The following is a 549,581-nucleotide window of genomic DNA, read 5'->3' as shown; positions in this document are numbered from 1 at the left end:
TGCTTTCAAGCATGAAAATCTCTCTCTCTCTTTCCTTCTAGAATTTTCCCTCTGCTGCAGCTTCAGCCATTCCAGTCTGCTTTCTTGCCCTTCATCCATCCGGTATATATTTCTGAAGGCTTAGCTTTCAATTCTCCCCTTATGTTTCAACCAACATCAATTAGCTAACAGAACACAGTTGACTCTGGACATGCAACATTGCATTTGGGGTCTCTCGGGGAAGATCTGTATGAAAGTAATTGAGCTAGAGGTGTTCAAAATGCAGCTTATGGGGTCCTTTATCAATGCCACAGCTTTCTGCTGCCTCCTTCCTGCAAGAGGGTGTGGGGGGCGGGGAGGACTAGAGAGTTAGTCCTTTGCCAAGACTCTGTATATAGGTTAGACTAATATCCTTCTCCAGTGAACATTACCAATACTCTCTCATAGGCTGAGGAAAGAATAGCATATCCAGACATCCTTCATGTTAAGAGAAAATCTGTCCCCCAACTCCTACCCCTGCATTTCTCATCTTCCTGAATTCCACCTCCCACTTGGCATCTCTCTCTTGGTTTATTGCTATCACAACAACCACACTGGGAACCCAGGAGTACAGCACTTCCTTTGAGCTCTTGGTCAAACAAGGACATAAATCCTTTTCCTTGAATAGCCATGAGATGGTAGAATGTTCACTATGTTTTTATGCTGCTACCAAGCGGGGAGCAAAAGAAAAGAGGGGAAACAAATAAGCAGGAGACATAAAAAACAAAGGCAGGATGTAGTTTTCTAGTTCTGCTATGGCTTGCTTGCTTCAAGACCCTACTTCATTTCTTGATCTTCCTACCCTGAGAAGCCCACGTCTGGCCCAACATCATAGATTACTGGCTTGGCCTCTTCATCTTCCCACTCTCATTCTAGCACCCTGTGGCAGGTGGAACCTTACTACCCACTAGCAGGAGCTGTCTCTTCTCACCACCATGCAGTCAATGCCAATCAAGAGAGATTCCAGATTCTTAAGCCTCCTTGGGTGATCCTACTCAGTTTATGATTTCAAGTTGGCAGGACTTGCTTTGTTTATGGATGAGTGGCCTGTCAGTCAAGGAATGACCACATCCTTTGAATATAACGCACTCCAGATTTGGGGTTGTACCTTGTTCCATATAGCCTTTTTCCTCAAAACAACAGCTTAGCTGTGCAGTAAGCATGTCGTGCTTCACATGCCATGCTTCACATTACACACATACTGGAAATGACTGGATTTGGTGGGGGAAGGCTATGCCCTCGGAGCTGGTGAGAATGATTATTTTTAGCACCTATCAATTCTATTAACCTGTCAAAAAAATCTTTGAACACCTCAAAAAAATTTTTAAATTTAGGTCTTTTGTAAAATTTAATTATACCTATGGCTTTCGGGCCAGGAGTACTATTTTGCTATATAATCAAAAGGGTTTTGAAATATTAAGGGAATGATTATTGCTAAGAAACATCAATTTCTTCAATGAACAATTTAAGTGCATGACAAATTTGATGTGAAATTTAACGGGTTTTTTTTTTGTTCCAGAATAAAAATTAACAAATAATTGAGAAATTCACTTTGATTGAAAGTAGATATAAAGAAATAAGCTATTCAATACATTAAATACACTGTAAAGAAAAAATGGTTGGCAATTATAAGCTTATCTAGAACATTGATTTTCCTTCCCTATTGTCTCACATTCTTTTCCTTGCTATGTTTCTAGGATATCTTCTGAATTTAAGTAAGTACCATGTCCACTGACATAAGATGGGCCTTATGTTGCCTTAGAAGGCTTAGAAGCCAAGCTGTGCTCCACTTCAATGATAATTTGATTTACAAACCCTTTTCTTCTGCCATTCTACATAAATTATGGTGTATTCACACCATGGTGACTGGTTCGTCTCATGGACTTTACAAATGACACCTGCCACATGACATCAATGTGAACAGTCTGCTTAAACAGAAAGGGACACACAGTCCATCATGTAAAATATACATTCAAAATTCAGAATCATATACATGCTCATTGTTTTACTTTACAATTTACAGTCATAAATAACATTAGATACCCTTTGACATTATGGTTTTGAGAAACCTTCCCTATTCAATAGCTCATCTAATTCCCAATCCATTCATATCAGCCTGAGATTTTTGCATTCAAGTAGTATCCAGGATAGCTTTGGGATTATTCACAAACATGAGTTTGATTAATTTTTAATACATTCATTTTACATAGATGATATTGTAAAACTGAGAAGCATGTCTTTATTACCATTTTTAATGTTAAGGATGGGTTTCACTGGGAAGCCATTTGTGACTTTAGACCTGACGTTCTCAATTAGAAAATAGATGAGTCATAAGGAGGGGATTAAAATTCCTCTCCCAGTCAACCCCATTGCCCTGGCCATCAGATAATAGGGGTAGATAGGGTAGCAGCTGCTCCCTATAGAAATGCTAATGAGAAACTTTTCCTAGAAGAAACCAGCTGAGGCACCAGGAGGTAGAATTAATAAACCAGGGTGAAATACTTGAAAAATAAGAGCAGTAACAAGGAAGTTAGAAAGAAAAGGAGCCTTTAATGTCTGCCCTCCAGCCTTGTATGAAGGTTACAGGAAGACCCATCTGACTTAGTTTATGCTGTGCAGAACTGCCCCATTCCCTAACTGCCCATTTCCCTAATTTCCTTTTGGGTCAATCCCAGCAATGCCTCGAGGCCAATCTTGGATACTGAGTCTACAGCGATGCCTTCCTAGAGCCAGCCATTCTGAATCAATTGTTCTTCTATTCCCTTTTTACTTTCTGAACCCTTATCATTGTCTGCTTGATTGTAAAATACTCTTGTCCATGTCTGTCTCCCCCACCACGTCATGAACACCTGAAGAGAAGGCTGTATTTTGTTCACTCTGTACCTCTCACAGCCTAGGTGCCATATAGATTTGTTGAATCTAATGGACTTTTTAGGGCTTGTTGAAAATTTTATTTTTCTACATATTGATAGAGTCAATTTCATTTAGTTGAATTTTTTTCAGAAAATGATCACCAAGCCCCTGCCATGTACCAGACAAGGAGCTGGGAATACCAAATAAATGAGTCATAATTTTAATGTAAGAAAATTGTGTCTTCCTCAATCAAGTTAAAGTCCAAATCCTGGTCAAGCGCGGTGGCTCACGCCTGTAATCCCAGCACATCAGGAGGCTGAGGCGGGCAGATCACGAGGTCAGGAGTTTGAGACAAGCCTGACCAACATGGTGAAACCCCGTTTCTAAAAATACAAAAAATTGTACTAAAAATACAAAAAATTAGCCGGGCGTGGTGGGGTGCGCCTGTAATCCCAGCTACTCAGGAGGCTGAGGCAGGAGAATTTCTTGAACCTGGGAGGCGGAGGTTGCAGTGAGCCAAGATCATGCCACTGTCCTCCAGCCTGGGTGACAGAGTGAGAGTCCATCTCAAAAAAAAAAAAAAAAAGTACAAATCCTACCAGGTTAGCACTAGAAGTAAATGTTCAAACGGAGAAGGGCAGCAAACTTTACAGACCTGACTCTACATGGACCTTCACCTAGGGCAGCAGTCCTCAACCTTGGCTACACATTGGAATCAGTGGAGAACTTTCAAAAGACTGATGCATAGGTGCCTTGCCTAGAAAATCTGATTTCATTGGTCTGGGGTGTAGCCTGGGCAACCAAGTTTTTAAAAACTACTTCAAGTGATTCTAATGTGCAACTCACGTTATGATCTACTTTTATAAGGCATCATTCTCAAAATTTAGTACACAAAAGAATCACCTGGAGAGCTTTCTGAAATGCAGATTCCTGGGCCACATCCTCATACATTCTAATTCAATGGGCTTAAAATGGAGCCTAAGTATCTAATTTTTAGCAAGCACTCTAGATAATTTTAATGCAGATGAATGCAAGCTTTACTTGGGAAAAAATTACTTGGTGAGGTTTGCCATCTTTAAGCTATTGAGTTTTCCCACATGCAAACATGGCAAAGGTTGCCATTTATTTAAGTCTTTTATGTTCTTCACTTATATTTTGTAATTTTCTCCACAAAATCACATACACATATATACTCATATATATACACATATATACAGTTTTAAAGTTTTATTTCTGTATTTAAATTGTTAATAATCTAACTAGATTTTATCTTTATGAATGGAGTGAGGTAAGTATTGAATTTTTCCGTATATGGAAAGTCATTTATCCTTACACTGTTTTCTAAAGCTTTGCTTTTCCCCACTAACTTATGATATCTCCTCTATCACATAAGGGTCACATATCTTTAGATATTATATCTGGGTTCTCTGTTCTATTCCATCAGTCTGAGCTAATACTATATTATCTTATTTTATTTTATTCTGAGCTAGCTTTTAATTATTGTTCCTATCATGAAGAGTTCATTACCTTTTCTAATTTATTATTGCCCATATGCATTAAGTTTTGTATGTTAATCTTGTATTCAGGAAACTTATCACACTCTCTAATTAGTTTTGTTTGTAGACTTTCCTGGATTGTCTGTGGAGATAATGTATGTTTTTAGCAAATAACAATTTATTATCTTCCTTTCCAAGATTTATATATCTTGTTTTTTTGTGTGTGTTGCTCTGTTGGTTAGGACATCTGGTATGGTTTCAAATAGTAGGTGATAACAAACATCCTTGCCTTGGGATGTGGGAAAGTTTCTAAAGTTTTATCATTAAGTATGAGGTTTGCTTTATGTTTTTATAAGATAAGGTTAAGAAATTTCTATTTATCTTAGTTTGCTAGGGGTTTCTAAAAATTAGTTTGGCTGTTGAATCTTATTGAATGCTTTTTCTCTTATTGAAGGCTCAGCATCAGCTGAGATGATCTGTGATTTTTCTTTTTTAATCTGTTAATAGATTTTTTTTCTCATATTGAACCATCTTTGCATTTCTGGGATAAATCTTGTTTAGATAAAAATATATTTTATTATGCTGAATTTGGTTTGCTATTTTTTATCTGAAATGCTTGCGTATATATTCATAAGTAAGATTGGCCTATAATTTTTCCTTTTTTATATTAGTCTTATGTACTGTTGGAATCAAGGTTATACCTATAAAATTAAATGGGTAGATTCCCCTCCTTTTTAGTTATTTGAAAAAGTTTATATAAGAAGGGCTCCTCCTCAAATATCTGATAAAATTCTCCTGTAAAACTTGCTGGACCTGTTGTCTTTTTCATGGATTTTTTTTAAACTGTCAATTTGATGTCTTTAATACTGATTCACTTATTCAGGTGTTATATTTCTTCTTGAGCCAGTGTTGATAATTTATTTTTTTCTGGAAAAATGTACATTTCTTCTAATTTTATAATTTATTGACATAAAATTGATCATAGCATTATCTTGTGGATTTAAAAATAATCTCTACTTACCTGTAGTTATGTCTCCTTTTTCATACCTAATATTTATTTGTACCTTCTCGCTTTTTTTTTTCAGGATTAGTCTTGTTCAGATTTGTTTTGTTTTTTAGTCTTTCCAAAGAATAAATTTTTTATTTTGTTGAGCATCTCTTTTTTCAGTAAATTTTACTCTTATTTTTATTATTCGCTTTCTTTTTGTGCTCTGAGAGGTAGGCATAGGTCAGCTTATCAACAGCCTTGTATTCCTGGCTAAGAAGTTTGGATTTGCTTCTATAGACAATAATGAGTCACTGAAAAAATCTAAGCAGAGGGACAACATAGTTTGATTCAAATTTTATAAAGTTCCCACTGGCTGGCTGACCTGGGAAGATTAGAGAAGGGAAGGCCAATAAGGAGGCTATTGAGATAATTTGGAGAAAATGACAAAGCCTTAACCATGGTTGTGAGATTGGAGATTTATAACATAATACGGGTACAAAACAACAGATCTAAATGACCAATTGAGATGCAAAGAAGAGGATATGGCCCAGGATGACCCTTGTGTTTCTGGTTTTGGTAACTGGTAGTGATGCTAGTCACTGGAACAGGGAAAATAGAGGGGGAAAAAAGTCAGAAGTGAAAGTTGAGGTACTTTTCAATATATAGAATTTGGGTTGTCTATGGGATATCTAACAAGAGGTGTTTGAGGGTCGGTTGAGTAAATGGATCTGAAAGTTTAGGGAGAGGCCTGGGCTGTAAATATAGATTTGGAAACAATCATCTTGTGGATGTTTCACTTCCTGTGAAAGTCATAGGAAGAGGCAAAATTACCCTTGGAAAAGGAGTAGAGAAAATTAACCAACAGAAAATGGAGCCATGGGGGATACACATATTTGGAGTACTGACAGCAGAAGGGATATCCATGAAAAAGTTGAAGGAGGAGTGATGTGAGGAGGGAAGAAAGCCAGGAGAGAAACTTGTCATGGAAACCTCATATGAACTCAGCAGTGTTTTATGTCTGTTTGGACATTTTTACTGAGGCATTTTGTTAGATCATTGGTTAACTTTGTGCAATTAACTCTCAGAAATACAATGCTGACCAAGACTAACCCACAAAGAAGGTAAGATATATACGATTAATTCTTTGTTGCTCTCATAGGGAAGGATTGTATCTAATGCATATATGAACTTCAAAAAAATGTCAAGCCAGTGATAGTTCTAAATCAACAATCACTAAGAATCATTCAATGTCCCAAATATAAAACTAAAATAAATCAACAAATGTTCATTAAGATTAAGGAGCTATCTCTACAATGCTGCTTTGGCTTTATGAATTGTGTCAACTGTATTAATGTAAATAGGTGAGCTTCTCATTCTCTGCTGAATGAAGATAACTTCAACATGGGCCTGAACCAGCAAACTAAAAACTTCTAGTTTCACCATGAGAAATAATAATACTAATAGTAGCTAATTTAGTGCCTAGCATGTGCCTGGCAGAAGGCTAGAAACCTTAGATACATTTTCTCCCTGAAATCTTTGCAGTCACTCTTCAGGAACCATGCTGTTACTTCCCTGTTAGAGCTTATGATTCCCCTTCCTCTATCGCCCAGGCTGGAGTACAGTGGCACCATCTTGGCTCACTGCAACCTCTGCCTCCCGGGTTCACGCGATTCTCCTGCCTCAGCCTTCCGAGTAGCTGGGACTACAGGCACGCACCACCACGCCTGGGTAATTTTTGTATTTTTAGTAGAGACGGGGTTTCACCATGTTGGTCAGGCTGGTCTCGAACTCCTGACCTCGGGTGATCCCCCTGCTTCAGCCTCCCAAAGTGCTGGGATTACAGGCATGAGCCACCGCGCTCAGCCCCTTTAGGTTTTAAGACTGTTAAAATCACAGACTTTGTCTACGCTTGTCTTTCTCTACACTCAGCACTTCCTGCATGTCATATTAATATGTACTTTCTTCATTCAGTTTCCATTCAGTAAATGTTTATTTGTATCTACTATGTCAGGTCCTGGACCAAGTCCCTGGATGACAAAGTGGTCCCTGCTCTCAGGAGTCTTATGGTTATTGGACAGAGACAAGTGTGCTGAAAAGTTACAGGTGCCCTGATAAAATATCTGTGCAGGGCATGGTGGAGCACAGAGAAGAGAGGGGTTAAGTCTGCCTGATTTGAGGGTTGTTGGGAAAATTCAGTAGAGAGGGTGACTAGTAGCCTGAGTCTTGAAAGATGAGTTGGCGGTAAATGGGAGAATGGATCAATTTGAGTAAAAGTACAAGAAGAGAAATTATAAAGAGTTCTGTGTGGGCAGAACTTGGAAGTATCATTGCATAAGGATAGAATGGCAAGGGACAGAAGAGGGAGGTAGGCTGGGGCTAGCTCCTTTGTCTTATAAGCAACAGGAGAATCAGGATTCAGTTTTAGATTTTAGAAAAGGTGACTTTGACAGCAGTGGGAAGAATGGACTGGAGAGATTAGACTGGGAACAGAGTCCAGGGAAGAAACTACAGTCTAGGTGAGAGATGCTGATCTCCAGCAAGAATAGAATGTAAGCAAGTGCTGATAAGAATAAAATTATAGTGGCTAAATGAAAGTAGGCAGAAAGGGAGAGGGAAGAGCCTAGGATGTTTCTAGGGTTCATGTTTTGGCTGTCTGGGGCGGGGGGGGTGGAGAAATGGTATACACTGAGCTAGATAGCACAGTTTTGGGTAAGTTGAGTTTGGGGTGTCTTTGGAAGGTCTACATGGAGATGTTCGGTACAGAATGAAAATGGAAACTCATACTGCTGCTAAGGGTGTAAATTGGTACAACCACATTATAAAACTCTTTAGCATTATCTATTCAAGCTAAACATACATTTACCATGACCCAGAAATTCCATTCTTGAGTATCTACCTAACAGAAATGAATGCAGAAGACTTATATAAGAATGTTTATAGCAGCATTATTAATAGCTAAGAACTAAAACAGCCCAAATGTCCATCAACAGTAGGATACATAAATTGTGGTATATTCATACAGCAGAATATTATATAGCAGGGTATGGAAGGCAGAATAATCCCCCCTGCAAAGATGTCCAAATCCTAATTCTAGGAATTTGTGAATATGTTATCTTACATGGCAAAGGGGATTTTACAGGTGTCATTAAGTTATGGGCCTTGGAATGGGGAGTATAGCCTGGATTCACTTGGGTTCAGTGTAATCACAAGAGTCCTTATAAGTGAAAGAGAAAGACAGAAGTGTCAATATTAGGGTGATGCAGTGTGACCAAGACTTGACTGGCGGTTGTTGGCTTTGAAGATGGAAGGACACGTCCCAAGGAATGTAAGCCGCCTCTAGAAGCTGGCAAAGGCAAAGAAAGTATTCTCCCCTAGAGCTTCCAGTGAGACCCATTTTGGACTTCTGAATGACAGAACTGTGAGATGATAAATCTGTGTTGCTTTAAGCCATTCTGTTTGTGGTAATTTGTTGCAGTAGCTATAGGAGATTGATACACAGGGTTTATCAATTATTGGCCAGATAATTCTTTGTTGTGGGCCTGTCCTGTGCATTGCAGGATGTCTAGCAGCATCCCTGGCCTCGATGCACTACACACCAGTAATATTTCCCAGCCCTCCCTACCCTGAGTTGTGGCAATCAAAAGTGTCTCCAAAGGCTGGGCATGGTGGCTCACGCCTGTAATCCCAGCACTTTGGGACACCAAGGCGGGCGGATCACGAGGTCAGGAAATCGAGACCATCCTGGCTAACACGGTGAAACCCCCGTCTCTACTAAAAATATAAAAAATTAGCTGGGCGTGGTGGTGGGCGCCTGTAGTCCCAGCTACTCAGGAGGCTGAGGCAGGAGAATGGTGTGAACCTGGGAGGTGAAGCTTGCAGTGAACCAAGATCGTGCCACTGCACTCCAGCCTGGCGACAGAGCGAGACTCCGTCTCAAAAAAAAAAAAAAAAAAATAGTGTCTCCACACATTGCCAAAAGCTTCCTAGTGGATGAGAAAATTGATCCCAGATACAAGTATATTTACTGAATGATTCCATTTATACGAAGTTCAAAAACAGGCAAAGTAATTGATGGTGACAGTTGTTGGAATAATGGTAATCTCTGGGATTTAGGTGGGTAATTGGCTGAGAAGGAGCACAGGAGAAACTTCTGAGGTGTTGGAAATGTTCTATATCTTGATCTGAGTGGTGGTGACATGGGTTTATACACACAAACAATTGAGACTTATGGACGTTATTCTCTGTGTGTTATACCTCAACAAAAAATAAGAAACAAAATACAAAAGAACTAAATGGAGATAGAGCTTGAAGCTCAGGAGAAAGGGTAGAACAGAAAAGAAGATCAGGACAACATCAGCCTGTTGGTGAGAATCAAACCCATAGGTATTAGGGTGGGTAGGGAAGAGAGAGGGTGAGAAGAAAAGAATGCTGAGGTCAACGCCCAGCAAGCATCGATATCTCTGGTATGTGAGGGAGGAGTCAGCAAAGGATGAGCTCTTGGTGTCTGTGCTTGCCTCTCCTGTCCAAAAGAGAGCAGGAGCATAGGCCTCACTGTGGTCTCAACCTCCAACCTCTGGTGCTGCTGGCCTTGTACATTACACACAGGAACTACCCGTGCTGTGTATTACATAATACACATCGTTATTATCTTTGCTATCCTTCCCTTATCTTAGCATAGTCCACTGTCAGTGGGTATTTGTTTTCAAACTGAATGAAGAGGCTTTTGCAGGATTAGGCCTGGTGTAACCTCTTTTAGTGGGAAAATTGTGCCCAAACCTCAAGCCACAAAACCCACTGCAAGTGCATCCCTGAAACAATGCGTCCTCCACTGAGCTGTCCCCTTGTGGTCACTGTCCATTTTGTGCAGTGTCTTTGAAACACTGGCCTACATTGTGGCATATCCTAGAGTGCATAGTGCATTTTTGCAAGCCTCCTAGCCCTTAAGGATTGTTCCGTATTAAACCATAATAATTAGGCAAAAGGTAGATCAAGGCAGAATGCAAAAGAGCAGAATATTAGAAAGAACAGAGACATAATTGAGTTTCAGGCTCATCTGCTGAGTGTTTACTCTGTGCCAACTGCTTTAACATATCTTTTTCTGTAGACTTCATAATGACCTTTTAAGGTAAACATCTCTATCTTTAAAGATGCAGAATAGAGTCAGAGAGGTATGGGGACTGAGGTTATAGAAACAGTTAGTGGCTGAGCTGGCTCAGGAATCTAATTCTCCTCATTCCAGCCACAGCTGTGTCTTGCTTGTGCAGCTCCAGCAGGCCCCTGCCAAGTCCCCTCATGTTCCCCTAGTCCAACATGCCATTCTTGGGAGGGCTGCTGCCAACTTCAACCTTTATGCTGTCTTTCTGGCCCCAACTCTGCTAAGCCCATACCATCTCCCTCCACTAATCTTGTTTCTACAGTGGAGGAGGGGTGGGTGGTCTCACTTCTTTTCCTAAACTCTCAACAGATTCCCTTCTCCTCCAGGGCAAGGCCCAGGCATCTGGGTGTGCAGTCAGTGCCTTCCATTATCTGACCAATCTGATGCTTCTAGCCTTCTTGCCCACTGCTCCCTGCACACACTCGATGCCTTTTCTTGGGTATTCTCAGCCCTGGCTGCACGTTAAAATCATATGGACCTCAGCAGGTGCTCTGACCGAATCACAGCCTAAACTGGGTCTCACAAGCCCCACATTCAAACTACTGCTGGATTTTGCTCACAGTTTTCCCCCCTGCCCTCCTCCCATCTTCTTTCTAAATCCTTTCTATCCTTCAGGGCTTTTAGTCCATTGAGAAAGAGGCTTATACTATAAAAGCAGGGAATTAGGTTGGATTTATTTGATCCTAATTCCATAATAATAATGCAGTGGGCCTAATATTATTTTTACTCAGAGTTCAATGTAACATCTTAAGAGCATGCCAAGGCTGGGACTATAGGCTATGAAGATTCAAGGTGAAGAGCACATGACCCCTGTTTGCAGGAGATTGCTGTCTTTTGAGGGAGATAATATGGATGTAAGTAGTGTATCTAAAAGTACCAGGCGGGCCCTGGTGAGAGTAAAAATTGGGAGCCAGAGTTCTCTAGGGGCGCAACAGTGGCTAGTTAACACTATCAGAAGATTGTTGGAAGGAATGGTTTTATGAGTCCTGGGAGGTGCCCTTGTGTCCTGTGAAGAATTTAGTGTCCATCAAAGCTGGGTTTGAATCATGCATCTTAACTTAAAGTCTGTGTGACCTTGGGAAAGTCTTTATTTTTCTCATCAATAAAATGGGGGTAACTACACAGTTGTGACTTCACAGAGTCATGATGAAGTTGGGGGGAGATAATGTTTGTCCACAGTGCATACTCATCATAGTAAGTGCTGGCTACTTTTATTATTATCACTGAAATAATGAAGTAGAGTATGTTACCAATGAAAGTTTTTCATTTACTCATTCAGGAAACATTTATTGCATCTCAGATGAATCACTACGCTAGGGTAGAGAGATAAATTACACCTAGCAACTGTCCTAAAGGAGCTCCTGGTCTAGTGGGAGGAAGGCATATTTTTCGAAAGTATAGTCATAGTGGTAAGTGCAAGAATAGAAATGTGCACAGGCTATTGAGGAGTTGTAGAGGAAAGGGGGTTTCTGGCCTGAGTCATGAACCACTTCCTGAAGGGGTGTACCTGTACGGTGTGTCAAAAGCTTAGGAGTTAGTTCCACTGGGAAGGAAAAAGATTAGGAACTATAAATTCCTTCCTAGAGGTTTTTATCAATGAGATAAAAATTCAGAAGGGCACTTAAAAGTACAATACATTCTTGTAATTCCTGCTTTCCTCTGATGTCTGGCTTTATTTGGGACTTGGTTTCAAGTCCTGCTTACCATGTATTAACTATATGATTTAGAGCAAGTTACTTAATCACTCTTTTCTGATTTTGTTTCCTTAGTGGTAAAACAGAATCACTAATATCTACCTTACAAGTTGTTGAAAGACTTAACATTCCATTAAGTCTGTTACTATCTTACCTATCTTATTTACTATTGTACCTCCAGCACCTAGCTTAGTGCATGGTGTTTAATAGATGCTTAATAGATATGAATTAATTGAACAAATGAATGAAAGATGTGTACATACAGTGCTCAGCACAGTGCCTCGCCCGTAGTAAGCACTCAATAAATGGCAACTATCCTCATCATCATTGTCCCTGGTGGGTTGAGTACTACTTGGCTAATATACAGAGGTCCTTTGCCCTTCTCATTGCACACATTCTGAATTTCTGGGTAAAGAACCATTAAATGCTCAGGTCAAAGATTTTCTATGTGTATTTTTTTAGTCCAGCAAGCATCTCTGAGTCACCATGTTCTAATCTACCTGTGCAAATATGAATTATTTGGAGAGGCCTGGCTTTTGCCACTTTGCATACACAAAAATTATTTATTTTATTGCATGAGTAAAATAAGAATCATAAAATTAGAACTGTAATAAAAGCAATTAGAAAAGAATGATTTTTAGCAAGTTTAAATTTGCTCTGAAAATGAATTCAGAAATGTTTCTGTGCTTTGATGTTATCTAATTTTTGCCAAAGTCTGGATTTGGGTGGCATCTAAGTGCCACAGGTCAGAGAATGGGTTAATTGTGTACAAACTCGAGGTCGAATTTTCCTTCTTGGATTGTGATGACTTGCTAGCCAAGTATCTGTGCCACTCTGACAGCATTATGCCTGCATCTCCTCAAAAAGCCCAGGGGCCCCAAGGACTCCTCCCGAGGATTTGGTATATTTCACATGATTTTTCAGGGATGTACAAGAAAGTCCATTCAGCTTGCTTTCCTTGCAGACAGAGCCTGGGCCTTGTCCTTTTATCCCTTTCTTGGGCCTGGCACAGAAGAGAGTTCAACCAGTGTTGGAAGAATGACTCTCGGCGAGTGAATTGGTCCATTGCCGTTCTTCTCAGAGCTTCCTGATGACCACATTCTCCCTTGTGGATTGAGTGAGCCACCGGATTAAATATGCAATTCAGATGCTGAGATTCTGTTTAGAGGGTACAGGGAGAGAAAAAAATGAGGCATCATGGATGTAATATGGGTGGGAGAGAAGTAAGAGGAGGAAAAGGAGTAGGGATGGCAGTCGGAGTGTTCCTGTCCATAAACAGAACTGTGCCCCAAGCCTGATGACTTGAGAAGACAGCATTGTCAAGGTTTCTAAAGATGGATTCACAGTATTTTTCTTTTTTCTTCTTTTTTTTTTTTTTTCTGAGATGGAGTCTCAATCGCCCAGGCTAGAGTGCAGTGGCATGATCTCAGCTCACTGCAACCTCCGCCTCCTGGATTCAAGCGATCCTCCTGCCTCACCCTCCCTAGTAGCTGGGATTACAGGCACGTGCCACCATGCCTGGCTAATTTTTTGTATTTTTAGTAGAGATGGGGTTTCACCATGTTGGCCAGGATGGTCTCGATATCCTGACCTCAGGTGATCCACCCACCTCGGCCTCTTAAAGTGCTGGGATTACAGTCATGAGCCACCATGCATGGCCCAGATGTCACATGCTTTTTGAGCAGAGGAACTTATCAATTCTAACTTGAAAAGTCAGAGAAGACTTCAGAAATGAGGATGGCATCTGAGCTGGACCTAGAAAGATTAGTCTGATATCAGCAGGCAAAACAATCAGGCAGGCAGCAAGGGAGGTGGCAGGTCCCAACAGAAGGGACAGCTGGGGCATGGAGAGCTAGACATGCCTATGGAGAACCACAGATATTCCCATATAACAAGTGTTCCAAGTATAAGAAGTGACATGGTGGGAGACAAGCTTTATAGCCTTAGTCTAGACCAGTGGTGGGCAAACTTCCTATAGAGGGACAGATAGTAAATATTGTAGGCTTTGCAGGCTAAGATGCAAAATTAAGGTTATTAAGTAGGTACTTATATAACAAGAGAGAAAACAAATTTCCACCAAAATTTTATTGCTAAAATTCAAAATATAATAATAATTATTGAATAGAATCTTTTATAATACAGCTCTGCTAATGAGAATAATTTTTTTGGGTAATAATATTTGCTGAATTGGGGTTCAAAGTTGGTGTTCCCTTTCATCAGGTTGATTGCAAACATTCATCTACAAAAACCTTTCTTAGCTCACAGCTGAAAAACAGGCAGAGGGCTGTATCTGGCTGGTAGGCAATAGTTTGCCAATTTCTGATCTAGGTTATTGAGGACAGAATACTGTGTTACCAAGTTTCAGACTCTGTATTTAAGTAGCAAGTAACCCCCTGAACAGAGTGCATAAGAATACTTGGTTCGGCTGTGCCTTATTAAGCACATCACTCATTCTTCGAAAGTGACATAGTCATTCTCTTGTTTCCTTACAACTGAATAGCAATGGGAAGCTGATGTACATGTAAGAGTCTCTTTGTCTTTATATATAATGGATAACCAGCCAATCTCTCATAGCAACCAAGAACGCAAGGTACAGGAGTCACCATTGTGAAATACTATTAGTCTCTGGCTACTATGACCATTTTTGTGTGGGGTTCCCTTCGGGGCTACAACATGGAATTTTTTAAAAAATGGACGAGGGATAAATGGTATTAAAAGGTATACAGTGAGATCATCAACATGCCAGGATCTAGCACCCAAAAATAGCACAGAAGAGAGCTCTACCATGAGGGACTGTTATGACGCCTCACCGAAGCCCTGGTCCAGCATTCCTCCAGAGTGGGCCAAAGGCAGGCTGTGAATTGGAGAGAGGCTTGGTGATTCTAAAAATCTACTATAACACCATTCTGTGGGGAGCCTTTTAGCACAGCATAGTAGTCCCAGTCCAGACTGCATTTGTGAGAATGAGATTCTTTGCAAGCCCTTGGTAGAATGCATTACTTTAGTCACTTGTTCATTCAATTCATATTTGTTGAGCTCTTCCTACAAACAAGACTCTGAGCTAGGCTCTGGGGATATGACTATGAAGTCATATCCCCAGATTGGGGTCATATCCCCAGGGATTGGGACATGCTGATTTACTCTGTGTCAGCTCCTACTTCAATAGTAGGGAGAAATGTGATGATGAAGATGATGATAATGATGGGGATTGTGGTGCTGATGGGTGAGGAGGAGAGGACAGAGCAGCAGAAGCATGAATGCTCTTAAATAAGGAAGGTCTTTAGGGCTAGGAGTGTGTGATGGAAGGGAGAAGTGTTCTGAAGAAAAGGTAAGGAACACAAGAGAAATTAGTAATCACAGCTACTCATCTGGTAGCCATGGTGCAATGGACCGATCAAATGGCTTGGGATCAGAAAACCTCAGCTTAAATTCCAGCCTTTCCATTTACTATTTCTGTGACCTTGGTAAAGTTATTTCAAGTCTCTGAGCCTCAATTTCCTCCTTCAGAAAATAGGGCAGTATGATACATGCCATAGGATATAGGATACGAACATGTGTAAACTCTTAGGTCCTTGCAGTTATAATTCCTAAATATTAATACTCAGAGGTGAGCATGGAATCTGAATGCACACCAGTCTAGACACCAAGAGAGCAGTCACTCAGGGAACAGACTCTGAACTATGTTCTTGGATTACAGCCATGAACAAGACAAAATTCATCATGGAATGAGCAGTGTAATGACAGATAAGGTGTCAAGCGTGCATTTCAATAACTAATTATTAAATTTAGCTGTGATAAATGCTTGGCAGGGAAAGTACAAGGTGCTAACAGAGCATTTAATGGGAGCTGACAGGCTAACCTAGGTGAGGAGTTGGATCTGTCATCTGAGGAAGTGGTGTTGGAGCAGAGCCTAAGGTTAAAGATGAACCTTGAGGCCAGCTTTGCCTCCTATGTGACCCTAGACAAGTCTCTCCTTCCTGCTTCATTGTCCTCATCTGTTACTAGGGGTTGGCCCAATTTTTTGGGGAGTCCTTCCCAGCACTACGGTGCCACACTCAGAGATCCCTGTAAAGGCCTGGGTGCGTGATGTCAAAGCATGGTCTCACGTTGGAGTGGGGAACACAGGAAGGAGCACGACGGATCTGAAAATCCGATGACATTGAAGAGGGAGGGAGCTCATGGCCAAAGAATCAATTCCATCCATTCGATACTGCTCTCATTCCCGCTTAAGTGTCTGATGGTGCCTGCTCCAATAAATCCTCAAAGCATTTTCTGGGTTTTTTTGGAGAACTTAACAAAAATACATCACTAAGAAGGGTAAAACACACATATTTTCACTATCCATAATTTTAAAAATTAACGTTTTATTATATTTGAGGCTGGGTGCGGTGGCTCACACCTGTAATCCCAGCACTTTGGGAGGCCTAGATGGGTGGATCACGAGGGCAGGAGTTCAAGACCAGCCTGGCCAAGATGCTGAAACCCTGTCTCTACTAAAAACACAAAAATTAGCTGTGTGTGGTGGTGCGCGTGACTGTAATCCCAGCTACTTGGGAGGCTGAGGCAGGAGAATCGCTTGAACGTGGGCGGCAGAGGTTGCAGTGAGCCGAGATTGCACCACTGCACTCCAGCCTGGGCAACAGAGCAAGACTCCATCTCAAAAATAAATAAATAAATAAATAAATCATATTTTCTTCTAGTCTTTTATTGTATTAAAAAATATTTTTTCAGGTAAAGTTGTTATTTTTCCCCCCCACTAGGCCCAGACCCATTCTGCTTCTTCCCTTGCCCCCTGGGCAGTCATCACTGTTATAAAGAGGTATACTTTCATGTATACCTCTTCATCCATGAGCTGTGTAAGGCCTTGCATTTATGTGTGCTTTCTGACATGGCATCCTACACTGTGTATCATTCTGTCACTTTGTTTTTTTCACCCAACATCACATATCTTGAGAAAATGCAAACACACACATATACGTAAATACCCATACATATACAGATCGTTCTTTTTAATGGCTGTATAAATCTGCCATCATATGACAATATCACATATTATTTATTTCCCTATTTATGTTTAGGTTTTTGTACATTTTTACTATCACAAGCAATGTTGCAGTGAATATCCTTATACATGTCTAGCTGTGAATATATTAAAGGGTTAGAAGAGAAATTGTTGGGTGTTGGGTTATGCACATTTTGTATTTTATTAAATGTTGAAAAAATGTTCTTTTTACTGGCTGGACCCATTTATACTTCAACTAATAGTATATAAAAGTACCCCCTTTGTCTTATAATGTCAGACTTAAAAATTTTTGCCAACTTCATAATATGGAAATGTTTTGTTTACTTCATATTTCCCTGATTTTGAGTCAAATTAAGAAACTTTCCATGTGTTTATACACAATTTGCATTTCTTCTTCTGTGAATTGCATATTCCTACCCTTTCCCATTGTCCTATTCAGGTGTTATCTTTTTCTTACTTGCCTGCATTGATTCTGATTACTAATCTTTTTTCTGTGGTTTGTCTTTTACCTTTGTTTATAGTATCTTTCGTCATGCAGAAATTTTTCATTTTAGTGTATTCAGTGGACTTAGTCCTTGCCTTTATCATTTATTTTTTATTGCTAATGTAAGAAATGCTTCACTATCCCAAAGTTATAAAGGCACTATTTTCTTCCAATAATTTTCTGTTTGTTTGTTTGTTTGTTTGTTTGTTTTTAGACAGGGTCTCACTCTGTTGCCCAGGCTGGAGTACAGTGGCTCAATCACAGCTCATTTGTGTTTCGACCTTCCAGGGTCAAGCAATCCTCCCGCCTCAGCCTCCTGAGTAGCTGGGACCACAGGCATGCACCACTCCACCTGGCTAGTTTTTAAAATTATTTTTGGTAGAGACGAGGTCTCACTATGTTGCTCAGGCTGGTCTTGAACTCCTGGGCTCAAGCTATCCACCTGCCTTGGCCTCCCAAAGTGTTGGGATTACAAGCTTGAGCCACTGCACCCAACCTCTTCTAATAGTTTTAAATTTTGTTTTTCACATCTAGATGTGTAATACATCTGGAGTTCAATTTTGTGTATAGTGTGAGATAGAGTACAATTTCCTGTGTTTCTTGTATGTGGGAAGTCAAGTATCCCAAATCCGTTATTTGTCTGACAGGTAATTCTTTTTTCCTTGATTAAAAAAGTTCCCACTATTATATAGCAAGTTCCCTCATTTGTTTCTGGATCTGTTTCTGGGCTCTGTATTTTGTTGGATTGGTCTGTTTGTCTTTTTCTAAAAAAAATGCCACACTTATTTGTCATAGCTTTGTAATACGCTTTGATTTTTAACAGGACAGATCTCTTTTGGTTGTTCTTTTTCAGAATTGTCTTGGCCTTTCTCAGACATTTATCCTTTCGTATTTATGTTGGACTCAGTTCTCAAGTACTGCAAAAAAATACTGTTGGGATTTCGATTGGCCTCAGGTTAAATTTATAGATTAATCTGAGGATTAACATCTCTATAATACTGCGTCTTTCTATGCATAAACAAGATGTCATTCCCTTTCCTCAAGTCTTCTTTTATATTCTTCAAAAAGGTCTCTTTTCCTTGGGATTTTTCCTATACGTTTTCTAGATTTTGTTGCTATTATGAATGAGTTTTTTTCTGTTATCATTTCTACTTGGTTGTTGCGGTATGTAGGAACAGCGTTGTTATGTCTTTTACCTTTGAACTTGCTAATTCTTTTATTAATTCTAATATTTTCTCCTTTGATTCTTTTTCTTTACTCCTTTTCGATGCATTTCTGTCTTCTATTGAACATTTTTCTGTATTCCCTTCTACGTGGAAGTTACACATTCATTTTTGTGGGTTTTTTTTTTTTTTTTTTTTGATCAGGTGGGTTTTTTTTTTAGTAGCTATTCTTATTTTTATTTAAGAATTAAAAAGTAAGTTTCAGCCGGGCACAGTGGCTCATGCCTGTAATCCTAACACTTTGGGAGGCCAAGGCGGGGATCACTTTGAGGTCAGGAGTTTGAGTCCAGCCTGGCCAACATGGTAAAAAAAAATCGTCTCTACTAAAAATACAAAAATTAGCTGGGCCTGGTGGTACATGCCTGTAATCCCAGCTACTTGGGAGGCTGAGGCAGAAGAATCACTTGAACCTGGGAGGCGGAGGGTGCAGTGAGCTGAGATCATGTCACTGCACTCCAGCCTGGGTGACAGAGCAAGACTCTGTCTCAAAAAAAAAAAAAGTTTCAAATTAATCAAGCTCTACTGCTCCCAATTTCCATGTTTTTCTTGTCTTATATTTTACCTCATCTTTGCTTTATAAATCCTCAATTTAGAAATAATTAGTAATACAATTTTTATACCCAATGCTTATTTAGATTTGCCCCCATATCTACTAATATTTTACTCACCATTGCTTCTTTTTTTTGAGATGGAGTTTTGCTCTTGTTGCGCACGCTGGAGTGCAGTGGTGCCATCTCGGCTCACCTCAACCTCCACTTCCTGGGTTCAAGTGATTCTCCTGCCTCAGCCTCCCGATTAGCTGGGATTACAGGCGTGTGCCACCACACCCAGCTAATTTTGTGTTTTTAGTAGAGATGGGATTTCTCCATGTCAGGCTGGCCTCGAACTCCCAACCTCAGGTGATCCGCCCACCTCGGCCTCCCAGAGTGCTGAGATTACAGGCATTAGCTACTGCTCTTGCCTTTTTTTTTTTTTTTTTTTTTTTTAATAGAGATGGGTTTTCACCATGTTGCTCAGGCTGGTCTTGAACTCCTGGGCTCAAGTGACCCGCCTGCCTCGGCCTCCCAAAGTGCTGGGATTACAGGCGTGAACCACCAAGCCCAGCCAGCCGTTGCTTCTTGAATCCCACTCTTTTCTGCTGAAAATATGGCCTTTGCCTGAAGGATCTTTATCTCACTCTCCTGCTTTAGAGATAGTATCACTGAGAGAAGAATTCTAGAAAGACAATAATGTTTTCTTAGCACTTTGAAGATACCATTCTATGGTATGCTGGCCTCTGCTGTTGCCTGTGAGAAGTCTGCTATCACTGTAATTGTCCTTCCTTCCTATGGAATCTTTCCTCTTTGTTTTAAGATTTCTCTCTGTGTTTGCTGTTTTGCAGTTCACTATTATGCATCTAAGTATGGACTTGCTTTTATGGATCATGCTTGAGACTAGTTATTTTCCTGAATTTGAAGACATGTAACTTTTTCCATTCCATGAATTTCTCATCTAGTATCCCTGAATAATGCCTCTCTTTATTTCTCTATTCTTTCCCCTAGAACTTGTATTACACATATTTTATTTCTTCTCAATATATCCTCCTCGTCTTTAAACCACTCCTTATTTTTCATATATCTTATCTATTTGTGCTTCATTCTGGGAAATTTTCTCAGTCTTTCACTAATTTTCTCAAATAGGATATGTACCTCATTCAGTAAAATTGTAATTTCTATGATACTTCATTTCTAGAAGTTCTGTTTGATTTTTCAAATATGTGTATTCTTCATCATGTCCTATTGTTTCACTATGTTTTCTTTTTTGTTTAAGTCTTTAAGCTTTTTAAACACATTTATTTTGTAGTCTAAGTTAGATGTTTTCTCAAGTTCTTTGGATGTTAATCCTCATGGCAGATCATTTCCTCATATGGTTTTAAGTTTTTATTGTGGATTGTGAAAATGGCCCTCTGGAGCAATTGTGCTTTCATTCCTGAGAAATATTTCAGGGTTTCACTGGTCTGGGGTTCATTTTTACCTTAATTCCTCAGCTTGGAAATTCTGTACTCTGTGGGTGCTGCAAATAGGGATTCCACACCCATGCATGACTCTCACTTAGGGTTTTGATGGATAGTGGCAGGTTCCCCGACTCCATCCCACCCCCACCCAGAACCCTAAACAGAAAGGGACATCCTTAGACTTCCCTGGGCCAGTGACTCCATTACACCGTGGGGCAACCTTTGTGGCCCTGCTTCATGCATGAGTTTCAGTTCCCACTCCCCATTCTACAGAGGGCCAGGTCTCTTCTCCTTGCCTTGCCGTTAGAGCTGATACTGGGGTCCAAAGTGTCCTCTCGGCAGCAGTGCAGTCACTTCTCACGTTTACTGCTCTGACTCAGAGGTGCCTTCATTGAAATCCTTGAGATGAACTGGATGCTGCAACAGCTGCCCTCTTGGGTTTAGGTGTTGTTCCTGTATGGAATCCATGCCTAGGTCTGTGGCGTACAATTTTTAGGTGTCTCATTCGACCAGTTCCAGAGGTATTTCAGCTTTTAGCTGCCTTTACTGCTCTGATTCAGGGTTTCCTGCATCTGAAGATTCTCTTTCTTTGGAGCTCATCTATGAATATAAAAAAGACTTATTATATTTTACTATATTTTATGTAGCATTTCTATGCATTTTGTGGGGGAGAGGGGAGCTTAACTCAGTCAACCAAATTTTCTTTCTTAGATTTTCTATATAAATCATTGTATTATCTGCAAATGATGACAATATTGTCTCTGCCTTTACAATCTTTCTTCCTCTTATTTCTTCAATTTTGTCTTATATCACTGTCTAGGAATACCAGTACAATATTGCAAAGTTTTTGTCATAGTCTATTGTAGTGGATGAATAAATACTGTGTACTGGTAAACTTTGGTATCAGGCACATCTGGATTGAATCCAGGCTCTGTGACTTAATACCTCTGGTATTAAGAGATAATAAAGATAATAATGGCATTTACCATGAAAAATTATTTTTAGGATTAAGTGAATTACTATATAAACTGCTTGGATTAGTACCTGACACATAACAAAATTAATACCATAAATATTAACTATTAGCAGCAGTAGTTGTGGTAGTAAAAATAATGGTAACAGCTTTGTGTACATTATATCTAGTCGTCACAACTCTGTCAGATAGATAGATTCAGAGAGGTTGAATACCTTACCCAGTATCACACAGCTAATAACTAAAGGCTTAATTTTCCTGAATTGGTACTCTGAAGCCTATGTCTTCCCCTCCCTAGATCATGTGCCCTTTATGGTAGTGATTTATACACTATTGCAAAATCAGGCCCTGGGAAGAGTATTTGCCAAATCCATCAGTAGAAAACTGGAGAAGAGGGGCCCTGGAACCAATGTTTAGCACTCCCGAGCAGATTGGGAGAATTCTGCCCTGTCCCAAGCCTTGAGAAAGACCTCAAAAAATGAAAAATAAGTTTGTAACCATGCACCTCTAAGAATAGAATTGTTTTCTAAGATGTTGAAATGCAAATTGGTATATATAGAATCAGAAACTGCCTAAGAGACGGGCTGCTTTTCAAATCATCCATCTATTCATCCATTCACTCATTGAGGGCTAGAGCTGGACTACCTGGGTTCTAATCCCAGCTCTCCTCCTTAATAACTTGGGGGAGCTCTTTACCTTCTCTGAGCCTCACCTTCCTCATCTGTAAAGTGAGAAGTATCATAACAGCACCTACCTCATAGGGGTGGGGATTAAATGAGTTAATGTGTGTAAAGCACATAGAAAAGTGCCTGGCAACATAACATGTGCTCAGGAAATGCTAGCATTTATTCTTATCACTGTGTTCAATATACAGTCAAGAGCCTTTTCTGAGTTCCATTTCTGGGACTGCCAGGATGGAGTTGTGAGATGTGTGGAAACTGCTGTGGATGTGCAGTAGTGGCTAGTTCTATCAATTGTGAGTGTCAGAAAAGACTTCACAGTTGAAGTGAGGTTTGTCTTCTACATTTACAAAGGTTTTCCTCTTTGCCAAGCACCTTACTAATCTTTGGGGTTGTAAAGCTAGAAAATCCAGGATCCCTGCTGTCAAGGAGCCTTCATTCTGGATGAAGAAACAAATATGTAAATCAAGGATTTATAGTATAGGCTCATAAGCATACAAAACAAGGCAAGATTGGGTTGCTATAAAACACAAAGGAGGGACATCTGCAGTAGTGTGCTGGCAAATGTGAATAACCAGCTCTGCAAGAAAAAAAATTTATATATTTATATATATATATATAAAACACATACATAATAATAAATTTTAGTAACATAGTGGATGTGAACACGCAATTTACAAATAATAATAAAATACACAGTATTCTTTACAGTAAATTCCAAATACCTATTACTACATTATGTCTTTCTATTTCCTGCAAAGTCTACCATCAGTTTTTATATTTCTACTGCCAATAATAGTATCACAAAATAGACTATGAATACAGGCTTGATTACTATTTGATTTAGCAAGGAAGTCACTCACATTATTGACAAACAAGTGTATTCTGACATGAATTTTTTTTAACCAGAACATTTATTGTGCTGACTAATCATTGAAATGCTTGAGATGAACTGGATGCTGCAACAGCTGCCCTCTTGGATTTAGGTGTGTTGTTCCTTTATAGAATCCATGCCTAGGTCTGCGGTGACAATTTTTAGGTGTCTCATTCGACTAGTTGCAGTAGTATTTCAGCTTTTAGCCTTGGCATTCCAGCTATACTTTCTGTTGTGGCTGGTAGGGTAGCAACATTTGCCACAGGTCACCTTCTGAAAGTGGAAGGCCTAAGTGCCACCACAGAAGCACAATGTGTGTCTTATGGCAAGGTTTCCAAACAATGATGAATGGGATGTTCTCTTCATTGTCTTGCTTCTGTGCCAAGACCAGAGAGCCTGGTGTGTATGTTGGCTGATATTTTTGTTTGTATTAAGGAGAAGGTAAGAGAGAAACAATGAAGTTGTATAAAGACATATACCAGAACTAGTTAGTCAATGTTGTGGGTATCTTTGTTCAATCAGATAATAGTTTTGAATCTTGGAAATGTAGTTCCTCAATTTTTTATGCTATTTACAATGTAACAACTACAGATACAACCCATTTTTAAGCCTAATCTGCATTATTAACATTTACTCCATTACTTTCTTAAATCTACTCAGTCAACAGAGTGATAGACTTAGTGCTGATTTGTAACATTTGCTGATTTCCAGGGTGTCAATATGCCCACTATGGCAAATTTCAGTCAGCCAACATGACACTGAAGACCACAGAGTTGGGAAGAGCTGCGCAGAAGCACATCATTGTGTAGCATTTCTACCCTAAGGCTACAGTAGATGGACATCACCTCAAAAGCGTAGCTAATAGTAAATGTGCTAAAAGAATTAGGAAATGATGAGTTTTGAGCTTTTGTTACTTTAATTTTAGTGTAATTTATTTAATTGTATATTTATATAAATTTTGTATAATGGTTGTGCTTAATAACTGGCTCATAAAATTCCAGAAAATTTAGCTGTGGCTCTCTTCAGCCATTGTGAACTGGCTTCAGGACACTACTGACCTCTAAAATAGACTTGCAGACCAGAGGAAGCTTCCTGAAATACTAACATTTGAGTGGGACTCTGGGGGTTGAGTAGAATTCTGCTAGATGAAGTAGAGCGTGGCATCTCAGGCAGAGGAAATGAACAGAACGAGGAAAGATACCTCCCAGGGTTACAGCATTAGCTTCACCTGGAAGCTTAACAGAAATGCAGAATCCCCAAGTCCTGCCCTGGAAATACTGGATCAGACTGCATTTTAGCCAGACCCTCATCAGCATTTTAAAGTCTGAGAATCCCTGAGCCAGAGCAGGCTTTCTCTCAGGTGGTCCAGACCACTTACATTGGAATCACACGAAGTGGTTGTTTACAGTGCAGATCCTGGGCCCCACTCAGGCTCCTGGGTTCTACCCCAGACCTTCTAAATTGGAATTTCTTTTTTTTTTTATTATACTTTAAGTTTTAGGGTACATGTGCACAACATGCAGGTTTGTTACATATGTATACATGTGTCGAGTTGGTGTGCTGCACCCATTAACTCGTCATTTAATATTAGGTATATCTCCTAATGCTATCCCTCCCCCTCCCCCCACCCCACAACAGGCCCTGGTGTGTGATGTTCCCCTTCCTGAGTCCATGTGTTCTCATTGTTCAATTCCCACCTATGAGTGAGAACATGCAGTGTTCAGTTTTTTGTCTTTGCAATAGTTTGCTGAGAATGATGGTTTCCAGCTTCATCCATGTCCCTACAAAGGACATGAACTCATCATTTTTTATGGCTGCATAGTGTTCCATGGTGTATATGTGCCACATTTTCTTAATCCAGTCTATCATTGCTGGACATTTGGGTTGGTTCCAAGTCTTTGCTATTGTGAATAGTGCTGCAATAAACATACGTGTGCATGTGTCTTTATAGCAGCATGTTTTATAATCCTTTGGGTATATACCCAGTAATGGGATGGCTGGGTCAAATGGTATTTCTAGTTCTAGATCCCTGAGGAATCGCCACACTGACTTCCACAATGGTTGAACTAGTTTACAGTCCCACCAACAGTGTAAAAGTGTTCCTATTTCTCCACATCCTCTCCAGCATCTGTTGTTTCCTGACTTTTTAATGATCGCCATTCTAACTGGTGTGAGATGGTATCTCATTGCGGTTTTGATTTGCATTTCTCTGATGGCCAGTGATGATGAGCATTTTTTCATGTGTCTTTTGACTGCATGAATGTCTTCTTTTGAGAAGCGTCTGTTCATATCCTTCGCCCACTTTTTGATGTGGTTGTTTGTTTTTTTCTTGTAAATTTGTTTGAGTTCATTGTAGATTCTGGATATTAGCCCTTTGTCAGATGAGTAGATTGCAAAAATTTTCTCCCATTTAAATTGGAATTTCTAAGGTTGGGCCCAGGAACCTGGAATTTCAATATGCTTCTGAGATTGTTATTATGCATGTCAGCAGTCCACACTAAAAGACTTGGCCCCAAACAGTCATGTTTGAATTGGGTCAGAAAAATGAAACTCCTTAAGCCCTCCTAGTAAACTATTCCCTTCCCTTTGTATGCAAAGCATATAGGTCATTGTCTGGCAGACAGTAGGTGCTGCACCAATGGTAGCAATTGTTCTTGCAGTATTTGTGATATTTGAAACATCATGAGTTCCTTGTCAAGGCCAGAATTAAGCATGATCTAGGGAAAGACGTGTGAGAGAGTGTGTGTGTATGTGTGTGAGTGTGTGTGTGGGGGGGTGGGGGTTGGTTGGGGAGGGGTGTATGCAAGGGACTGGATAACTCAGATTGTCCCTTCAGCCTGTTCCCCACCCCCAGTGCTGACAACCATCTGCTCTAGGAGCCGCCTGTCTGGGAGTGGAGGGTATCCATGGTTACCAGTGTGGAGGTTGCCAAGAGGACTCTGTGGCCGCCAGCCAGAGGGGAGAGTGGAAATTAAGTGGAACTGAAAGTGACAGACTCGTGTGTGTTCAATGGAGTGGGAGGCAGTCAGCTGTGAGAGCCATGGTGGGGCATGGGCACAGCCAAGCTAGCGCTTGGGCACCCAGAGGAAGCCTCTAGACAACAGTGACTGCACAGCTGTGCCCAGGAGGATCACTTTAGACAATCTGAACAGTAATCTCTCTGTGTGTGTGTCTGTCTCTCTCTCCTGCACACAAACCACCTCCCTCCCTTGTTTTCTCCCTCCACTCCTAAGCAGATGCTTTAATTGTAATGTTGGGTCATCTGTCTTTCTATACATATTTTTATAGGGTTGAAATCATGCACTTCCAATTCTGGATTCTTCTTTACAAAAAGTTCCTTTCAGTCGGGTTTAGCTTTGAAAAGAAAGTACAGAATTTAGAGTGAGATGTCTCCTGTGTTTGCACCCCGCATCAGCCTGGTCAAAAATTAGTGCTTGAGGCCAAAATGACAAGTTGGCCCACAATGGATATTCCTAAGTGAATGCTATTGTACATCTCAACCAGCGGCATCCGTTTTACTCATTTCACCAGTTTTCAAGTTGGGGTTTTTTTGTGTTTGTATTCAGCAGCTTTGATAAAGCCTTCTGCATAAAGAAAAAAACACTTCCAACAGGAAGAAAGGGATGTGGGATTGTTTTGCTTAGATATATATTTTTTAACTTTTGTTTTTATAGATTTAGGGGGTACAAGTGTGGCTTGGTTACATGGATATATTAGGTAGTGGTGAAGTCTAGGCTTTTAGTGTACCCATCACCCAAATAGCGTATATTGTAGCCATTAAGTAATTCTTCATCCTTTACCCGCCTCCCACCCTGCCACCCTTCTGAATTTCCAAAGTTGTTATTCCACTCTCTGTGTCCATGTGTACACATTATTTAGCTCCCACTTACAAGTGAGAACATGTGGTATTTGACTTTCTGTTTGAGTTATTTCATTTAAGATAATGGCTTCCAGTTCTATCTGTGTTACTGCAAAAGACATGATTTCATTGTCTTTTGTGGCTGAATAGTATTCCGTAGTGTATATACCATATTTTCTTTATCCGCTCATCTGTTGATGGACACAGATTGATTCTATATCTTTGCTATTGTGAACAGAGCTGTGATAAACAGCAGCAGCTGTCTTTTTTATATCATGGTTTCTTTTCTTTTGGGGTAGATACCCAGTAGTGGGATTGCTGGATTGCGTGATAGTTCTATTTTTAGTTATTTGAGAAATCTCCATACTGTTTTCCATAGAGATTGTACTAATTTACATTTCCAGCAACAATATATAAGTGTTCCCTTTTCTCTGCATCTTTGCCAGCATCTGTTATTTTTTGACTCTTCAGTAAATAACCATTCTGACTGGTGTGTGGTGGTATCTCATTGTTTTGTTTCAGATATTTTTGAAAAGAGCATTCAGATGTAAAATGCTGTATTGACCCTGGAGCGTGACATTAATAGAGTGAGAAACATGTAAGTGGATCGTTTCTCCCCATTTAGTGGTACAACAACCAGAGGCCTCATTATTCCTGTTACTCCAAGAGCACTAGAGGTGACAGCTGGGGAAGTTGGCAGGAGCACCCCAAGGGCAGTGCGGAGTCCTTAGTGACCAACCATGTTTCAGGGGAAAATGGGCATTACCTGCCAGGGAGATCAAGATACCATTTCAAGCAGAATGTTTCTCAGATTCATCCATTGTCTAGATGAGTTCTGTTTCTAATCAATTCATTTAGTTGTATATTATCTTGAGTAGGACACTTCCTGGGAGTGGTAACAGCCACCAGGATTGCTGTAAGCCAGGCCTGAGGGGCCTGTGAGGAGAGCACTGGGCAGATCCAGGCCCAGTCAAGCCACCCTGGTGTTCTTGAATTTTCCCCAAGGCAATGAAACTCTTTATTTACATCATTTAAATGATTACATACTATCCTAGCATGTAGATGTAGCACATCTTATTTAACCATTCCCCTATTATTGGACATTTCACTTGTTTTCAGTTTTTCACCCCTGTTAATTCAAAACATTACAGTGAATGTCATTTTGTCCATCCTTCCTTCTTTCCTTCTTTCCCTCCCTCCTTCCCTCCCTCCCTCCCTCAGTCCTTCCTTCCTTCCTTCCCTCCCTCCTTCCTTCCTTCCCTCCCTCCTTCCTACTTCCCTCCCTCCCTCCCTCCCTCTCTCCCTTTCTTCCTATCTTTCCTTCTTCCTTCCTTAAGAAACAGCTCCATTTCAAGGCAATAATTTTGATCCACTTATAGTTTCTTGACCAGAAGGAGTTTTATAAGTAATCTGTCCTGCCCTCCCATTTTAGAGATGTGACATCTGAGGCTGACAGCAGGGTTTGTGATTTATTCAGTGGCAAATCCACGGTGGGGTTCAGAGTAGAGAATTGGATCCAAGTCTTTTTGGACTCCTGCTCTAGTGCTCTCTTCTCTCTCACCAAGCAGCCTCCAGCTCCACCTTTTCATTTTGCCTGATCACATATTTCACACCCCATCACCCAGAAATACTACAAAATTAGCCCATTCAAGACCCTATAAATAGCTGGGTTTATTTCATTAGATGTGTTTCTGCCCTTTTAAATGTTTATTTATGAGTCAATACTGTTTTCACAGCAAACTAGAAAGCAGGGACTGTATCTTTTTCAACTTAGAGTCAGTAAATGCTTTTCTTGCATGATTGAAAGGAGCCTGTGAATAATTCAACCGCTCCATATATATGGTCTGCCATTAACTTTTACATTTTTGCTTGAGAAAAACATCAGTTTGGCAGCAGCTTGAAAATTGATTTAAAATTCTAACCCCAAAGATGAGCAAAATCACTAATAGAAGGCTTTGCTTAAGCTTCCTGACTCTTTAAATTCACTTAACAAATAGTTTTGGAACATCTTCAGTGAACAAAACACCAAGTTAATCTAATTAATAGCTGTTGAAAAGGGAGAAGGGCTTTGTCCTCAGGTTGCTTCCAGTTTAGTATGGGAAGCTATTTTCAAATGCAAGCTTCATTATTACTCATACACCGTGAGGCCAGCGGATCAGGAGACAACTGCCATTGAAAGAGATATTTCGCTCCCAGAAGGAATATTGTGCCATGCAGGGCCACACAAGGAAGCACCAAGTTGGGTCAGGAGGCAAGAAGGATTGAGGGAGAATATGGATGAAAGGCTTCTTTGTGATTTTTGCAGGAAGTAATGGATAAGCTGGGGCAAGCAGGCTAAGTGGGCTTAGGATTGGCTAATTTGAATAGTTTTGGTGGGCTCTGGGGCACAGGGGCTGTCCACAGTGGTCTGGTACCTGGCCCTGGAGTGATTAGGGCAGGGAAATAGTGGTCCAAGTGTGAGAGCCTGCTAAAGGAGGTGGTTGGGGAATGGTTATTGGGTTGGTTTGCATATAAAAGGTACCCTCATAGACAAGTTGTTTACTATCTCTAAAAATTGGCTAGTCCTGGGGTGTATGTGGGGGCTGAAGAGCGAGGGACAGTTTCCAGAGCATCACTAAGGCCCCAGATGCCAAAACATCAGAGTAAAAAAGATGCCCTTAATACAGAGGCAAAGCAGGTGCTTCATGCTAGCATTGTATAAGATGAAAAGCTGTAACAAAAGAGAAGCACTCTTTGGTTAAGAGGAAGAGATTATTTCAAGTATTCTTGTTCTGGCATAGGCTTAATAGAAGAAATAGCTTTTCAGAAGGGCAGGTGAGGGGAAGGAGCCCAGCTCTCATCACTCATTGGCAAGTTGCCCACTGTAAATTACTTAAACCCTCTGAACCATGTTTATTCTGTTTATATCCCAAGGTTGTTGGGCAGATTCAGTAAATATCTTAGAGTTTCTCTCATGTGCACCATCTGTGGACCTGCATCGGAATCATCTGGAGTGGTCATTTCAAGTGCAGCTTCCTGGGACCCAGAAGCAGACTATGGGGGTGGGGCCCAGGACCCTGCATTCTGACAAACCCCTCACTCCCACCCAAGGTGATTCTTAGGAACACTAAAGTTGGGAACCAGTGTGGAGAAAATAATGCTAGGTGCATTCTAGGATCTAAAGGGTAAAACATTACACTTGGGTAAAGAGGTTTTGTGTACTTATTATAAAACAACTGTAGCCTTTCTCGTGCTTCAGTATCTCATGCCTGGCAGCTCCTTACACGGGCGTAGCATCCTCTGAGCTAGATGTTAAACACACAGACACAATGAAGATACCTCCCCAAAGCCCTGCCTCCTGCAGCTCTGGTCGGCTTGGGCCAGCTGCATGGGGAGGCTAACATTACAGATGTTCTGATATGGCTCACGAAGGAATGAAGCCAAGGAACCGAGTCCTCAGACTGTGAGAAGGCTCGAGTCACAGCTTGGCTGCTGTTGCAGCTGTGTGGTTTCAAACGCCATGTTTATCCCCATGAGTTTCTATTTTTACCTCAAAAATTTAAAAATATGAACTGACAAACTAATTGAAAGTGTTTTAGCAGTTTCAAGTAAACTTGAGTAAAAATTATTGAAAAATTGCTAAGTCTTTTGGCCTTGCCTAATTGGGCTTTTGGCAGCGAGACGCCGCCTGGCCTGGTGCTGATGGAAGGGGCTTAAGGAGACGAACACTTTGTAAGCACCAGATGCCACTCGTTTTCTCTTGGTGTTGATGTGTTTAACCCTCATGGCAGATGTAGGAGGTACATTTTTCCCTTTTCACTTTAATAAAATGAGGCTCAGACACGTTCTGTCCTGTCACAAGCCCAAGATTTCACAGGAAGTGAGGTGTGAACGAGGACTTCAGGCCGGCTCTGTTTACTTTCAGAGGCTCCTTTATATCCCAGGCAGGCTGCCTCCAAGAAGAGCAGAGTCCCCAGGGGAACCCAGAGGCTGCTCCTGCACCTCCTACTAATTGCTTTACAATACCCGGGTGCCAATGCTCCCATTTTATGAGCCTTAAACTTTCGGTTCACCGACTTTCACAGAGATCATTATTATCAAATCTCTGACAGAACAACCAAAATCCTGGCCGCCTATTTTGCTCCACATTTTCCTTCCCACTCCCCTAGTAATTATACAATAATTACAATGTTGGTAATTACCTCATTAGTAATTTGGTGTGAGAAAGCTCAATGAAAGAATAATAAAAGGGCATCTCTTTATAGCTGCCAGATTATAGATGACAAACACAGTTTTAATAGCCCTTAAACACTCATTAATAGAAAAATAAATTTTCCTGCACAATATTTTGAAAAGTGTCAGCATCTCTCTTAACCCGTGCATGGTTTTCTAAAGAGGCCAAGGCTTTCTCATCTGAAGAGCCCGTTTCCAAGCAAGCGAAGGTACTCTGAAAGTTCTAATAAGAGCCATCTCTGTGGGATTTGCTTTTGCCATCCTTTGGCCATGAAAAGCCCTGTGTCTCCCATCTTTGGTGAATTTGTATCATAAAGATTAGACTTGGCTGGGTGCCGTGGCTCACACTTGTAATCTCAGCACTTTGGGAGGCTGAGGTGGGTGGATCACTTGAGGTCAAGACCAGCCTGGCCAACATGGTGAAACCCTGTCTCTACCAAAAATATAAAAATTAGCTGGATGTGGTGGCACATGCCTGCAGTCCCAGCTACTCAGAAGGCTGAGGCAGGAGAATCACTTGAACCCAGGAGGCGAAGGTTGCAGTGAGCCAAGATCACGCCCTGGCACTCCAGCCTGGGTGACAGAGACTTTGTCTCAAAAACAAAAAAGAATAAAAAGATTAGACTCGTGTCTTCTTTGACATTTTTGTCATGCTTCCACTTCCATAAAGTAGAATAAATCTTCTCATTTATGTGCTCTTAACGCTCTTTACATACTTTCTGTGTAAGATTCTTCACTCATTCAGCAAGTTTCAGCAAGTATCTCTACTCAAGAGTCTCTTCTGCCCAGCCTGGGGATGGGGACGCAGCTACTGTCGCCCACCCCGTCATAATCTTTTATCTGGACTATCGAAGGAGTCTCCTAACAGGTCTCTCTGCTTCTTCCTTGCCCAGCTAGTGTCTGTTCTGAATGCAGCAGCTGAAGTAAACATAAACCAAGAGTCAAATCGTGCCACTCGGAGCTACATCAGGTCTGCTCAAATCCTCCAGCCGCTCCCCATCGCACAGAAGATTAAACCAAATCCCTCTCTCTGTTATCCAAGGCCCTCCCCACTCTGCTCGCCCTTCTCTGATCTCTTCTCCTACTCCTCGTTAGCTCCCATTCAGCCTCACTGGCCTCTTCAGCATTCCTCAGACACATCCTCCGGCCTTAGGGTCTTTGCACTCTCCCTGCAGAAGCCCACAAGGCTCACTTCCTCCAGGTCTCTGTTCAACTCTCACTTGATCAGAGAGGCTGTTGTTGACCCTAGGTAAGCACACATACACACACACAGCACATGTGACTCTCTGTCACCTTTATTATTCTTGTTGGAACTTCCCACCACCTGACATACCAGCTTATTGGCTTATGGTCCCTCTCCCTTCATTGGAATGTAAGTCACTGCTCTCCAAGAGGGCAGGGACTTTGTATCCTCTGTCCTCTGTTGTATCCCAATGTCTTCCCACAGCACCTAAGTTAATATATGTTAAACAAATTAATGAGTGAATTTTTTAGCATCTCTCACTAGCATGTCCTCATGAAATACTTACTTGACAGAAAAATCCTAAGTTTGCCCAGAGTATCCGTCAGAGGAGTGAGATTTATTTTCAAGTTATATGAGGATTAGCCTAAAGAACAAAAGGCACATGGACCTTTTGGGAAGATCATTTGCCTTCGTAAGTCCTGTGGGATTGGGATTTATGAGCAAACCCAAGCAATTCAGAGCATATACTTAATGGAATAATTTCTAATGCCCTGTACATGGTGACTCACATGAAATACTTAAGTGAAGATATGTTACAAGCAGTTAGGTTTTGTGGAGACATTGTCTACTGTTGTTTTTAATAACAATATGCTATTAGTACCTTTAAAATACTGTCTCTTCTGATGCCAAAAAAAAAAAAAGAAAAAAGAAAAAAAGAAAAGAAACAACAGCAACAACAACAAAACTGGACCAGGAAATGAGAAGCTGGAATGCTGGTTCCAGCTCTGCCATCAGTTGCTATGTGACTTTAATGGAGTTATTTCCTCTCTCTCCATCTAATTTTTTTCCATCTGTAAAAATTAACATATTGAATTAAATTATCTCTATGATTGTCTGCCAGTTCTAAAATTCTAGGGTTCTATGAATTACTGGCTGGCTGGCTGGATGGATAGATGACTCTAATTTCCACATTACGCAGTCATAACAATAGTGGTTAGTTCTAATCTGTTCTTATCATGCTCTTCCCACAATTCCCTAGTCCAGAGAATACTACCCTTTATCTGAGGTTATGTACATCCCTTACCCTTAGGTCCTTGTATCTATCTTCTTTGAACAGTGAACAGTTAGAAGCCAGTAGATTATAGAATCACGCAAAACAAAAGTGGTGGTAACTGAAGGGTATTTATTCTGTGAGAAAGGAAAGAGGAAGATGGATGTATTAACTTACAACCAAGCATCAGGAAGGCATACAAAGTAGTTCATGCAGTCCACTTCACCATGCCTGTCTGTTTGTGAGAGACCTTATACAGACATTGAATCTTCCCTTTGGTGGATTATAAACTCTGATGGCTGAACATGGAAAGACCCAGAATAACATCTGAAAAAGTGATCTTGGCCCCCTAATTTGCTGTCCCTGGGCAAGTCCCCAGAGTTGGAATGGAACACAGAGGAAGCCTGCCCTGGGCTTGGTCTACTTCTTACTAGCTGGGTGACCTTCGGTAAGGCACCCTCTACCCCCATGTTCCTGGAAATAGAATAGAGCTAATAGGGTTGAAGTGAGGATTAAGCAAGAAGGCTCGGTGAGGTAAAGTAACTTGCCTCTAATGTCACAGAGCTAATCATTTGAATCCCAAAGCCATAGTAGGAAATGAATATGAAAGGAATCAAAAGAGACTCCTATAATTTTACACTCTCCGTTGATTAAATTGATGGATTTAAAGTAAGGAATGTCTGTATGGGGCTCGCAGAGATAATTTCACCATTGCTAGAAATTCACTTACTCACAAACTTGGTGTCCATTCAGCAAAATATACCAGAAATGTGTTCACAGGTGGTATTTGCTGGATGAAATTGGATCATTCCATCTACGTGAAATATTTGTACACCCAGTGCCTATCTCCTGCGACAGCAGAAATTATCACTTTTCATTGATCTCCTTTTAGACCTGACCTTGATATTCCCTCATTTCCTCCTAAATATATCAAAGCACCCGAGGATATAAGTGTGCTCTGCTTCAATTGAATTTCACTGGTCTCATGTTGAGATTTGTGTTCTGAAGCAAGCACTTGATCATCTCATCACCAGCCTTTGAATCTGCTTCCTTTTCTTCCCTTTTCATGTTTGAGTTTCCTTAGCTGAGACAGCCACTTGACAGCCATCCATCACTGTAGCTGTGCAAGTGCATTTGTACCGTCTCCTGCTGGCCCTGTGTTACATGAGCCCATCTGGAGGAGGGGAGTGGGAGAGGGTTGGGCAAAGGGCAAAGGGCAATTAAGAAAAAAAAAGTCTACTGTATTTCATTAAATCTGCACACCACCACAGCAAGGTAGATGACATTATCCCTGTTTACAGATGAGGAAGCTGAGGCTTAGGGAGGGTAGTTCTTGAAGTTACACAACTGATACACAGCATAATTGGGATTCCAAACATAAGCCCTTTCTCATAGTCCATGCTTTGTTATTGCTGAGAATGAGTGGAGACTGTGGGAGAGTGACCAAAAATACCTAGATATGCCTGCAGTCCTATCAACAATTAAGTTTTTACCCAGCTGTAACCCTCTTTAAGGTAATTTGAATTATGCTTCTTAAACCAGTCACATTGGCACCCACAGCATGCCACCTTGAGCCAAGTGGTGTGCCCGGCACTTTATTATAGACACAATTTACTTTATTCATCACCTTTATCCACAAAGTCATGATAACTTTAAAGTGGTGTTTTTCAAAGTATGCTCCTCTGACCAACTGCATTAGAATCACCCAAGGAACTTGTTAAAATACAGATTCCAGGGCTTCACCACAAGGGTAAGAACAGTGGAATTTTCATTATTAACAAATTCTATGATACATTTGGACAATTGTTCTTAAAAGGTAATAAGTCCTTGTTATTAACAAAACACTTGAATCATTACCTTTTAACGAGCCTTTGTAAGTTAAGCATTTTGTATTTAAAATGTAGCTATGGCTTCCTTTAATTAGTAATGAGTTTAGGGAGATACAGATAGGAAGCTGGAACTCAGTTCAGGGCTTAGTTGAATGAATATTACCTGGTACCCAGAGAAATTTGAAGGAATCTATTTTTAGGAGTGACTAGTAGGTCACACCTATAAAATTCAAGATCTGGTATAAATAGTCTGAAATTTGGACTTCAGTCTGGACTTTTGTAGTATTCTATGATATATCAGATAGAAGCCTCTTTTAAAATTTTAAGTTAAATATTCATCATTAAATTATATCAGGTAAGATACAACATTATAGAAACAGATTCATTTCAATGCAGAACCTTTAATGAATATCAACTGTGAACTAGGTGCAATGGTTTACAAAAACAATTAAGCTGGTGATTCCTGCCAAACATGCAAAGAAAAATTAATACCAATTTTCACAAACTCTTCCAAAAAATAGAAAAAGAGAGAACACTTCATAGCTCATTCTATAAGGTCAATATTACCCTGACACCAAAACCAGACAAAGACACAAGAGTTCACCAGTGAAGATGGGAGGAGTTTAAGCCCAGGAGTCCCATGCTGGTTCTCTAACTGGGCTGGGTGGATTTCTGGGAGAGGGTAGAGTCGGAAAGTTCGGAAGACCACGATGAAGACAATGGTGTGAAGGTGGTGGTGATGATAGTTACAGCAGCACATGCACACACACTCGCATCACTCATATGAACACAGATTTGAAATCCAGTAGTGTGTTTTATCAAGCATTCTTCTCTAAGGTAGGTCCTAGCCTTGTCTTTGCTGTAGTTACTTATTGTGGTGGATATTAGAAGACATGAGAATTCAGTGTGTAGCTGATGAACAAGAACCGAGACTTTTGTTCCTCTGTCAACAAGACTTCCTCTCACTGCCTTCTTATTTTCTCTTCTCCTCTTCATTCCCCTCAGCCCACTCCCCTCCCGGCAATGCCCTCACTGTCCTTCAGTAACAGCTCCCTCCAAATACCACCATCCCTGTCAGTATATCTATAGCCCTGTTTACAAACTTGCATTCAGACCTAGATCTAATTATTTGGTTATGACACTGCAGTTTATATTAACCCTTTGACAAACAAGCAAGTGATAGCAGCTGTGGAATAAACTTTTTCCAATCCCTTTGACCTCAAAATAAAAGAATATAAGAATATAAAGTCAGTCTTTTGAGCAAAGTCTTTTGCCCTTTATAGTGAAAGCTTTATTGAATGCATGAGGACAGAATTAATTCAGGGAAAAAAATGTACTTCATATGCAGGATGCCAGAAAAGCTCCCACCCTGAGCACCACTTTTATTGGCACAAGTTGACCTGCAGAAGTCCCAAGCAGAGACACGATAGAAAGACCCAGGCTTGGCAGGGGGTGGTGGCTCATGCCTGTAATCCCAGCACTTTGGGAGGCCGAGTTAGGAGGATCACTTGAGACCAGGAGTTGGAGACCAGCCTGACCAACATGGTGAAACCCCATCTCTACTAAAAATACAAAAATTAGCCAGGCATTGTGGCACATGCATGTAATCCCAGCTACTTCGGAGGCTAAGGCAGGAAAATCACTTGAACTCAGGAGGCGGAATTTGCAGTGAGCCGAGATCGCACCACTGCACTCCAGCCTGAGTAAAGAGCAAGACTTTGTCTCAAAAAATAAAAATAAAAAAATGAAAGACGCAGGCTTTTCGTCTTTGTGAGCCTGAGTCCCAGCACTGCCACTTGCCAGCTCTGTGACTTTGGGCAGATCTCTTTACCTCACAGAGCCTCTGTGTTCCAACATGTAAAATAGGAGTAGTAACTTCTATCTTGCAGGGTTAATTTGAGATTAAATTAGATCAAGCAAATCTATTATTAAAGCTTCTGGCACACAGTAAGTTTTCATTCATTGTAAATGTAACTTTTACGTTCAACAAATGCAGCTCATCAGACATAATTGCAAGGTGATTTTATTTTTGCCTCCCACTATCCCTTTAAATTTATTCTCCAGGTCAAGTTCTTCCCCTCCCCTTTCACAAAATTTTGGATGGGTCTCATAACTTGTACAATATTTAGGGAAGTCTTGTAACTTGGCAAATGTCAGGAAATAAAAGTCCTCCAGTAATTTAAATGTTCAGTCCTATGTAATAGTCAAAGTAGTCAGTCTATTTAAAGTGAATGTTTTTCTCCCTCCTGCCGCTCTGGCCTGCTGCAGAGGAGATGCCTACAGTGGGCTTCTACTGCCCTGTCCTCCCCTCCCCCAGCTCCTCACCTTTCCAGGGTTGGTATTCGGGGAGCAAGGGCGGGGAGGAGGCAAGCTCTCGCTTGGACCCGTGTGGCCATGGTGACTGATGTCCCCCAGCAGGTGTTTAAGCTGGGATCTTTGTCTTGCGGGTGCTTTGCTGGGTTCTTTGGAGGCCCCCACCCATCACTTTGAATCTCATACCACAGTCCCTTGATAAATGTGAATCTCTCTGGCTGCTCCCATACTCCTTCCTCACCCCCAGCATCCTGCAGTCCCTCCAGCTTCTTTCTGGTGGGATCTGTTTGCCACTTCAGCTGGCCCTCTTGACCCCATCTGCTCCAGGAAAACAGCACCGTGCATTCTTTGCTCCAGCAAACAGAGTACAGGCCACCCCCAACACAACCATTTCTCTCTCCCTCTGCTCCAAGACCAGCTAGCCAGCTGTCTCCTGGGCCTTGTCTCTCAGATGAGTCAGCTATGGCTCCAGCACAGCCCCTGAGATCCGGGTGTCCTTGAGCCTCTCTCTTGATTTCAGTCGAAGGGAGAAGTAGCCCCGTCACAGCACACAGAGCTCTTGCCAACGTCCTCTCCCTCCACCATTCTCAGCCTTTCCTTTGAGGATCCTGCATTGTGACCTTGTGCCTGCTTTGGTATTGTCTCAGTGCCTCAGCTGAATGTTCCATTTCAGTTCTGGGACATGGCTCCTAATTGTAGTATTTTTGTTTAATTCTAACATCTCTACTTATTGCTGTCCAAGGTCAAGACACGGAACCCCCTGAGCTCCTGTTTCCTCATCTGTAAAACGAGGATGATAATAACAGTGTCTACTCCATAGGATCTCCATGACGATTGAATGAGGTAGTGAAAAAGTGTGCCTCATACAGTTTCTGGAACCAAGAAGCTTCTCTGTCATCTACCTTCACGATCATCACCATTACCATCATTAGTCTGAAAGCAAATCAGTTTCTCACTGTGACGGTCCCCTTGTTTTCAGGTCCTTTTGTTTCCAACCCTCCCTCCTCCTACTGTTTGGCCAGAGCACACACACACAAAGACACATACAGACATGGACGTACGTGCAAGCACAGCCACATGTGCAGAGCAGAGGCCGTTTAGGCGTGTCTTTGATGCTGACACTTCCACACCCAGCACTCTGGTGCCCCTTACTAACTGGTTTATCTCTGCACACTGCCCTCCCAGGAACCTAATTAAGTTGTAGGCCTGTGTGAGGCCAGCTGCTGCTGGACCATCAGCATCTCTCTTCCAGGACCCCTAGGTCTCTCCAAATGGCACAGAGTTCCCTGGGGCAGAAAGACGGGCTAATCCCATTGTTGGGAAGTCAGGTGCGGAGTGTCTGTGTTGAATGATTACAAGCATGAAGATGATTTTTGAATCTCACAGAGGGATGCTCTGCATATTTCCTCTCTGCTTTCAGCCATTTCCTAGGTTATACACAGTTTGGCTCTGCTCCAAAAAGAGAAAACATAAGTAATAGGACAGTAGGCCTGTTTTCAATTTGTAATGCATTTTTTTCTGCCACCCGTCACAATTAGATTTCACTCATCGCCTCCTGCCAGTGGTTACAGGGCCCACTCTGGGCCTCCTCACCTCCCTCTGTTTCTATGGGTTATAGCACCTCTGATATCAAATGACTCAAATCATTTATTTTCCTCTTCTGCCCTTCACTAGATTGTGGGCTCCTTGTCTTTTCTTCCCAGGGCCTGGATCGTAGTCTCTCTGAGGCCCTAGATGAGTAACCTCACCTCTCTGAGCTTAGTTTCCTCATCCATAAAACAGAAAGTAATAGTGCCTAACTCAAAAGGTGGCTCTGAGATTTAAATTAAGTAATGAATGCAAAGCACCTGATACACAGTGGGCCCTCAGTAAAGGGTACCGATATTATAATTGCTGCAGGCACTCAATAAATGCCTTAAATAATTTATTAGCAGAAGTGACACTAAGTTTGTAATTTAGATTATTATTAAATAAAACATACTTGAATCTGCAGCCTCCAGTCTCTCCCTATCCCAGCCTCTTATTGCCCCAAAGTGGTCTGAGTCACCAAAACAAAATACCTCCCGGGCCACATCATCACGTCACTCCTCTGCTCTTAGGTCTTGAGTGGCTCCTGCTGCTTCCAGGGTCAAGCCTGAGCTCCAGTGTGTGGTCCCTCCTTACCGCTCCACCTTCTTTGCCTCTACTGGCCTTCATATAATTCTTAGCTATAAAATGAAAGTGTTCAGATGTCTGTCCAGCTCTGCTACTCCATGATTCTTATGCAGTCATATTCACTCAGCAAGCCTTTTCTCAGTGCCTGCTCTGTGCTGGGCTAGGCTCAGATACGCTCCTGTCCTCTAGGGCATCCAGTTCAGAGAGGATATATGCTTGTCAAGAGATGACTGCAGCAGACTGGGATGCCGTGTGGAAGCTGGAGTGAGAGTTTTCATCCTGTCTTAGGGGTCAGTGATGGCTCACAGAGGTGATACGTGTGAGGTCAAGCAAAGAGCATGGGGCCTGGGAGAGCATTCTAGAAAGAGAGCAATATAAGCAAAGACCAGGGATGTAGATAAGCTACTCAGAGGACGAGAGTGGGAGGCAATGGGCCTACAGAAGTGGGCTGTGCTGGACTGGACCCGTGGTCTGGCTGGGGAGTCTGGCCTTGATCCTCCAGATGAGGAATTAACAGAGGTCTTTTAATCAGGCCAAGCCTATTTTCAACCATGGCAGAAGTGTGCCTCCCTTCTGGTACTGTAATTTGTGCATGTGATTGGTACCAAATTTTATTTTGATATTTAAGTAAGAGAAAAAAGTTGTGGGATTCTTTTTGTTTGTTTGTTTTTTGTTTTCTGTACAGAAACTGATTGCTGTAGAACAGTAGGAAAGTGTCAGATCTGAAGTTAATGGTTCACTCTTGAATTTGAGTTCTGGTCCTCCTGTTTGTTAGCTGTGTGCCCTTGAGCAAATCGCTCACCTCTCTGGGCTTTGGTTTTCTCATTAGAATGAGGGGAGGTCCCTGCCTGGTGGCACTGTGTGGGGATTGAGGGCATGTTTGTGCAGCATCTGGTGCACACTGTAGGCCCCAACATCCTCTTCTCTTCTCTCCCCCTCAGTCTCAGGATGCCAGCCTGACCACCTGCATAGCTGACAGATAAAGAATGCAGGGTGCTGATGCGAAGGAGGCTTCCTTTGAAATATTAATTGCTTCCCCCAAAGACTAGGTGTTTTCAAGGGCTTTGTTTGCTCAGCTGAATGCACATGACATGATGGGCTTGGACCTGCCATCCCAGGCTGCCTGGAAAATGCCTCTAAAGATGACTCCAAGCGCTGTGGCTGTGCTAATGAGTTTGTGGGGATGATCTTCTTATGAATGCTGGGAGGGAAGGATTGCAGAAATGTCAGTGCCTCTCCTTCCCTGCCTGAAAATCCCTACTCTTCTAAAACTGCCCTGAGATTCCTCGGCGAGGCCCTTGAACTCCCAGAGCACCTGCTCTCCCCAGGCTCTGGTGTGTACTTTTGTTTTCTTTGTGTTGAGTGAGGCTTACTGCCCCACTCAGCTGAACATTGTTAGAGGCCAGTTCACATCTTTTTGTTACTCTAGGATGCATCCTCAATGCGTGTTGAACAGAATCGCCAGCAGAGGCCCAGCGGCATGAAACAATGCTTACTATGTAGGCTGAGCACCTGCTGTGTGCAAAGTGTGTTCAGTAGGCACTTGTTGTCCATTGGAATATGAGCCTGGAGCCAGGTAGGGACGTGCTGTGAAGGTGATCATGCCTTTCGAAAGAACATGACTATTCTCCTGATGGGTCTATGCATTATGCTGACTTGTGCCCTTAGCCTTTTTCTATCTACTCCCTTTTTTGGCCTATATTTAAGTTGCATCTCGGGTAGAAAAGAGAAGCAGAAAATTCAAGGCAGGGATAGTTCATGCAGACACAGGCTAATGAACATGCTTCAGGCATCTACAGGGCAGCTCGTGGAGCTTGAGATACGGAGTTGGATGGGCCTGGGTTCCAGTCAGGCCCTGACTGGCCATGACACTTCAGGGAAGACCTTGAACCTCTCTGGGAGCCAGGGGGCCTCCAGCCTTACTGGGCTGTGCTGATGGTGAGAGAGTGAGTGCATGTAAGTGCCGCCCACCCCTCTGGCATAGAGAGGAATTAAGGAAGTGGTGCAGCCACCCTGAGCAATTGGCCTCTGAGGTGCTGGCCACAGCACATCACTGTCACCCTGGGTCCCAGCCCAGGCAAGTTTTGTGCTACAGCTTCATGATGAAATTCCACATCCCATTTCTGAGGAAGCCTCTCTGGATTTCATGGCCTGAAAAACAAGTCTCACATTTTCTCAGACACTGACACCTCTGAGCATGTCTATTACTTCTCCTAGAGTTAGCAGGTTGCTGAAAAGCTTGCCGAAAGTAAAATTACAATGTGAAAAGAAAGAGAGATATCGAAGCCAGAGAAGGTTAGTTGGGCCTGGGTAAATGAAGTCCATGATTCACTCACCAGACTGCCCACCCGCTGCTGGCCTGGCTGCACATCCCTGATGCACCCCAGAGCTCTGGCCACCGCAGGTGAGACAGTGTGGGCAGCCAAGGGTCTCAGTGTGGGCAGCCGGGCTTCATCAGCATCACTTCCAGGGAATCAGTAGCAACAAGAATCAAAAGCAGCACAAAATGCAATAGAAGTGGTATTTCATGCCACTTTCATCATGGATGAATTGCTTGAACCCGGGAGGCAGAAGTTGCAGTGAGCCGAGATAGCGCCACTGCACTCCAGCCTGGGCGACAGAGCGAGACTCCATCTCAAAAAAAACGTAAGACAAAGGTGTTTATTCGTTGGTTCAGTAACACTGACTTGAGTGCATGCTGAAACATGCCAGCCTCCAAACCAGGCACCAGGGACGCAGAGATGGGTCAGATGCCACCTCTGCTCTCCTAGGCCCCACAGATGAGCTTGGAAACAAATAACAAAGATCACAGTATAAGTCAGACAAAGAAGGTGAGCATCAGAGGAGGCAGGGATCACCTCCTTGCAAAGGGAGGGGTGTCAGGAAAGGAGATGTTCCAGCTGGATTTTTAAACAGCTTTATTGAGGTATCATTCACATAACATAAAATGCACCCCTTTTAAGTGTATATTTTCATGAGATTTAGTAAAATTATACATTGGTGCAGCCGTCTCTGAAAGACAGTTTTAGCATCCTCCCTCTCACTCACAAGCCTCGGCAACCACTGATCTTTCTGTTTCTACAGTTTGCCTTTTCTAGAATTTTCATATAGTTGGAATCATACAATATGTGGTATATTCTGTTAGCCTTCTTTCATTTAGCATGCTTTTTAAGAGTCATCCATATTGGTTCATTTCTTTTTGTTGCTAAGTAGTATTCCATTATATGGATACACTCATTTTGTCTATTCATTAGTTGATGGACATTTAAGCTATTTCCATCTTTTTGTCAAAAATAAATTGACCATATATGTGAGCCAATGGTATGATGATAAATGTTTAATAACTTTTTCCCACTATCTGGAAAAAAAAAGGGCCTTATTTGTCCTATTTACAGTGTTAGCCAATTTCCTGATATGAATACTGTCACATGGATGCTTTCAAGCTACCAATAATTTAACAATCGGTTCATTAAATTCCTGAAAATTTAACAATTATTTCTGTAAGCCAGTGTGAGCCAGCTTTAGCACACTTCTGTATGCAAAGATCTATTTCTGAACACTCTATTCCGTTCATAGATCTATATGTCTATCCTTATGTGAGTAACACACTGACTGATTACAGTAGCTTCATAAGTTTTGAAATCAGGTAGTGTAAATCCTCATACTTTGTTTCTCCTATTCAAAATTGTTTTGGCAATTCTAGATCTTTTGCATTTCCCTATAAATTTTAAGATCAGCTTGTCATTTTCTACAAAGAGTCCTGCTGGGATTTTGATATTAGTTGCTTCGAATTTATAGATCAATTTCTAGAGAGTTGCCATCTTAACAATGTTGACTCTTGCAGTATATGAATATGGTGTATCTCTTTATTTATAATATTTCTTCAATCTCTCTCAGCAGCATTATGTAGTTTTCAGTGTACAGCCATTGCACTTCTTTTTTTACATTTATTACTGGCTGAGTGCAGTGGCTCATACATGTAATCTCAGAACTTTGGGAGGCCAAGGTGGGAGGATTGCTTGAGCCCAGGAGTTTGAGGCTGCAATGAGCCATGATCACACCCCTGCACTCCAGCCTGGCTGACAGAGTGAGACCTTGTCTCTTTAAATTAAAAAATAAATTAAAAATCAAAAAAAACTTATTCCTATTGTATTCTGCTTGATATTATTGTGAATGAACTTTTAAAATTTTATATTCCCATTGTCTGTTACTAGTATGTAGATGTACAATTAATTTTTATGTATTGATCTAGCATCCAGCAATCTTGCTAAACTCACTCATTTTTTCTAGTAGCCTTTATTGGGTTTTTTTGTTGTTGTTGTTTTGTTTTTTTGGTTTTTTTGAGATGGAGTCTTGCTCTGTGGCCCATGCTGGAGTGCAGTGGCATGATCTCAGATCACTACAACCTCCACTTCCCGGGTTCAAGCGATTCTCCTGCCTCAGCCTCCTGAGTAGCTGGGATTACAGGCACCCACCACAACACCTGGCTAATTTTTGTATTTTTAGTAGAGACGAGGTTTCCCCGTGTTGGCCAGGCTGGTCTCGAACTCCTGACCTCAAGTGATCCACCCACCTTGGCCTTCCAAAGTGCAGGGATTACTCGGTCAATTCCTGAGTATTTTCTAAATGCAAGATTATGTTATATGCAAATAATGACAGTTTGTGTCTTCTTTTCTAATCTGTATGCCTTTAACTTCTTTTCTTGTTTTATTATGGATTACCCGGCCAATTCCTGAGTATTTTCTAAATGCAAGGTTATGTTATATGCAAATAATGACAGCTTTGTGTCTTCTTTTCTAATCTGTATGCCTTTAACTTCTTTTCTTGTTTTATTATACTGACTATGACTGTCACAGAATGTTGAATAGAAGTGTTGAAAGTGGGCATCCTTACTTTGTTCCTGATCTTAGGGGGAAAGCATTTGGTCTTTTACCATTGAGTATTATGTTTGTTGTAGGGTTTTTGTAGATATCCTCTAGTAAGTTGAGGGAGTTCCCCTCTATTGCTAGATTGATGATGTTTCTTTTTCTTTCTTTCTTTCTTTTTTTTTAAGTAAAGATAGGGTTTCATTATGTTGGCAAGGTTGGTCTTGAACTCCTGGCCTCAACTGATCTGCCTGCCTTGGCCTTCCAACATGCTGGAATTACAAGAGTGAGCCACCACTCCCAGCAATATTTCTTTTTATCATGAAAGGGTGTTAGATTTTGTCACATGCTTTTTCTTTTTTTTTTTTTGAGATGGAGTCTCACTCTGTCACCCAGGCTGGAGTGCAGTGGCACAACCTTGGCTCACTGCAAGCTCCGCCTCCTGGGTTCACGCCATTCTCCTGCCTCAGCCTCCCAAGTAGCTGGGACTACAGGCACCCACCACCACGCCCGGCTAATTTTTTGTATTTTTTAGTAGAGACGGGGTTTCACCGTGTTAGCCAGGATGGTCTCTATCTCCTGACCTCATGATCCACCCGCCTCAGCCTCCCAGAGTGCCGGGATTACAGGCGTGAGCCACCGTGCCCGGTCTGTCACATGCTTTTTCTAAGAATATTGAGATGATCATATGGTTTTTGTTCTTTATTCTGTTACTGTATGATGTATTATCCTAATTGATTTGGAATGTTAAACTGAGCTTGTACTCCTGGGATAAACTTTACTTTGTCCTGGTGTTTAAATCTTTTTATGTTGCTGGATTTGATTTGCAAATATTTTTTTAAGAGTTTCCACATCTGTATTCATGAGGAATATTAGCCTGTAGTTTTCTTTTCTTGCAGTGTCTTTGACTGGCTTGGTATCAGGGCATCAGGGAAATGCTGTCCTCTTAAAATGAGTTGAGAAGCATTCTCTTTTCTTCTATTTTCTTTTTTCTTTCTTTCTTTTTTTTTTTTTTTCTCTCTTTTGAGTCAGTCAGAATCTTGCTCTGTCACACAGGCTGGAGTGCAGTGGCACCATCTCTGCTCACTGCAAACTCCACCTCCTGGGCTTAAGCCATCCTCCCACTTTAGCCTCCCAAGTAGCTGTGACTACAGGCATGAGCCACAACACCCAGCTAATTTATATATATTTTCATAGAGATGGGATTTCACCATGTTGGCCGGGCTGGTCTCAAACTCCTGGGCTCAAGCGATCCACCTACCTCGGCCTCCCAAAGTACTGGGATTACAAGCTTGAGCCACCATGCCCAGCCTCTTTTTCTCTATTTTCTAAAAGAAGTTGTTAGGATTGATGTTCATTTTTTCCTTAATGTTTGATAGAATTCACCAGTGAAGCCATCAAGCATCAGACTTTCTTTGTGTAAAGATTTTAAATTACTAAGAGAAATGCACATCAATACCAAAATGAGATACCATCTCATGGCAGTCAGAATGGCAGTTATTAAAAGGTCAAAAAATAACAGATGCTGGTGAGGTAGAGGAGAAAAAGGAATGCCCATACACTGTTGGTGGGAATGTGAATTAGCTCAACCATTGTGGAAGACAATTCCTTAGAGACCTAAAGACAGAAATACCATTCAACCCAGCAATCCCATTACTGGATATATACCCAAAGGAATATAAATCATTCTGTTATAAAGACGCATGCCTGTATATGTTCACCGCAGCACTATTCACAATAGCAAAGACATGGAACCAACCTAAATGCCCATCAATGATTGACTGGATAAAGAAAATGTGATACATATTTCTTTTTTTATGTCCTTTGCAGGGACATGGATGGAGCTGGAGGCCATTATCCTTAGCAAACTAACTCACAAACAGAAAACCAAATACTGCATGTTCTCACTTATAAGTGGAAGCTAAATAATGAGAACACATGAACACATAGAGGGGTACAGCACACACTGGGGCCTATCAGAAGGTGGAAGGTGGGAAGAGGGAGAGGATCAGGAAAAATAACCAGTGAGTACTAGACTTAATACGTGGGTGATGAAATAATCTGTACAACAAACCCCTGTGACAAACTGTACATGTACCCTTGAACTTAAAAGTTAAAAAATAAATAAATAACAAATAAAAAAGATATGTACAGATTTTAAAAAAAGATTTAAAATTGTGAATTCAATTTCTGTACCTGATATAGGTTTATTCAGGTTTTCTATTTCTTCTTGAGTCAATTTTTTTTAAAGCAAATAAAACATTTTTTCAGATTTTTCTCTTTTTTACAAAAACATCCATACATACACAGGGTATGGTGTGTCCTAGGAAAGACACACACTAACATGCATGCCTCACTCACACACTCACACATACTCCTTGCACACACGCCTCATGCACACACTCACACACACTTTCCTGCTTGGCCCCAGGCCTGGACCTCCAAAAGCCTTAAAGACTTTTCCAGAGCAGCCTCCCCTCCCCATGTCTGTATCTTCCCTCCCACCCACTCCCCCTCAGCCGGCCTAGTCCTTTGTGGGGCAGGAGTCAGAGCTGTGGTGGGGGAGGCCCCAGAAACAGAGAAGGCTCACGAATCGGGCAGTGGCCGAGGGGTCCCAGGGATATGCTGTGCTTCTGGGGGAGACAAAGGGTTTGGCACTATTGGATCAGGAAGCACAGGACTCCCAGAGCACCTGTCGGCTCTACCAGGGCATCGACAGGAGGTCAATTTAGGGGGGCCTCTGGCCAGGGCAGGGACCAGATGGAGGTCTGCCGGTCTCGACTGTCAGGGAGCTTTCTCTCAGTACCCGGTGGTGTGGGGAAGCTTCCAGAGTCATCTGAGGAAGCAGGTGAGAGGGACTCCCCCTGCACTCAGGGATAAGAGTCAATTTTTTTTTTTTTAAGTCTCACTTTGTTGCCCAGGCTGGAGTGCAATGGCATGATCTTGGCTCACTGCAACTCTACTTCCCAGCTTCAAGCAACTCTCCTGCCTCAGCCTCCCAAGTACCTGGGATTACAGGCGCCCACCACCATGCCTGGCTAATTTTTGTATTTTTAGTAGAGATGGGGTTTCACCATGTTGGTCAGGCTGGTCTCAAACTCCTGATCTCAAGTGATCCTCCCACCTCAGCCTCCCAAAGTGCTGGGATTACAGGCGTGAGCCACCACGCCCAGCCAAGAGTCAATTTTATAATTTTCATCTTTCTAAGAATTTGCCTACTTCATGCATATTGTCAAATTTATTGACATCGAGTTGTTCCCAGTATTCCCTTATAAAATATTTTAAAGAGTAAATTAGCATGGTTCTCAAGAAGTCATAAAATGATGTTATTTTTAGTGCCAGCTTTGTTTAAAACACATTAAGCACTTTTTTCAAAAAAAAAAAAAAAAAAAGCAGAAACTTAGGTTTATGGAGTACTTCACTAGATGTACCGTACTGTGTCCTTCGCAGTTTTTACAGAGTATACTGTCAGAACTCTAGGTTACCCCCGAAGGAGCAACACTCCCTCCCACCTTTCAGGGCTTTTCTGCCTTCAACATTTCCATTTCCAGTCTAGGGAACCATCTTTCTGCAAGGACAGACACAGATCGTTGGGGACCCAGCTAACCAAAAGAGCGTAGCCTTCTCTCCTCAATCTCAACTGAGAACTCTATGGCCTTGTGGCACAACCACCCCAGCATTCCTAGGACTGGTAAACCCTGACAGTGACGGGGAAATGGTTATGGGGAAGTTTTCTTACAACCTATCACTTCTCATCTATCTCTTATTTCTTTCTACTTGAGGTATATTTGTAAGTGTACTTGTCTTAACTCTCACACTCCCCCACTCTTATCCTCCACCTCGGCCAACCGTAAGTTTTCTTATTTTGCACCATTTTTCTTCCTACAGTTTCTAATAAATACTGCAATTGAAATTAATTTGTGTAGAATCAAACTGACTCCTAGTTTGAGTTTTTGGGTTTTTTTTTTTTTTTTTTTTTTTTTTTGGAGACAGTCTTGCTCTGTTGCCCAGACTGCAGCACAGAGGCATGATCTTGGCTCACTGTAACCTCCGCCTCCCAGGTTCAAGCCATTCTCCTGCCTCAGCCTCCTGAGTAGCTGGGATTACAAGCACCCGCCACCACACCTGGCTAATTTTTGTATTTTGGTAGAGAGGGGGTTTTACCATGTTGGCCAGGCTGGTCTCGAACTCCTGGCCTCAAGAGATCTGCCGGCCTTGGCCTCCCAGGGTGCTGGGATCATAGGCTTGAGCCACGGTGCCCAGCCTAGTTTGAGCAGTTTTCATTTTTAACTATCCATCCTCATGGTTTTATACACATTGTGCCTGTGGACTTTCTTTGAATGAGACATTGTTTCCCAGATGCACAAGGGCCTCTAAGCTGTAGGCCACCCATAACTAGACTTAGATAGCAGCTATATGCAGAATGAGCCATTTACCTAGTACAGGGGCCCAAACCTTGACACCTATCATTGCCAGATGTTACCCATACAAATCTTTCTATGTAAGAGAGAGGGAGCATTCTTTTCTATTAATTATCTACTCACATTAGCTTCAAACTTTTCTTTATATACTTGACCATTTTTCGTCCAAGTATGTGCTTTCCTCATTTTATAAAATCATCATCCGTGGTATACATGTACTTACTGGATATTAACGGAGGAGAAAAATGATCCTAAATAATTAGAATACTGGCATTCTCTATGCAATACTTTTTTCTCCCTCTCACACAAAAGAAACTGAGAGCTGCGCACAAGCATGTACACATACATAGATCTTCAAGCTCCTCTCTCGGCCCAGTCATTTCTGGCCAGGAGAAAGCAATCTTCCACTACCTTCTAAAAGGAGACAGAAGCTCTCTATGCCACTTGCAACCCTCTAGGCCCCAGGTTGTTCTTTCTTTTTAATCTATAGATCCTACTTCCATTAACCACCTCCTGACAATAGCTTGGCAACCGACAGCATTCAGTGACTGCCTCCATCAGAGTGCACGAAGGAGATGGTTTCCCTTCTTCAGAAACATTTTACAATAACAAATGTAGACAAGATTTTTGAACGGAGACTTAACATGTTTCCATGGCAACATAAATCACCTACGAAAATCTGTAGGAAGACTTTAGACCCTTAAGACTTAAAAGCACTGTCTTCTTCCTTTGTAAAGCAGTCGAGGAATGTCAAAAAAATTTTATAAAGAAGATGGGAAAAGAATTTTATTTTCCCAGGATTTAGACACATAATAAATAATAAATACTTAGATACATAATAAATAAATTCCTCTTCCCTTATGAACAGAAAAATTGAATTTTTGTATGATCATAGTTGGCAGCAATCCATTATCCTAAGTCTCTGCTCTTATCAAGAAACGATTTGTACCAATTAACATATGCAGATGTTCTTCACAGCAGTAAAACTTGTTCCTTATATAATTCTATTTCCTTGTTTCTTGTAAATGTCAGCGTTTTTCAAATTAGCAATGAAAGCACAGCCTCCCCTCTGTTCTTTTACAACACTTTCCAGGGCCAAACCCCACCCCCCGCCCCCTGCCGCCCCGCGCACTCCTGTTGGCTCCCTCCCTCCCTCTTCTGGGGCCTGGCCTCATCAGTGACAGGCTGTCTTCAGGCTCTCCCTCTATAATTGCTCTTTCAGTATCTCCCGTTGAATGACTGCAAGCAACTGTGCTTAAGTGGAACAAGGTCTTAAAAAAGGAACATCTGTTTATAGTGGGTACTCAGTATTGGAGATTCAATTAATCAGGCATTCATTGAATGCTACTTTGTCCAAGTCTAACTTGAAATGCGCTCAGAAAGAAGCCTGGCGCTGGAAGCTGCTGCCCAAATTTTGCCCACTCTGGGCACCAGAATGTTGACTTCAGCATTCAGAAGTATAACAATAGCTATCACAGATATTTGATTATCTGTGTAATTGTTGATCTCTCCCCACCTGACAACAAGGTCTGTGGAGGGAAGATCTTCATCTCTCTGTACATACTGCATTTCTAGCTCCGTGTCTGGAGCACAGAAGAAATGCAATAATTTTTCTTGAATAAACGACTCTGTAATGAAAGTCAAATACATTTATTATGCACGTGTCTACCATGGGCTTTGTAATTCTTCTGATATGAATGTCCAGGTCCTCTTCAACTAAAGAAACTGCTTTACATTCTTTCTTATTTAACCCCCACATCAATTCTATGAGTAGGCCGTATGTAAATCCTTTACAAATGAGTTCACCAGTGTTCAGAGCAGGCAAGACCTGGCCCATGGGTTAGAGCTAGGATGGATGTATCTCACTCCAGAGCCAGTTCTCTTTCTAGTAACTCATCATCATCATCTGGCCCAGGTTCCATGTTTTCTCTCACCCTGTTAACCTCTGTCTGCACTTCCGAAAGGCTTGCATGTGCTGTGTGCTCTGAGACATCATTTTCTTCTGTGATGGCCTGTGTTTCTTTTTTCTGCTTATGACCTGGATCCAAGGCAGGTGCATCTTTATCAGCTTTGCTGCACTGGAGGTTTTGCTACCTTCTAAAGAAGGCTGCAGACCATTCACCCTGTTTCTTACAACAGAGTATGACTTCTCTCCATTAAGGTCATGCTGCAGCTCTGCTGGAAACTTGAACTTCTGTGCTCTGCTTACACCAGTATTTTCTGTCTTGCTGAGATGACACAAGTATTTTAAACCCTTTTTGATGAGAAGAGAAAATTTTCTGATTGGGGTTTGTATTAGAATTTGTTGCTTGTAACAAATTACTCCAAAACTTAGCCATGTAAATGGCAATAAATATTTTTGATCTCATAAAGTTTCTGAGGGTCAGTAATCCAGGAATGGCTTAGCTGGATGGTTCGAGCTCAGGGTCTCTCAGGAAATCATGTGAAGGGTGGTTTGGGTCTTCTAGGCCTTTTCACCCCCATGGCTTTTGGGAGGAAGCCTCAGTTCCTCCCGACATGGGCCTCTCCACAAGGGCTACTTGAATGTCCTTATGACATGGCAGCTTGCTGCCCCAGAGAGAGTAATCCCAGAGAGAGTACAAGGAGGAGGCTACAAAGCCTTTAATAAGCCACTCTCAGAAGTCATGCACCACCACTCCCACCATCTTCTGTTTGTTAGAAGTGAGTCCTCAAGTCCAACCACACTGAAGAGGAAGGAATTAAGCTCTACGTAAGGTAGAAGTATCAAAGAACTTGTGGGCATATTGTAGGAAGTTATATGGATGCCATGAGATGTTGCATAGCAACTTTACACCCCGTCCCTGGCTGGAGCAGCCGCAGGGAGGTGGGAGCTGCATTCCACATCCCTGTCGTAGACATGATGAGACTTACATGGATGCAAAAGGACAGCCTTTACTCTCAGGGATGGCACAGTCTGGAAGGGAAGAAAGTCATCTACACAGGTAGCTTGAGGTAAAATATAGCACAGTGCATGCTACAGAGAGGTACAGGTCAGAGAAGGAACAGAGAGACCAGAAAGGAGGAGTTGAAGGTAGAGTGTTTGTTGACTCCTCTGAAAACTTTGCCTGATCAGCAAGATCCCAAAGTCCTGCTTTGGCAGCTGCTGTGAATGTGACTATATGGCTGTTCAAAGGTTCTGGAGGAGCAGCCCAGAAAAGTCTTGCCCACTAAGTCTCCATGAGATGGCTCAAACTGGGCCTGGCTCTGCCATCCCTTAGTAGGGGGTTGAAGGCTGGCCCAGCCTTCTCTCCATAAATTTTCCTAGCACAAGTAAGCCATCAAAGAGTCATTTAAACCCAGATCTGAATATATTGATTGAGCCCATTCATCTGCAGTTCACCCACCCACCGGGGGATATCATAGCCCCAGACTCTCTTTCTGCCCCTGCAGGATTGTGTATGAGATAGGTCATGCATCAAGGCTCAAATAACAGGGTCCACCAGAGGCTCTGTTGTGGAGGGGACAGCGGGCCTTTGGTGATGCAGTTAGAGAGCACCCTGTCCCTGTGATTTCTACACATCACAATACAAGAGAAGCTGTGGCATGAGGAGCATCTCTGGGATGTCAGGAGTAGAAACTCACGGATATGGGACCCTCCCAATGTGCCCCGGGCCTCACTGTGGTGTACACCCAGGCTGACTGAAGGGAAGGGCTTTCTTGTGATTACTTCCAGGAGCCAAAGTGACCATGAGCTTGAAGGAAACGAAGACAAGCTTGGGTTACACATCCATCCCCAGGTGTGAGCTTTGGAGTCAGGCATTCCTATGCCACCGAGAAGCAAGTGTGTGCCCCATGTAGGGCAGGGAAGGAAGGGCTCAGGAGGAGGTGACATCAGCTGACCAGAAATAAATCTAACAATAGCTACTTCCGTTAACTGCCCACTGAATGTCAAGCCTTTAAATCCTGTGAAGAATGTAAAGAAGATATGGAGTGTGGCCCTGGGTGGCAGCACAGGGTGTGGGAGACAGGCAGGGATTGGAGTCCTAGCCTAGCTTGACCCTAACCTGCAGCCTGACATAGGATGCCCCTTTGCAGCCATGCAAATGAGACTGGACTCAAGAGTAGGATTCTGTCATAAATTTTGTCTTATCTTATCCTTTAAGAGAGACAGAATGGACTCATGAAAGAATTGAAGAATGGCATGAAACTGCCTGCTAACCACAAAGATGGCCAGTAAAGTAAATGGGCCAGGAGCTGAGAGATGGGAAATTTTGGGTTGAGTAACCCAGGAGAGGTTCCTGGAAGAGGAGAACCCTGAGCTGGGCCTTAAAGAATAGCTAGTATTGGGGCAGACTGATAGGAGGAGAGCACCATCAATGGAGAAACAGTGCTGCTTCGCTCAGAAACTTTCAGCATCTTCCCAGGCACAGCACATGCTTCCAAACATGGCATGCAGGCTCTGTGTCACCTGGCCCCAGCTCCTATCCAGCCTGGGCACCTTGCACAGCCTCCAAGACCCCAGCCTGCACCCTGAGCAGCCACCCTGATCAGTTCACCTGCTCTCTCTGAACCTGCCATACAGACTCAGACTGGTGCCTGAATTCCCTTCATCCGCTTTTCTGTTGACATCCTTCAATAACCCTTTCCCCAGTCCTCACTCCCCTTCAGAGTTAAGCATTCCTTTCCCTCTTGCCCTCTGATCCCTGTCCCATTTGATTCATCTTGTCTTTTCTTAGGATCAGACATGGTCAGGTCTAAATACCTGAACTCTAGACACCTCATCCATGGCTTACACATCCCTGTGGGGTACATTCCATGCCCTTGGCTATTGTGTGGCAGATGCCAAATGAATGGATGAGTGAATGGATGAATGAATGAATGAATGATCAAGAAAAAATGTAGTTGCACAGGAAGGGGAGACCATGTTACAGGGGACCATGAATTTCTGTCAAGAGGCACTGGGCATGACAGGGCAAGAGTGTGGCCCATACTGCTCTCAGTCTAGCATCTCAGGGCTGGAGGAGCTTAGGTGCCATCTAGCCCGGTCTGTGTCATGTAAGTCCTCTACAGCATTGCAGGCAGCAGGCCAGGCCCTGCACAGGCACCTCCAGTGAGGGCAGGCCGAGCACACTGCAGCTCTGGCACATTGCCGAAGTGTAGTGGGAAGGCTGTGGGCTGTGGAGCCTGACTGACCTGAGCTCAGACCCCAACTCTGCTATTTGCTGGTTGCATTGCCTTATGCAAGCCACTTAACCTCTCTGAGCCTTGGTTACCTCCTTTATAAAAGGGGCATAATAGTACCTGTTCTCAAAGTTGTTTTAAGAACTATAGAGAATATACAAAATAAAACAAAATCCTCCAGCTTATAAAAGGCAACTAATGAATGGTAGCTAATTTTCTTTCTATGACGTAATATTAGTTGTTGTATGTGATTAGAGAAGGTTTTATGGAGAGTTCAAAGAAAGTTCTTTTTCTTTTATTTTTTATTTTTTCATTTTTTATTATTTGGCTCATTTTCACACCTTGACGAAGTTTCTAAGAAATGGAATTTGGGCTTAAACCTAACCATCTGTCATAATTACAGTGAACCTATCCTGCAGCTCATTAACAAGGTCTCATGTGAAGATGATGTACCAGAGTTGTTCAAGATCAGGAGTTACCAAACTTTCCCACAGGGACATGTCCCACTGTTAGTGCTCACAGGTGAGACGCTCCCCAGCCCACAGGGGCCACTGCAGGGATGCAGGAGGCTGCAGAGGTTGGTCTGCAAGAGGTGACCCAGAAACAGCACTTAGGAATAGGGTACACCTATCTCAGTGCTAGTTCTGAAAGTGGGCAGGGGTGCGACAGAGAATCCAAGTTTCTGCCATCATGTGTCTGGGAGCCAGGTTGTCACTGATTGGGTCCTGGAGGCCCAGGCCCAAATACCAGGAGCCCATCTAACAGGCAAGGCTTCGACTCTGAAGGATAGAGGGAAGGAGGGAGGGACTGTAGCCTCTGGCAGGTAACGGTGGCCACAGCCCCAAATGTTCCCTGGGCCAGCCCTAGGCCTGTGTGTAGGGCCAAAATGGTTCAGAAGTCAGGTCAGGAAGGAGGATTGAACCTAAAGAAAGTGGAGAAGTGAGGAGGAGGGGTGAGGAAGGGATCCAAGAACAGCCTTGTTGCTGGGGTGTGTGGGATGCCGTGAACAGAATCAGGAGAGCTTCAACCTCTTTCCAAAGCCTATTTTCTTCCCAATTTCCACGTCTCAGTGGGGGACTACCGCCCCCCAGCCAGAGTCCTGGAGTCTCCCCAGATGCCCCCTTGACCTCACCTCATGAGTTTCCAAGTCCTGCCCATTCTCCCTCTTGACCCAGCACCCTCTTCTCCGCCCCCTGCTTCCCCTACTTCCTAACAGCAGTCTCCTGCCTGGCCTCTTGCCTCCACTATTCCCTTCTGTCCACCATTCACACTGCTCTCAAAATTCTCTTTCCAAAACTAACCTGGCCACACTCATCCTTGGCTTGAAATCATTTGGCAACCCTTAGCTACAGTGGAGACTGTCCCCTTAACATGGCTGGCATGGCCTCCATGGCCTGTCTAGCCTCTTATGCCCTTCCCCACTAAATGTGAGCCCAGCCACCCACACTGCCTGCAGGTTGGTCCCCACAGGGCCTTTTCCTACTCACTTGGGTTCCATAGCACCCAGCATCCTGTTAGGCAGACCATAAGCACTCAGTACATATTTCGTGAATGAATGAATGACTGAATGAATGGGTGAAAATGAATGATGAGGGAGTCCAGGAGGAGAAAATAATTTTTGGCAGGGAAAACAAGACGATTTGGTTCTAGGGACATTGAGTCTGAGTTGTTGGTAGGTGTCTTTTTCCATTTTCTGTTGCCTATAACAGAATATCTGAAACTGGGTAATTTATAAGAAATAAAATATATTCCTTACAGTTCTGGAGGCTGGGAAGTCCAAGGCCAAGGAGACGTATCTGGTGAGGGCCTTTTTGTTGGTGGGGACCCTGCAGAGTCCTGAGGCAGCACAGGGTGTCACATGGCGAGGGGGCCAAGTATGCTAGTTGAGGTCTCTCTTCCTCTTCTTATAAAAGCCACCAGTCCCACTCCCATGGCAACTCATCAATCAATTGCCTATTAATACACTAATCCAGGAATTGGTTAAATCATTCATGAGGGCAGAGCCCTCATTACCCAGTCACCTTTTACAGGCCCCACCTTTCAATGCTGCCACACTGGGGATGAAGTTTCAACGTGAGTTTTAGAGGGGACAAACATTCGAACCATAACAATGGGGCATCTAGGTGGGGACCCAGGCTGCACTGGAAAGGAGAGTCTGAAGCTCAGGGAAGGGTCTCTTAAAAGCCAGTAGTCTCTCTTCACATATGAGCCAGTTCCCCTAAAGAAATACGGAGAACAGGAGGTCAAATAACCGGCAAGTGGCTCAGTGTTACCAAATCAGCTTTATCAACTAAGACAGCCTCAGAGCTAGAAGGACATTATAAGGACCTTGTTTGGCCTAATTCTTTCATTTTACAAATGAGAAAACGAATGCTCAGAGCAGGGAAAGGCCTGCCAGCATAAGGCAGTGCTAGCACGAGAGCCTGCGTGTCTCCGTCGCAGTCCAAGCTCTTTCTCCTGCCTCCTGCGGCCTCCTTGTTCCTGGCACTCCTCTCTGAGCCCCGAAGGAGGGAGTCATCAGTGAGGGAGACAGTGGGACTTGGAAGAACCTAACTCCACAGATATTCATGCCCTAACTCCTCCTTTCCCACAGTGCAGCTTTTTGTGCCCCCAAAGGAGAACAGACCCAATAAAGACCCCAGAAGCCACAGAGTTCATGCATTGACTCTCGTGCACTTAACAAACAGAATAGACCCTCGTGGCCTGTGTCAACAGCTACATTTTTTAACTCTGTTTTGAACATTGTCAGCCATCTACTCTCCAGCCCTATAACAGATCATAAACAGCTGATTAGAAACCACGAGATGGATTGCAGAGAACAAGAAAACTGACACATTGACTCAAAAAAGCAGCAGATGAGGATCATTTAGGATAAGGACCAATAGCCATTTACACCAAAGCACACGAAGATGCTCCTACACACACACAGCCCAACACAAGTCGTAGTTGTGATCTCCAAATTATGTTCAGTCTGTGTTGCTTACTAACGATCTGCAAATATTTAGACATTTCACGAGGATGTTCATCTAAAGTGATTAAGATTGTTAAAGTTCTGGCCCTCCAAGAAGCAAGCCCTCTGCTATTCAAATGGGGGAATTATCCTCAAGGAATCTGGGCAACAAAAGTTCTTCATTATGAAAAAGGGGGGAAGGGAACTGGCATTCATTGATATGCCACAATATATCAGACAGTGTGCCTAATACATTGTCTCATTTAATTTCACAACTCTTCAACTTTGCACATAGCAGGCACTCAATATTTTTTGACTTCATGAATGACTGAATGGGTTGGGTTTTTTCAGTCTCATTTTCAAGATTGGGAAAAAGAGCCCTGAAGATTAGAATTGCCTGCCCATGGTCACACAGTGTGGAGCTGGGAACCTGATCTCTTTCTCCAAGGCACAACTGCTATTGCCACAACCCAACCTGGGTCAACTTTGCAAGAAGGGAGACTTGCACTCTTCCTTATGAAAGAGTGAGGCTAACCCTCCAGCCACACTTCAGTCAATGCTGCAAGCACTGATGGAGAGCTTGCTGTGTTTGCAGCCCTGTGTCAGGAGCTCTGCTTCCAGGCAGATGATGCTTCATATCACATATGCTTTCTTTGACTAACAGGAATGAATTCAGGGCATGGACGGACATCAAGCCTGTGAAACCAATAAAGGCCAAGCCCCAGTACAAGCCCCCAGATGATAAGATGGTTCATGAGACCAGCTACAGTGCTCAGTTCAAAGGAGAGGCCAGCAAGCCAACAACAGCTGACAATAAGGTCATTGATCGCAGAAGAATACGCAGCCTCTACAGCGAACCCTTCAAGGAACCCCCAAAGGTGAGACAGACCTTGTGGGAACCCATCAGCACAGCCTGGACCATAAGGGTTAACTGCAGCAGAGCATGGGGTGGGCTGCTGTCAAATCTGGCCCAGCCTCCACGGGCACCTTTAAAATCCCTGCTTCCTCTAAAGCACACTGAGACCCAGGGCCATCTTCAATAGGAACCTTTGTTAAACTCAAAGGGAATATTAAAGAGGAACATCACCTAAAATAAAGACAGCTTAAAGGCTGGCAGATTTCCAGGGAATTAGCTTCTGATTTTGAGAAATCCAGATAAACAATGGCAGAAAACCTCACCTGAGCCCTAAATCCCCTTGTCTTAAAATAGATGTGCTTGGGCCCCAGAAGGGCTGGCCCAGTATTGTAGGCCCCCATGCCCGGCTCCCCTCCCACCAGACCCTGCCTTGCCTCATCCTTGGCTCCAATCACTGGACCCTTTCTTCCCTCCCTAGTCCCTGAAAAGCACCTGCCCTCTCTCATCTTCTCGGGCTAAACACCATCCACTATGACTTCTCGGTCTGTCACAACACACCTGTCACATCAGCTATAATATATGTTCCCAGCATTTGTTACCAAAATGAACAGTTTGTGAAAGTGGACTCAAGGATTTTCCTAAGGTAACATTCCTCCACCTTACATAGGAGTTCGTGATCAGGAGAAGCATGTTGGAGATATAGCTGGTGAAGCAGGAATCATATAAGCCATGCAATCTAGCATCTTCTGATGTCAGGCCCCATGGAATTGTACAAATATCCACTGTCCTCTCTATAATAGCAGAAAATGCCTGAGAACTTAAATAACTCTGGAACCTAATTATCCTTTTCTCTGCTTTTGTCCTAAAGTCTTGCACTTCAGTGGAGTTTCCTATTTGGCCCAGGACCAGTTTATGGGTAAGGTAACTAACCGACCCAGTTTGCCTGGGATTCTTCCATTTTAGCACTGAAAGTTCTGTGTTCCAGGAAACCTCTCAGTTCCAGGCAAACCAGGACGATTGGTTCCTTTCCTTACAGGTCAGGAGTGACTGAAAGCCGCTGCACCTCAGTGAGTGAATGATCCAGCCTGCAAGGCCCAGCATCAGCTCTGTCCATCCAGAGATGGTGTGGCACCCGGGGCATGGGGTTAGCATTGGACAAAAGAGGACGTAGAGAAGGAAGGAGGGAAAATGAGGGAAACTAAATCTAGAGATAGATGAGGGGGGTGGCCTATTGAGGGGTCACTTTCAGTGACTCCGAAGTTTCCTGAGAAAGAGCAGGCAAGGCCATCTTCTCCAGATGAAGGGGACAGAGCTAGAGGAGGGAGGTTGGGGAGAGTGGAGTGAGCTTAGAACTGCTGCTCTGGGGAAAATGGTGGAGGAGCCAGGCAGAGAGGAGGAGCAGAGTGCTGGCAGTGGAAAGCCTAGCTGAGACTGGAGATGCCCCCCTGCCCAAAGCATCTCAGCGAGGATGCTTCTCCATATGGGTGAGCCAGCCTAGAGACAGAACAGGGGAAGCCAGCGGGTGCTGCAGCGACCCACCGCCCCAGAACATCTGCATCTTACATCAACAAAGGTTTATTTCTCATTAATATCCATTGTGGGTTGGCTGCCACTCTAACCCTCGTTGCCTCTCCATCTGGGTCTTGGGTGGCAGAGCAGCCTGTCTCTGTGGCAGAGGAAAAGAGAGCACTGGGCAGCACAGGCTGACTCTCAAATTTTCCGCCTGAAGGTGACCCAAGTCACTGCTCACATTTCATTGACTAAAGCAAAATCCTATGCCTGTGGGTGAGTTGAGCAACGTGATGAGGTGTTAACTTCCTACAGGGAGGGGCTCAAATATTGCCCAACAGTGGTATGGCCCACTGCCTGGGGTGGTCGGTGGAAGGCTGGCAGGACAAGGGAGACCACGTGGCCAGTGGGTGCTGCCAAAGTGACGGAACAGGGAGTTCAGACGGGAGATGCCGAATGCCCTAATGTCCTTGGGAACACCTTATGCACTGTGCTCCACCTGAGCCAACCTCTGTCATTACCGTCATTCCTTAATTAACCATATCTTTTCTCTCTAAATTCCTTCCCACGCCCCACCTTTTTGTGTTTCTGTATTTGCGGTCTGTCTCTCCGTACAGGTGGAAAAACCTAGTGTTCAGAGTTCCAAACCAAAAAAGACCTCAGCGAGCCATAAGCCCACGAGGAAGGCCAAAGACAAGCAGGCGGTGTCAGGCCAGGCTGCCAAGAAAAAGAGCGCGGAGGGCCCGAGTACCACCAAGCCAGACGACAAGGAGCAAAGCAAAGAGATGAACAATAAACTGGCTGAGGCGAAAGAGTAAATTTCCCTGCACTTTCCTTTTACTCTTCTCTCTCTCTCCCTCCCCCCAACTTTTTTTTTTTAAACCAACAAACCAAAAAAGGCCACAAAATTAATTAGAGGCTTCTCATCTGCCTTGGTCCTGAGTGTTCCAGGAGCTCTTTGGTTTGGCTTCTTTTGATGGAAGAATCCTGCTTCACAGACTGAGTGGCAGGCCTCCTCCTGAGGGCAGCCCCTGGAGCACCAGGAAGCGTTGCCGCTGGCTGTGCCCTCCCCTGGCACTCTGACTGCATGCTGATGAGCAAGGCAGGCAGGTCTGAGAGGCGAAACGAATCTCCCGGCAGTGCTTGGAAGTGTCTGTGGGGTCTCCTCCTCCCAGATCCCCAAGATCTGTGTCACTGGTCGATTTTGAACTTTAGGTACATGTGTTCTTTTCAAAAATTCAGAGAATCGTCATGTGCCACAGAAGCTCAGCCTGGGCTTCAGCAATTGACAAAATTTGAAGAAATATTAAACAAAAATAACAAAAAAAGAAACAACCTTGGCCTTAATGTCAATAAAAGGGAGTTGTGTCTGTTAAGTGGTCTTTTCATAGAATCGTCCATTAGAAATGTGTGCCTGTGTTTAGCTTCCTATCAGTGGGCTTTAAATTGTATACCGAGTCATAGATACGCCACTGATAACTAAAACTAGATCAGGGCTGGTGAAGAAGGTTAGGTGTTTTAGGTACATTCCAGCTGTCATAGGAAGATCACAGAAATGAGGAGGCTGTTTTCCTCTGATTCTCCTCGGCCGACCACCTGTCCAATGCTGCTGGTTTCGCAGAGCGACCGGTTGGAGATGTCTGAGGAAGAAAGTTCAAGGTGTAGGGATAGTGTGTTTGGAATTTGACTTTCCATTTCTGAGACCCAAGGGGGCGTAGATGTAGTGGCAAGTGTGGCGATGTTTACTCTCCCTTCCTGAACCGCTCTGGTCTGCTCCTCAGAGAGGGCAGCGGTGCCAGGCCTCAGGTCAGGGAGAATGTCTGTGACTTAGCTGCAGACTAGGAGACTGCCCTGCTAACTAATTAGCAAGCAGCTTTGACCTCATTAATATATAAAAGCAGCTCTCAGTATATTCCGTGTCGTGTGTGTGTGTGGCCAAAGCCCCCAAGGGTGGCAAGTGCCACCTTCGCTGTGCTAGAGTTGTGTTGTAGGAATTAGTCAGGGAGTTGTTGTGAAAAAAAAAACCCCAGTGCTTGTGAGGGAACTCAAAATAGTTACCAGAAAAATAATATTTGCCAATATGACGTGTATATTGCTCAGCACACTCTGTATCTCCTGTCCTTAAAATCCTCTTGTCCCCGGCATTCTGACACACTGGGCTGCCGTCCGGTGTCAAGCCCCGGCGCAGGCTTGCTCTTCTTTTACAATGAAAGGGGTGAAGAGTGAGGGTCTCACAGTTCCTTACCTCAAAGTCCCTTTAGGTCCTTCTGGTTTGGAGGAAGTGGAGCCTCCACGAACTCTCTCTTACTCCGACCATTCAGGCAGCAAAGTCTCTGCTTACATCATTTTGGTTGTCACCTTGGGGCTGAGTGAGAAGTCTTTTGTAAATTAATTCGGCGTGTGCTACATGAGCCATAATTATTAACAGAACAGGAATATCAGAAACGAAGTTGTTGATCAGGCCCACTGCGACCTTCCTTTCTATCTCAGGGTTTAAAACTGTGAGGAAGGAGAAGTATGAAGGAAGGTAGAAAATGCTGGTGGGTCTCCGTGTTTATGAGTCACAGATTTTGAAAGCTATCAGGAAATGACTAGAGTGGATCCTGGCACTGATTCCAACTCTTTGCCAGCTAATCTTAACATTTAGCAGAAAGCTCTAGCAACATGATCTTAATTGTATCCAGAGGATTTGCCAATGTATGTTCAGTCTCTCAAGATTTGGCATTAGTCAGACATGTTGATGCTAGCCACAATTTGGATTTCTCCATAGAATAATCATTTATTTTTGCAGATCAAATAAATCAGAGTTTACAATGCACAGGGGATCATTTATTTAGCATTCCCTTGCTAGAAGCCCGTGTGCCAGGCACTGTGCTAGGCGTGGTGGGCAGTATAAAGAAATCTGTCTCCACAGCCACACAACCAGAGGGTGCACATGACTTGATCCCTATGACCAAGTCAAGTTGGTGTTGCCCAAATCGCAGTTTGACATAAGGGTCCCACAGGCTTCCCCACCCCCCGCCCCCACTCACTGCCCCAGGGACCAACTTCCTACCCTCACCCAAGGCTTTAGAGGACCTGTAGCATGTCTTTTTCAACCTGTCAGTATCCCCTTCTGCTTAACACACCCACTGAGAAAACCCTGTTTGTAGTTCACTTTGACTCTTGAATGTGTCACTTTACTGGCAAGAGACTTCCTTTGATTTCTACTGTTTACAAATAAAACTCAGCCAGTCTCATTCTATATCCCAAACGTACTGAATGAAACTGATTTTGGTTCCACAAGCAGTGTTTGGGTGTTGCCTTCCTGAAGGTGACCAAGCTTCCAAAGCTCGTCCCACTGGCCTCTGTACATTTCCCTGTGGTTCTCCGTCCTTCCCTGGCGAGGGAGCTGGGACTGAAGCTTTCCCGCTGTTTCCCTGCCTGCAAAAGCAGCCCCAAGAGCTGCGCATTGGCTTCCCTCAGCAATCTGTCCTGTCTGTGCTCCCATTCGGTCCACATAGCTTTCTTTGCCTCTCTGAGGCAGACAGGAAGTGTCTAATTACGATTTTGTGGCCTGGGTTTTGTTGCATACCACAGATTGTCTATGTAACATGTAGCGCACACCTCTCTTGGTGCTATTTCATTCCTGCTGTAAGAGAATGACAAAAATATTCATGTATAGCCAATTGATTGTGACGTGCTTGTGGTCTGTGCTTGCTCAGAAAAACAAACAAACAAACAGTTTTTCCAATTATAAATAAATGCTAAAGACGAACACCACTTTCTTGATCTTATTTCCTTGGTGAGGCCCACCTGAGTAGGTGAAGGAATGAACCTTTTGCATTTGAGCCATTCTCTGCAAGATGAGCTGTGCCCTGCAGTCTTCCTGGGGCTCTCCATAATGCAGCTTGACTCTTTTAGATTGCCTCTCAGATACTATTGGCAAGCAGTCAGAGCTAAGTTTTGGGAAAGCGAAGATGGACCGGGAGACGCACTGGCCAAAAAGGTAGTGTAACATTTTGATCCAATGTTGCCGGGAAGAGCGACCGCCTGCACCGAGCACCACCTTGCCACACTGGGAGGCTGGGCTCTGACTCTCTGCCTCCTTCCTGTCGACTGGCAGGACTGTCATTTCTGGCTTTTTCTCCTCCCAAGGGATGGCAGAGATGCCTTCACTTGCTCAGTTAATCTATGGTCACTGTGGATGTTCCACCCATAGGGGGCTGGCTCACTGTGGGTTGTGGGGGTGACAGTCGTGTGTGTGCCTTATGTGGGGGTGCTGAAACAGCCACCAGACAGGCCACCAAGCAACAACAGATCAGGTAGTTGGGAACTCAGATGAAGGACAGGCTTCTTCCAACTAGGGCTGGGGAGTTGCGGAAGGCTCTGTGGCAGAGGGAGCCCTGGAAAGCAGCTGGGGTGTGGATATGTAAGGGCAAGGCCACTGCAGGGAGCAAGTCTAGAAATGGAAAACTGGGGGGCTGGGTGGGAACCTGAAAGCTAGGACCAAGTTTGCCCACTTTGTTATCCTTCTGGTAAAGTGGAAGACAAAAGATTTTATACTCTTCATTTTTCCAACATATGTTGATTGAATACCTATTATGTGCCAGGCACTGTGCTGGGCACTAGGGAAACCAGGATGACTGAGACCCCGCCTCTGATCACAGTGGGGCACGAAGGAGGAGGCCATTCTAGCTGGTTCCATGGATCAGGGAGGACTTCAGCAATGGGTAGGTGTTGACCAGGTGAACAGAGCCGGGGGTGGCCAAGGCATGCTAGATAGAGGGGTCTGCCCAAGCAAAGGTCGGAGGGGGGCCATCAAACACCAGGTGAACTTCAGTTCTGGGGGGGTAGCTCCCTTGGGAGGGTCATGGCACAGGCTGGAGAGTGACAGAGCTCGGTGGTGGAGAGGCCTGGTGCACGTGAGTGGGCGGTTGCTAACTGGGATCTCCATTTCCATATGCCCAAAGCGTACCTACACCCTGCATGCTCCCTTGTCATGCTTCTCTTGCTTGCTTATGCGTCAGGCAACACTACAGATCCTCTCTTGCTCTAAGCTAGGAGCCCTAGGGTGGACTTTTATTGCTGGACCTGATTGCTGAGTTTTGGGGGAGGCAGGGGTAGAAATCATTCAAGGGTGGTATAAATGAAAAGCCGTATGTATTTGTTTTCCAGATGAATAGAAAACATCCCACCCACCTGTCTACTTTTGTATGAGGCAGAAAACACAAAAGCTGCTCAAGAAATAAAACAAATACATAAAAGCATATTATTAAGCTCTCTTTTGATGAGTTAAGGGAGAGAGACAAAACGGGGATTGAGAGAGGTGGTAAGAAAGACAGGCGAGAAGTAGAGAGGTAGAAATAGCGGCACAGAGAGAAAAAGACACAGGAAAGCACACATATGAAGACACCTAGAGTAACCTAAGAGAGTGCGAGAAGGTGAGACACACTCAGAGTCAGAGAAAGGGCAAGCGTTGGGCAATGGAGAAGGCAGGAAGGCAGGGGCCTTGCCAGCTTTGTCAGTGCTGCCCACGTGCTCAGGGCTCCCCCAGGGGCTCTTCCGCCTGTGGTTCCCACCATGCTCCCCTCTGCTGCCCAGAGCCCCAGGAGGCAAATCTATAACCCATCACTCACATTACCTCCCTGAAACAGCAAACAAACAAAATTCAAACCAGCCCCCTATTTTCAAAATAGGTCATTGTTGCTAAGTTAGCTATAAATGTATTTCAATTCTTCCTTAGAGTTTTTGTGTTCTTCATGAAATTCTTCCCTCTTTTGTTTCACTAGGGTTTAAGAATTTACAACCTGCTTCTCACTTCTCATAGATTTGAGGAGCGTCAAGTCCCATTTCACAAAGGCTATGGACTCCTTTAGTGTGTCACTGTGGTTTAAGGCTCCTTTTACTGCTAAAATGTCTCAAAGCAGTTCACATTTTCAGGACCATAGGTACAGAAGTTTCTTTCAGGATATAACCTGTGAACCATCTGCGTTAAAGCAAGGCTTCACCCCTAGCACCACCTGAGACCAGCAGGGTTAGGAAAGCGGCTAGGGCAGCCAAGGCCACTGGAACAGGAAAGACAGCTGTTTCAAACAAAGGGAGCCCAAACTCCACTCTCACAGAACCGGGCATGTGTTTCAACCCCTACTTCCACCCCACTGCCATTTGATGCATATATCCTCATAACACCTAGACCATCCTAGAATTCCTACAACAGGGAGAACTAGAATTAACACCATTATGTATTTTGTTATTTACCCTATGAATACTGGTTAACATGGACAGTGCACTTAGGCATTTACAAAGTTCGTGAGTGGAAACCAGTGCTGCCGTGCAACGCTGTGTCTCTCACTAACCTCCTGGAGCATTAGTGTCCTCCTCTGAAAATGGGGACACTAATACCCCCCCTCAGAGGAGCAGAATGAGGATGAAATGACATGAGGGCTGTAGGGAACCCCTGGAGGACACTAAACATGTCACTTCACGCCCTTCCCCTCCCTTTAGAGTACTTGAAAGTACTTGTCCACTTTCTGACAGATATATACTTAGCTGTTAGTAATACACGAAGTTGATTGAGGCAAACATTCTTAAGAAGATTGCTTTTAAAGAATTACAGCTATTGAATTACCTTGAGTCCACAGACCTAAATGGTAATATTCTAACAATTTATATGTATGCGTTGCTTATGAAGCGTTTCTTTCTGTGCCATTCCACTGAACCCTCCCAATGTTATGGGGCAGGTGTTGGCCCCATGTAACAGAGGAGAAAGGGAAGCTCAAAGAGGAGGGGACACCTGCCAGCTTGGTCAGGCTTAGAAGATGGAGAAAGCACTGGAATCCAGGCTTCCAGCTCCATAGCCTGCTGTCTATCCCTCTCACCTGAAGGAGGCTCAGCTGGCCTGAAAAGAATCAGGTTTCAGACAAGTGGGACCCCCCAATAAAAACTAAGCCCATACCCCACAGTGCCACACTCTGGCTGGGCCATTCCAGGTCCTCCAGCAAGCTTGCCTAGTACCCTCTTTAAATCTTGGGACCCGGATACAAACTGAGGGAAAATAAGAATGGGGTCAGATCTATATACATCTGGCTCAGACGTCCTGGCTATACTGACCAATTATCACAGCCAATACACAGTTTTTCTCCTTCTGGTACTAGCTTGCCTGGGTGACTGCAATGTAGGTTACTAAATGCAGAATTGTCCAGCAGATTCTTCATTCACAAAAAATATACTCAGTCCTGGAGGTACCAAGATAAAACTGGTATCCATTATTATCTGCAGTATATAAGTATTGGATCTGAGACTGCCATTTTGAGCATTTTATTTCAGCCAGTGGAATTGAGCTTAAATTTCTGTCCCTTGTCCTCATGTAATGGGCCTCAATTACTTGTTAACCTGGCATTGTATATAGTGATCTCGACAGATGGCCCCAGAACTCTTATCTGGGGCCAAGAGAGCTTCAGATGCTGAGCTTTAAAAGTTACTGCCACTGCTTGCTACTGGTTTAAGCTGCTAGAGGGATCTTTATGCAAATCTGACCACGTCACCCCGTGCTTTAAACCATCCGTGGGCTCCTCGTGGTGCAGAAGCTTCTTGTTCCCTCGGTGCACCATGCTGCTTCTCACCTCCATGCCTTTACCCTTGCTGTCCACCTGCCTGGAATGCCCTTCTCCTGCTTCTCCACCTGGCTAACTCATCCTTCAAGACTCTGCTCAGGGGACAGCTCCAGGAAGCCTTTCCCGCACCTCCCAAGCTGGGTAAGCTGCTCCCTGTGTGTCTTCATGATGGAACTTGCCACATGTACTGTGTCATCCGCTCATGTGTGTATCCCCCTTACCAGACCGTGCTCCCCCAGGGCAAGGGCCAGATCTCTGTTCACCTTTGTAGCCCTAGCTTCTGGCCCAAAGCCTACCATAGACAGTGTCTTCTAAAGTGCTCATTGAATGAAAAATGAGTGAGTGAATGAATGATGAGATTCACTGTCTGCCTCCACATTCACCATGGTGCTTCCACAAGGCTCTTCTCTGACTATTAACTGTCTCTGCTCCCATGAAAGGGGCAGTTTTGTGAGAGGTCACAGCAACTGCAGACCAGAGAGCAGTCAATGGCTGGTTTTATACTGGCTGGCCTCTGTTCAGGCCTGCATACCTCTGTACTTTAGATAGCCACTTTTTCTAAACAGTCTTGATTGCATAAAATCATGGGCCCTTGGTTACAGGGTAATCTAAGAGGTTGGCCAATCTCACTCCCTGCTCAGTTCAGGGCTCCTAACTCTAGGGTGACAGGACCCTCCCCACCACCACACATTTCACAGGCATGTCTAATTCCAAGCAAGGATTATAACCAACAGGCCTGGTTCTAAATCCAAGCTCTACTATTTACTAGCTGTGTGACCTTAACTGAGTCTCTTAATTTCTTTAAGCCTCCAATAGATAACAATAATACAAATATCGATCACTCTTCGAATATATTTGGTTCCCAATTCAGGAAGCAAGAATTTGGCCAGCAAGGGATAATTTTATTTATTTCGACCTGTTTGTTTTCAGAGTTCAGGATAGCAGGTGGCAAGAGCTCTGAAAGCAAGGGATACCTGATTCCCAGGCCTGCGGTGAGGGCCCCATGGGGAGGCATGCAAAAGTCCTCTGCAAACTGGAGTGTGCAATGCCCTCGCCAATAGCTCATGTTATGGGTAGTTTTGCTGACCACAGCTTCCCAGTTAATTACTGCCCCTGGTCCCTAACAGTATGGCAGCTGGAGCTACACAAGGTGAATCCACTCCTGCCACACAATGGCCTGAGATTAACGCCATCTAGTGTTGGCTCTTGCTGCCTCTTCCCGTCCCCCAGCCTTTCATCTGGCCCCTGCTCTCTAAGCACACCCTATAAATCAGCTGGTGCAGATCCATCTCTGCAATTCCACATTCATTTGGAGTGATCCCCTCTGGATGCAGGAAACCAATTTTGATTAATTGCTCAAGATCCGATCCTTTGCTTTAGATGGGGGTTGGGGGAAGACAATGATGATTTGCAAGTTCCCAGGAGCATAGTGTTAGACAAGAATTGAGCGCTGCCTTAGTCCAACACTTTACATTTTAAAAAGGGTCATTAGCAGAATTATTAGATTCCTGGCAGCCCACTGGGACAATCTGCTGTGCCTTTGACTTTGCCTTCTTGGTGCTAAAACAATCGAGAATGCCTTTAAAAATATTTCTCATACAATTGGAAATTTATTTAGTTCTCCCTAGCAGGCCAAATCTAGAAAAAGTATTTAACATTGGCAAAAATAAATAGGTAAATAACCACAAAGAAAACATAACCACCTAGCCACTTACCCACCTAAGTGCAACCATTTCCCTGTATTTCAGAAGAACATGTCTGCCTGGAGGGAACCCAGAGTGGCAGGGAAAGACCTGAACTAGGGGCTGGCCCCAGATCTTGATTCGACTTTTGTAAAATGCAGAGTTGCCACAGCCTAGGGGGAGGGAATGAACCTTTACTTGGCCTTTACACACTTCGTCTCATTTAATCCTCACAGTAAGGTTAGAGTCTGCAGGTGTCACTCCCATTTACAGATAAACAAATCAGAACTCGGTGATTAAGGAACAAAGTCACACAACTTGTAAGTGGTGAGCCAGGATGTGAACCCAGGTTTGGGTGACCCTAAAACCCATTCCTTGTCCAGCACTTGGGACTATCTGTAGGATTCCTGTTGCAGAGATGTGCATCGCCTGAAACAGCAGCCTCCTCCTCTGTCCCTCGCTTGCTCTGAAACGTTCAATGACTCTCCATACTCTCGTCTATGGAAAATGAGTCACAAGAAGGTCAGAGAAGCTGAGTTTGATCTACACAGTTCACTCCCTCCACCCCTGACCCAGAATTAAGTCTTGTGGAGGCAGCATTTCTCCTAACTGTGGTCCTAGCTGGTGTTTCTGTGTGATGAGCCACATCTGGCGGACTCAGTGTGGCCCTGGGCTGGTAGACTGATTGGCAGCTGCACAGGTAGGGCTTCCAGGTGTGAATGTGGATGGGCACTCTTAGGCAGGATGCCACTGCTTTCTGGGGCTAAGGTCTTCTTTTTCAGGGTCGGCTGAATGCTAGGAAGTAAACCTGGTGGGTAGGGGGAGCTGTGCAGTGGGAGTAGCCAGCCAGGTTGTTGGGGGCCTGGGCCCAGAGGGGCAACTCTCTAAGGAGATGCAGTTGGGAGCTCTGAGCTGGAACCTGCAGAAGTCATTGGCTCCAGCCAGAGCCAGTCAGAGTCATCTCAAGCCGAGCCCAGTCCAGGCATCTACAGACAAATTTGGAATCTCTATATCTGTATATTCCACAAGGAGGGATACTATAGAGAGGAAAGAGCTCCTCCATTAAGGTCCTGACTTTGCCCGAACTCACTGTGTGACTTTGGGCAACTTACTTCAGCTTTCTGCACCGCGTTTTCGCTTCTGGAAGGTGAGGAGAGGGCTTTCTGTCTGCCTGGCTGACACCATTGTTGTGAGAATCAAATGCCTTGTATGTAAAGTTATCTCAGAAACCTTAAAGAGATGTTATCATTTGGAGGGCCAAAAAAGGTGCTAAGTTAAAAATAGGAAAACATTTTCATGTCATGTAAATGCGGTTGTTAGAATTTGATCTTGTATGAGCTATTTTAAAACTCCTCATTGAGAAAGTAGGCCTCCTACCATGTGCCAGCCCTATGCTAGTGATCCCTATGGCCTGGCACATAGTAGGCATTTAGTAAATGTTTGTGGAAGTACGGAAGGAGGCAAGAGGCAGGGAAGAGAGAGAGGAGAGGAGGGGAGGGAGAGAGGGAAAGAGAGATGAAGCAGGCATGGTCCCTGGCCTGAAAGTGCCCAGTCTAGAGAGGCAGATACAAAACTATTGAAGCTGATCTGATAGGGCTGCTGCCAAGGTGGGGGTGGGGGTGGGGGCACTGTGGGAACACAGAAAAAGGAAGTAGAGGCTCAGAGGTTTTTTCACTGAGGAAGATTCTTCAGTTACGGAGTAGAGGTTGCTAAGTGGATGGCGAGGGGTGGTGTTTGGGCAGCCAGCACTGATAAAGCTAGAGCTGCTTGGGCTGATCATTGGAGGTATAGACTCCAGGGCAGAGGAGGTGTGTCCTGTGTGGAGACCAACCTACAATGTGGCCTTTAGTTCTGGAGTTACACTGTCCAAGGGACAGAGCCAACTGAGACACATTGTAAGGAGGGCAGTTGGAATGTGAGGGCTCTGGGAACCAAGTCTGAACTGTTGTGGGGCTTGTGTTACTTGGAGAAGCCAGGGATACAGACCCAGTTGCTGCCCCCTTCAAATACCTGAAAGACTGTCCTGGGGCAGCCAGCAGGGCATTCACTAAAAGGGTGGCCCTGGAGTGCAAAACAGGGATCAGTGCAGAGATAGGAAGGAGTGGAGCTGACTGCAATGCAAGCTTCTGCTCAGGTCTAACCAGTGGCCACTGAGGAGGAGGCTGCCTCACCGGGCATGTGCAGCCCACCCCAGGCAGTGCGAGCAGCGGCTGGGCAGCCACCTGCCAGGGAGATTGCAGCAGAGGCTCAGGAGACCCATGGCCCAGCAGTCTATCCTTCCAGCCCTGGGCACCTTTGATTTGGCTTCTGGAGTTTTGCTTTTATGGAATAGAGAGGGAAGACTTCTCCAACAAAGTGACAGCTTGGCCCCTAATAAGATCTTTGAGCCTCTCTGGTTTGAAGAGACACAGGCCGATAAGGCTTAGGGCCCAGCTTGGAGGTGGTGCCTGTACCCAGGTGGTGGCGTCATGTTTGTGGTGTGTGTTTACAGGTCTGTCTCCTGCCTCACTCTAGGAGCTCCTTCCCCCAAGTCAGGGCTTGGCTCTCATTCACTTCTGTGTCCCCAGTGAGGGCCTGACACAGAGCAGGGTCTCAGTAGATTTGTTCAGTGAATGGATAAAAGAGAAAAAAATTAAAAGTGAATAAAGAGAAGAAGCTACACCAGCCATGTGTTTTTCCCACCAATATCTGCCAGGTACTACAATGAGCCAGACCCTGTGCTAGATACTCATGATGCAAAGATGAAGAAAACACAGTCCCACAGGCTAGCAGGAGAGGCAGATAATTACCAAAGAACAGGATAATTACTAAAAGAGACACTCCCACAGAGTCCGGTTGAGGATAGAGGCGGAGCGAGAGTTGTTTTGAGAACTCCTGTCTCCTGCAGATTCTTCATAAGAATAATGAGCCTTTCAAAGATGGTTTCCTTGGCAATCCCCCTTGGCAGCTGCATTTCCATCACTGTGTTGGGAGCTTTGTTTGTGTCTAAGAATCATGAGCACATGTACGGGGCCCATGGAGGCAGCAGCAAGGGAACAGAGCCCTGGAATCACACTGTCTCTGTCCATGTTCTGCCAGGGGCCCTGTGGTGCCGTTGGCCTGGGCTTCGCTGTTCCCCTCCTGCCCATCTTTGCTCCAAGTGAGTTTGCTCCATCTCTTCCACCTGCCTGCTGAGATGTTGAGAGGCCCATGTTTTAGTCCTGGACCTGGAGAATCACTTGTCCATTCTGGGTCAAGTTTCCATCTGTGGAGCAAGACAAATGGACCAGATCAGCAAGCCCCGCTTTGGAATTAACATTTGCTAAACATCACTTGTATTCCAGGGGCCATGCCATGAGCATTCACATAAGCTAATCCTCCCTAGAAGGTGGACCTTCTAATCTTCCTTTTGTAGATAAGGAAACTGAGGCCTGGAGATGTGTGCCCCAGTGCCATCCTATGGCTAGGAGGGGGTTGAATTCACATTCAAACCCAGCTCTCTGGGCCTCAAGCCCAGTCAGTGCACTGTCTCTATAGCAGGTTGCTTTTTACATCATGAGAAATAATAGATCTTAAAACGTCTGGCACCAAGCCTGGCCCATAGTTATTGCTCAGTGTCTTTCTTCCTCAAGGCTTTTCCACACTGCCCCACACTCCCACACTTTCCCTGGAAGGCAGGAGATTCAAGGACAGGGTCCATAGGCTCCCCACTCTCTGAATTATGCCCTATGCCAGGAGCATTGCCACAGCTGTTGGCTGCTTTGATGGTGCAACAGGAGACAATCTGGGAAGAAAAAAACCACGTGGATGGACTATAGGACTGGAATTGTGTGCAAGGGCAGGAATCAGTGGGAGGGAGTGAAGTCCTTTCACCATCCAGTGGAGGACAGGGCTCAGTAATCCTGCTGCTAGACTCTGGAAAGTATGGATCCAATGTCAGTGTGTGTGCACTCAGGAGGCATTACCTTGTCTCCATGGAAACAGGAAGAAGGATAGAAAATGAAGTGTCTAAGACAAGATGTCTCATATAACCTTGGAACATTAAGTTTTGCAAATAGGACAGAGCCTGGCACAGAACAGTCTGTTGTTTATTCATTCACTCAAGTATTAAGTCAGAACCCACCTGGGCTCAGGTACTGTTCATTTAAGGTACAGAGGATACAATGATGTGCAAAACTGACATGGTCCCTGCCCTCTGGACACTTCAGTCTAGTGGGAGAAACATTAATCCAAAAGAATACAAGGAATTAGCTGAGATAAGAGAGGAAAGCAAGTGCCAGGGACTAGGAGAGCCTGTAGCAGGGGGCTGGCCATGACTGTGGGGTCAGGGAAGCCTTCCCAGGGCAGTGCTTCAGTGAGCTGAGAGATGACAGCTGAGTAAACACTAGCCAGGTGAAGAGGGAACAAGAGAATATTCCAGGAGCAGACAGCTGCATGTGCAAAAGCTGTAAAATGGGAAGGAGCAGGGCGTGCCGAAGGAACAGAATGCTGGGCACAGAAAGCCAGGAAAGGCAGGAAGGAGAGGGGTGAAGGGGTAAGGAAGTGGGTAGATTGGCCAGCTAGGTGGGGCTGTGTAACACATTTTCTTCTTTGTTCTTGGTACAAGGAGAAGGTATTGAAAGGTTGTGAGCAAAGAAGGGACAAGATAGGGTTTGCTCTCTTAAAAGATCATTCTGATTTCTGTATGAAGAATGGGTTGGAGGAGAGCAAGAATACATGGAACAGGGGACAGCAGTCAGGAGGCTGTGACAGTGGTCCAGGTAGATGATGGCATAGCAGGTGGTAGGGGAAGGGAGGGAGGGAAAGAAGTGGGAATATTCAAGAGATAAATGTTAGGAGCTGAAATCAATGGGACCTGATGGATGGGGTGAGGGTTTTGAGGGAGAGGGAGGTATCAAGGATGAATCTGAGTTTCTGGCAGGGGCTAAGGAATAGAGGATGAACCAGCTTTCAGCAACAATAACTTTTAAATCTTTCCATTTTGCCTTCTTTGTTTCAGATACTGTGCTGGGCATTGGGGCTGCAGGCAAGGAGGTTGGCCCCTGTCTTCAGGGAGCTCTCTGTCTAGCAGGGGGAGCCTGGCCTGCAGTGGGGATATGTGAGAAAGCGGAGAGAGAGACTGTGAGACGGTGCTGCAGCAGGGATGCAAACGAAACTAATCTGGAGAGACACAGGCAGGAAGACCAGGGAGGAGGTGGGAGCTGAGCGGAGCCTTCAAGGACAGGCAGGGCCTTGACAAAGAAAAGTGGGTGAAGCAGAAACAGACAGCCCGGGCTGGCAGTGTGCAAAACAGCATGAGAGGATGATGCAGGGAAAATGGGGTTCCCCCAGGACTGCTGTGAGGGTTGAATGACATAAGGCAACAGACGCATGAGCATTTTAGTAAACTGCTATCACAGTTATTACAGAAGTGGACTTATTTGTGCACTATCCAAGCACTCTGAAAATATCAAGAATTGTTATTCCAGACGCCCACCTAGCAAAATTTTCTGTTGTAATAATCCCTGACATTTATATCGTTATCCCCACTTGATAGGTGGGGAAACTGAGGTCTATGGTGGTTAAACAATTGCCCAAGACCTTTCAGGCAATAAGCAGCACAGAAACCAAGGTCAGCCCAGCAGGTCATTGTACTTTCTGAGAGGTTAGTGCTTTCGGGGTGCACAGGCTGGGAGAAGGCGCCCGTGGCATATGCTGTCTTGAGAACATATGCTGCTGACCCAGGGCACCAGATTTGGTTGTGCAGGTTGGGCCATGCCCAAGGACAGCTGGCCTGTGGCCTGAGTGGGCTGAATGCAGCCTGCTTCTGCTCCCCAAGCCACGAACCAGCTTCCACCCTGAGGGGGTGGCTTTGCCTCATTCATACCAGCCTCACGGAGGAGGTGGGGCACTTTACAGATGGGAGACTGGCAGGCAACTGGAACCATGTGAGGACCAGTCAGTGTCAGTGAGGATTTCACGGTGCCCTTGCGTGCAGTTTCGTGCATAGAAAAACTGTCCAGGCTGCTTGGATTTTAAAGATGAATGCTTAATAAAAAGTAACAAAAATAAAATTAGTAAAATGTAACAATCTCTTTTAAGGAGGATGTTATAGCTTAATTCAATTACCCTAAATATAAATTAAATTATGAATAATTTTAAATAAATTAAGATTAAAAATATGGTGACCATTGGCTTGTCATAAAAGTTCCATCGTTGTTTAAAAATGTGTAAAACTGTCATATCTTTCAGCTTTAGGTTATACATCTAATTTAATTATTCCGTTACACATTTTATATTGGGATTACAAAGCTAATCTGTTAGACATTCTAATACGCTAAATTATCTTAAACATTACAAATACCTTTGAACTAAATCTATGCACATTTTTCCTAAACTTTTTTCTTTTTTTTTTTCCTGGAGCCAGTGTCTCACTGTGTCACCCAGGTTAGAGTGCAGTGGTGTGATCTCAGCTCACTGCCACCTCCACCTCCTGGGCTAAAACGATTCTCCCACCTCAACCTCCTGAGTAGCTGGGACTACAGGCACCTGCCACCACACCCAGCTAATTTTTGTATTTTTAGTAGAGATGGGGTTTCACCATGTTAGCCAGGCTGATCTCGAACTCCTGACCACAAGTGATCTGCCCGCCTCGGCCTCCCAAAGTGCTGGGATTACAGGGTTTTTCTTAAACTTAATATTAAAAAAGTAATATTGGGGACTTGATTTAATTCATCATTTTAATCTTAATTATAACCTTCCCATGATTAAAGATACCCACTAAAGAAAAAAGTTTTCTAACCTAAGCAATATGGGGTTATGTATCCATGCAAAGTTGAGGCTAGCTCACAACTGGCTCATTAAACAGAAGAGCCCATTAAACAGAAATTTGGTAGGTGGCACAGGAGCCAATGCTGTAGATATCCAAGGAAATGTACTTCCTGGCCCAGGCTGCAGGGCTGGCCTTCTTTGTGACCTCCAGGCCAGCAGGAGACTCCAGGCCCATGTCCTACCCTTGGGATAGGTTCTGCAGCCCAAGCCCCTGAGATGGAGTTAAGCTCCCTTTTTTTTCTTTTGTCCCTTCTCAGCTTCCTCACCCTGTTGGGAGGACACCACCCAGGTCGCTTCACAATCTAAGAGAATACACCTAATCAATTTCCTGCTTGGCTCTGTTCTGAATTCGGTTTTTCTTTTTTCCTCTCTGACCAGCCACCAGTGACTGGAGGTATTTTAATGCCATTTTTGGATTCCACATGCTTCTCACAGCCTTGCCTGGCTCTCTTCTCAAACACTAAGGTCCTACTGATAGCAGCCAACTGTGTCTATCTGGCCAGAGCAGCTGTGTTCCATATCATGCTGAGCCAGAGAGCTGCCCTGGCCCCTTCCACTGTGATGCTCAGGGACAGCCAGGGGAACTAGATGGAGAGGTTGCCTGTGCTGTGTGGACTCTGCTGAGAAATACCAGTCCCTGGGTGGCTCAGGATGCTAAATACAGTAAAAAGCTTCTGCATCAGGACAACACAGAAGAATAAAAGCAGTCCAAATACACATAATTTTACTTCTAAGTAAACAGAAAAACAACCATAATACTACCCAATAATACCATAGTACAAGGTGCTCTAGGTGCTGACCTCTAATCATTATAGATTTCTGAGTAAATATCATTATACCCAATAAATAGAGTAATAGTAATAGTCACCTTGCATTGAGCACCTACTATGTGCCAGGCACACTAAGGGAAAGAGCACAGGATCCAGGAGCGGAAGGATCCAGATGCTAGTCCGTGGGGGTCCCCTCACTTTCCCCATCACTTGTCCTCTCATGACCTCATTTTCTTCATCAGACAAGTAAGGGTAAGAAAATCCTTCCTGTGTGCTTCACAGGGCTGCTCTGTTGCTGAAATGAGCTATAAAAGGGAGCCATTCGGAAAGCTGGATGTGTTGTAGGCGTGCAAGGGCCTGTGATGCTTGCTGAGCAATGCCACTCTCTCGACTTCCAACATGGCCTGCAAGGAAGGAGTGTGCACTCTAAACCAGAGGGCTCCAGGCTGGCCGGGTCTAAGTGTGGCAATGCTTGCCTTTGAGTGTTAGTGTTGTCACACGCTCTCCACAGTGTGGGTGGGCCAGGGGATGAGGCAGACGGCCACAGTGAGGCGAGGGAACAGTGCCTGAGGATTCTGATGAAAGACTGGGACTCTTGGCTATAGGGAAATAAGCCCAAGAGCCTGGAAGTTGGTGAGGGCAAAGGTCTCAGGAGAGCAGAGAGAGCCAGAAGTGGGAATGGAGTTAGGGGATCAGGGCCTCATCCCTACCTGAAAGCGGAGTCCCATTGAGTCACCTAGCAAAGGTTGGGGGTAGTGGGAGTGGTGCATGCAATCACAGGGCGCACTGTCTATGGAGAATTTAAAGCAATAAAGCTAAAAGCTGCCTGTAGTCCAGCTATTCAGGAGGCTGAGGTGGGAGGATCACTTGAGGTCAGGAGCTGGAGAACAGCCTAGGTGACATAGTGAGGCCCCGTCTCTACAAAAACAAATAACAAAAAACTAATAGCTGGCCTGCTTTTTATTATCACTATATGCTGCTCATTCTATACAATGTCAGTGATAAAATACTTTTCCCCTTGCAGGAGAGGGAGAGAGGGGCATTCCCACTGCTTCCTTTCCTGGTATGCCATGGACCCCTTGCCCCTTCTTGCAGCCAGCACTTAACAAGGGGGTCAGGGAGTCAGGGAGGCAAAAGAACTTTGAAGGCCCTGAGAACAAGAAAAGAGCACCCTGGCCTGTGGGGGCATCTGGTGGGCAGCTGAGATGGGGCTCCCAGGATGGGCCCAACGATCCTAGAAGAAAAAGTAGGGACCTGGATGGAATGTGGGGTGGACGGGCTGCTGGGATGCCTACTGGATGACTCCGAGTCCAGCTACAGTACTGCCATTGTCACCAGCGTGCCACCCCCTGTGCCACGTGCAGGTTATAATCAATTGGCAAGCACATTGAATGACTGATTCCTGAGCCTTCACCTCACCCCCCTCCCTCACCCCCGCCCACATTCTGTACTAAGAACACAGAAATCATATTCTCCTGGCTCTCCAGCAAGAGCTGCCCGGCCCAGGCTCCACTAGGCCAAGACTTATTAGGCAATCTGTACTCTGCCCTGTCCCTGCCTGAGCTCTACTCTCACAGTGATCACCTCTCTCTCCTTTGCAGGAGCCTGGCTCAACCCGTCAGTGATTCAAGTAAGACTCAAGGTCCTGTAGCCACAGAGCCAGACAAGGATCAAGGTTCTGTGGTCCCAGGCCTTCTGAAAGGTCAAGGTCCTATGGTGCAAGAGCCTCTGAAGAAGCAAGGTTCTGTGGTCCCAGGGCCTCCAAAGGATCTAGGTCCCATGATCCCATTACCAGTCAAGGATCAAGATCACACGGTCCCTGAGCCTTTAAAGAATGAAAGCCCTGTTATCTCAGCACCAGTCAAGGACCAAGGTCCCTCGGTCCCAGTTCCTCCAAAGAATCAAAGTCCTATGGTTCCAGCAAAAGTTAAGGATCAAGGCTCTGTGGTACCAGAGTCTCTAAAGGATCAAGGTCCTAGGATTCCTGAGCCTGTGAAGAATCAAGCTCCTATGGTCCCAGCACCTGTCAAGGATGAAGGTCCCATGGTCTCAGCATCTGTCAAGGATCAAGGTCCCATGGTCTCAGCACCTGTCAAGGATCAAGGTCCCATAGTCCCAGCACCTGTCAAGGGTGAAGGTCCCATAGTCCCAGCACCTGTCAAGGATGAAGGTCCCATGGTCTCAGCACCTATCAAGGATCAAGATCCCATGGTCCCAGAGCATCCGAAGGATGAAAGTGCCATGGCCACAGCACCCATAAAGAATCAAGGTTCCATGGTCTCTGAGCCTGTAAAGAATCAAGGTTTAGTGGTCTCAGGGCCAGTCAAGGATCAAGATGTTGTAGTCCCAGAGCATGCAAAGGTTCACGATTCTGCAGTTGTGGCACCTGTAAAGAATCAAGGTCCTGTGGTCCCCGAGTCCGTGAAGAATCAAGACCCCATTCTCCCAGTACTAGTTAAGGATCAAGGCCCCACAGTCCTACAGCCTCCAAAGAATCAAGGTCGTATAGTCCCTGAACCTCTGAAGAATCAAGTTCCTATAGTCCCAGTGCCTCTGAAGGATCAAGATCCTCTGGTGCCAGTACCAGCAAAGGACCAAGGTCCTGCAGTCCCTGAACCTCTGAAGACTCAAGGTCCCAGGGACCCTCAGCTACCTACTGTCTCACCTCTACCCCGAGTCATGATCCCAACTGCCCCCCATACGGAATACATTGAGAGCTCCCCTTGACACTCACCCCTTGACACACCAATGAAGGAGCTGACAGTGAGAGTGCTCCCCTCCCAGGGGCAGTGAAGACACATATTTAATCTGCATGAAACATGTACAGTAGTCTTGCTGGAATCTAATAAAAATGGTCCCTCTGGCTCAGCAATGTTTCTCTCTGTCTCTGTTGGGCAGGGGTGCATACATGTGTATAGGTGGGCCTGTCAGGCTCTGCATTCACCCGTCTGGACCAGAGGGGTCTGAGAAGCACCAGTTCCTGTGAGTTGTCAGCATGAGATGGGAGTGGGTAGGCGATGCTAGATGGAAACAGGACCCCATCACGGAGGTGGGCAGGATAAGGCAAGGGTCAGATACCATGACAGCCTCACAAGAGGTGCCAAATCCCAGCAGGCTGAGCCCTGGGTAGCTGAGTTGAAGCCTGCAGATGAAACAGGAGCAGGGACCCACCTGGCACAGGGGAATTCTGGATGACAGTTGTTTGCCAAGAGCTCAGCCTTAAAGCTCATCCAGGGGTCAAACTTCTTGAGGAAACCAGGCTCTGATCATAAGTCTCAGGACACTGTATAACCTAACACCTGCTAATCCTCATTCAATATCCATGACAGCTCAACTGAGAGCTTCTAAAGAATATACCTAGAGCCAGGCACAGTGGCTCACGCCTGTAATCCCAGCACTTCGGGAGGCTTAGGTGGGTGGATCACCTGAGGTCAGGAGTTCGAGACCAGCCTGGCCAACATGGTAAAAACCCTGTCTCTACTAAAAATAAAAAAATTAGCTGGGTGCGGTGGCAGGCACCTGTAAACCCAGCTACTCAGGAGGCTGAGGCAGGAGAATCACTTGAACCTGGGAGGCAGAGGTTGCAATGAGCCGAGATTGTGCCACTGCACTCTAGCCTGGCTCCAGCCTGGGCGACAGAGCGAGACTCGGTCTCAAAAAAAAAAAGCGTGTGTATGTGTATGTATGTATGTGTGTGTGTATATATATATATACACGTATATATATATATACACGTATATATATATATATATATATATATACGTGTATATATATATGTGTGTGTGTGTGTATGTATATCTGAAGTCCCCATTCATTTCTCCGTGCAGCAAGCTTGTCCTTAGCATGCACTTTGTGCCAGGCTCAGTGCTGAGCACTGGGGTCACTATGGGAAAGAATATTATGACAATAAAACATGGTATGGGATGAGGCCCTAGGACAAGTCAAGACCTGGCTTTGAGAGGCCAGTGAAGAGAGAACACCTGGCAAGAGCAGCCAGGAAGGCTTTCCAGAGAAAGTGGCTGTGGAGTTCTGATGGAGTCTAGGCAGTCCAGACAGGGCAGACAGGGCGGCATGGGTGTGGCTGAGGACCGGGTAACGCTCCCTCTGAAAGTCCTTGAATGAAAGGAATCTGGTTTGCATGAGGACTTGACCAAGGGTATGGCAGGTCTCTGGGGTGGAAAACTAGGACGAGGCAGGGGTGATCCATTTTCTGAATTCCAGGAAATCAGGGAGGGAGTGGGGGTGCGTCCTGTGGGCTGTGATTGTGGGGCTGGCAGGCCGAGGAACAGCCACAGCCAGGCTGTGGGGAGGACGGCTGGGAGCTGCCAGCGGGCCTGGGGCTCAGCCTCAGTCAAAGATGGGTCCGGCCGGGATGCCACTGGCAGGGGCCGCAAGGCCATATTACAGCCTCCCTTTCAAAGCCCAGAGCCCCCAAGAAGCTAGGGTGGAGGCTCCACCAGTTGCCCCCACCAAAGCTGGCTCCCAAGGAATACTGCTATCCCTTTCAAAGGAGCTCAGCTCAGTTCTTACAGGAAAATCATCAGAGGAAATACAGTATGGAGGACACCCAAATAGTCTAGTTTTCTAAGCAAGCCTTCCCCATCCAACTGGCCCCAAGCCTGCCTCCTCACCCCGTTCCCAACAGCACTAGGGTTTTGTCTATACACACACAAACACACACACACACACACACAGAGAAAGAGAGAGAGAGACGTTTCTTCACAGTGAGGTTGGCTTTTTTTGGCCCAACACAAAAGTAGCCCTCAGAGCTTGCTGCCATATGAGCTCCAATAGTCAGAAACCTGAAGATAAGACAAGGCCACATTGAGGCTAAAGAATTGCGTGTGAAGGTCGGGCTCGATGGCTCACGGCTGTAATCCCAGGACTTTGGGAGGCCGAGGTGGGTGGATTATTTGAGGTCAGGAGTTCAAGAGCAGCCTGACCAACATGGTGAAACCCTGTCTCTACTAAATATACCAAAATTAGCTGGGTGTAGTGGCAGGCACCTGTAATCCCAGCTACTTGGGAGGCTAAGGCACGAGAATCGCTTGAACCTGGGAGGCAGAGATTGCAGTGAGCTGAGATCTAGCCACTGCACTCCAGCCCGGGCGATAGAGCGAGACTCTGTCTCAAAAAAAAAAATCGCATGTGGACACCTTCCTCCTCCTCCCAGTCCTTCCTCTGACCCACACACCAGGTCCCATGACACACACGTTTCCACAGGCCAAGCGAACCGTGGCGCCATCTCTGAGAAGCAGAACAAGGTTTCCCTGAGGGCCTCCGAGACACCCGGGGGCAGATGTCCAGGCCACTGGCTACCAAGGCTTGACCTCTGAAGAGACGTCTGGAAACAGGGCCTGGTAGTCAGCTGCCCTGGGGCTGGGGGGAGGATGGTCACAAGCCCCACATGAAGGACGCTGCGCTCCCTCAGAGAGTGTCAGAATGGAAAGAGATGTGGGTCCTGTTCCAAGCGTTGCGGACTTAAGAGGTCAGAGAGAATCGCCCAGAAAAAGTTCAGAGGGGCTGGCCCGGAGCTGTAAGGAGGAACCAGGGAACTGTGGTGCCCGGAGTGATTCAATCAGGAGACAGTGAGGCCGGGTCGAAAGCTGGGAGGGCCGGCGCAGATGAGGACTGAGGGGTGGCCGCTAGATCTGGCAGTTTCTGCTATGAGCCCAGAGCCAGCCCCTCAACATCTTCATTTGCAAGCCGGTCCTGACGCACAGAGCAGCGCCTCTGAGCTGCAGGCCTTCCCAGCTCAGTCCAGTCCAGCCCTCCACTACCCAGAAAGAAGGCCCAGTGCGGGAGGAGGGGCTCTGGGTCCCCATCTTGGGGTGGGGCAGGGAGGGCGGGGGCGCACCCGACTCTCCTGGCCCTTCTTACAAGCAGGCTTCACTCGAGGCCTAGCTCCTCCCTGCGGCAGCCACTTCCCAGTCTCCCGCGGCGTCCCCTTCCCCACCTCTCCCTCCTCCCTCCTCTCCTTCTTCCTCCCAGCTGCGGGAACTCACAAAGCAGGGGCGACCGCAACCCCGCAGTCCGCGGGCTCCCGCGCCCCTGCTGCAGCCGCCCGGGGAGGGGAGAGGACGGCCCCGCGGCGCCGCAGAAAGGGCGCCCCTACGCCGCGAGGGGCAGGGAGTCGGGGGGTCTCTGGAATGGGAGGCTCCCCACCCGGCCCAGAGGCAAAGGCGACCCGCTGAAACTGGATGGGCCGGCGGCGGAACTCCGACCCGAGAGTCCCACTCCGAAGATGCCCAGGCTCGGGAGGGCGTCTCCGCCCACAGAGCCCCGCTACCAGGGCTCTCGGCTCGGAAACAGCAGCCCCCGTCCCCGCGCACTCGCACAGCCCCCCGCCTGCAGGCTCATCTCCGGCCCCGCCCCGGGCTCCGGGCTCCGCCGCCCGTGCAGCCTGGCCCCGCGAGACCTCGGGACGCGGGATCGGGCCGGTGGGAAGGATAGTGCCCTGGCGAGGGTGGGCGAAAGAGGCCCCGGTATCTGCGCTCTGCCTACCCGCTTTGGGCCGCTAGAAGGCCTGGCTGGGAGACCCTTTCCGGGAGCTGGGCCGAGGCCTCTCTGGAGTCCCCGGTGGCTGGTCTGGGGAAAGGCCGCGATGTTAGTCCTCACACAATGGACCCCACCCGTGATACCTGCCGACGCCCCACACGGCCTAGGCACCTTGTGCCATATTGGGGGAGCGGGGAGACGGTCTATGTGGACAAGGGACAGGAGCCAACTCGGACTGGAGCGACACTTTCGGGAGTCTGTGCCGCTGAGTGGATGGATGGTCTAGAGGAAGTGGGTGGGAATGCACTCGGGTTGACCCAGTTCTCAGCCAGAAACCGGGAAATCCTTTTCAGTACCAGTCTCCGACCCTCAGCTTCCAAACTATCAGTAAGACCTGCCTGGCCTTCCTGCTAAATAGCAAATTTGCCCACTTTTCACTATCTCTATGGCCACCCCCTCTTACCTCACCCATCTCACAATTTGTAATTCAGTCTATGCATCACAGCATGGCACTCAGGTGTAAGAAATGCCACGTCTTTATTTTGGTAAATCTAATTAAATAGACTGGGAGCCCCCTTCTCTCGTTGCCACGGTTGACAGGAAATCTGATATTAGTCATTTTCCTGGAGCCTCATCCTGTCTTTGGGGCTTATCACAATTCCAGGAGGTTCAGGCCATCCTGAGAAGAATCACTATGGCTTCCCTGAGCCCAAGCCGGGGGGCTGGCAGCCCCTCTCCCTCTCCCTAGGGCTTGGCTGGGGACCTCCCAAAGCCTGCCCAGGTTGTGGTATTTCTGCCCAGTTTGCCCAGGCATTCCTATAGCTTCCACATCTGAGCCCATCCCTCAGAGGCCCTGCAACCCAGCCCGCAGGCGCGTGGCCCTTTCTGCACACCTTCATTCCCGGAGGGAAGCCACTCCATCCCTCATCCATCAAAGCACCTGCACTTTCACTCCCTCTCCACCTTGGGCCATCAGTTCAACATCCTCTGCTGGGTGTGGTGGTGCATGCCTGTAGTTCCAGCTATTTCGGAGGCTGAGGCTTGAACCCAGGAGCTCAAGGCTGCAGTGAGCTCTGATCATTCTACTGTGCTCAAGAGCCCATCTCTTGAAGTGGGGGGAAAAGGGGAAAAATCCTCTACGGCGTTTATTCTGGTTCTGGGTGGGCCAGGGCTTCACTGTTTTACATTCCCACCCACAGTGTAGGAGGGTTCCAGTTTCTCCACATCCTTACCAACACTTGTTATTGTCCATCTTTTTCATGTAGCAGTAATTTCTTTGGCTTGTTCCAGAATCTTACATTTTTTTCTTACATAAAAATTGGTATCTAATAAATATGAGTAGATCTCTATTGTTGTGTGGATTAATGGGAATCCAGGAAACAGCTTGTTTTGGCAGGAGGATGGACTCAATTTGGTGTCCAGACTTCTGGACATGGTGGTCTGAGACTGGGAAAAGGGTCTGAGCTGAAGGCGGAGATGCAGACCTCATTGAAATGTGAGCCTCGCCAACCCACAGAAGGTAAAAAGGCTATGAGAGAGGGTGAGTTTACCCAGCAGGAGTGTGGAAAGCGAGAGACGGATGGGGTCAGGTCAGAGCGCTGGGAAACACCCACATTCAGGGGACAGGCAAAAGAAGGAGCCCCCAAGTGGAGGCTGCCCTAAAGCAGCAGAGGAGTCAGAAGAAAACTAGAAAGGAATGTCACCTTGGGGAAGACATCAAGGATGAAGAGTTAACAGGGTTAGAGACCATAACGGCTTCCCTGCAATATGGATTTAGAATCTGTTGAACAAAATGGGCAAAATGTCGTTACATATTGAAGTTTTGTGATGGGTACTATTATTTATTTATTTTGAGATGGAGTCTCACTCTGTCGGCCAGGCTGGAGTGTGGTAGTGAAATCTCCGCTCACTGCAACCTCCGCTTCCCAGGTTCAAGTGATTCTCCTGTCTCAGCCTCCCGAGTAGCTGGGACTACAGGCGCACACCACCACGCCTAGCTAATTTTTGTATTTTTAGCAGAAACAGGATTTCACCATGTTGGTCAGGCTGGTCTTGAACTCCTGACCTCAGGATCTGCCCGCCTCAGCCTCCCAAAGTGCTGGGATTACAGGCGTGAGCCACCGTGCCCAGCTATGTGTACTATTATTTAATTGTCATGTATGTTGGAATTTTTTTCATAGGCGCGAAATTAGTTTTTTTTGTTGTTGTTGTTGTTTTGAGATGGAGTCTCACTCTGTTGCCAGGCTGGAGTGCAGTGGTGTGATCTCGGCTCACTGCAACCTCCGCCCCCCAGGTTCAAGTGATTTTCCTGCCTCAGCCTCCCGAGTAGCTGGGACTACAGGCGCATGCCACCATGCCCAGCTAATTTTTTGTATTTTTAGTAGAGATGGGGTTTCACCATGTTGGCCAGGATGGTCTCGATCTCTTGACCTCGCGATCTGCCCGCCTCGGCTTCCCAAAGTGCTGGGATTACAGGCATGAGCCACTGCATCCGGCTGAAATTAGTTTTTTTTAAAGTAGCAATAAAGAGATCACTGACTTTGGCAATTGTAGACTCTCTAGAGTAGAAGAAACAGAAGCCCGATTTCGGATAAGGGGGATAAGAAAGGAGAGAAGTCAAGTGTGTTTTCATACCTGATGCATAATTTACTGACATCTCATTTAGCAACCACTGAGCACATATAACCCAAGTATCCCTGAGAAAAGAACACACTGTGTGTTACAGTCATTAATTACTTTCACAATCCCTTGGTGCCTCCCACACTGAGACCACTGTCAGCTAAGCCCAGCCAGCAGTGAGCCAAGAGTCCTTCCCCAAAAGGAGGAAAACTGCTTGCTAAGGAGCACCAGGCTTCACTCCTAAATTGTAGATACTCCATTTTGATTCTTCTATCAGAGTTTGCCATGGGTTCAAATACCATCCCATCTGCCGCAGACACTTGAGCCATCTTGGGATCGGCTGGGCTATCAGGGCCATGTGGCAGAGCTGCTTGCCTTTCATTCTGGACCACCTGGAAACTTTCCTTTTCTCTGGACCCCACTCCAACCCTGCAGCCTTATAGGTTACTCAATAACCTTATAAGGATCAGAGAAACACACCAATATATTTTGCTTCCAGAATACATAGAAGCCCAAGAAGTGTTGTGCTTATTAGCAGTAAGAGGCAGAAAGCCCAGCAAGTTGTCTTTCATTTTGCAGGGATCCAGATCACTGAACACCCAGGAACTTCACGTGGTTGGCAGGCCCCTATGTTCTCATGAAACTTACTTCCATTCTTAGGCACACTTATGTCTTATTGATGCATCTGAAGTACCCACTGCTTCTCCTTCTCCCAATCCTAGCAACATAGTATAATCAATGTAGTGGACAAATATAATGGCCTGTGATATGGGAGGATGATCAAAATCTACATAGAAAATCAGAGACTTGAGGAGTTTCAAGACAAGATGAGAAAGGTGTACTGCTATCCCTGCCAACAGAAAGAAAACTGCTAAGGGGACTGTCTGTAGAGGACAAGAAAACATAACTCATCAGATAGTTTTACATTGTGACAAAAAAACAATTATAATTCCCATAAAAAGACCACACCTGGAATAATAGCATCTGCAACTGAACTCACCACCTGAGTAAGCTTACAGTAATGACCTGTCATTCTCCAAGACCCGTGCCTTCTGCACAGACCAAATAGATGAGTTAAATGAAATGTGACAGAAACCACCTTTGCATCTTTCAAGTCTTTGATGGTGGCACAAGTTCCTGTTACTCCCCAGAATTTATTATTGGTGTATTATTTTGGTAAGAAGGAGGAGATTGAGGGGTTTCCACTTGATCATTTTGCCATAATTACGCTTATTCCACAGGTCTGGAGGCTCATGTATGAATTCTACCTGTAATTCCAATTATATATCATGAAAGTAAAAAAAAAATAATAATAATTGCAGAATGGGTTCAGGGTCCCACTGCACTTGGGTCAAAACTCCAATTATTACCTGACCAACCTGAGCCTCTACACAGCAGCTTTCTGGGTCCTCAGGAATTAACATTAAATAGACTTAACATCCACTAATCCCTGAAAAATTTGAGTATTTTCTTTCCACAGAGCACAGTTTTCTGGCAAATGGCCCAGGACCGTTTGCAGAAGGCTGAAGGAATGATTTACAGTATGTATCTCTGGTGCTATTCAAGGGGCTTTTCTGAAGGGTACTGGCCTCTCTTTCATTCTAGGGACTTTGGGTGAGAGGTTGAGATCTTGTTCTTAGTGGCTCAAGTCAAGCTTCCACTTGCCAGCTCTAGAGGGTTTGTGTTTGTTTGTTGGTTGTTTTGATTTCCTGTTTCTGTTATAGAGATTAAGGAGGGCCAGGTGCGGTGGCTCACACCTGTAATCCCAGCACTTTGGGAGGCCAAGGTGGGTGGATCACCTGAGGTCAGGAGTTCAAGACCAGCCTGGCCAACATGGTGAAATCCTGTCTCTACTAATAATACAAAAATTTGCTGGGTGTAGTGGTGCATGCCTGTAATCCCAGCTACTAGGGAGGCTGAGGCAGCAGAATCACTTGAACCCAGGAGGTGGAGGTTGCAGCGATCCGAGATCGCATCACTGCACTCCCATCTAAAAAAAAAAAGAGAAAGAGAGATTAAGGAGGACCTTAAGAGCTGCCCATCTGTTTGGTCTCCTTGGTCTTATTTGGTCCTTGATTGATCAGCCTTTGCTGAAGACATCTATGGTCAGAACATGCTTATTGCCACCTGAGGTCTGATGTCCTGGGTGGTCGAGTGCTGCTCGCCCTCTGCTCCCCTGGGGTCCTATCATTTCCACTGAAATCATGGAGTCCATTTTCATGGCAGCATCTCCCACCAGTATGCCGAGCCCACAGAGAGCAAGTGCTGCAACATGCTTCAGAGATGCTTCCCTCACTCATGTGTTTCTGGGTGCCTTGGTGAAGGGGGTCTTTCTGTACAAGAGGAAGTTAGGCATGTGGAGCTTAGCCAAGGAGAGGGAGTGGGCCACACAGGGAACAGTCACCTCAACATTCCTCCCTCCCTTGGTCTTTGGATTGCATCTTCTATATTAAAACGAGGAACTTCTGGCATCTCAATTTCAATGAGCACAGGCCTTGATTGAATCCAGGAGTCAGTCAACCAGTTAAGCAAACAAAACCACTCCTAGCTGCTCACACTGGCACATTGAATCTAGAATCTCAGCTAAATGTACCTATATTAATAAATTCAGCCCGGTGAAAGTCATATTCCTCCGTCCCTGGATTAGCACCCACAGAAAACATTCTGATATACGCTATCCAGATTTTTGCTGATATAAGTTAGCAAAATCTTGCAATTCTTTTGATGTGTGTGCTGCCTCCTCCCAGACTTGACTCAGGAATTAGGCAGGCAAGGATCTATCCATGATGGGGCTGGAGACAACGTGAGTGGGGCATGAAGAGAACTGGCCTCTCCTCAGGTGACAGATGCCCACCATATTATGCTCCAGAAGAGGAGTCTAGTTTTCACGCTTTGAATCTGGGTTGGCCTGATGACTAGCTTTAACCAGGAGAATGTATTATAAGTGACATAATGCAAGTTGCAGAGCCCAGGCCTCAGATGCTTAGCTCCTGCCTCCATTCTCCCGGAATCCTGAGGTCACCGTGCCATGAAGAAACTGGGAAGGAGGATGCTGTAGACAGAGAGGCCCAGCATCAGCCATTCCAACTATCCCAGCTGAGCCCAGCATCCAGTGATTGCAGTCATCTGAGCAAACCCAATTAAGTCACTACATGTGGAGTGGCCTGTTACTCAGCAATAAATAACTAAAACGCTGCAGGATAACTTCCAGGCAAGGTCATTGCAAGATCTTCGGGCAAGGCAGCAGGAGCCTCCGCAGGTAGAGGAGCAAGGACTGCTTCTGCCACTAGGAGGCGCGGTGGAGTAGATGTTGTTGGGGCGGGGGCGGGGGCGGGGGCGGGGGGGGGCCTCTAAATTGTCCATATCTTCCCATATGACACTGTCTCATTCTCATCGAGGTCAGTGCCCTAAGTTTCACCTGAGACAGAGCAGTCCTATGAATTCAACTGATAAATTGACTACGTAATTTGGCAACGGCAGCCTCAAATTCATGTCTTAAGAAATCAGAAGGCTGGGTGCGGTGGCTCACACCTGTAATCCCAGCACTTTGAGAGGCCCAGGCGGGTGAATCACGAGGTCAAGAGATTGAGACCATCCTGGCCAATATAGTGAAACGCCCTCTCTACTAAAAATACAAAAATTAGCTGGGTGTGGTGGTGCGTGCCTGTAGTCCCAGCTACTTGGGAAGCTGAGGCAGGAGAATCTCTTGAACCTGGGAGGCGGAGGTCGTAGTGAGCCGAGATTATGCCACTACACTCTAGCCTGGCAACAGAGTGAGTCTCAAAAAAAAAAAAAGGAAGTCAGAAAATGTGGCTCAGTGCACTCTCCTCTGCCTGGAGTTTCCCCTGCTGAGCTTGGGACCTCTGCTTACACCAAGAATGGGTAAATGGAGAAATGACATGGAAAAAAAGAAAGGAAAAGAGCTGTCCACTTCTCAGCGTGGGTCTTTTCAATACAAAGCCACTTCCTCATTCTTGCTGGAGCAGCCAGGCGGGTCAGTGTGAACTGGGTGCGCCCCGAGGGATGGGGCACTGGAGACGACCACGTGGTGGGGCTGAGCAGACTGAGAAAAGTCACACTTGAGAAAACGGAAGACGGCAGCAAGATGCATGAAGGATGGTGTGTCTCCAGGGCACCTGAAGGGATGCTGCTGTGCATGCTGTCATGCTTCTGTCTAGGGGCCTGGAAGGTTCCCTGGGGGTTATAGTATCCTTTGAAATAGGCCTCTAAGGATGAGGGGGCTCAACAGGCAGAGATGGGAGGGGCCTGGGACCAGGCAGAGGAGACAGCATGGGCAAATGGGAAGGGGAGATGGTGAGAACTGAGAGGGGCTGTAGAGTTAGCGGGAGTGGCGGGACAGAGGATTGGGAAATTCAGAGGGATTGAGTGGCGAGGGCCATCTGTCCTGCCTCTAATAATGCTCACTGACCCTCTGAGTGCCTTATCCAGGGGGTTCCCATCATGTAGCAGTTCAATCCTCCATCTCCCACTTCAGCCCTCCTCACCACCCCCCTCCCTGTGTTCCACGATCACCCTGCCCATCGCAACTGCTGCACCTCTGTTCCAGCTGTTCTTCACATCTGGAATGCTTCTTTCCTTCTTGTCGTCCAGCTCCAGCCCCTTCTTCCAGGAGTCTCCCCTGACACTTCAGCCCAGCCTGAACCCAAGGCACTGTGGCATAATGGAAGGGGTCAGGCTTTTTACAGTTGCAGAGAGGTAGGCTCAAATCCCAGCTCTGCTGTATGATTTTGAATCACTACCTTCTCTTATTAGTAACTACTAATAATGTTTATTGGCTATGTATTTGCCAAGTACCATGGATTACCTCATTTAACTTTCACCACAACCTTATGAGGTAAGTACTGTTATCATTTCCACCTTACTACTGAGGAAACTGAAGCTCAGAGAAGGTAAGTAACTGACCCATGGTCACACTGCTAGGAAGTGGCAGAGCTGGGACGCCCGTCAGGTCTGTCAGGCTCCAACGCCTCTGCTGCTAAACACCACAGCTCCCACTAGACTGCTTCCTTAGAAGGTGCATTTATTAGGCGCCTCCTGTGTGCCGGGCATTGTGTTAAGTGCGGGGATGCAGCAGGACACAGGCAGACAAGGGCATGCTGTCGCAGAGGTCACAGCTGGAGTGTCAGGACAACAAGCCCCGTGCTGCAGGGACTGGGGAAAAGATGGGTGACCGCCCCCTGCAAACTGTGGAGCATGGAGCTCACACACGTCAGTAACTTCTCCTTCCTCTACAGCCAGGAAACCTGGGTTCCCATGTGAGCCAAGCTCTGTCACTGTCCTGCTGGGTGGCCTTGAGCTGGTCACTTCCCCTCTCTGAGCCCCAGTTTTCTTGTCCATAACATGGAGCAGTAATAGCTACTCTGGAGGGAAGTCTGAAAAGTAAATGAAATCATACATGGCAGTGCCAGGCACACAGTAGGCACTCAGGAGAAGGCTAATCCGCATCCACATCTGGGACCCGCACAATCCAACAGGCTTATTATCTCCCAAGACTTTAACAAGCACCAGGGTGAGAATAACAGGGTAATCCCTCCAATGGCCTCCAGGCAGCAGGAAAGCTCCACACAGGGCAGTGATGGGGCACTGGGGGGCAGCAACACTGGCTGGACCAACCTCTAGACCCCACCCCACCCCTAACTCACCCACCTCTGCCACCTGCACTGCCACTCACACACCAGCAACTCCAGTCCTCACGGACGGGTGTTTGAGATGCAACAGCACAGACCTCTTACCACCCTCCCCACCTGAGTCAGGATGGAGGAGCGTGGCCTCAAGACCCCCTTTGGGTCCTCTCGGTGGCCCCACACCCGGGCCTGGCTTATTTTACTGCCCATTCCCACTTGGTGGGGGAGCTGTCACAGGCTGAACTTCAGGGCCAGGAGGCCTGGGTTCCAGCCCAGTCTCTGCCTTCTCTGAGCTACACCTTGTAAAGTTAGGATGACTTCCCACCTAACGGGGCTATTGCAAGGATTAAGAGAGATGGATACAGATCGTATGCAAGTTAACATGCCTTCATTACTAGAATCTGTGCTCAGTGCTGGGTTCCAGGCACTGTGTTAGGGGCCTCTCCTGCCCTTCCTATGTGGCGAAGCAACTACCCAACCGACTAGGATCTAGTCCCAGCTCGGCCCCCACTGACTGTAGGGCCTCAGGCAGCTCACTTAACTGCTCAGCCTGTTATCTCACCTGTAAGATGGGGACAATCCCTACCTAACTAGCCAAGCTGTTAGGAAGCTTGGATAAAATTGTACATATTAAGTATTTGGCACATAGGAAGAGCAAAACACAAAGGCGTACCAGCTGGTTGCACTCAAAGCATTATTCTGATCCAGAAATGCCTACTCACCCTTTAAAGCAGCCCCCATATCACCTCCTCCTGGGAGCCTTCCTCGATATGTGCATGATGCTAAAGCTAGGTGCAGGATTTGCTGCAATAGACAAACAGCCATGGACCCTCTCTTCATGGAGCTTCCATTCTAAGAGGGGAGGCAGGCAGGGAAGTCTTAAGTGGGTAATTTCATAGTGCTAAGGAGTCAGTAAAGTGAGAAATCATGGTAGAGAAACTGAGGTGGGAGAGGGACTGCTTGTGTAGGGTGGTCAGGGAAGGCCTCTCTGAGCAGACGTTTACGCTGAATCCTGGATGACAAAAAGCAACCCTGCAAACATCTACAAGAACCGCCTGCCAGGCAGAAAGGACAGCTAGTGCAAAGTCCCTGAGGCAGGGGGACAAGCGTGGCACACCTGGAACAGAATGATCCAGGTGCCTGGAACACAGTGAGCACTGAGTACCCTATCCCTAAGTCTCCACCTCTAGACAAAGCCCCTTGAGGATAGAGATCTGAATGATTGAGCCGAAGCACAGGATGGCCCTGGGACTCTGAGCAGTCTTGCTGAAACTCTGTCGTGGCAATGATGGGAGTGAATCAGCTGGCCCTTCTGCAGACCCATGTACATCTTGGTGGCTACTGCTGGATTGCTCAGCCAGGTAAGGGGTCCCTTCCTGAACCAACAACCCCCAGGTCACAATCTTTGGCAGAGGAAAGCTGGACGTGCCCAGAGAGAAAAATGACCTGTCCTAGGTTAAAAGGCCAGCAGGCAGCAGAAATGGGCCTCCAGCCCAATATCCTCTGCTCCTCTGCCTCCCTGGCCACTGGCTCTGTTCCGTGCATCCCTCTCTCTCCCTAAGGTACGGTGTCAGGAGCCCTAAGGACCATGAGGCATCCAACCGGAGGACTGTGTCAAAAAGGACCGTGTTGGGTGCCTCCTCCTCCCCTGCTACAAATCCAACACTTCGGGCCACCTAAGGGCAAGGATCCCCACAATCTCCTTCCAAAGCCCAGCCCAAAGCCAGGCAACTTACTAAATGTGTGCCTGAGTTTGTACCTGTAGCCCTGGATGTAGCATGAGGTCAGCGTGCAAGGAAAGGCTAGGGGAGCTGGGCATAGTGGCTCATGCCCATAGCCCTGCCTGTAGTCCCAGCTACTCAGGAGGCTGAGGAAGGAGGTTCGCTGGAACCCAGGAGTTTGAGTCCAGCCTGGGCAATATAGCAAGATTCACATCTTAAAAAAAGGGTAAAGAAAGAAAGGCGAAGAGGCTGAAGACTGGCTCCAGGTCCAGTGCTCTCATTCAGGTCCTGCAGCTGCTACTTCTCCAGGGCTGCCAGAGCCAGAACCATTTCCCGGGTCAGCACGGAATGCACCTGCCACTTGGCGCTGTCTGCACAGTGATCTGCCAGCGATCTGCCAGCATTCCAGGGCCTGATATGAGCCATCAGTAGCGAGTCTGCCTTAACAGGAGACCTTGTCCCCTGGGAAGAATGGTGTAAGAATCTCCTGATCCAATCTTCTTCCACGCTCCAACAAAATGTCATTGGAAAAGTTTTATTGAAAAAAAAAATGTACAAATAAGTTCTTGGATTGATAGCAACAAAGGCTCATGTTCCCCCTTCCCTCCCTATCTTTGAAGAACTAAAAAAGGAAGAAACAAAACAAAAAGTTCATCCCCACAACGCCAGACACGATGCTTCTTGACCAGAGTCTGCCCAGAAGCCCCTCCTGGGAGCTCCTTCTCAATCCGCCTCACTGCGGCCAGGTCATTCTGGGGGTGCCTGGTCCCAGGGGCTGCAGCACCTAGTTTTATAGTTGGGAGAGGTTGGGATAGAGCTGGGGAGGCAGCTGAGGTGTTTTAGTGTCAGAAGAGGGCTGGCTGACCCCCCTAGCTCAATTTGGTCTCACAGGTGAGAAGGTACCTGGCTATAAATATGAATACTGATTGAGGCAGGCTTGATCTGGGACTTTCAGGGCAGGCAGAATGACTATGGCCCAGGTCCCACAGGATGTGGAGTTTCCGGGCTCAGCATCATGGTATCTGGGGCCCATGTCCAAGTGGAGTGAATTCTAGCTGGGAAGGTCCGCTCAGGCACACGGGAACCCCGGTCTGTTTTTCCACCCCCACCCCATGGAGTATCCAAGGCTGGTACCTCACCTCCCCCCCAACCCCAATAGCACCCATGTGTCTCAGGAGCCTTTGGATGCCTCCTGCCATCCTGTGTGCACCCTGAGGCCCTATAACTCGTCTCGCATCTTGTCACCCTTAGGCCGGACCAGGCGCCCAATGAATAGCAGGGAGCCGCTTTGGGTGTCCCGCACTAGGAAGATGAAGGGGTGGTCGGCGTAGAACAGCTTGGGGCTGCGCAGCTCCTCGCGCCCGTAGATGTCCTGGTCAAAGGGGTTGCCATCTGTGTCCAACTCAAAGGCGGTGGCGTGGAACACGCTGGCCAGGTACAGGTCCTTCTTGCCTGACATGCGTGACAAGTCGGCCTTGTTCTTGTCAATGGCCTCAGTCAGGCCCAGCCCAGCCAGGTGTTTCTGTGGGAACAAGGAGGTGTGCCAGGTGAGGCCATGGCTGCCAGGCTCCTCCACCCTCAAACCCTCCACCCCATACTACCCTGACCGCTCCTCAGAGAGGAGAGAACCACCCCCTGGTCACCTTCTGTATGCCAGGCATGGCACTGGCACTTCAAATCACAGCTTTCTCAATTCTCACTGCAACCCTACAAGGGCTTCTAATTGCCACTTCACAGATGAGGAAGCTGAGACTCAGAAAAACAAGTGAGAACGTATCCCGGCACTGCCCAGCTGCAGTTCAGGGACAGACAGCATGGGCACCACCCAGGAGCTTATCTCAAATGCTCATGTCCTGACCCCAGCCCAGACCCCCTGAATCAGAATCTCTGGGAGTGGGCATGGATTCCTTTTCACAAACTCCCCAAGTGCTTTCTTAGCATACTCAAGTTTGAGAAAGACTGATCTAAGGACAACTATGTCCACATCACTCTGGGGCTGAAAACCTGTCCAGAGTGATAGGATGCCTGGAATTTGCTTCAGAATAATCAGATGCAGGGGGGAATTAGTGGGTATAAATGGATCACTATTGGCCATGAGCTGATAATGCTTGAAGCTGGGCGACAGACACTTGAGGTTTCATTACACTAATCTACTTTTATTTTTCCAATGTTCGATAGTAAAAAGTTAAAACACATATACACACATACACACACACACACACACAAACATCTTTCCATGGCCCTGCACAGCTCTTGGAAGCCAACCATAAGCTCTTTAACATATGACCTGTGCCTACGTGGCAGCCTCCAGCCACATCCCTTGGCACGCCCCACCCCACTCTCCAGACAGCCTCACAGAACAGCTTATATCCTGGATGGCCATCCTGTCTCCCATTAGGGCTCTTTAGAAACCACTTCTTTCAGGAAGCCTTCCCGAGCCCACAGGATGAGTGGTGCCTCCCTGGACCTTCCTGTTATCAGTCTGGTGCTGCCTGTCTCTCCCACCTGGCTTGGAGCTCCCTGAGGGCGGGGCCCATGTCCAGCGCTCTCCCTGGCTCTCAATGCAGGAGAGAGGACAGTAAATGGCTGTGGGCTGAGTGAATGGCAGCATCCGGGTCCAGGATTCTTCAGGATAACATCCACCTCCCTGGCAAGGCCACACAGGAACTAGGCCTGAGGTCCTGAGAGTCAGGGGGTCATGAGACAGGCATTCGAGGTAGGCCCAGCTCTTCCCACCCGGATGACCTTGCACACGTCATCCGCCTCAAATTTCCTAACTCAATCTACCCCATATCTGGGGGGTGGGGTCTCCACTGAGGGTTCCAGGAAGACACCAGAGGAACAAGGGGAGAAGGGGGTGGGACAACAGCCACTGGAGAAGGGGCTGGGGAAGGATCAGGGCCAGGACCAGGAGAGAGACAGTGACCCCTCTCCAGGAACTCCCAGGGTCTACAGCACAGACCAGTACGAGCTCCACTTGTCCCTGGTTTGGAGCCTAAGCCCCACTTCATCTCCAGCTTTATCTCTCCAAGCTCTCTGGGCAGCAAGTCTGGATCGATTCTGCAGGTGAGAACCATTTGTGGCATCCAAGGAAAGAATGACACGAAAGTTTCCTTTTTTGGGTAAGTCAAAAATATCTCTCGATTGACAAAAAGGCGGCTATTATGTTTTTACCTTGAGGTCTAATTGCAACTCCACCACTTATGAGCCTGGGGAACCTTAGGGAGTCATTGCTTCTCTCTGAGCCTCTGCCCACTACCCAGGGTGGTTGCAAGGGAGAATCTTGAGAATGTGTGTTAAGTTTCTGGCCATCCTAGATGACCCATAGCTACCAGTCTGATTATTGGATGGTAGATAATCCTCTAGCTTAAACAATCTATAACTGGGGGCACTTCAGACCTCAGAGGCAGTGCAGTGACCGAGGGTTAGCTCTGGTGCAAGATGTCTGAATTACTAGCTGTGTGACTTTGCACAGGTTACTTAACCTTTCTGAGCCTCAGTTTCCTCATCTCTAAGATGAAACTTATAGTCCTACCTAATAAAGTCGTTTTGAGGATTAAAAGAGTTTAATACGTATAAAGGCTGGGCACGGTGGCTCACACCTGTAATCCCAGCACTTTGGGAGGCTGAGGCAGGAGGATCACTTGATGTCAGGAGTTTGAGACCAGCCTGGCCAACATGGTGAAATCCCGTCTCTATTAAAAATACAAAAATTAGCTGGGGGTGGTGGCACATGCCTGTAATCCCAGCTACTCGGGAGGCTGAGGCAGGAGAATCGCTTGAACCCAGGAAGTGGAGGTTGCAGTGAGTCGAGATGGCACCATTGCACTCCAGCCTGGGCAACAGAGTGAGACTCCATCTCAAAAAAAAAATAATAATAATACATATAAAGTGCTTAGAAGAACGCCTAGCATACAGGAATGTTCCGTTATATTTAGCTGCTGGTATTATCATCATCTTCCCAAGGGCATGGCCCACACCTCCTGCCCCAGCTTCCCCCATCACAGAGCCCAGCACTGCCTGGACATCCAGGGGGTCTTGGGACAGACCTGCTGAATTGGTGAGTGGGTCCCCCAAGCACCTCCCCCTGGCTCCAAGGCCTGCAGGCCCCTAGGCTGGGCCACCCCTTACCTGCAGGTCATGGGTCACCTCCACCACACCCTTGGGCAAGGAGATGGCAACAGCCTTCTTCTGCATCTTCCCCATCCAGATCTTCAGCTGCTCTTTGGTTAGCAGCTTTTCAAGGCGCTCGAGAGGCTCCACGTGATGGGGCATGAGGATGATGAGGCTGGAGAGCTTGTGGGCCAGGGGCATCTCCACGATTTGCAGCTTTTCCTTCTCGTCGTCGTAGTAGTTGTAGAGGCCTGGGAGAGGAGCGGAAAGGACACTGGGCACCCTGTGTGCAGGGGTGGGTCAGACCAACTACCCTTGGACCCCCACCCACCTTGACACCCTGCTCCTCACAGCACCTACCTGTCCGGTGCATCATCATGACACCCACGGTATAGGACCGAGTCACCATGAAGCCACGGTTGTCCACCATCTTGTGGTGGAATTTCTCATCCCAGTGTGCTGTAGTTGGGGCAAAACACAGGGTCAGAGACACATGGCCGCCCCCAAACACAATCACAGCCCACAGCCACCCCCGGCTGCAGACCTTGATTTATCCTTGCCACAGGTCTTTGCTCCATTCTTCAGGGCCCAGCTATAGAGCACCCAGCCCACAGAGTCTATGTTCCCAGCTTTGGGAAGGGGTCTTGGCCCCAGGACATGCCATCTGAGGATGCGGTTCCCTACAGTCAGTGCCTGCTGCTCCCATATGATAGAGAATTAATTCCGCCCTCAGGTCAGCCACCTCTATGGCCACCCCCGGCTCTAGCACTTGTCAGATATTTTGGAAACATGCTCTGAGGTGGGCTTTCTACCCTCCCTGGTACCTGGGGGACAGCTGTGCCCTGGGCAGGGAGTGCCCCATGACCACCCTTAATTTTTTTTTTATCTTTTTCTTTTTGAGACAAGGTCCGTCCCACTCCATCCTACAGCTGGAGTGCAGTGGTACAATCATGACACACTGCAGTCTTGAATTCCCAGGCTCCAGCGATCCTCCCACCTCAGCCTCCAGAGTAGCTGGGACTACCAGCATGCGCCACCACGCCTGGCTAATTTTTTGTAGACATGGGGTTTCGCCATCTTACCCAGGCTGGTCTCAAATTCCTGGGCTCATGTGATCCACCCACCTTGGCCTCCCAAAGTGCTAGGATTACAGGCATGAGCTACTGTGCTCAGCCCACCCTTCGTTTTCCTCTGCAAGTTCTGTCTCCATGACCAGAAAATAACAACAAAAAATGTCTGAGAGTGGCCTGAACCCTGCCCTTGCTCACAGCCAGACCTGTGTTCCAATCCAAGCTCAGCCACTGACTCGGGGAGACCTCAGCTCTCCTAGCTTGGCCTCATTTGTAAAACGAGGGTTACTTCATTCTCACAGCAAACTGTGAGAATAGTGTTGTCTATGGAGGTACTCAAAAATATTTATTAACCCTACATCTAATCTTCAACTGAAGACAGAGGCATCTGGGCCTGAGGCCTGGCTCTGCTTCCTCCTTGCTGAGCCTCAGTTTCCTCACTGTGAAATGAAGGTAACACTGCCTGCCCCCAAGGTTGCTTTAAGGATTCTGGGTCTTGGCCGCACATGGTGGCTCGCACCTGTAATCCCAGCACTTTGGGAGGCCGAGGCGGGCAGATCACTTGAGACCAAAAGTTTGAGACCAGCCTGGCCAACATGGCAAAACCCCGTCTCTAGTAAAAATACAAAAATTAGCTGGGTGTGGTGGTAGGCACCTGTAACCCCAGCTACTCAGGAGGCTGAGGCAGGAGAATTGCTTGAAGCCCGGAGGCCAAGGCTGCAGTGAGCTGAGATCGTGCCATTGCACTCCAGCCTGGGTGACAGAGTGAGACTCCATCTCAAAATAAAAATAATTTTAAAAAAAGGATTTGAGTTCTTTCTCTAGCTCACTACTGAGGCAGAATGGATTATTAAATGTTATTCATTCCAAGATACACAAGGACGAGCACTTTGACGAAATTCGGTCGGAATACATTCCATGGAGTCCCTCTGGGGCCTCCGCTCCCTGAACCATTCCTTTACACGCTGCTACCTGTCTCTGAATCTAGTTTCCAGTCTGTACAAAAAGCTGAGTGACAGTCCTGCCTCCCTGGGTTGTCACAGCATAAATGAGAGGCAGTGAAGAATGGAGCGCACGGAATGTCGTCCTAACTCTTGCAGGGGGTCCTGGGAGGAGGAGGAGGACCCCTGAACGCGCCCCCGACTCACGCTTGAAGAACATGGCGTTGACTAGCAGGGCGCCGTCCGTGCGCTCCACGTCCTTGGTGACCTCGGGCAGCTTGCCGTCGGTGGTCTGCGCGGCCCACTCGTTGATGGACTGCAGCGCGCTGCGCTTGTCGCGGAAGTTGATCTTGGAGTGCTCGCAGTTGTAGTGCTGCTTGCTGCTGCGCACGAAGTCATCAGCGAAGCTCACTGAGCTGGGTCCGTACAGTCGGCTGCCCAGCTTCCAGGTCACGTTGCGCGCCGTGGAGTTGCTGAGTGAGCGCAGCAGCTCGCCCAGGCCGGCGTGCACCTCCTCGTCGCGCAGCTGCTCGGCGCTCAGCACTGCCTTGGCCTGCGACGCCGTGGTCGCCTTGCCGCCCAGCGACACGAGCCCTAGCGACGAGGCCACCACCACGGGTGACACCAGGATGTTCTCCACTGCCTGGTCCTTGGCCATGGCCTGGTACAAGCTGAAGGCCAGGCCGGCGCTGCGCTCGGCAAGCGTGGCCGCCTTGGGGCTCAACTTCTCCGCAGTGCCAGGAGCTGCTGCGGCTGCAGGTTTCTTCACCTCGGCGGCCAGGGCCGCCTCCAGGAGGCAGAAGGCGCTGAGAAGCAGGAGGGAGCGCATGGCCAGGAAGTGGTTTGCGTGCACCACGGTGGGCCTGTGAGGATTGCACAGACAGGGTGGTCTTGAAGCCCAAGGCCTTCCTCCCCAACAACCACCCTCAGCTCTCTGGCTGCCACAAGTCCCCTGGAGATGGGGGCAAGAGAGCCCACAGTCCAGGAATCCCAGACTTGACTCAGAGCTGCCAGCCTCTCAGAGGCCTCTGTTACCTCCCTACTCAAAGAAGCATTCCCAGCAAGTCACCACCAGACCACCTTATTGATTTCCTGCATCGGCCAGCCAACACTTCCACTTATTTGTGTGTTTATTTCATAACTATTTCTGCTCCTAAGTAGGCTGTGGCCTCCAGGACAGAAAAGCTAGCCAATCTGGTTGCCACTATATCTCCCGTGCCTAGTACACAGTAGGCCTCAGCTCTTCCTGAACGAAGGTAAAACAGGGTCACTTGGCCAGACCTGGGGTCCTCATCAGTTTATAGAGTGGTCAGCCCTGATCTCACATAGCCCTGGGAGCCCTTTTCCAGTGAGAAAAAGCAGCAGCTGAGCTGAGAATCTGCAGGAAACCCAGATGCCTGGGCAAGGGATGAGGGACAGAGCCGGAGGGCTGCCCCGCCCCCATGCCTTTCATTCTGCTCTGGGATGTTAATGAGTCACCAGTTGGGTCACTCATTAAATGGGGAGCCAAGATGCTCCACTTTGCTGCCCCAAGGGTGACCCTGAGAGTGTGTGTGTGTGTGTCCTGTGTCCACTCAGCCTCAGTCTCCCTTTTCCAAGCTGAAAGGTCCAGGTCTCCATGCCCATGGCTTCTGTCTGGGCAGGAACTTGGAATGCCCATCTACCCACAGTGCTCCCAGTGCGGATGGGAAATCCCCAGGACAAAAGCTCCTGGGGGACCAACTCCTTTGAAGACTCGGTGGGGCTGGGGAGGAGGCTTCCTGACATAGCACAAGGACAGGATACTAGGGAAAAGGGTGAGTCACACATAGCTCAATAGAGCAGTGACCCCCTTCCCCATCACCAGCAGCTGGCCAGATGTGCACTCAGCCTTCAAAGAAGCTGGAGCCACATCAGATTCCATTCTGCCCTCCAATCTGACAGCCACTGCCACACAGGCCATCTGCTCCACGGCTTCAGGGTTGCCCTCAGGCCTCCTCCCCAAGCCCCAGCAGTAGCAGTGGCCCCAAGGACAAGCCCCAGTTCCCTCTCTGGGGCCTCCAATTTGGACAGTCTCTGTTCCTGGGATACTTCCACACTCCCTCTCTCCCTTCGGGCCATTATCCTCCTCTACATCATGCAACAGCACAGGAGAGATGACAGGGCAAAGGGAAGGATAGAAGGAATCCTGGTGGAGGCTGCGATCCCACTGCTCTGGTAGATCCCAACTTGTAGTCATCCTTGAAGAAGACCGAACATTTGAAATCCTGGTGGAAGACCCTCAGGACTCTGGCTGCCTGGGGACCACTGTATTTCTGGGAAGATTCTACTGCTGCCATCCCAAAAACCTGGACAGGCTCCCCATCTCCCGGGACTGCCTCCCTCCTCGGAGCCTTGAAGGTGCAGTATAAGATAAGCAAAGGGTCCAAGGGGAGGGAGGTGGGGAGAGGAGGGAAGGCCCAGAGATCTAAAAATGTCTGGAAGGAGCGGGGAGATCTGAGTCTCACCCTAAAATGAAGGGGATATCTTGGGGCCTAGAATAAACCCCAAGACACCTCCCTCCCAGCTCTGGCTCCTTCCCTGCCAGAACTGGAGCCTCAAAGGCAGAGCAACCATATAATTTATTGCACAAACAAGGACACTTATAAGAGTAAAATGGGCACTACTAATTATTATGCCAGGACAATAGGCATATGGCCACCCTACTCAAAAGCCACCTCTGATCCAGACCAGTGATGCTGGAGCTCAGACCACAGCAGAGGCCAACAGCCTTCCTTCCCTGAGGAGGCAGCTGAAGAGCCCACTCCCAGCCATGCCACGTGGCAGGTACCATCTTGACAGCCCCCACCCCCACCAGCCAGAACCTCAAAGGACTGGGAGGGGCTTCTCAAGCAAGCTCCAAATAACTGGTTTGGGATTCCTCAGGCAGCCCGCTAGGCCCGCAGCAGCTTAGCGCCTGCTCCTGGTGGTGACGTGGCAGGCAGGAGGCTGAACTATCTCCACCGGCCGGCAGAGGGGGGCTTCCAGCCTGGGAAGCAGGCCTGACTCAGGTCCCAGGGGGTGCCACATATTTGCCAGGGGACTCCAGGAGCCTTCTTGGCCTTAGTTCCCTTCCCATCCGCACATGAATCTCTGAAGGGAAATGCGCTACTGGGGAGAAGGGCAGCCCCACTGAACCCAGCAGCAGGAATGGGGGAAGGCAAGTTACTGCAAGCAGGCCAGCCTCCCACAGCCCAGCCCATCTTGCCACAGAGAAATGCCAGCCCTCAGGCCAAGGTTAGCTGAGTTACAGTCCCACAAAGAAAATACAAGATCACCTAGCCAGGGCTGTGCCCACAGCTAGCTGGACTGAGCAGGGTCTGGAAGGGAAGGGGAGGAGATGATGGGACCCCACCAGAGGGTCCCAAACACTTGAGAGGTCTAAAGTACCTGGAAACTGCCTCAGAGGGAGGTCAATGCCTGCCTTTTTCATTCTGAAAGAAAACAGAAGAGTGAAGAGGGCGGGAGCCGGCAAAGGAGAGATGGTGAGGAGGCCCCTGGCGCAGAGGGCACAACCAGTCCCCAATCTACAGGGACCTTGGAGATCGACCACCTCACTGTAAAATGGGAGAAACAAGGCCAGGGCAGGGGGTCACCCCAGGTCCCTCGGGATAAACAGGGGTCTGCCTTCCCAGCACAGGGGTCCTTCCTCACAGAAGCACAGAGCCCCTCCTGAGGGCTGCATGCGGTGTCCTGTTACACAGCCAGTACAAAAAAAAAATCTCTGCTGGGAGTCCCGGTGACAGAGGAGACAAAGGAGAGGACGGGAAGGGGGGATGGGTACATGAACCATCTGAAGACAGGAGGGTGTGGCCCCGGCCGGAATTCCGGAGAACCAAAGCCCCCTCATTTTCCTCAGGCCTCCATCCGGGCCGTACAGCCCAGAGGGACCAGCGGGAAACAAGGAAGAGGAGGGGCTGAGACTCTGGGCCAGTCTGGAAGTGCATTCATTCTCCTTCCTGCTCTTCAGCCACCTCAGGAATGTCTCTAAGCTGGGGGGCAGGGAACCCCAGCCTCTGGAAGTTAGACCCTGCAGTTTAAACCCTGCAGTTACTCCAAGAACCCTGTGGCAGTGGACAGAAGGAAAGACTCAAATCCTTCTAGTCAGCCCCTTAATCCCCAGAGCAGAGCAGACCCTGCTGACCCCCACTCTCTTTTTTCGGAGTGGTAGGGAGCCTCGCTGGCCAAGTCTTTCCTTTGGCTGCCATCATCTAGGCTGCAAGCTGCTGATCAGAAATTGAGCCACTGTCGCCCACTTCTACCAGAGCACACGGACCCCAGGAGTCGAGACGATTTCACCTCCTTTCCCACCACCGGAAGCTCAAATTCCCTCAGCAAGCCTGTGAGGAGGCTGGGCCACCAATCACCGCTGCCCCTGAGCCTCAACCCCAGAACGGAAGTGACCTGGAACTGCGAGGCCGGCCTATCCTCCCTACCCTTGCGGGAAGAGGCACCAGACCCATCTCCTTCCTCCTCTGTTTCTTTCCGCAGAGGCTCTGCTCTCTGCCCCCAGCCCCCTTTACACAGCACCTAGTCTCGTATCTGCCACCACCACCTTTTAGGGGTCCCTGCACTTTTTCCCAGTCCTCCGAGTGCACGGACTCCCAACCCGGCTCCGATCTCCGCCCTAGCCCTCAGCTGGCACCATCACTGGCTAGCCCTGGGCTCTCGATTCCAAACCCTCCAGCGGCCCCCAAAGTGCCGAGGACTCCAATTTGTAGGCTCTGGCTCGGCACCCAACGCTTCGCAGGGTCCCCTCGCCCCTCTTACTCCCTCGCGCACCCCCAGATTGCTCGGCGCTCCCCCGGGCCGCACGCACGCAGGCGTCTCCCGCCCCTCACCTGGGTCGGGCTGGGCTAGCGCCGGGACGTGACTCTCGCTCTCGAGCCGCGACACGATTCTACTCTTAGCCCGCTCCCCTGCTCCCGGGATCTATATATGGCAGTCCCCACCCCCTCCTGCCCGTCCCGAGAAACTTCTGGAAAGTTGGAAACGCTTCCGGAGGGCGCCCCAGCTCCGCCAAAAAAAGCCAAAGACCTCCCTCAAAACCTCCCCGGCCCCCGGCCCCTCCCTCTGCCGGCGCCTCCCGGCCCCTGGGTCCTACTGCCTCCCTCGGCGGCCCGGGCTGCGGGGCGCCGGGAGTCCCCACGGGGATCAGCGTGTCCTTCAGAGTGCGAGCTTCCTCCCACCCCCAGGCTCTCTGCATAAGCTAGCCCACTCCGAATCGCACGTCCTTTCAGGCGCCCCTTTCCCCGCAGGGGCTCTGCCCCAAGCAGAGCCATCTCCCCTTCTCCCCGCTCTCCCCCATTTTCAAGCTGAAACAATTGAGTCCTGTGCACCCCCTCCCTCTCAGGGGAGACGTTCAGGCTTCTGAAGGCAGTGCCCTTCTCCATACTTGTACATTCAAAAAACCTCAACCTCAGCGATGGCCAGAGGGAGAGGGAGCAGACCAGACCCGGTACCTGCCCGGCACCCGGAAAGTTCAAGTCGTGGAGTAATAGAGGCAGAGATGCCTGGGGAACTTCAGGTGGTCTGGCTGGGCTTGGAGGAGTGCACAGGAAGGAAAACCTGGCTCTCCACTGAGCAAGGTGCTGTGTGACCCTAAGCAGGTTACTTTCCCTTTCTGGGCCTCTGTTCCCTTGGCTGTGAAATGTGGTTCTAAGGCATCCCTTGCTTTTTTTCCCCCCTCTCTCCCTTCCTCAATCCTTGTCACCCCTGGCCCCCTCCCTATTGCATCCCCTCCCTCTTTGGGTCCCCTCCCACAGGCCTCAGGTCTCACTGTCAATTCCTACCCCACCCTCGCAAACTGATAGCTCCTTGACCTCCAAGTTAAGCTAGGGTATTCATTACTGTTCTAGGTGCTGAGGACACAGCTGAGAGCTGAACAAAGTCCTTGCCCTGTGCGATGTCCATCTGTGGGGTATGTACCTGTTAGTAGGGAATTCAGTGATTCAGTGAGGCAGATTATTTAGGAAACCCTAAATAATCTGGGCGACAGTGGCTCAATTTCTGATCAGCCGAGGCTCCCTACCCTCCGAAAAGTCCTCTTTAGTAGTTTAATGATAGCTATTGGATGGACGCAGTATGGAGAGGAAGGGACAGGGTAGGGACTCTTCATTCATTCAGTCATGAATGAATGCATTGAGTATCTTCTTTCTTCTAGGTGCTTGCCTGGATCCTGGGGAGCAAAAAAATCCCAGTACCCAGCAAATGAGTCAATCACCTGGGTCCCTGCCCTCTGTTAGTGGTTGTGGGGAAGCCTGGTGGTGGTGACAAACCTCTCTGTCTGGGTAGGCTTCTGCAGCTCAGAGTCTTTTGAGTACAAGGACTGTGGGAAATCTCAGATCCCAAAAGCTTCAGACTCTGTGATTCAGGGTCAAGGAATCAGAGATTACTTCCACTCAAAGCCCCCAAGGAGTCTTTGAATCCAGCTAAGGAATCTTAACATGTTAAAATCTCAGAGTCGAAGGATTCTGGAATAAATGTATTAAAGACTCTGAGCTGCAAGGCATCTCAGAGGTCAGGGGTTCCTGTCTGCAGCCCCAGGCAGAAGCCCTCTTCTCAGTATCCCAAAAAGGCAAGCACCGAGGCACCTCTAAGAAGAGAGAGCTTACCTCCTTCAGAGGCAGCCCCGCATTCTTTTTTAGGACAGGTCTGATTATTAACAAAAGCTTCCAGCCTTGGCATGGTGTCCATCTCTTTGGGGTGGCTGTCGTGGTTCTCATGTGCTTCCTCCTGCCTCAACTGTATATTGCTTTTAAAGATAAATTCTAGGCTGGGCGCGGTGGCTCATGCCTGTAATCCCAGCACTTTGGAAGGCCGAGGTGGGTGGATCACCTGAGGTCAGCAGTTCAAGATCAGCGTGGCCAAAATGGTGAAACCCCATCTCTAATAAAAATATGAAAATTAGCCAGCTGTGGTGTCATGTGCCTGTAATCCCAGCTACTCAGGAGGCTGAGGCGGGAGAATCTCTTGAACCTGGGAGGTGGAGTTTGCAGTGAGCCGAGATCATGCCACTGCACTCCAGCATGGGTGACAGAGCGAGACTCCATCTCAAAAAAAAAAGATAAATTCTTGTTTATCCAAGGAGACCTCCCGGGTCCCAGGCCAGACCCCACTCTCTACTCCCACCCCCACATTGGCCCTCAGGCTTCCTTGTGACTTGGTCAGTGAGCTGAGGGCAGGGCAGAGCAGAAACAAAGAGTGCCCATCAATGCTGGCAAAACAGAGAGGGTCGCCTGGGTTTTCAGCAGGTTCAGATGTCACAATCCCAGTGAGACTCCCTTCCTCTACTCTCTTACATCTCTTAGCTCTTTTAGGCTTCACCAACACCTGAGGGGGAGACTGAGAGTGCTGTGACTGTCCCATTTTGAGGGATAAACCAAAGCTCATGCTGTTAAATAGACCCAGTATCATGAGTGGTCACTGAAGAGAGGACCTGCCCTTACAGACAGCAAAGCTGAGGCCTAAGGAGGGCTGGGTCTGAAGGCCCAACCCCCATCCGACCCCCACTAATCTCACACCGGGTCAGAAGCCTCCTCTGTGACCTATCCCACTGCTGCATTATCTCTGTTATCACCCTGTATTGTCAGTGAACCATCACTGGAGACTTTGGAAGGGCAGGGCCTTTTCCTTGTCACTGTGAGTCCCCAGCTCCAGCAAGGGGACAGTATGGAAGAGGCACTGGGTAAGCATGGCTGGCCAGGGGATGAGAAGTGGCTGCCTGAGGCTGCTGTGCCCCTAGCACAGCCTCCCTGAAGAAGGGAAAGCAACGGCTCCTTTAAATTTCCAAGATCAGCAAAAAAAAAAAAAGTCAAGAGCCTTTGCCACAATATTCTTAGCTCTGAGCCCAGCCCAGACTGACTGTGGCCCTTCCCCCACATTCCAGGCAGAGCTTTCCGGAAAAAGCACTCTTTTAGGGGGTGGGGGAGAAGAGTCTGATAAGCAGAGAAACTCTCAAGCATTTTGTCTCTGGACTCCTCCAGTGCCTCGCTTCACTGAAGGAAGTGGTCCTGGTGCCTGGCACGTGGAGGCTGGCTGGAAATCCTCTAGATCCCTAGGTCCCGAGAGGTGTGGACAGCAGAAAGTAGAAAACCATCAAGTCCAACTGCATCCACACTATACAGAGAGGACAACGGAAGCCCAGAGAGGGCAGGAATTTACCCAAGGTCACACAGCATATCAGAGGTGGGGCTGGGCTGGAGCCTAAGCCCTGGACTCCCAGCCCTCTTTCTCCCACAGTACCCTCTAATGACCCAGGGGGGTATGTAGGCCCAGTTCTGCCAGGTGCTGTGGAAACAGCTTTCTTTGGCCCCAGTGGCTAGATTCACTCAGTCTTCACCCCATAGAATCCTAGGACAAAAACTTGCATGTCATTTAAGTGTGCAACACATTCACATTTATTATCATATTTATTCCTTTCAGGTAAGGAAGAATGTTCCAATTTTCAGCATGAAGAAACTGAGGATCAGGGAGACTAAGCAACAGGGTTAAGGGCACACAACAAGCCAGAGTCAGAGCTGGGTTTTGAATCAGGTCTGTTTATGCCATATCCACGGGAAGGCAGGGAGTGGACGAGAAGGAAGTGACATTTATGGGCCATTTTGCCGCTGCCAGGCCTGTGCTGGGCACCGTCATTAGTGTCTCACTTTTAATTATAGAACGTTAATCGGAAGGAAGTTTAATCCCCTTCTTTTTACATTGGTATAAAATTGGAGCCCAGAAAGCTCCGACAGCCAGTCCAGGGTCGGCCCCCTCCCTCAGGGAGCCAGGGCTGCTATAGGCAGCTCTTCTTTGAGATGCTGTCCAGGAGCCAAGAATGTGCTCTCAGCCCAAGGCATGAGTCAGGAAAACACGATTTCTGTAATCTTGGATTCTCTCTCTTGGAGCGTGGGGCCTTCCATCCAAAAAGGGCTGTCCTGCGTGCTGCCACGTTGGAGGGTGGGCAGCCGGTCCATGTGGGGGTGGGTGGGCACATGATTCCTCCCCTCCTCCTCCCAGAGCAGGCCCGCCCCTACCCGTCTGCAATCCTGGTGCTGAGCGAAGCCACATAGGAACTCCAGCGCCTTCACCCACATGCCTGGCACAATACCCAGGAGACACAAGCCCACTGACTCGCTATATACACAGGCGTATGTGCACCCACATACATGGTGCACACACGGCACTTGAGCAGCCCCTTCACACAATCCATGTACACACATGTCTGTGTAACTCCAGTAACCCAAATGCACCCCACCCCCCTACACAAGTTTTTGTTGGGTATTGACATATACACAGGATCAGGTTCCCCGCCCCCTCTCCCAGCCTCCCTCTCTCAGGCTTCCTCTGGCAACCCATGGAACCAGCTCCAGTGCCTGCAAGACCAGGCCTGAAGGGCTGGTGGGATGGAGGATGTGTGTTAACTACAGCCCTGCCTTTCCCTTCCCGTCTTGTTCTCCTCTCCCTTAGGTGCTGCTGAGCCTGTAATAACAGTGATGCCCAGGTGGGCTACAGGGCTGTCCTCCCTTGTCTTAGCATCCCTGACACTCAGAAAAGGGACTCCTGAGCTCTGACCACCCCCTACACCCTGCCAAACCACCTCTAATCTGCTTCAGCCCAGTTCAGCCCTGCTGTGCTATGGAGTGTGAAATGCCCTCACTTGGGGGTTAGGAGACCTGGGATCCTGCCCCAGGTCTGCCACTTCTTGGCTATGTACCCATGATTTAAATTACCCCTCTGTAAAATAGGACTGATAGTCTGCAGGATGATGAGACACACAGATAAAATAATGAATAGCAGAGGACTTTGTGAACACTAAGTGATGTTAGGCTCTCCACTCCACACCTCTGCTCACATCTTCACCAACTGGTCAAATCTTACACAACCCGTAGACGCCACTCTGACCATTCCTTCCCTGTCCTCTGACCATTCCTGCTCTGTCCTCTGAGCGCTGTCCCATCAGTTCCAGTCACACCTCACCTTGCACATACACACGACGCTAACAAAGGGCTGTGACTGGAGTGGGGACTTCCCTGGGGAGGCACAGGCAGAGGATAGTAGTCTGGCAAAGCAGGAGAAGCCCAGCCTGGGAGTCAGAAAGTTTGTGTTGGGATCTGTCCCTGGTGACCTTGGAAAGTCACTGCACCTCTCTGCACCTCAATTTCCTCATCTGTAACATGGGATATGGGCTGAGTCTGGAAGAGTTTGAAGGATTTAATTTTAAACAGGTAAAAGTATTTGTACACACTCCTGGCAGGAGGAAAAATTGGCACACGCTTTCTAGAAGGTGGTTGGCACTTTTAAATAAAAATATGTTATTGAATAATTCCCTGCAACACTATTTATAATAGCAAAAATCAGAAACAACCTAATTGTCCAGCCATAGGGGTTGAGAATACCATGAAGCTGGAAAAAAACAAAAAGCCAGGAAGTTCTTATGTCCTGATACTGAATTTGGTGTTAGAGTGGAAGAGCAGCGTGCAGAGCGTACATTACCTATTTACACATTTTCACAATTTGAAATTATTCATGTTCTTTTGGAAAAAAATCAATTTTTAGAAATTTCACTTAAGGAAATGATGTTTAAAAATATGAGCATAGATATATGCAGAAGGATGTTCTTCAGAGCCTTGTCTGTAATAACAAAAAATTGGAGAGAAGGTCAATAAGGGATGAAGTATTTGCAGATGTCAAAAAGGGGAAAGCTTGTTGTAATCCCCAGGCACAGAAAGATCGCTTGGTGGATTGTTGGATAAAAAATAAAGCCGTTTATGAAACAGCCTGTTGATGAAAATTCCACGGGAGAGCTGCAGATATCTGGAAGAATGTTCACATTTCACCAAAAAGTTAATGCTGGTTTTGGGGTGATTTTCACTTAATTTTTTAAAAGTTTCTGCTATTAAAAGATTTGGGGTTATTTATTTTTTATTTATTTAGAAACAGAATCTCACTCTGTCGCCCAGGCTGGAGTGCAGTGGTGCAAACATGGCTCACTGCAGCCTAGATGTCATGGGCTCAAGCCATCCTCCCAAGTAGCTGGGACCACAGGTGTACGCCACCAACCGTGGCTAATGTTTTAATTTTGTAGAGACAGGGTCTCCCCATGTTGCCCAGGCTGGTCTTGGACTCCAAAGGCTCAAGCGATCCTCCCGCCTTGGCCTCCCAAACTGCTGGGATGACAGGTGTGAGCCACTGCGCCCAGCATGGGTTTTTTATTGAATGAATGTATAGTATATGTATTAATACAAAATACATAGGTATATAAAATATTCATAGAGAAAGGCTAGAAAGAAATACTCTTACATCGTTTAATAGTGTTTATCTTTGGAGATAGAATATATATATCTTTATTTTCTTTTCTCTGCTTTTCTGAATTGTTTTCAATAGCATATATTACTTTTATAGTCAGCCAAAAAAAAAAAAAAATCAACCAAGTGAATAGAAAAGAAACACCCAGAAGGGTATCAAGCTCCAGCCTGAAGGGGGCTTGTCCGAGGGTGGCTGGGGAAGTGGTGGTGCTGAGCCTGGGGCTCAGAGATACTGCGCTGCAACCCTGGGGAAGGTGGGAGGCTGGGGCTGTGGCTCCTCTGGCCAGGTCTGGCATTTCCCACCAGCCCAGACCTGCTGGCTTTAGGCCTCAGGCTAAAGAGCCAAATCCTGGCAAGATTTCATGGGACGCAGCCAGGGGAGGGTAGGCACGAGACCCCACAGAGGCCACCATGGGAGGGGGGTACGTGTGACTAAAGCTGTGGAAGTTGGTGACAGGTCACCCTGCGTTTTTGCATTCTCTGCCTGCTGCATGGAGAGCGAGAGAGGGAGGCCAGAGGAGAGAATGGCTCGGTAACCTGGAGAGAGATGCTGGTGCCCAGACCAGGCAGGGGCCTCGGGCTGGAGAGGGCCCAGTGGCGGTGGGTTGGGCACGGAGGGCCTGGGAGAAGGGGGAAGGAGGACTCTCTGGTGTCTGGCCTGGTGAACAAGTGGCAAATGGTCCCTTTCCTGCAATGGAGACTCTGGGGGAAGGCAGTGAGCTCTGGGGGAAGCTGGTGGGCTCCATAGACTGGAGACATCAGGAGGCTGTAATGTCCGTAATTCTGTCAGGAGAGAAGGCCTGTCCAAAGATGACAATTTGTGAATCATGGTTATAGGAGAGTAACTGAAAGATGCCACAGGTGAAAGATGCGGATCAGAGCAAGCACAGAGCCTGAGGAGAACAGAGGCTGTGGAGAAATGGGCCCACGCCAGGCCAAGGGGTGACCCTGCTACCTCCCGGAAGGGAAACCAAGGCTGAGCTGGCAGAGCCACTGGTGGGGGCAGGGGCACAGAGAGAGGGCCATGCCACAGGCGATGGAGCAGCGGTGCCCTCCTCCTAGCCCAGAGCGAAGGAGGACCAGGCGGCCGCACGGTGATGGTGGTGGGGTGGGCTGGACCAGTGCTGGGGTCTGTACACTCGGCCGGGCCCCATTGGCTGTTGGGGCCGGAGCAGGCCCAGAGACAGGCCGAGCTGATGCAACGTGGGCCTATCGTTGCAGGCCTTGCTGAGGGGATGCAGCTGTGCTGGCTGCTGCCCAGAGGTTCCAGCAGGGAGGGGGCTGGCTCTCAGGGCCGCCTAGAGCTCTGGGACTGCAGCCCAGCCAGGCCCAAAGGCTGTCTGTTCGGGGTCTGCTCTGACTCAGGAGGGAAACACGCCTTTCATGGAAGCACCCAGCGCTGTTGGCTGGGTCTGTGTGTGTCTGTGTGCCCATGTGTGTGTGATGGGGGAGGAGCCCATAGCTGATGCTATATATACAGCTGTGCTTCACAGGCTCAGCATTCCCAGGGCCAGATGGGGAAACACGGGAGGGGAGGAGCTGGCCACCTGCCAAGCCCAGACCTCTGGCCGAGCCCCAGCTCCTAGATTCCAGCCTGTGCTCAGCCTCTGACTCTACACCTGACTTTCAGCAAGTCCCTGATCCCTCTGAGCCTCAGTTTCCCCATCTCTTGAGTTGGCACAGAGAGTTGTGAAAAAGAACTCAGAGGCTGGGAGCTGGAGCGGGAAGGGAGTCCCCAGGGAGCACAGCTGACTGGTCTTCACACCAAAAGCAAGCACAGGAGAAAGGGAGCTAGCATTTCCCAGTGCCTGTGGTGTGCCAGGAGCTCCTGCATTTTCCATTAATTCCCATCACCCTGCTATGAGGTAGGCATTTTCTCCCCATTTTGCAGATGATGAAACTGAGCCCCAAACAAGCAGAGATTATAGAGCTGGGTTTGAAGCTAGCTCTCCTTGCTTGGGGCCTGGGATTCTGTCCACAGCAGCCACTGGGCCATACCTGCAAGGGTGTCAGAAGGTTTGTGCTGGCGTCAGTGTCGCCAAGGACTCTGGGAGCCACTCACATTTTGGGCACTGCCTAAAGTTGATTACTTTGTTAACCCTGCCCAGGCCCCAGGCAGAGGCTTTAAATTGTTAGAACAATGAAGAAGGGAGAGCTGGATAAACACTGGCCAGGCTTGAGGGAGTCCTGGGACATAGTTGGGGTAAAGGACTGATCAGAGCATATGCTGAGGCTCAGGAATTCATAGGCATCTTCCTCCAGCTCCCTGACACAGGGTACCTAGAAGACTAACGATGGTGGTGCTGAGTACTAGAAAGGTTCTGTCCCGGACACAAATCTAGACACCAAGTCTGGTCCCCCGAACAAGGCAGGGACCCAGGTTATTGGAGCAAGGCTGTGAGTCCCTGAGGTGAGGAACTACAGGGCTTGGCCTGAAGATGGAGCTTGGCACGGTTTGTGCAGGAGCAAGCGGGTCAACAACAGGCCAGCATCACAGGTCCACAGGACTGGCCCAGCCCCACACCCATGCCAGGTTTCTGCCCTGCCACCTAAGGTGAGGCTGGCTCTGCCATGGTGCCCATGGGTGGTGGGGCGGGGGATGAGGAGGTCTAGTGCCCACAGAGCTGGCTCTGCCACCACTGGGCATTTTCAGAGATAGAGTCTTGCCCAAGGATTACCCCATAGAGGTTTTACCAAGGAACTTCTGGAGACAGAAGGGCTTGACCCAAAGACATCGTGTTGACATAAAATTCCAAGCACTGGCAGACCACTCATTTTCTCTCAAAACCCACTTTTCCTGAGCAACTGTTCCGAGCCAGGCCCTCTTCTGGAACACAGAAGCAAACCAAATCTACTCCCTTAAACAATGGGACTCACACCAGGTGCTCAGGAATGGGACGGAGGGGAGGAAGCAGAGGAGCTCTGGGACTGTAGCCCAGCCAGAAGGAGCCCAGAAGTACCAATCCAGTGTGGGATCAGGGGTCAGGGAAGACTTCTTGGAGGAGGCTACCTAAGGTTGAGAAGTGCACACCAAGCAGAGAAGACTGGGAATAGGGTGAGGCAAGTGAGGCACTTGCCTTGGGGGCACAATTAATGAGAGCACCGAAAACCTCAGTCATCAAAGTAAATCATGTTTCATGCAATATTTCAAAAAATCTAAATCAATGCAAAAATTCTATGAGTAACAAAATATCACAATTTTAAATAAAAACAGGATCAGGGCCAACCTCATGGGTGTACAGCCTGTGCAGTCTCACAGACCCTCCCAAGTGATTTGATGGTTACTACTGACATTCTGCAATTCTTTTTTTATTTTTATTTTTTATTTATTTTTTTTTTTTTTGAGACGGAGTCTTGCTCAGTCGCCCAGGCTGGAGTGCAGTGGCGTGATCTCAGCTCACTGCAAGCTCCGCCTCCCGGGTTCATGCCATTCTCCTGCCTCAGCCTCCCCAGTAGCTGGGACTACAGGTGCCTGCCACCACGCCTGGCTAATTTTTTTGTGTATTTTTAGTAGAGACAGGGTTTCACCATGTTAGCCAGGATGGTCTCGATCTCCTGACCTTGTGATCCACCTGCCTCAGCCTCCCAAAGTGCTGGGATAACAGGCATGAGCCACCGTGCCTGGCCTTATTTTTGTATTTTTTGTAGTGACAGGGTCTCTCTATTGCCCAGGCTGGTCTTGAACTCCTGGGCTTAAGCGATCCTTCCACGTCGGCCTCTCTAAGTGCCAGGATTACAGGCTTGAGCCACTACCCAGCCGCTGCAATTTTTTTTTTTTTTTGAGACAGAGTCTCACTCTGTTGCCCAGGCTGGAATGCACACTGCAACCTCCGACTCCTGGGTTCAAGCGATTCTCCTGCCTCAGCCTCCCGAGTAGCTGGGATTACAGGAGCCACGCCACCACACCCGGCTAATTGCCGCTGCAATTCTTAATAATTTTTGAGGCTGGGCGCGGTAACTCATGCCTGTAATCCCAGCACTTTGGGAGGCCGAGGCAGGTGGATCATTTGAGGTCAGGAGTTCGAGACCAGCCTGGCCAACATGGTGAAACCCCATCTTTACTAAAAATACAAAAAAATAGCTGGGCATGGTGGCATGTGCCTGTAATCCCAGCTATTCGGGAGGCTGAGGCAGGAGAATTGCTTGAACCCAGGAAGTGGAGGTTGCAGTGAGCCGAGGTCACACCACTGCACTCCAGCCTGGGCAACAAATAATAATAATTTTTGAAGAAAAGGCCTCACAAATTACATTGCCAGTCTCAGACAGGATTAGTAGCATGGACTGTGTCAAGCCATATTGGAGCCTGAGACAAAAGGAAAAATAAAAAAGTCCTTATTTAAAATGTGATATTTTGTTCATCATGGATTTTTTGCATTTGTTTTGATTTTTAAAAAATATTACAAGAGGCCGGGCATGGTGGCTCATGCCTGTAATCCCAGCACTTTGGGAGGCCGAGGAGGGCAGATCATGAGGTCAGGAGATAGAGACCATCCTGGCTAACACGGCGAAACCCCGTCTCTACTAAAAATACAAAAAATTAGCCAGGCATGGTGGCGGGTGTTTGTAGTCCCAGCTACTGGGGAGGCTGAGGCAGGAGAATGGCATGAACCCAGGAGGCGGAGCTTGCAGTGAGCCAAGATCACGCCACTGTACTCTAGCCTGGGCGACAAAGTGAGACTCCATCTCAAAAATAATAATAATAACAATAATTACATGAAAATATGATTAATCCTGATTACTGAGATTTCTGGTGCTCCTTTTAGTTTTCACTTGTCTCACCCTAGTCCCAGCCCTGGAAGAAGGCAAGGAGAGGAAAGACACCCTGGCAGGGGGAAGAGCAGGGGCAAAGGCTGGCAGCCCAAGTGCCAAGGAGAACTGGCACATGAGGTGCCGGGAAGGCTCTGGGGAGCAGGCAGGGCCTTCAGGCCCCTCTCAGGTCCCACTGACCCTTGCTGGAGAGGCAGTGTCTCCCTAACCCTCAAACCACCATCCAGAACCTAGATGCCCACCTGCAAAGTGAGAGCCATGGTTCCTTTCAAGCCTGTCTTCCTCTTCCAGGTAGTTCCGAGGAACAACAACAACAAAAAGACCCTGGGTTGGAAGTGGCCTGTAAACTGGACAGCATGTGCCCAAATTCTGCAGTTCCCACAGATCTCTGCAGCCCTCCAGGCCTCACTCCATTCTCATGGTTCTGAGGCCTCCCTCCACCAGCCAAGGCACCCCCCTTCCCTGCCCTCAGTGCACATAAGAGAGAGTCAGAGGAAGTCCTTTACTTCTTCATTCTTCCTTTCATGCAACAAAGTTTTTTTTTGAGATAGAGTCTCGCTCTGTCGCCCAGGCTGGAGTGCAGTGGCATGATCTCGGCTCACTGCAACCTCTGCCTCCCAGATTCAAGCAATTCTCAGCCTTCCGAGTAGCTGGGATTACAAGCGCTGACCACCACACCCAGCTAATTTTTGTATTTTTAGTAGAGATGGGGTTTCACCATCTTGGCCAGGCTGGTCTTGAACTCCTGACCTCGTGATCCATCCGCCTCAGCCTCCCAAAGTGCTGGGATTACAGGCGTGAGCCACCGTGCCCAGCAAAGATTTGTTGTTGTTGAGACACAGTCTCACTCTGGAGTGCAGCGGTTGGGATCTTGGCTCACTGCAACCTCTGGCTCCCGGGTTCAAGCGATTCTCCTGCCTCAGCCTCCCAAGTAGCTGGGATTCCAGGTATGCACCACCACGCCCGGCTAATTTTTGTATTTTTAGTAGAGACAGGGTTTCACCATGTTGGCCTGGATGGTCTCGAACTCCTGACCTCAGGTGATCTGCCTGCCTCAGCCTCCCAAAGTGCTGGAATTATAGGCGTGAGCTACCGTTCCCAGTCTCACGTAGCAAAGATTTATTGAGAACCCACAATTTACTAGGCACTGTTCTAGGTACTGGGATAAAAAAGTGGGCAAAACCAGATCTTTGCCCTCCAGGAGCCTGGTGTGCTGGCGAGTGGAGACACGCAATAAACTAAGAAAGAAATGTGATCATTTCCAGTAATAATGAGGGCTAGCAAGAAATGAAAACAGGTGTTGTGGGTAAGACTACTTTACACCAGGCAGCCTGAAATCTGAATAAGAAGCTGTAATCATTTCCGGTGGCTGCTGTATCTAGTACCACACACTTAGTGGCTTCAAATGATATAAATTTATTCTTTTATGGTTTTGAGGTCAGAAGACTTAAATGGGCTAGCAACTCCTTCTAAAGACTCTGGGGATGAATCTGCTTCCTTGCTCTTTCCAGCTTCTAGAAGCCACCCGCATTCCTTGACTTGTGGCCCCTGCCTCTACCTTCAAAGCCAGCAGTGTGGCAGCGCCAATCTCCCTCTCTCTCTGCTTTCTCCTTCCCTCATCACATCTGTTTCTCTGACTCTGACCCCTCTGCCTCCCTCTTGAGATGGACCTCCCTGATGACACTGGGCCACCAGTAAAGTCTCCCTATCTCAAGATCTGTAATTTAATCTCATGTGCAAAGTCCCTTGTCCCATGCAAGGTAATGCACTCACAGGTTCCAGGAATTCGGACATGGATGTCTTTGGGGAGCCATTCTTCCTCCGACCAAAGGAGGAGGGAGACCTTTATGGTGGGAGGAGGGGATCCCAAGCAGAGGGAGCTGCATGGGCAAAGGCCCCACAGTTAGAATGAACTAGGCATGCTCTAGGAATAGCAAGAAGGTCAGCCTTCTAGAAGTAATGCTCCAGTTAGCTTGATTTGCATCTATGTCATTCGTGAGGCCAATCCCATCTCTATGGACAAATGTTCTACAGTGTGCGTCCAGGAGCCCTGCGAGTCTACGGCATCCCCTTGGCATTTCAGGTCATCTCCTGCATCCTTCTGCTTCTAGCTGCCGGACTCTTCACATGCTTAGAGCAAGAGCACTGGACATTTGAGGAAGGTGCCTGGCTGGGCACTCACCTGGGCTGGGGCCAGGCTGACTCTGGTGGAGGGGTGGGCCCAGTCCCTAGTACCTGAGTATAATCCTGCTCTTTCTTCCCCACTGAAGGCCAGGATTGTGTGGCTAAGGATGGATGGGGGCAGCAAAGCTAGACCTCAGGCAGTGGCAGGAGCTGTCAATGGCCATATTGTTAGCTCTGGGCTGCGGCACGGAGGCACCAGGGTAGGGCTGAATGAGGCATCTGTTCGCTAGGTCAGGATGCCCAGGTCAGGGTCTCTCTTGAGAGATGCCTCCTACCCCCACCCTAACCCCAACTCTGCCCAGACCCTGCCATGTGGCTCCCTTGATATCTCTGGTACCCATCCCTCAGGGACCACAACTGTAACTAGCTGGCTCACTGTGAGGTTGGCTGTTGGATGGTGGTCTTCTCAGTTAAAATGTGAGCTCTCCACATAAGCCAGGAACTGTCTTCATCAATGCCAAGTCCCAGCAGCCGGCAGCCAGCACCCAACCCAGGGCCTGGCTCAGAGAAGTTGCTCCATACACACGTGCAATGAATGGAGGAATGAAGGAACAGATGAGAGAGACTGGGCCACCCTTGCATCCCCTGGTCACCTCCTCCCTTGACCACTGCACCCTCCTGCTCACTAGGCCTCCCTGCCTCTGGTATCTCTTCCCAGACACTCTTCATTCTAACACACCATCTAGTTAAAACCCTCCTGGGGCTCCCTGAGACCCTCAGGATCTGCCAAGCCCCAGCCTCACCAGGCTACCCGCCCACCGATTCTGTCCTCTACCTCTGCACTCCTCCTCAAGCAGTCCCTGGCACTGTCCAGTGTGCGCCCTTGTACTTGTGTATTCTTATGCCCAGAAAGCCCCTCCTCCCCTTCTCCCGGTATGGATGGCTCCTACCCTCTGTTCAGGCTCCTACAGGAAGCGGGCCCTGACCACCCCCAGCCTCCCCTGGGCTCCCACAGCCTGTGCTTCCCCCATCTCAGCACCAATTGTAATTCTCACTTCGTACATCTGTCTCCCTTTCCACACCCTGAGCCCCTCAGGGCAGAGACTAATGCTGACCCACGTCTTTCTTTGTCTGCTCCAGGGCCCTGGACGTGGTCAGGCACAGAACAAATGTTCAGCAAAGGTGTAAGCCCAGCCCCAGGCCAGTGGGCAGGTCCTATAGCCTGACCAGTGGGCGCTTCTGCCCTCTGGTGTCCGTTTTGGGTCACTATGATTTTCTATCTCTTTGAGGGGCTTCCTAGGGTGATGTACCCCAGCAGTGGTTCTCAGAGTGTGGTCCCAGGACCAATTGTATCAGCATCACCTTGGTACCTGTCAGAAATGAAAATTCTTGGGCTGTACTCTAGGCATGAATCAGAAACTCTGGCTGGGGGGAAGCAATCTGGATTTTACCAAGCCCTCCAGATGTTTCTGATGCAGGCTGAAGTTTGAAAACCATTATCCTGGAAGAACCCTAAGCCTGAACCACTCCCAGGAGCTCCAGTTAAGGGAGGAAACAGGACCCACCTGGTGGAGTTGCCAGGTACAATACAGGATTCCCAGTTAAATTTGAATTTCAGATCAACAGAAACATGTTATTGCAAGTATTGCACAAGACAGACAAACTAAAAAATAAAAATAAAAAATTCATTGTTTATGTGAAATTCAACTTTAACTGGATGTCCTATGTTCTCTTTCTGTATCAGCAGCCCTGTGCAAAGAACCCTGTTCTTATTTCAGTACTCTGCTGTCGCCATCTTGAAATTCTTAGTAATCTTTTTTACTAGGAGCCCTGCATTTTCATTTGGCAATGGGTCCTGCAAAATGTAGCCAGTCCTAGGAAGGATCTTTACAAAGCCTCCCTGGGGGCATTCAGGATCCGGAGCTCAAAGGCAGGCGGAGTGGGACCTCTGGCACCTTAGAGATGTGCCTCTAAGGATTCTCAGCTCCTCCCTCTGCCACGTGCTGGGGGTTCCCTTCCCAGGTGGGTCAAACCTTCATCCTTCTCCGATTGTGGCTCCTGTCTCCTCACTATCTTGCTGCCTCTGTTCTCACCCCTTCTATGCCACCTTCCACACAGGACGGTGAAGTTCCGAAAATGTCTGCCCATATGCCACCCTCCTGCCCCCAAACTTTTCTCTGGATGTCTCCTTCCCACTTTTATTTATTTTTTTAATTTTTTTTTTGAGACAGTCTCCCTCTGTCACCCAGGCAGGAGTACAGTGGTGCAATCACAGCTCACTGCAACCTCCAACTCCTGGATTCAACCAATTATCCTGCCTTAGCCTCCCAAGTAGCTGGGATTACAGGTGTGTTCCACAACACCCGGCTAATTTTTGTATTTTTAATAGAGACAGGGTTTCACCAGTTGCCCAGGGTGGTCTCGAACTCCTGACCTCAAGTGATCCACCCGCCTCGGCCTCCCAAAGTGCTAGGATTACAGGCGTGAGCCACCACGCCTGGCCACCACTGCTTTTATGATAACCAGTGGCTACCATTACAGAGCACTGAAGTAGATGCTTTTCCTCATTATGTCTTGTATTCTGCAAAGTAATTCTCCTCTTGGCCAAGCCTGGGATGGGATTGCTGTGGGCAGAACCAGCCTGCAGCCTCGGATGAAGAGCTGAGTATCCGCCCCAGCTCATGCCTGACAGAGGAAAAGCCGCTGCCTGGGAAGGCTACAGAGGAGCAAGTGGAGGAGAAGCACCAGAATGATCTGTTGAGCACTTACTATGTGCCGAGCACTGTTCAGAGTGGTGGGAGCTGGATGGTGAAGGACACATATACCAACCCCACCGTCCTTGGGATGGTTCCATGGATCCTGCCAGCTTTAATCTCGGGTTTATGCCCTAACCTTAGTGTTCTAATCAAACAGTGGAGGGCAGTGGCTCTTCTTATTTTTAATTTTTCAGAAGCAAGGAGGAAGTCATTCTTTTCTTTCTCGAAGATTTGATTCCAAATTACACTGGGAGAAGTAGGTTGGGGCACAGAGGAAACAGGATTGGTATGACCCACTATTGCTGAGGCTGAATGATGGGTACGTGATGGGGTCATTAGACTCATCTCTCTAATTTTGGGTATGTTTGAAATTGTCCATCATTAATTTTTTTAAAGTATAGTTCAAAGTAATAAAACCAAAAAGTAATATTAAAACTGCAAAATCTCATCCAATGTAGAATAAGACTCTTCTCTGGGGGTGGGCTTGCCTCAGAAACTAGAGACTCAGAGAGGGCAGCGACTGCCTCTGGTCTCCCTCAGTGCAGTGGCGCGATCTCAGCTCACTGCAGCCTCCGACTCCTGGGTTCAAGTGATTCTCCTGCCTCAGCCTCCTGAGAAGCTGGGATTACAGGTGCCCACCACCACACCCAGCTAATTTTTTGTATTTTTAGTAGAGACAGGTTTTCACCATGTTGACCAGGCTGGTCTCGAACTCCTGACCTCAGGTGATCCACCCGCCTTGGCCTCCCAAAATGCTGGGATTACAGGTGTGAGCCACCTCACCCAGCATCTCCATGACCATCTGTCTATAGAGTGGGAGAGAGAGCAGATCAGGCCCTCCTTGCCTGATACAGTTGTAACCTGGCCTGGGGACCCTCTGAGACATGGTAGATGTCCAAATTCTACTCTAACTCACAGGATTCTCCAGGAGGTTTTTCAGTGAACCTCCTCCCCTGGGGACCTCTCATCTAGATCCCCCCCACCCCTGCCACCCCCACCCAAAGGAACAATGCCCCCTCTGGTTTGCAACCTCTCCCCTCAGACATCAGTTCCAGCAGTACCCTCTGTTGGGAGGTCCTCACCCCACCCGCCTCCAGCTCCCTCCACAGGCCCTCATCCGGTCCACTGGAAAAATCAGATATCCTTTGCCTAGCCTGGCAGCATGAGCCATTCCCAGGGTGGCCCTGGCTCTCCCCATTCCACCACCACACACTGCCTTTAGACTCTGTGATATGTGAGGACAATTCAGGTTCCCATGTCCCCCAACGTCTTGAAGCCCTCCGCACTTGGTTTAAAGAAGGGAGGGAAGCTCAGAGCAAAATAACAATTTTCTCCAAAAAAAGGCTTTAACATGGGTGGGTGTTGGGTGGGCTTGGTGGGGCAGGCCTGGGAGGGCACCCTCTGCTTGTGCTGCAAGATGGTCTAACTCCCCATGGAGGATGTGAGGTGCTTGGGCCCCTCAGCTTCTAGAGCCTCTGCTGAGACTCCAGCCAACAGGAAGAGCCTCATCTTCACCTCAAGTGCACAACTAGAGAATCCTAGACTTAGGGAGTTGCAACATGCTTCATTCCACTAGCCCCCAGCTTCACCTGGCAAAAGGTGATCCTCTGTGAGCCCCCACGCAAGCTCTGCCTCCTCCAGGACAACCTCCCTGACTGCTCTGTGGCAATCCCCTCCTCCCGGTGTTCCCACCCTACCTTGTTCACTCCCCCATTAAAACAATTATTATTATTATTTTATTTTTTTATAGAGATGGGGTCTTGCTACCTTGACCAGTCTGGTCTTGAACCCCCTGGCCTCAGGAGAGCTTCCGACCTCGGCCTCCCAAAGTGCTGGGATTACAGGTGTGAGCCATCATCTATTATTTGTTTAAATTGTCTTTGTGGCACATCTCCTCATCAGATTCTGAGTTCCTTAAGGAGTTCCTGAATGGCTCTGGTGTATCGCAGGGTCCCTGGTATCCAGCATGAGAGCTGCCTGGCACAGAGGAGTGGTGATACAGTGACAACAATGACAATCTTTATCAAGTGTTAACTGTATTCCAGGTCCAGAGCCAAACTTCACGGTGTATGATCTCATTAATCCTTGCTATAGCCTTGTGAGGCAGGTATTATTATCCCCATTTTATAGATGAGAAGACTAAGTCTCAAAAGGTGAAATCACCGGGCCAAGGTCACATGGGTGAAGGGTAGAAGAGCTAGGATGTGACACAAGCCTTTCTGAGTGCAGTGGCCTCATGCTGCAGTGTGTTGGGGCTCCACCATGCCTGCCCGGTTCCTAGATGAAGGCAGGGATGAGTAGCGCTAGCAGATCAGCCTGATCGCCTCAGGCCCCAGTGATATGAAAGTGGGCGGGGAAGTGCTGGGTAGAGGTGGGAGTGGCCCCTGGCTAGGGCTCCACCCCAGGGCCTGTGCCTATAGACCTAGGTGAGGATAGGCACTCCTGACTTCACACCCAAATGTTGCATTTCCCAAGACCACCCTGGCCTGCTACGCCCCCCATACTGTGCCTATAAAAACCCCGAAACCCTAGCAGGCAGAGACACAAGTGGCTGGATGTTGAGGAGAACACATCAGCAGAAGAAGACACGAGCAGCTGGGTGTCAAGAGGACGTTGGAGCATGCCGGCAGAAGGAGCACACCCACAGAGCCAGCAGGCCGGCAGGCCATCAACCGGGGGAACCTGGTGGAGTTTGGCTGGGGCAGTCGGAAAAGAGCCCAGGCCACTGAGCGGTCAACTCCAGGGGAAAACCTTCCCACTCCGTCCCTTCTGGCTCCCCCATCTGCTGAGAGCTACCTCCACTCCATAAAACCTTGCACTCATTCTCTGAGCTCAGGTGTGATCCGATTCTTCAGAACACCAAGGCAAGAACCCGGGATACAGAAAGTCCTCTGTCCTCGCAACAAGGTAGAGGGTCTAATTGAGCTGGTTAACACAAGCTGCCTATAGACGGCAAAACTAAAAGCACACAGTAGCACATGCCTGCTGGGGCTTCAGGAGCTGTAATCATCCACCCCTAGACGCTGCTGTGGGCCCGGAGCCCCACAACCTGCTCTAGAGGTTAAAGAAGCGAGGCACTGAAGAAGCAAGTCATACCCGCATCGCACGCCCTGCAAGGGGCTCAAGGGAAGCTTTCCCATTTCACCAGCAGGCAGGGACTCTGTTATCATGAGGTCACAGGATATACAGAGAGTCAGGGGACAATGGAGAGTCAAAATGAACGTGGGGGCTGCTGTCTTTCGAGGCCATTGTAAAGACAAATCAAGGTCTTACTTGATTTGGGCTGTTACTTCTTGCTGGCATTGATGAGCCTAATTTTTTTTTTAAGAGACGAGGTCTCACTCTGCAACCGAGGCTGGAGTGCAGTGGCACGATCATAGCTCGCTGCAGCCTCAAACTCCCAGGGTCAAGTGATCTTCCTGTCTTCCTGCCTCAGCCTCCTCAGTAGCCGGGGCTACTGGTGCCTGCCACCATGCCTGGGTAGCTTTTTTTTTTTTTGTAAAGACAATTCTTGTTATGTTGCTCAGGCTGGTCCCAAACTGCTGGCCTTAAGCCATCCCCCTGCTTTGGTTTCCCAAGTTGCTGGGATTACAGGCGTGAGCCACTGCGCCCAGCCTGAGCCTCATTTTCATAGTACCTTAACCCCTGTCCCAGCCTCTAACCACAGCCTGGAGGATCCCAAGGATTGGGAGGTGGTGCACAAATGCCTGGAAAACAGCAGGTTGTGAGGGATCAGGTTCTGGGTGCCCAAAGGGGCAGCAACAGGACCTGGCTGGACCACAGCTCTAGGGTGACTGTCTTGATTTGCCCAGGAATGAGGGATGTGCGACTTTCACTGCTAAAACAGGGACAGAATGGGGTCACCCTGCAACATCTCTGACCCTGCAACAGTTCCACCTGCTCAGTAGATGCTTCTGGACCCAGATGAAGCCTGGGAAGACCACAGGGTGTTCATCAACCTGGGTCTGTACACACAGGGAGGTCAGCCTGGGTGTGACCCCAAGGGCTCACAGAGCAGGGCCCAGGAATCAATCAGAGAGAGCAGGGCCCAGGAATCAGAGAGAGAGAGCAGGGCCCAGGAATCAATCAGAGAGAGCAGGGCCCAGGAATCAGAGAGAGAGAGCAGGGCCCAGGAATCAGAGAGAGCAGGGCCCAGGAATCAGAGAGAGCAGGGCCCAGGAATCAGAGAGAGCAGGGCCCAGGAATCAGAGAGAGCAGGGCCCAGGAATCAGAGAGAGCAGGGCCCAGGAATCAGAGAGAGCAGGGCCCAGGAATCAGAGCAACCAGGGCTTCAGCCCACTTCGGCATCATACTGGCTGGGTGGCCTTGGACCACTTGCTTAAAATCACTGAGGCTTCAGCAGAATACAGACTAAAGAAAGTCAATTTTTATTTAAAATAGAAAATAAAATCATTGAGCCTCCTTTTCTCTCTCTAAAAATGAGGTAACATCCACTTGGCAGGACTGTTGTGAGGATGAAAATGACATAACTCATGAAAAGTGACGTGTCACCCTAGGATTAGGAGCAGCTGTGAATAACATAACCCTACAATAACAGTGCCTTGAACAAGAGGGTTTGTTTCTCACTCAGGTAAGGATCTGGGAATAGGTGATCCAGGAGTGGTGTGGGGACCCTGCTTTGCTAAATCCTCTGGCATTTTAGGCTCCTGCCAACTCATGACTCCTCTATGCCAAGGGTGTGGCCCTTGCCTCCAATGACCAAGATGGCAGCTGGAGCCCAGGCAGCAGATGGAAGAATAAAAAAAGTGCATGTCTGTCTATCTAAGGGCATTTCCCAGAAGACATACACAGCAATGCTGCTTACATTCCATTTAGTCCTGGGGCCACAGAGAGCTGTGAAATGTGCTCTTTGTTCCCAAAGACCATAAGTCCAGGTAAAAACCAGGAGTGCTATTACTATGGAAGAAGGGGGCATGGATACTGGGGAACTAGCCCAAGTGTGAGCCACATGTGCCTAGCATAGTGGGAGGCTGAGGTGAGCGGATCACTTGATGCCAGGAGTTCGAGACCAGCCTGGGCAATATGGCAAAACCCGTCTCTACTAAAAATACAAAAATTAGCCGGGCGTGGTGGCACATCCCTGTAATCCCAGCTACTTGAGAGGCTGAGGTATGAGACTTGCTTGAACCTGAGAGATGGAGGTTGCAGTGAGCTGAGATCATGCCATTGCACTCCAGTCTGGGCGACAGAGTGAGATTCTATCTCAAAAAAAAAAAAAAAAAAGAGATCAGAAAATGTGGGCTGGGCACGGTGGCTCACGCCTGTAATCCCAGCACTTTGGGATCACCTGAGGTCAGGAGTTCGAGACTACCCTGGCCAAAATGGTGAAACCCCGTCTCTACTAAAAATACAAAAATTAGCCAGGCATGGTGGTGTGCGCCTGTAATCCCAGCTACTTGGGAGGCTGAGGCAGGAGAATCACTTAAACCCAGGGGGTGGAGCTTGCAGTGAGCCGAAATGGCACCACTGCACTCCAGCCTGGGCAACAGAGTGAGACTGTCTCAAAAAAAAAAAAAAAAAGAAAAGAAAAGAGAAAATGTGACTCTTTCTCCCTTTCACATTTGCTGACCTTTCCCCAGCCTGTGAAAGGTGAGGGTCTAGCTCTGAAGCTAGCACAGGGCATCCTGTGTACCTTGGTGGGGTGTGGGGAGGGAAGAATGGGGCTGGGACTGACTGGGAAGTAAGAGGCAGGGATATCCCTGGATGGGCCTGGCCAGCCCATCACAATGCCCCAGGACTTACCATGTGCCACCCCAAATCTGAAGGCCAGTAGTTCTGGGCCCTCAGCTCAGGCAGCTCAGCAAAGGAGGCTCTGGGGCATAAAGAGTCCTTAGGAGTCAGGAGCTGGAGGCAAGAGAGGATCCAGGGACGGGAGGACGTTTGGCTGGCATCAGGCAGGGCCCAAAGCCCACCACAGGCAGCGGACTCCAGAGTAGGAAGGCACTAGCAGGGCACCTGGAGAGAGTCCAGGCCTTCACTGAAGATGGCCTTGGGGAAAAAGAAAATATCAGAATCAAACTTATCCTGTTTTATTCTAGAAGCAAGTGAACAGATGTTGGAAGTAATCTAGGAAAAGCAGCCTCTGCCAAAAAGCAGAAACCAAAGCAGGAGGACAATGAAAAACAGACAGGGCAGCCCCACCCTGCCCATGTCAGGGAGGTGGGTTCCCAGTTCTCTAATGATGGGATGGTGACAGGACCTGCCCCTGTGGGCATAGTACGGTCCCTTGACATAGGGGGCATTGTAAGACCAGTCCAAAGAGGTCCTATTAAATGCTACCCTCCACACACACACTTTGTTCCAATATGGAACAGGGAGGAGGTGGCTTTGCATAAATATGTAAACCAGTCCTGGAAATCTGAGACTTCCTAGGCATGCTCCTTCCTCTGAGCCCCTGGTCAGCTGCAGATCCACACTGCCTTGCCTGGCCCAGTGCTACCCAAGAGGGAAGAAACCCGCATGGTCTGTGAAGGGACCTGGGCTGGAGGCTCTCCAGGCTGCCTGCTGCTTAATCACGTGCACCGACCCCAGGTGCCTGCACTTTTCCACACAGTCATCCCAGACACCCCTAATCATCTGCTCTCCTGCTGCCCCCTGCCCTCCAATCTCCCAGGCCTCTTCCCCACTCTCACTGTGGCTGACTGCCTTGCTTCCTGATTCACTGAGAGAGTGGACTCGATCAGCAATGAACTCCAGAGGCTCCACCACCACACCGACCAATCTCCTTGCATCTGCCTTCTCTCGATGGATAAAACCACGCACTCCTCAGAAGGTCGACCCCTGCTTATGTGGCTGGATTCCACCCCCTCAGCTACTCAAGGCCATGGCTGCGGCAGTCCCTCCATCTCCCCCGTATCTTCCACTGTTCTCTCATCTAGACCTTTCCCGTCAGCATACACACATTCTATCTCATAAAAACATTCTCAGTTTTTCTCTTCATCCCCTTTCCTTCCTTCCCTTTCCATCAGAACTCCTAAAAAAGGTGGTCTAGGCCAGGCATGGTAGCTCATGCTTGTAATCCCAGCACTTTGGGAGGGTGAGGTGGGAGGATCACTTGAGCCCAGGAGTTCGAGACCAGCCTGGGCAACATGGTGAGACCCCCATCTCTAAAAATAATTTTTAAAAAATTAGCTGGGCGTGGTGGCATGTGCCTGTGATCCCAACTACCTGGGGGCCTGAGGTGGGAAAATCACCTGAGCCTAGGAGATTGAGGCTGCAGTGAGCCATGATTGCGATTGCGCTGCTGCACTCCAATCTGGGGGACAGCAAGACCCTGTCTCAAAAAAAAAAAAGAGTGGTCCTTATCTTTGTCTCCAGTTCCTTCCTCCTGTTCTCTCTCAAGCTCACTTGAACCAGCATCCCACGTTTATCACTCCACTGAAACTCTTCAAGGTCACCAAGACCTCCACATTGCTAAATCCAGTAGCCAGTCCTCAATCCTGCTCTCCCTTACCAGTAGCAGCAGCAGGGAACCTGCCAACGGCCCCTCCTTGGTTTCACTTTCGTCACCTGCCTTCCAGAATACCACACAACTGTGCTCTTCCTCCCACCTCCCTAGAGGATCCTCCTGCCCTGATATGGGAGCTCCAGAGCTCAGTCCTTGGTCCTCTTTCTTCTCCCTCAAGCACCGTTTCCTTGACAGTGTCATCCAAGTTCAAGGCTTCAGATCCCTTCTCTATGCCTGTAACTCCCACATTTCCGGACCTCTCCCAGACCCCAGACTTGTGTATCCAACTGTGTGCCTGACATCTTTACTTGGATGCCTAAGACATCTGAAAATGAACGTGTCCAATCCTGAATTCTGATCTGCTCCCCAAAACCTACCCCTCTCGTCTTCCTCATGTCAGACAAGGGTGATGTCATCCTTCTAGGTGATCAAGCCAAAACATGGGGGTCATCCTTGACTCATCTCTTTGTCTCACAACCTACATTTAATTCATCAGAAAATCCTGTGGCTCTACCTCCAAAAGACACCACAGAATCTGACTACCTGTTACACGGCTCCTGCGGTCACTGTATCTGAGCCGCCATCACCTCTCCTCAGACTGCGGCATTCCCCCCCTGTCTTTACCGTATCCCCCAGGTCTAACTTAGAAGTCAAACAATGACACCTCTTTACTTAGAACTCTACAATGCCTTCCCATTTCAACTGGAGTAAAAGTCAAATTCCTACTGCAGGCTCTAGGCCCTCTGTGATTTAATCTCTGTGACCTCGTAGGCTCGTCTTTTACCTCTCCCAACCCCATCAATCACTGCCTCCATTCCAGCCACATTGGCCTCCTAGTGTGAACACACCAGGGGCCTTCACACCTGTCATCTGCTTCAGGCTTTTACTCAAACGTCAGCTTCCTTGACTCCTCTAAGTGGCAAGTGTCCTCGCTGACACCTCCTGGTCTCCTCTGTCTCTGAGGCTCTTTCTTTTGCCCATAGCATGTATCCCATCTAATACACCACTCCTTGTATTTGTTTTGCTTATTGTCTACCTCCCTCTACTAGAAAGTAAATTTCATGAAGGCAAAATTTTTCACCGCTGTGTCCCCAGGACTGTATGAAGTAATCACTCAGTATACATTTATTTAAAGCAGGAAGAAAGGAAGGAAGCAACGAATAGCGGAACCGATTGCTCTTCTGTCCTGGAGGGTTGAGCTGCCAGAGAGGGCAGTAGAAACCAGAGGCGTGTACCTTCACATGTAGCACGATGTTCCGGGTCCCATGCTGGGTGCTGGGGACATGGCCTCATGGAAGCAGACACACAAGCTGACATTCACAGAACTGACTGGTAAATGAGTGGATAGAGGCCTCGGGGAGCCCAGAGAAGAGCTTGGGTCCAGGCAGGGCTTCTGTGAGGAAGTGACACCTGAGCCGCGTCCTGAAGTCATACCTTGCCACTCTCCTCCCACTGCCCTCTAGCCCCACTGTGACTCTGAGTCAGCAATGATTCAGAAGAGCGCAGACTTGGGTGTCAGAACCTGGGTTTGCATATTGGTTTACATGCTGGGTGGCTTTGGGCAAGTCACTTCCTCTGGCCAACCTCAGTTTTCTCATCTGTAAAATGTGACAGCGGCTGGCCTAGAGCATCTCTTAAATTCCTTCCAACTTTAACATCCATCAAGCCATGGAGGTTTGCCACTCAGATCTTCCTTTAAGAGAGTGTAGAGCAGGAGTGTCGTTAGCAACAGATCCCAGCAGCAACACCCTGGGATCTACTGCTGTGTTCCTGACAAGGCCACTTTCTCCTTGGGCAGCCCTAGCCAATGACTCAGCTCAGTGGGAGAAGGAGGTCTGGCCGTTTCTGCCCAGCAGATGTCTCCTCTGTTTTTTGTTTGTTTGTTTGTTTTTGTTTTGTTTGTTTGTTTTTGAGCCAGAGTATCACTCTGTGGCCCAGGCTGGAGCACAATGGCACAATTTCAGCTCACTGCAACCTCCGCCTCCCAGGCTCAAGCGATCCTTCTGCCTCAGCCTCCCAAGTAGCTGGGACTACAGGTGTGAGCCACCACGCCCAGCCTCTAACAGCTAATTTGTGCTCTGGCCTCCCCACTGGGCTGGCTGAGGCTTTCTCGGAGCTGCAGTGCAGTCTGAGGCTCTTTCTACTTAATCCCTCCTTCCCTTCCACCTTTCCCAGATGGTAGGCCCACCTCATGGTCAGAGGGAGGCTTCCTGGAGGAGGAGACACGGGAGCTGTGCCTTCCAGGTTGACTTGGGTGTAGAGGGCCCAGCATGTGCTGCTGAGAGCCAAGAGAGGGGAGCCACTGAGGAGTTTTAATCAAGAGAATGCTGTGCTCAGATCTGAAATAGTGGGAAGTGGATAGGAGAGGGCAAGAGAGGAGGCAGGGAGAGCACCGAAGAGGCTGACATGATGGGCACTGGCCTTGGAGGTGATTATGGGAGCCACAGGGTCAAGGAGTGGATGGAAAAATGTTTAGATGTTCAGGAGATAGAAACTCCAGAGTTGGGAGCCTGGACACTCCAGTAGCTAGCTTGCTTTCTCTTTTTTTCTTTTGTTCTCTTCCTCCCCTCCTTCCTTCCTTCCTCCCTCCCTCCCTCCCTCCCTTTCTGTCACTCCATCACACAGGCTGGAGTGCAGTGGTGCAATCTCAGCTCACCTCAACTTCCACCTCCTGGGTTCAAGTGATTCTCATCCCTCAGCCTCCCGAGTGGCTGGAATTACAGGCGCGCGCCACCAGGCCCAGCTAATTTTTGTATTTTTAGTAGAGACGGGGTTTCACCATGTTGGTCAGACTGGTCTTGAACTCTTGACCTCAAGTGATCCGCCCGCCTCGGCCTCCCAAAGTGCTGGGCTTATAGGCGTGAGCCACCATGCCTGGCCTCCAGTAGCTTTAGAATTCCCTTCCCTGCATCTCTGTGACTGACGGGCTATAGGGGGTGATGTCTAGGATGTTGGGATCTGTCACAGAGATGGAGAATACTGAAGGAGCGGCTTTAGGGGGAATCGATGCAGTTTTGGACAGCATAGGAAAACAGCCTGTTGTATAATAAGGGTGACGCTGTGTCCGGAATTGGAGGGTTCTTGGTCTCACTGACTTCAAGAATGAAGCCTCGGACCCTCGCGTTGAGTGTTACAGAAGAGAACCTGGTGTTGGGGGGCAGGGGTGCTGGGGGAAAGAAGAGAACCCGGGAGGAAGCAGTAGATGGCACTTTGAATTTATAAAATTTCATTTGGTAAAGTTAACAAAAATAAAGGGGTCTGTTTTTATTACTGATGTGGCACCCTTCTCTCCCCCACTAAACTGAACACTCCTCAAGGGGAGGGGGCAGGGTCTGATTGCATTTTGCATCTCTAGTGCCAGCCTCAGGTCTGGCATGGACTGGGCCCTCAGCACAGGTTCCTGGAACTGAGTTATTCTAGGAAGCCAGGGTTCCTATCACCACCCCCATGGTACTGGCTGGTTGGGGTATTTCTAATTTTCGGCCCTGAACAGTGCCCATGGGTGCCTCTTAAGCACATGATGAGAGGGGCAGGTGTCTTCTCTCAACTCTCCTCTTCCTTCCCCCTCCCCTGCTGCTCCTGGAGATAAGGAGGCCCCTCTGTTCTGAGAGGGTGTCAGGGCTATGTTTTGAAGGAAACTCTATCAACTTAACTGGTAGCTGTTCCCAACAGTGGAGGGGCTCAAAAAAAAAGAGCGCCAGTAGGGAGGGGACCCACCTGCATGGGTCCTTCAGTGGCCTCACCTTCAGGGGATAAAACCACAGTGTGAAAGTGTAAAAATGTTTAGTACTTACACACCCTGGAGGGCACAACAGAGGTGTCTCTGTCTCTCTCTCACACACGGACACACACACACACACACACACACACACACGTCAGGGAGTGCAGGCAGGAAGAGACAAGACCCATGGGCCACTGCCTATATTGGGTCGAGGGTGTCCAGCTTTCCCTCAGGGAGCTTTAATTGGTAGGTTTAAAGCAAGCAGGCACTAGTTCCAGTTGGTCACACTGTGACTGAGAGGTGGTCACTTCCAGTTGACAAGCTCATGTCTGAATGGTCCGTTTAAAGGAGAGAGCGGGAAGGCCAGGAGCCAGCCTGCTAGGTGGGAGAGAAGCCTCTAAGTTTTATCTCCAGCCACCAGCTGGAGCCATTCGGGTGGGGCATAGTATTGGAAACTGTGTCAAGGGTGACTGAGCCCTGCTTCTGGTATGAGAACGTTAAATTAAAACATGAATGCCAAGTACAGACCCTGCTGGGGAAGTCTGCAAGGTCAAAACTCTTTTCATAATGAGACTAAGGCATCATTTGCCTTTTTTGCTGGGTTGACATTTCCCTGACGGTGCAAAAGCCAACGTGGCGGCCTCCAATGCGATGTACAGGAAGTCATCGCATTTTTCACTGCCACGCCCTCATAGGAAAACACTGCCAACATCGACCAGGAAAGTCTTTGATGCAGCAATAAAAATGATCCCATTCACAATATACTGGTCCTTGAGTATACATCTTTTTAATATTCTGGGAAGCAACATAGAGCACTTCTGCCATATCCGATGCAGCACAATGGTTGTCTCCAGAAAAGCATTTGCACTTGTTTGAACTGTGAGCTTAACTAGTCACTTTTTTTTTTTCATGGAACACCATTTTGACCTGAAAGAAATACTGACAGATAAATTATGCTTATGCAGACTTGAGTCTCTGGCAGACATTTTCTCAAGAATGAATAAAATGAATCTGTCATTTCACAGCAAACTGACAGTATTTATTGCTAATGATGAAACCCAAGCTCAAGTGAAAATTGGAATTTTAGAAACCTTGTGTTCACCACTGTGACCTTGGCAGCTTCCCAATACTTAAAGACTTCTCTGATGAGATCGGTGTTGATATTAACTAATGTGATTTTTAAAACATAGTATACTAATATTTGTCAATATTTGAAAGACCTGCATAACTTGGTGAACCATTTTTTTCCAAACAGCCAGTGCATTAAGTTATAACATCATGCTTGGGCAAAAGATATATCCAAAATGCGAAAGAGTCTAATGTATTTTAATGTAATTGAACATAAAAATTTCATTGATAGGATTTCAGATTTTTTTTTTTTTTTTTGAGACTGAGTGCAGTGGCAGAATCTTGGCTCACTGCAACCTCCGCCTCCCGGGTTCAAGAGATTCTCCTGCCTCAGCCTCCCGAGCAGCTGGGACTACAGGCAGGCGCCACCATGCCCAGCTAATTTTTGTATTTTTAGTAGAGACGGGGTTTCACCATATTGGCCAAGCTGGTCTCGAACTCCTGACCTCGTGATCCACCCACCTCAGCCTCCCAAAGTGCTGGGATTACAGGCATGAGCCACTGCGCCCGGCTAGATTTCAGATTCTAATCACAACTAACCTTCAAAAAAAAAAAACAGCACTTGTCAAGTTTTGGCTAGTATCAAAAAAGAATAGCCAGGCTCAGTAGTTCACACCTGTAATCCCAGCACTTAGGGAAGCTGAGGCAGGAGGATTGCTTGAGGCCAGGAAAAGACCAGCCTGGGCAACATAGTGAGACCCCATCTGTACCAAAAAAAAGAAAAATGAGCTGAGTGTGGTGGTGAGTACCTGTAGTCCTTGCTACTTGGGAGGCTGAGGTGAAAGGATCACTTGAGCCCAAGAGTTTGAGGTTACAGTGAGCTATGATCATGCCACTGCACTCCAGCCTGGCCAACAGAGCAAGATCCTGCCTCTAAAAAATAAAAAAAAGAATAGCCACAATTATTTGAAAGGGCTGTTAACATATCCCTTTTACAACTATGTATTTGCGTAAGCCTGTATTTTCTTCATAAACTTCACTTAAAACAACATATTGCATCAGATTAAATGCAGAAGTGTGTTTGAAAATCCAGCTGTCTTCTATCAAGACATTAAAGAAATTTGTAAACATATAAAATAATGCCACTTTTCTCATTAATTTTTTATTTTGGGAAATATTTTTTCTAAAAATATGTTGTTACACTACATTTATTATTTTAATCATATAATATGAATATTTTAAAAACATATCAATTTAAATTTATATTACTGTAAATACCAATAGACATAAAACGTATAAACAGATGTTCTTTGGGGTCCTCAATAATTTTTAGGCAAGAAAAGGGGTCCCGAAACCATTAAGTTCCAGAACCAGCCCTTTAATGTTGTACCAACCAGTCTCAGACAGCAGGGGGCAGCAGAGGCAGCCAAATGAAGGCATTCCCTCTGCATTTCTACAGTTAAAGGTATTGAGTGCCTACTGGGTGTGGCCACACCCTGTGCTGCGACACAGAAATCAATCTGGCAAGTTCATGGTGGGGGTTGGAGGGAAGCAGTCCCCGGCAACTGACAATGGTGGGGACAAAGCAGATAGTTCTTCTAGTGAGCATCCAAAGGCTCTGGGGAAGGGTCAGCATGGCATTATGGTGACCTCGGTTATTCCCACTGGCTGGCGACAAGACCTGGTGGGAGAGGAAGCTTCCAGGATCTGGGGTCAGAAAGGAATGTGAAGCTCCCCAGCCTTGCAAGACTGGAGCCTGAACAGTGATCCAGGAGAATGAGAAAGGGGGTCAGGTATCTTTTTTTTTTTGAGACAGGGTCTCCCAGGGTGGAGTGAAGTGGCACGATCTCAGCTCTCTGCAGCCTCCACCTCATGCCTCATGCTTCCCAAGTAGCTGGGACTACAGGCATGCACCACCACACGTGGCTAATTTTTGTATTTTTAGTAGAGATGGGGTTTCACTATGTTGGCCAGGCTGGTCTCAAACCCCTGGCCTCAAGTGATCCATCCGCCTTGGCCTCCCAAAGTGCTGGGATTACATGTGTCAGCTACCCCACCCAGCCATGATATCATTTTTTATTAACTTGACACAGACATTTCCCAAAGCCCCCTCTACGAAGTGAGAAGGGGCTGCTTCAGCTCTGTCTCTCCTGTCCCCACTGTGGTCCTCACCCCCAACCCCCAAATACAGCCTCTCCTCAGTCCCAGGTCAGCTTCCTGCCCCTCCCTTATTCACAGAGCTTTAACTGAAGCCCTCCTCCAGGAACCAACACCAAAACCAAAACCCTCCTCTGCCTCTGCCTTCCCCGCCAGCTGCCATCCAACCATGTTGCCCTGCCAGCTGCCCTGAAAGGGGCTGTCCACCATGTCACCAAGTGAGCCCCTGCTCCTGCCTCCCACCCTATGCACATCACCCTTCCCAAGTCACCCACAGTCCCAATGGCCCACCCCAGGGGACACCTCCATCCTGGCCCTCCCGGCCCTGGCTAACCTCTCCCTGCACACTCTCCTCTCACTGTCTGCTCCCCTCTGTCCTCTTCTTCCCCTCAGAGGGCTCCTCCTCAGGCCCCTGCCCCTGCCCATCCCCTCCCTGTTGGTTTTCATCCGTGGTGAGCCACGCTTCCCTCCCAGGGGCTACTCAGCCTCTCCTCCCAAAGGCTGTCCATTCCCAAGAGGTGGACTCAAGCCCGGCCCCGCCCCCCAGAGCTCTACCGAGGAATATCCCATGTATCTCCCAATGGTCCCTCAAACTCACTGTGTCCCCAAGCCACATCATCACCTTTCCCCATACCTGCATCTCCAGGCTCCCCACCCCAGGAAATGGCACCACCAGCTGGGCCCTGGGAGTCACCCAGGCATTTCTAGCTCACTCTTGCCCTACGTGGACACAAATCAGTAGCTCGAGCCTCTTTCCCTGTAGATGTTCTGGGATGCCTCCCACCCACTTGGGCCACAGCCGGGGCCCAGGCTCAGACCCGCGCCTCTCCTTGTCACCTTGACTCTTAACACAGGCCCCAGTCTGTCTACCTCAGTGATCTCTGAGAAGCACATATGACCTTGTTGTCCCTGTGAAACCCTCCCATGGCTCCCCTCCACCCTCAGCACAGAGGCCAACTCTTGACTAAGACCTTGTGTGGCACGTCCCTCTGCCTGGCTCTCCAGCCACAGTCTCTCTTGACCTTTCGGCCTTGGTACTACAGAATTGATTTTGGTCTCCCAGATATACACCATGTACCTCAGGCCTCACTGACTGAACATTTGATCTTTTCATCCTTACCACCTTTGAAGTAGCCACTATTTTCTTTTTCTTTTTTTTCCCAACTGAGCTAACCGGCCTGAAGGAGCTACTATTTTCATCTCCCTTTTACCCACAGGAATCTCAGGCACAGAGAGGGAAGGTGACTGGGCCAGGATGTGCACCTGGCTCCCAAGCCCACAGCATCACAGCCCACAGTGCCCTACATCCAACCAGCTCTCCAGGCCAGGCAAGTGCCTCCAGCCCCTCTCCACTCCCCATTCCACATACACACTCTTACCAAATCCACCATGCGTTAAGCCAGGCTACAGCTCAGATGCTCACCCTGCACATGTGTCCCGGATCCCCTCGGGACCCCTACTTGACCTCCTTTGGCAATAAACTGGAACATAAAGTTTCCCCCAGGTGTACTGGGGTAGGTGTGGCCCCAGCTCCTACAGCCCTGTTATACATCAGCTGAGGTTAGTTGAGGCCACAGGGCCACTGAGGGCAGTGGAAGACCAGAGAGCAGGAGGGGCAGGCAGGTGGGGGTCCCAGGGATGCCCTCTGGATGTGCGTGAGTGGGCAGAGCAGGCTGGGTCCAAGCCAAGCTTCCCACTCCCCTTCACACTCCCTCCTTGCTAATGCTCCAATGTCCTCCAGATAAATTCCAAACATGAACCCCACCTATCATGGCCTCTCCGGCTCCCCCTCATTTACCTAACACTCACTAGGAACTTACGTGTGTCATCAACACTACCCTAGGTGCCTTACAAAAATTAACTCACTTAATCCTTATAAATATCCTACAAAGTAAGTACTGGGATTATCCCCACTCTACAGATAAGGAAACTGAGGCACTGAGTAACAACAGAGCTAGCACTTGGTAGTGTCAGGATTCGAACCTAGGCCATGTGGCTCCAGAGTCTGTGCTCTAACTGCTCTGTTGTGCAACCCACTTCTCCCTCCGTCATTTCTGTTGCCCTAAATACACTAACTTCTCACCCTCCACCTGCCCATTCCCACTTTCATGCCTTTGCGCTCAATGTTCCGTCTGCCCAGAAGACGCTTCCCTCCTTATCTTGATAAGTTCTGCTTCTTAAATACCCAAGTGTCACCCTCCCTGTGAAGCTGCCCTTGACCCAGCTTGCCCTCCTCCAGCTGAATCAGGCAGCCTCCTCTGTTCAGAAAGCACTTGGTACACATTTCCATGCAGACAGCTCTGGGACTGGGGGCTCCTCGATGATGAGGGCAGGTTCTCATCTGATTGTCCCATCCCTGGATACCCAATGTTTGGTATAGGACTTGGTCCAACTCAGGAAACATTGGTGAATGAGGGACTCGGGCAGCGAGAAATCAGACTCCACCCCTTGCCCTCCAAAAGCTCATAATCTGGTGGGAAAATTGACCCATCAACAGCAGCCCAGATCCAAAGGCATCAGAAGAGGCAAAGGGCCTTCGGTGCCACAGGCTCCAAAGGAAGAGGCTGTGCTTGTCACTGGGAGAAGTGGGCAGGGTTCTCAGAGGCATCAGCTTGTGAGAAGGGCCTTGAAGGATGGAGAAAATCCACTAGGCAAGCGGGACACATGCAGGCAGGAGGGACAGGGAAAGGACTCCAGGCTGGCAGGGACGGAGGCAGAGGGGTAGGAAGGCATGAAGCATTTTGAGGGCTCAATGAGCTCAGTGGAGCCCAATCACCCCACCAGACAGGGAGCTGCAGGAGGGCAGAGCGTCCCTGCCAACGCCTCACACAGGACCTGCATATATGGACGCAGTGGAAGGATTTGTTGGAAGTAGATCTCCAGGGGTGTGGAGCCTCATACAATTCAGTGGCCCTGTTTAAGAAAAACTGCAAAATACTAATATAAATGTAGACGTGAAAGTGAATGTCTATCTGCCATAAGAATGGGAGGAGCTGCGTTTAACAGCCCTGGGGCCCGAAGCTGAAGCTGCTGCCTCCGGTGAGAAGAATGTAAGGAAGGTAGAAGGTTCTTGGGAGAAGTAGGGCATCAGGCAGAAAAGGCTAATGTTTCCGTGTAGCCTCACCCTCGACCACCGCCCAGACCAGCCACCATGACCACCTCTGTCATGCTTCATGGAACTCCTTGGCCACCAAAAGGCCAGATTCCCCAGCTCACAAGACTCCCTCCCCTTTGGAAGAGTGGCCAGAGGGCAAATGTGGGTGTCTTGAGACCTGTTTGCTAGTCACCTCCTGACGACCTTGGGCATGCCTCCCCCTCACACACCCCCAGCGCCTCAGGGGTCATGGAGGGTCTGTTCTGAAAATCTCCTTTTATTCTGACATCCTGCTCATCTGACCCAGCTAAGGAGGCTCTCGCAGCAGGGGCAGCCAGAGAACTCTCTGAGAGCCTCATTCATCTCCCAGTGCCGAGATCTCACAAGGGCAGGCCATGTACCAGGCTGGATGGTGGCGGGTGGGAGGGAAACCAGACATGGAAATCAATCATTACAGAACCTTCAAGCTGAGGGAGCCCAGACCAAAGGCAGGCAGCCTGGGGGAGTTCAGGAAGGCTTCTCGGAGGTGGTGATAAATCTTGGTGGAGATAAATCTTGATAAATCTCATGAGAGATGGGTCATTTATTCAACAATTGTTTACTTGGCACCTACTATGTGCCAGGCTCCGTGCTAGGCTCTGGGGATACAGCAGTGAAGAGAACAGATGAGCATTTGGCCTAGAGGTTCTGCCCTTCAGCCCAGCAGAGAAATGAGAATTAACTCCAGAGAGAAGGGGAACAGCAAAGCAACACATGGAGGAGACAACTGCATGGAGACAGAATGCATCCTGCTTGCTGATGGAGCTGAGAGAAGTTGGCGCAAGTAGAGAGGGAAGTAAGCAATGGGGAGATGAGGCTGGTGGAGTCAGCAGGCAGAGAGCAATAACAAAGGGGCTGGAACGCCAGGCTAGGGATGTAGGGCTTGGTCATGCTGGCAACCGGGAGCCAGAGAGGGCTCTGGACAGAGGGAAGGGCCACAAGGTTTCTTAGCGTCAAGTTCAACAAGTAAAGGCAAAACTGCCTTCTCCCAGCCCTCAGGCTCCAGAGACCAGTCCCAACTTCCTGGGCCCAACTTGCCTACTCCCAACCCCTGGGCCTGAAGAAGACAGGGCACCCTCAAGTCCGCAGCCTGAACTTCAGCCTCCAGCTCACCCTCTTCTTTGTTCTTCCAACCAGTCTCTCAGCCATAGTCTGATGCCATTTCTTTTGCAGGGAATGCCCATGCTTCACCCTCTGAAGCCTGCTGCCTGCCCAGTCCCTCACCTGGTTCCCTGCCAAGTAGCACCTTTATTCTTCTTTTATAGATGAGGAAACAGAGGCTCAGAGAGGGAGAGTAACCTGTTAAAGCCACACAGCTTTACCCTAGAATTTGATAATGATGGGTGGATAGAACTCTGTGCCAGCTGTGTGGTCTCGGGAACGTCACTTAGCCTCTCTGTGCTGAGTCCTCATCTGTGAAATGGGGTACCTATCACAACATAAGGTTGGTGTGAGGTTTACAAAGAGACTGTACTGTGCCACCAACATCCCTTAGCTCCCCAGGCCAGTTAGCGGCTTTCACATGGTCCCTACCCCACTCCCCCGCGGCACACATTCAACTTTCATTCATACATCAGTTCCCTCCAACACCTTCTCTGCGCCTGGTCCTGTGCACACACTGAAGACGGCTCCTTGGCCAAGCACAGGGCTCACACCTATAATCTCAGCACTTTGGGAGGTCGAGGCAGGAGGATCGCCGGAACCCAGGAGATCGAGACCAGCCTGGAAAACATAGGGAGACCCTGTCTCTACAAAAAATTTAAAAATTAGCCAGATGTGGTGGTGCACGCCTGTAGTCACAGCTACTCCGGAGGCACAGGTGGGAGGATCTCTTTAGCCTGGAAGTTCGAGGCTGCAGTGAGCCGTGATAGTGCCACTGCACTCCAGCCTGGGCCACAGAGCGGGACCCTGTCTCAAAATAAAATGAAATAGAAAATAAAGACGGCTCCTGCACCCAACGCGCGGGGTGGGAAGGGGCGGGAGCGGACTGCAGATGCATCACGATTCGAAGTGTGTGTCCTCACACAACTCTGCTCTTGAGTTCGTATTTTTAAAATTGACCACGACGCTCCTCCTCGGGGATGGGCGCAGGGAAGGGAGGCTTGTGGAAGACAAATTCGCTCATTTCCAAAAACTTATTTTTCACCGTTTCCTGAAATCTGAACACTTCCCAGCCCAACTCTCACCTCTGAGCGCCGAGCACTAGAAGCTAGGGAGAAGCAAGGTGTCGGTGGCATCCCACCACTCAGGAGGGCTCGCTCCAGCGTCCCTGGGACCCCTGACCCCGGATATCCTCCACCTTGCCTCGCCCCGGCTTCTTTTCCTACACTGGCCCCTGCTCCTTCCCCGTGACCCCCGCAATCCCCGCACAGCAGTCCCCATGCCCCCGTCCCAGGCAAGCCAGCCCTCTCGCCTCTCCCTCCTTCCGGGTCCCGAGGCCAACCCCCTCCCCGATTCGGCCCGTTCCGAACCCCCAGCCCCGCCATTGTCCTCTTGCAGCCGCACCTCTCCATTGTCCGCCCCGCCCTCTCCGAGGTAGAATCCGCTTTCCGCAGGGCGCCGCTCCGCTCCCACCCTCGGATTGGCTCCTGCGGCCCCACGCGCGAGGCCCGGGAAGGGGAGAGGGCGCGCACCCCGCCCCTGCCCGCAGCCGGCCGGGGGCGGGGTCTCTGCTGACTCCGCCCCGTCCGGGCGGGGCCGCGCAGGCTGGCGCTGGGGCGCTGGGCGGCGCTGTTTCGGCTGAGCTCGGGCTGCGGCTCCGGTGGGGGTGGGTGGCGGGGATGACAGCGGAGGTGGCAGCGGCGCGGCGCTGAGCGAGCGGCGAGGGAGCAGGGGAAGAGGAGGAAGTGGAGCCGCGGCCGGGAGCTCGGGAGTCGGCCGCCGCGCCGAGGTTCGCCCCGTTTTGCAGAGAGAGCCGAGTCGGGACCTGGAAAGACTTCCCCGCGGGGCTCCGGCCGCCGCGCCTCCCCGCCGGCGCCTGCCCTGCCCTGCCCGTCCCAGCCCCGCGGTTCGGGGCGTGCGGCCGGGACGCGCGGAGCCCCGGCCCTGACCCGCTGCGCCGGGACGGGACGCTCCTAACGCCGCCGTACCGGTCCGTGGTTGCAGGGTCGCTCCGCGCCTTTCCGTCAGTGAGGGTCGGAACCCCAGCTCCAGGGCTAGCGCAGTGTGGCCCCAGGCCCTCGCCTCCGGTGCACGGGACCCCGGACCCCCCCAGCCTCTGGCTTCACGAGACCCCAACCTTCAGTTGGAACAGCTTGGAACAGCGCGAGCGCCCGGGAAGCCCTGGCCGGGTCGTGCGCTCGGTGAGGGGTCCTAGGCGGGCAGGACAGTCGGACCGAACCGCCGGGCTGGTGCCGCGAGCCCAGGCTGTCACCTTCGTCCCGCCTCAGGTGAGGGGTTCAGCGCCTGCCCCGAAGATAACACAGGGGTCCCCTTCTGTCCCGGCGGCCTGCGAGAGCCAAGGCTGCAGGTGAGAGCCCCGGATGCGCGGCAGGAGCGGTCCCCGACCCCATCGCGGCAGCGCGGGGGCCAGCGGAGGGAGTGTCAGGGGAAACAAGCAGAGGCTGGAACTGGCTGGGAGGGGGCGCGGGAAGGGGAGGGGAAAGAAAGAAAACGGGTACTTATTGAGCGCCCATTGTGTGCGGGTTCGCGCCCTGCCCCGCCCCGCCCCGCCTAAGCCTCACTGCTACTCCTGAAATAGGTGTTGTGTATTATTATCGGCGCTTGCAGATGGAGAAACTGAGGCTTAACGGGGCTGAGTGACCTCCTTTCACTGCGGGGAGGAGACTGGGGAAGCGGGAGAGGATAGAGGGGGAAGAGGCAGAGCACTTGAGCGCTGATGCTAAAGCTGAGGAAGTGGCTTCTTCTTGCCTCCCGCTCCCTGGCCATGTCACCCGCGAGGAAAGGTGACTCAGAGTTGAGGGTAGAGGTGGGAAGCTTCCCAGTTCCAAAGCTTCTCTCCCTGTGGGCCCAGGATGTGAGAGCAGCAGCTCCTGGCCCTTGTGTGTCAGACTCCAGGGTCTCTAAGACACTCTGGAGGTCCTGAGACGTGCTTATCTGTTGGTGAATTCACTGCAGAGATCCCCAAGTAAGGGTCTGTCAGAGCTGGAGATGTAGCCCCTCTGGGGTGGCTGGAGATGTGGCTCACGTGACTCACCTCCCTCACATTACTAATGGGGACACTGAGGCCCACCCGAAGGGAGTGCCAGTTGTCCGATCCTAAAGCCAGTGAGTCCTTGAGCCACAAGTAGACTTGAGAAAACCTTCCTGAGCATCCTTCAAGGTATGCACACTCCTCCCCAGTTAGGATCTTCTGGATAGGTGGCTGGGGCTTTCCCTATCGCTGATGTGAGATCTGGGCGACCATGTATGAGGCTGTGGTGAGAATTAGTGTGGTTGGTTGCTGGGGCCCCGAGGAATGCCTGCAACCGCATTGCCTTTGGCCCAAATGGAAGGTCCAACCTCATTTTCTTCTGGGCAGGGGAACCTGCAGGATACCTCTGCCCAGGAAGGAAGGGACCTGCTCAAGGTCTCAAGGCTGGGGGCTCCCAGGGCTGGGGCACAGTCCCAGGTGTCTTTATTCCCAGGCAGGGGATGCTTCTGCTGCCCCCAAGGCATGTAGGGAGAGGGGTGTTGTGAAAGAGCCCTTGGCATGGACTCTGTGGGCTCTTATTCTGTGTGGGGACGGGGAGGGGATATGGCCTTGGTCTGGGCCCTGTGGCCTTGGCTAGGCCTAGTTAACCCTAGAGATGCCCAACTCCCTGGAGTCAAGGGGAAACCACCTTGGAAAGCCCCTGGAAGGTGGAGGAGCGTGGTGAGAGGTCTGTGGAAGTCTGAAGCTCAATCCCTGGGGGTGGAAGGGTTAGGGGATCCCAAAAGACAAGGTGACTGAGGGGCTTGGGATTCCCTCTACCCCAGACCTCTGTCTGGGGCTTCAAATCCTCGCAATAATCTCTATGTCTAAACAAAGCTCTTTGATGAAATAATTTCACACCTGTGATCTCCTTTCATGACGTGGAGAGAGCCTGGAACCTAGAGTGAAGCAGAGGAGGGTTGCAGAGTCACTTGTGACCTCTTGATGCATCCATGGTTCCAAGTGCCACTTTAAAATAGGTTATGGCAGGCTGTGTGTTACCTGCTCAGTTAGTGGGGCCATCACATCTGGCTGTCAAGTGCTAAGGGGCATGTTGTACTTGCCAAGACTGGGGAGGTTATTAATGGCCCAGTCTCGTGTGGGCAACTGAAGCTCAGAGAGGTAAAACCACTTCCCCAGGGCCTTTGAGTTTGCTTGTAGAACTGTTTGAGTGCCAGCTGCATACCAGGTGCCCTGGAAGTTACCCAGACGGGCTAAGCGGCAGCCTCGAGCCACAGTAACTGGTGAATCCCAGATAGTGGTAAATCAGACAGACCAGGTGGGCGTGAGTCTACTGTGCCTCCCACTAGCTGAGTGGCACTGAGCAAATCACTTCATCCCTCTGAGCCTATAAAATTAGAATACCTCCTTTAGCAGGTTGTTGCGAGGATTAAATGAGCTACAAAGATGCAGTGCCTGGCCAAATATCCGTTTCCATCCCTATGAAGAAAAGGAAGCTTGAAGTTTGACCAGGAAGTCTGGGGAAATTCTCAGACTTGTCTTCGATTAGAACGCAGGATATGGTTGCAGGGCAGGCTCAGAGACCTGAATTTGCTCAGCTCAGGCTGCTGTGTGGGTCACACTCCCCTAGTCTCATAGCCTCTAGAATCAGTCTGCTTGGGGACACCGGCAAGGGGCTCTGGATTCTTACCCCCTCCCTTGGCTTCCTGCTGGCAGGGCTGTGGTGCCTGGAGCTGGTGTCCATTCCCTCGGGCCCATTGTCTGACCTCCCTAGGCACCAAGGTGCAGTGAATAATTAATACTCCCCTCAGCTGGGGGCAGGCTCAGGGAAATAGCTCTATGTTCAGTGAGCTTCTGAACCCTACCAGAGGAGGTGGGGGCTCCTGTCTGTGCTGTTAGCAGTCTTGGATATGGGGGGGCAGGCAGGATAGGACAGGGAGAAAGTGTCATCTGGCCCCCAACAGGAGAGAGCTGGGGTTGATGATGTCCTGTCTCTTCTGTTGGGGGCCAGATGGTCCCACAGGCAACACTGGGAACCAAGCTAGCTGAGCTAGGATCAAGTGGGCCTCTGATTCCAGAGAGGTGGTGACGGGGAGGAGTAAGGGGGAGGGTACAGGGCAGAAAGGGGTGGAGGGGAGGCCCTTGAGGACTGGAGTAACCAGGAAGGCTTTGTCAGGGAGGTGGCTGTCTGGGCAGGAGCTAGAGGAAACTTGCTGCAAAGACGGGGGGTCCTGACATCCCTCCAAGAAGGAATCCTGGCTGTGCCACCGCCTCACTGAGAGCATGGGAAAGACACATGATCCCATCAGGCCTCCATTTCCCCCTTTGTGAAATGACGGTTGTGATGTCCACTTCTCAAGGCTGTTAAGGATCATCTTGAGGTCCCATGTGTGAAACACACGGCACTTTAGGCACTCAACAAGGGGGTGCCTCATCATGAGTGTGAGCTAGTGGGCTAGTGGCGGGGCAGGTGGGATAGCGTGGTAAGCCGAGAGGTAGGGAGAACTTGGGGCGAGGAGGATGGCTTGGTGGGGTTAGTGAGGGGTGAATGCCCATATAGGAGAGGGCCTTGAATGTTAGACAGAACTCACATTTCAGAAAGCTTAATGGAGCCCCCATTTAGAAGCCTCTGTGGCTCCTTACGGCCTGTAAGATGAAGACCAGGCCCTAGTTATGGCATTCAGGTCCTTGGTCACCTTAGCCTCTGCCCGGCCTTCTGGCTCATTGCTCTGCACTGTCTCCTAAACACACCACATGTGGCCCCATCACAGCCCCTTTGTTTGTGGTTCCTCCCATCAGAACCGCCATCCCTGCCTCTGCTCCACTTACCTCCCCACCTGTCAAGACCTGACTGAGGTCATAAATTCCCTCAGAAACATTCCTGGATTACCCAACCCTCTGGTCATGCCCCCTCTGAATCTTTAACATTCAGCAGTAATAGTAAAAAATAATACCTACTATCCATAACATTTTGCAGTTTGTAAAATGTATCCACACAATACTACAGTGATGATATCAACAACAGCTGATATCTTGAGTACTTACTATGAGCCAGACAATGTGCTAAATGTTTTATAGACACTCTTGTTCACACAAACTCCCTGAGGTAGCTACTGTTATCCCCTAGAAACTGGGGCTCAGAGAGGTACCTGATCTTGCCCGAGGTCACACAGCTCAAAGGTAGGGAGCAGGGAGCCAAGCTGCATCTGTTTGAATTGTAAATCTGTGCTTAGAAGATGTCCTGTCTCCTCACCTCCACCCAAGTACCTTGAAAGCATACTTTGTGTGTAAAAAGCCTGGACAAGGTTTTTTCTCAAGGCTAAGGAAGGGCAGTGTTGGACTGAGCATGGGGCCCAGGAAGGACCTGGGCCCTAGGCCGTGCACAGGCTGGCTGGTTGTCTGTGTGACCTGGGGTGAGTCGGCCCCTCTCTGGGGTCCCGTGTGTCCATGTCTATGGGGAGCAGGGTGGGTTCTGAGCTCCCCTGTAGCTCCAGCTTTCTACATCGTCTTTCGTGACCCTGGAGGGAGGAGGAGGAGACCACAGCACCAGGGCCAGAGGATGTGGTATGACGGGCAGCTGTGATTTTTGGCCTGGCCACTGTCTGGGCCAGCAGGCTGTGTGGGTAGCTGCCTCGCCCAAAGGAGGGTGGTGGCCTGAGCTGCAGGCAGCATGGTCATTAGCTGGCAGAGGAGACCCTGTGATTGGGAACTGGCTGGGCCAGGCCAGGCCAAGTTGGCGGGACTGGAGGCAGGCTGGCCGGGCCACAGCGGGGTCACTGGCAGGGCAGCCAGCTTCTCCTCCCTTTGCCCCCTTTGGGGTGGTGGCAAACACACACTGGGCACCAGAGCTTTGTAGGCCAAGGCTTACCCTTTCTCCTGCTGTGACCATGGGAAAGAGCAGTAAGGAGTTCAACCAGGTCCAAAGATGCTGCCTGCTATAAGCTTCCAGTACTCCTCCCATGCAGGTGGGATCCAAGCCTCCTCTGCTGCTGATTCATGGCCCTCTGCACACTGACTGTGGTCTGTGGATTGGGGTTCTGCTTGGTCTGCTTCCCTTGCTGGCTTGTCAAAACTAGATTCTATGTGCCCCCACCGAATCCTCCCCTCCCTCTGAGTGCCTAGCAGTGTGCCTGGCACAGAGCCACACCCTCCGGGCCAGGGGAGGCAGTGCAAGCTGCCCCATGGACAACTTGCTCAACTTTTGCACCTCTGTTTTTTCCCTGTACATTGGGGCTGATAATAACTGTTATTAAATGAGATGAAGGAAGTGGGGTGCCTGTCCAGGCCTGGCACACAGGTGGGTACTCCATCAGCATGAGTCTTCTTGCCCATCCCCTCGATGGCTTCGTGAACGAGCAACTCAGTAAGAAGCTGATGGAAGAGTCCAGTGAGTGATGGCTGGAGGGAGGGCGTGCCAGATGGCAGGGAGGCCTTCCCTTAGGGGGACTTAGCTGGGGTTTGCAGATTCACAGTTCCCACCACCTTCCCTGTGAACAGTGGTGTGTAAGCAGGTGCTGTTGGCCTGGAAGGGTCCCGAGCTAGGTTCAGGGGAGGGAGCAGGACTGGGATATCTGGGGACTTGGGTTTTCTTCTCAGGCCTACGCAGAAGAAATGACCCAGGTGGGAGAAGCCGTCTGGCGTCCAGCTAGCAGATGCTGGGCAGAGAGTGTGAGTTCTTCCTTAAAGGGAAGCAGCATTTATTTGGTGCTGCTCACACACACATCCAACCGAAATGTAACATGGTTGGAGATTCTGGTCTGTGGGGGAAACAGCATTAGACAAGGAAACACACAGATGCAAAACTTCCAAATTGTGAGAAGCAGGCTCCTGAGGCAGGGGCCGGTCCCATCAGTATCTGTGGCTGGTGGCACAGGGTAGGGCTAAATGACTTGGGCAAGTGATTTAACCTCTTTGGGCTTTAGTTTCCCCATATGTAAAATGGGGATAATTACAGCATCTTCATCATAGAGTTGTGAGGGTGAAATGAATTATACGTGTAAAGCACTCAAAAAAATGCCCAGCACATAATGAGCACTCAGTGCAGGTTAGCTGTTATGATCTGTATCTCCAGCACCTCACAGAGGATCTTAGAGAAAACAGGTGCTCAGGAAAGGCGTTTGGAATGAATCCCAGGCAAAGGGCAGCTGCTCCGTGGAATGAATGAATGAACAGCCTGGTAGGGTTGGGAGGACACAGAAGCAGTGACAACACAGAATGTGACAGGGAAGGCCAGGGGCCTGGGGTTGCCCGGCGCTGGGTGGGGAGGGGAGTCAGGGAAGCCTTCCTGGAGGTGGTGCCCATGTTGCTGACTTTGGACCTCTGTGAGATCAGCACTGAATGAGCTGAGAGAGGAGTAGCTCCTCTCCAAAGGTAGCTGGCAAGGAGGAGAGCTTGGGCAGACCCCAGGACCAGTGGACTCCACAGGCCTCTCACTTCCCACCAACCCACACCATCTCTCCATCTGTGACATTCTGCTTTCAGGGCATGAGGAAGGCGGAAAGGCAGGTGGGGAGGAAGTGTGGGCTGCTGGTCTGACAGGCTCAGCTCTTCCCAGGCTTGTGACCAAATCTCCTGCAGAAAAGGATAAACAGGCCTGCTTTGAGTTCTTTTATCTTCTTGCTCCCAAGGCACACCAGCAAGCAGAGGGGGTCTTCCAGCGTTAATCCTGCAGCTGTTTAGCTTTTGAACGAGTGGACTCTTTAAAAAAAATGCCACGAAGAATGTCTCACTCTCTCACCCAGGAGGCTCAAAGAGAAACTTCTCTCCCACTGACAAGGGAGCTGGAACCCCCAAGTGTCTTAAAGAAGCTCACCCCAGGGGCAGTCTGAAATCAGGGGACCCCTCATGCTGCCTCGATTTGTTGCTGGCTGTGGGGCCTTGAGGACACCCTTATATTTTGCTTGGCTTCTGCCCATTTTGTAAAATGGGGTCAGGGTAATAAATCCCTTCTTTCCTTAGAAAGGCGTGTGGCAGGAGAGTTTCAGAGGTGGGAAGGGCAGCAGTGGGCATCCAAGCCCATGGCTTTCAAACTTTGTTTCACATTAGAATCATCTGGGAAACTTTTAAAAGTCCTGCAGGCCCCACAATCTCTGGGGCATGACCCAGGCATCAGTAGTTGATGAAGCTCCCCTGGTGATTTCAGTTTGAGAGCCACCTGGCTGCCCTCTGCAGCCTACCTCCCACAGTGTCCCAAGACAATACTTGCACATCCCCAGGACAAGGAGCTCATTCCTTCCGAGGCTGCTTCCTCCCCCCAGGACCTTCCTGCCTGGAGAGATGAGGGGAGTGGGAAGACTTGGTAATCCAGTTAACCTGGGTTCCAGCATGCAGCTGCTCCCTGCGTGTCTTCTCGGAGCCTCAGTTTCCTCATCTGAAAAATGACAATAACGATCTCTCTGAAAGGGCCACAGAGGCCAGACGAGGCCACACATGGCAAGCACCCACCCCATACCTGACGCCGGGCTGGACTGAGACCCTGAACTCCCTGCCCCAGCCACCTGAGGCCAGGTCTCTGAGACTGGCGCTGGTTAGGGTGGGATCAACACCCAGCCCGGGGGCCCTTCCCACTGTCCCCTTTCTCTCTAAGAGATAAGACAAGGCAGTAAGCATTTTGTTTTGCTCAGTTTTGCTTTAATGGTCAAAGTGTCAGACTCTCCTTAACAATGAAGCCTTGTCTGAATCTGCTTGTTTTTCCAACCCGGACACCCAACTGCACCACCTGCTTGGGGCCCCTGTCCCACCTGGGAGAACTGAAGAATGTCAGAGGATTTTTTTTTTTAATCTAGGGGAGGGTGTCCAGGGAACATTGGAGGCCTCTGTGCAAATCCTCACCGATAATTGACCCCACTTAAGTCATCCAACTCTGCTGTGATTGTGAGCCAGTTCACTAAAATTATTTCAAGGTAGTTACTAGGTGTTGAGCTAAACCCCTATCAGTGCCAGTGAGGATGGCACCAGGCTCAAGAGGCCAAAGAGGAGACCCAGAGCCAGCGAATGAGCCATGGGGTTTTACTACGGGCTCACACACAGGGGAGAGAGTCCAGTGGCTGCTGGCTGGACCGAAGAACCACAACCACTCGCAGGAAGTGTGCAGTTTTTTTGTTTTTGGTTTTGGTTTTGGTTTTTTTTTTTGAGACAGAGTTTCGTTCTTATTGCCCAGGCTGGAGTGCAATGGCGCGATCTTCACTCACTGCAGCCTCCGCCTCCCAGGTTCAAGCGATTCTCCTGCCTCAGCCTCCCAAGTAGCTGGGATTACAGGCAAGTGCCACCACACGCAGCTAATTTTGTATTTTTAGTAGAGATGGAGTTTCGCTATGTTGGTTAGGCTGGTCTCAAACTCCTGACTTCAGGTGATCCGCCTGCCTCAGCCTCCCAAAGTGCTGGGATTATAGCTGTGAGCTACCGCCCCCCAGCCTAAAAGCTTGCAATTTCTATAGCATTTTCACTTAGCACCTCCCCCAACAACTTCCACCTAGCAACCTCCATTTACCCCAAACCACAGACCTCAATCCTCTGTTTGGCCCGCAAGTTCCATAGGATGGGCCAAGAGCTCAGATGTTCCTCATAGATAAGGAGTGGATCTCCGGGTTGGCTACTCCCAGATTCCTTAGCTTAGAACCAAACTGCATTGAGGTGCGCCTGCCATACAAGGTCATTCTCAGGGCTTGCTCAAGTCCAGGTATCACTGTCCAACGTGTCTACCATACAGAAGACAGAAAACTTATGTTGATCCTGGCTTTGTCACTTACTGGCAGGATGACCCTGGAAGAATCATTTTATCTCTTTGAGCACGAGTTGTTTCTCCTATAAAATGCATTTGTAGGAAGGACTTCCTGGGATTACCTGAGAAGCAAATAAAATTACTGGTATGTGGAGCACAGTGCCTACCGTAAACTAAGCACTCAAGAGCTGTTGGTGCATGCACTTGCTGGGGAGCTGACCCCTGCCTCCTGCCCCTTCCTTCACTGGCTGGTCCACGCTCCCTGTCTCCCAGTCTGCTCCCCTTGCCCCACCAGGCCCAGGCTGAGACAGAGGACAGAGGAGGCCTGCACATGTAATCATGGGCATCCCTTCAAACTGCTCTTCTTTAAGACCAGAGGAGGCTCTGAGGACTGGACAGAGGAAGACTACAAAAGGGGCCATCAGTGGCAGTGCTTGGTCTCCTTGCCTGGGCACAGCCAGAGAGGGTACATCAACCCAGAGTGACTGGCTCAGGCATTAGGCGTGTGACAAATCAACACGGGATAGTGCAGCACCGAGGGACTAGCAGTGGCTGGGAGCAGTTACCACTCAGGGCTGAAGGAGCAAGGGAAGTGGGCAGCTATAGGGATAGGGGCTGTGGGCCATCAGTACAGGGACCCAGTCAACCCAGGAGACCTCACAGGGGATAAACTTCAACTATCTTTCCTCTTTCCTTCAGTCCCCCATTTATGCTTCCTGTTGGGTGTACCTCTCTGAAAGCCAGCAGCATGGAGCCCATTACATTCCACAGAGGTCAGTTCCCAGGGCCCCAAACAAGGTAGAGAGTGGCTCTGGAGAAGCAAACCAAAGACACTTCCTCACTCTGTCCATCAAAAGCCCGGGAGTCCACTGAATACACTGTCCTTAGGACACAGTTTAAAGATCATCTGTTTTTACCATACCCCTTAATGAAGGGGCTCTCAGCCCTTACCCCAAAGATGAATCAGCAGCCGAGCTGCCACAGACACCTCGGCGAGAGGAGTTTTGGAGGTACCCATCTCTCCCTCTCTGCCTCCTCCACCAAAGTAAGCTATAGATGGCTTCTGGGGTGACCCTGCCAGGGACAGGGGAACCTCTGGAGTGGAGCAGAAGTCACAGGTAGGCTAGTGTCAGGCGAGTTCAGGTGCACAGAGCAGCGGCCCCAGCCCTGCTGCGACTTGCCCATCCCAGAGCTGGCCATGATGTGGCCACTTCACACACCTTCCTTAGAGCTGGGCAGTCATTGCCACAGTTCTGGGGATAGCCCTGGACCCAGAACATGTTCCTCATGTCCAGGGTGTTAAGAGCCATGCCACTCTGAGTTCAGAGGGTCTCCCAGGAGCCTATGAATGTCAGGTAAGAGGAGCGTGGGGCTGGGCAGGCCTGGGACAGGCCGTGCAGCAAGTGCCACCAAATGCTGCCAGGCCTTGTGATGGGGAGTCTGGGTGTGGAGTTAGGTGGGGGGTGTGGTTCTTGCCAGGCAGGGAGCAGGAGGCATAATGGTGCCAGAGACTGAGCCTTGCCCAAGAGGAGGCATGGTCAGGGAGAGGACAGAAGATATGACACTTTGCATGGAAACCATGTGGGAGGCCCCCACGGGGTGTTGTCTGCAGGGGCACAGCCGGCAGGTCTAGGACACAGAGCCCTTTACAGCTGGCTGCCAGCGAGCACTCCCTCTCCTTCCTGAAAGGAATGCCCCTGGCATCTCCACCAGCTCACACCTAGGCATCTGAGGTGACACAGTGAGATGCCCATGGCAGGTGTGGTAACACCTGGATCCTCAGAGACTTCCTGAGAAGGGAGGTATGTGGGCCTCGGAGTCAGAATTCTGGCTTGGAATCCTGGCTCTGCCTCTCTTGAGTGGAACTTAGAAGACATGGGCAAGTCACTTAGCCTCTCTGAGCCTCAGTTGCTCACCTATAAAATTAGAGCAGCAACACTTACCTTCCAGGCTGGTTTGAAAGTAAAATGACATAATGAATGAGACAGCATCCTGTATTTCAGAGGAGATGCTACAGTTGCCCTCATCATGCCCCCCTTCTCTGTATGCTGTTCATGCTTAATGCCTCTGCAGGAAGTTCTTTCTTGAGACTAATTGAAGTCCACTCTGCTGCAATTGGAGCCTTCTTCCTCTTGCTGGGGACTCTGCAGAGGCAGACTGAGCCCCTCCTCTGTCCAGATGTGCCCTGTCAGTGCCTGCAGTGAGTGAAGCAGAGAACTGGGTGACCAGGTGTTGATTTTCACCTTGGAGCTTGGGGGTTCAACTGTCAATGGCCAGAGCCTCTTGACCATGGCAGGATAGGGGGTGCATCATCCTAACTCTTCACACTGTTCTTCCTCTCTGTGCTTAATGCATGCTCCAAAAGGGGTGACTTTGGGCCCGTGCAGAGAGCCCTGGGCTGGGCCTAAAGGCCTGGGTCCTGGCACCTCCGTCTCACTGTGTGGCCCAAGGCCAGTTAGCAACCATTTCGGGCCACCGTGGGCCTGCAAGGATGTCTGTGCTCTAGGGCCCAGGTCCCTCCAGTGAAGACATATGTAGTTCTGACTGAAGACCCTTCTCCTGCTTCTCCCCCTCTGGGACCCTAGCCAACCTGGGAAGACAGCAGATAGGGTCCTGCTGGTGGCTGGCAGTGGTAGCAGCTGAGTCCATCTCTCAGACCAGGACTGCCAAGGGCAGGCCGAGAATTCAAGGTTAGATGGGTGATTCCTGGTAGGTAGGGTTTTGCCTCCCTCCTCAAAACAGAGCCTGGTGCTCCCCTTCCTACCCACTCAGCTGAACTCACCCAGCTCAAGGGCAGTCATGTTTGAGTCTCTCCTTGGAGTGGCTCCTTTCCCACATGAGATCCGCTTTCATCCCTCATTTTGCAGGTGAGAAACCTCGGGCTCAGGCAGGTGAGGTGACTGGCTTGAGGTCCCACAGCCTGTCGGTGGGAAGTGGTGAGGGTCCCTGCGGCAGCTCCCATGGCACCTGGGCCAGGCCGTGCCCTCTAGGTCCTCAGCAGGAGTGGAGCACAGGAGAGTCAGGAGGCTACTAGCCAGGTGGTCTCCTGGTCTAGGAGGAGGCCCTATGGGTGCCAGGGGAACCCTGCTCTGTGGGCCTTGAGGGGTCATCTGGGGCTCCTGGGATTGCTGGGTCCCTTTCCCTGGGAGGAAGTTAGCCGAGGAATGCCAGAGGTTGAGAGCGAGGAACCCAGGAGTTCTAGGCTGTGACTAGTTCTGAGTGCCCCTGTAAACTTCAGTGTTTAGTTTCACGGAGAGTCAAGACTGACTTTTTGTTGACTTTGGACACATGACAGTTTAACTTTACGAAGCGCTCTGATATCTGTGATGTCATTGCATCCTCACAGCAGTCTGTGAGGAGGAAGTGTGGGACTTGTTTGGGAGGGCAGGAGAGTGTGGGCTCTGGAATCAGACACACCGGAGCTTACACCCTGACTCCCACCGGCTCTCTGACCTCAGGCAAGTTGGTAACCAGCCAAGTCTCAGTTTGCTCATCTGTGAAAGGGACAATTTACTCCACAACAAATTGTTAGCAACACCTGCCTTGCTGGCTGTGTGCCTTAAGAGAACATCTGTAACTGCTGGGTCAGTGTCTGGTGCCATGTAATAGTTTTCATGATTTTTATCAGACCCACTTTATAGAAGGGAAGATGGAGGCTGAGAGAAGGAAGGTGACTTGTCTGAGGTCATGTAATGATTTAAATTGGTCCTCCAGACTTCTTGTCTGTGAATTTTTTCTATAAAACCTCCCTCTCCATCCTCAAGTGACCCGATACCTCATTTATCCAGAACCCTCCACGTGTGATGCTGTCTAGACGTGGCATTGTGTCCCCAGTGCCCAACAGCACTTGCCTGGTACACAGTATGTCCTGTGCATAGATGTGTTGATGAATTCATATAAACTGTAAGAAACATTTTTCCAGAAGAAGCAGCTAAGGCCTGTGTCTTGCCCTAAAGACTTCTTTCTTTCTTTCTTTTTTGAGACAGAGTTTCGCTCTTGTTGCCCAGGCTGCAACCTCTGCCTCCCAGGTTCAAGTGATTCTCCTGCCTCGGCCTCCCACATAGCTGGGATTACAGGTGCCCGCCACCACGCCCAGCTAATTTTGTATTTTTAGTAGAGACAGGGTTTCATCATGTTGGTCAGTCTGGTCTGGAACTCCTGACCTCAGGTGATCCACCTGCCTCGGCCTCCCAAAGTGCTGGGATTACAGGAGTGAGCCACCACACCCAGCTCTAAAGACTTCTTTCTGCTCTCTATCCCATTAAAAACAACTCTAACAGTTTTGGTTGGAAACCTTTGCAAAAGAGATTGATCACTTTCTTCCTCTGAACAATGGCAACATGGACGGGTTGAGGGACAGGCCTTAGGAACCCCGCCTGCCTTGCTGAGAATGCCGACGCGGCTTGACCCCTGTGCCAGATGACCCTGGGCTGCTGCATGTGTTCAACTCTGGTTTCTGGCTCTTCCCACCCTGTCGGTTCCTTTATTCTGCTGCCCACAGACTTGCCTCCAGAGCGCTGCATCTCTTTCCTCTCCCCTCGTGTGTGTGTGTGTGTGTGTGTGTGTGTGTGTGTGTGTGTGTGTCCTTCCCAATTTCATGCTTCTACCAGTTAGGGACTAAGAAATGGAACAATTGACCTTACTAGAATTGGTTCGTGTATTCATTCATACCTATTCAACCAGTCAGCCATTGGTGAGCCTGTGTCACACTGGGGATTCTGTCTGTGCATTCTTCCATGCATCCATGTATCCATCCATCCATCTGTCCTGATTGAGGACCTCTGCAGTGGCTTGTGATCAATCAAGACATTACCACACCCTCCTGGCCATGCATGCAGTAAAATAATGATGCACACAGCAAATGCTGGCACAGGACTTGACAGTTTGTAATCTGCCTCTGCTTGCATTACCTCAATCTTCACAACAGCCCTGAGAATAGCATTATCCCCATTTTGCAGATGATGAAAACAAAGCTTAGCAGGATGGGGTCCCCCCGCCCAATGGCCAGCAGTGAGCACAAAGTCACAGTTGGAACTCACTCAGGTCTCTGGCCCACTCTGTTACCTTCTCCCTCCTTTGCGCTACGTTTGGAGGCTGTCTGATGCCATGTTCATTATCTGTCTCTGTCATGAGCTATTGGTGGTGGTGGCTGAGGTTGGACTTTTTGCCTCTGTCAAATGGTCAGTGCAGGGAAGCATGGCCCTGGCTGGGTGGCAGCCACAGACACCCTTCAACCTGCAGACCTTGTCCCGCCTGGACCCAGGCGCACTATCTAGTCCACACTCCCCAAACTGTCCCCTGAGGAGCCCTAGTCCCGTGGCATGGGAATGGATTCAAGGATGCATGAGCATACAGATTTGGGAAACGCTAGGTCACATAAATCCAAACAGGCCTTCTCAGGGTCTTTAATGTATTAATACGAATTAGGGACCCCAATGGGTGGCAGAGTGTGCAGCCAGCCTTTCCTAAGCTTATTTGAACATGCAACTCCTTGGTCAAAGAGCAGGGTCTGGACACACCGTCTTGAGAATGCAGTGAGAAGATCTCATGGGCAAACCCTGACCTTGCTGTTTTGTGCAAGGAAACCCCCAGCCAGAGCTAGTTTCCTGGCCCAGGACTGCATTTTGAGAGAGCATCACAGGGAATACTCTTTAGCCCCAGAAAAGATTCAGTGATAATGGTGGAACTTCAGGCAGCAGGGGCAAGTGGCCGTGGAGATATTTTTATTCTTTCATCCACCAAAAGAACATATCTCAGACATCTACTGTGTGCCAGGAACAGAGCCAGCACTTGGAAATGCCAAGACAATCTAAGTCTCTTCCATTTCATTTTTCCCCCACAGTGCTGCATCTCTTTCCTCCGAGGGTTTTCAAAGAAAGACAAGCCTTAAATACATGCCTTAAAAGGAAGAAGTGATCTGTTAATTGCTCTGGGTCGTTGCTTTGGGTGGGTGACACATTTACTCAATTCAGCGGAGCTGTACCTTCTTAGTCCCAGGTCCTGAGGGGCAGAGAGTGAGGCAATTCCAGGACCCATTACCCTGGGCAGAGTGCACAGATGTTGCAAGGGAGGTCAAGAGCATGGGGAGGCCCGGAGGAGGAGGAGGGGGGAGGGGGAGAAGGGAGCGAGCTTCCTCCTGGGGTCCATCAGTCTCAGCTTGGGGTTGGGGGGCACTTAAGTGAGGCTCTGCGAAGAAGAGATGGGGGAGTGGGGGTGGATGGGCTCCAGGTGGCTGGGAAGGGCATTCTTCCAACAGCTGGAGCAGAGGTGAAAGGAGGCAGCACATGACACTGTGTCATGAGGACCCTGTAAGGAGCCTGTGGATGTGGGAGCAGAGGGAGGAAAAGGAGGTCAGACGGGGCTGGAGAAGTTTCTGGGGCAGATTTTGAGGGTCTGAGCTCCAGCCAAGTGGGTGCTTACCTGATGAGGAGCCTCTTCAGAGCTGGTCACATTCATCCCAGTGTCCCCAGCACCTGGCTGGTGCCCAGTGGGTGTTTGTGGACTGGCTGGACTCTTCCTCTGTAGGCCTCGGGTTCCTCACATTTGTGGTCAGGCGAGGTCACCTGGCACCTCCCTTCCTACTCTGAAGAGCTCTCAGGAGTTCTGGATGCTTGTGCAGGGGAAGGCCTCACCACTCTCCCTGTCTCCTGCCTCAGGGTTCTCTGGGTTGCCCCAGCAGGGCTGGGGCCATGGTGCCCTGAGTGGGGGACAGCCCTCCCGCTGCCAGGGAACTTTGCCCCTCGTGCTTTCTCCCTTCAGCAGTTGGCCCCCTGAGCCCAGAAGGACATTCCTTGGTGTCCCGTGACTGGGAGTGGCAGTGGCATTGAGCGCATGCTGCAGCTTAGCACGGGGAGGGAGCTCTGCTTCCATCTATGTGAAAATGGGCAGCCAGGTGTGGTAGCTCATGCCTATAATCCCAACACTTTGGGAGGCCGAGGCGGGCAGATCACTTGAGGTCAGGAGTTCGAGACCAGCCTGGCCAACATGGTGAAACCCTGTCTCTACTAAAAATACAAAAATTAGCCGGGCTTGGTGGTGCGTGCCTGTAATCCCAGCTCCTCGGGAGGCTGAGGCAGGAGAATCGCTGGAACCCAGGAGGCGGAGATTGCAGTGAGCTGAGATCGTGCCACTGCACTCCAGCCTGGGCAACAGAGCAAGACTCCATCTCAAAAAAGAAAAAGAAAATGGGCAAGTGACTCAGCCTCTGAGCCTCCGCCTTCTTGTCTGTTAATAGTAACTTCCACACTGGACTTTTATGAAGGTTCAACGAGATAAAGTTTGAACATGGATTATAAACTGACTTACTCCACAAACAAGTAAACAGTTCTTGGCATTAACAATATTCATTTGTCCAATTTATATTAATCCCCCAAGCCTCTGGGCCACTCACCTCTTTTCAGGAAGTGCTCCCTGGCATCAGCTCACTGTTCTCTGTGCAAGCTGCCCCTGCTGGTACATTTTATCCAGGCCAGAGCAATAGGAGCCTCTGAATTATGTACAAGTCGCACACACAGGCCAGAACTGTGTGTCTGCAGCCCTGTCTGTGTTTGAACAGAAAGAAAGATGGTGCTGTCCTTCCTATCTGCTGGGCCCAGGGACCAGATACCGCCCCTTCCCTGGCTGCAACCCAGGGGTCTCGGCCTCTGAGGAAGGCTGGGAGCACATGTCAAGAACACCCCCCACACCCAACTTGTCTGTCCTGTTTACAGTCTGGGTCTAACATGACCTGCCCACATACAGGAGCCTCTCTGTGTCCTGCATCCCTGGGTGGCTGGTGGGCATAGGGCTTGAGGGGCAGAAAAAGACAGTCACTCCACATCCCTTCCACTTCCCTGTTCATGCCAGGAGCTGTCAGTCGGGATGACCAAGATCTTCAATGTGGACACTGCTTTATTTCAGCAGGGCCTCAGGTACCCCCTCTGGGAGGCCTGCAGCCTGTCACAGCATGCTGAGCCAAAGCCACCTGCCCAGGGTAGGTGCTGGAGGGACAAGGCTAGGTTGTGCCCAGCACCCCTTCGCCTGGAATTCTGGGGGTCCCTCTCAGTGCCCTTGTTCCTGAGCAGCTCCAGATGGTCCTGGCCCTATGTGGGGGGAGTAGGGGCAGACAGCTGGTGAGGCTGGCACCCAGAGGCATCACAGATCCTCCCTCCGCTTAGATTGGCATGGGGGCCACAGTGGGGGAGGCAGAGTGGCAGGCAGGGAGAAAGATATAGTGGGATATTGATGTAAACCTAAGCAGATTATTTTTATAAGATCCCAGTGAACAAACGTCAATTTACCCCTCCTCCAACTCTCCCCCTGTCTTAAAAAGACCAAGCAGGAACACACCTGGCTTCCTGTCCTGGCTCCATCCGTGTGCCTGTGCAACCTTGAATTTGTGCCTGGGGCTCTCTGAGCCTTAGCTGGCCTCATTTTAAGATGCTGATGATAAGGCCAACGTCACAAGGCTGGTGTGAGATCAAATCAACCCAGTGGGTGGCACACCCAGGAAGGCACCGGATACATGGCAGGCCACCGATTTGCAAGGCAGATCTAATGCTAGGCCAGAGCAAAGAAATTGGATGTTTTTAGATACTTGATCTGTGGTCTCTGTAAACAGGAGAGAGGAAATTCTTGTCAACTTCCTCAAAATGATCAGTGCAGCTTAGACACGTTTTTGTACCTTGTGACTCCACGAAAAGGACTTCAAAATTACCCAGGTATTTGTTGACCTTTCCCCTGGGACCATGTAAAGCCACTGGGTGTGAGTCCTGACTCTGTCATATTAGCCAGGTGACGTGGGCGAGTCCCTTGTCCTCCCTGTCCTATAAAATGGAGGGAACAAGTACCTAATTCTCAGGCTCATTGTGAGCTTCAGATGAGAAATAATCTATAAAATCCTACTGTGGAAAAAAAAAAAGCAACTGATAGATAGTGGGTGCTGGGGGTGGGTGTTGGGGGATGATGGCCCAGAGTGCGGGTCAAGGGCTCAGGCAGCTGAGGCTGGGTGTCCTGTCCTGATGACTGGCAGGCTCTGTGATGGTCAATGCGTGTGTAGAGCCTGATTTGCTTTCCTTAATGGGACAGCTGCTTAATTAGCCTCTGAGTGTTCCTGACAAGTGTCCCTGTGAGTGTCCCCAGCATCTGACAGGGTCAGCTCTCTCCAGACCATGTGTGTGCTCCACTGGCCAGCCTTGGGTGTGAAGCATTGACCCACTGTCCTATCCTCTGATTCTTGGCTTGTCACTCAGATGGCCTCGTGGGGCAACCACTGTGTTGGGGACTAAGGGAACAGGAGACAGCCCTGCCTTAAGAACCCCGGTCTGGGCTTTAAAGGAGGAATGTAGAGAAGGCTCAGTGGCTGTGACCCAGTGGGGCTTGGAGGCAGCCAGTGCCCCCCAGCCTGGGAAAGATTCTGCCTGGCTCTGCCACCAGTTCTCTATGTGACCTTGATCATAGGCCCTTTCTCCCTCTGGGCCTCAGTTTTCCCCTCTAAATGAGGATGTTGGAAGAAGTGGTCCCAGGAAGCTGTGGCCTACAGCAAAGCAGGGTGAGGGGAGCAGTGATCTCTGAAGCCAGCCCAGCCTGGGGTTCTTGGCCCAGCTGCTGCACTTTCTGGCCTGTGACCTTGGGTAGCCCACCCAGCCTCCCCATGTCCGCCTGACAGGGGTATGCTGGCCCTGCTGGCACAGAGCAGACACTGAACATCCTGCCCAGCAGCGTCTGGCATTGGTGGGCCCCAGGGCAGCTTTGGCCCTTCTCCTCTTTCTTTCCCTGTTTGTCCTGCAGTGCCCAGAAGTTCCCCAGGGAGTCTTGCGCCAGTGGATTAGGGGTGGCGTAAAACAAGTGTTGCTGACCTCAGTGCCGAGTCCACCATGCTGTCTGTGCTACTCCCCTGCCTGGGGACCACAGGATTGGGATAGAGCTGGCCATCCTCTGCCACTTAAGGGTTGGACAGAGAAGGGGAGGGGGGCAGGGGCAGGGTGCACACTCTAGAGCCCAGCATTCCGTCTTTGTTGGCATCTTGGAACCTTGGTCCTTAGAACCGTGGACTCTTTCAGTTCCCAAATCTTGGAAGCACTGGATCATGGAACCATAGAATCTCGGTGATATGAAATCCAGACTTGGAGGAGGCCTAAGGGGTCACAATCCAAACCTTCATCCAGCCCAGGCAGCCCCTCTGCAGGCTCCGTGAACACTCTGGCAACTGGGGAGTCATCTGTAGCCCCCTCAGGTAGGTCTCAGACTTCGGTCAGATCACAGGGCTGCCCCCACCCTACCTTGTGGTCTTGACTGGCCGCTGTGATGGTGTGCCTGGGGCTGGTTAGTGCTAATGGACAGCTGGGATGGAACCAGGCCTCTGCTCAGCTAAGAATAGAAGGCTTTGTGCGATTTAAGTAGCAGCCGGATCATATCAGGCCTCCCAGCCAGGCCCTAGGGAGCTTATTAAGAGGCTACCCTGGGTCCTCCTAGGTGGAGGGGCAGCCACTGGACTTCCCCGGGGTTGCTCTCTTGTGTTTACCTGATGATGAATTTTCCTTTTCCTATCAAGTAAGTTCATCCCTCCTCCTTCTTCCTCCCTGGGGCTGGCTGGGGAGCATCACCCAGTGTTCCTGGGGGGAGTGTCTTCTGGGAAGAGCCCAAACAAACAAAGCGTCCCTGAGAGGAACAAACAGATCGATGAAAACGTCTTTGTCTGGAAAGGAGAGAACGGATGATGGCAACCTTTTATTGAGTGCCTACTGTGTGCCAAGCCCTTGGCTCAGCATTTTGTGCTCTTGCCATATCTGACCCTCCCAAGGGGCTCTGGGAAGGGTCCTTATCCCCATGATGCAGATGAGGACACAGAGGCCCAGCTGGTACTTGGCGGAGCTGATATTGGAACCAAGGACTGCCCCGCCCCATTCCTTCTGAGGGAGAAACTAGGGGTTCCTGAGAGCCAGGGGAAAGAGGCAAGAGTCAGAATTCTTGGAGAGAAACCTAGGCATGGAGGATTTTGTCTCTCTGACTGCAGTGATTCATGCTTTACCTTATGTTAGAGTCTTTTCCACTTTTGGCAGCATGGAATAGGAGAAACGGTTCTGGACTGAGGGAGGAATTATGGCCCTATCACAAATATAGTAGGTGCAGGCACATGTTGGTTAAGTTTGAATTAAACCAAATCCACTTGGGTCTCAGATTTCCCTTCTGTGAAGTGAGTAAAGGTCGCCTGGGGCAGGATCATGAGGCTGTGGCTCCAGATTCCTGGTCTTTTGATCAGAGAGTGTCCTGGTCCCCACTCTCTGCAGGTCTCTGGTGCCTCCTGCCTCCCACTCAGAGATTATTCCCAGTGTGAGAATTGGAAGGACACCTAGGAATTGCAGGTCATTCTCTGATGGTACAGACAGGAAAACAGGGGCCCCACAAGGAAAAGGACTGGCCCAAGGTCATGCAGTGAGTGGGCCTGGGAGCACATAGTAGGAAATCCCTTCTTCCTTCCAAGCCAATGCCTGCTCTCCTCTGGGGCACTGCTTTTAGGTGGTGATCTGGAGGGCTGGGGGTGGGGCTGGGGGCCGGAGGCAGCTGGATCCTGAGAGGGAGGCAGGGGCCAAAGGTCCAAGCCTCTATCTGTGGTGCCCCAGGCCCATCTGTGCTTGCCCAAATCCTGTCCAGCTCAAATGCCCCCTCTTCTGTGAAGCCTTCCTGGACTCCCCTTCCTAATACCCTTTCTAATCTCCCTATCTACCTCAAGAGTGAGAGGTTTTTTTTGTTGTTTTTTTTTTTCTGAGATGGAGTCTCGCTCTGTCACCCAAGCTGGAGTGCAATGGCATGATCTCGGCTCACTGCAACCTCTGCCTCCCGGGTTCAAGCAGTTCTCCTGCCTCAGCTTCCTGAGTAGCTGGGATTACAGGCATGCGCACACCCGGCTAATTTTTGTATTTTTAATAGAGACTGGGTTTCACCAAGTTGGTCGGGCTGGTCTCGAACTCCTGACCTCATGATCCGCCTGCCTCGGCCTCCCAAAGTGCTGGAATTACAGGCGTGAGCCACTGTGCCTGGCCGAGTGAGAGTATTTTTAAAAATTGTATTATTTAAGTTAACAAACATAAAATGCACCATCGTAACCATGTTAAATACAGTTCCGTATGTTAACTATATTCACATTCTTGTGCAACAGATCTCCAGAGCTTTTTCATCTTGCAAAACTGAGACTCTATACCTATTACACAACTACTCCCCATTTCTCCCTCTTTCTCTGGCCCCTGGCACCCACCATTCCACTTTCTGTTTCTGAGTTTGACTATTTTAGATACCATATATAAGTGGAAGTGTACAATATTTGGCTTATTTCACTTAGCATAGTGTCCTCATGGTTCATCCATGCTGCAGCATGTGGCTGGATCCCCTTCTTTGTTCAGGCGGAGTGCTGCTCCATTGTGTGGCTAGACCACATTCTGTCTGTCCGTTCACCTGTCGATGGACCCTTGGGTTGTTCCACTTCTTGGCTCTTGTCACAAGAGTAGGGAGTTTTGAAGTTGGATGGGCCTGGGTTGGACCCTGGCTTTTAGCCTCCTTTAGCTGAATCTAAGGCCCTCCTCACCTGCCACCGTGCCCAGTGGGATTGCTGCAAGGAGTAGAAATTGTTCATGTTGAAATGCTTGGCGTACAGCAGACTTGCAGTGAGTAGTAGGTGGGATTCATTCTCGTTTTCCGCTTTCCCTCTAGGGACAGGTCCCTTTTGCCCATGGCTATAGGACCCACAGCTCACCTGCACCCATCCATGAGGGCAGCTGAGCATGTGGTGAATCTCAGAATATTGGAGCTGGAGAGCACCTGTGCACAGAGAGGGGCAGGGACTCATTCAAGTTCACCCAGCCAGTCAATGGCCATGCCAGGATTAAACTTGGCTCTCCAGCCTGGGGACCTTCCCCCTCCAGTCCCTGAGATCCGCAAGCCTTGTCCTTAGGAGGGATCAGCTCCCCAGGGGCCTATGTCTAATCCTGCAGCATTCAGGGCTGGGGGAGGCAGGGGGCTGGGAGATGAACATCTCAGGAGGCTCAAGAGATGAGCATCTGTAGTGGGTGGAGGCCAATGGCACCTGCTAGTCTCCTCTGATCGCCTGACTTTCCCCAGGGCTGTGGACAGCGGAGCTGCTTCAGCAACAAGGAGACTCACGTCAGACTCATTTGCATGGTGCAGGCTCTCTAAGGTCCTTGCCTTGCACCTGGGAGCTCACTCTGCTTTTGCTCACTTTCATTCATTCATTTGCCTATTCCTTCCTTCGCTCATTTATTCAGCAACCACTCCCTGAGGCCTGCTGTGGGCTGGGAGACCAATCAGACCTTGCAGGCAGTCAGTATGGCATAGCAGTGAATAGTGTGGATTCTGAGGCTAAACTGCCTGGGTTCAAATCCCAGTTCTGCCAGTTACTACCTCTATGACCTTGAACAAGTTGCTTAGCCTCTCTGCCTCAGATCCTTCTCTGAAGTGAGGAGAATGATAGTTCATAATTTATATTTGTTCCAGTTACTGTTGTCACGTAACAAATGACCCCAAAATTTAGTGACTTTATATAGGAACAATCATGGCTGGGCGTGGTGGCTCATGCCTGTAATCCCAGCACTTTGGGAGGCTGAGGCAGGCGGATCACCTGAGGTCAGGAGTTCGAGACCAGCCTGGCCAACATGATGAAACCCCCATCTCTATTAAAAATACAAAAATTAGCTGGGCATGGTGGTGCACACATGTAATCCCAGCTACACAGGAGTCTGAGGCAGGAGAATCACTTGAACCCGGGAGGCAGAGGTTGCAGTGAGCTGAGATGTCCCACTGCACTCCAGCCTGGGCGATAAAGCGAGACTCAGTCTCAAAAAAAGAAAAAGAACAATCATTATCTCACAGTTTCTGTAGGCCAGGAATTTAAGTTGAGCTCAGCCTTGGGCTCAGCCCAGTGGCTCTTGGTCAGGGTCTCACTTGGTTTCTGTCAGGTGGCGTCTAGAGTGGGGAGGAGCTGGGGCACCCGGAGGTTTGCCCAGCTTCTCTCACTCTTTGCGTAGTCTCAGGCCTTCTTTTCTCTCTCTGCAGGCTTGTTTGAGCCTTCCCACAGCAAGGCAGTCTCAGAGCAATCACAGTGTCTACACGGTGGTGCAGGGCTCTAGTAGGAGTGTCCTGGTGAAGGAGGCAGAAGCTGCTTCACACTCAATGACCTGTCCCTGAAAGTGCCGTAGTGTCACCTCAGCCATTACTCCCAAGCCTTCTCAGATTCAAGTGGGGGGACAGAGACGCCACTTCTCTCCATGGGACTGGTGTCAGCATCACTTTGTAAGAAGAGGGTGTAGGATGGGAGACATTGCTGCAGATGTCTTTGGAAATACCATCTGCTACAGTTGTGAGAGTTAGATGAGTAAACACAGGAAATGCCTAGAACAATGCCTAGGCATCATATATAAATGGTAGCTAGATAAAGCCAAGGGTGATTTTGACCATATGCAACTTATTCGTGATGTGCTGACCTTAGGATGTGACTGCCACTGTGGAAGCCAATCCACTGAATAGCAGCATTTCCCATTTGGGTATTGAGGGATCTATAGGAGTTCACCAAACTGAGGCAAGTGGAAAGGCATTCTACACAGAAGAAATTAACTTTGCAAAAGTGTTGAGCTGGAGAAGGGAGTCCCTGGAGCAGGGACTTAGCTCCAGGTGGCAGGGCTGCCCTGAGGTGAGGAGGGAAGGAAATGACTGGAAAGTGAGTTGTGGGCAGGTTGAAAAAAGTTTTGCGTGTAGGGTTTGTACTTAATCCTGTAGGTTCCAGGATGTCCTTCTGTTTCTCAGGCAGCAATATGAGAGGCTTGAGTACCATCATGAGGAAGCCATTTCTGAGGGCAAATCAACAGGATCTGGGGAGATACTGGACTTGGGGGTGTAGGGAGAGGTCAGGACTGATGGGGCTCACACCCAGGTGTTTGGCGCGGGTCATTTACATCAGTTTTGAATGTGATACACATACCTACCCTGGCTTGCTTTCCCTCCTCTTCCAGTAAATTAGAAACTTCATGATTGTTCTCTGCTCAGATTGGCTCTTTGGTAGGGGAGGGTGGAAGTGTAACTCCCTTGGCAGAGGGGTCTGGAGGAGCCTAGCAGGGCCGGTGGCCTCCTCCTCTGCCCCCAGCCCTGTCTGTGGAGAGCGGCTCCTGCTCTCTCACCCTCTCCTCTCCCAGCACCCCTCCCCACTCTGATCACAGCCTCAGAGTCCAAATGGAACAGGCCAGACTGTTCAGGTGGCTGTTGCCACGTCTCCCTGAGCCCCTGCTCTGGAGCCCCGAGCACCAGCCTGGAGCCCTGGCCCAGCCAAAGGCTTCACCCCTGGAGCAGGTGACTCTGAGCGAGGCCATGGCCCGAGTCCCTGTTTCCAGGATGTTTGTGTCCCTGTGGACCTGTCTTTGTATGGCTCCATGTACTTCTGGGAGCCTGTATGCTTGCGCCAGTGTGCCCACTCATGTCACCTGTGTCTGTCCGTGAATATGTGCCCTATGTCTTTTTGGATGTCTCTGTGTGTTCGCATGTGTTTGCACAAGTATGAGGTGGGCCTCTTAGGCTCTCTCAGGGCCCCCATGGTTATCTTGTCATAAATGGCAGTCAGGTTAGGGTGCTCTGAAAGGGGCTAAGTGCGAGGAGGGGCCGAGCCAGGGTATAGCCCTTGCCCCTGGGGGCCTGTGGTCTGAGGGAAGATCCAGACCTCACCAATGTGGCAAACTCAGCAGAAATACAAGTTCCCAGATTTGAGAAACCTCTTTGGGACCCCTCATGCTGCACTTGGCCTCGGTGTTGGGGACCCAGGGTCAGATCAGACCCTGCCCCTACCTTCCAGAGCCAGCCCAGGCAGTCAGCTATGCAGTTGGACACTAGCGTGGCTGCTGAATGGATGGCTGTACAGGGCACAAGAAAACAGGTGAAGGCATGCCCAGGCCTGCTGGAGAGTCAGGGAGGGCTTCCTACAGGAGGAGTTTGAGTGGTGACTACAGAGCTGTTTGGGGGATGAGAGGAAGGAGATAGAGAACAGAGCTGGGCTTGGCGTCAGATGGCACTGGCGGGTTTGAAGAAAAGGGAGATGGGGAGGGTGATTCTCATCTTCCAGGCCTGGAGGTTGGAGGGAATGGAGGTGTCTTGAAATGCGTGGAAAGGAAGAGGAGTTCCCATTTGGCCACTGTGGGTATGAGCTTCCTGTGGGATGTCCAGGTGCAGATGACCAGAGGGTTGCAGGATACTTGAGTCTTGAACTTGGTCCAGCCAGAGATGGGTGGTTGAAACCGTGGGGTGGATGATACTGCCAAGAAGGATGTGATGGGCAAGGGAGGGAAAGGGGGCTTAGGATTGAGAGCAGCAGCATTCAGGCCTGGGCAGAGAGGATCCAGCGAAGGGGCTGGTGAGGTGGGGCCAGAAAGGGGGACAAACAACCAGGCAATCAGTGGCTGAGGATGGAGAAGTGCCCCATGGATTTACCCACACAGAAGCCATTGTTGAACTTGGTGGCAGCAGAGGGTAATGGGTTTTGCAGTGGGTGGGACGAAGTGGAGATATGGGTGCAGACAACTCTCAGAAGTTTGGATGAGAAGGGAGGAGAGAAAGGGAGGAGAGCTGGGAAGGGGTGCAGGGGATGAACTGCATGAGCCCCAGGCCTGCTCACTGCTGATTGGAAGGAGCCAGAAGAGGAGAGAGGAGAGGCCAGAGGGAGGAGGGAGGGTGAAGTGGTCATCTGTAGACACCCGCCTAGTCCTCTGCCAGGGGCAGGGAGGGTGCCTGGAGGGGGTGGTGCTTTCTGGAGGAATGGCTGTGGAGGGCTGAGGGTGAAGGAGGTGCAGTGCTGGGCAGGCAGCCTTCAGTCTTGCCCTGACCTCTGCCAGTCTTCATATCTGCAGGGTATGGTGGTAGCAGCCACCCTGGGGTGTGGGGAGGATCCCAGGAGGCAGAAGCTCCACTAGCTCAGAGCATCCTCGTAAACCAGGTTCAGGTCAGGAGTTGAAGCTCAGGGCTGGGCGGGGTTGGCCTCTGGTGGTTTTTGCATCTTCAGTGCTCACCAAAGCTGTTTCGTAGACACTGCAAACAAGAAAGGCCTAGGAAGGTCAGGACGTGGATGGCCTGCTTCCAAAGAGGCCACACCCAACCCCATCTCTGGGCCCAGCTCTCAATTACAGGGAAGTTCTTCCTTTGGGTCTAGCCTAAGTCTTTCCCGCTGTGTGTTCCCTTCTGGTGAACTTGTTCAACCCTGCTCCATGGAGCCAAGCCTATCAGCTGGCCACTTGGAGTGGCGGTCAGTATTTTTACAACTTGTTTTCATGAAGATGATTTGAAGTCTCCTTGCATTCCCAGAATGTCAGACCCGCCCTGATTCACAAGGATTGACCAAAACAGGGTCTGAGCCAACCAGAGGAATTTGAAGACTTAGTCATCCCCCTTGGATCATCTGCACATTCTTCTCCTTTCCTTCCAGTTAAAAAAAAAAAAAAAAAAAAAAAGGAAAAGAAGAAGAAAGAAGGAAAGTTAGCCTAGATGACCAGATGTCCAGGAAGGGACAGTGGCATTTGGGGGTATAAACCAGCTCAGATGATGATGGCTGTGGACAAAGGGGTGGGACCTGAGGGGAGGGGTCAGTGCTTGGCTTTGCACCTGGCAGACGTCAATTCAAGTGCATGTTCTGCTGCTTGCAAGATGGGGATCTTTCACAGGAAAGATCTGAGCTTCAGTTTCCTCATCTCTGAAATGGAAGCATTGATGGCACCCACCTGAGACACCTGAAGCAGACCTAGAAGCAGACCCTGAGACAAGGATTCGTGTGACAGTGACTCATTAGGAAGCTTCCCTGCTGAGGGAAACCTGCTAAGGGAATAGGAAACGTAGAAGCAGAAAGAGAAGGAGGAGAAGCAAGAGGCTATTTCCAGCCAAGCTCCATAGAAGGAACTTTGGCTTTGTCTTCCAGAGGGACACTGTAAGTCATACCCTAGGGCTGACCCTCCAGGGGCAAAGATGCTGGAGAATTCATACCTCTCCCTCCTGAGTCAACAGACTCATGTAAGGTGCTGATTGCCCAGGACCTGGCACCAGCAAGTGACAGCTGTGAGAAAGGGGTGTGCAGAAGGGGGAATCCCAGGCTGTGTGGTCAGCAAGGGGCAGTGCCTTCTGAGAGCCCCACTGTGCTCCACTGCTTCTCTAGCCCCAGGTCTTTCTCTGTCAGCTTCTAGAGGCAAAATCCCACAGAGCTCCCGCCCCCATTGTTCTCCCAGATGACTTGGCTTTGGGCAATCTCTCCAACCAGTCCAGGTCCCTCCCAGCCCTAGAGGCCCTGGTAACCTGCTGTAGTTCTCCCTCCCAGCCCACCCACCCAGCCCGGAGGGCATCAGTGACGAGTAGGAGGTGGGACAAGGCTTAAGGGCAGAGGTTAGTTCAAGGCCATGGAGGCACCAAATGCCCATAGAGGACATCAAAGCCACTGTGGCCCATCCCCACCTGAGTTGAATTTGGCTTTTCTTCCTAGCCCACCCACTCTGTGTTTCCATAGACGGTGCTCAGGGATCACTTGGGGGAACTTGCGTTGGTCAACACATTCCAGGAACAAATAAACAGGTTGCCCTTCCTGGCTGTACTGACTAAATCCTAAGACTCTGACTATGTGACTCTCACTTTCACTGGTGATGTCAGCCTGGGTTAGCCCTCATGGGATCCACCCTTAACTCTCTCCTGTCCCCTGTGACATCACAAGAGATGTTACCCATGATCTGGCCTCCCCACTCAGGCCTCTGGGAGTCAGCCCCCCCTCCACCAGCCCCCCACAACAGACCATGACAGGCCTGGGTGCTAGTCCACACTCTGTCACCTGCTGTGTGACCTTGGCCAAGTCACCTCCTGTCTCTGAGCCTCAGTGCCCTATGTTTGTAACCCATTTTGTATGTGCTCAACTAAAATCAGGAGATTGTAACATGGTGTTAATCCCTGCTTGACGCAGTGGATGCCCAGAAAGGTGAAGTGATTTGCCGGTGATCACACAGCAAAAGAGCAGAGAGGGCCAGGACCTGCTCCCAGCCCCATGGCCGGTTAAGTGAGCATCTTACTCTTTATCAGCTCTGCCCTGGCCCACTAACCCCTCTTTGGTTCAGAACTTGAATTAAGCCCCCAGTGGTCAGGATGAACTGAGCCAGGCACCGAAGTGGTCAGTCACTGCTGCAAACTCATTAACTCATCTGATACCCATGTATTGAGTACCTATTGTATAAGGGATTCTGTGCTCAGATAAGTACAGTTTTACTTTCACCAGGTTTAACGTACAATCCACTGCAGAGGCCTGGGGCACCTGCAGGCGCCGAGAGAGGGTGCCCTTAGGGTGGTGGTCCCAGAGGAGAAAGTGGTCTAAAAATTCCAGAGCCCCCTCACTGTCCAGGAGGCAGGCAGGGAGTGGCTAGGTTGGGGAGGTGAATGTCAGGAAAACAAGTTTGTTCACTCCTGGGTATTACTGCTGCCTGTGGTGGGTCCAGCACTGTGCCAGGCTGGGGGTGAGGCCGGGAGACAACTTTGATCCACCATCAAGGCCTCCACCCCTTACGCGTCCTGCCACCTTTGTTCACATGATGCGCTTGGTGTGTTTGTCTACACCTTTAGCTCATGGGCTCCTCCAGCAGGGGCTGCGTCTGTCTGCTGGGCACACAGGAGAGCTCAGGAAATGTGCGTTGGTGACTAGATTTTTGGTGTCTAGACTGGCTTGGTAGTAAGAGTATGAATTCAAGAGACCCTAAACCCTCTCGAGCTCTGTTTACCATCTATAAAAAATATCTACTGCAGCCGGACATGGTGGCTCATGCCTGTAATCCTAGCACTTTGGGAGGCCAAGGTGGGGAGATCACTTAAGCTCAGGAGTTCAAGACCAGCCTGGGCAACATGGCAAAACCCCGTCTCTACAAAAAAAATACAAAAATTTGCCGGGTATGGTAGCACATACCTATAGTCCTAGAGACTCAGGAGGCTGAGGCGGGAGGATTGTTTGAGCCTGGGAGGCGGAGGTTGCAGTGAGCTGTGATCGCGCCACTGCACTCCAGCCTGAATAACAGAGCGAGACTCCGTCACAAAAAAAAAAAAAAAAAAAGAAAGAAAGAAAAGAAAAAAAAAGAAAAATAGTCTGCAGCGGGAGGCTAAGAGGCGTCAGATAGCGTACATAGAAACCTTGGCCTCGTACAGAGAGTATGTCCAGCCCTTGTAAATGTTGGGCAGTATTACAATAGATGGGCCCTCGGCACTGTGCCAGGCTGAGCAGGAAACATGAGGGAGATGGGGTCTGGCCCCTGTTACAGCCACTGCACACTGTACAGTTTACACAGTCCTGTCACGTCCTGCTCACTGGTTCTCCCTGTCATCCCAAGAGGGGATCTGGGCAGGTCCCAGTGTCCCCATATGACATAGGAAGATGTTGACCTGCCTTCTAGTGGCCAAGCCAGGAAGAAAAGCCAGGTCTCCTGGCTCTCAGTCTCCTGCTCACTCCTCTGCTCCCCCACCTCCCCAACTTGCTTCCTGCTCTCTAGAAGCTCTTTGTGAAACATGCCAGGAAGAGCAGTGGGCAAGGAATGTGGAGATTTGCCAGCCCAGGTGTCAGGGGCTGAGGAAAATAGCTATGGGCTACAGGTCACCATGACCACTGCCCAGCTGGATGGCGGGGGGCTTCTAGCCTGGCGCAGCAGAGGCTGCTGGGCCCTCCCAGCCTAGCCGGCTCCCTTTCCAGGGGGATAGTGTAACAAGAACTGGGGTTGGAAGACCCGGGGCACCCTGGCTCCCCTGCAAGATGCTGTTGGAGCTGAAGGGACTTTAAGGAGTACAGGGTCTGTGGAAGAGGCCAGTCAAGTTGTGATCACTGCCCCTGAGGAAATTTGAGTGCTTACTGCCCTGGAAATACAGCCCCATGCACAAGGCATAAGCATAAGGACCTTCCATGTGGAAAGCACTTGTAAAAGGCAAACTGGGGAAGGCAGGGCTGGCTGACAGACAAGCAGTTGCTCACAGATGTGAAGTCACCAGCACAGGGGGTCTAGGCCCCACAACATGAGAGGTGGTGGGTGGGGAGTGGACAGGCCTCTCCTAAATTTGGAGCACTGAGAGCAAAAATACAAATAGAGATCCATGTATCTTTGTCAGATATTCGAAGATTGTAAAGCAAGCCAGGAGACTGTTAAATAAAATAGATTTGATTTTCCCTCCTTCCCTCCTTGACAAATATACCTTCACAATGTACATTGAAATACGTACATTGTGTACATATTTACATTGTGTAAAGTTTAGTTTTATTTGACTGCGAGTGATAAAATATCAAGAATGTCTGAATTTATTGCACATCTCCGAGTATATTGTTAAGCTGATGATGTTCAGATATAAATAATAAGACTTAACAATTCTTTTTTTTCTTTTTTTGAGACAGAGTCTGACTCTGTCACCCAGGCTGGAGTGCAGTGTGGCACGATCTCAGCTCACTGCAACCTCTGCTTCTCAGGTTCAAGTGATTCTCCTTCCTCAGCCTCCTGAGTAGCTAGGATTATATTGAATATATATTCAAATTATATATATATATAAAATTAAATTCAGACTTATATATAGTGTGTGTGTGTGTGTGTGACAGAGTGACAGCTCTGTCACTCAGGCTGAAGTGCAGTGGGCGTAATCTTGGCTCACTGCAACCTCTACCTTCCGGGTTCAAGCGACTCTCCTGGCTCAGCCTCCCAAGTAGCTGAGACTACAGGCACGTGCCATCACACCCGGCTAATTTTTTGTATTTTTAGTAGAGACGGGGTTTCATCATGTTAGCCAGAATGGTCTCGAGCTCCTGACCTTGTGATCTGCCCGCCTCGGTCTCCCAAAGTGCTGAGATTACAGACGTGAGCCACCATGTCCAGCCTATATATATATATTTTGTTGTTGTTGTTGTTGTTGAGATGGAGTCTCACTCTGTTGCCCAGGCTGGAGTGCAGTGGCATGATGGTAGTGCACTGCAACCTCTGCCTGCCTGATTCAAGCGATTCTCCTGCCTCAGCCTCCTGAATAGCTGGGATTACAGGCGCATGCCACCACGCCCAGCTATTTTTTTTATGTTTAGTAGAGACGGGATTTCACCATGTTGGCCAGGCTGGTCTCGAACTCCCAACCTCAGGTGATCTGCCTGCCTAGGCCCTCAAAGTGCTGGGATTACAAGCGTGAGCCACCGCATCTGGCCATCAAATTTTATGTACTTTAAATACAATCACATTTTACTTTTAGTCTTTTAGATTATTGCCATCAACAGAACACAAGTGATGAAAATCTTGATTATAACAATATAATTAGTGATCTTGCTAAAGTAAAGATTTTATGGAATAACTAAAAATGAACTGTGGCCACATGCAGTGGCTTACACCTGTAATCTCAGCACTGAGGCTGAGGCAGGCAGATCACTTGAGGTCAGGAGTTCGAGACCAGCCTGGCCAACATGGTGAAAGCCCATCTCTTCTAAAAATAGAAAAATAGTTGGGCATGGTGGCACATGCCTGTAATCCCAGCCACTTGGGAGGCTGAGGCAGGAAAATAACTTGAACCTGGGAGGCGGAGGTTGCAGTGAATCAAGATCTTACCACTGCACTCCAGCCTTCCAGCCTGGGTGACAGAGCGAGACTCTGTCTCAAAAAAAAAAAAAAAAAAAAGTAAACGAATGTAAATATAAACATAGGAAAATTTATTGTATGTTTTCAAGAGTGTTTTTATTCCATAAAATCATCTATTAAAATTAAAGCTATACCCATCACAATTAATGAAGATCAGATTTTTAAATAAAATCTTTAAATAGACATGAAATATTAATTAAATTTTTGAAAATTTTATAGAAATGAAACTATTCACAGTTCTAGTATTCAATGTCCATCTAGTTGCAAATTTAAAGAATTAATACCAGACTTCATGTTACATTAATGTGAGTAATGTGAGTTGCAGAATGTTGTAAGATGTTCCTCAGCCACCATGTGCATTTTTGTGAATATCACACTAATTCATGAGTACTTTTAGAACCACAAATTGGAGCAGGAAGAAATGCCAAAATAAAGGATGCACAGCAAGACCGGAATAGAGATGCTTGCTTATGCAAGAAACTGGTGCTCGCTGCTGTCTGGGAGGAAGGCTTTGACAAGCTAACTTGTCTCCCTCTTATATATTTTTGCCACTTAGGCCCCCCCCTGCTGCACTCCTCCCCCAAGCAGCATCCATCTCCCTCCTCAGCAGCAACACGACCCATAGACCTTCACAGCATCTTAACAGAATCACCTTTTGTTCTTCAAGTTTGAGAAATGGAGAGGCCTGGCGTGGTAGCATGCCTGTAGTCCCAGCTACTCGGGAGGCTGAGGTGGGAGGGTTGCTTGAGTCCGGGAGTTCAAACCTGTAGTCTGCCATGATTTGCCTGAGAATAGCCACTGCACTCCAGCCTGGGCAGCATAGTGAGACCCAGTCCACAACGCATGCCTTAAAAAAATAAAAAAATAAAAAACAGAGAAGAGTTTAACTAGGGCCTTAGAGGTGTTAGGAGCGAATGTTTAGGATTACAGGTCACATGAGTATAATGTGACAGAGGCTCCTGTGTACTCTTAATGAATTTATTTGTGTGTGTGTGTGTGTGTGTGTGTGTGTGTGTGAGATGTGTGGGGGCCCCTTTTCCCTGTCTAAGGGTGTTCGGGGGGTGGGTCTTCTTGCCAATAAAGAGTTCTCTATCATACAATGAACAATAGACAAATGATAGATCTTACACTGTAGCTAGAGTTTTATATCTAGGTATCTTAATTTACTCGTTCGTTTCACTCATGTGCATTTGTTCATTCATTTAAAACCCTATATTTGCAAGGTGCAGTGGCTCATAACTGTAATCCCAGCACTTTGGGAGGCCAAGGCGGGTGGATCATCTGAGGTCAGAAATTCAAGACCAGCCTGGCCAACATGGTGAAACCTCGTCTCTACTAAAAATACAAAAATTAGCTGGGTGGGGTGTGTGTCTGTAATCGCAGCTACTCGGGAGGCTGAGGCAAGAGAATCACTTGAACCCAAGAGGTGGAGGTTGCAGCAAGCCAAGATTACACCACTGCATTATAACCTGGGCAACAAGAGCGAAACTCCGTCTCAAAAATAAAATAAAACCCTATATTCACTTGCTCCAACCCTTCATTTCATGTGGACTACCAGGTTATAGCAGTCTTTTAGTGCAGTCCATGATCCTATGAATGAGGATCAGAGAGGGTACTGATGTACCTAAGGCATACAGCCAGTCCACAGCAGAAAAGTCCTCAGGCCAGGCAGCAAAAAGTGGAGGGTGAGTCCCAAGTTTGAATGTCAGGTAAAATCTGAGTAGATGTTGCTGTGTCCCAATCAGCTTCCCTTCCTTCACCAGCTTCCACTACTAAGCCATCTGCTCCAGGGCACTGGGGGATCCTGCAGGGGTTTTCTGCTTGAAGAGCCACTTCCTGTTTGGGGCCGAGCACTTCCTTCAGGTGACTCACAGGCTCCCATTGGCCCCGTGCTGGGAAGGCAAGGTGGGGGTGGAGCCAGACCCGGGCGTGTCACCCTCTACCTGAGACCCCAGCTGGGTGACCTGACACAGGGCAGTGGGCACAGGCTGGAGGTAGGAGGAGGGGAATGGCAGGAGGATGTGAGACCATTCTGCCTCACCCAGCCTATTGGGCAGGATGGAGAGAGGGCAGAGTGGGGATGGGGGCGGCCTCCGCGTCCAGACAACCCCACAGGTAGTTTCCAGGGCAGCCATGGGCCCAGGTAAGGCTGACAGCAGAGCTGACAGCCCTGGGGAGACTCTGCGGTACTTTCCTTCCTGACAGGCAGTAAGGTGTGGTGGAAGGAGCACTGGGATGGAGTCATGGACTTGTATTTCTCACACCAACTTTCTGGTGGTCATTTCAGTTTTCTGCCCCTCTCTGGACCTCAATATCCATGTCTGTCTAATGGGGGGAGGGGCTTGATGGCTGTGACATTTTGTGCCACTTGTAGGTTTGAGCTTGAATTCTGGCTCTGCCGCCTTGCTGAGTGTGTTCACTTCTCAGAACCTCCATTTCAAAATCTGAAATAATAGTCACTTTAAGTGTTTTACATATGGTAACTAATTTAATCCCCACATTGACCCTATGGGGTAGGTTTTATTAGTAGTAGTATTTTATACCTAAGGAGATTGAGGCACAGAAAGGTTAAGTAATTTGCCCAAGGTCACACAGTAAGAGCCAAGATTCTAACTTGTGTAGTTCGACTCCAGGTCCCATGCTCTTGACTCATTCTGGCCTTGCTACTCAAATTGTGGTCCAGGGACCTGCAGCATCAGCATCACCTGGGAGCTTATCAGAAATGCAGAATCTCAGGCCCCAGCCTAGACTTAACTGAGTCAGACCACATTTTAACAAGTTCCCTAGGTTTCCAAGGTCCAAGGCCCCAGGAAATATAAAGAGACCATGGCTTCTCAAACATTAAAGTTTAGAGGAGAAGCCACTGGTCTATTTATATTTCCTCTGCCACTTAGGCCTTAGGATCATTGTAGGGGGCAGAGGAAATAAGTATGTTTAATAAACTGTAAAGTGCTGTACATTCAGGGCACTGTGAGGAACCTGGAGGTGCAGAAGGGCAGGCCTGGGAGTGTCTCAAGTGCTGATCTCTCTGTGGCTGTCATTTCCGAGCTGTCTCTGAGTCCAGCTCTGTCCACCTCTGGTTCACACACAGAGGTGTGTGTTTGGTTATGTGTTTCTTGCTGGTGTGTGGCTCTAGAATCCAGTTGGGTTGGGGAGAGTTGTTATATTGGCACCAGGAGGCTCAGGTCCCAGCCCTGGCTCTGCCTCTATGTGATGTAGGTAGGCCTCCGTCCTTGCAGCCTCAGTGTCCCTAGTAGACAAGGTGTCAGCATCCTCTGAAGCCTGCAATGCTGGTCTGCAGTCTCCTCCTCACCTCTCCTGGCCCCTCTGCTTCCCGTGGCCTGTTGGTACCATCTCTTTTCCCAATTCCTGGGTGGGGGGTTGCCCTGCTGGCTGCAGGAGCTGGCAATGGGGGAGGTGGTGCGTGAGTCAGAGCTCAGGCATGTAATTGTGGTGCCCCAGATCCCACCTCCGGGCTACCGTCCTTCCCTTAGCGGCTGCTTTAGAAGAACAAGCTGGTTTGGCAGCTACCTCAGAGAAGCAGGACCCTGGGCAGCGTGAAAGGGCCTCTGCCCCCAGGGTGGCTGGGCTTTGGATCCTGGATCCGTGGGTCCTGGAGGGGCAGGAGTGGTTCAGGAAACAGGTTATCTGGGTCTGGGCCTGGGGCTGGTTTGTGGGCAGCATGCGTGGAGGTGGATTGCATGTGCTGGGTTTCATGGCTGGGTATTAGATCACGTATGTCCTGTCAGCCCATCCACCAGCTTTGTGGCTTCCCCAGGGCAGGGACTCGGTGTCACCCATCACTGGGCCCCACACCCAGCACAGGGAGGGAACAGGATGGGTGCTCACTAAGGGTCACGTGGGACAGTAGAAGGCAGGATGGACTGATGAATGAACTCACTGGATTTATCCCCTTGTCCTCTCAGCTCTCCCAGTGAAGTGATATCACTGCCTCTGTGGACAAGACACCTCCAGGAGCCCAGCTCACAGCCACCGGTACCTTCTTCCAGGTAAAGAGAAAAGGAGGGAGGAAGAAAGGAGTTCAAGACAGACTGCAGAGGGCAGCTGACTGGGTTCTTACACAATGTCCACCTCCCCCATGGGGGAGTTTATGAAAAAGGCATAAATGGGATTATCGTCCCATTTTATGGACAGGAAAAAACTGAAGCTCTGAGTAGACTTGTCTCTTGCTTAGTACAGCGTTCCAGATACTTGTCTGAGAGCCCATGAGGCTGATGCCATGGTTATCCCTGCTTTATAGATAAGGAAGCTGAGGTATAAAGGCATTTAGAAACTTGCTCCATTAAATACATGTTAGAGCTGGGTTTCAAACCCAGGCAGGTCGCCAGGCATGGTGGCATGCACCTGTAGTCCCAGCTACTTGGGAGGCTGAGGCAGGAAGATTGCTTGAGCCCAGGAGTTCGAGCTGCAGTGAGCTATGATTGTGCCACTACACTCCAGCCTGGGCGACAGAGTGAGACTGTGTCTCTAAAAAAAAAAAAAAAATGAAAACCCAGGCAGGCTGACCTCTTCACAAACCCTGTGATTTACTGCCTCTCAAGAGCCCAGCATTAAACTAAGTTTCCTTAACCTCCAATCTGAGGGTTGAATGGGCTTCCACCTCCAGAGAAGATTTATATTTTAAAAGAGAATCCTAGAGAAAGTGATGCTTCCTCCAAAGGAATGAATGACAAATAGTGGATTTGGAGGCCTTATATCATGGAATTAGCATGAACCTTCAAGGTGGGCCAGCCAGCTCCTGGGACTTTCTTCCTCAGCATTCGAGCAAGCTCGGTTTTCATTGGTCACCAAGGTGAAACCTCGACATTTGAAGGAAGGGAGGAAAAGTTTAGGCCCCAGGTTCTCGGACCTGCCTGGAAGCAGAGACTGCTGTTCTTTGCAGAAGACTGTGAAGAGTAGTGATGTTCATGACAGTGATGAAATTAGTATCCTGTGCCAGATTTGAGGTCATCTTACACTAGATATGGTACAGAAATGTGCAAATGGATATCAGAGGTTTAAGAAAAATTTGTGAGAGAAAAGTACCTAATTGAGTCTTTTTTTTGTAATTTTTTTTTCTGTAAATTGGGAAGAGGCTAATTATTATTCAGAGGCAGAATTCAGGCTTTCAGAAGTGGCTCTGCAGTTGTGTGGTGTAAGATGCTTTGATTGGTTCTTTTTTTCCTTCCGTCTCACATTTAACCAGCTTTTTGACTGACAACTAAATAGGTACCTCCTTGGTGCCAGGCCCAGTGCAGGGGACATAGGTCCTCTATACAGTGACTCTTCTAGCAAGGACAGGGCCTGGCATATCTTGTGTCCCCATCACCAGGTGTGGGGCTGCAGACACTATAGGTCTTCAGAAAAGCTTGGCCAAGTGGATCAGAAGTCTGAACCCGGGGAAGCTCCCAGTCTGGTGGGTGAGGCAGCCACGGAAGCAGATAATTACAGCGCACTGAGGCCTGTGATCATTCTCAGGAGCTCTGCCAGATGATATGAGCACAAAAAGGAGGAGGCAGTGGGCTTTTGTTGGGGGGAATCAGCCCAAGCTTTGCACAGGGTCTGTTTGTTAAGATGGATGGGATTTGGATTGGGATTTGGATTGGGATTTGGGGAGGGCTTTCCTGGCAGAGGGCCCAACCTGAGTGAAGGCATGGAGGTGGGAAAGCTGGGTAGGTGGTGTCTTTGGAGCACAGTGGTACAAGGAGGGGTAGGAGAGGACAGAGACAAGATTGCTCTGTACAAGTCTCCACTGTACTCACGTTCCTCCTCCTCCTCCCCCTTTCATTTACTTGGTGTGCCCCACTTTCCCACTCCCCTCTCCCTGGGACTTAGGAAGAGCCATCAGAAAAAGCCAGGCTGGCCCCTGCAGCTGAACCACTGGGCTCCTGGAAGGGGCTTGCACAAGTCAAACTGAGGGTGGGGGATGCTGAAAGTCTCTACTACCCCCAAATAGTAGTCCCGGGGCCTTCACTGGCTCTGCCTGCTCCCCAGAGAACCTGTCAGTGTCACTGGGGGAGAAGGGGGTGGGGGCAGGATCTCTTCTTAGGATGGCCTTAATACAGTCCTGGTGGCTTGGAGAAAACTACTCAGCCCTCCAGGGAGGGGAGAGGCCTGTCACTAGGAGTATGTGAGTCTAGGGAAGCCACTGACCGGTCTGGAGAGGCTGGAGAACCACCAGTAAGAGCAGCACAGGGGATTTCTGAATGGAAGGGGAGGCTGGATGGAGTGCCTCCAGGACTTTGGTGCTGATGTTTTGTGACTTAGCAGTCTGAAATCCAGGGATAATTTGAAGATACCAGTTGAATTATTCAATGAGGATTCCATGACACTGTGAGTCTTGGGTGAAGTGATTCTAGAGGTCCAATTTGGGGCATTTGGAGCCTGAGATTTTGAGTTCTGAGATGCTAAGCTGTGCCCTCTGGGCAAGGCCAGGTCACTTTTGGTGACTACTCAGCCCAAGCTCATAGCCCTGACCTGGGAAAGAGAAGTCCTTTCTGTACCAAGAGAACCCAAGGCCCCTGGGCAGGCTCCTGATTTGGGGAAGAGCTAGTCTACCTTCGCCTCTGGGCCCTGCCAGCCTCCTCCCGAGAGGAATGGCAATCAGAGGTCTCTTGGGACAGAAGTGTTGGGTAAACAGGAGGCCCTGGCATCACCGTGGAAAGAGATTAATAGTGACCTTAATTATGGCATGATTGATTCTTGGAGGCTCTGGCTGAGCCCCAGCCTCAGCCACTGAGTAACATTTCCCCAGAGAATGAGGAGGCTTGCAGGGCCTGGGTGGCACAGGCCCCACCTGCCTCTTCACCTCAAAGCCTCTCTCCCTGCCTCCTTCCAGGCACCTCCTCCCCGAGCCTCTCCCCACTGGCAGCTGCCCCTGTGACTTAGAATTCCTTCCTGCCCCTAGGTCTGGTTACCTTCTCTGCAGATTCCATTAGAATCTAGGGCTTTCTCTGAGGCCCAGAGAGGTGGAACGACTTCCCCAAGGCTGTACAGTGAGTTGGTGGCAGCCGGGGATCTCTCCATTCAAGCCATCAAATGAGGCTATGCAATGGAAAATAGACTGAGTCTTGAGCACCCCGGAAAAGCTACCTGCAGGAGGCTGGGGCCGGAGAGCACAGGGCAGGGCCGGGGATAGGTGGGTTCCACATTTCACTGGCTGGGCTTTTTCCAGAATCTTTCCTGTCTCCCCCACCTGCAGCCCTCACCCTGGGGCCAGAGATTTGTTTTGTGGGTTTGGGTTTAGTTGTTTTGTTTTGGGAAACGGTCCACTTGGTGAGCTGTTTGGGATGCCCTCTGCCCTGGGAGAAGCCCCAATCACTGCCCTCCCTGCCACCTAGGCTTCCGCTGTGCTGTCTCCTTACCTAAAATGCCCTTCCTTCTCCCCTTTGTGCTGCAAATCTTTTCTCATTTCTGAATTCTGCATAGATCTCACCATCTCCTGGAAGCCCCTACACAGTGGTCAGGAAACACAGATTTGTGGGATCCAGAAGAGATAGTGACCCAGTCAGGAAGGGCTTCCTGGAGGAGGGGCTACCTGAGCTGAGATGAGCAGGAGTTTGCCAGGCATTGAGGATAGGTGGAGGGGCTGCAGGGCTAAGGTGGTTTCATAGGCACAGCTGGGTTGGGAGCAGGGATGGATGAAGTGGTGAGGAAGGACCACAGAAAGGCCCTGGTCCTGCTCCAAGGCCATGATCCCGGAGCCCTATGGAAACCATGGCCCTGCACCTTTCATGCCTGGCATTTTACTGTAAGGGAAGTTTGGGGTCACCACTATTTGTGAGTCATCTAGGCCACAATGTACCTACACCTTAATCCCTATCAAAGATGGTGGAGGCCCTTGGGCAGGGCCAGAGCTCTGCCCTGGTGCTCAGGACGACCAGGTGCCTAACCTTGGTATGGGCCTTCCTGCCACTTTCATCCAAGTTTTGAACTGCGTCCCAGGAGGGTGACTGTCAGGATGCCCAGTGATTAGTCGTGGGAGCAGAGGGGGCTCTTCCCCAGTCAGAACAGGGAGGGATCAGGGATTGGCCTTCCCTTTTCCTCGAGCAGCCCCCTCTCTGCTTTGCTACTGGGGGTGAGGAGAGAGCGGGTAGCTAAAGGGTTTTAGAAGTTGAGTGCTGGAAAGGCCCTTGGAGATCAGCCAAGGGTGCTCAAACCCTCCCATGATACAGATGGGAAAACTGAGGCCAGAGGCTTGGGGCAGTCACTCAGCCTACTGGTGTTCCAGTTCAGCCTCAGACCATCATCCCAGGGCTGGGCTGGGGTTGAGGCCCCGCGAGGGCAGCCACGGCCAAGGAGAAGGGGGGTGTCTCTCCATCTGCATGCTTGCCCCCCTTCCCCAGGGCCCTAGCACAATGCCAAAGGTCGGCCTCCCATCCCCACCAGCCCTGGCACTGTTGGGGGTTTTTCCTTTCCTCCCCAATGTTCCTAGACTCATTCTGCCTATGCTTTCCTGATACCAACCAAAATGTTGAGCTTGGCCCTTTGAGGTACAATTTGCAGTTATACAGATGCTGCAGCTGGCATTGACGTGGAAGGTGATAGAAACGTGAACAGGCCCGCCCTGTGGGGCTGCAACCATGGAGAGTCTGGACTTTAGAGTCAACAGCCCCGGGTTCAAATCCTCCCTCCTCCATGATTAGCTGTTTGGCCTTGGGTGAATTACCTAACCTCTTGGGTGCGGGTGCACACGTGTGTGTGTGTGTGTGTGTGTGTGTGTGTGTGTGTGTGTGTATTTAATACACTTTTTCAAAAGCAGTTTTAGGTTTACAGTAAAATTGATTGGAAAGTACGGAGAGTTTCCATATACCCTCCTCTGCCTTTCTCCTCCCCATAGTCTGGCTTATTCTTTACATCTTATATTAATATGGTACATTTATTACAACTGATGAACTAATATTGGTTAATTATGATTGACTAAAGTCCATGTTTGCGCTATAGTTCCCTCCTTGTGTTGCACACTCTATGGGGTTTGACACATGTCCATCATTACTGTGTCATACAGAAGAGCTTCACTGCCCTCAAAATTCCTTGAGCACCACTTATTTTTCCCTTCCCCCTGAGTCCTTGACAGCCACTGATCTCTTTACTACCTCCATAGTTTTGCCTTTTCTAGAACGTCACTTAGTTGGAATTATACAGTATATAGCTTTCCAGATTGGCTTCTGTCACTTAGCAATATGTTTTCAAGGTCTCTCCATTGCTTTTTGTGGCTGGGTAGCTGACTCCTTTTTATTGCCAAATAATATTCCTCATTGTGTGGGATGCACTGTGGTTGGTTTGCCCATTCGTTCAGGCCCATGTTTGCAATCTGTTAAGACCATTGGCCTTTGCTCAGGAAGGTTGTCAAGGGGAGGGGACGCCTATGCAATGCTCAGCACAGTACCCAGCAATGACCTGGAGTGCCCACACCACCCAGCAGCAAGTGCTAGCACAACAAACAGTAACTATTGTGGCTGGTAGTACTCACACCGTACATATGTTAGCTCAGCCAGTTCTTTTTATTATTATTATTTATTTTTTTAGAGATGGAGGTCTCACCATGTTGCCCAGGCTGGTCTTGAACTCCTGGCCTCAAGTGATCCTCCTGCCTCGGCTTCCTCAAAGTGCTAGGATTACAGGCATGAGCCATGGCACTTGACCTCAATCAGTTCTGGAACACATTTATTAAGGGCTTAAAACCTGTTAAAAGCTGGCAACACAGTGAATATCCTCATACCAATCAAGGTTTGGGATTGCAAACAACAGAAACAATTCAGGTTAATTTGGCAGAAGAGTTCCTTGGAAGGAACTAGAGTTGTTTCCAGAATCTGAGGGGTCTGGAGACCCACGCCTGGGTAGGAGTGGAGAGGGCCCAGGTACAGCCAAGGTTTCCAGGCTGTTGTCCCCTCTGGTGCAGCTGCTGCTGACCTCGCAGCACCTCACAACTAGTGCAGACATTCATGTGACTTCCAGACCTGGGCACTTAAACAAAAAAAGTTTTATCGAGATAAAGTTCGCAACCATCACCACTAATTCCAGGACATTTTCTTTTTTTGTGGGAGGGTTGGATGGTGGCGCACAGGGTCTCACTCTCTTGCCCAGGCTGGAGTGCAGTGGCGCCATCTCAGCTCACTGCAACCTCCGCCTCCTGGGTTCAAGTGATTCTCCTGCCTCAGCCTCCCAAATAGCTGGGATTACAGGCGCCTGCCACTACTGCCCAGCTAATTTTTGTATTTTTAGTAGGGACGGGGTTTCACCATGTTGGCCAGGCTGGTCTTGAACTCCTGACCTCAAGTGATCCACCCTCCTCGGCCTCCCAAAGTGCTGGGATTACAGGTGTGAGCCACCATGCCTGGCCAGGGACATTTTCACCAGCCCAAAAAGAAACTCCACACCTATTAGCAGTCACTCCGCCTTTCCTCCCCAATCCTCCCAGCCCCTGGCATTCACTGAGCTACTTTCTGTCTCAGTATTTGCCCATTCTGGTCATTTCTTATACATGGAATCATACAATATGTGGCCTTTTGTGAAGTTGGCATGACGTCTTCAAGATTCATGTTGTTGCCTCAATTCCTTTTTATTACAGACCTGAGCACTTCCATGTATTACCTCATTTAGTCCTCATTCCCTGATGGGTAAAGTAAGGCTCAGGGAAGAGGTAGTGACCTGTCCAAGGTCACATAGCAATTCAGTTGAGGGTGACCAGGCTAGAATCCAGGCACTTCATGATCAGAAAAGGAGCTGAGAGCAGTGCAGTGCAGTCTGGGGGGCACAGCGTGGGCCTGGCAGTTATGGGAGGGAGAAAGGGTAGGGGAGCAGGCCAGTGCGTCCCGGGATGTGAGGATGAGACAGGACGCCGGAGGTGCACGCCCATCCCAGCATCCTGCCTCTGCTCCATAGTGCGTGTTTATTCCATCTCAGTCATGGACTCTTGCTTTTCCCTGTGCAAGCAGGAGGCTGTGCAAGTACAGGGTAGGGGCCAGGAATTCTGACAGAAAATAGGACTTTGGGCTGGGGAGGGGCCTTGGACATCAGGCTCAGAGGTGAGAGCGTTCTCTTGTCCCAGAGCCAGCAGTAGCTCTTGGCAGGGGATTTCTTGGGAACTTGGCTGGTATCAGCAGCCCTGGGACGTAGCTTGGAGAAATCGATTGGACCTAAGTAATGCCATTATCCCTGGCAGGAAGGGGAGGGGAGGGGATGGGCTGGTGAGGGATGGTGGAGAGAGTCCCGTCTCAGAGATCGTCCCGGCGGCCGAGTGTGGTGTAAGTAGCATGCCTCTGTTAGCAGAACTTCTGGGCACTTCTCTGAAGTATGGTCCAAGAAGTCCCTAGTGCCTCCTGCTCTTGCTGCCCTGTGTTGCTCCCTGGGGACATGGGGTTAATGCAGACCATCCCATGGGGGAGGCAGGCATGTCCACGGTGCTCTCACAGTGTGCCCAGGTAAGAGGGAGGGACATGCCAGGGATATGGGAGGCTGGGGAGACCTCTAACCAAACCGGGCCTCCATGGAGGAGGGAACATCTGACACTTGAAGGATCAGGAGGTGTTCACCAGGTGAAGGGAAGCAAGGCTGGAAAAGCAGTAGTGGTCAGATCCCGGTCACTGCCTGTTAGGAAGTTCAGTCCAGCTGCAGGTAAGAGTTTGGATTGGAGGGATGGGGCTGAAAGCAAGGAATCTGGAGGAGTCCCCAGCCAGGGGAGATGAGGCCTTGAACAGGGGAGTGGCTGTGGGGATGGCGAGAAAAGGGCCTTGAGAAAAGGGTGGTAGAGGGCAGTGTGGCTGAACTGGGTCTGCAAGGCCTGGGTGACACCGCTGGAGACATCCAGGAGCTGCTGGCTATCTCGATCAGAGGCAGAGCCTGGGTGGCCTTGGCAGCACCTGGTAACTAAAGCCGTGAGAGTGGACAAGATGGCTGCAGCCAGGAGAGCATACAGAAGAGAAAGAAGAGGTTTGCCTCCCAGAGAATCCCCTACACTTATGAACAGGACAAAAATGCACCAGGGGGAGAGGAGACTCTGAGAGCCAGTATCAGCGAAGTTCTGGGCCGAGGCATGACGCATGCACTTCTACTTCCCTCTTTTCCAGGTTTGAAGTGGAATTTCCATTCCTGGGTGGGTTGTAATGTGCAGTCGTGGGGACAGGGGAGGGGCGGCAGAGGACATGTGGGAATTAGTCCCAGGGGCAGGGGGGTCCCGGGAAAGGAGTGTGAAGGCAGGGGAACCTGGGGCGGGCTCCCACGTGCATTGCAGGATGTCCACCTGTTGTACCTCAGCATTGCAGTACCTCCTGGCACTTTTCCCCCTCCCTGCCCCCAATTGTGTGTCCTATAGAAGTCAAGGCAGCAGCTGTTACCTGCTTTTACAGATTCAGAAACCAAGGCTCAGGGAAGAGCCTGAGTGGCCCCAGCCACAGAGCAAGTCAATGCGAGGCAGCATGAAGCTAGGCTTCTTTCCACATTGCACCCGCCTCCTCCCTTCCTGGGGAGGCGGGGGCAGATGTAGTGGCTGACATGACAGTAGAGAACCCTGTCTAGGGAGTGCACAGGGTGAGATCTGGCTCCCCTGGCTGTGGACCCTGGCCTCCCACCCCTGCGGGAAGGCTGGGAATGTGGGGGTGCCTATGTGGGCACGCAGCACTCCCCAAATCTGGAGTATAGTAAAGCTGAGAGCACCCTACACCAACCCCCACCCATGGTCTCTCTAGCCCCATGGGAGCCAAGCTGTGTCCCCACCCCAGCCTGTCCCCCAGGCCCTGGCTCAGGGAAGCCCCAGCAGCTGCACCATAGTCCACAGGCCTCCCCAGGGCTCCCCGGAACAGAGGCTGCAGCAGTCAATTCCCAGCACTCAGGAGACTCTGGGTCATTCAGTATTCCCAGCAAGCCCCTAATGCATCTTCCCCCTCAGACTGCAGGCTGTAATCTCCGCACTGAGGTGAAGTCAGCATTGGGTGGTGGTGTTGGAGGGATAGGCAGAGGCCCTGAGTGAGGCCTGGTGGTAGAAGTAGTGAGTGGGCCTGAAGCCCAGCGTGCTCCTACGGTGCAGCCCCTGGGGCCTTGGAGAGTGGCATCTTAGGAGCTCATCTACCAAGCCTTGGCTCAGTGCTGACTCCAGGGAGCATACTCTGACCCTCCCTGCACTTTGGTCAGTGCCCACAGGCTCCCTTTCCTCCCTCCATCATACACTGCACTTACCATAAGGCTCGTGGGCCATTAGAGCCCAGTCACTGTAGGAGTCTGCAAACTTTCCCTCTAAAGGGCCAGACAGTCAGTATTTTAGGCTTTGCAAGCCATATGGTCTCTGTGGCAACTACTCAACACTGCAGTTACAGTTAAAACAGCCGTAGACAATACATAAATGAATGAGCATGGCTGCGTCCAATGAAATGTTATTTATGGACACTGAAATTTGACTTTCATATAATTTTCATATGTCACAAGATATTTTTGTTTTGACTCTTCACAACCATTTAAAAACATAAAGACTATTCTTAGCTTTTGGGCTGTACAAAAATAGGTGGCAGATCAGATTTGGCAGGCCCATGGGTTAGAGCAAGGTCCCTGGAGCCAACCTGCGTGGGTATGAATCCTGGCTCTGCTGGGTGTCCTTTGGTAAGTGGGTCAACCTCTCTGTGCTTCAGAGTTCTCATCTATAAAATGGGGATGATGATGATGATACTTTGGGGATGTAACATGGTGCAGTCACATTGGAAAAGTTTGGCAGTTCCTCAAAAGGTTAAACATAAAAGTTACCATATGATCCAGGTGTGGCAGCACATACCCGTAGTCCCAGCAACGCAGGAGGATCACTTGAGCCCTGGAGTCTGAGGTGGCCATGAGCGATGATTGCACTACTGCACACCAGCTTGGGCAACAGAGCAAGACCTTATCTCAAAAACAAAAGTTACCATATGACACAGCAATTCTTTTTTTTTTTTTTTGAGATGGAGATTTGCCCTGTCACCCTGGCTGGAGTGCAGTGGTGCGATCTTGACAACCTCTGCCTCCCAGGTTTAAGCGATTTTCTTGCCTCAGCCTCCCGAGTAGCTGGGATTACAGGTGCCCACCACCATGCCCAGCTAATTTTTGTATTTTTAGTAGAGATGGGGTTTCACCATGTTAGTCAGGCTGGTCTCGAACTCCTGACCTCAAGTGATCCACCTGCCTTGGCTTCCCAAAGTGCTGTGACCAGCAATTCTATCCCAAAAGAAATGTGTACCCAAAAGAAATGAAAACACACGTTCACACAAAAAACTCATTCACAGAAGCATTATGTATAACAACCCAAAAGTGATAACAACCCATATGTCCATCAGCTGATCAATGGATAAACAAAATGTGGTAGATCCATACAACAGAATGTTAGACATAAAAAGGAATGAAATGCTGATCCATGCTACAACATGGATGAGCCTTGAGAACATTATGCCACGTGAAAGAAGCAAGACACAAAAGGTCACATATTGTATGATTCCATTTATACGAGGTCTCTAGAATAGGCAAGTCCATAGAGACAGAAAGTGGATGAGCAGTTGCCAGGGCCAGAGGAGTGAAGCCAGGGTAAATAGGGAGTTACAGTGCATGAGAAGGGGGTGGGGGGTTGTTGGGATGGTGAAACTGTTTTGGGATTAGATAGTGGTGATGGTTGTACAACTTGTGAATATACCAAAAATTGAATACTGTATATTAAATACTGAATTGTATACTTTAAAAGGGTAAATTTTATGGCATGTGAATTATATCTCCATTTTTTAAATGCAAATCCTTCCTTCCTTCCTAGGGCTGCTGTTATAGTTTCTGCATGGAAAGCACTTGGAACAATGCCTGGCTGTTCCCCTCTTTGGCCCTCTCAGGGCCCTAGGAGCCTTTGTGTGTCCTGCTCACATTGTCTCCAGGGCCTCGGACAGGGCCTGGTACAGAACATATGACTGAGTTTCTGGAGTCCCACAGGCCAGCGTTGGAGTCCTGACACCTCAGTATAGCTGTGCACCTCTGGGCAAATAGTTTCTCTGCTCTGAGCCCCAGGTTTGTCATCGGCAAAATGGAATAAGAATAACTCACAGTGGTGTGGAGGACTGGATGACACCTGATACTCAGGGTGTGTGAGGTGCCCCAAGCCCATTGCCACCTGGTCACACTTTACCAACACTGGCCCCCAGAGGCCGAGGCTCCCACAGATATCTCCAGGGTGCCAAGCAGGGCTGGGGCAGTAGCTTCTGGCAGCCACACTTCAACCCTCAAGACACCTCTTGCTGCTATACCATCCTCCCACAGGCCCCACCCGGTGAGGGAGCTCCCTGTGTCTGGAGAATGAATACTTTGGGGCACTAGAGCAGTTCCTAGATTGACTACAGTCCAGTTATGGGACAGCAGCCAGGCATTGCTCCTTGTTCTCTGAGCCTCAGTTTGTTGAACTGTCAAATGGGTTTAGGACACAGAACCTGCCACTTCAGATGGTTGTGCTGATGAGATGGAACAATGAATGTAAAGTATTTACACGGTGCCTGGTGTATTTTAAGTGCTCAACACATCTCAGCTTATATGATAATTTCTTCTAAAATGTTTATTTTGAAAGTCTGCTATGTGCTAGACACTGTTCAAGTTACTGGGAATACAGCAGAAAATACAACAGACAAAAATCCTTGCCTTCATGAAAACTGCATTATAGTAGGGTAGACAGACAGGAAAAATAAGCAAGTTATATTTAAGGACATGATTGAGAAAACAAAGCTGAGAATGTGGGAAGGAGCTTAGGGAATGTGGGAAGGGGCTACAGTTTTACAGAAGGTGATCTGGGACAGTCTCATTGAGTAAAGGACATGTGGCCAGGTGCCATGGCTCACGCCTGTCATCCCAGCACTTTGGGAGGCTGAGGCAGGTGGATAACCTGATGTCAGGAGTTCGAGACCAGCCTGGCCTACATGGCAAAACCCCAGCTCTACAAAAATACGAAAATTAGCCAGATGTGGTGGGCACCTGTAATCCCAGCTACTTGGGAGGCTGAGGCAAGAGAATTGCTTGAACCCAGGAGGCAGAGGTTGCAGTGAGCCGAGATTGTGCCACAGCACTCCAGCCTGGGTGACAGAGCAAGACTCTGTCTCAAAAAGAAAAGAAAAGGACATTTGAGCTAAGACCTGAAGAGAGGAGGGGAAAGAGAAGGAAGCCATGCAGGTTTCTAAGGGAAGAGCATTCCAGGCAGAGGGAACAGCAGCATGCTAGGCCAGTGAAGAACATGGAAGAGGTCAGGAGTGGCTGGAGGGGAAGGAGTAGGGAGGATGAGGGCCTGGGTGGGAGGCAGAGGACAGGTCCTTGGGGACCTGCAGGGGTGGGCCTGTGACTCCAAGTGAGACGGAGCCCCACTGCAGTGCTTTGAGCAGGGGTGACCCTCCCTGACCTAGGCTACAATGACTTGCTGTGTGGTGCCTGACTCCTCACCCTTCCCCTGCCTCACTGCCCTGTGCTTCCTCCTGCAGGACAAGCTGGGGGCCTCCATGGGCGCCTGAGGGCCAGGCGCCAGGGCCGTGGGCACGAGTATGGTGAGACACCAGCCCCTGCAGTACTACGAGCCACAGCTGTGCCTCTCCTGCCTCACGGGCATCTACGGCTGCCGTTGGAAGCGCTACCAGCGCTCCCATGATGATACCACACCGGTGAGCCACCCTGGAACAGGGTCAGAGGGACCCAGTGAGCCCCAGCAAGCCTGAGGGGCTGGGGGAGGGGTCTTAGCTCTGTCTCTGCTGACTCGCTCTGGACAGGCCAATGGCCTTTCTGGGTTTCAGTTTCTCCCTCTGTAAAATGGGCTTATAGTAATTCCTGAATCTACTGACCAGGAGGGCATGGAAGGAGTTTGTCCTGTTGACAAGTTGTTAACTCTCCTCTGACATTGTTGAGGTTGGGCTCCTCTAGAAGGGAAGGGTCACCCCAAGGTGAGCAGAAGTTCTCAGCTTCCTGGCAGATCTTGACAGGCAGGCAGGCAGGCAAACAGGCAGGTGCTGGAGGAGAGGGTGAGGAGATGGGCCTGGCCATCCTGGAGCCTGGGAGCTGGCAGGGCCACGGTCTGGCACCGGGGCTCAGTCACCTGAGCCACAGGCTTGCCAGAGCTGGCAGCAGGTGCACAGCCGGATAAAGAAAGCCTCCTTCAGTGCTGGGCTTCCCAGGCCAGACCTAAGCTGCACTCCTGTCCCTGGGGCGCTGTCAGCCAGTGGATCTAGTTTCTTCTCTGAAGGAACCCAATTCCTGTGTGGTGTTTATCTAAAAGCTTTACTGTCTGGAGAACAACTTTCCTCCTCCTTCCTGCTTGTCTGAACAAAGAAGCCAGCCTCTAAATTCAGCCAGCCCCAGAAGAGGCTGGAGTGGCCAGGGGGTGGCAGGGTGTGGGCCGGGGTGGGGGATGGGGAGCGGTGGCTGCCGCTGATGTCAGAGGCCCAGTAGGCCTGGCTGTCTGTCTGGGGAGGTCGGGGAAGCTTATCCACCTGTCTGCCCTCCTCTGCCTGTGCTGATGACGGATAGAGCCCTAGACTGAGGAGCCTGGGTTCGTCACCTCCAAATAGTGAAAAGCAGGAACTGCCAGGGTGGGCACCAGGCCTGATTCATTGCCATCTCCCCACTCCCGGCCACAGAGGAGCCAAGTGGCCAAACTGAGGCAAAGGAGAGGGAAGGGCCTGCCCAAGGCCACAGGGCAGGCCCCTGGCAACGCCAATACTAGAGCCCCGGTCTCTCCACTCCAGGCCCCTGCTGGGAAGCCCTCTGAGATACCATATGTCACAGCTTTCCCTCTTATGTGGAGGGGTACAGACCGTGGGCTCTGGAGTCAGATGGATTCAGGTTTTGGTGGTGCATCCTCTACTTGAATCTAGTTGCCTGTGAGCTCCCTCAACGGTGAACTGGAGGGGAGACACACCCCTCTCAAGTTGCCGCTGGGCCATGACATGTGATGAGGGCTGTAACGTGACTGGCACAGTGCCAGCTATGACTAGCCATTGAGACAGGTCCTTCCAGATGCCCAAGCCTCAGCCTCTCCATCTCTGAAATGGGAGATAGGTTGTGATCTTGGCTTCAGAATCCCGTGACCACTCTACCGTGCTCCACACTTTGTTCTGGATCTGGACCTGGGCAATGGAGGTCCAGCAGCCACTGGTGTGAATGGGGTGGGGAGACAGCTGAGGCTAAGGTGAGAAGAAGGATGGCTGAGCTCCCAGGCAGGAAGCCCCTTGGCCATCAGGGCAGATGCTGGGGAAGGCGTATCTCCCAGAAGTCTCATCTCCTTGGTGGGCCCAAGGCCAGCCAGTCATAGGCATGGAGTCAGGAAGTGATGATCTTGGCTGCAGCCAGCACAGGGCCCAGAGTGGAGGAAGTGGGCTGAGGCTGGTTTTGAGCTGACTGAGAACCAGAACAGAATGTGCCCTGCAAGGCTAGGGTCTGGGTCACCAATCTGAGGCAGGGGTCTGGGGCCAAGGCTGGAGGGGCAGCAGGGGGCCATGAGCTAGGCTAGGAGAGGGTATAGGGCTTTACAGCAGCTCTGGGTGGCAGCGCCTCTGCAGAAAGGGCTGAGCTCACCTCAGGTGACCCCAAACTCACAGCTGAAGATGAGCATCCTCTGCTCCCCCGCCCCTTTCTCCCTGCAGTCGCTCACTTCGCTCCGCCCCCTGTCTCCTCCTACTTCCTGGTTCCCAGCCTCTGCCCCTCATCCTTTCTCTCTCTCCCCATTTCTCTTTTCTCTCTCTATTCCTTCCTGAGGCAGCTGGGTGAGGGCAGCGGTGGGGCTGGACTCTCACAACGAAGGAATAGCGACCTAGTGTCTCAAAGACAGGGCTGGTGCAGGGTAGGGGCTCCAGAAATTTCGCTGAACAAATAGAGGTCTTGCGTAAGCTCTGCGGGGGCTGGTAGGGAGAGGAGAGCTGCCTGAGTTGAGGGGTGGTGGAGACGGCTCTTCCAGTGAGCCTGGTTTGTCTCCTTATTCTCACCACCCCCGCCCCAGGGGGGATTCTCCCCCTGTATCTCCCAACTCAGAGAAGCCTGGGTTCAACTCCTGTGAAACCCGATCTCCCTGAGTCTCATCTGTGAAATGGGCTGAAAGGTGGGAGAGTCACGAGGCATTTTATTCTCATTCTCAGGCTGGAAAATGAAGTATGAAAGTAATAGTATCTGTTAACATTTATTGAGTACCTACTGTATGCAGGGAGCAAACAGTTTACATGCATTGCCCTAGTCATTGTTGTAACATCTCCATGGGCCATGTTTAATTGTGTGCCCATTTTACAGATGGAGAAATCAGTCACACAGGCTGATGATAGATTTGCAGCCTAAACTGCTGGAGACTAGGGAAGATAGCGTGTGTTGAAGATGTGGGTTTAAGTGAGAGTTTGCTGGAAGAAGAAAGGCAAGGGGACTTGGGAAGTTGCCTGATGGAGGAGAAAGAGCACTGGACCAGGAGCATTTGGGACAAGATGGGGAGTGGCCTTGAATGCCAGGCTTGGAATCCTCAGTGTTTCCCTGGTTATGATCCAGCCCTGGGCCCTGAAGTGGATCCTGGGAGTGGAGAGGGTGCGTGGAGAGAGCCTGGGAAGGGCCCCTTCCTCTCCATCCACGCTGGTCTCCCTCCTTCCTGCCCCCCAGCCTGACACATTCCCACCTCTTCCAAGCCTTTGCCCCCCAGTCCCCCAGGATACACGCTTAACAAATAAAGAAGCAGGAAACCAAGGACCAGAGAGGTGAAATGGCCTCTTCTCTTGCCCCCAGTTCTGAGGAGTGGAGGAGCCTGGCAGCAGGAGGCCAGGCTCACTCAACAGCCAGGAAGGGGAAGTAGAGCTTTTTATAACTGGGGATAATTAATTGGTTGTTGTCTGTGACTCATTACTCTAATACTGCCAATTAAGGACTTGGTAGGACAGAAGACTGTTCTCAGGCCATCCCCACAGGGTCCCCTGAAGACTGTGTCTGCAAAAGGCAGTGTCAAAACCAGCTTCTCTATAGAGAGGGATATAGGTCAGATGCCTGGAGGAACTTCCCAGCCAGAGACATTGAAAGAGACAGACTACCATAGCCGATTCTTGCACTTCTGTAGTACATTTACCTTTTGAAGGCTGCTATAATCTTAATTGATTTCCTCCAGGAAGAGCAAGGGAGTTATTCAGGCCAAGGGGCTGAGGGCACAGCCTGCACTGACCCCACTCACACCCCCAGGCCTGTGCCTTCTCATCTGTTCCACACCAAACAGTCTTGTCTGGGGTGCCCTGATTACTTATTCAATCAACAAACCTGTCCTGCTACCTGCTCTGGGGTCATAAGTATATCAGACCTGGTTTTCCCCTCCCTTGAAGGGCCGGCCCCCAGGCTTGTGGGGGAACAGACAAGATCAGACACACCTGGACCACCCAGGTCGATCATTTTGGAGGCCTGGGGAAACCCTGGGGGCAGGGAAGGCTTGCCCGAGCTGGCCTCTGGGAGTATCGGCCCCATCTCCACAGACCAGGGAAGTGTTCAGGGTAGGGGGAACTGTGTGCACAAGAGAGTGTCTTGTGTTCAGGAACTGAAAGGAATTCAGTCCACCGGCTCAGGTGCAGGGACGGGGAAGGGTGCTGCTCAGTGGGCCTGAGCCTGAAGCTGTATTAAGGAGTCTAGGCTTCATCCTGGGCAGCGGGGGCCTGAGCCAGGCTCGGGCTGTGTGAGGAACACTGTGGTCAAATTGTGGAGGATGCTGAGGGCCCTCAGGTGGAGGTGGGAGGGCCAGTGAGGCCTCAGGTGTCTATGTGGGGAGTGAGGAGGTATACACAGGGATGCAGGCTGGGGAGGCATTCCAGAGACACCTAGAAGGTATCAACGGACTGGCTGTGGACTGAGGTGCAGAGGAAGGAGTGTCTGACAGTGAATCCCATCCTCCCATCCTCCCATGATGCCCAGCGTGGGTGGATGGAGGCCCATCCTGGAGATGGGAACACATGCTGTGCCCCAGGAGCGAGTGAGAGTACAGCGTTCTCAGTAGAGTCCAGGAATAGCACAGGAAGGGTGGGCAGAACAGACAAATAAGCCTCCCTAACCCCAGTTGCCTGCCTTCTATGATGAGATATGATGAGAGCCCCCCATCACCCTACCCTGGCAGGAAGACACTCGGTGTAGGGAAATCCATCCCCAGCTCCTCTGCCCCTTCCCCTCCATGCTCGTCCACGCCAGCCACCCTGAGCTTCTCCGCATCCACAGGATAACCTCACCCTTCACAGCACTGGGCCTTTGCTCCTGCCATTCCCTCTGCTTGGAATGCCCTGTCTTTCTCCTCCCTGCCCCTTAAGACTCATTGCAAATCCCCCTCCATGCCCCCAACTTCTGCCAAAAAATAGCCCTCCTCCTTCCTTTCTCTCCTCACTGCTCTCTCTCCCCACCTTCCTCACTCCCCTGGGGTTCCACAGCAGGTTGACCTGTGCTGGCCATGTGGATTGTGATTTTTTGTTTCCCACTGGACTCTTTAGGATAGCGTCTGGGCCTGCACACTCCAGGGACCTGACTCAGAGGAGGTCCTCGGACAAGATTTACTGAATGAACAACTGGAAGGAGGATTGAGCATATGTGTTCATGAGTGAGTGAGGAAGCGGTTAGGGGATGTGACTGCCATCTTGCTGACCAGGTGGGGCAGCCGGACCCCTAATGAGCTGTCAGAGAATGTAGGCGTACATGTGCGGACGGGTGTGTGCTGTGTTCTTGGTGCTGCCTCCTGTGCTCCTGGTGGTGGTTGGCAGTGGAGGGTGCTGCCTCAGCCAGAGGGACCTCCCAGATCACCCTGGGAGCTGGGATTGGGCTCTGCCAGTGCACAAGAGGGAGGAAGAGATGAGTTTCCCAGCTGGCCCCCACTTTTTGTCCTGTCAGCCATGTGGATTTGTGTCCAGGATATGGAGCTGGAAAGAATGGATCCCACTCAGGAAATCAGGGCAGGCTTCAGGGATGAAGCAGCCTTGAGATGGGCTCCAGGGTGTGGCTGGATTGAGCCAGATGCCACTGGGCATTCCTGGCAAGGGAGCTGCAGCCTGAACTTGACCCTGCCTCCCAGTGACTGAGTGTGTGATCTCAGGTCAGGCCCAGACCCTCTCTGGGCCTGAGCTTGCTTGTGGGTTAAGTGGAGGTACACATCTATGTCCTACAGATACAATTAGATCATGGATAGGAATGTGCCTCCTGTCTTGTACCAAAGAGACCATTGTTCCAACCCTGCAGAAAACGTGCCCTCCCTACAAACTTTCAAAGTGATGGCTTTCTCTCCTTCAGCGCTTTGAGGAAAAGAGACCCGGCAGGGGTGAGAGAGAGGCCCTCTGAGCTTTATTTTTCCCACTTCTAAAACTGCAGGATTCCTATAAGGATAAGAAACTAGGAGATGATATTATTACATCCACAAGAGAGAGAGAGGAGGGGCTGGTTTGTTGCAGCATGAGGAGGTGGGGATTTATCGCTGCAATAAAGCCATGCTGTCTCTTGCCTTAGGAAACCCCCACACCCTGCCTAGCTCCTCTTGGAATAGCACCAAGGGCACCTGGCATGACCACGTCACGCTCCAGGGGAAGTGGCTAAGTCTTGTTGATGACACTCTATGAACACCTTGAGCAAGGGTGGGGCAGGAGATGGGGCATTACCAGGGGACTATCACCACCCACCCTGTGACGTGGTCAGGGTCCTATGTAGGGATCTGGGATGGTTCTTCCTAAGGGCCCCTCAGCCCTTCTGCTCATGTCTCCCCAAGGGGCTGATGCCAGCCAAGGGATAGGCTGGGAGAGACAGGGTGCCCCAGGCAGGACTTAATTGCATTCTCCTGCCTAATGAACCACTCTGAGTGCAATGCACCCCAGCAGAAGCAAGGACAGAGGCCTGATTGCCCAGCTCTCTGTAGTCCAGAAAAATAAATCCAGCCTCTTAGGCTGTCAGGAGCCGGCTGGGGGTGGGGATTCTAATCCCTTTCCCTGCTCGGCCCTAATGCTGCAATATCTCTTCAACCTCCCCAGGCCACCACCTCCCCCAAATCTCCCGGATCAGGGCCAGGGTAATCCTGCCATAGCCTGCCCATCTCTCCCTTTTGGGAGCTCCCTGCACCCTTTCCAGCTGACATTTCCCAGGCTTTCCCGTGCATCAGTCCCCTCATTTGGAACTTGGTGAAGGTGGAACAGGCTGACCATTGGAAGAGCTGAGGTGCCCAAGATTTGGCTTGCAGGTGGCAGATTCAGGAGTAGGCACTCTTCAGTCTCTCCCTCTTGGTCTCTGTAGGACCGTGTGCTGAGGGTGCAGCTGGGCTCTGGGACCTCAAAGAAGAGCTGGAACCACTGGGGAGAGGGCTTGGCTGAGCAGAAAGGAGCTGTGCCAGGCAGAGCCCGCACAAGGGGGAAAGGGCTGCCTTGGGCCAGGTTGGAAAACCTGGAAACACAACCACAGGCATCTGAGAACTCACTGTGTGGTGAACAAATGTAGAAATTACTACCAGTATCACAAATGATGTAGGGACAGCTGAAGCATCCATTTGGTGAAAGTAAAATTAGATCCCTGCCTTTTACTTCACACCAAAATAAATTCCAGATGGATTAAGATGTATTTTTTTCTATTTTTAAAATTTTTTTCCCATTTTGAAGGCATACATTTGTTGAAAAAATTTAAACAACTTGGAAAGATGTAAAAGAAATTCTAGTCTTCATGCTTTAGAGATAAGGCTTTTAAACCTCTCTCCGCACACGTGACATCCATATGGAACTATATATAGATGGATGTCGATGGATGGGTGGATTGCAGATTGAAATGTAAGCAATGAAGCCGAGAAATCGTGGGTGTAAAATATTACTTAAATATATGATATTGGGCCACCCTTCTTAAATCCAATACCAAAGGCAAAATGTATAAAGGAAAAGAGGGATAGATTTGACTACATAAAAATTTAAATTTCTGCACAGAAAGCATGATAAATAAAATTAATTCAAATGATATATAAGAAAAAATATACAGTGTGTACGAAGGCTAATTCTCTTACATAAGGAAAGCTTTTATAAGCCCATAAAGAGCCAGTTCCCCAAAATAAAGCCTGCTTTGCTCTGTGCCTTCACGCCCTCTGCTCCTTTTCTCTGTCTGGCTTGAGGTTTCCCAACCTTGTTCTCTCAATAAGTCCTTTCCTTCCACTTTGCTGCAGGTGTCTTCTCCTCCAGGAAGGCTTCTAGCTCACCCCTCCTCCTATAACTGACAATGTTAAGGATCCGGGCTCTGAGCTCCTAAGCAACCTGTGTTTGCCCTGCTCACCACACCAATTCCCAGGAGTGGAGCTATTTGCTGCCAGTCTTGGCTCAGGGTGGCCTGATTTATCTCTGAGTGTCTAAGGGCTCAACACGTGTACGTAGATGACTGGAAGAGAAGGGTGGTGAGGATGTAGAGGAGAGACACAGATTTAGTTTGGTACGGGGTGTGAGGCAGGGGTCTAATTACAGTTGTTACCAAATATCCAGATGTCCCAACACCATAAGTTGAATTCCCCATCATTTTTCCACTAATATGCTAATGTCCTAATCTCTTGCCCACATTTCCAGGCCATTCTCCTTCTTTAGATCGAAGTATCACCACTTCTTAGTTGGATCTTTAGGAGATGAGGCGAGATAATCTCTGGCATCTTAGTTAACTCTGAAATCCCAGGGTCCCTGCTCTGGCGCAGCCTGTGACTCAAAGTGTGACCTTGGGCAAGGCCCTGTCCCTCTGAGCCTGTTTCCACCTTGGTCAGACAAGGATAATTTACATTTCCTGCTCCTTGTTGCCCCGAGACAGCTGGGGACACTGGAGGTACACAGACCTGGTTGTGAATTGTGGTTCCACCATTATGTGTGCCCTTTGTGACTTTGGGCAAGTCCCTTCCTTCCTCTGTGACTTGGTCTCCTCTGCTTTGCAGAACTGTGGGGATGATGAGATGGAGCAAGTAAAGGGCTCTTAGGATTACCATCCCCACCCACCCCCAATGCCATGGTGAGCTCACACAGGACTCTGTTCCCCACAGCCCGGGATGCAGCCTGTGAGTGAGATTGGGCAGCTACCATGCCAGGGTCTTCTTCCTCTATTGGTGCTGGTTCCCAGGGCCACAGCCTACAGAGCCAGGCCTGGCCTCTGCATCTGGCTGACCATGGCACCCGCCCTGGGTTGGGGGAAGGCAATCAACCTGGCTGTCCTCAGCAGCTGGAGAGATGTGGTGTAGAGCAGGGAGGAAAGGTTTGATCACTGTCTTCACATAATTAAAGGGCTGTCAGACGCGAAATGATAATTACAGGAACGATCCTGGATTTGGCGACTTACAGCTTACATCTGTAATCGTGCTGGGGCCTGGCAGTCCTCCTGTGAGGTGGTGGTGATGTCATTCTGTGAACAGAGGAGGAAGCTGAGGTCAGAGGTCCTGAGCGATTGGCCTACAGCCACACAGCCGGTGGGAAAAGGGCCTGGGTGAAAATCCAGCTCTTTTGTGTATTCTCCACTCTGTGGTCATTTGACCCCAATATTTCTTACCCTTTGGCTGGCCTTGTTCTGTGTGGTATCAGAGAACCAGCTGCAGGGGAGCAGTGGAGGAGGCAGATTTCAGCTCCACCTCCCGGGGGGGGGGCGTCGGGGGAGGGCAGTAACTCCCCTGCCTGGAAGGTCAGCCTCACCAGATGCCGTGCATGGGAGGTTTTAGTGGTCTGGGCAGCATGCCGATACTGTCCCCATTTTACAGAGCAGGAAGCTGGGGCACAGAGAAGGTAAATGTCTTCCCCAAGGTCACTCAGTCGTGGCCAGTCTGGGATTCAAACCCAGTATTGCCAGACTCCCTCAACCCAGCCTTCCGTTGTCAGGCTCCATGTCTTGGAAGGAAGAATTTTGAGTCCACAGAAGGACTAGGCAGCATCTGGAAGGAGAAGCCCCTTCCCAGGAGCCAGTGGAGTAGAGTAGGGTGAGCTCGTGTCCTGGAGGCTGCAGACACGCTCGCTGCCTCAGGGCAAGGGGACAGGCAGGGGAGCTCTGCGATTCTGAAATTCTGTAACATTCAGAGTGATGTGTGCAGACTTCAGACCCCATGTTCTGTTAAGGGACCAAGGGGAGGTGCTCCATAACCTTCAGGATCCCTAGTAGTGGGAGGGGCAGCTGTGTGCATTTTGGCCTGGGGCTGCAGTCTACAGTGGCAGGGGCCTGTAGCCAGTGGCAAAAGGCAGCAGCAGAGCCATCCCACCCCAGCGGCCATGCCCATGCTTCCTGTGTGGGGCTGGGTTTGCGGCTGCAGTCGTGCTCTGTGACTGTATGAGCCCCCGCTGCTAATGAGGTCTTTCTCTATGTTCTTCTCTGAACACAGAGGGCTCTGGGGTGGGAGGAACAGGACAGAGACAAAGAAGGGTGAAGAGAAGACATGACCATCCTCAGGAGACAGTGAGGAGAAGGACTGGCCTTCAGGGAAATTGACCCACAATTGCCCAGATTGCTACGGAGGGGCTCCTGTTTCTGGAGGGTTAGGGTAATAATGGAAGGAGATGCAGTGGCCTCTGGGTTGGAGCCTCCAGGATTCTCCATCACAGCAGCCCCCACCTCAGCCTCCATCCCCTCGGGCAGGAATCAGCATCCTACCCCATCCACAGCCAGGGGCCACTCCTGCCCCAGCTGCTCGCCCTGTCTGGTCCCTCCTTAGGCAGTCTCCAGCACACTCCTCCTGGTGCCTACCCCAGGAGCCAGCTGCTCCCTCAGCCCCAGCCCACTCAGCTTTTCTCCTGCTCCCTGAGGGTAAGTCTGGGGCTTGCACGATGGCCCTGCCCACTGGTGGCCCTGAGCACCCCTCTGTTGCCCTGTCTCACATCCATACCTCCTTCTATCCCTCACGCCATAGGTGACCACCACCTTGTGCCCGGCGTGATGCTGGGCCCAGGAGACATAGAGACAGCTCAGGCCATCCCTGCCCTGAGGGAGCTCGCAGCCCAGTGAGCCACCCTCATTATGCGCCCACTGTGTGCCACTTGAAGCCCTTCAGCTCATTTAACAGCCTCCCTCCGAGGGAAGGGCTGTTATTCCCATTTACAACGAGGAGACCGAGGCTCAGAGGGGCCAAGTGACGTGCTGAGTGGCAGAGCCAGCTCTTTAGAGCCCGTGCTCTTTCCATCTCCACAATTACAATTTGATTGAGGGTCACAGTGGTGGGTGCCAAGAGTCTGTGCAGGATGGTCAGGGAGGGGAGACCTTTTGAGCCCTGGAGGGATGGAAAGGCTTCCTGAAGGAGCATCAGGTCTGGCCTAGGGGTCAGAGAGTTGGAGGAGAGAAATCCAGGGAACTAGGCTGGGCCTGGGATCGCCATACTGGGTCCCAGAGGGCAAGGTGGGTTTTGAGGGGAGCTGTTCAGGCTGCCTCCCAAGGGGGCCTGCAGAGTCCAGTCAGTATGCCTGGGTTCAAATCTTATCCCCACTCCTCCCCTACCTGCTGACCCCTCTGACTCCCCTCCACTCACCCGTGTTGAGCCTTTATGCAAATTAGCAAAAAGCACCCATTTTCTAGGACACACCCGCCCGCCATGTGCCAGCAAATCGTCATAATATGCACATTGATGGTCACCATGATGTGAGTGGCACTTCTTAGGGGGCAGTGCACAACTTGCTCAGCCATATGTGGTGGCCCTTCTCTGAGCTTCTGTGCAATGGGGGTAGATACCCCTAAATAAACAACCCCTAGTGTTATGCAGACTGTGAGAGATGAAGGAGGGCCGTGGCCGGGGCATTGAGGCAGCGATCACTGCTCCACGTCTCTGGGAGCAGGGCCAGATTGGCTTGCTAATGGGTGGAGCGGGCAGGCCTCTCTCTGCTGTAATGTGCCCTGACAAGGACCATTAGTGCTATTGGGGCCTCTTTATCAGTGGAGCTGCTCCCCAGGCCACTTCCTCTGGCTACTTCCTCACCTTCCCCTTCCCTTCCTTCCAGTCCCTGCCATTCAGTGTTTTCCTCTGATTGTTCTTAGAGTGACCCCCGCTGCCTGCCTCCCTCTGTGCTGGGGCCTCTTCATCCCCATCTACAGGCTCACTGTGGCCTCCGGCTTCAGCTCCCAGGGCTTTAATCCCTAGGTTGCCCCAACCCCAGCTCATGCACTAGTTCTGATCATGGGGTTCCTGGCTCCTTGTTGCTTAGGCCCTGCCTGCATTCCTTCCATGCCTGGATGCCTCACCCCCAACCACCACCAGCTCTGGTCTTGGCTGGTTCCCAGGAGTGGGAGGTGCAGCCCCTCATTCCTGCCCTGCCTTGCTCCACTGTAAGGATCTGGACACTTGAGGACAATGGCCTTTAGGGCATAGGACCCTGGCTGCCATGGGCCCTCCCGGCCCCTGTGGTCTTCCTGGCCCCCTGTCAGCCTTGCCCCTGGGCCCTGCATCACCCCGGTCACAGGTCGTCTTCCCAGCGCCTACAGGAGGTGCTTTACCTTCCCGCCTCCAGGCTACTTGCCTGGGACCAGACCCATCCTAGGCCGAGGCTCACCCCTCGCCTAGGTCCCTCTCAGAACCTTCTCTGCTGGTCAGAGGCACACAGGCCTTGCCCCTGAGGAGGCAAAGTGGTCTCTGTGGACAGACAGCCATCTAACACTGCCAGCGTGGGCTCTATAGAAGACTAGGTACTTTTTTGTGGGAACTGGGTGTTAAGCCTCAGGGGAATCTCTCCTGGGTGGGTGTACTCATGCCAGGGTAGGAGAAAGGGTGTTTCCTCACCTATCATTTCATTATCAAATCTTTTCAAGTTCCTGTGCCATCTGGAACACGAAAACTGCCCAGATCTCAAGGCATTTATGTATAGCAGGGAGACCGACATGTATAGAGACAGTTCTAGAACTGTGGGGTCTGAGCCATAGGTGAGATGGCTGCATGGGTTACGGAGCTCTGAGGAGATGGGATTCACCCTGTGAGACAGGGGAGTCTTCAGGGAGGAGGCACTCTGGAAGGAGTAGTTTGCCTCATGGAGCAGAGAAAGGTTGCTTTCTAGATGGAGGCTCCAGCTGTGTGAAGGCTTGGGGTCTGAAGAGCCTGTTTGGGGAACCGTATGTAATTCTGTGCATGGGGCATAAAGCACAGAGCTGGCCTGGGCCAGACAGAGTGGGCCCTGACATCTACTGAGAAGCTCTTGCCAGTGGGACTCTCAAGCTGGGGTATGACGTGACCAGATGGGTGTCAGTCTAAAGACATGGTTCACCCTTTGGGAGACTCAGATGTTTAAGCTGGCCTGGGACTCACCAGCTGCACTCTGCAGGGAATGAAGGCTGTTATGAGCAAATAAGAATTTGAGGTGGCAAGACGGATTCTGAGAAGGACTAGTCCTGGGGTGCTGGCTGGAGGGTGGTGGAGAGACGGTCATGTGCAGACCCAGACTGCCTCCATGGGAGGCAGGACTGAGTCTAGGGACTCAGCCATTCTCTGGGTGGCAGCTCCTAGGGTTCGATTGCTCTAGAAGGGCACATGTCCTGCCCTGCTCCTAGCCAGGGTTTCCCTATTCCTGACCAAGGCTGGGCTTTGCTGTGCCTGGAACTGGAGCTTGTGCCATTCTGTGTCCAGCTGGGGCAGACACAAGTGGCCTACTCTCTGAGAAGCCACCACCTCCCCAAGCCTAAACCTGCTAGAAATACTGGGCCTCAGGGTGTCGTCACCTTTGCATCTCTGTTTATGTACGAAGTGAGGCTAAGCAAGGCAGTCGGGCTCTGCACATGACAAGGAGTGGTGGCAGCTGCTCACCCAAACATGAGTCGCCCAACTGAAGTGACCCACCTGGGACAGGAGGGTCACCCAGGCACCAGCCCTCTTGCCCAGGGCGAGGCACGGAGCAGGCCCTTAGTGGGTATGGAGTCATGGACCATTAGGGTGTGAAGGCCTTTCCTACGTTCTGGAGAGGCAGAGGATGTCACAGATACACTGGTAGTGTGCTGAGTGCTCACCAAGCCACCTGACTTGTATTATCTCATTTAATTCTCCATCAACCCCATGGCATAAGTACTAGTATTGCCCTCATTTCATAGAGGTGAAAACTGAGTCACAGAAAGAATGAGTACTTTGCCCAGAGTTACACAGCTTGTAAGTGGTGACAGGGATCTGAGGTTCCTGGGCAGACTGATGGTATCTTTGCATGGTGTGGGATGGAAGGATTCTGGACAGTGAGAAGACTTTCCCTCCTTCCTGCCCAATCCTGCATGTGGTCATAAAGTACTAGTAGAGTGGAAGTCGGCTCAGTCTCTGTCCTTGCAGAACCCACACTTGTCTGGGGGACACAGTGAGCAGGTCATGGTGTGCAGAGCGTGAGTTTAGACAGAGGGATGCCAATGCTGCGGGCGCACCGCGGCAGGCACGAGGGTAGCAGGGTGAATCCAGGGAGGCTTCACAGAAGCAGTGATATTTGAGCTGACTTGAAAGGTGAGTGGGAATGTTCAGGGAACAAGCCCAGAGGCAGTGGCCCTTCCAGGTTGCAGGAACTGGTTGTGTAGGTCGAAGCTGGAGAGGTCAGGGGGCCACACTCCTGCTTGGCTATCAGTAAGGAGCCATGAAGAGGTTAAACTGGGATGGTTTAGAAACATAGCAGGGAGCTCAGACGTAGGGCTGCCTCTGTGACTTTACACCCTCAAGGGAAATGTAGTCTTGGTTCTTCCTCACACTGACCTCCCCTCAAGGGCTGTTGACTTGTTCTGATGATCTCAGCAGTTTCCCGGGATGCAGGATATTCCAAGCTTTTTGTGCTTCCAAGATAAGGGGACGGATGAAAGCAGGGAGAAATTGGAGGGCCAGGAGGAAGTGCCTGCAGACGCCTGAGCTGGCCCCTCAGGAAACAGCAGTGGTGGTGTCAGTGTCCCCCGCCACCCCACTTCCACCTGGCTGGAGACAGGGGTATCTGGCCCAGTGGAGGCAGCAGAACATGGCACTTCTGTACTTCTTCCTTAATCCTCTGCTAACTTGCTGTGTGACCTGGGCAAGTCACTTGGCCTCTCTGGGCCTCAGTGTTTTTCTCGGTAGCACGGGGTAGAGGTGGAGAAGAAGAGTGCCTGCTTTGTAGGCATGTGTGTGAGGGATGTGACTTCACAGACTGCCGATCACTGTGCCAGCGCCAAGGGAGCCGTCCCCAGAATAGGGAGAGCAGTACACGATGGAAAGGCTGCAGACCACAGTAAAAAGAGCACAGCCCCAGGGGGGGAGGCCCTGACTGCCCCTGGCTCTCCACCTTTCTGTGACTTTGGGCTTGGTGATGGTGGACAGGTCACTTCCCCTCTCTGAACCTCAGTTTCTCCCAGGGTAAAGAGGGCAGGAATTCCTGCCTGGCAGGTTTGGCTACAAAGTGGGAGGGAGGAGGACACATTCTGGTGGGAGGCAGCCTAAGGGGCTGGCCCCTGACCCACTTAATCCCCTCCTCCTCTGCTCTTCCAGTGGGAGCGCCTCTGGTTCCTGCTCCTCACCTTCACCTTTGGCCTCACGCTCACCTGGCTTTACTTCTGGTGGGAAGTCCACAATGACTATGATGAATTCAACTGGTGAGTAGGGGCAGTGGGTGGGGGAGGAAGGGGCCCAGAGCTGGGTATCCAGTAGCTGGGACCTGGGGGCTGGAGTTAGAGCCTGTCTCCCAGGTTGGCCCTCTGAGCTCTGCCACCAGCTCTCTGTGTGGCCCTGGGCAGGGCCTACTCCCTGGGAGCCTCTGTCCTGCTCACCTCCAGGGCTTTGGTGAGGAGGCTGGTGTGGGACTATAGTGGGAAGTGCCAGAGGTATGGGTGAGGATTGTATCGCAGACTGGCAAGAAAGAGGAGGAGGAAACAGAGAGATCCATGCCCCGAGGGGAGTCCTACTGCGAACTCAGGGAAAGCTTCCTGGAGGAGGAGGCATGGGAACTGGGCCTTAAAGAATGACTGGGATTGAAACCTGGGGAACTTTAGCTGCTGGTCTTGGAGACCCCTTGGTGCTTGCATTGATGATTCAGCCTGCATTCCTGGCCTCCTGAAGAGGTGGAGGGGAGCCTCAAAGAACAAAGGCTTACAGGAGCCAAAGCCCACTGGGGAGACACAGGGCATTCCTTCCCGGTGCTGTGACCATGGACAATAGGAACATAAGGCTGGGCCAGGGCTCAACCGGGGCAGGGCCCTTTGGTTACCCCCTTTGTATACAAGAAATCTACAGCTCAGAGAGACCAAGGTCTCTGCAGAGGAGATAGCCCTGGATCCTAGGCCTCCTAACTCCCTTAGCTAGGCCCTGGGCAGGGCTGGCAGATGAGTTTGGGGACAGCTCAAGGTCCTTTGTGGGTACCTCAGATCCAAAGGCAGGGCCGTCTGAGCCACTTACCTGGGTACAGGAGGGGCACCTGTTTTTTCCTCTTCGCCATTCCATCGCCTGCCTTTTGCTAAGCAGTGGAGAGGTCATGGGAGGAGGGCAAGGACCCAGGGTTCTACTGACAGATAAGGAAACAGGCCCAGGTCACACAGCCAGTTGGGGACAGCTGGGGCTTGGAAGCCTGGCTCCTCACTCCCCATCCATTGCTGTTCCTTCCTTTTGATCAGATGTTCAGGTCAGCATGGCGATGAGCAAGTCTCTGGTGCTCTCTAAGCCTCTCCTTCTGTAAAATGGGGTAACTCTGACCTCATCAGGTCTTTCTGAGGATGAACTGAGATGATGGACACAACAGGGCTCAAAGCTCTACCTAAACATGAGGGCTGCTTCCTAGGAGACCACATCTCTAGCCGGAAGGCAGCATGATGTTAGCATTTGGGATTTTCAGGACCCTGGGCTTCTGACAGGCTGTGGTGTTAGGATTCTGTGATGATCCTGGGACTCTGCTCATGGAGCTGGGTGTCCACTTTTCCCCGTATGGCACCAGGCTGTGCCTCTCTTATTAATGAGCACAATCAAGAATATGCTGCGGTCCCACCCCTGCCCTGCGGCAGCCAAGCAAGATGAGCCGGAGCCCTGGCAGAGTCCCAGAGGTGGCCTCTGGCCTTTATTAAATGCCATAAATCAATTATTCATCTTTGCAGATGTCCAAAGCATGGGCACTGTCATGAGTAAATGGGAACGTTCCCTACTGGCCCTCAACTGCAGACCCAGACAGTTCCTCGGAACTGGAGTCTGCTGCCTAGAAGATCATCAAGTCTACCCCCATCATGTACAGATGGGGAAATGGAGGCCCAGAGAGGGTGAAGACTCATTCATGGTCACACAACCAGTTAGTGCCAAAAACATGAATTGAGGACAGACTGAAGAGACCAAGGCTTAGAGAGGTTAAGTAGCCTTTCCAGCGTCACACAGCAAGAAGCAGACAGATCTGGGACCGGGACTTCAGCCTGCCTGACTGTGTCATGTCCATGGAGCTACCCACTCTACCCAGAGAGTGAGCTCCCTGTCACTGGGAGTTTCAAGCAGAGGATGGGTTCCCGCCCTGTTGGGGTGGTGGCAAGGGGAGGCCTGCCTGGCACTTAGGGATGCCTGGAGACCTGCAGCTCCTTCAGCCTGTCGCCTCAGTTTCTTGGAGTCAGTGCTGGGGTTCAGGATGCCCCGGCCCAGTCCTGATAGTCTCAAGAGTCTCTGGGGACCGGGCACAATGACTCATGCCTGTAATCTCAGCACGTTGGGAGGCCAAGGCGGGCAGATCATGTGAGTCCAGGTGTTCAAGACCAGCCTGGACAACATGAAAAAACCCCATCTCTACAAAAACTACAAAAAATTAGCCAGGTGTGGTGGCATATGCCTGTGGTCCCAGCTACTCGGGAGGCTGAGGTGGGAAGATTGCTTGAGCCTGGGAGGTGGAGGTTGCAGTGCAGTGAGCCGAGATCACATTTTACCCCATTCTGTAAAATGGGGTAACTCTAACCTCATCAGGTCTTTCTGAGGATGCAATGAGATGATGAACATAAGAGGGCTCAAAGCTCTACCTAAACATGAGGGTTGCTTCCTGGGAGACCACATCTCTAGCTGGGAGACCACTGCACTCCAGGCTGGGCAACAGAGTGAGACTCTGTCTCAAAAAAAAAAGAATCTCTGGGAATAATTCAATTCATACAGTAAGAGGATGTGAGTGACAGCCAGGGATCAGCACTGGATGAGGAGGGCCAGGGAGGGCCGTCTTGGCTGTTGCTGTCCTCAAGGACTCCCTGCTAAAAGTGGTCACACTTGAGAGACAAATGGAACCAGAACATCTTTCAGGAATAGTTATCAGGAGCAAGTCTTGCCCCTCTTCAGGCCTCAGTTTCCCAACGGTATGGTAAGGTGAGTGCATTCAGTGATCTGCCAGGCAGTAGATTTTCCCCTGGACTCTGAGGATGAGGGCCAGGGAGGGCAGATGCCCCATGGGTTCCTCCCGGTGTCCCTTCCCAGCTGTCTGGCAAGGTCCCAGATGACAGCAGGCTGAAGCTGCCCAGCGCTCAGATTTTCTGATGACCTTGAACAAGTTGCTGCCTCTTTTGAGCCTCAGTTTCCCCCTTTGTACAAGGAGGATGTGAGTAGTTCATTCTTTTTTTTTTTTTTTTTTGAGACAGTCTCGCTCTGTCACCCAGGCTGGAGTGCAGTGGTATGATCTCAGCTCACTGCAAGCTCCGCCTCCCAGGTTCACGCCATTCTCCTGCCTCAGCCTCCCAAGTAGCTGGAACTACAGGTGTCTGCCACCACTCCTGGCTAATTTTTTGTATTTTTAGTAGAGACGGGGTTTCACCGTGGTCTTGATCTCCTGACCTCGTGATCTGCCCGCCTCAGCCTCCCAAAGTGCTGGGATTACAGGCGTGAGCCACCGCGCCCAGCCGGATGTGGGTAGTTCATTCTTTCTGGAGAGCATCTAAGCAGTATCTATCATGCCCCTTAAAAATTTCAATCCCACCAGCCACAGTGGTATGTGCCTATAGTCCCAGGTACTGGGGAGGCTGAGATGGGAGGATTGCTTGAGCCCAGGAATTCAAGTTCACCCTGGGCAACATAGCAAGACCCTGTCTCAAAAAAAAAAAAAAAAAATTCATTCTCTTTGACCCTATAATTGTATCTGTAGGAATCTATCCTAAGGAAGTAATCAAAAATACAGAAAGATATGTATAAAAATTTCATTTTTATGTTAATTTATAATTGTGAAGAATTAGAAACTATTTCATGCCACTAGTAGGAAGCTGGCTACATATGGTACATTAATTCAGTGGAAAACCACGTGGCTATTTTAAAAATCACATTTTCTCAGGATTTTTACTGGCATAAGTAAATGCTTGTGTTGAGAAGACAGTTGGCCAGGTGTGGTGGCTCACGCCTATAATCCCAGCACTTTGGGAGGCTGAGGTAGGAGGATCACCTGAGCTCAGGAGTTTGAGATCAGCCTGGGAAACATGGCAAGACCCTGCCTCTACAAAAAATACAAAAAAAATTAGCCCGATATTTTGGTGGGTGCCTATGGTCCCAGCTGAGGTAGGAGGATTGCTTGAGCCCAGGAGGTCAAAGCTTCAGTGAGCCATGTTCGCATCCCTGCACTCCAGCCTCAGTGACAGAGACCCTGTCTCAAACAAACAAACAAAAACAAAGAGAGTTTATTGAGTAGTTACCATGCATCTCACCTCACTTCATCCTCATGAGACCCCATGAAAGGCACTTTTTATTTATTTATTTTATTTATTTATTTATTTATTTATTTTTGAGACAGAGTCTCACACTGTCGCCCAGGCTGGAGTGTAGTACTGCGATCTCTGCTCATTGCAAGCTCTGCCTCCCAGGTTCACCCCATTCTCCTGCCTCGGCCTCCCGAGTAGCTGGGACTACAGACGCCTGCCACAACGCCCGGCTAATTTTTTGTATTTTTAGTAGAGATGGGGTTTCACCATGTTAGCCAGGATGGTCTCGATCTCCTGACCTCGTGATCCGCCCGCCTCAGCCTCCCAAGTGCTGGGATTACAGGCGTGAGCCACCACACCTGGCTTCAAAAGGCACTTTCTTATCCCCATCCTATAGGTGAGGAAACTAAGGCTCAGAGAAGTCAAGTATTACATTCGATCAATTCTAAGACCCCCAATTTTCACATCTTAACATTGAAGTTGAGATGACAGTGACAATCGATGGCATCTTAGAATCAGTGAAGCCTGTCCTCCACAAGGTCCTACAAGACAGTGAAAAGCAGAGACGAGAGGGGATGTGAATCCAGCCTGTGTGCCTCACTCCAAAGCCTGTGCTCCTGACCGTGTTGCTTTGTGCAGCGGGGTCCTGGCTTTGCTGTTTATACAAACATATAGGCATGGGGGCGGGGGAACCCACAGGAGGAAGATCCAGCACAGCCTTGGTAATGATTACTTCTGGCCAATAGGATTATGGGGCATTATTTTCTCCTTTACATTTCTTGGTCCCCGGGTGGCTGCCATGAGCAGGCATGGTAGAGCATCAGGCAGACGCTGAGCCTTATTGCTAGGTGGGCACAGCCTGGTCACTGAGCCCAGCCTGTCGTCTGTGTGGAGGCTCAGACCATCCTGATTCCTGGGCCAGGTAGTGGCCTGGTGGAGGTCTGACCCCTGCCCCCTCTCCTCCTGGCAGGTACCTCTACAACCGCATGGGCTACTGGAGCGACTGGCCCGTACCCATCCTTGTGACCACAGCTGCTGCCTTCGCATACATCGCTGGCCTCCTGGTACATGGGGCTGTTTTGGAGGGCAGGTGGCCCTGCTCCCAGGGGAAGGGATACTGGCCCTGTGCTGGGCTGATGGAGGGTCCCACCCTGGTATAAAGGGGAAAGCTGTATTTGTAGGAATATTGTATTTGTAGGAATGTATCCTAAGGAAGTAATCAAAAATACAGAAAGATATGTATAACATTTTCATTTTTATCTTAATTTATAATAGCGACTAATCAGAAGCTATTTCATGCCACTAGTAGGAAGTTGGCTACATATGGCACATTAATTCAGATTTTGCCCAGGGCCTCTCGGGCTGCTGCACCTGAGGCCTGGGTCCCCCAAAGCAGGAGGTCCTCTTGCTTTTGCCCGTCTCTCTAGGCTGCCCCTTCCTGGAATGTTTGCCCCGGACCCAGTGAGAGCTGTCCTGGCCGAGAGGGCCCACTGCAGGCTTCCTCTTCCAGGAGCCTCTGCTTCAGGCTCTTGCTCCCGATATTCCACTCACTGAGATGCAGGTGGATCCCCCATGCTGGACTGGGGGCTCCTTGGGGACAGGCTCAAGTCTGTTTCAGAATCCCGGGGACTGGAACTCCCAAAATGTTTGATGAATGAAGTTGAGTAGTCCAAGTACAGCAGCACCCAGTGACCTCTTGACGGGGAATCACACAGAGGAAGAGCCTAGAGGCCTGGAATCATCTGGGAGGAGGCCAGGCTCAGGCTGGCTAGTCTGGGCTGGGCTGGGGAGGGCAGCGCATTCCCATCGCCTGGAGGGAGGTTCGCTGCCTCTGCCCAGGGTCAGGCCCAGAGCCGCAGTGGGGAGCAGGGTGTCTGAGAAACTGGCAAAGCCTTCCCGCCCACACGGGCCTGACAATCACCCTGTGGGTCCCTCCTCAGGTCCTGGCACTATGTCACATTGCCGTGGGGCAGCAGATGAACCTGCACTGGCTGCACAAGGTAAGGGCCGCCTCGGCCGGGGCTGGGAGAGAGCAAGGGAAGCTGGAGGCAGCAGCAGCAGAGGAAGGGCCTGGCCACCATGTCCCTCCCCTGGATCACCGTTAGAATTGTTCTCATAGCTAAGGCTGAGCACTCACTATGCGCCAAGCACTTTTCTCACAACCTCACCCGTCTTCATTCACTTAACCCTTACAGCAACCTTGTGATGTAGGTACTGTTATCATTCCATTTTGTGGTTGGGGAAACTGAAGTACAAAGAGGTTAAGTGATTTGCCTAAGGTCTCCCAGTTTAAACATGGAAGATCCAGGGTCCCGCAGTCATGTGATTAACCAGCAGAGCTCACAGCTCATACTGTGGCACCCACCCTCTGGGGGCCCTGCCTCGGGTCTCACCTGCCTCTTCCTTCTTTGGTGAGCTCTTTTGAAAACCCTGATCTGGCGATGGCATTCCCCAACTTAAAGCCTTTCCACCACTCCCACCGCTCCCAGGATGACCCAAACTTCCCTACCTGGCATGATCTGGCCCCTGCTGATCTCCCAACCCATCATGGGACAGTCACCCTCAGCTTCTGCTACATGAGACATCTCATGCTCTCCCAGCATGTCTGCCTCCTTCCCCCGTTTAGCACTTTGCTCTTGCCCTCCCTTTTTCTCTCGGACCCCTTCCTCAGTACCTCCCCTACATACACAGGATTCTCTCCCGGGACTTCCTCAGCCCCTGCAGCCTCCCCTGCTACATGTCTGAACAGCTATGTTTTTGTGTTTTCAGTATTCGTCTGGCTCCCTGACCCCGACCCACCCAGTCAAGGTGCTCTTTGCAGGCCAGAGTTAACCTCCATCTCCCTGTTCCCAGTGCCCCCCCTCAGGGCTGGGCCCAAAGCAGACAGGCTTCACCCATTCCGGAGCCTTAACTCTCTGCCTTACGTCCATTGCAGGCATAGTGCTGAAGTGTGTTTCTGATGCCTGGCCTTCTTGGGGCCCTGGTGGGCACAGAGTGGTACCGAGCTGACCAAGGCAGAGCCCCTCCCTCCCAGGAACATCTGGATCGTCTCCCTTTCCCCAGAGCCTGGCTCCCCGTGGGCCTGCCATTTAGGAAAGGGCAGAAATGTTCAGAAACTACCATGAGCCCATGAGATGGGGCCAGAATGACTCCAAGGGGAGGGGCTCACTTCTAGCTAGAAGACGGATGTGGAATAGGAAAGGAAGAGGGGACAGCATGAGCCTGGGTTGGGCTGTGTGGAGTGGGAGGTGCCTGTGAGCATCCAGGGAGGCACCGAGGCCGGTTTGTTACATGGGCCTGGAGCTTGGGAGTCAGACCCCAGAGACTGAAGTCTTAGAGTGGTAGGAGCCGTGAGCAGCCCCTGGTCCCCCCACCTTCCTCCTGCCCTCACTCTACTCACAGGCCTCCTCTGGGCTTCCACTATCCCCTCTGTGAGGGAGTTTCTTCTCCTGGCTGCAAAGCTGGCATTTGAAAGAACTGCACCAGCTGGCACCCCGGGTGGGGCTGGCACATGCTGTGGTCACCTTCTGGGGCCATGCCTGGCTCTCAGCAGGTAAGGTCACACATGCTTGATTCTAGTGGAGAGGCCTATAGAGCCGCTGAGCCAGCTGGAGCTGGCAGATCAATGCAAGGAAGCAGATCCCATTGTCCATGCTGGTGCCAGCTCCCAGGGTGCCTTCCTCTGCCCTCTGCCCCCTATGTGAGATCGCAGCATGAGCAGGGTCCTTTCAGGTGGAGCTGACCCAGAGCTCGACCCGCCCCACCAGGAGGGAGTTCCCCAGAGCTCAGAGTGTTCCAGCAGGGCCTGGAAATTCTCTTCTGTTTCTAAGATTCTGCCATTTGATTCTAAAATTCTAAGGACTCTTTATTCTTTTTTGTTTGCTTTAATTAACTTTTGACCATGTAATACATCGACATGATTCAAAATACAAAAAGCACAAAAAAGTATACAAAGAAAGTCTCCTCACTATCTTTCCAGACAGATTTTAAGCACATGCACATGTACATATGCATTTCCTTTTTCTTTTTTCTTTAAACACAAACAGTCGCCTACTCCACCCTCTGTTCCGCACCTTAACAGAATTCTTGGAGCTCCTTCTTCGCTGCATTAAAGCATCCCTGTTGGTATCCATCCCTTGCTCCTGCTCCCTGGTCTGGATATTCCCTGATTCCCTAGGCGTCTAGCCAGTTCCCTGTTGATAGACCGGATCGACATCCCAGCTGCTTTCTGTCTTTTGCCAGGACGATGTGGTGGTGACCTGGGAGAGGAATTTCTGGGTGAAGAATGTGTACTTTCATCATTTTGATCTTGCCAAATGGCCTCCTTGCCAAGTGCCTCCGATTCATGCTCTCTTAGCAATGGATAGTTGTTCTATAAAAACACCCTTGCCCATAAAGCATCAGCTGATTTATTGGCTTTTGTCAGCCTGATGGGTGAAAAGTGGTACCTTGCTGTAGTTTTCATTTGCATTTCCCTTCGGGTGAGTTAGATTCGGCATTTTTCACATGTTTGAGTAACTTGTGTTTTCTTTTCTATAAAACTGTCTCTTCATATCTTTTGCCATTTTTGCCATTGCTTTTTGCTTATTCATTTGCAGGAACTCTTTATAGATGTGGGAAATTAGCCATTTGGCTAACAAACTGCAAATAATTCTTCCTAGTTTGTCATTCATCCTTGGACTTTGCTCATTGCGTTTTTACCATGGGGATATATATTTTTTTATTCTTACATACTTGAATCTGTCATCTCTTGATGACTCCTTGGTTTTGTGTCAGACTCAGAAAGGTCTTTCCCACTCCAAGATTATAAAAATTTTTCTATGGTGTCACTTGGTAATTATATATTTCCACGTTTTTAACATTTAATTTTTTCTCTTTTTGGAAGCTATTTTGGGGTATAGTGTGATCTTACTCTGTTCTTTTTAGATGGCTTCCCAACGTTTCCAACTCTCTCTACTGAGAATTTGTCCTTTATTCATTTGAGATGCTATTTTTATCATATACTAAATTTTCTTTATGTATTTGGATCTATTTATGAATTTTTTGCTTATTTTCATTTATCTATCTGGTCTTACATCAGCAACATAGCACTCTAAAGACCACAGTTTTATAGTATGTTTGTATTTTTTTTTTTTTTTTTAGAGACAGTCTTGCTGTGTCGCCCAGGCTGGAGTGCAGTGGCACGATCTTGGCTCACTGCAAGCTCCACCTCCTGGGTTCACCCCATTCTCCTGCCTCAGCCTCCCGAGTAGCTGGGACTACAGGCACCGGCCACCAGCCCAGCTAATTTTTTTGTATTTTTAGTAGAGACGAGGTTTCACCGTGTTAGCTAGGGTGGTCTTGATCTCCTGACCTCGTGATCCGCCCACCTCGGCCTCCCAAAGTGCTGGGACTACAGGCATGATCCACCATGCCTGGCCTATAGTATGTTTTAATCATGAAGTTTGAGAGTCTCTGGTTCCCCTGGGTCCTGAGGAGGGGAGGACAGAGATGCTCAGGACAGGGTGAGAGGGAGCCATTCACAGCAGGCTGGGTGCTGAGTAGATCTGGTGCTTATGTGGGGACCTTCCTCCTCCTCCCCAGTCTGCCAAAATCTCCTGTTTCCCAGAAATCTCTCCCAGGTGAGTGTTCAGGAGAAATTGAGGTACCCAGGAGGTGAGGGAGCAGGCTGAAGGGTTCTTGGGAGCTTTACAGTAAACAGGAGGCCCTTTCCCTGAGATGCCCCCCTTCCTGCCCCACCCACCGCCCTCTGTGAGGTGTTTTGGTCACAGCTCACACCTCCCCAGGCTGCCCTGAGCACACTGCACTGCTCTTCTGTCCTCGCCTGACTCCCCTGCCTCAGTGGCAGCAGCCCCCAGCCCAGGACCTGCACAGAGGAGGCGTCTGTCAGCGACCCAACCTGAGCCCCAGAGAGGAGCACTGGGTACCACACAGCCCCAAGGCAAGTTACTGGCTGGGCTGGGGCTGGGGCTTCTGCCTCCTACCAAGGCTCCATCAGCCTCTACCTGCCATCTGCTATGTCTACTTCATCACCTCTCCTGGTGAATTCAGACTTCTCTCCATGCACTGGCCCCAGCTTTATGGTTTTTCCTGGTGTCCAGCCTCTGTCCCTCCAGCAGCAGCTTAAGGAAGGCGCATTCACTGAGCACCTCCTGTGTGTGCCAGGCACTGCGTTCACCATAACAGCAGTAACCATCCTTTATTGGGTGCTGACCACATGTGTCAGGCACCTTTCACTCAGAATTTCACAGTCATTTCACTCCTCACAATAATCCTGTTCCCATATCATGCTCACTTTTTAAAATGATATCACTGAGATTTAGTAAGCATTTTCTTCTGGCCAGCCGTTGTACTAAGCATTTCACTTGCATTTCCTCACTGATCTTCCCCAACCCCCTTCCAGGTAGGTACTCACTATCCCTATTTCACAGCTCTGGAAAGGTCCCTGGAGAGGATGTGGAAAGATCCCCAGTAGGTAGCAGAGCCAGGATTCGACTGAAGACCGTGATTCAAGTGAGGCTCTTAACCCTGGGCCAGCTGTCTGCCATTTGGACTGCAAAACCCAGAGGCCAGATACCCCTAAGAGGCCAGCTGTTGCACCTCTGCAAGGCGGGGTTCCACCTCCTCTCGGGTCCCGGCACCTAGGCCAGACTCATCGAATGAATGAAAGACTCTGTTGTATCCCCTGTACCCACCATGGCTATCACAAGCCACAGTCCCATGAAGACAGAGAACCCAAGGCCACTTTCTCAGAGGAGGACGGTGATCTGTCTCTGGGCCTCTAGGGTGGGATTCATCCTTCTCAGTCAGATTTCAGGAGCGATGGTGGTTGCGTTTTTGGGTGTCAGTGCTATTGCTATAACTTAATGATGCAAGGTAGGGAAGTCCCACAGACACTGAACATGCAGTGATGCTGCTGAGTGTGTTGATTAGCACCAAAGCAACTGTGGAACTCAGAGATAATAACATTTTTAATTGTATTAGGGTTTGGGGAATCAGTTTTATTGCAAGTCGTTTCCATTAATAGGTATTGTGATGAGATGCTCCTGGAAACCATCCTTAACTCACTGTGTGCAGGGCCACCTCCCACGATGGCCACAAGGGGGAGCTGCGCGCCGGGGGCAGCCGGGAGAAGGGGCCTGAGTGCCGAGGGCGGGGTTCTCAGGGGTTCGGAGGCGCAGCTGGGCCTCCCAGAGACTGCGCAGCCTCTCTGACACCAGCGTGCTGTCTGTCCGAGAAAGCGCACACCCCCTTACCCCCTGAGATGGGCAGAAGGTGTTCGTTTCTGGTTCTGCCCCTTCAAAGCTCCGTGACCCAGCCAGCTGTTCCTCTCCCCGAACCTCGCTTCCCGTGTGTGAGATGAGGATGCTCGTGCCTCCGCGGAACCAACCTGGGGACCACGCGAAGCGCCCCCACAGGCCCAGGCACGCCCATGCCTCTTCCCGCCCCGAGCCCCCATGTCACAGCCCTTCCAGCTCCTCACCTGCCTCGCTCAGGTCTCTTGGGGGAACATTTGTTTCCAGGCTGATGGGCTGGAATGAAAAGCCTCCAAAGGGAAACTTCATCCCAGGCGAGACTCAGCATTCCCCGCCGGCGAGTGAAGGTCCCTGGGTAGGGAGCGGAGATGCTGGCCACCGCCCCACCCTCATCGTCTAGAAATGCCACTGTCCCTGCTCGGCATCAGAGGGCCCTGGCCGCTGCTGCCTCTGGGAAAGGTTGCCTCGGGAGAAAGGGGGTGAAGGCCCTGCCAGCAGCTAGAACGGCTCCAGGGAGGCAGGGCGGCCGGCAGTGCTGTGGGAGAAGGACAGGCCTTTGGAGGGAGATGGGAGACGAGTCTGGAGAAACTAGGGGGACGGAGGTGGCGGCTTTGACTGACCCTTCCAGAGACTGGGATCTGCGGGAGGCTTTGGAGGAGAGCCACAACCTGGGCTTCGGGGAGGCACGCCTGGGGGTGTGGAGGGGGGTGGGTGGAGTGAGATCCACGGCTAGGGGCGAGGGGCTGGGGGCCGAGGAGCCGAAAACCTCTGCCGAGCTTCACGTGGTTAAAGATTTCAGGTCTTACCTGTCACCAGAGATCTCTGTCCCGTAGAGGTGCCACCTCATCCTCCATGAGAGCTGTGCTTTGCTTTCTTCTGGAGGCTGCAAGGAGGATGGCCCCCATCACGGCGGACCTAGATGCTGGGAGTCCGGGAGAGGGCAGGCCGTGGAGATGGGGCAGGTGGCGATGTGTTTCACCACCCACTCCCGCCTGAAGTGCCACTGTGAGCCCAGCCCAGGGTGCCAGGCTGGGCTGCACTCCAGGCTCCTGCAGCAGACCCAGTTCCTCAGCCTCCTTCCCCTGAGGCCTGGGCATGGCCTGGACAAGTGGGTTTCCTCCTCTGCTGTGCCATGCTGAGGTGGCAGGGAGGCTGGGCGGGACCTTGGATGTGACTAACCTGCCAGGCCCAGGGAGGTCCCCCTTACTGAATGTCCTCCCTCCTCACAGTTCCCTCCTCCTCCTGTCCCCATCCTCCCTTCCATTTCTCGCTGTCCCTTCCTCGCTGGGTCTGCCGGCCTCCTGCTGCCTCCTCCTGCCTCAGTCTCTCCCTGCCGTGTCTATCTGCCGGCCTCTAGTTTCCTGGCAGCCCATGCCTGTCTCTTTCCTCCCTCCCCTCTGCCCTGCTCCATCGGCCTCTCCTGCCCTCTCTGTCTCTCCCTCTGGCTCCTCTCTCAGACACACTGGGAACCCTCCCACCCGCTCTGAGCCTCTGTCCGGTGACTCTTCCCCCTCCAGATCGGGCTGGTGGTCATCCTGGCTTCCACGGTGGTGGCCATGTCGGCCGTGGCCCAGCTGTGGGAGGACGAGTGGGAGGTGCTGCTGATCTCCCTGCAGGTGAGTGAGGAGGGTCCCCCAGGACCCTCACAACAAGAGCCTTTCTGTCACTTCCCTTTCTCCAGACCAAGGCCCAAAGAAGGGCAGGGAGGCGCCCAGGGTCACAGAGCAGGTCAGAACTAGGGAGGACACCAGGGTCCTGAGGCTCCCAGTGTCCCCAGTTGGCAGATGGAGACAGGGTTGCCTGCCTCATAGGTAGAAGTAGGAGGCTGGTGACACAGGGTCTGGGCAGAGCTGGGCGTTACTGGTCTCCCTTCCCTCTCCCTGCAAACAGGGCACAGCGCCATTCCTGCATGTGGGGGCTGTGGCAGCAGTCACCATGCTCTCCTGGATCGTGGCAGGACAGTTCGCCCGCGCAGAGCGGACCTGTGAGTAGAACTGTGAAGGGCCTGCCCCTCCAATCCCTGCAGGTGCCAAGACCAGCTGGTGCTGCCCCGACCTGGGCTTTCCCTGGGGGTGGCCTGGGGATGGGGTGGGGCCCCTGCACTCAGTGAGGGGGATTCTGGCTCAGAGTGGCCCACAGAGTCCACGGAGGGTCACAGCTTCAGTCGGCCTCACACTGTATTCCTCCTCCATGTCTCTCTCTCTGCATGTATGCACCTGTGTCTGTGTGAGTTAGAGGCGGGGTTCATCTTCCCAGCAAGAATAAGGGCTTCCCCCTAGAGCACCTGGATCCTGACAGGTCGGGGGTAGAGGGGTCCAGCATTGCACCCCAACCTGCCCAGGGCTCACCAGGCAGCACTCACGGCCCCTTATCTGCAGCCTCCCAGGTGACCATTCTCTGTACCTTCTTCACCGTGGTGTTTGCCCTCTACCTGGCCCCTCTCACCATCTCCTCTCCCTGCATCATGGAGAAGAAAGACCTCGGCCCCAAGCCTGCTCTCATTGGCCACCGCGGGGCCCCCATGGTGAGTGCCACCTCAGGGTCCTAACAGCCCCGTTGGGGTGGGGTGCGATGGGGGGGACCTTCTTGGGAAATGGATATATGTAATGGTAGCAACCATTTGTAGCTTTTTGAGGGGAGGTACATGGGAAGGACTGGCAAAAAGGCCGGGAGTGCTGGGATGGAAGCACATCTTGAAGCGTCCTGAAGGCATCTTGCTAAAAAGATTTCAGTTTTGTCCTAAGTGCCCTGCAAAGATGCAGGAGGGTTTTAGGCCCAGGCTAGACCCAGGTGCCAGTTAGGAAGGCCCAGGAGATGGATGCTGAGTGTGGGGCCTGGGGTCTGCCACCAGGCATCAGGAGAACCCTCCAGGAGAGCTGGGAGGCAGCTCAGAGCCCACTGTGACAGTGAGTACGGCTGAACCGACGTGAGTTGGAGAAAGACGAAGGGATCAAAGTCAGCGCCGCATTCTGCCACCAGTGCACTCCATAGCCCTGCAGGAGAGCTTCGGTGAGAGGGCAGGCTCCAGAGCCATGTTGCCTGAGTTAGCATCCCAGCACAGCTCCTCACCAGCTGTGGGAGGCCCAACAGTTTCCATCTCTTTGCCTGGTTCCCCCATCTTGTACCATGGGACTAGTGAGAGCACCTGCTGTGGGGCTATGAGGAGCAGGAGTTAGCATGTGTGCAGTGCCCAAATATGCACATGGTGCACAGAAAGTAAGAGGCAGACACTGCTGTTACCTTGGGCAGGGCCATCTCTCTGGAGCAGGGTCTCCTGCTCCATGAAAGCCTTGAACCCAGGCTTCTTAGCAGAGGTAGTACACACCCCCACCCTGCCAAGTGGGGGTGTGTGTGAGCACTTCCTGAGGGCTTGGCTTCCTGGTGTTCCAGGCTGTTGTGGGACCTCAGGGTAGTAAGGGGGTCTCACATAACTGCTTTGGAAGGAGGTGCTGGGTCTGCCGGGCTGCCACTCACTCTGGAAGTCTGGCCCCCTGCATGTGGTGGGTATTATTTTCTCGATAAGACTCCAGCCCCTGAGCCAGACTCCAGTGCTGACCCCAGTCCCTCCCAGAGGCAGCCAGTGGGGATCTGGATCTGGTGTCCAGTTTGGCCACATGCTGCCTGTGCATCTTGGAGGGGTCACCAGTCCCCTCTGTGCCTCAAAGGTATGGATGCCCATGCTGCTGGTTATTGTGAGGACCAATTGGAGCCCAGCCTTCCCAGTGGGGGCAGGGGAACTCTTCTGAGGGGCTTAAAACGATGGCCCCTCCTGTCTCCATGACTCAGATTACCATCTCCTGGGCTCCCTCCAGCAGCCAGGGGACATAAGTGGTATGCTGAAGCAGGAAGGTGGCCCCAGCGAGGATGGTTTTCTTTAGTAGAAAAAGGTCAAATATATGCAGAAGTGGAGAAAAGCATATAATGACTCACATAATGAAGAAGGATGTAATGAATCCAATCCCATACTTATCTACGTTTGGCCATTCTTGCTTCATCTGTTCCCTACTTTTTTTTCTGGGGTAGTAAAGCAAATCTTAGGCATCGCATCGTCTTACCCATAGGCACTTCAGGATGTATCTGTAACACATGAGGACTTCAGAAAGATGCATAGCAACAATGCTGTTATTACACCCAGCCAATATTAAGGATAATGATTCCTTAATATTATCTAAAATGGAATCCATGTTCAATTTCCTTTTATTGTCTCGAAAATATCTTTTTACAGTTTAGTTGTTAAAAATCAGGATCCAAATGTGGTCCACAGCACGCATCTGGTTGGCGTGTCTCCTGAGTGCCTTTTGATTTGTAACAATCCCCCGGCTGGGCTCAGTGGCTCATGCTTGTAATCCCAGCACTTTGGGAGGCCAAGGCAGGCAGATCACCTGAGGTCAGGAGTTCGAGACCAGCCTGATCAACATGGAGAAACCCCATCTCTACTAAAAATACAACATTAGCTGGATGTGGTGGTACATGCCTGTAATCCCAGCTACTTGGGAGGCTGAGACAGGAGAATTGCTTGAATCCGGGAGGCGGAGGTTGCAGCGAGCCGAGATTGCGCCATTGCACTCCAGCCTGGGCAACAAGAGTGAAATTCCGTCTCAAAAAAAAAAAGTTCCCCGTCCCTTTTTTCCCTTAAGCTGTTTATTTGTCCTGAGAAATGGAGTCATTTGTCCTGTGGGATTTTTCACATTCTGCATCTGACTGATCATGCCCTGGTGGTAGTTTTTGAGGGGCTGGCAAGGGTCCCCTCTGTGTGTCCCTGTGCATTGCCTTGGGGGGCTCTGACTCTGGGTCCACATGTCTGTGTGTGGTGAGCCCAAGTGCACATCTCTGTCTTGGAGACTGTCTGTGTGTCCCTGGATGTGTTGTTCCTATGCAGATGTGGCCTGTCCCTCTGTGCATGTGTGTACGTGTACTTTAATATTTGATTGCACTAACTCTGAAGCTAAGACTCTTTTTTAATAGTACTTTGAGTTGCTGTTTTATAAATCTGGGTCTCTTAACCATAGTGTCCCACCCACCTGAGTAACCACCACCCCCCTATGCACACCCTCCTGACAACAGAACCCCACTTGGACTGGCCTGAGGCAGGTGCGAGCTCTGAGACGGGGACTAAGAATTCACCCCAGCAACGTGTATGCTTCTGGGGCCTTCCTGGAGTCCTGAGCCTGGCCAGGGAGGGCCAGGTTTCCATATCTCTTTCTCCAGGAGGTCAGCACCTAACCCAGAGAGAACTTAACTGTGTCTAAAAGCTTCCAAAAAAGACTTTCCCCTTCCCAAACACTTCCTCTGCCCTGAGGGTCTTCGCAACCCCTTCCAAGCTTCTGCCTTCTGCAGCCCCAGCCCATGCAGCAGGGAGCGTGGACCCCTGTCAAGTGGTCCCTGATGGAAGGCCTGGCCGCAGGATATTCAGAGATGGGTGGGATTCCACTGAGTCCTTGCCTCTCTCTCCATGCCTTTGTAGTCCTGCTTCCCCTGGGAGTGCCTCACACAACCCACTGGACTGGGAGACAGGTAACATGTCCTCCAAGAGTGCTGTATGCCAGGGACAGGAGAAGAAAGAAACTCATTACTGAGACCCTGCTGTGTGCCAGGTCCTGGGCTAGGGTCTGTGACTTTTGTTATCTCACCTGTGAGGTTGATAATGTTAGCCCATTTTACAGCTAAAGAAACTGAGGCCCCAGCTCTGTGTCTGGGAAGTGAAATTGCACCTTTTTAGTCCGTTCCAAAGCCCTCACCACTCCCTGGCTCCCCAGTGCTAGGCTGTGTCACAAAAGAGGGGAGTGGCTGGGGAACATCGTGGCCAGAGGGAGAGAAGGTGGGAACAGGATTGTCTTCAGTGGGAATGAATGAGATCAGCCATGGGAATCCTTCCCACCTCACCTCTTCACTGACAGAGCAGGGCAGGGGGATCGGGGGTGTCCTCCCTCCCTCCTTCCCTCCGACCATCCCTCATGGACCTGGTCTTCGCCCAATCCTTGGTTTGGTGCTGACCCCCAGTGGCAGCAACGGGTATGACAGTCCTCAGATGAGACCCAACTAGGGAGGCTTGAATCCCAACTGTCCTAAGCATAAAGACCCTCATGAGTACACATCTCTAAGGGGCACATGGGGAAACTGAGACCCACAGAGAAATATACCCAAAGTCAGGACAATAGTTAATGGCAGAGTCAAGGCTAGAACCAGAGCTGGGTGTGGTGGCATGCACCTGTAGTCCCAGCTATTTGGGAAGTTGAAGCGGGAAGATTGCTTGAGCCCAGGAGTTTGAGGCTGTTGTGAGCTGTGATTGTGTCACTGCACTACAGCCTGGGTGACAGCAAGACCTTGTCTCTTAAAAAAATGCTAGAACCAGGATCATGTAAGGGGAAAACAGTTGCTATTTATTAAGCACTTACTGTGTATATCAAGCAGTGTGCTAGAGGCTTTTAATTCACGTAACAGTCCAGGGAGGGAAATAATGCTGTCATGTTTATATAGATGAGGAAACTGGTCCCGCACTGAAACTCTACCATCCCATCTACCCTCTCTTCCAGGTCTCCCCCCTGGACTTGTCTCAGGGTATAACCCTTGGTATAACCAAGGGTATAACCTGAATTTCACATTCAGCCCCAGCCCAAGACTGCCAGAGAGCCACAGAGGACTGTAAAAAAGCCCTCCAGCCCCAGTGTCTAGCTCAGTGCCTGGGATAGAGCAATGATAACATAGTGACCATAGCTACCATGTGTCAAGTGCTAGCTACATGTCAGGCATTTATATGCATCAACACTAACCAGCCCTGCCTCCCCCGCCCCCAGTAAAACCAATGAGGTAGGCATGATTTAATAGATGAGGAAGCTGAACTTCAGAGAAGCTGAGTGGGTGCCCAGGGTCACACAGCTACTCTGTGGAGGGGCCAGAATTAGAACCAGGCCTAGCCCAGCCTCCCAACATGAAAGACTTTCCATTGGCTGGGGAGGGTACATCAGCTGAATCTTGGCTCTCCCTTCACCACCCCTTCTTCCCCAGCTGGCTCCAGAGCACACGCTCATGTCCTTCCGGAAGGCCCTCGAGCAGAAGCTGTACGGGCTCCAGGCTGACATTACCATCAGGTAGGTGTAGCGGAGGGGAGATAGTTCCTCTACCCCTCCCACACGCTTCGGCATCCACCTGGGTCTCTGCTGGGGGAACCTCTGGTCTCAGAGCCTCTGAGATGGGAGGAGGAAGACTTAGATTATCCACAGCAGGGCAGGCACCCTGTTCCTGCAGACTCCAGGATGTAAAATAGAGGAAAGAACAAATGCTCTTGGTGCAAGCAGGAGCACTGCCACAGAGCCACTTGAAGGGAAAAATAGATGATAGAGCTACAACACTCTCATGAGGGAAATAAAGCAAGTTGCAGAGTGATACATTCACTGTGACTCCAGTTACGTTTTAAAATACCACAAAAAAGTGACATATACACTTTCTCCATGTACATATATAAGTAGATATTAGTATAAATGGCAGGAAGAATCCATACTAATCTCATAACAGAGGTTATCTGAGAAGGGAAGAAGGGCAGAACTGTCATATATAGTTGTACAGGTTGCATACTGAACAAGGGCATCACATAAATGAGGACATTGTTCCCAGTATAGACATAGAATTGTGTGTTTATCACAACTTTCTAGCAGATGGTGGTAAAATGCCTTGAGGAACAGAGGGCACAGGTACCTTTTACTGTTTCACACTAAGGCACCATATGAGCTATTTGCAACCCTGGTAGAGTAGACAAGGATTGGGGTTGGGTGGAATTTGCCAAAGAGGTCTACATTTGCACTGTTCTCATCATAGCATCACAGGGATTTGGTTCCAAACTGGGTTCCACCACTTACAGGCTGTGGACCTTGAGCTAGATACTTCCCTCTCTCAGCCTCAGTTTCTCCATTGTCAAATGAGGCAGCACCTACCTTCCAAGGTTGCTAAGAGAGTAGGTCCAGATTTTTCCCAGCCCTCCCTCCTTGGCAGTCCCCACCCCCATCTGACCCTCACAGAGAGCCAGAAGGCATTGGACCTTCAGGGTCACCCACCAGCCCACTGTCTTCCCTGTGCAGATGGGGAGACTGAGGCCCAGAGAGGGGCAGAGCCAGCCGGGATCCTGTGCTGGGTGGGGAGGACTGTGTGGGGTGACGATCATTGGTGGGCAGGTAAAGGATCTGGGGGGTCACTGACTCGGTGGCCCCACCCTCCCTGCAGCCTGGACGGCGTGCCCTTCCTCATGCATGACACCACCCTGCGGCGCACCACCAACGTGGAGGAGGAGTTCCCGGAGCTGGCCCGCAGGCCTGCCTCCATGCTTAACTGGACCACCCTGCAGAGACTCAACGCTGGCCAGTGGTTCCTGAAGGTCTGGCTGCACCTGATCCCAATCTTAGGCATGGAAAACACCAGCAGGGACTGCAAGGAGTGAGAGGTGCAAGGGTGGCCATCAGCTTCGAGACCCCCACTCTCAGAGCTTTCGCGACCTCCACCCAAGCTGCTTAGTGGCCTCCTAGGCTCCTGCCACTGCTGCCAGACTCATGGTTGTCACTGCTTGTTCTGGGTCCATTTCCCTCACTAGAAAAGGTTGACAGGGATGAGAGCAGTGAATAGAATTCTTAACTCTGTAAAACTCTAGAGAGGGGTTGGCTCTCTGATCTGAAATGCTCTAGAAGGAGAAATGCTGTGGGTCTGGGAGCGATTCCAAGCAAGCCGTCCTCCGTCCTCTTGGTAAGCAGGGTGTGGGGTAGAAAGGTTAGGGCTGGGGCCTCCTACAGCCTCCACATGGCCACAGCCATCAATCTGCCTGACCCCAGCAGACTCTGGCAGCCCAGGGGTCTCCACGCTTGGTTGCCAGAAGGGTATGTGGGGGCCCCCAAAGGGCTGATGATGCAGCCATGTGTGTGTCCCTGTCCCTGCCAGACTGACCCCTTCTGGACAGCCAGCTCCCTGTCACCCTCCGACCACAGAGAGGCCCAGAACCAGTCCATCTGCAGCCTGGCAGAGCTCCTGGAGCTGGCCAAGGGCAATGCCACACTGCTGCTCAACCTGCGTGACCCGCCCCGGGAGCACCCCTACCGCAGCAGTTTTATCAACGTGACTCTGGAGGCCGTGCTGCACTCCGGCTTCCCCCAGCACCAGGTGAGGCCCTGCAACGCAGCTCTGCCCCCGGGAGCCCTGGCCTGGCTAGAGCCCTGCTGCTGCATAGCCTTTCCCTGTTGCACTCCGGACTTCAGCTTTCCCATTTGTAAAATGGGGATCACACACTGCTCACTTCCCTGGCAGGGTCATCATGGGACAAGAGGGGAACAAGAAAACACTTTAAAATGTATAAAGGTCCAGGCGGTCAAGTTATTTCAGTGAAGTGTTGCCCTGTCGTTTGGTGTAATAATCTGGGACCAGAGAAATCTGACATCAGTTTAGGACGGCACACTAGGTGCTAGTGGCCATGTGCAGAGTAGTGGCTGTTTGGGTTTTCCCTCCCGTACTGACAGCAGGCCAGAAGCGAAGTTTCCTGAGTTGCTGCCAGTGCACTTTGCAGCCTTGGCTGGGACTGAGTCCTGCCCTGCTAATGACTTCATCTAAGCTTTCACCGCCTGCCAGGTCCTGTCTCTTAACCCCACAGGTGCTCTAGGAGGAGTAGGTACTCTTACGCATCGTGCAGAAGAGAAGTCTGAGGCTGCCTCTCTTCTGCCTGCAGGTCATGTGGCTGCCTAGCAGGCAGAGGCCCCTGGTGCGGAAGGTGGCTCCCGGCTTCCAACAGACATCAGGCTCCAAGGAGGCAGTCGCCAGCCTGCGGAGAGGCCACATCCAGCGGCTGAACCTGCGCTACACTCAGGTGTCCCGCCAGGAGCTCAGGTGCCTGCCCTGCCCTGGGCTCCTCCAGGAGAGGGTGGGACTGAGTCTCTCCCAGTCCTGCCACCACCACCCCCCAACACACACACACACACACACACACACGGTCGGGCAGAGGGATGGGCACACAGAGGAATCAGGCACACATGGTTCAAAGACAAGAGGGTGAGCGTGTCGGGCAGACCCGGGCTTGTCCCGGAGCTTGGCCCTCTGGAGCCAATGTTCCTTGCCCCGGGCATGGCTGTGAGGTCGTGAACAGGACGTGCTTTACCAGCCCCGACACTGGGCCTGGAGCTGCCAGGGTCCGCATGCTGACCTGCCTCTCCCCTGCCCCACAGGGACTACGCGTCCTGGAACCTGAGTGTGAACCTCTACACAGTCAACGCACCGTGGCTCTTCTCCCTGCTGTGGTGTGCGGGGGTCCCATCCGTCACCTCTGACAACTCCCACGCCCTGTCCCAGGTGCCTTCCCCCCTCTGGATCATGGTGAGTTGGGGGGCAGAGGGCCCCTGGGGGGCAGTGCTGGAGCTGCCTATAGCCTGCCCTGACCACTCGGCAAGCTCTGTGCTTGGAGCTGTCCCTGGGAGGTCTCTAGCATGGTGGGGAGTCCATGGTGGGCGTGCAGGCTTGAGGCATGAGGGTTTCATGGCATCTGGGATCTGCACTAAGGTGCTGGGAGGACCCTGGGCCTCATCCACAGGGAGAAAAGCATCACTAAGGGCTCTAAAGAAGTAAAGAGCTGCTTGGGTTTCTTTGCTTTGGAGGGTAACAAGGACAGGAATAGGAAGCATTGACCGGGCGTGGGGCTCACGCCTATAATCCCAGCATTTTGGGAAGCAGAGGCAGGATGATCACTGGAGCCCAGGGGTACAAGACTAACCTGGGCAACCCTGTCTCTACAAAAAAAAATAATAATAATTAATTAATTTGCTGGCCAAGGTGGCACACGCCTGTAGTCCTAGCTACTCGGTAGGCTGAAGTGGGAGGATTGCTTGAGCCCAGCAGGTCAAAGCTGCAGTGAGCTGTGATCACTCCAGCCTGGATGACAAAGTGAGATCCTGTCTCAAAAAATAAAAATAAAAAAGAATAGGAAACAATTAAAATCTGCTCAGAGAACAGCAAATAAAGCAATATTTTAGCTGGTTGACTGGGCACCTGCAGATAGGTGGTGGCTCCACTGTCACCCTGAGCATGCAGAAGGCAGGTGGAGGGTATCCTTATGGCTGAGAGAATGCAGTGCCAATGAATCAGACCTAAGCTGTGGATGGTTCTATGGGAGAGGAGGGTGAAGGGAAGGCAGCCTGGGGAAAGGGTCGAGACCGATGGATGAGAGTCGGCAGCGGGGGGCGGCAAAGCCATTGTCTTTCAGTATCTGGCTCCTGCTTTGAGGACCCTAGACACACAGACCCTGCAGGCCTAGCACACAACCCCTCTGCCCTGAGCACCATACAGTCCCCTCCTACCCTGAGAGTGCACACGTGTGCACACACACGCCCCGGCCCCCAGGCCCACAGCGCCTGGAGCCTACACCTGCAAAATGTCATCTTCAGCCCCCAGACCCTCTCAGGGTCCTCCCTTGCCCTTCCCCAGTGGCCATGTGGGGTCCTTTGGTCCACGGACCCTCAGTCTGGAGCCTCAGTCTGGACTGGCCATGACTGGAAGTTGGCCTCGGGCCGTCTGTCCACAGCCCCCGGACGAGTACTGTCTCATGTGGGTCACTGCCGACCTGGTCTCCTTCACCCTCATCGTGGGCATCTTCGTGCTCCAGAAGTGAGTAGGATCTGACCACTTCCGTGGCTGTCCCTACCCTGCAGCAGGCCCAGCCCCCACCCCAGCCAGGTGAACCCTCTCCTGAGCCCTGGGCCTCAGCCAGGAGCAGGCCTGACCAGGGAAGAAGGACGGACTCCGGTGGCCCCATCCTCCCTCAGACAGAGGCTGGGTGACTTCTGGAATGAACATGCAGCTGGGATCCCAGAGCCAAGCTCTGCCTTGGGTGGCTATGTGGGCTTAGGTGAATTTCAGCTCCTCACCGGGCTGGCCTGCTCATCTGTTAGCCAGGGCATGGGTTCCCACCAGCCCTCAGCAAGATAGCTGGGGTGTGCTCGCAGTGGGGAGGTGTGGTTGGTCCCAGGGAGGGTCTAGGGCCAGCCTGGGGCCCCCACCCAGCCAGGAACCAAGGGGCTGGGATTTTATTCTTGACTGATGTTCTCTCTCTGTCCCATCCTGCTCTGATCGGCGCATGTCCCTCCTCTCTCCCCCTCCCCCTCTCTCTGCTGCACTCTGGCATCTCACAGCTATCACTTGATCAGGTAATTCTGGTGTGGTCTTCCTCCTCCTTCTGTTCCTCTTTCTCCCTCTTGCCATCCCTTCTCCAGTTCTGTCTAAAAACCCACCGTGCACCAAGCCCTGTGCCCGGGCCACCTCGCAGACAGCGCGCTCGCCTGAAGCCTCCCTTACCCCCGCAATCCTCTTTTCTGCTCCTCCCGTCCCACTGCCGTGTGTGTCCCTCTGCTCCCTGTTCCCACGGCCGTTTCTGCAGGTGGGGACCAGCGTTTCCTTGACAGCTTCCTGACCTGGCCCCTCTCTGCACCAAAGTGTCTCCCTGGGGGAGGGGACCCTGCCTGGGTACCCCCATCCCCCTGCCTCTGGCACTTACAGGGGCCTTCACCACTTGCCCAGGGCAGACCCTACCAAGTTTCTGCCTCTCTCTTCCCATCTTCTCCCTCCCTGGCTCTGCCTCTCCCACTGTTCACTCTTCCTGTTTACCTTTCTCTGCCTCTCCCATCTCTTTCTCTCTCTTCTTTACATTCTATCTCTAACACCCATCCCTGCTTTGCTCCCCGCAACACACAGCCTTTTCCTCATTCCCCTCAGAGGACCCCACAGTGGCTGAGCTTCCTGTTCTGGATATGCCTGGCCGAGAGACCCTGGCCTGACACTGTCCTTCTGGGTTTCAACATGAATTTCCAGGATGGGACCTAGAGCTTAGGGACCCACGTCTCCCTCCGTCTAGTGCCTTAGCCCCTCCTGGGTCAGGCAGCTTCACCAATCAGCTTCTAGGAGGAGATGCTGTCCCTGGCTATGGGACATTCCTTGAGTCATTCCTGTGTCCGCCCAGTTGACCAACATCCACATACACTGGTTGCTGATGCTGTCTGCAGCAGGAGTTGGGCCTTCTCACATGGAGCCCCAGGGTGCTGGGGAGGCCACCCCATGGTGATTCAGTGGCTGGCACAGACACGCTGGGTCTGCTCAGACACAGCCAGGGCAGTGTCATTGTCTCCTGGGGATCAGGAGAGGCCTGGTGGAGGAAGGTACCCTGGGGGACAAGGCCGGGGGAGGATACTCTTTCCCTGTGGGCCTTATTCTTCCATTCATTCACTCAACAAGTACAGGTCAGGCTCCCGGGACACGGCAGGCACTGATGGTACTGGGGCACAGCGATGAACAGAGAGAGATTTGCTCACTGCCCTCAATGATTCATAGGGCAGCCAGCCTCGCCAGGGTGTCCGTGCCACCCCCCGCCTCCTGCTTTCCCCTTGTCTGCCTGCTCTGTTCATCCATCCATCCGCCTGTCCATCTGTCTGTCCACTTCTGCTGCGCTGACCCCATCTAGTAACTCACAGTTGGTTTCTTGTGGAGTCTTGGCTCTCTCCATCCCCCAAGCAGGGTTCAGTCCCTGAGGCAGTTGGGTTCTTGTTCCCAAGTTGATCACCCCCTCCTCCTGGTGGGGACAGGGGTGAGAGTCCAGTGATCCTTCTGCCTAGATCCCAGGAAAGGTCTAAGTTCAGAGGCCAGGGACTGGGGCTAGTTCAGAGGAATGACAATAGTGAAGACAGTGGCCTGGGCTGGGCACAGAAACCTGAGTCCTTTCCACTTAGTGCCTGGTCCCTTCATGCCCTGTGCATGCTCCACCTCCCAGCCCACTCTTGAGTAATTTTACCCCCACCTTGCACCTGTCTCAGCCATCAGAGGGATTCATGCTCTGACCTCCCTCCGCATTAGGACTGCCAGGACAGAGCAGCAGTTGGCCCCACTCCAAGTCACTCTAACCCCCTTGCCTTGGGAACCTGTGCAGACCAGCTCTGGGCAAAGCCCCCTACCACCTGGCCCCACCCCCCTGCTTTCCTTCCCTCCCTCTCAAGGGGTCTCCCCAATGGCTTCACTTAGTCTGGTCATGATGGTGGAGCTATAAGAGACATCAGCTGGGACTCCCTGAGATTGGTGTGTGCCCCAGCTTAGGTCAACAGAGTCGTGCCTACTAAGCTCCTCCTGCTCCCAAATCTGTCCCATTCAAAGAGAGCCAGGTGCATTACTGGGGACACCTGAGACAGAACTAACCAACCCTAGTCCTGGGCCAGGGCTGCTGACTGGCGGCTCTGGAGGTAAGAGGGAGGCCAGGGAGCCCTGGCCGAGAGTCAGTAGGCTCTGATTCAAGCCCCAACTCTGCCCTCTCTGGGCCTATTTCCCCATTGTACAGTGGGACAAGAGTCCTGCTGGTCTCTTGGGCCACATCCAGAGAGGCTCTGGAAGTAGGCAGGGTCTCTGCTCCAAGGGAGGGCTGAGGAGAGACCTGATGCCCACGGGGCCATCTCTGCAGGTGGCGCCTGGGTGGCATACGGAGCTACAACCCTGAGCAGATCATGCTGAGTGCTGCGGTGCGCCGGACCAGCCGGGACGTCAGCATCATGAAGGAGAAGCTTATTTTCTCAGGTACACAGCCCTGCAGACAGGTGGAGGCAGGCCCTGGGCCCAGCTTTCTGCACCCCCACATGCAAACAGATGTGTATGCACACACATTCACATGTGGCACATATGGGTAGGGACAAGGGCACAGACGTACATAAACCCACCGGGATTATACCCACAGACATACAAAGGCATAAGTACACGTGTGAAAACACACACCCCCACACACACAGTCATCCACCCTGTCATCCACCATGGCTTGGTGTCAGTGCCATGGTTGGTGGGCAGGGGTGGGGTAGGGAGAGGAGTCTGTTTTGAAGGCCCATCCCCCTTTGCCTGGTTCGTACTTGGATCCTACAATGTTGGCCTCACCCTTGCTCTTTGCCAGTCCCTGTCAACATTCCCAGTCTGATGGAAGCAGCAGCTACGTATATAAACAGTGGCAGGGAAAGTCGAGTTCCTGCGATGGGAGTGCCGGGCGGGGGGCGGGAGGACGTGGTCAGAGCTGCCTGGGCAGTGAGGAAGGCTTTGGGCGCCTGATACACTGAGATGGGGAGGATGCAGAGGAGGTGCTTTGGTAATGGCTTCAAGATGAGGGCCGAGTGAGCTGAGGGAAGGAAGGGCATTCCAGGTGGGCACGGCATGTGTGCAGAGGTGGCAAGGGAGCACCGCTTGCCTGGGCACCAAGAATGAAGTGTCCCTCTATATGGCCGAACTCCACTCAGCAGAGCTTTCTTGAGCCTCTGCTCTGTGTCCAGCACTCTACCAGGCCCTGGGGACATAGATGCCCAGAACCCACCCTGGTCCTTGAGGTATTTTGGGGGCCCAGGCAGCAACCATACAGAATATGGCCAGGGCAGAAGGAAGCAGGGTCTGGAGTTGCCATGAGGAGGCCCTAACTCGGCCCAGGGCTCCGATGAGGTTCCCAGGAGGCTGAGTGACAGATGAGAAGACTTGAGCCAGACTGTAGGAAAAGGAGGTGTTGTTGGGGCAGTCACTCCTAAGAGAGGGGCTGACACATGCAAAGGCCCTGAGGAGAGTGGACACATGGGTGCCAAGCTCAGGGGCACAGGTGGTTTTCTGTGGCTGCAGAGTCCCAGGGGACAGCAGATGAAGGCGAAGCTAGAGTGCTCAGCAGACACCAAAGGGGCCTTGAGTGCCAGGCTCAATGTCGACCTGAGCCCAGTGGTTTCATCAGCCTCCAAGTGCCCCGCTGGGTGGTGCAGCCTTCCTGCCCCATCTGTCACCCATCCTCACGACTGCCTCCTCCCCGACTCACATTCTGTCTCCCTCTGGCCCAGCAGAGATCAGCGATGGTGTAGAGGTCTCCGATGTGCTCTCCGTATGTTCAGACAACAGTTATGACACATATGCCAACAGCACCGCCACCCCTGTGGGCCCCCGAGGGGGTGGCAGCCACACCAAGACCCTCATAGAGCGGAGTGGGCGTTAGCTGAAGACATGTCTGTCCCACCTGTACCTGACACAGAAGCTGGGGAGCCTAGGAGAGCTGGTGGAAGTGTGTCTGAACTCGGAGTGCTCTGGGAGCGGGCTCCACAGCCTCCTTGTGGGCTCCAGCCCCTTGTCAGCCGCAGCCTCTCTTGAGGGGGACTCCCTGTCTCCTGAGGCCCAGCTGGGCCAGGACTCCATCCTTTCAGATGCCCCTGCAGGCCTGGGGCTCCTTCTGGGAAGTATGGGGCCTAGGGCTTGGTCCCCCTCTTCTGAGGCCCTCTCCTGTATCCCGACCTGGAAGCTTTGATGGGTCATGGGCCATGCCATACCCCCTGTGGCAATGGAGTGTGTGGATGCTCACCTGTGCCATCTGTCCTCCTGTCTGTGCCAGGAGGCACCTGAGTTCTCTGCTGTTATCCTGCCCCAAGGGCCTGGGCCGAGCCTCTACCTGAAGCAACTCTGCTCTTCCTGTCAGTCTCAAAGCACAAGGAGGTTCAGCCCAGGAGGAAGCCAGCTGCAATGTGGAGACACGTCCTCCTCCCCAACCCACCTCATGCCACCGCCAACCCCCTGCCCCAGGAGCGGGCCTGAGCCACGTCCTCTAGGAGCAGCTGGAGATGGCCAAAAGAGTGAGCTCAGGACTACTGGATCCCATGCCCAGGTGTCCAGCAGACCTCAAGGCAGAAGGGTCACCTAACCCAGGAGTCCACAGACTGATGTGACCTCAGGTTCCCACATCAGTGGCCACAGGGCAGGGCCCACCTGGTAGAAGTGTTCTGGATATGGCCAGGGTGGGTGTGTGGCTAAGTGGGCCTGAACAGAGGGAACCTAGGGCCCTTGGCCAATGTGATTAAAGCTGCCATCTTGATGTGTGTTGTCTCTGAATTGCCAGCAGGAGGGTGGGGACAAGTGCGCTGGGTCTAGGTTTCAGTTCTGACCCTATAATCTGAGGAGGAACCATTCTCAGGAATGAATGGGAAAGTGGCAGAATGGTGCCTCCCCTTCCCTGGGTCCGCCATGGTGCCAGTGGCTGGGAGCCGGTATCCTCATATGGTGGATGGGGAGACAGTCTTGGAGAGGTAAAGTGACCTCCAAAAGCCACACAGCTTAGAACAGGCCAAGCCAGAATCCCATCCAGACTCTGGCCCCAGCGCATATGTGTGCCTCCCATAAGCTAGGAATGACACGCAGAGGGGGAGGGCTCCTGGGTCCAATGTAGGGCTGGGAGTGGGACTGGCAGGTGCCCTCACAGCCACATGAAGGCATTCTGAACCTCCCGGCTATGTTGGGACAAGCCCTCAGCACAGGGAGGCCTCTTCCCCATGCCAGGAGTTTGGCTTTGACTTCTCCGAGCTTTGGACCTGCCTGAGGAGGGCCCATGCCCATGCCCAGGACTGGGGGCACCTGAGCTGAAAGCCAAAGTACAGCCCTGGGACCACAGGTGTCCTTTCCTTCCAGTCCTTGGGACCTCTGCTGTCTGTGGGCAGGAGTCAGTGGTGGTGTCAGAGCAGGCCTGTAACTCCCCTCTTTGTCCTGAGAGTCTGCCTGGTCATGGGTGTGACCTGAGGGAAAAGGGGGAAGCTGAGCCCCAGCTCCAGCCTGCATCAAATTAACTCCATGCTTCCTGGGAGCCAAGGGACGTGTCTCTTCCAAACAGGGATCTTCTGGATAGAATTCTTGGGGTCTAGGAGATTCTGGCACCTTATAGGTAAAAAAGAAAAGAGCCCTCTGCAAATGTTGGAAGCTCCACTGGGCCCCCACAGTAACCTCGAGGACCGGCCCTCCTGCCCCTGCTACTGAATGTCTGGCAAGTGCTCTGCTTCCTGGGGCAGAGGTCAGCTCCCGCCTCTCCCTGAGCTCAAGGGAATGAGACTCAGAGCCACTGTGCCCCCCGCCCCACATGCTTAGTCACATTGGCATCTACATGGTCACACAGCCACATGTCCACACGCAGCCCAATGCTACACAGTCACTTCATTCCATGTACTTCCACAATCACGCATAGTCACCCTGAAACCTACATGCCTACAACTGCATGATGACACCCCTCCCACACCCCAACTCCAGCACCACACACCTTCGAACCCATCGTCATTCCGGGACAAGGCCAGCACCAGGTCACCCCCAAACCCAGGCATACCAAATCCTGGAGTTCCACACACAGTCAATCCCACTCTTATGCCCCCCCTTTCTTTCCCTCCCTCCCAGGGCTAGTCCAAGAGTGGAACAAAAGCCCAGCATCCCCCTCCCTGCTCGCTTCTCCCTTCCCCTCCCTTCCCCTCCCTCCTGGCGTCCAGCCCCTTTGTCCTCCCGCAGCTGAGCCCGAGCGAACAGCAAACGGGAGTCTGGGCAGAGCAGCATGAACACTGGAGCTTGGGCTGCCAGGGGTGCGGGCGGCAGGCACAAACGGGAGTGATACCTGTGAGAGCAGCAGCTGCGGAGCACTTGGGAGAGGGTATGGCCAGGTAAGTGCCAGGTGCATGGGGCAAGGCTTAGGCTGCAGGGCTGACCCGGCTGCGTGGTGTCCGCAAGTCTGAGATGGGGAGGATGCGGAGGAGGTGCTTGGGTAATGGCTTCAAGTGGATGTGGGTGTGTAAAAGAGTGATGGTGGCATGTTCGAGTCAGCTTCTATAGGCTGGGCCCTTCAATCTGCATCATGACCCCTGGCTTGAAGTGCCTAGACTCAGCCGAGAAGGGAGGATACCCATTGAGCCCTACCTGGGAATTTTTACCTTCTGTGTTCCAACTGGGTGTCGTTTGACCCCCAGACTGGGGATCCCCAGAGTGAATGCTGGATCTGATGTCACTGTGTGTCCAGAGTGCCCAGCGCAGTAGACAGTAAAATGAAAAAGTACTGACACACTTCCTAGGAGGGGACTCTTTCTCCCCCAGGGAGCTGCTTGTGCTGTGGGGCACCTTTGCAAGAAGTCCATCCTTATGCTGATGAGACCTGCCCTCTTGAGTCTCAACTCAGAGCATGGTTGTGCTTTCTGAGCCAGTGGAGGACAGACTGGTTGCAGCGTGCTGTGATGACCGGTCTCACTTCCTTCCACCGGTCCTGGCTGCTCCTTGGGACACACCCCCACCCTGGCAAGTGTGGCATGCAAACCCTGGAGCCAGGTGGATTCAGGATCCAGTCGCTCTACTTGGGCAAAAGTAGTTAACTTTCTTGCCCACCAGGGAGCTCATCTCTCATGATGCTGACCAGGGGATCCGCTGCCCTGGATGACCAGGGCATGAAAGCCAGGCTGACACTAGGCGGGATCTGACCTCCAGAGGCAGCAGAGCAGCTGGGAGCAGGAGGATGGAAGGAGAGGCAGGGCGCAGAGGGTGGACCTGAGCCCCCTAGAGTAAGCTGATGGAAAGGAGGGAGCTCCCTGTCCCTGGAGGTGTGCAAGCAGAGGTTTTGTGTTCATAATGGCCAAATCATAACCAGCATGGCCCAGCCCCTCAGTCTGCAGAGCGCCTTCACAAACACCCCTCTGCTGAGCCTCGCCGCAAACTTCTGAAGGGCGGGTGTCCTGTGTGTGCTTGTTTCCCTTATGACAAACTAAAGGGGCAGGTGTGGGCTAAAGAAACTTCTCAGCTTGTGAGGATGAAATTAAATTATGTCTATAAAAGCAACTGGCACACACAGTGTCCTCCCTTCCTCTTGAGTAAAAGCAATATAGGGAAACACCCATGTAGCTCGTACTGTGTACTAGCACTTTTCATACAGCCCATGTAATAGTCATGAAGCCACAGCCCTGTGAGGTAGGGATGATGATCCCATTTCAGATGAGATAACTGAGGCCAGGGCGGGCAGGTGAGAGGAGTGACTTGCCCCGGCCACACCGTAAGCCTGTGGCAGGCACTGGGTTAGAATCCCCATTTGTCCCTAGAGTTCTTTCCACTTTCTGACGGTGCTACCTGGAGAACACCAAGAGAACTCACTAGAGAGAGGGCCAGCTTCCCTCAGCCTGGGCTCTAACCTTTCAGAATTCGCCCATCCTTCTCAGCTGGAAGGTTCCCCTCAGGGACGCCCTCCCTGACTCCCCTCCACCTGGGTCCAGCGGCCCTTCTATGAACTCCCCTAACACCCGGTGCCTCCCCATGGCACCCCCGCCAGGCTGGGAGCTCCGGGCACACCGTAACTATGGTTGTCTTGCTCACTGCCTGGCACAGAAAGGGCTCCCAATAAATACTTGTCGAATTCGTTTGCGCGAAAGCTGTGTGTATGATGCTGTCTGTCAGGGGAGTGCTCAGGGTGTGGTCAGTGTCCAGCACCTACCGGAGATCGGCAGGAGACAGGCTGGATTGAGCAGAGGGCGGTGGAGTTATTGTACCCTCTCTCCCCTGCACATGCACACACTGGGTCTCTGTGGGGCAGCCTGAGTCCCTTGACCCAGGGCTTCAGCTCCTGTCACGGGACCCTCCTTACACAGATATATTTCCAGGTTCCAGTAACTTCCCTGCTCTCCCGCTACAGACCCCGGGGCGGCCAAGGCGCCCTGCTGTTAGTATCCTGGGACACAGCCCTACTCCTACTGGAGTCCCTAACGCCTACTCCGCTGTTGAAAATAGTTCCTTTATTAGACCCTCCTCCGATTACCCTGTTTGAGAGCGTGCCATCTGTTACCTGCAGATATCGATAGGAAAACGCTTAGCAAGTTTGAAGAACCGAAAAGGGCACTGTGTCTGAGTGGGTAGGCAGGGCAGAATGTCGCGCTGGTGAGGCGGGGCTGGGGCACTGTAGCCGTAAGGAACCTGGATGCTGAACGGAGGGGAGAGTCGCTGAACAAATGGTCAAGAGAGGAAATAAACGGATGAGGGCTGTCGCCTCTCCCGGGCGCAGCCAGGTGGCTTCCCCGACGCTGTTTGTGTTCTCTCCCCGGCAGGATGCGGCAAGGCCATGCGCCGGAGGAGTCGGAGCCGGGCTGCGAAGCGCCGTGCGCGGGTCCGTGCCACGCGCAGCGCGTGCTGCAGGCCCTGAACGCCTACCGGCGGAGCGGCACCCTCACCGACGTGGTGCTGCGCGCCGGCGGGCGCGACTTTCCGTGCCACCGCGCGGCGCTCAGCGCGGGCAGCGCCTACTTCCGCAGCTTGTTCGCGGCCGGGCGGCCCGAGCGCGGCCCGGCCGTGGTGCCAGTGGTGCCAGTAGCTCCCGAGGCGCCAGGCACGAGCCCGGCCGGGGCGGCGGCGGCGCTGGCCGTGGTGCTCGACTACGTGTACGGAGCGGGCGTGCGGCTGCGCGCGGAGGACGAGGCGGCGGCCGTGCTGGCGCTGGCGGAGCGGCTGGGCGTGGCGGGCCTGCGCGAGGCCTGCGTGCGCTTTCTCGAGGGCCGCCTGCGCGCCGCCAACAGCCTAGCGCTGCGCCGCGTGGCCGCCGCCTTCTCGCTGGCCCCGCTGGCCGAGCGCTGCGGCCGCGTCCTGCGTCAGGCCTTCGCCGAGGTGGCGCGCCACGCCGACTTCCTGGAGCTGGCGCCTGACGAGGTGGTGGCGCTGCTGGCGGACCCCGCGCTGGGCGTGGCGCGCGAGGAGGCCGTGTTTGAAGCGGCCATGCGCTGGGTGCGCCACGACGCGCCGGCCCGCCGCGGCCAGCTGCGACGCCTGCTGGAGCACGTGCGCCTGCCGCTACTGGCGCCCGCTTACTTCCTGGAGAAGGTGGAGGCGGACGAGCTGCTGCAGGCCTGCGGCGAGTGCCGCCCGCTGCTGCTCGAGGCTCGCGCCTGCTTCATCCTGGGCCGCGAGGCCGGTGCGCTGCGGACCCGGCCGCGGAGGTAGGGCCGCCATCCCCTAGCTTCCCGCCCTCCGTTCTTCCCGCCTGCTTCCACCGCTCATTCATTCTTTCATCATCTTTTAGTACTGCCTCTTGATGATATTCAGTCATTCGTTCAACATTTTAGAGGCTCGGTGCCCATAATTCTGCCCTTGAAGAGTTAACAAGCCAGTGAGGGAGATGCAGAGACCCCACAGCTGCGCACACTCTCTTTGGCCCATGCAACCGTAATTCCGAGTACTTACTACTCTACGCAAGTTCTGTGCAGGGTGCCGGGATGCGGAAGTGATTTGAAAACACTCTTTGCCCTCTGGGAGCTCGCAGTCTAATGAGGGATAGAAATAGGCAGGGGCATGGGGAAGTAGTGAAAGCAGCCTGCCCCACCTTTGGAAAGCCAGACTGGGAGGCTCTGGGCAGAGTAGCCCTTAATCATGCCCCCAGAGACGACACTCTCTCTAACACTAAGCACAGGGCCTGGGACAGAGATCCTCAAATATGTGCCAAAGGAATTAGAAAACCAATGGCTAAAAGGGTATGGAAATTCTGGTGGCGTCAGATGGTGGGGTCAGTGAGAGGGAAGAATGATTTACTGAAAGGGTGAGTTATCCGGCTTAATGGAATTAGGGATGAGGGGATGTCATAGGAGGAGGGAGGCAGCAGAATCAGCGGTTGGAGGTGAGAAAAGGGTGTTGAAGATGAGTTAGCGACAGACAAACCTGGGCTTGAATTCCAGCTCTGACGCTTAATGGCTTTGGGCACGCCATGGTATGTGAGCCTCAGTTTCCTCCCCTGAGAAAGGGGTAATAATCCCTACTAATAGAACTGCCATACAGATTAAACGAGGTGATTTTTCTAGGTGAGGGCAAGGGCTCTGTAAAGATTTTTTTTTCTGTAGTTTAGAGGTCAGCAGAATGCGGTAAGCATTAGCGATTCTCTTCCCAGTACCCACAGGCAAAGTTGGAAGTGGCAGGGTCTAGCGGGATTGAGGCCGGGGGATCGGGTGGGCGGGGGTGATGGCAGAAACGCATGAAAGGGCAGCGGGACCGTGCAGTGTGGTCGAGAGGGTAAGAGAGGGCCGAACTTGGGTGCGGCCCAACAGGCACTGGGCTTATCCGCACGCCAGATTCATGGACCTAGCTGAAGTGATCGTGGTCATCGGCGGTTGCGACCGCAAAGGTCTCCTGAAGCTGCCCTTCGCCGATGCCTACCATCCAGAGAGCCAGCGGTGGACCCCACTGCCCAGCCTGCCCGGCTACACTCGCTCAGAATTCGCCGCCTGTGCTCTCCGCAATGACGTCTACGTCTCCGGTGAGGGCGGAGCCGCAACGGGAGCTCACACGGGATTGACTAGTAGCCTCCGCACTCCACCCCCTTTGCTTTTCCCTCCAATCGGGAGAGAGGGGCGGGATGTTTTCTGATAACCTACAGTTATTGGCTGAAGTGAGCAGGGCTAACTACGCGTGTGACCCGCCCTTTATTCAGGAATGTTAACTTCAATACATATGATTACTTTTTGTTCTGAACCGGCTTCCTAAGGAAGTCAATTCGTATTAGTATTAATAATCACTTCAACTAGCCTACTATGTGCCGAACATTATGCTAAGAAGCTTACATTCGTTATCATTAAATCCCCCTACAATGCTGTTTTACAGATAAGAAAGGCTCGGAGAGGCTCAGAATTTCCCCCATTGTCTCAAAAATGGCAAAGCTAGGAGGAACACACATCTGTTTGATACCAACAAACTGTGTCCTCCCTAAGGCTCAAGCCCTAAAGACTCAGAGAAGCATAAAACACAGTCCTTGCTCCCCTGGAGTGTCCTGGAGAGGAGAGAGACTTCACTTTTACTGCCAGGCAGAATGTGATCAGAATTCTCAGAGTCCCCAGATGATCTGGAATGCCACTCAGGGAATCTAGCCAGGGTTCATAGAAGAGATGACTTTTCAGCTGGACCTTGAAAGTTGGAGGGAACAGTATGGGCAAAGGCACAAGGGCAGGGACATGCAGAAAGGAACCCTGGGGACTCAGGGCTCTGAAGTGCAGGTTGAGTATCACAGGTGAGGCAGGAGTCAGATCAGGGAGGCTTTGAGTCTGGGGCTAGGTGGATTGACCTTAATGTTGTAAAGAACTATGGGTGCCTGCAAAGAGTAAGGAGCAGGAGAATAAGCCAGGGAGGCCTCACAGACCATCCAGGCCACAGATTACCACTGGACAATTTATCCAAGGCCATTGATGGCTCTGAGCAACATGTGGGGCCTTTGTTGGGTGCCACTAGGAATAAACAAAGATGGGGCTACCAAACAGATGTGGCTCTGGTCACAGGCTCAGGCTGAAGGGTGCAGTTAGGGTTGTCCCCAGGGAGGCTCCCATTGAGAGGTGAATCCCTGGCCAAGATCCCCAGGGTGGCCAGACATGGGAAGGGAGAGTCCACATCCTGCATCCCCAGTACCTGGCCCCATAGGGCATGCCATGTCCTCCAGCAGCACCAATGCTGGGCCTGGAGCCAGAAGCTCTGGTTCTGGCTCTGACAAAAGGCCATGTAGTCTTCAGCAGGTCATTGTTGGTCTCTAAGTCTCATCTGAGTTTCTTATATGTAAACTGGGTCTAATATTCCCAACACCTCATGGAGGGATGAGATCAGAAATGAAATTGTGCAGGTGAAGGCAGAAGGGAGGGAGGGTTATTGGGTCACCCTCTACCTATCCTGGCTCCCAGTGCAGCTGGCTCTGCTTTTCCTGGATCCCCAGTACATTCCAGATGCTTGCCTTAGGTACCCTTTGTACTCTTACCTTTAGTACAGCGGCCCCCTCTTTGCTTTCCTGAGCACAGAGCCTGGCACACCACCACCACCACCACAAGGTGCCCGGCGAAAACCAGCCCCTTCTTCCTGAATGTGTCAGGCTTCTCCCCTCGAGGGTCGTAACTCAGACATTCCCACCACTTATTCAAAGCACACTGGGTCACAGGTCCAGAGTCTTACACCAGCTCAAGAAGTCCTCCTGCTGCCTTCCCTTAACCCTTCCTTTGGATCTGGGGGCCCTAGTTTCTAGCTCTTTGGGGGTGCTTGGGATAGCAAGAGAGCCGATGGGCAACAGCTGCTTCTCTCTCCCTAGGAGGCCACATCAACAGTCATGATGTGTGGATGTTTAGCTCCCATCTGCACACCTGGATCAAGGTAGCCTCTCTGCACAAGGGCAGGTGGAGGCACAAGATGGCAGTTGTGCAGGGGCAGGTAGGCACGAGCTGCAGCGGCTGCCCTGGGACACAAGGTACAGATCTGTGGATGTGCTGGAGGGAGGTTCTCTAAAACCCTCTCTTTGTAAGAAGGGGTCTGAAGCCCCCCAAAAAAGGAGACTTGTCCAAGGTCACATAATAATGGCTGATGCTAATAATAATAGCAATTACTGTAATAGTAACAGCCTGATGGTCAAGGGTATGGGCTCTGGGGCCATAGAGTCTAGGTTTGAATCTTGACTGTGCCACTCAAGAATAAAAGAATCTGTCGGCCGGGCGCAGTGGCTGTAATCCCAGCACTTTGGGAGGCCAAGGCGGGCGGATCACGAGGTCAGGAGATCCAGACCATCCTGGCTAACACGGTGAAACCCCGTCTCTACTAAAAATACAAAAAATTAGCTCGGCGTGGTGGCTGGTGCCTGTAGTCCCAGCTACTCAGGAGGCTGAGGCAGGAGAATGGCATGAACCTGGGAGGCGGAGCTTGCAGTGAGCCCAGATTGCACCACTACACTCCAGCCTGGGCAACAGAGCGAGACTTTGTCTCAAAAAAAAAAAAAAAAGTCAATTATCTTTGTAAGCTACATCCCGAATTCAGAAACAAAGATGCTTCTTAGAATCAATTAAGTGGGGTGGTAAAGTCTCAATACTAGCTATTATTATTAAGCATCAGCTTGGTGCCAGGTATTTTACAGCTGTAACCATGCAGGTTAAGGTCTCATCCCCGCTAAATGAGAGGAAACCGGCTCAGGGAGGTACAGCAACTGGGTGGAGGCTGCCCAGGTGGTGGCAGCACTGGGCTCGGGGGTCAGTTTGGTCCTGAAACTGGGTTGGGGACAGGGATAGTTTCCAGCTCAAAGACTGTAAGGACTGAAGCGATGAGGCCGAGGGCCCTAAGGCCCTGGCACCCGGCTCCCCGGCCCATGTCCTCACTTGCAGCTGTTCGCGGTGGGTGGCTTCGACGGCCTGAGGCGCCTGCACAGCGTGGAGCGCTACGACCCCTTCTCCAACACCTGGGCGGCCGCCGCGCCCCTCCCGGAGGCCGTGAGCTCGGCGGCGGTGGCGTCCTGCGCGGGCAAGCTCTTCGTGATTGGGGGCGCCAGGCAGGGCGGCGTCAACACGGACAAGGTGGGCGTGGGCCTCAGGCGCGAGAGGGCGTTGAAGGCTGGGGTGCCCACTGTGTGCCAGGCGCAGAATTGGGCGTTTCCATGCCCTTGTCCATTTATTCACTTAATCCCATCAACAGCCCAGACCAGTCACCTCCATGTTTCAGGGAAGGAAATGAGCAGAAAAATGACCCCAAGGTCACACAGTGGGTCAGCAGCACACTGGGACTCAAATGTTTGGGCTGGTGCCATGTAAGTTTCATACATTTTAAAAATTGAGGGCAAGATAGTTAAAATGCTTTTGTTCCATTCCAAAAACAATACACTTACTACTGAAAATTTAGAAAACACAGAAAAATAGAAAAAAAAAAAACCCATAATCCCACCGTCTAGGCAGAGCTGCTATTCATATTTTGGTGTGTTGCCTTACAGGCTTCCACTGAATTGATTTTTGTTTTTCTTACAGTTTTGTTTTGTTAGAATTTTGCATTCTGCATTTTATTCTAATTTAGGTATGAGCATTTTCCACGTGATTATCAACTTTACAGCCATCATTTCAATGTCTGTACTATTCCACATGGTGGATGAACTAGAGTCTACTCATCTTTTATTGTTGGGACATTTAGGCTTTTTGCAAATAAAAATATTTATCATAGCAGTTCCTTCCCTCCCCTGATGGCCTCATAAGCCTGTGGTCCTAGGACTTGACTCTTTCCCAAATTAGGGTGCCCACGCTTCCTTATTCCCTGACCACATTCTTCCAGCAAACCCTCCTGGAGCTGAGTGATAGGCACTCATGGTGGGAGGCCCCATTTAACACCATCCATGCAGCACTGATTTGTTATAGGCTGCTGTGGGGGGAGGGGGTCTCCAAGGAAACAGTTGAGGAAACAGAGAGTGAGGTGAGCAGGCAGCTAAATACAGAAACTGTTAAGGGCATCAGAAACACCCATGGGCATGTGGACAGCTGTAGAAATAGGGCTGCAAGACACCTCAGCTAGAATCTAATGACCTGAGAGCACCAGGAAAAGAGAAGGGAGTTGACAGTGTATGCAGCTAGGAACACATCCCCGTCGGGGGTCTGCTCTGAGGACCCTCTATAACCCTAAAGCAGACAGTACCTCTCCCAGCTCAGTATGATGTGCTCTATGATTAATCTAACATGAGGCGACTGTGTTCTCCATCAAAGGAGAGACTGTTCCTGTGTGTGTGTGTTGAGGGGTGAGGGGAGGGGGGAACACCAGGGAGACCTTTAAGGATGGGGTGGCATTTGAGCAGGACCTCGAAAGATGAGGAGGCTTTTGACAAAGGGAGTCCAGAGGCAGAGGACAGAACATAGAACTAGATGAAGAGCCCTTGAGGGCAGGGACGGTGGACCTCCCCCTCCCTCCCAGATGCTGGCTCAGGCCTGGTGGACACTGGCAAATGTCGTTTTGAATGAGTGCCCCCGGGGGGAGAGGTGGCAGCATGTGGGCGGTGGGGCATTTGTTGGGGGGGGCGGTGAGTCTTCACCACTGCTGCTCTTGCCCCTCAGGTGCAGTGCTTTGACCCCAAGGAGGACCGGTGGAGCCTGCGGTCACCAGCACCCTTCTCACAGCGGTGTCTCGAGGCTGTCTCCCTTGAGGACACCATCTATGTCATGGGGGGTCTCATGAGCAAAATCTTCACCTATGATCCAGGCACAGATGTGTGGGGGGAGGCAGCTGTCCTCCCCAGCCCTGTGGTAAGTGGAGGCTTCAAGGCAGGAGAGCGGAACCCGCTTCTAAGGCTCTGGATCTTGGAGCTTGTGAATCTTGTGACTCCATCCTAGGTGGTTTTATTATACATCACTCTCTAGCTCATCCTCACAGTGATAGTGAACCATGCATTTCACAGATGAGGAGACTGGCCTTAGAGAGGTTCAGCACCTGGCCCAGGCCAACAACTAGGCCCTGTTAAGGCAGAGCCTAGAACCCTGCAGTCCCAAGTGCTATAGCTTTGAGTGGGGATTTGGTCCAAATGACCCTGTGGTCTCTCCTGCCCCGAAGGCCACTGCTAGTAACCAATCATGAGGTAAGATGTGGGGAAGGGAGTTGCTAAGGTCTGCTCTAGTGATATCAGAGCAGGGAGGCCCAAGTCCTGGAAGCTCTGGCCCCTGCAATTCCCTGCCTCCCCTACCTTCTTCTCCATCCCCTGAAACTCCAGAGACTACACAGATATGGTTGGACTGGAGGTCTCTGCCAGTTCTGACCTTTGGTGACCTTAGAGGTGAGATTTCTGGCTTGAGTCTGAGATTCTAAGATGGCGGCAGTCGAGATTATTGTTATTGGTGTGCTTACCACATTCCAGGCTCTATGTAAAATGCTTTATATGCTTAACTTCCATTAACTGTTAAGGGAACCCTGTGAAGAAGGCACTTTAGTTCTTCTCCCTTTGCCGATGAGGAAACTGAGGTCCAGAGAGGTTAAGTGACTTGCCTAACGCCATTCACTGAATAAGGGTCAAGCTAGAGCTGGAACTCAGGTCCATCCAGTTTCCTGCCTCTCTACAGTCCAGATTGCCTGTTCACAGTCTGTGGGTCAAGGTTCTATTATCTGGCCTGGCCAGGCAGGGACAGAGGAAGCCCCAGGCTGGACCTGATAGTTGTCTTTCTGTTTGTCCACCCAGGAAAGCTGTGGAGTCACTGTGTGTGACGGGAAGGTCCACATCCTTGGCGGGCGGGATGATCGCGGAGAAAGCACCGATAAGGTCTTCACCTTTGACCCCAGCAGTGGGCAGGTGGAGGTCCAGCCATCCCTGCAGCGCTGCACCAGCTCCCACGGCTGTGTCACCATCATCCAGAGCTTGGGCAGGTGATTCAGATTTGGACAGCCTGAGCCAGGAGGCGGAGAGGCAGGCGGAGCTCAGATGCACACTCTGCTCCCTCATGGCACCTCCACGCAAACAGCCCTTAACTTAATGGTCCCTTTTCTTGTATAAATAAAATCTTGTTGGGTCTGTGTTCCAGCTGCAGTCTGCCCTGCCTGGAGATGGAATGTCTAATATTTGCTCCCTGTGTTTACTCTTGATGAAGCACTTTTATACCATTGCAGTCTGTCTGGGCTACTATCACAAAACACCTTAGACTGGGTGATTTATAGACAACAGAAATTTATTTCTCACAGTTCTGAAGGCTGGAAAGTGCCAGATCAGGTGGCCAGCAGATCTGGTGTTTGATGAGGGCTCTCTGCTTCCTAAATAATGTTTTCTTGCTGAGTCTTCACATGGGAGAGGGAGGCCAGGCAACTCCCTCCAACCTCTCCTATAAGGCTCTAATCTCATTCATGAGGGTTCCACCCTCATTCCCTAAGCAATTTAATGCCTTCCCAAAGGCCCCACCTCTTACTACGATCGCTTTGGGTATTGGGTTCTGACACATACATTACCTCATTTACTTTCAAAATAGTAGTGTGGGCATTTTTAAAAACTATAAAATATTTCATGCATAAAAAACACACACTATATATATTAACAGTTAAAGAATAAAATGTCTGCTTCCCACCACTTAGAAAGAGATGGTTACAAACACCTCTGCAGGCTCGCGTCTGTTCCCAAACACATCCTTTCCCACACTCATCCCAGACAAAGTTACTGTCCTTAAATTTGAGATTATCAGGACTCACTGCTAGGAGCTGGAGACAAGCAGCGGGCTCCCCACTCATGGAAGAGGCTGAAACAAAACAAAAACAGTTATGGATCCCTGAACAACTACGGAGTGGAGGCTCACAGCAAACTGCAGGCCCAGGGTGGGGGCACCGTAGCCATGGGCCTCTGAGAAGCCAGTCACCCTGGCTCTGCACCTGAATCTGTCAGGTGTCCAACGTCAATGGGGGCACAAGCCCCTGATGTCATTATAAGCCTGGGGCTCTAGGGGCAGCAACAAACTGCTGGGTAGGGAGGGGTGAGCTCAGAGAGGGAGAGAAAGGGAACAAAAGACACCATAGACAGATTCTGCGAGGCTCTGTGCATATCGCTGTGAGGCCTGGAGGAGCTGGCCAGGCCCCAGCTGCAGGCTCCCCCTCATTTGTACTCAGATTGCCTTTGGAAGAAGAGCGATCATCTGCTCCTTGCATCTCCCTTCAGCACAGAGCCAGCCCCACATCCCACCCCATCTTCCAAAGCCCCAGGGCCCTGTCTACAGGGTCTCTCCAGCTGGGGCCGGCCCATCATGGCAGGAGTAAAGGCCCGGGTCCCAGCTGAGCTCCGACCCGCCGATTATCCCAGATTAGGGAGCCTGTGACCATCTGGACACAGCTGATAATGGCAGTGGAGGAGGGGAGTGGGGACAGTTAGCCTGCCTGCGCCCACCCTATGGGGAACGCTCAGGACAAAGCAAAGAAGGCATCATATCACTGGCCTACCCAGGGAAAAGGCAGGGGCAGATCCAGGGCACGCTCCTCCCAAACAAGTGGGCATCTTAGTTGGCTGGACCCTTCCCACATGCCAGGCAGGGCGCCCCATTTACCCCATGCTGACTGTTCGTGCCTCCAGTGCGCTTTCGTGCACGTGCCCTCTCCTTTGTCTGCCCAGGCCCACCTTATAACCTCAACCCGAGTTGCCTCTTCTCCTTGTGCCCCTTCCTTATCCGCTGCCCTCCTCTATCACCGGGCACATGGCCAGGTCTTTCTTTTATGTGACTTCTCTAGTCTCCCCTGACACACCCATAGGATTCCCCTTGAGGCAGGAAAGGTGTCAGTTTCACCTGTGTCCTCCAGCGCCTGGAACAAGGCTTCCCACTGACTACACTAAATCTTGTAATAGTGTAAGGCAGGCACTATTGCCGCCCGCCTGCCCCCTCACAAATGAGGAAACAGAGACTCAGCCTTGTGAGGTGAAGTGACTAAAGTCATTGGGCTGGGAAGTGGCAGCAGAGCCAGGATTCAGACCTGGGCCCAGCTATCTCCGAAGCCAGCTCTCTCCACACTGCCTCCCCCAGGCTCTGCTAACCTGACAAATGGCTTGAGTGCAGCACAGATGTGTCGAAGGAGGAGAGACCATCATTTGCACCATGGGGAATCCCTGTCTGATGGGATACTGTCCCCACCCTAGAGGCCTGCAGCTAGATGGACACATGGTTCTTGTCCCTGATAAGAGAGGTTCACAAACACAAGCAAAAGGTGACACCCCAGGTGTGCTAAGCTCCTAGGACTATTGGTTAAACCAAAACACCAAAAATGGAGGATCTCCCTGGCTCCTAATCCACTGCACTTTGGACACTCAGTCCAAATGAAAGAGAGGGACCTGCTACCACTTAGCAGGAAGCCAGGCCATGAATCCTGAGAGCACTGAGCCCTCAGGTGTGCGGCTTTGCCGTTCGCTCCCTTGTTGAGAACATAAGAGACTTCACTCGTGGTATACCCTCAGAAGCCACTGAACTCAAATTTAGTTTTTGAGTTTCTTTTTTGAGCAGTTCTATTTGTAAGGATATTTTATGACTATTCTTAATGGTCTTCCAAAGAACAAGATTTATTTTTTAAAAAAATGACTGTAAACCCAGTACTTAGGGAGGCCGAGGTGGGTGGTTCACCTGAGATTAGCAGTTCAAGACCAGCCTGGCTAACAAGGCAAAACCTCATCTCTACTGAAAATACAGAAATTAGCCGGGCATGGTGGCGTATGCCTGTAGTCCCAGCTACCGGGGAGGCTGAGGCAGGAGAATTGCTTGAACCTGGGAGGTGGAAGTTGCAGTGAGCCTAGGTTGTGTCACTATACTCCAACCTGGGCTAGAGAGGGAGACTCCATCTCAAAAATAAAAAATAAAAATAAAAACAAAATAAAATGAAACATTCATTACCATATGGATATATTAGATTTTCTTTTTTTCTTTCTTTTTTTTTTTGTTTGAGAAGGAGTCTCACTCTGTTGCCCAGGCTGGAGTGCAGTGGCACAATTTCAGCTCACTGCAACCTCCGCCTCTTGGGTTCAAGAGATTCTTCTGCCTCGGCCTCCCTCGTAGCTGGGATTACAGGTGTGTGCCACCATGCCCAGCTAATTTTTGTATTTTTAGTAGAGACAGGGTTTCACCATGTTGGTCAGGCTAGTCTCAAACTCCTGACCTCAGGTGATCCACCCGCCTCAGCCTCCCAAAGTGCTGGGATTACAGGCATGAGCCACCAAGCCCAGCCAGAGTAACATATTTCTAAAGACAAAAAAGAAACATGGTTATTTTCATCCAGTTAAATCATTCTACAGAAAGGATTTCATCACACAATACTGTGTGATAAAAACTTGGACCAAACAGTGAATCAGGATGACTATTTTTCCTGGTATGCTGAGGGTAAACCAGTGAGCAAAAGACCCACATCCTTTGGCACCCACCCCCTCTGGCAGGAAAGTGGCCCTATTGCTGTGCTATGCTTCCCCGGAAGCTCGCTCTAAAAAGCAAAAAAGTCCTTAATTAAAGGCCAGCTCTACCCTCTCTCTAGGCAACTGGGGGGCTCAGAGTCCAGCTCTCCTGCTCACCACAAAAAGGGCTGTGAGAATAGGCTGGTTGCAGGTGTAGTCAATGGCCTGCCAGTGAGGGTGGGATGCATATATCACAGTGGAACTCCCTGCTCGGTGGACAAAGACCCAGCTGTACCTGGGCAGGCTGAGGGGTTAGCACAGCACTGGACCAGGCAGCAGAGGCATGGCTTCATTTGAATTTCAGAGCTACTAGGGCTCCACCTTCTTTGTGAAAATGAGGGTTTGGGATCACATAAGTCATTCCCAATCCAGAGACTCACGTTACGTGTTCTCAAATTGGAAGTTAGGATCTTGACATTCTAAAATTTTTTTTTAATTCGAGACCAATTTATTCTCAAATTTTATGAACACAGGAATACTATCCTTGAAGAAGAGTGCATTAAACAAATCTTTCAATTCACTTCATCCTGTACTTTATTTTTTAAAAAATTTTTTTACCTTTTTTTTCCCTACCACCACTGCTGCCACCCATCGTGTATTTTAAAATAACTTTTTTCCATCTTGATTTTTCTCCATTGGGGATAAAAACCAAAATAAAAGATAACCCAAATACGGTTAAAAAATGTTTAGGATCTTGGGTTCCAGGCAGTTCAAAAACTGTCAAAAGGTTATATTTACCACCAGACTGCCACAATGGCAGAACAAAGTAAGAATTAGGACACTGAAATGGGTGGGGTGGTCCTGGCATTGCCCCAGCCAGATGGATCACATGGCCCCCCACCCAGAGAATCTGGGGCCAGGGGCAGCAGGTGGCCCAATGCCAGCCTGCCCATCCCTGGAATGAAAGCAGAGCCAAAGCTTCAGCTGTGTGGCCTTAGGGATGGGGCAGACTTGTGGAAAACCAGGCTGTGAGGCTGCAAACACCCTGGTTGCTGGTGGTCCTGGAGGGGTGGAGCCCGTATCTGCACCTCTTATCTGACCGAGAGGCAGGCCCACTTCCTTCCTGGCCTCTAGATCTTGATCCGGGCCGAGGCTGGGCAGCCTGGTCATTTTGGCCAATGCTCACACAGTAGTAAGCTGATCTCCATAGGTTAACAGTCACCTTCCTTCCCAAGACCCCAGCATCCCCTTACAGGTGTACTTTCCAGTGGCAATATCCTGCACCTGGGGCACACCACCAGCAGTTCAGTCCCCTGGGACAAGCAGCACCTCAGAAAGCAAGGGCCTGGGGCTGTGACTCTGGGAAGGGGTCAGGAGGGCCCAGGAGGGGCCAGGAGACCAGCCAATGTTTCTTACCTGCCAGGCTCAAGTGATCCTCCCACCTCAGCCTCCCAGTAGCTGAGACTACAGGCATGTGCCGCCACGCCCGACTAATCTTTAAATTTTTGTGTGTGTGTGACGGAGTCTCACTCTGTCACCCAGGCTGGAATGCAGTGGCGCGATCTCGGCTCACTGTAACCTCCGCCTCCCGGGTTCACGCCATTCTCCTGCCTCAGCCTCCCGAGTAGCTGGGACTACAGGTGCCCGCCACCACGCCTGGCTAATTTTTTTTGTATTTTTAGTAGAGACGGGGTTTTACCGTGTTAGCCAGGATGGTCTCGACTCCTGACCTTTGATTCCCCTGGCTCGGCCTCCCAAAGTGCTTGGATTACAGGCATGAGCCACCACTCCTGGCCTAAATTTTTTAAGAGATGGAGTCTGGCTATGTTGCCCAGGTTGATCTTGAACCCCTAAGCTCAAATGATTCTCCCATTTCGGCCTCCCAAAGTGCTGGGATAACAGATGTGAGCCACCATACCCTGCCAATATTTCTTAAAGCCTAAGAAAAATCACCAGTTCTGCCTAAGATGTACTGTATGGATTAAACTTGTAAAATGAGGTTAGTAATGAAATCTGTCCATTATAAGGGATGTCAGGAAGATTAAATGTTTACAGCAAGCTCAGGGCATATAACAATTATCTTCTCACCATGGTCATGCTTACGCTATAAATGTAGCTTTGGCTAATAACAGAGAGTCATACCAGTCTGGGTGTTATAAGGAAAAAAAGAGAATGGTTTGGTTGATAAAATAATATCAAAATCTAATGTCCCTGAGGAGAACAGTAAGAAAAACAATCTCTGAGGTTGAAAATATTCACTCTCTATGATACTTCAATGTTTTCCAGCTCTGATGCTGGCAGGCCCTACTTTGAAATACAACAGCTGCATTTATACATAGCAACATCAGATCTCAGAAATAATCACTAGATGGATGCCTGTAATCCCAGCACTTTGGGAGGCTGAGGTGGGCGGATCACCACACGTTGGGAGTTCAAGACCAGCCTGGCCAACATGGTGAAACCCCGTCTCTACTAAAAATTAAAAATTAGCCAGGTGTGCTAGTGCATGCCTGTAATCCCAGCTACTCAGGAGGCTGAGGCATGAGAATCACTTGAACCCAGGAGGCGGAGGTTGCAGTGAGCTGAGATCATGCCACTGTACTCCAGCCTAAGTGACAGTGAGACTTTGTCTCAAAAAAAAAAAAAAAAAATAGAAATAATCAAGATGGAAAATGGAACAAGGCACAGTAAAAGGCCAAATTCACCATTGTAAAATGGGAATATTGATTATCTGCCCAGCTATGCCCACCTTTTGAACAGAAACAGAAAGCATGGCACCTGTAGTCAGTGCACGTACAGTTGGGATGGGGAGAATCCAATATCATGAATTTAGGTATTAAAATCCAAGAGGATATGCTTAAGTAGTGGTAATAGTAACAGCTAGCACTAATTGGGCACTTGCTGTGATAGGTCAGGCATTGTGCTAAGCACTCTACATGCAGATGACCAAAGGGAGGAACAGGGAGGTAACTGATGTGCTTGCGCTCATACTGCTAAGTTGTATACCTGGTGCTGAATCCAAACTGTCGGGCTTGAATAGCTGGGGTTTTCTTTAATTTTTCTCTTAGCCATGTTATCCTTTATTGTCCAAGTTTTCTACAATGAGTGTTGATGTCTTTTTTTTTTTTTTTTTTTTGACAGAGTATCTCGCTCTCTCACCCAGGCTGGAGTGCAGTGGCACGATCGCGGCTCACTGCAACCTCCGCCTTCTGGGTTCAAGCAATTCTCATGCCTCAGCCTCCTGAGTAGCTGGGATTACAGGCATGTGCCACCACACCACACCTGGCTTTTTTTTTTTTTTTTTTTGAGATGGAGTCTCGCTTTGCCGCCCAGGCTGGAGTGCAGTGGCACGATATCGGCTCACCGCAACCTCTGCCTCCCAGGTTCAAGAGATTTTCCCGCCTCAGCCTCCCAAGTAGCTGGAATTACAGGCACCCACCACCAAGCCCAGCTAATTTTTGTATTTTTAGTAGAGATGGGGTTTCACCATCTTGGCCAGGCTGGTCTTGAACTCCTGACCTCGTGATCCACCCACCTTGGCCTCCCAACATGCTGGGATTATAGGCATGAACCACCATGCCCGGCTAAATTTTGTATTTTTAGTAGAGACAGGGTTTCACCATGTTGGCCAGGCTGTTGTCGAACTTCTGGCCTCTACTGATCCACCAGCCTAGGCCTCCCAAAATGCTGGTGTGAGCCACCACACCCCGCCAGAGCTGGGCTCTTAACTGTTATAATGTCTCCAAACAGAGGGAATAGATGATAAACACTAGAGAAGAAACACAGAAATGCGTATTAGTAGTTACATCTCCTTTAACTCCCACAACAGCCCTGTGAGATAACTGAGGATCAGAAAGGTCCAAGGTCACCCACTCAATCAGTGCTGGTGCCAGAATTTGATCCCAGGTCTGACTGCAATGCTCAGCTTCTCCCCGCATCTCAAGTCCCCTTAGTAAAGCACTGCAGAGGAAGGTGTTCCCACTCGCCTCACCACCACAGCAGCACTGAGATACTCATAGCCTTTGCTTAATTTCCCAGGTAAGAGTGAGGAGCATGGCTGACTGGAGGTGGTGGACTGGGTGGGGTCTGTGGCTGAAATTTCTTGGACCTCCCCTTGGTGGTGTGAGGTCACAGATGCAGGTAGCAGACTCCAGATTATCACATTACGCTGTGGGCTTCAGCAGCCTTGCCAGCCCAGCTTCTGTCTGGGAGTGGATCCCCCAAAAAACCCTTTATCCACTGTCCTCTCAGCACACATTGTGCTTCTCCTGGTTCTCTCCGCTAATGGTGGTGTTTTCATCCCTGACTGGCTCACCCTCTGGGTCTATCCCCAAGAGCTCACATTACTAGCAGGTGTTCTCTCCTTGCCTGATGGGCAAGCTGATCAGTTAAGCAGCTCCCAGCTCCCAGTCTGTCAGCAGCTGCCAGGAAACCTAATGACTAGAACCTAACTCTTCAGAGCCTGAGAATAACCTTTTTTATTTATTTTAATTTTTTTTTTTTTTGAGAGTCTCGCTCTGTCGCCCAGGCTGGAGTGCAGTGGCGCGATCTCAGCTCACTGCAAGCTCCGCCTCCTGGCTTCATGCCATTCTCCTGCCTCAGCCTCCCTAGTAGCTGGGACTACAGGCGTCCACCACCACGCCTGGCTAATTTTTTGTATTTTTAGTAGAGACAGGGTTTCACCGTGTTAGCCAGGAAGGTCTCAATCTCCTGACCTCGTGATCCGCCTGCCTCGGCCTCCCAAAGTGCTGGGATTACAGGCGTGAGCCACGGCACCCGGCCGACAGTAACCTTTGATGAGAAGTCCATGAAAGGCTTCAGCCCTTGTCTCCATGTTGCCAATAGCCATATTTCTACCAGTGGGTTCCAAGGACAATTTCACAACATGGTTTTGGCCACCCAGCATCAACACCTTGCCTAGTTGGTGGGGAGGGGCATTGAGTATGGCACTGGGCTGGGCCTCATTTCCACTGTAGAAGCCAAAGCTATCTTTTTCAGCAGCTGGGTCAGACACCAGGCTTGGCCAATCAGATGCCCACACCCACAACTTTAAACCTCAGAGTGACACAAAGAAAAAGGGACAGCTGAAAAATCGTTCACTGAGGGAGTCTGGTGATGACATCCTAGACCAGACTGCTTTTCAGCCATGACCTTGGCTGCGTTCCCTGATGCCAGCCTCCCTAGATCTCATTTCAGAGCTGAGTTTTCCAGGCTTCTCATAGATTCTGAGTTACCTGAGATCCTTCCAATAAAGTTCTATGCTGCTTATGTTAGCCAGTTTCTTCTTTTGCTTGCAGATACAATACCTAATTTGCTGTGGATGGCATCCAGCTCAGAGGGTTCTTGCCTCCAATGTGGGAGTCTTCCCTAAAATCCTGTTGTGGTGAGGTTACCCTGAGAGGGCAGGCCTGCTCTTTCTAAAATGGCTTCTGAACAAACTGTGCATTAAGCTGCCAGTATTGTCATACTTAAGGTAATAGCATCTGGGAAAAGATAAAAATACACACATTCAGTGGTGTATACATGGACTGTATCTCTTTAAGAATATACAAGAAGGGCTGGGCGCGGTGGCTCATGCCTGTAATCCCAGCACTTTGGGAAGCCAAGGAGGGCGGATCACAAGGTCAGGAGATAGAGACCATCCTGGCTAACACGGTGAAACCCTGTCTCTACTAAAAATACAAAAAATTAGCTGGGCGTGGTGGTGGATGCCTGTAGTCCCAGCTACTCGGAAGGCTGAGGCAGGAGAATGGCGTGAAGCCAGGAGGCAGAGCTTGCAGTGAGCTGAGATCGCAGTGAGTCGAGATCGCACCACCGCACTCCAGCCTGGGCTACAGAGTGAGACTGTCTCAAAAAAAAAAATATATATATATATACACACACACACATATATACAAGAAACACAGTGGAGAGCGCCTCTGCAAAGGGTGAGCTCAGCAGTGGGAGAGGGGCTGATTTTACCATGTTTATGAATAGACTAACATGTTTTAAAATATTATTTGGAACACATGTTAATTTTCACAGGTTGAAATAAAAACAGGACAGGCATGGTGGCTCATGCCTGTAACCCCAGCACTTTGGGAGGCCAAGGTGGGCAGATCACTTGAGGCCAGGAGTTCAAGACCAGCCTGGCCAAAATGGTGAAACCCCATCTCTATGAAAAATTACAAAAACTAACTGGGTATGGTGGCGTTTGCCTGCAGTCCCACCTCTTGAGGCTGAGGCACAAGAATCACTTGCCTGGGAGGCACAGGTTGCAGTGAGCTGAGATCACGCCACTGCACTCCAGCCTGGGCGATAGAGCGAGACTCTGTGTCAGAAAAAATAAATAAAATAAAAATAAAAACACATAGATTAGTATCATCTTTATTTCACTGGCAATCAGATTTTATATCTGAAGCCCTGACAGAAAGAAAATGACTCTCGAACTTTCCTGTGACCCCTGGCCCTCAGCCTTGGCTCCTTTGGCCTGAACCTCCTACTCTCCTGCAGAGAACATCCAGTTACTTTGGGATCACTGGTGGGGTGGAGGCAGGAGTCCCTGAGGGCAGTATGTACCCCCATCTGCATATTCAATGCCTCTTCTTGCCCCCTTCTCCCAAACCCTATTTTGAAATGGAAAGGAACAGAGAGAGGTAATGATAGCCTTGGCTTGAAGAACATTCAGGAGAGCTACAAGTAAGCAAGTCTCTCCTCATTCATCAAGCCCCCACTGTGGAAGTAGGAAAGATGGAGCTGCAGAGAGGTCCAGCCAGGAAAGGCAATAGAGTCCATGACAAGAGCCAAGCCAGTGCCACAATACCTCCTTAAAGGCTCCAAATACAGTCGTGCTGGAGGTTAGGGCTTCAACATAAGAATTTGGGGGGACATAAATCAGTCCACAACAGCAAGAGCCAGATCAGGGAAGGCTTCACAAAGGCAAGTTTCAACTAAGTTCTACTGGAGTCAGTCACAAGGGTGCAAGCAGTGTAAACAGCCAGGTACAAAAGCACAAAGAGGGGAAGATGAGTCCTTGTTTGGCCTTTCCTTCAAGGGTGCTGTAGATGGGCTTTACCTGGGTATTTAACTGGAAGTCTTTTGCAGTCCTGAGGGTGGGGCCATGACCACTACTGAAGCAGGATTCCATCTACTTGCACAGATTACAAGCTAAGATCTCTGGCTGTGTCCAGCACCACACATAAGGCTGAATGGTTGTCCCTAAAGGACACTGACAATGTCAGACTGCTTCACCAAGAGCCACAAGGCCTTTAAGAATTACCTTAGAGGTCTTCCCACCTTCCCTAACAGCAGCTAAATTCAGGGAACCACTTAATTCCTCTACTGAACAGCACTCCTGTGGCACAGCCCTGGCTGGAAGAGTAATGCCATTTGGTCAAGCAACAAGCATTTTCAACTCTCCCTCCCCACTTAAGACATATTAAGGGCTGGGTGCAGTGGCTCACACCTGTAATCCCAGCACTTTGGGAGGCCGAGGTGGGTGGATCATGAGGTCAGGAGATCGAGACCATCCTAGCTAACATGGTGAAACCCCGTCTCTACTAAAAATACAAAAAAATTAGCCAGGCATGGTAGCGGGCACCTGTAGTCCCAGCTACTCGGGAGGCTGAGGCAGGAGAATGTCGTGAAGCCAGGAGGTGGAGCTTGCAGTGAGCCGAGATTGCGCCACTGCACTCCAGCCTGGGCGACAGAGCGAGACTCCGTCTCAAAAATAAATAAATAAAATAAAATAAAATACAAATACTTGCTAGTACTTTTCATTATACTGTCTAGGGAGGCAATTACTTTGAAAATCAAGGTAAATGCCAAGCACAGTGGCTCACATCTGTATTCCCAGCACTTTGGGAGGCCGAGGAAGGAGGATCATTTCAGGTCAAGAGTTCAAGACCAGACTGGGCAACATGGTGAAACCCCATCTCTACTAAAAATATAAAAATTAGGCCGGGCACGGTGGCTCATGCCTGTAATCCCAGCACTTTGGGAGGCTGAGGTGGGCAGATCACGAGGTCAAGAGATCGAGACCATCCTGGCTAACATGGTGAAACCCCATCTCTACGAAAAATACAAAAAACTAGCCAGGCGTGGTGGCAGGCACCTGTAGTCCCAGCTACTTAGGAGGCTGAGGCAGGATAATGGCGTGAACCTGGGAGGCGGAGCTTGCAGTGAGCCAAGATCTCGCCACTGCACTCCAGCCTGGGTGACAGAGCGAGACTGTCTCAAAAAATAATAAAAAATAGAGTGCCTGCGATTGCAGGCGCGCGCCGCCACGCCTGAATGGTTTTCGTTTTTTTTTGGTGGAGACGGGGTTTTGCTGTGTTGGCCGGGCTGGTCTCCAGCTCCTAACCGCGAGTGATCCGCCAGCCTCGGCCTCCCGAGGTGCCGGGATTGCAGACGGAGTCTCGTTCACTCAGTGCTCAATGGTGCCCAGGCTGGAGTGCAGTGGCGTGATCTCGGCTCGCTACAACCACCTCCCAGCCGCCTGCCTTGGCCTCCCAAAGTGCCGAGATTGCAGCCTCTGCCCGGCCGCCACCCCGTCTGGGAAGTGAGGAGCGTCTCTGCCTGGCCGCCCATCGTCTGGGATATGAGGAGCCCCTCTGCCTGGCTGCCCAGTCTGGAAAGTGAGGAGCGTCTCTGCCCAGCCGCCATCCCATCTAGGAAGCGAGGAGCGCCTCTTCCCCGCCGCCATCCCATCTAGGAAGTGAGCAGCGTCTCTGCCCGGCCGCCCATCGTCTGAGATGTGGGGAGCACCTCTGCCCCGCCGCCCTGTCTGGGATGTGAGGAGCGCCTCTGCCCGGCCGCCCCGTCTGAGAAGTGAGGAAACCCTCTGCCTGGCAACCGCCCCGTCTGAGAAGTGAGGAGCCCCTCCGTCCAGCAGCCACCCCGTCTGGGAAGTGAGGAGCGTCTCCGCCCGGCCAGTCGCCCCGTCCAGGAGGGAGGTGGGGGGGTCAGCCCCCCGCCCGGCCAGCCGCCCCGTCCGGGAGGGAGGTGTGGGGTCAGCCCCCCGCCCGGCCAGCCGCCCAGTCCGGGAGGGGGGAGGGGGGGGTCAGCCCCCCGCCTGGCCAGCCGCCCCGTCCGGGAGGTGAGGGGCGCCTCTGCCCGGCCGCCCCTACTGGGAAGTGAGGAGCCCCTCTGCCCGGCCAGCCGCCCCGTCCGGGAGGGAGGTGGGGGGGTCAGCCCCCCGCCCGGCCGGCCGCCCCGTCCGGGAGGTGAGGGGCGCCTCTGCCCGGCCGCCCCTACTGGGAAGTGAGGACCCCTCTGCCCGGCCAGCCGCCCCGTCCGGGAGGGAGGTGGGGGGGTCAGCCCCCCGCCCAGCCAGCCGCCCCATCCGGGAGGTGAGGGGCACTTCTGCCCGGCCGCCCCTACTGGGAAGTGAGGAGCCCCTCTGCCCGGCCACGACCCCGTCTGGGAGGTGTGCCCAGCGGCTCATTGGGGATGGGCCATGATGACAATGGCGGTTTTGTGGAATAGAAAGGCGGGAAGGGTGGGGAAAAAATTGAGAAATCGGATGGTTGCCGGGTCTGTGTGGATAGAAGTAGACATGGGAGACTTTTCATTTTGTTCTGTACTAAGAAAAATTCTTCTGCCTTGGGATCCTGTTGATCTGTGACCTTATCCCCAACCCTGTGCTCTCTGAAACATGTGCTGTGTCCACTCAGGGTTAAATGGATTAAGGGCGGTGCAAGATGTGCTTTGTTAAACAGATGCTTGAAGGCAGCATGCTCGTTAAGAGGCATCACCACTCCCTAATCTCAAGTACCCAGGGACACAAACACTGCGGAAGGCCGCAGGGTCCTCTGCCTAGGAAAACCAGAGACCTTTGTTCACTTGTTTATCTGCTGACCTTCCCTCCACTATTGTCCTATGACCCTGCCAAATCCCCCTCTGCGAGAAACACCCAAGAATGATCAATAAAAAAATAAATAAATAAATAAATAATAATAATAATAAATAAAATAAAAATAAAAATTAGTCAGAGATGGTGGCACGTGCCTGTAGTCCCAGCTACCCGGGAGGTTGAAGTGGGAGGATGGCTTGAGCTCAGAAGGTGGAGTTTGCAGTGAAATTGTGCCACTACCACTGCATTCCAGCCTGGGCAATAGAGCCAGACCCTGTCTCAAAAAAGAAAATCAAGGTAACTTATGGAGGGTGGAGCTGTGTTTAGAGTGGCATATAGAGGGAGTCCCAGCATAATTTATACTTCTCAAACTCTGGTTACCAAGTGCTCACCTGAGCTCTACATTTGTCTTACATAGTTTTCTGTAAAAGATGTAGAAGAGTAGGCTGGGTACAGTGGCTCACGCCTGTAATCCCAGCACTTTGGGAGGTGGATCACTTGAGGTCAGGAGTTCGAGACCAGCCTGGCCAACATAGTGAAACCCTGTCTCTACTAAAAATACAAAAATTGGCCAGGAGTGGTGGCGGCCTTCTGTAATCGCAGCTACTCAGGAGGCTGAGGTTGCAGCGAGCTGAGATTGTGCTACTGCACTCCAGCCTGGGCGACAGAGCAAGACTGTCTCAAAAAGAAAAAAAACCTCCCACTTGAGCCTCCTAAAGATTACAGACATGAGCCACTGCACCTGGCCTCCCATATCTTCTTAGATACAAGGGAGGGGGCAAATCTGGGTTTTTTTTTTATTTTTTTGAGACAGGGTCTGTCACCCAGGTTGGGCTGGAGAGTGGTGGCACAATTATGGCTCACTGCAATCTCCACCTCCCAGGATCAAGCCATCCTCCCACCTCAGCCTCCATATCTGGCAAATTTTTAAAATCTCTTCGTAGAGACAGGGTTTCACCATGTTGTCCAGGCTGGCCTGGAACTTCTGGGCTCAAGTGATCCACCTGCCTTGGCCTCCCGAAGTGCTGGGATTCCAGGTGTGAGCCACCACAGCTGGACATATTTTGGCATTTTTAAATGGTTACACAGGGGTGTTCACTTTGATAATTCAATAATCTATACACTAATAATCTTCATTTTTCTGTCACAATTAAGTTTATTTCTTCCTCCCTAAGCTGTTACTCTTACTGCACATTGCCTTTGTCACAGCACCACCTAGTGGTAATTAACAGCACTTTCTTCCAATAATTCAGTAATCTATTACGCTAATAATCTGCATACTTTTCTGTCACAATTCATTAAGTTTCTTTCTTTCTCCTTAAGCTATTACTCTTGTTGCACATTTCCTTTGTTACAGCAACACCTAGTGGGAATTAACAGCACTAACTTCTCCCACCGGCTGAACTTCCAAGTGGACTGGAGAAAACTCATGAGGAATTTAAAAGATCACCTAATCTAATATACGGCACAGTACAGTCTTAACCTATTCCCAGCACTTAATCTGCAGATGTTTGGCCAGGCACGGTGGCTCACGCCTGTAATCCCAGCACTTTGAGGGGCCGAGGCAGGCGGATCACGAGGTCAGATCGAGACCATCCTGGCTAACACGGTGAAACCCCGTCTCTACTAAAAATACAAAAAAAAATAGCCAGACTTGGTGGCGGGCGCCTGTAGTCCCAGCTACTCGGGAGGCTGAGGTAGGATGGTGTGAACCAGGGAGGCGGGGCTTGCAGTGAGCAGAGATCGCGCCACTGCACTCCAGCCTGGGTGACAGAGCGAGACTCCGTCTCAAAAAATAAAAATAATAAAAAATAATTTGCGGATGTTCAAGTAAGTTCAACTGGCTGGGTGCGGTGGCTCACGCCTGTAATTCCAGCACTCTGGAAGGCCGAGGTGGGGGGATCACTTGAAGTCAAGAGTTTGAGACCAGCCTGGCCAACATGGGGAAACCCGGTCTCTACTAAAAATACAAAAATTAGCTGGGCATGGTGGCGGGTGCCTGTAATCCCAGCTAGCGGGAGGCTGAGGCTGGAGAATGGCTTGAACCCAGGAGGCGGAGGTTGCAGTAAGCCGATATAGCACCACTGCATTCCAGCCTGGCACACAAGAGCAAAACTCCACCTCAAAAAATAAAAAAGACAGGAATCCATATAATCATCAAAGGCTCTTTCAAAAAGGTGAGGGAGGGGCAGCACATCTGCAAGATGAAGTTCTGGAGATTGATGCACAATGAGAATATAGAGCAGTCTTCCTGCAGTACCAATGATTGGTTCCATGACCCCCTTCAAATACCAAAATCCCCAGATGCTTAAACTCCTTATACAAAATGGTAGAGTATTTATACCTAAGATAACCTAGGCACATCCTTAGACTTTCAATCTTCACTGGATTACTTTTAATACCTAATGTACATGCTACATAGCTGTTACAACTGCAGTGTACAAGAAAATAAGTGACAAGAAAATATAGTATTTTGAAAATAAGAAAAATAAGTCTACATGTTCAATACACACACAACCATCCTTTTTGATTATTTTTGACCCAAAGTTGGTTGAATCCACAGATGCAAATCCCTTGGACAGAGGGCTAACTCTGTCACTATAGAAGTGTACACTTAAATGGTTAAGATGACCAATTTATGAGTCAAAAAGGAAGGGGGGGTCAGATACTTGTCAGTGTACGCCCTACATAATTACCTCAAATATTAAGCCCTTACCATGTGCCAAGCAATATAAACACCATGTGCAGCTCAGTCTAATTGAGAAGAAAACCAAATCATCACAGCACCTGCTAAGCCATCTGTGGAGCCAGGGTTATCTCATCAGCCAGGCTGCATCACCAGGAAGCAGCCACCTGATAACAGCTTTCCCTGGAAGTCCCCTCTGTGATCAACCAGCATCTGATTTAACAACAGTCTCATGATTTTCAAGCCAACCTGTCCCTCACTAGTTTTGCCTGAAAAAATAGTGCCGAATTTCTTGTGAAGTACAGACACTGGTAGAAAATACTTCAAAACATTGATAGATAAAATCAGAGACAATTTAAATGTTCTTCACAGTTCTCCAGAACATAATAGCCTGTAGTACCAATGACTGGTTCCATGATCCCCTAAGAGAACACAACTTAGGAATGTGGATTCTAATGATAGCTTTATACTGCTTAGGCAAATTTACTTCTGAGCCTTATGTGCCTTCAGTGGTGCAAGCAAATTTCCTTTACACTTTAGAGAGGTTGATTAACGAGTACATATGTAAAGAACACTTAGAGCACAGCATGACACAAAATATAATGGCCATTTATATTCACTTTCTATGTGCAACGTGGATCGCCTTATGCATAGGAAAAACTCAAACATATCCCTCTTCTAAACCTACAATCCTGAACTACAGGACAACGAATCAAGGTGCTGCCTTGCTTGCTATCAGCCTTCTCTATCACACAAATATTATTTCTCTGGTTGGCTCTGCTTGGGTCTTACTGTTCTGGCCCTTGCAAATACCACAAGTATGGTTAAAACCAAGAAGATATGTAATGCTCCAGAGGCCAACATGCCCCTCAGTCTGAATACTGAACAGTCTAGTCAGACCTTGTGTCTTTGTACAAAATTTTATTAAAGGTCTTTAGAGAGCAACATCCAGACTCCAGAATACAGCTGCCAAGGAGACCCTGAAACCAAATAAAGCACAAAAGTAAGAAACTTTACCAGAGTTATTAAGTTCCTGATTTACCAAATGGATACACACTCCCACTTAGGGTTTGCAGCAACATTAATAAAATGCATACATAAGGGTTTGTCCTTTTTCATATAAAAAAAAAAAATACAAGGCACCTGGAGAGACAACACCTATAAACAAAAAAACCCCAAGTGTTGACCACAGGAGGCTTGTTAGTGTTTTACAGGGGCTGCTAAAGGACAGAATAGCAAAAGTGCCTAGAAAATCTTGAGCAGCCAAGCACAGTGGCTCACCTGAGGTCAGGAGTCTGAGACCAGCCTGGCCAACAAGGTGAAACCCCGTCTCTACTAAAAACACAAAAATTAGCTGGGCTTGGTGGCAGGTGCCTATAATCCCAGCTACTCGGGAGGCTGAGACAGGAGAATTGCTTGAACATGGGAGGCAGAGGTTGCACTGAGCCAAAAATTTTGAGCAAATAAGGGAGGATAAGGGAAAACTATTTCATATACACGAGTAAAAGCAGGAACTTCTTTCTGGAAAGAATAAAGGCAACACCTGTCCCATTGGAACCAAGGGTTAAATAGACCCCAGGTTTCAACTTGTATTCTCCCACATAAAGCAAATAAATGAAATTTTTATTCACCAAACGCTTACCAGAATGTGGGATACAAGTATTAACAGAAAGACTCGGAAGGACCCTATTATGCCCCAAGAGGCCCCTGCCCTTGCAGACATACCTGTTATGCTGTGGGGACTGGCTGGGGCATGGCAGGCGGCTCTGGCTTCCCACCCTTCTGTTCTGAGATGGGGGTGGTGGGCAGTATCTCATCTTTGGGTTCCACAATGCTCACGTGGTCAGGCAGGGGCTTCTTAGGGCCAATCTTACCAGTTGGGTCCCAGGGCAGCATGATCTTCACCTTGATGCCCAGCACACCTAGAGGACACCACAGTTGTTAGCACACAGCTGGGGTCTCAAAGGCCCCCATCACACAAGACCAAAGAGAGCAAGCAGTTTACTCAAGCACCCCTGGGTCTGGACCCTTCTCAGACAAATGCCTCTAAATCGATCAATAAATAGGACACTTCTGCCAAAGGAACTCGTGCACAGCACCACAGAACATGGCACTGACAAGGACCAAGAGCAGGACGTGACCTTTCTGACTCGTCATCGTGTCATCACTGAAGGGTACACAGATGGCTAAAACAAGGACAAACCAACTCTTGGATCTGACAGATCTCAGCAAATCGATTCTTACAGATCAACGTGGCAATCGATACACCAAGGAATATGAACATGCCCAGCTACTTCCATGATAAACTCCCCCAAATACTTAAGATGTCTGTGGAAAACCAAATCTGTCCACAAATGCCCTTTGCCAAGCACTCTCAGCTGCTCACCCTGTCTGAGCAACACGTGGCGCACAGCAGTGTCAACGTAGTAGTTAACAGGGTCTCCGCTGTGGATCATCAGGCCATCCACAAACTTCATGGATTTAGCCCTCTGTCCTCGGAGTTTCCCAGACACCACAACCTCGCAGCCTTTGGCCCCACTCTCCATGATGAACCGCAGCACACCATAGCAGGCCCTTTAAAAGAACAGAAGAGAGCCACTGTGTTATTGCCAAGGACCTCCACCAAGTTTAAAAAACAAAACAAAGACTTGGTTTTCAATGTTCCTTTAATGGAGAATAATTTGACCAGAGTCCGGCCCCAAGAATACCAATTCTCTTCCACACCTATCATTCCGAACCTTAGGGTAATATTCATCAAGTATGTCAAGCTCCTAAATATGTACTTTCCAACCCTGGCTGCATACTGGAATCACCTCAGAAGGCTAAAATAAAAAACAAAAGAAACCCTGACATCTAGGCCCTACTCTAGGCCAATTAAATGTGCAAAGTCCAGGAATATCTATTTAAAAATGCTCCCTGGGTGATTCTCATGTATAACCAAAACTGAGAACCACATTTACACTCCACAATTACCCACTTTGTGGTCCCTTGAAATACTCTGCAACCTCCGAAGTCTCATTCACTAGGAAAGCTTACCCACCTAGGATCCTGGCTATCTTGCTATTAGAACGCTGATAAAACACTTTAAAATATGACCTACCCCCCAACTCATTCGGCAGTTTACGCTCTGCGAGATACTAACTGGAGAGCTAGCCACCTCCAGGCCCTTTCACATTATCTTACTTAATATTCCACAACTGAGAGGTGGTATAATGGTCCACCTTAGAAGATAACAGATCCCAGGCTGAGAGGTTCATTAACTTGCTTCAATGTGTGCAAACAGCATGTGGAGGGGTTATTAAGACAGATTGCTGAGTCACACATCCAGTTTCCCATTTGGTGGGTCTGGGGCTGGCATTAATCTTGAGAACCATTGTTCTAAGCAGCCTAGCTGGCACTCAAACCAGGTAAGCCGTCTTTTCTATGTCCTTACCTAGAGCCTTGCCTACACTACCCATCCCTACCAGTCAACCTTCCTACAGCACAGCTTTCCTGTCATTCCTCTAGGCAAGGCATTTCAGTGCCTTTACATACAGTCAAACTGCACAAAGAACTTCCTGTTGAAATCTTACCAGTAGACCCTCACATTACTACTATCTGCATGCAACTCAGAGGTTAAGTGTCTAGATTTTAAGCTATTTTGCATCAGGTCTATCTTATCTCTTCACAATACCATCTTAAGAGTGAACACACTAAGCAGATTTGAATGATTGCTACTAAAGTTTCATGGTATCCTAACTAGTACTAAGGCACTTCTACCTAGGGATACGTAACACACCCAGTAACAGGCCTAATTATTCCTCATTGCCCACTGCCCCGCCCCCCGCAACAGGGCTCTTTGTAAAGCCTTCTCAAGAAGACCAACAGGAGTTGGTCCCCTCCTTGGACAGTTCTATTTGTGTTTAACTCCCAAAGCACCCAGAACACTTCTCCATTACAGGACTGACCACCCTTTACAGTTCTTGCTGCTTTAGTAGTCTTGTTAGCCTGCCAGTTCAGTGAGGGCATGACTTAGTATCTTATTATAACCCTGGGAGACTAGCAGATCCTGTAACTTTGTAACAGTTCATCTGCTAAATTAACAAATGGCAGACATGTATGTTGATACACACAAAAGGTCATGACCATTAGGTCTCAGGACACTTACCTCCGCACAGCAAGCCCTCCTAGGAGTTTGTAACGCAGAGACTCTGCCTGGGCAATGGCACACAGACCTCTAGTGGCCACCTTTTCAGCATAAAGCTTTAAAGGAAGCAAGGGATATCCTGTTACCATCACCATTATTTTCAACTGAAAGTTGAAAATTTGGCATTTGCCACACAAGTATCACTTTCTACACCAAGCTTGCCCAACCCACGGGCCGCATGCTGCCCAGGAGATGGCTTTGATTGTGGCCCAACACAAATTCAACATCGTGATTTTTTGCGCTACCAGTAGTAGTGTGGCCCAAGACATTTCTTCTTCCAACGTAGCCTACGGAGGCCAAAAGATCGGACACCACCATCATATACAGCATATAATTTCAGTATCCCTCAATTCCTAAAGCACTTCTACCACCTACACACAATGCAGGTTCCTTGCCCTCCCACCCTGGCTCCTTTGGCCATGCCAAGTACACCAATGGGGACAGTTAATCCATCATATGCATCATTTCTATACCCAAGTTGAATGTAAAATCCTTTAACCATCAGCCATTAGCAGAATAGGCTTACAAAGTTAAGCCCATTATTCATTAAGAGAATTTCAACAGTTATACCAGTCCATTTGTAATGAACAAACAATTAAAGTCTCCAAGTTGAGAGTTTTTAGAAGTATCATTCTGAAGAGCCATTACCTCTGGCATATGCCAGAATCACTCACCTCTACACTGCCCTCTGGAAAGCCAAACCTCTTCTGAACTACAGCAGTCAGTTCCCGAATCCGCCGGCCCTTCTCACCAAGAACATTCTGTGTTCTGGGGGGGAAAAGTGACAATTCAAGATTCTCACAAATGCTAGATGTAACTTTAAATCTTGCATATATGTGTGGTAGCAAAATCTCTGCCACAAAGCATATAATTTTCATTGACAAAAACTAAAATTTTTAAAACGCAGCTTTTTTTTTTGAGACAGGGTCTCACTCTGTCACCCAGGCTGGATCACACCAATGGCTCACTGCAGCCTGAACCTCTTGAGCTCAAGCCATCGCCTGCTTCAGCCTCTGGAATAGGTGGGACCACATGCATGCACCACCACACCCTTTTTTATTTTTTGTAGAGCGGGGGTTTCCCCATGTTGCCCCGGCTGATCTTGAATTCCTGAGCTTAAGTGATCCTACGCCTGGCCTTAAAATCTAGCTTTTAAGAAGCAATTACATTCACTAAGCCCAGATTCACTGTTCCGTCTGTCCCCTTAAGTTCATAAAGGATAAACCTGCCGGGCGCGGTGGCTCACGCCTGTAATCCCAGCACTTTGGGAGGCTGAGGCAGGCGGATCACGAGGTCAGGAGATCCAGACCGTCCTGGCTAACACGGTGAAACCCCAACTCTACTAAAAACACAAAAAATTAGCAAGGTATGGTGGCGGGCGCCTATAGTCCCAGCTACTCGGGAGGCTGACGCAGGAGAATGGCGTGAACCCGGGAGGCGGAGCTTGCAGTGAGCCGAGATCGCGCCACTGCACTCCAGCTTTGGGGACAGAGCAAGACTCCGTCTCAAAAAAATAAATAAATAAATAAACCAACTTAGCATTTATAACAATTATAGGTGATGGCCAGTCAAATGAGTTTTACCTGGTGGCTAAGATAATGATTTCTGTCCTGGTTGGTGTAACTCGCACCTCAACTCCAGAGTAGCCATCTTCAGCCAGCTCCCGAGTAAGAAACTCATTCAGTTCAGCTTTGAAGATGCCATCAGCGACAAACTAATCCAAACAAAGCAAAGTTCAAAATTAGGAGATCGGTGTAGGCTCACTTTCGCCTGAGCCAGTCTAGTCTTATTAGTCAATGCATCCCTCACCAAAACTAAATACCTCCAACCAATGGTTCCAAACCCTTGTTCCAACAGGAGTGCAGCAACCCTTCTCAGACAAATGCCTCTAAGTCATCTTTAGGAAATTACTTCAACCAGGGCTCTTTAAACTGTGCCACAGAACGCAGCACAGAGTAGGCCACCTGGGCAAAGAGAACATCCCCAAGTCAGACTCGTCATCATCTCTTCATCGAAGGGTTTAAAACAGTTCCACATGCAAAACAAGAAACTGCTCTAATGGCCTATTTACACTTCATTCAGCACAGCAAAGACACTGTACTTGTCACTGTTAAGGAATAGATAGTAGACTTAACATATAAGCTCTCTCACTTGTAGACACAACCTGCACCGTCTAAAGAATCCCAGCCATGTTATTTGGCTTTACGGTACCAACAGAGCTGGCAAATCCTAACTCTCGAGAAGTTGTGGATTTAATTTTGACATCGAAGTGTATATACGAAATGACAAACTGTCTATTTTTAAAGCTAATGATTTTTACACAGTTCTATCCCATGTAATGACAAGGCGTTAAATCCGAGGCAGCTTCCTCCCGGGGTCCCCAGACGGAGCAAGCAACCGTCAGCAACCCTTCAAGTTGAGGTCCTGGGGCCAGCGGACTGTACCCAGAAACGACCAGTTAAGGCAAGAATACACTGCTGCCTTCTCTTCCCAAAACCACGGGATAAGACATGAGGGAAATGACACACGCCCTCAAAATACCACGTTTACTAATTCCGTTGACCGACAAATGCTCACAAACGCCTTCTCCGGGACAGAAGGGGCGCCTGGTGCCCATCTCTCTGCGCTTCACTTGGAACCCGGCCACACAGCGCCCTCCTGGCTGGGGCCTCTCACTCAATCCACCGCCATCCGCGGCCCGCAGGAACGCCAGGAAGCCTAGGCCGCTTCCAGGGCAGGCCACGGAGCTGCAGGCCTCGCGGTGGCACCCCGAGAAGCCCTCGACCCGCGCGGCGCCGTCGTTCTCCGAACCCAGTCCCCAGAGGCTCACCTTCCTCTTCTTGGATATTTGCACTGCCATCTTGCCGCCGCGCTCCGCTGAAAGGAAAGGAAGTGGCTCGCGGGCGGAAGTGAGTATAAAGGGCGCGAGCGACGACGGAGGGCTGCGCTGCGTGCACGCCTGTGGGTGCTCATGGGAAATGTAGTTTTTACGTAAGTAAGGCGTCCAGGGAAAGAAGAATGTAGGCAGGAACAGGAAAGGGGCTTCATCCAGCAGGACTTCTAAACTTCAGGGGACCTTAGAGTTCAATTCTCATAGTTTCAAAACAAGCAATGTGAGGTGCAGAGGTGGAAATTACAGGTATAAGTTCACACAGCAAGAGAGATTAACCAGCGTGGAACTCTGGCCCCTACACTTTCAGGGTGGACACTGTAATGAAAATCTGCTGAAATCCCTCAGTGAAACTCATTTAAGACTCCTCTTTGGGAGGCCAAGGCGGGCGGATTACTTGAGGTCAGGAGTTCGAGATTAGCCTGGCGAACATGGTGAAACCCCGTCTCTACTAAAAATAGAAAAATTAGCTGGGAGTGGTGTCGGGCACCTGTAATCCCAGCTACTCGGGAGGCTGAGGTGGGAGGATTGCTTGGACCTGGGAGATGGAGGTTGCAGTGGGCCAAGATCCTACCACTGCACTCTAGCCTGGACCACAGAGTGAGACTCTGTCTCAAACAAACAAACAAACAAACAAACAAAACAACTCATGTCCCCCAGTCTGTACCCATTTCCTCCATTCCAAATGATAATAATAAAACCTGATACTTACTAAGTGTCCTAGGGACTGCGTTCTGTGTCCTTTATGTTGTTCTCATTTACCCCACCTTACTTTCATCAAGTCCATTACAATTTGTAACAGAAGTCCCAGAAGGTCCCATGGGCCCGCCCTTCCTTCCTTCCTTCCTTCCTTCCTCTCTCTTTCTCTCTCTCTTTCTCTCCTTTCTTTCTTTTCTCTCCGGTTGCCCAAGCTGGAGTGCAGTAGTACGATCTCAGCTCCCTGCAACCTCCACTTCCCAGGTTCAAGTGATTCTTCTGCCTTGGCCTCCTGAGTAGCTGGGATTACAGGTGCACACCACCACACCCAGCTAATTTTTGTATTTTTAGTAGAGATGAAGTTTCACTATGTTGGCCAGGCTGGTCTTGAACTCCTGACCTCAAGTGATCCACCTGCCTTAGCCTCCCAGAGTGCTGGGATTACAGGCATGAGCCACCGTGCCTGGCCTTCTTTTTCAATTAAAAAAAATTCTAGCCAGGTGCAGTGGCTCAGGCCTGTAATCTTAGCACTTTGGGAGGCCAAGGCAAGTGGATAGCTTGAGGCCAGAAGTTTGAGACCAGTCTGGGCAACAGAATGAGACACCCTCATCTCTATGAAAAGTGAAAAAAGAAAATTATCCAGGTGTGGTGGTGTGTGCCTGTAGTCCCAGCTACTCTGGAGGGAGATGTGAGAGGATTGCTTGAGTACAGGAGGTCTAGGCTGCAGTGAGCCGTGATTGTGCCACTGCACTCAGCCCGGGCAACAGAGTGAGACTCAGTCTAAAAAAAATAAAAAATTAAAAATGTCCCTTCATTTTTTAATGAAGCTTACAGAACAGTTGAAAAAACTGTACGTGTATGCATCACCAAGCTGAGGGGGAATTGAGAATGATGCTACAATTAATATTTTGCTGTTGCTTTATCGTGGATCTACTCATCCCTGTAGCCACCCACCAATACATCTTTTGAGGCATTTCAAAGTAAGTTGCAGACATTGGTAAACTTTACCCCTAAACACTTCAATAACAGTTTTATTTTATTTATTTATTTATTTTTGAGACGAAGTCTTACTCTGTTGCCTAAGCTGGAGTGCAGTGGTGCGATCGCCGCTCACCGTAACCTCCACCTCCCGGGTTCAAGCGATTCTCCTGCCTCAGCCTCCTGAGTAGCTGGGACTACAGGCAAGCACCGCCATGTCCAGCTAATTTTCATATTTTTAGTAGAGATAGGGTTTCACTATGTTGGCCAGGCTTGTCTTGAACTCCTAACCTTGTGATCCGCCCACCTCGGCCTCCAAAAGTGCTGGGATTACAGGCGTGAGCCACCGCACCCAGCCAACAGTTTTATTTTAAGTTTGAATAGTTTTCTTCATTTAAAAGTCAGGGTATTTCTCTCTAAAACTATTTTAGGTTTTTCTTAAGGATATAGAAATATCTAGCAAAATAGTGAACCCACATTTCTTCATGGGCAGTGCTCTCCTTTCCTGTTACACAAAAAGAGTCTTTCCAAGGTGCCACACTCCCTGGCAGCACCACTCAGTTATTTTCTGGTCCTAGAAGCCATTGGAGTGTTTAACTCCAGCTCTAAAACAACTCTGATGTAAAGTGACCTGTCCTATAATCACGGAATTAACAGAGTTCTGTGGTTGCTGAGCAGAGGGACCAGGGAAGATGACAAAAAGTGGATGGGCGCGGTGGCTCATGCCTGTAATCCCAGCACTTTGGGAGGCCGAGGCAGGTGGATCACCTGAGGTCGTGAGTTTGAGACCAGCCTGGCCAGCATAGTGAAACCCCATCTCTACTAAAAATACAAAAATTAGCCTAGTGTGGTGGTGCACGCCTGTAATCCCAGCTACTTGGGAGGCTGAGGCATGAGAGTCACTTGAACCCGAGAGGTGGAATTGCAGTAAGCCATGGTCAAAGCCACTGCCCTCCAGTCTGGGTGACAGAGCGAGACCCCGTCTCAAAGAAAAAAAAAGAAAAGAAAGGAAAAGAAGTGGATGAACCAAAGAACCAAAGAGATGGTAGCTGTGGATCTATCTTTTTTTTTTTTTTTGAGACAAAGTTTCCCTTTGTTGTCCAGGCTAGAGTGCAGTAGCGCAATCTCGGCTCACTGCAACCTCTGCCTCCTGGGTTCAAGCGATTCTCCTGCCTCAACCTCCCGAGTAGCTGGGATTACAGGCATGCACCACCACTGGCTAATTTTTGTGTTTTTAGTAGAGACAGGGTCTCACCATGTTGGCCAGGCTGGTCTCGAACTCCTGACCTCAGATGATCCACCCACCTCGGCCTCCCAAAGTGCTGGGATTACAGGCGTGAAGCACTGTGCCCAGCAGAAGCCCTAGTTTCTGACTTCAGTTGTGAATGCTTGGCGACAATCCTTACCAAGATGAGGAACCTAGGAATAAGTTGTTTTTCTTCCCCCCCCCACCCCCCATCCATCTGTTATCTCTCTCTGCTCTTCATGTGCCTCTTCATCCAACTCCTTGGTCTGTCTATAGAGTGGGGCCAGGTTGCTGAAAACATGAGCCTGGTAAATCCACCTGCCTATGGATTCACTAGAGATGTGGGCGCTGAGGGAGAGCACCTGGCCTTGCGTGCTGGGATCAGAGTAAAATCACAGCAGGCTCCTAGACCCTCTCAGTGAATCGCTTCTATTTTTCATTCCCATATGCCTCACATTCTCCCACGGTCCCTATTATAATCTTTGACAAAGCTAGAACCCCAGAACCTCCTCCTCACTTTCAATAGTCAACCTCCCTCCTAGTCCCTTGCCCCCCTAATAGATTGCACAACCAGAAACTGCCTCCCGCCCATCCTATAATCCCATGTGTCCCTGGCTATCCTTTCCTCCTTCCTTCCTGGCTTAGGAAAGAGACCCTCTTTCTTCCCAAGGCCAGCCTTCCCATTGTGTTCTGGTCCCAGTTTAGTTCTGTTTCCTTAAGACCTTGCTCTAGCAATCATTCTCCCCGTTGCCCATGGTAATCTCACTTCATACTGACTCTTTCCCTTCCCTGCTGCCCGCATGTTAAATACACCACTTCTTCAGGGTTTTGCCTCCTCTCATTGCTTTGATAGCGTTCTGTGCATCCCCTCCTGTGACACTCAGCTCACTGGGTTGGAATGGTCTATGTGTTTCTCTCAGTAGACTGTAGGTTCTGTAAGAGCCTGGACTGAGCCTATTTTATTCATTCTATTCAGAGCTTGGATCTGGACAGGCTCAGGCCCAGTGTCAGTCAAAGTTTGAAGAGCAAACAAATCAATGCATGGATTCTGGTTTTTAGATAGTTACTCGTAGCGTGGAACTAATATGAATTTGCCTGCACATGCTGTATCTTATTTGGGATGTTCAGAAAACCAAATTCTGGAGGCTCAAAGCTGAGGATCAGACAGTGGCAAGTTCTCTGAGGTAAATGCTTCTTGATGATGTGGTAGCTCATCTGCTGCCCTTCCCCAGGGATGCCAGGAGGCTGCCTGCCTGAGTGTCACCCCCTAGTCCCAGGAGAAAGTCCATGAAGGAAGCCTTTGTCTTGATCATACTGCCCTTCCTTTGTCTAAGACTATTATAAGAAAAAGGCAATATAGTACTCAAAATAATGCTATGAAAACAATAGTAGTTGTGATACACTGAGTTGTAATTAAGAGCAAGGACAGTGAGAGTGCCTTAATCTCTCCCTGGGTATCCAAAATGAAAGCAAGGCTTTATCTGTTCAGCCCACAGAGTCACAGAATTCTCCCTGGGATTGTGAAGAGAGGACTGTGTGTGTCTGAGAAAAATATGGCTTTGTGGCCACACTTGGGCCATGCAGGGGCCCTCTGAGCGTCACAAAGGTACTTTCCTGAAATTCCTGAAAACCAAAGGTGAGATTTGCCCTGGTCAAATGAATACAGCCCACAGTTTCTGGGAACAGTTTGAAAACAGTAGAACCTCATAGAAAGCATTGAATTTACCTGAATCCAAAGGCTGGGCATGGTGGCTCACGCCTGTAATCCCAGCACTTCGGGAGGCCAAGGCAGGCAGATCACTTGAGGCCAGGAGTTTGAGACCAGCCTGGCCAACATGGTGAGACCCCCGTCTCTACTAAAAATACAAAAATTAGTCAGGCATGATGGCAGGCCTATAGTCCCAGCTACTCAGGAGGCTGAGGCACGAGACTCATTTGAGCGCAGGAGGTGGAGTTTGCAGTGAGCCATGATTGCGCCACTGCACTCCAGCCTGGGCAACAGAGTGAGACTCTGTCTCAGGAAAAAAAAAAAAAGGAAAGAAAGAGAGAAAAACTTACCTGAATCCCACTCGATGAGCTTGGCAAAGAAAGAGAATTGAAGTCGTGGGAATAGGGGTGGGTGTGCCTGCCTCACTGCTCCAGAGTGGCTCAGAGGGAGGTGGGAAGACAGAGGAGCTTCTACTGTTCACAGAGAGAGGGTACATGGGTCTCCATTATGGCACCTGTTAAGGGATTGCTGTTCTAGGGCAATAGCGACTATATTCAGTTGTCACTTACTTTAGAGTCTGACACCCCCAGAGAGACACAATGATGTCATTGGATTCTCAGTGTTTTGTTTAAAATTGATCAGTGACTCACTCTGGGTCTCAAATTGAGTCTGCATATTCATAGAAGAATGCTGTCAAATAAATTTGAACAGATCTTTTTTTTTATTGCTTTTGTATCATTGCTTAAAAGACTCACACTTCTGAATACCCCTACTTAAAATAAAAATAAGATTCAGTGTATGGAAGAGTGTGATAAAACAAACATCCTCACTCTGTAGGTGAGGTGTGAATTGGTACTTCCTTTTTGGAGGGCAGCTTGGCAGTATCCACTAAAATTGAAGATGTAGATTCCCTTTGGCCCAGAAAATACATTTCTTTTTATCTACTGCAGAAAAAGACTCACACAATGTACATGGGGTGATTACAAGAATGCTTATTAGAACATTATTAGTAATAGTGAAAAAATAAATTATAAACAGCCAAAAAGCCCTGAAGTAGGAAAATGGTTATGGAATATTATGTAATCACTAAAAAAAAAGAAATAGATCTGTGTACTTGCATGGAAAAAGCATTAAGTAATTCTGCTATGTGAAAAAAAGCAAGATGCAGAAAAATATTACTCTATAATATTTATGTAAAATATAATAAAACATATCTATGCATGTAAATGTATGGAAGGATTTATACTCAACTGATAGAGAACTAAGGTTACCTCTGGGGAATGCAGCAGTATTAGGGGAGGTTAAGGAGCAATTTATGGCTTGACTTTTCTTAAAATATATTGGCTGGGTGCAGTGGCTCACGCCTTTAATCCCTGCACTTGGGGAGGCTGAGGTGGGCAGATTGCTTGAACTCAGGAGTTCGAGACGGGCCTGGGCAAAACTCCATCTCTACAAAAAGATACAAAAATTAGCTGGGCGTGTGGGTCTGTAGTCCTAGCTACTCAGGAGGCTGAGGTGGGAGGATGGCTTGAACCTGGGAGGTGGAGGTTGCAGTGAGCCCAGATCGTGCCTCTGCACTCCAGCCTGGGTGACAGAGCGAGACTCTGTCTCAAAAAACAAAAAAGAAAAAAATATATATATGCATGTGTTACTTGTGAAATGAAAACAAAGAAAAAAGAAAAAAAATGTAAGGAGACACGAACATATATGGATTTCTGATCATGCGACCACTTGTGAAACAATGGGGATGTCTTTTCCTACAACACAAAATGGCATAATCCTTTCTTCTGAAAACTCAGAGTCTCTTTTTTTTAAAAAAAAAACTTTTCATCTACAATGTGATCTATGATAGAAAACTCAGAGTCTCAGGCCAGGAGCTGTGGCTCACGCCTGTAATCCCAGCACTTTGGGAGGCTGAGGTGGATGGATCACCAGAGGTCAGGAGTTCAAGGCCAGCCTGGCCAACATGGTGAAACCCCATCTCTACTAAAAATACAAAATTAGCCGAGTGTGGTGGCACACACCTGTAATCTCAGCTACTCGGGAGGCTGAGGCAGGAGAATTGCTTGAACCTGGGAGGCGGAGGTTGCAGTGAGCCGAGATGGCGCCACTGCACTACAGCCTGGGCGACAGAGCAAGACTCCGTCTCAGGAAAAAAAAAAAAAAAAAAAAAACTCAGAGTCTCTTATTCAGACTATACATTTGTATTATCTTATACCATAGGCACTGACCTCATGGGGCTTTTGAGCACATAAAAATGGCTAGTCTGGATGGAAAAATGCTGTAAGCATAAAATACACACCAGATTTGGAAATACAAAAAGGAATATAATGTCTCATTAATATTTTATATTGATTACATGTTGAAACAATAACACTTTATATATAGGGTTAAATAAAATGTTATTACAATTAAGTTCATCTATTTCTTTTTGCTTTTTGCTACTAGAACATTTAGAATTACAGGTATACCTCAGAGACGTTGCAGGTTTGGCTCCAGACACATCCCAACAAAGTGAGTCACATGAATTTGTTTTGTTTCCCAGTGCATATCAAAGTTATATTTACACTATAGTGCATGTAAAAGTTATATTTGCACCATTGCACACTTAACTGTAGTCTATTAAGTGTGCAATAGCATTATGTCTAAAACCAAAATGTACATATCTTAATTAAAAATACTTTATTGATAAAAAATGCCAATGATCATCTGAGCTTTCAGTGAGTCATAATCTTTTTGCTGGTGGAAGATCTTGCCTTGATGTTGATGGCTGCTGACTGATCAGGGTGGTGGTTGTTGAAGGCTGGGGTGACTGGCAATTCCTTTTTCTTTTTCTTTTTTAGAGACAGTTGATAGCAAACTCACAGTTAAGTTTCATAGTCAGGTGAGTTCCTGGGACCCCACCCTGACCTAGAAGATCAGCTTTATAAGGATGGAAGAGGCAGATTAAGGGAAGTTCAGGATTGCTCCTGGAGGCCTGGAGGCCTGGAGCCAGGGAAGTGAGACCACCACAGCCCCTCACCCACATATACGTGTTCTTTCTCTTCTATAAACTGAGGTCCAAATGGTTTAGTAAATGAGGAGAGGTGAACTCAGTGAGTGCAACCACTTAACTTTGTTCAGGTTTTCCTGAATAAACTGGCTGTGTGGCCACTGGATCCGCACAGTGGGCTGGGATGTGGATTTAAATTCCTGCCTTTGAAGCTGGGCGCGGTGGCTCACGCCTGTAATCCCAGATCTCAGGGAGGCAGAGGCAGGAGGATAGCTTGAGCCCAGGAGTTCGAGACCTGCCTGGGCAATATAGCAAGACCCTGTTCTTCACAAAAAGGAAGAAAAAAAAAAAAAAGACACACAAAAAAATAAGCGTAATTTCCTGCCTTTGGGACTATTCAAGGCACTCCCCCTGATCAATTTTATTTATTTATTTATTTATTTTAGAGACAGGGTTTTGCTATGTTGCCCAGGCTGCTCCCAAACTCCTGGCCTCACGCCATCCTCACACCTCACTCAGCCTCCCAAATAGTTGTGATTACAGGTGTGGCCACTGCTCCCAGCTGTATTCAAAACACTTTTCAGATTGAATGATACTTTGGAGAAACTCTAGGTTTTTTCATTTAGCAAAGCATTACCAAGCACCTCTTCAGTGTGGCGTATGTTTGAGCCCGACAGCCTGGTCTCGCATTCCTGGTCTGGGTTTCTATAGTTACCAGCTAGGCGACCTCAGGTGTGTTATCTGTGCATCAGTTACTTCATCTGTAAAATGTGATGAAAATAATAGTAAACCCACACCCTGGAATAGTTGTAAGAGTAAATGAATTAATACAGGCAAAGTGCTTAGCACATAGTAAAGCATCCGGGATGCAGTGTATTCAATTGGCATTAGTTATTCTTGCTTGGAACCAGTGCCGATGCCAGATCCTAGTGTCACTGAAGAATCTGACTCCGCTGCTGCCTTCCAGGAGCTCAGAGCTGGGAGTGGGGATACAGATAAATGAGTGTGATAGGCATCATAAGGGGCATTACAGTGAGAAGGCGTTGGGGAAGGCAGGGTGTTGGAAAAGATGTCACAGAGTTTCAGTTCTTCAGTGGAGGCTTACAAGAGGCTCAGTTGTTTACCAGAGTAGTGGATGCACCAGGCAGCGTAAATGGGTTGAACACTTTGGGAGCAAGAGAACACCCCTGAATTATGAAAATAGTTTCCTGATTTAAACAATAAAATGCTTTCATTTAAAAATATTGAAAAGAACAAAGAAGGAAATAAAAATGACCCAGGAAAGCCTGGAGATGGTGGCTCACGCCTGTAATCCCAGCACTTTGGGAGGCCAAGGCAGGCAGATCACTTGAGGTCAAGAGTTTGAGACCAGCCTGGCCAACATGGTGAAACCTCGTCTCTAACAAAAATTAGTTGGAAGTGGTGGTGCGTGCCTGTAATCCCAGCTATTCAGGAGGCTGAGGCAGGAGAATCACTCGAACCCAGGAGGTGGAGGTTGCAGCGAGCTGAGATCGCGCCACTGCATTCCAGTCTGGGCGACAGAGCGAGACTCCTTTTGGAAAAAAGAAAAAAGACCCAGGAAAATAAAAATGACACTGTTCTGGTAAGGCAGTGTAAACTACGGGGGCACAAGTTTCCAGATCTCTCCCTAGGTGTCGATACCCACTGTGAGGAGTCAATGTGCACCTGCAATATCACACAAATGGGGGCACCACAATACACCCGGCGGCGAGGGACGCTGGCGCCATGCCTGGAGGGTGGAAAGGGAGTGGGCAGCTCAGGTGGAGGCAGACAGAGGGCAAACTGGAAGCCAGCTCAGTCTATTTCCTATCCCAGTACTGCCACTTACAAGCTTTGTGATCTCAGGCAAGTCACTTAACCTTTCTGAGTCTAAGAGTCTTCATCCATAACATGGAGGAATTATCATTAATTTCATAGAATTTCTATGATTGAATTAAATGGTATCTGTAAAGCATTTAGCTTAGTGCTTAGCACATGGAAAATCCTTGTTAGATGGAATGGGTTAGCATTGCTTTTTTTTTTTTTTTTTTTTTTTTGAGACGGAGTCTCGCTCTGTTGCCCAGGCTGGAGTGCAGTGGCGCGATCTCGGCTCACTGCAAGCTCCGCCTCCCGGGTTCACGCCATTCTCCTGCCTCAGCCTCCCGAGTAGCTAGGACTATAGGCGCCCGCCTCCACGCCCGGCTAAATTTTTTTTGTATTTTTAGTAGAGACGGGGTTTCACCGTGTTAGCCAGGATGGTCTCGATTTCCTGACCTCATGATCCACCCGCCTCGGCCTCCCAAAGTGCTGGGATTATAGGCGTGAGCCACCGCGCCCGGCCGTCATTGCTTTTAATGCAGACAAACAATTTGGCATTTAGGTTTACATTAATCTTCAGTGTTTTTGTTTAGTGAGTCAGTTTCAACAAGTCCTACCCAACACGAACACGTGGCTCATATCTCTGCTCTTAGGGGAAGACCACAAGACACCAGTGCCTTTCATTCTTACACAGAGCAGGCACTATTTCGTTACAGGCAAAAGGACCACACTACCACAACGTAGAGGACAGAGAAAGCTCCTTCAAAGGAAAAATGTGGGAAGAAGTCGGCCACAGATCAGACTGCTGGAACAGAAAGGCCAAGGATGTCCCAGCCCCATCAGGCGTCATGCAGGGGCATGGGACCAGCATCTGTTCTAGAGAGATGGGGCCCAGGAGCAGCTGCAAGGGCCTTCCCAGGGCCAAAAAGGGCCAGGAGCGGGAGGGCAGTTTCAGTGGTCAGCCAGGTAAGAAAGACCAGCTGGACCCTTCTTGAAGCGCTGTTACTGAGCCCAGGTTGAAGACAGGGAACACAGCTGGAATACCCAGAGGCAGTAGGTTTATCTAGTTTAATTTTATTTTCATTTTTTTTTCATCATAAGTTCCGTCTTTGCTATCACTTAATTTTAGGTTTAAAATGCCACCCTTCTTAACTGGCTCTCCCAAAACTGTGCATACTGCGCACTCTGGTGGTCATAACAACCAACTACAGCAACGTGGTCAATTTGTTTCCCAGAAAGGGTTGGGGCTGCTGCTCTCCGCATCCTACCGCCATTACAAACCTGGCCCCCAGCCAAGTGGACACCATTGGTAACCCCATTCAAACTCCATTCAAAGGCCTGAGCATGGAGAACAATACATAGCGGGGGGTGGGCATGCCCCACAGAAACAACAGGCAGGAGACTGGCTTCCCAGGATTTGACTAGTGAAATCCACACATATGGGTCTGAATATACTGTGTGACTCCACTTAAGTAGCTGGAGGACAGGAACAAGAGGCTAACAAGCCAATGCTACCAACTTCCCAGCTTCCTACCCAGAATAAGGCTGTGTGAACAGGCAGCTGGTTAGCTTGGAGGCAAGTGGGGAGGGGAAGAGCCAAGGACTGGCATGCAGCCAAGCTGACCAGGGAGGGACAGGAACCAGGTATGACAGGGAAGAGAGAGCTTTAACTTAGGGGTGAGTGCTGAGGGCTTTCGTAAAGAGAAGCTATTAGAACCATCCAATCTAGTTCAGACCTTGACTCTTGGCCAGGCACGGTGGCTCACACCTATAATCCCAGAACTTTGGGAGGTCAAGGCAGGAGGATGGCTTGAGGCCAGGAGTTCAAGACTAGCCTGGGCAACATAGTGAGATCGTATATCTAAAAATAATAATAATAATAAAAATTAGTCAGGCATGGTGGCCCATGCCTGTAGTCCCAGCTGCTCAGGAGGCTGAGGTGGGGAGATTGCTTGAGCCCAGGAGTTTGAGGATGCAGTGAGCCAAGGTTGTACCACTGCACTTCAGCCTGGGCAACAGAGCAAGACCCTGTCTCTAAAAAAAAAAAAAACAAAAAGCAAGACACACACATACAAAAACCCCAAAACCTGACTCACCAGGCTTGGGAGTCTGAGGTCCTGGCTCCAAGTAACCTCTGCTTAGTTTGGACTTCCCTGGAGAGATGATGGATGTGTTTGCCTCAGGAATGCTGCAAGACCCCACCCAGTCATCAACTTGGGGAGTGTTGGGGAGCCAGAGATCACCTGTAACCCCTTCTTTTAGCTCTTAGTGAGCTCTTCCGCTGGATCTAGAAACGAAATCAACAACAGGCAGATTAACAAGAGAAAAGTATACAAATTTCATTAATTTTACATGTATATGGGGATCTTCGTAAGAGGGTGAAGCATGAAGAAGTGGCCAAAGCAAGAAACTTTTATACTTTTTAGATAGAGTGATACATTTGAGAAGAAATGACAGCACCAAGAAAATCTGGCTATGGGGCAGTAGATTTTCTAGGGAAGTCACTAGGAGATACATGGTAGTGGTGAGCTGTGAACCAAGTGGAAGATAAGGGTTACTGTTAAGTATGTTTATTCAGGTCCATGGTGACTTCCAATTCCCAGTCTCCGTTGATAAGTGTTATTTTCTCTGTCTGGTGTGGAGAAGGGACTCCTCCCAGAGGAATCTTTATTGCTTGCTTCATGTAGCAAGAGACAGGTCAGCTCAGCCTTTCAGAAACTACAATTTCTCCAGTGTTTTCCTCTTGCAATAATCAGTATACCAATCTGGCATATTTCAGGTTGGCGTTGTCTTTTACCCCTTCATGGGGATGTGGAACAATGGATCTTGCCAAGCCTGCTGGGGGGAAATACAGCAGCACAGCTGCTTTGTGGAGTCTGGTATATCCTTAAGGAATGTTGATCCTGCAGTCCTACAACCCAGACGAACCACTCCCAGGTATACAGCCTGAGCCCTGGGATTCAGAGTTGCTCACATTCCACCTCCAAGAATTTGAAGGATGTGTTTTTCTTTTGTGTGTTTAAAGTTATATGCAGAACTTTGAGCAGGGTGTGGTGGCTCATGCCTATAATTCCAGCACTTGGGGAGGCCAAGGTGGGTGGATCACTTGAGGTCAGGAGTTCTAGACCAGCCTGGCCAACATGGCGAAACCCCATCTCTACTAAAAGTACAAAAATTAGCCAGGCGTGGTGGCGTGCGCCTGTAATTCCAGCTACTCAGGAGGCTGAGGCAGGAGAATCGCTTGAACCTGAAAGCCGGAGGTTGCAGTGAGCCGAGTTGGCAGCACTGCACTCTGGCTTGGGTGGCAAAGTGAGACCCCATCTCAAAATAAATAAATAAATAAAATTTTAAAAAGTTATGTAGAACCTTGACATAGGTAGAACTTTTCACTGTAAGTTTAAATAAACTTGCAAAGTCTATAATTTCCAGCACTATTCTTTTTTTTTTTTTTTGAGACGGAGTCTTGCTCTGTCACCCAGGCTGGAGTGTAGTGGCAAGATCTCGGCTCACTGCAAGCTCCGCCTCCCGGGTTCATGCTATTCTCCTGCCTCAGCCTCTCGAGTAGCTAGGACTACAGGCACCCGCCACCACGCCTGGCTAATATTTGTATTTTAGTAGAGGCGGGGTTTCACCATGTTAGCTAGGATGGTCTTGACCTCCTGACCTCACGATCTGCCCGTCTCAGGCTCCCAAAGTGCTGGGATTACAGGCGTGAGCCACCGCACCCGGCCAATTTCCAGCACCATTCTAATGTCAACACTTTAAAGCAGTTAGTCACTTATGAAAATGTATCCATGGGAATATAAATGCCATAGTGATTTGATACCCATAATCATCCACTTTAAAAAATACACAAGAACACAAACAAGCTTTTCTTGAACAGTTGAACATTTTTTATTGTTTCATTTCCTTCTTGAATTTATATTTCCATTCCGCACAACCCTGGGAATGTCTTCGTGCACTCTGGAAAATCCAGAGTTCTCTGTGGAGTTGATCCATGACCTCTTCCCCACTCGCTCCCCTTGCCCAGGGTGGCCGAGTTGACTTCGGTTTGGTCTCACTGGGTAATTTTCCAGGAAGAGCCTGACCAGCGGGATGTTTTCCCAGCCCAGTGACCCATTGAAATTTACTTCCTGGCCAGGCACGGTGACTCACACCTGTAATCCCAGCACTTTGGGAGGCCAAGGCGGGTGGATCACCTGAGGTCAGGAGTTCGAGACCAGCCTGGCCAACATGGTGAAACCCCGTCTCTACTAAAAATACAAAAATTAGCCAGGTGTGGTGGTGTACACCTGTAATCCTAGCTACTCAGGAGGCTGAGGCAGGAGAATCACTTGAGCCTGGGAGGCAGAGGTTGCAGTGAGCTGAGATTGTGCCACTGCACTCCAGCCTGGGCAACGGAGTGAGACTCCAGCTCAAAAAAAAAAAAAAAGGAAATTTCGTTTCTTTCAACTCCCTTTGTTTACTTGTGAAAAAGGTTCTGAGCTAGGACTCTAGCATGCATGCAGGGGCAAGTAACACTCCCCAAACCTACAATTGTTGTTTATACTATTTATTTATTTATTTATTTTTGAGACAGAGTCTCACTCTGTCACCCAGGCTAGAGTGCAGTGGTGTGATCTCGGCTAACTGCAACCTCCGCCTCCCGGGTTCAAGCAACTCTCCTGCCTCAGCCTCCAGAGCAGCTGGGATTACAGGTGTGCACCATGCCTGGCTAATTTTTGTATTTTTAGTAGAGACAGGGTTTTGTCATGTTGGCCAGGCTGGTCTAGAACTCCTGAGCTCAGGTGATCCGCCTGCCTCGGCTTCCCAAAGTGCTGTGACTATAGGTGTGAGCCACCACATCTGGCCTGATTTTTGTTTATATATATATTAAAAAATCAATTCATCTATCAATAGCTACATTTGTTGAGAGTTCATAATGTACTAGGCACTGTTGTAAATACTTTATATACATTATTGCCCCATAATCCTCAGGGTACAGTTTAACTGATCTCTATACTACTAACCTGTTTTACCAAAATCAGGAAACTGCCTTCCGAGACCAAACATCTAGTCCCGTAAATCAAATTACTTATTAACATCCTGGAGTTTAATGGAGTAGGCGCAATATTGCTTTCCAGACATCATCGATAACTCTTCACCAACCAGAAGCCACAATCGGAGAAGAGATACCTAAGACATTTTCGTTATATTGAGACCTGGGACGAGGACATGCCTTAAACTCTAATTTTTTCCTTAAATTCTTTGTATTAAGTGGCTTTCAGCTAAAATCAGCACAGGATGGTAGGTAGTGGAATGAACGCCTTGGGACCCCAAAGTGCTTCAGGATACAGAGTCCCTCCCAGTCACATCAACGAAGATGGGATGTCGCTGAAGAGCGGGAGGGCTGATTGGAAGAGGCGCCGCTAGGGGGCGGCAGAGCACAGCGGAGCCCGTGGGTTGCAGGAGCCGCGCTGTGGTTCCGCAGCAGGAGAGAACCCAGAAGATCCTGGACCCAGGAGGACGCCTCTGATGCCGAGCCTTCGCCCCTGAGCACCCAGCTTCTGTGAAAGGGAAGGAAGACAGGTTCCCAGGAGGGAAGTGTGGCTCTGTCCATCGTGAGCCATATGCGTAATTTCAAGTTTTCTAGTAGCCACTTAAAAAAACAAAAAAAAGTAAAGTAGGCTGGGCCCGGTGGCTCACGCCTGTTATCCCAGCACTTTGGGAGGCCGAGGCGAAGGATCACTTGAGGTCAGGAGTTCGAGACTGGCCGGGGCAACATGGTGAAACTCCGCCTCTACTAAAAATACAAAAATTAGCCGGGCATGGTGGTGCACGCCCATAGTCCCAGCTACTTGGGAGGTCGAGGCAGGAGAATAGCTTGAACTCGGGAGGTGGAGGTTGCAGTGAGCCGAGATCGCACCACTGCACTCCAGCCTGGGCAACAGAGCGAGACTCCATTTCAAAAAGAGAATCATAGAAAAAAATAATGAAACAGGGGCCGGGCGCGTTGGCTCACGCTGTAATCCCAGCACTTTGGGAGGCAGAGGCGGTTGGATCACCTGAGGTCAGGAGTTCAAGACCAGCCTGACCAACATGGTGAAACCCCTTCTCTGCTAAAAATACAAGAATTAGACGGGCATGGTGGTGGACACCTGTAATCTCAGCTGCTCGGGAGGCTGAGGCAGGAGAATCGCTTGAACCCGGGAGGCGGAGGTTGCAGTGAGCGGAGATGGCGCATGGCACTCCAGCCTGGGCAACAAGAGCAAAACTCTGTCTCAAAAAAAAAGAATGGAACAGGTGACTTGAATTGTAATAATATTTCAATCTAACCCCATATATCCAAAAATGTTCTCATTTCAACATGCCATTAATCTAAAAATCATTCAGACACCTTACATTCTTTTTTTGATACTAAGTCTTTGAAATCTGATGTTTTTTGTTTCTTGCCCTTCTCAATTTGGACTACTCACATTTCAAGGGCTCAGTAGCCACTTGTGGCTATTGATAATTTTAGTCAGGTAAGTACCTGCTGCAGGACAAGGGCTTAGGAGGATTTCAGAGCATCCCTGGGAGATGGCTAGGCTCAGGGTTTCTCCTGGCCCTGCCCACAGCCCTGCCAGCCCACACCTCCCCCACACACTTCCTGGACGCTTGCTGTCTCTCTCTTCACCCCTCAGGCCTCCGCCTTGCTACATCAGAGCTGTTTTCTAAAACACAACTTCAGCCGGGCATAGTGGCTCCTGTCTGTAGTCTCAGCTACTCTAGAGGCTGAGGTGGGAGTATCACTTGAACCTAGCAGTTTGAGACCAGCCTATGCAACATAGTGAGACCCCTGTCTCTACAAAACAATTTTAAAATTAGCCAGGCATGGGCCTGGGGTGGTGGCTCATGCCTGTAAATCCTAACATTTTGACAGGCTGAGGTGGGGGGGATCTTTTGAGACAGGCCTGGGCAACATAGTGACACCTTGTCTCTAAATTATATTTAAAAATATATATATACACACATATACACATATATAGTATAGATATACACATATACGTACATGTATAGATATACACATATACGTACGTGTATAGATATACACATATACGTACATGTATAGATATACACATATACACATATATACATATATATGTGTGTATATATATATATAGCACCTGTGATCCCACCTACTGGGGAGGCTGAGGCAGAGAAATCACTTGAGCCCAGGAGTTTGAGGTTACAGTGAGCTATGATCACACCACTGCACTCCAACCTGGGCAACAGAGCAAGATCCTGTCTCAAAAAAATTAAAATATATAATAAAATAACAAATGCAGCTTAGCTTGTCATGCCCCAGATTAGGAAACTTGTGTGGCTACCCCTGTCTCTCTGCTCCCCTCTGGTCTGAGAACAGAGCTATTCAGGATTCAGGAGGTTGGAGAGTTTAGACAACTCAACTTCAAAGACCACAGTGTTGGGAAGGCAACACCACCACCACCACCAACTGGATTCTTGATTCAGTTTCCCACTGGAAAGGCAGATCCAAAAAGAGGTGAGAGCACTGGGCATGGGTGCTCACGCCTGTAATCCCAGCACTCTGGGAGGCCGAGGTGGGAGGGTCACTTGAGGTCAGGGGTTCAAGACCAGCTTGGCCATCATGGTGAAACCCCATCTTTACTAAAAATACAAAAATTAGCCAGGCATGGTGGTGCACGCCTGTAATCCCAGCTGCTTGGGAGGCTGAGGCAGGAGAATCACTTGAACCCAGGAGGCGGAGGTTGCAGTGAGCCAAGATCATGCCACTGCACTCCAGCCTGGGAAACAGGGTGAGACTTTGTCTCTAATAAAAACCAAAAACCAAAAAACAAAAAAAGAGATGAGAACAAGCTCTGGACTCACAAAGCCTGGTGTGGACCCTAGTTGTGTGGCCTTGGGAAGATGGCCTAAAGCTCTCTTTGGATCTCAGTTTTGTCATCTGTAAAATGGGGATAATAAGAGTACTTCTCCAATAAGGTTGGTGTGAGGATTAGATACTTTAATTATAATAGTAAGAGCTAAATAAATGCTAACTTTCTAAAATCTGCATTTGCGTAACAGCATTTCAACACTTTAGGACAATTATTGTTTGGCAACACATATAAACTACTGAGAGCTGTCTCGGCAGCTGTGCTGCCCAGAGATGGACCTGACATCGCTCTGATCAAAACCCTTGTCAGTGGTGCTTGGACTGGGCCGTTATGATATCACCTCCTGTCATCTCCTGCCAAATGGAACCAATGCTCTGCCAACTAAGATTTTTTTTAACAACCTAAAAAAAAGAGGTTATCCATTTAAAAAAACAACTTTTTAAAACAATTCAATTGTTGGCTAATAAATGGCTACCACTTCTTGAGTGCTTGTGAAGTGTCAGGTGTTATTTATTTATTTACTTATTTTGAGACGAAATCTCGCTCTGTTGCCCAGGCTGGAGTGCAGTGGCGCAATCTCGGCTTACTGCAAGCTCTGCCTCCCGGGTTCACGCCATTCTCCTGCCTCAGCCTCCTGAGTAACTGGGACTACAGGTGCCTGCCACCACGCCTGGCTAATTTTTTGGGTATTTTTAGTAGAGACGGGGTTTCACCGTGTTAGCCAGAATGGTCTTCATCTCCTGACCTCGTGATGCACCCGTCCTGCCCATCTCGGCCTCCCAAAGTGCTGGGATTACAAGCGTGAGCCACCATGCCCAGCCAGTGTTTTTTATTTTTTAAACTTGTCTTAGCACATTTAATTCCCACAATGTTATGAATTAGATTCTCTGTTTCACAGAGGAGGAGACAGCGCACAGAGCCAGGAAGGGGTGGAGGTAAGATTAGCTCCAGAGTCTGAGCTCCACCCCATGCCATGTGCCCTGTCCAGCCTCCCAGATGAGCAGCCTCCCGCTGGAAGGCCCAAGCTCCATAGAGCAGCCTGCAAGGGGTTCTTCACCCGCTGCCTGCACCCCACCTTTCCAGCCTCAGCCCCAGACCAACCTCTGCTCTGTGCACACTAGCTCTTCTTTCCCCAGTTGATTTTCAGGCCTCTATGTCTTTGTGGATCCCTTTCCCCTGAGCAGCCTTGTCTACTTTTCACCAGCAAAATCTGTTCCCTCCAACCCTTAGGCCTCACCTTCAAGGCTCTTGCCTCTGTGAAGCCCCTTCAGCTACCCCACCGCCACCCGACCTGCCCTGTTCTCTGGGTCTGTGTTCCAGCTCTTGGTTCAGGCCTCCATGCAGACACCTGTCATGTGACATCACTGTGAGTTATGCTGGAATCCAGTTCCTCATACCAGGGTGTCAGCTTCTGCATGATGACAAGGAGCAAGCCCAGGCCCAAGCTGAGGATCCTGACAGACCGTGGCTTGGTTTCTGGTTCTGCCACCTCCTTTGTGGGTGCCTCGAACAAAATACTTAATTCATTGTGCCTCAGAGGGGTCCTGAGTGTTTTTGGCAATATGTGTAAAGTTCCTGATACACAGTAGATGCTTCATAAATGCTGGTTTCTTATTATCAAAGACAATGACTGTGTTATATTTTTCTCTGAATTTAAAAAAAGCTTCTGTATGATCATAAAATGACATAAACAGTGAATTGATGTGAAAGGCAACTTGGTAATAACCTTGAACATTTTAAATACACTTGCCCTTTGACCCAGCAGTTGCGCTTCTAGTGCTTCCAGGAAATTATCCTGCAAATACATTCCTATAGGTGAGATATTGTATATGCACAAAAATATTCACTATAGCAAAATATTGGAAGCCACCAAAATGTCCAACGCTAGGGAACTGTTCAAAATTGTACTGTGTCCATCAGATGGGATACTATGAATCATGTACAATAATGAGATACCTCTATGTGTATTGGGATAAGCCATTTTCCAGGATTTAAAAAAATTCCAGGTGCAGTGGCTCATGCCTGTAACCCTAGCACTTTCGGGAGGATCATATGAGCCCAGGAGTTCAAGACCAGCCTGGGCAATGTGGCAAAAACCCATCTCTACAGAAAATAGAAAAAAAAATAACTAGCCAGGTGTGGTGGTGCATGCCTATAGTTCCAGCTACTTGGGGGGCTGAGGCAGGAGGATTGCTTGAACCCAGGAGGTTGTGGCTGCAGTGAGGCAAGATCACTGCATTCCAGTCTGGATGACAGGGTAAGACCCTGTCTCATAAAAAAAAAAAAAAAAGAAAGAAAGAAAAGTGCAGAACACTGTGGAAAATGTTACAATTTGTTTAGTTTAGTTTATTTTTTGAGACGGAGTCTTGGAGTCTTGTTCTGTTGCCTGGGCTGGAATGCAGTGGCATGATCTCGGCTCACTGCAACTTCCACCTCCCGGGTTCAAGTGATTCTCATGCCTCAGCTTCCTGAGTAGCTGGGATTACAGGCGCCCACCACCATGCCTGGCTAATTTTTGCATTTTTAGCAGAGATGGGGTTTCAACATGTTGGCCAGGCTGGTCTTGAACTCCTGACCTCAAGTGGTCCGCCCACCTCGGCCTCCCAAAATGCTGGGATTACAGGCATGAGCCACCATGCCTGGTTGACAATTTGTTTAAAAACCAAAAGGAAAGCCTGTACATCCAAGTGCTTATATATGCATTGAATATCTCTGGAAGGAAACACCAGAAACTTCTTTCAGACACGGTCTTTCAATGGGAGCTGGCTTCAGATCTATGGAAAGGAGATTTACTTTTTACTGACTCTTTTTTTTTTTTTTTTTTTTTGAGACAGGGTCTGGCTCTGTTGCTCAGGCTAGAGTGCACTGGTGCAATCACAGATCACTGCAGCCTTGACCTCCTGGGCTCAAGTGATCCTCCCACCTCAGCCTCCCAAGTAGCTGGACTACAAGCATGTGCCACCACATCTGGCTAATTAAAAAAAATTTTAAAGTAAAGATGAGATCTTATTATGTTGCCCAGGCTGGTCTTGAACTCCTGAGCTCAAGCAATCCTCCTGCCTCGGCCTCCCAAAGTGCTGACATTACAGGCGTGAACCACCGTTCCTGGCTCACTGATGATTTTTGACTGTTGTATGATGTGCAGGTATATGAGTTAATAAATTTTAAAAACATAAAAAATAAAAAATGCCCCGTCCGGGAGGTGGGGGGCAGTCCCCGCCTGGCTGCCGCCCCGTCTGGGAGGTGGGGGGCGCCTCTGCCCAGTTGCCCCGTCCGGGAAGTGAGGAGCCCTTCTGCCCGGCCGCCACCCCATCTGGGAGGTGTACCCAACAGCTCATTGAGAACGGGCCATGATGACGCTGGCGGTTTTGTCGAATAGAAAAGGGGGAAATGTGGGGAAAAGAAAGAGAGATCAGATTGTTACTGTGTCTGTGTAGAAAGAAGTAGACATAGGAGACTCCATTTTGTTCTGTACTAAGAAAAATTCTTCTGCCTTGGGATGCTGTTAATCTATAACCTTACCCCCAACCCCGTGCTCTCTGAAACATGTGCTGTGTCCACTCAAGGTTAAATGGATTAAGGGCGGTGCAAGATGTGCTTTGTTAAACAGATGCTTGAAGGCAGCATGCTCGTTAAGAATCATCACCACTCCCTAATCTCAAGTACCCAGGGACACAAACACTGTGGAAGGCGGCAGGGCCCTCTGCCTAGGAAAACCAGAGACCTTTGTTCACATGTTTATCTGCTGACCTTCCCTCCACTATTGTCCTATGACCCTGCCAAATCCCAAGAATGATCAATAAATACTAAAAAAATTAAAAAAAAAAATAAGGCCGGGCACAGTGGCTCACGCCTATAATCCCAGCACTTTGGGAGTCCGAGGCGGGCAGATCACCTGAGGTCAGGAGTTCAAAATCAGCCTGGGCAACATGGTGAAACCCCATCTCTACTGAAAATACAAAATTAGCCGGGCGTGGTGGCACATGCCTGTAATCCCAGCTACTTGGGAGGCTGCGGCAGGAGAATCGCTTGAACCTGGGAGGCCAGGGATGCAGTAAGCCGAGATCGCGCCATTGCATTTCAGCCTGGGCAACAAGAGTAAATCTCTGTCTCACCAAAAATAAATAAAATAAAATAAAAATAAAAATGAACATCCAAAGATATTCGATCTCTACCATTGTAAGGGAAATGCAAATTAAAACAATAAGATGCTACTTTTCGCCTGTCAGATTGCCAGCATTTGAAAGCCTGGTGTCAGTCCTGCCATACCTTGCTGGTGGTAGAGTATAATGGTATAGCTAATTTTTTTTTTTTTTTTTTTGAGACAGCGTCTTGCTCTGTCACCCAGGCTGGAGTGCAGTGGTGTGATCTAGGCTTACTGCAACCTCCACCTCCTGAATTCAAGCGATCTTCTGCCTTAGCCTCCCAAGTAGCTGGGACTATAGGCGCTCGCCACCACACCCGGCTAATTTTTGTATTTTTAGTAGAGATGGGGTTTCACCATATTGGCCAGGCTGGTCTCGAACTCCTGACCTCATGGTCCGCTGGCCTCAGCCTCCCAAAGTGCTGGGATTACAGGTGTGAGCCACCGTGCCCAGCCGATACAGCTAATTTTAAAGCAACTTAGCAGAATCTAGTAGAATACACTGCCCCCATGACCACAGGATCCCATTTTCCAGTGTCAGTTCCAAGCAGAAGATAGAACTCTGTCCCTGCCATGCTCAACATCAGCTCAGCAGCAGCAGCTACCTCTGCATGGGCACGGGGACCAGGCTGTAGGAGCTGGTCCAGAAAGGACGCCTCACCATGCCCAGCTAATTTTTTTTGGTATTTTTTAGTAGAGATGGGGTTTTATTATTTTGGCCAGGCTTGTCTCGAACTCCTGACCTCAAGTGATCCTCCCGCCTCAGCCTCCCAAAGTGCTGGGATTACAGGCATGAGCCACCATGCCCAGCCAACATCTGTGGTAAGTTTAAGAGTCTCTTGCCACAATGGCTTGGGGGTAGGAAGGCAGGTGCGTCAAGGGTATGAGGAGGAGAGTTCTGGGTGCTCTAGTACCCATTGATACTTTGGTCTGGAGAATTCTTTGTTGTGGCGGGGGTATCCTATGCCCTACAGGATGTTTAGTAGCATCCTTCCCCTCTCTCACTAAATGCCAGTAGCACCCCGCACCCCCCTACAGTTTGACAACCAAAAGTGTCTCCACACATTGCCAAATGTCACCCAGGGATAGGGTTGCCAGACTTAGCTAATAAAAGTTCAAACCACCCAGTTAAATTTGAATTTGTATTTCATACATATAACAAATTTTTTTTCTAGAATTGGACAACACCTCATTCTATAAAACAGAATGAATGTTCCTACAAATAACTTTTCAGTATAAGGATGCCCCAAATGACATATTGAGTAGAGAACATACTTATACTGAAAAAGTACTTATTTATCTGATTCTAAGATTTCACCTGGTGGCCTGCATTTTTCTGGCAATCTTAGGGGTGAGGGTGGAGGACTGCCCTGTGTTGAGAACAATTGCCATAGGACACCAGTCATAGAGGAGAAGCTGAGGCCATCCTCGCTCTCTAGGGCTTACAGTCTCATCGTGGGACACAAACACATCAGGATGCTGCACTGAGAGGCATCACCATGGGTCTTTAGGGCCCGACAGGCGGGGCCCTCCAATGCCTGGTTCTGCTTCTCTTTCCTCCTATTCAAAATGTTCTTCCCAAGGGTGTCCATGACCTAGTCACACTCTGTCCCCTGCAGGCAGAAATCACTGAAACCAAAAGAGCGACACTGAGCCTCCAGGGGGCAGATGCAAGGGGCCGGTGGCCTCCTGAAATCGGAATCTCCTGCAAGAAGCACGGTTCTGAGTGTGGGAGAGCTGTGAGGCTGGACCGTGGGGCTGTCCCCAACCAGAGCTTAGGGACCCTGGAGGGCGGGCCCCCGGGTCTAGCAGAGGGGAGCAGATTCAGAAGCTGGAGGCAGTGACTGAAGCTGTGCAGTTATTTGTTCAGTTTTTCTTTTTCTTTTTTGTTTTTTGAGACGTAGTTTCACTCTTATTGCCCAGGCTGGAGTGCAATGGCGCAATCTTGGCTCACTGCAACCTCTGCCTCCCAGGTTCAAGCGATTCTCCTGCCTCAGCCTTCTGAATAGCTGGGATTACAGGCATGCGACACCACGCCCAGCTAAATTTATTTGTATTTTTAGTAGAGATGGGGTTTCTCCATGTTGGTCAGGCTGGTCTCGATCTCCTGATCTCAGGTGATCCACCTGCCTCTCTCCCAAAGTGCTGAGATTACAGGCATGAGCCACCGTGCCTGGCCTGTTCAGTTTGTTTATTGAGGACTCACTGTGTACCAGGCACTGCGCTGGGTGCTGGGGAGGCCTCAGCAAACAAACAGACCAAGCCAGGTCCTGCTCAGGGCAGATGGAGGAGGCAGGAAGGGGGAACCATCAGCACTGTCTGTGAGGGGAGGCATGCACGGTGGGAATCCAGAGGATGAACCTTTCTGGTCTGCGGGGCAGAGGGGTGATCAGCGAGTGCTTTGGTCAGGTCTGGGCATACGTGGAGTCCAATATGCTTGAGACATCCGAGGCAGATGTCCAGAGGCCAGGAGAACTGTGGGGTCTGGGCTTGGGAGCGGACTCTGGGCAGAAGCCCTGGAGGAGGGTGGAATGGTAACAGCCGGCAAGAGAGAGGAGGACAAGGACAGAACCGGGAGGCTTGGGGCTTCGGGGCAGTGAGGGAGACTTAGAAGAGGCCGCCAGAGGGGCAGGGTGATGCACGCCTGTAGTCCCAGCACTTTGGGAGGCTGAGCTTGGAGGATTACTTGAGCCCAGGAGACTAGCCTGGTGCGACATGGCGAAACCCCGTCTTTACAAAATACAAAAATTAGCTGGGAGTGGTGACTTGCGCACCTGTAGTCCCAGCTCCTTGTGGGGCTGAGGCGAGAGGATCGCTTGAGCCCAGAAGTTTGAGACTGCAGTGAGCAGTGTTTGTGCTACTGTGCTCCAGCCTGGGTAACAAAGCGAGACCCTATCTCAAAAAAAAAAAGGAAAAAAAGAAGAAGTACCCAGAGGGAGACCTCAGGATTGTCGTCAGGTGGCCAACGGAGAAGAGAATTTCCAGGAGGAAGCCATCACTGCAAGCAGTACTAGGAGGTGGGCAGGGGAGCTGGAGATGGTGGTGGTCCCTTAGGGCCATGAGTCTCCCAGCTGCAAGCCTTCAGGCCCCAGCGGCTGGAGGACAATGCTGGGACACCCTCTCCCCACCACTAGGCCACTCCAGCTCACTCTAGCCTCCTTGCTGTTCTTCAGCCATTGAAAGGCCTCAGGGCCTTGGCCCTTGCTGTTCCCTCTGCCTGAAGGATGTCCCAGTATATCCTTATCTCCTTCAGATATTTACTCACATGCGGGCCTTCTCCACTAGGCCTTCCCTAACAATCATTTTCAAATAGCAATGTCCCCTCTCATCATTACCGAATCTCCTTCCCTACTTAATTTTTCTCCATAATACATTTATCGCCATCCAACAAAACCTATACTACAATTTTCTAAACGTTCCTTTTGATTTGAATGTATAATATGTTTTGTGGTTCAAAATTGAAAGCTGTGCTCAGTCTTTTGCTATTTCAAACAGTACCGCAATGAATAACCTTGTGCCTGTATCATTTTTTACGGTGCCGATAAAGCTCTAGGCTAAAGCCTCAGAAATGAGGTTGCTGGGTCAAGGAATAAGTGCATTTATAATTGTATGTATTAATTTTTTCCTGCTCCCTGAATAGAATGTAAGTTCCATAGGAGGGCAGGGATTCTTAAACTCGTACTCATTGTTGTATCTCCAGTCCTTCAAACAAAGACATGGCACAGAGTAGGTACTCAATAAATACATGTTAACGTCAGGCACTGTAGCTCATGCCTGTAATCCCAGCACTTTGGGAGGCCAAGGCCTGCGGGTCACCCTAGGTCAGGAGTTTGAGACCAGCCTGGCCAACATGGTGAGACCCTGTCTCTACTAAAAATACAAAAATTAGCCGGGCATGGTGGCAGGTGCCTGTAATCCCAGCTACTCGGGACGCTGAGGCAGGAGAATCACTTGAACCCAGGAGGCGGAGGTTGCAGTGAGCTGAGATGGCGCCATTGCACTCCAGACTGGGGGACAAGAGCGAGACTTTGTCTCAAAAAATAATAAATAAATAAATAAACAAACCCATGTTGAATGAATGAATGGCCCCACTCCTGGAAGTCTGAAGATTTACTTCTGACAACCATTTCAAACTCTGTCTCCTTCACAGCCACAGGGCTGTGGATCCTTAGAGACCTTTGAAAGCAAGAGATGGTCCCATCTCCTGTTCCAGAAGTCACAGCGCTTTTTCTTCATCAGATACAGGGTGCCATTCTAAGGCCTGGCTGTTTTCTCCCTCTGCTTCCCTTACTTTACTCAGGAAGGCATTAAAAAAGTATGTCTTGGCCAGTTGTGGTGGTTCACACCTGTAATCCCACCACTTTGGGAGGCTGAGGCGGGTGGATCACCTGAGGTCAGGAGTTCGAGGCCAGCCTGGCTAACATGGTGAGACCCCATCTCTACTAAAATTACAAAAATTGGCCAGGCGTGGTGGTGTGCACCCGTAGTCCCAGCTACTCAGGAGGTTGAGGCAGGAGAATTGGTTGAACCTGGGAGGCGGAGCCTGCAGTAAGTCGAGATTGCGCCACTGCACTCCAGCCTGGGTGACAGAGCCAGACTCCATCTCAAAAAAAAAAAAAAGGTATGTCTCGGCTGGCATGGTGGCTGATACCTGTAATCTCAGGACTTTGGAAGGCCGAGGCAGGAGGATCACATGATCCCAGGAGTTTGAGACCAGCCTGGGCAACATAGCAAGACGTTGTCTTAAAAAAAAAGAAAGAAAGAAAAAGTATGTATACCAAGCAGCATGCATCATTTCACTTCTAAATTCCCTTCCTTGACTACAGTTTCTTCTTTTTATTTATTTATTTTTTTTGGTGGAGTTTTGCTCTTATCACCCAGATTGGAGTGCAGTGGCATGATCTCAGCTCACTGCAACATCTGCTTCCCGGGTTCAAGCAATTCTCCTGCCTCAGCCTCCTGAGTAGCTGGAATTACAGGCGACTGCCAGCATGCCCGGCTAATTTTTGTATTTTTTAGTAGAGACGGGGTTTCACCATGTTGGCCAGGCTGGTCCCGAACTCCTGACCTCAGGTAATCCACCTGCCTTGGCCTTCCAATGTGCTGGGATTACAGGTGTGTGCCACTGTGCCTGGCCCAGTTTTCTCTTGTCTAACAATTTACAAAATCACCAAACACTTGAAGAATTATCAGGTGTCAGAGAAAATGGGATAATTTTCAAAAGTGAAATTCATTCACGGAGTGAGTGGTAATTTTGTGCCAGACTGGCCCCATGCAGGCAATGAGGATGGAGACAGGATGAAAAATTGTCCCTGCTGTCAAGGGAGCTCATCACTCACAGGAATAAAGCATCCAGGAACAGTTTTCTTGAGGGCAGGGACTGTATCTTCTCATCTTGCTGTCCCAGTTTTCAGCACAGTGTCTGGAACATTCCAAATGTCTACCCGCCTTTCCTCCCCCAACAAAAAATTAGCTAGTTAAGGTTTAAGTTCCCCAAGCATCTATAACAAGAGTGAAGAGGTTGACCTGAGTAATTATTTGATTTTTCCTCATCTGTCAAAAGGACTGTTTTTGTTAGCTGGTTTGTTGACTTTTGCTTTCATCTATCTGGGTGTGTCTGTTGATATTTGTCTGAGTCAACTGTTTAACTGCAAGGAACTTGGCCGTTCTGATTCTAGGCGTTCCTCTCAGTCCTTGAGTGAGTGAATATCTAAGTCAGCATTAGGGCTTTTCCCTCCTGGTCTTCCAGTTTCCACGGGAGTGAGGAGGCAGGAGAAGGGGTTAAAATCTGAAACCAGACCAGTCTGGGTTCAAATCCTGGCCTGACAACTTACTAGCTGGGAGGTCTTGGGCAGCTGAGACTAAAGCTCCCTTCACGTTGCTTCCAGCCCCATCTGCCCCTCCTGCTCCTCACCCCTCATAACCAACCACCCCAATAAAGAGAAGGAAGGGGTAAAGTCCAGACCCCAGGACTCAGGGCTGGGCAGGAGGCAGAGCTTCCATGAGGCAGTCTATGCCCAAAGCCAGCCGCCTCATTTATGTTCATGGTCAAGGGCTCTTTACAACAAAACCTGGGCTCCCCGGCTGAAGATTGTTTCTGAGGATCTTTTGTGGCTGCAGCTCTAAACACCTTTTGGCTCCTAACCTAAACTTCCTGAACTTTCTGAGAGGTTCAGAGATAAATTAGAGCATTGTTTGGCTATCTTTAATCCCATCTGGCACTCAAGTATCCATAGCCTGTGTAACCAGGGGAGCTCTTAACGAAGTTTGGTAAACAGAAAAATACAGAAGATTTCTAGACCCCGGACACCTGCTTCAGTATTTATGCAGGAACAGGGGATCCCAAATTTCTATATTGACTGGACCCCCAAGAAAAAGTCCTTTAAGACCTAAAGAAACTGTAGATAATCTTTTGATTCTAAAAAACCTGAAGATTTGAGAGAGGTTGAAGCAGGCTGAACTTGAAGGCAATCCAAATGGTTATTTCAAGAGGCAGTAGTGATTAAGACAAGGGATTTGGCCAGGCATGGTGGCTCATGCCTGTAATCCCAGCACTTTGGGAGGCCGAGGCGGGCGGATCACGAGGGCAGGAGATCGAGACCATCCTGGCTAACATGGTGAAACCCCGTCTCTACTAAAAATACAAAAAATTAGCCGGGCGTGGTGGCGGGTGCCTGTAGTCCCAGCTACTCGGGAGGCTGAGGCAGAAGAATGGCGTGAACCTGGGAGGCAGAACTTGGAGTGTGCTGAGATTGTGCCACTGCACTCCGGCCTGGGCGACAGAGCGAGACTCCGTCTCAAAAAAAAAAAAAAAAAAAAAAAGACAAGGGATTTGACCTTCAAGCAGGAACAGAACAGTCACTGTAGATTTTGGATACTGTTTGGATCAGTAAAGAAGGAAATGTAATTCCAGGTCCCTAAACTGAGGCTGTCCAAATGGGAGCGTTCCACTGTAGCCTGGGAGAGATTTAAGAGAGACATATAAACTAAATGCAATAAATATACTTTGGGTCCAGATTTAAACATACCAACTGTAAAAAGAAAAAAAATGAGATATTTAGAGAAATTTGAAAATTGACTAGATATTTGAGATTGACCTGATCTTGATAACCATTGAAGTTGAGTGATGATGGGTACATGAAGTTCATTTTGCAATTTTTTTCTACTTCGGCATATGTTGAAATTTTTCTCAAAGTAAAATAAAATAAGGTCAATAAAAAAAGAAATATTCCAAATGTTCAGATCAAGTTCTTCTCTTTCCTTACATATCATCAATTGCTTAAAATCATGCCACAGTTTCATATTTGAATCACAATTTTCTGGTATAGTTTTGTGTTTTTTCTGGAGTTTCTTGACACTTTTCCTATTCCTTTTTGAGAGAAGAACTGTGTGCTTTCTTTACCATATGACTAAGAGCTTCTAGCTTCTTAATTGTACTGTCTATGGACTGAAATTCCCTTTTTTCTTAAAAACATTTTAAAGACCCGCCCGGCGCGGTGGCTCACGACTGTAATCCCAGCACTTTGGGAGGCTGAGGCGGGCGGATCACCTGAGGTCCGGAGTTTGAGACCAGCCTGGCCAACATGGAGAAACCCCATCTCTACTAAAAATACAAAATTAGCTGGGTGTGGTAGTGCATGCCTGTAATCCCGTCTACTCTGGAGGCTGAGGCAGGAGAATGGCTTGAACCCGGGAGGTGGAGGTTGCTGTGAGCTGAGATCGTGCCATTGCACTCCAGCCTGGGCAACAAGAGTGAAACTCTGCCTTGAAAAAAAAAAAACAAAAACGTTTAAAAGACATTGTTATCGCAGTCTTCTGTTTCCATGTTCTAATTTAAATCAAATACTTCCTGGCAGTTACCATTGTGGGACTTCTTTTTCAATGTGCATGTAAGTTAGTTCTGTGGTTTCTTGGTTACTATGTGACTTAGGTCCGGCCTCCTAGGAAGCAGAGGCTGGGACAGGGATTTTGGTGACAGTGACCAACTGAGGAAGTGATCTCAGGAGAAGAGGAAGGAGGGAAGCAGGGTAGGGCGGGGGAAGAAAGCTAAGCTACGAAGTGTTCTTGGCTGGAGACCAGTCTCAGCCTGGTGCCACCTTGAGACAGGGGGCATTTTGTACAGCAACTCACAGCAGCTGGGAATGGGTGCAGCAGCCTGGTGAAGGGGATTTGAGTGGACTGATGGCATCATCCACAACTCTGGGGTCTGCAAATTTAAGCATGCACCACATCACTTGGAAGGGTGGTAAAGACACAGACTGCTGCCCTCAAACCCCAGAGTTTCTGACTCAACAGGTTGGGATGGGCCCTACATTTGCATTTTTAACATGTTCCCAGATGCTGCTTCTGGAACTATATCTTGAGAATGACAGCACTACATTATATCTGATTTTTTGTTTTTTCTGGATTACAATCTCAAGTAATTTTTTCAGCAAAAGCACGTGACTGGCCAAGTGTGGTGGCTCACGCCTATAATCCCAACACTTTGGGAGGCTGGGATGGGAAGATCACTTGAGCCTCAGGAGTTCGAGACCAGCCTGGGCAACATGGAGAAACCCCATCTCTACAAAAAATACAAATATTAGCCAAGTGTGGTGGTGTACACCTGTAGTCCCAGCTACTTGGGAGGCTGAGGTGGGAGGATCAGTTGAGCCCAGGAGGTCAAGGCTGCAGCGAACTGTGATGGTGTCACTGCACTCTAGCCTGGGCGACAGGGCAAGTCTCAAAAAAAAAAAAAAAAAAAAGATAAGAAAAGAAAAGAATGTGTGGGAGGTAAATTTTATTGCTTCTCAGAATTTTGCCCCTAAGCTTGTTTTGTGGCTTAACTGTTCAAAACCATTTCCCCTTAGAACTATACAGACCATTGTTTTATAGCTTCTAGCTTCAGAGAAGCCCAGTGCTCATTTGATCTTCATTCCCTTGCAGATAATGTTTGTTTGTTTCTGATTTCCAGAAGGTCTTGGACTTTCTGAAACCTCATGAATCCCTAGGATTCTGCTCAGCATTCAACGGACACTTTTAATGTAAAGACTCGTTTTTTTGTTGTTACTGCTCTGGGAAATTTTCTTCTAGTATTTCTCTGATTATTTTTCTTTCTTTCTTTTTTTTTTTTTTTGAAACAGAGTCTTGCTCTGTCACTGGAGTGCAATGGCATGATCTCGGCTCACTGCAACCCCTGCCTCCTGGGTTAAAGCGATTCTCCTGCCTCAGCCTCCCGAGTAGCTGGGATTACAAGCATGTGCCACCACGCCCAGCTAATTGTTGTATTTTTAGTAGAGACAGGGTTTCACCACGTTGGTCAGGCTGGTCTTGAATTCCTGACCTCGTGATCCACCTGCCTCGGCCTCCCAAAGTGCTGGGATTACAGGGATAAGCCACCATGCCTGGCTCTTTTTTTTTTTTTTTTTTTTTTTTGAGACGGAGTCTCGCTCTCGCCCAGTCTGGAGTGCAGTGGCGGGATCTCGGCTCACTGCAAACTGCCTCCCAGGTTCACACCATTCTCCTGCCTCAGCTTCCCGAGTAGCTGGGACTACAGGCACCTGCCACCACGCCCGGCTAATTTTTTTGTATTTTTAGTAGAGACGGGATTTCACCGTGTTAGCCAGGATGGCCTCCATCTCCTGACCTCGTGATCCGCCCGCCTCAGCCTCCCAAAGTGCTGGGATTACAGGCGTGAGCCACTGCGCCCGGCTCTGGCTCTTTTTTCTCTCTGGAATTCTCATTAAACAGATATCAGACCTCCTGAATTGATGCTTTATGACTTGATTTTTTTCTACCTATTTAAAAATATTGTGTCTGGGCATGGTGGCTCACACTTGTAATTCCAGCACTTTGGGAGGCTGAGGCAGGGGGATTACTTGAGCCCAGGAGTTCAAGACCAGCCTGGACAACATAGTGAGACCCTGTCTCTATAAAAGGTAAAAAATTAGCCAGGTATGGTGGCATGCACCTGTAGTCCCAACTACTTGGGAGGTTGAGGTGGAAGGATCATATGAGCCTAGGTGTCAAGGCTGCCATGATTGTGCCACTGCCTTCCAGCCTGGGCAACAGAGTGAGACCTTGTCTTAAAAAAAAAAAAAAAAAAAAAAAGGTAAAATAAAGAATTATTTTTTGTCTCTATATTTTTGGAGAACTATATGAATTTTTTTTTTTTTTGAGTCAGAGCCTCGTTCTGCTGCCCCAGGCTGGAGTGCAGTGGTGTGATCTTGGCTCACTACAACCTGCCCCCTCCACGCCCCCCTCAGGTTCAACCAATTCTCTCCTGCCTCAGCCTTCTGAGTAGCTGGGATTACAGGCATGCGCCACCACACCCAGCTAGTTTTTGTATTTTTAGTGGAGAGATGGGGTTCTCCATGTTGGCCCAGGTCTCAAACTCCTGACCTCAGGTGATCCGTCTGTCTCAGCCTTCCAAAGTGCTGGGATTACAGGCATGAGCTACTGTACCCAGCCACTTTTTCACATAAATTTTTTATTTTGGAGTAATTTTAGATTTGTAGGATGCTGGGTGCAGTGGCTCATGCTTGTAATCCCAGCACTTTGGGAGGCCAAAGTGGGTGGATCACTTGAGGTTAGGAGTTCAAGACTAGCCAGGTCAATATGGTGAAACCCCATCTCTACTAAAAATACAAAAATTAGCTGGGAGTGGTGTCAGGCGCCTGTTGTCCCAGCTACTCGGGAGGCAGAGGCTGCAGTGAGCCGAGATTGCGCCACTGCCCTCCAGCCTGGGTGACAGAGCAAGACTCCATCTCAAAAAAAAAAAAAGGGTTTTAGAAAAGTTGCAAAGATAATATACAAAGTTCCCATATACCCTTCACCCACTTTCTTCTAATGTGAGCATCTTACATTGATGGGAGCCGAAAGCCTGAGCGTTGTGACCAACTCAGCATTCCACTGGAGGCTATATGATCAAACAGCAAACTGTTTATCATGAATACAGAATGTGGGCAAACTCGCACCTGCACCTGCTACCAGAAGGTATGCTGAGGGCAGTCACTCCCTGGTGCCGTGCTCCTTGAGGTTATCTATGGGGACATCTGGAGCCTAGTCTTCAAAGAATGTAGTCATGCAGGCCATGTACTAAGTCAAGCAGCTGACCGACAACCACCCCCTTCTCCTTATCTCCTTTACTTAGTAAATACAAAGGGCTCTAGAAGCTCAGGGCCCTTGTTCACTAGAAGCAAGGAGCCCCCTAACCCCTTCTTCCAAATATACTCTTTTGCCTTTGATTTTTTTTTTTTTTTTTTTTTTTTTTGAGAGGGAGTCTCGCTCTGTTGCCCAGGCTGGAGTGCGGTGGAGCGATCTTGGCTCACTGCAAGCTCCGCCTCATGGGTTTACGCCATTCTCCTGCCTCAGCCTGTCAAGTAGCTGGGACTACAGGTGCCCACCACCACGCCTGGCTAATTTTTTGTAGTTTTAGTAGAGATAGGGTTTCACCGTGTTAGCCAGGATGGTCTCGATCTCCTGACCTCGTGATCTGCCTGCCTCGACCTCCCAAAGTGCTGGGATTACAGGCGTGAACCACCACGCCTGGCCTTGTCTTTGTTTTTATTCCCATGTTTGCCCTCCTTTGTTCAGTCCACCAGGGTCCGTGGCATTACATAACTGTGGTCCATCAAAACTAAGAAGTTAACATTCATATATTACTATTAATGAAACTCCAGATTTTCACTAGTTTTCCTACTAATGTCCTTTTCTGTTCCAGGACCCACTCCAGTATTTCCCACCGTATTTAGTCCTCATGTCTCCTTGGTCTCCTCTGTGACAATTTCTCAGTCTTTCCTTGTTTTTAAAATCATTTTCACAGTTTTAAGAGGGCTGGTCAGGTATTCCGCAGAATGTTCCTCAATTTGGAATTTTTCTTATGATTAGGCTGGAGTTAGGTATTTTGGGGGAGAATATCACAACAGTGGAGTGTCTGGCTCATCACATGATATCAGCTGGTGACGTAACCCTGATCACTTCAAGTGTTTGCCAGATTTCTCCACTTTAAAGTTACTATTTTTTTCCCTATCCATACTCTGTTCTTTGGAAGTGAGTCACTAAGTCCAGCACACATTCAAGGCAAGAGGGCTAATTCAACTCCATCTGGAGGGGAGAGTATATCTATATATTATTTGGTATTCCCCTGTAAGGAAGATCTGTCCTTTCCTGCCATGTATTTATTTATTCAACCATTTATTTAGACCACTATGGACTCATGTTTATTTATTTTATACTTTGGGTTATAATCCAATATGACCTTATTTATTTTGTTGCTCATACTGTTCCGGTTTTGGCTATTGAGAGCTCTTTCAGGTTCCTTTTTTTTTTTTTTTTTTTTCAGTGCTTCCTTATTTTCTGGCACTAGCTTCTAGAATTTTTTTTTTTTTTTTTTTTTTTTTGAGACGGAGTCTCACTCTGTTGCCCAGGCTGGAGTGCAGTGGTGCGATCTTGGCTCACTGCAAGCTCTGCCTCCTGGGTTCGTGCCATTCTCCTGCCTCAGCCTCCCAAGTAGCTGGGACTACAGGCGCCCACCACCATGCCCTGCTAATTTTTTGTATTTTTTAGTAAAGACGGGGTTTCACCATGTAGCCAGGATGGTCTTGATCTCCTGACCTCGTGATCCACCTGCCTCGGCCTCCCAAAGTGCTGGGATTACAGGCGTGACCCACCGTGCCCTGCCACTTCTAGACTTTTTAATTATATTTTTTATCTGGGCAATCATGTTTTTTATTTCCCAGGACTCTTTCATGTTGTCTAATTGATCCCTTTATTAGCAGTTCTTTCTTGTTTTATGAATCTAATATAGTCTCAAATTAGAATTTGTTTCTAATTGTAATATTGAAAATACTATTTATTGGATTTAAATGAGCAGAATTACTCTCTAGATAAAGCATGGAAGACTTCATTATAGTTACAGAATAAATTTAAATATTATAACTCTTAGCAATGTAACAGTATAACTATCAGTGTCAGAAGGCTGGAGGAGAAGAGGAGAGATCAAACACTGCACAGATGCTAACTTTTTCATTTTACATAGTATAAATCAAGAGATGCTATCTTGGCCAGGCACGCTGGCTCAAGCCTTAATCCCAGCACTTTGGGAGGTCAAGGCAGGAGGATCAGTTGAGCCCAGGAGTTCGAGACCAGCCTGGGCAATATGTTGAGCCCCCATCTCTATTATAAAAAACAAAAAAAAGAAAAAAAATGACAGATACTATCTAAAGTGCATAGGAATGGAAATAAAGGTTTTAAGCAATTATCAATCAATGGAAGACTAAACTAACACTACAACACAACGTAGAAAGGATTGGGAGATGAGCATTAAAGTAAATGAGCAAATGTCCTTTTTCATGAGAAGAGTCAATAAATGTTAATTCAAGTGGATAAATCAAGAAATTGAGGTATATGCATATCAATCAGATTTGTGGTACAAACTACCATAGCTAAAAGCAGAAAAGGTAAAAATAAAGTTTTTTTAAGAGAGGGGTTAAGGGCTGGGCGCAGTGGCTCACGCCTGTAATCCCAACACTTTGGGAGGCCAAGGCAGGCTAATCACAAGGTCAGGAGATTGAGACCATCCTGGCTAACAAAGTGAAACCCTGTCTCTACTAAAAATACAAAAAATTATCTGGGCATGGGCATGGTGTTGGGTGCCTATAGTCTCAGCTACTTGGGAGGCTGAGGTAGGAGAATGGCGTGAACCTGGGAGGTGGAGCTTGCAGTGAGCTGAGATCACGCCACTGCACTCCAGCCTGGGCAACAGAGCTAGACTCCATCTCAAAAAAAAAAAGAGAGGGGTATAGGGCAGCGTGGGATGAGGTGGGGTGGGGCTTTGACTTTTCCCTTACTAACATTCTATATTGAAACTTTTTTAAAAAGTAATGCTTTTATAAAAATAATTAAAATGTACATAAATGTTGACTGCAGAAACATGCTGGTGCTTGATAGAACGTGCAGAGTGGGCAGGGATATGATGGGGCTGGATGGGGCAAGAAAGCCGTTTCCCTGCTTGGGAGAGGTGCAAAGTGTGCAGGAAGGAGGGGTTGGAGCTGTAGAAAACAGCCCACCTTGGATTCAGGGGGTCCCAGAGGGCAGGGCCCTTTCTCCTGCTCCTAAGCACGCTCATCATCCAACAATTATCTAGCGCTTCCTAAGCTTCAGACCCTGTTTTGGGGGTGAGAATATGGAGCCATCTTTGCTCTGGATATTTAAACCATCATTACAAAAAGACTGCTGACCCTAGGGTTGGCAGTCCCCACCATGGGAGAGGTATAGTCCATCCCTTTCTGATGAAGGAAGCTGGAGGATTCCCAGGAGGTGGGTGTAATCCCTGGTTTCCTCAGGACTGTCCTAGTTTAAAAACTCATAGCCCTATGTCCCAGGAAACCCCCGCATCTGGGAAACCTGTGCAGTTGGTCACCCTTCCAAGGGGGCAATTCCAGCCCAGCCTCTCATTCTTCCTCCATCTTGGTTCTGCTGGAGGAGAACCTCTAGAGCCCCTAGCATGATCTGCTTTCTGAATTTTGGAGGGTCCACAGTAGTCGGGGGGTTGGGGACAGTGCAGATCAGGGAGCCAGTAGTGCTGATTTTCTGGATGGTTAAAAGAAAGGAAAGAGAGGACTCCAGCAAAGGGAACTAGGAGAAGTGGGAATAGAGTAAGGTAGGGTGATCTCTCATCCTCCAGAATTAGCATGTCTAAAAGCATACAGTTTGGGCTGGGCACAGTGGCTCATGCGTGTAATCCCAGCACTTTGGAGGCCAAAGTGGGTGGATCACCTGAGGTCAGGAGTTGAGACCAGCCTGATCAACATGGTGAAACCCCTGTCTCTACGAAAAATACAAAAATTAGCTGGGTGTGGTGGCAGGCACCTGCAATCCCAGCTACTTGGGAGACTGAGGCAGGAGAATTGCTTGAACCTGGGAGGCAGAGGTTGCAATGAGCCAAGATCACACCATTGCACATCAGCCTAGGGACACAGTGAGACTCAGTCTCAAAAATAAATAAATAAATACGTAAATAATTTTTTTAAAAAAGCATATAGCTTGGCCCTGGGAGAGGACCAGATTGTTATGTCCACCCCATTTCTTAAAATACATTTATTCAATAAATATTTATTGAGCACTTACTATACTAGGCTCTGATTATTCAGTTACAATACACACACGAAGTAATCAGCTCTGTTCTAGGCTCTGGGGGTGCAGTTAGAAACCAGGCAAATACAGACACAGATACAAAGCTTACAATCCAAAAGGGGATGCTGACAGTTGACCATATTCTTATGGGGCTATTTCCATCCCATTAACCTATTTGTCTATCCTTAGACTAGTACTATTCAGTCTTTTGTGTGTGTGTGTGTGTGTGTGTGTGTGTGTGTGTGTGTGTGTGTGTGTGCGTCTTGCTCTGTCACCCAGGCTGGAGTGCAGTAGTGCAGTCTCGGCTCACTGCAACTTCCAACTCCTGGGTTCAAACGATTCTCATACTTCAGCCTCCCAAGTAGCTGGGATTATAGGCATGTGCTACCACGCCCAGCTAATTTTTGTATTTTTAGTAGAGATAGGATTACATCATGTTGGCCAGGCTGGTCTCGAACTCCTGGTCTCAAGTGATCTGCTTGTCTCAGCCTCCCAAAGAGCTGAGATTATAGGTGTGAGCCACTGTGCCCAGCCCCATTCAGTCTTCATAATGGTAGCTTGAGAATAAATTTTAAAATCAGGTAGTATGTGTCCTCCAACTTTGTCTCCCCCTCACCACCAAGATTGCTTTTGCTATTTCCATATAAATGTCTACAACAAAGCTTATCGTATTGGATTTATAGAACAATTTTGGGAAAATAACAGCTTAATATTGTGTCTTACAAACCATGAATTTGTTATGTTTCTTAATTTGTTTAGCTCTTTGATTACTTTCAACAACGTTTTATGATTTTCAGTGTAAAGATAGAGGTCTTACATGTCTTTAGTTAAATTTATTTTTTATTTTTTTTATTTTTTATTTTTCTGATACAGCATCTCACTCTCTTGCCCAGGCTAGAGTGCAGTGTTGGATCTCGGCTCACTGCAACCTCTGCCTCCCGGGTTCAAGGGATTCTCCTGACTCAGCCACCCGAGTAGCTGGGACTACAGATGTGCGCCACCACACCTGGCTAATTTTTGTATTTTTTTTAGTAGAGACAGGGTTTCACTATGTTGGCCAGGCTGGTCTTGAACTCCTGACCTCAGGTGATCCATCTGCCTTGGCCTTGGCCTCCCAAAGTGCTGGGATTACAGGTGTGAGCCACTGTGCCCAGCCAAATTTATTCTTAAGTACTTTGTGTTTTTTGATGCTATTATAAATAGAAATTTAAATCTCAATTTCTTTTTTATTTTTAGAAACACAATAGATTTTCATATATTGTTTATTAATTCTAGCAGTTTTATACATTCCTTAATATTTTATATGTAAATATTCATGTAATCTGCACATATAGACAGCTCTACTTTTTTCTTCTCAATATTTGTGCCTTTTATTTCATATATATATTTAATTTAATTAATTAAATTTTTAAAAAATATGGAGTCTCACTCATTGCCCAGGCTGGGGTGCAGTGGCGCGATCTTGGCTTACTGCAACTTCCACCTCCTGGGTTCAAGTGATTATCCTGCTTCAGCTTCCCGAGTAGCTGGGATTACAGGCATGTGCTACCACGCCTGGCTAATTTTTGTATTTTTAGGAGAGACAGGGTTTCACCATGTTGGCCAGGCTGGTCTCAAACTCCTGACCTCAACTCGGCCTCCCAAAGTGCTGGGATTACAGGTGTGAGCCACTGCGCCCTGCCTAAAGTACATGTTTTGAAGGCAGTATAAATTGAGCCTTGCTTTGTTATTCTTTTAATTAGAATGTTTAGTCCATATATACTTACTGCAGTTTTTTTTTTTTTTTGAGACAGAGTTTCACTCTTGTTGCCCAGGCTGGAGTGTAATGGCGCGATCTTGGCTCTCCGTGACCTCCACCTCCCAGGTTCAAGCAGTTCTCCAGCCTCAGCCTCCCAAGTAGCTGGGATGACAGGCATGTGCCACCACACCCGGCTAATTTTGTATTTTTAGTAGAGACAGGGTTTCTCCATGTTGGTCAGGTGGGTCACGAACTCCCGACCTCAGGTGATCCACCTGCCTTGGCCTCCCAAAGTGCTGGGACAACAGGCGTGAGCCACCGCACCCCGCCCCTTAATGCAGTTTTTATATGGTAAGATTTAGATCTACCATTTTGCTGTGTTTCTTTTTTGTCCCATCTGTTTTTTGTTCTCTTTTTCCTTTCTGTCCTCTTTCAGGTTAATCAAGTATTTTTAGTACTTCATTTAAATATACCTACTTCCTGTATTTTTAAGTGGTTCCTCTAGGGATTACAATATACCTCCATAACCTATCACAGTTTATTCAGAATAAAAGATATAGGCTGGGTGCGGTGGCTCACGCCTGTAATCCCAGCACTTTGGGAGGCCGAGGCCTGTGGATCACCTGAGGTCAAGAGTTCAAGACCAGCCTGGTCAACATGGTGAAACCCCATCTCTACTAAAAATACAAAAAGTAGCTAGGTGTGGTGATACACTCCTGTAGTCCCAGCTACTGGGGAGGCTGAGGTGGGAGAATCGCTTGAACCTGGGAGGCGGAGTTTGCAGTGAGCTGAGATCACGCCACTGCACTCCAGCCTGGGCGACAGAGCAAGACTCTGTCTCAAAAAAAAAAGAAGACCAGCCTGGACAACATGGTGAAACCCTGTCTCTACAAAAATACAAAAATTAGCTGGGCATGATGGCAGGTGCCTGTAATCCCAGCTACTTGGGAGGCTGTGGCAGGAGAATTGCTGGAATCCAGGAGGTGGAGATTGAAGTGAGCTGAGATGGCGCCCTTGCACACTCCAGCCTGGGTGACAGAGGGAGATTCTGTCTAAAAAAAAAAAAAAAAAAAAAAATATGAACCTTACAACAATATAATTCAATTTATCTGTCTTTTATGCTATTGTTGCCACACATTTCACTTCTACATGCATTAAAAACTCCACAATAAAATATTATTTTGATGTTCACCAGTCAATTAAAAGCAGAGAAAAAAATTTGTTCATGTATTTGTCCATATACTCACTGTTTCTAGTATTCTTTCATACCCTTCTAAAGATCTAACTTCTGGGGGGCAGGCATGGTGACTCATGCCTGTAATCCCAGCGCTTTGGGAGGCTGAGGCAGGAGGATCACTTGAGCCCAGGAGTTTGAGACCAGCCTGGGCAACATAATGAGACCCCTGTCTCCACACACATACAAAATTAGCCGGGCATTGTGCTACATTTTGGACTCAAGCGATTCTCCTTCATTGGCTTCCCAAATTGCTGAGATGACTGCGAGTGAGCCACCGTGCCCAGCAACATTTCTTATTCTGCAGGTCTGCTGGCAATTAATGCCCTATGCTTTCATTTATCTGAAAAGATCTTTATTTCACTGGACTGACAGGTTTTTGTTTACTTTTCAGCATTTTAAAGATGATATTCCATTGTTTTCTGGCTCCATGGTTTCTGATGAGAAGTCAGGATTCATTTGTATTGTTTCTCTGTACGTAATCTGTTTGCTATTATGTCTTTTTCTATGGCTACTGTCAAGACTTTCTCTTTCTTGCTGGGCATGGTGGCTCACGCCTGTAATCCCAGCACTTTGGGAGGCCGAGGTGGGCAGATCACCTGAGGTCAGGAGTTCGAGACCAGCCTGACCAACATGGAGAAACCCCGTCCCTACTAAAAATACAAAATTAGCCGGGCGTGGTGGCGCATGCCTGTAATCCCAGCTACTCGGGAAGCTGAGGCAGGAGAATTGCTTGAACCTGGGAAGTGGAGGTTGTGGTGACCTGAGATCACGCCTTTGCACTCCAGCCTGGGCAACAACAGCAAAACTCTGTTTCAAAAAAAAAAAAAGACTTTTTCTTTCTTTTTTGTTTTTAACAGTTTGATTATGATGTGTTTAGGTATTGTTTTCTTCGTATTTATCATACTTGGATTTTGCTAAACTTTTTGGATTTCTAATGAGGTTTTTCATCAAATTTATGAAATTCAAATACTTTTTCTGTCAAATACTTATTTGGGGGCTTACCCCCTTTGTGCCCCTCTTCTTTCCAGGATTTCTCCTTCAATTTCTAGCCATTTTAGCAGCCCCTAATTCCACCCTTTAATATCTCAAGCAGCTTCCTGCGTCCTAGAGATTTCTTCCTGAGTCCTAGCTTCCATGCACTGCCCAGATTGGGTAGCGCCTTCAGGAGGAAAGTATAGAAAACGAGATTTCCCCAGTGTGGTTCCCATCTAACAAGGGTGAATCTCCTCCAATTTCAGACTGTTTTTGTTTGCTCTGCAGTGCTTTCAAATCCTTGTTTTTGTTTTTTAATTCAAATACAGCGTTTTACTCTGTCACTCAGGCTGGAGTGCAGTGGCGCAATCTCAGCTCACTGCAGCCTCAAACTCCTGGGCTCAAGCCATCCTCTTGCCTCAGCCTCCCAAGTAGCTGGGACTACAGGTGCACGCTACCACGCCCGGTGAATTAAAAAAAAATTTTTGTTTTTTGAGACAGACTCTCACTCAGCCACCCAGGCTGGAGTGCAGTGGTGTGATCTCGGCTCACTGCAACCACTGTCTTCTGGGTTCAAGCGATTCTCCCATCTCAGCCTCCCAAGTAGCTGGGATTACAAGCACCCACCATCATGCCTGGCTAATTTTTGTATTTTAGTAGAGACGGGGTTTCACCTTGTTGGCCAGGCTGGTCTTGAACTCCTGACCTCAGCTGATCTACCTGCCTTGCCTTCCAAAGTGCTAGGATTACAGGCTTGAGCAACTGTACCTGGCAAAAAAAAAAAAAAGAAAATTTTTTTTTTTTCCAGAGACAGGGTCTCGCATGTTGCCCAGGCTGGTCTTGAACTCTTGGGCTCAAGCGATCCTCCCACCTTGGCCTCCTGAAGTGCTGGGATTACAAGCTTGAGCCACCATGCCCAGCCAAATCCTTGTTTTTATATTTTGTCCAACATTTATATTGTTATCTGGAGGAGGGTGGAGGATAATACTCCACCATTAACAGAGTCAGAATCATTTTCTCCCTGTTTTAGAAAGCTAGCAACACTAAGGCATCCTGGCAAAGGCCTGTCAGCAAGGACATCTATCCCTTCATGTTGCCTCCCATTCTGAGCTATTCCTATAACTCACCCAGTTGCATTTCATAGTGAAGTGGATACTTGAATTGTTTTTGGCTGCTCAGCCTCTAAACTCTATTCTCATGTTTGGGGAATTCTCTATCCCATGAGTCTTACAGTAAGTCAAAGCCCACCTCCCAGAATGGAAATCTCAAATGCCATCTACACAGTTTCTCAGCATCCTTGAAGCAAGGGTGGGACCACATAACCTAGACTCAGCCAATCAAATGCATGGGGGACTTTGACTCAAAGATGTAGGGCCAACAAAGAGTCCATCATGGTGACAGAGGCAGCAGTGGCCATATCTAGTTTCTGGGGGCAGCAATGGGGTTGGGTTTGGTGCTGGAGAAAGTGGAGATGTGAACTGTGGTGTCCATTGTTCAGCAGTGGCAGCTACCTGAATATATGGCCAATAATTTTTTTGTATGTTTAAGTCTGCCAGAATTGGTTTTTGTTGATTACAAATGAGAATTTTGATGCTGGGCACGTTGGCTCACGCCTGTAATCCCAGGACTTTGGGAGGCCGAGGCGGGCAGACTACGAGGTCAGGAGATCAAGACCATCCTGGCTAACACGGTGAAACCCCGTCTCTACTAAAAATAAGAATACCAAAAATTAGCTGGGCGTGGTGGTGGGTGCCTATAGTCCCAGCTATTCCGGAGGCTGAGGCAGGAGAATGGCGTGAACCCGGGAGGCAGAGGTTGCAGTGAGCCGAGATCGCACCACTGCACTCCAGCCTGGGCAACAGAGCGAGGCTCCATCTCAAAAAAAAAAAAAAAAAAAGATAACATTGAAATGTCCACCTAGTGATAAATACCAACAATCCCATCTTAGGAAAATGGGGACTGGAGATCTTGTTAGACAAACCTAAAACAGGCCCTGAGCCATACTGGGGAGATGCCTTGTCTGAGCCTGCTTCCTCAGGATACGGCCCCATCTTCCTTTCCAATCCTTCCCCACTACTCTGCTTTCGCCACAGATCCATCTGAATTCCCCCAAGCATTGTGCCTTTTCCTTCCTTCCTGGCTTTGCAGCTGTTGTGTGTCCTCTCTCTGGAATGCAGTTATCATTCCTCCCTCTGAATTGCTGACACCATGTCCTAATTGGTCTTCCTGTCTGCATCCCTTTTGGTGCATGTCCAATCCATTCTTCACACATCCACCAGAGCATCTTCTCCAAATGCATGTCTGATCATGTCACCTCTCTGCACAGCCTCTTCATTGATACTTGGATGAAGAACAAATTCCTTACATGACCCTCCAGGCCCAGCATGGTCTCGTTCCTGGTACCCCTCCAACTTTATTGGGAGACACTTAGGAGGTAGTCCGGGACTAGGTAGCTAAGGAGTGAGGTGGACAAGAAAGGAGTCAAGGATCACACTCAGATTTCTGGTTGGGCAGAGGTAGGGAAGCTCCTTATTAGTTTCTCAATTTCTAACATCTTGAAGGAGCACATCAGTAAGGCTTCAGTCAGGCTCAAGTCCTTTTTTTTTTGAGATGGAGTCTCACTCCGTCGCCTCAGCTGGAGAGCAGTGGCATGATCTCGGCTCACTGCAACTTCCATCTCCCAGGTTCAAGCGATTCTCCTGCCTCAGCCTCCTGAGTACCTGGGACTACAGGCGCGTGCCACCACACTTGGCTAATTTTTGTATTTTTAGTAGAGACAGGGTGTTGGCCAGGCTGGTCTTGAACTCCTGATCTCAGGTGATCCACCCACCTCAGCTTCCCAAATTGCTGGGATTACAGGCGTGAGCCACCACACCCAGCTCAAGTCCTTTGTTGAACAAGGAGCTGAAAACTCATCCACCCACTCACTTACACTTCAGTCTGACTTTAGTCTGACACTCAGCTACCTGCCCAGCTACGCAGAAGCTTTGGGTTTGAGTCCTTGCTCTACCTTTCATTTGCTATGCCCTTGGCTTAAGCAGTTTCCCTTGTAAAGTTTTGTGTTCTCATCTAAAAAGCAGACATAATACTTCCTTTCTCTCTCTCTATCTCTCCTTTTCTTTCTTTTCTTTTTCTTGCTTTCTTTCTTTTTTTTTTTTCTTGCTTTCTTTCTTCTTCTTCTTTTTTTTTTTTATTAAAGAGACAGGGGTCTCTGCACAGGCTGGAGTGCAGTGGTATAATCATAGCTCATGGCAGCCTCAAACTCTTGGTCTAAAGGTATCCTCCTTCCTTGGTCTCCCGAGTAGTTAAGACTACAGGCACACACCACCAAACCCAGCTAGTTTTTTGTTTTTTTATTTTTTGTAGAGATCTCACTATGTTGCCCAGGCTGGTCTCAAACTCCTGGGCTCTAGCAATCCTCCTGCCTCAGCCTCCCAAAGTGCTGGGATTACAGGCATGAGCCACCACACCCAGAACCACCCTTTCTCATTTTTTAATAAGAAATGATTGTGAGTGGTAAATTTCAGGCATGTGACTCGCCCTAGTTGGAACACAGTTGGAGATGACCATCTCCTATGAGCCTCAGCTGCAGAAGCCATTTGCCTTTGAGCAAAAATCACTCTGTTGCTCAGGTGGAGGATGTGACACAAATGGGTTGACGGGAAGAATGGAGGCCACCAGTCCTCTCGACCGTGACTTCCCTTGGAGAATTACATGGAGAGTTGGCACAGACAGACCCTGACCCAAACCTCTGAGTCATCCTGGATCCTCCATTATTCACAGCCAGTCCCTCAGTAGGTGCTGGCAGCTCCCCTTTCAAATATATCCTGAACCCGGCCAGGCGTGGTGGCTCACGCCCGTAATCCCAGCACTCTGGGAGGCCGAGGCGGGTGGATCACTTGAGGTGAAATCCCGTGTCTCTACTAAAAATACAAAATTAGCTGGGCAGGATGGCATGCGCCTGTAGTCACAGCTACCTTAGGAAGCTGAGGCACTAGAATCGCCTGAACCTGGAAGGCAGAGTTTGCAGTGAGCTGAGATCGTGCCACCGCACTCCAGCCTGGGCAACAGAGTAAGACTCTGTCTCAAAAAAAAAAAAAAATCTGCTTCCCAAATATATCCTGAACCCCATTACTTCCTTCATTTCTGTGGCCACCTGTCTTGCCCAAAACCCCACCCTGACGACTGCAATAATGGGGTGCCTTGCCTCTGCTGTTGTCCAGTACCAAGTCATCTCTATCCAACAGTTAGAGTGACCTTTAAAAATGTAAAGCAGATACTGGTGCTCAGCTGCTTAAACCTCCCACTGGCTCCCCAAACTCCTCATCCTCAACTACAAGTTCTGTGTGACCCCAACCCTGCTGCCTCACCTGTACCACCCCTTGCCTGTTCACCAACACCAGGAGCACTGTCCTTGCTCCTGCGCCTCTACAGTTGCTGCTCCTTCTGCCTGGGCAGCATCTTCCCTGACTGTCCCCTCACATCGCTGATTCTTTTCCGCAGGTTTCAGCCCAAAGCCCACCTCCTCGGAGGGCCTAGGGCCTTTTTCTAAGTCTACTTGTCCCTATCACCCTGTTTCATTATTGCTTTATTTTCTTCATAAAACTTATTACTGGCTGAGATTATATTGTGGATATACAAAGAGTTCTCCTCAACATTATCACTTTTACATTTTATTAATTTTTTTTTTTTTTGAGATGGAGTCTGGCTCTGTCACCCAGGCTGGAGTGCAGTGGCGTGATCTCGGCTCACTGCAATCTCCACTTCCCAGGTTCAAGTGATTCTCCTGCCTCAGTCTCCCAAGTTGCCAGGACTACAGGCGCCCGCCACCATGCCTGGCTAATTTTTTTTTTTTTTTTTTTTTTGTATTTTTAGGAGAGACAGGGTTTCACCATGTTAGCCAGGCTGGTCTTGAACGCCTGACCTCAAGTGATCTACCCGCCTTGGCCTCCCAAAGTGTTAGGATTACAGGCATGAGCCACTATGCCCGGCCATTTTATTAATACATAAATATGTTTTTCAAAAATTAGCTGGGCGTGGTGGTGGGCGCCTGTAGTCCCAGCTACTCGGGAGGCTGAGGCAGGAGAACGGCCCGAACCCAGGAGGCAGAGCTTGCAGTGAGCCGAGATTGCGCCACTGCACTCCAGCCTGGGTGACAGAGCAAGACTCCGTCTCAAAAAAAAAAAAAAAAAAAAAAATATATATATATATATATATATATATATGTTTTTCATAGAGCCTGGCAGGTAAAGCAAAATTGTCCTCTTGACTCTTCTTCTGCCATCGTTGCTCCCTCACTGGAATTTAAAGTAAATTAAATCGACCGGGAGCAGTGGCTCACGCCTGTAATCCCAGCACTTTGGGAGGCCAAGGTGGGTGGATCACCTAAGGTCAGGAGTTCGAGACCAGCCTGGCCAACATGGTGAATCCCTATCTCTACAAAAATACAAAAATTAGCTGGGCATGATGGCAGTGGCTGTAATTCCAGCTACTGGGGAGGCTGAGGTGGCAGAATTTCTTGAACCCAGGAGGCAGAGGTTGCAGTGAGCCAAGATCATTCCATTGTACTCCAGCCTGGGTGGCAGAGCAAGACTTCGTCTCAAAAATAAATAAAATAAATAAATATATTTAGATGTTTTGGGCATCAGCATGGAGAGATCCATTGGAGATCTTATGGTTTGGTCAAACCTGTTTTACAGGTGGGGAAACTGATGTGGAGAGTGGCAGGACCTGGCTTCACCATCCTGGTTAGGGATCTCCTGTCATCAAAGAAGATTCTAGTCTGCTCCTTTCCAGATCTCTGAGCCCTGCAGAAACAACAGGTGGCTTCCTCTTCTTCCTCTGTAGAGGGTGAAACCCAGAGGCCAAGACTGGGAGGAGGGTTCTGGGCTTTCATCCATACTCTCTAGCTCCTAACATTGCCCAGAGGTGGGCCACCCTGCCTACCCATCAGCCTCCCCCTGCCCCTCTGCCAAATCTGGACATAATTATAGTAATTATACTGCATATAAACAGTATAGGTAACTGCTTCTGAGCATAATTACAGGAGATGTTTACATACTCACAACAGCATCAGAGTAAATGATAGCTTACTTTCCCCTTAATACTTAGATATCAGGGACCTATCCGGGATAATTAGCCAAATCTCAGTAGTGAGGGTGTGGTAAAGACCTTACCGTTTCCCACTACCTGCAAAGCAGGAAGGCACCTCAGACAAAGCAGGGTCCCAGCCAAGATTTCACAGGACATCAAGAAGCCTGCAGAGAAGTGGGCTAACATCTACTGGGCACCTACTGTATGCAGGCGCTCAGGGGAGGCCAGCAAACACAAGCGAGTTCTTTCAACCTATTAACAATTCTGCAGGCTGATATTAGTGTATCCTCACTTTACAGGTCCGGACATGGGTTCTCAGAAGCTTAGTGCACAGGGTCACCCACAGCGAGCCATGGAGCTGGGCATGGGCGCTTTCCACGGTGCTACCCGGTCACAGCAGCGGGCCAGCTCTGCCCTCTTCCTTTATCGCCTCTTCTCACTTCTCACAGCTTCCTCTTCCTGGGCGGCCTCCTGCAGCCCCTGCTGGCCGCGGGTCTCCGCTCAGTTCCCCAGTGTCAAGGCCGTCTACTGCCCCCTCCGCCCCTTCTTCCTGTCCCTGTTGTGTGGCTGGGTGTTATCTCTCCAGTAGAAGGGGGTGGGGTGGGTGGAATGGGGAAGGGTGGAGCACAGGGCGAAGGCCTTGCCAGGCATCCCGGGGTCTCCAGCTAAGCGAGGGGCCGCAGGGAGCGCGGCCTCGGGGTCGCCAGACCCTCGGCTTCCAACCACCCGCACACACAAAGGCTGCCCCGGCATGCGCGGGAGAGCGCGCTCGCACCCACGGCCGTGCGCACACACGCACAACTGCACAAAGACGTGCACACTCCTCCATCCACACCAATACACTCCCTAATAGGGCCCGCACACAGCCGTGCGCCCTCACATACACCACACCACCACCACCACCACCACACACACACACACACACTCTCACACGGACTCGCACGCGGGTGGACCCCCTCCCCCACCACAAACGCCGACCTTGGGGCCCTGACGCGTCCCGCCGCGCTGCCCTGCCTCGCTGGGCGGCGCGCGCACACGCAGACGCGCACACACACACACATACACACACGCACACACCCCGCGCGGTTCCACGCCCCTGGCCGCGGCCCGGGCGCTGCGCTGCTCGACGCGGCGGGCGGCGGGCGGGGACCGGGGGCGGGGGCGGCGGCGGCGGCCGGGAGAGCGGAGGAGGCGGAGCAGGGAGCCGGGAGCGGGCTGGCCCGCGCTCCTCCTGCTGGCTGGGGATTTTCCAGCCTGGGCGCTGACGCCGCGGACCTCCCTGCGACCGTCGCGGACCATGGGCGACAAAGGGACCCGGTGAGTGCAGGGCGGCCGCCCGGCGGGGGGCGCGTGGGGGCGACCTCGGCGAGGACACGGGCGGGGGCTCCGATTGCGTCCTGGTTCTGCGTTCGCGGCCACCGCGGGATCTAGTACCAGCTCTCCTCCACCCGAGGTCTCCTGTGTGGTCTCCCCGGCAGGGCCGTGGGCGGGGGGACCCAAAGGGCGAGGGCCGGGCCGCCCCATGTGGGCCGCAGCTCCTGGCCCGGACACACAGCTCGCTGACACCCAGCATTGGCCGGCAGCCGCAGAGACGCACGGGGGCAGGTTGACACACAATACACGCACGGGCACACTAACCCGTGGCACAGGCATGCTGGCGCACACACTGGCAACCGCTAGCACACGCTCATCACACGCAGTGGCACGCCGTCATACACGCCTCGGTCAACACATTCTTGCTGACAGCCTTGTTGGCATGCACAGCTCACAATCCAACACACACCAATTCTAGCACACCCTCGTGCTGGCACACACGTGTGGGCATACACTGATACGCACACTGTCACCTGCACTCGCTGTAGCAAACACTCTTGCTGGCACACACATCACCCTCACTGGCACACACACTTGTGCTGGCATGTCTCACCAACACAGCGGAGCGCAAGGCCACACCAACACTGACCCCCACAGACACAATCAGACTGATGCCCTCAAAGACTGGCACCCCACAGGCACGAGCTGCTAGCCCAAGGCCCGCTGACACACACGCTTCAGGCCCCACATGGCCAGAAGTGGAAACACACACATCACACAGGGTAGAGCGCCCCCCGCCACCCCCAGCCTGGGGAAAACAGATCGCATTTCATCCAAATAGATCCCATCCATCTACTCTGTTCCCTTTCCCTCTGACCTCCTGAGGAGTGGCTGGCCAGGGGCTGTTTTGAACCTAGGGCTGGGAGAACCCCTCCCGTTCTCCTAGAACCTGTCCTGAAATACTCAGAAACAGTCTCTGCCTCTGAAAGGGGAAACTGGGACAAAAGGAGGAGGGGGCTGGAGCAGGACAGCCCCTGGGGGCAGCCCTTCAGACAGGACCAGCGCTGGTCAGGGGCTCAGCGTTGCCACCCTATTTTCCCCGTTGCCCTCCCCACCCCCTAAGTGGGCACAGCAGCCTCTCCCTGGGCTCCCCCTCTTTCTCATTGTTTTCTGTCTTTCTCTTCTATTCTTGTGTCCGACTTCTGCCTCCTTCCTTTCCTCCCCTCCCCTCTCCTCGTTTCCATTTATTATTAAGCTCTTGCTGTATACTAGGCGTAGTGTGGGGGATCAAAGATGCGCAAGGCCCACTCCTCCCCTGAAGGAGCTAACAGACTAGAGAGACACCACCCCGGTGGGCACCACCTTTCAGGGCCACTGACAAAGCTATTTCTCACCCACTGCCATCTAAGACTCTCTCTCCACAGTGTGAGAAAGGGCTTGCAGAGATTATTTCCATTTTCTAGAGGAGGAAACAGGCTCAGAGGCAACTCAGGCTCTTAATGTTTAGAAACTACTTTCCAGCCATCCTCCTGACAGCTCTTCCAGGAGGTTAATTTTCCTCTTCCTGTTTTCTAGCAGAGGAACCAGAGGGCTAGAGGCCATGTGATTTGCCTAAGGTCAAAAGGGGCCAGAGGCAGGGCGGAGGCTGGAGTCCACTTGGTCATGTCTCTGTGGATGGCCCTAGGGCACTGCCAGGCCCCTCATGGGCCAGGGAGGGGAGCCCTGCTCTGTGCTGGAGGCCCAGGCTTTGGGGGGGACGGCAGAAGATCATGCTGTGTCTGCATGAACCTTGATGGCTAGTCCCCATTGCAGCTGGCTGGCCAGCACTGTGACCTAGGCCTCTGTCCTCAGTAGGAAGGTATGTGACTCCTTCCCCAGCCACATCCATCTGCCCTGAAATTAAGACCCTCTTGACCCATGAGGTCAGGCTTTTCTTCCTGCAGGGCATAGCAGGGAGTCGGAGCCATTCTCCACTCCATTGTCCTTCCTAGGCTGCCTTGTGATCGGAGTGACTCAGCCTCTCTTGGGTCTCTCTGTACCTCTCTGTGACTTGGGGGATAAGTGTCATTGTTGTCCTGCTGACATGATTGTCAGGAAGATGTGGACACCATGGGCTTCCAGGCACCTGTTGGAGACCCTGTCTCTGAGGCCAAGGTATTTTCCATGGCTCCCCCTGCCCTGCCTCAAACTCACTGGTGGACCTTTGGGACATTGGGCAATTGCCTTTACTTTTCCGGACGTTAGTTTCCCATCTGTAAACTGGAGCTATCAATACTTACATTTTAGGGCTTCCCTTGTACTTACTGACTTCACTGGGCAGGGGAAGAGGCACTGCCTGAAGCCTGGAGCCAAGGCCCGGCTAAATCCACCTGATGGTGGCCCAGACCTCCCCTTCAGACTCTCCTGCAGCCCCATGAGGCCTTTCTGTCCCTTTCCGGACAGTTGGCTAAGTAATTTGGAAAAGAAGGGCAAAATCAGTAATGGGCTGTACCTTGTCTTTTTCCGTAAGGCATGAGTACCTATGACTTAGAAGAGGAATCTGCAGATATCAAAAACTGAACATCAGGAATCATCGCAACCATCCCTCCATCTGGAATTGCACCCCCATGTGAAAGTGACAATGAAAATTTATCACAAACTGTCATTGCCCTCTAGGAACTCCCAGGGTCAAGGGGGAAAGAGGTGTTAAATACCTGGACAGGGCTGTGCGCGGTGGTTCACGCCTGTAATCCTAGAACTTTGGAAGGCTGAGATGGGCAGATTGCTTGAGCTCAGGAGTTCGAGACCAGTCTGGGCAACATACCATCTCTACAAAAAACACAAAAATTAGCTGAGTGTGGTGGCACATGCCTATAGTCCTAACTACTCTGGAGGCTGAAGTGGGAGGATCACTTGAGCCCTGGAGGTTAAGGCTGCAGTGAGCCATGATCATGCCACTGCACTCCAGCCTGGATGAGAGAGTGAGACCCTGTCTGAAAAAATAAAAAAAAAAAATACCTGGACAGGACTAATCACAGGGCAGGAGTATGATGGTTGCTGCAAGGTGCTCTGGGAACAATCATATATTCATTCAACAAATGTTGATGAGTGCCTTCTGAGTGCCCAGGGCCTGGGGATTCAGCAAGGAAGGAGTCTACTCTGTCCTCCAGGGATTTAGAGCAGAGCAGGTGGTCATAACGCAGGATGACATGTGTTGTGGGAGGCTTAAGGAGAAGTCCCCAACCCAGGCCCAGGCAGGGAGCATGGTACAGGAAGCTCTCCTGGAAAGGAGGTGGCGTTGGAACTACTGAGCTTCATCTGGAAGGATGAATAGGCCAAGGGGGCGGGATTGGGAATGATATTTCTGGCCAAGGGTGCAGAATGTGCAGTGGCTTGGAGGCAGGAAGCAAGGCGTGCAGCCTGGGGCCTGGGCTGGGGATGATAGTGAGCCTTAAGAGGTAAACACAGACCGGTCACCAGCAGTCTGGGAATGTCAGGCTAAGGAGAGAGCATTTTCTCCTGAAGTGGATGGTGATTCAGAGAAGAGTGTGAGGCAGCAGAGGGCTGGAAGCAGATGTTTTCATTTCAGAGAGATGTCTTTGGCAGCGCCAAGTAGGGTGGATGGGAAGAGCAGGCCTAGAAGCAGGAAGACCAGTGAGGAGGCTGGGGAGAAACCTGAGAACTAAGGCTGTGAGCTCTGAACTTAGGCTGCAGAGAGGATAGAGTTGAGAAATATGAATGTGAATAGGAGGTGGAGTCCATCAACCTTGCTGGTCGATTGGACCTTTGCCAGGTATCTGGTGTGTGTTAGAATTACACGCATAATCTCAATGAATTCAACTGTAATCTAGTAGTGTAGTCATTGTTGTCCCCATTTTGCAGATGAGGAAACAGACTAGAAGAGATTAAGTATTTGTTCACTGCCATTCAGCCAGCAAGCATAAGAACCCAGGCCTATTGACCCACAAAGCCCTCTCTGCTACTCGACGCTTTTGCCCAAGAGAGGGGGCCTTGTCTGGCTCACAGTTGGCCTCCCCAGCAGCTCCCAGCCTCAAGTTGTGCGTCCTTTCTGGGCCTTGCCGTTTCCACTTACTCAACAGACAACATGAAGGATCAGATTTAGACAACAGGAGGGACTTCCTGAGAGGCAGTGGTAGGGAATGGAATTTCCTTTCCTGCAGATGAACTCCTCTTTTTTCAGAGAAAGGAGGGTGATGAGGACATGTAATCACCAGCTCTCTGTGAACTTTGGCTGTCATTTCTCTTGGTGGTTAAGCCCTGTGTGACCCATCTTGGCTGGAACATGGGGAAGTCCTGTGGCTTTGGCCAGGGCTGCTCATGGGGCCGCTGGGAGTGGTAGCATCAAGTCTGGCCCACTGTCTCTGATCCCTGATTCCAGGCCGGCCTCTGGGCTTCAGACTTCTCCACTGCTCTCTTCCTTCCAAGTTTGGGCCTCCTTGCCTGAGGCTGACGCCTCCCGTTGGCATGGGTCCAGAGGTCCTGAGTTGTGGGCTTGCCACTTCCAGGGCTTCTGACACTTTGGGTTGGTGGCAGTAGAACAGCAGGCTGGGAGTCAGCACACCCCAAGTGAGGTCCTGGCCTCTACACAGCCATGCTCCGCTACTGCCAGAGTGCCCGCGCCTACCATCTGGCTGAGGCCTGCATGGCTGGGAGCAGCTTGGTGAGGGAGCCAGGGCAGTCTGTTATAGGCTGGACGTAGTGGGGCTTCTGCATAGAAGGGTCTGGATCCTGGGGTAAGAATCAAGGTGCGAGGCAGGGCTTTGGAAATGTGGATGAATGACATCGCATAGGGAGGAGGTATAGAGTATGAAGAGAGGATGATTAGGGACAGCCAGGGCCTTGGAGAGCACCAGTGCCTGGGTATGGAGAGAAGAGGGAGGAAACTGACGGAAGGCCATATTCTTGGAGCCAAAGAAGCAGGGACAGACCCACAGAGGATGAGCTGGAGCGAGACCCCTCAGATTCAGCCAGAAGGCATTAGCTGGTGGCATGGGTTTTGGTGGAGTGGTGAGGGCAAAACTAGGCTACAGCGGGCAGAGAGGAGTGGGAGGGGACCCTGCTTTTCTACATGCCTGGAGCAAGGCTTGAGCCTCTTGGAGGAAGGGCGTGAGGCCCTGGGCTGGGAGCAAGCAGTATGGCGGCAGGCAGTGAAGACTGGGTATGGGAACCTAGGGGTTTTATCTCATCCACCCCCTCCCTCTGCCTTATGTCCAGAGGCAGAAGACCACTGCCCTGTGCTCTCCTTTCAGGCTCAGGCTGAGGGGTTGTGAAGTGTGAGCTGGTCCTGGGGAAGACATGTAATGTGCTGGCTCCAGAAAGGAGGGGCTTCTGACTCAGGTGGGGGACTTGGAGGAAGGCTTCTTTGAAGAGGTGACCCCGGAGCTGGGTGCTGGAGTATGAGAAAGACTTAGGCAGGAGTAAGGTGTTCTAGACAGAAGAAAGAGCCTAGGCCAAGGTGCAGATACTGGCTGCAGGTGTGGGAGTGTGAGGGGTGAGGCTGTGGAGGAAGGGACAGCCTTGGCCAGCAGGTCTTGGATGCTGGAGGGGGTGGTTTCAAGGTACTTTCTTATTCATTCATACCTCAGGCTGAGTGAGCTCCCCATTTGGTAAGCAGCTTGTGGTTCAGGGCTATTTCTGTTTCTCAGTTGATGCTTCCTTACCCACGCTGGGTCTGCTTCCCCAGGAGATGCCTGGCAGAGGTTTGCTGAACTGGACTGAAAATTTTTTTCCCTTCTTGCCTCTGCTATCGGTCCAGGGACTCCCTAAGTGCTGAAATTAGGCCTTTCCCATTAGTGAATCGTAAGACTGAAAGCGATATTTCCCACATTAGGCAAGTTCTCAAAAGAGAGGGGTGGGGTCCTGACTCCTCCATCAGACTGGGAAGTCCTGAGGGACAGGGTTATACCACTCCTATTAGCATGGGGCGCCTGAGCGGGAGGCCTGGGGCTCCCTCATCTGATTGGCTTTTGCAGGTGGGAGCCATGTCTCCCTCCTCAGACTGGAGGCTTCTGAAGGAAGGATGTCTCCTCCATCACACCGGGGGCTCCTGAGGTTGGGGCCTTGTCTCCCATGTGAGCCCTGGGATTAGAACAGGTATCGTCTCAGATGGTCCCTGGGCACCCTGTGTTCTTCCCTCCTATGTGGACAGGATGGTTCCTGTCCCAGGGGTGGCTTGAGTCCTAGTAGGGGGTTGGAGAACAGAGGGGGTTGGCAGGACAGGGTGGCTGCTTTTGAGAGGGTAACAAAGGACTCTGTTGTCCCAGCCCCCTCCCGCCTTCCCTAAGGGGCCCTGGCAGGGTCATCTCTCGGGAGACGCGCCTCCTCCTTCCTGGGACTGGCCCCATCTTTAGCCCCACTTCAGAAGAACTGCTTGTTCCTTCCCAGGAGACCTGGTGCCAGATGAAGCCCCTGGGAGTTGGACAAGACAGGTCCCCAGAATTGTGTGTGACTAAGGTCACCGCAGGAACTGAACAGCTTTTCCTCTGCCTGGGGCTGGGCGGCACCTGGCTGAGGCCACAGTTGAGCTTCTGCCTCCCTGCACCTGGAGAGGGATCTGCTGGTCTAAAGGGCCTTCAGCACTGGAAGCACTGTGACTGATGTCGAGTCAGCGGGAGGCAGGATGCAATGTCTGAACCATTCAGTGGTTCAACAGCCCGTGTATGGGCCTGGATGAGGCAGGAGGTCCCTTTCATGCTGGCCCTGGGCCTGTAGCCCACAACCAACTCACTTGGTCCTTGTGCGGCCACACCCTTCCCTCAGCCTTGCAGGGAGGCTTGTCGAACTGGACTGAACTCTTTCTTCCTTTCTTCCCCCATCACACTGGGGGCTCCTGAAGTTGGGGCCTTGTCTCCCACATGAGCCCTGGGATTAGAATAGGTATCATCTCAGATGGTTCCTGGGCACCTTCTCTTCTGCCTTCCCGTGTGCAGGATGCGTCCATCCTAGGGGTGGTTTGAGTCCTAGTAGGGGGTTGGAGAACAGAGGGTTGGACAGAGGGTGAGCAAACCTCTGCTAGGTTTGTTCCCTCTTCACCCTTGCCCCTGCCTTGTGCAAAGGGCATGGACAGGTTTTGGCATAGGGCCAGGGGAGGGGTGGGGAGTAGACTGCTGTGGCTCACCATCTCAGAATGGTCCCAGAGGCATGCTCTACTGCTTACTTATTGCTGTGTGACCTTGGGCATGACATGCACCCTCTCTGGGTCCTAGTTTCCCTGTGAAGTCAAATCAGGTGAGAGGCCCTTTTGCTAGCAGGTCCAGGAGTGACCTTTCTTCTGGGCGGCCAAAGTCTCAGGCCTCTGCTACAGGCCAGTGGGACTGAGACCACCAGGGAGTGTGTCCTGGGTGGGGATGGGTGTTGGGTGCTGGCGGCCAGGAAGGAATTGGCTACTGCTCGAAAGGGTAGTGCTGTCTCCCATGGTATCAGGTCCTTGAACAGCAGTCATGTTCACCTCCAGGGACATAAAGCATCTGTAGCAGGTCCAGGGCAGTGGCTCATGCCTGTAATCACAGCACTTTGGGAGGCCGAGGCGGGTGGATCACTTGAGGTCAGGAGTTCGAGACCATCCTGGCTAACACGGTGAAACCTTGTCTCTACTAAAAATATGAAAAATTAGCTGGGCGTGGTGGCGGGCGCCTGTAGTCCCAGCTACTCCGGAGGCTGAGGCAGGAGAATAGCATGAACCCGGGAGGCGGAGCTTGCAGTGAGCCGAGATCACGCCACTGCACTCCAGCCTGGGCGACAGAGGGACAGAGCAAGACTCTGTCTTAAAAAAAAAAAAATACTCAGGTCAGGAACACTTCCTCCAGGAAGCCTTCTCTGCTGCTCTGGGGCCTCCTCTGGGCACCTGCAGGCCCTTCGGTGATCTGATTAGCATGGATTATTAGCAGATTAGCATAGCGGTTAGGCTCTTGGAAGAACCAGATTTCCTGGTTTCCAGTCCCAGCTCTGACACTTACCAGCTGGGTGGCTTCCCTGATTACTTAACCCTTTCTCTGCTGTGGCTCCCTTATCTGTAAAATAGGGTAGTAGGTTGTCATGAGGACTGAGTTAAAATTAAGTAAGATAAAGCAAAGAAAGTCCCTGTGCAAGGTCAGTTTTATGCGGTTCTTATCGCTTATATGACGTCTCACCGGCCCTGCCTCCCTAACCCAGCTGTGAGCTCCCCCAGGGAAGGACCCTGTTTGATTCATTTTTTTGAGCCTCCCAAGGCCTCATTACAAGCCTGTATTATTGCTGGCTTTCAGTACCTGATTGCTGACTTGACCACATACAACAGCTGTCCCATCCTTCAAGGCCTGGATCACATACACCTCTTCCTCTGGGAAGCCCTCACTGGATTCCCAGCGCTTTGTGACCTTCTTGTAATCTCTCTCTCTCAGCACTCATCCCTCCCTCCCTGCATAGGTCCTGGTTATTTGCACACTCGTGATGATGTCATCTTGTGAGGTCAAGAACTTTTCAAGAGCACCCTGGATCTGCTTGTCCCCAGCACCTGCGCAGACCTGGCATGCCGCTGAGCTCCATAAATATTTGTTCAGCCAAGGCATTTCGCTGGGAGGAGATACTCTAGGGGGTGGGCAGTGTGGTTGGTGAGGACCATAGGACATCATTGCTGATTTCAAAATATCTCAAAGTAGCCCAGAGCCATAGGAATTAGATTATTCTTTGTGACCTAAAGGGCAGAGGTCACTGGATGTTCAGCTTTACCTTGCTTGAAGACTGTATTTTCTGACAACCAGAGCTCTCTGGGAAGGGGATTGGCGGCTCATTCCCGCCTCAGGGCCTTTGTTCCTGCTGCGCCTCTCTGTCTACTTGGTCCAATCCTACTTCCTAAATAGGTGCCCCGGCCACGGAGCCATTCTCTCCCGGCCTCTGGAGGGCGCGCTCCATTCTTCATCCTCATCCTCAGTCATGTACTGAGCCTTTCCCGGGTGTGGGCAGTGGCATGGGAGAGTAGGGAGTCCCTCCTTAGGATGGACATCTGGGTCTGGCTGCAGTCCCTCCAGTGTGGTTTGACCCGGCCTGAGGAGGGGACCATGGTTTCCGATGACCCACCGGTGATCAAGGAGCTCTTTATTCAGCTGGACAGCCTCCCTTGGCTGGCAGAGCACAGAGCTCCCCATCGGCTCCCCACTGGGCAAGTACTCAGAACCCACCTAATTACTGGGGACAGAATTCTGGGCACTGCATCCAGCAGGCTGCGGTCATAATCAGCTAATTAAACCACCCAAGCATTGCTCCTTGGCCCAGAGCAGAGGGAAGGGGGGTGAGGTGGTGAGGCTGGGAGGAGATGTAACAGGGGAGGCTCAGAAATGGGTCTGCAGAGCAGGGCTCGGAGAGGGAAGCAGGAAGTGCAGAGGGAAGGTGAGAAAGAGGGAGAGAAGTGGGCAGATGCCCAAAGGTGCCATCTGAGGAGAGCACCCAAGTGGGGTGAATGGAGGGAAGGGGCTCTGGCCTGGGAGACAGGGATCTCACTTCTTCACTGTCCCTGTGCTGCCATAGGCAAGCTGCTTTTCCTCATTGGGCCTCAGTTTCTCTATGTGTCAAGCAGGAAGTAGGAGAGGCTTTGGCCTAGAGGCTCCTCCCTAGGACCCTTTCCTTCTCTCGTTAGGAGGGGAGAGGGCGTGAGCAGCAGTGTGATTCTGGCGGGACAGCTTGGCCTCTGGCAGCCCTGCCTTCTGGAAGTGGCAGACAGTGTAGGAGTCTGAGCCAGCCTAGACTGGGTGGGAAGGGAAGACAGTTGGGAGCAGCAGTCTGCCCACCTGGCTCCCCAAGCATGTCCTGCCCTTGAGCCTTGGTCCTGTCTTTGGGACTGTCCTGTGGTTCCCAAACTAGTCCTCAGCGAGGGACTCTTTAAGGCCGAGGGCTCCCTCCCCAGGGCTGGGCAGTGTCATTTCCATCTGTGTAGGAATTGCCCAAGTAGCACCCTCAGAGAGTGTGGAGGAGGGGCTCCCAGAGCTAGAGGCAGGAGGTTTGGAGTTTGGAATTCAGAGTTAGGCAGACTCTGCTCTACTGCTCACTTGCTAGCTCCATGACCTTCAGCTTGGGTCTTAAACTCTCCGGCCTCAGTTTTCTCCTTTGGGAAATAGGTATAATAATATTAATGGGGTTTCTGTGGGCAGAGAGGGTAAGGGCTTCATAAAAAGCCATTGTCGGCCAGGCATGGTGGCTGACGCCTGTAATCCCAGCCTCTTGGGAGGCTGAGGTGGGCAGATGACCTGAGGTCACGAGTTCGAAACCAGCCTGGCCAACATGGTGAAACCTCGTCTCTACTAAAAATACAAAAATTAGCCAGGTGTGGTGGCACACACCTGTAATCCCAGCTACCAGGGAGGCTGAGGTGGGAGGATTGCTTGGACCCGGGAGGTGAAGGTTGCAGTGAGCTGAGATCTTACTATTGTACTCCAGCCTGAGTGACAGAGTGAGACTCTGTCTCAACAACAACAACAAAAAAGCCATCATCATTCAAGACTGAGGGTGGATCTCAGCTCCTTCCCTCTCCCATGTCCCCTTCCTCCTCTTTCATCCCTCTTTTCCATGGTCCAGGGTAGTGTACACAGCTGAGTGCGCGGGGGTGGGGGCACAGGGAGTGGGGGCTGTGCCGGCCAGCGGAGAAGCTCCAAGGAAGGCAGGAAGGGAAGTGAGATTGCCCAGGGCCAGCAGCAGCAGTGTGGTGCTGGGGCTGCTGGCGCCACTCCCCTCTGGCCCCTCACCCACGGCAGATTCTCTAGGAGGAAGTGGGGAGAGATTGGGGAGCAGGAAGCTGGGGGCGGTTGTGGAGGGAAGTCCCTTGGCATCCTGGCCCCAGGCTCCTCTTTCTTAACCCTCACCCCTGTGCAGAGCCCCGAGCCTGGCTTTCTGCCAAGGGAGCCAGCAGGCCACTGTTTCACACACTCAGAAAACAACAGCTTTCCTGGTTCCCAACCCCAAGTAGGAGGTGCCTGCTTGGAGCTCAGGCACTTGGAAAGCAGCGCCTGCTACAGGGTCTGCCAGGTCTGGAGGAGGCAGCAAAAGAGAAGAAAGACCCCCAGCCCCCACAGCCTCTCCTCGTAGTGCTGGGCTGAGATATGCCAGGGACTCTGACTCCAAGGCAGCTGGTTACATAACTGAGCATGCCTCCCTGCTCCTTTCCTCCCTGTTTCCCCAGAGGGGCCTTGGAGGAGGTGCTGCATTGCTCAGAATTCCTGCACCCAGAAGGTCGTGGGGAGCATCCCCCTGCCTTGGATAGTGGTAGTGCCGCCCACACTGTGTAGAATGGTGAGCCATGTATGCTTCCTCAGTGCAGGCCTCTGGGGTTGGCTCTGAGCATTGTCCCCTCCAACTCTCTTGGGAGCAGAGCTGCAAAGCGGGGAAGCCTCATTAGAGGAAACAGGCCTCGTCCTGAGATAATTTGCCTGCAAACTGCCCCCAGAGGGCAACTGGCCTCTGCAGCCAGAGGAACAAATAGCTAGCATTTTACAGTTTGTTCCATTCAATTCCACAAACATTTCTCCCTCCACTCAAGGCATGTCCCGAAGTGGCCGGGCCTGTCCCAGTGGTGTGTCTCTCTCCGAGTGGGAAGGGGATTTATGGAGCAGCTCTGCTCTGCCTCCCGCCTGAGGCTGCCCTTTCTCCGAAGTTGAGGGCCTGGCCTTCCCAGGTTCTGGGTGGCAAGAAACCTCATGACATGGAACACTATCTCCCCGGGCCTCGGGCTAGGAGTTTTCAGGGTTAGCTTATATCGTTTCTGTTAGGCCATCGCTGCCCTCCTGAGGAGGTTCCAAGGAACAAAGCTTTCTCTCTGTGCCACACCCCGGGCCCTGTGCTGGGCACCTGAAATATGAAGAGGACCCAGACAAGTCTCTGCCCTCATGCTGCTCAGATGTATTGGGAGAGAGGAAATAGATGATCTCAACAGCTGCCAGAAGAGGGGTAGTGGGCATCTGTTTATAGCAGGGACAAAACAGGGCCAGAGGTTAAGGATCAGAGGCAGCTCCCCAGAAGTAGGGACTCACGACCTGGTTGGAAAGTGCGTTTGTGTGAGCCAGAGGTAGTACTCTTCCTGGCAGTATCTCTGTGACATGTGTTTTCATCCAGGACTGACTTCCTTCAGCAGACTTGAGAAACCTACTATGTGCCGGCATAGTGTCAGGCACTGGTTTCATCTGCTGTCAGTAAGGAGTGTCTTGGGAATGCAGACTGCTTGAGGACAAAAAAACTAGGGTGAAAAGTGAAAGTTCTGCCACAGGGCATCACAGTAAGTGTTTCTGCCTGGAGAAAGAAAATGGGGTGGGTATATCAGGAGACACTGGGCTCAGCAAACCTGCCATTGGAAACCAGGGTCTACTGTCCTGAGGGTATGGAGAGGAAAGCTTCCCTCTAGCCCAGGAGACACTGCAGAGATCTGATGGCTCTTCCCAGAGGAGCCCATGGGCATGAGACAGTTGAGAAACTATGTCTTAGGAGAAACAGCTCCAGGCTTTGGGGCTGGCAGCCAGGGGCCATGTGCGCTGGTCTCTACAGATTGGAGGGCTATCTTTGGGCACACTGAGGCCACGTGGAGTGGTGGAGAGGAGGCAGCAGGCTGGGGTTCTCCCCTCCCCTTTACCAGTAATTGCATGTCTGTAGGCAAGTTTTCCAGCCTCTGGAGATAATGTGTTCATCCTTTCTCGGTTACAGCTGTGCTAATTAAAGCACCCAGCACATTAGCAGGGCTCATCACTGGTTGATGTTATGATGGGTCTCTATTGCCCCAGGGTACTGGGAGAAACCTACAGACGTTTTAAAACTCAATAAGGAGATTTTTTTTTGCAACAGATTTTTTTGACATTCTAAAAATGACAAAAATGATTACACATCATAATCAAGTGATTAATATGCGTTGTCGTTTCTCCCTGCGCTGACTGTTCCACAGCAGCGATTCAGTACAGCAGTGATTCACTGTGCATACTTGAAACAATTCAGCCACCTCTGATGTTCACCATTTGCAGAGTAAACTTTGTAGTAGGGAGAACTTTCAAAGAACCATGACCTGGCCCCACACTGAGCCCTGACCCAGTGTACAGAAAGACCTGAGTTTCTGTACACTGAGGCTCTGGCCTCAACTTCCATTTGAGTGTAGACCTGGATGGGGGTGTGCTGAGCTCCCTGGAGAAGAGAAAACCATGCCTTCCTGTGGGCAGCCCCAGTTCAGGGGATCCAAACTGAATGGTGATAGAGACATGGCTCCCAAAGTACTGTTCTCCTCATTCTACCGCCACTGGCTCAGGTCAAGCCCCACTCCTGGCCTGGATCATTACAATTGTCTTCTAGTTGCTGTCTTTCTGCTCAGTCCCAACCCTCCAAGCCATCCTGTTATTCTGAAATTCACATCTGGTCATTCTTCCCAGCCTAAGGCCTGATCCACTGCTCCCCATGTCCTATGGGAAAGTCCCCATTCTCTAGGTGGCACTGGAGGCCCTTCAGGATCTGTCTCTAATGTCCCTTCCACACTCCTTTCCCAGCTGTCCCCACCACACTGCTAACAACCTGGCTGCATTGACTTTTTTGGATCTTCCTCAACAGTCTTTGTACTTTTCACGCCTCTGTGCCTTTGCTCAAGCCGATCTCTTTAGCTGGAATGCCCTTCTTCCTCTGGTGAAATATTCCTTATATTTTCAGGTTGAACTTAAAAACATTTTAGCCTGGGTGCGGTGGCTCACACCCTTAATCCCAGCACTTTGGGAGGCCGAGGCAGGCGGATCACTTGAGCACCATTGCACTCCAGCCTGGGCAACAGGAGTGAATCTCCGTCTCAAAAAAAAAAAAAAAAAAAAAAAAAAAAAAAGACATTTCAATGAAATTCATTGAACAACTGCACAGGGCACCTGCTGTAGACATGAAGCCCTCCCTTGACTGCTCCCTGCCCAGGTAGAGTGAATGGCCTCTTCCAGGCTCCCTTAGCACTGTGCAGGCTTCCCGGATGGCACTTTACATTGTAGTTGACTGCTAACAAGTCAGTTCCCTCTCTGCTCGAGGGCAAATGTGTATCTCTTGTCTCTTGGACTCCCAGCTCCTGACTGGGGCCTGGCACAGTGTGGGGCCAGACTTGGGTTAGGGAGTGAGTCAGGGAAGATTCCCTGGAGGAAGTGAGCCCCGAGCTGCTGACTTAAAGAAAAAGCACCCTTTCCCTCTTCTTACTTCCTTCCTGGTCCTCGTGCTGAAGGAAAACAGTCAAAACTTTTTTTTTCCTTTTCTGTTTTTCCTTTGAGATAGGATCTTGCTGTGTCATCCAGACTGGAGTGCAGTGGCACGATCATAGCTCACTGCAGCCTCGAAGATTTTTTGTGGAGATGGGGTCTCACTGTGTTGCTCAGGCTGGTCTCAAACTCCTGGGCTCAAGAGATCCTTCTGCCTCAGCCTCCCATAGTGTTGGGATTATAGGTGTGAGCCACTGTGCCTGGTCTGAAACTGACTTTGAAAAGGGAAATGTATGGCTTTTGAATTGAGGGATGGAATCTCCTAGCCTGGAGATAATTAAATAAGGCTTAGATCTCCCTCTCTCCCTTCACGCATTTCCTGAATACCTAGAACATGCCAGACACTGGAGCTACAAAATGAATTAAATAAAACATGTCTATCTTTTTCTATCTCCATAATGTTCATGCTGGAAACTGCCCTTTTTCTGTTTCATTGGATCAAGTTCAAATCTTAGCAGGTCACTTGTAACTCTGACTCTGGGCACATTGTGCCACCTTTCTGAGCCCTAGTTTTCTTATGCATACCACGGAGGTGATAATATTCCCCTCATAGGGTGGTGATGGATCATGTGTGTGAGGGGCTGAACAGGTGCCTTTGACAGTGGTTTCTCATTGAGTGGCAGCCACTCTCCGACTGGAAGTTTCTTGAGGGCAGTGACTATGTTTGGTAGATAAATGTGTCCTTGGCACCCAGCCCAGGGACCAGGCATGCAGTACATGAGGGTCGTCAGCCATCCCAATTTTCCTGGGACAGTCTCAGTCTCGCATCTCAGGAAACCCCTCAGCTCACTCCTGGGCAAATCAGGACTGTGGGTCACCCTACAGTATCTTCTCATAAAGATTCGTAGAGTAGGTATATCCACGAATTAAGCAAGCATTAGTGAAGGACAGGAGTAGGACTTGAACAGGCCAGGGCAAGCACTGGGTGGCTGCCTTGGGCGCTGAGAGGAGTCAGCAGAAGGGTCTGGAAGGCCTAGCATGTGGACAGTGGGAGGTAGGGGTGGGGCCATCTGCAGCTTGGCAGGGTGTGGGGAGGACATCAGGCCCTGAGTCTGTAAGGTGACTGCTTTCAAACAGGTTTCAGGCTCCCAAGGGCCATGTGCTCTTCCTCAGACACATCCAGAGAGGGCACGGTTGATTCTCACTTTTTTGATTTCTATTAAATATATTGAGCCCTCAGCTACTCTTCCGCCTTGGTAGCTGGAGGCCTCTTCTTCCTCAACCTACTGAGTCTCAGCGTGCCTGCCCACTGCCTTCTGAGCTGTCCATGCCAGACTGAGATGAGACAGGGCAGAGGCACGGGCTGCGAGATGGGAGAGCAGGGCTGCAGGCTCATTCTCAGGCCCAGCCCCAGACACTGAGTGAGCCTTGGTTTCTCACAGGGTATCTGTGAGTTGTCACGTGTGGAAAGCCCCTTGGCATCTTTAGTATGCAATAGGTGCACAGCAAGTCTCATGTTTTGTCCCCGTCTATAAAAGGGGGACAATAAAGCTTGCCCTGCTCACCTCCAGGACTGTCGTGTGGGCCAAACGGGATGTGGATGTGGGATGTGGGAACATTTGGTAAACTGTATCATACCCTACAAATGTTTGAGGATGGGGTTCTTAATAGGGCAGCCCTTGCCAGCCCAGGATTCCAGGCCCAGGATTCCAGCCCAGGCATGGAAGGCTCCTCTTGGGGTTGTGCCCCAGGATCACAAAGAAATCTGGCAGTGCTGCCCTTGTGAGCAGCAGACCTCCGCAGGCAGGTCCGAGACTCAGCTGAGCTCTGCTTCTTTTTTTTTTGAGACAGGGACAGGGCCTGGCTCTGTTGCCCAGCCTGGAGTGCAGTAGTGTGATCATAGCTCACTATAGCCTTGACTTCCTGGGCTCACACAATCTTTCCTCCTCAGCCTCCTGAGTAGCTGGGACCACAGGTGTTCGCCACCATCCCAGGCTAATTTTTAAATTTTTTGTACAGATGTGGTTTTGCTACATTGCCCAGGCTGGTCTTGAACTCCTGGGCTCGAGCAATCCTCCCGTCTCAGCCTCCCAAAGTGCTGGGATTACAGGTGTGAGCTACCACGTCCGGCCAAGATCTGCTTCTTCTGAAACCATGGCAAGAGAAAGACAGACAGACTTGGACCTACTGCAGGGAGGGTTAAGTAGCAGCGGGACTCCCATCAAGAAGAAGGAATGTCTTCCGGAGCCTCATCTGTCTGTTGGGCTGGAGGCAGGGCCTTTGTGAAGGCGGGTGGTGCTCAGATCGCCTCTGGGCCCTTCCTCCAGCCCCGAGGCGGATTCACCATGAGGCTGATGCAGCTTCAGCTTCCAGCCCTTCACGCTCCAGGGCCCTTTCCAAGGCCTAGCAATGTGTCCATGTGCTCAGGGGTTTTGTGAAATTTGCAAAAGGAAATTATTTTTGTACTCTTTTTTTTTTAAAACAAACAAACAAACAAAAAAAAAACCTTCCAAGCTCTGTAAGCTTTAGGCGCCCAAGCCCAGCTCTGCCCTGCTGTGGCAAGTTTTCGTTTGGGCTAGGATGTTGGTGCCACATCTGCTGCATGTCCTCAGGGGGCTCTCATCCCACAGCAGAGATCTGTCATAGGTTAGAGCCCTCCCTACAGAAGCAACACCTGAAAGGCATCCAGGGGAGCCAGTTCTGGGGCAGGCTGAACCTGCAGCTTCACTTGCCATGTAAATTAGAGACTGGAAAGGCTTCTCTGACTTCAATCTTCCTCTTCTGCAAAATGGAGATAAGACCTTCCTGGAAAGGTTAAAATAATGAACCATAGGTGAAACTGCCTGGTCTAGCCCCAGGCTTGTCCTGGGAGCTCAGGAAATGCTGATGAAAGCTGGATGGAGATGGCTCAGGGGAGCCCATGCCTTTCATTGGGATAGTCTGTCCTGCTGTCTGTCAAATTAACCTGCTGTGTGCCAGGCCTGGTATTAGGCTCTGGGATACAAGCTGCTGGGGTGAGGTGGTCAGACGAATCAAGAGGGTGAAAGTGGTTATAAACTGTGGAGCACGGCTTGCCTGGGAAGGGGCTGTTGTAACCGGGATGGGGCCTTTTTTTTTTTTTTTTTTTTGTTTGAGACGGAGTCTTGCCCTGTCACCCAGGCTGGAGTGCAGTGGTGCTATCTCAGCCCGGGTTCAAGCAACTCTCCTGCCTTGAGTAGCTGGGATAATAGGCACATGCCACCACGCCCAGCTAATTTTTGTATTTTTAGTATAGATGAGGTTTCACCATGTTGGTCAGGCTGGTCTTGAACTTCTGACCTTGTGGTCTGCCCACCTGGGCCTCCCAAAGTGCTGGGATTACAAGCGTGAGCCACCGCGCCCGGCCTGGGATGGGACCTTCTGTGGGAGTGGGGCAGAGTAGAAGTCTGGACAGGCCTTTCCTGCTCCTGGGACTGGGTCAGGAGTCTGGCTGGTCTGGTGCCTGAGGGGAGCTGCCAGGGCAGGCCGAGCTGACCTTTCCTGCTCAGAAAGGAAGCCAGGCTGGCAGGGTGCGGTGCATCCCTCTGCAGAGTCAGGGAAGCGGAGTTTGTTGGCAGCAATGTCTTGCCTTCTGTGCTTCCCTAAGACAGGTGGCTGTGGGGAGGGCTTCGAAGAACAAACATGATGTCCGGCTAGGTTTCAGATCCCACCCCTACTGCTTGTTATGCCTGTGACCTAGAGACGGTTACATAATCTTTCTGAACCTTGGTTTTGTCATCTTTAAAATGGGGGTAATAAAATCCTCTCCTCACCCCCATAGGGTTGTGGTAAGGCTTAAATGAGATAATGCATGGCTTAACACAGTGCCTGGTACACAGTAGGTGCTCAATACATGCTGATTGTCCCTCTCCTGCCCCATGACCCTCATCAACTTCTCTTTTACACTTCCCCGTTTGTCTGTGCCCCCAGTTGGGTGTGGGCTCCGTGGTGGCAAGGACTGATTTTTGTTCACCAATCATTCTATTCCCCAGCCCTGGCACAATGCCTTCAATACACCCTGAACTGGTTGGCAAGAAGCTGCACTGGGCCCAAAGAAAACAGTGTTAAGTTTTAGCTGGAAACCTGCTTACAACACACCTACTGTGTGCTCCTGCCAGAGCACTTACTGTATGGTTTCTGCCCTGCAGAGCTTGAATGGCCACCCACAACTGTGGCTCTGCCCTTCTTGACAAGTGGCTTTGTTTTTTTCTTCAGAGCACTTAGCACCTGCTGTAATCAATTTGGTGAGCGTTGTTGAGTCAAACTCTGTAAAATATTTGAAGATATTTATTCTGAGCCAAATATGAGTGACCGTGGCCTGTGACACAGCCCTCAGGAGGTCTTGAGAACATGTGCCCAAGGTGGTCGGGGTACAACTTGGTTTTATATATTTTAGGAGGCATGAGACATCAATCAAATACATTTAAGGAATACATTGGTTTGGTTCAGAAAGGTGGGACAACTCAAAGCGGTGGGCAGGGGTTGGGGGGAGCTTCCAGGCTATAGGTACATTTTTTTTTTTGAGATGGAGTCTCACTCTGTCGCCCAGGCCAGAGTGCAGTGGCGCGATCTCAGCTTACTGCAACCTCCGCCTCCCGGGTTCAAGTGATTCTCCTGCCTCAGCCTCCTGAGTAGCTGGGACTACAGGTGCGCCTGACCACACCTGGCTAATTTTTGTATTTTTAGTTGAGACGGGGTTTCACCATATTGGCCAGGCTGGTCTCGAACTCCTGACCTCATGATCAGCCTGCCTCGGCCTCCCAAAGTGCTGGGATTACAGGCGTGAGCCACCGCGCCTGGCCAGCTATAGGTAAACTTAAACATTTTCTGGTTGACAGGTGGTTGAGTTTGTCTAAAGACTTGGGATCCTTAGAAAGGAAATGTTCAGGTTAAGATAAAAGATTGTGGAGACGAAAGTTCTTTTGAAGTCTAATGGTGGCTGCCCTTAGAGAAAATAGATGACAAATGTTTCCTATTCAGACCTTTAAAAGGTGCTAGACTTTTAGTCATTCTCATCAGGATTGGGAGGGCCTCGAAGAAAAAGATCTAGCTATGTTTACAGACGCAGATTTTCCCCCACTAAGGATGGCTTTGCAGGGCCATTTCAAGATATGGCAGAGAAACACGTTTTGGGATAAAATATTCTGATTTTCTTCCTTATCTCGCAATTGTCACACACATCCCTGTGAAGAGACCACCAAACAGGCTTTGTGTGAACAATAAAGCTTTTTAATCACCTGGGTGCAGGTAGACTGAGTCTGAAAAAGGAATCAGCAAAGAGAGAGAGATAGGGGTGGGGCAGTTTTACAGGATTTTGGGTAGGTAGTGGAAAATTACAGTTAAAGGGGGTTGTTCTCTTGCGGGTAGGGGCGGGGGTCAAAAGGTGCTCAGTGGGGAGCTCCGGAGACTTATTGTCCAGGAGAAGGAATGTCACAAGGTAATGTCATCAGTTAAGGCAGGAACCGGCCATTTTCACTTCTTTTGTGGTTCTTCAGTTGCCTCAGGCCATCCGGATGTATACCTGCGGGCTTGAGCTCAGAAGCCTTACAGTAATGTTATGCCAGAGTCAGACTGGAAAGTAAGTCACGACATGTAGGGTTACATAAAACCCAACTGATGAGTTTCACTCGAGTCCGTGTGAAGAGACCACCAAACAGGCTTTGTGTGAGCAACAAGGCTGTTTATTTCACCTGGGTGCAGGCGGGCTGAGTCCGAAAAGAGAGTCAGTGGAGGGGGATAGGGGTGGGGCCGTTTTATAAGATTTGCGTAGGTAAAGGAAAATTACAGTCAAAAGGGGGTTGTTCTCTGGCGGGCAGGGGTGGGGGTCACAAGGTGTTCAGCGGGGGAGCTTTTGAGCCAGGATGAGCCAGGAGAAGGAATTTCACAAGATAAAGGCATCAGTTAAGGCAGGAACAGGCCATTTTCACTTCTTTTGTCATTCTTCAGTTACTTCAGGCCATCTGGATGTATACGTGCAGGTCACGGGGGCTGTGATGTCTTAGCTTGGGCTCAGAGGCCTGACAATGAGAATTCATGGTTTGTAGAAGATGACTCCCCAGACCCCTTAGACAGGAATTTGGGCAAGGTAAAAAAAAAAATCAGACATGGCCAGGCATGGTGGGTCACCCCTGTAATCCCAGCACTTTGGGAGGCCTAGGCGGACGGATCACTTGAGGTCAAGAGTTCAAAACCAGCCTGGCCAACATGGTGAAACCCTGTCTCTACTAAAAATACCAAAAAATTAGCCAGGCGTGGTGGCAGGCGCTTGTAATCCCAGCTACTTGGGAGGCTGAGGCAGAATTGCTTGAACCTGGGAGGCGGAGGTTGCGGTAAGCCGAGATCGCGCCACTGGGCGACAGAGCGAGACTCCGCCTCAAAAAATAAAAATCAGATTTTAGTCCTCAACATCTGAAATATGCCTCTCCCTGCTGGAATGCAAGTGCTGCAGGAGCTGTGTCACCAGGTACCAGTGTCTGGCACGGGGGACACGGGATATTTTTGTTGAATGAATGGCTGTCTTTCTTTTTCTCTAAAGTCCAGCCAGATTCAACTTTCAGCCCAGCTGCCTTCTAGTTGGGGAAAGTTCCCTGCCACTTTCATTCAGCTTCAGTTTCTTCATCTTTAGAATGGGAAAATAGCTGTACCATATAAAGCAAGTGCTCAGCCGGGCCTGGAACAAGGTCATGATGCCAGGTGCTATTTTTCAAATGATTTCCAAGGGTCCTCTCAGTTCTGACCTTCAGTGATCTCTCTGCCTCCAGCTTAGAGGAAGACTGGGGAGAACATTCCATTCCTAGCAGACCCTTTCTCTTGGCCTCACAATGGATTTGAAGCTCTGTGCAAACTGTTTATATTTCTTCGGCAGAGTTTATTACCCAGGCAGGCCTTCTGCAATTAATTACAAGCAAAGCAAATAACTTGTCCTTAGGAGGCTGGGCTTGGCATAAACATTTACATATAGCCAGGGGCCAGCCCAGGGGCTGGGCTCTTTCCTGCAGCCTTTGGAACAGAGAGATTAGAGGATCAGGGTGGTGTGGGGTGTTATGGGGTGGGGTGGGGAGAAACAGCTTTCCTTCAACAGCTTTTCCTGGACTCCTCCTTAGCCCTTGAGATGCTGTGCTTATGCTTTCTTTCAATCTTCCTAATTACCCAAGTAGAGTCCCTGTTTGTAGTTGAGGAATTGAAGGCTCAGCTAAGTTCAGCAATTTGTCTGAACACACAGCTTGCAGGAGCAGCAGGATCTGAAGGTTCACGTGGCAGCTGTGTAGGTAAATAGACTAGAAGAGAGAGGCTAGAAGTTGGGAAATGAGTGACAGATTGTTCGTTCGTTCATTTATTCATTCAGTGCAAATTTGTCAGGCCTCTGTCATGTGTGAAAGGGAGTCTGAGAGGCAGTAGTGACTTTTTTTTTTTTTAGAGACAGGGTCTCAGTCTTGTCATTCAGGCTAGAGTGCAGTGGTGCAATCACATCTCACTGCAGCCTCGAACTCCTGGGGTCAAGTGATCCTCCTGCATCAGCTTTTCAAGTAGCTGAGACTTGTAGCACAGGTATGTGCTACCATGCCTGGGTAGATTTTAAAATTTTTTGTAGAGATGGAGTCTTACTATGTTGCCCAGGCTGGTCTCAAACTCTTGGGCTCAAGCAATCCTCCCACCTTGATCTCCCAAAGCACTGGGATTACAGGCATGCACCACAGTGCCCAGCCAGTAGTGATTATTGTGACTGTTCGTCCCCACATGGAATGTCAGAAACCCTCTGAGGATGGTCCCATTAACAGGCTAATGTGTGGCAGAAGGTGGTTTCGTGAAAGGCCAGGAAGGCAGTGGTCCGCGTAGTGGTCATAGTCACACCATCTTACACAAAGAGACAGCTTGAGTGGATGTAGTCTTTAACAGGAGGGGCTCTGCAAGGACAACCCACTCCTCCCACCCTAGAATCTGGAATTCTAGATCCCTGAACCCTGCTTTTAGGCAGAGATGGCTCAGAGAAGGTTTGGCTCAAGGTTACACAGCAGCAAGGTTCAGTGGCTCACACCTGTAATTCCAGCACTTTGGGAGGCCAAGGCAGGAGGATCACTTGAGCCCAGGAGTTCCAGGCCAGCCTGAGCAACATGGTGAGACCCTCCATCTCTATAAAAAATACAAAAAATTAGCTAGACATGGTGGTGCGTGCCTATAGTTCCAGCTACTCAGGCGGCTGAGGTGGGAGGATCAGTTGAACACAGGATGTTGAGGCTGCAGTGAGCCCTGTGAGCCGTAATTGTTACTGCATGTCAGCCTGGGTGACAGAGCAAGAACTTGTCTCAAAAAAAAAAAAAAAAAAAAAAAGTTACACAGCAGGAAGGAATGGTCCCAGCGAAGTGCTGTTTCTAGTGTGTTTACATTTGAGAGGTGCAGTGACCAATTTGCATGGGAAACCCTTACTGGCTGCCCCACTCTCTTCAGGGCTCTGAGTTCAGTGTTTTCTGACGGCCCTCTCAGCCCAGCCGTTCCCGTTCCACTCAATGGTTTTGCTGTGCAGATCTCTGGAGCCATCTGCTGGGGGCCATCTTCCTCTGTGCATTGAGGAATACTGGGATCCAGGGAGGGCAGGAGCAGGGCACTCCTGTCTATACGCATCTTGGATGTGGTATGCCTGGCCCCTGGCCCTGGATCCTGGGACTCCTTGGCTGGACAGGAGCCCATCCCAGAGGGTGAGACTGCAGCCTCCAGGCCTCTGCAGCTTCAGACTATAGTAGAGTCTGGGACTTGGCCTGAGCTGTCCACACCAGGTGGCCAGCAGTTGGCACAGAGCCCAGAATGTGGTAACAGATGCCCAGGGAAGGCATGACACTTGGGATGGGTGAATGGCTGGTGGGAGACAAGGATGTAAGAAGGGCACTTTCATTTGGGCGGCAGGGGCTTCAGTTCAAGTCACCATCTGTATCACAAATGAACCTCAATGTTGTCTTCTGGGGAATGGGGATGAACAACTGTCCTCATTCACAGGGTTTTAGGGAGGAGGAACAGGCAGCAACTGACTATTCACAATAGCCAAAAAGTGGGAACAGACAGCCTAAATGCCCATCTGCAGATGAATGGATAAACAAATGGTGGTATATCCATGCTGTACAACATTATTCACCCATGAGAAGGAATGAAATACTGATCCATGCTATAAAGTGGACGAACCTTGCAAACCTTACGTGAAATGAAAAAAGCCAGACACAAGAGGTCACCTATAGTATGAGTCAACTTGTATGAAATATCCAGAATAGAGAAATCCATAGAGACAGAAAGCAGACACTGGTAGTTGCCAGGGGTTGGAGAGAGGAAAGAATGGGGAGAGACTACATAGTGAGTAAGGGGTTTTACTTTGGAGTGATGGAAATGCGTTGGATCTAGATAGAAGTGGCGGTTTTGCACAACGTTGTGAATGGACTAAATGCCACTGAATTGTTCACTTTATGTATTTATTTTATTTTTATTTATTTATTTGTAGAGACAGGGTCTTGCTGCATTGCCCAGGCTGCTGTCAAACTCCTGAGCTCACCCAGGCGCAATGGCTCATGCTTGTAATCCCAGCACTGGGAGGCCAAGGTGGGCAGATCACCTGAGGTCAGGAGTTCGAGACCAGCCTGGCCAACATGGCGAAACCCCGTCTCTACTAAAATTACAACAATTAGTATGGTGTGGTGGTGAACGCCTGTAATCCCAGCTACTTAGGAGGCTGAGGCAGGAGAATCGCTTGAACCCAGGAGGCAGAGGTTGCAGTAAGCCGAGATCACGCCACTGCACTCTAGCCTGGGCGACAAGAGCAAGACTCAAAAAAAAAAAACAAAAACAAAAAACAAAACAAAACAAAAAAATAAACAAACTCCTGAGCTCAAGTGATCCTCCTGTCTTGGCCTCCTAAAATGCTGGGATTACAGGCATGAACCACTGCACCCACCTCAATAAATTATTTTTTCTGCTGGTTGATGTGGTTCGCACCTGTAATCCCAGCACTTTGGAAGGCTGAGACAGGAGGATTGCTTGAGTCCAGGAGTTAGAGATCATCCTCGGCAACCTAGTGAGACTCTGTTTCAAAAAAATACATTTTATACAATTATTCTTTTTTTTTTTTTTTTTTTTTTGAGATGGAGTTTCGCTCTGTCACCCAGGCTGGAGTGCAGTGGCGCCATCTCGGCTCACTGCAAGCTCCGCCTTTTGGGTTCACGCCATTCTCCTGCCTCAGCCTCCCGAGTAGCTGGGACTACAGGCACCCGCCACTGCGCCCAGCTAATTTTTTGTATTTTTAGTAGAGACAGGGTTTCACCGTGGTCTTGATCTCCTGACCTCGTGACCCGCCCGCCTCGGCCTCCCAAAGTGTTGGGATTACAGGCGTGAGCCACCACGCCCAGCACAAAATTATTCTTAAAAATAACAAGAGTCTGGGCATGGTGGCTCATGCCTGTAATCCCAGCATTTTGTGAGGCCAAGATGGGCAGATCACTTGAGCTCAGGCCTTTGAGATGAGCCTGGGCAACATGGCAAAACTCTATCTCTACTAAAAATACAAAAATTAGGCATGGGTGTGGTGGGGCATGCCTGTAGTCCCAGCTACTCGAGAGGCTGAGGTAGGAGGTTGAAGCTGTAGTGAGCCATGATTGCAGCCCTGCACTCTAGCCTGGGCTGGAGTGACACCCTGTCTCAAAAAAAAAAAAAAAAAAAGACAGTAATTTTAAAAAGGCAGTGTGTAGTAAGAGGGGATGGGGTTGCGATGAGACATGGGCGTTAGGGTGAGACTGCTGGAGACGGTGTGTGGGAGAGAGGCTGTGGCAGGTAAGGGTGCTGAGTGGGAGGCAGAGTGGTTAAGACCAAGGTTGACTGCCAGACTTCCCACACTGCCCAAGCTGTGTGGCCTTGGGCAGGTTATTTAACCTCTCTCTGTTTCAGTTTCCCTGTCTATAAAAGAGGAATAACAAAATTTTTATTATGAGAATCTTCATCTTTTGTTATGGGAATCTTAATGTTTCCATTAGGATTAAATGAGTTAATATTTGTAAAGTGCTTGGCACAAAGTAAGTACTACGTGTTAGCTGCTGTTGTTATCACTCATTCACATTTTTATTTATTTGTTCATTTACTGCACACCCACGCTGTGCCAGGCCCTGGGCTGCTTTCTGGGGACGCAGCTGCAAGCATGACTCAGTGCCTCTCTCAGGAGCTCTCGCACATCCTCCGGCAGCACCCTCCTCCTCCCAGCCTGGAGCCTTGGCTGTTAATGAAAATTCTTCATCACCTCCTGCTTCTCCAGAGCTGCCTGAGCAGGCACCACCTCCCCTGGGACCCTGCAGAGCTCCTTCAAGGCATTAGAAAATGCCCTAGGCTTGGGAGCTGGTGCCCTAGGTTTGAGGGGACCTTAGGAAAGATCCTAGGCCTTAGTTTCCCTACCTGTCATGGGAGAGGTCAGCCTGGCTGAGCTCTGAGATTCTTCTGTTTTCTAACCTCCAAGCCTCTGAGTCAGCCGGCCCGAGTTGGGCCTGGGGCTTTTGCTTTGAGCACTGGCAGGGTCAGACCAGAGAGCCCTGGGCGTGAGGTCCAGAAGGGATCTCAGAGGTCCCTTTACGCACAAGGTTAGTGAGGTCCAGAGAGAGGCTGGGGCATGCCTGGGGGTGCCTGGAAGGTAATGGCCAAGCCTGGTTTGGGGAGCGGCTTTGGTGGCCTCAGCCCCTACCTGTTCTTAGCATGAGCCGCAGAGTTCACTAGTCTATATTTTGGATGGGCTTAAAGTGTCATGCCTGTTGAGATTTATTTTATAAAAAGTAAACTGGGCCAGGCATGGTGGCTCACGCCTATAATCCCAACACTTTGGGAGGCTGAGGCAGGTAGATCACTTGAGGTCAGGAGTTTGAGACCAGCCTGGCCAACATGGTGAAACTCCTGTCTCTACTAAAAATACAAAAGTTAGCTGGATGTGGTGGTACATGCCTGTAATCCCAGCTACTCAGGAGGCTGAGGCACGAGAATCGCTTGAACCCAGGAGGCGGAGGTTGCAGTGAGCTGAGATTGTGCCACTGCACTCCAGCCTGGGTGACAGAACGAGAGACCCTGTTGAAAAACAAAAACAAAAACAAAGTAAACTGCCTTTTTTGGGCTGGCATTCTGGGCAGCCAGAGTAGGGGCTGGGGTGAGGGTCGGGGGATTCCTGCCCCACCCCTCTGGTAGCCATTCAGGCTCAGTCTGACCTCACTTCTCCTGGACAAAAACAATCTGATTCCACTGCTGGTCCTCCTTACGGTCAATCTCTCCATGTTGGCACCTCCCCCACTGCCAGCCTCAGTTGTCACCCCTGCACCATGTAGTCCTTTCTCCAACCCTGACAACCAGCATACGTTCTCTGCCATTTCCTTCCACAGGGTTTTCTTCAGGTCTCTACCCCAAGGCCCTCCCGCCCAGCCCTGCCTGAGTCTCTGACACCTGCATCCCTCCCTGCCTCACCTCACGCCAGCCACCAGCCCTGGGTCCCCATGTGCTGGCTTCCCTCCCAGAGGTTTCTCCCAGGGACAGGGGTGGGGGTGGTTAGAGAGGCAGAAAAGTCTAGGAAGGGCCTTGCTCTCTTCTCCTTTTAAAAACAGCTACACTTTGAGTGTAGACGTAGCAGTTAGAACCTTCCAGAACTTTTCTGTGGTCTCAGAAGGGGACCAAACAGGCAAAGTCGCAGCAGAAAGGGAAGGGGCCCGAGGAGGCAGGTGGAGTTGGAGTCAGGTGCACAGGCTCTCTGGGTTCTCAGAAGACCCAGGTATGTTTCCATTCTTGCTGCCCCCTATTCCACACCCACACCCACACGCACACTCCCCAGGCCTCCAGGGCTCGGCAACGGTGATCAGGGAGGGCTTCTTTGGGTAGGATGTTCATTTATTCAGCCCTTCGTTCATTCACGGCCCTTGCTAGTGCCTCCTCGGTGCCAGGCCCTGTTCTGAACCCTGAGGACATGGAGTGGGGCCAGACCTCATCCCTACCTGAGGCTGACGAGGGCGGCTGCTGTGGACTCAGAGGAGCTTCGCACGGGCAGATAAAGACCATTCATTCATTCATTCACCAGGAAGTGCTCAGCCAGCCTGCTGTGTGCTAGGCGCTGTCCCAGCAGTAAAGGAAGCAGGCAAGAATCCCTGCCCTCATGGAGCAACTGATGCTGGTGCTATGTTCCCCTAGACCTGGGGGGAGGGCGCGGGCACACAGCCTGAGTTCTGAGGGCTTGAAAGAACTAACAGTTATCTTTCAGTAATTATTTAAGCAACAACAAAACCCTCCACATTAGACAAGGAGAAGAGAGCAATCATCCAGAATTTCATCATTTAGAAACAACATTTCTAACACTTTTTGGTGTTTGTGCTTCTTGCTGTGTGTGTGTGCATGCATGTGTTTGTGTATTCAAGCTCCATTGTGATTAAACTGTATGTAAAATTTTGAATACGTTTTTTTTTCTTCAGTATCTCCTATGCTATTAACTCGTAGTATCTCGATTCGTTAATGATTGTTCCTCATGTGGGTGCCCTACAGTTTAACCAGCCCCTTCTTTGGTATTTACATTATTTCCAGGTGTTTGGTTTTGTAAATAGTGCTGAAATGATTAGCTTTGGAGCTATCCCGTCACTTCCTGAAGGCAGAGCCTGGACCCTGGGTGGCTCAGAGGTCCCAGGCTTGGCTCTCAGCCCCTCCCATCTTCCCTGCACACCTTTCCGCTTCCTTCCTGCTCAGCTGCTTCCCTTCTTGCTCATGGGGGGAGAGAAGGTTTCCTCTCCAGGTACACTTATTTTTTTCTTTTTTGTTTTGAGACGGAGTCTTGCTCTTGTTGCCCAGGCTGGAGTGCAGTGGCGTGATCTGGGCTCACTGCAATCTTCGTCTCCTGGGTTCAAGCAATTCTCATGCCTCAGCCTCCCGAGTAGCTGGGACTACAGGCATGCACCACCACGCCTGGCTAATTTTTGTATTTTTAGTAGAGATGAGGATTTTACCATGTTGGACAGGTTGGTCTCCAGCTCCTGACCGCAAGTGATCCACCCGCCTCGGCCTCCCAAAGTGCTGGGATTACAGGCGTGAGCCACCACGCCCGGCCCCTCTAGGTACATTTCAATGAGGGTTGTTCCATTTATCTTTTGCTACATAACAAATCACCCAAAAACTTAGTGGCTCAAAACAACAACATTCATTTTGTTATGGACTGTGGTTTCTGTAGGTCAGGAGTTTGGGAAGAGCTCCGCTGGGCAGTTCTGGCTTAGGGTCTCTCTGATGGCTGCAGGTGGCACAAGGTGGGCTGGAGCAGCTGGTTGCTTGGAGCAAGACCTATTGATTTTATCTCTGAATCTGTCCAGTTTTCTCTTTCTCTCTCATTGCTACCTCCCTAATCTGGGCCACCCTCATTTCTGACCCAGATGAATAATATCAGCAAAACATACAGCACTTCCTGTGGTCCAGGTATTGTTCCAAGTTCTTTACATGCGTAAAGTTGCTCATTTAATCCTCACAACAACCCAGGAAGTAGACACTGTTGTAATCTCCATTTTACAGAAGGGAAAACTGAGACCCTGAGAGGTTTCCCATCTAATAAACGGCAGATCTAGGATTTGAACCCAGAGCAGTCTAGTTGAATCTGCCTCCTAACTGGTCTCTCTGCTTCCACTCCAGTCTCTCTGCCCTTCCATTCGCCTCCCAGCAGCCAAAGTGAACGTACTAAAGCATGACTGCATTGTGTCAATTATCTGCTGAAACCCCACCAACATCTTATCACGGTGACAGAGTAATATCCACACTTCTGATCTGGCCTTCTGGTGACCAGGCCCTGCCCCCATGTCCCTGCTGGCCTTGTACCTTCAGTGATTCCCCTGTCTTCCCCTAGAACCCTCCCATAGTAGGTTTGGTGTTTTTTGTTGTTGTTGTTTTGTTTTTTGAGATGGAGTCTTGCTCTGTTGCCCAGGCTGGAGTGCAGTGGCATGATCTTGGCTCATTGCAACCTCTGCCTCCTGGGTACAAGCGATTCTCCTGCCTCAGAATCCCAAGTAGCTGGGATTACAGGCATGTGCCACCATGCCTGGCTAGTTTTTGTATTTTTAGTAAAGACAGGGTTTTGCCATGTTGGCCAGACTGGTCTCGAACTCCTGACCTCAGGTGATCCATCTGCCTCAACCTCCCAAAGTGCTGGGATAACAGGCGTCTGGCTGGTAGGTTTGGTTTTGTTTTGCCCCAGTTCAGCACCCCAGCCCTTGTCCCTTTTGGAGTTAGTACTGCTGCTTCTTCAACTCTTAGCCCGGATGTCACTTTCTTGGGGAAGACTTCCCTGACTCCTTAGGCTGGTCTGTGCCCATCCTGGGCTCTTGGAGCCCTCCACTTTATAGCATTTATTGTGAGAGTCACCATATACTTGTTTGTATGATGCCTGTCTTGCAGGGCTGCTGTGTTACCTGCTTGTAGGAACGCTCTGTGTTCTGTTTGCACTGTGATCTGTGTCATGGTAACCAAAGGAGTTGTGTAGTGCAGAGCCCTGCAGTTTCCCTGGCCAGACGGGAAGCTTTATGTAGACAGGGCCCTTTGCCCAAATCTGCCCTATTCACCATATGTCTGATGGCCAACAGCATCTGACACACAATAGGTGCTCAATAAATTCTGTTGAATATTCATAAGAAGATCTAATGTGTATTACTAGGTGCCAGACACTACACTCACTTAATCCTCAGAACAACCTGATGGGGTGGGCACTGCTATCATCCCATTTTACAGATGAAGAAACAAGTTGAGTGAGGGGAGGTCACTTGACTGATGCCCTCTAGCCGGTTCCAACCAAGGCAGACCAGTTCACTAGGATAAAAAAGTGAATGAAAGAAGGACCCCTAAATTCCAGCAGCTTCAAGTAACTCAGATGAGGGCTGTAAGGAAAACACAGACTAAAGTCATCCCATAAAGCCTCTCTCAAATGGTGGTGAGCATGTGTGTAAGGAAGGTGGTTTCCGCCAGCAGGGAGAGAAGAAGGAGAGAAAAGGCCCTGGACAGGAGATGGGTTACTTTGGTGGTCACTCTCCCCTTGGGCTCCAAGCCTGGCTGCCTACTTTCCTGACCACAGCTTCTGCCTCCCAGGCTCACTCTGCCATAATAGAGTCCTGAGGAAGAGGTGGGGGGATGGTGGTGGGGGGGGGTGAGCAGGAATGGGGTGGGATTTTCTTCCACGTGGGGTGGGATTTTCTTCCACGTGCTGAGGTCATACCAGAGGCCTTTGTTCTTACCTACCTGGAGGCCTAAACTTTACCTTGTGCCTCTCCTGAAAGGAAGGAGGGCAGGAAAGCAGGTGTGCAGGTGAGGGAAAACAGAGAACAAGAGAAGTCAAAGGATTTGTCCAAGACACATAGGTCCCTGGGAGCCTCTTAGCCCCCACTAGTGAGTGTATGTGTGTGTCTGTGCACGTGTGTTGTGTTGAGGGCAGAGGGGCAAAGATGATGTCTCCCTATTGCTCAGCTCCCATGGCCCCTCCTGTCTCCTCATCCCAGCCTCCTGTCCCACCAGAGGAAAAGGCCCCCATGAAGGCTTTGCGAATGGAAATGAAGTGTGTCCCAGCGCCCAGTGGTCTGGGAGTCCAGGGCCATCTCTGTGCTGGCACTTCCTCTTCTGGGTTCCTTGGGTTTCCTAGCAGATTCCAGGCTTTCCAGAGACTAGGATGAATTTTACTCTACAATGTTTTTGAGTTTGTGCGGTGCTGGAGCCAGCCCAGCTGAGGTCAGGTCTGAGGGCTTTGGGAAGAGTTGGGTACTTGAGTGGGGTCTCGAAGGAGGAATCGGAGTTACCATGTGGAGCCCATGGCCTCTTCCTCCTGGAGCCTTCAGCCCTTGCGGGAACAGAGCTGAGCAGGCCCTGATGACTGATCCCTCCCCATCTCTGGTGGGGCTATCCAGCCCCCCAAGCTTTCAGAGGCTCCAGCCTCAGGGCCACCATCCAGCCACCCGCCCTTGGAGGCCTCAGCTTCTTTCCCGCCTCCTTCTCCACAGGTCTCAGTCTGCTGGGGATTCTGTTTTGGTTGGAAGGAGGAGGCGGAGGAGTTTGCATGTCTGGCTCTTTCCTCCTTTCTCATTCCTCCTCCTTTCCTCCTGCTTGCTGATCAAGATGTTTCCTCCGCCAGCCTGGCTCCACTCCAGCCCCCTCCCCACCTTGGGCAGGCAGCAGCCATCCTCTCCGGCCTGGGGCTTCTGTGGGCTGTGGCTTCCCAGGGTGCACCCTTAATGCCCTCTTCACCAGTGGAGGGTCTGTAGGCAAATCCTTCAGGATGGGGGCACCTCACCTCTTCTCTTCCTCCTCTGTTGAAGCCCAAATCTCCTGGGAGAAGAGGCTGCAGGACCACTCCAGGGCTGCCTCCTGCTCTGGGGGGGACTTTGGTCTCATCCCTGTCCCCGATGGGGCTTCGGTTTCCTGGGGAGTTCACAGCCAACTGGGCCTCTTGACACAGAGGTACATAGCATGCTTCGTATTTGTTTGGTAGGAGTTTTGTGCTGCTTTGCCAAGCATCTTTACTCCAGGCCTGGAAGCACTGGGTGGGGGCTACCCTCCACCCCACCACCTAGGCAAGTGGCCTGGAATGTAGAATTTGAGTACTTCTAATTTTTCAAACCCCAAGGGGTCCCCCTGGGGACCCTTACGGTCCCTTTCCCTGTCTGCTCCTCCTGGCTTACAGAGCTTCACAGGGATGAAACCAGCGTACATCCTGGCCTGACAGAGCCCAACCTCGGCCTTGTAGCCTTAGCACCTTGCACTGTGCCTGGGGCAGGGCAGATGCTTATTAAATTTTTGTGCAGTGAATGGCTGGAGGAGCAGCCAGGAAATCGCAGGGTGACCTGATGGAGCAGTGAGGACGGACAAGGTGCTGAGGGAACACTTCCCAGAGCCCAACTGCATTTTGAAGGATGAGTAAGAGTTGGACAGAGAGGCAGGGTGGGAAGGGCATTCCAGGCAGGAGCAGCCTGTGCAAAGTCTGAAACAGTGTGGTCAGATCTGGCACTTAGGACATGTGTGAGGAACCTTTCATCTGGGCATGGGCACCCTGGCCTCCTGGAGTGGCACCAGTGATTGGCCCCCTCACCTGGTCCCGGGTCTCTGTGCTGCGGGCCTGGGCTTGGAGAGCACGCAGGCAGTGGAAGGGGAGGATCCTGGGGGCTTGCCAGGGCTCCCCAGGGCTTGAGGCTGTGCTAATCCTTCCCTCCTGAGGCTTGGGCTCTGCTCCCCTGGGCGAGCAGGTTATGGGGTTTGAACCTGTTGGAGCCAGCTGTGGTTCAAGCAGGTTCTAGCTACCTAACATAGATAGAACCAGGTTCAGTTCTGGTCTCCGTAATTTCCTGGCTGGGACCCGGGGTAAATTATTGACTTCTGTGTGCTACAGTTGTTTCTATAATAAAGATAATAGAACCTACCTGGCAAGATTGTTATGAAAATCAAACAAGGAAACTTGTGTAAAGTTTTTCTTTTTCCTCCTTTCCTTCTGCCCCTACTCCCATGTGCTCCTCTCCTTCTTAGTAGGGCTGGCCATTTGGACTGAGGGCCTGACTATTGTTTGAAGGATCCTGGACATCCTCAGCCCTGACAGCCCAGTTCTCAGTGTCTGTGGGCCACAGGATCAGCATCCCCTTTAGAAATGCAACAGTTATGTTGGGCGCAGTGGCTCACTCCTATAATCCCAGTGCCAGTGCTTTGGGAGGCTGAGGCGGGAGGATCTCTCTTGCTTTTTTTTTTTGAGACAGAGTCTCACTCTGTTGCCCAGGCTAGGGTGCAGTGGCGTGATCTCAGCTCACTGCCACCTCCGCCTACCAGGTTCAAGCAATTCTCCTGCCTCAGCCTCCTGAGTAGCTGGGATTAAAGGTGCATGCCACCATGCCCAGCTAATTTTTGTATTTTTAGTAGAGATGGGGTTTCACCATGTTGGCCAGGCTGGTCTCGAACTCCTGACCTCAGGTGCCCCGCCCACCTCGGCCTCCCAAAGTTCTGGGATTATCGGCATGAGCCACCGTGCCCAGCCATGGGGAGATCTTTTGAGCCCAGGAGTTCAGGACTAGCCTGGGCAACATAGTGAGACCTTGTCTCCACAAATAATAATAAAAAAATTAGCCAGGCATGTTCCTGTAGTCTCAGTTACTCAGGAGGCTGAAGCTGGAGGATTGTTTGAGTCCAGGAGTTTGAGGCTGCAGTGAGCTATGATTGTGCTGTACTCCAGCTGAGGCAACAGAGTGAGATCCAATCTCTCTCTCTCTCAAAAAAAAAAAAAAAAAAAAAAAAAAAGTTAGAAATGCTTATTCCCAGGCCGACATCACATCCACTGAATCAGAACTCTAGGACTGGGCCCCAGCAACCTGTTTTTTAACAAGCCCTTCCAGTGATTGTGACCCCAGCTCAAGTGTGAGACCCACTGCCTTAGGGGACCTAAGCGTCTCGGTGGGTGGAGCCTGGCTTTGACTTCGAGTCAGGACTTTGTCTTGACATCTGAGCACATTTTCAGTTTGCACCGGGGCCCACAAATTATGTAGCTAGTCCTCGGTGCTGGTCCCTGCCGTGACCCAGGCTAGGGGGTAACCTCTAGGAAGTCACTTCACCTTTCAGAGTCTCGCTGTCCTCATCTGTGCAGCCGGATGATCATTCTCACTCTGCTGGAGCACTGATGGGGGTTAAGTGTGATGCCTAAGCACAGCTCTTAGCACAGGGCCTGGCACAGGCGAGTGTGGAGTGACTCTGAGGCTGGGTGCCAGTGCGGTGCACACCCCTGGGGATACCATGGCAGCAAAACAGACATGTCCTTGGCTTAATGGGGCTTATGGTCTGGAGCAGGTAGACAGACGGCAAGAGATGCACACTGTGAAATGTGCTCCGAGGGAAAAGTGCAGGCACAGGAGATTGTCTGATGGGGGGATCTGACCTAGTTGCAGCTCACTAAAGGCTTTGGAAGTGCCAAAGGAGCAAAACTCAGAGAAGGAGTGGCTGTGAACCGGGTGTGGGGGTGAGGATGCCGTCGGGGGTTGGGGGAGGCAGCAGCACTGCTATGTGTTATTTTCACAGAAGTTAATAACCAGCCTCTGGGGTAGGCTGATGGGAGGGGAGAGCACCTGGAGGGAGGAGATGGGCCATAGGGGCTAAGGGTGGGTGAGAGGCTGCTTTGGGGGCCTCATCTTCCTGATCTGGGTTCCTTTCCTTCAAAAAGACCCTAGACTGTAGCCATTTAGAATGGAAATGGGGCCGTTACCCAGAGGCCACCTGACACAGTGGAGGAGAATGACTTTGCCAGCCAGTGCCACAAGTTAAGTTGTTTTACCTCTGGGAACCTTAGCTTCATGTAAGCAAAATGGGATTATTATTATTATTATTTTGAGACGGAGTCTCGCTCTGTTGCCCAGGCTGGAGGGCAGTAGTAGCTCGATCTCGGCTGACTGCAACCTCCACCTACCGGGTTCAAACGATTCTTCTGCCTCAGTCTCCCGAGTAGCTGGGACTACAGGTACGCGCCACTACACATGGCTAATTTTTGTATTATTAGTAGAGATGGGGTTTCACCATATTGCCCAGGCTGGTCTCAAACTCCTGACCTCATGATCTGCCCACCTCAGCCTCCCAAAGTGCTGGGATTACAGGCGTGAGCCACTGCACCTGGCCTATTATTTTTTTTAATTAAAAAAAAATTTTTTTAAAGAGATAAGTCTCACTGTCTTGCCTAGGCTGGTCTTGACCTCCTGTCCTTAAATGATTCTCCTGCCTGTGTCTTCTGAGTTGCTGGGATTACAGGGGTGAGCCATCGTGCCTGGCAAAATGGGACTGGACTACTGCCTAGCCCCTCTCGTTGTGCTGTTGTGGGGTTTAAGCGAGATGTTTCATGGCAGGTTCCCATGACACCCACCCGCTGGAAGTGCTCAGTGAATAGTCCATTCCTCTTTCCCTTCTGTCGGTTTGCAAGTAGGGAGCTCAGTTTTGAATTAGGAGTTCCTCTAGCCTAGGCTCACTCTGCTGGGGCAGTGCTGGCCCCTTCCTTTAATTGTAAGGAAAACGAAGCCGATCACCTCTTTTCTATAGATGACCAGAGGAGATAAGGACATAACCAGCACTTTTTTTTTTTTTTTGACAGAGTCTCACTCTGTCACCCAGGCTGGAGTGCAATGGTGCAATCTTGGCTCACTGCAACCTCTGCCTCCCGGGTTCAAGCAATTCTCCCGCCTCAGCCTCCCAAGTAGCTGGGATTACAGGCACCCGCCATCATGCCTGGCTAATTTTTGTATTTTTGTAGAGACGGGGTTTCACCATGTTGGCCAGCCTGGTCTTGAACTCCTGATCTCAGGTGATCTGTCTGCCTCGGCCTCCTAAAGTGCTGGGATTACAGGCATGAGCCACGGCACCCCACCTGTAACCAGCTTTGAGGCCCAGAAGCAGAGGCTCCAGAAACAGCTGAGTGCCACCTCTCCAGGTGTCCTCCCTGTTTGGGTCCCACCTGAGGGGTTAATTAAACCCACCCAGCTATATCATAGAGTAGGGGTGGCGTGAGTGTATTTTCCTCTAATTTGGTCTTGAGGTCTCTCTCTGAGAATGGCTATAAATTCTAGCCCTGCTGACGGAGTTCCAGGGCAGGTGTTTGTGGGGGTCCACAGTGTGCCTTTCATGAGATGCTTCTTTATCCTGGTGGATGGTCTGATGCCTAAGTATCCAGCCGTGACCAGGTGTCTCTCTCACAGGAAACTGGCTTATAGTGGAAGGCGCCTTGTGGCTCTTTTCTGACCTGTGTCCGTTTATTCCTACCAAGAAAACCACTCTCTAGGAGAGTACGTGGTCAGGTGAGACACTGAGGAAGTAGCCAGCAAAACCCAGGAAATAACAGAAGCAGAGTATTACTCACAGAGGGGAGGGCAGCGGGAAGCTGCCTGGGACCCCGTGCTTAGCCAGTGAGTTGGAGCAAGAGAGAGATGGGAGGACCTGTGGACTGGAGGCTTTGTTGGGGTGCAAGATGTTACCCACGCAGTTTCTGTGGGTAAATATAATTGCTGGGATTAGAGCAAGCAGGCATAAGGCATGGTGACTGAGGGGGGTCACTGCGGCAAATCCATGTAGCCCATGTGGGTGTGGGGGTCAATGGGCAAGTTAGGTGGCTTCTGTCTGGCTGTCCCATAGCGAGGTGGTCACCAGGAGGAGGTTGCATAAGGCAGATACCTGGATGGATCACATTGAGGAACTGGGAGGAGGCCGAGCACTGGAAGCTGTGTCAAGGGTGACTGAGCCCTGCTTCTGGTACGAGAAAGTCTGACATACTCAGAGTGGGTGCCCAAGCAACATGAAATTGTTAAAATTCACTACAGCGGGTGATCTCCCCCATCCCGCAGCGTGGGGTGGTGGTGGTGGTGGTGGAAGCAGCACTAACTGGGACCCAGGCGTCCCGAGTGCAGGCCCTGCTCTCTCAATGGAAAGAGCAGCTGTCATCTACCACGGGCCTCTCTGTTCACCGGGCACTGAACCAGGTGCTCCACATGCATCAGTGAAGAAAGGCACTGTTGGCTGGGCGTGGTGGCTCACGCCTGTAATCCTAGCACTTTGGGAGGCCGAGGCGGGTGGATCACCTGAGGTCAGGAGTTTGAGACCAGCCTGGGCAACATGGTGAAACCCCATCGCTACAAAAAATACAAAAATGAGCTGGGTGTGGTGGTGTGGCACATGCCTGTAGTCCCAGATACTTGGGAGGCTGAGGTGGGAGGATCACCTGAGCCTGGGGAGGTCAAGGCTGCAGTGAGCTGTGATGGTGCCACTGCACTCCAGCCTGGGCAACAAAGTTTTTTTTCAAAGAAAAAAAAACGTGCTGTTGTTAGAGACGAGAGTCAGAGGTTCAGTTACCCAGCTAGTGAGTGGCAGATCCCAAAGCCTTAACCATTGCTCTGACCTGACTCCCAGAGTGACACTCTGGGGCCTGCAGCAAGTCCTGCCCTTCTGTGGGCCTCATGTTGCCATGCATGCTCTTAAGGGGACACCTTGTGTTCCACAAACCCCCTCTGCTCCAGTGTCCTGGGGTCTGCATTTCTGCTGGAGGGGGGGCATCCCTGGGAGCTGTGCCACCATGCCCTGCGGCATCCAGTCTGCTGTTATCTTTACTAAGAAGATGACTGGCTGACTTGGGCCCTCTTGACTCCAGCCTCCCAGGCCCCTTGCCATTGTGGGCTGACCCCTGGCCCTATCCCTTCCTTACACACAATGGGGAGCAGAGGTGGCCAGGACCCATGGTTTCTCCACCCTGTGTTAGTGGGGCCCCAGGCTGGTGGGACTGGAGTCCTGTGGGAGACCCCGAAGTGAGAAGGAAGTTGGTGGCTCCAGGGAACTGACCAAGGTCAGTGTGGCTGGAGGGTGTGTGGGGGCAGGGAGCATGGTGGGAGGGAGGCTGGAGGCTGGACAGAGGCCAGATTGTGAAGAGCTCTTGGGAGCGGTTAAGAGTTTTTAGGCAGAGGAGGCACGTGATCAGGTTTGCATCTGGAATGACTGAGAAAATGCCTGCAACTGTTAAGGCAGTGTTAGGCACGTAAGAAGCACTCAATAGCCATCAGGCCTGGCTGTGATGCTTTTTCTGTTGCTCATTATGAATACCCAGACTCCACTGCTTACTAGCTGGGAGAACTTGGGCCAGTCACTAACCCGGGGGACCAATTTTCCTTACCAGTAATGCAGAGGGATAAGGAATTTCCTCACAGGGGTTTTATCAGGATCCAAGAGCTAAGTAGGGGATTTCATTTCATCTCAGTTAATCCGGCAAACACTCAGCCAGCCAATCCCAGCTGCACAGCCAGGGCCCTTCCTGTGTGTCACACGCCTCCCTGCTTCTCAGTCAGGACATGGCAGTTCTTAGTCACGGGATCTGGAAGGGCCCAGCTGTAATAAGGCACAAAGCTTAACCTTCTCCAGTTCTCTCTCTTGTCCTCAGCCTTAGCCTACAGTGGCAGACCGCTGCCTCCTCCTCAGACTCTCCCCCTAGCCTGAAGCCTTGGCTGAGGGGCCCCCAACCTTAAGAGCCCATAGAGATTCCCGAAGGACCTGAGGGAGTTATTATTATAATTGTTATTATTTTTTGAGATGGAGTCTCACTCTGTCACGCAGGCTGGAGTGAAGTGGCTCAATCTCAGCTCACTGCAACCTCCACCTGCCAGCTTTAAGCAATTCTCCTGCCTCAGCCTCCCAAGTACCTGGGATTACAGGCAAGAGCCACCACGCCCGTAATTTTTGTATTTTTAGCAGAAACAGGGTTTCACCATGTTGGCCAGGTTGGTTTCGAACTCCTGACCTCAAGTGATCTGCCCGCCTTGGCCTCCCAAAGTGCTGGGATTACAGGTGTGAGCCACCACACCTGGCCTGAGGGAGTTATGAGCCTTCTGTGAGCCTCAGTTTCCTGGTCCGCAGAATGGGAATAAGAATGTCTGTCGTATTAGTCTCCTATTACTCCTGTTACAAATTACCATATATTTAGTGGCTTAAAACAACACAAATATATTCTTTACACTTCTGGAGGTCCAAAGTCCTGAAATGGGTTGTCAGGGCTGTGTCCTCTGGAAACTCTAGCGGGGATCCATTCCCTTGCCTCTGCTGGCTTCCAGAAGCTGTCTGCATGCCTTGGCTCCCAGCCCCATCCTCCAGCTTTGAAGCCAGCAGTGTAGATTTTCGTCTGTCTTTCAATGCTTCCATCACCCCATTGCCTTTACTCTCTCTGACCCTCCTGCCTCCCTCTTGTCAGGACCCTTGTGATGACATTGGGCCCACCCAGGTCATGCAGGATAATCTCTCCATCTCAAGGCCCTGAACAAAATCACATCTGCAGAATCTCTTCTACCACATGACCCAACACAGCCACAGCTCTGGTGATTAGGATGTGGGCATCTCGGGGGGCTGTTACTCAGCCTACCACACACACCTTGCAGAGCAGTTGTGAGGATGACATGAGACAATGAAAGGCTCCCAATGCCTGGGACAGGCAGTCAGTCCCCTTTCTCCTCTCCTGGGGCCTTTGTCTCCCCATCTGTAAGACAAGGTCCCTGGCAGTCCACACAGTCTGAGCCCATGTCCTTCCAGCGTGCAGTACACACAGGCAGACTGTCCCTTCGGCGGTCAGGGGTCCTAGGAAGTGGCAGACTTGAGCCCTGTCCCTGACGCCTCTTCTCCCACTCCTTCCCAGGGGCAGGCCTGTTCTCAGTTCCTGGCGGTGCATTTCCCATCATTCCTAGGGACGGCTGCTGGGAAAGGCTGAGCTCACCACTCCCCGGGGAGGGCGAGGGTGGAGGAAGGAGAAGGGAGAGGCCAGCAGCAGCCACTGCAAGAGATGGGAGAGGAGAGGCCATGGAAGGAGACTTGCAGCGGGAGAGGCTGAGGTGATCAGCACTTAGAGGAGGGGAAGAGGCTGGGCAGGGCCTCCGATCTGGGCCTTCGAGAACGGTCAGCTTTTTCCCAGCCCCTCGGCCCAGGCCCTGCTGCTTGGTTCCTCTGCCGGCCGTCCCCTCTCAGCCAGCCCCTTCTGACAGGCCCTGGTGGCCGGAGGAGTGTGTGTGTATGCTGGGGATGAGAGGAGGGTGTCACAGGCCAGCAGGGGCCGAAGTGGGGTGCTGCCGCCGGACAGGAATTCAGGAATCCCCCACTTCAGTGAGAAGAGGACCATTTCAGCCAGAGTCCACCCCTCACTTCCCTCTACTCAGAAATCAGTCACCGTTTGTTTGCCCTGGGGCTCACCATCTGCCTTCACTGGACCTTACTTTTTTTGTTTGCCTGTGTGTGGCAGGTGGAGGGCCGTGGGAGAGGCAGTTAATAACACCATTATGGGATTTGAGAGGGTGAAACGAGATTGTGATTTTGAACTGATTTTTGAAATGTGCAGTCTGCTATGTAAGGATGTGCATTCCATGCATAGCCTGTTCCTTTAACGTTCTCTTCTGCAATTTGACAATCTGACAAACTCTTCATTGTGCTTCAAGTCCAGCTCAGATGTCACCTGCTCTCTGCAACTTTCTCAACAGCCCCCTGCCCATCCCAGAAAGAATGGAGCTGCTCCTTTCTCGGAATTGCTGTGGCCTCTTAATTTTTTTAATTTTTATATTTTCTTGAGACAGAGTTTCACTCTTGTTGCCCAGGCTGGAGTGCAACGGCACCATCTCAGCTCACTGCAACCTGTGCCTCCCGGGTTCAAGTGATTCTCCTGCCCCAGCTTCCCAAGTAGCTGGGATTACAGGCATGTGCCACCACGCCAGGCTAATTTTGTATTTTTAGTAGAGACGGGGTTTCACCATGTTGGTCAGGCTGGTCTCGAATTCCTGACCTCAGATGATCTGCCTGCCTTGATCTTTCAAAGTGCTGGGATTACAGGCATGAGCCACCGCGCCTGGCCCTGTGGTCTCTTTATAACCCTCTCATAGGGTGCCTTTGGTAGGCTGGGTATTGGTTTGGACATCTGTCTCCCCTACCCTATGTGGGCAGTACATTTGTAACAGACCCTTCTGCTCCTTAAGGTCACTGTGGTTGTGGTGGGACAGAGGCAGTGTGGCAAAGGCAATTGGGGAGCCGGCCTCCTGGGGTCTGGCCTGTACAAAGTTGCCACATGTCAGTCCAGCCCTTAGAATTGAGCAGACCACATGACTGACTCAATCAGATTCACATGAACCTGAGCTAAAAGCAGGCAACCAAATCATTCAGGTCCTTCTCTCTCTGTGGCATGAATGCCCATGCCCACTGCCTCCTGCTGATAATCAGACAGCACAGGGGCTGAGTTGCTCATGAGGTTTCCTCATGAGGGTGAAATGTGAGCCAAAGGAAGGTGCTGAAGGAAAGGCCATCTAGGTCTTAAGGAAGCACATTCCGTAAGCTCATCCACCACACTCCAAACCCCGTGGGAAGCCTGTGTCCCACTGCCTGGTGCCGGTTGGATACACAGAGAGTATAAAATAAATGTTGGAAACAATGTAGCATGGTGACCAAAGGCTCCTCCGCTTCCTGCAGGTGTTCTTACATGCGATTCCTTATACCTTTTCCCCCCTGCTAGACTTTAAGCCCCACAGAGGCAGGGCCCTGGATGGCCTTGTTCCCCTTGGTGTTCCCAGTGCCTCTCAGTGCACTCACCTACCTATGTTGAACCCAGGTTACATGCCAGGCGCATACAGACGTTGGCCTTTCATCCCCCTCAACACCCTGGAGCAGGCTGTGTTGCCCTATTATCCAGGTGAGGACAGGAAAGGTAAGATGCCATGTCCAAACATAGCCATTAAATACCAGGGGAGAGAGCGAGACCCCATTCCCCATTGCTCCCCACATCGATTTCCATTTGCGCAGTTCTCCCCGAGGTTTGGGATCAGATGGCTTGAGCTTCTAGGTTGTGGCAGGCAGAGCTGGTTCTGGGAAGGTCACTCCAGATAGGTTGGTGGCTAAGAGGGCCAGCACCGTTCCTCCTGCGGGCTTCTTACTACCCCTCCTGAAGCCATAAAAGGGAACTGTTTTGAGGAGCAAGTGGAAGGTTTGGGGGTTGCATATTACCAAGTCCCAGTGTATGTCTGGGGAATGGTCTGGAGATGCTCTAGAATGCTCCTCCCCTGCTCCCTGCCTCACTGAGGCACAGCTGCTCTTGGTTGGCTTTGCTGTGCCCACCTTATCTGCAAGGCCTGTGTATTCTTGGAAGTAATGGAAATGCATTTATTTAAAATGCTCAATAATTCAGCCTTGTCCTAATATCAGGCCTTTGTCTCTGCTCAGCACTCTGGTCTCCCCAGGACTCCTCATATACCCATTATTTCCTCCCACCTACCTAGCCTCCTGTGAGGTAATGTGACCCCCAGTGACAGCACGTAAGCCAGCTGAAGCCAAGATGGACAAGGACCTGCCCAAGGCCACCAGTGGGTCCGCTTGCTGTGGTAGGGGTTAGTATTCTCACCATTCACAGAGCTCCAACTCTGTGCCAGGGCCTCATTTCACTCAAGACGGCTGCGTTGCAGGGTGATGAGGCTACAGGCCTGCCTGACCCTAAGCCTGTGCCCTTAACTCCTTTATGATGCACCTTCTCTGTGCCAAGCACAGGCCTTGCCCTGGAGGAGCTCCCATCCTGGGGGGCAAGTTCTCAAATGAATGATTCCCACCAAGGCAGGGGTGTGAAATAGGTGCCCTCAGAGAGGCCTGGCAAAGCTCCCTGAGGGAGCAGGGCTTGGGCCCTCTCCTCCAGGGATCCCTGCAATGTGGGGTCAGGCCCACCAGGCAGGCTGCCTGAGCACTTTGATGCTGGCTGCGCCCATTTGTGGGCCTCTGGCCTCCCCAGGCCACCTTCTGAGAGCACAGGGAGCTGTGTGGGCCAGAAAAGGAGCAGGGGCTTTGGGGCCGCCAGGCGGGCGTTGCCTCCCCTGAACTGGGTAACTTTTCTCTTCCCCTCCCTAGCCTCCAGTTTCCAATTCTGTAAAATGAGGATACTGGCTTTTTCTCCTTGAGTTATCCTTGAGATTAAACATAAATATTTAAAGTACCTAGCACATGACAAATTAACAAATGGTATGTCTTAAAATAATCACTGGGCATGATGGCATGTACCTGTAATTGCAGCTACTCAGGACGCCGAGGTGGGAGGCTCACTTGCGCCCAGGAGATCAAGACCAGCTAGGGCAATATAGTGAGACCCTTTCTCCAGAAAAAAATATTACTGTAGGGCTATTTTTTTTTTTTTGAGATGGATTCTCACTCTGTCGCCAAGGCTGGAGTGCAGTGGTGCTATCTTGGCTCACTGCAACCTCCGTCTCCCAGGTTCAAGCAATTCTCCTGCCTCAGCCTCCCGAATAGCTGGCATTATAGGTGTGTGCCATCACACCCAGCTAATTTTTTTTATTTTTAGTAGAGACAGGGTTTCACCATGTTGGCCAGGCTGGTCTTGAATTCCTGACCTCGTGATCCACCCGCCTTGGCTTCCCAAAGTGCTGGGATTATAGGCGTGAGCTACTGTGCCAGGCCAAATTTCTTAATAAGAAAATATGCCCAGATTGTTACCAAAATCCAGTCAGATTGCTTTTCAGTGAACAGGCATTCAGTAAACATTTACTTAGTGCTGTCTCTGGGCTCGCTTGGGCCTTGGTCATGGGGCCTGGTTTCAAATGCTGGCTCAGCGACTCCCTGGCTCTACTCAGTGGCCTGAGCTCCTGGGCCTTGGTTTCTGCCTCTTGCTTATGGCCCCTGGGGCCTCTGGTGAGACTGAGCTCATAAAGTGTCGGCAAAGTACTTTGTGGATCGATGCTAACTAATAGCAGTTCCCTGGAGCTGCCGTGAGTAGGAAAGATGACTGTGGAAGTTGCTTGGGCCGGGCTCAGGGCTGGCACCCAGGGAGGGCCAGTGTTGTCCTCACAGTGGGACTAAGGAAGGGCCTGCTATCCCCTGTCCCTGATGCTTTATTCCACTTTAGCCAGGAGTGGGTGCTGATAAAGTTTGATGATGGGGATGGTGCTATCCATGGCCACGGGGGAAGAGGCTTGCTCAGTTACTGGCAGAGCCAGGTGTGGATACCCATCTGGGTCACATCCAGCCAGAGCTGGAGCCATGGCCTGTCCTGGGATCCTCTTGTCAGGGATCCCCCTGTTGCCCCCTGCCATCTCTCCAGAGGTTGCTGGCCTCTGCCCAGACACACAGCTGACATAAATATGGCATGGTGGCTTCAGTTCAATGGAGAGCATAAATGGGGAGTTGGAGTGGGACCCTGGGCAGGGGAGGGTGTGAGCAAGACTCCCTGTCAGTTCTGCTCCAGAGGGAAGACCTTCCCCGTGTGTTAGACTGAGCTGAAGTCTGTCCTGGGAGCTTCTGGGGAGAGGGAGCAGATGGGGATCGTGCCCTCTGGGAGCTCCTGGTGTGATGGAGGAGGCATGGCCCTGTCCTCCAGGACACTCCTGTCTGATGGGGCACCATGACTTCTGTTTCCTGGGACTCTCTGTGTAACAGAGGGGACACAGTCCTCTTGTTCTGTAGGAGCTGTGTGCCTGAGGAATGAAGCATGGCCTCCATCCTGCAGGAGCCTCCAATCTGATGGGGGATCCATGGCCACTTCCCTCAGAGAGATTCCCTATTTGAGAGAGGAGCCCTGACCTCTGTCCTCAGGAAGGACCCCTGTCTGATGGAGGCTCATCTTGTCCTCTCACTCAAGAAACCCCATTTATGGCCTTCACCTTTGACCCCTTCACTTTGACCCCTTCCGCTCCCTGATTCATGGGGAGCTCAGGTCCCACAGGCAGCAGCTACGGACGGAGATGGGCACTTATAAACTTGGCTGCTGTGGGGCAGGGAGGAAGGGAAGACAGGAGACTCCTTACAGGAGACTGCAAGAAGGCCCTCTGCAGCAAGTGAGGGTGACATAGAAGCCTTCCTGGTGAAGGTGTCTGTATGGGATCCTCTGATGGACAGGAGGTGCCTGGCTGTGACAAGTACCCACTGGGGATAAGGGGTAAGGGCTCCCCCAGGCTGGAAGGGAAACTTGAGGGGTCACTCTGGTGAGCCCCTGTCTCCATGCAGGCTGGACTGCTGGAATGGAAAGTGGTCTAGGGAGACCGTCACCATCCTTGGGGAGACCCTCACCCCCTGCCCGTCTGTGTACAGGCAGAGTGCTGCCAGCCCAGGGACATCCGCCCTCCATGGCCCGAGAAGCCCGGAGGAGGAGAGGAAACAGGACGCGTATCAGGAACGCCTTTTCCTTTTCTTTGTAACTAACCCCTCACTTGGGGCTGGGGAGAGCTGAGCCTGCGGGGCTGGCCCTGGCCTGGCTGCTGCTGCCTGCAGCCCCCAGCTCAGGCTCCCTCCACCTCACAGTCCACTGCTTTGGCGCTGCTTCTGGGCTGGCCTCTTCACTCCACTGAATCTTTGGGCTCTCATCTGTAAAATGGGGTAAGACTTTCTATCTGACTCACCAGGAAGTTTGCTTTTCCTCTCTTTCTGGGATTTACATGATTTCTTCCTCTCTCCATGAGATGTGCATTGAGTGCTTCCTGCGCACCAGCCTCTGGCATAGGTGGGGATGGAGAACACAGGGAGGAACAGTGCGGGGTGGAGATGGGGGAAGGCTGTTTGGGACTTGTCTAAGGAGTTGGGGGACATCGAGTAGAAATGTCTGAAGGCTGATGGGTGGGGGTCAGAGAGGGTCTGGCTGGAGACGAGGTTTGGACTTACTGGCATCGGTGGCAGCTGAAGTGGTCAGGTGGGTGGAGTTGCCCAGGGAACTCCTTTTCATGGGCTCTGGGAAGGGGCCAAGGTCAGACTCAGCTCTGGAGTCTCCTGAGAGCTGGGCACAGAGCAGGGATGGGGAGTCAGGTGGCCAGGGCCTCCAGCGGGACTGAAATGGGGTCAGTGGGTTTGGTGCTTCTTGTGAGGGTTGAGACCTTTGCCTTTGCAGTGTGGTGTCGGGGTGTGCGGGGAAGGGTGGATCACAGAGGATGAGGAGGGAGTAAAGGTGAAGGTGCTCAGATATCAAGGAATTTGGTCAGTCAGGTTGTCATTCTTTTGCTTGTGTTTGTCATTATTCAAATTATTCCCCTGCTGACTGAAGGGCTACTGTGGGGTGCATGTTTAGTCGGTTATATGCTGTGTGCATGTTGTATATGTGGGGGTTTGTAGACAAGATGTGTGTGTGGAGTGTGATGCAGGTGTGTTACTGTTTAGTATTTGTGTATGTCTTTCTGTGCATGGTGTGTAGAGTGCGTGCACACGACCACATTCAGATCCTTGATCCATACAGCAGGCTGGTGCTGAGTCGTCTGCCTAGGCTGGAAACTGGGAAGGATTCATCAAGCTTGTGAATTTATCTTCTCTACTTAGGGTTACACCCAACAGTGTGCTGGTAACAACTGGCCCTCCAGAAAAAAAGAAGGGTGGGGGATTTTAGCATCTGCCAATTTCTGTGATGTAAATACTCTGACTTCAGATTTCACTCTACCAGTGTGAAGTCACTGAATGTGCAGTTGGGAAGAGATGAACAGTAGACACCATTGTATAGCATTTCCACCATACAGGTATAGTAGGCATAAATACCCTTGAGGGTATGATAGTAACAACAGTAAAATAATTAGTATGTAATCAGTTTTGAAAATGCATTCCTGGGCCAGGCATGGTTTCTTATGCCTGTAATTCCAGCACTCTGGGAGGCAGAAGCTGGAGGATCACTTGAGGTCAGGAGTTCAAGACCAGCCTGGCCAACATGGTGAAACTCCGTCTCTACCAAAAAAAAAAAAAATACAAAAATTAGCTGGGTGGGCGTGGTGGCACATTACCTGTAATCCCAGCTACTTGGGAGGCTGAGTCACGAGAATTGCATGAACCCAGGAGGTGGAGGTTGCAGTGAGCCGAGATCATGTCACTGCATTCCACATTCTAGCCTGGGCAACAGAGCAAGACTCTTGTCTCAAAAAAAAAAAAAAAAAAAAAAGAAAGAAAGAAAAGAAAAGAAAAGAAAATGCATTCCCTTTGCTTTTAATAGAGTTTATTTAATTGTAAGTTCACATTAGGATTTCTATTTTTCTTTTTTTTAAACTTTTTTTTTTCCTCTCTCTTTTTAAAGACAGGTTGTTGCCCAGCCTGGTCTCAAACTCCTGGGTTCAAGCGATCCTCCCACTTCAGCCTCCCAGAGTGCTGGGATTGCAGGCATGAGCCACTGCTCCAAGCAGGGTTTCTCAGCATCAGCACCATAACATTTTGGTCTGGAGATCCTTTGCGGGGGGTTTGGGGGGACTGACATGTGCATTATGCAGGCAGCATCCTTGGCCTCTACCTACTAGATGTTAGTAGCACCTCTTCCCCAAATCATGACAGCCCACAATGTCTCCAGACATTGCCAGGTGTCCCCTGGGGTGCAAATTCGCCCCCGGCTGAGAACCAACGGTACTGGCTGTGTTTAACAACTACCTCACAAAATTCTTAAAAATGTGACACTTGGCTCTTATGAGCCTGTACAAGCCAGCTCAGCACACCGTGGGCACCCCATCCAGATAAATATAAGGCAGTTTTTTTCCCCCACAACTATTTCCCTGGAAAAAGCTGGCACCTTAGGCCTTAGATTTCAGTCTGTATGGAGTCCCTGACCACAGAGAACCCTCTCGGCTTACTGACTGATCCACAGAGCAGTGGACACAGAGTCAGAGATATGCTGCCATAGTGGATCTGTTGTGACATTTTATGAAATGTGAGAATAGGAAGAAATTAATGATGTTTTTGAATTAATATCTTATTTTAACATATGTTATTCTATATCCTTAAAAGTTTGCATGTTGAAATTGGCAAAACAAACAAACCAAACAAAAACCCCCTTTAAATAAAATCTTTCCGCTGGGAAAATAATGGCCTGTCTTGTGTCAGGAGTGCCCTATAGCTAATGGGTTCCCGCCAAGACTGCGCATCCATGGTGCTCATCCAGATGGCAAGGCTGCCGCTTCTTGGCCCAGGTCCTATTTTTTCCCAGCCTCAAGCTCAGGGCTTGGCTCTTGTTTATTCATTCAAAATCTTTATTAAGCACCTACTATGTACCAAGGAACATAAGTGACTGAAGTCGCAGTTTCTGTTCCCTGGGGTTTGCCATCATTTCAGTTCCGTGGCATCCACTCAGGAGCAGCCATGTGCAGGCCCTGTTTGGATGCTCAGGGGCCAGCAGGAGAGGGAGGGAAAGATGCACATGTGTGCTGGGTGCCTGGTGGTGCCTGGAACGGAACTGGGCACATCACACATGCACCTCCTCCCACCCTCCCACTGTGCTTTTGAGGGAGGGCTTGCTTGTTCACTGAGTGTCTGCCTTCCGCTGCCCTGTAGGTGCTCTGGGGAAACAACACCGACACCGGGGCCTGTACCTTCTGCAGGTAAAAACAGCCCCAGGCCCAGAGATTTGAAAAATAAAGGGAAGAAAAGAAAGGAGGGAAATAAGAAAGACGAATGGAAGGAAGCAAAGGAGGGAGCAAGGGCAGAGGAGTCAGGGCAAGAGCACTTTAAGCCAAGGCAGTCAAGGAGGGCTTCTTGGGTGAGGTGACGCTGGGACTGTGTGAAGGATGGGAAGGGGCTGCAGTTGGTAGAACTGATGCAAAGGATAGTACAGGAAGAGGGAAGAGCAGGGCACGCACCTGGAAATTTCTGGAATGTGGATGTCTACACTGGGAAAAAGTGGGGCACAGTGGCTCACACCTGTAATCCCAACACTTTGGGAGGCTGAGATGGGCGGATCACTTGAGGTCAGGAGTTTGAGACCAGCCTGGCCAACATGGTGAAACCCTGTCTCTACTAAAAACACAATAATTAGCCGGGTGTGGTGGTGTGCACCTGTAATCCCAGCTACTCTGGAGGCTGAGGCAGGAGAATTGCTTGAGCCCAGGAGGCGGAGGTTGCAGTGAGCCAAGATCATGCCACTCCACTCCAGCCTGGGTGACAGAGCGAGACTCCATCTCCAAATAATAATAATAATAATGATAATAATAATCTGGGGGAAAAACATCATAAATTGTGTTTTCTACCCAAGACTGTAGGGAGACAGACAGTTTAAACATTTCCCTGTCCCAGCAGGAGTAACATGACCATCTCCTCCCACCCGCAAGGCTTTCTCACCTGAGGGACACTTGGGGGAGAACTCTCCCTGAGCAGGGGGTGGGGGCAGGACACTGGCCAGGATAATGATGATGACAATTTCATAGTATCATAGCACAATGTCAGCTTCCCTGTGTTGAGTCACTACTGGGGATCAAGTTTTTACACCTATCCCCAGCCTATGGGGTGGATATTATCCCCATTCTCTAGGCGAAGGAAGCTGAGCCTTCCAGAGGATAGGAAATGGGCCTGAGGTCACACTGGGCTCAAGCAGAGACTCAGGCAGGGACTGTCTGCTTCAGCCTCTGGGCCCTTTTGGCTGCCAGCAACCTTCTCTTCCTGCATCTCAGCCCCAGGAAGGCTGGGCAGCGCTCAGGCGCAGTCTGTGGGCTCTTTGGTATCCAGCTGCCAGCCCGCCTGGGGAAATTTTGATTAGCCCTTGATTTTCAGATCTCCAGCTTCATGGGTTAACAGAAAATAAGCCAAGCTCTTTTAAGAAACTCTCCCCTCTGTCCATGGCCCCCTCTTTCCTCACTCTGCACCACCTGAGAATTTTCAAAAATATGCTTCATGGCCAAAGAAGTGAACCCGTGAATGCGGCAGGAGGCTTGGGGAATTGCTGTCGGCCTAGAAGTCTGTGGGAAGTCTGCAGCCCAGGAGTCTGACTTGGCCAGAACCCCTCACTCCCCAGCCACCACCCCTGACCCCTCTGGCCTGCCAGGCACTGCCCTGTGCCCTGGGAGCTATGGCAGATTTGAGCAGGGATGTGACAGGAGACGGGAACCACAGAAGCCGGCGGTCCCCATCCCAGTCTGACTCTGGGCACACTAGCGAGTCTCCCTGAGCCCAAGCTTCCTGGCCCTGGTGTGAGACTCTTCTCTCACTCGGGCTTTGATTTCTCCCTCTGGGAAATGAAGCAGGTGGGACTGTGCTCCCTCAGGCTCCGGAAATCTCTGAAATGGGGTGACATTTCTTGCCTTCCTGCCTCCTTCCCCCTCCTGGGCTGTCCTGAGAAGCAGGTGCACTGATGGTGGGTAAACAGAAGGGCCACACTCTGACACAGGGAGGGCTGGGAAATTCTGGCAGAGCAGACGAGCCGGTACACAAATAACTCTGCTACCAGGGAGAATGCGATAAGGGCCTAGGAACCTCTCTGCAGCCGCTGCCACCTGCTCCCCGCACCTCCCTGCTCCCTGATGGCTGCTCTCACACTGAGGAAAGTGGGTCAGAATGTAGGGTGGCTGCGTCTGAGTGAATGCCCCCTTGCGTCTCCCCACCCTACCCAGCTGAGCCATGGCTGCTATTGGACAGGGATGGGGGAACGTATGGGATTGAGGGCATCTCTGGGTCCAAAATATGGCCCTGGCCAGTCATTCTCCCTCCCCTCAAATGTGCATGGCTCCCTATTGCCTTCTGGATAAGGTCCAAGTTCCTTAGCCCGGCACTCAAGGCCCTTCACAGCCCTACCCTCCTAGCCGAAGGCCCTCACATAGAGGTGCTCCGTGATTCTCTGTGGAGCAAACGGACCATTCTCCAGCCCAGCCTCTTCCCCTGGGGCTCCTCCCAGGCACTTGGGGCACACTCCAGCCACACCAGAGGCTCGCTGTCTCCTGAGCACCTGGTGGATTCAGTTGCCCTCTCCAGGCCTCTGCCTGCAGTGTGGTCACCTTCTGCACCTTGTGTGTCCTTCAAGATCTTCCTCATTGCTACCTCCTCCCTTGAAGGCTTTTTTTTTTTTTTTGAGATGGAGTCTCGCTCTGTTGCCAGGCTGGAGTGCAGTGGCATGATATTGGCTCACTGCCACTTCCTCCTCCTGGGTTCAAGCGATTCTCCTGTCTCAGCCTCCAGAGTAGCTGGGACTACAGGCGCCCACGACCATGCCTAGCTAATTTTTGTATTTTTTTTTTTTTTTTTTTGAGACGGAGTCTCGCTCTGTCGCCCAGGCTGGAGTGCAGTGGCGCGATCTCGGCTCACTGCAAGCTCCGCCTCCCGGGTTCACGCCATTCTCCTGCCTCAGCCTCCCGCGCAGCTGGGACTACAGGCGCCCGCCACCACGCCCGGCTAATTTTTTTGTGTTTTTTAGTAGAGACGGGGTTTCACTGTGTTAGCCAGGATGGTCTCGATCTCCTGACCTCGTGATCCGCCCGCCTCGGCCTCCCAAAGTGCTGGGATTACAGGCGTGAGCCACCGCGCCCGGCCCTAATTTTTGTATTTTTAGTCGAGATGGGGTTTCACCATATTGGCCAGGATGGTCTCAATCTCTTGACCACATGATCCGCCCACCTCGGCCTCCCAAAGTGCTGGGATTAAAGGTGTGAACCACAGCGGCCAGCCCTGAAGGCTTTTTTGACTCCCCAGACAGAACCACATAATCCCACCTCTCAGGCAGTATTGTGAGTGATTAAAAGTGTGGTCTCTGGAGCTGGAGTATCTGGGCTCTGATATCTAGCTCTGTTGCTTACTTGCTGTGTGACCCTAGGCAAATTACTTAACCTCCCTGTGCCTCAGTTTTCTCATCTGTGAAATGGGATGATAGTAACACTTATTATAGAGTTGTTGGAGAAATAAGTGAGTTAATATTTGTAACTCACTTACAGCAGTAACTGGACCTGGTTTCTCTCCTGGATAACCTGGATAAGCTTTCTTTTCTTTCTTTCTTTCTTTTTTTTTTTTTTTTTTTTGAGACAGAGTCTCACTGTGTTGCCCAGGCTGGAGTGCAGTGGTGCAATCTCAGCTCACTGCAACCTCGCCTCCTGGGTTCAGTGTTTCTCCTGCCTCAGCCTCCTGAGTAGTTGGGATTACAGGCACGTGCCACCACACCCGGCTAATTTTTGTATTTTTAGTAGAGACAGGGTTTCACCATGTTGGCCAGGCTGGTCTCAAACTCCTGACCTCGTGATCTGCCCCCCTCGGCCTCCTAAAGTGCTGGGATTACAGGCGTCAGCCACTGCGCCTGTCCTACCACCATCTTTTTAAACTTCATCCATCCTCATACTTGAATAATTCTCTTAGGGCATTCATTTAACCATAGTCATCCTATATTTATTTATTGAGCACCTACTATATCCTAGGTACCATGCTATGCCCCAGAAATACAGTGAATATAACACAAATAATATCTCTACTTTCATTGTTGCTATAAAAGTGAAGCAGAGGGTGTTATCAGACCATTACAAAGTATGGTAAGTGCTATGAATGGGGACACACTGGATGTGGAGCTGAGGGGCTCCTAACCCAGACTTAGAGGGTAGTCAGGGAAGGCTTCCTGGAAAAAGGATAGCTGAGTATACGATACATTAGGCCTGGGGAGGGATCTCAGGATTCACAGAAACATGGATCCTGGATTGTAAAATCACAGAACCAGAGACTCTTACATCAAAGCATTCAGAGTTTAGGGTCCAGATTTTCCCTACTTCACTTACTTTTTTTTTTTTTTCCTAGATTCTCCTTTCTCCAAGACTTGAGACATATCTTGTTAGGGAAATCCAAGCATCTTTATAAAGTACTTTATGCTCATTGTATAACAGAAAAATTATAGGTATAAAGAAGCGTGTGGGTGGGCGGAGTCTTCTTCAACTCCTGTCAGTATTTAGGCACATTTCCTTTTTTTCATTCTCTCTGTCTTTTTTTAGTTGTTTTTTTTTTTAATTGAGATGTAATATACCATAATATTCACACTTTTAGGGTAAAATTCAGTGGTTTTTGTATATATTCACAAGTTTGTATAACCATCACCACTATCCAATTCCAGAACATTTTCATCACCTCCCAAAGAACTCTGTACCAATTAGCAGTCACTCCCCATTTCCCACTCCCATCAACCCTTGGCAACCACTAATTTACCTTCTGTCTCTATCAATTTGCCTACTCTGAACATTTAATGCAAGTGGAATCATATAATATGCAGCCTTCTGTTAACAGAATTATGTTAATTATGTTAAATTAACATAATTAACATTATGTTAATTTACTTAACATAATGTTTTCAAGGTTCATTATGTTGTAGCATGAATCAGTACTTCATCCCATTTTATGCCTATGTACTATTCCATTGTATGTATAGACTGAATTTTAAAAAAATACATGTATTCATTGATAGATTTTTTTTTTCACTCTTTTTGGCTATTTTGAATAATGCTGCTACAAACATTTATGCATAAGTTTTTTGTGTGGACATTTTCAGTTACTTTGGGTGTATACCCAGGAGGGGACTTACTGGGTCATATGTTAACTCTCGGTTTAACTTTTAAAGGAACTGCCAAACTGTTTTTCAAAGTGACGGCCCCACTTTCCATTCCCACCAGCGATGTATGAAGTTTCCAGTTTCTCCACACTCCTGTCCACACTTATTATCCTTCCTTTTGAGTATAGCCATCTTAATGGGTGTGAAGTGTATCATTGTAGTTTTGACTGATGACTGATGATGCTGAACATCTTTTCATGTGTTTAGTGGCCACTTGAATATCTTCTTTGGACAAATGCCTATTCAAACAAATCCATTGCCCATTTAAAAATGGGTGATTCACCTGTTTGTTGTTGAGTTGTAATAGTTCTTTATATATCCTGGCTATTAGGACCTGATCAGATAAATGATTTGAAAATATTTGCTCCATTCAGTGGGTTTCTTTTTTTTTTTTTTTTAATTATACTTTAAGTTCTAGGGTACATGTGCACAACGTGCAGGTTTGTTACATATGTATACATGTGCCATGTTGGTTTGCTGCACCCATCAACTCGTCATTTACATTAGATATTTCTCCTAATGCTATCCCTCCCCCAGCCCCCACCCCCCAATATTCTCTTTCTTGACAGTGACTTTTGAAGCACAAAAGTTTTAAAATTTTGTCTATTTTTTCTTCAGTTGCTTGTGCTTTTGGTGTCATATCTAAGAAACCATTGCTTAACCCAAGGTCATGAAGACTTACACTTAACGTTTTCTGCTAAGAGTTTTATAGCTGCAGCTTTTACATTTAGGTCTTTGGTCCATTTAATTTTTTTTTTTTTTTTTTTTTTTTTTTTGAGACAAAGTCTTGCTCTCTTACCCAGGCTGGAGTGCAGTGGCATGATCTCAGCTCACTGCAACCTCCGCCTCCTGGGTTCAAGCGATTCTCCTGCCTCAGCCTCCCAAGTAGCTGGGATTACAGGTGCCTGCCACCACACCTGGCTAATGTTTGTATTTTTAGTAGAGGCAGGGTTTCACCATGTTGGCCAGGCTGGTCTCGGACTCCTGACCTCAGGTGATCTGCCCGCCTCAGCCTCCCAAAGTGCTGGGATTACAGATGTGAGACACAGCGCCCGGCCCCATTTGAGTTAATTTTTGTACGTGATGTGAGGTCGGGATCTAACTTTGTTTTTTTTTGTGCGACTATCCAGTTGTCCTAGCATCATTTGTTGAAAACAATGTTCTTTCCCCATTGACTTGCCTTGGCTCCTTTGTAAAAAAATCTATTGACCATAAATATATGAGTTCATTTCTAGACTCTCAATTATATCCCATTGATCTATATGTCTGTTTTTATGCCAGCACAATATAGTCTTGATTACTGTAGCTTTGTGGTAAGTTTTGAAAATGGGAAGTGTGAGTCTTCTAACTTGGTTCTATTTTTTTTTTTTTTCAAGATAGTTTGGCTATTCTGGATCCCTGGCATTTCCTTATGAATTTTAGGATGAGCTTCTCAGTTTCTGCAAAAAAGCTAGCTACGATTTGATAAAGATTACATTGAATCAATTAGGGGAGCGTAGGCATCTTAACATCAAGTCTTCTCATTTATTTCTTTTGGGTATTTATTGAGTGTAAAGTTCAGCTCATGCCAAACGTACTATTCTGATTCCTGACTTACTCTGCTTAATATTCTATGATAGGCATTTCCTTGTGTTATCAAAGATGGAAACCTAATTTCAGTGCTGTATAATATTCCATTGTTGGCTGGGCACAGTGGCTCACACCTGTAATCCCAGCACTCTGGGAGGCAGAGCTTAGAAGTTCGAGACCACCCTGGACAACATGGTGAAACCCCATCTCTACTAAAATACAAAAAATTAGCTGGGCATGGTGGCATGCACCAGTAATCCCAGCTACTTGGGAGGCTGAGGCAGGAGAATCGCTTGAGCCTGGGAGATGGAGGTTGCAGTGAGCCTCGCTGGTGCCGCTGTACTCCAGCCTGGGTGACAGAGTGAGACTCCATCTCAAAAAAAAAAGGAAAAAAAATTCCTTGTTTAGCTGATCATATAGAATTAGAAAATCTTGTTTTGGTGTAATCAGTCTTGGAAGGTACTTCATTTGGGTTCCTTGTTGTGTAGCCCTCTCCCTGACAGGCACAAAGGGACACTGGGAGGACTGATGGCTCACAGAAGAGCAGTGAAATATTAGTGTCAAAGTTGGTCCACAGGTACCCTATGCTGCAGGTGGGGAATGAGGCTCACTGGAGAAACTGACATTCTGGTTCATGGAGAGTTGACCTACCTGTCTTCCTGGCGGCACCACCTTGATGGAATGGAATCAGAAGACAGCATCCAGCAGTCTGCACAGACACGGATAGGGCATGTTTGGTTTAGGCATGTTTTTCTAGAACAGCGGATCTGAAACATTTTTAAATTTGCAGCATGAAATTCATTTTACATTGTAATTCAGTACACACACATTCACCTGAAACAAACATTTTGCTAAATAATACTCTTTTTTTTTTTTTTTTTTTTTTGAGACAAAGTCTTACTCTGTCGCCCAGGCTAGAGTGCAGTGGTGCGATCTCAGCTTACTGTAACCTCTGCCTCCCGGGTTCAAGTAATTCTCATGCCTCAGCCTCCTGAGTAGCTGGGATTACAGGCATGTGCCACCACACCTGGCTAATTTTTTGTATTTTTAGTAGAGACAAGGTTTCACTGTGTTCACCGGGCTGGTCTCAAACTCCTGGCCTCAAGTGATCCGCCCGCCTCAGCCTCCCAAAGTGTTGGGATTACAGGCATGAGCCACTGTGCCCAGCCAATACTCACTTTTTGTATCAGCCAGGAGAAGCTAGCCTGTGGCCGGTAAGAACCCCCAAATCTTAGTGGCTCAAGAGCTTTCATTCTCCCTTATGCTACACATCTGTCATGTAGTGGGACAGCCCTGGGATTTAGGTTGATGGAGGCTTTCTCATCCAGATCATTGCTGGTTTCAGTGGCAAAGGAAAGAGAGCATGGCAGGCCAAAGAATGCTCTTCCCAAAGATGTCTACATCATAATCCTTGGAACCTGTGAATAGGATATGTCACATGGCAGAGGGTAATGACGGTTGCAGATGGAGTTAAGGTTGCTAATTAACTGACCTTAAAATAGGGAGATTGTTCTGGATTATCCAGATGGGTTCAACATAGTCCCAGGGGTCTTTATAAATGGAAGAGAGAGGCAGAAGAGGAGGTCAAAGTGAGGCAATGTGATAAGAACTGAACCTGCTCTTGCTGCCTTTGAAGATAGAAGCAGGGGCCATGAGCCAAGGAATGTGGGCAGCCCCTAGAAGCTGGGAAGGGCTGGGAAACAGATTCATCCCTTGAGCCTCCAGAAATGAATGCAGCCCTGTGGGTACCTTGATTTTAGTCCAGTGAGGCCCATTTAGTGTTTCTGAACTACCAAACTATAAGATAATATGTTGGGTGTGTGTGTTTTTTTTTTTTTTTTTTTTTTTTTGAGACAGGGTTTCACTCTGTCACCCAGGCTCAAGTGCAGTGGCACAATCTTGACTCACTGCAACCTCCACCTCCTAGGTTCAAGTGATCCTCCCATCTCAGCGTTCGAGTAGCTGGTACTACAGGCACACACCACTGTGCCTGGCTAATTTTTGTATTTTTGTAGAGATGGGGTTTCACCATGTTGCCCACATTGGTCTTGAATTCCTGAACTCAAGTGATCCTCCCATGTCGGCCTCCCAAAGTGCTGGGATTACAGGCATGAGCCACCACACCTGGCCTGTTTGTGTTGGTTTAGGCCACTAAGTGTGTGGTAATTTGTTACAGCAGCCATAGAAAATGAATACAGAGGGCATGGGGAATCAAGCACCAGCACTTAAATCTACCTGGCACTGACATCTGGCACTTCTACTCATATTTCACTGGCCAGAGCAAGCCACATGGACATGCCTAACTTCATAGGACCAGAGAAATCTGATACTCCCATACCCCCAGGCTTAGAAGGAAACTGAATTTTGGTGAATATAGTAATGTCTATTATACCTTGCTACCTGCAGTGCATGCTTATATTTTCTAGTCTATTCCATTCCATTTCATTAAAAAAATATTTTAAGTTATTTATTTATTTATTTATTTATTTATTTATTTATTTATTTATTTATTTTTGAGACGGAGTCTTGCTCTGTTGCCCAGGCTGGAGTGAAGTCACATGATCTCAGCTCACTGCAACTTCCGCCTCCCTGGTTGAAGCGATTCTTCTGCCTCAGCCTCCCGAATAGCTGGGATTACAGGTGCATGCCACCATGTCCGGCTAATTTTTGTATTTTTAGTAGAGACTGGGTTTCACCATGTTGACCAGGCTGGTCTTGAACTCCTGACCTCAAGTGATCCTCCCACCTCGGCTGGGATTACAGGCATGATCCCAAAGTGCTGGGATTACAGGCATGAACCACCATGCCCAGCCATAAGTTGGTTTTATTATCAACTAGTATGTTGTGACCCCCTGTTTGGAAAACATTACTCTACAGACCCTCTTCTGCCCGGGCCTCCTTGACTACATGACAGACCTAGATGTGTGACACACCTAGGTATAGCTGATTGGCCCAGGTGTAGAACACATGACCAGTGCTGACCAATCAAATTCCTCTACTGGGAATTTGGAAGTGGGCCATTCAACCAGTTAGCAGTGGGAAGCTGAGTGAGAATCAGAGTGGAAACAGTGTCAGAGTGGGAGTCACATCCAAGCCAAAAGGATGGAGGAGGAGAAAAGCCTTGAGTAAGTAGAGATAGCTGGTCCACAGAGGCAATGGGGCAGCCGCCCAGAAAGCAGTGCAACCGGGGGAAAATGAAGCCCCGGGAGGAGAGGTGCAGAGAGAGTGAGACTGCCTGAGATTCAGATGGCTTCCCAGATCCTGCGCCAGCCCCCATGCATCCTGCCTGCATCCCGTGAGAATTTTGCCTTCTTATAACATGCCCTCCCCCTTTTCTTGAGCTACCCTGGGCGGTGGGGTTGGGTGTGGTGGGGGCTGGTTCTGTTCCTTGTCTCCACTGAGCCTTAATCAGCTGGAACACTGCTGGTATTTCTCTTATAGGCACCCAGCTCTGTGAATCAGGCTGTGGGGCATAGATGGGGCTGGGGATGAGGCAGACCCTGCCTCTGGCATCCTGGAAATTTGGCTTTGACCAGTCTTGGACGTGTGTGCTTGCTCTTCAAAGTTGACAGGCAGAGCCATCTGTGTGACGCTGCATAGGTGGAGGTCCCAGGAAACGAAGCATCCTCACAGGGGCCTCTTTTCTGATAGTGTTAGGGTCAGGAAGTCAGAGGAGTTTTATCACAGAGGGCTTGGCAGTGTCACAGAGTGGAAAGGACATGGGCTCGGGAGACAGGCAGACCATGCTTCACCTTGGTGAGACTCAATTTCCTCATCTCTGAAATGGTATTGTAAGGATCAGCAGTGTTCTAGGAAAAATACCTAAAGTCATGTCTAGAGCATGGCATGCTCTTGGGGAATGTGGTGGCTGCTGCTGTTGTTTGAGGAAGCCATCAGAGTCCTGCTTCCTGAAGGAGGTGGTCCTGGTGCTGACAAGGTTAGCAGCAGGTCATTCCCCACTGCTGGCCACACTTCCTACCCTGGCCACCCTCACTGTGCCCCTTGCCCCTCTCCTCTCCTCATTTCTCCTCTTTATTGTTATTCCCGATGTTGATGAAAACACCCGGTTTAGGAAAACAGCCGGGTTGGATATGAAGCACCCAGCTTCTGGAGGCAAGCAGATAGAATTGGGTCTGAATCCTGACCGAGCCCCTGGCTTGCTGTGTGTTCTTGGGGAAATTACTGCGTCTCTCTGAGCCTTGAGCTAATTACCTGTAAAATGAGGATGATAATCCCCATTTCACAGAGCTATTATGAGAAATAATTAGCCACTCAACAAAGTTCTGTCTTCCCTCCCTCCCTTCTTAAGTTGCCTCTTCCAGCCTGACCAGGGTGTCTCGCTCCTTCCAGCAGTCCCTGGAATGGTTTTCCCTGACTCAGTTGTTTGTGGCCTCAGGCACCTGTGGCCTCTCCTTTCCTTCAGACCATGGGCTCCCGAGGCTTCTGGAAGCAGGTGGAGTCCCTTGTGGCCGGTGCCACTTCTCTGGTCTTCTCTGCACGTCCAGCCCCAGCTTGGGAGCTGCTGCTTCAAACCTTGTGATCTGTATTTTTCCTCACTTTAGCAATTATCACACCCCAGCTGACTGTGGCATCTTCACACTCTGAACACTAATAAATATTTATGAGAAGGAAGCTGGACGCGGTGGCTCACGCCTGTAATCCCAGCACTTTGGGAGGCTGGAGGTGGGAGGATCACTTGAGGTCAGGAGTTTGAGACCAGCCTGGCCAACATGGAGAAACCCCATCTCTACTAAAAATACAAAAATTAGCCTGGCCTGGTGGTGCATGCCTGTAATCCTAGCTACAGGGGAGGCTGAGGCACAAGAATCGCTTGAACCTGGGGGATGGAGGTTGCAGTGAGCTGAGATCACGCCACTGCACTCCAGCCTGGGCAACAGAGCGAGACTCCATCTCAAAAAAATATAAATAAATAAATAAATATTTATGAGCAGGAGAAAAGCCCAGGGCTCCCAGGGGAGGTGGGGCGGGATGTGCCAGGCTTCTTAGTAAGCCATGCTCACACTCATCAGTGGTTCCTGCCAGCCCAGAAGTGAGAGGTGAGGGTGGGCAGGGCCAGGGCCATCAATGCAGCGCAGAGCCACCACCCACTCGCCTTCTCTTCTGGAAGGAGGCAGGAGTGGCTGTCCATGTGCCATGGCGGGCCTCACTGTCCTGCCCACCCTGGTGCCTACTGGACCCTGTGCTCCTGGGGGAGGACTGGGTGGCAGGAAGCCCTCTCAGCCTCATGTGTTCCTGCCCTACTCCTCTGTCCATGGCTGTTTTAGCCTCTCTTATTCCATCTTTTATTTTCGCCCGTCCAGGGCCTGTGTCCCTATCCTCCCCTCTCTTCCCCAACCCCCTCTCTTATCTCGCGGTCTCTGTCTCTATCTTTCAATTTTCTTCTCTCCCTCCCAACAATTACTTTGAGAGATCCTGGAGCTACCTGTTGGCAGCTAGGGAAGGGGGTCTCAGGCTCCAAGACCCAGCTCGGGGGAGAGGGCAGGAGGAGATACGGAAGGCAAGTGAGTTCCACTTTTTGGGAGTCATGGACTACATCTCAACCTGATTCCTTATCCAGCTGGGTGACCATGGCTTATTCTCTGCCTTTCCTGGGCTTCAGTTTCTGTGAAGTAAGGCAGTTGATTCCTTCACTCATTCATTCATTCATTCACCTGTTCAACTAATGTTTATTGAGTGTTTGCTACCTGCCATTCATCATTTTTTGTTTGTTTGTTTTTGAGACTGAGTCTTGCTCTGTCGCCCAGGCTGGAGTGCAGTGGCGTGATCTTGGCTCACTGCAAGCTCCGTCTTCTGGGTTCAGGCAATTCTACCTCAGCCTCCCAAGTAGCTGGGATTACAAGCACCCACCACCATGCCCAGCTAATTTTTGCATTTTTAGTAGAGATGGGGTTTCACCACATTAGTTAGGCTGGTCTTGAACTCCTGACCTCCTCGGCCTCCCAAAATGCTGGGATTACAGGCATGAGCCACCGTTCCTGGTCCCATCATTTATTAAACAATGATTGCAGTGCTGTTCTGGGTGCTTGGGATAGATGCATCTGTGGATAAGAGAGACAAAGATCCCTGCCCTCGTGGAGTGACATATTAGCAGAGTAGACACATAATAAACAAGCAAAATATGTGTACATTCGAAAGTGGTAAGTGTTGGTTGGGCGTGGTGGCTCACGCCTGTAATCTCAGCACTTTGGGAAGTCGAGGTGGGCAGATCGCTTGAGTCCAGGAGTCTGAGAGCAGCTGAGCAATTTGGTGAAACCCCATTTCTAACAAAAAACAAAACAAAACAAGAAAACAAAAAATAAAAATTAGCCCAGGGTGGTGGCGTGTGCCTGTGGTCCCAGTGACTTGAGAGGCTGAGCAGGAGGATCGTTTGAGCCCAGGAGGCAGAGATTGAAGCAGTGAGCTGAGATCACGCCACTGCACTCCAGCCTGAGTGACAGAGTGAAACCTTGTCTCAAAAAAGAGAGTGATGAGTGCTATGGAAAAAGAAGAAGTAGAGCAAGAGAGGGACTTCAGGCCCCGGAGGCACAGTGGGGCTGAGCATGCAGATGTCTCGGGGAGAGCCTCCCAGAAGAGAACTGTCCCCGAGGTGGGAATCGCCCTGGTGTGCTTGAGGACCAGCCGGGGGTAGATGTGGCTGGAGATGGGTGAGGGAGAGTAGTAGGAGGTGACACCGGGAGGTGAGGGTAGATCACACAGACCTTACAGCATGCCAGGCTTTTCCTCACTTGAGCTCAGAAAACTTGCACTTGGAGACTCCCGCAGCCTGCCCTGCAAAGACCTGACTGCAAGGCGGCTGTTGCGTAGCCCAGGAGAGCTCTAATGGCTATCGTGGAGGCTTACCAGTGGAGATGGTAAGAGCGGATTACATGGGCACTGTTCGGATCTCAAGCCTGCATGGTGCCTGTCAGTCACTCCAGCCCTGGTCCCCAGTCCTGCCTCAAGGTGGCCCGCAGGAGCTTGCCCCTGGGCAGGATACGCGAACCCTGGCCTGACCTCTCTTTCTCTCCACAGAGTGTTCAAGAAGGCCAGTCCAAATGGAAAGGTGAGTCTGTAACAGCTGCGCCCAGCGCCTCCCTGACCTCACACTCTGGTCATTTTCTCTTGGGAAGCAGAGGAAACGGCATGTCCCCTGAAATGCACACCTCTGTGGGAGGGGGCAGGTGCTGCTCCCCGTCTTAGGGGTGACACAGCTCTCTCTCTTGGAGCTGTCAGTTGAAGGGGGAGGGACACACTCAGGAAACTTTCAGAGTGGGGAAGCACAGCTCCCCTGAGCTCTGGTGTAGGGAGAGACGGCCTGTCATAGAGAGACTTCAGTAAGTATGTGACAGTGGAGGACAAGCCAACCAGTAAGCGCCGAGGGCCGTGGGGGAGTGAGTCCCCTGCTGTGAGAGGACCCTAGCGTCACCTCCTTAGCCAGGGCAGCTCCCAGGGCCTGGCTTCCTTGCTTTCTCCTTGCAGGTCCAGATGCCATCCTGCTTCCCCCTCAGTTTAGCAGGTAGACATTACTGACACCATTCCACACCAGGTCTGGGCTGAGCCGGCGGGGACAGGGGCAGGGTGTACTCAGATGAATGAGGCACAGTCTGTGCCTCTCACAGCCAGATGGCAGAGGCAGACACAGAAATCCATCATTTCAACATGAAGTGGCAGAGGGGAGATACGGGGCCATTGGGGCTGCAGGACCCAGCCTGGTGGGCAGCGGCAGCTTCTAGGAGGGATGCATTTCCAGCAAGGCAAGGTGAAAACAGCATTGTAGGCAGGACATAAAAGCATAGGAACTGTGGGAATCTTAAGCAGCTGAGTTCAGAGTGCCAAGAGAGAGGCTGAGGCTGAGAGGCTGCAGGGCTGGTCACGGGAACACTGTGGCTTGGCTTATGAGCTGGCCTGGGTTGGCAAATAGCACCACGTGTGCTTCCACATCTCTCTTCTGTGTCCACAGTAGATAACATCAGTCACCATTGCCCTTCCCTGCTGCACCAGGGTTTCATCTTAGATTCCTTCTCAGCCCAGAGTCCGAGACAGCTCCCCGTCCCCTCTCCCCGCCGGTAGATCAGACTTGGCACTTGGAATGAAACCCATTTGTCATCCTTATTTTTGGACACTGAGGAACCATTAATGGGTTTCAGGCGGCAGTAGCATGGTTAGATTTGAATTTTAGGGCTGGTCACAGTGGCTCACGCCTATAATCCCAGCACTTTGGGAGGCCAAGGTGGGTGGATCACTTGAGGTCAGGAGTTTGAAACCCTGTCTCTACTAAAAATACAAAAATTAGCTAGGCGTGGTGGTGCATGCCTGTAGTTCCAGCTATTTGGGAGGCTGAGGTGTGAGGATCACTTTAACCCGGGAGGTAGAGGTTGCAGTGAGCTGAAATTGCACCACTGCACTCCAGCCTGGGCGACAGAGGGAGACTCCATCTCAAAAAAAAAAAAAAAAAGAAAGATTTGCATTTTAGGGTGACTAGTCTAGCTAAGGAGGAGAGCAGGCTCTCAGCGAGTGAGCAGCAAGGGGCTGGTGTGGTGGTCTAGGCAGGAGTGGCTGTGGGGATGGAGAGGTACGGACTTGAGAAATAATGATGGCGATCGAGTCACAAGGATTGAAGGGTTGTTGAGGAACAGCACACATCAGGATGACGCTCTGGATCTGGTTTAGCCGCTGGAATTCTGTCTCGGGGGTTTTTCCCTCCCGGCTGGCTATGGAGTGGGGCGTGAGCCCCCAAACCCTCAGTGCCTCAGAAGGCAAGTCCTCACACACAGAACTGCTAACTGTGTGAGGTGGTGCATTTGTTCATTAGCTGGATGTCACCTTTCCACAATGTATATCTATTTTAAAACATTGTGTTGTACATGATAAATAACATATACTTTTAACTCAATTTAAAAAATTAATTAGGCCGGGCACGGTGGCTCACGCCTGTAATCCCAGCACTTTGGGAGGCTGAGGCAGGCTGATCACCTGAGGTCAGGAATTTGAGACCAGCCTGACCAACATGGTGAAACCCCATCTCTACTATAAATGCAAAAATTAGCTGCGTGTGGTGGTGCATGCCTGTAATCCCAGCTACTTAGGAGGCTGAGGCAGGAGAATCGCCTGAACCTGGGAGGCGGAGGTTGCAGGGATCTGAGATCGCGCCATTGCACTCCAGGCCGGGCAACAAGAGCAAAATTCCATCTCGAAAAAAAAATTATTTAAGAAAAAGGAAACGAGTCCTCGTATCAGTGGATCCCCGCCTGGCTGCATGGGAGAAGGAGCAACTGAAGAACACAGCGCGGCCCGCGTTCAGAGCCTCTGAGGGCTCAGCGCTCCCGCCTGCCTGGGGGCTCTCACCCTCTGAGATGCCCACACTCCCACTCACCCAGCTTCTCTGCCGCTGCTGCTCCACTGGCAGTGGTGCTTGGCATGAAGATCTCTCCGGGCCTCAGTGTCCTCATCTGTAAAACAGGAACAATAATGACTCCTTCAAGGGTTTTGGGAGGAAGTGGTGCTTTTAAGATTTTACAGGGGTTTGCGAATCTTGGTATTAGGGCTGGGGTGAAGGCCCAAGTCCACTTAGGATTTTGATAAGGGTTAGGGATGGGTCTGGAGTTTCAGAGGCTGCCCGCAGGGTTTCCTCCAAGACAGGGTCCTGTGTCCTCTGGGCCTGCAGCTGCTAACGCCCCCTATGCCTCTCCTCCTCAGCTCACCGTCTACCTGGGAAAGCGGGACTTTGTGGACCACATCGACCTCGTGGACCCTGTGGGTGAGTCCCTGGAGGGCGAGAGGAGGGCTGGGGGAAGATGTGGCTGGCCAAGCCTCCCAGAAATAGCTCTCAGCTCTCCAGAGGGGCCCGGTGCCAAGAACGGGGGTGAATGGCTTCCTGCTTCAGGCAGCAAGCATTTACTGAGCAGCTACTTTCCCACTCAAGTGAGGACTGCAAGAAGAGACTGTGGGAAGGACTGAGGTGACAATCAGGGAAGGCGTCCTGATGATGGTAAGAAGGGTGAGGGTGATGACGACAGACACCGCCACTTACTATAAGGCGTGTCATGTAGCAGACAGTGGGGGTGGCTATGATGACTATCCCTGCTTTCCAGACAAGGAGAATGAGGCACAGAGTGGCTCAGTGACTTACTCCAGGTCATAGAGTGAGTAGATAGAGGAGCCCGGTTCAAACCTGGCAGAGTCTGCAAAACTCTTTGTTCTGCTTCCTTGTGATGGCAAAGAGTGGGAGACAGAGGGAGAACCCTTCTTAGGACTTGTGAAATGGGGGCTGTCCTCATGTACATGGGGTTCCTGCTAGAAGCTGGGCTGTGGCTGAAGGCACCTTCCAAGTTCTTGTTCAAGTTCAGGGTTTTGCAATTTCTGCATGCTTGACATTTTGGATTGGATAGTTCTTTGTTAGTGTGGCCTGTCCTGTGTGTTATAGGCTGGATAGCCACATCCCTGGTCTCTACTCATTCGATGCCCAGAGTACCTCACGCTCCAGTTAGGCCAACTAAAAATGTCTTTAGGCCAAGTGCGGTGGCTCACGCCTGTAATCCCAGCACTTTGGGAGGTGGATCACCCAAGGTCAGGAGTTTGAGACCAGCCTGGCCCACATGGTGAAATATCATCTCTACTAAAAAATACAGAAAAAAAAAATAGCCGAGCATGGTGGCATGCACCTGTATTCCCTGCTACTGGGGTGGGTGAGGCATGAGAATCGCTTGAACCCAGGAGGCAGAGTTGCAGTTAGCGAGATCATGCCACCGCACTCCAGCCTGGGTGACAGAGCAAGACTCTGGCTCAGAAAAAAAAAAAAAAAAAAAAAAAAAAAAAAGATGAGCAAATCAAAGTGAGGCCTAGTATGGCCTTTCCCATCATGTCCCTGTGGGCTGTCCTGGGTCCAGGGCAGGAGTGATTTGTGTGGTTCCTGAGCCAAGGAAGCGAGCCCGGCTGCAGGCTTCAGCTCACCAGGAGGAAGACCTGGGGACCCTGGGCTCCCAGGGCCAGGGGGCTGTCAGCAGAGCCCTTCATGGCCTAGAGCAGAACACCCCCAATTCTCCCCTCCAGCCCTGCCTGGGATGCTGTTTGGTGTCTTCTGAAGCTCAGTGTCCCTTTGCCATTGGCATCTTCTCCCTGAGGTGGCCTCTCAGAGGCCGGGAGCAGGCATCCTGGTGTTCATCTGTGGCTGCTTCATGTTGTCATTTCCAGTGGGCCCTCTGAGGCCAGGGTTGTCCATGTCCATTGGCCTACTAAGGACAGCAGCAGAGGTGGCCCAGAGACTGGGAGAGGACAGGGGCAGGAAACCAGCCCCCAACACACGCAGGCACCCTGAGAGCTGTTCAGCAGGTGTTCACAGAGCACCCCCTTTGTGCCAGGCCCCTTGTGAGCCCTGGTATCCCCGAGAACTCTGGGGCACTGTGCAGAGCTGATCAGGGACTCACTGTGAGAGATTCTTCTCCCATAGTGACGCTGCCATTTGGCTTGATCTGATCACACCCTCCCTATGCTTACCGGTTCCCCACCAAACCTGCACACAAGTCCAAGCCCACTGGCCTGCCCAACAGGACATTGATGATCCATCCTGGCCCTCCTCTTCCACCAGCAGTGAAGTGACAATGGGTTAGAGGGTAGGGGGAGAGAGAGAGGAAAGAAAGGTTTGGCCAAAGATAGACAGGGGATGTCAGCCAAGGGGGTGACCCTGAGCCAGTGTTTCTGGCCTCCTGGGGTGCTGAGCAGAGATGTCCTTTGTGTCCAGCTGGACTCTGCCCCCAAGGGCAGGCCTCAGGGCACTGAGGCGCCTTCCACAATCTGCAGAGTGCTCTCGAGTGCTTGGCACTGTCTAAGCGCTGTACACATATGCACATTCACACATGTACCCATTCAGTCGTCACGGGAGCCCCATGAGGGAGGCACTGCAGATCACAACCCCCAATCCACATGTGCCAAGCCCAAGCTCTGAAAACCTAACATTGCTTCCAAGTTTAATGCAGAATTCATTTATTGGCAAACCTGACCCAAACTGATGCGAGGCTATTTATGCCTTATTTAGCCTCTTGGTGAGAATATTTGTGTTTTCCTACAGAGGTATTAATGGCTTTAATAATAAGGTACAGATCTTGCAGAGGTCATTACAGAATATATGGAACATGTACCATTTTGCCTATTTTATTTTATTTTATTTTATTTTGAGACAGAGTCTCGCTCTGTTGCCCAGGCTGGAGTGCAGTGGGATGATCTCAGCTCACTGCAGCCTCTGCCTCCCAGGTTCAGGTGATTCTCTTGCTTCAGTCTCCCGAGTAGCTGGAACTACAGGGGCCCGCCACCATGCCCAGCTATTTTTGTATTTATAGTAGAGTTGATGTTTCACCATGTTGGCCAGGCTGGTCTTGAACTCTTGGCCTCAAGTGATCCGCCCACCTCAGCCTCCCAAAGTGTTGGGATTATGTGCATGACCCACCACGCCCGGCCCATTTTGCCTCTCTATACTTCGCAATTTCTAAATTCCAAAGAATACCTGGTTCTAGGAGTTTCGGACCTAGGTTATTATTCTTACTAGCAGATGAAGAAACAGAAATGGTCTCTAACCTGCCTAAAGTCACCAGCTGGGTCTGTTATACTGGCCTGGGATGGGGGAAGGGTGGAGCGTGGTGGAGGTGGGCAGTGCCACCCTCTAGGTGCCCGCCTTTCCATTTTTCTCAGGATGATTTTAGATGAACAGATGGTTGGATCTGGGCTTGGGCTGGTGTTTGGGGCACAGAGGTTTGGGAGACCAGGTTGGGAGAGGCCGCTTACTCTCTGTCCTTTCCCCAGATGGTGTGGTCCTGGTGGATCCTGAGTATCTCAAAGAGCGGAGAGGTAGGCTGTGGCCCCCATCCCCAGCCTGTCAAGGGCCGCCTCCTCTTCCCCCCGGACCTCTAGCATAGGAACTCCCTGCCCATCCCCACTGGTTCCCCTGAAAGCCCCAACAAATACCTCTACAGATGCCGTTGCCTCCTCCAGCCTGGGACGGCCCTGCCCCAAGCTTACTTTGGGAGAAGGTTTCCCCATGCCCTGAGCACTTTCACATCAATATGTCATGACTGTGGCAAGGCTGGGGATGCCAGCAGGGTAGGAGTAGGTTCTTCTTTAACAGAACAGAACATTGATACCGGGGCAGTATCAATGCGCAGGAAGACAAGAGTGCAGACTGAGCTGTGACAAGACGCTTGCCGTCCAGATACCACCCAGCACTTGCCCTGCCCCCACAACTCCCTGCTCCTTCCCCAGGTCCCCTACCCCCACCCCAGGCCTGCCAGACTACTCCAGCCCCCGCCAAGCCTGTCAGACCGTTTCCATACCCCTCCACATATGCCCTGGGGAGAGGTGGGAGGGGGAAGGACAGAGCTGGCTCAGCAGGCAGCCCCCTCCTCCTCCCAGGGGCCAGGCCATGGCATCCTTCCGGTACTCACTACCAGCCCTCCTGGTGGAGACAGTGCAGCCATCCCCACAGAGCTTGGGACAGGCTTGGGGCCTCCAGTGGGGCCCGTCCCAGGGCTGCTGCCGGCACTCTGGGGGGCTCGCTTGCTGCTCTCCCAGGCCCCTCCTCAGTGCTCCTCGCTCCCCACAGTCTATGTGACGCTGACCTGCGCCTTCCGCTATGGCCGGGAGGACCTGGATGTCCTGGGCCTGACCTTTCGCAAGGACCTGTTTGTGGCCAACGTACAGTCGTTCCCACCGGCCCCCGAGGACAAGAAGCCCCTGACGCGGCTGCAGGAACGCCTCATCAAGAAGCTGGGCGAGCACGCTTACCCTTTCACCTTTGAGGTCAGGAACTGCCATCCCTGGGGCCCCATTCCAGAAATGCCACCTCTAGGAAGCCCTCTGGGGTGGGCATAAGAGGGCGGTGAGGGTCAGCTGCTCCCTGCCACCCAGTTTCCCAGTGTATGCTGGGACCTGGGGCACTGTCACCTGTGTTACCTGGTAAGTGTCTCTTCTCCAGCCCCTGCTGGGGTTTGTCACCTGTACCTTTGGGCTACTCCTCAGACCCTTCTGAGGCCAGGTCATTGGTGGGAGAAAGGGGGTGCTAAGGGGCTTCAGAGAAAGAAAGAGCCCTTTCTGGACCCTGCATCACTGCAAGGGGTTTCCCGCTCAGATCAGCTCCCCACTTGCCCGGCAGCAACCCAGCTCGCAAGAGAGGGATGGCAAGTAGGTGATCTGTCTGCCCCACCACCTTTCAAATCAGAGACTTTAAGATGCTGGATTTCAAAATCTCAAGTTTCTTAGGCTCTCTGATTCTGAGATTCAGTGTGGTCTCTCCCTTTCTTGGAGGCTGAGAGAGTGGAGAGGGTCATGGAGTCACCTTTTCTACGTAGACATGTTAGCTCCCTATGGCTGCTGAAACAGATTGCCACAAACTCGGCAGCAATTAAAACAACACAGATGTATGAGCTTACAGCTCTGGAGGTCAGAAGTCCCAAAACAGGTCTCAGTGGGCTACCATGGAGGCGTGGCAGGGCTGGCTCCTCTGGAGGCCCTCGGGGAGCGTCCACCTTTTCCAGCATTGCTTTCCTTGGCTCACAGTGCCTTCCTCCATTGTCAAAGCCAGCAGTGGCCGTTGAGTCTTTTGTACATCCCATCACTGTGGCTCAGACATTTCTGCCCCCTGCTTCCACTTCTAAGGACTCTTGTGATTATACTAGGCCCACCAAAATCATCCAGGATACGGTCCCCATCTCAAGGCCTTAATTGGATCTGCAAAGTCACTTTTGTCATTAAGGTCCCAGGTTTGGGCGATTAGGGTGTGGACATCTTTGGGGAACATTATTCTGCCAACCACAGTAGACATCATAGAAAGATCTATTTAAACCATTGCTGCGAGGACTGGGCTGGGCCAAACCCTTTAGATAAAGAAAGCTCTTTATCTAAAGAGTTTTAGATGGGGCATGGCTTGGCATGGTCTGATGGGATAGACATGGCCTGTCCCCTGGGGCCCTTGGTCTGATGGGTGTATGGGAGTGTCTGGGCTGCAATACATGAGACAGGACAGTGGTGGATGTGACAGGTGGCTCGTTCTGTCCTCTTCTTGACAGATCCCTCCAAACCTTCCATGTTCTGTGACACTGCAGCCGGGGCCCGAAGACACGGGGAAGGTAGGTCACCCCAAGGGGACCATCTCTCTGGCTCCAGGAGTCTCATGTCCCCAGGTCCCTGGCTTTCTCCCTGGGAGGTGCTGGACACACAGGACCACTCTCCCTGTTGAACAGTCTTTGTGTCTAGGCTAAGCTGGTCCCACCTTGGACAACCAGTCTCTCTTCAGACAGGGCAGCAGGTACGGGGTCAGCCTCACTCTCCCATTCAGTGATGGGTCTGGAGGCTCTCCTGGGTGGCGTTGGCTGCAACAGGACCAAAGTGTTCTGAGGACCTACACCTGGCCTCATGTAACCCCTGGCAACCTGGAATCAAAGTGCGATCATCCCCATTTCACAGATGGGGAAACTGAGGGTTGGAGAGAAGTGACACCACTAGCTCCAGAGCTTTGAGCCCAGCTTCCTCATCTGCAAGATGGAGATAACAGCACGTGCCTCCTTGTCTTGTTAGAGGAATACCGGATAAGCCACCCAGGGCCGGGTGTGCACACAGTAGTAGGCGCCCCCAGTCTGCTCAGGTGCCTGTTGCTATTTCTGGGCAGCTGCCTGGATGAGGACGGCCACCCAGACTGAGGCAGGAATCCAAAGAGCAGAGCCCCGTTTGGGTGGTTCGAGATGTCCCATGTCAGATGGAGGAGGCAGCACAGCATTGGGGCTGAGCACAAGGGCGTTCCCCCGCTTCTTCCAGACCAAGGAAGGCTGGGCTGTGGGAGCTTGGTGTTCCTGTCCAGTGTCCTCGTTTGTAAAATGAGAGGTGGGCTGGCTGTGTACTGGGGACCCTGCTTCTCCAAGGCCCTGTGGTCAGTGACCCCTTCCCCACAGGCTTGCGGTGTGGACTATGAAGTCAAAGCCTTCTGCGCGGAGAATTTGGAGGAGAAGATCCACAAGCGGTGAGTAGGATGCCAGGGTGTGGGCCGCCTGCTGGGTGAGGGAGGGAGACAGGATGGGCAAAGTCCAAGAGGAGATAAGTAACAATACCTGGAAGTGTGTGAGGAGGGGCGCACATTCCAGCCTTGGAAGGGCACTCTGGAAGCTGGGAGGTCACGGAGGGCTTCCTTGGGGAGGTGGCTTCGACTGCCTGGGTTCAGGCTGCAGCATCTTCTCCTTTGCACCATTGTGGCAGCTTCCTCCCTCATCTCCCTGCCTCTCATTTCATCCCCTCCAGACTGCATGTCTTTTTAATTTGTTTTGGAAAAACCCTAAATTCAGATTGTGTTAAACAGTGAGCAGGCTGTTTCCTGACCATTCTCATTTTCCAGTTTTCCTCCTGGGAGGCGTTCAGCAGGAGTGGAGTGTGTGTCAATGGCAGCTTCTAAGTGAGGAGGAAGTGGAGATAGTGAACCCATCCAGGGGAGAGTGACAGGGAGGTCGGCCCACATCTAAGAGATGGGAAGCGTTCTCTGGAGAAGAACAGCCCGGGCAGACAGAGAGCCCAGGCTGGCAGCCAGAAACAGCTGGCCCGGATGTCTCATGCCTGCCCCTCCTGGGTCGGGCTGTGCTCTGTCTGCCTCCTGGAATAGCTGGTGGGCCCTCGACGCTGATGTGCCTGCATCCAGAGGCACTGGTCCCAGAGGAGGTTGGCTGAGGGCACAGCAGCCTTTTTAGGGCGTGGGCTGAGTTTGCCACCTGGTGGCTATAGGGTGTATTGCATGCATTTGCATCTGCAGCCCTGGCAGCTGTGTGTGAGGAGATGGGACTTTTCTCCCTTGCTTCTCTGTCTCCCTTTTCCTCTTAAGACCTGAGACCAGGGAAGAGGAAGGGTGCTGTGGGATGTGGGAGGAGGCTTGGTAAGCACAAGAAAGAGGAGGTGACATCGAGAGCCACCCCTCTCACCCTACCACCAATGGGACATTTAAAATCCACACCAAGGAGTTACTAATAATAATGATATAGAAGCTATCATTTATCAAGGGCTGATTAGGTGCCAGACACCATTTACAGTGCTGGGCTGTATGAACTAATTTAATCCTCACAGCAGCTCTAAGAAGTACGTCCTTGCTGGGCGTGGTGGCTCACACCTGTAATCCCAGAGCTCTGGAAGGCCGAAGGCAGGCATATTACTTGAGGCCAGGAGTTCCAGACCAGCCTGGCCAACATGGTGAAACCCCATCTCTATTGAAAATACAAAAATTAGGCAGGTGTGGTGGCATATGCCTGTAACCCCAGCTACTCAGAAGGCCGAGGCAGGAGAATTGCTTGAAGCTGGGAGGCAGAGGTTGTAGTGAGCTGAGATTGCGCCACTGCACTCCAGCCTGGGCAACAGAGTGAGACTCCATCTCAAAATAAATAAATTAATAAAAATTTAAAAAGGAGAAAAAGAGGTAGGTCCTTCTGTCATCACCCTTTACAGATTAGGGAACAGAGGCAGAGAGAGGTTAATGTACCCAGGGCCACATAGTTAGTAAGAGGAGAGCTGGGAGTTTGACCCTGGCTCCCTGGTTACAGGCAATGGAGGCAGCTTATCTGAGCAACGGAGATGCCGGCATTCCCAGCATGCCACAGAGACGGCCTCACCAAGTCCCCCTCCCTCACCAGATCCTCATTTGCTCCCTGATCCCCTGTAATCTTCATGGAGCCAGTCTCATCCATGGGCCTTCTCCCCTCCCTGGGCTTGTCCCCTTCACTGGCTTGCATCCCCCTGACTGAATCCACGCCTCCTCCCTGAACCCCAACGCCTCCCCAAGCCCCATTTCTTCTTGAGACCGCTGTCCCCTCTGCATAGTTTTACATAATAGATATCTGGCAGTTGTTTATTATATGGCAGGCACAGTCATAGGTGCTGAGAGTACAGCTGTGAACACCTTAGACACAAATTTCTGTCCTTAAAGAACTTACACAAATAGTGTCCTATGTCACCAAAATAGATGACAGAGGGACACTATTTGTGTATGGTGACATAGGGAGTCAGGAAGTGACAATGTTACCTATTTGGTGACATAGGGAAGCAGGAGGTGAAAAATGTAGTCCCTGTTTCAGCATCCTGCTGGGTACCAGGACCAAATGAAGTGCAGCCACAGGGCACTTCTGGGACAGAACAGGGGAGGATGGAATGGAGCCAGATGGTGACAGACCCCTATGCTGATCTCTGCAGTTTGGCTGGATTCTAAGGTGATGGAGAGCCATGCCAGTCTCTTGAGCAGGAGAATGATGTGAGGCTCGCAAGGAGAGGGGATGAAGGCAGGTGACCCTGGTCCTCTTTCACTCCGCCCATCTCCATTAGGAATTCTGTGCGTCTGGTCATCCGGAAGGTTCAGTATGCCCCAGAGAGGCCTGGCCCCCAGCCCACAGCCGAGACCACCAGGCAGTTCCTCATGTCGGACAAGCCCTTGCACCTAGAAGCCTCTCTGGATAAGGAGGTAGGAGGCTCGGACTTGGCAGGGGGTGGGGGCTGCTCCACCAGGGCCTGGGCCTCAGATCCCAGCTCTCTCCTGGCCTGCAAGGATGCCTCAGGTAGGAGCTTCTATCCCCAGCCCAAGGACCACAGGGGTCAGGGAATCTGAGACCTCTCATGGGGGATTTGGAGAAGCCTCTTGGGCCTAAAGGAGTGGCAAAGGGGGCATGAACTTGAGAGATGTGATGGACTTCCGAAGTGAGGAGCAGACCTTCCTGAAGGTCCTGGACATCTCCCCCACACCTCCACCAGCTGCCTGCCTCAGGCCGAGTGCTGAAGGTCAACCAGCATTGCAGAGGGGGCACGGTGGGGGGCCGTGACCTTCCTGCCAAACACTGAGCGTCAGGGCGACAAGCCCTGCAGAAGGAAGGGCCTCCCCTCAAACTCTGAATCAAACCCAGCTGACTGCTGTGAGCTTAGGCTGGCCCCTCCTCAAGGTGTGGGCACCCCCTCTCTCTCGGGGCATGGCTGAAGGGAAGTGCCTTGGGGCAAGATGCAAGTTGAGGTCTTTTTGTAGGGATTCAGAGCTGGCTCCCTCAGTGAGCTGGTGAGCCCATCCTCACCTTTCCCTGCTTCTTCCAGATCCTTCTGTGGACAGAATTTAGAGCTGGCAGGGACTTCAGACATCACCTAGTCCAACCCCTTCGTTGCACAGAGGGAGACCCTGAGGCTTAGATAACCTACCCACGGTCACACTGCTTTCATCATCGTCAATGTTATTGTTGTTATTGTTGTCACAATTACTGCTGGCCAAGCCAGGGCTGGAGCCCAGGACTATCACCTTCCAATTCCGTTATCTTTCAAGGGTCCCACCAGGGAACTGAAGGCTAATGTGCTTGGTGGCTTTCATGCCACCTTAGCAGCAGTGGGAAGTGGCTGATGAACTTGGGGCAAATGTCACAATGCCTTGGGGGATTCGGAGAAGCCTCTTGGGCCTAAAGGAGTGGCAGAGGGGGCATGAACCTGAGGGATGTGATGGACTTCAGATGGGAGCAGCAGACCCTTCTGAAGGTCTGCGCAAGGTCTGGGGAACCCCAGAAGATCGCGTGGGGGCTTTTCTCCCTCCCCTTTCCCTAGAACCTTGCTGTCCTCCCAGCCAACCCCGTCCCTTCTTATGCCCCCCAGATCTATTACCATGGAGAACCCATCAGCGTCAACGTCCACGTCACCAACAACACCAACAAGACGGTGAAGAAGATCAAGATCTCAGGTATCCCAGACAGAGGGTCAGCTTAGGGGACAGCGAGAGGCAATCTTCCCAAGGGCTGGGGGTGGCTGAAGTATCTCCCCTTGTTAACAGCCTTGTATAAAAAATAGCCACTGAAGCCCAGGGCCTGCTCTGAGCCACAGGGCAAAGCTTTTGAGTTGGGTAAGGCAGGCTGCTTATTGGCTAGGTAATGAGTTTGCTCTTTAAGCCACCTCTTCAGTTTCTTGGGTTCTGGACAAAGCTGTCCTTGAGGGGAAGGCTTTGGTTATGGAAGGAAATGGGTGTGTTTGGGGCTACCCTTTGGATGTAAGACAGGGGTGGTCTTATGCAGAAGTCCCCACTGGTGGCCTCTGGCCATTGCCTGGGGCTGAATATCCCCAACCCGGGGACGCCTGTGAGACTCCATGGGAGCTACATTCCCGACTCACTCCACCTTGATTCCTCTCCCTCCCTAGTGCGCCAGTATGCAGACATCTGCCTTTTCAACACAGCTCAGTACAAGTGCCCTGTTGCCATGGAAGAGGCTGAGTAAGTGGGCACAAGTCTGGCCTTGGGCGTATGGGATTGGGTGGGAAAAAGAGAAGCTCTAGGTGTCCTGTTACAGGTCCAGGTGGCTCTTCTCCACCTGGCAGAGGGCTGGGCCTCAGACTTCCTTGCCACTCAGAGTAGATGATCCCGAAGAGCCTTTTAGAAACCATCCACCTGATTTAGCTTCAAGAAAATGCATGCTACAGTCAAGGAAGAGACCCACTAAAACTAGAGTGACAAAACAATAGCTAATGAATGTAAGGGGATTGGGGTTGTGAGAAGAAATAATTACGTTGTACAAGAAACCTAGGTTGAAGGGAAATACTTTGTTCTTGGCTTCCTGGTAGCCAGGGCAAAGTGGGTAAGGCACTAGGTACACAGCTCTTGTCTGATAAAGGGGTAATCCAACTCATTGGGAAAAAGGGGTTGTGTGTGGGAGTGCAGAGAATAATTACACACAAAAAAATCATCTAGGTTTGAGGAGAACTGCTATGGTTGAGCATGGATCGAACTTTGTCCCAGGCTTGTTGGCAGCTAAGGCAAGTGGAGAGATCTGAAGTGAAACATCTTTACTTACCTAAAGGAAGTAAATGCTCCCATTCAAAGACATACACATTTTTTTTTCCTGGCCCTGCAAGTAATTTCTTGGGGCAATTATACCTGATATAATTTTACATGTATATGTGTATTTGTTTATGTATAATTCCAATCAGTATTTCTTGCAACTGAAAATATTTTTAAAATGTTACTACATGGCCTTTGAAATAGTTTTTAATGTCCTATAGGTGAACATGCTATGATTAGATCAAGCTTTCTCTGGTTACTGGATATTTTTCATATCCACTGTTGATTTTTTCAAAAAAATCAGAGCTATGAGGCATAGATTCCTGATGGTAAAGTGAAGTGATCTAGAACCAGAGTAACATATAATCCCTAAAGAGTAGAAAATCCCAACCACTGCAGATGGTGCCAGCGTCTGCATAACGAATACCAGCAGGGATGGCTGGGGAGGCATTTGCACTCACAGACTTGTTTACTTCTCAGGAAGCGCTGTGGGGCTGGGGTTGCTGCTGCCCCAGTATGTAGAGGAGGAAGTGGCTCAGAGAGATGTGACTTGCAAGTTAGCAAGCAGCAAAGCTGGGGCTGGAACACGGTCGTCCGACTCCAAGGCTTGTTCACTATCTGCTGCATGACAGCTCTCTCATTGGAAAGGATGGGGGATAGAGCAAAAGCAAGTAAAAATTGGACAATCAAAACACCCTATATATGATGGATGTGATCAAGCAAGTAAAGTTTTAATTGTTGAGCCTAGATGGTGGGTATATGGGTGCCCAAATAGCTTCATTTATGGTTTATGTGTAGCTATAATTTTTTCTTTTTAAAATGTGTTTAGAGACAGGGCTGGTGCTCACGCCTATAATCCCAGCACTTGGGGAGGCTGAGGCAGGCAGATCACTTGAGGTCAGGAGTTTGAGACCATCCTGGCCAACATGGCAAAACCTCATCTCTACTAAAAATACAAAAATTAGTCGGGCATGGTGGCGCGCCCCTGTGATCCCAGCTACTTGGGAGGCTGAGGTAGGAGAACTGCTTCAACCTGGGAGGTGGAGGTTCCAGTGAGCCAGGATCGCACTACTGTACTCTAGCCTGGGCGACAGAGCAAGACTCTGTCTCAAAAAAATAAAATAAAATAAAATAAAATAAAATAAAATAAATTTAAATTAAATTTGTTTAGAGACAGAGTTTCACTCTGTTGCCCAGGCTGGAGTGCAGTGGTATGATCATGGCTCACTACAGCCAGCCTCGAACTCCTGGGCTCAAGTGATCCTCCTGCCTCAGCCTCCCAAGTAGCTAGGACTACAGGTGTGCACCACCATATCAGGCTAATGTTTAAAATTTTTTGTAGCGATGGGGTCTTGCTATGTTGCCCAGGCTGGTCTCAAACTCCTAGCCTCAAGCAATCCTCCTGTCAGCCTCTCAAGTTGCTGGGATTACAGGCATGAGCAACTGTGCCTGCTGTGGCTGTACTTTTTTTTTTTTTTTTTTTGAGATGGAGTCTTGCTCTGTCACCCAGGCTGGAGTGCAGTGGAGCAATCTCGGCTCACTGTAAGCTCCACCTCCCAGGTTCATGCCATTCTCCTGGCTCAGCCTCCTGAGTAGCTGGAACTACAGGCGTCCACCACCATGCCCGGCTAATTTTTTTGTATTTTTAGTAGAGACGGGGTTTCACCTTGTTAGCCAGGATGGTCTCCAACTCCTGACCTCGTGATCTACCCGCCTCGGCCTCCCAAAATGCTGGGATTACAGGCGTGAGCCACTGCACCCGGCTGGCTGTAATTCTTTAAATAAATGTGCTTTTTAGCACTGTGCTGCTTGACTAGGATAATCTTTTAGAATATCCGAGATTCAGTCCTGTTTGTGCGTAGAATGTAGATGTGCCTCTTTTGAGTGGCAGTGGTCTCCTTGCCCGAGCTGGGCTGGCCCAAGTGGTCCGTGTGTCTGGGGGACAGAGGTTGGGAGAGGGAGACTTGGAGCAGGCTCAGACTAGATATTCTGCTGGGCTGGAGATCAGGGCTGGGGTTGGCTCTGGGGAGGGCCATCTCCACAGCTGCTTCCTTTCTTCCCAGTGACACTGTGGCACCCAGCTCGACGTTCTGCAAGGTCTACACACTGACCCCCTTCCTAGCCAATAACCGAGAGAAGCGGGGCCTCGCCTTGGACGGGAAGCTCAAGCACGAAGACACGAACTTGGCCTCTAGCACCCTGTGAGGACCTGCCCTCCTAGCCCTGGGCTCCTAGTGCATCTTGCCTGATGGGGCCACACCCTCCTTGGTCCCCCCAGTTCAAAGACAAGGCTCAGGCTACCCTCTCCATAGCCTTGTCAGGGCCTGTCCTCAGGTGCTTGACTTGTCAGGGAAGCTGCCTCCTTACTCCCAACCCTACCCAGGGGTGACTGAGAGAATAAGATGGACCACTAGGCCAGCTCACTCAGGCAGTGCTGGGCTCTGCTACCATGCCTGGGGGAGGGCAACCTGGGAAGGCTTCCTGCAAGAGGTGGCAGCTTCTGACGTAATGCCTTCAGTCAGATGGGGTGTCCCTGAGGAGAGACCAGGGTGGTGAGCTGGGTTAGACCCAACATGGGGTGCCCCTCCAAGTCAGGGGTCCCAGGGCATCTGGTCACTCCTGCTGCACAGTCATCGTGGACGCCTCTAGGCTACTCTGCTCCAGCAGAGCCCTGGCTATGGGGATGCCATCTTGCCCTCTTGCCAGTGTGGTCCTTCAGTGGGGCTTTGGCCTACGTCTAGAGCAGCCGCCACTCCCAGCACAGACTCAGCTCTCTTCAGCAGCCCCTGCACAGCCTCCCACTTACCTGAAGCTTTTTGCCCTGTCTCCACCCTGGCTCACACCCTACCCATCTTCAAGACCCAGCTGAAGCACCACCTCTGCGGAGAAGTCCTTCTCTGATGGCCCCCACCCCACCCCACCCCAGCTGCCTCGCCCTCTGTGAACTCCCCGTGTGGCCCTTTCTGCCCATGGGTTGCTGAGAGAAGCAGAATCCATCTGAGGGGAGGAGGAGCCTGGCCCTCATGGCGGGGACGCTGGCCTGGGCAGGGAGAGGGGCTCAGCAGGGCCACACAGTGAGCGAGTCTCACAGTCAGACTTGGAACCGGGGCTCTGGGTCCCTGCTACCTAAGGGCACTGCTCGCCTTCCTCATCTCCACTGGGCTCTATTGGACATGGTAGCTGAGTGGCTAGCCAGATGGGGGATGGACGGCCACTGCCCCCCAGCATACCCACCCCTGAGGTGTCTCGCCCACCTGGCAAGGCCCCTGAACTGGCTCCCCTGTGTCACTTTGCAGGTTGAGGGAAGGTGCCAACCGTGAGATCCTGGGGATCATTGTTTCCTACAAAGTGAAAGTGAAGCTGGTGGTGTCTCGGGGCGGGTGAGTGCTCCAGCCAAGCCCAAGACCCCGGAGTGCAGAGGGGAGCGTCCCAGGTGCCCACAGGCCCCTGCCCCATTCTGCCTGTTTGCAGCCCTTTTAGCTGCATCCACCTTGGAGGAGGAACCTCCTGTCCCTTCTTTTCCTCCCTTCTGTTCCTCTTTCTCCCCCGCCCGCTTTCCCTCTCTTCCTTCCTTGGCCCTCAGCCCCTCTCTTACCCCCACCCATCTCTTTCTCTCTCTCCTCCTCCTCTATCCTAGGTCTGGGCTCGCACTGAGGATTGGCCATGCCCAGGGGACGGCGTCCTCAGAGTCTTTGCTGTGGGGTCCCCAGGGGTGCCATCTCCTTATCACACTTTGGGCATAGCACCCACCCCCATGCATGCCCAAGCTGATTTTCTGAGGAAACAGCTAAAAGGGCTCAGAACCCAGAGCTGGATTGGGGATTTGCTAGTCAGCTTTCCCATTTTACAGATGGTGAAACAGAGGCCCAGACAGTGCCCCAAACATTGCCTGAAATCTCCTCTCCTAACTCAGGTCATAGTGGTGGACCAGACTGCCCTGCCCTGGAGCATAGTTTGGTGGAAGCTCAGGGAGAAAAACAAACAAACAAACTACTGTGTTTCTTTTTTGTAACTTAATTCATAAATTTCTATGAAAAGATTGAAAAGCTAAATCCCATTAGACATTGGGTCTCCTTGATTATTAGAAGAATGCCTCTTGGCAGGTGGCAGTATGTAATCCTGACCTTATATAATAGGACATCTCAAAATTACAAATCCCAAATCCTGTGTCTGGTGACCTTTCAGGACCCACAGTCCCTCAAACATTCTTGGCAACCCCGGAGTCCTTCCCTCTGCCTTTAGATAGTCCGGCCTCCCTTGGGACAGGCAGCACTGGGGTTAATTTTTACACTGCCTTGACAGATGAGGATCCTGGGGCTCAGGGGTTTGCTGAGCTGGGTCTGGATCCCAGTCCCTCGGGGCAGGGCTAATGCCATTTCGGTGTATCCCTGAAAGAGCAGTCAGGGCTGTGCAGGGGGGTGGGTGGGAGTGTGTCCCGTGGGTCTTCTCTATCCGGGGGACAGCAGAAGTGGTGAATGAATGTGCTTTTTGTTTTCTTCCTCTCTGAACTCTCTCCTGACCACTTCTCCTGCCTCCTCTGACCCACCCAGCCTGTTGGGAGATCTTGCATCCAGGTAAATTCCTCCCTTCCACCTGGTTCACCCACCTTCCTGGAGGGCCTGGAGCCCATTGGCTTGACTGACCAGAATCACAGGGCACTGGGTTGGAAGGAATCTTAGTGGTCATTTCAGATAGCCAGGTTCAGGTGTGAGCTGGGAGACACAATTTCTCCTTAACAAACCTCACCTTGCTCTTCCATCCCACCTGAGTGACAGGGATCTTTACAGAGAGCAAAGCCTGATTACACTGATACAGGGAGTGGCCCCCAAGAGAGCTGTCTGAATTACTGATCACCTGAATTATAGGAGCTTTTGGAGAAATGCAGACTTCATGGCTTTCAAACTTCTACACTAGTGAGGAGGGAACTGCTGGCCAAGTGTTGCTAAGGAGAGGTCCTCAGGAGATCCTATTTTGTAAACAAGGTCTCCTTGCAGCCAGCTGGATGCACTTATATTCCAAAAATGCATGTACCCCAAACACAGCAGTTTGGCCTCCTTCTGTCACAAGATGGCAGTGTGGCTCATCCTAAGAAATCTTAAACTAATTTGACAGGTGAAATTCATTCAATTCAATTCAGTTCCATATCATTCAGCAAAGATTTCCTCAACCCAGGCTTGCGTCCAGGCTGGTGCTGAGTGCCAGAGTCCCAGAGAGGAATCAGATGTGGTCCCTGACCTTATCGTTCCTGGCCCGGTAGAAGGTTAAGATCCAGATTCTTCCACTAAAATGTTGGCAAACCCAGTCTTCCACCAGCTCCATTCTGAAGCAATCCCCAAAGCAAAAGGAAAAAAAAAAGAGAAGGAAAAAAAGGCCAAATAGCTCTGACAGCCTTATAAAACCCCCAGGTTCCCAATGAGGGGACTTAAGTAACGATTCTGGCAGGCACAAGCTTCACATTTTTATTTTTATTTTTTATTCTGAGACAAGGTCTGATTCTATTGCCCAGACTGGAGTGCAGTGGCACAAACTTGGTTCACTGTAACCTTCTCTGCCTCCTGGGTGGAAGCCATCCTCCCAACTCAGCCTCCTGAGTAGCTGGGACTACAGGTGTGCTCTACTATGCCCAGCTAATTTTTTTTTTTTTTTTTGAGACAGAATCTCACTCTGTCGGGTAGGCTGGAGTGCAGTGGCACGATCTTGGCTCACTGCAACCTCTGCCTCCCAGGTTCAAGCAGTTCTCTGCCTCAGCCTCCCAAGTAGCTGGGATTATAGGCACCCGCCACCACACCCGGCTAATTTTTGTATTTTTAGTAGAGGCAGGATTTCACTATCTTGGCCAGGCTGGTCTTAAACTCCTGACCTCATGATCCACCCGCCTCGGCCTCCCAAAGTGCTGGGATTACAGGCGTGAGCCACCGCGCCCAGCCTAATTTTTGTATTTTTAGTAGAGATGGGTGGTGGTGGCAGTGTCTCACCAGGTTGCCCAGGCTGGTCTCGAACTCCTGAGCTCAAGGGATCTGCCCGCCTTGGCCTCCCAAAGTGCTAGGATCACAGGCGTGAGCCACTGCGCCTGGTCAAGCTTCACAGTTTAACTCAGCTCTTTAGCTGCCTCATCTCCCAGAAGTTCCCGTGGTTCTAGAAGACAGGCTTTGTTCCAAGTTGAGCTCAGTGAGACTCAAAGCTAGAAAGTGCTGCACCAGCGGGTGGCGAGGCTGGTGGAACAGACCTTTCTAATTGCACGGCTTGTGCCTCTGACCACTCCATTCCCTGTCCCTTCCTCTTTCCCAACTGGGCTCTGGACAACAAGATCAGTGGGATGTGGCTTGTGCCTGTAGGCACTCGCAGTTGGGTGGTCTCCTAGGGTGATGTCACCCCAAGCCGAGAGGAGCCTTCAGGGTTGCTTTTGTTAGTCTCAATTCTGCTACTGTCACACAGTGATCAAGGGTGTGGTTATGGAGCCAGAATCTAATAATAACCATTAATAGCTGTGTGGCCTTGGGCAAGATATTTTAATCTCCTCATGCCTCAATGTCCCAGTCTGTACATTGGGGATAATAATATGGTTGTTGCGAGGATTAAATGAGTTACTCTATGGAAGGGGCTTACAGTAATCCTTGGCACAGGGTCAGTACCATGTGAATACCTTCTCTTATTCTGTCCATCAGGGCCAAGTACAGAGAAAGCCCCATCAGAAGCACTGGCTGGTGGCTGGGTCTTCCCGGCCGCTTTCCCCTGCATCCCCACAGTGTAATCAGCCTTGGGCCCTGGGGCCATCCTAAACCTGACTAAACTGACCTCAACAGTGCTTCATCCAGATTGCAGGGGTGCTAGGGTCACCTGAGCACTTTTACAAGAGCACCCTGGAGGTGTTGGGAGATGGGATGGCGTGAGGGTGGGAGGAGCTCCGACCTGGAAGTTGGGAAGGGCAGTGTCAGGGGAGGCGAGGGTGGCTGTGGCGATTTGAGGTGGGGGGGGGTCCCAGGGCACCTCTGGAGCCCCGCAGTGACCACGGTGCATGCTGCCCCGGGCAATCCTTTCCCACCCCTGGGCCTCTTCCCAGCCCGTGGGAACCCAGAGAGCCTTCTCAGGAAAGAGGAGGCTTCCATTTCTTTTTGGGACCAGAGGAAGTCTCCTCGTCCAGCTCCCAGGCAGACCGAGGCTCCGAGTGGCAGAACTGGGGCTGGAGGGCATCTTTTGGATCTACCTCCTCTGACGGCAAAACCCTCTGCAGTCCTCGGACTGACAGGGCATCGACATCAAGTCTCACAGCCTGTGAGTCCGCTCAAGGCTCACTGGGTCTGGGTCTCTGTTTCAGCGACGTGGCCGTGGAACTGCCCTTCACCCTAATGCACCCCAAGCCCAAAGAGGAACCCCCGCATCGGGAAGGTGAGCAGAATCTGTAGGTCTCTGGGGTAGGGGTTCTCTAGCAGCTGCCACGTGACCCTGTAACCCACCCCGCCCCGGGTTCGCCCTCAGCCCAGTCACCCTTTTCTCGGGTCCCCAGATCTTTTGTGGGGTCCAGAACTCGATTTGCTTCTGACCCCACCAGGAGACAGTGAGGCGTGGCTCCTGTTCCCCATGGGAGAGGGAGGCCAGGAGTGGAGAAGGGAACTCATTGGCCATGCTTTGAGCCTCTATCTTGCACCCAGGCATGGGCTGGATCCCGTTTGGAAGTAGGGGAAGGGGCTGCTTGGATAAGATGACCGTTGGACACGCTATTGTCATGTTTTTCTTCTTCTTTTTTTTTTTTTTTTTTTTTTTTTTGGTTTTGAGACACAGTCTCACTCTGTTGCCCAGGCTGGAGTGCAGTGACGTGATCTTAGCTCACTGCAACCTCCGCCTCCCAGGCTCAAGAGATTCTCCTGCCTCAGCCTCCCGAGTAGCTGAGATTACAGGCGGCTGCCGCCACACCTGGCTGATTTTTGTATTTTTAGTAGAGACGGGGTTTCACCATGTTGGCCAGGCTGGTCTCAAACTCCTGACCTCAGGTGATCTTCCCGCCTCAACCTCCCAAAGTGCTGGGATTACAGGCATGAGCTACCATGCCTGGCCTGGCCTGTTTTTCAAGTGATAGCAGATTGGTCATATTTCATTGAATCTGAGACTTTCAGTGGAGAGAGACAACATAATAGTAGGTACAATTAGGAAAAAACTTCCATGGTTAAACTGTGCAGTGCCATCGACGGTAAGACACACTCCAAATTTGGAGATGTTAAAATGTGAAGGAAAATATAAAAAAGATTGTCTTAGAATTGGTGAATGGCATGCATGCAAGGAATTAATGTAATTCATGTTGGAGACCTGTCAAAAGAAACAGAAGTTTAGAGGATTTTCTGTTCTTCTGGGGCTGCAGTGGGGATCCGGGGCCCTCCTGGTGCCATCCTCCCTGCCTTTCAGATGATTTGGGGTGTTTCAGTACCAGGAATGAGTCCTCCCCCATCTCCATTCCCCTTTATCCTTTGCCCTTCTCATGTTAGTCTGGTTGTCCCAGGGTGGGGGCCTGTGCTTACTCGCCCCGTGCTCATCCACTCACTAATCCCTGGACACCCTGCCCACCCACCCTGTGTTTAGTTCCAGAGAACGAGACGCCAGTAGATACCAATCTCATAGAACTTGACACAAAGTAAGCTGAACCCTGCCTGCAGACATCCGGGGGTGGGCCGCGGGTGGGCGGGGTGGAGGGGGTCATTTGCATATATGCTTATTAACTCCTGAGGAGCCGCTGGTCTAACCCCGTCTGCTGAGAGCCACCTCTGCTCGCCTCTTCAGCAACCCGCTTGCCTGCATGTGACTTGAAGGACCCTCCGTGCCTGTTCCTCTTCCTCCTGCCTTGGTGGGGTCTGTCTTCCTCCCTCGTCCTTGCACGTCCGTCCGTCAGTCCGTTCGTCCATCCACAGCGCCTGCTCGGCTCACACAGGGCTGGTCCATGGCCCTGGGCTCGGCTCTCCTGTCCTGCCCACGCCAACCAGTGGAATCAGGCTGTGGGGTGGGCAGGGGACTGGGGATCTTGTTGCTTCTGACTCCTGAGGACCAACCGATGTGGATTTCCCTGCAGTCAAAGGCCATCGAGTCACCGGACAGTGGCCAGAGGGGGAGGACCTGGGCCGACTGCGCGGACCGCCTCCAGGTCCAAGTGGCTTTCTTGCTCCAGCTCCAAAGCCAATCTTCCCTTGTCCCCCAGGAGAAATCTGGGGTGTGGGGGTCTCAGGTCACCCCATGAGGATGCCCCATGCACTGGCTGAACCCTGTTGGGCAGGGGACCCAGGTGGACACCTGCATGGTCCTAAATGGACATGTTTCATGGTAGAAGGGAACTCGCTGTTCTTAAAGGCAGTCTAGTCCTGAAACCCCACTCAAGCCTCCCCTTTCCTCACGAACAGGTCCTCTGCCCCCCTATTTAGATTCACATCCTCCTACCCCAGCCTTCTTCTGTCTGGGATCCCCCAAGGTAGAATCTGAGCTGACACTTCTGGGAGAAAGGTTCTTCATGGTCTTCTCTTTCATTAAGCCAAACTACTCCTTGCTGTCCAGAAACGGGAATGCTTCCTAAGGGTAGTTTTCTGGGTGGTGGGGTGGGGTTTGCCGGGCCTATTCTTGGGGGATTCAGAACATGCTGTGAAACTACTGGTGGCCTGGCCTCTCACAGTGGGAATAAGTCCTTCCTCTGGCTACAGAGCCACACTGCTCCCCCCACCTCCTAAAGAACCAGGTTACTTTTCTAGCCCTCAGGCACAAGAGTCAAATTCATGCCCCTCTCTGCCCCTTTCATGACTGGCCCGAGTCCTGATGTGACTGTCCCCACTGCCACAGGTGGCATCCACATGTGCCAGCCAGACAGGCCTTTCTGCTCATGGTCAGCCCCAGAGGCCAGAGACCTCAGAGAGGGTGGTTCTCCCCGGCCCCAGAGCCATACTCTGAGTCACATCTGGCCGGGCCTCTGGATAAGCCTACTCTCCCTGCCCCTGCAAACACACCACATTTTCCTTGTCTCTCCCACCAGTGATGACGACATTGTATTTGAGGACTTTGCTCGCCAGAGACTGAAAGGCATGAAGGATGACAAGGAGGAAGAGGAGGATGGTACCGGCTCTCCACAGCTCAACAACAGATAGACGGGCCGGCCCTGCCTCCACGTGGCTCCGGCTCCACTCTCGTGCACTCGGATGCTTACTCGTCTTCTTCCTGTTCTGGTTTCTTTTCCCCTTTGTTCTTCCAGTTTCTACCAGGGGGCCCCGTGGGCTTCCAGATCACGGTGATGAACCTCTGGCCTCAGGATTGGCCCCACATCACCACGCCAACAGGACCACAGCGCACTGGCTCCACCCCATCTCTGCCATCTCCACTCCCCTCCTTTTCATGCTGTCTCCCAGAAAAGCTGCCAGGGCTCTGGCCTTGGAATTGGACTTGAGATGGGGAGCAGACAGGGGAGGATGGGGAATGTGGGACACGGTGTGGTGGGCATGAGGGCTTGGAGGGGTGGGGATGAGGGCTCAAGACACGAGAGAAGATGTCCACGGTCCCAGGTGGTTAACAAAGTTCTGGCAGCTAAAAGATGACCGCGTTGAAGGCCACCTCCTTCTGGCTGGGAGGGGCAGAACTGTGGACAGATTCTCAATGCCTTTTTGAAGTTCTGACCCACCAAAGACCTTCTGCCTTCACCCTCCTCCCCACCTGATGTCCCTCTGTGTCTGATAGTGATGTTGGTGAAAGTTCGTAGACCCCAGGAGTAGAGAAAAGCAACTGGACTGACTTTCTTACCAGCAGTTACCTAGACTGAGGCAAGCTGTGTGGACTCACCCAAGTATATTTCAGTACTGTCAGGCTGTGACATCTTAGCTACCTTGTATTTCAAGTGCATGGCCCTGTCTAGAGATATGCACAGAGAGAAAAGCAGAGGGAGGGAGGGAGGGGGTCTTCAGCAAGCACCAGCCCCCAGCAGAGTGAGCTGAAGCTCCTGAGGAGGGTTCCCGAAGGGGGGCGCTCAGAGATGGGGGCAGGGGGCGGGGAGAGGAGAGTCTGCCTTATGTCCCTTCCTTGTGGACTTCACATGGTCATGCAGGAAGTGAGGATGGGTGTCCAGCGGGGGCCGAGGCCACTAGTATCCTCCTGCTTCCCCCTGCCATTCTCCAGGGCTGGACTGACCCTATGGACTGGGAGAGAGTGCCTGAGGCCACCATGCCACAGTCAAAGGGGGTCCTATCTCAGAAGGTGGCAGCATCCACTGAGATATCCTCACCCGAAGGGAAGGAGGCTGCTGGGTAGCAAATAAGCCCCTTCTTTTCTTGGTGAGTTGATGACCTCCAATAGCTCCCAGTGTCATGGGTACCCAGTACGCATTAGCTGGTGTTGGGTTGATTGAGACCTGGGGCAGTTCCTGGGGCAAGAAGCCAGATGGGAGATGAGATAGAAAGTGTTAGGAGTTATCCTCTTTGCCTGGCCTTTGAGAATAACTTACTGTGTGACTTTGGGCAAGTTCCTTCCCCACTCTGGGCCTCAGTTTCTCACTTGGGAAAGCAAGGAGTTTGACCAGATGATCACAATGGGCCTTCCTAGCTCTGGCCACCAAGAATTTGTGAACATTAGAGCTCCTGGTCTGGTGGGTAGAGCCAGAGCTGCTGACTGGTCTCTCTGCCTCCAGAGGGGATTTATTGGACCTCAGAGGTGGCAGGGCCCTATGGAGCACCAACTGCCCTCAACCCCACCCTGTGCCCAAGACTGGGAAGGGATTGATGTCAGGCTGTGGCCATAGGTAGCATGAGTTGCCCAAGGAGGGACAGAGCATATCTTTGCTGAGGCTTGGCTGAGGGGCTTATGATAGGGCTTGCAGTACCTCACAGCCCCCTGTGGGCACAGACACCCTGAGGTTTACCCAGGCAAATATATTGATTAGCAGGACAAGGGCTCTCTCCTCAGTTTCTGCTCCCTTCCATCTCTCTCCCATACTTGTCTGAAAAGGGAGACAAAAAATCTTATACAAGTGGCATCTCAATCCTTTCCAGTCCAGCACCTCCTGGGGCAGGCAGTGTGACTTATTTCCTGTGGTGAAATCACCTGTTTCACAAGCCTGGCAGCGCGACTTCTGAGTCTCATGACCACTCAACCCAAGGGACCCCTCCCCAGACCAGAACCAAGTCAGCTGGGGGCTGTCGTACTACCCTGTCCAGTCTTGAGGGCCTAGTTGCAGGTCCCCCAGGCATCCAGCCCCTCCTAGAGCTTGCTGGGCAGGCTGCACCTCATCTGGGCAGGCGCAGAGCTGATGAAATGCTGGAGCAATGCATGGCAAACATATGCCCTCCAGTGTCTTCTGAAACCTTTGGGGCTGACACAAGATCCTTTAGTGTTTGGGATGACCTCTTTCCTGCAGACTTCTTCCCCTATCCCTAACTCATGCATGGAAAACGTTTGTCAGGCTGGTTTCCCGAGCCTCCTGCACCTCAACATCACGCTCACCCTTTTGGGTTTAGCCCAGTGTTATTTAGCAAATTTCTCCAGCTGCAGGGAAGGATCAGAGCACTATCTTTTTTTTTTTTTTTTCTCCTGGAGCCAGGACTGCACAAGGCAATGGCCAAATTTAGTTGAATTCAGCCTACCATCCTTTGCTGATGACTCAGCTCTATGCCAAGTACTGGAGCCACAGAGATGGGTCAGTCCCAGCCCCTGTCCTCAGGAAGCCCATGGTCAGGGAAACGTTGTAGGGATAAGTAATAGAGGGCAGTTGCCTTCAGGGCTCCTGGTGGCTGCTGGTCCCTATGGTGCCTTGATGTGAATTAGAAGACGGTGCCCTTTCCAGGTGGATTCAGACCTACACTAGAACGCACAGCTTTGGGAGTGACACACAGGTTGGATTTTAGCACCCCTTGCCCCTTGGCCAGAGGTGCCCTGCTGCACGGCCATACGCTGCAGCCTCGAGGGACACACAGGCCAAAGTGTTTCCTTCAGCCTCTTCCTGGAGAGGAAGCCGCAGGTCATGTTTCCAAGCTTCTGGTCAACTCCAGGCACCACCTCCCAGCCCCCAAACATGGCCGAGCCAGTGCTTCTCTGCAGGGCCCCTTTCCTTTCTGGAGTCAGCCTGCCCAGGTGATACCTTGAAGTGAAACTAGGGGTGGGGGAGCCTCACTAGGCCCCAGGCACCATCCCACAGTACTGGCGGTTTCTCTGCCAAGTGTTTGGGGCCTGCACTGGCCAAGCCATCCGTCACTGGGACTTTGCAGTGTGCCCTGTGGGTGGCGTGTGGACACCGGTCCGGGCAGGAAGGAAAAGCATGCCCCGGTGAAAACCCACCGAGCAGAGAGCCAGCGGGACCTCCTCAGCATTCCACCCAGGGGAAGAGTTCAGTCCCCATGAAGATAAGGACTGAGTTATTTGGCTGCACCTCTCCTCAGCCTCAAAGCTCAGACCTGCTAGAGTGGGTTCACCTGGCTGTTGGTTCTGTGGGAGAGTTCCTGACAAGCTGGTTCCTACATGGTGCAGTGAAAGGAACTCTGTCCTGGAAGTCCCCAATGCCGCCTCTCAGTCCTGCCTGTCACCAACCACCTGGGGGGCTTGGGCAAGCTACTCAACCTCTGGGGCTCAATTTCCCTAACTGTAAAATGGGATTGTAATCCCTTCCCTGCCTGACGCAGGAATTGTTATGAGGCCCAGATGAGATGAAAGTCAGCGGTCAGGGCTCTGTAAGTTGAAAATGGCTGGATGTGTGTGGCCCTGCCACTGCAGGGATGGCCCAAGGTCACACAGAAAGTTTGCTGCAGGAGGAGCCCTCCCCACCAGTCTTCATCGCTTGCCCTGCTTCTCACTTAGGCAGATGTCAACCAGAATGAGATACAGCCAATTTGGCTTTGATGACCCAGCTGAGAGGGAAATTTAGATACAATTCAGGAATATCATGCCCAAAAATAGTGGTCCCAGCAACCAGGACACAGAGGGAAGACCTGGATATTGTCAGTGATTGGTGGAGGGGGACATCTTGGACCCTCCTAGGCCTGGTGTCACATCTCCCATCTCTCAGACCCCACAGAGGCCAAGGGGCCTTGGCTCTGACCCAGGTTAAAGAGAGCCACCAGCCCCCAGGCTCAGGGAGCTGAAACCACCCATCCGCAGAAATCTAAGGGCAAGGAGAAATAGAAATTGTCTGTTCCTTCCCTTCAAAGTGTAAGGCCTCTTCCAGGAGCAACTGGAGCCACCACAGCTTCTCAGTGACATTGGGAGGGCTTCGGGCCCAGGAAAAACCCAAGCCTTTTGTCCTGAGAGCCGAGCCACAGCGGATGCAGTGGCGTCAGCATCCCAGAGCGGCAGCTTCTCTCCTGCCTGTCACTGGGGACTGGTTGCTCTCCACCCATCCAGGAGGAAGGGGTTAGGTCCCAGTCTTACACTCTTATAGGGTCTCATGGACATAGGCCTATGCCTGTTCTGATATCTATAATTTTTTAAACTCAAAAGGACCAAAACACTCCTGAACCCTCATCTATACGGCCTGCACTGGGCTTGGTGTTTCCTCCTGGCCCAGGCAGCTCCATCTCTTCTGCCATTCCTCCTGGACGAAAGTGGCAGGACCCCACCTCTACCACTTCCCCACAGGGTCACTGCACAGCGGCTTCAAAGACACGCCCTGTTGAAGGGGAAACATCCTCCCCCCATCACACTCCAACTCGTCACCCCAAAAGGGAAGTCAAAGCACAGGTCCGTGGGGCCTATGGTTTGTAGACACTGACACAGTGGTTTTCAAACCAGGTGCTGCGGAACCCCTGATATTCCACAGAGCTTTGTCAGGGGATGCTAAAGTGGGAAGATGGGAGTGGAGGCAAAGGATAGGTTTCCAGCCCTCCTCCCATTTCCGCCGCCACCAGAATAACTCTGCTTTTATCTGTCTTGCCTACTGAGATTTCATTTTCAAGCTTTCTTTGAAGAAGAACTTCAAACCACCATCTCGAGGTTTGATCTTAGACCAGCCAGCACAGGTTCTATTCTTGCTGTTCATGTTGGAATGGCTCCAGCGTTCCAGTACAAAGTGTCTTTGTGTTGGAACTTGGGTCACAGACCCAGGCACAAGCATTTATACACACACACACACACACACACACACACACACACACACACGTACATAGTTGATGGTTTTTCTAGCCAACCCACCCTGAAGCTCTGGCCAAGGTTTGATTTGGACAGGGACCTGGTGCTCAGTGGGGATGGGTCGTGACCCTGATATTGGCCCATGAAGCATGGGGAGCTCTGGAGCAAGGAAACAGGCTCAATCCCCCACTGAGGACTTGTGTCTGCACCCCTATCTGGCACCCCACTTTCCTGGCCTAGGCCCAAGGGACACAGCAGGAGAAGCAGTGTGATAGGAGAGAGGCTAGGGTTAAATTCATCTTTACACAGCGCCGGATGGATGGAAATCTTGGCTCACATAAAAGACAGACTCAGGGAGGATTTTATGACAAAAGTCCCTCCTTTGAGGGCAGGATTCCCCCAGGAATCCTGGACACTTTAGTGAGAACTGGACCAGCCCTTGGCACAAAACCCTGCCTGCCCTGTCCCCCACTCCCACCCCCCAGGGAATTCTAGGTGAAAATGTGAAGCTCAGGGCACAGCAAGCGCATGACACGGGTGTATTACATTCGGTCCGAGTGTGTCCTTAGTTTCCCTGTGTGCAAAATGGGGCTAGTCCAGGCTCTTCCCACCTCACTGGGACAATTGCAAGGGTCATAGGAGAGGTGGGTATGATAGGTGGTCATATGAGGTGGTGAGTATGAGAGGTGGGTGCCTCACAAACTCGGGGTATGGTCCTGACCTGCATGGCAGATGAGCAGAGCACTTGGGAACGAGCATAGGAAGTGCCATCTTCCCGGGCATCTCTGCTCAGTGTTAAGGTCTAGCCACAGACACTGTGGGACCTGCCTCTTCCTATGGAATGGGGGCCTGCATGGGTTGTGTCCTGGGGCAGGAGTGAGGGATGGCTGGGAAGAATCTCCAGGTCTGTGGCCCTTGTGTTGAGTGATTATTTTGTGACACTCTCATTCCTGGACCACCTGCCAGGTTTATCTGTTATACCTGTGGCATTCTTATTATGTCAGACAAGTTATTATAGTTCATTCAACTCTAACAAATGAACAAAAGAACAATAAATAGGAGGCCATTAAAGGTCTTTTGTGGCAGAGGATGCTGGCTGTGCTTTCATTTCTGTCTCATAAGCCCATGGCAGGTCAAAGACCAAGAAATGCCTCCCTGCTGCCCTGGACTGGCAGATGGGGCTCATGACTGGGTGAGGTGCTCTCTTCCCTTGTCTGTGGCCCCAGCTCCAGCCTGGTCCTTGTACCAACTTCTGGAGACTGCCAAAAACTTTTCTCCTGTCCCTCTTCTGCCACTTTTCAGCCTTATGGCCTTGGGAAGCTGGCATACCTCTCATCCCTCTCAGATACCACAGGATTTTGTGACCCATGGTTTGCTCCTGGGGTGAAGCCATCCTATCTTCTATCTTTGGCACCACTGACCACATCAGTGGGAGTCCTCACCCCAGCCCCAGCCCTGGTTCTTGTTCACTTCTTATCTCCTGCCCTGCTGGGTCTTCCTGAAGTCACTTCAGTTTTCAAAGACTTATGTGCCACCTGGTCTAACAGAACATATGGGAGGAGTAAGGATATCAGTGAGGAAGAGTCGATGTTCTAATAGATAATGTACTGTATTAACACAAAAGGAAGACGCCCATGCATATAAGATGACTTTCCTAGAAAATTAATTATATATGAAATATATATATATATATTATTTATTTATTTATTTATTTATTTATTTATTTATTTATTTTTTGAGACAGCGTCTGGCTCTGTTGCCCAGGTTGGAGTGCAGCGGCGCGATCTCGGCTCACTGCAAGCTCCACCTCCCGGGTTCACACCATTCTCCTGCCTCAGCCTCCTGAGTAGCTGGGACTACAGGCGCCCGCCACCACACCCAGCTAATTTTTTGTATTTTTAGTAGGGACAGGGTTTCACCGTGTTAGCCAGGATGGTTTTGATCTCCGGACTTCGTGATCCGCCCGCCTCGGCTTCCCAAAGTGCTGGGATTACAGGCGTGAGCCACCGTGCCCGGTCTATATATATATTTTTTGAGATAGAATTTTGCTCTGTCACCCAGGCTGGAGAGCAGTGGCGCGATCTCGGCTCACTGCAACCTCCGCCTCCCGGGTTTAAGCGATTCTCATGTCTCAGCCTCCCTAGTAGCTGGGATTACAAGCATGTGCCAACACGTTCATCTCATTTTTGTATTTTTTGTAGAGATGGGGTTTTGCCATGTTGGCCAGGCTGGTCTTGAACTCCAGGTGAACAATATATTTTTTAACATTCCTGTAAAATACTGTGCAATGTAGATCAGAACATTGCCCTCCTGGTTGCCCAGAAAGGAGTCTTTTCCTCTGATGTTCCCTTCCAGCCAGAGTAGGGCAGTGGGAAGACACTGACATTTGAATCAGGAGACTTGAGCTACAGCTTTTGTTCAGCTGCCCTCGCATATGGACTGTGTCAGTCTGAGTCCAGATAAGCAGTCTATCCCTGCAGCAGGAATTTAATTGGGCCAGATGCAGTGGCTCATGCCTGTAATCCCAGCACTTTGGGAGGCTAAGGCAGGAGAATCTCTTGAGGCCAGGAGTTCAAAACCAGCTAGGACAACATAGGGAGACCCCCCGATCTCTCAAAAAAAAAAAAAAAAAAAGAGAGAGAAAAAACAACTGAGAGTAGTAGTGCATGCCTGTAGTCCCAACTACTTGGGAGGCTGAGGCAGGAGGATCCCTTGAACCCAGGAGTTCAAGGCTGCAGTGAACTATGATTATACCATTGCACTCCAGCCTGGGTGGCAGAGTGAGAAACTGTCACTTAAAAAAAAAAAAGCCAGGTGCAGTGACTCACTCTTTGGGAGGCTTGCTTGAGCCCAGGAGTTTAAGGCCAGCCTGGACAACACAGCGAGACTTCATCTCAAATTTTTTAAAATAAAAAAAAAAAGAAAGAAATTTAATTGGGGAAATGTTTATTAAAATGTTGGATGAGATGAAAGTGCAAATGGGGTTTGAGACCACCCAAAGATGTGGGACAATAGGAGACCATTACTACCCCTAGGGTGGAGGGACAAGGAGAGGAGCTGAGGAACCAGGGCAGCCTAGCAGGAACATTGGGGAAGAGGGTATCTACGAAAGCCAGAAGCACAGAGGAAACATCACCCTTGCTGGGAATGCTGCCCAAAGCAGAGAGACTGGAGACATGCTCTGGCTTCTTCTCTCCTCCTGTCCTCCAAATTTAAGCCAGAGCCTCCTATTGGCAGAATCTAATTAAAAGCTGATTTTCAAGAAATATGAAAATGTAGTTTGCAATGGTCAGGGCCTGACAATACAGAGCAAGAGAAGGTCAAGGGATTTGATCTGAGATCAAACAGGCAAATGGCAAGCTCTTCCTTAGTGTTCTCATCCAAAAAGTAGAAGTAGTTATGTTGGCCTGGTTACCACAATTTGGAAGGAATGCTTTGACATCTGAACAGGATTCCAAACAAGGGAGAGATATTTGCTGTTTTCTCATAGCTTTCAACCTTAATGCCACTATCACTGTCTTCACTGTGCTTTGGAGCTTCATTTCTCCTAGCTTTTTTAAACTCCAGCAAATCAAAAGAAACTGAGCAGGAGGTTCAAATTCTGGCCAACATGGAGTAAATTCATTATAGCTTATCTCTCCTACTGATTACACCGAAAAACGCTGGACAAAAATACAAAACACAATTAAATAACAACTCTGTGAAAGTTAGACAAAAGAAGGCAAATGATACAGGTGAGTTAAAATTTAGAGAAGTCATCTCCATAGGATGATTTTCCCATTTTTCTCTTTTCTCGTGGCTTTTCACTAAGATTAGAACCACCATCCACAGAAAGTGAGACAGAGCTTAGAATGTGAACTTAAGTTGGTTCATTGCCTCCTGAAACAACAATAACAACACGATCAACATTCTATAGAGGATTATAGCAGGACCCAGAGTCTATACAATATAACATTCACAATGTCCAGGACACAATCTGAAATTACTCAACATACAAATATGGTAGTCCCCCCTTATCTATGGGGGATAAGCTCCAAGATCCCCACTGGACACCTGAAACTGCAAATAGTACCAAACCTTTTATATACTATGTTTTGTTCTATACATACATACCTATTATAAAGCTTAATTTATACATTAGGTACAGTAAGAGATTAACGACAATAGCTAATAATAAAATAGAACAATTATAACAAATGCCAGCATCACTACTTTGCACTTTGGGGCCAATGTTAAGTAAAATAAGAGTTACTTAAACACAAACACTGTGATATTGCAACAGTTGATCTGATAACCAAGATGGCTACTAAGCGACTAATGGGTAGATAGCATACACAGCCGAGGTACACCAGACAAAGCGATGATTTACGTCCCAGGCAGGAGAGAATGGGTCACTGTGAGATTTAATCACACTATTCAGAATGGTGTGCAATTTAAAACTTATGAATTATTTCTGGAATTTTCCATTTAATATTTTTTATTTCTGGAATTTTCCATTTAATATTTTCAACTGTCATTGAGTGCAAATAACTGAAACCAGGGAAAGTAAAACTAAAGATGGGGGAGTGGGGTGACAACCCATAAAAATGTGACCAATCCTCAAGGAAAAATACAATCAACAGGTGCCAACTCTAAGATGACTTAGATGTTGGAATTATAAAAGATTTTGAAGTGGCTGTTATAACTTGAAATGGATTGAAATAGTTCTCAACAGAGATATAGAAACAATTAAAAAAGAACCAAATGGAAATTTTAGAACTGAAAAATACAATATCTGAAATTAAAAATTGATTGGATAAGTTCATAGCAGAATGGGGGGTTGACAGAAGAAAGAGCCAGTGAACTTGAATATAGATCAATAGAAATTATTCTATCTGAAAAAACAGAGAAAATAGGTTGAAAGAAATTAACAGTCTCAGGGACCTGTGGAACAATATCACAAGGCCTAAGATTCCATGTCACTGGACTCCCAGAAGAGAGGAGAAAGAGACTGATGGAGAAAAAATAGTTGAGAAAATAATGGCCACTAACACCCCAAATTTGGTAAAAGACATAAATTTATAGATTCAAGAAGGTGTGCAAATCTCAAACAGGTTAAACTCAAAGAAAATCACACATAAACATACAAAATATCCAAACTTATGAAAACCAAAGACAAATTTAAAAATCTTGAAAGCAGCTAGAGAAAAGGACACATTCTTGTATTTTCTTCCATACAAAGGATGACTATCAGAACGTGGATTTCTCAATAGAAGACATGGAGGCCAGAAGAAAGGAGTACAACATCTTTACAGCACTAAAAGAGTTGTCAACCCAGAAATCTATATCCAGTGAAAACATCCTTCAAGAAGGGTGCAAAATAGATTATCAGATGAAGGAAAACCAAGAGAATCTGTCACCAGCAGACTTACTCTTAAAAAAAAAAAAAGCTAAACAAAATTATTTAGTTTAAAACAATGCCAGAGATAAACCCAGATGTTTAGAAATTAAGAGCAACAGAAATGGTAATTATCTGGATAAATTTAAAAGGCTATATTTATCATTTATCCCCTAATCTTCTTAAGTTCTTTAAAGTACTTATTATTGGCGTTTTTTGTTTGTTTGTTTATTTTTTGTTTGTTTGCTTTTTGACAGGGTCTCGCTTGGTCATCCAGGCTGGACAGGCTGGAGTGTAGTGGTGTGATCATAGCTCACTGCCACCTTGAACTCCTGGGTTCAAGTGATCCTCCCACCTCAGCCTCTTGTGTAGCTGGAACTACTGGCATGCACCACCACACTCAACAAATTTTCTTTATTTTTGTTGTAGAGACAGGGCCTTGCTATGTTGCCCAGCTGGTCTTGAACTCCTGAGCTCAAGCGATTCTCTTGTCTCAGCTTCCCAAAGTGCTGCGAATACAGGCATGAGCTACTGCACCTGGCTTATTACTGTTGAAAAAAGATTTATAACATTGTCTGATAGGTTTACCAATGTTGATAAATAGATGAAATACATATAACAACTATAATGGAAAGGTCAGTGGAGGGAGAGAAACCTATTTGTTTTCTGTTTTTGTTTTTGTTTCTTTTGAGACAAAGTCTAGCTCTTGTTCCCCAGGCTGGAGTGCAATGGCATGATCTCGGCTCACTGCAACCTCCGCCTCCCGCGTTGAAGCGATTCTCCTGTCTCAGCCTTCCGAGTAGCTCGGATTACAGGCGCCTGCCACCATGGCCGGCTAATTTTTGTATTTTTAGTAGAGACAGGGTTTTACCATGTTGGCCAGGCTGGTCTCAAGCTCCTGACCTCAAATGATCCTCCTACTTCAGCCTCCCAAAGTGCTGGGATTACAGGCGTGAGTCACCGCACCCGGTAAACCTATTTGTTTTTAAGGCTTCTATATTACATTTGAAATGGTGAAATGGTACAGTGTTAACCCTAAGTAGATTGTGAAGGGTTATATATGTATATTGTGGTCCCTAGAGCAACAACTAAAATAGAGCCGAACATATAGATAAATCACAATAGTAAAAAAAAATTTTAATGACATATTAAAAATATCCAAGTATTCCAAAAGAAGACAGGAAAGTTGGAACAAAGGAATAAAAAATAGGGGTACAAACAGAAAAATAAAAGTGGTAGACCTAAATACAACCATATCAATAACTACACTAAATGTAAATGATCTCTACATAACAATTAAAAGATAGAGGTTGCTAGATTGGATTAAAAAACAAGATCCAATTATATGCTGTCCACAAACATACTTTAAATATAAAGAAACCTACTTTAAATATAAAGACATAGATAGGCATGTCTTTATGAAAAGAATGAAGATATACCATGCAAACAATAATAAAAATAAAGCTGAAATGGCTATATTAATACCAAACAAAATAGACTTCAGAACAACAAATGTTACCAGGGATAAAAAGGGACATAAGTAATAATGAAAGTGTCAATTTACCAAGAAAACATAACAACCCTAAATGTGTGTGCATCTGATCATGGTGTTTCCAGATACACAAAGCAAAATGTAATAGAATCAAAGGGAGAAATATACAAATCCACAACATTCCTCCCTCAGTAATTGATGGAACAAGAAGACAGAATATTAGTAAGGATATAGAAGACCTGAACAACGATATCAGTTTGACCTAATAGACACTATGGAATATTTCATCTCAAAACAATTGACTATGCATTTTTTTTCAAGTGTACATGGAACATTCCCCAAGAACTATTTTCTGGGAAAAACAACCTTAACAAATTTTAAATAATTTATATATTTTTTATTTTAAATTTTTTTATTTTTCTTTATTGAGACAGGGTCTCACCATGTTGCCCAGCCTGGTTTTGAACTCCTGGGCTCAAGCAATCCTCCTGCCTCAGCCTTGTAAAGTGCTGGGATTACAGGCGTGAGCCACCACACCTGGCCAAATTTAAAAGAATTTAGTAAGTACATTCTTTGGTCACAGCAGAATTAAACTAGAATAACAGAAAATTATCTGGAAAATTTGCAAATATTTGAAACTTAAGCAATTTCTAAATGGGCCAAAGAAGAAATCACAAGGAAATTTATGAAGTGAAATGAAAATAAAAACAAATATCTAAATTTTGGGGTTTGAGCAAAAGCAGTGCTTATCTCAACAGATGCAGAAAGGCACTTGACAAAATTCAACATCTGTTCATGATTTAAAAAAGCAAACCGCTCTTAGAAAACTTTCTTAACCTGATAAAGAGCATCTACAAAAAAACCTACATCTACTAACATAGTTTATGGTGAGAGACTTAATACGTTTCCTCTAAAATTGGGAACAAGGCAAGGATGACTACTCTCACCACTCCTATTTGACATTATACTAGACGTCCTAGCCAGTGCAATAAGACAAGAAAAAGGGAGAAAAGGCCTACTGATTATAAAGAAGAAATAAAATAAGGCCAGGCACAGAGGCTAAATAACTGTAATCCCAGCACTTTGGGAAGCCAAGGCAGGAGGATCACTTCAGCCCAGGAGTTTGAGACCAACCTGGGCAAGATGGCAAGACCCCATCACTACAAAAACATTTAAAAATTAGTCAGGCACCGTGGTGCATGCCTGTAATTCTAGCTACTTGGGAGGCTGAGGTGGGAGGATCCCTCAAGCCCAAGAGTTAGAGGTGGCAGTGAGCTATGATTGCACCACTGCATTGCAGCCTGGCAACAAAGAGAGACCCCCGTCTCTAAAAAAAGAAAATGAAAATGGTTTCTATTCACAGACATCTTGATTATCTACATTAAAAATCCTAAGAAATCTGCAAAAAAATAGCTACTAGAAATAATAACTGAGTTTAGATAGATTGCAGGAAACATGATTAACACACAAAAATCCACTGTACTTCTGTAGAGTAACATGCAACAACTGAAATAGAAATTTAAAAGATGATGCCATTTATAACAGCACCCGAAACTGAAATACTCAGATACAAACCTAACAAAATATGTGCACAATCTCTATGCTGAAAAGTAAAAAGTACTGATGAAAGAAATCAAATAGGCCCAAATAAACTGAGAGCTATACCATGTTCACAGCTAAGAAGATTCAATATTGTTATGTCAATCTTCCTCAAAGTGACAGTAGATTCAATACAATACAAATCAAGACCTCTGTAGGATTTTCTTTTAAAGACATAGAGAAACTGATTCCAAATTTATATAGAAAGGTAAAAAATCTAGAATAGCCAAGCAATTTTTATAAAGAAGAACAAAGTTGAAGGACTCTACTATCTGGTCTGAAGACTTACTAGAAAGCTACAGTAATCAAGACAGTGTGGCAGTGGTGAAAGAATAGACACCTATATCAATGGAACAGAACTGGGAATTCAGAAATAGACCTGCACATAGGTGGTCAATTGATTTTCAACGAAGGCACAAAGGAAATTCAGTTGTTGTTTTCAACAAATGGTTTCGGCAAAGATGGAGAGGGACTAGAACTCTCATACACTGCTAGTGGAAATGCAAAATGGTACAGACACTTTGGAAAACAATGTGGAAGTTTCTTATAATAAATTTGAACATACTCACTATAATATTCAGCAGTTCCACTCTTCAAAGAAAAAGTGGCTGGGTGCAGTAGCTGATGCCTATAATCCAAGCACTTTGGGAGGCCAAAGTGGGAGGATTGCTTGAGCCTAGGAGTTTAAGACCAGCCTAAGCAATATGGTGAGGCCCTGTCTCTACAAAAAAGGAAAAAATTGGCCAGGCATGGTGGTGTATGCCTGTGATCCCAGCTACTCAGGAGACTGAAGAAAGAGGATCGCTTGAGCCCAGGAGTTCAAAGCTGCAGTGAGCTGTGTTTGTACCACCGTACTCCAGCCTGGGCAACAGAGAGAAATCTTTTCTCAAAAGATAAAATAAAATAAAGAAAGAAATAAAAAGTGACATTCCTTCAAAAACCTGTACATGAATGTTTACAGTGGCTATATTCATAGTTGTCAAAAACTGGAAACCACCCAAATGCTCTTCAGCTATTGAATGGATAAATGATTGTACAACCATATGATGGAATACTACGCAGCAATAAAAATGAACAAACTATAATGATACCTACAACATGGATGAGTTTCTACTGCATTATGCTAAGTGAAAGAAGTCAGATTTAAAAGGACAAACATGTATGATTCTACTTATATGACACTGTGTCAAAGGTAAAACGATGGAGACAGAAAACAAAGCAGTAGTTGCCAATGGCTGGACTTGGGGGGAGGGCTGCTATGAAGAGGGATTTTGGGGGGCAATGGAACACTCTATATCTTAATTGTCAAAACTCATAGAACTGTATGCCAAAAAGAGTGGACTTTGTATAAATTTCAATAAAAAGAAATGGAGCAATTTACAGCTCACAACTGCAAACGATATTTACTGGGCATGTACCATTTGTTGGGGCTTCTGCTGGCCCTGAAGACACTAAGATTAAATGAGACAATCCTGGCTGGGTGCAGTGGCTCATTCCTGTAATCCCAGCACTTTGGGAGGCGGAGGTGGGCGGATCACTTGAGGCCAGGAGTTCGAGACCAGCCTTGCCAACAAGGTGAAACCCTGTCTCTACTAAAAATACAAAAATTAGCTGGGCATGGTGGTGGGCGCCTGTAATCCCAGCTACTCTGGAAGCTGAGTCATGAGAATCTCTTAAATCGGGGAGGTGGAGGTTCCAGTGAGCCGAGATTGCGCCACTGCACTCCAGCCTGGGCGATAGAGCGAGACTCAGTCTCAGAAAAAAAAAAAAAAAAAAAAAAAAAAGACAATCCCTTCAGTCAAATTGCTTACAGATTAATTGGGGGATAAGGCATGATGCTAAAGGTTTGGAATTGCTGATGAGGAGTATTGCAGAGGGGGCCTGTTGTGTAGTCACAGCGTGCCATGAGAGCACCTAAGGAGAGGTCTCACATTTAGCCAGAGTGGCCAAGATGAGAAATAGGCAGCTTCCAAGAGGACGAAATGCTTGAACTGAGTTTTTGTTTTTTGTTATTTGTTTTTTGTTTTTTGAGACGGAGTCTCACTCTGTAGCCCAGGATGGAGTGCAGTGGCACAATCTCTGCTCACTGCAACCTCCACCTCCCGGGTTCAAGTGATTCTTCTGCTGAGTAGCTGGGACTACAGGCACACACCCACCATGCCCAGCCAATTTTTGTATTTTTAGTAGAGTCGGGGTTTCACCATGTTGGCCAGGCTGGTCTCGAACTCCTGACCTTAGATGATCCGCTCACCTCGGCCTCCCAAAGTGCTGGGATTACAGGTGTGAGCCACCCCACCTGGTCTTGAACTGAGTTTTTAAGGGTAAAAAGGGAATTAGGTAGGCAAGGAGGGGCTACAGACCTTCCAGGTAGAAGAAACAGCACACAGGGAGGCTCAGGGTGAGACAAGCTGGGGCCTTCAGGCAACTATAACCACATTGGAGTGACAAGAGTGAAGGGAGCTGGAAAAGCTGGCAGGAGATTTGATTAGTGGGTGGAAGTTACAGATAATCAGTTAAAAAAAAAAAAAAGCTTTTTGTTTGTTTGTTTGTTTGTTTGTTTTTTGTAGAGATGAGTTCTTGCTATATCGCCTAGCCTGGTCTCCAACACCTGTCCTCTGATCCTTCTGCTTCAGTCTCCCAAAGTGTTGGGATTACATGTGTGAGCCACTCACTGCACCTGGCCTCAAAGATCTTTGTTTTTATCCAGAAGACAGTGGGACAGGTTTTAGGCAGAGTAAGGAGAGGGATCAGATTCACGCATTTTCACTGCAGTGTGGGCTGCAGTGTGGGACCAGAGAGGGGGGCTGCAGGCTGGGGGAACAGGGAGGAAGCTGGGGCAGGGATGCAGATGAGAGAAGTCCAAGCTGCGACCAGGTGGGGAATGAGTCTAAGGACAGTGTGGGGAGGTGTAGGAGTAGAGTGGCCAGAACTTGCCTTCCACCTGATGTTTGAGTATTTGGTCTCAGCACCTTTGTGCTCGCTGCTGCTTCTGCCTGGATTAACTTTTCCTAGATTCTCTGCATAGCTTGTTCCTTCCCATTCTTCAGGGTAGGTCGCCCTCAGAGGGGTCTTTCATGACTTACCCCACTCAAAGGAGACCTCTCCTTGTCACTCACTCTCACATTACCCTGCTTATTTCCCTCATAAGTATCGTGCTTGTTTATGGTCTAAATAAGAAGAGGGCTCTGGAGCAGAGCCTGAGTTCTAAGCCTAACTTGGCCTCTTATTAGGAGTGTGATCTTGAGCAAATTATTCATCTCTACGTGCCTTAGTTTCCTCATTTGTGAAGTAGGAATAAGAATAACTGCTTCACAGAATTGTCATCAGGACAAGATGGATTAATATATATAAAGTACCTAGAACAATCTCTGGCACATAGTAAATTCTGTATGTGTTAGTTTTTACTATTACTGTTTTATAAGGACAGAGATCTTATTGGTTTTCTTTCTTTTCTTTTTCTTTTTTCTTTTTTTGAGATGGGGTCTCACTCTGCTGCCCAGGCTGGGGTGCAGTGGCATGATCTCGGCTCACTGCAACCTCCACCTCCCAGGCTCATGCAATCCTCCCGTCTCAGCCTCCTAAGTAGGTGGGATTACAGGAGGGCGCCCCTGCGCCCAGCTATTTTTTGCATTTTTTGTAGAGACCGGGGTCTCGCCATGTTGCCCTAGGCTGGTCTCAAACTCCTGAGGTCAAGCAATCCGCCGGCCTCGACCTCCCGAAGTGCTGGGATTAGAGGCCTGAGCCACCACACCCGGCTCTAGTTTTCTTTAAAATTGTATCCTCATCTTCCTAGCACAGTGCTTGGCACACAGCAGGCACTTACATACTTGTTGGATTGTTGACTGAACGAAGAAAGGCACTTTCCCATCTCCACCAGCAGATGACGCATGTATACCAAGAAAAGTTAAAGCTGACTCGGCTCCCACACGGATCGGCCAATAGATGTCGCTGCAGCTCCCTGTGGGGAGGAACCAAGACTAAGCCAGTAGCAGGGGCTGCCCAAACAGAGCCCTGGACAAAGATCCCAAACGCAGGGCCAGAAGTTGTAATTGTATTAAAAAGCCAAAGTTAGCCAGGCGCGGTGGCTCATGCCTGTAATCCCAGCACTTTATGAGGTTGAGACGGGAGGACTGCTTGAGCCCAGCAGTACAAGGTTACAGTGAGCTATGATAACGCCACTGCATTCCCAGCCTGGGTGACAGAGGCCGACCTCATAAATAAATAAACAAATAAATCAGTGCCAAAGTTAAGAGGCTAAGACTAAATTGTGTTTTGCATGACCACATATTCTAAAACTGCATTTTCTTTCTGCTCGCTCACTTTGTAGACAACGGAGTCAGCCATCCTGGGATCTTATATAATCGAAACCCCAGTTTAATGATGGGGGGGTTGTGGGAGTCAAAGGAAGCACCCATTCAACGTGCAGAGGGGTAGGCCACAGAGTCCTGCGTGATGCTTCTTCCTCTGTGTTTTGTATTTCTGTGGGGGCAGGGGCTGGGAGAGCGTTCACAAATCTCTGTGCACCCTGACTGGGGACTTAAAGTGACTGGGTCTGGCCTCTGTCCTGTGGGAGCTTCTGGTCTGGTGCAGACAAGAGGCAAGGAAACCAGTCCGTAGAAAGAAAGCTCTGGGTGGTACAGCAGTAGGAGAAAGACAGCGGGGTCATAAAGACTGGGGGACTCCTGGGCTGTCTTGAGTGCTCCCTGTGTTGGGGAAGGCATCCTAGACAGAGGGTACTGTGTGAGCAAAGGCACAGGGCATGGAAGAGCTGGGCCCTATTACTAACATCCCCATAGTTTGGTGCAGCTGGAAAATAGGGTTCAAAGAAGGGGAGTGTATTCGTTATTTATTGCTGGTAGATTTGCTGGTCTTGTCTAGCAGTCTAGTACTTTTTCTTTTCTCTCCAGGTCTTGTCAAAAGTCATTGAAGTCCAGGGCCCAGCATCTTGGTACAGTCCTAGTTCTTCTTCTTCTTCTTCTTTTTTTTTGAGACAGACTTTTGCTCTTGTTGCTCAGGCTAGAGTGCAATGGCACAATCTCGGCTCACTGCAACCTCCCCTCCAGGGTTCAAGCGATTCTCTTGCCTCAGCCTCCCGAGTGGGCATGTGCCACCACGCCCAGCTAATTTTTTGTATTTTTAGTAAAGACGGGGTTTCACCATGTTGGTCAGGCTGGTCTTGAACTCCGGACCTCAGGTGATCCACCCACCTCGGCCTCCCAAAATGCTAGGATTACAGGCGTGAGCCACTGCACCCAGCCAGTCCTAGTTTATTCTTGCTCCAATGTAATGATTAATAGTGGCCCCTTTCACTCCCGAGTTTGCCAGCTTGGATGATCCCCTAAGTTAGGGGCCTCCCTGGGATCCCTGTGCTTCCATGATCACAGTGTCCTGTGTGTGTGGTCACCATCTTGATCGAGAACAGGAGCAGGATCTGGTTCATCCAGGTGAGCCTCATGCTCAGATGATAGAAGCTCAGGAAGAATGAGTTTAATGCCTGGGACCTCAGAGCCTGGAGGTCCAGACAAGCCCCTTTCTCCTCTCAGGGAGGGGAGACATAACTCCCAGCAGGGCCGCTGCCTGCAAGATGCTGGCATGGGGCTCCTGAGGCCTGTCCGGAGCCGCTGACAGAGGCTGAAGAGTCCTTCCAACCCTCTACGGCTCACTTTCTTATTTTCATCTTCAGGCTACCTCAGGCTTGGGACTGGCTCCTGGATGCACTGACAGGGTGGAGATAGCAAGTTAGGAGGCGGGGTGGCTCTGCCAGACGCTCAGACCCAGGGCAGAGCAGGGGTAGCCCTGGGGCATCCTGGGCTCGGGATCTGCTCCTGACAATCTGTGTGACCTGGACGAGCTCCTGCATACTCTTGGCCTCAGTTTCCCCACCCATCCAATGAAGGGTTAGTTGAGGGTCTGCATGGGCCTGGCCAGCTCCTGGCAAATCGCCCTGTGACAGTGCTGAGGGAAGCAGGTGGGGGTGGTGAGGCAGGGGTGAAGGGTGGAGGGGGGACTCAGAAGGCAGCCAAGTGTATTATTAGCACAGGAATATTAACTGCCCCCGTCACTTCTCCCAGTCTGGGAAAGGCCATACCCATAAATTAGGGCCGAGAGTCTGCCAGGCAGCGGCTTAATGAAGAAGGAGATGGACTTCAGGGAGAGCAGGCAGTGCCTTTAGAGGTCACAAGTCCAGCCCCAGCCTGGACAGAAGGAACCCGGAGCCAGAGGCAGGCAGGGGTGTCCGAGGCCACAGTGTCAGGCTGGGCCAGGAAGGCAGGGGCTGGTTCTGCTGTGGTCACTGCTGAATCCCCAGACCCTGGCACATAGTAGGGTCTCAACTGGTATTTCTGGCTAAGGACTAGGTGACATGACAAGTCAGGTGCTGAGTTCAGACTCAAACCCAGTCCTCTCGACTCTAGCTAGGTCCTCCCTGGTTCCCAGCCCAGGTCTGAGGGTGTGAGTAGGTGAGGGGGCTTGGAAGCAAAAGGCTTCTCAAGGAGACGTCTTTGAAAGGCAATTTCACAGTGTTTTTGAGGTCACAGAACCTGGGAAGTCTGCCACATTTCTCCAGGTGTGCAGCTGGCTTCACATCTCCCACGTTTCTGACAGTCATACACACCTGTCCTCTCCTCTCCTGTTCTTTACCATGCCTGCTCCTTAAGGGGACATCCTAGAGGTAGATTTCTTCCTCTGTCATTTGGCTTCTGCAGGCAGGCCCCAGGCCTCTGGGCCTCTGCTCACCTCACACTCCAACAGCACTCCCAGTGTGTGATCAGAGGAGGAGGCTGGCCATTTAGTGGGGTCCTGGCACTTCTGAGAAAGAGTCTGGAGTGGATGGTGTCAGGGAGTCTGGGCAGGGCCAGTCGGCTGCTCCATCTCACTTTTTACTGCAAGGCTTCTCCGGGCTCCCCTCCCCTTCCCTTCTCTCACTGCCCTCATCTGGCCATGGTGTTGGTTTGATTCCTCTCTGTGTCTCCAGTGCCCAGCATGAGGCCAGGCACAAAAAGGATGGGCAGAAGGAAGGAACAACCAGGCTTTACAAGCAGGAGGCACAGTGCAGTTGCCTGTGCCCCCATCACACCTCTCTACCTTCCTGACTCTTCCTTCAAGGGCAGAGGTCCCTCTAGCGCTTCCCAGTGGAGAATGTGGTGAATGTAGTAGATCCATTCTACCCCATACGCATCCTCCTACCTACCCCCAGCCATTGCTGGCCTTCAATCCTCAGGCTAATGAGATCTTCCTGCCTCCAGACCTTTGCAGAAGTTGGTACTTCTGATCTTTCTCTGTTCAGCAAACTTCTACTCATCCGTCAAAACCCAGTTCAAATGTGACTTCCTCTAAGAAGTCTGTCTAGGTGGGGTCAGGGCTCTTACTCTGAGCTCTCATTATTTCCTGGGATTTCTTTTCTCCAGATCTTGATTAAATGTGATTCCTTCCCTGGATTGTTAGCTTTTCTAGGACTGGCAGAGTTGCATTCAGTAAGGGCTGAGTGAATGGCTGGGTTTGTAGAAGAGGTGAAGCTGGCGGCCCTGAACCTTGATAGCCCCATAAGGCTATAGGCCACTGACAGACAGCAAGGAGGATGGCAGCCCAGAAAAGACATTTAATGGGGATCAGTGAATGGTACTAACGTTAAACACCAACTGGCACACAGTAGACACTCAATTTGTTGATTTTTGATGACTATTGATTTGATACTTAGCAGTAGCTCTCACATACATCGTTGGAACTGGAGAGATCTACAGATTTACAGATCACCTCCTCAGTTCCAAGGACATGCTCTCTGCTAATGTAGCTTAAGACTACAGTAAGTCCTGGCAAGTGAAACTGCAATTAGCTATGGGTTGTCAGCAAAAATCTTTGAGGTTTTATGAGAGCTACTGCTAAACTAAGTATTAAATCAATAGTTATCAAAAATCAACTAACAAGCTCTAACTTGCGTTAGAGAGACCATCACTATATTGTCCTGGGGGACTGCGGGGCACCCTTTGGAGGTCATTGACAGAGGGGAATGTGTCAAGAGGACTTAATACTTTCTCATGAGGAATGACTTGGAGAAGGGGTAGAGAGCGTGCCGGGAAAAGACAAGGAGCCCCATGCACGGTCTCTGACTTGTGAAGAGCTGTCCTGGGCTGAGGGGTGCTCCTGGCCCCATGGCAAAGCTGGGGCTGTCAGAGTCCCAGGCAGGCTCCTCAGACACTGAAAGGAAGGGAGGGAGGGAGCCTCCCATCACGAGATGATGCCTCCTGTTGAGACAGCTTAGGAGGCTTCCCACATTACCTCTGCAGTCCTTTTCAATAGTTAGAAGGCACACATTCTAGAATTATGTGGCCCTGAAATTAGAAAATGCCAGAATTCTAGGCTTCTGCCCTATGGTTCTAGGGCTCTGTGACCCTGAATGCAAAACAATCCAGCCTGGGGACCTGGAGGCCCTCCTGGCCCTCCGGTCCCCTGGCTTCACATATCTCAAGGAGTCATTTCATCCACACTCCCCACACGCAGCCTCTCACATACCCAACACGCAGGTCTTACCCTCTGGCCAGGAGAGTGTGAAGTGACACAGGACATAAAGGAGTATCAGATAATAATTCATTAGAGGGGATGATCCCAAAGCAGCAAACAATCCCTCTTTCCTGTCTGAATTAACTCCTCATTCTCTGTAGCTGGATTTCCTCCCGGATGGTCTTGGCTGAGGCTAATGTTTCTTAGTCTAACTCCATCCCCATCCTGAAGATGAGGAACGGGAGGGAAGAGGATGTAGAGGAAGTGTCGAATCCCACTTTGGCTGTGCATAACCCCTCCTCCGATGATAGAAAGCAGGCTGGCTTGGGGAACAATGTCATCCCAATGGGAAGTCCCTCCATGTATCTAACCTTAATCCTGCTATGTGCAATCAGAACCCATTTCTCCTCCCACAGTCTGGGAGAACGCATCAAGGGTCACTGCCCCACCAAAAAGAAGTCCAAAATGCCCTCCCAAGAGTCCCCTCCCACCCCCATCAGTACTCCAAGGTCAGCAGGAATGATACGGCACCACTAACAAGAGTAGAGTATCTGAGATTATTGCAGACTTTATAGAAAACTGCTCAAGGGAGATCCAGATTTTCTGGGTATGGGGAGGGCAGGCAGGCCTCAAGCCAATATATTAAAGGAAGGTGACTTCCTGTGTGCAGACGCAGCACAGGCCAGCCATTCTGCCTGATCTAGAGGGTGGGGAGTCAGGGAGAGGGGGTCCTCTCCCCCACTCACCAATTGTGCTTTGGGATCATGGAGAAGGCAAGGTGCTGAGCTTCTGACCCTGAACCAGGAGGGCTTGTGCCTGAGGCAGGAGGAAAGACCTACTTCTCTTTCAGAAGATACACGGGGTGAGGTGGTGGTGGTAGCGGTGGTGGCAAGGAATCCCCAAGGGCGAAGAGCCACAGGGGTGGGAGAGAGCATAGAGAAATCGAAGGGCAGCAACTTCCAGCCCTTCAGACCCCACTTCCTGCCCCTCTCTGAGGCCACGATGCCCCACTATCCCTTTCACACACCCAAGACTCTCTCCTTCCCTACAAGGATCTGCCAGTATGCACTAGGGGTGCATGGCACCTGCACCTATCCGGCAGGACTGAAGAGCTCGTCCTGGGACGAAAAGGGGATGAGGACATCCCAGGGACGGATTCCTCACTGGACCTTGACTAGTGAATGGCAGGGGTGGGTGCTGAGTGCCAGCATTGGGTATGGGGGGGGGGTCAAGAGCCAAAGGCTTGGGCAGGAGGACGAAAGTCAGATCGGGGTGAAGAGCTGAGAGTCTGAGACTGGGGACCAGCACTGAGTATCGGGAGGTCAGCGCCCTGGTGGGAAAGGCTGAGAGTTGGCTCCACACTAAGGCTAGATGGGCTGTGCTTGTCCCTGGGATGGGAGGGACAGACTAGGAGCTGAGCCCCATGCCTGAGCCGAGGAAGGGAAGGGCCTGAGCCAGAGGCGGGGGTGGGTGAAGGGGGGGCAGGGGTATGAAATATATTCTTAGATGAGGGGAGGGTGCCCAATCCTCAGAGCCCCAGGGTTGGGCCTCCATGCAGGATGGAGGGCTCTGAGCTCTGGGATGGGACAAAGGGCTCAAAATCCACAAAACCATTCTGATGGGGGTGCTGTGCTTCGAGTCCAGAATGGGATGGAAGGGCCCTCAAGCCCCGGAGGGGACTGAGGGCTCCGAGCTGGCGAGGGAGGTCAGTGCAGTCTCGGGTGTCGGAGCTCCAAGCACAGGGTGCTGGGGGCAAGTCTCAGAGCTTTGGCCTTGAAGGACAGATTCTCTGTGTGAGCTCCGAGACGGGGAACGGACTTTCAGTGGTTCAGGAGGGAGGTTTCGGAAACTAGGGTGGGCAGGCGGGGTTTCTGGATTCGGACCGGCTATCTCTGGGTCTTTGACGGTGGGAGCTCTCGGAGGCGGGAACGAGAGGGTACGGCTTAGCGCCTCCGAGTCAGGGGAAGGTCTCAGAGCTCGGGGCTCGCGGGTGTCTCATCTCCACGGCTTCGGGCCAGGCAAGGGAAGCCCCGAGCCCGGGGGCGCCGCTCAGAGCCCCGAGCCCGGGGAGGTGGCGCGGGAGCCCGCGGGCGCGGCGGGCGCGGGCGCGCGGCGCGGGTCGGCGTCCTGCTCGTAGCGGTAGTGGTAGCCCTCCATCTGGTCCCGGCACGCCTCGCGCAGGTTGCGCATCCAGCGCTGGATGCCGCGGCGGTTTAGGTAGAGCACCATGAGGAAGATGAGGCCGATGAGTGCCAGCACCAGCCCGAAGAACACGTAGGAGGCTTCCAGCTCCGGGCCGGCGGCCTCCGCCTCCTCTCCGCGAGCGTCGGCGCCGCTGTCCGCGCAGCGAAGCCGCGCCCCGTCCAGGTCCAGTAGCGGCCGGTCTAGCAGCGCCCGCGGGGCGGCGCAGCGCAGGCGCCGCGAGTCGGGCACGCGCTCCGTGGCGTTGCGCAGCCAGGCCAGCAGGGGGCGTGCGGCACAGCCGCAGCGCAGGGGGTTGTCGGCGAGCAGCAGGCGCGGCCCGGGGAGGCCGCCATCGCGCTCCAGCGCGCGCAGCTCGTCGGGGTCCAGGCCGGCCAGCGCGTTGAGGCGCACGTCCAGCTGCTCCAGGCGCGCCAGGCGCAGGGCGGCTGGCGGCAGACGGCTCAGCGCGTTGCCCGCTAGGCCCAGCAGGCGAAGCTCGGCCAGCGGTGCCAGCGCAGCGTCCAGCGCGGCCAGCAGCGCGGGGCCGCCGCGCACCAGCGCGTGGTTGAGCTGCAGCGAGCGCAGCGCGGGCAGCCCGCGGAAGGCGCCGCCGCCCAGGGCGCGCAGCGGGTTGTGGCTGAGGTCGAGCGCCGCCAGGCTGGGCAGCCCGTCGAAGGCGCCGTCCTCCACCACCTCGATGTGGTTGTGCGTGAGGCGCAGCGCGCTCAGGAGCGGCAGGCGCACGCCCGCCGCCTGGTCGCCGTCCCCGTCCCCGCCGGCGAAGGCGGCCGCGCGCAGCACCGTCAGGTTGGCGCCTACGATGGTGAGGTTGCGCGCGTCGGGCGGCACGTCCCGCGGAGGCTGGCGGAGCTCGGCTCCCGACGCGCAGCGCAGCAGCAGCTTGGGGCCGCCGAAGCAGTAGCACTGGAAGGGGCAGGGTGCCGCGGGCTGGCTCAGCGCCGCCGCCACGAGCAGCAGCCCCTGGAGCCCCGGCTGTCCCGCGCGCGGGGCCATCGCGGCCGCCCCCGCATCCAGCGCCCGGGCCGCCGCGCTCACCAGTGAGTTGGGAGCGCCTGGTGGGGGGCACGGGTGGGGCGAGTCCTTGACCCGGAGCGGCTGGCAGTCCCGGTCGGTCCGTTCGCTGTCTCGAAAGTCTGAGGAGCCGCACTTACTGGCTGACTGGCCGGGGGCAAGAGGGGTCAGACGGGGAGCGGAGCCCCCCGCCCCCGGTGCCCTCGCCCTGCGCGCCGGCCTCCGGCTTCCGCGGCCGCTCCGGGCTCCGAGCCGAGTGGGCAGGGTTTGCCTCCCCCCTCCCCGCCTCCCGGTCTCGTCCTCCGCCCCCAGCGGAGTCTCCGCGCCCTCCTCGCCGTGGGAGGCGGGGTGGGAGGCTCCCGAGAATCAGGGCTGTCGGCTGCTGCGCTTTCTCTTCATCCTCTCCGCCCCCGCCCCTCCGGGCTGCCGAGAAGTTTGGCTCCTGGAGGCTCCGACTTGGTTTTCCTCCTCCTCCACCCCCAACATTTAAGCTGGGTCCTTCCTCCTCCTTCTCCAGCACGTGTGGGGCGGGGCCCGACTGCGGAGAGCAGGCAGGTGGGTCACCACCAGGGAGAATTCGGGGGTTGGGGAGGACTTTAGAGCTGCTCCTACTACCGGAGGAAGGGATGAGGGGTGGGCTGAGAAAGTTACTCATTTTCCGGCCTCTTCCTAAGGCAGAGAGACTGGAAAATCCCCAGTCTCTGCTTCCTCCTCTGCGACCCTAGTTCCATTAGACCTGGCTGTGTCACCACCCCTGCAGGTCCTATGGGACCAGCTTTTTCTCCATCCCATCCCATCCCATTCTCAGGAGAAGTCTGTGGCACCCGCTCCCCTCCCACCCACCAACTCTGGCTGCTCTGCCTCTGCCAGGAGTTCCCCCGTGTGGTTTCCTCCACCGGGCTGGGCTTCTCTGCCAAGCACTGTCCTAGGCACAGAGACCCGGGGGTGTAGTGATTCTGCTCTTTGCTTTCACTCCCTGCCCCCAAACCTCTTAAGACTCCTGGGGTTCCGTTGGACACTGTCAACTAGTCCCTCCAGGCTTCTCCGCCTGTGAGTGGGGTTTGGGGCACCAGAGGTTGGGAGAGCAGGAGCAGATTTTGCAGCATGGAGTTGGGGGTCTCAGAAGGGGCCAGGGCTGAGGGTGGGGGGGCTGAGCTGTTTACAGATTTGTTTTGTTCTGGATTTTTTTTCCCCCAGAACTGGGAAGCTCTAAACCTGATTTAAAGAGACAGGCTCCTGAGAAGGGAGGATTCCTGGCCTTAGCATGAATTATTCAGGCTGGAGAGGCTGACACTTGATCCGCAGGCCATTCGGGTATCAGCAGAGCTGGTTGGAATAGAGGCTCCCCACCTCCTCCCAAGAATCAGTCTCTTTCTCCTGAATTGGGTACGGTTGTTATGTTGACTCCTTCCCTGAGGTTATATTTAACAGATCGACCAAAGGATCAATACCACTTAAGGAGAAGAGGCAGACCCTGCAGTGGCCTGGGTCTTGGGCAAGGACCAACATTAAGGAACAGAGCTGGTGATGATGGGGGTCTCCCAGCTCTCCCCTCCTCCAAGCCCCTCTCTCTTCCCTACCCCCTGTCTTAACTCTCCCAGGTATGAGAGCTCAGATGTGTCTCATGCAAGTCCATGCAGACTCATTCATATGTGGACATAGGATCGTAGGTTTGAGTGCGTCCTGGCATGTGTCCATAAATTCATAAAGACATACATATTTGAATATGCACACTTCTGAGCCCATGCAGGTTCGTGGATACATTCTCAGAGGGCAAGCTTACAGGCCCATGCTTAAGCCATGCCAAGCATAGGGACCCAGCGATTGGCTAGCACAGTCAGACCCTACTCCTCCTGCCCTGCACCATGCCCTTGGTCTGTGGAGGTAACAGGCTGGTGATGTCTTTTCTCACATGGGCACACGTGCTCAAGTAGATGCCACTGGGGCTGGGCCCCCAGCTATAGCCCTCCCCTAAACCCCGGCCCACACAGCAACATGCCCCAGCTCTGACATCTCCCCTGGTAGGAGGCACTAGGTCGTTTTCACTTTTCTGTTTCCAGTATAGAGACTATCTCAGGAGAGTGTGTGGTGCAAATGACAGACTGAATGAACAGAAGTCTCTGTTTCCTTGTCTGCTTCCAGGCCCTGAGGAATCAGACCACTACCAAGGCTGGAACTCCTTCCCCAGGCCCCGGTGGTGGCTGGCCTCAGATTGGCTGATGCCCCCCTCCCCTGCTGCCCCCCAGGAAAGGAGCTGCAGGACCACAGGCAGCCTTGATTGGGGGGGTGCTCAACACCTCATTTGGGGAAATGAGGCCTGGAGAGAATTTAGAATCATCAGGTGCCAGAGAATAAGGCAAATGTCGTCTGTTTTGCACAAATGGGGAAATAGGCCAGAGGGGCCCCAAGGCCCCTGTCAAGTTTTCAGAGTTTAGCCTAGAAACCTGACCCCAGGGTCCTTGCCCAGGACTCTGTCCAAGATGGTGGGCTGCATCTGAGAGGGTCCTGCACCACAAGGAATGCTTATCCTGACCCCAAGAAGCTGAGGCTGGGAATGGATGCCATGGTTGATCTGGTGTGACCTCAGGCCTTTCTCAATCTTGGGCTGTCACCTTCCTCTTCTATAAGGTAGATAGGCTTTAAATTCCTGTTCTTCCTATTCCTCTCAGGGCTGTTATGATAAAGTGAGTTGAAAGTGCCTCAAAACAAGAAAAAACATTTCACCTGGGTCTGGGGGCCTAGCACCCGTCCTGCCAGACCCTGGGTAAGGCATTGCCCCTCTCTGGGACTAATTAGCTCCCATGTCATTTTTCCCTGTTCCATGTTCTTTCCTTCTCCAACACAGCAGATTTGTGGTGGATGTTAATGAGTCTCTGCTTGTCTCTCTGTATGGCCTCTACTCAGCCTCCTCTCCTCTCTTCCCACTTTGTAAAGGTGCTTCCCGTCTAAATTCTCCTGGAACCAATTTCTCTCTGTCCAAGTTCCCCAAGGAATCAAGTCTGCGAGCCATTGGGGCTGAGGGATCTCTGTTCTTTGGAGGAACAGCGCTCTCCATCTTAGATTTGCCAGTGTTCAGTATGCATTAAGTGTTCAATAAATGTGTGTCCACTTGAGTCTGAGGCTGTGTGTTTATTCTCTGATGCATCTGGTGGAAGTCTCTTTTCTTGGACTGTTTGCCCCAGCTGGGGTGCTCTCCTCTTGATTCTGTTTCTCCAGTCCAGTCAGCTGTCCCTCAGGACTTGTGAGTTTTGCCCCCTTCAGGGAGCCCTCATGGCTTCCCTCTCCATCCTTTGAACTTCACTGATCAATTAGAGGGCTAAGACTCCCCTGATCTTCTTGACTGTCAGCAGCTAGGGCTCAGGTCTGGTCTAATTTCTTAGGGATCAGTACAGAGAAGGCACCAGGGAATATTTGCTGACTGAAATAATGATTTAAAAATCTGTGACTCGAGCCTCTCATCCCTATGAGGCAAGCTCGGTGAGGACCCCTCATCTACACTTCATACCAGGAGATAGCTGCTCAGAAATGTTAAGTGCTTTCCCCAAGGTTGCACACCTGACTGGGACCTGAGCCAGATAGAAGCTCGGGTTTCTTGCCCATCTCCTTTGCCGCAGCCCCCCCTCATCCTAGGATCCCTCTCTCCTGGGAGTGTGGCTGGGTCAGATCCCAGGGGAGCCTGTGGGCAAAGAGCTCACGCCCTCAGGGTTTCCTTAGGACTCGGAAGAAGCGAGGCACCCCTCGCCACCCAAGCAGAGTGATCATCTGCCCTTTGCCCAGATGAGTACCCCTCATGTCAGCCACACTGGATCTTCACGCTTGCTTGAATTTATTACTCCACTAGGTCCCAGAGCCCTTCTCTTAGTATTCCAAGGTGTTGTCTCTACCTGAGCCTCTAGTGCCTTCGCTGGGCCTTTTCTGCTGGCACAGACCCTGCTGTTGATCAGCTCCACTAAGCCTTGGTAGGGAGCACAGAGTGTGATGACGTCCCTGAGATCACCCAGCAGGTAGCCCCTTCTCCAGCTCTGTTTTGTCATCAGAGGTGTGTCAATATTATTAAAGTCCTTGGACACACCTCAGTTTCCCTGTCTGCAAAAAAGTGTGTGTGGATGGGATGGTCCTGGGGGGCCTAGTAGTCTTGTGCCCCTTGGCATTTTAGGGATGGGGGTCAGGGAGGGGAAGGTCATACTGGGATTTGCCCAAGTTGGTGCCCCCACCTTCTCAATATATGACCTTGAACTTGGTACCACCCCAATTAAGGCCTTGGTTGCCCGACTAGAAAGTGGTAGGGGTGGCTGGGTGTGGTGCCTCATGCCTGTAATCCCAGAACTTTGGGAGGCCGAGGTGGGCAGATCACAAGGTCAGGAGATTGAGGCCATCCTGGCGAACATGGTGAAACCCCGTCTCTACTAAAAATACAAAAAAGAATTAGCCGGGCGTGGTGGTGGGCACCTGTAGTCCCAGCTACTCAGGGGGGCTGAGGAAGAAAGTGGTAGGGGTGGTCTGGGGTCCTTCTGGAGCGGATGCTGTAGCATCCTGAGATCCAGGCTCCCTTTGTCCTCTGTCCCAGCAGCCCTCCTGCTGCCTTCCCATCCCTCTGTTCCCCCCTCCTCCAAGGCAAATGGAGGAGCAGCAGGCGGCCTGACGTGATGAACTCAGCCACGAGGTAGTGGGGGAGGCCCCAGCTTCTCTCCTCTTGCTTGGCTTCCTTGCCAGCAGGGACGGGAGACTTCACTGTGGGCCTTGCCATTCCCATTTCTCACTCCCCCTCCCCTCCCCCACTGCTGTGAGACACAGGAAAATCCATAGGCCCAAGATTCATTTTCTCCGTTGAGTCAGCAGAGGCCAGCGCTGCTTCTGAGGGGCAGGCAACTGGCTTTTAAATAACTCTCTGATATTTAATACCCTCCTCCTCCGCTCTGTGGCCTGGGCCTCTGGGGAAAGGCTAGAATAAATGAGCTGGATGCGTCCTCCGAAAGTCCTAAATGTTCTTACCCCCACCTCAGTCTTCCCCCCAACCCCCAACTCTCAGACCATTGGAAAAGATGACTCCTTACTACATCTGTACCTTGCTTTACAGTTTCTAAGTGGTGGCAGGCTGGGTTTGTTGTCCCAGTTTAGAATGGGAAATGGACATTTAGAAAAGGAGAGAGATCCCACTTGACTTTTGGTCTTTGTCTGCTGTTGGCTGGCTGTGTGGCTGTGGGCAGGTGGGTCCCTGTCCCTCCCTGGGCTTCTGTTTCCTCATCTGTGCTGCAAGGTGGTTCGGCCAGTGGGTTGTTGTTGGTCCCCCTTGGCTGTGTAATGTTATGATTTGCTGTGCTGGCCTAGGTCTCCTTCCCTAATGAAGCCTCTGTTTCTCCACTCCTCTTCAAGGAAAGGCTAAAGGGCAGAGCCGACTGAGGCTAAAGGCCAGCTAAGGTCTGACCCCTAGGATTCCACTCTGTTGAGTCAGGGACAGGAGTGGGTAGGGGAGAGGGGAAAGGGAAAGGAGCAGAGTTGGGTGCCTTCCCTTCCCTTCCCTTGTCTTCCCTTCCCTCCCCTCCACTCCCCTCCCCTTTCATTATTTCTTGCTTTTGCCAGTAGAGGTTGGGACAGACCAAGGGCAATAACCTGTCTTGGTTCTCTTAAAACCCAAGGTCTCTACCACTGTGGATGCAGTTTAATGAGGTGGGAGCAAAACCCTCTTCCTCAGCTGTGCCCAGGCCCAGGATCCTGATCATGGAAGTTAGTGGGCCCAGTTCTCCTGGTTTTGCCACTGTTCTGCATTATTCAGAAGACAGGGATTGATATCTCTGTTGGCTATATGAGAACACTGGGAGGTTAAGAGCTGTGCTTGGGGTCATCCCAGATTAATGATGGAACAGGGCCTATAATCTAGGTTTTCTGATTCCCAACTCCGTGTTCATGCCACTTCCCTGATTCAGGCAGGAAGTTGGGGCCTGAGGGGTGAGCATGGGAGAGGCAGCTGGTTCTGTAGGGGTGACCTTTGTTTGCCCAACTTCTTTAGCCTCCTCTTGGGTCCTCATGCTCTTCTTCAATGTACTGAGCCTTCTGCTTCTAGAATCACAGAATCTTGGAATCAAAACATTGACTGCTAAGAACCACAGACTCAGAGAGCCATAGAACTGTGGTCTCTGAATTAGAACAAAGACTTATGGTATTGGTAGTATGGTGGTGGTGAATGAGACACTTAGAGCTTGTGGTAGGTTGTTAATATTGATGGTCCCAAATGAATTCTGCGTATCTGAGTCCATACTTTTATGTTGTCCCACCCCATACTGACTTTGGGTTGGCCGTGTGACTTCCTCTGGTTAATGAGACGTCAGCAAATGTGATGCAAGGAGAGTCTTAAAAAGTGCTTGTGCATTGGGATTCACCTCTTCTTGCTCCCCTGAAACTGCCATGTGTAGGAACACAAGCATGCCTTTTAGAGGAAGAGACCAGAAGTAAACCATCCCAGCTGGAGATGAACCAGCTCCCTGATGGTCTTCCGCCTGCCTCCAGCCACCTGAGTGACCCCAGATAAGACCAACAGAACTACTCAGCTGACCCGAGCCCAAATTTCTGACTCACAGAATTGTGAACAAATAAAATGGTGGTTGTTTTAAGTCACTAAGTTTTGGGGTGGTTTGTTACACAGCAGTAGATAACGGATGCAGAACCTCATCATTGTAGAATCTTGGTCATAGATCCAATATGCCCTGACAGTCACAGCATCGTGGAACCCCAGGACCAGAAACTGGAACCACTGATGTAGAATCCAAGAAACAGAAGAGTCCTGAAAACGCCTTAACTCCCACCCAATGGTACCCTCTCCTTTCACTGTCAGACCAGGTGACCACTCATCTTTCAACGTTGAGCCCTCTCCCCACCCACAGGTGTCTCTTATTCTTTAGCGTTGTGCCCATTCTGTCACAGTCTTCTGGTTCCACCCCTCAGCTGGCTTCTCAGTCCCTTTCTCTAGGAAGCCTTCCTATATCGATCTGCTTGCTCTGGTCCTGGGAGCCAAATGTGGACTTTGTGGAAATTTATCTTAGTATTCATCCCAGTTCCTAGCACAGTGTCTGGCCAGAACATATCTTGAGGACAACAACTGGCACCACCAACCACACTTCTCATTTCTTCCTGCCCTGTTGCCTCACAACTGGCAGTCCTGGATCTGTCCGTGGTCCTGAATGTCTTTTTCCTTCTTGCCAGTGACTGCATCAGACTGGCCACTTCCCACATTCCCCACATTCCATTGTTTCACCCTCCCCCATATACAGATCATTAGCCTGGACTATTAAATGCAAAATAATATGTGGTGATGATGATGCATATTAATTAGGATTAGTTTCAACTATATGCGTCAGGATGCCCACATGAATTTCTTAAATGATAGAGAAATAGAAGTTCAGTTTCTTTTCTTCTCATAAAAGAAGGTCCAGATGTAGCCCAGAGTCTGAATGGTCTCTCCATAGTCATGAGTACCTCACATCCTTCTAGCCTCCCACTCTGCCTTCCCTATAGTTCTCATTGCCATGGTCCAAATGGCTGCTAGAGCACCAGCCATCACATCAGATAGCAGATGGAGGAAAGCTATAAATAAGGGTACCCCCTTTCCTTTATTGGCACTTTCTATACTTTCATTCAACACTTTCACTTACATAAGCACACCTAACTAGCTTCAAGAGGCTAAGTAAGATAATGTGTCCAGCAAAACGTTATGGTCCTTATTACTGAGGAGGAAGAAGAAATAGCTATTGAAAAGCAACTACAAATCTCTGACATTAGTAATGGAACAGAGGTGTTGATGGTGACAGAGATTGTGGTATAATAGTTGTAGTGTTAGTAATGGTGATGGTAATAGTGGTGGTGTTGGTGGTGGGAGAGTGGGGGTGATAATGGTGATGATAGCACGGATGGTGATGAATGAAGCTGGTGGCTGGTAAAACTCAGATCCAGGAGCACACACTCCCTTACACATTAGCCTGGACCAGGAGAATACTGGGAGATGGACCCGGTGACTGCAAAGTGTCTGAGCCTTGGGGTCTGCTCCAAGCCATGCAGGAGTGATTCTGGCACCCCTGCTATTTGCAGTTCATCAGTTACAAGCCTCCTGCCTTCTTGGGTACAAGTCATCCCCAGCAGAACATGAATCAGATTCCCCCTATCTAGGCTGGAAATAACTCTGGAATGAAAATTTTACGCCTTAGGGATGTGAAGCAGGAAGGGCAATATTGGACTTCCATTTATTAGACAATAAGCACTGATGGAATTTGTGGTTATAGTCAAGAAAAGTTTTGCTGTGAAATAGAGAAACACATGGACACATAGCTTCAGAAATAGAATCAAGTCATTACAAAAACAGAGAGAGAGTTACAGAGATGCAGAAAGGAACAGGCCCACAATCAGAAACCAACAGGCACAGACACACTAGTCTCACAAGGATGGCCAATCTGTCTCCCCAAAGAGATATGGACACCTGGCCATTTTTTTGTTGTTGTTGTTTGTTTGTTTGTGCGCTTGCTTGCTTGCTTGCTTGTTTGAGACAGGTCTTCCTCTGTCATCAAGGCTTGAGTGCGGTGGTGCAATCATAGCTCACTGCAGCCTTGAACTCCTGGACTCAAGCGATCCTCCTGCTTTAGCCTCCCAAGTAGTTGGGACTACAGGCACGTGTCACTATACCTGGCTAATATTTAAAATTTTTTTGTAGAGACAAAGAGTCTCACCATGTTGCCCAGGCTGGTCCTGAACTGTTGGTTTCAAGCAGTCTTTCCACCTGGCCTCCCAAAGTGCTAGGATTACAGGTATGAGCCACTGCCCATGGCCCACTCAGCCATCATACTCCAATGGACAACTTTCATGTTACCAGCTGGATCCTATGCACTGAAGATACCTAGGAGCCAGAAATAACAGTGATGAGGGGCTCAGAGGTCAGTAGCCAATCACAGAAGCGGGCAGTCTGACCTTCCGTGCCCCTCTCATCTACAATGTGATACTGCAGTAGTGCACCATGGCCTTCACCAGGCTCTGTGACTGAAGGTGATCAGAGGGGTGAGGCTTGGGTAGGAGGGGGTGTGTCCTCCAGGAAGTCTCCCTCCAGGGGCCCAAGGACACATCTGGAAGCCATTAACAGAGGGACCATCAGGCAGCAGGCTCTGACTCCAGGTGAGAAGGCGTGATGAGAACATGTGGCAGCCTCCCACTTGCTGGAGCTGGTGCATGGAGGACACCTTGGCACCGAGTAATTCCAGAATCACCCCCTGCCCAGCACCCACCTAGAATGTAGAGCTATCCACAGTGCGGGCCCTGGAGCTCACCTCTGGAACCTTCGGTGAGCTCACCTCCAGTTCACCTCCCGAATCTTTGACACAAGCTTTTCTGACCTTTGTAGTGACACTCTTTTTCCAGGAAGCCATCCTGATGCCTCCTTTGCCCCCTCCCCCACTTAGTCTCTTTCCTTTTCTGCTTCTGCTCAGAGCTGCTATAAGACATTGCTCTGACAGGCCTCCCATTTCCATTGATCTGTGCTTCTTTGGAAGTGACAGCCCTGCCTAGCTTCAGCTGCCGCAGTTCTCCTCTCTTTCCTGCTGGAGCATCTCCATTTCATGGCACTTGCAGTCCTTTCCTAGTGATTGAAGATGTCTGAGTCCCATCTTGGGTCTCAACCCCCTTGCTGCTAACCCTTGGTCCTGGGACTCATATGAATGACTGTCAATTAATTTCCTGCCACTGCAGCACTGGAGCTCCGGGTTCATGATGGAGCCCCAAGAGATTCCACTCTGCAGACAGATCATCTATTGCCACTAGCCCGTACCTCCAGAACTAGGGGCTTCCGCCACCCCAGAACGTCTCCCTTCCCAGCCTCATGTTGGCTATTTACCAGGATGACCTATTCTTGGCTTCCCCCAGTGGGTCTGGTTCTAGGTCACTGGATTTCCCTGACTGCGTTTCAGAGTGATAGAAAAAGCATTTAGCCCCAGGTTGGGTTGGGATAGCTTCCCCCAACCCCATACGGGTATAATACCCCTGGGGATCTCTATGAGCTCATCACTCACCGGAAGGCTGTGAGTGTGCAAGAAGACCTTGAAGCCTGGCCAGTACATTGATTATTGGCTGTCCCACATATTCCTGGACATAGGACATGAACCTCAGAACAGATGGATGAAAAGCAGGTTGTGTAGGCAAGAAGTTCCCTTGGGGCAACCCCAAACTCTGGGTCTCAGCAGCCCCCACAGCTCAGCCAGGATAGGCAGCTCTCACCCTGTTCTTAGCACAAGGACTGGCTGTGGTTGGGGCCTTAGCTTTGCCCTGCCAGTGTGTCCCCATCCCTGCCCTGGGGAAGGGAAAAAGAAGCCAGTTGGAAGTTCAGAAAAGGAAAGGCTAAAAAGGAGCCCACAATCGGCACTAATTAGCCACTGGGAGAGAGGAAAGGAGGTCAGAGGACTGAGTCTACTTCCGAAAGAAAGCATCTGGCAGGCAGAGCCCTGGTTGGTCATCACCCCTGACTGCCCAGCATTGGCTTGGCCCCACACAGGCCCACCTGACACTGCCCCAGCCCTGCTAGGGGCAGGGCTCCACCTCTGCCCATAGACCCTGTTCAGACCTTCAGACCTTCTCCTCTGGAAGAGGCAACTGGCTAAAAGGAAAGAGGGAAAGAGGGAGGGAGGGAAGGCAGGCAGATGCGATTGAGCACCCACTGTGTGCAGTGCACTGAGTTGAGAGCTTTGCATACAGGATTATGTTTAATTCTCACAATGGTCCTGAAATGTGGGTACCTTGGCCCTCAGCCTCCCAGGTAGCTGGGACAACAAGTTTTAAATACAGAGGTGGACCCTCAGGTTAAGTAGTTGATCCAAGGTTACTGAAGAGAGTCTGGTTCAGGCTGTGTATGCTGCAGTCTATATTCTCAGTGCTATACAATGAGCACTTGGAGGGCAGAGCCCTTGCTCACATCATCTCTGTGCTCCCAGTGCTCTGCCCAGGCACATGGTAAGTGCTGAGGAGCTGTTGAACTTGACAGGCAGGAGAGGCTGAGCCAGGAAAGGGCACAAAAAGAGGGAGACAGATGGAGGAATGGTGGAGGTGCAGCAGATGACTCCCATCCCACGGGACACCATGCAGGGGACCTCTGGGGGGAGCTTTCCTGAGGCCCAAGACAATGCTGGACAGTACACAGCCTTGTACCCAGCCATGGGGGGAGGCAGAGAAGGTAGAAGTGGGGGAACATTGTATTTATTTTTCCCTCTTCTTCCAATTCCCAGATGGTTACACTGAAGCAGAAAACACAATGAAGAACCTTTAAGCTCTTGCTGGAGCCAAGCCACCCATGCTGGAGCCAAGGCAGATCACCAGCAGGCCAGCTGGCCCAGAGCCAGCTTGTGATTCAGGGTTGGGGGACCAAGGGGTATTGAGGAGAAGAGGGCCTCTGGGTACGGCCACTGTGGGCATGATGCCCTTCCACATGGGCTGGACCTTCTGGCAGGGTCAAGTATCCCTAACGAGGAGAACAGGCAGTGGCATGGGGGCAGGGAAGTGGATCATCCTGTGTCCCTGAGAACCCCAGTAGCAACTGGGGTGTAGGAGAGACACACTGTGGGTCAGACCGACTTCACATAGTGGCTGAATCAGTCCTCACAACCATCACCCTGAAAGGTGATGATTCTCAGCCTTGTTTTTTTTTTTTTTTTGATGGAGTCTCACTCTGTCACCCAGGCTGAAGTGCAGTGGTGTGATCTTGGCTCACGGCAACCTCTGCCTCCTGGGGTTCAAGCGATTCTCCTACCTCAGCCTCCTGAGTAGTTGGGATCGCAGGCGTGCACTACCATGCCCGGCTAATTTTTGTATTTTTAGTAGAGATGGGGTTTCGCCACGTTGGTCAGGCTGGTCTCGAACTCCTGATCTCAGGTGATCCTCCTGCCTTGGCCTCCCAAGTGCTGGGATTACAGGCATGAGCCACCACACCCGGCCAGCCATAATTTTAAAGATGAGGTACGGTGGCTAACCCCTGTAATCCCAACATTTTGGGAGGCCAAGGCAAGAGGATCACTTTAGGCCAGGAGTTTGAGACCAGCCTGGGAAACTTCAGGAGACCTCGTCTCCACAAAAAAATTAAAAAAGGTAGCCGGGCATGGTGGCACACGCCTGCTGTCCCAGCTACTCAGGAGGTTGAGGTGGGAGGATCGTTTGAGCCCTAGGGGTTGAGGCTGCAGTAAGCCACGATTGGACCACTGCATTCCAGCCTGGGTGACAGAGCAAGACCCTGTCTCAAAAAAAAACGATGAGGAAACTGAGGCACAGAAAGGGTAAGTGACTTGCCTAAAGTCACAGTTGAGTTGGAGGAGGGCTGGGATGCCTCCCCTGGCTGTTTGGCTCCAGGCCTGCTCTTAATCATTATGATCTCCTGAGAGGAGCAGCGAGAAGCTTGCCTGCCTGTACCCCCCAGCAATTAAGGACCCCTTGGTATTGTGAAAAATGTCAGTGGAGTGTGTCTGATTAGGCTCATCAGTGCTCAGCATGGGACACATGTGTTTTTAAGATGGATCACCATTATCCCTGGCTGAAGAATTGCATGGGGTTTTCTAATTACAAATTATTCCTGCTGGATTTCATTATGCTTCCTCTTGTACTGGCTTTTTGTATTTTCAGTAATCTTATAAAACTTTGAAAATCATGATCAGTCAAGCTTATCTTCTAAGTCTTTTTTTCTTTTTTCTTTTCTTTTCTTTTTTTTTTTTTTTTTGAGACGGAGTCTCGCTCTGTCGCCCAGGCTGGAGTGCAGTGGCGGGATCTCGGCTCACTGCAAGCTCCGCCTCCCGGGTTCACGCCATTCTCCTGCCTCAGCCTCCCAAGTAGCTGGGACTACAGGCGCCCGCCACCACGCCCGGCTAATTTTTTGTATTTTTAGTAGAGACGGGGTTTCACCGTTTAGCCGGGATGGTCTCGATCTCCTGACCTCGTGATCCGCCCGCCTCGGCCTCCCAAAGTCTTCTAAGTCTTAAGAATATACAGCTAAGCTTTTATTAAGACAGTATTGTTACATTTTTTTAAAGTGAATGTTTGACTCAATATTACAAAACAGCAGTTACTTGAATTTTACCATTCCACGATTATAATGAGTCAGAAGAGAAGGTTGAACATTTATCTTCCTATAGAAAACCTTCATTCACTCAGAAAGCAAATTTCCTGTGGTAGAGAAAAGTTTTCACTTAAGTATTTTAAACTATTTTCAGCCAACAGCAAGTAGGCAAGAAGCCTGTGTTAATTTAATAATTCCTAACTGAGACTTTTCACTGATCACTGAAAATTCTTCCAATTTAACGGCATTAACAAAGACAGCAGAAAAGGAATGGTATATATCATTTTAAAAAGAAGAATATAGTTCAAATCCCAGCTAGGAAAAAAAAAATTAAAGAAGAATAAAACATAGTGATCACCAGGACCCAGCCTAGGTTTACTTAAAATAAGTCAGGCTAATCTCTCATCTCTCTTGCTTTGGGAGAACCAAAATTGCAATAGATCAGGGGTCTGTTGAAGTCTTGAGAATCCTGATTTCAAAAAGGCAATTGGAACATCTCCCAAGGTACTTTTTTTTTTTGAGACAGAGTCTCGCTGTGTCGCCGAGGCTTGAGTGCAATGGTGCGATCGCAAGTCACTGCAACCTCCGACTCCTGGGTTCAAGTGATTCTCCTGCCTCAGCCTCCCAAGTAGCTGGGACTACAGGCGCTTGCCACCACACCCAGCTAATTTTTGTATTTTTAGTAGATACAGGGTTTCACTATGATGGCCAGGCTGGTCTTGAACTCCTGACCTCAGGTGATCCTCCTGCCTCGGCCTCCCAAAGTGCTGGGATTACAGGCGTGAGCCACTGTGCCCAGCCTCCCAAGGTACTTTCATGGCAAGCTACAGTAGGGATCAAATCGTGATACACTAGGGGAATCCCTGGCTGCCTGGACAGCAGGTGGTGGAGAACGGGTAAGTGGATCAATGGCAGCTTAGAGGGAAGACTAGTGCCCTGCTCCGGGCTTGTTCCTCCCTGCTATCTTGCTCAGTCTGATGTATTTTTTCAGGGACTTGGATTAGGCCAAATAAAGCATGCTTATCAAATCTGGGTGGGAGAGTGATTATGTCAGATGGCAGAACTGGGTTTCAAAATGATCTGCATTAACTTGGCCCATAGGTGATGACCATAGGTTCACGTTCATGGAGGTAAATGTCAAGTCCTCATCGGGGCTCAGAGGTTCGGGTGAGGGAGAGAAGAAGGAATTATTGAGCACATACTTCGTGCTGTACCCTAACATAAGATATCTCAGTTAATAGTGAAAACCTTAGGAGGATGTTGTTCTCATTTTATTTTTTTTAATTATAGATTCAGGAGGTACACATGCAATTTGTTAAACAGATATTTTGTGTAATGGTGAGGTTTGGGCTTCTAGTGTATCCATTACCCAAATAGTGAACATTGTACCCAGTAGGTAGTTTTTCAGTCTTCACCCCTTCCACCCTGTTCTCATTTTATAGTGGAAGAAACTGAAAGCCAGAGAAGCTAAGCATTTGCTCAGGTCACATAGTAAGAGATGGAGCTCAGATCAAAGCCAAGGCCCATAAGACTCTTAGGTCCATTCTTCATAAAAAGTTCAGGATGAAGGAAACAGAGTTTAATAGCAGTTTATGTGGAAAGAAAACAAAACCACACATTTATGTGATATTAGTCCTGAATTCATATGCTAAGTCTTTCCTGAGCCTCTCTTCTGGGACCATCCTTGAGCTAGGCTTGGGGTGAAGAGATGAAAACTCACAGCCCCTGAGCAAGTTGAGCTCCTGGTCGGGGGAAGAGCAACCAACACTAGAACAGGTGGATTTGACAGTGCTGGGCATACAGAATACTGTGGGAGCCCAGAGAAAACCTGAACCCTCCAGCAAACTGTAGAAGAGGCAGTGCCTGGCCTGAGGCCCGAGGCTGGTTGGCTTGTCTGGGAGCCCAGGGAGGACATGGATTGTAGGTCCCAGCACGATGACCCAGGCTGGGCCTCACCTCTGCCCCTCAGTGGTGAGGAGCACTGAGGCCCCGGAAGGGGTAGGGCTGAGGGAAGGAGGTTTGCCAACTCTTCACCAGAAATGGAAGAAGAGAGCAGGAGGGGGTGGGGCATGGTGGCTCATGCCTGTAATCCCAGCACTTTGGGAAGCCAAGGTGGGTGGATCACTTGAGATCAGGAGTTCATGACCAGCCTGGCCAACACGGTGAAACCCCATCTCCACTAAAAATACAAAAATTAGCTGGGCATGAGTGCCTGTAATCCAGCTACTTGGGAGGCTGACGCACAAGAATCACTTGAATCCGGGAGGCAGAGATTGCAGTGAGCCGAGATCATGCCACTGCAGTCCAGCCTGGGCGACAGAACAAGACTCTGTCTCAAACAAACAAACACCAGACAGGGAGACAGAGAGAGCAGGAGGGGAGTGGGAGCTCTGGAAGGCATCTGAGAGCCAGGCAGGGACACGCCTCTGTGGACACTGGGAGGTTCTGGGACCTTAGCTCCAGACAGGCCGGTTACTTTGTAACCCCCCACTGTGTCCTGCAGCTGATCCTTCAGGAGAGAAGGGCTAGAGACTGGTGTTCAGGGTCAGTGAGCACATAAACAGATGTCCTGGGAGTCATTTGGGAGAGAAAAAGAGGACATCCCAGGTTTTTGTGCCCACAGGAAAGACAATGTGAGTAACACATACAGAAGTTTCTAAGGTGGGCAATGAGGCCAGGTGGGCTGGAGGCGGGAGGTCAGGAGACAAGGGAGGGGGTTGTTGAGATACTACTGGCGCTGTCAGCGAAGGCCAGGCCATGCTGGGCCTTGCAGGCCTTGAAGATTTTAACCTTTGTTTCAAAGGCAAAGAGAAGCCATTGAAAGCTTTTAAGTAGAAATGTGACATAATTTTATTTGTATTTTGTAAAGATCACTCTCACCACATGATTGAAAGAGCCAAGTATGAGAAGATAAATGAGGAGACGCTTGGAGAAGTACAGGTGAAAGGCAATGGTGCTTGGGCTGGGTGGTGGTGAGGAGGTGGGGAGTGGTGGGTGGGTTTGAGATACTCAGGGCCTGGTGACAGACTGGATACGGGGTGAAGGGGAGGGATGGGCCCAGGGTTTCTGGCCTGTGGATGGTAGAACTGACAGAGGGAAGACCAGGTGTGAGGTGGGCAGAGAGGGTGAACTTAGCCTTGGTCCTGATGAGTTAGGGATGCCAAGACATCCAAGTGGAGACATTGACTGGGCAGTGGGATATTGACGCCTAGAATTCAGGAGCCATGTCAGGACTGGGGGTGCACAGCTGGGATTTGCCAGCACTTAGAGGATAATTGAAACTACAGACCCACCATACCTGTATATTCAAGGCCCTCTTCAGTCCCCTACCTGCTCTGGGAAGCCATTCCTGATGCCTACCCCACTGCAAGGCTAGCTTAGGGCCCCCTTCAGCTCCCTCTGCTTCCCTGTGGGGGTGTGTTGTCAGTTTCTGCCACCTGCCCCCTGCCTGCCCCCAGATGGCGAGCTCCTGAGGGCAGGGACCACATTCATCCCTGCTTCCCCAGAGCCCAGCACAGGCTGTGGCTCAGAGAGGCATTTCAGCAGCTTGAGTGGAGTGGGCTGCCAGAGAGGGAAATGAGCTTCCTGTCCCAGAAGGCATGAGAGCCAGGGCTCTACAGACAGAGGGTGAGAGAGAGCCCTCCATCCAGCAGGTGTCCTCTGGAGTCTTTTCCAGGATCTGAGTCACCTCCCCAAGGGAGGAGGAAGTGTTTTCACCTATCCCCGAGTCCATGGTCACTCTGTGGCCTCCTCCTTCTCCAGAGAGGTTTTTGGAGGCTGTGCTGAGCTCAGCAGAATGCCCTACTCCTGCCACCAGCCTCTTTGGCCCTGGAGCTGCCACCCAAGCATAGATACCTCGCTAGAGTTTAGCAGAAGCTGCTGAGGTGGCTCTGGTCTGGGCTGTTAGGGTTGGCTGCTTGCCCTGCTTAGCCTCCTAGACCTCAGCCTTGGCCTGGGCCCTCCTCCTCCCCGGCTGCCTCTACTTTACCCACTGCATCTCTTACTGCAGCGGCTTAGCTACCTGAGCCAAAGTGGGCCTCAACCTGGAGATTCTAGGGGCTCAGCAGGGAGTGTACTGGGAAGGAAAAGGAGAGGGAGGAGCTTGGTGAAGAAGCTGGGAGGGCAGAGGGAAGGGAAGAGGTTTGGGGAGAGGAGAAAGAGACACAGAAAGCACTGGGCTGGGTGGCCTATGAGGTTACTAGCTCCTCAGTTTTTTGCCCAGGAAAAAACTGAGAAGAGAGGGGGCCTGACTTTCTAGAGGGGCACCAAGAATCCTCCTTGCACTTGGAAGGGTGAGAAAGGCCGAGCAAGGCAGCGGGCTCTGGAGGCCAGGGGAGGTCACGACAGTGCAGGGAAGAAAGGGCTGGGGGCTTGCCACTCAGACAAGAAAGATACAGAAGACACCAGGGAGGGGCCCACAATTCACACAACTGAGCAGCCCTGCCCCATTTGTAGAGGAAGGTGAACCTTGAAGCCTGGGAAATGAGGGATGAAACCAGCAGAGAGGAGGATTCCAGCTACTGGAGCTGAAGTCCTCATAGTGCAGAAGGGCTTGATACCATACACATTGTTACAAGACGTGGGCACACTGGGCTCTTCCCACCCTGGTTCTGAGTGGTCAGCCGGAGATAACCGTGATCACTGTGCCCTCATGCTGGCCACACCACCTCGGATAGTGAATGCTGCAGGAACTGCCAGGCTGTCCCAGAAAACACAGAACTACCTATGCTTCCAACCATGATAGGATAGGACTATGAGAACTTGAAAGGACCAAGGCACGTCAGTACCATCACTAGGGTAATATCTTATTTATGCTTGTTTATTTTTCTTTTTCTTTCTTTCTTTTTTTTTTCTCGAGACAAGATTCTGGCTCTGTCGCCCAGGCTGGAATGCAGTGGCGAGATCTCAGCTCACTGTAACCTCCGCCTCCTGGGCTCGAGCCATCTTCCCACTTCAGCCTCCCGAGTAGCTGGGATTACAGGCGTTCATTACTACATCTGGCTAATTTTTGTATTTTGTACAGAGACAGAGTTTTACCACGTTGGTCAGACTGGTCTCGAACTCCTGGACTCAGGCAACTCACCCACTTCGGCCTCCCAAAGTGCTGAAATTACAGGTGTGAATCAACATGCCCGGCCTATGCTTGTTTTTAAAATAAAATGTATTTTACTTTTTATTTTTTTGGTGTGAAAATTTGAAAAACAGAAGTTGAAAGAAAAATAATTATGCTCATAGTCCCACCATCTAGAGACTTTTTTTGACGGACATCTTTCCAGTCTTTTTTCTATGCATATTTTCTTCATAATTATTATAACACTGCTATAATCCTTAAAACGGTTTTACAGCTGGGCACAGTGGCTCACGCCTATAACGTTAGCACTTTGGGAAGCCATGGCTGGAGGATTGCTTGAGCCCAGGAGTTCAAGATGGGCCTGGGCAACATAATAAGACCTTATTTCCACAGGAAATAAATAAAAATTAGGCCGGGCGCGGTGGCTCATGCCTGTAATCCCAGCACTTTGGGAGGCTGAGGTGGGCAGATTGCCTGAGCTCAGGAGTTCGCAACCAGCTTGGGCAACACGGTGAAACCCCGTCTCTACTAAAATAAAAAAAACTAGTCGGGCATAGCGGCAGGTGCCTGTAGTCCCAGCTACCTGGGAGGCTGAGGTAGGAGAATTGCTTGAACCCTGGGAGGCGGAGATTGCAGTGAGCCAAGATTGCACCACTACACTCCAGCCTGGGCAACAGAGCGAGACTCTGTTTCAAAAAATATATATGTATATATATTAGCCGGGCATGGTGGCATGTTCCTGTAGTCCCACCTACTTGGGAGGCTGAGGTAGGAGGGTCACTTGAGCCTGGGAGGTCAAGGCTGCAGTGGGTCGTGATCACACCACTGCACTCCAGCCTGGGTGACAATGTGAGACTCTGTCGCAAAAAATAACCCAAACAAACAAACAAAAAACTGTTTTTTAGCTGGGGTGTGGTGGCATGGGCCTGTAGTCCCAGCTACTTGGGAGGCTGAGGTGGGAGGATCACTTGAGCCCAGGAGTTTAAGGCTGAAGAGAGCCATGATTGCACCACTCACTCCAGCTTGGGTGGCAGAGTGAGATCCTGTCTCAAAACAAACAAACAAACAAAAAAACAAAAAAACAGTCTTACGTTATTTTTATTTATGATTATTAAGGTAAAGTATGCTCTTTTTTTTTACAGGAAAGTACAGAAAAACATTAGAAAGCTAGAAAAATATATTACTCATGATCCCATCAATCATTGTGTGAAGATATTGGAGTATTTATTTCCAGTAATTTTTTTTTGTGCCCCATACTTTTTTTTTAATGTGCACAAGTGCTTTGTATTTACAATTTGGGAGGCAGCATAATGTGTTTATGAATAACAACAACAAAACCCACCAGTTTTTGAGTCCTGGCTTCATCACCTACTAGCTGAGTGACTTTGGGAAATTTATTTCACCTTTATTAACCTCAGTTTCCTCAGCTGTAGAATGGGACCAAGCATCATCTAGCTGATAGAGTTGCCTTGAAAATTTGTATATATACTATGCAGCCATAAAAAAGAACAAGATGTCCTTTGCGGGAACATGGATGGAACTGGAGGCCATCATTCTTAACGAACTAACATAGGAACAGAAAACCAACTACCACACGTTCTCACTTATAAGTGGGAGCTAAATGATGAGAACGCATGAATGCATAAAGGGGAACAACACACACTGCAGCCTATTGGAGGATGGAGGGTGGGAGGAGGGAGAGGATCAGGAAAAATAACTAATGGGTACTAGGCTCAATACCTGGGTGATGAAGTAATCTGTACAACAAACCCCCATGACACAAGTTTACCTATGTAACAAACCTGCACATGTAGCCCTGAACTTAAAAGTAAAAAATAAATAAATAAATAAAAATAAAAATAAATTGTGTATATAAAAACTGCAGGCAAGGCAGATGCCTTGGAGCCCTATACAGTGCTGGGCCTTTACTGTAAAAAAAAACAAAATCAAAAACGAACAAAAAAACCTCCTGGCAACACATTCAGCACTTAGTGGGTCCTCAATAAAGGTGCAGTGGACATTTGTCACATTTTTTTTTTTTGCTGCATAGGACTAATCTGTTGCTTTGTATTTTGAGTAAATATCCCACTAGGTGAGCCTTTATGGAAACTAGGATCCCATCTCCCCCTTCAAAGTCAAACGTGGCCAGATACTCTTTCCCTTCCACTCCCTGGCAATTTGGCCGACAGGGTGCCTGGTTCAGGATTTGGTGTGAGAATTGGTGAGGCTGGGAGGAAGCTTCATTAGAACTCATTGTGTTTGTGTCATGCCACAGTCTGGGTATGCAGTGGGGTGATGTTCAGAGGCCAAGATCATGCTGTTGGAGACACTGGAATCAGCTGTTCCGATGTTATGAACTTGACTATGAATTCAGCTGTTCATTCATCTCCAGCTTTCTCATCCATTCTGAGCTGCCTGGTGGAACTTTCAATAGGTTTTTTCTGCTTTGTTTAACCTCAGTCAGTTTCTGTTGCTTGCACCACAAAGGTTAGTTCTTATCTATATATATTTATTTATTTATTTATTTATTTTGTAGAGACAGGGTCTCACTGTGTTGCCTAGGTTGGTCTCAAATTCCTGGGCTCAAGCAATCCTCCTGCCTTGGCCTCCCAAAGTGTTGGGATTACAGGCATGAATCACCATGCCCAGCCAAAGTTAGTTCTTAAATCTTTCCAATAATAAAGTAAATTTGAAGCGTTAGCTTCAATTTCCAGCCCAAGTTTTCATGCAGAAAGGTCCTGGGGGATATGGTAGAAGTGCCATTCTCTGTGCTGTCCTTCTGGACAAAGAACAGGGTGACTCTCAGATCTTTGCCTCCCTGCTTGGCCCAGAGCCAGCACGGAAAGGGGAGGTTCTTAGAGAGGGCTGCTGATGGAAAGAGTAAGGGAGGGAAGGGAGAGAGTACAAAGATTTCCATGTGATGAAGAAAGCTCCTGAAGGCAGCTTATGTGTGGTACATTTGAATTCCTAAGGCTCTTGGGCCTCTACCCAATGAATCCTGATTCCAGCAGCCTGAAACAGTTCCAACTCATTTTCCCTTTCTGATCTCACATTCTCCCATGTTTACCACGGATGGCACTGCCCAAGATAGAAATCCTGAGTGCCATCCAGGACACTTCCCTTGATCTCTCTTCCCCAGCATCCAGCAGTCCTGGTCAGTTCACCCCCTAAACACCTCTCAATCCATGTCTTGCCCCTATCCTCAGGGTTCCAGTTTATCCTCTCATCTGTCTGCATTTCTTCCCAAGGCCCTGGATTACCATAAGACGTATCCTTGGGAGGTCAGGTAGTTGTCAGGGGCAGGCCCCCAGAGGTCAGCTCCCCTCTGAGCAGCAAGACTGCTTGTCTGGATATCTCAGTCCTTAGGCAAGGGGCTGTAGGCAGATCTAGCCAACAATTGGAGCCCCAGAAATACCATGTCTGGCCTGAATCCCACTTGGAGCCAAGTTGGTACTAACGAGCTTAAAAAGAGGGAATATTCATGTGTGCTTCTAGAGCTCCCATGGGTGCAGGGCCTGAGTCAGGTTCATCTCTGCTCCCCCACTCTCACCCCACCCCAGTTCCAGCATGGGGCATGGCTTGCCGTTAGTGCTCAGAAAGTGTGGATTGACAGTCTGGGATTATTGCCTCAATCCTTTCTTGGCATCCCATCAAAAGTGAGACCTAAGCCCTCCTACCTCTCTTACCTTGCACCTCCCATCCCTACCTCACTCTCCAGGCTCCAACCACAAGACTCGTTCGTAGTTCTCTGAATGCATGCCAACCCACCTCACCCACCAAGCCATTGTACATGCTTTTCCCTCCACCCAAAGCCCTCTCTCAACCAGGGCAGCCTGATGAACTCCCACAAATCCATCCTTCCTTTAAGGCTCAGGGAGTGCAAGCACTGCCTCCTCTGGGAAGCCTGTTGAAACTGGCCTTGGGAGGCCTCCCTCCCTTGTGCTGTCTCCATGCCTGCCCATGCAGAACTCTGTTTGTCACTTGGCACGGAGTGTTGTGAGTATGTGTCCCCCCACGAAGCAGTATACCTGAAAGAACCGGGTTTGTTTCCTTCTGTACCTCCAGGGCCTAGCTGGTACCTAGCCCGGAAGGAATGCCAGGACCTGGTAGTTCCTTTTCACTCATACCCACTTTTTGGAGGCAGATGATGCAGCTAGAGAGGTTGCAGGGCCTTGAATGCCAGGCTAAGGAAAGGAGGCTTGGCTAGATTTGCATTGTTCAATGATACTGGTGGCTGGGACACCCTCATTTGGGGACTGGACAGTGATTTTTCCATTTTGGACCTCTTCTAGCCCAGAGGACAGGGATTAGTTCCTTAGCAGGAAGATACAAGATGAGCCTGGGCTCATGACTCCCTCCTCTCCTGGACTCCCTTTCTCCTTCTGCATTCACTCTCAAGTCCCAGAGTCCCTCTCTAAAGGCCTGGGGTCTGGAATCCACCCCCACTACTCAAGGACCAAGTCCAAACCTCAATCCCCAGTTATGTAAGTGAACTATCTGCTGTCCCCAACCAGCGCCAACCAGATCTCCTCCTCCTCCTCCTAATTGATTTAATCTTCTCATACCAGAGAGTGGGGCCGGGTTTGGGGAGATGGTGTTGATCAGAAGCCAACACATCAGTGACGTAGACTCATTAATTACAGAGAATCTGGGTCATGGATTGGCTCTCAGTGGCTCTGATCCTCCTCCTCCTCCCTAGTCATTTGTGTCTATGAAAGGACATTTTCAGCAACTCCTCATTCCTCAAGCCCCTGTCCTACATATAGAGAAAGACAAGGGTCCCTAAGACCCTGTCTGTCTCTTAGATCCCCCTAACCCTTAGCTATGAACAGAACTTCCCTGCATTCCAGTTCTGAGCACAGGACATAGATAAATCTAATTCATTGAAAAGTGAAGAGATGAACAAATTATTTAACTTTAGGCTGCGAAGAGACCTTAATTTACTTTCCACACCAAGCATGCCTCTACTTTGGAGCTTCCTTGATAGAGGATGCCCAGGCCCTATTTGTACACCCTCAGGAATAGGGAGCTCACTGCCCTGGGATAGTCCTTCCCTTATGTGATGACTCCACCTAGGAGAAAGTCCTTTTTCACATGGGGCTGGGACAGCAGCCTGGTGACTTCCCCTAGGACCCAGCTCTGCTGCTGAGGACATAGGGCATGCCCCAGGACAGCCAGCCAGATCCTGGGACACAGTGGTTGCCACTACCGAGTTGGCTGTTCTCCAGGCTGAACACTTATGGTTCTTTCAGTGGTTCTTCATTTGGTGGACTTAATAGATTACTTCCTACTGTATCTCCTATGTGCACATCTTAGTTCATTTTTGTGCTACTATAACAGAATACCTGAGACTAGGCAATTTATAAGGAACAGAGATTTATTTCTTACACTTCTGGAAGTCTAAGATTGAGGGGCCCACATCTGGTGAGGGCCTTTGTGCAGTGTGATCCCACAGCAAAGGGGAGAAGGGCAAGAGAGGGTGTGTGTGTGAGACAGAAAGAGAGATAGAGAGAGAAAGAGAGAGAGAGAGTGAGCAAGAGAGGGGTTGCTTTTATAACAAACCCACTCTTTCAATAATAAACCTATTTCCATGATAGCCATATTCATTCATTCATGAGGGCAGAGCCCTTATGAACTAATCCCCTCTTAAAGGCCCCACCTCTCAACACTGTTGCATTGGAAATTCAGTTTCTAACACATGAACTTTGGGGGACACCATAGCAATGCACAAGCTATGGATGGCATCATCTCTTCAGAGGTACAGAGTGGAGCACAGACCCCAGGGAAGTGTGAACAGCTCAGGGCAGGATAGAATCATCACTCTTTTTGGTCTTGTTATTAGATTTCCATTGATACAGCCTGAAATCACCTGAGATCTTTGGGGGTGTTAACACACTTTGACTCAGCTTAAGCACAGAGTCAACTAAACCCCATAGTAATTTTTCTGGCACCAGCAATGGAAAGTTTCTATGAAAAAGATATTAGGAACATCTCCATGTCCCCCCACTAAATAATTCTTCTCTCCACCTACTCTGACATTTATCTTTCCATACAATGATGCAATTATTCATCTACTTGTTTGCCCACCCATATGCAACTACCCAACCATATATAATGCAGATTTGTTACACAGACAAATATGTGCCATGGTGGTTTGTTGCAACCTATCAACCCATCACCTAGGTATTATACACCATATGCATTAGCTATTTATCTTGATGTTCTCTGTTCCCCCACCCCCTGACAGGTCCCAGTGTGTGTTGTTCCCCTCCCTGTGTCCATGTGTTCTCATTGTCCAGCTCCCACTTATAAGTGAGAACATGCATTAACCACTATATATTAACCCATACATTTACCAGCCCAGCTAACCACCCACATTCCTTTCCATTCATCTGTCCATAGAGCACTCATTCACCTCTCCAACTACCTACTCATCCACAAACCCACTTACATTTAATCAATTTTCTACCTTCCTAACCAATGATATACTTCCCTATCTGTTTATCCATCCATTCGCCCACCCACTCACTCATCCACATATTCATGCCTTCATCTACCCTCTTTCCCAGTCACCCATACATCTGTATTCATCATCCATCCATCCTTCCATCCATTTTTTTTTTTTTTTTGAGACAGAGTTTCGCTCTTGTTGCCCAAGTTGGAGTGCAATGGTGTGATCTTGGCTCACTGCAACCTCCACCTCCCAGGTTTGAGTGATTCTCCTGCTTCAGCCTCTCAAGTAGCTGGGATTACAGGCATGTGCCATCACGTCTGGCTAATTTTTTGTATTTTTAGTAGAGACGGGGTTTCATCATGTTGGCCAGGCTGGTCTTGAGCTCCTGAACTCAGGTGATCCACCCACCACGGCCTCCCACAGTGCTGTGATTACAGACATGAGCCATCATGCCCAGCCCATCTATCCATTTTTTACTGAGATTCTATGGTATGTCAAATCTTGTGTTGAGTATTTTGTGCTCTCTCTCTCTCTCTCCTTCCTTTTCTTAGGGGAAGGAATAGGAGCAGATAAGGCAAACGGTGTGAAATACTATAAAACAGGAACACAGAAAATGCATTGGAGATTTGGAGGAGGGAGTGGCTTCTGGATGAGGTTATGGATGCCTTCCTGTCAGGAGAGACATTTGGTTTGGGCCTTGATAAAACAGCAGTATTTGGATATACACAGGTACATTGGAAGTCATTCCAAGTAGAAGAAGCAAAACATCAAAGACCTGGTGCCTAGAGAGCAGCATTCATACCTTATGTTTTATATCCCTCCTCAAGTGCCTAGTAGAGAGCTGGGCACACGTCAGCAACTTAATACATACTTGCTAATTCATATTGTCTCTCTCTCTCTCCTTCTCCGACAGGGGCACCACCAACACTTAAGGTAAGAGTTCACTCTTTCTTTTTAAAAGATTCAAGAGTTGCCTTACTAGATGGCCTTGGGCAAGTCACAAAACCTTTCTGGGATTCTCTGAGTGTGGGGTTGATTTTCTGTCTCTATCAGGTGATCCTTTCCCCATAATCTTAATTATTTATGCCATGCTTTCTGTTCTCTTCAGAGAGATTAGCATTTACACATATGTTAAATGTTATTTTCTAAATGCTAACACCAATTAATGCAATCCTATCTGTTTTTAACTTCCTTAGCCTCCATCTTCAGGCAAGAAAGTCTGTGATATGAATGAAGGGGTAAGTTTGTGGAAATAGCACTGGGGTAGAAGCCAGGAGCCATGAATTAAAGTCTGCTTTGCCATAAGCTTGCTGTGTGACCTTGGGCAAGTTCCTTTCCCTCTCTGTTTAAAGATTTTCAACCATAGCACATTAGCACTGAACTCAGCATCTGATATTATCTAGACCAATATACATCTTGCAAATGGAAAAACAGGCTCAGAAAGAAAGGGCACATGACCTGCCTAGATCATATCTGGATTAGTGGCAAAGCTAGGACTAAAGTAAACTTCCTGACTTCCAGTTTAGGGGTTTCTCTACCCAACCACCACATGTCAGCCTTCATTCACAGCCTCTGTATATCTCAGAGACAGCTTCCTCTCCCACTTTCATTCCCTAGGAAGAAACGTGTGAATCTTCCAAGTGTTCTATTTTACTGATTCATGCCTGGGTGGGAGCTGGGCAGGCAGTATTTAAGAGCAAGCATTCCCAGCCTGACGGAGTTAATTATGTTCATCAGGAAGGGAGAAGAGAAAGGAACAAGGCGCTCTGGTTATCTACTGGGCTTTAATCAAATTGAGAAGAGAGGAAATCCATCACCCAGAGGCTAAGGGAGGTGGAGAGCTTGGCTTCCGCTGGCTCCGCGTCCTGTAATGGGTTGGGCGCTGTCCAAGGTGCTGACATCTTCACTTATTGCTCCGAGTTGCTGGGAGGAGCTGGGAGAGGCCCCCTCCTGGCCAAGGGACAGCAGCTCTTAGAATAGGATCTAGGAGAGACCAAGAGAGGGTCTGGACATGTTGGGAGAGGCTCGAGTTTCTACTCTGCCTCCTGAACCTTTCCTTTTCCATATATTTGTCTATCTGCTTTAAGAAAAATATTTTTTCCTATGACCAGAGTCCTGGGCTGGGATAGAGGGAGGGAATACACAGAGAAGGCAGAGCCCTAGACTCCTTGCTGTCAGGGAGAGGGTCCCCAGGGTGGAGGCACAGTCCTTAAGGGACTTCCATATCTTTTTTTTTCCATATCTTTTTTTTTTTTTTTTTTTTTTTAAGACTGAGTCTTGCTCTGTCGCCGGACTGGAGTGCAGTGGCGCGATCTTGGCTCACTGCAACCTCTGCATCCTGTGTTTAAGTGATTCCCCTGCCTCAGCCTCCCAAGTAGCTGGGACTACAGGCACGCACCACCACGCCTGGCTAATTTTTTGTATTTTAGTAGAGACGGGGTTTCAACATGTTGGCCACGATGATCTCGATCTCCTTACATCAGGTGATCTGCCTGCCTCAGCCTCCCAAAGCGCTGGGATTACAGGCCTGAGCCACTGCGCCCAGCTGAGGACTTCCATATCTTAAAGGGGAGGTGTGGCTTCTGCTTTTGTGAAATCGTTAGTCCAATGGCAGAGACATATACTTGCCTTTGGGAATTTGTTGATCTGATAGAGGAACATCACTGTGCCTCTAACTCTACTCAAGTATGATACAAGGGAACATTGGCCCATGTCTACATGGAGCCTCCAGTCTGATGGAGAAGACATTGTCTTCCTCTGTAAAATTCCCAGTCTGGTTGAGGAGACAAACTCTTGATTCAGGGGGAAATCTCACATATAATCAGGGAGACAGGATAGACAGACAAGTTACAGGTCTGTACAATAACCAACCAAGGAACTCAGATCTTCACATTTCACACTCAAATTGAGATTGTTGGTGTTAGAGATTTAGTGTCAACCATGGAAGGCTTCCTGGAAGAGGTACATTTGAGTTGGGTTAACAGGAAAGCAAGAGACATGTGTCTCTAGACCTTAGGCCACATGAGAACAATAACCATGTCTTCCCATTTTTTATATCACCTTTGAAATAAGTATAAGCCTGGCCACAGTGAAGACTCTTGTTTAATAAACAGTAGCCAGCAGGTAGAGAGTAATGTACCTCTTTGGTAGGCTGGGAGACAGCAGAGTGTGGATGGGATCGGAATTGGGGAGGAGGGTTGGTTGGAATGGAGAGCCTGAGGCTGGGGGTGGGAGGATGTTGGTGGAATGACAGGGTGGGCAGAAGGAAAAGCCCAATGTGTGTCCAGGCCACTGAACCACAGCATTTGGAGCAACTCCCTTGTATTTCTGGAGTTGATGAGAGACACTTTATTGACTTGAATTGTTAAAGCTAAAGACTATTAAATTATAAAATAAGAGGCTTCTCAGCTTCTAGAGCCACACAATTATGGAAAGTTCTAGTATTAAAATCATAGCACCTTAGCAGGGAAGAATTACAGAAATTATAGAATGGTAAAATATTAGAGCCAGAGAGCCAAAACTCCATATTAGACAATTTTAAAATCCAAGAATCTCAGTGTTAAAAAGGAAAAAAAGAACCCAATAATTTATTGATCCTGTCTATTTGCACTGGTCATGATGTTAGGAGTAATCTCATATGTTATCCCATTTAATTTCTACCACAAGTCTTATGCCATTCAGTCCCATACCTGCTCAAACCTTTGTCAGTAATACTGCGTTATCAAACACAAGCTTGCATAACCTTTATGACGTGGGAGTCATCACATCTGGGCATAGCTCTGCCGCCTGCCAAATTGTGCTAGAAAATTCTCCCTTATATAAGTTGCACTCTATCTCCCTATCATGCTCCCACACTGGTCCAGTTCATGTCCTCTGAGCTACCCCGAGTAAGTCTAATCTCCTGCTCACGTGACAGCTTTTCAGATGTCTAAAGACAGCCCTTATTTCTTTTTTCTCTAGGCTAAGCTGGCTTGTTGATCATGTAGCTAGAAATGGGACAGCAAATGAAAGAATATTTGAGCTTAAGAGGCCCTTAGAGGTCACCTTGTCTGGATACTTCCTTTTACTGCTAGGCAATATGGCTTTATAGTCAGGATCCTGGACCTCAAGTTTCTGGGCCTCAGTCTCCTTATCCCTAAAATAAAGATAATAGTGATACTGACATAACAGAGGTGTTGTGAAGATTGAATGAGATGATGCAAGGGAAGCTCTTAGAAGAGCACTGGGCACACAGTAAACAGCCAATAAATATTAGCTGTAATCATTGGAGGCCCAGGGGAGAAGGGACTTGCTCAAGATCACACAGCAACTCAGAGGCAGAGCTGGGGTTAGACCAAGGACGCCTGCCTCCCAGCCTGGGCCCTTTCCCATTCCACTCTTCCCTCTGTCTTCCTCAGAAAAAGAAAATAGTCCCAGAGGGAACCAGGATACTTTTCTCACTGAATCATTTAGGATGCAAGGAAGAGGTCACCTGCTTTAGAGTGGCTTAAACTTTTTATTTTTTAATGAGGCCAGAAGAAGTTGGAATGAGGATTGGTCTGCTGATTCAACAATGTCTTTGATGACCCAGGCATTTCCCATTCTGAGCCTCGAGGGTGACTACCCCTGTGATTGCAAGATGACTGAGTGCCATCAGGAACCATGTCCTCCCAAGCAGGGAGAAAGGGCATGGTAGCAAAAAGGGTATTCTCCCTTCACATCATTCTCTTATCCAGGAGAGAAGCTTTCCCAGCAGACTATCCCCAAACATGTCATTGACTAAGACGAGGTCACATGTCTACTCTTGGACCACTTTCTGGCAAAGGGGAAGGCATTTCCATTGCTGCCTTGGATCATCCCTGTGGCTGAGCACCTTGCTACCAGAATGAAGAAGAGAGCATTTGCCATGGGAAGGCAACCAATACAACCTGCCATACTCATCTTCTGTTTTCTCTCTGGATTGCCCTCCTACCTCCTCTCCATCTCCGCCAGGAAGTCTTCCCTGGTTGCCAGGGCCTTGTCCGGCACACCCTCTTCTAATGTAATTGAACATTGTTTAATTCAAGTTACATTTCACTTTGCCAAAGATTTCTCACCTTATCATGTCCAGATCTTATCTTCTCAACCAGGCTGTGATAGGTCATTGCAAGAGTTATAGCAGCGACTAATGAATAAGTACCTACTGTGTGTCAGGCACTGGTCTGAGTGCTTGTTGTAGCCAGCTTCCAAATGGCTCCCAATGATCCATACCCCCTGGTATTCATGCCTTTTTGTATTCCCCTCCCACATTATACCAGGGTTTGTCTACATGACCAAGAGAATATGGCAAAAGTTACGGTATGTTTCTTCCAATATTAGATCATAAAAGGCACATGGAATCAAAGCTTTTGGTCAACTGCCAACAAGGTACAGAGGCCCAACAGCAATCATCGAATGAACTTGGAAGTGGATCCTCTCACCCCAGTTGAGCCTTCTGATGACTGCAGCCCTGGCTGATGCTTGACTACAACTTCATCAGAAATCCTCATGAAGATCCAGCACCTTCCAGTTAGCCCATCTGTGGGTTCTTGACCCTCAGAAATTCTATGAGATAATAAATATTTGTTGTTTTAAGTTGCTAAACTTTGGGAAAATTTATTTTTTGGTTTTGGGGGGTTTTTTGAGGCAGGGCCTTGCTCTGTTACCCAGACTGGAATGCAGTAGTACAATCACTGCTCACTGCAATCTTGACTTCCTGGGCTCAAGCAATCCTCCCACCTAAACCTTACAAGTAGCTGAAACTACAGGTGTGGGTGCTACCACCCTTGGCTAAGTTTCTTTTTATTATTATTATTATTTTTTGGAGAGATGGGGCCTCACTGTGTTGCCCAGGCTGGTCTCAAACTCTGGGGCTCAAGTGATCCTCCTGCCTCAGTCTCCCAAATGGCTGGGATCACAGGTTTGAGCCACTGTGTCAGCCAGAAAATTTATTACTCAGTAGTAGATTACTATATTGCTACTTTATCACATTAAATCCTCTCAACGATTCTGATAGGTGAAGCTTATTTATCCCTTTTACAGATGAGAAAACCAATGCTCCGATGAGTGCAGTGACTTCCCATGCCTGGTAAGTGGCAGAGCTTGGATTGACCTTCCTGTCTGTTGGATTCCAAAGCAGAGGGACCTGGGTTCTGTTTTCCCAGCTGGAATGTCCCCAGCTGCAGGATGAAGGCTGAGGAAATGGGGACATAAAAAGGAAACCTCTTTCTCTGATGTGTTTTCTCTCCTCCCCCCTTTTTTCATCCCAACCACATTAGTTAGCACTTACTACATCTATTGTACATATGTGATTCAGGGACAAGTAGGTTTATTAGCAACAACATGGGAGCCTTAGGAGGGGGATACCTGGGCTCTTGAGTGACCTTGGGCAAGTTTCTGCACTTTTCTGGGCCTCAGTTTCTTTACCTACTACATGGCAATAATAATCCCTTTCCTGCCTTCTTCACCAGGAAACCATGAGGACGGGGTGTAAAGGGACTGTGTAAAATGTGAAATGTAGTGAACACTAAAAGGTGTGTTTGGACTAAGGAGCACCCCTGACCTAGGGCTCAGACCTGTACAGCCACCTCTGTACAGAGGTGAGGGCTCCCTCTCCTCTCTCACCTGGGGCTAGGTTCGGGAGGTGGACAACACTGAGTGGCATTGAGAGCATCAACCCACTTTCTTCAGCCTCACCCTCTCCATGCCTTCTCTCTTAGGCCATGCTGCAGCCCTGCTAAACTAGTGGAAATACCCCAAGCCTGCCAGGAGGTTTCTGTCTACTTTGTCTGTGCAGTTTCTTCTGCCTTGACACCCTTCCCAACTTCTCTTCCTGGTGCATTCCCACTCGTCTTTCAAGACTGACCTTAGATATCCCACTTCTAGGATGCCTCTCCTGACCTGGCTGTAGTCCTCCTACTTCTCTTGATTGTTGCACCTGCCCCCTGCCTGAGCTCTTGGCCTTCAGCTTCTCTTTTCCACTCAAAGCCCCCATGGTGCAACCAGCGGCCTTTCCAAAATGCAAATCTTGTCATGTCACTCCCTGCTTAAAATAACTGGCCAATGGAATAATCCATCAATCAGTGCTTCAGGGGTTCCTCCTTGCCCTCAGGGAAGCATCCACACCTTCAGCTGGGTCTCCATGCTTGGTCCCTGCTGGTCTTTCCAGCCTCTGCTCTCTTCTGTCTCCTGATTGCCCTGCACATGCAGTGCCCTCCAGCCACATTGCTCTTGTCACTGTATCTCAGACACACCTCTCTCTATCTTTGCTCGTCCTGTTGTTTTTCCTGCCCATTTCCACCTTGTCCACTTGAGGAAGTCCTGCCTAATCCTTAACACCAGGTCTGATATAACCTCTTGGAAGCCTTCCCTATTGGCCCCAGGAAGAGTCCTTGGCTTCCTCTTCTTCCCTCTCCTGTATGACTACTCATGCTTTTGTTACTGTTTGTCGTCTGTTTACACTGAGAGTTTCCTGAGTAGAGACTGTATCTGACACATGGTTGTGTCCCCAGCAATGCCAGGAGAAGGGCACAGAGCAGACATGTAGGATATGTGTTGCTCATGTGAGTGGCTGAATGAATGAAGGAAGGAAGGGTGAATGAATCCAACCTTGAACCATCACTTCTTGGCCAGCCCTAGAACTGCTGTTTCCCAGGGTAAGCCCATTTGATAGCCAAAGGGGAAGTAGAAGGGAGGGACTGCTCTAGGAGGGAGAAAGAAAATCAATAAAAATGTAAATCTGGTTGAGAAAAGCTGTCCCAAGCTGGCTGTGGGGAGAGATAAGACTGGGCTGGCTGAGCCCTGGCTGACAGTGGAGGAGAGATTGGGGACAACGGAGCTGTGGCCAGGGTAGGGCAAAGGAGGTGTGTTCCTCCCTCTGTTGTCACTTCCCCCTCCGACTCTGATGCTCTATGTGTTTATGAAATTTTTTCAGGGACAGAAGGGGAAGGGAGCTTACAAATCCTGATCATCAGGTGTGGTGCCTGTGAGCATGTACATGATCTTACCCGGTCCTCACAGCTTCTGGGAGATAGGAGCTAGGCATGCTCAACCTCACTTGCAGGTGAGCAAACTGAGGTGCAGAGAGGTTAAATCATTTGTTCATCGTCACACTGTAATAAGTGGCAGAGTCAAGATTTGATCCCAAGTCTGACTCTCTCCACAACTCTATAATCTTTTCACTCCATTAAGGGCTTTTGACTGGGGACCTGGGATGCTTAGGAGGTCTACACCCAGGCATCATATGGTCTTCAACCTCTGAAATCATATGCACAATTGTGTATATGTCTCTGTGTGTGTGTTTTGTTTTATATTTAGTGGAGAGTCTATGCCTTTGATTGGATCCCCAGAGGTGGTTTTCACTTGCCCCCCATTGCCTATACCATGTTGCCTTCCTGGAGTTGGTGGCCTTTGAGCTGGGCCTGGAAGATTGGGTAGGACTTTATGAAGTGGGGATGGAGAGACAAGCTGTGCGATGGGGATGAAGAAGATAACCCAGGTCAGAGGGAACAGCATAAGCAAAGGTATGTGAAGGGGAAAGAATTCAACACCTCCAGGCAATGGTGAGGATGTCGCTGAGTTCTCTTTCACTTATCTGCATGTCAGTCATGACCCCTGGATGCCAGCTCCTGATGGGTCATCTGCCTACCCTAGAACTTCCCAGCATCTAGCATCCCAGACCTTCCCAGAGTCTACAAGAAAAGAAACCTAGGCATCAGGATGTCAGTTCTGGTCTGAGTCCTGTCCTCTGCTGACTTTACACCAGCACAATCTAGCAGGGAGACTTAATGTCTTCTCCTCCCAGCTTCCTGGTACAGTGTAAGAAAGTAAGCTTGCAGATGCAAATGCTTGTGGCTCTTCATTGACCAGAGGCTATATTAGGGGAGAGGACTTCCCTGGGACCCCCACAGGGCCTGGAAAACCCCTCTGGCCCTGACTTGCTCCACCCCTTGGCTCTTGACCCATTTCTCTCTTGGGTAACTCCTGAGTCTCCTCACCATGTCCAGTTTGGAAGACTTTAGGCACAAGGACCTCGTCTTTTCCTTCAGATCTTGGCTCAACCAAGAGGCGGACTCACCGTGATGTGAATGCAGCTTGAGCATCCAGGACTCTCCCCAGATCCAGGGAGGGCCTCAGCGATGTGTTCACGTTGTCATATTTTTATAAAATTTGCAAAGGTAAGATACTTTAACCACAATCAAAATTACTATTTTCTTCCCACTCCAACTTCCCTTGTGTTTCAATTTTCCTTTATGTGGGATAATTGGAGTGGCCATGGGCACTTCTGGGATCTGACCAAGGGGAAGCTGAGTGGGGGACTGATTTGAGTTGGGTTCACTGGGATATGTTTATGTGGTTTTCTGAAACAGAGGATATATTAATATTTATGTGGTTCTCTGTGTATAGATAAATCATTGCTAGTAATCTCTGTGTAGAGAATAGCTTCTAGGAATTCTACCCACTGCCCAGCTCACTTGGCATGGTGATATTAAGTTGCCATATGCAGAGGTCATATCGTGATATGAATGTGTGTCATGGCACCCAGCCCAGGAAGTATATGGGCAGTAGACAAGAAACAGGAGAAACCAGGTTTGAAATGTACAGAGCCAGAAGCTAGTCTGTGGAAAATTCTTCTAATCATCAGGGGGAGAAAATGTGTCTCAGAGGTTAAGCAGGGCAGTTAATAAAAGTATTACGCATTTTGGGGGGATTGTGTGATGTATCTGTTTTGATTTCTTTTCTCATTATAGGTAAATATAGGTACCTTGTACCTAATTTTATATTCATAATTTTGTATATTTTTCTTAAAGAGGGCTCCTCAAATTATAAAACCTTCAGTTCCCACAAGGTCTACACATCCAACCTTGGCTCCATCATTTATTTTCTGTGTGATCTTGGGGAAGTCACTTGTGCTTTCTGAGCCAGTTTCCTCTTCTATAAAATGTGAATGACAATTTGGACAGGTGAGGATTCAGAAATCCTCATGACCTTATTCCATTTTTGAAACCATTAGTAGACGAAGACACTCAAACAAAAATTAGACCAGAATATAAAGATTGGAAAAGATGTAATATACAAGCAATAATGGTGAGCAATGAATCCAGTAAAACCTAAATCTAAGTTAATGGAAATGATGTGGTTGTTGCAAACCTCTAATGCAGTTTATGAAGAAAGAATTTTTGTAATAGAAGAGACATTATGCAAGAACAAATTTAATAATAAGCTGTATCTATAATTCCAGACTTTTTTTCCCTGCAAAACCTGGGAAACAAGAGGGATGAAGGAATATAAACATCCTAAAAGCCTCATATTGTTGAAGGAGACTTTGAAATTCTTGGCGTTGATAGATACATGCTCAGATATTTATTAAACATTTACAGATACCAACCAGCAAAATAAAAAGGGAATTGGAACTTCTGTACCTCCCTTTTCTTTTATCATGTGGGAAAGTCTCAAAGCCCTGGCACTGGGAGCTGCTCAGAAGGCAAGGGCCACATGTGCCCCCAGCTTCCCCCCACCCCCAGCACAGGGCCAGGAAGCCACTGCTGGTGGCTCCCTGTCTGCTGCCTCCCGAGCAGTAGGTCCCAGCGAGGTGGGGTGGTAATAGGTTGGGCTGGGAGCAGATTAGCAAACCCTCTCCTCCCCGCAAGGAAATAACCAGGCCAGATAAGACTAGCCATAAAACAAAACAAGGGCTGATGTAGAAAAGGATTGGATCATAAGACACGAGCAAGCCATAGCATCACTCATTACACAGAGCTGAGCTTTACTGCTCCCAGCACTACAGTCCTGGGCCTGACACCAGCCCAGGCATCGGAGAACCAGGTGCCACCCCCAAAAAACAGTGTCACAGAACTAAACATTATCCACACTGCCCCAGGTGACACAGACCCAGGCACCCAGGAGAAAATAGAGAAATTAGGATCCTAGTCACAAAGGTCACAGGGACTTTGGTGGCCCCTGGTCACATGTGTGAAATCTTGGCAATGTGTAGGAATCAGTGAGTGCGCGCTGAGTGTGTGTTTGTCTGAAATTAGAAAATACCCAAGTGTGGGCCTGAGTCTCCCTCCCTACCCCAGGGCCCAGACTTGCCCACCCAGGGCCCTAAGGCAGGTGTTGGGCCTCACCCTCAACCGTGGCTCCCTGAGGGCAAGGGCTAGAATTTCCTGAGATGGAGAGTGAGTCTCCCCGCTTCAGCTAAGGATTCCTGGGGCCCCCACACAGGCCTCTTGAAGGCCCTGCCAAGTCTGGGTGTCCCACTCCTGAGGCCAGCTCCGTCCTCCCTGTGGGAGTCTACCCAGGGTCCAGCTCAGTGCTCTGCCTCCAGGGGGCGCCAAAGGGACACTTCTTAAAGGCTGCTGGAGTTGGGGAGGAGAGCTGAGTGTACCCTGACCGCACAGATGGTCATAGCTGAACGAGCCTGAAGGCTGGCAAGTTCATTCCTACCTGACAGGAGATGGCTAAGGCTCAAAGAAGGTGATCCAGGCGAGTGCAGACCTGGGCTGGGGCCCAGCATGGAGGGCAGCCTGGCCCACTATGGCTCACTTTGCTATCCTAGGGCCCCAGGGAAAGGTATACTTCTTTCCACCCAGGAAAGCCTGGCCCCAGGACAGCTGGCTGGCTGGGGGAAGGAGGAAGAAGACCCTCTTGCTCCAGAAATGGCCAACACAGCAAATGCCCAAACAACTCTTTGGTTCAGACTAGCAAGCAAAGGCTGAGAGAGGATCAATGTCTTGCCTGAAGTCACACAGCAATTTAGTGGAGGAGCCAGAATGGAACACAGGGCTCTTGACACCCAATCTTGGGCAAAGGACTCAGAGGAGGTACTGCTGTGGCTGCTACTCTTGGCCAGGTGGGGCCCCAAGACAGCTCACACTCGGGAATCCTCTGGCTTCTTCCCTGGCCCCGACACTAGCAATTGCTGCTCTACGGCAGGGCTGGATCTGCTCTCTTTGGTCCTTGCCTCTTTGTCCTGCTGCCTCAGGACAGCCAAAACTAAGGCGAAGCAGATCACAGAACCTGTTTTGAAGAAGAACTGGAGGCCGATGAACCTGGGGAAAGAATGGGGACCCTTGAACTCAAGAGCTGCCAGGCCAGGGCATGGACGTCAGCAGTCATCACTCATTGTGAAATCAGAGATACTGAGGCCTCAGGGAGACATTGACCTCTGCTGTGGCTCTTCCCTGGAGGAGGGGGAGAGGCTCTGCAGAGGAGCCCTGGGTGGGAGCAGAGGCCTGGCCATCTTCATCGCCCTGTCCTGGACTCTGCTCTGTGGCCTGGCCTGGCCCTGCCTCTCTCCGAGCCCAAGGGCTCAGGGGGCCTGACAAGTGCAATTTTATATTGCGCCACCTGCCACAAGAACAAACGGATTCCCTCTCCCCTGTTTAACTATCAAAGCCCTTGTTTGACTTTTCCTTTTCTAGGAAGCCCCCTGTGGACAGTCCCAGCCCACAGAAACTGTGCCCTCCTCACCTCCTCAGAGCTGAAAGTGACCAGCTCCCTGTCCCCAGCCCTGCTAGCAAGTCCTCTCCACATCCATCCCAGGCCAGCCGCCTCTGTGCCTTCAGGTTCCTTTGAGTTCCCCTTTGTACAGATGGGAAGACTGAGCCCCAGACAAGATAAGTCCCATGATGAGGGAGACAGAGCTGGGCCTGAAACCCAGGCCTCCTGTGTCCTAGACAGGGCTTTCTCCCCAGCCCTTCACCCCAAGTCCCTCTCGCAGCATGGCTGCTCCTCTGTTTCTCCCCAAGTTCCTGCATAGACTCTGTGGTCAAGGCCCAGCTCTGCAAGTTATTAGCTGTGTGACCTTGGGCTACTTGCTTTAACTGTCACTTTCCTCATCTATAAAAGGAGGGGGGCAGTGTTTAGCTTGAAGGACTGGTGAGCTCAGCACTGAATATATAATGACACCTGTCACCTAGCAGGTAGACTTAAATGAAACCTCCCCTCCCTGCTGGTATCCTGCCTGGGACTCTGAGAGTATTTCCAGCACCCTTCCCACAAGCCATCAAACCAGGTCTCACCGGTTTCGGAGCAGGTCATTATTGTAGTAGCGACAGACAGCTCGACGCCCACAGCTCAGGGCCCAGTGCACACAGGTGGTGTCGATGGCGCTGCCGTGGATCACGGGGCTGGGCATCCAGGCTGAGGGAGGTGGTGCTCAGGGGACAATGAAGGCCCACCGTCCTACCCTGCCCCCTCCCTGGCATGTACAACCCCTCAGGGGCTCTGGGTTACTGGGGCCTCTTGGCTGTCTGGCCCTCAAGCCCGCCCCACCCCTGCATCCGAGGTGGCTTCCTGACGGGCTGTCTAGACTCTGCCTCTATACCCCGCTCTAGGAGAGCTGGGCCAGGTCTGTCACCCCATGAGCTTGTGAGCCCTAAGATCAGGGATTGAATTCCGCTCATGCCTGTGCCCCAGGCCTGGCACACAGTGGGCATCTGGACCCCATCACCACCACCAATGGTCCCAAGCAAGATCTTTACCCAAAATCCTCAGGAACATGAACTGGATGCCCACAGCCAAAGTCTTGTCTTCTTTCTTCACTCCTCTAACAAGCAGAGACATGGGCAACATGAGGTTGGAGGGGTTCCAGCCCCCAAGGGCCATGCATCAACGTTGAAGGGTTCTTATTATGCCCTTCTCTCCCACCACCCAGAGCCAGCCTCTCTCCCATCTGATGATCTAGGCTGGGGGCTCAGGGACGTACCCCATCCTTTTTCAACCTGCAGAGCCTGGTCCCATATACAAGACAACACACCCACTGACCATCAGGGTCCTGTGCTGACCTCTGTATGTTTCTGGTCACAGACATCACTCCTCTTCCTCCACCCACTGGTCCCATCAAATTCTCCCCTTACTCCTACAGTTGGCAAGACCTGGAGCTGGGACAGTCAGACACTTCCCCAGCATCCCCAACCACTGTAACGCCAGCTCCTGCCAGACAACACCAGTGGCTGGCATTTATGGAGCGCTTACTACGGGCTCAGTAACTCTGCCCTGCAACCCCACATCACTCCTATGAGCGAGGTGTACATTAGCCCCATTTTACAGATAAGGAGACTGACACTTAGACAGATTCAATAACTTGGCCAAGATCTCATGGCTGACAGCGGTCAGGGCCTGTATCCACGCAGCCCTGAGGCTGTGTTCTCAACTCCTTTTAGTCAGGCTGCCTGTTGGGCATCTGATTCCTCTATTTTCTCTCCCAGGCCAGCTTGTGTTCTAGATCTACATGTCTTCTGGTATTTGCAAGAGGCTCCATTTCCCTTCTAATTTCCTAGAAAGTAGATAGTGAATAAAATAATCCCAGGAGAAGGAAAATGGAAATTATCTTGCTCTGAGGTCCCTGTGATATTGTGAGATGTGTATTTGGTCTTCCCGGCATACACTCCTAAAATTCTTGGAATGTTCAAAGTGAAAAGTGTCTTTTTGTATGCTAATGAGTTGATTGATGGTGAGCAGCCCCTAGTAGCTTCAGGCTGGGGCTTGGTCACCAGAGGGACCAAGGCAGGATTAGAGGGTTAGGACTTTCAGCCCCAACCTCCAGCAAGGGGAGAGGGGCTGAAGGTTGAGGTGACTGCCAATATCCAGTGATTTAATCAATCATGCCTACATAATGAAGCTTTGGCGAGCTTCCGGATAGCTGAACACATGGAGGTCCCTGCAGGATGCAGCCAGGGAGGGCATGAAAGCTCCTCCCCCATACCTCACCGTATGCATCACTTCATCTGTATCCTTTGTAATATCTTTTATAATAAACCGATAAACATTAAGTAGATGTTTTCCTGAGCTCTGTGAGCCACTCTAGCAAATAAAGCAAACTCAAAGATGGGGCTGTGGAAACCCCAGCATACGGCTGGTCAGTCAGAATCATTGGTAAAACAGCCTGAGGCTTGTGGTTGGCATGGGAAGTGGAGGGAAAGTCTTGTGGGACTGAGCACTCAGCCTGTGGGATCTGATGCTGTCTCCAGGTAGATTGTGTCAGAATAGAATTGGGGGACACTGGCTAGGGTCCACTGCAGAATTAATTGAGTGCCTGGTGTGTGGGAAAATACCCCCACACTTCTGGTTGCAGAAGTCTTCTGTGTTGATTGTTGAGTGAGAGAATAGAAAAACTGTTTTTCTCAGCCGAGTGTGGTGGCTCATGCCTGTAATCCCAGCACTTTGGGAGGCCAAGGCAGGTGGATCACTGAGGTCAGGAGTTCGAGACCGTCCTGGCCAACATGGTGAAACCCCGTCTCTGCTAAAAATACAATTAGTTGGGTGTGGTGGCGGGTGCCTGTAATCCCAGCTACTAGGGAGGCTGAGGCAGGAGAATGGCGTGAACCCAGGAGGAGGAGGTTGCAGTGAGCCGAGATTGCGCCATTGCACTCCAGCCTGGGAGACAGAGCAAAACTGCATCTCAAAAAAAAAAAAAAAAAAAAAGGAAAAACTATTTTTTTCTCACTCAGTCCTCTTATCCCAGCCCTCACCCCAGGAGACCCTGACTTTGAACTCAGGTGACAATTTGTCAGGGCCAGCAGGCATTCTTAGGACGAGGGCCACAAAGATCTTGGCCCAAAAGGCAGTGCTCAGCATGGGTTGGGTCCACAGCGGGCACCTAATAAGCACTTGTATGTAGCCTTGAAGCAGCATTCAGAGTCATGCACCAGACTGACACAGTTTGGTTTCCTAGATGCACCTCCTGCAGCTCATCCATTGCAGGTATTATGCCCTCACCTCCAGAGGCCAGGACAGGGCCCTAGGTATGTCCTCCTCTCCCCTGGGCAAGTAGGAGCCTGGGCTGTGGGCCAGGGAACCAGTACTATTCCACCCAACACTTGCTATGTGATGGGGGCCAGCTCCTGAACTTCTCTGAGCCTCAATTTTCTTATCTGCAAGATGGGGAGAAAACCTTGCCTCAGTAGGTTGCCATGGGATGAACACAGTTAAGGCCATATTGTGGGGGCCAGGACACCCAAGTGGCCTCCTTTCTTGAACTCCGTCCTTGGAATTCCTTGTTCTGCCTGTGGTTAAGGACCTCCTGGTATCCACCTGCCCCTGCCCCACCCCCACCTTCACCTTAGGATGAGCATGAAGGAGGGTGTGTGGGTGAGACAGGCCAGGGCCGAGCCCAGGCTGACCAGGAGCAGGAAGGGCACCACCAGATGGCTGCACGTTGAGTCGCAGGATCCTGCCAGCACGGGGTTGCCCTCCACCACGCAGCTGCAGTTGGTGTAGAAAACCTGGAGTGGGAAGAGGAGGAAGAGACTTCAAGAGCCTCCAAGGGCAGGCAGCTGGCCAAGGGCTTGCAGCGGGGAAGGCTTGTGAGAGGCCCAAGTTCCACAGCCAGTTGGGGTAGAGCTGGCTGGGAGTCCGAGATCGTGACCCGTTGGCTGAGCAAAGACGGCTTGAGGAGCAGGCACCTCAAGGGCTGTCTATGTGCAAGTTGAGCCTGGGCTGAGGTGGTGGGCAGGGAGAGGGAAGCAGAGAGAAAGTAGAGAAGAAGAGGGAGGGAGCCAGGAGAGCATCATTCCCCCACATTCTACACACCAACTGTAAGAAAACATCCCCAGGCTGGCCATGTCCCCGGGCTTGCCCCCTGGAGTGTTTGATCCCAGCCTGCACTCACTCCCTAGGTAGCGAGGAAAACCTCCAGCCAAGGACTCTGCGAAGTGATCTGGACTGCCAGGGCTCACAGGCACCCGATAGAAGCCAGCCCAAGCCAAGAGGCCTGGGCTTCTCTTTGCTTTCCCATAGACCAGAGCTTCTAGACTCATGTGCCCCAGCCACACAGGGCCTCAGATGGGAGACAGGTGTGCAGGGATTAGTCCCATCAACCCTTGAAGTGGCTGGCTGGCCTGGACAGCTGGAGCCCTCTGGGCCTCTCACCTCCAGCCCTGGCAGCTGCAGACACTTCCCAGTGTGAAAAGGGTTGGGAATCCCTGAGGTGGATGCTGGGGGCCTTGGGAAAATTTTAAGCAAGGGGTAGATGAGACTGGGTGGTACAAAGGGTGTTCTGGGAGCTGCATGGAGGAGGGACCAGATCGGGGAGGCAGGCCAAGGAGCCCATCATAGAGTGGGCTTGGGGGTGGATGGATAAATGGGTTTAGATTTGAAGTTACTTAGCAGGTGGAATCAGACAAAGGCAAGAGAGAGTGAGCACGTGAGCACTTAGGGTTGGGTGACCAGGCACTCTCCACTGGCCGGCAGAACCAATGCACATGATGAAGCTGTGCTGATCCTTCACACAAGGGTCTGAAGACCCTTCACACAAGCTGTGTGACCCCTAAGTGCATATCATCTTACACTGCAGGAAAAGCGGCCCCTGAACCTCCAACTACAGGCTGGAGATACAATGGAGGGACAAGAAAGGGAAATGCTAAGCAAGGTTCCTGGGAGAGAGGCATCCTGCCCCTGCTCCTTTTCTCAGAAGCAGAGGTTGCCAGGATGAACGCAAAGGCTGGAGGCTTCACTTGGGTTTTTCCTCACCCTTCACTTGGGTTTTTCCTGACCCTTCACATTCATCTAATTCCATGGCAGGAAGTTTTTCTTATGAATGACTTCAATCTTTCTGCTGCCTCAGAGTCTCATTCCCCCAGAGCATTCAGCTCCACACCTGTTCAGGCGCCCACCTGCCCCACCTTACCTCATTCACTCATGCACTCATAAGCTGTTACTGAGCAGCTGTGCTGGGCACTGAGCCACCCATCCCTGAGCCAAGATGTTCACAATCCAAGGAGGCAGACATGTCAAGACACGATTCCAGGCCAGTGTGACAACAGTCCCTGAGTGCTGGCCCGGTCTCAGCTGCACCCTCCTCCAAATACTGCACCTAAATCCAAGCCTCCGTGATGCTCCAAAGAGGGGGCTGGCTGGGAGGCCAGGGCCTTGGTGCCTAGTCCCAGCCCTGGTATTGAGACTCTGGGCAATGTCTGGTCCTTTCCTGGGCCTCCATTTCTCATCTGTACAATGGGCGTAATAGAAATGTGTATTACTGAGTATTTAAAATTGCCTAGGCACTGTGCTATGTGCTTTCATGGATAACGTTATGTGGCGCTTTGCTTACTAGTTAATGAATTCATCCAGGTAAAGCATTTATTCAGCACATTCCTGCTCTGTAGTAGGCACTTAATAATATCTCCCCTATTTTACAGACCAAGAAACTGAGGCACTAGTTAAATAATTTGCCTAAGGTAACAGAGTCAGTTAGAGGCCTAAGAAGGATTTGAATCGGTTCCCATATCCACAGGAGTTCACTGCTCCACCTGCCAAGGCCTGGGGGTCTCTGGAAGGGCTCTCAGGCCCAGGTGGTGCCTGGCTGGCTTCTGAAGGACTATGCACCATCAACAGGTTCTTCTGCACCAGCCAGTGCAGCCCAGGTCTCTCCCTGGAGGAGCCTCAGGTTTAGATGCTGATGCCCAGCATGAGGGTGGGAGGTGGGAGGACTCTGGAGAGAGGGAGATGTTGTCATAACCACCAGCCTGATGCTGCTGCCCCCACAAATCCCCCAAGCTTCACTACAGCCTGGGGGCCTGAGAAGGCAGACATTGTCCCCCTTTGTCATTTTGGGGAACTGAGGAAAAAGGGGAGGAGGAACCGGCTGGTCTTAGCCCTCCTAAGATTCAGAATGCACTGCTGCTGATTACATTGCCTTCATTTCCCCACTGGGCCCCTTGGCTCTGAGTCCTCAGCTCCCAGAACAGGGCCTGGCACAGAGGAAGAGATCAGTGAAGTTTGTTGACTGACTGACTGACTGAATGCTCGCTAGCCTTCTGTGTCCTATCCTGTACTCTGCTCACCTGCCCCCACACTATGGCCTCAAGCGTGATCAAACACAGATCTGAACTTGTTACTCCTTGGCTGAAAACCCATCCATGGCTTCCCACTGCTCTCCAGAAAGTCCCCACTCTTGGCCTGGCATTCAAGGCCCCTCTTTTTCTGGGCCCTGCCTTCCCTTCATGAACCCTTGTGCTTCTGCTCCAACAGAAACAGTGTGTGTGCATGCTTGCGCATGTGTGTTCCTTCAAATCTCTGCTGAGCGCATTTCCCCCTGCCTGGAAAGCCCTTCCCTCCCAAGTAAATGAATAGTTTACCCATTCATTCTTGAATGTCTGGCACAAATGCCACTTCCCATGAAGGCTTCTGGGACCCAACCCCACCCAGGTGGGATGTGTCTCTTTTCATCTTTGTATGTGCTTGTAGGGACCAGTTGTTTTACCTATCAGCACCTCTGGAATTCCTGTGAGTTCTTTCCTTTTGCATCTCCCCTGCACAGAGATCTGGAAGCCAGAATGATTCACCTCTGTGCCCTGGGCCCAGGCTGGCAATGAAAGCTTTATTTTTATTTTTTGAGATGGAGTTTCACTCTTGTTGCCCAGACTGGAGTGTAATGGCATGATCTCAGCTTACTGCAACCTCCGCCTCCCGGATTCAAGTGATTCTCCTGCCTCAGCCTCCTGAGTAGCTGGGATTACAGGTGCACACCACCACGCCTGGCTAATTTTTTGTATTTTTAGTAGAGATGGGTTTCACCAGTCTGGAACTCCTGACCTCAAGTCATTTGCCTGCCTCGGCCTCCCAAAGTGTTGGGATTACAGGCATAAGCCACTGCTCCTGGCCAGTGAAAGCTTATTGTGAGAATAATGTTCTACATCTGCCAACAGAGAGAGACAGAGAGACGAGAGCTACAGAGTGAGAGCATGCAGAAGTGGAGAGTATGACAGGCCCACAGAGACAGGGCAGGCAGAGTCCTGAGGGGCAGAGGTTGCCACGAGAGGCCTGACTCACCTGGCTGTTGTCCAGAGCATCCTGGACCACCCAGCTTGAGCAGCCTGCGTGGCAGGGTGTGATGTATTCCACACGAGTGCTGGGGTCGCAGACAGGGTTAAAGCCGTCCAATGGGCAGGAGCAGGCCTCCATGCAGCTTGGAGACAGCTCCAGCCCAGGGTGGGCACTGGTGGGAGAGAAGACCAGTAGGGTTGGCCTGGCTTCCCTCCCTTAGGCCACTAGCTGGGGCATCCTCGGCCCTGTAGCCGAGAGCAATGGCCAGAGATTTCAGCTCCACACAGAGGATTTTCATCATCAGGGCTGCCCGATGATGGCGTGATAGTGAGCTCCTTGCAATGAAGGTGGGCAAGTATGGAGACAGGCCCCCTCAATCCTACAAGCCTTTGAGCTTCTTCAAACATCTCTGCACCTCAGTGACCCTTCTACAGGGTATACAAGATAAATTCCTCCCAGAAGTTAGTGTCAGATGAGGAGTATCTTTCCCTCAATCAGCTTCCTTTCTCCGAAAATCAATGATTGCTTCATTTCTCAGAAAATCAGAGCTATGAGTGTGGGACCCGATCAGGAGACCTGACCACCCGTGGGATCTCCAGCCTGTTCCTGCCTCTCTGGGCCTCAGTTTCTCTGCCTGTCATGGCCATCCTGCAGTCTCACTCCCACCACCCTGTTCACTGTGTCCAGGGCACATTTTAGTCCCACTTGCCTCCCTCCAAGGGCCTGTTCCCAAATCCCTGGGGTGCCCCAGCTCCAGGTGGCCAGGGCAAGGTGAAGGTGGGCAGGGGCAGGATGTCAGAGGGAGGCTTAGTCTGAGGGGGAGGTCACCCTGGGAGGAGGGCAGGGAGGTGTCCCCTGGGACTCACAGTGTCACCTGGCTTCACGCTAGCGGGGAGCACAGCTAACCTGCCAGGGAGACAGAGGCCCAGAGAGGCTGCGCCTTTCAGGGTCACACAGGGGTCCAGTGGCCAGGCTGCAGAGGAGGCCAAAGGCGGAAGCTGGATGTCCCTGTCTTGGGCTTGGGGTGGGTGTGGGGCAGAGGCCCAGGATGATCAGTGAGGCTGGGACTGGAGCTTAGTGAAATGTCAGTTCCATGGGGAAGAGGGTGAGCAGGAGCTGGAGACAGTCTCTAGCCAGGGTGTGGAGTGGGGAAGTGGGGCATGGGGCAAAGTGAGCTCCTCTCCCTCCCTGGGGTGAGGGGGCACTCTATCAGAGAGGGAAGGAAGATCATCAGCCACAAAATATTTCCTCTTCCTCCTCTGCCAGACAGTGCTTGTGTGTGTCTGACAACATCTTGGCACATCTCCCTCGGGGTGGGGGTGGGAGTGGGAAGGCTGGCACTGTCTGAGCTGAGGGCCCATCAGGAGGCAGTGCCAGGGGACTCTGCCAAGGGTGAAGCACTTCCCAGAACCCTCTGCTAGCAGCTGGAAAGCTGAGCAGATAAGAGCTAGGGAGTCCTTCCTCCGCTCCTCGCTGTCATTGACCACCTGGAGCTGATTGCTTCTGTGGGGAGAGTCCTGGCTCCAGGCTCTACCCTGTTCCAGCTGTGGGGTGACTTCACCTCTCTGAGCCTTGCTGTATTCATCTGTGAAATGGGGCTAATAACAGGACCCATTACAGAGATCCTGTGGGGGTTCAGTGAGAGGTAACGTGGGAAGACGCTGAGCGAAGGGAGACCGTCGGTTCTTGCAGCTGTTAGTACCTGCGGTTGTGCAGAAATATGGAAAGTTCTTCTTGCCTAGCTCAGTTGGTCCCAAATGGTCTCTTCAGTGAATTAGAACCCAGAGCTTAGTGAATAAATCGCAAGAATTTAGACGAGAACAGAGGTGACATGAGATGTCAAAGCTAAGGTGTGAAAGGGAGAAGAAAAGAGAGATGGGGTGTGTGAGATGAGCTGACTTTTTCTGCACTATTTAAAAAATTGTGATAAAATATCCATTTACTTTTTACTCTAAAAATCATTTGATTGAGGACCTGGCTCCCTCCTCAGACCAGGGACTTCCTGAGGAGGTGGCTAAACCCCCGCTGCAGTGCCTAGAACAAGGCTCCGCACACAGGAGGCCCCAGGCTAGAGAGCAGAGTTGCCTCCCTATGTGGGAAAAGAGGGGCAGAGAATGAAAGGGGGAGGAGGGAGGGGAGATGGGGGAGAGATCAGCGAGGGTGGGACCTGGGACAGACGGGGAGGGGCTGGGTGCTCCTTGGCCCTGAGCTGAGCCCCCGACAGCCATGCAGGAGGACCCCTGGTGATGAAAGCTGGCACCTAGGTGGAGGCAGAAGATGCCAAGGAAGGGGTGGGTACAGAGAAAGTTGGGAAATTCTAGCCGAGTGTTGGGCCAACCTAAGCCTGGAGCAGTTTCCAGGAAAAATGAAATCATTCTGGAGAAGAGGCAGGAATGTGACTTCCAACATCCTCTCCAAGAAGGCTCCCAAGGGTAAAGGTGTGAGGGAGAATTGGAGAGATAGAAATCAAGAGACTTCCTCCCGGAGGGCAGAGGCAGGTGCTGCCTCACAGATGTGGAAAAAGAATTCTGTAATTTTAGAGTCGTGGAATATCAGAATTTTAGCTCCCAAGCTCTAAAACCCAAAATTATCAGAGGTCTGCTGTCCAATCTTTTCCCAGTGCCTGAGTCCCCTCTGCAGCCTCCCTGATAGGGGCCATCCAGTCCCTTGCTCACCCTCTCATCCCCTCTCGTCCCCAGGATGGAGAGCATGCTTCCTCCTGGGCAGGCCATTCCTCTGGCTGAGCTGGGTCCTGGCTCCTGTGATGTAGCCTCTGGCTCATCTCTGTTGGGCCCACAGGGCTTGGTCACCCTGGACATGCCATCCCATGGGTGGCTCTGCCCTATCTCAGCCTCCACACCCTCCTGGGCTTGAGAGTTTCTGCCCCTGAAGTCTCATCCATGCCCCTTCCAGTGGTGCCTGACACCTACCCTGGAGCCTTCTGGAGCACCCCACTGCTTGACTCGAATCTCTAAAGGGCTGTTAAGCAGAACTGGGGAGGCAAGATTTGAGGCAGGGGTTGCCCTGCCATCCTGGCCTCTGCCCAGGGCCCCTGTCCTCCCTGTCCTGTCCTCCCAGGCTTGCCTTTACGTGCCCACGCACACACTCACCTGGTCTGGTGTGTGATGCCCGCAATCTGGTGGCTGGAGCAGCCGATAAAGAAGAGCGGCAGGCTGAAGAAGAGGCACAGCAGCATCCCCAGCAGGCAAAGGGCACCGCATCCCACAGGGCCCAGGTGGAGCCGCTTGACCAGGACGCCACCCACCACGATGCCCACGATGACCGAAGGGAAGGAGAGGCAGCCGATGAGCAGGTTGGCGTAGGAGGCTGTGATGGAAAACTGGCGCTCCAGGAACTTGGGCAGGAAGGTGGCCATGCCCGCAGCCATGGATGACAAGCATACCTGGGACAGGACCACCAGCAGGAAGATGGGGTGGCGTAGGGTCTGCAGCAGCACCCTGGGGAAGACTGTGGGGGCGAGTGCAGAGGTCAGGGCAGGCAGGGCAGCCAAGCTGTCCAGCAGAGACTGCCCTCCTGCCCTGCTCAGTTCAAGCAGTTCCATTTCTTCTAACCCGCCCCATTCCACTTAATTCTATTGCAATCAATTTTATCCCACTTGACTCCATTCCATTTACTCTAGTCCCTTTTTTTTTCTCTCTCTGTCGCCCAGGCTGGGGTGCAGTGGCGCAATCTCAGCTCACTGCAACCTCTGCCTCCTGGGTTCAAGTGATTCTCGGCCTCAGCCTCCCGAGTAGCTGAAACTACAGGTGTGCACCACCATGCTGGCTAATTTTTGTGTTTTTAGTAGAGATGGGTTTTGCCTTGTTGGCTAAGCTGCTCTCGAACCCTAGGCCCCAAGTAATCCACCCTCCTTGGCCTCCCAAAGTGCTAGGATTACAGACGTGAGCCACTATGCCTGGCCCTTGTTCCAGTTCATTTTTGAAATTCTGTTTCATTTTGTTCCACTGAGTTAGACTATATCTTATTTGATGTGTTTTTTTCTTCCATTCAATTCTATTCAGTTCCATATAGTTCTGGTTCATGCCATCCTATTTGATTCAATTTCGTCCATCCCATCCCATGTCATTTCATTTTTTCTACTCTACGTATTCATTCCTCTCCCCCGCCCCACCCAGTTCTTTCCATCCTGTCCTGCTACAGCTTTTTCCAAGCCTCCCAGGCCTTCATCCTCCTTCGCATCCCAAACACAGGCCCCAATCCTCTGCCCTGACCTCCCTATCCTTAGCTTGCATTTCTCCATAGCCCTCTACCTAACGTACTATACCTCTCACTCATCTAGCTGTTTTATTGTCACCCTACCAGAACGTAAGCCTTCTTTAAAAGATCAGGGGGTTTTGTTTGTTGTGTTAATTACTAAATCTCCAGAGCCTGGGATATAGGAGGCACCTGAATTCATGGAATGAAGGAAGGAATGAATGGATATATGGACTAATATGTGATCAAATGTCAATATGTCTGGGGCAGAATCAAAGACCTCCAGAGAAAGTGAAATCTGAGTCTGCTTGGTGCTGGGAGACTTCCTGGAGGTGGGACAGAGCTAGGGCCTAAAGAATGGTGGGGGGGATCTGGGGAGGTAAAGCGAGGAGGAAAAGGAATTGAGTAGGGGCCCAGGAGGGGCAAATGCTTGGAGTTAGGAAAAAAAGTGACTGTTTTGGCAAAAAATTACCTCCCCAGTCTCCTGCTAGCTCCTAAAATGGTGCCTCATTCACAGGTTGCCCCCACTGCAAGTCTGCTAAACCAAAGGGCACAAAAGGGTGGGTAAGTCCTTTCCTCTCTGGGCTCCAGCAGCCAAGTGATGCTCATTGGTAGGGGCAGCCCAGGTGAAAGTGTCAAGGACATTTTCTGTTAGACACATGAAATCCTCTCTCCACTAACCTGTGTTTCTGCCTGCAGTAGGCAAGACTGAAGTCAAATATAAGGTATGGAGGGAGAGGAGCAAAACACTTGCCCGGCTGGGCTGGTAGGGCCATGGGGATTCTCTGGGCCAGGTGGGGGCTCCTTCTGTTCCTGCAGCAGCAGGACCAGGGCCTCTGTCATGGGAAGATTTCTGTCTGTCCTCAGAGCAGGGCCAAGCCAGCTGGTTCCCTAGCCCCCTGGGCCAGGCTAGGATCTGTTTCCTTGGGAACCAGAAAATAAAAACAAACAGTTCAGGACGGTGGGTGGGGGCTGTGGAATTCCCCCTCTTTTCTGTGCCAGGCCTGCCTCCTGTCCCTGGTTCCTTGCTGCACACCATGCATTTAACTAGCATTAGAGTGAAGAGGTATGAGGCTCGCTCTGACCCCAGGTAGCTGCTCAGCCTTCTTGCCATAAGCTGCTCTGGCCAGGGCATCTGAGGCCTTATATTGAGCCATGAATTTCAATCTGGCATGGTCCAGGTTGTACAGGTGCCCCTACTGCATGGTAGAGTCTAGAGAGGGACAGGGGCTCGCCCAAGTTCATCCAGAGGCCAGTTTAAGGCCAGGAGTTTCCTAGGGTCTCCTGGCTCCTAGTACAAGGTCCATCCTCCCTTCTATCCTCCCTCCCCCATCCTGTGCCTCTCTGGCTGCCTGACTCCAAAGGGCTCCATCTCATGGATTGCTTCCAGTCCATTCTCCTGCACTGATCACTGCAGTGTGCTTTGTAGCCATCCCCCATCTCTCCTCAGCATCCACAGCATGGCACCGGAATAGATGGAAAATTCCTGGAGGGCAGAGGCTATGCCTTTCACTGAGATAGGTCTACCTGCAGGGGAATTCCAGGGCCCATCTCCAGCTCTGAGGCAGACCTTTGCCATGAGACAGGGCTTCCCTTAGCACAGCACAGTGTCTCCCCCATCAGACAAGCCAGGGCCTCCCTCAAGTCAGTGACTCTGTCTTCCTCATCAGCCAGGAGCCTCACCCAGCTAGAGGCCAGGTATCCTCTGTCAAATAGAACAGGTTCTCCCTCAGTCTAGGGACTATGCTTCTTCCAATTAGGTAGGGGCTTCCCTTAACTCAAGGGCAATGTCTCCCCCAGGAACCTCCTCTAGTTCAAGGACTACGTCTCCCTTATCAGACAGGGGCCTTCTCCATCACAGAGGTCAGGTCTCTTCCATCAGACAAGGCAGGGTCTCGCTCCATTCAGGGACTACGTAACCTCCATCAGAGAGATTGTATCTCTCACATTAGACAGGGGCTTCCCCCAGCTCAGAGACTGTCTCCCCCATCTGACAGGGGCCTTTCCTAGCTCAGGGATTATCTTTCCCCAAGAGTATAGGGCACCTCCAGCTGAAGGACCATGGTTCCTCCTCCCTCGGCCTTCCCTGTGACACCAGGTGGTCAAGGCCAGGCCCTAGAGTTAGACTGGCCCCTGGAGCTCAGCAGAAGCCAGGCTGGCTCACCAGCCACAGGGCCTGAGGGCACCCCTGCCCTGATTCCCTCCAGGCTCATGTAGAAGCTGAAACCACCAGAGACAATCTGGCCTAGAACACTTGCTCTAGGTTCCAATTTCAGAAGCTTCCCTCCGGGCAGAAGCCCAAACAGTGATTAATAAGCAATTCAGCAGCGCAGAGTGCCGGGGACCTAATAGCATCTGGGGGTGGCCTGAGGCTAGGGAGTCCCGGCCGCTGCGTCTAGGCCCAGCACCATGCATGGAGTCCAAGCCCTCTCTTTCCCTGGGAATGCTGAAAAAACTGGGGGCTAGATTACTGATATCCCAACATCAAGTCTTTTTTTTTTTTTTTTTCCAGACAGGGTTTCTCTCAGTCACCCAGGCTGGAGCGCAGCGGCCAGATCACAGCTCATTGCAGCCTCAAACTCCCAGGTTCAAGCAATCCTCCCACCTCAGCCTCCCCAGTAGCTTGGACCACAGGCATGCACCACCAAGCCCGGCTAATTCTTTCTTTATTTTTTATTTTTATTTTTTTAGAGGCAGGGTCTCCTTATGTTGTCCTGGTTGGTCTCAAACTCCTGGGCTCAAGAGGTCCTCCTGCCTTGGTCCCCCAAAGTGCTGGGATTACAGGTGTGAGCCACCATGTCCTGCCCCAACATCAAATCTTAGGAAGCTCTTCCCAAGAATAGGCCTAATTCCTTCCTGTTGCAGAAATCCTCAGTAAGGACTATGAGGCAACTCCTGTGGACATGCCCTCCTAAACCACAGGCAGCTCAATTTACTATCCTAGGGCATGGTCAGAATAACGGTGGAACAAGAGTAATAATTGAAATAATTGTACCTTATATATAAGTACAGTTTTTTTTAATAGCATAAAGAGGCTTTCCATGTTTCGTCTCATTTGATTCTCGTAATAGCCCTTGAGACAGGCAGAGCAAGGATTATTGACCCAATCTTCCAGATGAGGAAACTCAATTTAGAAAAGGAAACTAACTTCTTTAAGATTATACACTGGTCACTGTTAGGGGCAGGGCTCAAATCCAAGTCTTCTGACCTGCCATCCAGTGCTCTGTAAGAGCTGGGCACACGGCAGGCACTCAATCAATGCTCCTGGGGTCATAATCTTGAGAAAGAATGGCCTGGTCATAATGTGTACTCTGGTTACTGATAGACTGAGTTCGTAGTCTCAGGATCATAGCCTCAAGACGTTAGATCATTGAGTCTACTCCTGGCTATATAGATGGGGAAACGGAGGCCCAGAAAGGAGCAGGGATCAGGGACAAAAGCCCAGGTTCTGGATATTAGCCCAGAGCTCTCTTCGCCCATGCCACTGTCTGGAAATTTGACAATTTCCCGATGGCCTCCCATTTGCAGGCTCAGCAGTGGGTGGGAGGAGAGGAAGGGTCATAGATGAGCCAGCACAGGCCTGACCTTCAGGAACACAGGCTCAGATCTGAACTGATCTAGAAGCCCTGAGGGTTCTGAGAACCAAAGAGGGAAGGAAGTGGCTTTGCTGGCTGGAAGAGCTGGACATGTGGGGAAAGTAGTGGGTTTTTAGCTGGACCTAGACGGATAGGGAAGGTTTTTTGTTGTTGTTTTTGAAATGAAGTCTCTGTCTGCTGGAGTGCAGTGGTGTGATCTTGGCTCACTGCAACCTCTGCCTCCCAGGTTCAAGTGATTCTTCTGCCTCAGCCTCCCAAGCAGCTGAGACTACAGGTGCCCACCATCATGCCCAGCTAATTTTTGTATTTTTAGTAGAGACAGGGTTTAACCATGTTGGCCAGTCTGGTCTCAAACTTCTGACCTCAAGTGATCCGTCCACCTCGGCCTCCCAAAGTGCTGGGATTACAGGCATGAGCCGCAATGCCTGGCCCATAGGGAAGGTTTTGAAAGCAATAAAAAATGATGGTCCAGGCAGAGAGGATTGCATGTGCAAAGACTCACAAGGAGTAGATGGTGCTCATGAGGGGTCTGCAGGTAGAGAAGATGAATCAAGAAAAGCAGGAAGGACTGGATCCTGACAATCTCGAAGACCCCTCTGGCCCTGGCTCCCCATAACCTGGTCTGAGCTGACTTACCTTTAATGAACTGGATCACAGTCAGGTTTGGTGCAATCTGGACTAGGCCATCCTGCTTCTTCGTGGACTCCCCAGGGCTCTGCTTAGAGGGAGAGTCCTTGCCCTGAAGGAGACACAAAACCAAGGACAGTCCGCTGGATGCCAGCAACCCCACTCAGAGTTGGCTGTGGGCTGGGGAGGAGAGGTCTTGGAGAGGAGAGGGTGAGAGCCCTGTCATCTCTTCAGGAGCAATTGAGGCCTGCAGTGTTCCATTTGTTCTTGGCCCTATAGGTACCCAACAAGTGGTTTTGAAAGGATGAATAAAATTCTTGTGGTTAAACTTTGTCATCACCAGTATCCACATGGGTTAGTTGTCATGACCACTATTAACATCATAATAATCACCAACATTTTTAGGAAAATCACCACCATAATCATCATCATCATTTCTATTCCTTTCAGCTTAAATATCACCCTCATTCACATCACCCATATCGTTGTGACTAAATGACAAATTTAGTCACGACATTACCATCACGATGTGATGATTGTTATTGTTGTCTCTGTCATGATCACCACCACCAGCACAATCATCATTATCACTGTCACCTGAACCTTCAGAATCACTACCACCATGATGATGATCAGAATCATCAATATCATTATCACTGTCTCTAACATCATCATCACTACCACTGTCTTCACCAAGATCAGTATCACCAGCCTCATCTCCATCGCCACTGCCATCATCACCACCAATGTTACCCAAAACACCAACACACCAATCCAGTCAATCTTCACTCCCACTGTCACTGCTCCTCTTGGATGAATCAGGCCGCACCCAGAGGATGGGCTCAGCTTTGGGTCCAAGCTGTGAAGATTCCCATGGACACCCTGGAGTATGTCCCTCCACCTGGGTGGGAACGGCCCATGTGCAACTCTTGAAAAAGAGGGGAAGAGAATATCATGTGTGTGGAGGGAGGGGGCACAATCACCATCTTCTGACTGTCAGAAATAAGAAAGGAAATAATGATAAATAACGGTTAATGCCTACTAAGCACTTACTGTATGCTGGGCACTGTTCTAATGACTAATGCATAACTTACCGAAACCTCACAACCTCCTGAAGTATATACGTCCCTACCAACAACTTGGAGAAGGAAATAAGAGTCAAAAATCATTTTTTAAATAATGAAGTAGATACCATAATAATCCCTTTTTGTCAGGTGATAAAACTGAGACACAGAGAGAAAATAACTTATTTCAACTTATTTCACACAGATAATAAGTGGTCCAGCTAGGATTTGAATCCAGACGGCTTGGCTCCAGAGCCTGAGCACTTCACTGGTACACCCTGAAGGAAGGGGGCAACCAAGGCCAAGGCCCCAGAGTACTCTACCTACATTTCTCTAACACAAAACTGTGTGAGGCAGGTACTATTACCGTGCACACTTTTTAGATGAGGAAACAAAATCTTGGAGAAGTTGCTATGGGCACAGGGTCATCTGAATACAAGTGGGCAAGTGGAGTGTAATTTAGTTATTTTGCTATGTAGGCTGAGGTCAGAATTAAAAGCAAAAAATTAGCTGGAAGAAGACTTATGCCTAGGCCGGGTGTGATGGTTCGCGGCTGTAGTTCCAGCACTTTGGGAGCCTGAGGTGGGAGGATCGCTTGAGCCCAGGAGTTCAAGACCAGCCTGGGCAACATGGCGAAACCTTGTCTCTACTAAAAATAAAAATAAAAAAAAAATCAGTCGGGCGTGGCGGCTCACACCTGTAATCTCAGCACTTTGGGAGGGTGAGGCCAGTGGATCACCTGAGGTCAGGAGTTCAAGACCAGCCTGGCCAACATGACTAAACCCTGTCTCTACTAAAAATACAAAAATTAGCCAGGCATGGTGGCTCATGCCTGTAATCCCAGCTACTAGGGGGGCTGAGGCAGGAAGATCGCTTGAACCTGGGAGGCGGAGGTTGTAGTGAGCTGAGATCGTACCACTGCACTCCAGCCTGGGCAACAGAGCGAGACTCCCTCTCAAAAAAAAAAAAAATCAGCCAGGTGTGGTGGCACACACCAGTAGTCCCAGCTACACAAGAGGCTGAGGAGGGAGGATCATCTGAGCCAGGGAGATGGAGATTTTGTCAGAGGCGTTAGAATCAGAACAACTCCATCTTGACTGAGGGGTAGGAAAATGAGGCTGGGACTTGCTGGGCTGCATTCCCAGAAAGTCAGGCATTCTTAGCCTCTAGATGTTTATGGTTAAGGGAACAGATTGATCATGTTTACTAAAGAGACCCAGACTTAGGAGTGTCCTGATAGCCCCATGTCTGGAGAACAGAAGCATTTCTAATTTTGCTTTAAATATAATAATATCGATTCTTGCAAAATATAGTGATTAAGAAAATCGTTGATCACAAACCCTTGTAGCAGAGCACATCTCCCCATGATCTTTTTTCATCCTATATATAAACATGTATTGTAGCTAGGGTGGACGCGTTCCTCCTCTTACTTTCGGGAACACCCTGCTCTGCCTATGGAGTAGCCATTCTTTATTCCTTTACTTTCTTAATAAACTTGCTCTCACTTTACTCTATGGACTTGCTCCGAATTCTTTCTTGTGTGAGAGCCGAGAACCCTCTCTTGGGGTCTGGATTCAGACTCCTTTCTGGTAACAGTTGCAGTGAGCTGAGATCATGCCACTGCACTCCAGCCTGGGCGATAGAGTGAGACCCTGTTTCACAAAAAAAAAAAAAAAAAAAAAGAGACTTATACCCAATGGGGACAGCAGTTTGGAAGAGGCTACCCTGGGAGGAAGCGAGCTCCCTGTAACTAGGAGTGGTGCGCAGGCAAGGCTTCCCCACGTCCAGGGCCAGGATGCCATGGGCCATAGGGAAGGACCTGCTGGGCTGGAGAGCACTCATTTGGGCTTCCTGGTTCTGCCTCCTCTTCCCATGTTGCCTGTGAGGTTCCTACAGGACTCACACTCTGGTTGGGTCTGACACTTTCTCTTTCTTCTCCCATCTCATTTTTTCTGAGATCATCATGAGGCAAATGCTGGATTTCCCCACATTTCAGAACCTTCATGTCAGCCACCACCTTGGGGGGTCCCTTGTTCCATGCCTCCCCAACCTGGCTTCCTGATGCTGGCTGGCTCAAGGCTGGCCTGTCCCAGCAGGACGATTCATTCAAATATTAATTCATGTGTGTGTTCCCTTGGACTTTTTTTCCCTTTCTTCTTTCTTCTTTCATTCCAGCAGGGAGCAGGCTCTAGGTTTCCTGTCCTCAGGGGATGTTTGTGGCATGGCAGAAAACAGTAATGGATTGCAAGATTTCCCTTCCTGTCTTTTGTCTCCAGAGCTTGAGTCCCTTGAGAAGATTCTGCTGGGTGTTGTGGTGGGTGTGAGTAGAGGGGGGAGGCTCTGAGGATGAGAGGAAAAGAATACCATCTTCCCTAAAATAAAGCCTGGAAAAGAGGATGGGGCAGAGACAGAGCAGTCTGTGGGTTCCATGAGCAGCGAGGAGCCACGTACCCTCTGAGATAGGGCCCACGGAAGCAATTCACCTCCAAGTGGCAGGATGCAGGCTGACTTAGGGAGGCTGGGCTCCTAGGTTCCCAGCCTCACCAAGACTCTGCTCCAAGCATGGTAAGGGAACCATATGGGCCAGGATGGCAAGTGGGCATCACCATAGTGACCACAGTGGGCTGATGCTGATGTCTGCTGGGGGGGCCTCCCTGGTGCTTGAGCACTGTGTAAGACACAGGACCTTTGCTTCACCTTGGTCAGAGAGCTCTGAGAAAGGCTGAGATTGAATTTCTTGATGATCTGGCAGGATAGGCATTCAGAGTAGAAATTAAGTTGATTTTCAAGTAAAATAAAGAATGTCTATTTTATACATGCTTTAGGTCTGAGGCAAACCTTATTTGACATCTTTCTCCCCTGCTGGACCCTGAGCTCTGCAAGAGCAGGATTCATGTTTATCTTGTTTTCTGTTCAAACTCTTGTGCCTAGCAAGAGCCTGGGGCGAAATAGTGGTTATCTAGTAAATATCAATTGCAAGAGGAGCGCAAGAGATGGTTCTAACCAGAAGTGGGTATAGCCAATGCCAGGCTTTTGGGGGAAAAAATGAAAGCAAGAGGAGATGCCATCATGCCGCCAGGGAGTTCTTGAACTGCTGATGGTTCCGAGACAGGCAAAGGGTCCTCAGAGCACACCAGCTCTAGCGGAACTACCTTTCCAGGACATGCCAGGCCACTGGTATATGGGCTGGTAGCTACGCACACATGAGCCTGCTCCATCTTCACTGGGACCTGCCGGCAAGTCCTACACTCCTTCACACATGAGCAAACAAGTTCTGAAGGTAGGCAACTTGTTCAGCATCACATAACTAGAGAGTGGCAGGACTCAGATCCGAGCTCAAGCTTGCCTGAGTAGAAAACTCATGCCTTGACTGAGCTCTCACCTGTAATTCCAGCATTTTGGGAGGCCAAGGCAGCAGGATTGCTTGAGGCCAGGAGTTTGAGACTGGCCTGGGCAACATAGTAAGACCCCATTTCGACAAAAATTTTAAAATTAGCTGGGCATGGTGACATGCACCTGTGGTCCCAGCTACTCAAGAGGCTCAGGTGGAAGCATCACTTGAGCCCAGGAGTCCAAGGCTACAGTAAGCTATGATGGCACCTCTGCACTCTAGCCTAGGTGACAGAGCAACACCTTGACTCAAAAAAAACAACTCATACTTTATCCACTAGCCCCCTGAGTCAGACAGCCCTGATGCAGGACTGGAGAATTAGGAGGCATCTTTGTGGTGTGATTTGAAGGAAACTGAAATCCTACCATGTCTTATTTTTTTGGGTAAGGCAGCCTGCGTGGATTATTCATTTATACCTTAGAGCTGCACTGTCTCATACAGCAGCCACCTGTCACGCATGGCTCTAAGCAATTGAAATATGGCCAGTCCAAATTGAGATGTGCTGTAGGCATAAAATACACATCGCATTTTGAAGACTTAGTATGAAAAAAGGAAAATGTTTCATCATTAATTTTTTACTATTATATGTTAAAATAAGAATATTTTAGATATAGTGGTTTAAATAAAATGTATTATTAAAATTAATTTCTTTTACTTTTGCATGTGGACAAAAAAAATTAGAATTACATATGTGGTTCATATAACATTTCTTTTGGACATGCTGCCTTAAAGAGAATCAGTGAATCCTTGCTCCTTTCTGAGTCCCGTCTGAGCTCTGGGAGAGTGATCTGGGAGGGATGCCACAGTGGTGGGAGGGTCCTGGACAGCTGAGAGAGAGTGCTGGAGTGAGGGCTGCCCCAGGAAGCAGGAGAACAGCCTGGGGACAGACTGATCACTTCCCAACATTTTTTATCAGGAAGGGGCAGGGTAAGCAGAATCTTCTGAGTTCCTTGCTTGGGTTCCTTGTTCTCATAAAGAGTAGAAACAACCACAATGTCGTCTGCTCCCACGTGTACATTCCTATTTGGTCTACATTGCACTTTTTTTTTTTTTAACAGAGCCTTGCTGTGTCCCCCAGATTGGAGTGCAGTGGTGCAATCTCAGCTCACTGCAACCTCTGCCTCCCAGGTTCAAGCAATTCTCCTGTCTCAGCCTCCCGAGTAGCTGAGACTACAAGCACACGCCACCACACCTGGCTAATTTTGTATTTTTAGTAGAGACTGGGTTTCACCATGTTGGGCAGGCTGGTCTCGAACTCCTGACCTCGGGTGATCTGGCCGCCTTGGCATCCCAAAGTGCTGAGATTACAGGCGTGAGCCACTGCGCCCAGCTACACTGCACTTTCATATCCATCATGTCATTTAATTCCCACAATGGTCTGTCTGGTGCAGGGATTATTATTGCACCTATTTTACAGAAGAGGAAACTGAGGCCCCAAAAGGGGGAGTGTCACCCAGACAGTTATTGGCAGAGCAGGCTCTCAAACCAAACCCAGGTTCTCTAGTCTCCCTGTGTCAGTCCTGTCTCCTGCTGTGAAAGAGCATGGGGTTTGGAACAGGAGGGGAGTGACAGACCTTCAGGGGCTGGGTGGTCAGGGGTGACATCCAGGGAGAAGTGAGCTTTGGGGTTTGGGTAGATAGAAAGGGAGAGCAGATTTGAAGCAGAGGCACGGTGGTGGAGGTCTTGTGCAGGACACAGTGGGGACACCAACTTGATTACAGCAGTGCTTGGCTGGGGTAGGGGCTGGGGCCAAAAGATGGGCCACAGCCAGACTCGGGTGGTTTGGAAGGCCAGGCTGAGATTTGGGCTATATTCTGTGGCTATTGGGAGCCCTATCTGTCCTTAGCTCCTGACCCTGTGTTCTCCACAGATTTCTGCCGCTTGCCCCCTCATCTGTTTTGAGGACAGCTGAGTAATAACGGGCTCCAGAAACAGGAAACGTGCCTCTGCTCAGTGCAGGGATTGCAGTGTGACCCATCTGGGCTGTGTTTGCCTGGGTCAGCAGCCCTGGATGGAGAGGGCTGCTGGAACTTCCCCTCTGGGGGCTCTTTGCTGATTGTTGCAAGCCTGCCGGACACCATGTGCTGTGTGTAGCTCAGCCCATGGAAGGCCCTCCTGTCTGCTGGGCCCCCAGGGATCCAGGCGCTATCCTTGGTGAGAACTAAGTTCCTATTAAAAGAAGGCTTTGTCCAGGGGCTAGGGTCCCTGACCCACAGAGCCAATGTGGACTCTGGGGTGATATGGAACCCTCTGCCAGCCTCGGGTTCCTTCACATATCACGAAGGGAAGCAGCCACAGGGATGAGAGATCTGCTTAACTTCCTCCCACCCCATGAAAGAGAGTGTTTTTCAGCAAGAGCTGAGTTTCCATGAAGAATGAAACACACTTCCAGCTTTCTTTTTTCTTTTTTTTTTTTTTTTGAGGCAGAGTCTTCCTCTGTCACTCAGGCTGGAGTGGTGCAATGATGCAATCTCGGCTCACTGCAACCTCCACCTCCCGGGTTCAAGTGATTCTCCTGCCTCAGCCTCCCAAGTAGCTGGGATTATAGGCACCCACCACCATGCCTGGCTAATTTTTCGTATTTTTAGTAGAGACAGGGTTTCTCCATGTTGGCCAGGCAGGTCTCGAGCTTCTAACCTTAGGTAATCCACCTGCCTCAGCCTCCCAAAGTGCTGGGATTACAGGTGTGAGCCACGGCAACCGGCCCTGGCTTTCTTTTAATGAGATTCATGCCACTGGCCATGCTTCTTTTCCCTTTGGGCTACCAGAAACCTCAGAACCAAATAAATGGCTCAATGGTATCAACTGAATTAATCTTTATGGGTCCATGCATTTATGTTTTTCTCTCTCATTCTGAGAACCTTTCGCTCTTATTTATATTTTTCCTGCTCCTTAGCCTTAATTGATTGGTTTCACCATTTACTAGCTATGTGACCAGGTTACTTAATCTCTGTTACCCAAGTCCCTCTGGTATAAGATGGGGGTAATAACTATATCTACTTCACAGGTGGGTTATGGGGACTAAATGAGATCATCCATACAAAGGTCTTAGAACATTGCATGGTACAGAGTAAGTAATAAATGTTAGCCTAATTCCTACTGTTGTAGTACTGTACCTTTGTGTGGTGTGAGCTGTCTCAAACCTTTTATAGACTATAGTGCAAGTAGGATATAGAAAAGCATATGCAAACACAGTGGGATATCATCTCACACCTGAATGTGTATAGATACCATATAATATATTAAAATAGAGTAGAATGGCTATTATAAAAAATATGATAGATAACAAGTGCTGGGGAGGCTGTGGAGAAAAGGGCACACTTGCACCCTGTTGGTAGGGGTGTAATTTAGCACAGCCATCATGGAAAACAGTATGGAGTTTCCCCCAAAAGTTAAAAATAGAAACTTCGATCTAACAATCCACTACTGGGTATATATCCAAAGGAAATGAAATCAGTATATTAAACAGAGACAGAGCTGGATTTATTATACACTTAAAAATAGCTAAGACACTTTGGGAGGCAGAGGCAGGTGGATCATCTAAGGTCAGGAGTTCGAGGCCAGCCTGGCCAACATGGCGAAACCCCGTCTCTACTAAAACTACAAATATTTGCCAGGCATTGTGGTGCATGCCTGTATTCCAGCTACTTGGGAGGCTGAGACAGGCAAATTACTTGAGCCCGAGAGACAGAGGTTGCAGTGAGCCAAGATTGCGCTACTGCACTCCAGCCTGGGTGACAGAGAGAGACTCCATTTCAAAATAAATAAATAATAAATAAAAATAACTAAGAGAGGGACCAGGGCCAGGTGTGGTGGCTCACGCCTGTAACCCCAACACTTTGGGAGGCCAAGGCAGGCAGATCACTTGAGGCCAGGAGTTCAAGACCAGCCTGGCCAACATGGAGCCTGGAGCCTGTAATCCCAGCCACTTGGGAGGATGACGCAGGAGAATTGCTTTAACTCGGGAGGTGGAGGTTGCAGTGAGCCAAGATTGTGCCACTGCACTCCAGCCTGGGTGACAGAGTGAGACTCTGTTTCAAAAAAACAAAACAAAACAAAACAAAACCAACAACTAAGAGAGTATAATTGGAACATTTGAAACACAAAGAAATGATGCATTCTATTGATTGGTTATACATTGAAAAATAAATTAAAGAAATAAGAAATGATAAATTCTTTCTTGTTTCTTGAGGTGTTGGATACCCCATTTACCCTGATATAATTATTACACATTGTATGCCAATTCAAAATATCTCATGTAGGCTGGGCACAGTGGCTCAAGCCTATAATCCCAGCACTTTGGGAGGCTGAGGGGGGTGGATCACTTGAGGTCAGGAGTTGGGGACCAGCCTGGCCAACATGGTAAAACCCTGTCTCTACTAAAAATACAAAAATTAGCTGGGTATGGTGGCGGGCACCTGTAATCCCAGCTACTCAGAAGGCTGAGGCAGGAGAATTGCTTGAACCCCGGAGGCGGAGGTTGCAGTGAGCCAAGATCGCACCACTGTACTCCAGCCTGGGCAACAGAGAGAGAGAGACTCTGTCTCAAAAAAAAAAAAAAAAAAAAAAAAAAATCTCATGTATCCAATAAACATACCCACCTATGCACCCATAAAAATTAAAAATGAAAACATTTTTAAAAAGAAAATGAAAAAACACAAATTTTCAAATAAAAGAATGTATTTAAATGAAAGAAAGGAGAGAGATCTGCACTCTCACGCTTATTGCAGCACCATTCACAGTAGCCAAGATACGGATTCAACCAAAGAGTCCATCAATGGATGAATGGATAAAGAAAATGTAGTATGTATACACAATGGAATACTATTTGGCTTTAAAAAAGAAGGAAATCCTGTCATTGTGAAAACCTGGGTGAACCTAAGGACATCATGTTAAGTGAAATAAGCCAGGCACAGAAAAACAAATACTGCATGTTCTCACCTTGGTGTGAAATATAAAAAAGCCAAACTCATAGAAGCAAAAAGCAGAAGGGAAGTTACCAGAGCAAGTTGTTAGTCAAAGGATACAAAATTTCAGTTAGACAGGAGAAATAAGTTCAGGCAATCTATTGTACATCATGATGAGTCCAGTTAATAACAATATATTGCACACTTGCAAATTGCTAAGAAAGTAGGTTTTAAGTGTTCTCACCACACACACAAAAAGATAAGTAAGTGAGGTAAGGCATGTGCTAAACAGCTTGATTTATCCACTCCCCAATGCATACATAGATCAAAACATCATGTTCCACCATAAATACATATAATTTTTACTTGTCAGTTGATAAACCAAATTTAAAAAATAAAAAAGTTAAAAAACATGTAAAAAGGAAAAGCATACAAGTTTAGAAAAAAGGCACTTTTTCTCTTAGTTTTCCCCTTAAGAGCTGGCCTGCTCGGAGAAAGATGCCAAGAACAAGCACTCCTGTTTACTGCGCCTGCGCTTTGGCACTGAACTGCCCACCTCACCACTTTGCCTCACTTCATTCTTATAAAGACCCCGAGATGCAGATGTTATGGTTATACCCATTTTACAGATTTCAGAATTAGTAAGTAGCAGAGCCTGGCTGGTATGGTGGGGCCACCATATTGCATGGTAGACGCACCTGACAGTACTAGCTTCTTAAGCATACCCTGAGAATGATTGGTCTAAACAGAACTTGCGTTTGGAGTTTTGTTTTTTGTTTTTTTTTTTTTTTTGAGATGGAATCTTGCTCTGTTGTCTAGGCTGGAGTGCAGTGATGTAATCTCGGCTCACTGCAACCTCTGCCTCCCAGGTTCTAGTGATTCTCCTGCCTCAGCCTCCCAAATAGCTGGGGCTACAGGTGCCCACCATCATGCCCAGCTAATTTTTATATTTTTAGTAGAGACGGGTTTCACCATTTGGTCAGGCCAGTCTCGAACTCCTGACCTCAAGTGATGTGCCCGCCTCAGCCTCCTAAAGTGCTGAGATTACAGGTGTGAGCCACCACACCCAGCCTCATTTGGAGTTCTGAGCTAAGGAATCTGGGAGTGGCCAACCCAGAAATTCATTTCTTATTTATGAAGAACATCTGAACCTCTGGCTCATCCCATGAAACACAGGCTGTATGAAGGATCAAGGCCCTTTGTTTTGGGTTAAGTGAAGGTTGCCAGGTGGAGGGTGCCATATAATTTGCATGGTTTTTACAAATGGTAGTGATTCTCTGTCCAGCCCACCACCACTGGACCACCCTGTATGTAAGTTCCCTCAATAAACCCTATGTCTTGTTTGCTCACTCCGGGTCTTTTCTTCAGCCCCTCGAGCATGGTGCCATCCCTACTGAAGTCAGCAGGCCTCCAGCATGACATGTGTCTAACCCCTGCCATGTCTAGCCCTGTCCCTGCCACTGCAGGATGCCTTAGACACCAAGGAAGCTTGCATGGTGCCTCTTGGGCATGATCAGCTACCTTTCATCCCTTCTTTAGCCTCAGCCTCCTCTGACAAATGGCAGTATTGGACTAGCTCAGCTGGTTTTTAGGAACAGAACCCTTTTCCCAACTGAAATCTTATTCTTTAGATTTAGTCTTTAGACAGGTATAAAAACACAAAATAGTAGAACTACTTGGACTGAAGTGTGTGTGTGTGTGTGTGTGTGTAGAGGGGTGGAAGGCCCTTAGCCCTGCTCGGTGATGCCCCTCCTCCTCCTCCCTATGGTGGTACCCTTGGGGTTCTGGGGGTTCAATTCGAAAAACCACTCAAGCAGATTGCCCCAACAGGGCCTCAAGCCTCGTCGATGTTAAAGGAAGCTCTATGTGCAGACCTGGTGGTCTAGGGGAGCCCTTCCTCAGCCCTCTGGCGCCAGGACCTGGCTTTGTACAGACAGGTGCAAGGGCCCGTGGTGCTGTCCAACCTCTGGACAGGTCTTTAACCCTCTATGGGCCAATCCCTCCGTCAGTGAGATGCAGCAGGGTCTAGACGCTGTGCCTGCAAAGTGGAGGCCCTGGGCACTAGGAGGCCTGCGCACCTCAGAACTCACAGATGCTGCCACGGAGACACAAAGTCCCAGGGAAATGGAGGCCTCCTGGCTGGGCAAATCCCTACAGACCAGCCCTAAGTCCTGGGTTTTAAGGACCATTGCCACCTCACACTCCTGTCTTCCATCCCTGACTATTCTCCCAAAGAAGAACATGGAAGTTAACGACTGGGAGACAGTGGACATCACAGGCTTACAGACTCTTAGCCAAAATTGCAGCCATTTAGAAATGTGGATTTGGGGAGTCATAGACCATTCGAGGCACAGACTTTTAGCATAATGTAAGTACTTGAGAAGCTCTATTAGGAACACAGACTTTAAAACCATATAATTTTAGAATCCCAACCTCTCAGACATATTCCAGAAATAACAGACAAACAGACTCCTGGTCTCTATGGTCACAGAGTCCGGTGGTGCTCAGAGCCTGGAGAGGGACAGGGGTCCTCATGGCACAGGCTTGCCTGCCAGGAAGTAGCTCTCTGGGCCCCTCTGAGCCCCTGACCCAGTCCCAAGGGCAGGTTGTCAGAAGGACCAGAGGGCATGGCGGGCCCAGGAGAGTTGCTGGCTGAATGGGAGCACCACTACCACAGGGACAGATGGGGACGAAGAATCTGTCAGGGAGCCCTCAAGAGACCATCTTTACCCCACAGACCCTGCAGAGCCATCTGCCAGGAGTCCATGGGCCTAGCAGGACCTTGGGGACTGGCTGATTGTAGACAGGAAGACTGAGGCCTAGAGGGAGGTGAGGCCTGTCCTGGGTCACTCCTGTGAGGGTCTCTTGGTAGCACCTGAGCTCTGAGGCCGCAGATACAGGGACAGAGCCAAAGGCAAGAAAGTAGGGCTCCTGTCCCCTCCCATTCCCTGCATGGCCTCCCCCAATCCCATGTCCTGCTCTTCTCTGTGGGGACTGCTATTGCCCCCTGCCCCCCAGGCAGAGAATCCCATAATCATGGCCATGGGAGAAATCTGAGCTGTCATTTGTCATTCCCTGTCTCTCTGCATCTGGCCTTCCTTCACCTTCTCAGACCTCCTCGGGGCAGGGGCTGTGGAATGCACCCCTCTTTTCCCCTGTGAAAATGCTCACATATTTCTCCAGAGACAGTGAGTCATTTAGAGGAGATGGCCTTGAACCTGTCAGAGCCGACAGACCTTGTCTGATCTGCTGCCCATTAGACAGATAGAGACACTGAGGCCAGAAACCTTCTCGGGGGCACATAATTCTTGTATTACAAACTGCCAATCTCCCGGATACCTTTAAAAACAGCATTTACTTCTAAGAGGGTATTTAGGGGACCCCTGAGCCCTGAGCCTGGGAGGGGACGCCTGGTGAGATTTCAGAGTTAGCTCTGCCCTTCACTTTCTCCTCTTGCCCATTCTCTCGCCCTGCAGAAGATACACATCCCATGTCTGGGGGCCTGGACTTTCTGGCAGCCAATTCAGCCTCATTGGGCCTTTGCTCCTGGTTTATTCAACTCCTCATTGGTGGCCCTCCTGGGCCAGGCCAACCACGTTACTGCAAGCAGACCCGGCCAAGGCAGCCTCAGGGAGGTGGAGGAACAATTCCTCCCACATCAATATTTATTGCCTGAGAGCTGCTGGAAGCAGATCATCATGTTCTCAGCCCTTGTTTCTTTTTAAAGAACCTCTCACCCCCTTCCCTCCCCACTCCCCATCCCCAGTGTGCTGACAGAATGAATCCAGACAGCCAGACAGGTTCACAGCTGGGGAGCCAGGGTTTCAAAGCATCATAGAGACACAGCTCTTAAAATCTGAGTATCTGAATCATAGCAGCTCCGACTCAAGGACTCGTGCATTCTCAGAATCTGAGGCGCACAGGATATTGCTCCAGGAACCTAACCTCAGCATCTTACACAGCAGCACAGAATGGGGAAGTGGCTTGCTGCTCAAGGTCACATGACTGGCATGTGACAGAGCCCAGCGTGGTCTCCCACCCCTAAACTTTGCTTCTGTCACCTATCCCACCCGTGGCTCAACTGGCATTCTTCTCTGTTCAAATTTAGGACTCAATTTGGAGATCATCTGTAACCAGCAATATAGGCTCTCTCTCTTTCCTTTATAAACATCACTCCACCTTTAAGTTCTAGGAATTTCATCTTCTCGAAACTTTGGCCTGAACTAGGCAGAATCAGAAAGGCCCATCTGTAGTTCCAAACTGTCTTCTTCCCCTGAAACTGCTCACTCCCTGGCAGCTGCTTCCCCCTGCCTCTGAGACAGCTGCACCCAATCCCAGCATCAGCCCAACTCATCACTGTCTTGGGGACATCCCATAGCAGGGCAGCTATGTGCAGTCCCCAACCTGGGTAGCTCCCAGATGCACCTCTATCCCCTCACTGCCAATGCACGGCTTCCACCTGGCCTGGACCACCATCAGAGCTGTCTCATTTCTCTCCCCGCCCCCACCCTCTCCAAACATATTCAAATGCATCAACCTGCCACAGAAATGCTCTTGCAGCAAAAACATTCAACAGGATTTTTATAAATTGTCCCTTTGAAATTAGAATTACTTAGCAACAAGTAAGTTACTTAATTTATGATTGTCTATGATTTCTCAACAGCCACCTCCCATACTTGAGAAGGAGGAAATCTAATGCACAAATTTTCAGAATGTAATGAAATGTGTATAAGTATTAAAAAAATTAATGAACTTGACATTACTGGCTTGTAATTAAACTTTTAGGCCTGGCACGGTGGCTCACTCCTGTAATCCCAGCACTTTGGGAGGCTGAGGCGGGCAGATCACCTGAGGTTAGGGGTTCGAGACCAGCCTGGCCAACATGGTGAAACGCCATCTCTACTAAAAATACAAAATTAGCCAGGCATGGTGGCACACACCTGTAATCCCAGCTATTTGGGAGGCTGAGGCGGAAGAATCGCTTGAACCTGGGAGTTGGAGGTTGTGGTGAGCCGAGATCTAGCCTGGGCAATAGGGTAAGACTCTGTCTCAAAAAATAAAAATAAATAAATAAACTTTAAAAATTGTTTCTATTTTGTCATTTTCTTTTTAATTTGAAGCCAATTTGTTGTTTTTCAGGCCTCGTGTTTTTGTGGGTATCTGAAAAACTTGGAAGTCCCTGGCCCAGAATGGCTATCCTGCCTGGTGGCTCACATGATCCTGTCCTCTCCTACCAGTTTTGTGACCCTGGGCAAATCCCTCCACTGGGCTGGGCCTCTGTGTCCGCTTCTGAGGAGAGACCCACCTGCCCCAAGAGCAGAGGAGGAGGATTCTAGATACCCCTGGAGCATCACACCGGTCGTGACTTCTCCGTGAGTCTGTGTCCTCCCTAGACTGTGCCCGCTGGAAGGGTGGAGGCCACGGACTGATCTTCAGATCCAGCCTGGGGCCTGCACTCCATGCATGTTTCTTCCCTTCACTGTCCCCGAAAGGGCCAGGTTTATTTCTACAGCCAAATCCTTCATGCAGGGTGCTTCTGTGCCTAGAATCTCTGTTGCTCTCTCCTTTCTGTGCTTCCACAAATCCTTCAAAGTCCAGCTGAAATCCCTCCTCTTCAGGGAAGTCTTCCCAGATGATCCTACCCACCCTCCCAATTCTTAACATTCCTATGGCACATTCAGAATTTACAAAAACTTTAAGTGATGAGCACAGAGGCCATATTGTAGTGGTTAGTATGGGGGCATGGGCTCAGAAAGGTGCGGGTTCTCATCCCAGTGCTGCCTTGCTTGCTGGCTTTGTGATCTTGGGTAAGTCACTTTCCAACACTGGCTCTGGGTCTCCTCAGCTGTGGAGACAGCAGGTGATATTCACTGTGCAAGGCTGTCAGAAAGATGTGATGGAGCCCAGGCAGAAAGTATAGTGCCCAGTGGGGATGCAGTGTAATTTTTTTTTTTTTTGAGACGGAGTCTTGCTTTGTTGCCCAGGCTGGAGTGCAGTGGTGCAATCTCGGCTCACTGCAACCTCCACCTCCCAGGTTCAAGCGATTCTTCTGCCTCAGCCTCCTGAGTAGCTGGGACTACAGGTGCCCACCACCATGCCCGGCTAATTTTTTCTATTTTTAGTAGAGACGGGGTTTCACCGTGTTAGCCAGGATGGTCTCGATCTCCTGACCTCGTGATCCAACCGCCTTGGCCTCCCAAAGTGCTGGAACTACAGATGTGAGCCACCACGCCCAGCCGAAGTGTAATGTTACAAAGGAGAACAAGTGGGTGGTGCTGGAGCCTGGACCCAGTCAGGTGACATGGAGGGAGCTTACCTTCCTGGCAGGTGAGTCTGTGACTGCTAAGACCTTTCGCCGAAACTGAAGCTCACGTTTTTCCTTGGGCATTTCCTTGGGGAAGAAGAAGTAGGGGATGGCAGCCAGGGCCACTGCACCGGCAGCGATGAGGAAACCCAGCCACCAGGCACCCACCCATCGGGGGTCCTTTATGGTCAGGCTGATACCACCTGGAAGAGAAGAGCATGGTGACATTAGGGTCAGGATGATAGGCTGTCACTTCTAAGCCGCCATCCTGGGACTGGCCTCTGAGACATGAGGTGGCCCAGGCTGGGAGTCAGGAGACCTGAGTTCCAGTCTGCTCTGCCAGGTGTGTCCTGTGTGACCCTGGGCAAGTCCTTGGCCCTTTCCGAGCCTTGGCTTCTTCAACTACCAAGGCAGTATAGTGCAGTGGTCAAGGCCATGGACTCTAGAGGCGGACTGCTGGGTCTGAATTCCATTACTAACTCATAACCTTGGGCAACCTACACAACCTCTTTGTGCCTCAGTTTTTGTCCTTTGTGAAATATAGATATTAGTAGCTTCCAAATCATAGGACTGTTGTGAAAATTAACGAAATAGATGTGAAGCACTTAGAAGAGTGTGTGCCATATAGGTACCTGCTCCTCCTCCTCCTCCTCTTCCTCCTTCTCATTACTATTGTGATTATTATTCTTAAATGAATGTTTAGGATTACTGTTGTGTTTCTCAGACCTTCATGATGATTAATATCCCCAGGGATGTTTGTCAAAAAATACCTGGCCTTACTGAAGACCCACTTAGAATGACCACAGAGTGGGGTGGGAAGGTGACCAAGGAACCCGTACCTTTAACAAGTTCCCCAGATGATTTTGATCCCCCACTAGGTTTAATTGGGACTAGATTATCCCAGGTGTACCTCCTGGCTGGAACACACAAAGCTCCCGTCATACTTCTTAATCACAAGGCTGAGTTGTGTACATTTTCCTTCAATTTCCACAGCATCCAAAAATGCTTCATAAAAATACAAATGAGCTGGGTGCAGTGGCTCAAGCCTGTAATCCCAGCACTTTGGGAAACTGAGGTGGAAGACTCATTAGAGGCCAGGAGTTCGAGACCACCCTGAGCAACATAGTGAGGCCCTGTCTCTACAAATAAATTAAAAAGTTACCCAGGTGTGATGGTGCACACCTGCAGTCTCAGCTACTCAAGAGCCTGAGGTGGGAAGATTGCTTGAGCCCAGGCATCCAAGGCTGCAGTAAGCTAGGATTGTGCCACTGCATGAGGGGCAGAGTGAGACCCTGTCTCAAAACAAAAACAAGAAAAACCAAATGCTCCTTGATGTACCAACCCCACACACAGAGCTGGTTCCCCTGGTGCTTGATCCTAAGCTCCTCCCAGGCAGGGACCAGAGGACTCAGTTGGCACTTAGCAAACGCACCTGTAAAGCCGGGGATGGGTTTGGCTTTTGCGCTGATTAGACTTGATTCTCTCCTTACTTGTTATCTCCCCTGCCTCCATGTCAGGCTGGTGAGAGCTCACACATGCACCTCTCCAACCCGTCCGCTTCTCTCTTATCAGTCTGTGCCTGCAGCTAGCATGATCTGCCCACCCTGTGAAATCCCCCATGGAGAAGGGAGTTTCGAGGTGGCAGGTCGGTCCACAGAAATGTCACATCTGCCTGTGGAGATACCCCGTCTGCCTGGACAATGTCAACAGAGTCAGAAAACACACCCCCTTGCATGGAGCTGAGGTGTGTCAGGGAAATCTAGGGAACCCCTGACTCCCAGGACTTTTCTTTCAGGGGAGGGAGGGGTCGCAGCCAGAGCCCACACTCTGGACCCAGCCTTCCAGAAGGAGAGTGGGCGGGGCGGGGCTGTCCCTGGTGGCTGCTGTTCAGAGCTGCGCAGATCTGTTCTGGCTGGAGGCGCTTGTGGGCAAAAGCTGGGGAACGAGAAGCAGCGTCTGCATGTCCATTCAGCCACACACACGTCACCTGAGGCTCCCAGGACCTGGCAGAAAGTCTGCAGGTGAGAATGGCAGGAGGCACATCTGGAGCTGCTTGGTGCGACGAGTTGGGAGCTGGGATGCCACAGTGACGTGCTCTAACAGGAGTACGCTACTGCTCTCCAAGGACTCCAGAACCCTGGAACCCCCAACACCCCTCCCTCCTGGCCACCTTCAGACCAAGCGTCAGTCCCACTCCTTGGCCCACTCTGACCACTGCCTGGACCAGAAACTACTCTTTCCCAAATGGTGCCCCTGGCAGTTTCCTAGACTCTGAGCTGGTCAGAACTAGAAGGGTTCTTAGAGGTCACAGTAAATGTCCCATCTGAGAGAGGCCCAGGGTAATACTTTGAGTCACCAAGTTCTGCTCCAAAAGTTCTCTCCAGTGTGCACTGTCCTCTCTGTTTAACTCAAGTCTTGTTTCCCCCTAAAAACAGGGGCTCCCTACAGGCAAGAGAGTATGCTCTTCCACCTGCCCCACAGCATGTGTGAGCAGGGGGCTGAGGGCCTGTTGAAGGTGGGGTATGGAACAAGGCGAAGACTCCCAGTAATAGTAGTGACGGCAACCATGGTTCCTAATTTGATGGCACTTTACAGTTTATCTCCACCATCTCGCTGGACTCTGATCACAGCTTTAGGAGACAGACAGGACAGAGATTATCTCACAGATGAGAAAGCTGAGGTTCAGAGAGGCTAAGAGACTTGCCCAAGGTCAGTGGTGCTGCTAGGATTTGAACCGAGGTCCCCTGGCTCAATGTCTCCTATGAGAGTGGCAGTCAGTTAGCTAGGGTCTAGCAAACATGTGCTCCTGAGGCTCACCTTCTGGCATCTGGTTAATGTCCACATAAAGGCGCAGCATGAGGCTGCCCAGCCCAAAGGCCAGGCCTGGCCCCATCATGGTCACTGCAAACAGGATCCCTACAACACAAAGCCTGAGTTAGGATCCTCTGGCCCTGGCTTCCCTCTGCAGACCAGTGCTTGCCCAGTCTCTGATGGGCAAGAACACTCTGTCTCCCCTGGTCAGGGATGGGGAACTCTCCAGGGCTTCCCTGGACCTTTACTGGCCAGATGGGGCAGGGGGCAGGGATTCCATCTCCAGCCCCAACCCTGGGTCTCTCTTCCTCCTAGTTGAGCCTGGCCTGACCCTCAGAGGCCAAGGGATGGCACTGGTCCTCACCGAGGTAGAGGGGCGAGTTGCTGTTGTGGGCAAAGTCATCGATGTAGGAGATGCCAAAGGGCTGAATGGGCACCCCGCCCACGCCCAGCAGGGTCTGTGCCACGAACATGATCCCCACCACACTCAGATGCTGGGTTTCTGTGTAGCTTGAGCAGTTGCCATTGGAGGGGGCCGAGGCTGGGGCCGAGGTTGTGGGCAGGCACAGGGAAGCCTTGAAGTCCTGTGGCATATCCTCTGAGAGACGACAATGAAAAAATATTATAACAATAGCTAAGACTTAAATAGCGCTTACCCCGGGGGAAGGTACTGTTCTAAGTGCTGTGTATAAAAATAATTTGAGCCCCACAACAAACCTCAAGGGTGAGTGCTCTCATTATGCCTGTTTCATAGGTGAGGAAACTGATGCTTAGACAGCAACTAGTAAGGTGACAGGGCCAGGATTGGAACTCAGGAGGTCTGGCTTCAGAGTCCATGCTCTTAAACTGCCCTACACCACCTTTCTGAGCTGAGGCATTTGCAAGTGCCATAGCAACGGTGGCCCCTGGGTGGGGCGGGGTGGTCAAAGGTGGTGTAGTTTGAACTGGGTCCGGAAGAATAAACACAATTTTCCAGAAAAAGAGGGAGGGGAGGGGTGTTCCAGGGAGAGGTCACAGTACACGCAAAACCCAGGGACTTGAAAGGGCACCGTGCCGGGAGAATGAGAAGCTCAGAATGGCTAGATCACAAAGTATGAGGGCAAGGCCAGGGCTGAAGGCACAGTGGAACAGGGTGGGGCAGCTGGGGCTGGATTGTGGAGGGCCCTGGGGCCCTTGGCATTCACTTTGGGGGAGGGTTCAGTGTCAGCTTGGGACACAGATGCAGAGTACAGAAAAGAATTTCTTAATTTAGTACCTGACATTTGTTCCCTGGAGCTCACCAATATTTGGTGAGCAAACTTGAGGAGACCCTCACACTATTATTATCCCAAATGTGGCTGTAGAAGCAGCCTTCTCTCTGCGGCCCTCCATTTATGGAGCTGGGACTCTGAGCTGTGTCAACCCAGCACGGAGAGCCACTCCCTTGGGCTGCAAAGAGCCATGTGAACCAAGGTCAAGAACGTGAAAGAAGCCTTCCACGGAGGCTGCCTGGGACTTGCTGTGTGACTTTGACAGAGGCCCTTACCCACTCTGGGCCTTGGTTTCTTCATCTTTCAAATGAAAGAAAGAACAAAATTTGGCCAGGCGCTGTGGCTCATGCCTGTAATCCCAGCACTTTGGGAGGCCGAGCAGGGTGGATCACCTGAGATCAGGAGTTTGAGACCAGGCTGGCCAACATGGAGAAATCCCATCGCTACTAAAATACAAAAATTAGCCGGGAGTGGTGGCACATGCCTGTAATCCCAGCTACTCAGGAGGCTGAGGCAGGAGAATTGCTTGAACCTGGGAGGCAGGGGTTGCAGTGAGCCAAGTTCAAGCCACTGCACTCCAGCCTAGGTGACAGAGTGATACTCCATCTCAAAAAAAAAAAAAAAAGAAAGAAAGAACAAAGTTCTCCAGATAAGGAATTCAGAAGTGGAAGAATTCGGCAGTTCAGAACAGCAGCTAAGGCAGGGCTACCTGGGTGTGTCCTTGGGGCAGTTCCTCCCCTCTCTGAGCCTTGGTTTCCTCACTTGTGAGGAAGTAATGATAATCCCTGCCTCCTGGAGTCGTGAACATTAAGAGTGGTGGGTGGTGAGTGTGCCTGGGCATGGGGCCTACTAGACGTTAGATGCAACAATTATTAGAGAGGTCATGTCTGCCTTCCCCATCCCTGTGTCCCCAGTGCCCTGCAGAGGGCCTGGCACAGAACACAACTTCATCAGTATTGGATGAAGAATAAGTGAGTGGAATAGCCTGGAGAGTCAGAACAGGAGGGGAGTTTGGAGATCCCCGAGTCTCTCCCATTCTTTGGGCTGATGTAAAGACGGAGGCTCAGACAGAAGGGCTTTGCTTGAGGATTCAGGGGCACCTATTGCAGAGGGGTTTGTATGGTAGTAAGGATGAAGAACATGCATGACCTTGCACAGAAAAAGTGAAAATGTAAAGTGAAAATTCTGTACAAAGAAATGTGAGGAAGTATTATTTTCTGGTATTCCAAGCAGTTCTCTTGACAAGTTTCCACGCAGGCCTAGAGAACGACTCTGCATTCTTCATGCACGCGCTGAGTTTTCCCATTTTCCTGCCTCTGCACCCATGCCCTCCCCTCCACCTGCAACTCCCACCTTCTCTCTAAGCTGCAGCTCAAGTGCCACCTCCTCTAGCCCCTCCAGCTCCCTCCAGCTGCCAAGGTCCTTCCCCTATTCAGGGCTCTAATGGCCTCCTCTGGCCACCTCCCAAGGTGCTGGGCTCTATACCTTGTAGCAGAGTTGCCCGTGCTCACGCCAACCCTGCGCCCCACTGGGTCATGTCTGCTTCATCTTCTCTCCCCTATCCCTGGCCTCTGGTCTGGTACAGAGTGGGACTTCAGAGGTGTGAGCTGGTGGGAGGAGGAGGGAGGAAACCTGCTCTCTGACAGTCTTCTTCCCCTAGAAAGGCTTCCTCCATGCCAGGCTGGGGTGTGGGCTCCTCCCACCCCTGTGCTTCCCTCCTCACACAATTGTTTTTTGTTTTATCTGTCTCCTCTCCCAGGCTGGGAGCTCCCTAGAGTAAAAAGGACTGATTCCCCTGAGAGGCTCAGGCACGAAGTAGGCAGCATTAAGAGTTTGTTGCGTGTCCCATTGGATGGATGAATAGATAAATAGATGGATGAGTAGTAGGTGGATGGATCGATGGGTGGATAGATGATGGATGAATGGGTGGATGGACAGATGGGTGAGTGGGTGGGTGGGTGAGTGGGTAGGAGAGGGAAGGAATAAAGTGAACGATCAGGTTGTTAGGGTCATTCTGTAAGAGACATCCATTTGTCAAGTAGGGCCTCAACAAAATCCCACTGGGCTGAACATGGCTTCACCATTCCTGTCCAGAATTCTTTCATTTTTTAAATTTGTTCATTCACTCATTCATTCTTTCTTTTCCCAATGTCTTTTATGAGGATTAAATGCGTGACTACACATTAAGTGCTTAGAGCAGTGTCTGGTGCATAGTAAGTAGTGTATGACACTATTATTATTACACACGCAATTCCGGAGGGTCTACTGCATGCCAGGCCCTCAAAGTAGGCTGTGTTGTAAATTCACCCCCACCTAAAAAAACCCACAGTGACATACAAGCAGGCCCTCACCCCTATGCGCAGGGCCTACTTCCTACCGCACTCCCCAGGTCTGCCAGAGACCCACCTGGGCTGGGGCCTGGGGAGCCAGGTTGGGGGGGGACTAGCAGCTGTCCTGGGGTGTTGAGGTTTTGGGGTGTATCCTGCCAGATGAATGCCTGTGGGGTGGGCCCCAGCGCAAAGCAATGCAGAGGCTAACGTCCCACTCCTGCCCAGCCCCTGCTGCTCTTACCAGGGCTGGTGTTGTCGTAGCGGTATGGCTCCGAGATGAAGTGCGGGAGAGTCATGAGCAGGCCCGCCAGGGCCACAAGGATAGCCCCATAGCCAATCATTCGGGGTCGGTGCACCCGGCTGCCAAAATAGCTCACAAACACAATCAAGGCTGTGTTCCCCACCTGCAAAAGGACGAGGTGACCCATTAAGGTGGAACAGTTCCCAGGGCTGGGGGCCTGCACTATCCTTGTCTCTATGTCTAACTTCCGTATGCCCATCTGAATAATGGACTGAATAAAAATCATCTGGGTCCCTCTCCTGGGTCCCCCTCGGAAGGGCCGCACGGCCCCCTTAGGGGAGAGAAATGAGGGCAGAGTGGAGAAAGCTAGGAGTTCAATTCCATTTTTGAACACAGATTGGACCCCATGTTAGAACATGGGGAAGGATGGGCCATCAAATGAAGGGGTTTCGAGTTTCAGGAATGTCATAAACAAAGTCTAAAGCCAGGTCAAGGCTTGAATTTTTTTTTTTTTTTTTTGAGACGGAATTTCTCTCATCGCCCTGGCTGGAGTGCAATGGTGTGATCTCAGCTCACTGCAACCTCTTCCTCCCAGGTTCGAGCAATTCTCCTGCCTCAGCCTCCCAAGTAGCTGAGATTACAGGCATGCGCCACCATGCTCAGCTAATTTTTGCATTTTTAGTAGAGACGGGGTTTCACCATGTCGGCCAGGCAGGTCTCAAACTCCTGACCTCAAGTGATCCACCCACCTCAGCCTCCCAAAGTGCTGGGATTACAGGCATGAGCCACCGTGCCTGGCCCAAGGCTTGACCTTTTGAGCCTTAGGATCACAATCCTAGGATGTGAGTTCAGGAGGTGACTTCAGTGCATGCAGGGCAGGGACAGTCTCTGCCACCATGAGCAGGGGGTGCATTGGCTCTGCTGCTTATTGATTGGTGACCTTGGGTGAGTCCCAGACACTCCTCGCTGGGGGAGTGGATCAGTATCAGCAGGGGAGCCAGGGGATGGCTGACCCTGGAAAGGACAGCCACACTCCATAGTGGCCGTATTCATAGATAGGGCCCTGAGGCCCAGAGACAGGGGAGTGACTTGCCCAAACTCCCAGAGCAAAGTAAGGACTTTCCCCTCCCACCTATGAGGCGGGTGCTGAGGAGGATCTGGGGACACTGCAGCTGGACGGCCTTGGGTTGTGAGAAATATGACACATTACCAAGGGGGGAGAATTTCATGGGACTCTGCCCTGGGGACAGGGGAGAAAGACAACTTCCTTCAGGGTAAAAACATCTGGCGGGGGAAGGACTGAAGGACTGGGGCACAGCTGGACTCTGATCTCCAAATCCACCCAAAGCAGCTCATCTGCTCCTCCCTGCTTGGCTGCGGGCCCCACAGGCCTGTGAATCCCCAGGCAGTTCTAAGGACAGACACCCTGCGCCGCGGTATCCCTCCCGCGACCATCCCAAGGCCCAGAGGTTCTGCTCTTGATGCGATTTAAGCCTCTCTCACTACTGTTGAAGTGGCTTTCTTTGATTCCTTCCTGGGACAGGCAATAGTTGGGTGCCTGAAAAGGTAAAGGACACAAAGTGGGAGTGGGTGGATATGGGGACCCTGGCTAGCTCCGAAATATTCCAGGACCCGACCCATTAGAGGTTCCCAAGGGGAGACAGCCAAGTCCAAGTCCTAGAAGACAGCTGCAAACGCTCTGAGGTTTCAGGCAGGCGCTGGGACAGGGGTTGCCTGAGGGCACTGGGAGGGGAAGGCCTTAAGGTAGGGTAGTGAGAGGGGAGGCTGGTGGAAGGTGCGGTGCAAGCCTCCCTCAGTGTCCACCCCTGTGGCTGGGTGGGGCCTGTACCTCGTTGAAGGAGGCCAGCAGCCCCGACGTCTGGCTGGAGAGGCCGAAGCGCTTCTCCACTGTGGAGATGGAGCTCTTTAGGTAGCCGGAGATCATGAGCTGCGCCAGCTGCAGCAGGCTGTGGCACAGAACGAACAGCTGTGGGGGGACCCGGAGGCAGGCAGAGGTGGGCGGTGCAGGGGGAGACAAAGAGGCAGAAGGAGGCAGAGGGAGCAGCAAGGAGTAGAGATGGGGAAACAGAGTCACAGAAAGAGACAGAGGGCGGGAGAGTGACCAACAGAAGAGAGACAGAGAGAGACCAAAGGAGACAGGGAGAGGAGGAGGGAGGGGAGAGAAAGAGAGAAAGGGAAGAAAGGCCAGAGGAGGTAGGGGGCAGAGAGAGATGGTTACTGGTGTAACTCACAGCTTCTCACACAGGACTAAAAACTAGAAAAGCTATCCTGGGTACACTCCAGGAGCCTGGGGGCTATTGAAGAGCCACAAGACCGAGAGTAGGGTCTTCCCATGGCCAGGAATGGTGGGAGCCCCTCTGACTCTCAGAGCCCCCCTTGGCTGGGCTGGACTTTCCTCCCAGTTCCACCATCCTGCCCCTCTCTCAGGGAAGCTATCTCAGATTCACCCAGATCCTTCTCCATCCCACCCCCACTAGTCCTCTCCCAGAGTGGCACTGTGAGGCCACCTGCACACACTGAACCCCACCCCAAACATCGCAACCTGCCTGGAGTCTCCTCCTGAAACTCTAAGAGAATTCCTAAGAGAAGAAAAACTTCAAAGGATTAAAAAATAGAGTATTTATGACAGAGCTTAATATATTCACTCTGTTCTGAGTCTCAGTTTCCTCATCTGTACAATGAGGACAACAGCCCGAGTTCCCAGGGATATTGTGAGAACTAAATAAGATCACGTGTGAGTGGCACCTGGCACAGCGCCTGGCACCCAGTGGGCTCCAGTGGACGTTGGATGTTCACAGCTGCCCTTGGTGGAGCTAGGACTCCCAGTATCCACATAGGTTCGGGATCCCCAGGGCACTTCTCTGTTTCTCTGGGAAAGTGGGAAACAAGGGGTGCCTCATCCTGTACTACTCCAAGAACACCCCTTTCCTCTCTGGGAGGAGCGAACATGTACTGGCCACCTTCCATGTGCCCGAAACCCAGCTGAGTGCTTTCGCAGATCATCCCTTTGATCCTCACAGCCACACATTCTATAGATGAGGAAACCGAGGCTCAGAGAAAGTCTTCCTTGGCATTACACCACCAGCACGTGGCAGAGCCTGCTCTTCTAGACTCGGAGGCCCCTGCCAGGCCCTGAGAGGTACCTTGATGTTATGGAACACACTTGGCCGCACGTCCTGAGGGTCTGGGCTGGCTTTGCCTCCAGGTGTGTTTTCTGTGCCCATTGTGGCTTTGGTTTCCTTGTCTGGTACCTGGGGTACCTCACCCGCTGGCCCTGAGGGACAGAAAACCAGGGAAAGAGAATAGATAGAATCCCCGAGAATGGCCCTGACCTGATTAGATAGCCCTAGACCTCAGAACCAAGGTCTTTCAGGAAGAAGAGTTCTTAGTGGTTGATGAGAATCTGAGAATCAAATCACCTTCAGCCTTCCTCATTCTTAGGTCACAGTTCTGGAAGGGACTTTCCTAAAAGGGTGTGTATCCCTGTGCCCCTACTGATCAAATACCTACTGGGTACCTATTTCACACTTCACTCTGCTCCCAGAAAAACTTCCCTTCTAGGGAGAAGCTGCTGACCTCTCTACACAACACACCTGCAGGTAGTGGCCCCAGCAGTAGGGTAAGCCGTGAAGACTCTCAGCCTGCCTTGGGTTGTGAGACATCCTGTGCTCTTGGAGACTGAGTCTGGGCCTGGGACTGTCTGGCTCAGTCTAGGATCAGAGATCTGGGGCAGGTGCAGGGTCAAGGCTAGGTCCATAGTCAGGGAATAAAGGCTTTTCTGGGGTGTATTGGAGTAGATTTCAACCCCTGCACAGGGAACCCCTGTGCATGTCATCACAGAGCTAACCAGCCAATCCCCAAATCACACCATCAGACCATGTTGCTGGTCAGGGCAGAAAGGGCCCTCTGAGCTCGTCTCACTTAACACTCTTGTGGACAGAGGCCCATGGGGTGATAACTGAGGACACAGAGCTGTCTTGGACCCTTGGCCTCCCTTATGCATGTTGGCTTTCCTCACATGGTAACTATGGTAACCATCAGTATCTCACTCACTGCAATGAGAGGAAAGCTGAGCCCCTTCAGAGGCATTTCCCAGGGTCTCCTGAGCTCACTCTCAGTGGGGAGCCCAGAAGTCCAACCTTGAGACTCCACCCCTCTATTTAGACTGAAACCACCTGCTCCTCCTGGCAGCCCAGGCCTCCTTGGTCTTCCTCCCCTTCTGCGGCTCCACTTCCTGCCGGAAGCCTCCATTGTTTCATGTCCCTCTCACCACCGGCAGGAGTTTCCTTTCACTCAGCATGCTTTCTGGAGCCTGAAAATTGACCTCAGGATTCCTCTGATCTGGGGGACTCTCACTCTATCTCCAGGGCTAAAGACAAACTCAGGGAGGGGGCTACGGAGGCCCTGAACCACCACAGGTGAAGTTTTTGTGCTCCTCTTACAAGGTACCTGGGAGCCTGATGATTTTTAAAATTGAGATGTAATTCATAGCCATAAAATCCACCCTTTTAAAAGTGCACAATCCAGTGGGTTTTAGTACATTTACAAAGCCATACAACTATCTCCACTATCTAATTCCAGAATATTTTCATTCACTCATAAGAAGTCCCGTACCCATCTGTAGTCACCCTCCATTCCTCCCTCTTCCCTGACAAACACTCATCTACTATTTGTCTCTATGAATCTGCCTATATTCTGAACATTTCATATAAATGAAATCACACAATATGTGGCCTTTTGTGACTGGCTTCTTTCACTTAGCATAATGTTTTCAAGTCTTAGGTATTAGAAGCATTCATGTACAAATTTGTATGGAGACATACATTTTCAATTCTCTTGGGTGTACACCTAGGAGCGGAATTGCTGGGTCATATGTTCATATACAATAATGCTATGTTTAACCATGTGAGGAACTGCCAAACCATTTTCCACAGTGGCAACACCATTTTACACTCCCTCCAGCAATGTCCCAATTTCTCTACATCTTTGCTAATACTTTCATTGTCTGCCTTTTCAATTATAGCCATCCTCATAGGGTAGAGGTGGTATCTCAGTGTGGTTTTGGTTTGCATTTTTCTAATGACTAATGATATTGAGCATCTTTTCATGTGCCTACTGCCATTTGTATATCTTGCTTTGGAGAAATGTCTATACAAACAGGTTGAGGAATTTGGCTGAGGAAATGGAAGTGCGTGTGGCTAGGGAGGAGTCCCTCTGCGGGGCATAAACACTCAGAGGAAGCAAGGAACTGTTGAAACAAAACTGACACCTGACGAGGAGACGGGAAATTGGCCTAGGGAAGAGGAGTGTCATGGGACACTCAGTGGGAGTCACTTTAAAGGCAAGGAGGAAATAAGGCAGTTCAAAGCAAAGGCTCCCAGAGGAGGTGGAGGGGACCATTTCTGAGCCTCAGCTCCTCTCACCAGCCGCAGTGGGTTTCCTGCTGTAGTCTGGGCTCCATGCCACAGGCTTTCTGTGCACTGGCCCATGAACCCTCTCCACAGCTCCGTCCCTTTGGTGTCTTATTATCTCTATGCTTCTGATAAGGACACCCAGGCTCAGAGGAACTAGCTTTGCTGGTTAGCATTGGTCCCAGGACTCAAGCCCAGGTAAGTGTTAAACTCAACATCACTCAATGCTCCTTGTACAAGTTTGACAGGGGGAAGAAGCACAGTGCTTTTCTCTGTCTTGGCCCACCCAAACCTAGCCAAGTCACTTCATAGGTAGCAGTGCCAGTCCACCAAGGGGCCAAGCCAACCAGGTGAGAGAGCGGGAGCTGAGGCTGGGAGCAGAAGTCCTTGACCTGGAGCCCCAGCTCTGAAGGAAACCCAAGGAATGGATGGGGGAGAGGGGTGGAAGCCTGTGGGCCAGCTCAGAATGTGAGGCCCCCGCCTCCAGGCCAGACCCTGGACCCTCCACTTAGCTTCCTGGGTATACTGGTGGCATCCTTGCTGTGCCCCAGCCTGTCTAGCCCCAGTTCCAGCCCCCTGGCCTCTCACCTGCCCACTCATGGAGCCTGCTCACCTGCCTCAGGTGATCTCCCACTCCAGCCTCACCTCTGGCTCTCCCTGAAGCTTCAATCCCAGCCTTTTCTGCCAAGGCTCAAAGCCTTCCTGGGAGTACTTTATCCTTTAGAGATATGGCTGTTTGTGGAGGGCAAAGTCCACAGCCTGTGCCTCTGGGCAGGGGAGGGAAGCACTGGCCACATTCCTCCGGGTTCTGAGAGGAGCACGAGTCATGTATTGGGGGTCAGCTGGTCACTGAATGGGGCTTGTCAGGCAGGCTGCCCACCCCCTCCGAGCCTTTCCTGTGGGCTGGGGTCTCTGCTGACGCGCTGACAGCAAACCTTCGCCTCCCTGACTCAGGGCGGAACTCCCCTTGGAAGGATGGTCCAGTCCAGGACTGCGTGTCCTCCTGTGGAAGGGCACTGAGACCCTGCCCTGTGCTGTGGGGCCTTTGTCAGGGGCCACCCCTGACAGGAGGATGGGACGGCCATGGGACTGAACCTGGGCTGGGCAGGCGGTTGCCTGCGGGAATGAAGGGACCTGGGGCAGAGAGCCAGGCCCTAGTTTAAAAAACCCAGTCCCTCTCTCTCCCAGGTGGGCAGCTAAGTTTTGGGGTCCCAGGTAGGCCAGGTGGCTCCAGGGGCTAGGGACCCACAGCCCGAGCTGGCCCGCAATGGGTCTGTGTGTCTGACTGTCAGTCGGTCACTTGGCTGATCACTCATGCAGGCACATCGTGTCCACCTGCTGGTAAGCCAGCCAGCCGGCGGGCTACTGTCTTTCAGGAGAGCTGTCCGTTCAGGCCGTCAGTCAGCCACCTGCCTGCAGCTCCTCATAAGACAGTCAGACAAGTTCCTGAAAGTCTGTCAGCCACAAACTTCGTTTCCCAGGTATCTGGTCAGTCAGAGACTCACCCTTCAAGGGGCTGCCCTTCATGGGTAGAGTCAGCCTTCTCCACACCACCTGAGTCTGGGTGATGAGGAGCAAGGTTTCAGAGACCAGCCTGACTGCAAGGACCGCCTTCCTTTACCTGTTCTCTGTGGGAAAGGCCCAGGATTCTGCCTCCTTTGGCTGCCTCCCAGCAGCAAAGGACAGATCTCAGGGAAATGTGAGGCTGAGAATAGGCTTTAAGGCCTCAGACCTGGGTTGGAATCCCAGATGTGCTACAAGCCCACTGTGTGAGCCTGGGCACATCCCTGAGCTTTCTGAGCCTCAGTTTCCCCATTTGTAAGGTGAATATAACAGTATTTACTGATGGAATTCAGGACACACTATTCTCCAAATATGGCACCTTGGCCACATTTGAGAAAACAGTAGAAGCAGGTCATAAAACCTAGGATAGTCACCCCACTCTGACCTTCTCCCACCTTTCACCCTGAAATAGGTCATAAGATTCTCATTTGAGAGTTGCTGTCTTTGTACCTGGAGAAAAAAAAAACAGCCTTAACTTTGAAGATGCAAGGACACAGAGAAGAATCTGAACAAACAGGCCTTGCTAGGTTCCCCTAAGTGTATCACCATTAGCTCACACACTCTTTGTGCAATACTTCCACAACTATATACTTCTTCATCAAACTTGGCATAAAAAGTCACAAGTTTTTGACATTTTAGGCTAGATGATTAAAAAATAATAAACCAGCCTGGGCAACATGGTGAAACCTCATCTGTACTACAAATGCAAAAAATTAGCCAGGTGTGGTGGTGCATGCCTGTAATCCCAGCTACTCGGGAGGCCGAGGCAAGAGGATCACTTGAGCCTGGGAGTCAGAGGTTGCAGTGAGCCGAGATCATGCCACTGCACTCCAGCCTGGGCGACAGCGTGAGACCCTGTCTCAAAAAATAAATAAATAAATAATTTAATTTAATTCAATATAATAAAAACTAAAAAGTTTAAGAATACACACGTTTTCCCATTTCTTTGGGTCTTCATTTCTGAAGGCCCCTGTGTCATGTAAAACTTATATTAAATAAATTTGGGCCAGGCGCAGTGGCTCACGCCTGTAATTCCAACACTTTGGGAGGCCGAGGTGGGAGAATTACCAAGCCCAGTAGTTCCAGAGTAGCCTGGGTGACATGGTGATACCCCATCTCTATGTAAAAATAATAATAAGTAAATTAAATTTTTAAAAGCCAAATAAATTTGTATGCTTTTCTCCTGTTAAGCTGTCTTTTGTTATAGGGACCTCAGCCACCAGCCTAGCAAAGAGTGAGGACAAGAAATCTCTTCTCCTCTATACGACCTCAAAGAGGTAAGGCCTTTGGGGCAGCTGGCCTGGCATATAGGTGGCCCTTGCTCTCTTTTCCTGATAAATATTCAAGCACATCTGAGGCAATCGGGCCCAGCTGGATCCATCCCCTTCCATACACACCTGGTCTTCCTCCAGGTAAACCCCTCCATCCTGACATCGCCATTCATCCATCTCTGGATCATCTCTCTCCCTCTCTGGGCTAGGAGGCAGTGATACAGGCTTGAAGCCCCCAGCTACCATGCAGAGACTGTAATCCCTCCTTCCTGGTGCAGAAAGCATCTCCTGAGGATGAAAGCCATCTATCCCCACATTCAGCCTGACAGCTAAAAAACTCAAACTGTACCTTACCGTCAACATTCACATGATGGTATTTGCTATTTCACTGTCTTCATTAGCAATATTTTTCCTCTTCCTAGACTGTCCGTCCAAAGCAAATGGTTTGATTGTTCTTTAGAGAAACTTCCTGAAAGATGGATCAGCCCTTCAAGGGAAGAGGCTGTGGCCATCAGATTCTCAGACTCTCTCCCCACAAAATTCAAAACCATTGAATTGAGATTCTTACCCATCTCCATCTCCATCTTCATCTTGAGTAGGGATTGGGTAAAATAAGGTTGAGACCTACTGAGCTGCATTCCCAAAGAGTTAGGCATTCCAGGTCACAGAATGAGATAGGAGGTCAGCACAGGGTACAGATCATAATGACCTTGCTGATAAAACAGCTTGCAGTAAAGAAGCCGGCTAAATCCCACCAATGCCAAGATGGCGATGAGAATGCCCTCTGGTTGTCCTCACTGCTACACTCCCACCAGCACCATGACAGTTTACAAATGCCATGGCAATGTCAGGAAGTTACCCTATATGGTCTAAAAGGGAGGCATGAATAATCCACCCCTTGTTTAGCATATCATCATGAAATAACCATAAAAATGGGCAATAAGCAGCCCTCGGGGCTGCTCTGCCTATGGAGTAGCCATTCTTTTATTCCTTTACTTTCCTAATAAACTTGCTTTCACTTTACAGACTCACACTGAATTCTTTCTTGCACGAGATCCAAGAGCCCTCTCTTGGGGTCTGGATCCAGACCCCTTTCTGGTAACATCAGCAGCAGATGCTGGGCAATCCATTCCTCATGATAATGGCAGACACCTCCCTCCAGAGGTGTTGGGGTGGGAGGCAGACAACTTCAAGGCCACAAGCCCCTGCCTTGGGCCCTTCCTACCTCCTAAAGTTGCTTGGGGTTCCCTGGGCCTGCAGATCCCCCTGCCAAGCTCCTGCAGCCCAGCTCATCTCTCATCTCTCCCTCCATAAAACCCCACTCCCAGGCCAATTTCTGCCGGTCACTCTCTTGCATTACTTATGTTTCCCTCTTATCTGCCTGACTAGGCAATAAACTCCCCCAGGGCAGAGGTTGTCTTGTACTCCCCCAGTCCTGGTGGATCATGTTAGTTCCCTGCTGAAAGCCTCTGGGTGAGAAGACTTTGGATTCAAATATTTGTTTTGTCATATCGTAGCTATGTGACCTAAGACATCTGATTTAGCCTCTCTAAGCCTGTTTTCTTCTCTGTAAGTGAGTGAGCAGTGTCTATCTCCCAGTGTTTTTATTAGGATTAAAGGAAAATGTCCTATGCCTGGTATACTGTGGTCCTCAACAATGGTTAGCCCCTCCCCAACTCCCAGCTGCGTCTGCAAACCGTGAGTACAGGCTCAGTCCCAAGGAGGTCAAGGCTAGTGGAAGCCAGTCCCATCCCACGTACCCCCCACCCTAGTGAGCATTATTCCCTGGCTCCAATAGATTCTTGCCATTCCCCAAATTCATCATGTTCTTTTCCACCTCAAAGCCTTTGTACCAGCTGTACCCCCTCAGCGTGGAGTGTTCTTCTTCCCCAGCAAACCACTTATCTTTCGAGGCCTGGCTCACGCCTGGCCTCGTGGTGGCTCACACCTGTAATCTCAGCACTTTGGGAGGCTGAAGCAGGCGGATCACCTGAGGTCAGGAGCTCGAAACCAGCCTGGCCAACATGGTGAAACTCTGTCTCTACTAAAAATACCAAAATTAGCCGGGCATGGTGGCATGTGCCTGTAATCCCCGCTACTTGGGAGGTTGAGGTATGAGAATTGCTGGAATCTGGGAGGCCGAGGGTGCAGTGAGCCGAGATTGTGCCATTGCACTCCAGCCTAGGCAACAAGAGTGAAACTCCGTCTCAATAAAAGAACAAGATTGTTGAATTGAACTAAACTAAATGAAGGGGAAGAGAAGGCTGGAGCACGGGGTCTGTGGGTGGGGACTGCGGTGGTGTGCATGAGTTGGGATGGGGGCAGCATAAGGGCCCTGAATGCTCCAGTTCCTTGTTCGGCCTGGCCCAGCATTCTGGAGGAGAGAGAGTCAAAGGCAGGAAGGGGGCATGTCTCCAGGCATTGGGCTTGGCTGTCATATTTGGGAAATTCCTCCCAGCAGGACCTTGGGTGGTCTGCTGGGAGGACAATAGCATGCTTGAGGTCCAGCTTTGTGAGACTCCAGCTGTTGTTTCTTGAAGGAGATCTGGCAGGTTTGCGGAGGGGCCAGGCAAACTTTCTGGTGGTTTCCCAGCTCAGTCAGGGACCCTGAGCTGAGACTTCCTGTTCCCAGTTGTAACCCTGGCTACCCCATCTAGACCCAGGATGACCTAAAAAATAGCAACTAGGGCCTGGAGGGAGAGTCTCTCTATGCCTAAAACAAGGAGCCAGAGGCTCAGAGATAGGCAGCTATGGCTCAAGGCCATGCTCTGTTCCCTCCATGTGGTCCCAGCTAATCTCTCTCTCTGCTTAAATTGACCCCTTAAGGGGTCCATGTTATCCCATCTCACTCGGATCATGAAGCTGTAGTGCTCCAAACACAAAGTGACCCAAATGACCGTCTTCAGGCTGTTTTGGCACCAGAGACCCTGGGGTCAGGGCAGGCTTCCTGCAGAGCCAGCTCCCTCAGGCCTGTGTTCACCAGGCACAGGCTGGGAACATTGGAGCCTTCAGTACAGATTTGTCCAGAAAGAGGGGAAGAGGAGGCCAGGAAGGGCTCTGTTACCAGTGGAGGGCTCAAGTTTGAGCCCCAGTTCTGTTGCTGAGTAGCTGCATGGCCTTGGGCAGGTAACAGAACTCCTCCTAGCTTTTATTTCCTCATTTGTTGTTGTTGTTGTTGTTTTTGAGATGGAGTCTCACTCTTGTTGCCCAGGCTGGAGTGCAATGGTGCAATCTCGGCTCACTGCAGCCTCTGCCTCCCAGGTTCAAGCAATTCTCCTGCCTCAGCCTCCAGAATAGCTGGGATTACAGGCATGTGCCACCACACACAGCTAATTTTTTGTATTTTTTTTTTAGTAGAGATGGGGGTGTTTCACCATGTTGGTCAGGCTGGTCTCGAACTCCTGTCCCTCATTTGGAAAATGGGCCCAGAGTGCTTTGTCATCATAAAAGTGCTGCACATGGTCAGGCGCGGTGGTTCATGCCTGTAATCCCAACACTTTGGGAGGCTGAGGCAGATGGATCACGAGGTCAGGAGTTCGAGACCAGCCTGGCCAACATGGTGAAACCCCATCTCTACTAAAAATACGTAAATTAGCTGGGCGTGGTGGTGAGTGCCTGTAGTCCCAGCTACTCGGGAGGCTGAGGCAGGGGAATCGTTTGAACCCGGGAGGTAGAGGTTGCAGTGAGCCGAGATGGCGCCATTGCCCTCCAGCCTGGGTGACGGGGTAAGACTCTGTCTCAAAAAAAAAAAAAAAAAAAGTACTGTACACATGATTGGGGTTATAATGAATGTTCCCAGGACACAGATTCTCTGGGCCACTGAAGCAGGGCCACTTCCTCCTCAGATACTTTCTATAGCTCCCAATTGCCTTTAAGAAAAAGTCCATGTGCCTAACCTGGCATACAAGTTCCTTGTGACTGGGCCCCATCAACTTCTTTGGCTTAACTTCCCAAGATGTTGCCCAGTGACCCCCGCTCCTCCAACGGTACTGGGCAGCTCACTAGCTCCACAGACATGCAGGTGTAGTCACTTTTCTAAGCATTTGCAGTGCTATCTCCTTCCCTGGCCATGCTCACCCTGTGTGGGATTGGTGGAAGGGAAGAGAAACCACAAGGGCAATGGCACGGAGAGGAAGAGCTCTGGTACCAGGCAGACCTGGGGGCTGGCCTCCACTCTGCTGTTTACTTTGGGGTGAGCTTGGACCTTGCTTGCCCCCTCTGAGCATCAGTTTCTCACCTATTGAAAAGGGGAAGGACATTTCACTGAGTTCTCTTAAAGCCAGTGATGCAGTGCTGGAATTTGAACCTGGGACTGCTGGTTCTTTCCCTCGCCCCACCTGTCTGCCCTAGAATGGCTTACATTTGAACACAGTTGGGCTGGAGAGAGGAAGAGCAACACCGGAAACAAGGAGGGATGAACCTCAAAGAGAAGGTCATCAAACAGCATATGGGAGAGGTTACCCCCAGCTGGAAGAATCTGGAACGGCTTCCTGGAGGAGTTGGCATTTGGAAGAGTTGGAAAACAGGGCAAATGTCACCAGAATGGGATGTGGGCAGGGGCTTCCTGAGCAAAGGTGAACAGGTGGGAAGATGAAATCTCTGAGTCAGACTGTGTGTGTGTGAATGGCTGCCCCAGCACTTGCAGGGAAACTGCTGCCTAAGGGGTATGTGGTGAGTGGGTGGAGGGGCTCTGCTGGAGCCGGATCTGAACTTCACTCCTCTCTGGTGTCTGCCCTGACTGGGACAGCTTCCCCTCTCCCTTGGGGACTCTTCCCAGGCTGCAGGCTCTGTGTCCTACCCCACCCACATTCCCACACCCCTCAGAGTAGTGTGGTGAGCCTGGCCACAGCCCAGAATGGGTCTCGGGAAGCAAGGCTAGAGATGGCACCCAATGGCCCACCAGGCAGATGCTGGGGTCAGCTTCCTGCTGTCTGTGTGGAAGGTCAGTGGGCACCTGGAGAATATTCCAGAGCTGGGCCCTGCAGGGGTCAGAAAAATAGTACTGGGGGGACTTGTGGGGAGGTGTAGTGCAGCCAAAGTCTCTAGTTAGTTCCCACACTCCCCGCTCTCCATCCCTCCCATCCATACTGAGCCAAGGCTGATGGGGAATTTGGTTTGTCAATGGCCCATTCACACCGCCCCCCCAACCATCCCACCCAAATCTGACCTCATTCTCATCTGTCCTGTGAGGTGCCCCGAGAGGAGGCATCCATCCCACCCTTCCTGCCGTACTGCAGTCCCCAAGCCATGGCTGCGTTCTCCTGGAGTCCCTGCAGCTGCTCCTCAGCTGGGTCTGTCTCCATGGCCTATGAAGCTCTCCCTGCTGGGCTTCTGGGAGCAAGTGGGGCCTTGCCCAAATGGCTGTGAGGCTCACACAGCCCAGGGGAGGATCAACAGCTGGGAAAGAGGCCAAAGGTGACTGCTATAGGGCGTCTAACCTGGAGTACTCCCAGTAGAAAGATCCTTTGTTTCTTCTACCCATACTGCCTTCCCAGAAAGTGTTGGGCCAGGTGCTCTGTTCCCAGAAACACTGCCCTCGCTACAAGGCGATTCCTTGTCACCCTGCAGGCAGAGCTTCAAGACCTTTTTCCTCCAGCCTCCTCCCCACTCTATAGTAAGAGACCTCACTGCACAGAGACCCATGCAGGTCTCTGCAGGTCACTCTCAATCTCCTGGTCTTCTGGGTGGATCTTCTGATGCTGCCTGCAGGTCTGTCTGTAGCTCTCCGTCACCTGTCCCCGTCTGATTCTCTTTCCTGCTCTGTCTCCTGCCTCTTTGTCTCTCCCAGTCTCTGCTGCAGCCCTCTCTCCCGGTTTGACCTCCCTACCTTTCCCTGCATTCTCTCGCTGATACCTGTTGATATTGTGTTCTCCGACCTCCTGTGTGCCTCTTCGTTTGAGCCTGCCTGTCTGCACTGTCTGACTACACTTTTCTCTTTTTCTCTGCTCTGTCTGTCTCTATCTTTGTCTCCTTTGAGAGGGGAAACGGCTTGAAGAGGGGGTCAGGGGCCTGTCTTTCTGTTGTCCTCTAAGTCTCGGTCTCATCAACGAGGTTTGGCTGGGTTCCCTGGCTCCAGCTGAGTAAATCGTGTCCCTTCCTGCTCCTCCAGTCATTCACTCATTCATTTAACACACCTTCACTGAACTCCGGCCATGTGCCTGGCTCTGTGCCAACAGCTGTGAGCACCCATCCCACCCACTCTGGCTCTACGGCCTCACCCTTTTCTCTGGGAACATGTCCCCCAGGCTTGCTCTCCATGGCCCTTCCTTAATTTGTTCGGACTTACCTATCCTGGGTCCCATGACTGCTGGAGTGCAGTGAGCTCCAGCCCCTAATTTAATCTCAGGACCTGGAGCTTAGCAGGGGAGAGGAAGCAAATCTTCTCAGGGGCTCCTGGAGACAGCAGCAGGTGAGCCACAGCAGGGATGCAATAACGGTGGGAGCTCCAGACACGGGGTCAGTTCTTCTTGGGCCACACAGGACATCAGACTTGTCCAGACACAGGTTAGGGAGTCTTGCTCAAACTCAGCCCCAAGTATCTCCAAGTGTTTGTCTCCCTGGGTCACTTGCTCCTTCTGTCTCTCCCTTGCCCTGGCTCCACGGTTGTATAGAAGGCTGGGTTTGTTCAAGTCCAGCCTCTCTGTGAAGAGGAAGCTGCACCCCGCCTCCCTGAGGCTCAGCCTCAGCCTGTCCTTTTCCAGCCTCTTGCCTCAGCATTTCCCTTAGGTATTTTCCCCTGCTCTGTTAGCAGCAGAGAGGTGGGGGCACAGGGGGGATGCTGATGGGTCTCCCCAAGCTCCCCAACCTTCCACATTCATCCCCCAGTCTCCTCACTGCACTCCCATTTCCCACCTGAGCCCTTCTCCTACCAAGCTCTTGTTCCCTTCACAGAACTTTTGTTGCCCTCCCTTGATAGGAGGGCCCCATAGAGAGCCCTTGTTCCCCCATCTAGCAGTTGTCCTCTTTCACTGAACCCCTGTCCCCCTCAAGCCCACGTGCCCTCTCACTAAATCCCTCATCTTCTCCCTGAGCTCCAAGGATCCACAGCAAGAAGGGGCTCTGTCCACTAAGTATCCAGTGGCAGCCTGCCTGGGTGGAGCTCATGGTAGAAGGTCCATCAATTTCAGCCATCTAGGCAAAGGAGGAGGGGAAGAGAATGGAAAATATGAAATTCTCAGAGTTTCCTGGACTGAGGACTGAGGATGGAGGTTCAGGAGCCAGAGAGATCTGGGTCCCACCTCAGTTGTTATTTGCTGGTCAAGTGATCTCAGGCAAGTCCCAGCATCTCCCTGAGCGTCCATTCTCTCATCTATAAAGAAGGGACAGTAATCCCTTGCAGAGCCACTGTGAAGGTTCGGTGAAGGACAGAGAAGCCAAGCCTGCAGGCCTGGAGCTCAGAGAAGGGAGTGGCAGAGGTGGGGCTCCGAACAGGGCAGCAAGGGAAAGCAAATCCACTTTGCCTTTCCCAGCTTGCACAGCACTTTCACACACAAGGCCCCACTGGGTCCTCCCCTTGACACTGTAACATCAGGTTATTTATTCCCTGATTTTACAAATGAGGCATGGAGTCTCAGTAACTTGCCAGAGATCACCCAGCTAGTAGGTGGTGGGTGCCTTGAACCTCTAATGATAGAACCAGGCTTTTCCCTCCACCCAGGATATCTTCTCTGAGGAAGATCTGGGTTTCCCCAAATCCAAGATGCAGAAGTGAACCTGACCCTGTCTCTGGAATAAAGTCTTTGCGTGGAATGAGGATGTGGGTTTGGAGTCTAACTTTCAGGGTGCAATAACAGAGAAACATACACCAGCTCCACTTGGCTCCTATTTGCTGTATGAGGGTGCTAGTAGGATGTAGGGAATGTGTGAAATAATCACAGATCTCCCTGGCACTCAGGAGGCACTCAATAGATACTTGTTACATGAATAAATGAGTCTTTGAGAAACCAGAAATGTGAGTACATGACCATTCCACTGAGAAAGGTCAAGAACTGGCTTGGATTAATAGAAAGACCAGACCCTCATGGGTTTGACCCAGGGTCTGACCTGATCAGACCCTACTTGAGAAAACCAAATTGGGTCTATCTCTCCAAATCCTTCTGACGAACGTCAGCATTGTGAATCCTCATGAAGACTGGCGGGGGTGCAACCTTCCAGACTCCAAATTACAGGTATGAAGATCCCTTTAAACTTTCTGGAAGCCCAGTTACCCCCACCTTGGCCCCAGGGCCTGAAGAAGTTCTGTGCATGGAATGGTCTTGGTAGGGGGACCAGCTTGTCTGGCTAAGTTTATCTGATTGATCTTTTTCTTTTTGTTTGTTTGTTTGTTTGTTTGTTTGTTTGTTTTTGAAATGCAGTCTCTCTCTGTTGCCCAGGCTGGAGTGCAGTGGCACAATCTCAGCTCACTGCAACCTCGGCCTCCCAGGTTGAAGTGATTCTCGTACCTCGGCCTCCCGAGTAGCTGGGATTACAGGCACGTGCCACCACACCTGGCTGATTTTTGTATTTTTAGTAGAGACAGGGTTTCACCATTTTGGCCAGACTGGTCTCAAATTCCTGGCCTCAAGTGATCCACCCACCTTGGCCTCCCAAAGTGCTGGGATTACAGGTGTGAGCCACTGTGCCCGCCCGGCCTATCTCATTGATCTTTGAGTCAAGCAATGCACAATAACCCCCAGGGCATGGTATATACAGTAGCCTCTGGCATGAGCAGCTTTCATTTATTACCTCAACTTCCCCAGGCTGGCAAAGCCTGGTCCAAGAATATTCCTGAACTTGAGCTGTGGAACTTGAGCAAGGGTCAGGTACCCAGGAGCCTCTGAGACATAGGCTAACATGCCTTCAGACCAGCTCCCTGGTGAACCCCATAGTCGGCTCCTGCTATGAGTGGCCCAGGTCTGAGGTTTGACCACACTGGTTTGCACCTGGGCTTTGCCATTTGCCAGTGTGTGGTGTTTGCTGTGCTTTGTTCAAGTATTATATGAAGGTGCATTTTACAGAGCGCCACGATGCGTGTGGATCACAACACCATCTGTGGATTCCCACAGTTTACAAAACTTGATGCCTTTTTTAGAGTCCTGTGCCGTTGGCAAAAGCCTAGCACAGTCTGCAAACCTCGGCTGCTTCCAGGGCCCCATAACATTCACAGAGCCCTGTGTCTCATGCTAAGCCTGATGCTGTTCATAAAACCCTGGGCTGTTTGCAGAACCCAAGCCCTTACCTTCTTCAAGCCAACCCACTTAGGAAAATGCCTTCTGATAAACCAGGAAAAATAGGAGACTCTTCATTTTATAGAACTATCTGCTCTGGGGTACAAAGGAAGAGGGCTGGGCCCAGATTAAAGACCTCAAGGCTGGTCTCAGCTCTGTCATAATCCTGCTGTAGGACTTTGGGCTGATCCTTTGTCCTCTCTGGGTCTCTGTCTTCCCATCTGTTAAATGGAGATCCTGACATCCAACCCTCCACCTCAGGCCTGTCCTGAGGATCACTGTGAGATGGCTCAGAAGACGGGGTGTGGGCGGGGTGAAAAGGGGAAGAGTGCCCAGAGGCTTCTTCCTGAAAACGGCTCCAAACTACCACCTCAGCATCTTTGTTCCCACTTCCCTTCTGGCCTGGCAGCCAGGAAGGGGATATCTAAAAATGAGCCATGGGCCAGGCAGACAAGCGAGGGCCTCAGCCAGAGCCTCAGCCTTCCCTGCCCGCTGGATGCTGCCTTGGAGTCAGACCGTCGCTGTGCAGACACACTCCCGTGTATGGCTCGTTAACTCTGCTCAAGGAAGGCAATGTCCTCCTTATTTCACCCATGAGGACACTGCCGCTCACAGAGGCCTCATGTCTTGCCTGAGGCTCCATGTCAAGTATATGGCAGGGGCTGGGATCTGAGCCAAGGGCAGCAAGGATGGATGCCTGGTCCTCAGAAGTCGGAGGTGGAAGGAATATGGAGCTCATTTAATTCAACCTTTCCTTTTTTCAGATTGGTAGACTGGGGCCAGGAGAGTGTGGAGATCACGGGGGAGTCACTGTTTATCTCTCCCTAGATAAGCAGGCTTCAGTCTCTCTAGCTGGTTGATGAGAAACAGGCCCCATCCTGCCAAGCATTCAGGGCTTCCCCTGCCTTTGTTGGCACAACTTCTCCATCAGGACACAGCTCATCTCCTAACTGCGAGGAGAGGAGCAGGTGTGCAGGCCGGGTGGGTGTCCAGGTTGCACAGCCACCTAACCTCAACACAGCCCCTGGCTCTTCCAGTGCCCCACCCTTGTATAGCCCCTGCCGTGCTCCCTGTAGCAGCTTAAACCCCATCTGGAGGTTTCTCCCTACCTCCAACCACTCCCTTTGGAAGCTGCCTCCCCCAGCCACCACCTCCAGGCTCTTTCGCCCCACAGCAGCCTTCCCCTGATTCCAACTCCCTCCATCTCTCAGCAGTTTCTCCCTCCAGCCTATGGGAAAACACACTGTGTTGGAAACTGCATCCTTCCCTGAAAGTGACAGCTCTGGGCCCCAGAAAGAGCATGAGCTTGGGTGTCAGTTCAACCCTGACCCAGTACAAAGCTCTCTGAGGCTGTTTCTTCATCTGTGAAATAGAGATGAAACGTGATAACTGAAAAATCATGAGATCTATAAATTTGGAGAGAAGACTTTATTTCTTTTCTTTCTTCCTTTTTTTCTTTTTCTTTTTTAGAGACAATGTCTCACTCTGTCCCCCAGGCTGAAGTGCAGTGATGCAATCATGGCTTACTGCAGTCTCCATCACCTGGGCTCCAGCGATTCTCCTGCCTCAGGCACCCCAGTAGCTGGGACTACACGTGCATGCCACCCCGGCTGGTTAATTTTGTAAGTTTTTGTAGAGACAGCGTCTCACTATGTTGCCTAGGCTGGTCTCAAGCAGTCCTCCCACCTTGGCCCCCTGAAGTGCTGGGATTATAGGTATGAGACTTTATTTCTCATGAAGAGTTACAGCCTACAAGGTGGCCATTCTGATGGGCTGGGGAGCTCAGTCTTTGGCAGAGTCCAGAGACAGACACTTCAAGGGAGGAGGGGTTGGACAGAAATTTAAGCTGAACGCATTGACCAAATATACATATTCAACAGGTTATAGGAGGAGCTATGAATATTCATGAGGTGATCCTAATGTATGCATATGGAATAAACATGCATGTTTCATAAGACCCATGTTCACCTTGGGTTGGAGACTTAACATTCAAATGCATATATACATCAAAAGGTGAAGCAAGGACATGAAGGGCTCAAGTGCGGTGTCTATAAACTGGCCAGAACCCATCCATGGTCGGTGGTCTCTTATCAGAAAAAATTCCTGAAACAGTCTCTAGTCCAATCAGAGCTATAGTTATGGCTGGTGGAACGGGGATCAGTTAGTTAGTGTCTGGCGGTGGAGGAGCTGCAAATTGTTTTACCACTGCTTATCTCAAGACCAGGGCTTATTTAGCTGCTAGAGAAAAAGAGAAATGTTGTGGCAGTGAGAACATAGTTTATTCTTTAGTGTATGGGTGTGGGACTTAACCCTTGCCTGGCGTGACCCTAGGTCATGTTTATAGTTTGGCATCTTATTGCCACAAAGAGTCCATTCTGTCAGTCTTATGATCTCTGTTTTAACATTAATGCTGCTCAGGTGTAGTGTCTAAGCCACAAAAGGGAGGAGGATAAACGAGGTGTGTCTCTTGTCCCTTCATGGCCAAGAACTCAGTTTTTAAAGGTTTCTCTGGGGTCCCCTTGGCCAAGAGGTGGGTTGTCCATTCAGTGAATTGAGGGGCTTAGATTTTAGTTTTAGTTGACACAAGAAGCCTCCTGGCAGGACTGTCCTAAACCCTGTTATCTTGCCCGATCTTCTCCTAAGTATGTGGTACAGCTTCTTCCTCCTGGGAGACCGCCCCCAGCCTCGCCCAGTGACCTGGGGCTGGTCACTTGCCCTCTCTGATCCTTAGTGCCATTGTCTGCAAAACACCTTCCCAGAGCTGTCATATGGCTTGGATGAGCTGATGGATAGATTAGTGCTTCCAAAATTCTGAGAGCTGAGCAGATATGAGCCATTATTAATACAGCAGTGATGGTGATGGTGATGACTCTTATAATTCTGGAAGCAGAGGATGAGGAGGAAGTAAATCATGACACGTACGTGCCAGGTCAGCCTGATCTCACTGACAACCCAGGAGAATAAATCACTAGGAAGGCCCCCTGAGGTAGGAGGAAGCTCAGGAGAAAAATGGGGACTCTGCAGGTGGGCGGGGGGACCACGGTTCACAGCTGTTGTTCTACAGGTGCTGCAGGGCTCCAGCTTGGGCACTGGCTGGCCTTCAGCCCCCAGCCCTGGCTCTGCCACTGACATGCTGGTCAGGTCTCATTCCCTGCCTGGTCCTCAGTTTCCTTATTATAAAATGGTGGAGGGTGGGGGGTGCAGGTGCAGTGGCTCATGACTACAATCCCAGTGCTTTGGGAGACCGAGGCAGGAAGATTACTTGAGGCCAGGAGTTCGATGCAAGCCTGGGAAACATAGTGAGACCCTGTCTCTACCAAAAATTTAAAAATTAGCCAGGTGTGGTGGCACATGCCTGTGGTCCCAGCTACTGGGGAGGCTGAAGTGGGGAGGATCCCTTGAGCCCAGGAGTTGGAGGCTGCAGTGAGCTATGATCGCACCACTGTACTCCAGCCTGGGCAGCAGAGCGAGACCCTGTCTCTAAAAAAAAAAAAAAAAAAAAAATTTTAATGGTGGTTGGGGATGGGGGTGGTGGGGGTTGGGGGAAGAGTCTCATTCTGCTCTGCCCCTGTCTTTTGGAGTCTCATTCTGCTCATGGCCCACATGAGCTAATGGCTGTGCCACTGTTTTCCTAAAGTGTCAAGTGTGGGATTACAGTTATTAATGTGTCTCCTTGGAGAGAGGACACGGGAGAGGGGTGGTGCAGCAAAGGCTGGGAGGGATGCCGAGGGTGGGAGTTGGGGATGGGGTGAGTGGGGGTGGCAAATGCGCGATGGGAGCAAGCCCCTGCCAGGCCGTGGATAATTTGGAAGAAGGGCCCTGCTCCCTAAAGACTTTGCAACACTGCCCCCTGGGGGCTGGAGAGGAAGCCTGTGCCCTGACTTTTCCTCTGAGGCTTCAGTCAGGGAGGGGACCTTGAAGGACCACTGTCCAGAGGCTGAACTGGGTGGGCCAGAAGAAACCCAGCTAGGGCAGTCATTGCCTGCCCGCGTTCCCCACCTGTCCATTCCACTTCACGAGCCTCTCAAATCTGCAGCCCTGTCCTGGCCTAGCCCACCACTGCTCTTGTCTGGGCCATGCCCCGGCCTCTTTCCTACCTCCAGTTTCACACCAGCCCATCTTCTTGCAAGCCAGAGGGAACTTTCTGACCCTTAAATCCTACCATGCCCCTTTCTGTGTAAAACCCTGACCCAGCTCTCAGTAACCCCAGGAGAGACCATCCTTCTCAGCCTGACACTGAGTGGCCCCTGTCTCTCTGTCCAATCACATCTTCTGCAGGTCACTATCCTCACTCGCAGATGAGACATTACAGGAGTGTTTAGAGCAAGGAAGGCGCTGGGGTAGGACTTCTCGGGTGTGACTGCTGGCTTCCCCCCTTAGTAGCTGTGTTATTTAATTCTTAGTTTGCGGTTTTTTTTTTTTTTTTTGAGACAGAGTCTTGCTCTGTCACCCAGGCTGGAGTGCAGTGGCATGATCTCGGCTCACTGCAACCTCTGCCTCCTGGGTTCAAGCAATTCTCCTGCTTCAGTCTCCTGAGTAGCTGGGACTACAGCTGTGCACCACCACACCTGGCTAATTTTTGTATTTTTAGTAGAGACAAGGTTTCACCATGTTGGCCAGGCTGGTCTGGAACTCATGACCTCAGGTGATCTGCCCATCATGGCCTCCCAAAGTGCTGGGATTACAGGCGTGAGTGCCCAGCCTGCAGTACTTTTTTAAACTGTAAAGTATATATAACATAAAATGTTAACGTAAAATTCAGTGGCATGAAGTACATCTACACTGTTGTACAACCATCCTCACCATCCATCTCCAGACCTCCCTCATCTTTCCAAACGGAGACTCAGATTCATGTGTTCTTCATTCCACCTCTGTTTTCTCATCTGACGGATGGAACTAATCACTGAATGTGTTTTGCATGTGCTTACAGGTGGGTAATAGGTACTCAGGCAATGTTACGATTGTTTTCTTCTCTTGAGGAAGCTGCTCTGGAAAGTCAGTGCAGCAGCACCACATGGAGTGATCTCTAGAAACCCACAGCCTACCGCTGCCCGGCTTCATTTCTGTGGCTCGGGCAGATTTTCTGAGAGCTGCTGGGGAAGCATGCCGCCCATCTCATCTGGGAAGATGAGTCACTTCCTCTGCTGCTGGGTTATGAGCCTAGGGATGGGGAAGGCAGGAAGCAGAACACAAGCAGCTGCTTCTCAGCTGGGCGGGGCCTCCGCAGTGGCTCACATAAGAACCACGTGGCAAGGTGGATTCTCTCTGGTGTCTGGACCAGGGTAGGACACCCTAACTTGCCTGTGTGCCAGCTCTCTCAGGAGGGGCTGGAGCAGGCTAACTTGCTTCCATCAGTGTTGCTTATTCAGAGCACAACAGTTTGCGTTTTGCTTGATTCTCTCCTTTTCACATCATGCTCCCAACACATCATCCGCCCCCCACATTCTGTGCACACACTTCCAAGATTCACTCACTCCAACTGTTCCTGGCATGCGCGTCTAAAATCATCTCACCTTCCAAGTGGCACTGTCCTCATTTAAATGCATGTCTTTTTTTTGTCCCCTAGGTGGAACTAGGGGAGAGACCAGGCCTCAGGCCTCCCTGATGGATCCTGGTTTCTGGCCTGCTCTCTGGCCAGGGGAGCAAGTGGATCTCTCCAGCAAACAAGCTGAATGGTGGTGTCAGAATCAGAGCTGGGTCCAGACAGGACGCTTAGAGGGCCACAGAATCTCCTCCTAAGAGTCCTTCAGCTGGGGACTCTAGTCTTTTCAGTTAAAGACATCAACCATCCTCCAGAAAGAGCCAGCGGTGGCAAGCAGTTAGCTTAAGCAAACCAGTCAAGTCTTTGGAGTAGCTTAGGCTGGAACTCGGCCAACATTAGTTGTGTGGCATGGGGCAGATACTTCATTTTTCTAAGCCTCAGTTTCTTCTTCAAAATGGATGCAATGATCATGACTAACACTCATTATTTGCCAAGCACTGTTCTAAGCACTTGTATCAGCTCAGTTAATGCTCCAAACAACCTATTATAATCCCCAATTTACAGATGAGGAAACTGAGGTACAGAGAGACCTGCCAAGGTCACACAGTTGGTAAGAGGCAGATCAGGATCTTAACCTAGACAATCTGGCCCCAGAGTCCAAGCCCCTAACCATGGCACTTAACCGTCTCAGAGGGCAAATTTGAGGACTCAGTCATTATCCACTGGTCCCTAAGCCATGAGGTTGAATACAGAATGATCCAAGTACTAAGCTGCTGCCTTTGACTGACCCTGGGCATTTTACTTTCCTTGTCAAATCTCAGGTTTCCCTCCTACAACAGGAGGGGCTTGAACCCCAGCTCCGGCTCAGCAGAGAGCTCACCATTTGCCTGGAAACCTGCCCCTCCCTGGTCCCTGTTCTGAGCCCCTCCCATCTCCTCAGAGTCAGCCCCCATCCCTGCAGCCTGTGTGGCAACTCTGCCTTCATATTTCTGTCTGTCTTATTCCCTCTTCTCCCTAAATTCAAAGACCACTCCTTGTTCCTGTAGAACCCTTGCACAGCCTCCTTAATCATCTGTGACTCCCGTCTCCCTAGTTCTAATCCATCCTCCACATTCTACTGGAGCCATCTTTCCAAACACTAATCTTTTTTTTAGACAGGATCTTACTCTGTCATTCAGGCTGGAGTGCAGTGGTGCCATCCTAGCTCACTGTAGCCTCAAACAAGCAATCCTCCCACCTCAAGCTTTCCAAGTAGCCGGGACCACAGGCATGCACCACCATGCACAGCTAATTTTTTTTATTTTTATTTTTGTAGAGACAGAGTCTTGCTATGTTGCCCAGGCTGGTCTCAGACTCCTGGGCTAAAGTGATCCTCCCACCATGGCCTCCCAAAGTGCTGGGATTACAGGTGTGAGACACCTTGCCCAGCTCCCAACCCTAATCTTATTGTGCCCAGCCATTCTCCTCAGAGCAAAGCCTATTTCTTAGCCTAACATTTGCTGCTCATCACCACACACCTATAACCTACCTTTTGCACTTTCATCCCTGGCGCCTGCATATGCACAGTTCCCTCAGCTCAAATGCCCTTCCTGCCTTTTACCACTGGATAAGCACAGATCCATCCTTCACCTGATAAGGACGACCTCCAATCCCTCCCAGCACCACCCAAGTGTTCCCTGCTTCCTCCTGAAAGAATACACACGTGCTCACAGTCATACCCTAGTTCTCCACGTGTCCTTGGCTGACCAGCATCGAGCAGGCTGGCCATTCACTCGAGGAGCTTCCCATCAGCCAGTTCCTCTGCCTGCAGCCTTCCTCCTGTTCACTCATCTGAGCTGCTCCAATGCTCCAATGCAAATGGAGTTTTTCTTCCCCTTCTCAGACACTGGACTAAGAATGGGGGCAACCCAGGGTCACCTGTCACAGGACTGGCATAATCCAAAAGAGAAACTGAGTGCAAGAGTCTCAGGCTTTGCAGGGTGAGAAACCTCAGAGGGGAAGGCATCCAGCGGGTGGAATCTCTGTGGCTGTGGTGGCGATTGCACTGAGGCACCTGATGATTTGCAAAGAGCTCTCACATAGAGTAGCTCACTAAACCTCACTCGAGCCAATGTTGCCATTATTATTACCCCCATTCCCAAAGAGGAAACAGAGGCAGAGAGAAGTGAAGTCATGCGCGCCCAAGGACACACAGGTGGTACGTGGAACTGAGATTTGAGACCAGGTGCGTTTGGCCCCCAAAGCTGATGCCCTTGCGCTGGGGCCACACTGCCCCCTGGTGGCAGCGAGGATGGTGGCGGTGATGAGTATGCCGGAGGCCCAGCACTGGGGACACATTCTGGACTCTCCTACCCTGAGCTCCATGGCCTCCTCTGCATGGTCGGTAAGGTGGCCCAGGTTCTCTCTGGACATATTCATAACCTCCCTTTGGCACTTTCCTTTTCCAGCCTCTCGCGTCTGTCGGAGCCTCGCACACCTGGGGGAGTGAGGGCGGTAGGGGCCAGACAGAGAGACAGAGCTCCACCGTTCCCAGTGTTTCCAGGGCAGAGCAGCGCCAGGACAGGGCACAGGCAGCCAGCCTCTGGTTTAGGGGGAACTTCAAGGGTTGGGCTATTTTTTTGTTCTTAGCTTAAAAGTATTCCTGAAATACACGGGCTCCTGCTGAAGACATTTCCGTGCCTCTCCGATTTCTGTGGAGGGAGACAGTGGATGGACTGTGAGTGTCTGGACTTCCCCATGGTCCCAGGAGAGGGACAGTGGCTTGTGCAACCTGGATGAAATGTTTATGACGTCTGCTTGTGACTGTTACCTCTTCTCAACCTGCACTACACCAGCTCAGAGCTTGCACTTAAGAAATACCTGATGATGAGGCCGGGCATGGTGGCTCACGCCAGCACTTTGGGAGGCCGAGGTGAGTGGATCACGAGGTCAGGAGTTCAAGATCAGCCTGGTCAAGGTGGCAAAACCCCGTCTCTACTAAAAATACAAAAAAAAAAAAAAAAAAAAAAAAAAAAAAGCCAGGCGTGGCGGCAGGTGCCTGTAATCCCAGCTACTCAGGAGTCTGAGGCAGAGAATTGCTTGAACCTGGGAGGCGGAGGTTGCAGTGAGCAGAGATTGCACTACTGCACTCCAGCCTGGGCGACAGAGCAAGACTCCATCTCAAAAAAAAAAAAAAAAAAGAAAAAAAAAAAAGAAATACCTGATTATCAATCCTCCATTTTGCAGAAGAGAAAACAGATTCTCAGAGAGCTAAATGCCAGGCTTGAATCCAAATTAGTCTGGCACCAAGATCGGAGCATTTAACCACTATACTGCCTCCCAGTCCCGTTCAATGGGGAACAAACACTTCTACAGTCTCAATATCTTCACAAAATTCTCCTACCACTCCAGTCTTAAGTGAGGATAGGCCGTCCCCCTGCAGCGCCAGATCTGCACACTGACCTTTACTGCACTCTTTCTACTCTCTTGTCTCCCACTCCCACTGGGAGCCCAGACACTGGCTTCAGAAGCTCTCCTCCTCCTCCTCTATTGACCATCCTCTTCATCCTCTCACTCTCTACTGGCTGCTTCCTACCCACGAATTGTGGGAAATATGCTAAAATATCTCCAATTTTTAAAGTACAACAAAATTCCCCCTGATTTCTTGCTATGGTCTGAATGTTTGTGACCTTCAAAATCCATATGTTAAATCTTGGCCAGGTGTGGTGGCTCACACCTGTAACCCCAGTGTTTTAGGAGGCCATGGTGCGAGAACTGCTTGAGGCCCAGAGTTCAAGACCAGCCTGTGCAGCATAGTGAGACTCTGTCTCTACAGAAATGGAAAACACTAGCCGGGCATAGTGGCATGTGCCTGTAATCCCAGCTATATGGGAGGCTGAGGCGGGAAGATCACTTAACCCCAGGAGTTTGAGGCAGTGAGCTATGATGGTGCTACTGCGCTCCAGCCAGTGCAACAGAGTGAGACCCTGTATCTAAAAAAAAAAAAAAAATGAATGCATGAGTGAATAAATAAATTAAAATTTAAAAGGTCAGGCATGGTCTCAGCTCCCAGCTACTTGGGAGGCTAAGGCAGGAGGATTGTTTGAGGCCAGGGGTTCAAGACAAGCCTGGGCCACATAGCAAGATACTGTCTCTACAAAAAAAATTTTCTTTTTTTTAATAAAGCAAACCTAACCTCTAGGGTGATGGTGTTTAATGGTGGGGCCTTTGGGAAGTGATTAGTTTGTAAGGGTAAAGCCCTCTTGAATGAGATTACATCCCTTATAAAAGAGGCCTGAGAGAGCTTGTTGGTCCCTTCCACCATGTGAGGACACAGCTAGAAAGTGCCATCTATGAAGCAGAGAGCAGCCCTCACCAGACACTGGATCCACTGGCACCTTGATCTTGGACTTCCCAGCCTCCAGAACTGTGAGCAATAAATTTCTGTTGTTTACAAATGACCCAGTTTAAGGTATTTTGTTATAAAACCCTGAACTGCCTAGGACACATCTCATCAGCCTCCAACCATCCACATCTCTTTTCAGCTAAACATCTTGAAGATGTTATCTATTCTCTCTCCATTTACTCACTCCCAACCTTCCACGCTCACTGTTCCACTGGCCTGTTCACACCTGGGGCACCAGTGATCCCCTCATCACTGGACCCCACAGACACTTTTCATCCGATTCTTGTCCTCTTGGGCACATCAGCAACATTTGATGCTGCTGACCACAGCTGCCCTAGGGAGCTTCTGTGATATAACACTCTCCTGGTTTTGCTTCACGCTCTCTGGCTGTTGTTTCTCAGTATCTTTTACAGAAATTTCTTGTTCTGCCTCAGTCTCATGTTGTTTCCCCCCATGGTTCTGTCCTTCTCACACTACACTCTCTCCCTAGGTGATCTTGTTCACTATCATAAGTATATGCCTCCCAAGTCTTTGCCTGCATCCACTCTCTCTCCTGAGCTCCAGACATCAGTCAACATCACCACCATCTGTCTCGTCACCCAAACCAGAATACTGGGCATCATCTTGGACCTTTCCATAATCAGTTGTCAAATTCTGACTATTCTACCTCTTGAAGATTCTCCAAATTTTTTTTTTCCTTACTCTGTTGCCTGGGCTGGAATGCAGTGGCTTGATCTTGGCTTACTGCAACCTCTGCCTCCCAGGTTCAAGAGATTCTCCTGCCTCAGCCTCCCAAGTAGCTGGGATTATAGGCATGTGCCACCACCCCTGGCTAATTTTTATGTTTTTAGTAGAGTTGGGGTTTCACCATGTTGGCCAGGCTGATCTCGAACTCCTGACCTCAAGTGATCCACCCGCCTCAGCCTCCCAAAGTGGGATTACAGACGTGAGGCACCACGCCCAGCCAGATTCTCTAAGCTTTGATAGTTAAGAGGCATGGCTTTGGAGATGGATTGGACTCTACACTAACTCACTATTTATCCAGCAGAATGACCAAAGCAGGCTTAGTTACTTAACCCTCTGAGCTCCCTCATCCATAAAACAAGGGTAATGGAAATTGCTCCTTGGATTAAATGAAATGAAGTATGTGACTACCAGGGCACAGCCATTAGTACAAGTAAGCTCTCAATAAAGGGCAGCCATCATCTGCTATCATTGTCATTAATACTCCTCTCTATTCCTCTCCTCACCACCAAGCTTCCTGGCTGGTTGCCCTGCCTCTGGTCTCTCTCTCCTACTCGAAGACATTCCCCGTGCCACAGTGGGTATGAGCTTTCTCAAACATGTAGCTGACTATCTTAGCCCTCTGTCTGAGCCCTGGTTCTGGCTTTCCAATGTCCTCATGCTGAGGGTTGTTCTTGGCTTCAAGACTCTCCTCCCTCTGGCCCCTGCCAACCTCTTTAGCCTCATCTTTGGAGACTCGCAGTCTCTCCTTCTATATTGCAGCCCAAACCAACTTCTATCTCCCCTCTAACACACCTCCTGCTTTTTCTACACTTCATGACTTTGTTTACCCCCTCCTTTGTGGCCTGCACTCTATTCATCTGCTTGAAATTTATGACCCATTTAAGAGATGTCTTCCATGATGCAAGTCGCTTTGTTTCCTCCTCTGGGCCCTTCAGCTCTATGGTAGCACAGATCACAGTGGATATGATGGACAGGGTTTTGGCTGGCTACCCCACTAGACTGTGTCAATTCCCTGTGACCATGCACCCAGTGCAAAGCCAGCCTTATTCAATGTGGAATGAAAAACGAACCTCAGTTATCTTAATCTTTAAAATGGCAGCATTGGCAGCCAGGCCTGGTCAATCCAGAGGAGAGAAAGAGCACTGGAGCCTGGAGGAAGATGAAGTCACAGAAGGCTCCCTGGAGGAGGTCGGGCTTAGAATTATAAGGCCTCTGTATTAGTCTGTTTTCACACTGCTGATACAGACATACTCAAGACTGGGCAATCTTCTGAGCCCTCCAAACTGTTCCAACCTGTGCCTGTTACCCAGTTCCAAAGTCGCTTCCACAGTTTTGGGTATCTTTTCAGCAATGCCGCACTCTATCGGTACCAATTTACTGTATTAGTCCTTTTTCATGATGCTGATAAAGACATACCTGAGACTGGGCAATTTATAAAAGGAAGAGGTTTATTGGACGTACAGTTCCACTTGGCTGGGGAAGTCACACAATCATGGCAGAAGGCAAGGAAGAGCAAGTCTCGTCTTACATGGATGGTGGCAGGCAAAGAGAGAATGAGGAAGATTCAAAAGTGGAAACCCCTGATAAAATAATCAGATCTCATGAGACTTGTTCACTACCAAGAGAACAGTAGAGGGGAAACCACCTCCATGATTCAGTTATCTCCCACTGGGTCCCTCCCACAAAACGTGGGAATTATGGGAGTACAATTCAAGATGAGATTTGGGTGGGGACACAGAGCCAAACCATATCAGCCGCTAAGAACGATCAAGAGTGAGCAAGAGAGTGAGGATTTGGAAGACTGAGTGGCTCTCTGTTCTGTCATGCTTGTTCCTCCAGCTTCAATACACTTGAGGGGTCCCACCAACCAATAGCACAGCCTTTTACATTTACACGGAAAATTTTCACTAACTTTTTCATTTGTGTCATTGGTGCAGAGGCTGGAGTGAGGGTTAGGAAATCTGAGACTTCCTATCCTGACTTGTGTTTGGATTGCTGTGTGACTTTGGGCAATCCCTTTCACCTCTGAGCCTGTTTCCTCATCTGCCACATGTGGATACCAATGGTTGCTCCACACATAGGAAAGTCCCCATAGACCATAAAGTTCTGTGTCCCACTAAGCACTATTAATCTTGTTGTTCTAATTATCAGCAAAGCCCATGGTAGCTGCTAACCAGCCACCTGGGGGTCCCCAGAAAATATTATTCAGGGCCCCAGTAAAAGGGAACCTCTGGGGGTCAAGGCCCCAGCAGGCCAGGAAGGGGTAGAGCTTGGGAGTTTAATGGAAATAGGCTCAGCTCCAACCTGGTTCTTCCCACTGAGGCAGCACTGACTTCGGGAGAGGAAGGAGCAGCTGGCATGGCCTGGGTTGGGCAGATGAGCTGGGTTGACCTGCAGAGGTCTCGGGCATGAAGGCTGAAAGTGAAGTGCCCAAAGCCAGCCATAGCCAAGGAGGGGCTAGGCTCTGGGAGGGCAGCGTCTGGGGAGGTGGGCAGTTAGGGACCCTCATCCCGCTAGGAGAGGGGCTCTAAGAGAAGGGATCTGGGCCAAACTCTTTGTGCTCTGATTTAGAGCATTCCTGGCAGGCAGGCTATGCTGCTGGTTTGCCATCTGTGTGACTGTGGCTGGGTCAGAACTCCCACTGGGCCTCCCCCTGCGTATCAGCAGCAATACAGGAGCTGGACTAGGAGCTCTCTATAGAGCCTAGTGTTGTCTGATTCTGCAGCAGCACTGGACAGAAAGCTCTGAGGTTGTTAGGACAGTCATGGTCCAGTCTGCCTGTGGAAAACTGGGAAACCAGGTGCCCAGACCCCACTGACATGTTGATTTTGTAGAAGAGGGGTCAGAACACATCCCAGGCCCCAGGGAACGCCTAGTCTGGTGAGGGAAGCAGATGTGAACATGGATAGCTCCCAGTATTGTCTGGGCTGCCAGACAGGCAAGCTTCAGGGACCCTCCCACAGAGGACACCTGGGAGCCCTGAACAGGGAGCAGGCATCTGGTTTCTGGTGTGGCTCTGCCAATAGCTCTCTGTGTAGCCTTGACCAAGATCAGCTCCCCTATCAGCTTTAAAAAAATGTATTTTTAAGTTATTTTTATTTTTTATAGAAACAGGGTCTCGCTATGTTGGCCAGGCTGGTCTTGAACTCTTGACCTCAGGTGATCCATCTGCCTCAGCCTCCCAAAATGTTGGGATTACAGGCATGAGCCACCGCACCCAGCCCAGGTCTGCTTTATCTTAATAGGGAGTGAATTCATTTTCAACTTGGGTTCCATTCAGGAAATAACTCCTTCTATCAAAGGCACATACAATGTCTCTGCCCTCTGAGAGTGACCAACAGAGGAGTTTCACAGGACATGGGACTTTCAGTGCTGAAACCAGGACAGTTCTGGGCAAATCAATATGGTTGGTCACTGTATGATATGACAAAGAGAAAGGATACAAAGACAGGTCCCAGGGCACCCAGGCTAGAAAGAAACAGACAGAGCAAGCCCCTGTACAGGCACACAGAAGAGGAAGCTATTTCTGGGGTAAGCAGACAGCATTTTGAAGTGCTTCTTGAAGGAAGCAGCTGAAGAGAAAGATATCACAGAAAAGGAATTCTCATGTGAATGGAAATGGAGAGACTGAAACAAAGGGCACTGATTCAGACATAACATTCCGACCCAGATAGAGTGAGATGAGAATAGAGCGGGGCGTAGAAGAGGAATGGAATCCAGAGCATGACAGAAGCCATTGTTCCGGCTATCCCCAAAGAAGTTTTCCCAGCAGTTCCCTAGAGCTCATGAGCTAGGAGTCTTTATCGGTGGCCCCTGACAATCCTCCAGGCTGAGAGGAACACACCATCAAGGGAACCTTAGAATGAACGACATAGTTTTCACTCTAGAGTTTAGCTTTACTCACTGCCAACCAGTGATTCTGCTGTCTTCACAAGGTCCCAAGATAAAGAACGCCATTCAGGAATCGTGCAGGCATAGCTGGACTGGATGGACTTATGTCAAATGACTACAGTCAAGATCCTGGTGCTTAGAGTGGGCAAAACCTGGTAAGTGTATTCATCAACATTACCATACCTAGAAGATTACTTCACCTGTGCTAGTGGGAACTGGGCTAAAAACCAGACATCCTTAAAGGAGCTACTTGAACTAATAAAAGAGCTACTTGATTTTTTAATTGGCATTTGAACACAAGCAGATGCCTCTCAGATTTTTTTCTCTCCAATAGGTTAAATTTGCCCACCAACACCGCAATCTTATTTTTTAATTTTTGTAAGATAAGATCTTGCTCTGCTGCCCAGCTTAGAGTGCAGTGGTGTGATCATGGCTCACTGCAGCCTCAAACTCCTAGGCTTACCTTCACATCTGGGGTAGTTACGATTACAGGTGCATGTCACAATGCCTGACTAACTTTTTTGACTTTTTATAGAAAAGGGGTCTTTCTATGTTGCCTGGCTGGTCTCAAACTTCTGGCCTCAAGCGATCCTCTGGCCTTAGCCTCTAAAAGTGTTGGGATTACAGGTGTGAGCCACTGTACCTGGCTACAATCTTGTTCATGTGATTCATTTATGTTATTATTATTATTTTTAGAAGCAATGAATCTAGGGTTAGAAGGTCACTTAAAGGTTTTTAATCTAGCTGCTATCCAAGTACTACATCTCTGTAGCATTCCAGAAAAAGACCTCAGCCTTGCAACCTCTAGTTACATGGACTTCACTAATTATCAAGCCTGTTTTTGCATTATGGAGTTGTTCTTTCTTTTTCTTTTTCTTTTTTTCTTTTGAGACAGGGTCTCACTCTGTTGCCCAGGCTGGAGTGCAGTGGTGCAATCTCAGCTCACTGCAACCTCCGCCTCCAGAGTTCAAGTTATTTTCCTGCCTCAGCCTCCTGAATAGCTGGGACTACAGGTATGTGCCACCACGCCTGGCTAATTTTTGTATTTTTAGTAGAGACAAGGTTTTACCACGTTGTCCAGGCTAGTTTTAAACTCCTGACCTCAGATATCTGCCCACCTTGGCCTCCCAAAGTGCTGAGATTACAGGCATGAGCCACCGCGCCCGGCCTTCATTATGGGGTCATTCTAATGGTAAGAAACTGCTTCCATATGTGGGATTGATCTCTGGGCCCCTGAAGCTGCTAACAGTGGCCCCACTTCTTTGTAAGTGTTGCTCCTTCTCTTTGACAGTTCTTAGGTGTTTGTATCCACCTCTCTTCCCCCCAGAACAGGACCAGCTCTTTCTGCCATTGTTGTTAGACATCTCACCACTCTGGGAATCTTAATTGTGCAATACAATTCCTGGCACAAAGAAAGTGTTGGGACTGAGATCCATGGTTGGAAAGGAAAAATATACATGTTCTAGTGAATGTTTCCTTGATTGCTCTGGTTTCCAGATGTTCCCAGTGTGTGTCTACAGACATCCAACTCTGACCCACTGTGGAGGCCACAGCCTGTAATGGATCAGAGGACTCCTTGCCTGTCTTCTGCCTGGTCAGCATCCCCTCTCTGCCAGAGTCCCTCTTCCCCCAACTCCCGTCTTTGTGGTTTTCTTTCTTCTTTCCTTTTTTCTTTTCTTTTCCTTTCTTTTCTTTTCTTTTCTTTTCTTTTCTTTCTCCCTTCCTTTCTCCCTTCCTTCCTTCTTTCTCCTTTCCTTTCCTTTCTCTCTTTCTTTCTCTCTCTCTTTGTTTCTATCTTTCTTTCTTTTTTCTTTTTTGATGGAGCTTCGCTCTTGTTGCCCAGGCTGGAGTGCAATGGCGCAATCTCTGCTCACTGCAAACTCCACCTCCCAGGTTCAAGCAATCCTCCCACCTCAGCCTCTGGAGTAGCTGGGATTACAGGCACCTACCGCCTGGCTAATTTTTATATTTTTAGTACAGATGGGATTTTACAATGTTGGCCAGGCTGGTATTGAACTCCTGGCCTCAAAAGATCTGCCTGCCTTGGCGTCCCAAAGTTCTGGGATTACAGGTGTGAGCCACCATGCCTGGCCTTGATTTTCTTCTTAATCTATCCGCTTATCCTGGTGGGTAATGACCAGATCCTGGTGGTTGTGATGGCAGAGGCCAGCCTTCACAAGCCTGTGTACTTCTTCCTGATAAACCTCTCAGCCCTAGACATCCTCTCCACTACAGTCACTGTCCCCAAGACGCTGCCCCTGTTCTTGCTTGGGGACCACTTCCTCAGCTTCCCTGCCTGCTTCCTACAGATGTACCTGTTCCACAGCTTCTCCTGCTCAGAAGCCTTCATCCTGGTGGTCATGGCCTATGACCGCTATGTAGCTATCTGCCACCCACTGCAATACCCTGTTCTCATGAACCCACAGACCAATGCTGTCTTGGCAACCGGTGCCTGGCTCACTGCCCTCCTCCTGCCCATTCCAGCAGTAGTACAGACCTCCCAGATGGCATTTGACAGCATTGCTGACATCTACCACTGCTTCTGTGATCATCTGGCTGTGGTCCAGGCCTCCTGCTCTGATACCACCCCCAGACCTTCATGGGTTTCTGCATCGCCATGGTGGTGTCCTTCCTCCCCCTTCTCCTGGTGCTTCTCTCCTATGCCCACATCTTGACCTCGGTGCTTCGCATTAACTCCCAAGAAGGACGCTCCAAAGCCTTCTCCACCTGCAGCTCCCATCTCCCGGTAGTGGGCACCTACTACTCATCCATTGCCATAGCCTATGTGGCCTACAGCGCTGACCTGCCCCTCGACTTCCACGTCATGGGCAATGTTGTACATGTCTTCTTCTTCCTCTTCTTCTTCTTCTTCCTCTTCCTCTTCTTCCTCTTCCTCTTCGTCTTCCTCTTCTTCTTCTTCTCCTTCTCCTTCCTCTTCCTCTTCTTCTCCTTCTCCTTCTTCTTCTTTCTTCTTTAATACATCCTTCCCTCCCTGTATATGCCATGCCATTCTCACACCTGTTCTCCACTCTCACCTGCATGCTGAGGAACAGGGATGTCAAAGCAGCCATCACCAAGATCGCATGTCCCCAGGAGCTAGGGTGTTCTGGGGGCCCTAGATCCCTAGATCCAACTAATTCAGCTCCCAGGATACCAATGACAGCACCTAGCTCAGAAGAACAACTCAATAAATATTTTTAAATGAATTATAGCAATCTAATTTGGTTTCGTTTATTTGAGCAGACAGCTACAATCTGGTTCTCAAATACTGGATCAGGAAGTTTTCCCAATAGTACTATAGAATAATTATAGAATAATTGCAGACTTCACTATTTTCTTTTCTTTTTTTCTTTCTTTCCTTTTTTTTTTTTTTTTTTGAGACAGAGTCTCACTCTGTCGCCCAGGCTAGAGTGTAGTGGCACAATCTCAGCTCACTGCAAACTCTGCCTCTTGGGTTCAAGTGATTCTCCTGCCTCAGCCTCCCAAGTAGCTGGGATTACAGGCACCTGCCACTACACCCAGTTAATTTTTGTATTTTTATTTATTTTTATTTTATTATTATTATACTTTAAGTATTAGGGTACATGTGCACAATGCGCAGGTTAGTTACATATGTATACATGTGCCATGCTGGTGTGCTGCACCCATTAACTTGTCATTTAGCATTAGGTATATCTCCTAAAGCTATCCCTCCCCCCTCCCCCCACCCCAATTTTTGTATTTTTAATTGAGATGGGGTTTCACCACGTTGGCCAGGCTGGTCTTGAACTCCTGACCTCAGGTGATCTGCCCACCTTGGCCTCCCAAAGTGCTGGGATTAAATGCGTGAGCCATCACGCCTGGCCGACTTCACAATTTTCATCCGTCATTAATGTAATGAATAAAACTTTATCATTCAGTCATTCATAAAAATTCATATTGGGTGCTAGAGACAGAAATGAACCAGACAAAAATTGTTTCCCTGGAGGCATCTATAGTTGAGTGTAGGAGTCAGACCCAGAGAGAAAAAAGCATCTGGTGATAGGACAAAGAGAAGCAAAAGGGGTTGAAGGAGCTCAGAAGTTAGCATTTAATTCAATGTTAAAATTTTCTCCTGTAAGTTCTTATATTTTTGGCATTGAGTATCACTTATTTGTTAGCAAGTACTCATTTATCAGCAACACAGGCAGTGGAGGGTTGGGGAGCTTGGAAAGACTGGGTAAGAAAACCACTAGCTGCTCCAACCAGGGAGTGGTAACACTGTCCATGTTCCTGCCCAGTTGGAAGGATTCATCTTTAGTTTGGATGACCATCAAGATGGGATGCTTATGACCAGGTGTGGTGGCTCATGCTTGTAATCTCAGCACTTTTGGAGGCCGAGATGGGCAGATCACTTGAGGTCAGGAGTTTGAGACTAGCCTGGCCAACATGGTGAAACCCCGTCTCTAGTAAAAATACAAAAATTAGCTGGGTGTGATGGCGGGCACCTGTAATCCCAGCTACGTAGGAGGCTGAGACAGGAGAATCGCTTGAACCTGGGAGATGGAGGTTGCAGTGAACTGAGATTGTGCCACTGCACTCCAGCCTGGGCAACATGAGCAAAACTCCATCTCAAAAAAAAAAAATGGGATGCTTCCTGCTAAGGAAGGAGACCACTACTACTCCTGCTGCCCTCCTCCCCTCCACCTTGCCTAGTTCACAAGACAGGAGGAAAGAGAGAAAGCAAAAAGTTGGAAAGAAACAGAAGTAAGATAAGTAGCCAGACAACCTTGGCACCACAACCTGGCCCTAGGAGTTAAAAAAGTAATAATAATAACATCAACCCCTGACCTAAACTACTTGTGTTATCTTTAAATTCCAGACATTGTATGAAAAAGCATTGCAAAACTGTCTGTTTTGTTAGCTGATGCGTGTAGCCCCAGTCACATTCCCCAGGCTTGCTCGATTTATCACAACCTTTTCACGTGGACCCCTTAGAGTTGTAAGCCTTTGAAAAGGCCAACAATTTCTTTTTCAAGGAGCTCGGCTCTTAAGATGCAAGTCTGCTGATGCTCCCTGCCGAATAAACCTCTTCCTTCTTTAATCCAGTGTCTAAGGAGTTTTGTCTGCGGCTTGTCCTGCTACACTGCTAAAGGAGTTTAAATCTCACTTCTCCTTAGAAATCACACAAGGATCAGAGCAAGGATGGACAGAGCTGCAGTGTGTCCCAATCAGGCAGAAAGGAACACCATTGTCAGGAGAGCACACAGCAGGAAGCTGGCACTTTGTGGTGCATATTGTAGGGAAGTAAATCTGCAAGAAAGCCTCAGCACTTAGCCGGACACTGAATAAGTGGATAATTTTTCACAAACCCCATTAATAAGGGTATTCATATGAGGAAATGACATCCTGCAGACCCACAAGCAACAAGCCCATGACATCTGTAGAACCAGACTCTGTGAGAGATGAGGAATACAGGCAAGTCTAAGATCAAAGACTTTCTTAGAGCCACGGATTCTTGGTAGTTTTTAGTCAGAGGAAATTGCAATTTTCATTATTATTATTATTATTAGAGACAGGGTCTCACTCTATCACACAGGCTTGAGTACAGGGGTGTGATTATAGCTCATTGTAACCTCAAACTCCTGGGCTCAACTGACCTTCCCTTCTCAGCCTCCCACATAGCTGGAACCACAGGCATGCACCACCATGACTGGCTAATTTTTTGATTTTTATTTTTGTAGACATGGGGTCTCACTATGTTGCCCAGGCTGGTCTTGAACTCATGGCCTCAAGCCATCCTTCCACCTTGGCCTCCCAAAGTGCTAGGATTCCAGGCACCTGGCTGTAAATTGCAATTAGTATTTCCTTTAGGTTTTGTGGTATGGTTTTATGTTTATGTCAATAGTATAATAAACTACATATAATTCTCGGTTCAGAGTATGGGTTCAATTATTCCCAAGCTAAACTTCAAATTAGCTTTTTAATATACCCGTTAAGGAATTAACCCCGGTATCATAAACAGATTTCTGCATTAAGTGGAAACATCTGACTGTCACTCTTAATAGTTTGATGCCCATGGTAGGACAGACCAAATAACCAGTCTCTTCATTTCCTTCCAGAACACTCTCTTAGCCAGAATTACATCTGTTAGGATATGCTATATAACATGTTAGTGGTGGAGATGAGGAATAAATAAATACCAAATATATATTAATTGGAAAATGTGGAAGAGGCTGAGATGGGTAGACCACCTGAGCTGAGGAGTTTGAGAGGAGCCTGGGCACATGGTGAAACCCCATCTCTATAAAAAATACAAAAATTAGCCAGGCATGGCAGCACATGCCTGTAGTCCCAGCTACTCAGGAGGCTGAGGTAGGAGAATTGCTTGAGCCCTGGAGGCAGAGGTTGCAGCGAGCCGAGATCATGCCACTGCACTCCAACCTGGGGGACAGAGTGCGACCCTGTCGAAAGAAAGAAAAGAAAGAGAGAAATAAAGAAAGAAAGAAAGAAAGAGAGAGAGAGAGAGAGAGAGAGAGAGAGAGAGAGAGAAAGAAAGAAAGAAAGAAAGAAAGAAAGAAAGAAAGAAAGAAAGAAAGAAAGAAAGAAAGAAAGAAAGAAAATGTGGAAAGCCAATTATACTTGGTTAAAAATTTTCCTTTCCTTTTTTTTTGAGATGGAGTCTCGTTCTGTTGCCCAGGCTGGAGTGCAGTGGTGCAATCTCGAATCACTGCAACTTCCGCCTCCCAGATTCAAGCAATTCTCCTGCCTCAGCCTCCCTAGTAGCTGGGATTATAGGCATGCACCACCACGCCTGGCTAATTTTTGTATTTTTAGTAGACACAGGGTTTCACCATGTTGGCCAGGCTGGTCTCGAACTCCTGACCTCAGGTGATCCACCCGCCTCAGCCTCCCACAGTGCTGGGATTACAGGTGTGAGCCACCGAGCCCAGCCAAATTTTCCTTTTCAATTACATATGTGTTCTTGGTTGTAATTTTATATGGTCCATGCACAATAAGATCCTGTACAAGGGAGCTTATGCCTCATGAGAATGACAGGGTGAAGTGTTGGCCATATCATAGTGTTTCACAGGGAGAAGAATGGCTTTCACTCCCATCGTCACTGGGAGACATCTGAAAACCTTTTGGTTAGAATGAGGAGTCCCAGAATATCAAGGCTGGAAAAAACAGATCATCTGGTTTTACATTTCCCATTTTACAGTTATGAAAACTGAGGCTCATAACACTTTCCCAATGTCACATAGCAAGTCAATGCCAGAGCCAAGACTCAAACACAGATCTCTTGCCCTATAAAACAGTAGTCCTCCCGGAATATTACAATGACTAGGAGTAAACTTGGGCAAAACTGTAATCTTAGGTTTAATGACAGACTGTCTCAGACTTCAGAATTGTCTCTCTGTCTTGCTTGATAAGATTGCCAAACTTCCTTTGCCATATTCTTTACTATGACCAAGAAGTACTCATTGAAACCCCCCCAAAATACTTGGCCATTAGGCAGTTACACATGTCAGTTTCCCAATACGAAACACAGCCAATTGCAAGGTTAGCTTTTTCTCCCAAAACAGAAAGAATGGGTTGAGGAACAAAATGGAACATTTGTTATGTATGCCTTATCTATGTACAATTAAATCTGTCCATATGTCAGCAATGCTCCCAAGAAGAGATGTTTTGAAATGTAAAACCCTTCTTTTACCCAGATAGTGATATTGTCTCTCCTATCGTAGCAACAAGTACCTGAAATAATTCAGTTGATTCCTCAATAGCACTGAGAACAGCTAAAATAAAAAACTCATTAGTCAACCAACAAGTTACTGCATCCCCTGTATACAAGTACTGAATAGCTCAAAAAGAAATGGCCAGCACTGAGGAAATGATTCTTCCTGACGTTTCTTCCATGTGGAGGGAATTCAGTTCATGGAATGCTTTTGACCTTTTCTTGTCCTATTGGCCACTGTATCCTGGGACATTTAGGATGACTTAAAGTCTGCTTGGGAAGACTAATCTGAATATGCTTAGCATAACTTCTCTCTTCTCTCTCGCCTCCTTCCTTACATGCTCCTCTGCTCCTCCATTTGGGCATTTTATAGAGGCTTTTTCTCATGCAGGGATATTTGGGGTGGTTCTACCATGCCTAGGGCTGGGCAGGAATCTCTCTAATTTTGGAGTTTCGTTTTAAGAAGTCCCATGCTCTTGGATATATGCCATGTCCTTCAACCTAGTGATATTACATGCCCTCTGCTTTTGTTCAGACCCACAATTCATTCAGAACTGAAGTGGGGAAAAGAGGTATGGTAATTGGGCCCCCTTAATGACCCTCAACAGTTAACTTGACAACTAGTCACTGAATATACTTGATTCCAAAACCACACAGCCTGTCTGATTTGAAATGTCACTGGATTAGCTGAAAATGAACCAGCCACCTTGGTCTTGGGCTACCAAACCTAGGAGTCAAGACTTCACTGAGCTGAGATAATATGATGATTGTACTAGCCATTAGGGTTTTCAAGTAGTTACCAGTCTAGAAAAGGTCTTTTTTATTATTTTTTAAGTTTTAGGGTACATATGCACAACGTGCAGGTTTGTTACATATGTATACATGTGCCATGTTGGTGTACTGCACCCATTAACTCATCATTTAACACTAGGTATATCTCCTAATGCTATCCCTTCCCCCTCCCCCCACCCCACAACAGGCCCTGGTGTGTGATGTTCCCCTTCCTGGGTCCATGTGTTCTCATTGTTCAATTCCCACCTATGAGTGAGAACATGGGGTGTTTGGTTTTTTGTCCTTGTGATAGTTTGCTTAGAATGATGGTTTCCAGCTTCATCCATGTCCCTACAAAGGACATGAACTCATCATTTTTTATGGCTGCATAGTATTCCATGGTGTATATGTGCCACATTTTCTTAATCCAGTCTATCATTTTTGGACATTTGGGTTGGTTCGAAGTCTTCGCTATTGTGAATAGTGCCGCAATAAACATACATGTGCATGTGTCTTTGTAGCAGCATGATTTATAATCCTTTGGGTATATACCCGGTAATGGGATGGCTGGGTCAAATGGTATGTCTAGTTCTAGATCCCTGAGGAATCACCACACTGACTTCCACAATGGTTGAACTAGTTTACAGTCCCACCAACAGTGTAAAAGTGTTCCTATTTCTCCACATCCTCTCCAGCACCTGTTGTTTCCTGACTTTTTAATGATCACCATTCTAACTGGTGTGAGATGGTATCTCATTGTGGTTTTGATTTGCATTTCTCTGACGGCCAGTGATGATGAGCATTTTTTCATGTGTCTTTTGGCTGCATAAAGGTCTTCTTTTGAGAAGTGTCTGTTCATATCCTTTGCCCACTTTTTGATGGGGTTGTTTGTTTTTTTCTTGTAAATTTGTTTGAGTTCATTGTAGATTCTGGTTATTAGCCATTTGTCAGATGAGTAGATTGCAAAAATGTTCTCCCATTCTGTAGGTTGCCTGTTCACTCTGATGGTAGTTTATTTTGCTGTGCAGAAGCTCTTTAGTTTAATTAGATCCCATTTGTCAATTTTGACTTTTGTTGCCATTGCTTTTGGTGTTTTAGACATGAAGTCCTTGCCCATGCCTATGTCCTGAATGGTAATGCCTAGGTTTTCTTCTAGGGTTTTTATGGTTTTAGGTCTAATATGTAAGTCTTTAATCCATCTTGAATTAATTTTTGTATAAGGTGTAAGGAAGGGATCCAGTTTCAGCTTTCTACATATGGCTAGCCAGTTTTCCCGGCACCATTTATTAAATAGGGAATCCTTTCCCCATTTCTTGTTTTTATCAGGTTTGTCAAAGATCAGATAGTTGTAGATATGTGGCATTATTTCTGAGGGCTCTGTTCTGTTCCATTGGTCTATATCTCTGTTTTGGTACCAGTACCATGCTGTTTTGGTTACTGTAGCCTTGTAGTATAGTTTAAAGTCAGGTAGCGTGATGCCTCCAGCTTTGTTCTTTTGGCTTAGGATTGACTTGGCGATGTGGGCTCTTTTTTGGTTCCATATGAAGTTTAAAGTAGTTTTTTCCAATTCTGTGAAGAAAGTCATTGTTAGCTTGATGGGGATGGCACTGAATCTGTAAATTACCTTGGGCAGTATGGCCATTTTCACGATATTGATTCTTCCTTCTCATGAGCATGGAATGTTCTTCCATTTGTTTGTATCCTCTTTTATTTCATTGAGCGGTGGTTTGTAGTTCTCCTTAAAGAGGTCCTTCACGTCCCTTGTAAGTTGGATTCCTAGATATTTTATTCTCTTTGAAGCAATTGTGAATGGGAGTTCACTCATGATTTGGCTCTCTGTTTGTCTGTTGTTGGTGTATAAGAATGCTTGTAGTTTTTGTACATTGATTTTGTATGCCGAGACTTTGCTGAAGTTGCTTATCAGCTTAAGGAGATTTTGGGCTGAGATGATGGGGTTTTCTAGATATCCAATCATGTCATCTGCAAACAGGGACAATTTGACTTCCTCTTTTCCTAATTGAATACCCTTTATTTCCTTCTCCTGCCTAATTGCCCTGGCCAGAACTTCCAACACTGTTGAATAGGAGTGGTGAGAGAGGGCATCCCTGTCTTGTGCCAGTTTTCAAAGGGAATGCTTCCAGTTTTTGCCCACTCAGTATGATATTGGCTGTGGGTTTGTCATAGATAGCTCTTATTATTGTGAGATACGTCCATCAATACCTAATTTATTGAGAGTTTTTAGCATGAAGGGCTGTTGAATTTTGTCAAAGGCCTTTTCTGCATCTATTGAGATAATGATGTGGTTTTTGTCTTTGGTTCTGTTTATATGCTGGATTACGTTTATTGATTTGCATATGTTGAACCAGACTTGCATCCCAGGGATGAAGCCCACTTGATCGTGGTGGATAAGCTTTTTGATGTGCTGCTGGATTCGGTTTGCCAGTATTTTATTGAGGATTTTTGCATCGATGTTCATCAGGGATATTGGTCTAGAATTCTCTTTTTTTGTTGAGTCTCTGCCCGCCTTTGGTATCAGGATGATGCTGGCCTCATAAAATGAATTAGGGAGGATTCCCTCTTTTTCTATTGATTGGAATAGTTTCAGAAGGAATGGTACCAGCTCCTCCTTGTACCTCTGGTAGAATTCGGCTGTGAATCCATCTGGTCCTGGACTTTTTTTGGTTGGTAAGCTATTAATTATTGCCTCAATTTCAGAGCCTGTTATTGGTCTATTCAGAGATTCAACTTCTTCCTGGCTTAGTTTTGGGAGGGTGTATGTATCGAGGAATTTATCCATTTCTTCTAGATTTTCTAGTTTATTTGCGTAGAGGTGTTTATAGTATTCTCTGATGGTAGTTTGTATTTCTGTGGGATTGGTGGTGATATCCCCTTTATCATTTTTATTGCATCGATTTGATTCTTCTCTCTTTTCTTCTTATTAGTCTTGCTAGCGGTCTAGCAATTTTGTTGATCCTTTCAAAAAACCAGCTCCTGGATTCATTGATTTTTTTGAAGGGTTTTTTGTGTCTCTATTTCCTTCAGTTCTGCTCTGATCTTAGTTATTTCTTGCCTTCTGCTAGCTTTTGAATGTGTTTGCTCTTGCTTCTCTAGTTCTTTTAATTGCGATGTTAGGGTGTCAATTTTAGATCTTTCCTGCTTTCTCTTGTGGGCATTTAGTGCTATAAATTTCCCTCTACACACTGCTTTGAATGTGTCCCAGAGATTCTGGTATGTTGTGTCTTTGTTCTCGTTGGTTTCAAAGAACATCTTTATTTCTGCCTTCATTTCGTTATGTACCCAGTAGTCATTCAGGAGCAGGTTGTTCAGTTTCCATGTAGTTGAGCGGGTTTGAGTGAGTTTCTTAATCCTGAGTTCTAGTTTGATTGCACTGTGGTCTGAGAGACAGTTTGTTATAATTTCTGTTCTTTTACATTTGCTGAGGAGTGCTTTACTTCCAACTATGTGGTCAATTTTGGAATAAGTGTGGTGTGGTGCTGAAAAGAATGTATATTCTGTTGACTTGGGGTGGAGAGTTCTGTAGATGTCTATTAGGTCCGCTTGGTGCAGAGCTGAGTTCAATTCCTGGATATCTTGTTGACTTTCTGTCTCATTGATCTGTCTAATGTTGACAGTGGGGTGTTAAAGTCTCTTATTATTATTGTGTGGGAGTCTAAGTCTCTTTGTAGGTCTCTAAGGACTTGCTTTATGAATCTGGATGCTCCTGTATTGAGTGCATATATATTTACGATAGTTAGTTCTTCTTGTTGAATTGATCCCTTTACCGTTATGTAATGGCCTTCTTTGTCTCTTTGATCGTTGTTGGTTTAAAGTCTGTTTTATCAGAGACTAGGATTGGAACCCCTGCCTTTTTTTGTTTTCCATTTGCTTGGTAGATCTTCCTCCATCCCTTTATTTTCAGTCTGTGTGTGTCTGTGCACGTGAGATGGGTTTCCTAAATACAGCACACTGATGGGTCTTGACTCTTTATCGAATTTGCCAGTCTGTGTCTTTTAATTGGAGCATTTAGCCCATTGACATTTAAGGTTAATATTGTTATGTGTGAATTTGATCCTGTCATTATGATGTTAGCTGATTATTTTGCTCGTTAGTTGATGCAGTTTCTTCCTAGCATCAATCGTCTTTACAATTTGGCATGTTTTTGCAGTGGCTGGTACTGGTTGTTCCTTTCCATGTTTAGTGCTTCCTTCAGGAGCTCTTTTAGGGCAGGCCTGGTGGTGACAAAATCTCCAGCATTTGCTTGTCTGTAAAGTATTTTATTTCTCCTTCACTTATGAAGCTTAGTTTGGCTGGATATGAAATTCTGGGTTGAAAATGCTTTTCTCTAAGAATTTTTAACATTCTTTAATTTTTTAAATTTTAACATTCTTTAAGAATGTTGAATATTGGCCCCCACTCTCTTCTGGCTTGTAGGGTTTCTGCCAAGAGAGCCACTATTAGTCTGATGGGCTTCCCTTTGTGGGTAACCCAACCTTTCTCTCTGGCTGCCCTTAACATTTTTTCCTTAATTTCAACCTTGGTGAATCTGACAATTATGTGTCTGGGGGTTGCTCTTCTCGAGGAGTATCTTTATGGCATTGTCTGTATTTCCTGAGTTTGAATGTTGGCCTGCCTTTCTAGATTGGGGAAGACCTCTTGGATAATATCCTGAAGAGTGTTTTCTAGCTTGGTTCCATTCTCCCCGTGACTTTCAGGTACACCAATCAGACGTAGATTTGGTCTTTTCACATAGTCCCATATTTCTGGGAGGCTATGTTCATTTCTTTTTACTCTTTTTTCTCTAAACTTCTCTTCTCACTTCATTTCATTCATTTGATCTTCCACCGCTGATACCATTTCTTCCAGTTGATCGAATCGGCTACTGAAGCTTGTGCATTCGTCACGTAGTTCTTGTGCCATGGTTTTCAGCTCCATCAGGTCCTTTAAGGACTTCTCTGCATTGGTTATTCTAGTTGCCATTGATCTAATCTTTTTTCAAGGTTTTTAACTTCTTTGCCATGGGTTCCAACTTCCTCCTTTAGCTCGGAGTAGTTTGATCGCCTGAAGCCTTCTTCTCTCCACTCGTCAAAGTCATTCTCCATCCAGCTTTGTTCCGTTGCTGGTGAGGAGCTGCATTCCTTTGGAGGAGGAGAGGTGCTCTGATTTTTAGAATTTTCAGTTTTTCTGCTGTTTTTTCCCCATTTTTGTGGTTTTATCTACCTTTGGTCTTTGATGATGGTGACGTACAGATGGGGTTTTGGTGTGGATGTCCTTTCTGTTTGTTAGTTTTCCTTCTAACAGTCAAGACCCTCAGCTGCAGGTCTGTTGGAGTTTGCTGGAGGTCCACTCCAGACCCTGTTTGCCTGGGTATCAGCAGCAGAGGCTGCAGAACAGCGTATATTGGTGAACAGCAAATGTTGCTGCCTGATTGTTCCTCTGGAAGTTTTGTCTCAGAGGAGTACCCGGCCGTATGAGGTGTCAGTCTGCCGGGTGCCTCCCAGTTAGGCTACTCGGGGGTCAGGGACCCACTTGAGGAGGCAGTCTGTCCGTTCTCAGATCTCAAGCTGCGTGCTGGGAGAACCACTACTCTCTTCAAAGCTGTCAGACAGGGACATTGAAGTCTGCAGAGGTTTCTGCTGCCTTTTGTTTGGCTATGCCCTGCCCCCAGAGGTGGAGTCTACAGAGGCAGGCAGGCCTCCATGAGCTGTGGTGGGCTCCACCCAGTTCAAGCTTCCCAGCTGCTTTGTTTACCTACTCAAGCCTCGGCAATGGCGGGCAACCCTCCCCCAGCCTCACTGCCGCCTTGCAGTTTGATCTCAGACTGCTGTGCTAGCAATGAGCAAGGCTCCGTGGGTGTAGGACCCTCTGAGCCAGGCCCGGGATATAATCTCTTGGTGTGCCGTTTGTGAAGACTGTTGGAAAAGCGCAGTATTAGGGTGGGAGTGACCTGATTTTCCAGGTGCCATCTGTCACCCCTTTCCTTGGCTAGGAAAGGGAATTCCCTGACCCCTTGTGCTTCCTGGGTGAGGCGATGCCTCGCCCTGCTTTGGCTCACGCTCGGTGCACTGCACCCACTGTCCTGCACCCACTGTCCAACAATCCCCAGTGAGATGAACCCAGTACCTCAGTTGGAAATGCAGAAATCATTCATCTTCTGTGTCACTCATGCTGGGAGCTGTAGACTGGAGCTGTTCCTATTTGGCCATCTTGGCTTCCGAGCTGAAAAGGTCATATTTTGAACCTTCAAGTCCTTAAAACCATAATCTAAAAAGGCTAACATATAATTTGCATTGCCCATATCTAGAAGTATAATTTGGTAGAGGGGACAGTTGGACTATCAGGAATAATGCTGATTTTTCAGAGCTGTTCTTGGTCTACAGTGGAGAACCCCCAAGATTACTTTTACTTAGTGTCAACCCCCTTAACTAAACCCTTGCTCCTTCCATACCTGTTATCCTTTCCTTAATGACTGAGCCTCAGGCCCTGTTGCAGAATAGACTAATGTGGGTAGGGGAACAAGATAATGGGGGAGCAGATCCCTGTCTTTCCTAATCTGTCATTGCATATTGCCACTTCCACTGCAAACTCTGGGATTTCAACATTAAACATTGGGCTGGCTTCATAATTAAAGGCTCTGCCACCTTTATCAAGTGTGAAAGTGTGAAGGATAGGGTAGGATGTGTTTCAGAGGAGGCTGGAGAGTCAAGCATCCTCAGCTCCTCTGGCTCTTCCCATATATCCTCATCCAGTTGCCACAGTCTCACTCTTTGCGAATCAGAGCAACACTGACCATAAAACAGACTGTATTTGGGTATTTGCAGTATTTGATTAAGCTGCAGTTTTTACAATGCATGTGATGAATTTCTAATTTGGGCATTAGCAATCATATAGTTGTAGGTTTGCATGACAGCTATATACTTTCTTATCTACTTCTAGCTGTACTCCCTGCCTCTTTTTTTTCTTTTCTTTTCTTTTTTCTTTTTTTTTTATTTGAGACGGATTTTCATTCTCCAAGCTGAGATCATGCAATGGTACAATCTCAGCTCACTGCAACCTCTGTCTCTTGGGTTCAAGTGATTCTCCTGCCTCAGCCTCCTGAGTAGCTGGGATTACAGGCACACACCACCATGCCCAGCTAATTTTGTATTTTTAGTAGAGACAGGGTTTTACTGTGTTGGCCAGGCTGGTCTCGAACTCCTGACCTTGGGTGATCCGCCTGCCTTGGCCTTCCAAAGTGCTGGAATTACAGGAGTGAGCCACCCAACCCGGCCCCCTCCCTGCCTTTTAAATGTACTTCACTTAAGCCTGTAAAAAGTAAACTAACTCAGTTTGATCCTTGAGTTTTTTATTCTTTTGAAATTGTTCAGTGGTGGGTTCTGGTGGATTAGGTTATTCAGATTAAACTTCCCAGTGAAAAGAATGAAAAATTCTAGATTGCATATTTAAATGTAAAAGTTACATTATAGAGTTGATAAGATACTATGGAACAACGAGGCCAAAATTGGAAGGAATACAGACAGGCAAAGAAAAGAAGCGGAATTTTCTCTGAGGGAATTTTGTGAGACAAAGTAACAAACATTTCTAACCTTGAAAATTCAGATTTTTACTTGTTTGCCTCATGGGATGGGGAAGTGGGAGGGGACAGAAATAAAAGACCAAAGATGCTTAAGGTGGAGAATTTAATGAAGAGTTACTTCACCACAATAACCTTGAACTTCAATGGGCTACATCCTTTAATCAGTGAGCCAGAATTATGATAGACCTTCTGAAGATCTGGATCCCAGGATCATATCTCCTGGGTAGTCTAAGGAACCTCATAACTTACCTTTGCTTAAGGTGGTCCTGGAGTGTCCTCAAGTGCCTGATAAAAACAAACATAAATCCTCCTAGAAGAAATTTGATTCATCCCTAGATTTAAATTATTTTTCTGCTAGAAGAAATTTGATTCATCCCTAGATTTAAATTATTTTTCTTCTTTCTTTCTTCTTTCCTTCTTTCCTTTTCTTTCTTTCTTTCTTTCTTTCTTTCTTTCTTTCTTTCTTTCTTTCTTTCTTTCTTTCTTCTTTCTTTCTCTCTTTCTTCTTTCTTTCTTTCTTTCTTTCTTTCTTTCTTTCTTTCTTTCTTTCTTTCTTTCTTTCTTTCTTCTTTCCTTCCTTCCTTCCTTCCTTCCTTCCTTCCTTCTTTCTTTCTCTCTTTTTCTTTCTTTCTACCTTTCATTTTTTTTTCAGGGTGTCCCTCTCTTGCCCAGGCTGGAGTGCAGTGCTGTGATCTTGACTCACTGCAACCTCCACCTTCCTGGGTTCAAGAGATCCTGCCACTCCAGCTTCTTGAGGAACACCTGGGACTACAGGTGCATGTCACCATGCCCAGCTTATTTATTTATTTTTTTGTAGAGACAGGGCTTCACCATGTTGTCCAGGCTGGTCTCAAACTACTGGGCTCAAAGGATCCACCAGGCCCACAAGGAAATAAATAAAAGCACCAGAGTGAGACTAGGCAGAAAAACATAAATGAGTATTGGAATAAACAGTCACATACAAAACTATTCTTATTATGTTTAAATAGATAAAAGATGATTAAAAATATTTGAATAAAACAAGAAAATATAAAAAGTGACCTAAAACTTTTGAAAAAAGAATGAAATAGAACTTTTAGAAATAACTAATAAAACAGC

At 49.8% G+C, this 549,581-nt stretch overlaps 8 protein-coding genes, 6 long non-coding RNA genes, 3 other non-coding genes and 3 pseudogenes across 71 annotated transcripts in view, besides 93 other annotated features; 10 read left to right on the top strand and 10 right to left on the bottom strand.

Annotated features, from left to right (window-relative positions):
- MAP6 (microtubule associated protein 6) overlaps nucleotides 1-79,502 on the top strand; it is an 82,121-nt gene extending 2,619 nt beyond the window's left edge. The window contains exons 1-5 of one of the 9 annotated variants that reach the window (XM_017017756.2): nucleotides 27,840-27,911; nucleotides 58,098-58,311; nucleotides 59,158-59,205; nucleotides 60,416-60,612; nucleotides 78,236-79,502. In XM_017017756.2, coding sequence (XP_016873245.1) covers nucleotides 27,910-27,911; nucleotides 58,098-58,311; nucleotides 59,158-59,205; nucleotides 60,416-60,612; nucleotides 78,236-79,361 — 1,587 coding nt within the window. In that variant the 5' untranslated portion in view covers nucleotides 27,840-27,909 and the 3' untranslated portion in view covers nucleotides 79,362-79,502. The other 8 variants (XM_017017758.2, XM_017017755.3, NM_033063.2 and 5 more) reach the window with 8 other exon arrangements.
- Nucleotides 11,796-11,855: an enhancer, noted in NCBI's record as "active region_5273". NCBI's record gives its function as "activates an Ori minimal core promoter by ATAC-STARR-seq in GM12878 lymphoblastoid cells {active_cell/tissue: GM12878}" and the evidence as "EXISTENCE:reporter gene assay evidence [ECO:0000049][PMID:35858748]".
- Nucleotides 11,966-12,035: an enhancer, noted in NCBI's record as "active region_5272". NCBI's record gives its function as "activates an Ori minimal core promoter by ATAC-STARR-seq in GM12878 lymphoblastoid cells {active_cell/tissue: GM12878}" and the evidence as "EXISTENCE:reporter gene assay evidence [ECO:0000049][PMID:35858748]".
- LOC100419542 (ribosomal protein L37 pseudogene) lies at nucleotides 23,484-23,854 on the bottom strand (annotated as a pseudogene).
- MAP6-AS1 (MAP6 antisense RNA 1) lies at nucleotides 71,755-83,224 on the bottom strand. Its single transcript, NR_145823.1, has 2 exons — nucleotides 83,139-83,224; nucleotides 71,755-72,319 (listed from the first exon to the last, which is right to left on the bottom strand). It is a non-coding gene; the product is annotated as an MAP6 antisense RNA 1 (long non-coding RNA).
- Nucleotides 81,611-82,190: an enhancer, noted in NCBI's record as "H3K27ac-H3K4me1 hESC enhancer chr11:75295275-75295854 (GRCh37/hg19 assembly coordinates)". NCBI's record gives its function as "activates a minimal SCP1, AML or CMV promoter by ChIP-STARR-seq in naive H9 embryonic stem cells {active_cell/tissue: H9 hESC(naive)}" and the evidence as "EXISTENCE:reporter gene assay evidence [ECO:0000049][PMID:30033119]".
- Nucleotides 82,937-83,086: a silencer, noted in NCBI's record as "silent region_3772". NCBI's record gives its function as "represses an Ori minimal core promoter by ATAC-STARR-seq in GM12878 lymphoblastoid cells {active_cell/tissue: GM12878}" and the evidence as "EXISTENCE:reporter gene assay evidence [ECO:0000049][PMID:35858748]".
- Nucleotides 83,097-83,206: a silencer, noted in NCBI's record as "silent region_3771". NCBI's record gives its function as "represses an Ori minimal core promoter by ATAC-STARR-seq in GM12878 lymphoblastoid cells {active_cell/tissue: GM12878}" and the evidence as "EXISTENCE:reporter gene assay evidence [ECO:0000049][PMID:35858748]".
- Nucleotides 88,122-88,290: a silencer, noted in NCBI's record as "fragment chr11:75289175-75289343 (GRCh37/hg19 assembly coordinates)". NCBI's record gives its function as "represses an EF-1alpha promoter that drives an FKBP-Casp9 reporter gene in an ReSE screen in HepG2 liver carcinoma cells {active_cell/tissue: HepG2}" and the evidence as "EXISTENCE:reporter gene assay evidence [ECO:0000049][PMID:32094911]".
- Nucleotides 89,413-89,913: an enhancer, noted in NCBI's record as "H3K27ac hESC enhancer chr11:75287552-75288052 (GRCh37/hg19 assembly coordinates)". NCBI's record gives its function as "activates a minimal SCP1, AML or CMV promoter by ChIP-STARR-seq in primed H9 embryonic stem cells {active_cell/tissue: H9 hESC(primed)}" and the evidence as "EXISTENCE:reporter gene assay evidence [ECO:0000049][PMID:30033119]".
- On the bottom strand, nucleotides 93,637-104,167 carry SERPINH1 (serpin family H member 1). 9 transcript variants are annotated; one of them, NM_001440311.1, is made up of 6 exons: nucleotides 104,042-104,167; nucleotides 102,650-102,693; nucleotides 99,449-100,104; nucleotides 97,591-97,689; nucleotides 97,249-97,481; nucleotides 93,637-94,639 (listed from the first exon to the last, which is right to left on the bottom strand). In NM_001440311.1, exons 3-6 carry the CDS (start codon nucleotides 100,068-100,070, stop codon nucleotides 94,337-94,339), a joined length of 1,257 nt encoding a protein of 418 aa, NP_001427240.1. In that variant the 5' UTR covers nucleotides 100,071-100,104; nucleotides 102,650-102,693; nucleotides 104,042-104,167; the 3' UTR covers nucleotides 93,637-94,336. The 9 variants fall into 9 exon arrangements, with proteins under 9 accessions (NP_001427240.1, NP_001193943.1, NP_001427245.1 ...); NM_001207014.3 differs by having other exon boundaries at nucleotides 104,101-104,167; NM_001440316.1 differs by lacking the exon at nucleotides 104,042-104,167 and adding an exon at nucleotides 103,404-103,947.
- Nucleotides 97,511-98,011: an enhancer, noted in NCBI's record as "H3K4me1 hESC enhancer chr11:75279454-75279954 (GRCh37/hg19 assembly coordinates)". NCBI's record gives its function as "activates a minimal SCP1, AML or CMV promoter by ChIP-STARR-seq in primed H9 embryonic stem cells {active_cell/tissue: H9 hESC(primed)}" and the evidence as "EXISTENCE:reporter gene assay evidence [ECO:0000049][PMID:30033119]".
- Nucleotides 99,246-99,860: an enhancer, noted in NCBI's record as "H3K27ac-H3K4me1 hESC enhancer chr11:75277605-75278219 (GRCh37/hg19 assembly coordinates)". NCBI's record gives its function as "activates a minimal SCP1, AML or CMV promoter by ChIP-STARR-seq in naive H9 embryonic stem cells {active_cell/tissue: H9 hESC(naive)}" and the evidence as "EXISTENCE:reporter gene assay evidence [ECO:0000049][PMID:30033119]".
- Nucleotides 99,861-100,476: an enhancer, noted in NCBI's record as "H3K27ac-H3K4me1 hESC enhancer chr11:75276989-75277604 (GRCh37/hg19 assembly coordinates)". NCBI's record gives its function as "activates a minimal SCP1, AML or CMV promoter by ChIP-STARR-seq in primed H9 embryonic stem cells {active_cell/tissue: H9 hESC(primed)}" and the evidence as "EXISTENCE:reporter gene assay evidence [ECO:0000049][PMID:30033119]".
- Nucleotides 102,868-103,406: an enhancer, noted in NCBI's record as "H3K27ac hESC enhancer chr11:75274059-75274597 (GRCh37/hg19 assembly coordinates)". NCBI's record gives its function as "activates a minimal SCP1, AML or CMV promoter by ChIP-STARR-seq in primed H9 embryonic stem cells {active_cell/tissue: H9 hESC(primed)}" and the evidence as "EXISTENCE:reporter gene assay evidence [ECO:0000049][PMID:30033119]".
- Nucleotides 103,407-103,947: an enhancer, noted in NCBI's record as "NANOG-H3K27ac-H3K4me1 hESC enhancer chr11:75273518-75274058 (GRCh37/hg19 assembly coordinates)". NCBI's record gives its function as "activates a minimal SCP1, AML or CMV promoter by ChIP-STARR-seq in primed H9 embryonic stem cells {active_cell/tissue: H9 hESC(primed)}" and the evidence as "EXISTENCE:reporter gene assay evidence [ECO:0000049][PMID:30033119]".
- Nucleotides 103,948-104,487: an enhancer, noted in NCBI's record as "NANOG-H3K27ac-H3K4me1 hESC enhancer chr11:75272978-75273517 (GRCh37/hg19 assembly coordinates)". NCBI's record gives its function as "activates a minimal SCP1, AML or CMV promoter by ChIP-STARR-seq in primed H9 embryonic stem cells {active_cell/tissue: H9 hESC(primed)}" and the evidence as "EXISTENCE:reporter gene assay evidence [ECO:0000049][PMID:30033119]".
- Nucleotides 104,112-104,161: a silencer, noted in NCBI's record as "silent region_3770". NCBI's record gives its function as "represses an Ori minimal core promoter by ATAC-STARR-seq in GM12878 lymphoblastoid cells {active_cell/tissue: GM12878}" and the evidence as "EXISTENCE:reporter gene assay evidence [ECO:0000049][PMID:35858748]".
- Nucleotides 104,172-104,431: a silencer, noted in NCBI's record as "silent region_3769". NCBI's record gives its function as "represses an Ori minimal core promoter by ATAC-STARR-seq in GM12878 lymphoblastoid cells {active_cell/tissue: GM12878}" and the evidence as "EXISTENCE:reporter gene assay evidence [ECO:0000049][PMID:35858748]".
- Nucleotides 106,623-107,473: a transcriptional cis regulatory region, noted in NCBI's record as "candidate enhancer chr11.4356 targeted for multiplex CRISPR interference". NCBI's record gives its function as "positively regulates SERPINH1 gene expression with high confidence in K562 cells {active_cell/tissue: K562}" and the evidence as "EXISTENCE:mutant phenotype evidence [ECO:0000015][PMID:30612741]".
- Nucleotides 106,623-107,610: a biological region, named in NCBI's record as "CRISPRi-validated cis-regulatory element chr11.4356". NCBI's record gives its function as "regulatory_interactions: SERPINH1".
- Nucleotides 107,069-107,610: an enhancer, noted in NCBI's record as "H3K27ac hESC enhancer chr11:75269855-75270396 (GRCh37/hg19 assembly coordinates)". NCBI's record gives its function as "activates a minimal SCP1, AML or CMV promoter by ChIP-STARR-seq in primed H9 embryonic stem cells {active_cell/tissue: H9 hESC(primed)}" and the evidence as "EXISTENCE:reporter gene assay evidence [ECO:0000049][PMID:30033119]".
- Nucleotides 107,946-108,176: a transcriptional cis regulatory region, noted in NCBI's record as "candidate enhancer chr11.4355 targeted for multiplex CRISPR interference". NCBI's record gives its function as "positively regulates SERPINH1 gene expression in K562 cells {active_cell/tissue: K562}" and the evidence as "EXISTENCE:mutant phenotype evidence [ECO:0000015][PMID:30612741]".
- Nucleotides 110,713-113,399: an enhancer, noted in NCBI's record as "VISTA enhancer hs1748". NCBI's record gives its function as "enhancer in: heart[3/4]" and the evidence as "EXISTENCE:transgenic organism evidence [ECO:0001131][PMID:17130149]".
- Nucleotides 111,879-111,928: an enhancer, noted in NCBI's record as "active region_5271". NCBI's record gives its function as "activates an Ori minimal core promoter by ATAC-STARR-seq in GM12878 lymphoblastoid cells {active_cell/tissue: GM12878}" and the evidence as "EXISTENCE:reporter gene assay evidence [ECO:0000049][PMID:35858748]".
- Nucleotides 111,985-112,732: an enhancer, noted in NCBI's record as "H3K27ac-H3K4me1 hESC enhancer chr11:75264733-75265480 (GRCh37/hg19 assembly coordinates)". NCBI's record gives its function as "activates a minimal SCP1, AML or CMV promoter by ChIP-STARR-seq in naive H9 embryonic stem cells {active_cell/tissue: H9 hESC(naive)}" and the evidence as "EXISTENCE:reporter gene assay evidence [ECO:0000049][PMID:30033119]".
- Nucleotides 122,681-123,182: an enhancer, noted in NCBI's record as "H3K4me1 hESC enhancer chr11:75254283-75254784 (GRCh37/hg19 assembly coordinates)". NCBI's record gives its function as "activates a minimal SCP1, AML or CMV promoter by ChIP-STARR-seq in naive H9 embryonic stem cells {active_cell/tissue: H9 hESC(naive)}" and the evidence as "EXISTENCE:reporter gene assay evidence [ECO:0000049][PMID:30033119]".
- Nucleotides 128,669-128,738: an enhancer, noted in NCBI's record as "active region_5270". NCBI's record gives its function as "activates an Ori minimal core promoter by ATAC-STARR-seq in GM12878 lymphoblastoid cells {active_cell/tissue: GM12878}" and the evidence as "EXISTENCE:reporter gene assay evidence [ECO:0000049][PMID:35858748]".
- Nucleotides 128,899-128,948: an enhancer, noted in NCBI's record as "active region_5269". NCBI's record gives its function as "activates an Ori minimal core promoter by ATAC-STARR-seq in GM12878 lymphoblastoid cells {active_cell/tissue: GM12878}" and the evidence as "EXISTENCE:reporter gene assay evidence [ECO:0000049][PMID:35858748]".
- Nucleotides 128,938-129,438: a silencer, noted in NCBI's record as "fragment chr11:75248027-75248527 (GRCh37/hg19 assembly coordinates)". NCBI's record gives its function as "represses an EF-1alpha promoter that drives an FKBP-Casp9 reporter gene in an ReSE screen in phorbol 12-myristate 13-acetate-treated (for megakaryocytic differentiation) K562 erythroleukemia cells {active_cell/tissue: K562(+PMA)}" and the evidence as "EXISTENCE:reporter gene assay evidence [ECO:0000049][PMID:32094911]".
- Nucleotides 131,010-132,196: a transcriptional cis regulatory region, noted in NCBI's record as "candidate enhancer chr11.4348 targeted for multiplex CRISPR interference". NCBI's record gives its function as "positively regulates SERPINH1 gene expression with high confidence in K562 cells {active_cell/tissue: K562}" and the evidence as "EXISTENCE:mutant phenotype evidence [ECO:0000015][PMID:30612741]".
- Nucleotides 133,919-133,998: a silencer, noted in NCBI's record as "silent region_3768". NCBI's record gives its function as "represses an Ori minimal core promoter by ATAC-STARR-seq in GM12878 lymphoblastoid cells {active_cell/tissue: GM12878}" and the evidence as "EXISTENCE:reporter gene assay evidence [ECO:0000049][PMID:35858748]".
- Nucleotides 133,919-134,772: a biological region, named in NCBI's record as "H3K27ac-H3K4me1 hESC enhancer GRCh37_chr11:75242693-75243509".
- Nucleotides 133,956-134,772: an enhancer, noted in NCBI's record as "H3K27ac-H3K4me1 hESC enhancer chr11:75242693-75243509 (GRCh37/hg19 assembly coordinates)". NCBI's record gives its function as "activates a minimal SCP1, AML or CMV promoter by ChIP-STARR-seq in naive and primed H9 embryonic stem cells {active_cell/tissue: H9 hESC(naive and primed)}" and the evidence as "EXISTENCE:reporter gene assay evidence [ECO:0000049][PMID:30033119]".
- Nucleotides 140,152-140,211: a silencer, noted in NCBI's record as "silent region_3767". NCBI's record gives its function as "represses an Ori minimal core promoter by ATAC-STARR-seq in GM12878 lymphoblastoid cells {active_cell/tissue: GM12878}" and the evidence as "EXISTENCE:reporter gene assay evidence [ECO:0000049][PMID:35858748]".
- Nucleotides 140,262-140,781: a silencer, noted in NCBI's record as "silent region_3766". NCBI's record gives its function as "represses an Ori minimal core promoter by ATAC-STARR-seq in GM12878 lymphoblastoid cells {active_cell/tissue: GM12878}" and the evidence as "EXISTENCE:reporter gene assay evidence [ECO:0000049][PMID:35858748]".
- Nucleotides 140,262-141,128: a biological region, named in NCBI's record as "H3K4me1 hESC enhancer GRCh37_chr11:75236337-75236837".
- GDPD5 (glycerophosphodiester phosphodiesterase domain containing 5) lies at nucleotides 140,479-231,780 on the top strand. Of its 20 annotated transcripts, XM_047427646.1 has the most exons (21): nucleotides 140,479-140,631; nucleotides 140,847-141,210; nucleotides 148,994-157,526; nucleotides 159,595-159,767; nucleotides 176,100-176,183; nucleotides 186,932-187,176; nucleotides 188,625-188,801; nucleotides 203,531-203,634; nucleotides 208,634-208,727; nucleotides 209,604-209,663; nucleotides 216,437-216,535; nucleotides 216,810-216,903; nucleotides 217,298-217,443; nucleotides 221,925-222,007; nucleotides 223,134-223,284; nucleotides 223,839-224,057; nucleotides 224,617-224,774; nucleotides 225,110-225,257; nucleotides 226,459-226,541; nucleotides 229,372-229,484; nucleotides 230,762-231,780. In XM_047427646.1, the coding sequence occupies exons 7-21, from the start codon at nucleotides 188,685-188,687 to the stop codon at nucleotides 230,911-230,913; spliced, it is 1,821 nt and encodes a 606-aa protein (XP_047283602.1). In that variant the 5' UTR covers nucleotides 140,479-140,631; nucleotides 140,847-141,210; nucleotides 148,994-157,526; nucleotides 159,595-159,767; nucleotides 176,100-176,183; nucleotides 186,932-187,176; nucleotides 188,625-188,684; the 3' UTR covers nucleotides 230,914-231,780.
- Nucleotides 140,628-141,128: an enhancer, noted in NCBI's record as "H3K4me1 hESC enhancer chr11:75236337-75236837 (GRCh37/hg19 assembly coordinates)". NCBI's record gives its function as "activates a minimal SCP1, AML or CMV promoter by ChIP-STARR-seq in naive and primed H9 embryonic stem cells {active_cell/tissue: H9 hESC(naive and primed)}" and the evidence as "EXISTENCE:reporter gene assay evidence [ECO:0000049][PMID:30033119]".
- Nucleotides 143,056-143,105: an enhancer, noted in NCBI's record as "active region_5268". NCBI's record gives its function as "activates an Ori minimal core promoter by ATAC-STARR-seq in GM12878 lymphoblastoid cells {active_cell/tissue: GM12878}" and the evidence as "EXISTENCE:reporter gene assay evidence [ECO:0000049][PMID:35858748]".
- On the bottom strand, nucleotides 144,563-154,306 carry LOC105369389 (uncharacterized). Its single transcript, XR_007062784.1, has 6 exons — nucleotides 154,226-154,306; nucleotides 152,337-152,474; nucleotides 151,498-151,749; nucleotides 149,583-149,676; nucleotides 148,147-148,204; nucleotides 144,563-147,405 (listed from the first exon to the last, which is right to left on the bottom strand). It is a non-coding gene; the product is annotated as an uncharacterized LOC105369389 (long non-coding RNA).
- Nucleotides 198,035-198,681: an enhancer, noted in NCBI's record as "H3K27ac-H3K4me1 hESC enhancer chr11:75178784-75179430 (GRCh37/hg19 assembly coordinates)". NCBI's record gives its function as "activates a minimal SCP1, AML or CMV promoter by ChIP-STARR-seq in naive H9 embryonic stem cells {active_cell/tissue: H9 hESC(naive)}" and the evidence as "EXISTENCE:reporter gene assay evidence [ECO:0000049][PMID:30033119]".
- Nucleotides 198,682-199,329: an enhancer, noted in NCBI's record as "H3K27ac-H3K4me1 hESC enhancer chr11:75178136-75178783 (GRCh37/hg19 assembly coordinates)". NCBI's record gives its function as "activates a minimal SCP1, AML or CMV promoter by ChIP-STARR-seq in naive H9 embryonic stem cells {active_cell/tissue: H9 hESC(naive)}" and the evidence as "EXISTENCE:reporter gene assay evidence [ECO:0000049][PMID:30033119]".
- Nucleotides 199,598-200,270: an enhancer, noted in NCBI's record as "H3K27ac-H3K4me1 hESC enhancer chr11:75177195-75177867 (GRCh37/hg19 assembly coordinates)". NCBI's record gives its function as "activates a minimal SCP1, AML or CMV promoter by ChIP-STARR-seq in naive H9 embryonic stem cells {active_cell/tissue: H9 hESC(naive)}" and the evidence as "EXISTENCE:reporter gene assay evidence [ECO:0000049][PMID:30033119]".
- Nucleotides 205,107-205,609: an enhancer, noted in NCBI's record as "H3K4me1 hESC enhancer chr11:75171856-75172358 (GRCh37/hg19 assembly coordinates)". NCBI's record gives its function as "activates a minimal SCP1, AML or CMV promoter by ChIP-STARR-seq in naive H9 embryonic stem cells {active_cell/tissue: H9 hESC(naive)}" and the evidence as "EXISTENCE:reporter gene assay evidence [ECO:0000049][PMID:30033119]".
- Nucleotides 209,483-210,081: an enhancer, noted in NCBI's record as "H3K4me1 hESC enhancer chr11:75167384-75167982 (GRCh37/hg19 assembly coordinates)". NCBI's record gives its function as "activates a minimal SCP1, AML or CMV promoter by ChIP-STARR-seq in naive H9 embryonic stem cells {active_cell/tissue: H9 hESC(naive)}" and the evidence as "EXISTENCE:reporter gene assay evidence [ECO:0000049][PMID:30033119]".
- Nucleotides 224,920-225,482: an enhancer, noted in NCBI's record as "H3K4me1 hESC enhancer chr11:75151983-75152545 (GRCh37/hg19 assembly coordinates)". NCBI's record gives its function as "activates a minimal SCP1, AML or CMV promoter by ChIP-STARR-seq in naive H9 embryonic stem cells {active_cell/tissue: H9 hESC(naive)}" and the evidence as "EXISTENCE:reporter gene assay evidence [ECO:0000049][PMID:30033119]".
- Nucleotides 231,781-233,216: 1,436 nt separating the features above from the next.
- KLHL35 (kelch like family member 35) lies at nucleotides 233,217-244,026 on the top strand. Its single transcript, NM_001039548.3, has 7 exons — nucleotides 233,217-233,377; nucleotides 235,790-236,671; nucleotides 237,794-237,978; nucleotides 239,782-239,900; nucleotides 240,839-241,027; nucleotides 242,540-242,728; nucleotides 243,652-244,026. Exons 2-7 carry the CDS (start codon nucleotides 235,791-235,793, stop codon nucleotides 243,838-243,840), a joined length of 1,752 nt encoding a protein of 583 aa, NP_001034637.2. The 5' UTR covers nucleotides 233,217-233,377; nucleotide 235,790; the 3' UTR covers nucleotides 243,841-244,026.
- Nucleotides 233,693-234,579: an enhancer, noted in NCBI's record as "H3K4me1 hESC enhancer chr11:75142886-75143772 (GRCh37/hg19 assembly coordinates)". NCBI's record gives its function as "activates a minimal SCP1, AML or CMV promoter by ChIP-STARR-seq in primed H9 embryonic stem cells {active_cell/tissue: H9 hESC(primed)}" and the evidence as "EXISTENCE:reporter gene assay evidence [ECO:0000049][PMID:30033119]".
- Nucleotides 235,868-236,107: a silencer, noted in NCBI's record as "silent region_3765". NCBI's record gives its function as "represses an Ori minimal core promoter by ATAC-STARR-seq in GM12878 lymphoblastoid cells {active_cell/tissue: GM12878}" and the evidence as "EXISTENCE:reporter gene assay evidence [ECO:0000049][PMID:35858748]".
- Nucleotides 236,188-236,237: a silencer, noted in NCBI's record as "silent region_3764". NCBI's record gives its function as "represses an Ori minimal core promoter by ATAC-STARR-seq in GM12878 lymphoblastoid cells {active_cell/tissue: GM12878}" and the evidence as "EXISTENCE:reporter gene assay evidence [ECO:0000049][PMID:35858748]".
- Nucleotides 237,902-238,196: an enhancer, noted in NCBI's record as "tiled region #6111; HepG2 Activating DNase unmatched - State 4:PromP, and K562 Activating DNase unmatched - State 8:EnhW". NCBI's record gives its function as "activates a minimal TATA promoter and a strong SV40 promoter by Sharpr-MPRA in HepG2 and K562 cells {active_cell/tissue: HepG2 | K562}" and the evidence as "EXISTENCE:reporter gene assay evidence [ECO:0000049][PMID:27701403]".
- Nucleotides 237,902-238,216: a biological region, named in NCBI's record as "Sharpr-MPRA regulatory regions 6111 and 12908".
- Nucleotides 237,922-238,216: an enhancer, noted in NCBI's record as "tiled region #12908; HepG2 Activating DNase unmatched - State 4:PromP, and K562 Activating DNase matched - State 8:EnhW". NCBI's record gives its function as "activates a minimal TATA promoter and a strong SV40 promoter by Sharpr-MPRA in HepG2 and K562 cells {active_cell/tissue: HepG2 | K562}" and the evidence as "EXISTENCE:reporter gene assay evidence [ECO:0000049][PMID:27701403]".
- A 91-nt stretch (nucleotides 244,027-244,117) lies between the features above and the next one.
- RPS3 (ribosomal protein S3) lies at nucleotides 244,118-266,902 on the bottom strand. Of its 4 annotated transcripts, none has more exons than NM_001256802.2 (7): nucleotides 266,843-266,902; nucleotides 265,596-265,726; nucleotides 264,687-264,780; nucleotides 263,974-264,068; nucleotides 262,213-262,400; nucleotides 261,552-261,748; nucleotides 244,118-244,693 (listed from the first exon to the last, which is right to left on the bottom strand). In NM_001256802.2, the coding sequence occupies exons 1-6, from the start codon at nucleotides 266,870-266,872 to the stop codon at nucleotides 261,555-261,557; spliced, it is 732 nt and encodes a 243-aa protein (NP_001243731.1). In that variant the 5' UTR covers nucleotides 266,873-266,902; the 3' UTR covers nucleotides 244,118-244,693; nucleotides 261,552-261,554. The 4 variants fall into 4 exon arrangements, with proteins under 4 accessions (NP_001243731.1, NP_001247435.1, NP_000996.2 ...); NM_001260506.2 differs by lacking the exon at nucleotides 244,118-244,693 and adding an exon at nucleotides 259,513-260,837 and having other exon boundaries at nucleotides 263,974-264,116; NM_001005.5 differs by lacking the exon at nucleotides 244,118-244,693 and adding an exon at nucleotides 259,513-260,806.
- Nucleotides 258,430-258,929: an enhancer, noted in NCBI's record as "H3K4me1 hESC enhancer chr11:75118535-75119034 (GRCh37/hg19 assembly coordinates)". NCBI's record gives its function as "activates a minimal SCP1, AML or CMV promoter by ChIP-STARR-seq in naive H9 embryonic stem cells {active_cell/tissue: H9 hESC(naive)}" and the evidence as "EXISTENCE:reporter gene assay evidence [ECO:0000049][PMID:30033119]".
- Nucleotides 259,801-260,095: a silencer, noted in NCBI's record as "tiled region #6526; HepG2 Repressive non-DNase unmatched - State 14:Gen5', and K562 Repressive DNase unmatched - State 5:Enh". NCBI's record gives its function as "represses a minimal TATA promoter and a strong SV40 promoter by Sharpr-MPRA in K562 cells {active_cell/tissue: K562}" and the evidence as "EXISTENCE:reporter gene assay evidence [ECO:0000049][PMID:27701403]".
- Nucleotides 259,801-260,115: a biological region, named in NCBI's record as "Sharpr-MPRA regulatory regions 4651 and 6526".
- Nucleotides 259,821-260,115: a silencer, noted in NCBI's record as "tiled region #4651; K562 Repressive DNase matched - State 5:Enh". NCBI's record gives its function as "represses a minimal TATA promoter and a strong SV40 promoter by Sharpr-MPRA in HepG2 and K562 cells {active_cell/tissue: HepG2 | K562}" and the evidence as "EXISTENCE:reporter gene assay evidence [ECO:0000049][PMID:27701403]".
- SNORD15B (small nucleolar RNA, C/D box 15B) lies at nucleotides 261,854-261,999 on the bottom strand. Its single transcript, NR_000025.1, has one exon. It is a non-coding gene; the product is annotated as a small nucleolar RNA, C/D box 15B (small nucleolar RNA).
- Nucleotides 265,476-266,339: an enhancer, noted in NCBI's record as "NANOG-H3K27ac-H3K4me1 hESC enhancer chr11:75111125-75111988 (GRCh37/hg19 assembly coordinates)". NCBI's record gives its function as "activates a minimal SCP1, AML or CMV promoter by ChIP-STARR-seq in primed H9 embryonic stem cells {active_cell/tissue: H9 hESC(primed)}" and the evidence as "EXISTENCE:reporter gene assay evidence [ECO:0000049][PMID:30033119]".
- Nucleotides 265,882-266,029, bottom strand: SNORD15A (small nucleolar RNA, C/D box 15A). Its single transcript, NR_000005.1, has one exon. It is a non-coding gene; the product is annotated as a small nucleolar RNA, C/D box 15A (small nucleolar RNA).
- Nucleotides 266,566-266,925: an enhancer, noted in NCBI's record as "active region_5267". NCBI's record gives its function as "activates an Ori minimal core promoter by ATAC-STARR-seq in GM12878 lymphoblastoid cells {active_cell/tissue: GM12878}" and the evidence as "EXISTENCE:reporter gene assay evidence [ECO:0000049][PMID:35858748]".
- Nucleotides 284,591-285,239: an enhancer, noted in NCBI's record as "H3K27ac-H3K4me1 hESC enhancer chr11:75092225-75092873 (GRCh37/hg19 assembly coordinates)". NCBI's record gives its function as "activates a minimal SCP1, AML or CMV promoter by ChIP-STARR-seq in naive H9 embryonic stem cells {active_cell/tissue: H9 hESC(naive)}" and the evidence as "EXISTENCE:reporter gene assay evidence [ECO:0000049][PMID:30033119]".
- Nucleotides 313,551-314,506: an enhancer, noted in NCBI's record as "H3K27ac-H3K4me1 hESC enhancer chr11:75062958-75063913 (GRCh37/hg19 assembly coordinates)". NCBI's record gives its function as "activates a minimal SCP1, AML or CMV promoter by ChIP-STARR-seq in naive H9 embryonic stem cells {active_cell/tissue: H9 hESC(naive)}" and the evidence as "EXISTENCE:reporter gene assay evidence [ECO:0000049][PMID:30033119]".
- Nucleotides 314,739-315,018: a silencer, noted in NCBI's record as "silent region_3763". NCBI's record gives its function as "represses an Ori minimal core promoter by ATAC-STARR-seq in GM12878 lymphoblastoid cells {active_cell/tissue: GM12878}" and the evidence as "EXISTENCE:reporter gene assay evidence [ECO:0000049][PMID:35858748]".
- On the top strand, nucleotides 314,759-406,298 carry ARRB1 (arrestin beta 1). Of its 9 annotated transcripts, XM_017017750.1 has the most exons (18): nucleotides 354,312-354,358; nucleotides 356,113-356,193; nucleotides 376,381-376,411; nucleotides 379,045-379,105; nucleotides 382,141-382,185; nucleotides 382,937-383,133; nucleotides 384,399-384,458; nucleotides 385,278-385,345; nucleotides 387,676-387,811; nucleotides 388,972-389,056; nucleotides 389,509-389,581; nucleotides 392,209-392,346; nucleotides 393,442-393,525; nucleotides 394,696-394,719; nucleotides 397,461-397,531; nucleotides 398,717-398,768; nucleotides 399,201-399,272; nucleotides 400,146-406,298. In XM_017017750.1, the coding sequence occupies exons 1-18, from the start codon at nucleotides 354,327-354,329 to the stop codon at nucleotides 400,255-400,257; spliced, it is 1,422 nt and encodes a 473-aa protein (XP_016873239.1). In that variant the 5' UTR covers nucleotides 354,312-354,326; the 3' UTR covers nucleotides 400,258-406,298. The 9 variants fall into 9 exon arrangements, with proteins under 9 accessions (XP_016873241.1, XP_016873243.1, NP_004032.2 ...); XM_017017752.3 differs by lacking the exons at nucleotides 354,312-354,358; nucleotides 356,113-356,193 and adding an exon at nucleotides 314,759-314,832; XM_017017751.1 differs by lacking the exon at nucleotides 394,696-394,719.
- Nucleotides 315,569-315,618: an enhancer, noted in NCBI's record as "active region_5266". NCBI's record gives its function as "activates an Ori minimal core promoter by ATAC-STARR-seq in GM12878 lymphoblastoid cells {active_cell/tissue: GM12878}" and the evidence as "EXISTENCE:reporter gene assay evidence [ECO:0000049][PMID:35858748]".
- Nucleotides 318,874-319,387: an enhancer, noted in NCBI's record as "H3K4me1 hESC enhancer chr11:75058077-75058590 (GRCh37/hg19 assembly coordinates)". NCBI's record gives its function as "activates a minimal SCP1, AML or CMV promoter by ChIP-STARR-seq in primed H9 embryonic stem cells {active_cell/tissue: H9 hESC(primed)}" and the evidence as "EXISTENCE:reporter gene assay evidence [ECO:0000049][PMID:30033119]".
- Nucleotides 319,388-319,901: an enhancer, noted in NCBI's record as "H3K4me1 hESC enhancer chr11:75057563-75058076 (GRCh37/hg19 assembly coordinates)". NCBI's record gives its function as "activates a minimal SCP1, AML or CMV promoter by ChIP-STARR-seq in primed H9 embryonic stem cells {active_cell/tissue: H9 hESC(primed)}" and the evidence as "EXISTENCE:reporter gene assay evidence [ECO:0000049][PMID:30033119]".
- Nucleotides 320,436-320,485: a silencer, noted in NCBI's record as "silent region_3762". NCBI's record gives its function as "represses an Ori minimal core promoter by ATAC-STARR-seq in GM12878 lymphoblastoid cells {active_cell/tissue: GM12878}" and the evidence as "EXISTENCE:reporter gene assay evidence [ECO:0000049][PMID:35858748]".
- Nucleotides 324,172-325,035: an enhancer, noted in NCBI's record as "H3K27ac-H3K4me1 hESC enhancer chr11:75052429-75053292 (GRCh37/hg19 assembly coordinates)". NCBI's record gives its function as "activates a minimal SCP1, AML or CMV promoter by ChIP-STARR-seq in primed H9 embryonic stem cells {active_cell/tissue: H9 hESC(primed)}" and the evidence as "EXISTENCE:reporter gene assay evidence [ECO:0000049][PMID:30033119]".
- Nucleotides 325,036-325,899: an enhancer, noted in NCBI's record as "H3K27ac-H3K4me1 hESC enhancer chr11:75051565-75052428 (GRCh37/hg19 assembly coordinates)". NCBI's record gives its function as "activates a minimal SCP1, AML or CMV promoter by ChIP-STARR-seq in naive H9 embryonic stem cells {active_cell/tissue: H9 hESC(naive)}" and the evidence as "EXISTENCE:reporter gene assay evidence [ECO:0000049][PMID:30033119]".
- Nucleotides 325,483-325,672: an enhancer, noted in NCBI's record as "active region_5265". NCBI's record gives its function as "activates an Ori minimal core promoter by ATAC-STARR-seq in GM12878 lymphoblastoid cells {active_cell/tissue: GM12878}" and the evidence as "EXISTENCE:reporter gene assay evidence [ECO:0000049][PMID:35858748]".
- Nucleotides 330,662-331,195: an enhancer, noted in NCBI's record as "NANOG-H3K27ac-H3K4me1 hESC enhancer chr11:75046269-75046802 (GRCh37/hg19 assembly coordinates)". NCBI's record gives its function as "activates a minimal SCP1, AML or CMV promoter by ChIP-STARR-seq in naive H9 embryonic stem cells {active_cell/tissue: H9 hESC(naive)}" and the evidence as "EXISTENCE:reporter gene assay evidence [ECO:0000049][PMID:30033119]".
- Nucleotides 331,196-331,730: an enhancer, noted in NCBI's record as "NANOG-H3K27ac-H3K4me1 hESC enhancer chr11:75045734-75046268 (GRCh37/hg19 assembly coordinates)". NCBI's record gives its function as "activates a minimal SCP1, AML or CMV promoter by ChIP-STARR-seq in naive H9 embryonic stem cells {active_cell/tissue: H9 hESC(naive)}" and the evidence as "EXISTENCE:reporter gene assay evidence [ECO:0000049][PMID:30033119]".
- MIR326 (microRNA 326) lies at nucleotides 331,234-331,328 on the top strand. The gene has a single exon (NR_029891.1). It is a non-coding gene; the product is annotated as a microRNA 326 (primary transcript).
- Nucleotides 332,799-333,332: an enhancer, noted in NCBI's record as "NANOG-H3K27ac-H3K4me1 hESC enhancer chr11:75044132-75044665 (GRCh37/hg19 assembly coordinates)". NCBI's record gives its function as "activates a minimal SCP1, AML or CMV promoter by ChIP-STARR-seq in naive H9 embryonic stem cells {active_cell/tissue: H9 hESC(naive)}" and the evidence as "EXISTENCE:reporter gene assay evidence [ECO:0000049][PMID:30033119]".
- Nucleotides 333,868-334,401: an enhancer, noted in NCBI's record as "NANOG-H3K27ac-H3K4me1 hESC enhancer chr11:75043063-75043596 (GRCh37/hg19 assembly coordinates)". NCBI's record gives its function as "activates a minimal SCP1, AML or CMV promoter by ChIP-STARR-seq in primed H9 embryonic stem cells {active_cell/tissue: H9 hESC(primed)}" and the evidence as "EXISTENCE:reporter gene assay evidence [ECO:0000049][PMID:30033119]".
- Nucleotides 334,402-334,935: an enhancer, noted in NCBI's record as "OCT4-NANOG-H3K27ac-H3K4me1 hESC enhancer chr11:75042529-75043062 (GRCh37/hg19 assembly coordinates)". NCBI's record gives its function as "activates a minimal SCP1, AML or CMV promoter by ChIP-STARR-seq in naive and primed H9 embryonic stem cells {active_cell/tissue: H9 hESC(naive and primed)}" and the evidence as "EXISTENCE:reporter gene assay evidence [ECO:0000049][PMID:30033119]".
- Nucleotides 334,936-335,469: an enhancer, noted in NCBI's record as "OCT4-NANOG-H3K27ac-H3K4me1 hESC enhancer chr11:75041995-75042528 (GRCh37/hg19 assembly coordinates)". NCBI's record gives its function as "activates a minimal SCP1, AML or CMV promoter by ChIP-STARR-seq in naive H9 embryonic stem cells {active_cell/tissue: H9 hESC(naive)}" and the evidence as "EXISTENCE:reporter gene assay evidence [ECO:0000049][PMID:30033119]".
- Nucleotides 337,043-337,132: an enhancer, noted in NCBI's record as "active region_5264". NCBI's record gives its function as "activates an Ori minimal core promoter by ATAC-STARR-seq in GM12878 lymphoblastoid cells {active_cell/tissue: GM12878}" and the evidence as "EXISTENCE:reporter gene assay evidence [ECO:0000049][PMID:35858748]".
- Nucleotides 339,329-339,861: an enhancer, noted in NCBI's record as "H3K27ac-H3K4me1 hESC enhancer chr11:75037603-75038135 (GRCh37/hg19 assembly coordinates)". NCBI's record gives its function as "activates a minimal SCP1, AML or CMV promoter by ChIP-STARR-seq in naive H9 embryonic stem cells {active_cell/tissue: H9 hESC(naive)}" and the evidence as "EXISTENCE:reporter gene assay evidence [ECO:0000049][PMID:30033119]".
- Nucleotides 339,862-340,393: an enhancer, noted in NCBI's record as "H3K27ac-H3K4me1 hESC enhancer chr11:75037071-75037602 (GRCh37/hg19 assembly coordinates)". NCBI's record gives its function as "activates a minimal SCP1, AML or CMV promoter by ChIP-STARR-seq in naive H9 embryonic stem cells {active_cell/tissue: H9 hESC(naive)}" and the evidence as "EXISTENCE:reporter gene assay evidence [ECO:0000049][PMID:30033119]".
- Nucleotides 341,066-341,691: an enhancer, noted in NCBI's record as "H3K27ac-H3K4me1 hESC enhancer chr11:75035773-75036398 (GRCh37/hg19 assembly coordinates)". NCBI's record gives its function as "activates a minimal SCP1, AML or CMV promoter by ChIP-STARR-seq in naive H9 embryonic stem cells {active_cell/tissue: H9 hESC(naive)}" and the evidence as "EXISTENCE:reporter gene assay evidence [ECO:0000049][PMID:30033119]".
- Nucleotides 342,944-343,570: an enhancer, noted in NCBI's record as "H3K27ac-H3K4me1 hESC enhancer chr11:75033894-75034520 (GRCh37/hg19 assembly coordinates)". NCBI's record gives its function as "activates a minimal SCP1, AML or CMV promoter by ChIP-STARR-seq in primed H9 embryonic stem cells {active_cell/tissue: H9 hESC(primed)}" and the evidence as "EXISTENCE:reporter gene assay evidence [ECO:0000049][PMID:30033119]".
- Nucleotides 351,865-352,781: an enhancer, noted in NCBI's record as "H3K27ac-H3K4me1 hESC enhancer chr11:75024683-75025599 (GRCh37/hg19 assembly coordinates)". NCBI's record gives its function as "activates a minimal SCP1, AML or CMV promoter by ChIP-STARR-seq in naive H9 embryonic stem cells {active_cell/tissue: H9 hESC(naive)}" and the evidence as "EXISTENCE:reporter gene assay evidence [ECO:0000049][PMID:30033119]".
- Nucleotides 352,060-352,229: a silencer, noted in NCBI's record as "fragment chr11:75025235-75025404 (GRCh37/hg19 assembly coordinates)". NCBI's record gives its function as "represses an EF-1alpha promoter that drives an FKBP-Casp9 reporter gene in an ReSE screen in K562 erythroleukemia cells {active_cell/tissue: K562}" and the evidence as "EXISTENCE:reporter gene assay evidence [ECO:0000049][PMID:32094911]".
- Nucleotides 357,090-357,591: an enhancer, noted in NCBI's record as "H3K4me1 hESC enhancer chr11:75019873-75020374 (GRCh37/hg19 assembly coordinates)". NCBI's record gives its function as "activates a minimal SCP1, AML or CMV promoter by ChIP-STARR-seq in primed H9 embryonic stem cells {active_cell/tissue: H9 hESC(primed)}" and the evidence as "EXISTENCE:reporter gene assay evidence [ECO:0000049][PMID:30033119]".
- Nucleotides 362,121-362,935: an enhancer, noted in NCBI's record as "H3K27ac-H3K4me1 hESC enhancer chr11:75014529-75015343 (GRCh37/hg19 assembly coordinates)". NCBI's record gives its function as "activates a minimal SCP1, AML or CMV promoter by ChIP-STARR-seq in primed H9 embryonic stem cells {active_cell/tissue: H9 hESC(primed)}" and the evidence as "EXISTENCE:reporter gene assay evidence [ECO:0000049][PMID:30033119]".
- Nucleotides 374,396-374,896: an enhancer, noted in NCBI's record as "H3K4me1 hESC enhancer chr11:75002568-75003068 (GRCh37/hg19 assembly coordinates)". NCBI's record gives its function as "activates a minimal SCP1, AML or CMV promoter by ChIP-STARR-seq in naive H9 embryonic stem cells {active_cell/tissue: H9 hESC(naive)}" and the evidence as "EXISTENCE:reporter gene assay evidence [ECO:0000049][PMID:30033119]".
- Nucleotides 385,584-386,459: an enhancer, noted in NCBI's record as "H3K4me1 hESC enhancer chr11:74991005-74991880 (GRCh37/hg19 assembly coordinates)". NCBI's record gives its function as "activates a minimal SCP1, AML or CMV promoter by ChIP-STARR-seq in primed H9 embryonic stem cells {active_cell/tissue: H9 hESC(primed)}" and the evidence as "EXISTENCE:reporter gene assay evidence [ECO:0000049][PMID:30033119]".
- Nucleotides 388,042-388,542: an enhancer, noted in NCBI's record as "H3K4me1 hESC enhancer chr11:74988922-74989422 (GRCh37/hg19 assembly coordinates)". NCBI's record gives its function as "activates a minimal SCP1, AML or CMV promoter by ChIP-STARR-seq in primed H9 embryonic stem cells {active_cell/tissue: H9 hESC(primed)}" and the evidence as "EXISTENCE:reporter gene assay evidence [ECO:0000049][PMID:30033119]".
- Nucleotides 393,360-393,861: an enhancer, noted in NCBI's record as "H3K4me1 hESC enhancer chr11:74983603-74984104 (GRCh37/hg19 assembly coordinates)". NCBI's record gives its function as "activates a minimal SCP1, AML or CMV promoter by ChIP-STARR-seq in primed H9 embryonic stem cells {active_cell/tissue: H9 hESC(primed)}" and the evidence as "EXISTENCE:reporter gene assay evidence [ECO:0000049][PMID:30033119]".
- Nucleotides 399,736-400,235: an enhancer, noted in NCBI's record as "H3K4me1 hESC enhancer chr11:74977229-74977728 (GRCh37/hg19 assembly coordinates)". NCBI's record gives its function as "activates a minimal SCP1, AML or CMV promoter by ChIP-STARR-seq in primed H9 embryonic stem cells {active_cell/tissue: H9 hESC(primed)}" and the evidence as "EXISTENCE:reporter gene assay evidence [ECO:0000049][PMID:30033119]".
- Nucleotides 400,236-400,737: an enhancer, noted in NCBI's record as "H3K4me1 hESC enhancer chr11:74976727-74977228 (GRCh37/hg19 assembly coordinates)". NCBI's record gives its function as "activates a minimal SCP1, AML or CMV promoter by ChIP-STARR-seq in primed H9 embryonic stem cells {active_cell/tissue: H9 hESC(primed)}" and the evidence as "EXISTENCE:reporter gene assay evidence [ECO:0000049][PMID:30033119]".
- Nucleotides 400,326-400,415: a silencer, noted in NCBI's record as "silent region_3761". NCBI's record gives its function as "represses an Ori minimal core promoter by ATAC-STARR-seq in GM12878 lymphoblastoid cells {active_cell/tissue: GM12878}" and the evidence as "EXISTENCE:reporter gene assay evidence [ECO:0000049][PMID:35858748]".
- Nucleotides 402,772-403,703: an enhancer, noted in NCBI's record as "H3K27ac-H3K4me1 hESC enhancer chr11:74973761-74974692 (GRCh37/hg19 assembly coordinates)". NCBI's record gives its function as "activates a minimal SCP1, AML or CMV promoter by ChIP-STARR-seq in primed H9 embryonic stem cells {active_cell/tissue: H9 hESC(primed)}" and the evidence as "EXISTENCE:reporter gene assay evidence [ECO:0000049][PMID:30033119]".
- Nucleotides 404,062-404,561: an enhancer, noted in NCBI's record as "H3K4me1 hESC enhancer chr11:74972903-74973402 (GRCh37/hg19 assembly coordinates)". NCBI's record gives its function as "activates a minimal SCP1, AML or CMV promoter by ChIP-STARR-seq in naive H9 embryonic stem cells {active_cell/tissue: H9 hESC(naive)}" and the evidence as "EXISTENCE:reporter gene assay evidence [ECO:0000049][PMID:30033119]".
- Nucleotides 422,716-425,646, bottom strand: TPBGL (trophoblast glycoprotein like). Its single transcript, NM_001195528.2, has one exon. The coding sequence runs from the start codon at nucleotides 425,368-425,370 to the stop codon at nucleotides 424,222-424,224; it is 1,149 nt and encodes a 382-aa protein (NP_001182457.1). The 5' UTR covers nucleotides 425,371-425,646; the 3' UTR covers nucleotides 422,716-424,221.
- Nucleotides 424,281-424,360: a silencer, noted in NCBI's record as "silent region_3760". NCBI's record gives its function as "represses an Ori minimal core promoter by ATAC-STARR-seq in GM12878 lymphoblastoid cells {active_cell/tissue: GM12878}" and the evidence as "EXISTENCE:reporter gene assay evidence [ECO:0000049][PMID:35858748]".
- Nucleotides 424,491-424,740: a silencer, noted in NCBI's record as "silent region_3759". NCBI's record gives its function as "represses an Ori minimal core promoter by ATAC-STARR-seq in GM12878 lymphoblastoid cells {active_cell/tissue: GM12878}" and the evidence as "EXISTENCE:reporter gene assay evidence [ECO:0000049][PMID:35858748]".
- Nucleotides 425,647-426,549: 903 nt separating the features above from the next.
- LOC124902717 (uncharacterized) lies at nucleotides 426,550-432,000 on the top strand. Its single transcript, XR_007062783.1, has 2 exons — nucleotides 426,550-426,774; nucleotides 428,323-432,000. It is a non-coding gene; the product is annotated as an uncharacterized LOC124902717 (long non-coding RNA).
- ZDHHC20P3 (ZDHHC20 pseudogene 3) lies at nucleotides 437,768-438,106 on the top strand (annotated as a pseudogene).
- TPBGL-AS1 (TPBGL antisense RNA 1) lies at nucleotides 440,776-460,382 on the top strand. Of its 4 annotated transcripts, XR_007062780.1 has the most exons (8): nucleotides 440,776-441,081; nucleotides 441,318-441,388; nucleotides 450,887-450,906; nucleotides 451,170-451,211; nucleotides 455,311-455,511; nucleotides 456,013-456,058; nucleotides 458,287-458,492; nucleotides 459,018-460,382. It is a non-coding gene; the product is annotated as a TPBGL antisense RNA 1 (long non-coding RNA). The 4 variants fall into 4 exon arrangements; XR_950308.4 differs by lacking the exon at nucleotides 455,311-455,511 and having other exon boundaries at nucleotides 458,287-460,382; XR_007062781.1 differs by lacking the exon at nucleotides 455,311-455,511 and having other exon boundaries at nucleotides 456,013-458,032; nucleotides 458,287-460,382.
- LOC124902716 (uncharacterized) lies at nucleotides 451,741-455,597 on the bottom strand. The gene is made up of 2 exons (XR_007062782.1): nucleotides 455,412-455,597; nucleotides 451,741-451,956 (listed from the first exon to the last, which is right to left on the bottom strand). It is a non-coding gene; the product is annotated as an uncharacterized LOC124902716 (long non-coding RNA).
- On the bottom strand, nucleotides 459,871-515,313 carry SLCO2B1 (solute carrier organic anion transporter family member 2B1). Of its 6 annotated transcripts, none has more exons than NM_007256.5 (14): nucleotides 515,023-515,313; nucleotides 503,635-503,765; nucleotides 502,320-502,457; nucleotides 500,471-500,633; nucleotides 497,014-497,247; nucleotides 496,656-496,754; nucleotides 493,851-494,041; nucleotides 478,182-478,284; nucleotides 472,845-473,202; nucleotides 469,741-469,906; nucleotides 466,033-466,196; nucleotides 463,455-463,519; nucleotides 462,993-463,113; nucleotides 459,871-462,020 (listed from the first exon to the last, which is right to left on the bottom strand). In NM_007256.5, the coding sequence occupies exons 1-14, from the start codon at nucleotides 515,036-515,038 to the stop codon at nucleotides 461,840-461,842; spliced, it is 2,130 nt and encodes a 709-aa protein (NP_009187.1). In that variant the 5' UTR covers nucleotides 515,039-515,313; the 3' UTR covers nucleotides 459,871-461,839. The 6 variants fall into 6 exon arrangements, with proteins under 6 accessions (NP_009187.1, XP_016872646.2, XP_047282289.1 ...); XM_017017157.2 differs by lacking the exon at nucleotides 515,023-515,313 and adding an exon at nucleotides 509,305-510,375; XM_047426333.1 differs by lacking the exon at nucleotides 515,023-515,313 and adding an exon at nucleotides 506,491-506,588.
- Nucleotides 462,594-463,460: an enhancer, noted in NCBI's record as "H3K27ac-H3K4me1 hESC enhancer chr11:74914005-74914871 (GRCh37/hg19 assembly coordinates)". NCBI's record gives its function as "activates a minimal SCP1, AML or CMV promoter by ChIP-STARR-seq in naive H9 embryonic stem cells {active_cell/tissue: H9 hESC(naive)}" and the evidence as "EXISTENCE:reporter gene assay evidence [ECO:0000049][PMID:30033119]".
- Nucleotides 464,867-465,368: an enhancer, noted in NCBI's record as "H3K27ac hESC enhancer chr11:74912097-74912598 (GRCh37/hg19 assembly coordinates)". NCBI's record gives its function as "activates a minimal SCP1, AML or CMV promoter by ChIP-STARR-seq in naive H9 embryonic stem cells {active_cell/tissue: H9 hESC(naive)}" and the evidence as "EXISTENCE:reporter gene assay evidence [ECO:0000049][PMID:30033119]".
- Nucleotides 513,774-514,473: an enhancer, noted in NCBI's record as "H3K4me1 hESC enhancer chr11:74862992-74863691 (GRCh37/hg19 assembly coordinates)". NCBI's record gives its function as "activates a minimal SCP1, AML or CMV promoter by ChIP-STARR-seq in naive and primed H9 embryonic stem cells {active_cell/tissue: H9 hESC(naive and primed)}" and the evidence as "EXISTENCE:reporter gene assay evidence [ECO:0000049][PMID:30033119]".
- Nucleotides 522,629-523,828: an enhancer, noted in NCBI's record as "MED14-independent group 3 enhancer chr11:74853637-74854836 (GRCh37/hg19 assembly coordinates)". NCBI's record gives its function as "activates an origin of replication core promoter dependent on BRD2, BRD4, P300/CBP and CDK7 cofactors, and independent of MED14, by STARR-seq in HCT116 cells {active_cell/tissue: HCT116}" and the evidence as "EXISTENCE:reporter gene assay evidence [ECO:0000049][PMID:35650434]".
- LOC107984358 (uncharacterized) lies at nucleotides 526,294-534,019 on the top strand. The gene is made up of 3 exons (XR_001748297.2): nucleotides 526,294-526,335; nucleotides 532,491-532,601; nucleotides 533,944-534,019. It is a non-coding gene; the product is annotated as an uncharacterized LOC107984358 (long non-coding RNA).
- On the top strand, nucleotides 534,548-535,317 carry OR2AT1P (olfactory receptor family 2 subfamily AT member 1 pseudogene; annotated as a pseudogene).

Source organism: Homo sapiens, chromosome 11, assembly GCF_000001405.40.
Source record: "Homo sapiens chromosome 11, GRCh38.p14 Primary Assembly".
Taxonomy (NCBI): Eukaryota; Metazoa; Chordata; class Mammalia; order Primates; family Hominidae; genus Homo; species Homo sapiens.
This window is presented reverse-complemented; position numbering and strand designations above follow the sequence as displayed.

Bases quoted from the DNA above. Each gene is read 5' to 3' on its own strand.
- ARRB1 (XM_017017750.1), top strand. From the start codon at position 354,327: ATGGAAGGAGACTTGCAGCGGGAGAGGCTGAG. The intron at 379,106-382,140 runs GTGAGTCCCTGG...TCCTTTCCCCAG, and splicing joins CGACCTCGTGGACCCTGTGG to ATGGTGTGGTCCTGGTGGAT. The intron at 393,526-394,695 runs GTGAGTGCTCCA...TGACCCACCCAG, and splicing joins CTGGTGGTGTCTCGGGGCGG to CCTGTTGGGAGATCTTGCAT.
- TPBGL (NM_001195528.2), bottom strand. From the start codon at position 425,370: ATGGCCCCGCGCGCGGGACAGCCGGGGCTCCAGGGGCTGCTGCTCGTG.
- SERPINH1 (NM_001440311.1), bottom strand. From the start codon at position 100,070: ATGCGCTCCCTCCTGCTTCTCAGCGCCTTCTGCCTCCTGGAGGCGGCC. The intron at 97,482-97,590 runs GTAGGTGCTGTG...CTCCTCTCCCAG, and splicing joins CATGATGATGCACCGGACAG to GCCTCTACAACTACTACGAC. The intron at 94,640-97,248 runs GTAAGGGGTGGC...TTGTTCCCACAG, and splicing joins AGGTGACCCATGACCTGCAG to AAACACCTGGCTGGGCTGGG.
- GDPD5 (XM_047427645.1), top strand. From the start codon at position 188,685: ATGGTGAGACACCAGCCCCTGCAGTACTACGAGCCACAGCTGTGCCTC. The intron at 216,904-217,297 runs GTGAGTAGAACT...CCTTATCTGCAG, and splicing joins CGCCCGCGCAGAGCGGACCT to CCTCCCAGGTGACCATTCTC. The intron at 226,542-229,371 runs GTGAGTAGGATC...CCATCTCTGCAG, and splicing joins GGCATCTTCGTGCTCCAGAA to GTGGCGCCTGGGTGGCATAC.
- SLCO2B1 (XM_017017157.2), bottom strand. From the start codon at position 509,392: ATGCCTAACTCTTTGGGAATGCAGCTCAGTAGGTCTCAACCTTATTTT. The intron at 503,766-509,304 runs GTAAGAATCTCA...TCTGTCCCTCAG, and splicing joins GAAGATGGAGATGGAGATGG to GGCCAGCGGGTGAGGTACCC. The intron at 473,203-478,181 runs GTAAGTCAGCTC...TCGCCCCCACAG, and splicing joins TGTGATCCAGTTCATTAAAG to TCTTCCCCAGGGTGCTGCTG.
- RPS3 (NM_001260506.2), bottom strand. From the start codon at position 266,872: ATGGCAGTGCAAATATCCAAGAAGAGGAAG. The intron at 265,727-266,842 runs GTGAGCCTCTGG...TGTTTGGATTAG, and splicing joins AAATATCCAAGAAGAGGAAG to TTTGTCGCTGATGGCATCTT. The intron at 262,401-263,973 runs GTAAGTGTCCTG...GTTCTTTTAAAG, and splicing joins GGAGGGCTTGCTGTGCGGAG to GGCCTGCTATGGTGTGCTGC.
- KLHL35 (NM_001039548.3), top strand. From the start codon at position 235,791: ATGCGGCAAGGCCATGCGCCGGAGGAGTCGGAGCCGGGCTGCGAAGCG. The intron at 239,901-240,838 runs GTAGGCACGAGC...CCTCACTTGCAG, and splicing joins TGGCAGTTGTGCAGGGGCAG to CTGTTCGCGGTGGGTGGCTT. The intron at 242,729-243,651 runs GTAAGTGGAGGC...TTGTCCACCCAG, and splicing joins CTGTCCTCCCCAGCCCTGTG to GAAAGCTGTGGAGTCACTGT.